This window comes from Columba livia, chromosome 5 (assembly GCF_036013475.1).
Source record: "Columba livia isolate bColLiv1 breed racing homer chromosome 5, bColLiv1.pat.W.v2, whole genome shotgun sequence".
In the NCBI taxonomy this organism is placed as follows: Eukaryota; Metazoa; Chordata; class Aves; order Columbiformes; family Columbidae; genus Columba; species Columba livia.
Genome location: NC_088606.1, coordinates 51,285,390 through 51,816,571, shown reverse-complemented (window position 1 = coordinate 51,816,571; position 531,182 = coordinate 51,285,390). Strand labels below are relative to the sequence as shown.

At 40.5% G+C, this 531,182-nt stretch overlaps 4 protein-coding genes and 1 long non-coding RNA gene across 38 annotated transcripts in view; 2 read left to right on the top strand and 3 right to left on the bottom strand.

Moving 5' to 3' along the window:
* MOB2 (MOB kinase activator 2) overlaps positions 1-60,894 on the top strand; it is a 118,567-nt gene extending 57,673 nt beyond the window's left edge. For 7 of the 9 annotated variants that reach the window (XM_065065100.1, XM_065065101.1, XM_021299386.2 and 4 more), the window contains 4 exons: positions 50,010-50,170; positions 51,368-51,461; positions 57,922-58,046; positions 59,578-60,894. In XM_065065100.1, coding sequence (XP_064921172.1) covers positions 50,010-50,170; positions 51,368-51,461; positions 57,922-58,046; positions 59,578-59,888 — 691 coding nt within the window. In that variant the 3' untranslated portion in view covers positions 59,889-60,894. Of the gene's footprint in view, positions 1-14,241; positions 14,277-27,445; positions 27,703-50,009; positions 50,171-51,367; positions 51,462-57,921; positions 58,047-59,577 lie in introns of those variants that run through there. The other 2 variants (XM_065065099.1, XM_013370179.3) reach the window with 2 other exon arrangements.
* Positions 60,895-80,429: 19,535 nt separating this feature from the next.
* BRSK2 (BR serine/threonine kinase 2) lies at positions 80,430-399,113 on the bottom strand. 25 transcript variants are annotated; one of them, XM_065065084.1, is made up of 23 exons: positions 396,893-397,350; positions 239,985-240,079; positions 188,653-188,738; positions 174,576-174,716; positions 163,829-163,945; positions 153,897-153,930; positions 152,951-153,019; positions 149,986-150,132; positions 142,329-142,360; positions 136,795-136,959; positions 135,977-136,074; positions 130,809-130,959; positions 126,404-126,469; positions 123,129-123,152; positions 117,265-117,325; positions 112,336-112,543; positions 111,164-111,212; positions 106,369-106,492; positions 104,432-104,612; positions 103,697-103,786; positions 95,278-95,325; positions 83,687-83,751; positions 80,430-83,041 (listed from the first exon to the last, which is right to left on the bottom strand). In XM_065065084.1, the coding sequence occupies exons 1-23, from the start codon at positions 396,984-396,986 to the stop codon at positions 82,772-82,774; spliced, it is 2,415 nt and encodes an 804-aa protein (XP_064921156.1). In that variant the 5' UTR covers positions 396,987-397,350; the 3' UTR covers positions 80,430-82,771. The 25 variants fall into 25 exon arrangements, with proteins under 25 accessions (XP_064921156.1, XP_064921147.1, XP_064921148.1 ...); XM_065065075.1 differs by lacking the exon at positions 123,129-123,152 and having other exon boundaries at positions 112,336-112,948; positions 396,893-397,353; XM_065065076.1 differs by lacking the exon at positions 123,129-123,152 and having other exon boundaries at positions 83,687-83,703; positions 112,336-112,948; positions 396,893-397,352.
* LOC135579606 (uncharacterized) lies at positions 321,273-387,001 on the bottom strand. The gene is made up of 2 exons (XR_010473060.1): positions 368,257-387,001; positions 321,273-366,831 (listed from the first exon to the last, which is right to left on the bottom strand). It is a non-coding gene; the product is annotated as an uncharacterized LOC135579606 (long non-coding RNA).
* Positions 399,114-444,381: 45,268 nt separating the features above from the next.
* Positions 444,382-473,745, top strand: TOLLIP (toll interacting protein). Of its 2 annotated transcripts, XM_065065073.1 has the most exons (7): positions 444,388-444,554; positions 454,873-455,022; positions 457,637-457,819; positions 458,912-459,064; positions 460,457-460,547; positions 464,429-464,449; positions 470,292-473,745. In XM_065065073.1, exons 1-7 carry the CDS (start codon positions 444,522-444,524, stop codon positions 470,504-470,506), a joined length of 846 nt encoding a protein of 281 aa, XP_064921145.1. In that variant the 5' UTR covers positions 444,388-444,521; the 3' UTR covers positions 470,507-473,745. The 2 variants fall into 2 exon arrangements, with proteins under 2 accessions (XP_064921146.1, XP_064921145.1); XM_065065074.1 differs by lacking the exon at positions 464,429-464,449 and having other exon boundaries at positions 444,382-444,554.
* Positions 473,746-485,215: 11,470 nt separating this feature from the next.
* Positions 485,216-524,424, bottom strand: LOC110365110 (mucin-5AC-like). The gene is made up of 41 exons (XM_065066500.1): positions 524,352-524,424; positions 520,509-520,577; positions 519,517-519,570; positions 518,860-519,121; positions 518,377-518,491; positions 517,667-517,757; positions 516,667-516,776; positions 516,234-516,450; positions 515,218-515,343; positions 514,624-514,741; positions 513,674-513,812; positions 512,533-512,643; positions 511,890-511,959; positions 510,949-511,086; positions 510,700-510,864; positions 510,094-510,188; positions 509,168-509,294; positions 508,170-508,425; positions 506,260-506,309; positions 505,769-505,869; positions 504,775-504,926; positions 504,208-504,346; positions 503,998-504,111; positions 503,286-503,465; positions 501,678-501,917; positions 500,773-500,929; positions 500,352-500,480; positions 499,853-499,979; positions 499,109-499,152; positions 498,823-499,023; positions 491,860-498,171; positions 491,417-491,581; positions 490,979-491,208; positions 490,355-490,520; positions 489,244-489,278; positions 488,282-488,398; positions 488,077-488,175; positions 487,553-487,675; positions 487,171-487,216; positions 486,650-486,761; positions 485,216-485,614 (listed from the first exon to the last, which is right to left on the bottom strand). The coding sequence occupies exons 1-41, from the start codon at positions 524,422-524,424 to the stop codon at positions 485,371-485,373; spliced, it is 11,619 nt and encodes a 3,872-aa protein (XP_064922572.1). The 3' UTR covers positions 485,216-485,370.
* Between the last annotated feature and the right edge of the window lie 6,758 nt (positions 524,425-531,182).

Below are 531,182 nucleotides of genomic sequence, written 5' to 3'. Positions count from 1 at the left end.
AAGGTGGTATTATGCTAAATGTTTAATGTTAAAACATAGAAGTTGAGCATCAAGAGCAATAGGAGGAATTCTTTACATAAAAAGTCACTTTGTTTGGCACCTTCCTACTGTATCAAGTCTTATTTTGTTAAGTGGAGCTATTGAATTTGCAGGAAGTTCACAGTAAAGAGTGTAACATGGCATTTGTGAGGGAGAACAAGAATTTTGTTGAAAATCTCATCTTTAAAAACAAAAGTGCAACTTCTTGTTTTTCTTACATACTGTATCCAGATGTTCTTAAAAAGTAAATAAACTGTGCCTAACTCAAAAAGTTCTCGCAGATTGGTTTATCAAGCTCCAGATAGTGTTTTTGTTTTAGGTGGTCCTGATATCTTGGATGCAGTGACCAAAAGGAGTGATTGGAGAAGACAGGATACAGGGGTTATGTGAGAACCCTTGTATCTTTTGCATAAAGATGGTCACTTTTCCTTTTAATAGTCGTGTTTTTGACATCATAAGATACTCCCCAAAACTGCAGATATTTGATCCATTTTTCAGGAAAATCTTGATTTTTGTTTTTAATTTTGCTTGTAAACAATGAACTGTAGTGAGAGTTATCACAATAATTTTTTTTTTTTTGGGGGGGGGGCAAGGCTGGGGGGGATATGATTTGGTCAGGCTCTGGTTGTACTTGTAAACTCATACGAGGAGGAAGACTGCAAGGGGAGCAAAGATGCCTGAAAGTTATTTTCAAACCTAATACCAGCAAAAACTCCCCCTTCCTAGCCTTTCTCCTGTTCCGTTGTACCTCAGTTGATACTACTGTAAGAACTGTACACATATAAACTGGAAACATGTAAAATCCAGAGTTTGACTTAGAAGCAGCGATTTGTAGGTGTGCTTTGAGTAGGTCTCACTGGACATGGGCATGTTTGCTCTTGCTTTTTGAAGCGGGTAATGTTTACGCAAGTGTGTGGAGACAGAAGGATCTGGTGCTGAGATTCATCAGGGGACACTATGTTGGGAGACCTACCTTATCTTGCTGAGACTGACATAGAAATCTTACCTGCCAGCATCTCTTTGACAATGTTGTTAAGTCAGCTTTGCTTTTATGTGCTAGCCTGCAGTGTGCTGATTATATTTCTTTGCATAGCAAAGTTTATTTTTATAAACAAACTCTTTTGAAGGTCATCTTAACTTGGGAGATATCCCTTTATTTGCTTGGTGCTGGGCTTATTGACAGTGAAAAATGCACTGGCACTGTAATTGTTTCAGCATCTTTTTTTTTTTTTCTTTGTAAATGCTATTTTTTCTTATCCCTTTAGCATTTGGATTTACTGATAGTCAGTAAAGTCTTTGGTAAGTTGTCAAATAACAAATACTGTTTATTACACATCTATTTCCTCTTTTTTCTCTTAATGACTTGAGTTTAAGGAAGGGTGTAAATCCAAGCATGCATTTCACAAGATATGACCTCAACCCACCTGAAACAAATACGCAGCTTGAACTTTGGTGTGATGTAAGCTTCCTGTGCCTTTTAAAATCATAATGGATGGGCTTACACATTCCTATAACCTTATGCCCATGGTGATTTACCTTCACAATGGCCATGCCCACCATGTTGAAGCTTTGCTGCAACGTGAAGTAGATGATGCACTTGTAGAAGTGAAGAGCTCCTTTGGACACATGTAAACTTTCTGACCTTGCTTCAAATATCACATGACATAGTGCTAAATAGTCTACTAGGTAAAATTGCGCCCGAACTGGGTTTTCTGATGACCCTGGTTAGTGATCCACGCAATGCCCCATCACTCTATTCTGCTTAGCATGACAATTTTGACAAGGCCATGCAGCGTGCAGTTGGTCTGCAATATGTTCTAACTCAGTGCAGGTTTAGAAACTTGAAAATTGTTTGAAGATGGTGTAAAACTAAGCAATGATATCTGCAAATCCTGCAAAGTAGCCATCTCAAATTTATGGTAATGGAAACTGAGCAGCATGTACAAGAGGTTATTCATTGAAACAAATACATAGCACAAAGTAAAATGTTTAAATGCTAAGGTTTTTCTTCTCATCTTTACTGCATTTGACTCTGCACTGTTGAATAACTCTTGTGTGGCATTTCTCCTGGATGGTTTCAAGTGCTAGAGGAACGTAGCTAGATTGTGCATTCAGAAATCTGGCGGGGTGGAAGCTTTGAGAAGACAGTGTTTGCAGCTAACATCTCAGTCAGTTGAGTACTTGCTGAACCTTCTTGAAAAGTATGTGCTTAACTTGTGATACCAGTGTTTCAACCCAGAATTCAAATCGTTTGACATCTCCCTTCTTCTGCCCAGTGCTGCTCTGGCCCCTCTGAAAATGCTCTTTGAGTTCTGCTCTGCATGGAGATTTTTTTTTTTTCTGCATTCATCTCAGGACTATGTGTACATGAAGGTGGTTATATATAATCCAAGGCAGAAGTAACCAATTCCTTGAAACAAATTCAAGTTGGACAGGGACAAAATACTTAGGAATATCTTAATGATTAATGGATGCTCAACTGACTCTGATAACATATTGTTGGCCCCAAGATCTGTTTCCTCTGCTCCAAGCCACTGCTTTAAACTAATAAGTCTTGATTTTGAGCCAAGCACTGAAATTGAAAAAGAATTCATTTTTCTTGTGTGCTTCTGTCTTGTTCTGACGCAAAGCAAGCCAAGGAGAAAAAGTCATATCTTATGTTTATTTTGCCCAAAAAAGTAGAAAGTAGGAGCACAATAAGTGCTTCAGAAGGCTTTTTTATTAAGTATTGTTGCAACCGCAGGAAAATAGAGTTAAAGGCTGTGACAAACAGCTCAGGAAAGCCTGTTGAAATAGCTCATCTGGCAAACAGAAGTAGTACGAACACCCAAGTATCTTATCTGAGAAGCAGCAGCTGTTTGAACTGCTTTATGGTTCTCCCAAATTACCACAGTTTCTATAATGAAAAAAGGGAACATCTAAGGGTTGCAGTACAGACTGTTAGCCTTGGAAAGCACAGCACAGATTTATCAGATTAAGGCCAAAAAAATGTAGATTATCCACTTGAGTTTTTGTTAGATTGCAAATCCATTTTGGAGAGTCATCTTTAGAATGCTTTATGATGTCAAAAAATGTCAGCTGAGCTGCAGTGCCAGCACTGCTGACTGACTCTGCCTGACTCCAGGTGATCTTAGTGCTCTTGGTCAGCTGTGGCCCTTTGTGCTCATTTGTAACTTAGTTACAGGTTTGCTCTTTCATTTTCTGAAGCTGATGGTGATTTTCATTCACTATGCTTCAGTTACAAAGTGGGGTGGCTTCTCTTGTGTGATTAAAATGCCCCTTATTTTCCTCTTTTCTTGGAGCAGGAGGGTGTAGACTAAGATCTGAGGATGTTCTGACTACTGGGTGAATACAGAGAGAGACCAGCCTCTGAGAACAAACAAAATGCAGCAAATCTTTTTGTTCACAACCAGCAGAAGTTTCCTTCATAAATTACTTTCCCCCAAGTCTCCCACTCCACACCCCTGCATCCCACAGTTTTGCCATCATTTGGCCGTGTCACCAAGCAGTAATGTGATCAGGACAGGATTGCAGTCTAGGCCTTTTTCCCCACACGCACCAAGCAGTGGAGCCCGGAAGGGCTGCCAGCAGTTTCTGACCACTGCTGTGTGCTCCATGCCTTGGAGGTTCCTTACTACAGGTTCTGGTTGCTGTGCTCTTCCCAATGCTCTGTCTGAGAACCCTCTTGCCTTACTGGTGGCTCTGCTGTAAGAACTGTGAGGAGAGGTATGGAGCTGTCAAAAGCTGGAGGAGAGTGGCGATGAATGCAAAGGTCTTGAAAAAAAGCAGTAGGGCTAACAGTAGCCTCACTGTCACTGTCTCGTAACAAGAACTTACCATTTGCAGCAATTCCACCACATTTTGGCATTATTTGTGTATTCTGGACAGCCTTGCTACTGGCTACCTTACCTGAGATGGTGACAGTAGGTTTGCCAAGTAGAGGGAGATGGAAATATGGTGCAAAACACTGAACTATTTCTAGAATTGTAATTATTTTGATTTAATCATCACCTCCAGGAATAGTGTTCCTTTTATACAGATTGCTGGTATTATTTTTGTAACTGTTGTCCTATATATTCAGTCTGGCTGTTCTGGTAGCATTTGTCCTACAACACAAGACTTATGATCTCATATGTGTTTTCTTTGGGATTTTTTTGCATATGTGAGTAGGCAAAAGTAGTTTAAGCATTTTTATAGTCATTGACAATACATGCGTAAAGACCTCAACTGTAAGCCTTATATGGGGAAAGTATTATAAACATAATGCTTCTAAATAGAAGATTTCATTAGAACTTTCACAGTGAGTCATTATTTTTATATTAATAGAGCTGTTCCCAAATATGGATTTGGAACTGGGCCTTCTTCATGGTGAATGCTAGAGACAACTTACAGAAAATAAGTATTTAAACAGATTTTTTTTTGAGGTGGGGTGAGGGGGCAGCCTCTTGATCAGCCAGTTATTGAGATCAGTGAAGCATATGGTTTAGAATAATCATGTCAGTCTGAAACTGTAGTACCTTATGCTAGATTAAATTTTAGTTGGAAAAATCTTTGTTGTTTTATGTGGAAAAAGTGGGTGAGAAATAAAAATCTCAGGCTGTGACATGCTTTTAAAACTGTCCTGATCAGTTAGGCTCCTACCCCTTGGAAATATTTAATTCAAAGAATAACTTACAGGAATATGTTCATTCTCATAGCTTATGTATCTGCAGCTAACAGTAACAAATATTTTAGTCTCTACTAGAAACAAAGATTTAATTCAGAACTCCAGAAGCTGCTGTTGCAGGTCTCATGTGAGTGCATGTATTCTTCTCTCTCTGTTTCTCTCTCTCCTTCCCCCATGGTGTACATATTTACTTACTGGAAATGTCTGACCTCTTGAAATAAAACAATGTTGTGGCACAAATTCAAGGAAACTGTCATCCTTGCTTTTATACAGAATCTCAAGCGGTGATAAATGCTCATACTAGGATTTAAGCATTATGAAGATGTTGTTCCATTAACAACCTGGAGGCAGAACAGGGAACAACAAAACACTTCAGACACTGAACTTTTTTTTTTTTAGTGTCTTTTATGACAGCACTCCAGCCAGTAAATCAGCTTTATTGGGGCCCCACTTAAATCCCTCTATGCAAACACATGTAACATGGGGAGTAAACAAGAGGAACTGGAGATGTGTGCAGGGCTATGACCTTATTGGCATCACAGAGATGTGGTGGGATGTCTCCTGTGACTGAGGTGTTGGAATGGACAGGCAGGAGAGATGAGGTGGAGGTGTCGCTCTCTATGTCAATGACCAGCTGGAGTGCATGGAGCTCCGTGTGGGGGTGGATGCGGAGCTGACTGAGAGCATATGGGTCAGGATTAAAGCGAGGGCAGGGACAAGTGACATTATAGTGCGAGTCTGCTACAGGCCACCTGACCAAGAAGATAAGGCCCTCTGTAGACAGACAGGAGAGCCTCACATTCACAAGCTCTAGTCCTCATGGGGGACTCAACCACCCTGATACCTGTTGAAGAGACAATACAGCAGGGCATAGGCAGTCCAGGAGGTTCCTGGAATGTGTTGATGGTAACTTCCTTCTCCAAATGACAGAGAAGCCAACAAGGACAAGTGCTATACTGGACCTTGTTCTCACCAACAAGTAGGGGCTGGTGGGGGAATGTGAAGCTCAATGGCAGCCTTGGCTGCAGTGACCATGAAATGGTGGAGTTCAGGATCCTTAGGACAGTGAGGAGGGCACACAGCAAGCTCACTACCTTGGACTCAAGGAGAGCAGACTTTGTCCTCTTCAGTGATCTGCTTGGTAGAGTACCATGGGATAAAGCCCTGGAGGGAAGAGGGGCCCAAGAAAGCTAGTTAGTATTCAAGGATCACCTCCTCCAAGCTCAGGAGTGATGCACTGCAACCAAGAAGTCAGGCAAAAATGCCAGGAGACCTGCATGGATGAACAAGGAGCTCCTGGACAAACTCAAACATGAAAAGGAAGCCTACAGAGGGTGGAAGCAAGGACAGGCAGCCTCCAAGGAATACAGAGAAATTGCCTGAGCAGCCTGGGCTCAGGCTAGGAAAGCTAAACCCCTGATGGAATTAAATCTGGCCAGCAATGTCAAGGGCAACAAGAAAAGCTTCTGTAGGTACATCAGTGATAAAAGGAAGAGTAGAGAAAATGTGTGCAGTCTCTGGAAGGAAATAGGAGACTTGGTTACCTGGAATATGGAGAAGACTGAGATACTCAGTGACATTTTTTCCTCAGTCTTCACTGGCAAGTGCAGCCACACTGCCCAAGTTGCAGAAGGCAAGGGCAGGGACTGAGAGAAAGAAGAACCTCCCACTGTAGGAGATCAGGTTTGAGACCGTCTAAGGAACCTGAAGGTGCACAAGTCCATGCGACCTGATGAGATGCATCTGTGCGTCCTGAGGGAACTGGTGGATGAAGTTGCTAAGCCACTTTCCATCATGTTTGAGAAGCTGTAGCTGTTTAACATCTTTGGGGTTATAGACAGTGGGACTGAGTGCCCTCTCAGCACGTTTGCCAATGACACCAAGCTGTGTGGTGTGGTTGACATGCTGGAGGGAAGGGATATCATCCAGAGGGACCTTGACAGCCTGGAGAAGTGGGCCTGTGCAAACCTCGTGTAGTTCAACAAGGCCAAGTGCAAAGTCCTGCACATGGGTCAGGGCAATCCCAAGCACAAATACAGGCTGAGTAGAGAATGGATTGAGAACAGCCCTGAGGAGAGCGACTCAGGAGTGTTCATTGATGAGAAACTCAACATGACCTAGCAATGTGTGCTTGCAGCCAGAAAGCCAACTGTCTTCTGGGCTGCATCAAAAAAAGTGTGACCAGTAGGTCAAGGGAGGTGATTTTCCACCTCTGCTCTGCTCCTGTGAGGCTCTACCTGGAGTACTGCGTTCAGCTGTGGGGTTCCAAACTTAAGAGGGACATGGACCTGTTGGAGTGAGTCCAGAGGAGGGCCACAAAGATGATCAGAGGGCTGGAACACCTCTCCTGTGAAGACAGACTGAGAGAGTTGGGGTTGTTCAGCCTGGAAAAGGCTCTGGGGAGCCCTTATAGCAGCTTTCTTGTACCTCAAGGGGAACTAAAAGAAAGCTGCAGAGGTATTCATTAGAAGGGCATGTAGTGATAGGACAAGGTATAATAGCTTTAAATTGAAAGAGGGTAGATATAGATAACATATAAGAAAGAAACTATTCACCATGAGGGTGGTAAGAAACTGCAACAGGCTGCCCAGAGAAGTGGTGGATGCCCCATCCCTGGAATTGTTCAAGGCCAGGTGGGATGGTGGCTTTGAGCAACCTGGTCTAGTAGAATGTGTCCCTGGCCATGTCAGGGGGTTTGGAACTAGATTATTTTTAAGGTCCCTTCCAACCCAAACAATTCTATGATTCTGTGCCACCTCTCTCCCTCCCTCCAAGTAAACTGCTTTGTGGAGTACGTAGTGTGGTCAGGGCTTATAATGAAGGTGATCTATAGGCAGGGTAAGAAGTACCCTTCTAAAAGTAGCCATCTAATTTATCTGTTGTAAACCAGAACTGTTAACATCCCAATTTATAGTTTAGTAATAATAGAGGCAGTAAATTAACTCTGAACTTTTACACCAGTTACTGTGAATTGCAGGTTTAGTAGCTTGATATGCAATGGACAGCTTATTTCTGCATCTTCCCCTTAAAATACTCTGAGGACTAAAACTTTTTAATGGGATATTACTGTGAAAGCATAATGAAGAAATGTATTAAACATCACCATTTCTAAAGCTTTTTTTCAGTTAATTCAAGCTTTCAATTGAAATAGAATGGGAGTTTGTTTTCTTCCCTTACCTGCTCTCAAACCATACCTACAGTAATGTTGATGTAAATGGAGGTTTTTCCCTCATAGCTGTATTGAGAGGACTCTTGATTATGGCCTGCTCTAAAGCTAAGAAAAATGGAGCAAAACCTGTAAGTTATTTTTTTTTAAGTCTTCCATTCCTGAGGCTCTGTCCTGCTAGTGATTCAGGATGAACCAGCACTTTGCCTAGCGCTGCTAGCTCAGCTAAAAGAAAATGAGAATTCTTTAACTTATTCTATGTGGGGAGAGAATAGCAGCAATGCCGATGGATGGTAAAGATAACGAAGCATTGTGCATTGGTAGGAAAAATCGTAATGCTGTATGTTATGTAGCTGACTGCACCACGCTGACTTTATGTGTGTGTCAGGTTTTATTGGCTTGGGAGGTTTATTTCATGGCAGTCATGAAGCTACATTACTTCAAGGTGTTGCACCTAATCTTTTCGAAGACAAGTCTTAGCTTTTCCAGTCAGTTTCAATTACGACTGTATGCTTGATACAGTAACATGGCAGTTTTCTGGGGGGAATTAGAGAGTTTTTTCGTTATAATTTCAATTTGTGGAGCTTGTTAGGGAATTTTTGTAATGACCGATGGCTCACCACACTCTGAAGAGGGACTACATTGACTACATATTTACGTACTTTTATGGTGTTAAATGCTGTGTTTTGTAATATGCTCAGGACTCTCACTGCACTTAACATTATTTTTAAAAAATTTTTTTAAGCTCTAAAAGGCTGTTGAGCCTGGCCTCAACAAATTAAGGTAGCTATTCAGGAACTTAAAACAGCCAGTGTTTGCAGGTTCATTCCATCTTTTCACTAAAATAATTTGATTTCGCGGTAGTTGGAATATGGCTTCCTGAGATTCACTCCCATCCAGTTTAGCACTCTAGTACTGAGTGGTTTAGATGTTAGATGTTTTCTGTGAAGGTGGATAACATACCAAACTGAGGTGTGATGCAGTCAAGCATGGAAAGATGACTTCAGAGGAGGTCACTTGGAGCTCTGTGCTGGCTCTTAGCTTGCACAAAGCCAGGGTCTTTGGAGTTACCCAGGCATTTACTGTGCAACTTAGATTTTACATAAAATCAGCTATGTTGCCAAAGGAACGTTTGTCTGTAATTTGTGCTGTTGTACTGACCATTCAGGCCATGAGGGACCTTTATTTTTGTGTTCTAGAGTACGTTTTAAACAAAAGCTGTTTGAAAAACATTTTTCTAGGTCTGTAACACCTCTTTCATGGAAGAGTACTATCCATTTGCCTTGTTTGGTTTCCCTCCTGTTCTCTGACATAGAAGGGACTGAGCAGATTTGTGTAGGGGCTGATTGCTGTTTTAGAGAAGGCTTTGTGATCAGAGAATTATCTTTTAAGAGCTTTCTTAACCACTTCCAAGCCACAGGGCATGAAATGCCTTCTGGCAACTTCCTTGAACTTTGAAACCAATGCTGATGGCTTTCTGAGGTGAGATTGGAACCCTGCAGAGCTGTTACATGCAGGACCCTGTCCCGCAATGCCTGAGGTGGTTGTCTGTGCTGGGAGTGGTTTATTTCTTGCAGAGCTTGCCTGCCCTGAATTCCTGACCGGTCGGCTTTCTAGCATGGGAGCCATCTGCATGGTGTGCTTCTGGCCACTGTCCTCGCAAGTGGATCCAAAGCTCAGGAGACAGAGAAGAAAAGGTTGGCAGCTATGGCGAAGGGCAAGGCAGGAGAGCCTGTTGTCTCTGGCCAACAAGCTGGAAAACTAGCTGAGTCTTCGTGCCTGGAGACTCATGGAAGGGGTAGAGAGCTGGAGATTTTGGCATGCAGGGAAGGGAGAGGAGGACTGACAGGAGGGATGGGTCATGGTATGTGTGTGGATTGCACTGGCACAAGCTGGAAGTTGTGGTACATAAGCTATGATGGAGGAATATGTGATACAGTCATATTATGCAAATGTTAGAGGCACATGCTACAGAAAAGAAAAATGTAGTTTAAACCATTTTGAGAGCTGCTGATTAATAGCACTCCATGAACATTAGAGCTTTTCTTAATATAGGCAGCATAAACTCTGAACAAGTTGGATACTGAGCACATTCCAGTTTGTTTGTGTGCTTTTTTTTCTGCCAGATAACCAGCTCGGTAAAACTTAATGTTTTTAACAAATTGTGCCATTCCTGTCTGATGAAAGCTTTTACAAAGCTCTAAGCCTAGAATAAATTTAGAGCACGTCACAAAGTGTAATCTCATGCAAAATTTTGCATTTTAAAAGTACACTAGGACATCCCATATAAAAACAAAAGGCAAGTTATATGTATGTTCTTGGTACCCACTGAAGTTAAGCAATCACGATTATATTCCTTCAGCATCTTCTGTATCATCCACAACTTTTCCCAAGGTTCAACTTTTAAATTTTTTTTCTGAGTTTAGGGTTCCTTCCTACCCCTGACCAATAACTAGAAAGGCCTTCTACAGTACTTACACAGACCACGTTCTGGTTTTCTGATGTAGATGGTCACAGAAACATTTCAGACTCTAGCTAGTGAAAAATACAGTCAGATACTTAACTTCTGGGTTTAGAAAGTTATTTTAGGATTTTTTGGGGAGTAGCTCATACACAGGTAGGTTCAAACTAGTATCTCAGGATTTTTTTTCAGTGAGGAACCATCTTTGTGTTCATACTAATTTTCTCTCTGTTACTAGTTTTTAATATAAGTTCCTGGAATACATACAATCAACAAGAAAATGTGTCCTTCCAGACGTGCAGTTATCAAGTAACTGACATCCATAGAAAATCCACATGCTTTTCTGTCCTAATGATTTTTTTTTCCCCCTGAGCTAAAGACAATATTGCTACTAGCTTATAGTTTCTGAAGTGAAGGTGTGGAACTTTTCATGTGCTCTGGGGAGCTATATTGTGCACTTGAAACAGTATAGCCTCATTTATAAAATAGGGATAAAAATGTCTAGCCATTTTATAAGGAGCTTAAGAACTAATTAACTTGTACAGTTATTTAAAAAGGCATTTTCTTTTCATTAGTTGCCTTTATGTAAAGGTGAATAAAGTCTGAGCAAGAATCTAATCATCTGAAAACTCAGGTAAAAATAACTGGGTTTTACATTTATGGCTAAGTCTGCATGAAATATAAATACATTTGAAAACAGCAGCACCAGAATGGGTAAACATTACGAAGCCGAGCCATCCTGTCGCTTACCTTAGAATAATTACTGGTCTGCATTTGAAGAACAAATCTTAATTTTGCCAAACTCCGCCTTTTTCCTGCCCAGTCTGTATGTGGGAGAGTCTTTATAAGAATCTATTTCCTGTTTCCCAGACAGGGGAGGGGAAAAATGTGTTTTCTCCTTGTTCTGAAAAACAAAAGACAGGCAGTGACTACATACCCGCCTCAGCTGCCAGCCTGAACGTGAGCGTGCGAACGGCTGAAGGCTACAGCGAGTTCCGTAGTTACTCAACATTTGGCAAAATGGCTTGTTCTACTGCAGCCTGTCTCAGTGGGACTTACCCTCAAAGTTTTATGACAGAGAAACTGGCTGAAAGGTGATAAAGAGAGCTGGACATGCAGGTTGTATTATGTCGCTTTGACCCAATCTTTGAAGCACAGAAAAATTGCCAATAGCTTCTCCCTTTCCTTGCAGGATTTCATCCCAAACCCCTTGTTTTCAGTTTTATGGATTAGTTTTTGTCACAGGTCAAACTTTGAAGAGCGAGTTTTGCAGTGAACATGGGATACAGTGGCAGGCAGGGAACATGTGCTTAAGATACAACATAATTGTGCCTCTTTCCAAGTGCAATGCTAATCAATTTGTAACAACAGTAAAAATGTGCAGTGTAAGAATAGAGTGATCTTTCTTTTGACTTACAGGGATACCTATGTAGGTGCAGCAGCTCTGTTTCTCCAAGACCAAGTCTATTAATTTAGATTTTTATGGCTCTTCCATTTCTGTCTCATATTATGTGAACAAGAGTAGCTCCAGCCTTTTCCCACCTTAAATTCTGAACATTATTCATATATGTGCATCCTAATTTAAAATAGTACAAATTGGAACTCCTGTGTTTTAAAGTCAGCTCCTCTGCTACAGGTTACAGAAATAAATTTTACTTTCATGAAGACATCTTCAAGTTAAGAGTTCATGTTTCCTCTTGATGCTTTTCTTTTAAGGAAAAAAAAACACCGTACTTTTTCTCTCTGTGGGAGAAGTTTGCAGTCAACAATGTAGTACATGATCAATAGTGGAATCATGATGCTCAGATACAGGACAAGTAGTAGTGCATCACTGTAGTAGAGGGCCCTGTGAATAAGTATCAGCCTAAAAATGGCTGGAGAACTAGAAGCAAGACTTTAAGTTTTTCAGAAAGCAGTTGTGGAATTATCAGTTCCCTTTTCTGTGTTATGCTCTGGAATGGAGTTGTATTGTGTGTAAGCTTTCTGGTTTTGCTCTGTCCATCAGCTCACACTCGGGCAATAGTGATTCTGAAGGGCGTTGGAGGGAGGGAGAGAATACCTTGCTGTTTTGGATAAATTTAGTGGACTGAATAAATAATTCGAGCTTTTGATATTTTACGTGTATTGAAAAGCTAGATAGAATAATCAAAGTTTTCAACTTCACTGCCACAGCACTGTAAATAGGAAATAAGAAGTTTGAATTTCCACTTCTGTAAGCACAGGATAGTTTATCATAATAAATGTTCTCTGTAGCATAAGTATGATAATGATGAAGGGGTCTCTGTGTTACAAACTATATTGCAATACTGGTTAAATATTTTCATTGCATGTTCTTGAAAAATACTTGCAGTTTGTTCCCATCTAAGTTCATACTGGAATACAGCAATGCAATTTCAAAATAGATCCATCTCTGAAGATTAAAAAAATATTATAACTGAAGTGCTTCTTTAAGAGCATGCTTCCTCTCATCCTTAGGAGGGTAATTCCCTGTTTACCCAAAATACGTGCTTCAAGCTTCATACACGCTTCCAGATACAGGCATAATGCTCAGACTTGATTTTCTTTGTTGTTATCACTTAGAGTGATTCTTCAAAGGGTGGTCAGAAAACTGCAAGATTGGAAGGAGATTGTTGTCTCGTGGTAATCTATGACTGTGGTCCTTGAGCTGTTTCCTGACATGTGAGTGTGCACTGAACAGCTCCGCTTGGGTTGCCCCACTCCGGTCTCAAGTCCAAGTCCCTTATTTCTCCAAAGTGTTTTTCTGTATTCCGGAGCACTTCCAGCTTCCTCCCACAGTGCTATTTAGTACCGCGTCCTGGCAGCACGGAACAATGGAACAAGTATAATTTTTATCTGTATACAGTCTTACCACTCTCATTTATGGGAACTGATGCAGTTATACACAATGAGTTTTATTCTTGGCAAGCACATGTGTGAAGTGATTAGCATAACCATGCCCTTCAATCGTAGAGCTAGGCCATGACGGTGGCAAGCCTCCCCCAAAAGGGATTTCCTAATCCTAGCTGGGCTTCTGCTGTTTCTCTTAAATGTCTAGTTCTGAAATTGCTCCATGGTGAACTACATCACAGGGTTAAACTAGCAGAAAACAGGCAATGAAAATACACCATTTCCAGTTGGTTTGGGCAGGGAGGGATGAATGGGAATAATCCTCTCTGAAGAAGCTGGCTCATAGAGTATCTTAGCAGTGTCACTAAAAGATGCCCTCAGATGACTTTCAGAAGATCCTAGTGGCATTTTGTGCTGGTGGACTACTAAAGAACACTGCTAAGAGAGGGAGTGATGACTTGTATTTGTTGACTGCATAAGCACTATTTAAATACTAGTTTACAGTAAATAGGTTTTTAGAAATGAGAACTTTTAATTTAGAAGTTTTAGAATGACAATCTAGTTGGGTTTCTTTGTATCCATTCAGCCAATTTCTGAACAGCACTGCAGCTTTTCAATTATCTAATATTTGTATTTGCATGGAGCAGACGTTTGTTGCCTTCATGTGGAAATGCAAGGCTGTTTGTGAAAGGTTACACAAGTAGAACAAACACCAAGCTGCTGATCTGTTTCTCATTGCCAGTCTGTTTTTCTTAAGCAACAATCTGCTAATAGAAGTTGTGGTACAAAAGCAGATGTGTACAGTACAGGAGGACAGTCTGGCTTCCTTTGTTGCATGGTGAGAGAGATGGGCTTTCAAGTTTTGTTGGGAGTCGATTATCTGGAATTAGAAATAAAGCAGTAAATGAAGCCCCAAAGAGGATAAACTGTAGTTTTCACTTTTAGTAGAGGTGTAACGTGTTGAAGCTGGGAGATGCCTGCAAGTTTTGACTTGCATAATGGAAAACAAGCCTTGGGTTTCTCATCTATCAGGCAACTCAGCAATCCTTATGTATATGGAGAGAGTAAGAGTGGGTGATGTTTTTCAGCGAGTTCAGGTATGGATTGATAGTTTTTCTGAGTTCTGTATGTTAAAAGTAGCTTTGTTAAAGCGAGACAAAGGATAGTAATGAGGGAGTTGGGGGCACACTCAATTTGGAGTCTTTCATTGCTGCTCTCTGAATACGTTCCTTGTAAAGGATGGGAGGAGGCATTTGCTGTTTCTGACTGTAAGGGCGAAGAATGAGGAATGTGTTGGAGACAGCAGGCAGTAAAGTGGAACTGAGTGGCTCTCCACACTAATGGTCATATTAGCAGATTATAAAATGTATTCATTCAGGTTTTAGGCTGTATCATCTTCCCGACTCCTTTCTACACAGTCCCTTGGGTCAGATAATTTGGCTTGGATCAATACTGTTCTTTGCTCAAGGGTATTCACGGATTACAGTGGAAGGAATGCAGTGGTAAGGAGCTAATTTTATGTGGTGGGGGACATAACACTTTTGCCATGTGCTCTCCATTTATTTCTTACAACCTCATTTTGAATGATCATGCTGTGGTTTTTTTCCACCCCATGATTGTGAGTAAGAAAGCAAAGAAAATGGATAACAAGAAAAACAAGATTTTAATTTTTTTTTTTTCCTCCTTGAGGTTTTAATCAAAGGTAGCGCAACCTGTGTGGGATGAAATTATCTTAATTGTTACTAAGCTGATTAAATATTTATAAAATGAAGGCTAGATTATATTTATAGCTACTCTGTCTGGAGAATTTAAATAAATTGATAATTTTATGGATTTTTTTTTTCTTTCCTTGCTCAAATCATGAGTACTAGTATTCTTTTGTCTTAGGATGCAAATATTCATAGAATTTCTAAATGGTAGAAACTTAAACATTTTAAACTTGCAACATTATTAAATGAAAAATGATCCTTTAATTTAATTGGGGCATGAAGATAAAATTCTGTGTGCTTGTTCATTCCTATTAAGATTTTAAAGAACTGCTCCAGATCTTTTGATCAGTTGTACTTATATTGTCTTGAGGAGGCACTTGGACCCCTTCTAGATTAGAAAGGCAGAGAAGACCTGCAGTATTTAGACTGGAAAAAAGATTCCTAATAATGAGACATAAGCAAAATTTTTAGTTTCTCAGAAGGTCAAAAGGTCAACTAGCTGATCAAGTTTTAAAAAAAAGGGAAGAAGAAAGCTATAATCTAACAGAGAAAGGATAACAATTGGAAACATAAATGGATGTTAAAGCTAAGGGGCTTCAAATATTCAAAGGACATGTGTTTTAACAATGGACATGTTCAGCCATTGAAACAAATTACTGAGCAAAATAAGTTATTTTTCTTTCTTGTCAGAAATACAAGTTAAAACCAGGTGCCGTTCTGGAAGGTGTGCTTTAGGCTAATTAAGCCTTGGATTCACTACAGGGATAACTAGATGGAAGGTCGACAAGGACTGAATGCTGATTCTGACCCTAGAACCTCCCGCTCCGGTTGCTGTTGTGTGCTGGAATACAGCGTATCTGGGCTCTGGTAGCTGGTTCTGTGGCTGGCACCTAATTGCTTCTGCTTCCCTGGGGCAGAGGGGCAGCCTTGGCTGCTGTCCTCTGTGGGCTCCTGAGTGGGAGGGCGGTGGCTGAGGTGGCTGTGGCGTCCCCTGCACGTGTCGCGCCTTTGATCCGTGCAATCCCAGTAAATCGGGCATTTCAGGGAAGCGCCGGGTGGGTACCGGGGTGTAGAGCTGAGCGTGCTGCTGGAGGAAACCTGTGAATCACCCACTGGAAAAGCTGGGCGTTAACCACATACGTTTTGTCTCTGCTCCAAATGTTTTCCGGCGTTGTTGGTTGGGGTATGAAGAAGGTTTTTGAGAGAACACCTGCACTGGAAGAAAGTCAAATGTAGTTATAGGCTTTTTTTTTTTTTTTTTTTTTTTTTTTACACCAGTATAGCTTGTTTTACTTGGACAGCTCAGAGGTGCGAGTGAGGGCTGACTTCTAAAATGTGTGTGCAAAGCACAGGTTTCATGGGAAGTGCTGTGCCTACAGTAGCAGCCGTTGTTTGCTGGCATGCTATATTTTTGTAGGCAAAATATCTTCTCGGATCAAAAAAGCAGCTTTCACTGTGAAATAATTAGCATATGTAAGCTGTGAAAACCATAGTGGGGACACAGCTATTTAGTTTATCTACAAGTTTAAAACAGATGAAGTCAACCCAAGGAAGGGGTGTGCAGTGCTGATTGTATCTACCTGGCAGACCTTGTCTCTCTAGATTTTAAGCTATTATAAGTATTGCATATTTTGCTGTCCTCCAACAAACCATTACCGGTGAAGACAACGCAACAGTCGTGTGAGGCAAAAGAGGAGCTGTACATTGCCTGCATGTTGCTAACAGCTGAATTCATGCCAATTTATCCTTTCTCCAACTGCCTCCTGAAAAGGTAAAGTTGTATCTGAGGAGGCTTGTTTCCTGAAGGACTTACTGAATCTTCAGACAGTGAGGCATAGTTTAGTGTCCCTTTTGGTGTGAGAGGTACACAGTGTTTGTTTAGCGGCTCCCCATGCCCTAAACTTTCCCACCTACATTAGGCCAACCAGAAGGACTTGATGGGCTGCAGTGTCGAGGGACATGGAGAGGCTGGGGATTACAGCGTTGTGGGTGTCTGTCACTGCTCAGCTCACTGATAGGAGCGCCTCACTCCTCAGCAGTATTATTTCTGTATCTATTCTATGTTTTGGTATGCACCCAAATTGTGATGGACACGGGTATTGACTTCAGTTAGGTGTTCTTTATTTGGTCGTAGGGAAAGGCACACAGAAAGATACTTTGTGCAACAATTGCCAGTTAAAAAGCATCTAGGCAATATAGCTGGGGTCAGGTTCCAAATATGCGTGAGTACTTGCATATGCAAACAAAGCAAAGCCTAATTTGTGGAATAAAATATTTTATGACTTTCAGAAACAGCAACATGTTTTGTATGTTCTCTCATTAAAAGCAACAGCTGTACTTCTAATGATAAAGATTCTTTTCAAAATTTGCATTTAGTTGGCTGTGTGTTCATTATAAAAATGTACAGTGTGCACTGGGAAGAGAATTTTCTTCTACCCTGTAGAGCTAAAATACCATGCCTTCATCCGCACTTCTTGCTGGCCCTCTGAAGAAGCTGTATCGTATTGATCATGATTAATCTTAGAGAGGTTAAGATCCAACCTTTTAATTTCCAGTTTCATACAGCACTTGAACACACACACAAATTCTTTTTGAAGCTGATTGGTTTTATATACATAGCTAACAGTCTGGTTAGACTGAGAAGACTGGAACTGGATCCTTAACAGCATTCATATGCTCTTTTAGATTTAGCACTGAGCATGTAGGAGAGTAACTGGGAACAGAATCTATATTCTGTATTTTACCATCCTCCAGCCAAAGAAGTGAAAAACTGAATTCTGAAGTATTATCAGAAGCTTGAATATGGAGTGCAAATTGATATACTAAGGTTAGCTTTTGAGTGCTTAATTTCTTCTTACCTGTTCCATGTCATCTTTTAATGTGTCTGTTGCTCGGGTGTGGTTACCCTGAGCTGGCTGACTCTTTGACAGAGATCTTTGCACAAGTAAAATGATATAAGGCTGCATCTGTTCAGATAATTTTGTGTGGTTCATACTTCTGGCCATCTGTGGAAGACCTTGTAAAGTTTAGATATTTTCGACAATCTGCTATGTTTTGTTCCTGGTGCTTCTGGTTAATATGTGCGAACTAAAAGAACATCCTATTTCTTCTTTTGTCAGATGTGCACTTCTCCATTTTATGAAAACATCAGGAGAAACTCCTCAACAATCTCCTTTTTTTGTTGAAAACACATTTAGAAGTGAATTGTCTTACTGAAGTTTTAAGGATATTTGGAATCAGCATGCCAATTTTTTAATTCCTGTTTTACAGTCTTGTCTTACAGAAAGTTAAGGAAACTGCAGTAGAGAGAAGGGAAGAATAATATTGAAGAAAGCTGAAGGAGAAAAGTTAATACCTGTTCCATAACATCGACAAAAATAAAGCTACTGAAATTAAAAAATAACTGCTCCTTTCCTAAAGTAAAAACAATGAAAGAGTGATGGTGCTGCCCATGTTGGGTGTGTGTGTATGTGTTTATGTAATGTGGGAAAAATTTTCTACCAAACTAAGAATAGTGGTTAAATGTTTGTCCTCTTGGTAGTACACTAGTCATGATGCAGTTCTCAGCAAAATGTACTATAATTATACAGGGAAGTTGCTATTTGTATAGTGGAACACAATGTATTTTCCCTAGTTTCAAACCTTTTTTAGGGCAGAACGTCAAAAGAGAAAAGTTCATGCATTGCATATTGGAGCACATTTGCTTCGTGCATATAATGTCCTTTCAAAGAACAGAAGTAGCTCAAGATACAGGATGAATACATATCCTAATATTCACTTTCACCTCCCCAGTAAGAAGCCTAGAAAAATGCTAAAAAACTTCAGGTAGTGTGCATCACTGAAATTAGATGACATTTCATATATATTTATCTTGCTTTAGAGAGGAGTTCAATTTCTCTCGTGCTTCCAAGGAAGTAGTGGCAGAGTTGGACTTTTGAGAAGTCTGGAGTCATCCTTCCCCTCTTCTGTTTGCTGGTAGTATTTGTTTCTCCTCTGGCACTAACCTTCCTGTGTGTCCTCACAGTAACACTGCAACTTCAGGCCCTTTTCTTCATCACAAAGCAATTTTCATCAAGCATTTTGAAAAAGATGTCTTTGCCATGTAAAGTAGGAATTATGATAGTATGACATTATCACCCATTGGTCCTAGTCTCAGTACATATTGATATGGACCAAGTCTGAAAACAAGTAGTTTAGGAAAAGTCTGCAAAACTAGGTATGCAAAATGTAGATTATAGTAACTACTTACTACTTTTTTTTTTTTTTTTTGGCTGTGGAATTGGGTTAGAAACTTATTCAGCAAAGTTCATGCAGGTCTTGGTAGGTACAGTAATGTCCTCTCTTCAGTTTCTCTCCAGGACCTTAAGTGAGATTTTTTTTTTGTGCTTGAGAGCAGGCGAGGCTAATTTTGTTATTGCATTGCTAAAACATGGCAATCTTGTCTAACCAGAAGGACAAAGCTCTTCTGTCAGCCAGTGCTTTTCTTTGTTTCCTAGTAAATAAACATCCATTCAAGAGTTGTAATGGGCTGTGGGGGGAGAAAGTGTGAGTATGGCCATAGGACAAATTCTAGGCAAAATGGAGATTTTAAGCAAGACAGCATCACAAAAGCTTTATATACAGTAGTGTTGCTCAAAGACAGATCTATGCTTAATGGTGTTATTTTTTAAACCCATATCTTTATTTCTCTATGATTGGCTTAAACTCAGGTCTCTTCTACTCTACATTCTACCATTTATTTTATTTCTCCTTGATCAGATGAGATTTGGGTTCATAGAAGTTTCTTTTATGGCACTTCTCTCAAGATGTGATTGCCTCTTAGGGTTTACACCAGTGCAAGAGTGTCACAGTAATAAAAATACTTGTGTACTGTAAAGCAATAATCTAACCACAATTTGGAAGGCAGTTCTGTCATAAGCAGACCTCCTCCTGACCTCTGTGTGCTTCCAGGAGGGGCTTTTTACTTTTAAAAAGGTTGCTTTCAAATATTCTGAGCCTAAAAAGGAAAGTTCTAATGGTTTGAGATAATTCAAGTAGTTGTATGTTATTGTTGTATAGAGACGTGATATTTTCCATAAATGTTACTCTTTTGGATGTTCTTTGAGTTGGTTTTGGTTAGTGGTTTGTTTTGGTTTTGTTTTGTTTTTCTTTTGTGTGTGGTTTTTTGTTTGTTGGTTTGGTTTGGTGGTTTTTGTTTTGTTTTTTAACTACTAGCTTAACTTGCTTTTGAAGAAATGTCATTTAGAAACAAACCAAACAATTCTATGTATACAAGCTTTTTTAATCCACCAGTTCCTTATTGAAAGAAAGTGTATGGTAGTCTTAATCTTAAATTGTGTTATTCTGCTGCTTCTTGTCCAAATCTGCCAAGAATTTGTGGGAGAGGGTTGATCTCAAGAATATATGACCATGTTGGGTTTTCTAAGATGTTTGAAGTTTTGTACTAAGCATGAGATTCAAATCAACTGGGTAAATGAATGCACTTAAGCCATTTTCTTTATCAGAAGAATCAAAGCATGAAAACTGACAGTGTTTTGGTGTCAAGTTTTAGGAAAATTACAAGCAGGTTACTTAGGCTGTGCGGTTTTGTGTGGCTGTGCCTATGTTAGTATGTCCCACATGCAGCTGAGCTCTCACATGGCCAAGACTGGCAAGTGCAGCAAAGACCAAAGACAGCACTGCTGTGAGAAAATTATGGGCTCTTGTGTGTAACATCTTCACTGTAACCAGGTGTGAAGAATTTCAAGTTTTTTTTTTTCAGTAAATTTAGAAATCCATCATTTACTATACTGAAATAAAACTGTTAATGTTTTTGAATGGCTTGAAATGCTTAATCAGTGCTATACTAGGTTCGAGGATATCTCAAAGGCGAGATCGTCATGCTTCCACGAGTGTTTGAAATGCAGCTGTGTAACTTCAGCCTCACCTCTTCCGAGGCAAGTCCCTGTGACAAACTACTCGTCAGTGTCTTTCCGCAGCCCCATGTCCATCTCCAGCACACGCCTTTACATGCACGCTGGCCAAACAGGTTTTACTTCAGCGCTGTGAAGTGGCCGCTCCTCTGGGCTGAGCTGCTGCAATGCAAATACTTACACAGCTTTGCAAGGCTGAACCACTACTGGAAATTTTTTCATCTTTTCATAAATTTGAACTACTTCAGGTTTTAAGTTCGATACTTTATGGCGTTGTTTGCAAGGCAGAAGCTGTTATTGTCCTCCTGTCACAATGATCTGTGTGAGGCGTGTCAGGTATTAAGAAATCAAATTAGCTGGGTTGCAGCATGTGTGTTTTGGTTTTATGTGGAATGCAGATGTGCACTGGTCTGGGTGTGAACCAAGTTAATTTTGTGACTTCTGGATTTTGTGATCCTGCTCATTAGAAGTAGTAGCTAAGGAATGATTCTGTAAGTTCCAGAAATTAAAATGAATAGCTTCCCCTGTTTAATCTTATGTAATGTAAGCTCCGTGTGTTATATTTTGTAATGAATGCCTGGAGAAAAATTTCCTAGAATAAATTTCACACTTATTTCATGAATTGTTTTTCGCTCATGCTGTCATCTAAACAGGACGTTACCAGATAAAATCATTTGCTGTACTGCAATGGAGTGATTCTTAGCACCAAGGAGGGAAACTTGTATTTCCTTACTGGCTGTACAACTGTCTGGGAAAACTCTGCAAGTTCACTCCCAGCATCTCCCCTTTTTCTCTCTCTGTCTTTCCCACCCAACCGTAGATAGTCCTGACCAATAACAGTGCTGACACAGATACCCTCCTTTCCTCTGCTGATTACACCTTTGACTCCTTAGTCTAGAGTTTCATGCCAGTTTGCAATTAGGGTTTTGTTTTCCATGCCATATTTACCCAAACATGTGAAAACAGTAGTTGCGTTGTAAAACTTTCAGGGAGAGTTCTGTATATATCTAGCAAATATCTCCGAATATGTTAAACAATCCCCAGGGAGAGCTTCTTAGCCAAGTTTTAGAAGTGTTACCTCTTTATATGATTCTTGAGGTCCAGTGTATTTGGGGAAGGGAAGAAAAAGGAGCCTTTCATTTTAGTTTTTCTGTATGAAATGCATATTGCACTAATGTTTCCCTGGGGTGCACTCTAGTTAAACTTCAAAATTAGGACACGGGGGGGAAAAAAAAAAAGGAATGGTAAAATGTGACATGAAATTGTCACTTGTGTTGTCTCTAGGAAGGAACTAGCAGCAGCTGCAATGGTATAAATTAAGCATCTCAATCTTTAAAGTATGCTGTGAGCATCCCATGCAGCCTATCACCAGGTATTCTGCTTAATAAAACTTCCTCTGACTTAATCTGTGAGATGCATGTGTCGGAAGACATCCTTTTGGGCACTCAGAATGATAAATGTATTATCCTCACCAGCACATCTTTAGTTGTTTGTGTCTTCTTCTTTCCTCATCCCCTACTGAAAGAAAAAAAGGGATTTTATCCTCTCTGAGATAGATGTTGCCTGTCACTTGAGCTTCAGTGTCACCTGGAGCTATTGCTGGGCTTTTGCCCAGCAAACTTGTCTATATGGAAGACAGTTTTATGAGGTTGATAGATTTGAGCTGTTTATTTGTAAATATTTTCCATTTTATTGTTCCTTGAAATAGTAGTGCCAATCATATTATTTTGCAATCTAGAAAGAGGAAAACTCTCTGCTTCTGGAGGCTGTGTCATTGTGATGTTGTATAATTTTGGAATGAGCTATGTAAAAAGGGTACCATATAGGGACTGCTTCATCCGTCGCTGAAATGGGGTGCTTTGTAATAGTATGCAGCACCTTAGTATGGAAAGCAAAGAACCTTTTCAGTTGACAGCAGGGGAGACTTTAAACAGAATGCAGTAATCTTGGAATTTGCCCAGTATTCAGAAGAATAACTTTTAAAAACATAAATTATTTTTATAACAGTGGTAAGTTTACGGGGATACTACAAACGAAGGTCTGAATCTGATGTTTCTCTCCAACTCCTTGGCAATTCATTGACTCAGAATCTACTTGCCACAAACTTGCGTGGAGCAGCTCTGCAGGAAACAAGTGTCCTGCCAGTGGGTTTTGCAGAGGGCTTCTGTCACTTGAGGTGGGCTGAATTAGGAGAACTGACTGAAAAACAGGCGATTAAAAAATCAGCTCTGCCCTCTGTTTCACATCACTTCTCCATGTAGAGCCTGAGTGTCGCCATCCTATCCTTTCCTAATAGTTCTTGGGTACTTGTTCAATGCTGGTAGAGTTGAATATCTCCTGTTGCGCTACTGCTATTGCTGCATCCTTCAACACATCCGTGTTGTTTAGCTCTCATCCATACACACTTCTTGATGAACCTAGCTTAACTTGACATTTCAGAGGATTTCAGAACAATAGATGTGCCTACACACATGCCAGAAATATAGTACCTTTGAGATCAGTATTTCTGTTCGGTACATACAGCAGCATTCACTTTCCTTTTTCTCCTTTAATTCAGTAAAGTGATAACTTCATGAACTCTTGATTCTTCTCATTTTGTGCATCCTTTCCAAAGTGTCGTAATATAAACTCTTTGGAGTATCTATTGAAGCTTTACTGATATTTTGCAGTATTTTGCTTTTCTTGCAGCAATTGATTGTTTATCATGTTATGGATTAAGTGCGAATATTGTGTACCATTTTTTTCTCTCCACCTGTTGCAGAAAAAAACCCCACACGTTACTGATGAAGCCAAAGGGGTGGGGGTTGCAGAAGAGACACTGACTTATTGTAACCAAAGTTTTCAATAAAGCAGCAATTGTACCTACCTTGTCACTTAGAAATGTGCTGCTTTTAAGCTGAATCCTTTATGCACAAGCTTTCTGCAATGTTTCTGACCATTGTTGATACGGCTTATATCATAACACTGTGGTCAGGAAGACCAGTTTCTCCTGCTGTTAACTCAAGAGTGGAGCTGAAAGTATACCCTTGAAATCTTTTATTTCTCTCCTCACTATGACCACCTCCAAACTACTTTTTGAGGTTAGGACATGTGTGACTTCAGTCTGTCTTCTGTTCAAAAGCTATGGCTTTACTGTCTATATGGAGGAGAGCTGCTCATGCCATCTTTGCTACTGTGTGAGGATGACAAAATGGAGAGCAAATGTAATCTCAATATAAATGCTTCTTAGAGGCAAGCTAAAAGATAAAAGGTTTTTGTTGCTGATTTTAAGTGATTGCAGAGACCTGGCGGATGAACTGTCAGATAACGGGAAAGGGTACTTGGTTAGGTGGTAGCAGGGCACACTAGGGGTAAACCGAAGAGCTAATTAGCTAGCAAAATTGAAATGTTCTATGTCAGGCAGGGACATACAGTAAAATTCAGTTTAATTTAAAACAGAGCTTTACAATCTGATATTACAAAGCCTCATTTCTATACATATAAATGCTAAATTGTACCTTAATCAAAATAGTGATTATGATTTTTTTTTCCCCTGACATTGTTTGCTTGTCTGGGTTGATATAACTTGCTTTCTTTCCCAAACCTCTGGGTACTAGTATACATCCCTGTGGTGGTTGCTTCACACTTAATTTTTATGGACCCCTGAAAGAGGCAAATAAATAATTACGTGTAATCGCTGCTTATAACATCATTATAAATACAAAGCATTATTTATAAAATTTATAAATACCATTACTTGGCTTGGTAGTTTCGATCAATGTAGAAAACTTTAAGTCAGTGTACTATAAGAACCTATAGTCATGTTTAAGTGGTGGGAAATAGGGCTCCCCTCTTCCCAGCCCTTACTGTGCACCACTGGTGATATTACTGACATGCCTGTAGGACTGACACAAGTTATAAAGCTGTTGGTGGGTCCATTCACAGGTATTTCTATTAACGTTTTAGTGATGATTTCAATATCCAACTCCGTGATCTTTGAAGTCTGGCTGGTGGGTAAGGAACACACTTGAAGCAGTTTGTGACTGCTGAAGCACGCTTGTGCTGAGGTCGGATTTAACAGTTGTTACGTGCAGATTTTGAGGAAGCAAGTGTAAAAGAAGCTACCAATGGATGTGAATAGGCAGGATATTGGATGGCTGTACGACAGACCCTTGAGGAAGTGCCGATATGCATCCTTCAGAATATGCATACATAGAGATCAGACCAGTAGTTGCATTCAAATAAATACATTTCTTTTAGGTCATGTACTGCACTTTTTGGGTGCAGCACCTTTAAAGTAAACACATTTGTGTCTGCTGATGTGCTCTAAATCTTGTTGAAGTGTGAGAATCTGTACTGCACATGTTTTAAATTGCTTATGTTGATGGTATATAAATAAAGTGTATGTGCTTAAGTTGTGCTTTCTATAATAACCTTGTTTCATTTTTATTATTTTGGAGCATTTAAAATTGACTTTGAGATGCTGGGGTTTCCCACAATTTGCATAAAATCCAGTACTACAGGTAAACTGTAGCATGCAGTTGATGCAAAAAGGAGTTGTTGCTTGAATGAAGGAAAACTGATAGGTGGAGGAAAGGCTGGAAAAGATATGTGGAGATACATGGTTGAAGAAAGGGAAAGGAAAATGTTGGTTTGCAGAAGCTAATGGAATAGAGAAGTGGGTCGTTTATTTGGGTCAAAGTAAAAAGATATCAGGTTTAAAAATTTTATTTCGGTTATCTATCAGTTTTAGCAGCAGAGCATGAGTTCCTAACCTGTGTGAGACTATTGAAGCTCCATCTCTGAAGAGCGAATGGTTAGCTGTCAGAGTCACAGAGAGGCCAGCTTTCCTAATACAACCGTAATGCCACAGAGCTGTATTTATTTTGGTTTTACCCCTGGATTTTTCTTTAATTTACTTTGGATAGACAGACTTTTAATAAAACTTAAGCTGCTTTATATCACAGGCTTGTTGTTTTTAGGGTGTTTTTTTAACAAACAACATTCTCTCTGTGCAGACTTGACTGGTGAACGAAAGGAGGGCAACTGCCCTCTTGGCAGATGTCCTTCCTCTGTTTGCCAGGACTGGTTTTTAATGTTACTGGGAGAATGCGCTGTTACTTGGGGAAAAGATTGAGTGAGCACCAGGTTTTTCAAGGGTCGGATAATCTTCTATATGAAGCACGGGGCCACTCTGTGAAAAGCTGAGCTGTGTTCAGCCACAGACTTCCTGTGTGCTATCAGTGAAGTCATTAAAACTCTGTCTTAAGTGGATTGCTTGGAGAGTGAGAATACAAATACCTCCCGCTTCACAAGGGTGCAGAGGCCTAACTTGGAGGTGTGACTAAAAGACAGCACGTAACTGACACCACCACTGCCTGGGTAGGTGCTTTGGGGCTGAGTAGCACATTATTCCTCCAGCTGTGTAATGTGGCAGTGGTTTCTTGGATGTGTGCAAACAGTAGCCATTTTTCCATTCTATTTAAACAAGTGATGCTGAGTTGGGGATGGCAACAATGTCATGATTTGTGCTAGGTTTAATTCAATAAGTCTGACCTTCTCTTTACAGGGCAAGATGCCTGTTTATTAAATGGACTGGAGTGCTTGGCAATATCTGTCTGGGGAACTGCCCCTTCAACTGCAAGCCAGTGTTGCAGGTGTACGTAAAATGGCAAACCTACTGTTTTCCCAGAGATGTCATGGGTCGAGTTTCAGTGTGTCAAAATAAGTAATGTCCTCAGGCCTTTGTGTTAGAGGTCATGTTATGCCACACCCATCACATTTTTGTTGTGATTTGGCTCTAAATGCTACATCAGCAAGCTGTGGGCACAGCTGCCTGCCCAAAAGGTGTGTGGGGGTTAGTGGTTACCTGGTGTGGCTAAGGAACTGGACATTCAGTGCCTTTATAAGATCTGTTAGGAAAACTCAAGGCAAAGTGTTTTCTCTGTGTAAAACTGTGTTTGGGGACACCACTTAATCACTCATCCTCTGAAGACCATTACTTTTAACTCCAGTAATGAGGGCAAGGTGGCTCTTGCTGTTAAAGGCTTTACTGTTCTTCACCCTTCCTCTGTTTAAACCCCTCTAGTAAGGATCCTAATGTCATTGCTGGGCTGACATTCACTATGTTTCTGGCAGAACGTATCTAACTTTGCTCTTGGACTAGCTCTTGCCCTTGTTTGTCAGTGTCCGGAGAGAGCAGTACAAAGTCTTGCTTGCAAAAGGCATCATCGCTCCCATTTCTCACCAGGAGTCTGGCGTTGGCTCCGTTACGCATGGGGCCTGTAGTGCAGACAGCAACAGCAGTGTGTGTCTTGTGGCATCACCATTCTAGCAAATCTACTTTGTCTTGCTTACTTTTTGGCTGCCCAAAGTAGCAGCAGAGGATTTTATTATTGATGCTGGTGCTTGTGTTGGACAGTGCTGGTTTGGTTGACTTTCTAGGGCCAGAGCTTCCTCCCTCCCGCTGCAGCCCCGCAGCTCCTCGCAGCATTTTCTGAAATGTATTGCCAAGCCCTGCCCAGCGCCCAGGGCCGAGGGAGGAGAGACAGGGCTCTGTAACCCGGCCCGGGGCGGCGCGGCAGAAGCCCCGTCTCCGGCCGGAAAGGGCCGGTGCAGGGGCCGGGCCGGGCGCGGCGGGCGGAGGAGCCGCGGCCGCTGCCCATTGGCGGCGCCGGGCGGGGGCCGGGCCGGGGCGCCGGGCGGGGCGGGCGGCTGCTGGCGGGGAGCTCGGCGGAGAGCCCGGGCCGAGCCCGCCGGCGCCCCGGCGTTTTCCCGCTCCGCTCGGCTGCGCCGCGCTCCTCCCGCCGTACCATGGTTGGGGATCACTGCAGCCTCCCCGGTGAACGGCCCGTCGTCGCCCAGAGTCCCAAACCCGGATTAAGCTGCAAAATGGTCCTGCAGGCGGTGGGCAAAGTGCTGCGGTAAGGACGGGTCCGCCGGGGGCGGCGGGCGGGCAGGGCGGCTGCCCCGCGGGGCCAGTGCGTGTGTCTGAACGGGGCTGCCCCCGGGACTCGTCTCTGTGGCCCCGAGAGGAGCCAGAAGGGAGTTGGAGCTCAAGTTAAAGATCTGGCCCGGGTGCCTTGTTCTGCTTAGTTCCTCTCGTGTCTGGAGGAGGGAAGCTGCGTTTGGCTCCCTCTGGATCTTGTGTAGCAATCTGGGAGGGTGGAAGTTGGAATATGAATAGCTGCTTGGAGAAAACATTTGTCCACGCATAATACTGCAGTCAAGTTTTATTTGCGCTCCCTAAGAACTGAATTTCCAGGACGTAAGCAGACAGTGAAGGTCCTGACTTTCCTCAATAAGGAATTTGACCAAGACGCTACATATGCTTTGGCATGTTTCCTACAGAAATGTCGTAAGATGAGGGGAAAAAATTGCTCATGTACCTCAGAAGGACTTGTGTGAACACTGAGACGTGTATGACTAGTGAGACCAAAACCAGACTCCTTGGCAAAGGACGCACAGTAATTTGATTTGGAGGAGTTCTGACCCGTTCTGGTTTGCAGGGAAAAGCGTCACCACAAATATTAGGATTAGCAGCCTTGCTATTCAACAACGGCAGCTTTTTTTTTTGGTTAAGTGTTTTCAGATAATTTTCTGGGATCTATGAGGAATGGTAGGGCTGCTCCAAAAAGGAGCCTTGTTCCTTCTGCATATCTTTATTTGATGAGCTTTCGTTTGTCCCGGTTGCCAGTTGTTAAATGTTTGTCAATAGAAACATTATCGCATTCTGATCACAAAGCAGCTGAGCTCTGGCTGCAACTTAAACTGGAGAAGTTCACTGCTCTCAAAGTAGGCTTGGTGACAAGGACTGCTTGGAGTTTCTCTTAAAGAAGTGGTGTATTGCAGTACTTTTTTTTTCCCCTCATTAAAAATAATTTCCTGTAGAAAACATTATTTTAGGAAATTCAGGTTTCTTTTTTTGACTTTTTAACAAGTTTAACATCCTTTTTTTGCTTTTTTTTTGAGGGGGTGGTGGTGTCTATAATTCGAGATGGTGTTATGCAGTTGGTCATATCATAAAATCCTTTGGCCAGTGGCTTGTTATTCATGCCATGAACCCTTTGAAGTTTTTGGTAGCTGTTCTATTGGCAGCACTCCCAGATGTAAATAGATGGGTGCCTCTGTAGAGAAGAATTGCTAGACCTTTTGTTCAGCATCTATGGTGGTTTATTTTAAAGTATAGGTAACTTCCTGTGTCTTAGCAGTGAAACATATATTTTTATGCTATGCTCAATGCTTGCTTTTGAAAAAGTACAGCCTTTTTATTTCTTCTCCAACTGAAGTACGTGCAGAAACTGTGGATAATTATATTTGCCTTTTTTTCCCAAGGTTTATTTTCTACCTGCACCATAAAACTCGTGAAAGCAGGAAGACGTTGTTGTCGTACATGAAGTATTTTGGTGTCTGGAATTAATAGCATAACTTTAGTTTGCTAAGCTGTTGCTAGATGGAAGTGGTTACTATATTGTAGTAGAGGTTTTTTTAATGTCTTTTCATTCTGGGTTATCCTTTTGCACGCAGTTCTTTCTTTTCTTGAATATACTTCAGATGCCTTATCTGACCTTACATGTGTTGCTTCATCTTACTTTTCTTCGGTTTTTATTCTGTAAGTCATAAACTCATCCTGTTCTGCAGAGAGCTCATTGTAAGAGCACAGGCACTAGCCAGGAGCCTAGGTAAATAATAAGTCCAGTTGAAGTTTCCTTCCTGCAGAAGAAAATTTGAGCCCGGTGATGGTGGAAGAAGGAGCTACATGGGACCTTGTGTAGGCAAAAAGTGGTGGCTTGTTGGTGACAGCTGTGGTGGGATTTCTTTGAACACAGACATCCCCAGCTGAGTGTGGTCAACTTTATTGTTTGTAGAGAAGAGCAGGGAGCTTAAAGATGTGGTTGAATACAGAGGGGCAATGCCAGCCTGATACAGTGGCCAGCTCATTTGTTAGCACTTATGTCCTAGTCATGGGAAGTTAAATGGGATAAATCCCACATTACTGTAATGGTTTACCATCTCTTTCTGAGTAAGTATAAGACAAAGGGTATCAAACAGCACTTTTAAGGCTGCCCAACTGAAACATGGCTGATTGAGTTTTCTGTAGTCTATATAGAAGATGAATCAATACTAGACTTCAGATGAATCAATACTAAACTTTGGATTAAGTAATTTTTCTTCTGTCGGTCAGGCCTGCTAATGGCTTGATGGTGAGATCAAAGGTTATCTTGCTTGTGCATAGCCTGGCGTTATGAACAGCCTACTGCATTGTCGTTTTTTTTCTCAGGCGTAACTGGAAACCATCATCACCACTGTTCCCTCCCAACCCTCCACAGCCTGCCAAGGACTTGTAGAAATTCACAATGGACAAGGATTAGAGTGTACATCTTTTCCCTAAATTGCTCTCCATTTTTGTCTGTCTCCTTGTTGTGAATTATAAAGCTCACTTGTTCCAGTATGATTTTCCTCCATAGCAAATTTGTTGTACGTTATTTACATGAGCTGTATGTTCTTATAAGTAACTCACTGTTACAAATAACTCACTCTTTTGAAGCCTTTAACAAGTTTTCATTAGTTAGTAGGTCCAAGTCTTGCTAGCTGCTGGGTGCCAAACAGTGTCTGTGTCGTACACTGGTAGTAACAGCTGCCAAAGGAAGGATCAGTACAGGGAGAGAACAAGGAGGGAAGTGTGAGGAAGCAAAACCCTCCACAAGAAGAAGCAGCAGCCCTGAGAACCTGAGGAGAGTTTAAGAGAGTGTGGGGAAAAGACAACTGAACCAGAAAGGGGTAAAAATGTGACAAAAGCAACAGATGTGCTCTCAGCCTTTCTAATTAATTTTTTATGAAAGCTACTGTTAGGATTATTAATCTTTTAAATTATTAGTGATTCAGCTATGAAGAACTCTGGAGATGCTTGTATCTTTCATCATAAGGGTTAGTAAACTGTGTTTAACACTTCAGGGATGAGACCAAGACTACACACTTGTAATGATTTTTAAAAATTGAAATACCATTGGGAAAGTGTCATCTCCCTTTTAAATTAATCATAGCATAGCTGAAATGAAGTTATGTGTATTCCTTGGCACAGTGTTTAATTAGGCCTTTCATTTGACTTCAGATGTTTTTGAACTATGTTAATCCCATTTTTCCCCTCTCCTCTAATGAATTGTGTAATTACGTAGCCTGTGGTTAGGGAGGGGAAAAAACCAAAATGGATGCAGTTTTTCTATTTTGTTGTTGTTTTGTTTTCTACAAGTTGGTGTTCTGGAGACAGGTAGGAGGGGAAAAGGAAAGTAGAATGTAAAAACTTTTGAGTATTATTCTACTTTTTAACATTATTTAATTAATTCGTCAAGGATTTTGTGAAGCAGCTGATTACTCTTGGCTTCCGTGCAGAAGTGTGCTTTTTACTGGCCTCAAGCAGCACAAGTGGAAGGCAGACTCAGGTACACGAGCAATCTCCCACTTTGGTCCCAGCGGATAACTGAGCTGGCCACCAGTGTTCTTCAGAGCCGAGCTGGTGACTTGGGAACGCAGCGTTCCCTGCCTGTGGCAGTGCTCAGATCTTGACTCTGCTGCTTGAGTGCAGCAGATTGTTCTTTGACACTGCAGCGTGTTTGCTGTGCCATGGCACTTTGGGTCCTGCACAGGCAATTCTAGGAGACTGCTCCTCATGCAGTTCAATTTTAGGAGTCTGCTCCTCACTGCTTTTCTAGTTGAGTCTCCAGTGAAACCAAGTCCTTTTGAGATAGTTGACTAATAATTGGTGATATGGTGTCAGGAAAGAGGAATGATGCAGGCATGTCATTGTGTAATGACTTCTGATAAAGTACAGTGTGGTATATATGGCGGTACACATACTCCAGGATGAGAGTGGGAACAGATGACTTAAAGATGCTCTTTCTTGTAAGAGCCTCCCTTCTTACAGCAATGCGCAGAGACTGATTTGGATAATAACCAACCCCACTATTTTTGGGTAATTTTTACAGATACTTTTCAAGAGTGTAGTAATTTGTCTTCAGTGATAGCGTGATAATGATTGTGTCAGTTAGATAAATTAGCAAGTTTGTATTTGCGTCCTAGATGGTGCTATGTATTTTCACATCTAGTGCATACAAAGTTTTGAAAAATTAAATTCCTTATCTATCAAATAATTCATAGCAAGATCAGAAAGAAACCATGTTAATATTCACATTGGATTCTGTTTGTTAAGTTATCTTAAGCGTGTTTGTGAAACGGGACATAGGTGACTAGAAACAAGAGTGTGTTTGATGTAGCTGCCTCGTCTCCACTGCCTTGACTCTTGTTGCTGAAAATAGCTATTGTTCGTGATGGTTGTGTGTGTTAACAGGACTAAAACAAATATTTTAAAGTGTCAGTCTTGTTTTATCCTAATTTAGGTAGAAACCATTCTCAATAATTTAGTCCAGTCTACAGTATTAGAAAGTAATTAGGAAGAGCCTTTTTTAACATTAGCTAATCTGATTAACACAGAAGTCTGGGGACAGGCAGAAAAGAAGGAAGGGCAGTGTGCAGGGAAGGGGCTTATAGGCAAAATGCCCTTCAGAACCATGTCAGTTATTTTTATCCTGTTCTTTTTCTTTCTCCCTCACACAACTTTCCATTGTACCAAAATAGTTCAAAATGTTTATGGTTCAGGGCAACTGACATCACAAATTGTCGTGCTGCGTCTTGCTGAATATTTCTGTAACGGGAGCTGATTCCTTGTTCAGTGACAGCCTTTTGGGACGTTCACCCAGCTACTCAGAAGGGGCCACTGAGACCACAGGGCAGAAACATCTTGTGCTTTGCCAAGCTGTGACCAGGCAGGAGGGGCTTTGTTCTAGCTGTTGGGTGCATATGAAAGCAGAGATGTGCATGTGGAGATTGTTCTTTGACACAGGTGTCCTGTCCTTGGGACAGAGCAGGTTGCAGTGGAGTTGGACCTGAGTGGCACTGCCAGCCTGCTGGACTTCTCCGTGGGGGTGACTCTCCCCGCTGCCGCGGGCAGGTGTTCCCAGCATGTGCAGGTAGCAAAGTCTCTTCAGGTCATGGCTGCAAAAGTTGTAGCGCTTTGCATGATGTTCAGTCCCACTACAAGCTGTTGGTTACTTTCTGACAAAGGCATGTAACAACCTGGTCTCCTGGAGCTCAGGAGTGGAAACTGCGCTCTGGAAAGATGCTGTGTCTCGCTAGCGGCCCAATGAGCCGTGCACTGCTCCATTCCTTTGGGATAGTCGTCTGTTCGCTTGTATTTGCTGCAAGAGTGTCATGACCGTGGTGCATTTATGAAAGTTGGTGAACCATGTACAATGTATTAACTTAATGAAGTCGGTGTCTTTCTTCAGAGGTGTTTACAACATTTTGGTTACATGTTCTACATCCTGTGAAGCGATAGCCAGAGGGAGAGGACTGCTAAAATTCTTCTGTGTTGAAATAACCCTGTAAGGTATCTCTAGAGCTTGTATAGGAAGGGTACCTGCCTGAGGTTTAACAGCGTTTTCATCTGTTGTGGGGGCAAAAGAATGCTGCCTTTTTTTTTTTTTTTTCCCCGAAGATCCATCCTGGACACTTTAAGGAGAATATATTTGATTGTAATCTCAAAATTCTGAAATTGTCCACCACCCTTCTTTTGTCTTGTTTCTTTGGTATGCCTCTGTTTCATTATAGGATTTGCTCCAGATTTTAGATGTTGTTTCAGCCTGGAAGATTATTTCAATTTATATACGTGCGAAGTTTGATCGTGCAACATTCGTCTTTCTGGGAGTTGACTAGAATTCCTAGTTTGTCTCTTTGCTTCCCGTGTTGTAATAGCCCATGTTTCTAGTGCTGCTCTTTATGGAGAAAGTATCTGTTTCACACTTGATTTCTGTCCACTGTTCTCTGGTATCTCAAACCATCTGTGCACGTCAAAGTCTTTACTAAGTAGGTTTGTAGGAGAAAAAAAAAGTCCTCTGTAGAAGACCTTTTCTCTTTCCATTCTTGATGATCTTTGCTGAAGAGGTGTGGTGTTGGGAATGTATTCTCCCATGGGCTGTTGCTCTGTCTCTAGGATGGCTAAGACACAATTTATCCATTTCCCTATTAAACATCTTTCTCTGTGACTGCACCAGAACTGAGTTTGAGAAAATGTTCTGTTGTTGATGGGGGTTTTCTAATCCTTTTTCTTAATCCTTAGTGCTGTGGGGCTCAACAGAATCTTAACTAAGATTTCAGCAAATTGCTGTTAGAGAGGTATGTTGCTTTTCTTTTAAAAGCTCGCAGCACCTGGTCTCTGGAAAGAAAAGGGTATAGGATGTATGGATTAACCCTTTCTTCCTGCTTTCTGAAGAAAAAGAGGACTTCTTGGAGTTAACAGAGCCCATTAACACTGGAGCTGGGTTGTTTGAGCTTGGCAGAAGTTGCCACTGTGTTAATTTTCCAAGTTAATTTCTGTCTGGTACTGAAATAAGTTTAGAAGTGCTTTTGCTCAGACAGCAGGGACTGGTGGTAGCAGGTGCTTCCCAGGTGAAAGGAACATTGTGGATGTCTGTGCAATTCCTTTTATTTTTAAAAAGGAGGAATCAGCAGTGAGTGCAGCTGTCCTCAAAGGCAGATAGTGACAGAATATTAAAACTCCTTGGACAGCTTAATATAAGAAAAAAAATCATCCTGGCACACCATATGAAGTACATAGAGTTAATGGAGAAAGAAGTCTTGGGCCTCTTCATGGTGATTTGTAAAAAGTCACACACAGCAGAGATGACATTAGGTGCCCTTGGTAGATCCACTTGCACTCCAGACACAAACCCACATCTGTTCTTCAGTCCAATGTGACCACAAATCCCAGATTCGGAACACCAAAGCCTTACGGGTTAAGTGCTGACAATTGGCAGGATGCATTTGGCAAAATGAGGGAAAGGAAATCGTGATAAACAAGGTTTTGCTCATTCTTCATCATACAAAGTCCACAGTTTTGATGTGACTGCCTTATTTCTTCAGAACAGATGTGTACAGGAAAAGATAAAGCTGGGGTCTTGAGACTGCCATCTGTGTGGGACAGAGTGGAAACTGTGTTCTGTCAGAACTGAAATATTTATTTTTCTGGTTATGAGCATACAAAGCTTTTTTTCATGTCTAGGCACATCGTTCAAATACATCAAAAAACTTTTTTAAAATCCACACATCTTATTTAGTAGTCGAGCTAACCTGTTCAGTGATTTCAGTTACAAGCTTTTTGAGAAGGATTCCTATTGATTTTTGAAGTTGAGAATTAGATATTGAGAAGTAACTGATTCCTGAACAACGAAAGTAAATTACTCTTGAGTGGTTAGGGACTGTCTTTCATTTCTCTGTGGTGGAACTAGTAGTGCAGCTGTGCGGGAGCAACGTGGTTACACCTCTGCTAAACCAGTATGAGCTGCTGGTTGCTGCCAGGAATTGAAAAGGGATTCTCAGGGGAGCGATGCAGGCTGTGTTTGGAGAGAACTAGCTGGTCGTAACTGTCCCGTGTTTTGAGGTATGACGTTGAGTTGCAAAAGCTAGTGTAAAAGCATCACTTCACATTGTGTTCCAAGGAAGAAGCCGAGGTATTGGTCTCTGCTTGCATGAACTGATTAATTGCAAATCTGCATGAACGGCTGAAGACATTGCTTGTCATTTGCGCATGTAGCCAAGGGAATGAACAAATTCAGCACACAACTGTGCATCTAATTTTAATACTTATTTTGAAAATCACTAGTCTTCCTTAACCATTTCTTTGCTGCACTTTCAGCATTTCACAGGCCCTTGGAGGTGGCACTACAAGTTTGAGTATGTCTGTGTTTTGGGGTTTTTCTGATTGCTAATGGATCAGTATGCACCTGTGAAGGTGGTTCTGCTTGAGCTTTTCATTCTCCCTTGGCATATCCTGAAAAGTAATAAATTAGGGTTGGGAATCACAGCTGCCTCATGAGCTAATTAACAGTGGCTGATCTAACTGTACCTGTAATTAAACTATTATCCACCCTACTATTTTTTTCAATCATTCATTCAGATATTCTTTATTTTGACCCATGATTCCCCAGAGTTTGTTTTTTGAATATACTTTTCTCTTCCTCTGTACAGAAAGCAGAACTTTAATGTGCTGTTTTCTAGGAAATACTGAAAACAGCTGTGTGCTATTAATGACAGTGTTGCATCATTCTGTCACAAAGTTTAAAAATTAACTACATTATTAGGTTAGTGAATGTTTTGTACATATCATTTGTTAATGAAAGTTACTTAAGATAATGTTTGATTCCTTTTACCTTCAACTCTCTCTTACCCTTTGAAGAGACAGTCCATGCTTTGTAACTATGGATTTGAGGCGTTTTGTTTAACAAGATAGTTCATACAAAGACTGAAAGATGTTTTTCATCACAGGATCTGATCTAAGGTATGTCAGGAGAGGTGGGACTTCCCTGAACTAACTTTGGTTTAAATTAAAGCCAAAATATTAAGAAAAGAATAAAAATCCATTTTTGATCTTCAAAGCTGCCATTGAAAGAGAACTGACCTTGACCCATGGTCATTTCTAGTAAATAAATATCCTTCCTCATTGAAATGCTGTAAATTTAAAATGTAAGAGATGAGTTTGTGGAGCTTGATGCATTGGATGAAAAGATCAGGTGGTACTGTTTCTTCATGTTATTTCTTTGCCCAGCCTGTTCAATAACTAATGACTGGGGAGGTGATTGAATTCCTCACAGCCGTGTGTCGCAATACAACAAGATGCACATGTGTGTCCCAGTACAAATGCTTTAAAAGTGAGTTTACAGGTGCAGGCATGCAAAATTGCTTATGAATAGTGAAAACAAATTCATTTTTTTCCCATTCTATGTATCTAATTGAATTTATATTGTCTACTGAAGCTCCTACAAAAAAGCTAAGCTGTTTGAAGTAGCCGTGTCGTTACCTGTGGTGCTCTGTACGCTCTCAGTTCTGCTGTGCCCTAGCACTTTTCTGTCCTATTAAATCACTTTTATTTTTTTAGATGTAAACTAGACTGTGTTTGTGTGAAGGATTCAGATGTTGAAGTCCTGCTTACTGTGTGATTACGTGTAGATGACATTTTCAAAGGTGGAACTATAGTAGCAAGGCAGGTGATGAATTTGTTTTCACTGTCTTCCCAACAAAAATAACTAACTTAATCTTCCAATGCAAGACACTTTTTTGTGCCTAAATAGTTGTAATTTGCCCAGTTTTGCCGTAAGGAAAAAAGGCAGTCCTTTACTGTTCCGTGCCTCTGGGGAGCTGAGGAGAGAGACAACAACTATGACTGAGCTCAGCTGCAAGCTGACATGTTGCACCATGTTGAAAAATACTTTTCTGTTGAGAGCACAGACTTTGGGAGCGAGGATTCTCATTAACTGTTTGGGGACTGTCATACAGTCCATATTGCCTTCTCTCATACTGCAGTTTATCATTGTAAAATATATTATACGACATTTTTATGGACTTTTAAAAGTTGAGAATTGCAAAATTCAAACTACAAATACATGAGACATTTCATGTACCTGTCCTCCAAAAAAGGCGGCTTGGCCTGCATATCTAACATATTTCCTTTGTTGCAGGTTTTATTTAGGGTACAGTACTTTAGACTAGTTAGTATTGTTAGATAAATGTTTTTCGTTGTACAAAAAGCGCTTGCAAGGCAAGAAGGCGGTGAGGAAACTGAAACACTCCTTACAAAGACAAACCTGTATGCACCCTGGTACTCTCTGAGCAGAGTAGACTATCTACATTTGTATATCTTGGTCTATATAGCAAGAAGTCTGACTGCTGGAGCCAGGTTGCCATGGTGAAATAATTCCCAGCAATTAAAGCACAGTTCTATCCTGAAAAGCAACTCTGTGTAAGCTACATGTGAAATCCCGCATTTATGAGGCCATGAGGTTTCTAGATCAAATTTGCTTGGTTTAGAAATAAAAAGATAGCTTTGCAGTCTGCCAGCTCTGCAAACTTTGTAAAGGTTGGAACGCAACAAACAGTGTCTTCAGTGGTTTATGTACTCCCGTGGTGAACTCTCTCCCGTGAAGGTGGACCAAAGCACTACGTGTGCTCTTCTAGGAAGATAACAGGGCTGTCTTGGAATAACCAGGGGGAGCAGTTGCTGCCAGGACTTGAATTTAATCATGATGCAGAAGTCAAAATAACTCTATTTAAGTGTGTTTCAACAGAAGTTTACAGCATAATAAATAAATCACTGCTTAAGTTAATAGACTGAAAACACATAGGGAATAGATATGTTAATTAAGAAGTTTCTGTGTTTTGCCTACAGTACATTTACATTTTCTGTCAATTTGCAGAGTCTAAAAACCTTGAAAGAAAGATACAGGCTTTTTTTGCCAATTAGGTTAACTTTATTTTTTTTATTATTTTTTTTTTTTTACAAGCAGTTTTTCTGGCCTCCAAAATTTCAAATCATGTGTTGAAAAAACCACCGTTCTGAGTATTGCAATAATAAACCTGACAGACGTATTTTGCCTTCTCCAATGTGAAAAAGGTGTTAAAAGCCACGCCAGAACTTGCTTTCAAATCTTGGTGCAGATCACTTGCTCTTATGGCTCTGTACTGTGGGATTTCTCCCTATGCGGCATCTGTAATGGAACCAGGCTTGGTATATCTGCCATTGTCTGTTCTCAGTTGAGAGCCACTTTCCTCTTTTGTCCGTGTGTTTTAATTAAAAATATATATAAATAAAAGGTATACTGTAGATTTCTGCCTTGGACTGAAAGGTTTTCCAGTATAGAGAAAAAAAAAGGAAAAAAAAACCCACAAACATATTTATCTCTGCTGATTTTAAAAGGACCTTACAGAACCAATTCAGATATGAACATTTACATATTCAGATGTCTGTGGCTAGGTGAAATGAATCCTGTTCATGCTGTCTAGCTGCAGTATGGGAGTATATTTAGCAATGGAGAATGATGAGGAAGCATTTGTGTTTTTAGAATACAAATGACATTTTTTCCTCTAAGGGAGGCAAGGATACAAGCACATCCTTATCTTGGTATTGTGTATGGACCTGATGGGTTTGGAACAAACATGCCTGGGGACTAAAATGAGCTACATGCTAACAAGACAAACCCCAGAAAACAGAACTCCAGCCTGTATTTTCAGCTGATGAACTGATGAACAACTGGGCAGAGATGCCCTGGAGAGTTAGTATGGCATGGCATCTCCTGTGCCTTTGTGCCCTGCGCTGGGGTCACCATTCTAGGGGAGGAGTTGCAAGCAGGGGAGAATATACCAGGAGATACCATCTCAAGCAGGGATTTGCTCTCTCTTCTGCTCAGTTTTTGGCTTCCTTTATTAGATAGCCTGCAATTGGAGACTTAACAGCAACAAAAAACACCCAAGAGCCACCACATGTCTGTGACAGGCTCAGGACTTGGGCGCCTATGTTGCAATGTTCTCCTGTAGGGTTTGTTCTAAGCATTGGATAAGTTAATTGTTGCAACACTCTTAATCTATGACCTACTGAATCTCTCTTACCACAGACCGAATTTGGCTCCATGTAGAGCTCTTGAAAATAAACATTAGGAAAGATTTGTGTCCTTTTTTCTTTACTAATCCATAAATCACCAAAAATATGGATCATAGTAAATCACTTAGGAAAAGAATCTTGCTGAGGTTTCATGTTGGCAACTCCTGGTTTGAATATGAGGGGGTTTTTGGCACAAATGTAAAAGAGGACATTTCAAAATTAAGAACAACGGGGTATTTGCTTGGGTAAGGTAATTTTCTGTTTCTGCTACACAATGTTTCCTTTTAAATTGCATCTCTGGCTCCTAGAAATAAATTATCTATTTTTCTCCCATCTGATATCATATCCCTCGTGTTCTTAGCACTCCGTACCATTCAGCCGTTCCCAGGTGTTCTGACTGGAGGAGAACCTGGACCAGTTAGAAGACCCTCCCCAGCAACCAGAGGGGCTGGGTATGTCCTCTCAGTCTGGGGGAGGAGTTCTGGCAGGTATTCTCAGAGAAGAAAGGGAACTCTAGTCCAGCATGTTTTACCACAAGAATGCACTCTGTGCATTTTTGTAGCATTAACTGAGCTGCTGGCATGCCTGGCCTTGCCTCTGTAGCCATTCTTCCCAGAGCTGCACTGAAGAGAAGATGGGGGATCCTCGGCAGAAGAGAAGGGGCAGCATGGACAAACACATGGGAAGAGAGAGGGAGGGAGAGAAGTAGAATCATACAATCATGTAGGCTGGAAAAGACTGTTAAGATCAGTGAGGTCAGCCATTAACTTAACACTGCCAAGTCCTCCACTAAGTGCCACGTGTCTTCTAAATACCTCCAGGGATGGTGACTCCACCACTTCCCTGGGCAGTGTGTTCCAGTGCCTGACAACCTTTTCAGTAAAGAAATTTTCCCTAATATCCAATCTCAGCCTCCCCTGGCACAGTTTGTTCATTTCCTCTCATCCTATTGCTTGTTACCTGGAAAAAGAGACAGACACCCTCCATGCTACAACCTCCTTTCAGGTAGTTGTAGACAGTGATATTGTATCCCCTCAGCCTGCTTTTCTCCAGGCTGAACAGCCCCAGCTCCCTCAACTGCTCTTTGTAGGAGGTGCTTCACCAGTAGATGGGTGGGGAGTCCTACAAAAGGGAATGGAAATGCCTGATGTATCAGAGACACTGTGTGCAGGTGCCCTGTCTCCTCCTTGGTTTGCCAGCAGCAACAGCTGGAACTCAGTCTGGCCCTACAGAATGTTTTGGGCTTTCTGTTGAGAAGAGGCATTATGAAATAATATTATGGCACTTGTCATCCTTAACATGCCTGCCATGCCTTGGCACCGACTGTTTACAGCAGAGCATCCGGAGGCCAAGCAAAGATTCCCTTTTAAGGCAAAGAGCCACTATGAGAATCCAGAAGAAAATGTTTCCCTGGCATGTAGGGTACATTCTTCTTTCCTCCTCCTCTTAAATAAACTATTAGTAACTTTTAAAAACAGAACAAAAATGAAGAAGCAGGGCCAGAAATGCTGCCAAAGACATTTTATTCTGCGCAGCCCCCTTAGACCTGCGCAGCAGCTGAGCCCTGGAGCTAACCTGGGGCTGGAGAGGGACAGAATGAAACTGAGGTCAATCAGAGACCTGGGGTGGGAGGAAATCGGAATGGAAACTGTCTTAAAAAACTTAGTCTCCTTCCTTTCCCCAAGCCCTGGAGAGATGGTTAGACCACACGAATCCATGAACAATTGTATTATATGTTGCACTGGGATTTGAGTTTGCTTTCCAATACCTTACACTGCTTCCCTTCCATGCTGATTTTCTTTTCTTTTCTTTCCCAGTCCTGAACATGTATACGTACATCCAGGATTTGTGTTCTGGGTATGCTGTCACATGGCATTTTCAGCTGAAGACTTAGCAGTGATCTGGGTTAAAGCAGGACATGGGATTGCAGAAAAATATCCACAGAGATACTAATCTTGTATGGTTTTAAAGAAAGAGGGAAGTATAAATAACATCTCTCACTTTTTTCTCAAAGAAAGGGCAACTCTGCTGATGTTCGAATGAAACCTGTTTTGCTATGCAAATAAATAAAGATGTTGAATTACCAATAAGTGATTTTAAGCTGCATAGCACCTCTAAGCTTCCAGCCCTTGTGCTTAACTGAGGAGAAAAGACTGTGTTCTGCTGGGGTAGGAAACCGGGACAGCCTTCAAGAGTTTGTTCCTGTCTTATAGAAGCTGGCATAACCCGCTGCTTCTTTGTTCTTGGTGGGAATTTGTCACTAGGACTCATAAATTTTTAGCCAATAAAACTGTTTCCTTCCTGCTATGAATAGGTTCAGGACTCCCATATTTACACAGAACATTTCTAACCAGAAGTTACCAGTTAACTGTGTTCCAGTAAAGTGCCACAGGAAAGAAGGAGAAAAAAAAAGGGTAACAAGTGAATCCGTGAGCAGCTAACATGGTTTTCTTTACAAAGCTGTGGCCTTCTATGAATGGCTGAAATATTTGGGTTTTTTTCCCCTTTGCAAAGGGAGTATCTTAGAGGGAGAGAGCTTACATAGTAGAATTTTTTACATTTTGTTCCCTCTTCTGTTCCACTCACATCCCATTTGACTCCTTACCCAAAGGAGGAAAGAAGAGAGGAGCTAAAACAAAAATATCCAGTATACCTTAAATTTTTAACTATAAACCTTTATTCACTGGAGAATATAAAAGCATGAAAGTGTTTGTAAAGCTTGGCCTAAAAGAAACTGTTAAAACGTGGGCTTACTGCCTCTCTAATTCTGTGTTGGCTTATGTTTCAAGAAGCAAACCACCCTTCTCAGATTACCAAGAAGGTAGGTTTTGGCTGGAGTACTTCACTAGAATACTTCATCCGTGGAGGATATTTTAAAACATGACACTTCAAAAAGAAAGGAAAAATTACAGGGTGAAAATCGAAGGCTGAGATAGTTTGGTGTATCTGGTAGTTTGGTACTGTAGAGGTACACCTGGGTGAGGTGGAATATGGTGTTGATATTGGAGGCTGTAAGTTTTCCCCATAAATGCTTGATTTGGGAATGTACCATTTCAACCCCAAAATTCTCTACTTTGTAAACTATACAAATTGTAAAGTGTAAGCCACATTACTGGAAAATAACACCTCAAACCTCAAGAGTAGATATTTTAGATATAATGTAGTAACATTTCTGTGGACATCTTTTTGATCTTTCTTGAAAGGTATTTTTCTTTTTGTGCCACTTCTGCGTCCAGAGGGCACGGAGTGACTGGAGTTTTGCCTGCAGCTCTGCTCTTCAATGCTGCAGGTCTTTTAAATTTTTAAACTTTCTAAAGTTACTCATATCTAAAACCACTTTGATATGCCACATAAAAACCAAACCAAACCAAAAAAAGGTGAAAAGCCACTGATTACTTTTATGTAAAAAAAGAAAAAATAAACAGCCACTCACCCCAGTAGTTAGTTGGGTGTGAAGGGGAGGAGGTAGTGATTGAAGCATCATTTGTCCTTGAAGAGATTTCTGTTTTCAGATGCAGAGTAAGGAACTGCACAGCTTGCTGGAGACAGTAAGAAATTATTACAGTTGTGCTGGTTCCCTTTGGAACAAAGGAATCCTGAATTGATAGAGATAATCTTAAATTGCATGATCAGTTGAGGGAAGTTTGGCATTTAATAAATCACTAGCATTCCCTCTGTGTGATCAGCCTTGCAATAAATCAGATTCTCATGACCAAAACCATGGATGTGTGGTACAATTCCAAAGTGATGTGAACTGCATCATGTTATGAAAGGGGTGCACATAGTGGGCGCTGCACCTTTGATAAAACAGCTAAATCAGGTTGCTTCATATGTGCTTCTTTCCAAACAAACCATATCAGTTTAAACTGGAGCAGATCTTTAGTATTTGTACTGTTAATAAATGTTGAACCTTACAGCCAGTTTCTGCTATGAAATTGGAATAATACTTCCCTCGTGGAGTTTTAAAACAAAATATGTGGATGATGCTTTGAAGATGCTCCAAAGTGTGGGGATTTTTAAACCAAGAAAATACTGGGCATCTGATCAAGAAGGAAATGAAAGAGAAAGATTAGAGGAGTATCTTTATTAACCGAGATGGGATAAGAAAGCAAGCTGGGAAATGGGCAGTTTTACTCGATCTTAACAAAGCAATTAGACCAGGGGAAAAAAAATCATCAGAGCCCAGTGAGCCTGTCACTTGGTGGATTATCTTGTAGATCTCTTTCTCCAGTGAAATCCAGGCAAAATTCCAGCTGCTGTGTTTTCTCAGCTGAACACAAGGTTGAGTATGGAAGCCCTGCTATAAGCATTAGTGAATGTACTGCCTTTGCTGGAGCCAGTTTGCTGAACCTTCTTCTAAGACTTCAGACAAGTGACCTCTCTTCTGCCATCTCCCATCACTTTTCCTTCTCTGAAACTTATTCATGGGTGTGATTTGGCCTGTGGTTTCTTATTCAGTTGAGTGCCTAAAACCAAATACAAACCTATCCTGGGAGTAATCTAAAGAATTAGTTTGTACTCTGGTTTGCCCATCAATAAAAACTGCTGAGTGCTGTCTCCTTGGGTTCCCGAAAGATGTTTCTTTTCTGAATTAGTAGTTAAGCATTGATAGACAGGTTTTGGTCTGACCTCTTGACAGACCTTCACCAAGCTGCTGCATAACAGCTATTCCTCCAGCTGCTTTGCAGGTACAGTTGATCTGACACAGGCGTGTTAAGGCACATTCAGCAGAATTCTCGATTTTCAAGAAAGAAACAAGTAAACATGATTAGGAGTTTGGTTTGCTTTAGGGTGCCTATAGGAGTCTTTTGAAAGGTACTGCCCTTTTTGTGCTCTTATGAGACTTTTAGTTATGTTTTTCGATAAATAATCATCTACAGGTAATGGATTTGGTATTTCCTGAATAGACCAGTAAAACTCTACTATTCTTGTCACTTTTCCTTTCGTTGAAAGCAGGCCGAACAAGCTGTTACTCAGTGTGCTGCTTTATGCTCACTGCCGTAGTCTTCACTTAAAAGGGTGTTCTGGGACATCTCAGAAATGGCCACACACAGGTTTTGGTATTTGTGTACTTTAAACATAAAATGAAAAATTGAGGAAGGCATCTTGAATGTGAGCAGCTCACAGCAAAGGAAATAATAGATGCTTTTCTTTGCATATTTGGAGTTGGTTCCACGTAGATGATGCTTTCTTGTAAGTCCTTGAAGCTTTGGTGAACTTGGAGGTAGGGGAGAGCAGAAGGAAGAAAGCTAACTTCTAAGCTTTATGCTCTTTGGTAAATCTGGTAATTGTGAATCTATGAGCTTTGGTTTATCTAGAATAAAGAACTATTATTTGTGGATTCTTAATCATATATAATCATGTTTCTAAAACTGTTTTCTCTGTACTGCTGTGTGCTGCAGCTTTGTAAGTCAGTAAAGAAAATGCTTTAGTATTGATAGTTTCCAAACTAAAACACCAGTTTTACAAAGTAGACTGAGCATGACTCAGTAAGTTGGACTTTATAACCTAAGTTCTGCGTAGTTAAGGGAAGATGTGTAGTCCAGTTCAAAACTTGACATTTTTAAGACCAGAATTTTTTTTAGTTTGCACTTTGAATATTTGGGTCAACTGCAGTGCATACAGGCCACGAAAATCTGCTGGCAGAAAAAATTTCTGTGCTCTTGCTTTAGCTCCCAGCAGCTGCAAAAGGTTAAAAAGCAGTTTCTGCTGCACATCGTGATTTGACATTCAGGTTTCAGTGGTGTGAATAAACCCTTATGGGCATTTTAGAATCACAGAATCATTTTGGTTGGAAGAGACCCTCAGGATCATCAAGTTCAACCATAACCTAACTCTAGCACTAAACCGTGTCCCTAAGAACCTCGTCTAAACGCCTGTTAAACACCTCCAGGGATGGTGACTCCACCACTTCCCTGGGCAGCCTGTTCCAATGCCTGACAACCCTTTCCGGGAAGAATTTTTTCCTAATATCCAATCTGAACCTCCCCTGGCAACTTGAGGGCATTTCCTCTTGTCCTGTCTCTTGCTACTTGGGAGAAGAGACCAACACCCTCCATGCTACAACCTCCTTTCAGGTAGTTGTAGAGAGCGATAAGCTCTCCCTTAAGCCTCCTTTTCTCAAGGCCAAACAGACCCAGTTCCTTCAACCACTCCTCACAAGACTTGTGCTCCAGGCCCCTCACCAGCTTTGTCACCCTCCTCTGCACTCCCTCCAGTACCTCAATGTCTTTCTTATGATGAGGGGCCCAAAACTGAACACAGGATTCAAGGTGAGGCCTCACCAGTGCCGAGTACAGTGGCAAGATCACTTCTCTGGTCCTGCTGGCCACACTATTTCTGATACAAGCCAGGATGCTGTTGACCTTCTTGGCCACCTGGGCACACTGATGGCTCATGTTCAGCTGACTGTTGACCATCACCCCCACCAGGCAGCTTTCCAGCCAGTCTTCCCTGAGTCTGTAGAGCTGCCTGGGGTTGTTGTGACCCAAGTGCAGGACCCAGCACTTGGCCTTGTTCAACCTCATGCAACAGGCCTCAGCCAGTGATCCAGCTGGTCCACATCCCTCCGTAGTACCTTCCTACCCTTCAGCAGGTCAACACTCCCACCCAATTTGGTTTGATCTGCAAACTTACTGAGGGTACACTCAATCCCCTTGTCCAGATCATTGATAAAGAGATTAAACAGAACTGGCCCCAATACTGAGCCCCAGGGAACACCACTTGTGACTGGCCACCAACTGGATTTGGCTCCATTCACCACAACTATTTGGGCCCAGTCATCCAACCGGTTCCTTATCCAACGCACATACACCCATCCAGGCCGTGAGCTGCCAGCTTCTCCATGAGGATGCTGTGGGATAAGGTGTCAAAGACTTCCCTGAATTCTAAATACACAACATCCACAGCCTTTCCTTCATCTACTAGGTGGGTCACCTTGTTGTAGAAAGAGATCAGGTTGGTCAAAGAGGACCTGCCTTCCATAGCCCATGTTGACTGGGCCTGATCGCTTGTTTTTCTTTTATGTGCCGTTTGATGTTAATGAAGATCATCTGCTTCATGACCTTCCCCAGCACCGATGTCAGACTGATAGGTCTGTAGTTCCCCAGATCCTCCTTGCAGCCCTTCTTGTAGATAGGTGTCATGTTAGCCAGCTCCAGTCAACTGGAACCTCCCCAGTTAGCCACGATTGCTGATAGATAATGGAAAGGGGCTTAGTGATCATGCCAGCTCCCCCAGCACCGTTGGATATATCCCATCTGGCCACAGAGACTTGTGGGCTGCAGGTTTGGTGGGGATACCCATGAGTCAGGTTCTTTATTATACTGAGTCAAAGCTTTAGAAAGGGACAGAGCATGGGATCCTTCAGGAAGCTTCTGTTTGAAGTGCTTCAGTTCCAGCACAAGGCACTTGTGGAAAGACTTGCACACTTTTCTGTAGAAAAGAAGCAAAGTGGCTGCATGTACTAATCTAACAGAGAACTGAAATTTGTGTGGAAATGGGGGGCTTTGGTTTTTGTAAAAGGACAACATATAATCATTTGCATTAGCAAACTCATGAAGTATATTTAGGGTTGAATTTTTGTTTATTTTCTTGAAATGGGGAGAGGGTGCTGAAGTGACAATGAGGTACGCACATTTCATTTCTATTCAGTGGAAGGCTTGTCTCAGCCTTCTATGTCTGACTTCCTTCTGTGGCTTCCCTCCACAGCCTGGCTCTATGACAGACTGTCTTTGACCTCTTCATCTCTCTCTCTCTCCCCTCCTCCTGCTCTTTGCTGACGTGGCACAGTCCTAACCTAGAGCCCTTGGTTTAAGTGTCCCGAAATAAAGCAAAGACACAAACTCTGTTCTGTCCAAACTACTTCTCACTGATAACTTTTCTCCCCAAGTGTGGTTAATGTGGTTTGTCAAACCAGCCTCTCGAGTTAAAGGTTTTTTTCTGCATGACTGTTTCTGAAACTGTAATTTTCTTAAAAAATTAACTTATCCTTGAATGCCTGAATCCTGCCCCGCCCTGGTCTCCCCCCAGCCCCAAAACCACTAAATCCAACCAGCTGAAAAAAGCCCTACAGAGTATATTCTGAATAGACCTTGTCTGTCAGAGGCCCAGCAAGTATGAAGGTGCTGTATGGAGCGTGCCAGGCTTGGTTTCAGCAGCACAGCGGTAAGGCAGCCAGTGCTGGGAATTAAGCAAATCAATGTCCTGAAGTTTTTTTACTAGCTGAGGGCCAAGTGCATAGTTTCAACTGGATTTATGCTGTTGACTGTCAGGGTAAGATAGTTTCAAGTCTTAATGTGGTATTCCTACAAAAGGAAGACATCAAACATGTTGCTTCATCTGCTGTGAAATCAAGTTACAGACTTTCAAATAAGACTGTTGTTTTATGTTATTACATTTTCCTTGGATATCATCTCTAAGTTCTATGAAAATCTGAAGTCTCAGGCCCAAAATGAAGTTCGTCTTTCATAACTTTTAAAAATACCTTTAAGGCCCTCCTGCAGTTCTTGCTGTCACAGACTTTTCTTTCTTACCTGTAGCTTATTTTTGCATAGGGAGGCTCAGACGTGATTAGCAAATGTAAGAGTTTGAAGACAAGAAGAGTTAGCTGCTGACAACCAGGAGCTGTTGGTCTGACTGAGCAACCCCTCTATATTAAGAGCCTTGTGCTGAGGAACATCTGACTTCACATGTCCTAAAACATACCTTTGTGGAGCAGCTATGAGAATTAGTCCAGGTTACTTCATTAAATAAATGAAAGGGATAAATCTTGCAGGCTTTGTATGAATTGGAATGCCCTGTCATGGAAAAAGGAGATGGTGGGAAATGTGCAAGAGTAGCTATGTGCTAAATTAGTCTTCACATAGACTGGTTTTAGTTTATTCTCATACCATATATCATACCATATTTGTATTCTTTAGAAAAAAGTTCAGTGTCACAGACGCCCTCTCTCTAAGCATGCAATCCACCTTTCTCATTAACATACAGGAATAAACTGTGACCATCTTTTCCCTACCAGAGACCTTCTACAGTGCTTTCTGCACATCTGTGGTTTGTAAATACATTGTGAGGGTGTAAGTGTATATCGTGCTGCTGTCCTTAAATTTTCCTTGATTTTTTTCCTTGATGATGGCCTTCCTGAAGTCTTACTGTCTCTCCAGTCTTAATTTACTGGTTAGGGAGAAGGTGGCGTTGACAAGACTCAATGCAAGTTCAAGACAGTAAACAGTGGCAGTGCTGGTGACTGAATGGTAGTTATGGCATTACTTTCTTGTGGAAGGTGAATCTCAGTCTCTCCCTGCTGCAGTCCTGATGATGTGGACGATGAGTCATTCTGATGGGTTTAATAAACCGCTCAGTAAAGAGAGAAATCTGAATAATCATACTCTCTCTGGGGAAAGCACTGACACTTCCAACACTGTTCCAGGAAAGGTGTGCATCCCGTCCTCACAGCAAAAGTCAAGCCTACGTGTACCTCAGGCAGGGGCACAGTTGGAAGATTATTTAAAGTGTGTTAAGAGCCAGAACTTAAGATCAGTTTCCTTTGGGTGGGATCTAGAGGAGTTTCAACAGCAAACTTAATGCAGTCATCTGCAAAGGTGGACTTGTCTTGGTTTTGCAGATCCTTAAAAACCAAGAAAACCTGATGTTAAAAAACCTTGACATCTCCTCCTTGTGTTCATGTGACAGTACACAGCAAGTATTGCCTTACTGCACTTGTTCATCACCATTAAATAGATCTTCTGTCTCTGGTTAGGTGGATTTTTTAGCTGTAAAACACATGGATTTTGAGCTGTTTGATTATGTAGCCTAAAGATCAAAGTGCTGACCTGCTGTCCTTCCTCAACCAGTCGTTGTGAACCCCCAGCCCAGGAATATGGGTTGGGTTTAAATTCTAGTTTGGAGATGTTAAAAACAGAGTAGGAGGAAAACTCCAGTGATGATTACAACAAACACTTTAGAAATGGGAGGTGAAAAGTCACAATATGCCATGGAGATAAATGCATTTTATGGAATGTCGTTTGTCTGCATCCACATGGAAGGTTATTTTGTAATGTATCAGATTTTAAGGAAAAAAAATGAACTCAGATCTTTCTGACTCAGGTGTCCTGGTAGCTGAGAAAGCAGGTGTTTCTGTAGTTATAAGTGCTTTCTAAGCTAGAGTCACGGATGCTCACTTCTAGAAGGCTTCTGGTATCTCAGAGATGTAAGGCTGTAGTGGCGAGGAATGCTGTAGTTCTGAAGGAGCAGTGCCAGAACATTGTGTGGAAAGAGCATTTTTCTGACTGAGAGCAGTCTGCTTTCACTGTCTCTCAAACTCCTGTTTTGCAGGTGACAGCTGTATGCTGCGGCAGATTGTTCGGATGCTCACATTAGAGTAGCTTCTTCAGGCACGGTGCCATTCTGCTGTCACGACTGTTCACAGGCATAAAGAGAGACCGTCACTCTCCCACTAATTTGCAATCTAAACTGACAAAAGGACAATGGAGATGGAGCACCTCTGTCTCAAGTTTCTTAATGCCATTCAAAACTTCAGTGTTAGTTGAAAAAAGTGACTGAGTTCAAACACACTTTTTAAGAAACTATCTTTTGCTTAAATAAAAAATAACTAAGCTAAGGGGAGGGAAGGCTGGAGGGACAGTGTAAACACAAGTACAGGAGTTTGGATAAACCAGGTTCTTCTGGATTTCTGTAGCTGTCCATCAAAAGCAAAGGTAACCTTTCTTCTGTCTTTTTAATATCTTGCAGGAAGTCCAAGGGAAAGCCAAACGGTAAAAAGCCAGCACCGGAAGAGAAGAAACTTTACCTAGAGCCAGAATACACAAAATCCAGAATTACTGACTTCGAATTTAAGGAGCTAGTGATGTTACCACGAGAAATAGACCTCAACGAGTGGCTAGCCAGCAACAGTGAGTATCGTGATCATACAGCTCTGAGCTTGCTGTCCACACCCAAGAAGATATTCATTCACTGTTTCCTTTTACTGGTTTTGATGCTTAAAAAAAACACTCGATGACTATTTATGCTTACTGCATAATGCATGTCATTATACCTTGAACAGTAATTAAGCTGTCTTATGTACAAACCAGCTGTGCTCAGCAGCATGGAAGCTTTGATGCATTTCCTTCTTCCAGCTCCCTCACTGTAGCACTGAGGGCATTAAAGTTTTTTATGCTCTTTTGAGGACCATCAGCTTCTCTTTGACTATTCGCTGAACCTGCTGGCTCAGCATGTTTCCAACTCAAGCTGTTGGTCTTCCAGAAGCATTGTAAAAATGGTAGTTTATCAAAACTTGTGTGTAAAAGCAAGTTATGCTTAAAGCCAGAAGTTTTGAAGTCTTGTGGTTGGATTTCTTCTCCCCACTCCTTCCAAGCTTTGGTGGAATTACTGTGAATTTTAATTGTAGTCAAGCCAGAACTCGGAGATATGACTGATTGCTGTGGCTGAATGCTGTTTCTGTGCATCTCAGTTCTGATTTACAGTACTTACCTGTGCTTCTGCTTCATCTACCAGTCCTAACCAGCAGCTATGACCTAGTCTTGTTTACATTTTCAGCAGTATGTGGTAGTAGCAAGAAACTGCTTTAAACTTCACACTAGGAAAGTTTATAGAGACTCATTAAGAAAAAGTGAGGTGCTCCCTGAGGAGTATTAAGATGTTAAATTATCTCAGGAGATTTTTAAAATATACAAGTATATTAGTTTTCATGCTATTTTTTTAAAGGAGATATATTATGGGAACTGTTAATGCTGTTTTCTAGCCACTGTACATTTTAAGTCTGACTTCAAAAGAACATAGCAAATTGTCTGCCTTCAGCTCGTAGTAGAGTATTCTACTGTAAAGGTGAGGCTGATGATGAAGACACTTTCCAGTCTTGCTGCTTAGTGAGTAATAAGAGCTGATGCATCATGGTACTTTCATCTTAAAACAAGAGTTTTGGTTCTATGTACCTCTTTGTTTTGCAGTTCATCATTAGACTAATTTAGCTAAATTGTGTTTAAATTTGTATGCAAGCTCAAGGCTCTGAGGTCACTTCATTTGCTCTGTTTAAATAATTATCTGGAGAATAACCAGTGTTCTAAATTTCCTTTGTGTTTATTTTTCAGCAACAACTTTCTTTCATCACATCAACTTGCAGTATAGTACAATCTCAGAATTCTGTACAGGAGAGTCATGTCAGACCATGGCAGTGTGCAATACGTAAGTCAATATTTACAATTACAGGGTTTCCATGAAGTCTTCAGAGTTGCTTGCGGGAGGATATTGGTATTTGATGGCATTGGGCAAGTGTTTTACAGCAGATCTCTACTTAGAATTTGGCAGCTGTGCATCCTTTTCTCTCCCCTCAGCAGTGAAGGGTCCTGGAAGTCTGGGTTTGTGGAGGACTAGAAAGACGAGTCTTTGACTGTTCTGAGTTGGTTTTATAAGGACAGATTAGAGAAGCAAATTACCATGTGTGTAGCTTGCGGGGAGAGGGGGAAGAAGGGCAAGGCAGAACTGTCCTTACTGGTAAACAGGGCTGGGATTCCGTAGAAGGCTGGGGAGGATAAATGAATTGCGAAAACCTCAGAGGGTGCTTTTGATATTTGGAATGCTGACAGAGCACTAGGCTGCTGACGGATAACCTCTAGCCTGACGTGAGCCACTGGCTTTCTGCCTGAGCCCTTGGGCGCAGGGGACACAAGTGGCACCTTCGCGAAGAGTAAGGAAAACGTTTTGGTTTGGCACGTTCCCCCTGTAGTACTTAGTAGACTTTTTTAATATTGACTAGCTATCACTTATGAAAGAAAGCTTTGTAGTTTTAGTGTACATGGTGAATATACCATAAACTCCTGCTTCTGATTAGCACAGTCCAACATGATGGAATATGAGATCCAGTTGAGTATGAATAAGCCTATTGTGTTGTGGTTTGTTTTTATGTTTTTTTCTCCAGCACATGTGCTGATAGTTCTTTTCTTCCCTCCTCTTGTATTTCCTGGGATTAATTTATTTGAGATGGATTTTAAAACAGAAGACTGAACAGTTAATGTTATAGTACATCAAACTAACATCCCAGGGAATGTGTGCAATAGAACCAGAGCTCTATGTTGTATCTCTGGCAATAATTACATAACTCTTAGAAAGGAATCCTCACTTAATGGACTGGGCTATCTTGTACACTTGAAATTAATATTAGGAGCTTTCTTTGAGAGCACTCTGAAGAATGCAAAGTGTACAAAGGACACTTATACATGTAAAAGTTGGAAAGATAACTGTCAGTAGAGAATTAGAGGCATTGCTAGAGGCTTTGACAACAGGCTGGAACAGAAAGAAATAAATCTCTGCTGAACTAAGATCTTATCAAAAGGAGACAGCATGTCTCTAAATGAGACATGGTGATCAGTAAGACTCTTTCTCCAAAGCTTTCTCGTATTTTAATTCTGGATGTAGCACTGGCTGTCCAAAGGACTTAGTTCAACTGTTTATCCACTTCCTTGATGGGAAATAGTGGCTAAACGGAGGTGGTGGTAAGGGAACCCACTTGTCACTCCATTCTGCTCTAGTGAGTCTTAAACAAGAGTTCTCTGTAAGCAATTCACACTGCAGAATAAAGAAAGGAAGTGCCTGTAGGCGGCTCCAGCTGCAGACTGTATTTTTAGTGGTGAGGACCGATAGCAGAATGTTCCTATCCTTTGTTTTGGAAAACTGAAAAATGGCACTGTTTGGGAATAACAGGAAGCATGTCTGCACTTGGGTGAAACACTTGAAATGGTTTGTGTTTAGCTAAATCATAACAACCTAAGTATCTTCCTGTACTTGGGGGCAAATGACTGATTCATGTTTGCAAACTGTGGGCTGCATATTTCATTCTTCTATCAGGTGTGCGGGTCTATGATAAAAGCACAGAGGTGAGTTCACCTAGCTACACACCTCAGTGCAGTTCAGCTTTGAAGGCCCTGTTCATAACAGTGTTATCCAAGTATCTCTAATAACAATTTTGGATAATACTTATTTTTATGTTCTGACTTTCCTAGCTCTTCCCTTTTGTAAGAGACATGTCTAAATGGAACACTGAGAACTATCTCAAAGATTTATTCAGCTTAAATTATGACTATGATAAAGCCACCTCCCTTTTATATTTTTATTTTTTTTTAAATCTTACCCTAACAAAGTGTGGTAAGGACATGCTTATTGTGTTGGAGAAACACCAGATGATATGATTTATTGTGCCTCTGACTTGTCTCCAGTGTATAAAGAGTATCACCTAAACATTAGAGTCAGTTGCTGATTAACCCGATGGACACTCCAGATTTGACCATCTGTGGCTGTGATCTGTTTGTTCAGGTGCTTTGGAATAAAATAGCACCTCCCTGTGTTAGATTGCCACAGAGTTACAGTACCTTGGAGTAAGGGTGCAGTTTGCCACTTTTCCGTGCTGATTTCTTAGGCAGTTCAGAATAAAGGTCTGCATTCTGTTCCTCTTACGCTTTCCCTGCCCGGGTCTCTAAGGCATGTTTTGGATCATGTCATTCTGGTCATACCTAAGGAAAGCTTTTTGCATTTATGGCTGAGATGTTAAAGTAACTATTCAGAACACATTTGCTTGTCAAGTTACTTTGCATTCAAAAACACTGCAAATACTCAGTCCTAAGTTTAGAGGATTTGCTGGCAAGAGTAAACACCAGTTACAGTTAAATATTTGAGGTAAGGTTTTAACATCTCAGAGAAGCTCCAGCCGACTGACAGACTGCAGACAGATGCAGCTTTCAGCCCTGTGTCAGATGCATGAGACAGCACAGCCATCTGCACACAATGAGGAAGAGAATTTCTGTTTAGGATAACTAAGGCACAGCTGACCAAAACTTAGTCTCTGTGTAGAACAGATGGAATCATTTGCTGCAAGGTGGGATAATGCCGAGAGAAATACCAGAATGGCCAGTTATCTTCAAGATTTAATGAGGGTGCCCTGAGTGTAACTTTGGGAATTACTTAATTTTGCTCATTAATATATCACTTGCTGTAAAGCAGGTACTATATTTTAACACAGCATTTACTGTTTAGATTTAGTATGCTTTATAGCTTATTATTACACAAATTAGCTGTAAACTTGTAGCTGACATTTGGGCAAAAGTTCTCAAAAGTCCTGAAGTGAGTGGGGTAACTAAGAGCCTATAAAAGTGCTGTTCACAAGGCTGAGATTACAGAACTCCTGAGGCTGAAATCAAGAATGGATACAAACCTCTAGGCAGCCCACAGATACGAGTGAAAGGTCTCATTTTGGTTCAGTGAAATCACTTAATTGATAATTCCTAATCACTCATTTTTTCTAATCTTAGTCTCCTTTCTCATGTCTACCTTGCCCTTAGTGTATCTGCATATGGAGGGTATTTCCTTCTAAAAATCTTAACTTGCACATTTTGCGTTTTCTTACATTTAAGTTCCCTGAGCTGTATGCTTCTATGTGGTTGCTCCTTTGTTTTGCCCCTGTCACACCATCAAAGCTATTCCAAGTTGCTGACAAATGCTGTATCCCTGCCCTTGCATTTGATACAATAGGCTACCCTGCTTTCTTGATAAAACGTCTTTTGGTATTTCTAGCAGGACTGTCTCTCCTTCCTTCCCAGACCACATAATCTCCACAGCATTTGCCTTTCCTTCCTTCCAGAAGCTTTTCCTGTATACAGATGTAACTTCTGCATTGGCTTCTTTGTCATGGACACAAACCAAGAAAGTTTTAGGGGAAAAGGGATAAAAAATGTACAAGATATTAAGATGTAGCACTGTGATTTCATACGTGTTATACTTTATTATTCGCATCATAGGCTTTTCTCTGTTAAACCCATAATAATTTCTCCCTGGGATTTAGAATGGCGCAGCAAATTTCTCATGCTCTCCATAGTGGGGATGTTTAAATCTGCTAGAATTTTACATAGGAAACAAAATAATCAAACTCTGTATCATGTGAGCACTTTTTGAATAGTGCCTTTAAGTGTCATCTTGTCCTTTCTGCTTCCCATCCATTGCCTAATAAGGGGCTGTACTGTCACAGTGCCAGCGATGGAATGCAGTTAGGCTTCTGTGCCCAACTGAGCCCTTTGATGGCCCCAACCTGCTTCATGTCTTGTTAACGGAGATAACTCCGGCATGGGTGGGAGCTGTGTACCAGCTGTGAGATGTTCGTGGTATGTCAGGGGCTCCTTTTTTCCTCTAAGACCTGTGAAGACTGTTCACAGCACTTGAAACACAGTCATAGAATCATTTGGGTTGGAAGAGACCCTCAAGATCTTAAAATCCAACTGTTAACCTAACACTAATGTGATAACTAACATGATTCTAATCAACAGGATAATCCTTGCAGTTATCCCCTTACTCTTAATGATTCTGCCTTTAAATTCCTGTTTTGCATGATTAGCCTAATTCTCACGGAAAGGCAAAAAAGGTATGCAGTAGGATGTTACAGCAGATTTATTCACTTATAATTTCACATAAGTGAACTTGCACAATTGCCAAACTGTTTCTTTTAACTAAAATCCAGTTATTCAGATTGGGTTTTGTGCCTGAGGGCAACTCTATGCTTTCTATCTTGCAGCTGAGGATTTCTGCAGCGTGAGAAAGCTGCTGAGGTGCAGACAGTCCAGTCTGCTTCTGCTCTTGGCAACAAGCATTCTCTTAAGACTGAAAATAAGTCCGAGTTGCCTAGAACTGTCTTGCTCCAGCTTACTGCAGGACTAGACAAATGAGATGGCTTGTGTTTGTGCACTACATTGTATAATTCCTTGTATGTGGAATGTATAAAGGAAAATAAGCAGTGATGAAGAACTCAGTCTGTGCCTAAGGGCCCAAATGCTAGTTTCAATGCCTGACAAAGCTCCACAAAGAGCTTTTAATTCCTGCTGTTTTCATCCACTTGCTCACCTTTTTATTCCCTTTCACGGTCAGTCCTGCTCTCTCTAGTAAACAATAGAGTGACAAAGCACCACACATTGAAAATGATCTGAAAGAAGAATTCTAAACCTTGAGTGTCTCCAGAACTCATTTTCAGCTGCTCTTCCTCTCTTAAAGTTTGAATTACTCTTATTTCTGCAGCTGCTTCTTGTTTTCATATGGCTTAGGGCATGAACAGTGGTGTTAGTGTCTTCACCTCACTGCCCTCAGGTCCCTGAATAATGTTTCAGGGAAATGAAAACACACTGCAAATCAAAACTTTTCATTTGCTACTTAACATTTTTCTTGAGTTGCTTCAGGGCTTTCTGCTGGCCAGTATACATAAAACTTCATTTTCCAAGTGGCATGTATAGATCCTTCCCGTTCAATGCAGTCTAGTCCTGTTAGACACAGAAAAAAAATATTTAATCTTTATCTTCCATGCCAAAAAAAAAAATTGTCCAAAAGTGGCTAAACATGACACCAAAATGTCAGTTTGTCTAGGGCTACAATGAGGCTTGTTTAGTGATTTGAGTGAGCAATGTCAGATAGCAGATCAATAGACAACAGCAGCAGAGTTGGAGCTGAACAGTCAGGCAAGAAATGGTACCCTGGCTTTAGGGGCTCCTATGTTGCGTGAGATATCCTTCTGGCCGGGTTCTGATGCTCAGACCACTTCCAGCCTTGCTTTCAAAGGCAGTCAGCAAACCGCCCCTTACTCGGAAGAGCAACACAACGGACTTCTTATCAGCTCCATAATGATATCGGACAGTGCCGGAAGCTTAAACTGTTTGAAGGAAGAGTTCAGCAACTGGAACTCAACCTCTAGCGTGACATAGGCTACAAAAAAACAATTTCTCGCTGTGTGTGCCTAATGCAATGTATCGCTGTGCCTGGTAACAGTTAGAGGTGCTTTAATTAACCATGACTTAGACCAAAAAAAAAAGAGGAGCAAAGCTTCAGTGCTTTTGTAGCCTTCAGATTCTTTCTCAGGTGAAGGATGTCTGCAGTTAATCAAGATGATTCTGACTAACTGACTGAATCATGGTTGCTTTTGAAAAGCCAGGCAATATGCTAATGTCTCTGTTTCCTTAAGATCCAACAGGATTATTCACTGCTGGCAGTCCAGTGTAAATTCAGATGTTTTGGGGAGTCTGCAACCAAAGCAGCAGAGTTCTAGGACGCTTGTAGGGATGTGCAGAAGGGTCCTGAAAACTTTCACCAGACTGGACTCCAGAAGAGGATTTGTAGGGCTTAAAAATGCTGCCAGTACTTGAGAGCAGCAGCTTGGGAAAGCCGGTGTTTTGGAGCCACCTTCTGTCTGTTTAACAAATTACACCACAAGACTAATTTATGTTTTGTGATGTTAAGCACCAGAAGATAACCCATTTATCACTGTGCAATGTTACTGCCCTTTAAAAACAGTTATGTGATGCCTTCCTGTACAGTTCTATAGACTGTAAGTAAACCCTCGGTCTGTCATGGATGGGGAGTTATCCCCTGCATGGAGGTTTGTCAGCAGGCTTCTTGTGCTTAGTACTGATACTAAATTGATAGGGAAAACCAAAATTGGCTAGCAGAAATTCAGGCTTTTGATATAGAAAGATGCTCCAAAGTGAATCTTTTCCATAGCAGCTATGATGTATTTGGGTAATGTTGCAGCTGTTCTTTTATATTATTTAGACACTAACCTCTTAAAGGAGTTGAGCAGAGGAGCCAAGGTATAATGTGGTGACACTGTCAATTCCCTCCACAGACAGTACTACTGGTATGATGAGCGGGGAAAGAAGATCAAGTGCACTGCTCCTCAGTATGTTGACTTCGTCATGAGTTCAGTGCAGAAACTAGTGACAGATGAGGACGTCTTTCCAACAAAATATGGTATGTCTGCTTTTGGACAGGTGCTTTCTGTGGCTCTTTGCAGATGCTGTGGAGTGAAAGTTGTCATTCAGCATATGCATTAATACCAGACAGCTTTCTCATTTGTTTGCTTGATTTTTTAAAATTTTGTTTGTGGTTTGGTTTGTTCGTTTGGGTTTTTTTTTTAAGGGAGATTTTAAATTTGGTTCGTTCTTACAGTAAGAAAGACTTGCATTGTTGGCATATGAACTGGGGTGACAGGCTTACACTCCTGTCCTTTTGGCTTATATTTCATCATCAGTACGTCTCTTCAAGCATTGTGAGATCTTCTAGCCTGTATTCAGAGAGGACAAAAATTTGGAAACTGTCAGCATGCATGTGCTCAGTACAGCCTGTTGCTTGTAAAATTTAACCTTGTTGTTTTACTATTGCCCTTAGAGCCCTGATGCACTAAGGGGGAAGTAAATTGGATTGTCAGGAAATGTGGCTTGTCTTCCTTGCCTAACTAGGCGTTGTCTCACAGATTGTTTGCAGTCTCCCTTCTTCAAAGATTAAAAAAAGAAAGTGATTGTAAGAATCAAAAATCAATAGGAAAGTAACTTTGACTCAAATTTGTATCCTAACAACATTACTGCATGCAGTGCCTTTGGTTAAGGGAAAAAAATAGAGACCTGAAGTTACAGAAGGTGAGCTTAATCATGACTAAAAGCAGCTGGCTTCTTGAGCCCCTTCAACAGATAATTGGGCTACCAGGACATTACAATATCACAAATGTTAAACCCACACCCTTTGCTTACAAGCATCTTGATCTGGATAGAGGCTGTGTCTAGTAAGCCAGCTGCAGTTGACTTTTTTAATTTGCTTGTTCTACATCAGTGAGGGCCTTCCATGCAGCTGATTTGTCCGTGTGGCCAAGGTGCACTTTGCACCAGTAACATACATCACGTACAGGGTGGCAAGTGTTGCTTTTTTGCTTGCCTCAGTTTCACTTTCGTTGTTACCAAAGTAGTTGTCCAATAATTCTCTTTTCCTAGGCAGGCACAGTCCTGCTCCAGCAAGCACAATTTCAGCTGCACCTGATAGAAGACACCCAATATTACCTTCCCTTTTTTTTCCCATTTGATAGAATTTCAAAAATGAAATAAGGAAAGTTTTTATATATAGTTAGTGCTGTACACTACCAGGGCCCGTGTGCCTTAGCTTCTGGATCTGTGAATTGGTCTCCCAAGCATTTTGTACTTCCAGGGGAAAAATATGCTACTCCTGGACAAACTAGATAAGGAGCTGGGATAACCTCTCATTATTTTTACAGCTAGTAACAAAAAAATGTTGTGGTTTTAAAGAATGGTTACACTTGCTTCATGATCTTTGAACCCTTAAGGTTTAAAACTTAACTTCAAATGAAAATGATGAGGGGATGATACAGGTCCCACAGGTTGTCTGCTGTAGCTAAGGTGTGCTAGTTGCTCTTCCCCACAGCTCAGCCCTGGCACTGCTGTGGGGCTGAAGGTGAGCAGCTGGAGCTGTCATGGTGTCTCTGTCTTCCTTTCAGGCAAGGAATTCCCAAACTCGTTTGAGTCCCTAGTGAAGAAGATCTGCAAGTACCTGTTCCATGTGCTGGCCCATATCTACTCCTCACACTTTAAGGAGACTTTGGCACTGGAGCTGCACGGACATTTAAACACGCTCTACACACACTTTATCCTATTCATCAGGGAATTCAACCTCGTGGACCCTAAAGAGACCACCATCATGGATGACCTCACGGAGGTCCTCTGCAGCAGCAGTGGGAGCAGCAGTAACGGGAGCGGCAATGGGAGCAGCAACAGCGCAGGAGCACAGAACCATGTGAAAGAGAGATGAGCCCTCCTACAGGATCAAAACTAACATTAAAAACAATATTATATATTCTGTGTGTATGTATATGTTCAGATATACATACAGACATATACAGCAATGAAAGCTGAAAGAAATTATGCTGCCACCACAGGACACGTAGTCGTATGGGACTGTATGGAGCTTTGGTTTTATGCGCCACCTGGCGAGAAGTTGCACCAATTTTATTTTTATTTTCTGTTCACTCCTCTGTTCACCTATTCAGATGGATGATGAGTGCTGTTTTTAGAGAAGAGCCAAGCTTGAGAGTGGGGCCGCTCTTGGTTTTTTTGGTTGTTCTTTTTTTTTTTTTTTTGTCTGTTTGGTTGGTTGGTTTTTTGTTTTTCTTTCTTTGGTCTCGAGTGCAAGCCCTTTGTTTTTCTAGGATGGTGGTCCTGCCATTTAAAAAATATCTATTATATTATCAAAAGTGACTTTTAAGTGGCTTAAAATGAAAGTTTGTTTGGGTTTTGTTTGCGGGGGGGTAGGAGTGTTTTTTTGGTTTGATTTTACATAGGCTGCCCCTTGCCCTGCCAAATCTCCCCAGCTGAGTGCATCTTGCCCTTTGTTAGCTTGGAGTGGAAAGAAACTCCTGGCTTGACTAGAGTAGCAAGTAGGAGCTTGCTACATGTTGAAGGTGGGCATGATTCTCCAGTTGTCCCATCTACTGGTCACAATGTGTGAATATGCAAGAGGATCCACAAGCCTTTCTGCTTATTGCTCCTACAACACATATACTCTTTTCTCTGCTCCCCCTGCCTCCTCTTTTCCCAGGCACACCTGTACGAATAAAAAGATCTCTGAGTCCAGAACCTGTGTGCAAGAGCCACCACCATTTGCTTCCCATTGAACAGAGGCCCGGGGAGGGGGGAGAAGGGTACATTGAGTCAGTCACCGCCTGTGCTAGAAAGATGGCTGTTGGCATAAAATTATATTGTTGGCTTATTTTAGTTCATCTGTTCTATAATAATAAAAACAAATTTATCAGCCATAAGCTTTGGTTTTGTGTTTGCAGCGTCAAAAGTCAGTGCGATCCACCCATACAGCTTATCTTTCACCACTGAATGCTGTTGGCCCTGCTGTCAACTGGCTTTATAAATAATTGTTTGTTTCCATCCTGTAGTCTTACATTTATAATCAATTCCTTGCTCTTTCTAGTAGTGCTAGGAACCTCCTCCCCAGGTAATCTGAAGGTAAGTACTCCGAAGATAAGCAACATTTGGAAAGGACCATGTTTCTGTTTGTACATACTTAAATTCTGCAAATGCAGTGAGCTTCTGGATATTTTGTGGTAAATAATGTATCACAGTATCTGTGGATACAGTACTGTATCAACTTTGTATCTGGACAGTGATATTATTCTTTCCTTCACATTTCAACTGAATTCTTGCAGTCAGCATTTCCAGTTGAGAATATGCCCAGTTGTGCTTGCAATTGTGCTTCTATCAAACCTGGGGCAGTCTCTGAGACTTGTTTGTTACTGGTTTTGGTCACTGTCCCAAGGTATGTACATCTAACCTGGCATGAATCCTAAAAGGTTTTCCTGAAGAGGTTTGTAATTGCAGTAGAAGGCAGTAAAGAGAAGGAGAGCAAGCACAAAGGAAAAGGAGCAGGAAAAGCACAAGCAAGTAAAAAAAAAAAAAAGGTATGAGCAAGAAAGGAGAAAAAAAAAGAAAAAAGCACATGAAAGAAAATAAAACAGCTTGTGACGACATGTGCAAGAGCACATAAAGGAAGAAAAACGTGCGAGAGAGTAACAAGTCATAAAAGTGAGGGTGGGAGAACAAAAAAGGCACGAGCACGGGAGAAGGAAAGTGGAGGAGCAAGAGAGAAAACAACCTCAAACTACGTGAGCCCATATTTGTCTGGTGTTTGTTTCCAGATTGTGGGTACCTTGTGAACCTGCAGGCAAATGTGCTGGATTCTTGCTGCCCTGCTCATCTGGGTGCTGCTAACGCAGGCTGTTCAAGAGCACAGCTTCCCCACCGTGTGCTCCTGCTACAGCCTCCGTATCCAGGAGAATGTTCCCACTCGGGCTCCATTCGTGCTGACACGACGTGAGCCTTTCCATCACGATTCCCTATATATAGTGTCTGAAGGGAAAACCAGAGGTCAGTAGATGCTATTGGAGCAGTGCCATTTGTAAGGCCCCTGTGCTACTTGGAATGAGAGCACTCAGTGGAGTTCAAGGAAGAAATAATAGTAAGGGCAACAACCCAAACCCAAGTGTTTTCTGGTAATGACAAAAAAAAGTATTTGCAGTCTTAATTCTAAAAGACCATTTAGAAATTATATGCATTTGGGGAAGGTCTGGCTTGAGCAAGAGTCTCTGGAAAAGACTGACTTAGCTACAACTGCCTCCTGTGCCAGATCACAACACAGTGATACTAATATCTATATCAAATGCAAGGGGTGAGTATATCTTGGCTTCCCATAGGAGAACTGACAAAACCTCGTAGGAAGTCTGGGAACCCATGCATTGAGGCAAAGTGGCAAACCATTAATCCAGGAGAACAGTGAAGTACCACCTTACCTCTAGAAGAGTCTGCTGTTGTCCCAAGTTTACTCTGCAGACATTTCACATTTCTGAAAGTGTAGACGCTTCATCTATCACAGTATTTTTAATTTATATTTTACAAGCAGTTAACAAGAACACAAATAGTGAATCCTATTTTAGTGTAGTGTATCTCACTGTTTTTAGCAAGTGGGAATAAGGAAAACACTAAAATAGTGCCAACGCTAATGTTCTTTTTGTCATGAGTAAATTTTACCGTAAAGCTTAACCTCAAGGTATCCAAGCATATTTCAGAGGTTACTGAATTATGCTGTAGTAGCATTAGATACAGAAGGGCCACTTGCTTGGGTGATGCCACTGAGGCCTGTTGGTGACCTTGTGTGCTTGCAGCAGGTCACTGACTCTCCACACTGTAAGTACTAAGCTTGAATCCTCCTGTATCTAAATGACAGGTTTAGGTGTTTTAACATTGAGGAAATTGTCATACTTCTGCTTTAAATGTGTTTTGTAAATTATTATTTAAGGCACTGGCAGAACAACAGAGGCACCTTAGTTATGCTAAATTAAATACCACCCCGCCGCTCTAAAGATAATGAAGATACCATGCTTTAAGGGTTGCTAAATAAATAAAACCACAAAATACCCCAGAAAAATAACCACATACCAACCCCGCTCGTCCCACAACCCACCCCTACCAGACATGCCTTTTGCAGGCCTTGCTTTGTCAAACTCTCAGCTTTACATCTGCCGTTGCAACTTTCAGGCCTAAAACTAGGGCAAAGAGCACAAGCCATCACAGGGCTAAAGTCCTTACCTTAAGCCCAACAATAGTCATGTTTTGTAGGATTGTGTTCCTGGCATTTGGGGCTCTGGACACACGAGTGATGTGCTGAAGACCTGAGGCTGCATAAATGCATAGCACTGGGGTGAAATGTTATAACAAGCTGAAAGATTTTTCTCTCTTTTTGTCATTATCAGTAAGTCTTCCCTGCAGTGTCCTTGGGAAATCCAAACATAAGCACATGTAAAAACAGGAGGCAAATTATTTCTTCATATGTGCCATCTGGAATAAATACCAGCAGCAGGTAAGCAAGCACCAAAGTCAGCAGCTTGTGTCTGTCACATGGGCTACCTCTGGCCATTCACGGGACTGGGACACAGAACAGTGCCACCAAGTCTTTCGCACAGAGAAACAGCCGCCTTTAGCTTTGACCTTGTTGTGGTTTAACCCAGCAGGGAGCTGAATACCACATAGCCCTTCACTCCCCTCAGCCAGTGGGATGGGGGACAGAATTGGAAAAAAGTAGAACTCATGGGTTAAGATAGACAACTCAATAGGCCAGAAAGAGAACGCAATAATAATAATGATAAAACAATATACAAAACAAGTGATGCACAATGCATTTGCTCACCACCCTTTGACTGATGCTCAGCCCGTCCCCAAGCAGCAATCCCCTAGTTTATATGCTGCAGATGATGTCACATGGTATGGAATATCCCTTTGGCCAGAACAGATCAGCTGCCATGGCTGCGTCCTCTCCCAGCTTCTTGTGCACCTGCCTGTTGGCAGAGCATGGGAAGCTGAAAAGTCCTTGACTTAATATAAGCGTTACTTAGCAAAAACTAAAACATCAGTGTGTTATCAACGTTATTTATTTTCATACAAAATCCAAAACACAGCACTATACCAGCTGCTAGGAGGAAAATCAGCTCTATCCCAGCTGAAACCAGGACAGACCTCGAGGCAATAAAGCTGTGTAGAGATCACAGAACCAGCTTCACCCCAAACCCAAGCCAAGTTCAGAAGTGGCAAGCTGTAAATTGAGTCAGGCATCTTCAGCTCAGCAAAATCAGAGATACACTTTTCCTGACAATTGCAGGAAGTTATCAAATCTGAGATCCCATAGAGCATACTCATTTTACATATGAATAACAGCTTTTTACCAAGAATTTTAAGAGAACGAACCTTGCTTCTTATGGAACACTTTTCTGAGAAGAAGCTCTGAATAGGGAGAAAGAGGTGTTCCAGCTCTGAGGTACCACCAGTTCTGGCCAAACATGCACATACCAAGGGCTCATACTAAACCATGCTTCGTCCAACAAGCCCTTACATCCATGATGTGTCTTGTCCCAGCCAATTCTTAGCTCACTGGTTCAGCTGTTGGCAGAAAGACTTGAATCCAGAAATACTCTTCCATTATCTGAACTGAGGACAGAGGAATAGGTGGTGGTTTTATTCTGTTCAAATCCACTAAATAAATGAAACCAGTGTTTGTGTCTGTAGTACAAATGGCAACACCAGACAGTTTAAATCTTTTTCTAATGCCTGGGTGCTGGCAGTAGTTACAGCACAAGAGTTCAGTATGACTAAGTTATCTGTGCTGCTGTGGCAATACTAGAGCTTGAATATAAGCTCAGTACCTGAAGGCTTTAAAGAGAGATCTGTATGCAGCACAGGCAAATCCCAATATTCCCAAAGGAACTGATGATATAAAGTGACTAAAAAAAGTGACTAAACCCCTCAGTGTGCTACTGGGTCTCTATTCTTTTCATGGGCAGAACTGTTCTGGTTGTGACAACTGACATGAACAATAGGACTGTTCAAAGCTAGATCAGCACGTGACTTAGAGAAAACAGAAAATGCTGTGGCCAAGCACTCAGATGAGACAACATTCAGAGAGTTTTTTTCCTATCCAAAAAAAAAAAGACTAGTGTCATAACTGTTGTCATCTGCTAATTCTTCTCATTATATCTGGAAAAAGAGGCACTGAAATACTCTCATGCTTTCCCAGACACCAGTGCAGATCGTTAACATTCTCGAAGTGGTACAAGGTCTCTTACATAAAACTCCTCCTCCTTTTAAAGCTCCCTAACTCGAAAGGGTGCGAAGAGTCTGGGCTATTCAGCCTTTCCACTCAGTGGAGAGCAAACCTCTGCAGCATCAGCTCAGACACAGAAAGGTCAAATGCCATCCCACTGAGGACTGTGGCTCCTGTGAAACCACTGCTTCACCTGACATCAGGAAGGCTTAGAAGATGCCCCAAAGCAAGTACTGCCCTCAAGGATGGCAAAAGGAAACCTAAAAAAAAGGAAAACAAACAGCTCCTTGGCACAAGTTGCTAATTCAACTACCACACTGAGCCAATGAAATGGTCTGAGATTCCCCCAGAAGACCTTTAATGCAGGCGTACAAGGAAATGCAGGTGAATCCTCAGTCTGATAAATAGAACGCTGCACAGCTCTCCAGCAGCGCATTCTCATTAGGCCCCGTAAGGCCACACAGTGGTTAGAGTCCTGTTCTGCTGCTTTCTGCATGGACTGAATTCCTTTAGGAAACACTTATACTTGAAAGCTCTGTTTCTAAGCAGATGAGATTTCCTAAATGGCTTCCCCCCTGCTGTTAACTGCAGTTGACCATCAAACACCAAAACCTGACTTCCAAAGGAGTCATTCCCAAAATCGCCTCAAGGAATATTCTTCCTGTTCCCAAGCATCGAAGCTTATGGAGTAGTTTGTGTAGAAGAGCTAAGTCTCTCATTTAAAGTCTGGTAGACAACGAAATAGCTATAAATATAGAAATTAATCCAAATTCTCTGTCTTGGCCAACCTGGGTTTGTTTAGTTTCATTGCAAGCTAATGGTACAGTCTTTACTGTCTCTGACATGACAGAGTGCAGAGGCAGATAGTATGTCTGGTTTTCAGATGACTAAATGTAAGGGATAATTTTACTTCACATGGTGGAAATACATTGATTTTTAAAGTCTTTTGTAAGCAATTTGGAGACTCTGGTATTGCAGTCAGCCAGAATACTTACATCTGCCTATTGGAAGAATTTACTTTTATGACTAAGGAGAACCCTGTGCTTGGCTCCACTTAAAAAGGATCATCCAGAACAGAACTGGAAACTGACATTGAATTATCCAAGGTTTTTACAGTTACATGGAATTACATAAAACCTGTAACAGAACTCTGTTGAGCCAGTAAGCCTGGTTAAAAGGACACAATTTAGGAAGGTCAATTTCACTCCCTATGGCTATAAAACCTTTCTTAGCAGGAGTGAATAGGAGAAGCAGAAGGCAAATTGTACCTAAAGGCCAGCTGAACCCGCTGCAGCAGAACTGTCAAAACTTTAGCTACTTTAAGAACATTTTCAAGAGAGCACAAATAGCAATAATTGTCTTGAAATAACCTTATCAGTTTAAAACTGTTTTAAACTGGCTTAAATGAAATCTACAGAACAGATGCTGTACTGTGATCAGAGCATCACAGTCCTGGCATGTGAAAAGGGCTGCAGCTTGGACAGGTAGTTCCTAGCAAATCTTAGAACAAGATGTGCATCAAGACCTCATTATTATTCATCATTGTGAATTCATTCATTGTTACACAAGTAACACAGTCTGCAGAATGGCAAAGGACTGATACTTCCTTGAATTACTACCTCTTGACCCAATAAGGTCTATGGGGGAATTCCCTCATTTCACTCCCAGAAGGATGACATTAGCAAGCAGATGTCAGGAAGGCGATCCGGCACTGCAAACCAACACTTGTCAGTGTCCTGCTGACAAACAGAAATCACATTCTGTAGCCCAGACACTTGGGAAGAATCAGATGAAATCTATACAGCAAAAGAACACAGACATACAATTCCCAGCTGGAGAGGAAAGCCTCCTTCCACATGAGATATTCAACTACAAAGCCACTACTTGAGTTCAGGGCTTAAGCCAGATCAGTTCAAGCTCACACAAAGCTCAGCACTGAGGCACCTGAAGACTGCATAGTGTCACCTGAATCACAAAGCCTAGGCCACTGCAATTGCAAGCAATTCTCAATGGATGTTCAGTACAGAGATACAGGGCATGTTTGTATCCTGCACTCCCAGCCACAAACTCCCTGTTGCACACCATGATGGACTGAAGGTCAAAAGCCACACTTATGACATGCTGCAGGAAAGAACAGGAGACACTCAGGGAATGATCAGTATCTGACCTGCTCCAAATCAAGCAGAACTGAGTCTGGACCTCCCTGTTGAGCAACTACTGGGCTACCTGCAAAGGGAACCGTGCTGTGTTGTGCGTACAGATGAGGTAGCTCAAGCAGAGCCACAGAAAAAAGAAAGTGCATCTTGCAGACCTTCACAGGAACTCAGGCTGAGATAGGCTATAACTGCCCTTTGCTACTCACAGTCTCCTTGATCTGTTTGTGCTTAGGGGCCAAACCAGAACTGCCAGGAACCTGTGGGTGCCATTAGGACTGGACAGGATCCGAGTGCTGGTTTTGTGGACTCCTGTCAGCGCCTGGCTGAGAGCTGGTTTGACATCTTCACAAACACGGCCCGGCCACACAGATGTTCATGGACCATCGTGGAGGTGACGTACCCTGGAATGACCTATCTTCTGTCTACATCAAATCACTAGAATGCATTTAGTAACAAGATGGCAACCCTGTGAATGAAGTTAATCTTGTGCTGTAACCACAGCTTAAATGTGAAAGTACAACAAATACTCCAATCCATCATCAAGGAATTTTGATTGGATTAAAAGCCCTCTGTGCTTCATTATAATGTCCCTGATGAAGGCAAAAAGCAAAGCTACAGCTGGAGAAGAGAGATTAAAACCCCCATTATAACAGTTTAATTATCTGTTATTACTGGATTAACATCCATTTCTGATCCAGGTGCTCCTCAGATAAATAGCTCAGGTGGTTTATAAGTGTTGTTTTATTTTGCAGTGAAAGACTTGAGGCCCATGAAATGAAAATTTTGAGCTTTTTTTAAAGCCAAATATCCAAAACAAAGAAAGCTTAAGCAAGACTCCATCTGCCTGTCCCTTTTTCTTGCCTACCCCATAACTTTTGAACTGCTGTCTGATTTCAACCAACCTGGAAGACAAGTAAGAGTCTCAATGCAATTAGAAAGTTTTTACAAGTTTTGCAGAAACAAGCAATCATTGTAAGGGGAGAGAGACCCTGTAAATGAACCCTTAAGTTTCCTGAGCAAGGAAGAAATTGCAACCTGTCTTCCCATGTTACTAGATGCTGAAAAACCTGCACAAGAATGCACACTCATAAAAGTTCCCAAACACAAAGGGACAGAAGAGCTCAGAACGACCACAAATCACAAATTGTACAACACTGTCTTCTGAAATGTGGGCATCTGTCTCGCTGCTTGCACAACTGGGATAGGCTGCATGACCCAAACTTCCTCTGCAGTCTCCCAGTTTGCAGATACCATGCTGGATTTCAGTGCTATACCACAAGAGAGAGAAAAAATGCCAGAAAAACTTTCCTTTCATTATCAAAGAAAGAAATGTAGCATTTGCAACTGAAATGGGGTACTCAAGTGATGTGCTGAGAAATGAAAGAAACTGTCTTTAGGGACAGGCCACCAAGGACACTTTTAGACTTGCTCGCTGGCACATGCTATTGCCAGGTTAAGATCTGAATTCAAGTTCCAATCCAAGCCACAGAGTTCCTATAAGCAACTGAGAGAATAACTGAATTGCTGTTCATCTTAGTTGCTGAATCTGCATAATGTGGGCAACAGATACCTGTTTTCATTCCCCTTGTCTATCACACCTACATGGACAAAGCCATTCCTTGTTGTATTATCAAGTAATGTAATGGAACAGACTCATGGCTTTCATGTGCTACTGAAATAAACCTCAATAATATGCCACAGTATTTATCTGTCCAGGCTTCTGTGGCAGTGAGTTCTACTTCACTTTTCTATTTGAGAAGGACTAGATTATGCATGGTCCTTCCACTCATGCAAACTGACTCTGATGTTTAGCTGTGTCCCTGTCACATCGAGACAGAATGCTGTCATGTCTCTGCCAAATATGTAGAATCATCTCCACACCTCTCTTTCAGCCCTCCTGCCTCTACACAGCACAACTGATAGCAGGCACATGGTACAGCTTGTAAAAGACTGTAGGAAGCAAAGAGAAAAGACAGCATCTCTGCTACCCAGTCCTCTCTGAGGAAGGTCATGTGTTCTAGACATTGTTCTTCTCCATACTAGCTAGTCAGCAGGGCATCCAGCATACAAGGCCCAGCACAAAGCACTTCAGCACAACTACTCCCCAGCTGCTTCACATAGCGTCTAATGGGTGACACCATATGGTGCCTCTCAACAGGATTTTTGCATGCTACAAAAGTCATGGCGTTTCTCCACCCCTTTCTTGTGGAGACTGGAGCAGCAGCAGCTGTGGAAGCAACAGGCTGACTGGGAAGGAAGGTTATATTTGTGCAAAACACATTAGTAATGTGCAAAACACAGCCTGTACTTGCAAGTGACATCATGACACTTGGTTCTACCCACTCACACTTCAGGGGCTGCAATAAACTTTCACACTGGACGTGGCCAGTGCTGATCGGTAGGTTTTGGCTGTCTCCATCCTACTGCAGCCCATCTCCCCAGGAGCTGGAACAGGCAAGTGCAAGCAGAAACTGCACGTGAACACAAACTAAACAGTGACCAAGCACAAACTATACACGTGGCTCAACAAGTAGTCAGCCCTTTCCATTACAGGACAGTTTAAGTTCAGGAAACAAAAGATCTGTGTCTCCCTTTCCCAAATGAGATTGTTTGGCAACAAGCCTTTTCATACTGGCTTACAAATACCGTCAGGCTCCTCACTTACTTCCCTTTTTCTAAAGCAAATTTGTGGTGCAACTGCACTGAAACGGGAGATGAGGGTTGTATCTGCTTTCACAGCTCTGTATGATCCTGCAGCCCACATACTTCCAAACATCACTGACAGAACTACTTTTAGAACTATTTTTTTTAAATAAATTGCTGTAGCCATTTATGGCCATGTTGGATCCAAGCCTCCATATGCTAGCAATGTAATTAAAAACTAGAGCTAGTGCATCAAACTTAATTAAAACTGCACTTAAACCAAGAACTTTTCCAGAGGTTTTCATTTTTCTTCAGTCTAAAATGCCCAGGGTAGACCATCATATAAACTGAACTGAAGTTTAGTGGTTTAAATCAAGTCCGCTCTAATTTTGGAGACTCTTCATTTCAGGGTCAGAAGGGAGCACTGCTCTCAGTTCCCAGGTATCACAAGCCACAACAACAATCCCAAAGAATCCTGCATTTTCCAACATTGCTGAGGGAATTCTCCCTGAGCAACACCATTTCATTCTCCACTTGAAGGTGACAGTTAAGCCAAAACTCAAACATTTTCGCTGGCACTATTTGATAATCCAGCAGCTGTGTCAGATGCAGCACTCTGAACTGAGCTGAGCACATAACACAGCAAAAGGAAGAATAGCAAGGTAGAAGTAGAACCTAGAGTCAGGGTCAGCTCTACAGCTAGTTTAACTCAACAAGGCCAATGGCGTTGTACAGATTTCTATCAGCTGAAGCAAACACTATCAGTCTTTCTTGAAATATTTCTTACTAAATTCCATTTCTATGCTTTATGCCATTGCCATGTTGATTTGACCAACTAAATCTACTCCGTCTTTTCTAATGCATAAATCACAGACACTGTTGGTCCTATTTTAAATATCTAATGGTATAAATGTAATTTCTCCTTCCCTCAATGTTGATTTGTGTCTCAATTGCTTGAATTGACATCCACAGCTTGCTGTCAGGGCAGCGGTGATGGGAAAGTCTGCACTGCTGCTTCGTAGGACAGGGCCAGAAATGCACACACAGTCTCCATGTGTTCCTTAAAAGGATGACCTAACCCTGGCCTAAGATTGTGTTTTTCACTGCGTCCTTTAAAGCCTCACCCCAGCTGACACACTTCGCAGTGCAAGAGAGGCGCAGCATGCTGTGTGGACACGCAGGCTGCAGAGAACACCGAGTCAGGGGAACATGTCTGCACACTGATAGGAAGAGGCTGCAGAGACAGGTGCTGCTTTCCTGCTTCAGAGCAGCACCAGGGCCAAGCCAGGGCACAGCACAGTTTGGCTGGGGATTGCACAGGGATGGCAAGATCTATACTCAGGTCAAAGCCTCACCTTGTAATCATCCTCCTCTCCCTGATCGACACATGGATCAGGCATACCTGAGTTCAGGGCTTAGTTCAGCTACTACAAGCACTACAATAACATGGGATTTTCAGAGGGTTTGAGGATTGCTTAACTATGCTCCAACAAAACAGCAGGAAAAGATTGTCAGCACTTAAAAATCTCAGCCACAGTACCTGAACTAACCATTAGAACCACTTTCTGTATGCAAGGTAACGTGCTGCAGATTCAAAGTTGTCGGAAATCCAAATAGTTCTCACACACCACCTGATACCTAAACAAGAACAGGTATAACATCACCACCCTCAGTGACTCAACTCTTAAGCGGGGACACCGCATGCTAAGTTCATGGAGCATTGTGCGACAGGGCAGCTTGTGGCCATGCCACCTTCAATCCTAATGGTATCAGACAGAGAACTTACTAGTTCTTGCTTTACCTGTGTACCTCCCTGTTTGCTTCCAGGATACAAACCTTATGTATTCCAGGATTTTATAGGGAACAAGAAGCACAAGACCACTGGCTGCTCAGACTTACATACACCTGCAATGACCCATGCTCCTATTTGGTCTAGGTTTCTTATTTTAAATTGTCTTAAGGTAAAAAGTGAAAGACTGATTAAAATACACCCAACCAAGGAGGAAGACACCTCCAAGCCAGGGAGTATGTCTGTGCTGCCTCAAATAACACACAGAAACTTCAGCTCCTGGGAACTCTGAAGTAGTAGCAAGCAAATCAGTGCTGCACCACACAGTGTTACTCAAAGCACCTGCAGATAAGCTCCCTTGGGTATGGGATCCAGTTGAGCTGCATTAGCCTGGAGCTGTGCCAGCTCCCATACCTCAACCACCTCCTGCACCCAAACCAGGTCATTTACAGCAAGCTCAGGCATCTCTAAGCAGAGCATTGTTTCCAGTCTTTCAGTGGACACATCTGCCCTCTCTGGCTTTGGCACCTATGTGGAAAGCAGCAAGCTGCCTGTTCTACTACAAGACAAAGAGTTACCAGACTCACCAAAAGAATTACTATCAGAGGCTCAGGCTTGCTTCTTCATTACTTAGTGCAGTGGCAAGAAATAAGAGATATTTTACAATATTTATTATTTGGATAACAGCAACATTTAAAGGCTGCATCAAGGCCAACACCAAACATAATTCCCAGAGTAAGTTGTAATCCTTCTGTTGAAAGCCTTCTAGACCAGTTGACAAGTTGAAGGAGACAACATATAGAGAAAGACAATAGAAACAAAAAGGATAAAGCAGCCTGGACAAAGTCACCAAGCTTATCAGTTTTGGCAAAAAAAAAAAAAAAAACAGATCTCAGCTCTCCTAAAGGCCTCCTCCTTCAGCTACATCCTCTGCATTGTCAAGTATTACAGAATATGTGCATTGCAAACACTATCTTTAAAAGTACAAATTTACCAGCATTCTTTTACTAGAAACATAATGAGCACAGTCACCTTCTCTCTGAGAGGTAGTAACTCATGGAGCCAACCCTCCATCTCCATCCCCACAGCAGGACCTGCTGTCCAAGAGGAACCGCTCCTGCAGGCATGTTTCTGGGGCTGGCAGAGGGACTGCTCTGCTGCTCTCAAAGCTGCCAGCACCTGACCACTCACACTGCTACATGGCAGGATGAAGCCTCAAGGGCCTTTCCTACTTCCTTCCCTCTTGCAGTCAAACCAGACGACATCTCGCTTATGTATGCCTGGTCAAGATGTGGAGGATGGCATTCGCCCAGTCAGCAACTGTGGAGTCGTTATTTGTAAATGAATGGTAATCAGGAAAAGCAGATAAAATGCAGTATAATAACTGACGAGAAATTTGGGGGGTGAATAACTGTATGGGAATATAGTGGAGAATGGCGAAGAGGTTGGTTAAATGTAAACATGCTCAAGTGACTTGCATCTGTCTGTAGAAAAAGCATGTACATCACATTAATTGTTTTACTGACCTTGTATGCTTGATGAGCAGAACCTCTGTGATAGATAACATAGGCCTGTGAGAAACCTTATCATTGTGCCTGAGATTCCTGCTTTGTTGTGAGAAAGAGCAAGAGGCTGCGCCTGCTTGAAGCCTTGAAATACAGGCGAGCACAGGTGGCCCAGTGATCTTCTTACCAGAGCTGAACTGCTGCAGTGTCTGCGTCCCTGCTTGTGTTCCCTCTGCACGGGAGCTTCGGTGCTACTTCGGAGATCCCCCAGCACAGAGGTAACTAAAATAAAACTTGCTCTTTGCAAATGCATTCATGGCCTCTGGCTCTTCTTGCAGCATGCCTGTGCTTGTGCACAGAATAACATACAATTTTGAGCTGGAAAGACACCTGTGTGGTATGCCATGTTAACATCAATGCATGGAGCAGGGCTACCCTGGTAAGCAAAACACAGGCAAAGCAGGGCACTGGTGTAAATGGAACTGGAAAACCTGGCTTCCCAAAGGGGTCAGAGTCAGCACACTGCATGTGAGTGCAGGAAACCTGCCTCACATGTGCACCTGCTCCCATGCAGCAGCCCAGCACTGGGATGGCAGCCTCCACAGGTCATCCTGCCCAGAGCAGGGACAGAAAAGGATCTGCCACTTCATGGGTGAAAAGCACAGCTGCAGAATTAAAAGATGCACAGGGAACCTAATGGAACAGCAAACAGATCCCATTTGGGTCAAGTCTCATCACCATCGCAGTGCGGCTGAGGCAATATTTCAGTCTCCAATTGAGCACTGACTCCTCCACCATTGATTCGGAGCATAGTCACTTGCAGGACCAAGGCCTAGCAAACTAAACTATGAATGTCAAAACAAGGAAATAGCAGCATGAACCTTCACCTCCTTCTCAGAATGCAATTCTCGTTTCAGCCAATACAGGCCTCTGCCAGATGTGGCTGCTGGGACCCTCCCATGGCTCTGGTATACCCAAGAGTAGTGCTGCTCACATGAGGACACCCACCAGCTCTGATGTCAGGCCAACTGCAGACTGCACAGAGCCCGTTTACAGCTGTGAGTTATGAGCTATTTTGTCTCCCTACACGCACGCACTTACCAGGCTATACATTCAACACAAGGCAAGGGGCAGAGAAGGGAAGAGAGGTATGCTGTCTCTCTGTCTCAGATTCCTGCTCTCACTTACAACCAATGCAAGAGCCACCTTTCTTTTATCTAGCCCAATTAAGATTTCAGTCATTTCTGTAAAATGCTGACAAAGCCAACATCAGTGTGCCATCCAAGTACCTGGCAAATAAACACCTTCACACTGAATGGTTAAGTTTAATTGATTTTTGAATCTACATTTGGATTCCCCACAGGAGAATAAACTTGAGAAGTTTAAGACCAGGACACTACCAAGCCACACCATGTGCCACAGATGCCTGTGCTAGGTCTAGATCTCCTCTCCACAGGGTTACTCTAGAGATATTTCTGAGCTATCTTGGTGAAAGCAAAAGAATGTGCCCGACTCTCACATAAGTATAACAGCATCTGAATAGCTCACACTGAGATGTCTCTATCAGGAGCCAGTAACTTCAGAGACTCACCGTTCAATACCCAGTTTCTGCTCCTCAACTGCAGTAAAACAGAACAGCGTGACAAAATTACCTACTTCTTATACCACACTTTTAACAGCAATCCTTAAAGCTCTTTGCAAAGGAGGTGCTGCTGCCTTCCTCCGCTTCTTTATCTCTGCAATGGCAAGAAAGGGGAGTTGCCCACAGCCACACAGTAGGCAAAAGTCAAAGCAGGACACATTGTAGTCCCAGCCCAGCCCTCTCTTAACCAGCCTACTCAGAGGCCCTGCTGCAGAAAGGTATCACAGCCTATCAAAACACAAGCCTGCGGCTCAGTAGACAGACACCAGATTTTGGGACTAAACTTGAGACTCAAGGCTTTTTTTTTTTTTTTTAATATTTTTAAGCTGTTCTGTGAACACAAGCACTACCCCGTTCAGGCCCATTTCTGCTCTCATTGTGCAACTCAGCGCTACAACCGAAGGCTCTTTGGTAGAGAGAAACAACTTCCTACACTGCATTTATGCACTAGAGTGTAGACCAGAAACCCTGTATGAGTCCTCATGTGCATGCTCATTAAGTGAAGTGAGGTCTCAGTCAGGACTTCATCTGTAACACAGTCCTAAAAATGTCTAGTTTCAAATATCTTCAAAACATCCCTAATATATGTAGCTCCAATACATCCCCTGATCCACTCTTGCACCTAATTGTGGGCAGCATGATTCAATAAACTATCAGAACCATGGAAATAATTTGTTTCAGAGAGAAGAGAAATTAGAAAAACTATTGCACTGTACTATTTATGGAAATAACAAGACTTGACCAAGCCAATTGTCACGAACAGCATAATATTGGAATCTAATTCCAGGTAACTCCAGCATGCAGACATGCAATTTGAAGCCACTGTCTCAATCTGAATACTTTTCAAGAGCCTATGAGACTTTACTGTAAACACAGTTGCTTTTTCTGACACCTCTAGCTGGAAGTGCTTCCTACACCAAGGCTTGCTACTTGCCTAGAGCAACCTGTTGCCTTCTATTCTGGACAGCATGGAGAGAAATGTGCCACACTACTAGGGCTGGACCATTTCTGGCAGGTATGTCCACACAAGAGATAATGCCCAGCAGAAGCACAAAAGCCACAACAAAGAGCAGGTCAGTGAGAAGCTAAGGAGAAATATATTTCTCTCCCCAGTGACTGTTTCTGAAACAGGCTGTCCAGAAAGGCTGCGTATTGTCCACCTTTGAGATGCTCAGAGCCCAACTATACAGAGCAGAGAGCACCCTGTTCCGAGCAGGTCTCCAGACGTCCCTTCTAACCTCAACTGTCATGTGGTTCTGTGATCCACATGTAGACCGCTCTGCCCAGGCACAGTGCCTGACTACATCAGCTGCAGAAACATTTACCCTGATTGCAAGAAACCCCTTCATTGTACTAATGCTGTTGATGAAAGCTTGTGTCTTCCCTGACCTTGAAGCTGTGTTATCTGCTTTGGCTGCAAGAAGGCGATAATAGCTCCTGACAATGGCAAGAGTCAGCTCTGAGCCAGTGGAACAGGAAATCCCATTTCTCAAGCCCTTCAAAGCCTGCCAGCCTGCCTGGCACAGTTTCTCTCAGCAGCACTCAGTGAGATTACAGCACTAAAAATAACCCACGCAATAAGTTGTGCATTTAGAAGAAGAAAGGACTTGCCCTCAGTGTGGGTTTCCCTTCCACTTACGGCCTCAAGTGTCCCCAGACAGTTGAACTGCTAGGGTTTTGTTCTCTAAATTAAACAGGAGCTGCAGCTGTTGAAGTGGTTTTAAATAAAATAAGAAGATTAAAGGGTACAACAAAGAGCTAAGATACTTTCCAGGTTTTAAACAAGTGTCGCTCTCCCTTCCCTTTTCTATAATAAGAAACTCAGAGCTAAATCTGCTTCCATACCAAACCGCTCTGCCCTTCCATCACGAGCTCACGTACAATTGGTTGTATAAAGCTGAAATCAAGCAAAGTCCTGCAGAATGCCATACAGAAGACAATCTCTGTGAGCATTCTGCTGCAGTATTTAAGAAAATGTCCAAGCCTGTTGGATTAAATGCAGCATCCAAATCAGCAGAAAAAAAGGCCTACCTCATAACAGTAGGCACCAGAATCAGCGCTACCTAGAGGCCTCATGCAAGTTTCGCTGTCCTTACAAACACTGGTCTTCACCTGTGCCTAGTGTGAACCATCAAAGCTCAGTTATTTGTATCAGATCACTTTCATTACAGCCAACATAACTACTGAGGAAATTTTCATGCATCACTTGCAAGGCTCAGACAATTTGCATTAGTGCTCTCAAACACAACTGACTCCTTTCTCAGCCCCCAAACAGACTGTACACTGACATGTGGCAATGGGAATTACCTTCATGACTATGGGCTCAGCTGCTCATTTGATGCATATACACAATTTATTGCTTATATAGCACATGTCAGGCACTGGCTCAATTAATAACAGTTCACCTTGAGCGCTAATACATTTTTCATGTATGCACGTATCTAAACAAAGGTAATATCCACATGCATGCAGACAAACAGAAAATGCCACCCAGACTCTTACACGCTTGCCTTGTCTTCAGTTTACACTTGGAAGGTCAAATGCTGTGCTGTTTTATCCAGAGGAAATCAGACAGATGAACATTAAACATAGTAAGTTTTTTAGGTGCTAACTCCAAAGGGTTGGGCTCTTCAAGAGAACCAGAGAGCTGCAGAGCTCAGAAACACAGTAAATGATGTACAGATGTCACAGCTCACAGCATCTCTGCAGCCATCACCTGGCAGGGGGTTTGGATGAGGACAACAGCCACCACCTGACAGCAGAGATAGTCCAACTACCTCAACCACAGAGGTGCACCAAAATCCTCTGCTGCATTTACTATTTGCCTTTGGATTTAAGCTATGAAATAGGAAGGGTGTTTTGCAGAGAACAGTTTAAATATGAACCAAGTTCACTCAGAAGCACAGTCTCTCCTATACACTACAGATGATAACATAATACCGTGTAGCTAGAGACTGTGTTGTAACATGGCCAAACAAGAAGTCAGAATAAATGTGAGTAGGCCCTAAGCATGAGGCTGTTCACTTTGCAAACTCACTGTTTTCCTCTTACAGCTTTTGGAGACCATAATTAGCGATACTGGGGGCCCCAGGGCCCCAATTGTCAATAGTACTGGAGTCATAAAAAGATAATAAAAACCTATTAAACCTATTATTTCTGAAAACATAGAAAAACAGCTATAGAAGAAGCATACACCTACTGCCACACTACTGTTAAATCCCCTTCCTCTGTATTATGCTCCAGCTCAGCCCATCCTCCACTTCCAGAGCTACAAATGACACACAGCTAGTTCACAGTGCTGGGTTTCCAGTGTTATGGAGACCAAATCCTGCGGCACTTGTGACTCTCCTCATCTTTTGATCTTTGTCAGCTTCTTCACTCCCCTCATGCTTCTGCTCCTCCCTCCCCTTGGGTTTTAGCAGACCAACGGATCTCCCCAAGACCTTAAAAACACTCTATTTTTCCTAGCTAAAAGTGTATTTTGTATTAATAACACACATGACATTGAAGAGATTGGACTCCTGGACCCCTTTGCCTCTGCCAGCACAAACACCTGTAAGACCTGCAGCACACCTGTGTCCCTCCGGCATCCACAGGGGGTGCTGGTGGCACCTCCAGCCTTCACACCCTGCCACTGCAGCAGGTGCATACATGAACACCAGCCTTCAGAGACACTGCCTGTCAGAACCACAGCCTCCCAGGAAGCACTCTGATACCGCTGTAAATCCAACACTCTGCTGAGACCTTACTGCAGCAGGAGGATTCTCGCGAGGCACCTCCTCTGTCACCCCTACCTGGGAAGCTTCATAGCTTTATCAACATCTGCACTACTCCAACACAGAGATGTAGAGGCTGATGTACACATCTGTGGAAGATGCCACAGGCCACAACAATCCCCATTACATCCTTGAAAGATGACAGCTGCTTTGATGCTTCCGGCATCTCTGATGAACTGCAGCACACCCTCCCTGCACACTGCTATTAACAAGACGGCCCAGCACAAGAGTTTGCCACCCGCAGGCCTGGGAAACAAACCCTTTGGGAGAAACTTCAGCTGTACCTCACGGAGATGGGCTACAGCCTCAAATGGTGGCCACAACAGCTGGGAAGCACGGGGTGAAAACTTGCTTACTCTAGCAGGGTGTGCAAAAGGACGCTACACGTTGCCCTGGTGGGATGGTGGCTGCAGGGGACCTGTTGTGCTGGGAGGCTTCACAGGTCATGCAGACCAGCCCCCAGGCACAGCACCCCCACCTTTGCCTCACTCCCCTGTGTCCAGGGCAGGTCCTCAGAACCTTCCAGACGTTGCCTCGCCTACCGCCCTTCCCTGCTCACCCAGGGACAGCACTGGCCTAGCCCAGCCTGGCTCGGCCAGCTGCCCGTCTCTGCCACAGGCCGTGCCTGCTCCGCTCCGCTGCCCTCCAGCAGGCCAGGCCCCGGGAGCAGCGCTTGCTGCCCACCGCTCTCTGCCACCGGTGACTCGCCAATGGCTGCCACACAGGCCGGAGTGGGGCTCCCCACAGAGCAGAGTCCCCCCTCCTCCCTCCCCAGGCGGTGCCTCCTGCTGCACCCACGGCAGGAGACCGGGCTGTTTCAGGGTGGCTCTGTTGGGGGCTGAGAGGTGACCCTGCAGGAGGCAGCTGGTACGCAGCGAGTGCAGGGCCAGAGGCTGGGACACCTGCAGGGATGGTCCCATGCACGTGCTGTGGGCTCGGACCTGCCACGTTCACCCCAGCCGTGTGGGGAAGCACCCACACAGGCCTTGGTTATCTTGGGCATGCACCAGCCAAACCTCTGTGCCCATGAGGCAAAATGCCAGGCTCTCGTGGTAACCTGGAACAAGTTAAAAAGGCAGCGTAAAGGTGAACACCCAAAAGCTGAGAGATGTGTGACAAACCAGCAGCCACTCAAACCAACCGACCAACCAGTAAAAAAATCCCCAAACCCAACGAAACCAGGGACATACCTGATAAGCTTTTTCAAATCTATGTGACTGAGTGTTTCAGGCAGGGAGGGTGGAGAGATCCTTCCTATGCTAAATCTGGAAGCAATGTGAGAAGCTCAGGTTAGAGATAAGAATGATCACAAGCAGCAACAGTTTTTGGTACCGTGGTTTCCATCCAGACCAGATCTAGGGGCTGTGTTATTTCTCTGTAATTTGGATTAATATTTTTAAACACTTTGCTGTGGAAAACCAGGCCTGCAGGGTTGAGCTGTCCTTGCTCTTTGCCCACACGTGGCGAGTCTGTGCTGTGAGGGGGCAGCACGCTGGGGACAGCACTACGGACCCCAGTGCTGTGAGGTGACGACGTTAATTCCTTGGCCAGAAGGACGTGGCCCTATGTGCTGGCCATCTTCAGCTCCTTCGGTGTCGAAAACTGGGGAGATACCGTTCTTACTCGGTCTGGCACTGGTGAGAAGTTAGTTTTCAGGGACATAAACAGGACACTCAACAGCTAGTATCTTTACTGAATGAATTTATTGGTTTTTGAACTAAAGTTGCTCACAGTTATTTAACAAGGGATACATCAGATTTTTTTTGTCCATTTTAAACCATTAAATAATGTCAGTTTGTGTCTGTATATGTGTGTGTGCGCGCGTGTGTCTTCAAAGTACAAAATAGGAAGGATAACAAGAGGTATTGCTTTCATTTATTCTTATATCTTGTGTAAGTAATCCCCTTCCTGCTTGTACCACATGGTTTTGCTGATATAGGTATTTTTAAATTATTATTATTATTTTGTATTGAAATCCCAGCCTTTTGTAGAGGTACAGTGTAACAGAAGCATCAAAATCTATACACAAGGGAACAGAAAAGAGGGAAAAGAAGGACGGGGGTGATGGGAGGGGAGCTCGGAGGAGAAGTAGAGAGAGGGCGGAGGCAGGAAAGACAACAAAAGCAAAAGAGACTAATTTACAGCAATGTCATGCAATTAAAACTGCCCCCCTCTCCTGCACCCTTGCCTCCCCCCCTCCCCAGCCATCACCCCCTGGTGTCTGACATGCACACAGCAATACGAGAGAGAAAAGTTTAAGAATAGGGAAAATAAATAAATAAATAAAACAAAAACATAAAATAAATCCATCCCATTTGGGGGAATGGGGAAACAGGGCAAAAGTCAAAGGTCTTTGCCCCAGTTGTGTCTTTAAAAATTCTTTTTAATCTTCAAACCTATGTACAAGTAAAACTGGTCCAAGAAGGGGGAAAATGATTAAAAAAACAAACCAACAACGACAACAACAACAAAAAAAGAACTCATCCAACATTATCATTAAAAAAAAATAATCCTGCGATACAACATACACCCATAGGAACCCAACGAGCAGCAATCGAAGGTCATAAAAGAGCTGAACACTAATGCTAAGCCTACATTCTTAAAATTTCAGTCAAGAAGTACTTCTTACTGTGTTTTGTCTTCCACACGTAAAACCATGATTTTTTTGTTTGTTTAACCTTTGAGCTTGGGCCAGAATAAGTTACACTTGGTCACATAACTCTTGAGGAGGAGGAAAAAAGCTGGCGATTCTTCTTTCTCAAAGTCACAAGATGAACACTTATGGGGTTTCTGTGTCTTTTTCCCCCCTCCTCCCCAAAATAAATAAGAATCAATGTTGCCTCTACACAGTTATTAAACAGAAGATATATCTAACAGCTTATTTTTAAATATATATATGTATATATAAATAACCAAGACCTAATAACTGAAACACAAAAAAAATGGTCCCCATCCACCCAATCCCACCCCCCTCCCCTTCAAAAAACAAAAACAAACAAACAAAAAAAAAAACAACAAAACAAAAACTTTATAAAAATATCTTGCAGTAATTTTTAAAGTTTACAGTAGCTTTGTGATTAAGTCTCCCATTGCCCTGACTCCACCTTGTCTTGCTCCGATGAACTAAGTGCCAGTGATTTGCACACACACACACACAGGAGATAAAACACAAGATAAGTCTCTTTTCTTCCTCTTCTTCATCTTCTTTTTTTTTTCTTTTTTCCTTTTTTTTTCTTTTTTTTTTTTTTTTTTTTTAAGAAACGAATCACCCAAGCCAACAAATGAAACTGATAACTTAAAGAAATAATAATACTGATATCAATGCAGCACTAGCAAAACACAACAATTGCCTCTAAATGCAGGGTGTGGTGGAGGATCCAGCTGGTCGAAGAAGGTCCCAGCGCGGTGGCACAGTGGCAGGGAGCTGATGGGTGGGGAGGAAGGTGTTGGAGGAGGAGCAGCAGTAGCAGCAGCGGCAACTGTGCCTGGTGGCGGGAGAGACAGTCCTTGGCAGAGTTTTGTCCCTCTTCTTTGCTACCAGAAGTTGCCTTTTCCCTAAGTTTCAATGTTTTGTTTCTACGTGTTTATTCATTGAACCCCCTCTCCCTCCTAAGTTTACTCCTTTCCCCTTCCAGCAGGTCAAAAAGCAAAATGATACCGTATAAAAAAAAAACCAAAACAATTATTTTGTATATATATGTATGTATGCATGTTTATATATAAATATACACACATATATACATGTATATATAAAAAAAGGGGGCAAAATAAAAGGAAAAGGTGGTGGGGAGAAAAAGAAGGTTAAGAAAATCCCATGATGAAGCTCCCCAATATTGTCTTGGTTAATGCTTAATTTTGAGTTGCTCCTGCCTGGTTTCTGATGAGAATGCGCTCTGGATTCGTGAATCACTGTGCTTCCGCTACCCCATCTCCTTCCCCACACCCTCCCCATCCAGGCTGAGTTCACCTGCATGGACAGAAGTTGCCAAGGGTAAAGGTTTCACTCCAACAATTTGCAACCTCCTTTCAGCCCAGACTCTGCAATCCCATAACTGAGCAGATCTCTTTTGTGGAGCACCAAAAAAAGAAAAAGAGGAAAAAGAAAATGGCGTGCATTGGGGAGGTGTTTGGGGAGAAGTGGGGGAGAAACCCACTTCCTGAAGGGAGAGGGGAGGCTGGGAACCTCAAACAGGACTGGTCCTTGGACAGTCTACATCGGTTGCCTTCCGTCAGCAAGTGTCCGCAGAGCACAGAAGGTGAAGCCGTGGCTGACATGTTAACTTTTCGGGATAATTCCTGGTAGCAGAGCGGAAACAAGTGGTGTCGTCAGAAACACAGAGAGAGCATGAACGGAACAAGAAACAAAACAAAAGAAAACAAACAAAAAAACCCAAAAAATCAGGAAGGAGAAAAAAAGCAAAACATTCAAAAAAAGGGAGGAAAAAAAAAAAACAATTGAAAAAACCACAACCCAAGATCTGGTGAACTGGGTTTGTCATCTGTGCTACCTTTTCTTTTCTTTCTTTTCTTTTCATTTGTTCATTCATTTGTTTTTGTGTTTGTTTCTGAGATATATATTATATATCATATATAAATATATATATGTATATATATACAGTCATTCCTTCATACAAAATTTGTCTATAGACAGTTTTGTACTGTTGTGGCAAGGTATATACATCCTTCTAGTTTAGAGGCTAGCTTGCTAAGGAATATTCTTTCATTCTTTCTTGCTCTTTTGTTTTTGTTTTTTCTAAGTTATTTATTTTTTTATGTGTTTATTTAAGGTTGGTCTTGTAGGCCGACTGATGAGACCATCTTTGCCTTGTCTTTGCCAGCAGGGTACTTATTGTCTCCTCTAGACCCATAGTCATTAGAACCGGAATCGCTCCGCTTGCTGTTTGCGCTATGCTTGGTTGGCGTGCCGGGGGGGTGGCTCACCTGCCCGTTCTTCTCGTCTGAAAAAAGTTGTTTAATTACGTCAAAGAAGTTACTCAATGGGCTGCCTGGGTACACAAAACAGAGGAGACAAAAAAAGAAAGAAAGGAAGAAAGGAAGAAAGAAAGAAATAAAGTAAAAAAAAAAAAAAAAAAGGTAGAGGGAAAGAGAGAGAAAAAGAGAAGAGAAAGAGAGAGAACAAACAAACAAATGAACAATGGGGTTTTTAACGAGAAGAACATGATGAGGAGATCCAGAGCCACGTGCGTGGGGGTGTGTGGGGGATGAAGACAATGAGCAGGAAGAGGAAGAGTGTTTAGGATGTGACACCTACAGAAATAAAGAGGCAGGGAGCATAAAGCACCTGGGGGAAGTACCTAGTTTTCTCCTGAGTAGGGAGGTGTCTGAACTAGCAGGAGGACACTGTGCCGTGTAGCTGAAATAGTTCAGTCTATCACCTGGAGTCAGTTGGCCACTCCGCACTGAAACGTCAGTGACTGTAATGCTGGATACGGGCACATCCCATCTTATTGGCAATGTTACAAACACAGGGTATTTGTATGTGGTAGTCAATTAATGTTTTTGCAGCCTTGCCTAAGCTCTCTGAATACATGGGGCATCAGGCTTTCTTGCTTGCATTTCATTTCTTTCTATCTCATTGCTCACCTTTCAGTCACTAAGCCTGAAGCACCTGAGTGCTCCAAGGGAAACAGCATTTGAAAAAATGAGCTATGGCTGACACGAGCATTGCCACCTGCATGTGTGGTCTGTGGCCTGTACTTGCAAGCTTCTAAGCACCTTCAGATCCTTTTTACAGCAGCACCTGAAAAGGAAGATGCTGAATGCATTGTGGAAGCAGGCTGTTATGCATTTAACTATTTCTGGGACCTACCAGTATCAAGAACTACGTCCTCATCGCCCTGAATTTATGGTCTCTCTACAATATACCCTCCATGACACTGACATTCACTCCAGTGGAGTTAGGAGCTAAAGAGAGGGGTAGGGTTGCGTACTAGTAGAGAAGTATCTCATTAAGCCAGCCGCTAGAACAGGTTGCAGTATTAGCATGGGTTGGGCACTGTGCACGGGAATGCCATCATTCCCGCCATTTGGACCTCCAGGCAGCAGGGCTGTATGCTGTTAGTCCAGTCCTGTGTCAGAGGAAAGGCTCCAGGCTGCTACCAAGGGAAAGGGACCAGCTACTGCTGGAAAGGTAGCCTTCTGGGAGCATTTCTAGTCCCTCTTCATATTCTTTGACTGGGGCGTTAATCCTGATCAGACATTGGAGCGGTCACACTGAGCTCTTTGAACATGGATATTTAAGGTGTTTATCTTACACCATGGAGCTGATGCCTGTTCATGATCATTAAAACCCCATGATGCTTTTCTCAATATTTGGACTGTTCGCTCCTTGTTCTAACAAATTCAAATAATTTATATCCCACCTAAGTAAGTTCATTCTCCAGTTCCCAGAAGGAAATAGGCTCCTTGTAACTGCCTTCCAGTGCTGTGGTATGCTGTGAGGAGTGGAACCTTTCATCCTCGAGATGGCAACACTCAGTTGGGAGCAAAGGGGTTTATTCATAGCAGAGATTGCCATTTATCCACAGTTGGTGGATACTGGTGGCTTGGTAATTTGTATTTCCCTTCATTTTTATTACAAACATAAGCAAACCAGTTACTACAGCAGGTACATCTTTCAGTGCATGGTAACTTGTCTGAAGAGCTTGAGTGCTTTCTTATTCTCTAATGGAAAATGCTACACAGATATCAGCTGCTCTTATACAAAGAAAGAGGAAGTATATAGTATTTTTGCCCTGCAAAACTGAATGTGTTACTCATTTTTTTCTGCCCCATGCTAACCAGGTAGTTGCTGCTTTCCTCTGCATATTAACAGGTACTGAGAAAAATCAAATGGCTGGCATATGCAGTGAAGTATCTTGATCGTATTAATCTAATTAATTCATTGTCTTCCTCTACTTGCCGCTGTGTGGTTAGCTTACTGCTGGCCCTAGTTCTGGCTGCGCATTCAGTTACACCATTGTCACAAGCAAATGGCTGTTAGTTTTCGGAAGGGCATCATTCACCTGACTGACTGATGCCCTGCAAATGGGCCCAAACAAACAGCCAGGCAAAGCACGTATCTTGATTTCTGGCTGAGAAGGGCTACCAAACTCTCAGTTGTTTCGGGGTTAGATCTCTGTGAGCTCCACCTGCTTCCTTCCACATGCATGCAAATGACTTCTATTTCAGAGATTTCCCTGAGGAAAGGTTCTAGGTTTGCGGGCACATGCTCTGCTCAGAGTCATTTCTATCTGCTCAGACTACTTTCTACTTCATTTACGTGGATACTCTTTTTCAATTAAAAGAAAGAAAAAAAGGAAAGTAAACACTCAGCCTTGAATGCAGGAATGTGGGCAGATCTGGTTCTTATGTGGCTTTGGACCCCTCATCTTCGTAAGCAAATGGAGTCAGCAGAGAGAATGAAAAAGAGCACTGAAAAAAACACTGGAGTGGGAAAGACTGCTAGGTTGGGAGAAAAGGGCAGGGGAATATCTCTAGTAATTCAGCTGAGCAGTTTATTTAACAAGCTTAGAGGGAAAGAAGAGGGCAGAGTAAGCAGGGCTCTGCAGGAATTAGGGAAGTTTTTTGTTTTCACATAGACAGGAACAGTAGACAAAAGCACAACTTGCAAGAAAGGAGCAATAAAGCATTTTAAAAATTATATATCTTGTATTTGCTGAGTCCTGATACAGGATTTTTATCATCATATTAAGATATGCAGCCCCTGTTTTGTCCACCCTTTTTCCTCCCCATGCCCTACCAGCTTTCAAGTGCCTGGAGATTTATTGCCGCAAAAGTATTTAACAGTCTGCTTTTCTTTGCCTGTATAACTAGTGGATCCCTTACAATCAGCATTTTCAGGTAAAATTTTAATGGAAGGTAAGAAGTCCTTAGGGATGTTTAAAGAGAGCTACTGAAAAATAAAATAGGCCATTTCACTAACCCTTTCCTTCCTTTGCCTTTTGTAGTATCTGGACTTGTAATTAATATTAGGTAATAATGCTCTCCTATCCCACAGTCAAGAAAGAACTGATCCTACACCAAGAAATGCAGACAATCACTGCACTGTTGTCTACATGACAGCTTGTTAGCCCACTCTTGGGCTGGTCTTTGGATAGATAAAGCATCCTCACTGTTTTCTCTGGAGATATGTAAACATGGGTCAGCTATGCCGGAAGCATGAAAATGGTGTGTGATGTTGCTCCTCTTAGTTCTCCGTTCCCTTTGGGCTTATATATCCAGTAAAACAAGACTTGAAAATGCAAGTGATGATGGATTAGAATAGCTTTTTCAGCAATCTTCCACTCCTATCATTCAGTGCAAAATGTGTGATAGGCTCTTACACCTCTAAGTCCAGCTGGTGGCCTCAAAAAGGCTCCCTCTCTTATTTCAGAAAGTGAGATCACAACTCATTTCCTCTGAACAGGGATGAAGGTTTGGCTCACTGATTCTTCAAAACTTCCCTGGTATTTCATGCATCTGTAACTAAGGTCTTCTTTCCCCTTGAGAGCAAATGTTCATCAACACAGAGCAAAGAAGGCGTGAAGGGTAGCAAGGGTGAGAAGCTGTCAAAAGGATCAGAGGCAGGAGGGGAGGTTCAGAGCATTGGGTTTACATCAGTTAGGAGGAGATGGATATGTGCATTTTTGAGTTAGACTAAGGAGCTGTATGGGGAAGGGGAATGGGTTTGAAAACAAGCACTGAAGCTTATGAAAGGGTCATGTATTGAAGGGAAGCTAGAGAAATAGATTTATGGAGAAGGCACTGGTTTGTTGCACTTGTGTGCAGCACTGTCACAGCCAAATATCACAGAAGAAGTAAAAACTGAATGCATTTGAATACAACGGGAACTGAAAGGAAGAAACGGGGCTGGAGACAGAAAAATGTAAAAGGAAGCTGGGCAGGTGGCTTGTATCAATCCTCACGGTCCTCAGTATTTCTTCTGCTGTTCTTAGGAAATCTGCCTGACATTGACCTGGTCCCAGTGGTGTCACAGGCTTTAGAAGCAAAGTGGAAGGGGAGCACCCAGGTAAGAGAGGAAAGTGAAAATGAGTTTATTCACTCCAGGCACAAGAAGTGACACCAGGAAAGGATGCACCTTGCAAAGACCCTGCTCTGACCTTGCGAAGTCCTCCATGGAAAATAACAGGAGGTGGTGAACAAGCAGCTTCAGGACAAGCTTGGAGGCTTCAGTCACTGATTAGAGCCTGCTGTTTTGTAACATTTTAAGACAGACAGATAGGGACTTGGTCCTGTTTTTATTGAAGCAAATAGCAACATTCCCATTGACTTAATGGAATCAAACCCTGAGGCACTTCCTTCTCCTGTGAAACCATCTCTCTCAAGTCTATGTATTTTTAATGCACTAATCCTTGTGGTGCTGAACACAAAGTTGCACAAAACAAATATGCCATCTGTGGGATTATCCTTTGCCTTTCCTTTCTGTGTAGCCTGAGAAATTGTGGGCTTCTTCATTTTTAGAGGCTTTGGGAGAAACTGAACGGGGAAAGACAGGTCTCCACTGGAAACAGACACCGTTTGTCAACCTGACTTCCCATATTCCTTCCCTTAGTGCTTTCACAACCTTTCTGACTGTCTTCCACCTGCCTCTGCTACTAACATTTTCTTCCTATACTTATTCCTTTCTCTTTAACCTCTTGTCTTTTTCATCCCTAGCTTGCTCTGTATTTCAATAGCAGCTATGGTTTCAGTGAATCATGTAACAAAACTCCAACTTGTTTCACATAAAACATTTAAAAACTCCCTTGATGGGTGATAATCCATTCTCTTTCAAACCCATTTTACTACTTTGACAGAGTTCAAGGCCTCTCTGTTAAGAGTAGGCATTTTTTGCCTGTTTGCTTGGTTTTGGTTGGCAGAGTCCCTTCTGCCTTGGAAAACAGAACACTTGAATTATAGAACCTGCTCCAAGATATATGCAGTGAAAGGGATGACAGAACAATAAGAGCAGCCTATTCCTCTTTGCTTAGTTGCGATATTATATTGGGGTCTTGCTACAGACTAAAGAGCCCCTAGCCTAGGCACTGTGCAAATATAAACCAGAGAGATGCCTCAACAAGCTCACCAAGTACTGAAGTAGGCTACAGAAAGAACTTTTTTCTCATTTAATGGCTGAATGTATGAGGCTTCCCTCTAGACTGGAGAAGGGTGACAGAAAGGCCGTTACTATGCTTTGCTGGAGGCCATCACACAGAACCCATCCCAGGCCACCTGAAGTGAGACGAAGAAACTGCAGAAATCCCAAGACTAGTACTTGTCTAAAAATATAGGAAAACATTTCAAGAGACATGGATGTGGTTTTTAATGCATTTATGAATAGCCACAACAGACTGACCAGAACAAGCTTTCCCATTGTCCACGCTCTCCCCAGTTAGTTACCTAATGGGATAGTTCTTTTTACTTCAGTTCAGTTTAGGACCAGAAAATGGAGACAGTCCACAAAACAACTCTAATTTCTTAGCAGGTCACCTGAATTGCAACTGGGAAAGGTGACTTTCGAAGGCAAGAACAGAGCTTATTTTTCAGAGTCCTTAGACTCTGCCAGTAAAAATTCCAGCTGAAAACAGTGTTTGCAGAAACAGACTGCTGGTAGGAATGAATCAGATTACTCACACTGTTTTCACAGGTGTCTGTGCTACCAGCAGAAGGTAGGAATTTTCAATCCCTACACACCTGGGCAGATCTGAACAACCAATCTGACATTTAAATGCTCTATAACCCATCCTTGTTCTTAATCCCCTAAAACATCCCATCTCCTCTGCAGCAGAGTGGCCCAGTATTTGTGACTAGCCAGATGCATCCAGATGGCCATTCTGCCTCTATTTTGCACATTTTCTCTCTCAGATTTCTCATACACACACACACACACACACACAGAAGCTGAGATCCAGTTCAGGCTCTTCTGTCACAGACAATGTAACTAAGAGAGGTAGCTCTTGCCTAATGAGTTAGAGAATGGTGAACTCACGCAGCAAAGACCCAAATAGATGAGGCATATTCCCTTGCTGCTACCTTCTGCAGAGCTAAGACATGAGTAATTAATTAGAAAACAAATGTGTCCATTACTGATGAATAGCTCTGGCAATCCAGTACCACCAAAAAACATTCAAAAAAGGAGACATGATGATGGAGAGGAAGGAATCATACATTCGTTTGGACAGCTGGTGGCACTGAAAGAGCAGGCAAGGATAGTGGTGAGATGAAGAGACGACAGATTCTGTTGTGGAATCATGCTGTTCTGGCAAATTGGCTGGTAAAGGACTCAGCTCAATAATTTTTTGTATCTGACTGTCCTTTTACAAAGATGTGTGCTGAGAAGGGAAGCTGACGACCTACACTCACAAAACCACAGCAGATGACAGTACTGCTGCTACTCATTCTCTTAGAGACTTCTGCTGCTTTGTTACAATTTTTGTCAGAAATCTATTGGCACTTAATAATAAAATTTTGTCCTTTCCTGTCAGATGGATGTACAAGTATGATCTTATGGGTTTTAAGTTCTCTGATCTGTTCCTAAGAAGAGAAACGACCTGTGTACGCTGGTGAAATGTTGCCTCCTCATTTCCTCTGAATCAGTACCTTCGAAATATGATTTAATCTTCTGGGGAGGCCATCTCAAATTTAGCTTAGTACAGAAGCAAATACTCACATGGAGTATCCTGAAGCACTCCCTGCCATAAATAAAGTAGTGTGATCTTAATTAAGAAAGAGATATCTGTGTTTTCTTCATTAGATATTATTACAGAGAAAGAGAAAAGATCTTTTACTGGATAGTAAAAATGTAGCCATAGGTGTCAAATTGCCAGTTTTGTTGCTACTTTGTTCTATAGTGCAAAAACATGAGTCATAAATGGGAAAAGAAATATCTCCCCAACACAACACTGGAATGGAGATGACTACAGTGTGCGGAGAATCAGCCATCCATTTGGACAACAAAGGATACTAGGAGAACGAGAAAGGATAACTGGGAGACCTGCCTTGAACTCCTTGGAGAATCTGATTTATCTTACTTACTGTGATCTACTCATTATGAATGAGTATGTGATCTTTCAGGTGGGTCTTCTTCCTCTTCTCTTTCATTTGGGTTGCAATTTAGACAGAAGAATCAGCCATGCTCAGAAAGACCAGTAGCCAGCACATTTTTCAGAAATGCTAATAAAAAATTGTTGTTCTGACTACCTCACATTGTGACAGTGGTTAGAAGAGCCTTTCAGCTGGGAGGGCAGCATACATTTTTTTTTCTGCATGTTTCAGCATCAGTGTTCCAGTTATGACTTCATGAATGCAAATCACCAACCTATTTTATTATTATAAAATAGCTACTTCATGAGAAGAAGGATTACTCTAATTAATGCCAATACAGATCAGGATCATTTCCAAGAACAACAAATCCAGATATTTGCTGCTGCTAGTAACACCAACAGTCTCTACATTAGTACTTACAAAGCTACATGCTGCAACTGCAACCCAAATGTGATGTAGCCATTTTTAAACAACAGAGTCTCCTAGTTTCTCAAGTAGCTTGGGATGCTGTTGGCATGGGCTCACGTCTGCATGAATCAAGCTGTGACTGCAAAGAGCTATGAAGAGAAGCCTTTACTGCAGTGCAGCTGCTCTGTGTGCACAAAGGATGATTGGCCGTGTCAGACAAGGTCAGACAGCTCTGAATATGGAGCTATGTCGAGTCCTAAACACTGGAAGCAGGAGATTTGAGTGAGATACACTGGAAAGATATGAAAAGTAAGTGGATTTGCTGTCCTTCTGCTTTGATCAGATCATTTTGGTGATAGCCACTGGTACACACAAGGATCAGTAGGGCTTTTTGTTTAACTTTGGTGCCAGGAATCAAGGTTTTGAATTGTAAGCAGCAACACAGGATGTTCAAGAATAAACACGAGGTCTTTTGGCCAGCCTTTTGTCACAGGGTTATGGCCTAAGACTTTTCAGGAGCTTATGTTTGTGCAGTGCCTAACATGATCACACCATTTGTCTGGAGCTGCACTAGTTGTACATACTCATCTTTTCCTCCTCTTATCATCACCCCATTCCATGAAGCGCCACTGATATAACTGAAGACTTTCCTGAGAGTCATGAGGGATGGAAAGCAACAAGCAAAGATTGCTCTACTTGGAAACAAAATTCAGCCCCAGACAGCTGCAGTGTGGAGACTGGAAGGTTTACAGGCTCCCTGGTAAGGGTTTCTCAGAAGATACAGTCAGGAATAAGGCAGGCTTTTCAGAGCTTTCTGCCAGCAGCCAGAATCTTGGCAAAATGTAATTACTGAGGACTCAAAAAGACTGAGGATGGCTGGGAAGGGGAGCCATCAAAGGCTATACATCAGATGTACTACTGAGTCAAGCACCCAAAGAAATTCTCAGCTCACTATTTAGAGGACTTAAAGTCATTAAAGTTTGTAAAGATAGACCCTTTTCTGAACAAGGACTACTGAAATGACACTGTGGGCTTCTGTGTGGTGTGTATCAATGACTCCAGATCTAATGTGCTCAGAATACTTGCTCTCTAATTCCCAGCTTTGTGGTGGAACCTGGAGGGCCTTCCAGTTTGTGTATTATCTTGATTTTATTTTTTAATATAAAGGCCCTGAAGAACCTATTAAAACCACACTGTCAATTATACAACCTGTGAGATCAGTGTCTGTCTATCAGTGAGACAGACATAAATACCAGATTAGATCGTAGTAAACAGTTCTCTCAGTCCTGCCTCAAAATAAACAGAATCCAGCTTGTTCTTTTAGAGCTGTGTTGATTTTGTAAGGCTTAATGGCAGCACATAAAGTGGTAAAGCTTATTTGTCACTAAACTGATTTGGCTCTATATATATATAAAAAGAACAGAGCAGCTAAGTTGGAAGGTATCACTTGTACAAGCAGTTTTCAGGTTACAGCTGCATTTCAAATATAAAGGTTTTCATTTTCACAAGGTAAATTTAATCTTATAAACAGATACGAAAGACTTCATGGAAATCAGTTTAGTCTTTCTGACAACAGAAATGCCCATTCCCCTGATGAAATAGGTCGAAACACAAAACAAAATATGGCACCCCAATGTGCATTTCAACTTTATTATGAGCTAAATTATTTTTTTCTATTGTGAAATATTAGGAGTTGGCAGCATTTTTCTAGTGTGTACAGGTATGGTTGATACAGCAGTTGTTACGTCATCTGGATATTGGCAGTTCCTATGACACACCTCTGCTGTTCAACGTTATTTTTCAATGCCAACAGATAAATGCAAAATCACTTCTCAGGCTGGTGATCACTGCTAGCAGAAAACGAGATAAATTTAAAGGACTGGATAAATTTGCCTTGCTGTTAATTACAACACTTGATAGTTTCTAGTGGGTGTAAAGGTATTCTTCATTCCAACCAGAGCTTTCACATGGCTGAGCCAGGCATAAAGAATCTGATTATCTCTCTCTGCTCCAGTGTTAACGCTTTGGCAAAAATGACCCCCTGTGCTCACTCTCTGAATATGGAACAATGGTGAGATCAAAAAAACACATAGTATAGCTTTTCTTACACTATTTGTCGTTACTAGATAAACATTGTGTTAACTTTATAGAGGGTTCCCTGTCCTCAAAGTCATAGAGGATAGTTTGCCAGTAACAGGCTAAATGGTGGCATCATTCCTTTTTACTCCCCTGTCTAAATTGTGGGTGAGCTCTCTTGCACATGAACTAGCTCTCCACTCATATTAGAGGGTGGAATTCAGCATGGTGCAGCCACCAGTGCTTATGTTGTGTGTGAGCACACCAACAAGAACATGATTTAAAGGAAGCAGCTGTATTAAACCCCCATAGCCCATCCTCTCTCTTCTCTGGAGACCAGTATGTGCTCTGTCCGTGCTGTAGCTGCCACAAAATAGTCACCCTGCTGGCTTTTGCCTTGTCCTCTTCGTCTCTTGTTGGATTGCTCCTGATACCATGACAGCTGGAGGACCTGCCTGAACTGGGGGTGAGCAGTAATGCTCTATATCTAGAGAACACAGAGTATTGGTTTGTTATCTGTATAGCTCAATTGACTTGCAAGTCATCAATACAATCAGCATTTCAATATTTTCATATGATGTGAATGCCTGATCCAGGCAAGAAATGAAGGCTTGAGGGAGAAGAGGGATTTGCCACCTGATGCCTTCAAGAACAAGCTGGAGCTCTGCCTACAACTTAAATGAGTCTTCTTGAGGAGAGCAGAAATGGTACAAGCCAGAAAACTCAAGTAAGGAATCAAAGGAACGTCTTTCAGAGTAAAGGAAAATCTCTCACCAGCAAAGCTGCAATTTAAGGGAAAGATTTCATCTGACATACAGGAAGCAGGCCAAATTTTGCCTCATTCACACACGCATAAACCTAATATTATCTCCACCGTCACAATCTTCCTTTGTTGTTACAGATTCTATGACAACTCCAGAACAACTTTCTTCAGTTTATAAAGAGATGACACAGGAGTCTCTGGTCCAGCTGGATAGTGGTACTAGCTCAGTGATCACTTCCTCACATCCCTTTAACAAGAGATATCTGAATTCAACCTAGATACCAGAAAGGAAATCTAAAGAGAACAGAGTTATCTTGTACAGAACCTTACTGTACAAGATGTAAGTAATAAGACAAAAACATCTTTCATAGTATTTGGATATTTCCACTACCGTATTTGGAGAAGTCAGTAGGGGCACAGGTAATAAAAGAAAGAATACAGTCCATATGTGCATAGAGGGCAGGGAAGGAAAGGGAAAAGTTAGACAAAATTCATGGAACCATAAGCAAGTTGAGCTGCAAGTTTTGCAGAAACTTCTTATTTTTATTTTTCTCATTCCTAGCAAAATTCTGGATCTTCAGTAGGTTCACTACTCCTCCAGCTAGAGACGCAACATCCTTCACCAAGACCAGACTTGAACTATGGCAATTTACACTAGCTAATATGCAGTGTGTCTTACAGAAGATTTAAATGGGTCTTACCCCAAGGATACCTGGGGAAGAAGCGAGTGGATGAAAAAGGGAATTAAATAACATAGCAATCTTGTCTCAATAAATAGCAGGAAACCAAAGGAGACAGCAGCTAGCAGGGCAGCATTCAGCTTCACTGCAGAAAAGGGACTGAAGAATCATGAATCAAAGGCAGCAAGTAAACAAAAGAGAAAAAAAAAACTAAACCAAAACAACAAAACAGAAAAAAAAAAAGAAAATCACTGGCCTGCATTACAGTGAGGGAGGGAATCTCAAGTGCATCACTACACACTTGTGCTATGAGGGAAAAGCCGTGGTGAAGCCTGTGCATCTGTGCATGGATGGGGAGGAACAGAAAAAGGGGTATATGCGTGTGTCCACCAGGTAAGTGAAAGACACGGTGAGCTGTTACACAGTGAGTAGTCTTGAAAAGAGTGTGGGAGAGCAGGGATAGGGAAGGGGAACAGGTGGAAGGGACAGGACGGCGCATTATTATGTTGCTCAGCAGGGGCTGGGGAAGGAGAAAAGGCAGAAGGGAAGGAAGTTCTTACCACATTTGGAAAGTCTGCCAGTCATCAACTCCATACAGTTAGTGGTGTCTGGATCATAGAAGGGAAAGAGGAAGGAGGGAGGGAAAAACATAAAAAAAAGGTTTCCATACCTCTGTGCATAAAGTAGTAACTTAGCACATTATTACCTGAAGCAGGAAACATACACATCTTGGTCTTTGCACAACCCAGACCAAATTCTGCCACCCACTGTATGCCAGCGCAAACCTGGCCCTGTGACTGAGAGTGGATGCTGTGTCCCGTCCTGCTGCTTCCACTCACCTCTTTATCATAGTGATAGGTGTTTAGGAGATGTGGGAAATATTCTGCTACTACATTAGCAAACTAAAAGCCTTGAATACATTGTTTCACCTGGCCAGCTTAGCAAGTTAGCCTGCAACAGTCACAAGATAACCAGCCAGCCGGTCTATGCACATCAAAAACCTGGAGAGAGGGAGGAAATGCAGCAGTGCGCTGTTAGACATGAAATGTAAAGGCTACTTACAGAGGTTAAAAAACACCTTTTAGATACCAAAGGATAATGTCCATGTCCTCAATATAACTCTGCCTCTCTCATTCACATGTAGTCTCTCACTTGTCTTGCTTTCAATGTCACTATTCACAGGCAATACTTCTGGAAAGGGTGGCAGAATCTGGCTCTAAGACATAACTGTCCACTTTGTGTATAGCTCCCATTGCCACAGCCTCTGAGTGCTTCTTGCTCAGGTGTAATAAGCAGAAGGAACTGTACATGTCAGCTTTAAAGCAGAAAGGACCAGCCCTGATGGATACTTCCATGTGGAACCTGCTGGCAAGCCAGATCTGCTGCTGTCAGCCAGGATTCCCTTGCATTTGGGATTTAAATAATTGTATCCATGAGTGCTGGGCAATGTGGAGCACTGGCTGCTGAGCAAGTGGTTAACAGTGAAAGCACACAGCTCAGTCTCATTTCTCCTCTTGCCTGGCCTCTTGATGAATACTTGGATATTCAAGTAGTAGGCTTCTTAGAAACACGCACACATAAGCTGAAAATCCCTAACTGCTAGGAAGCTCTAACTACTCCCTATCTGCTGAAGAGTCTGCAGGAGAGAGAGAAGGAAAATTTCTCAGTATTCCTCCCCTTAAATACTGAGAAAATAAAATTAGAGAAAGAGGGAAGGGGTACTGGATATGCTTGGGTAAGATGAACCCATGCTGGAAGAGCATGGATATATGCATTTTCTGATGCAGCCAAGCCTGTGCTGCATAGATCCTCTGAGAAAGTGTGCAGTAGAGGGGGCAGGTGCTTGGTCCAGTGACACTGCTCAAAGCATCTCAGCAGCAGTTCTATGCTTTCCAACCTCAAGGTTAGAGACAGGCTGGCATTGGTGAATGAGAGATAACGCCCATGGAAGGTCTCTCAGAAAGACACAAGACTGAGAAAGGCAAAGGGGAAAAAGGAAGGAGCTGAACAAGAAGAGAGGATTCAAGAACTGGAACAAGGTACCAGAGGTGTCAGAGAGGCCAGGAATTTACCTGCCTTTGAAATTCTTTGGCTAGTCTGACTGAGCGAAAGCAGATTAAGCTCCCAAAATACATTTCCCCCTGAAGATGCGTAACAGGTTTAAGAACCGCCTACAGCTGCTGACTGAGCCAATGACCAGAAGCCACAGTAATGAGTTTGTATCACTTTTTTCTTTAATAACTTGGAAATGTTTGTGGGCTCATGCATTTTAGTTCCAGCCCAGCCCCCTCTGAGTCAACCACAGTTGACTCAACACACACAACATTACACAACCTTGTTGTAATGCAGTGAAATAGAGGTCTATAGTGGCAGAGCTCAGAGCATTCACCCAACCATTAGCAGAACTTATGCTTTGAAAAAACATGTAAGAGCAAGGAAAGTCTCAAATACAGCTGCAAAATTGCTTCTGACTCTCACTTCTAACACTCGGAACTTTCCCCTCGAGTGTATCCCGACTGACTGGCCACACACTAGCAGTCTGGAAACCAAAAAGGTAGTATCTGGATAGCGTCAGAGTAGGTAAACCTTGTGCCTGGTTTACCAAGATTCTCCTGAAATTGGTATTTCTGCTTTCTTGTTATTTTAACATATTGAAAATAATAACATCTCCTTAACTTGATACTTCAGAATACTGTCTTTTTTTCAAAGTCACCTGCAGTCAGCATAGCTCTTCTTAGTATTTAATTTAAAGCTAATTGTGTAACAGGTCTACATGCATTAATTTTGTGATCAGAATACAAACTGACAGCTCAGGAAAACAGGGTTGTAACACAGGCTTTTTGACAGCATAACATCTTGGATTCTGTACCCCATTTTGATAGTGAGAGTAAATTTGCAGGTTATAGAATTGGTTTTGATGGATAGGGAAAACCACAAACCTGTTTTTGAAATATAAGACCATGGAAAAAATCATGATCAGGTTGCATTTCCCCCATTCCTAAGGTATAGCAAACATGAGCACACCAGAAACAATAGATCATACCGCTTGAAAGACTAACAGAGTTAATATGCCTTCAGTTTCTCTGTTATAATAATTACTTTTATACTTCTTTCATTTCCATCACATTGTAACATCTGCTTTAGTAAACGCTCTACGTGATAAAACATTTCATCATTTTAAAGCAGAATTTTCATTCTAATTAGAAAGCCGCAGATTCTTGGCAGTCAGCTTCTGCTCATGGATAATAATCCATAACCCAGTGACTGTGAGATCCAGGCATTATGTGAGGCTGGGTCTAAAGGCCTTTAGCTGTCTGAGGAGCACTGATGGGTCATGTAACTGCATTTTTAATGTCTGTTATTTAATTTTTTAATTAAAGCATAGTGGCAGTGTCAGATCTCAATCCTTCTGATGATAAGGCAATTCCTTATATCATAGAGACTGCTGGCTAGTCACACCTTGGATTTGACCAAGACACTTTCATAAATGACACCCAGTTCAGATCACAAATGCTCTGGTTAAAATAAGACCTCCCTTCAAAAGGCCAGAAACCTCTGAATCCATTAAAAAATGCTAGTGTTCTGCCAAATTTTCTTTCTTAATTTTCCTTCCTACATAAATTTCTCAATCAAGCTGCCTAGTTTGTGATGCTTCTAATATCTCTGAGACTGAGACTTGTCCCAGCCCAGGAAATCTCACCCAAACAGCTGCTCCTCTGAGATCTCCAAAACCAGGGCTAGAAAGCACCGAGTATCTCCTGCAGAGGCTCATAGTCCCCAACAAACATTTCCATTAAGGGAGATGATGTCGAGGGAGCCACCAGCTCCTCTGGTCTATGGCAGATATCATTTAGATTGAAATTCCCCTGTGTCTGAGTGCTTATTTGAAATGCACTGTTCTCCTATAAAAACTCTGGAGAGCTTGGACTTTTTTCCACATGCTTTATTTCAGAACTACTGAGTTAATTTTAATGAATTCTGTTCAGCAACAATACTAAAGCTGTTCAGCAAAAAGAAAGTGCTCTGCCAGTCCAACCAGGCATTACTTTTTGTAGGTGGGAACCATGACAGCAAGATGAAGTGACTGCTCCAGACACTACAAGAGCAGTAAGACATAAAGGATTGCACAAGAATGCAGGAAACGAGATAAACCTGGGACCTGGATGAGCCCCAAATAAAACTGACTTGCAGTCCTATTCTAAACTGGCATTTGCATAGCCCTGTTTTGAGTTTGCAACCAAAAGTTTACCTTGCAAAGCACTTCATTTGCTTCTTACTCCCTCTTCTGTCCTGATGATAAAATCCTTCACACATTTGGAAACTAATTTTCTTACTAATTTTTTGTATCAAATTAGTCAACCTACAGCTCTTGTTAGCTACAAAGATGAACACCCAGAATGCACAGATCAATACTCTAGCGAAGTTTTCTGAGTCACATGAAAAAGTTTTGCTTTTTGAGATGTACACCAGCAGGATAAGAGAGCTTAGGTGCATATACAGAAGATACGCACAATAAGCAAGACTTTGCACTGCCTTATTTTGAAGCTGGACATTGTCTCTGAATATGTATTTATGCTGCTGAAAGGCATTTCCAGCAGCAACACTGAGATGCTCTGAACTTTGAGATGCCAATGGTTAAAATCGACATGGAGCCAATAAGTATAATAAAGAAGCAGAAAACCTATTACAAAGAAGTTCTATAGGTCATTTCAGCATTGTTGATTGCCCAGAACCCGGGAAAATGGGAAAAGATAAGAATATGCAGCATCCCACACTTAAAACCAAAGCCCAAAGAGGCCAGATAATATTAGGGAAATAAAAACTGATACCCTGTGGATGATCACAGATGGTTTTTGCATGTCACTATTCACCAGCTGTTTCTATTACTCTTTTGTGCAAAGGCATCAGAGGAAAACAGATTATGATTTAATTGAAAGAGTATTGGGCCAAAACAAAGGCAAAAATCTGAGACATTTTCATCCATGGAGAGAGATCCTTTTATCCCACCAAAGGGCAGTCCTGCCCAGGGATTACCTAAGTAGAGATTGTGAGGATAAGGCTCCTGGATGGAGCCATACGTGGATGAAAGACAAGGCTGGCTGCCCTCACAGGCAGAGATACTCTTGATCCAAAAGGGACCATCCTCCCATAGCCTCACTGGGTTTAATGGATTTTGCGACACCACTAACAAAAGCACATGGACAGCTATTCTGGTTCAGATCAAAGGCCAAAACCATTCACTGCCCTGCCTCCATCAGCAGCCACACATAGATATGCAGGAGTGTAACAGCAGGCCAAGCGTCCAGAACACATCCTCCTAACACTACCTCACTCTCTCACCACTTTCAGATTAGAGACTTCCTGAGGCTGCTGTGGTTTCTCTGCTTAGCCATCCTCATGAAGATTTCTCTTCCAAGGAGTTGTCCAGCCTCCTTGTGAGTAAGAAGTTCTCAGGGGAAGATGAGCATCTGCAAGCTCCTTGCATTCAGAACCTCCTTCAGCAAGGAGTTCCACAGGTCTTAAATTACATGAAGACACACCTCTCAACATTTTTTGGCTTCCACTAGTTTCATCTGACAGCCTTTAGTTCTTTCATTGGGAAGAAAAAATGAACAATCAATCTCTAGCTACTTGTTCTATGCCAGTCATGAGTCCGTAGACATGGTATCGTCTTCGCAGTTATACCACAGCGGATTTAATGTTTTGAAACACTAAGGTAGAAAGCTAATATGTTTCACTAAATTTGGCCAACTGAACAGCAGTTTTACAGTATTACATTAGGTTTTTGGATAGATTTTATTTATTTATATACTTATTCAGGTAAGGGAAGGAAACTATTTTCCTGCTTCAGAGTATGTCAGAAGAAATAAGCATGACCAGTCTTAGGAAGGAAAACTAGAAGTGAATGGAGAGATACCCAGGGGGAAGGGAGATTATAAGGTGCTCAGGTGTGACACAGAAACACATCTGCCTAAATCAGATACATATCAGGCTCACACACACACACACAGATGCATGGGCAACGTGACATCTACAAACACTGTTGTGAGCTGAAGGAAATGAGAAAGAGGAAAGCGTGTTCTGAAACCCAGGCAAGCCGGCTTAGCGGGCTGGCATGCTGCATAACAGATCAAAGAGCGGCAGGAGAGAGAATGACTATCAGTGCCATATGCTTATTTGGTCTTGCTGTTCTGCTTTATACTGTGTTCATTGAATCTTCTTATGTATAAGTGAATCTTCTTTATATGCATAAGTGAGACCTTACATAGGTCTCACGTCACATGCGTGCACCTTTCACAGATGGCTTTCATCATCCCACCTGTACTGGAATCTAAACTAAAAGGCAGGGAGAAAACAGCACAGAGGATATGTCTGCACACAATGAGCTAGGAAAATCTGCAGTGCTGGGCCAGTATTGCTGGTTAGAGCCAGCAGCATCCTCAGAGCCACAGAGGAGGAAAGTCAAAGTGAACTGTGAACTTGCTCTGTTGCAGCAGTGGACTGCCTACAGAGTATCCTCAAACCATGAACCTGAACCAAAGTCCAACCACCACAATTCCTGTGAGGTGTTCAGGGCTGGGAACATGGGAGAAGAAGAGAAACAGAGAAGAATTTGCCTGTTTCCATTAAGAAATGCTGAGTAATTCCACAGCAATTTCTAGGAAGTTCTTGCACTCATCTTCCCAACCGCAGACACCCAGCTAAACAAGGTGCTGAATGTGAACTCCTGCTGTCCCTTTATCTCCGCTTCCTCTCTCACTGGCTGGGGATGTGAAACACAGGGCACCCCTACTTTGATGCACAGGTTGTCTCATCTTAGTAACAATCACTTTTACCCTTCCTTTTCTCTTATCTTTGTAGTCTGCTCCAACCTATTTTTTTCAGGTTGAATTACTTCTTTCTTTTTCAAGAGACTTGCATATTCCTGATCAGGTCAGGTGATACGGTACAGGACAGTTTGGCACCCTGTCTCTTGTGAGCTGACTTGCCTGGATAACTCCTATGCCAAGAGAATTCTCATTTTTAAGTTTCAAGAGACCATTCATTTTGATTTTGCTCCATGTGGAGTTATCCATTCCACTCTAGTGTTCAAGATCAGGCTGGATTTTACCTCCTAGAACAACATGCTCTCATGTAGCTTTAAGCAGTAGAACGAGATGCTGTGTCTGTAATATGATCTCTCCATTCCAGAACCAGAGCAAAACTGCAAGTCAGATACATTTCTCACAGCACAGTTTGCCCCAAACATCTCCCTGAGCCTTAGTCAGATGAATGGTTTTTATTCCTGTTATAATATGATTTTCTTAGGGAGATATCCTGCTTCACACGCAAGTGTGGAACAGGACCCAAGTCTTTCTAGAGAGCCTCAGTAGCTAGCACATACTAGGTTGAAGAAGTTAAGAGAGATCACCCTGTTATTTGCTTTTCAGCAGTTTTTTCCTCACCAGAAAGTCAGGGTACACTTCTTTCCCTATGAAATAAGGAATGCTTGAACATTGTTCATGCAGCCAGGGTAATATGAACTAGATTCAAAGAATGCTTTTCTATCTAATTCCCCTCAATCTCACTTGGCCCCAGCATTTCCCAAGCGGAAATTCTGGCTGCTTCCTGGAGTTTGATTTAATTTCAAAAGTCCAGATAGCAAAAACCTGAATTGACCCTAATTCTAGTATTCTTACCTTTCCTGTTTCCTAACAGAATAACGGATGTGCTGGGCACTCTTGCAATCCAGCATGCAGAAGGTCAGACAATGCTGGAGGGCAAAAGCAAAGTGGAAAACAGTATTTCCTGAATTAAGCATACTTCTCTGTCATGTAGTGAGCATACGCTCTTCTAGATGGAGTTATTTTATCTTCAGCTGTTAGACCAGAAGGATTTAACCCATATGTGCAATGAGTCAAGGACATCTGGGATTTAACTGTAGGAGGTAATGCCAACTTCATTCCTCCACTTTTGTCTTGGCTGGTTCACACAAAGGTTAAGCATAGAATTTGGCTCTTATGTATGATATTTTCAACATCATACAATGGGAAAATTCTTCCCACTCCTCCTGCTTCTTTGTTTTCTTCCTGCAACCTCTGCTCTCTGACTTGCTCCTATTTCTTCCCCGTATCTCCACATTCTTCCTGCTTCTCCCCATTTTTCCTTCTTTGAAGCATTCCCAATACCTAACCTACCTAAAGTTTTAAATTTTCACCTTCTTCCTTTGCTCTGTCCTTTTAAATGACAGAAGAGTTAAGACTGATATTTTTGTGTGTGTGTATGTCACCACCAGTGTTCAGAGTCAACACTTGGTATGTAGTAGTGGGATGAAGCCAGATTCTGTATTATCAGTTCAGGCTGCCTGCAAATGCAGACTGATGTCATTGCACAGGGTCACAGACATAAGGCCTTCTTTACTCCCTTGAGGAATTGAAATTTACTTTAAAAATAGATAAAATATAGCTTTTTCAGAACCTTAGTATATGATCTGTGCTACCACACTACTGGGCCACGAATTTGACTACATTACTGGAAACTATTAGCCACCTGATACCTGAAAATGCTGCTGTTAATGGCTAAGCTAAAAGTAGCCTCAACTTTGCTCTGGGACCCTCTGAAACTGGATGATCCTAAAGCATGCCTGAGGGGTTTGAAAATCAGGTATCATCTAGCGCATCTGCCTGTTCTGGGAGATTTTGGAGCCAGAGAAAATCTGGAAGATCTATTGATGATGCAGCTGTTGATGGAGAAGTGGGCAAATGGCTCTTTGGGTGGGAGGAGGGCAGAAGCTGTTTAACTGGGGAATACGCTGGGAGCACTGCAGTGGAAATGAGAGAGGGAGGAGCGGGGTGGGTGCGGGGAGTTACTGCTCTGTCTGAATGGAACTCATTTCTTGCTGTAATCAGAGGGATGGCCTCCCTCAGCCTCCTGGTAGTGAGAGGCATTCACCTTCCTGTCCCTGCTGAAGCAAGGTGCTCAACAGTAGAATCTACTTACCTGATAACTGCTGCACTGAAGGTTGGTCATGTGTGCTTAACAACTGTGCCTGAATGGTTTCTACTACCCTCTTAAAACGACGGCTTGGACCTGTGAAGACAGAAGAGGCACAAATGGCAGTGAGGTGGGCAGAAGCCAAAGTCTCATACAGCCCAGGCTGAAGGGGAAGGATCACAAGCATCTTCCCTTCAGTCTTGTCCCCAGGAGTGTACCAACAGTGTATCTGTCCCTCAACTGAAGGCATGGCTTTGAGGAACTGTTACGTAGTCCCCACATTAATAGGGACTGTGGTCTGCTGGACTTAACAAGAGGAAGGATGGCTTCTGGGGTCCTTGTTTGTCTGCTTTAACCCCTGTGGTGGGCATGTGGCTACCCAGAGGAAAAGGGAGATTGCTTGTTTCTGCCAGAAGGAATAAACCAGTGGCCTCGCAGTGCCCAGCTGAGACACTGAGACCTCCGGGTGAAACAAGAGGAGTACAGGGAGATGCTTCTGATGAATACAGCAGCCATTTTAGCACTAACCATGGTGGTGGCAGCTTCACCTCTTTGGGAATCTCTTTCCCTCCCAGCATTTCTACCAACACCATTTTTGTTCACAGTGTTTGCTCATGTTTGAATTTTCCCCTGAGGTCAAGACAGTTATATTCTTTCCCCTGGCAGAGCTCTCTTTGCAGGCCTCTATATCAGCAAAGATAAAGCCAGCTTGCACCCATTGTACAGCTTTGCCATGGTTACCTGATAAGAGTGTGAAAGTGACAGAATAGATCCCGTTCTCTTTCTGTGCCTCTCCCCCTTCTGTGTATGTTATGTCCACCTGAAACTTCACTGGCTTCTGGAAGACAGCAGGACCTCCTGTGGACTTATACTCTGCACGGAAACTTGTCTGTGAGATGACACTGTGACTGAGGCTTGGGATCTGAAACATGTCAGTAGAGGAGATAATAGAACCGGAGCACAAAGGGAATAAAATTGCAGAATTTGCTTTAGAACAATATACATTTCCAGAGTGGATAAGATATGCTGGATTTACTTCCGGACTTGAATTTGTAATGTACAGAGTGTTCTCGTGAAATCAGTCAGAATGCAGGTTGCTTGGTGTCGCAGAAGAATGCACTGAACCTTACAGAACTGACCTCAATTTAAAGGTTGAATATTGGTGGAATACTCAGCATGCTTATAAATTTATACATTACACAACTTCATACACTCAGTCTTTATTTTGTTACTCATCTACCAGTTTTGAGAAATGCCTTTTTGCTGATATTAAGGAAGGAGGCAGAAAAATGAGTGAAATATACGACTGGATATAAAAAACCACCTGAGTAGCATGGTCTGATCTCATAGCTGGTCCTGTTTTGAGCAGGAGACCCCCTGAAGTTCTTTCCAGCCTCAACTGTTTAGTGATTCTATGATATCACACAGACAATCAGGACACAGAGCAGAGACTTAGACAAGTGCTTGGGAGATTCACAGGGCAAGTGTGTCTGCAAATAAATTACCCAAACCACAACTCCTATCAAAACATAAAAGAACTTTGAGAATCTTTCTGGTATCATCCAATACCTGTATCTTCAAACCTGTGGCAGCATTTAATAACTGCCTAATTTTCTACAAGTTACGCTTCACAGTTCCTGCCAAAAATTATCATAGTCACATACTATTTATTACTCCATAAAGGACCAGGTTAAAAATAAAAAACAACAAAAATCCCACCAAAAAACACCTGGAAATCTGGCCTCTAATTTAGGAGGAAAAATGAAGATGAGCATAGTAACACGACTGTTCCAAAGCAATCTGAGATGGATACCAGTGTCTGATGCATGCTAATATACTGTACTTGCTCCTTGTATGCCTGTACAGTTAAAAGGATTATGGCTGGCTTTTTTTGAAGAAATTCATTGCAGCATCATAGAGACTAAAGAGTGCAGTATTTTGTGGAGAACAGTATCAATTCAACGAGGATATAAGAAATAAAGTCTCCTTCTCTTAGTTCTATTGAAATAAAAAAAAAAAAAAAGTCTAATTATGTTGTCAACCACCTTGAATTGAAAAATCTCTCAAATTAACTTAACTGTGCTGACTTTTTCATCACTGGTACTTCTAGACAGAAGGAATAACAACTTTCTACAGGTAAAAAATTACAATTTCCCTCTGCTTTCCTACATTGTAAATAAACCACGTCTGCAACAACTGATTCTTTGGTCACCAGAGGAAATTACCCTTCTTTCTGCCACACAGCATTGAAGAGGAGATCTAAAGTAACAAATGCAGATGTGAGACAGGATTTTTGTCCGACTAAAGTGCTGGAGGGCATATCCACCAGTGGGAGACCAAATCTGATGCCCAGATGGTGACTGTAAGGTTAGTTTGACAAAGCAGCAAATCATCATCTTGATACCACACCAGCAGAGTGCTCTATCTGCAGTGATATTCCTGGCATTGGCAACCTGGAGACCCTGCCAATAAGGCTGAAATATTTTCTCACCTTTGAGAGTATTACCTACAGTTAGAAATACAGAATCCAGTGAGAGCCTGAACCAACATGCCATATACATTAAATCCACAGAGGATGCATTTGGAGGAGGAGAGACTGTGCCCAGTAACACATGGCACAAGGAGTCCTGGAAATGCCCAGTGAGTGATGCCTCCAGATGGTAGCTGGCGTGACTTACCGAGAGGAAAGCATGGACAATATCAGCCTTAATGGAGCTTAGTGGCTTGTCCTTAATGACCACAAAAATCTGTTCTTCTTTCTCCAGGTTGATGAAGTTACCAAACCAGGATTTTTTGGCAAGCCTGATACGATTAAAAAACAAAAGAGAGAGTTTAGAATATTGAGCACTATTTCTTACATACCCTCAGCTAGAAAAAGAATGTAAAAAACCACACAAGGAAGTTTTGGTAACACTCCAGATGTGATCGTATTAGTAAGTGGAAAACTGTCAGAGAACTTCCAAAACAACATTTCACTTATTGAAAACCATTAAAATGATGGACCACACAGTGTTAGTCTGGCAGCATGTGTGACCAACAAAGAAAAATTAGGATCAATGGTAATTATTTTCACTGAGGCAATATACTTAATACTGCATATATAAAGTACATATAAACCAGTGGACACACTTCTGGTTTGCCTCCAGGGTCCTCTCCGCTTCTTGTGACACTATGCAGATGCTGGTAACACAGGGATTTAAGTCCCTTCCCACTTGATTTCAACGCCTTTGTTGTTCTAGGACTTTGAAAGTTTCTATTCTGAAGGTGTCTTGTTGGAAAGTACAATCACAGGATCCTGCTTTTTAAACCAAGTAGTACGTTTAACTGGACCTCTAATGAGTCAGTGAGCGATATCCATTCCTACTCAGAGGGTCAGGACAAAGACTGTCCCATTCATTAGTCCCATTTAGGGTGTCTATATAGTGAGTGAACTCCTGCCATCCTACAGAGGAAAGAATTTTCAGTACTAAGAGAGAAGATATCAACACCATGCAAAACACAGTTCAGGCTTTCTACTGACAGCAGTCCAACTTCACAGGTACTTTCAGCATTAGATGGTGGTTTAACAATAAAATAAAATCGCTGATCAAATCAGCAAATGTTTGATTTTGTTTATTATTTCACCATCTCAATGCACTTTTTTGACATTTCCTTTTAAGTTAAACAGGCTAAAGGAAAAATGCAGGGACATGAATGTTACCACCCAGCACTTGAAGGTAGCACCTCTGACAGGTGAGGTTTTCAGGGAACAGAAGATGCTGTCAGCTATGAGATCCAGCCAAACAATTGCTGGACCACCCTAAACCCAGGGAAAATCCAACTTAAATCAGCCATATTATAGTAAGGAAGAATTTTAGCATGAAAATATCAGAAATGAAAAGACCTGCCACCAAGAGACTGCAGTTTTTTTCCTCTACAGACATTTTATAATGCCACAACAAGTCTAGTTTGCAGTATGGCAAGCAATAGGCTTTCACATGTTTCAGTGGACATTCACCACTCAGTGGAAGAAGACAGCCTCTCCAGACAAGGAAGGATTACTATACATCAGCTGTCCAGCAAGGCAATAAACAGTTGGAGATGGTTATTAGTAGATTTACTTTCCACAGCAAAGACTCAGACTGAGACAGAATGAGGAAGAGCGGAGACTAGGAGAGAGAGGAGCAAAGTAGCAAATTAATTGGAAGTCTAGACCTTTGGGATAAAGAACAAAGCTTGACCTCAGAAGCATCCAGCAATTTGCACTCATTCCCCATTCCAGAGTGCTCCATGAATCACATGACTGTCATCTCACTGCTCAACTAATGCACACAGTGGAAACACCACAACTGGAACACAGCTTAGCTGTGCAAATAATCATTTGCTTCTACTTACAGCAGGCAACCAAAAATAAGAGTACAAAAAGATTCACTTGCAATTTGGTAAAGCAGCGCCCCCCACTCAATAAAAGTGGGCTGGAAAACCATCACTCCCTAAAATATTCATAGGCAGCTGTAACTAAGCCAGTGAGCCAGAGATTAGCATAGGGAGCAGTAAAGAGAAAGGGCCTCTCATTTAAATGGATCGTTAAGGAGCCAGGGTTAGAGTGTGAAAGGAAATTACATACTAATTAGCTCATGTGTCTCACACACACCATAACAACTCCACAAGCCCCTGGAGAGCTGGGGCAATAGCTCCCTGCATGTAAAGGGTCTATGCTCATTAGTAAATTAGCACCTGGTTATCCATCTAAAACGGCTGGCTGTCCTAGGCTTGTATGCATCATAATCTGAACTGGGGTTGGCTATATGGACTCCAGGGGCCCAGTGTGTGTCACACATGAAGCTGGGCCTAGCATAGTGTGCATATTTAATTGCAGGTCTGACATGTTAAAATATGGCTTTTCATTTTTGTATTTTCTTTAATGGTTTTGTTGGCCCTTCATTTATAGGTCTCTCAACAAGCACAGGTTAAAATGGACCCAGAACACAGGGAGGTCTTCTCCTTTTCAACTTGGAAACCCGGTCTGGAGTCTCCAGAGTTCAGCTGGGCTCTTTTCTTCAGCAAGGTTATCACCAGTAACACTAACTCTGGAAGATTCAAAGATAGCCTGGGCTATGCTCCAGATTGCAAATCACTGGAATTCACTAAATAATTTTGCTGATGTAGCATAAGATGGAAGAGATGTTAGTGGCTTCTTCTGTTTCTGGAATGAACAGAATCAAGACTTAGCACACATGCACTGGCTTTTCTTGAAACTGGCAGAACTAGCTGTGCTCATACACCCAGGGAATAGGCCCACTGAAGAAGAGGGGGCAGACAAGGAGTAAAATGACACAGTGAAGGTTTCCCTCCTCTTAGAGGGTGTTTAGTGCTACTAACTTGTGTTAAAAGGGGTATGAATCAAGGATCCTCAGCACCCTGAATGAGATGCTCTAGCTTTTCACAAGATCAGGCTGTAGGCAGTAAAAAAAGTATTTAAAATTAACAGTCTTCTCTTGTCATGACAAACCTCCTAAGGGGGAGGGAGATAGGAGATACGTGTGAGAGACTGGGTATGCAGATTACTCTGGGGAATCTAATCAGGTGTCCAGCTGATGAAAAAGCAAATGGTTTAGCACAAAAATGGAGGCCGGTGCTTTACTACTTCGCACTGAATTTCTCACTGCTATACTGTTTTTCCTTTTCTTACTGTTGGAGCGTCTGATGGTATCACCTTCTGGAGCACCCCACTGTCTTCCCTATCTGTCCCTGAGCACATGGATCTGTAACCTCCAGAGGTTTACTTGCTTGGCATAAATAACAGCATTTCTACTCAAGCAAATGGAGCTTTGCTGTTTTAAAGCAGCTGGAGCTATATCTCTTTAAATGTCATCCCTAACACATTTTCTAGGACTTTTTCATATGTGAAAGAACAGCATTACCCAGACACGTCAAAGTGTATTACCTTATCATCAGGTGTGTTAAATGAGTGTCAGTCATTAAAGAATGCTGTATGAGAGCAAGGACATTTATTTTTATTGTTCAACCCATGAGGTCAATACAGCTCTTGATAAAGATACCTTATTTTTTATAGAAAAGAAGAAAATACTAGAAAAAAATTAAGATGTGGAAGCGGGCACTGAGCAACGAGACATCTATTGTTAAAATATAATCCAGTTCATTATTTTTTATGATTTTTACTATGTTTACTGCAGGGTAATGACCAATTGAACTCATTAATTTGGGAATCATGCAGAAAAAAAAGAAAAAAGGGCCTTAGGCTTTGACTTGCATCCAAACTGCCGTAAATGACAGGCACTACTTCTCTACATCAGCTTCTAAGGAGTTAGTGGGAAGCAGAGAAGGCAATAAATTAACAGAAAAACTTCCAGCAACATACATGCATGAAGAGAGGAGGTTTAATTCTGAAGGTTTTCTGCTTTAATGGCCTTAAAAACATTTGAGATGAGAGTATCATAGTCTTCTTTGATAAGGACACATTGATTTTATGAAATTCTCTCATGCTTCTCTATTAGTAAATGCTCCAAAGTGTTGAAAACATAATTTATTCCATTTTTCTTCCTGGATTTCTTTTACTAACCTCTACTATTCCTTACTACTCCCTCTCCTGAAGTCTTTATCCCTCTCCACTCTGTGCCCATCTCATACCAGATAAATGCTGGGTCTGGGGAAACTTGCTAAGGCAATACCAGTGTCACCAATTACAAAACTTTGGGCCCAAAATTTCCATCTACAACTCATGAACATTTCATACAAATATCTTGACAAAAGGCCAAATTGCCTTGGCTGGCAGAATAAGTCTATGGGCATTGGGTGCACAAACACAAGCTGTGAAAATAAAAAGGAATAATTTGGCATCTGTTGCATATATTAGGAAGTGCTCGGAGCAGCACTCTCTGGCAGGGACTTCCAAACCTGCCACGCAGTGACGCACATTTGTGCGGTGAAATAGCTGAAATGTACGCTGACTTTTAGGAATGAGCCTGGTGAATATGAAACAGCTTCTGCATGTCCCAGTGCTGCTGCCCAGAATTAACACTGCGTTTACTATCGCAGCCAAAGATTTCCCTGAATTATCTTAGCAGAGGCTTCTGCATGTTATCCTGAAGATGCAAACTCTCCTGTATTAAGAGTAAGACTTTTTAGTACATAGTTAGTGCCAGTATAAGCCATTGATAATCCTCTTCACTCCCCAAGAGTGATCTGCTTGACAACCAAATGAAAGAAGAGAGAAGGAACATGTTACAAACCTAGTAAATTCAGCAAGCCATAACAAAATGAGGTGGTTACTGGGAGAATGTTTCATCAGCTGCTGACACCAATGCCATTACTGAGGTACAGATTTTACCCAGGGTCCTTAGCAGAACCACCATTTCACATCTCTGTTCCACTCACAGGACAATAAGTTACAGTCAGATACTGATCCAGAACAGGAATATGTCATTCTATGACATGCAGGCAAGGAAATGACCATACTGGCAAGTTACTTACTCTGGGGATGATTCTGGGGTTAAATTAGACATCTCTTCTGGTGTAGGTACTGCCCAGGCACGCACAGCCAAAGAGAGGGAGGGAGAAAAGAAATTGATGATTCAGTACACCTTCCATTTTCTCCTTGTATACCAGTGAAACAATTCTGGCATTGTACCCTGTTGTATTTGCCCACTGCCTCTGCAGACTAGTATTGACATTTGAACATTGGTCATATGTCTCAAGATAACTGTATGTAATAAAGTGTTGCATTTCAAGGCTCACCCTAGCCTTCCTTAAATCTTTATGTAATCTTGCACTGGCCTCAATGGTTTCTGGTTGAGACCCAAACACTATGCCAACATGATTGTTTTACAGTTCCTTCAATGGATGCAGCTTGGTCACTGCTCCAATCCTCTGCAGTTCTCTGACCGTCTCGGAAACAACATCCCTGACCATCACAGTTCAAAACATAACTCTTCCATGGCTGTAATCCTCCTTTCCTTCTGGATTGCATCACAGTACTCTGTAAAACCACAGGGTATTGGGAGTTGCTGACAACATCTGAAGATAATGCATGTGACTTTGGGTGCCCTTTGCCTGAATGCAAAAAAACCCCACCTGGAGCACCAAGAAGAAAATTTTGCAGATCTCAACACTCTAGAGACTCTGAAAACTGAAATAGGCCAGCAGATATGAAATCTCTTATTTTATTAAGCAGATTTTTACACTAATTACCAAAGGAGGTAAAAAGCATTAGCCAAGATCAAAGAAGCTGTGTGTCAGAAGGACAATTGCAGCCTACTGCCACTAACTTTTTCCAGCAGAAGGCCCAGCCTGTGGCTATGGGGAGGTAGCGGAGCACAGCCATAGGGGAAATAGCAGAGCTCTAGATTTGCTGATAAAATTAGTGGAGAAGTTGAAGATAAAATTTTCTTTTGTTCTAAGAGCCACAGCAGGGTTAGTAGAGCTGTATGGCTAGAGTGTGAAGAGGGCTCAGGAGACACTGTTGGAGCAGGTATATGACAGAGACTGCTCACATGTGCCTTGGGTTAGGGCTGGCTGACACTATCACTGTCATTTTCAGTTCAGTCCTCAGTACATGAAATTTGCAGAGCCACAGAGAGCTATCAACTTGCTGCTGAATGCCTGCCCAAATCAGAACCACCCTGTATGTTTGGGTGAGCACTCACCTTGCAATTTCCGGCGATGGAAGCGAGGAGATCCCAGAAAACTATTCTTGATTGAGTTGAGTCGTGTCCTCCATGGCATTCCTCCAATGCTGGGGCTGGATGGTGGTGTTGGGTTGGGTGTGCCTGCTGGACTCTCCTTTGGCGTATGGACAGGTGTCCCCTTGGGGGTAGGGAGGGGACTTCCCCTTGGAGAGGGGTGAGGGGTGACCTGTATGATGGGGATAGATTTGGTGCTTGGGTCAGTACTAGAAGGGAGCAATCTAACAGGAGACATAGGGTTGGTCTGGACTTTAGGAACAGCCAGCTGTGGGTTAAAGCCGGCTGCAGGCAAGCGGCCCTGAGCATTCTGCACAGGGCTGTTCTGGGAAGAGGGGGCGCTGGCATTGCTGGTAGGGAGTGGGTTGGATTTAGTAGACTGGAGTGGTTTTTCGGCCAATTTGCTCTTGGATGGCAAAGTCTGCGTCTTTGGGTTGGGCTGAAGTGCTGGCTTTGGTTGGAGTACATGTCCAGGCCTGGAGGCGTTCCTACAAGCATCAGGGTCCAAGGAGACTTGGGGTCGGGGAGAGAAAGGGAGGTCGGAGGTCTGAGGGGGGATGAAGAACTTTCTGATAGGCTACAAGACAGACGCAGAGTGTCCATGCACATCAAAAACAGTGAAATACGCATAGAGCGGGCGAGCAGAGAAAGGAAAGTCAGAATAAAATCCATCCGAGTCACAAAGATGCACCATGTCACAAGGAGACACAAGAGATGGAGGTGAGGGGGTAGTGAGGGGAGAGGGATTTTGCAAAGAAACAAAAACGAACAAACAAACAAAAAACAAAAAAAAAAAGACATGCAGTTAGCTGGGAACACAGCATAATCAACAACAGCAGCAGCGGCAGCAGCAAGAACAACAGTGTCATAACAGGCTTCATCATATTAACCAACCATGTGTCAGCAAAGGAAAACAACAGAAAGAAAGAAAAGTAAAACAAAGGAAAAGTAAAAAAAAAAAAAAGAAAAAAGAAAAACAACGAAAATCAAAAACCAAAATGAATAAAATGAAAGAAAATAACCAAGAAAATAGAAGAGAGAAATGTCATCTCTCTGGGATTGTTCTGATTGCCCTGCAGTGAGAGAAGCACGATGCTGTAGGGAGGTGAGGAACGGGAAGAAGAACCACTCAAGCCACAGACAAATTGAAATGTGCCAAGAATGGGACCACCTCTTTCAGCTCCAAGTGCCCATGTGTGAACCCAGCAGAGAGATGAAACTCAAAACAGGTGTGTGATACATACGGCGTGGTAGGCGATACACACAGGCTACTGCACACACCAGTCAGAACCTCTTTCCTTCCTCTTGACCCCTGACTCTGGCCAACGCACACCCCGGCTGCTGCCTCCCATTGCAGAAAGAGGGGAAAAGGGAGAGCGTGGCCACCTGGGCATCCACTCCCCTCCTCCGGCCTGGAAGGTTAAGCTGTTCAGCACTCACTTGGAGGCTTCAGAGCACACACCGCCATGAGAAAAATATGAACTCAGGCTGGTGTTTGATTTGTAAACAGCTACAGCTAAAATTTCAGAGAGGCCTGGCAAATTTATCTGGGAAGAGATGACACTTCCCATCAGACTTTATGCTTCTCCTGCAACATCCCTCATTGCATTGAAGGACAGCTTGATAATCGGAATTTCTGTCATAAAGTCACAGCAATATTTGCCATTAAGTCCCAATTCTATGGAGGGGATGGGGTGGGCCATTGTTTCATAAGACAGTTTAAAAAAAAAAAGACAACTAAAGTTCATAATCCATCACTGCATTATCAAAAATGGGATTATGATTTTTTTTTTCCCCAAACAAGAACATTTACACTTTAGAGGTATTTTGGGAAAGCCTTCATATGTAGACAGCGAACAGCAACACACCAACTTGGGAGGATAGAAGCCTTTTAAAGGGTAATTAGCAAGCTAAAAATCACATTTAAAACAAAATGAGCGTCCTTACAAAACATTGCTGTTAAGATCTTAGATTACAAATACTGGCAGAATTGTAAAAATAGAAAGTACTACTCAAGACCTTTAGATTTGGTCTGCACTCAAGATTCCAATTTCTAGAAATTATTATAAATTATTTGTTACCATTATTATTATTATTATTATTATCAGTATCCATTCTGAATACCTTAAAGCTGTAATCAAGCACTGTCCAGACATACTATACACATGTAACCATGCCTCAAATTTCAGTCCCAGGTTAGCACACTCACTAGTGAATTTCCTTCCTGGGTTTGATGGCTTAGCACAATGCTGCCATATTTTAAAAATGCAGAAATGTATTCACTAATAAACTTGTTTGCATCAAAGTTTTGTAATTGCTTGGAAGAACTTAGGGTTAGGCCACCAAAATTAAAAGAAAATCACTACATCAAAACATTTGTATTATTATTAGGATTGTAAAGTTAAACAAAAGTCTGTTATGTTGATAAGTTCTGATCACCAATGAGAAAGGAAAGGGAAAAGATGAGGAAAGGCATTAATTTGTGGAAGTTACTATCAGACAATTAACCAAAGACTGTTGATTGCAAGTATTTCCTTGCAATTTTTCTGTCTTATGTGTATGATGGTTTGAGAATCAAATCTGAAAGAAATAAAGTCAAATACAACTCCCACTTAAGCCATTAAGAATCTGAAGGGGCACCCTTAATTACTGCATTTTAAATAATATAATAAAGAACAAGATAGTTCTATATTTCAGCTGGGGCAATGGGGAATGCCATTAGTGTTCGGTGGATGAGGAACTTGCTGGATGGTCACATTGAGGGGGTAGTGGTCATTGGACACTGGTGACAAGTGGTGTCCTTCAGGGTTCTGTATTGGGACCAGTACTGTTTAGCATCTTCATCAATTACATATACAGTGGGATGGAGTTTACACTCAGCAAGTTTGCAGATGACACCAAATTGAACGGTGCAGCTGACAGACCTGAGGGACAGGATGTCATCCAGAGGGACCTGGACAAGCTCAAGAAGTATATCCATACGAATCTCATGAGGTTCAACAAGGCCACATGCAAGGTCCTGCACCTAGGTTGGGGCAACCCCCAGTATCAATACAGACTGGGGGATAAAGGGACTGAGAGCAGCCCTGTGGAGAAGGATGTGGGGGTCCAGGAGTCCCAGTGCAGAAACAAGGAAATAGATATTCACTGGCTCCTGGCACGTTAAAGACACAGAGGGGACCACGAACATATTTATGCCAGTTGCAAAAAAGGTAACAACTGGTAGGAACCCAGAATATGTTTCAGAAAATGGTTCAGTCAAGTAAGGAGTTGGAGCTTTACTAGCCTAGAAACTGGTGGATGAGACTGGACATGACCTGGCAATGTGCGCTTGCAGCCCAGAAGGCAAATTGTGTCTTGGGCTGCATCAAAAGAAGTGTGGCAAGCAGGTTGAGGGAGGTGATTCTGCTCCTCTACTCCACTTTGGTAAGATCCCACCTGGTGTACAGCGTCCAGCTCTGGAGCCCTCAGGACAGGAAAGACATAGACCTGTTGGAGAGGGTCCAGAGGAGGGACATGAAAATGACCAGAGTGCTGGAACACCTCTGCTGTGAGGACAGGCTGAGAGAGTTGGGGTTGATCAGCATGGAGAAGGATCTGGGGAGACCTTATTGCAGCCTTTCAGTACTTAAAAGGGGCTTATAGGAAAGATGGGGACAGACTTTTTAGCAGGGCCTGTAGCAATAGCACAAGGGGTAACGGTTTTAAACTAAAGGATTCAGGATGGACATGAGGAAGAAATTTTTTACAATGAAGGCAGTAAAATACTTCAACAGGTTGGCCAGAGAGGTTTCCATCCCTGAAAACATTCCAAGCCAGGCTGGATGGGGCTCAGAACAACATGATCTATTTGAAGATGCCCCTGCTCCTTGCAGGCGGGTTGGACTAGGTGAACCTTTGAAGGTCGCTTCCAACAAACACTGTTCTACGACTCTATATAGTGAAATGTGTATTTACTTTTTCAAGTATCTTCTCTTCCAATTATCTAAGGTGCTATTAGAAACATAGGTAAGTATGTTAAAAAATATATTATTTTTATTCCAACATTTCCTTTTAAGCCTCAGACTTGACCTGCCTTAATATCGTTATGATCTACTGAAAATGCCATCTGGTTGCTAAATCTCTTTGAAGACTATTTAATCAACTGCCTATTAAGTAATAATGGTGAGATACAGCAACTATGGAACAGATCTTGTCATCCTTATTCTTTGATGTAGTCCTACTGAGATGTCAGAAGTTGATCCCAAGAGATCAATTAATGAGATCAAGACTCAGGTTTGCTGCACTGGAACCTTATTTTGTGCACAAAACTGTTTCCATGCTCTTTTTCAGTACATTTTGCAGTGGCATAAGAGTTGTCAGAACTCTGCTTCATTCCATGGTCATCCAGGAGTCCCAGTGCAGAATCAAGGAAATGGATATTCACTGGCTCCTGGCACATTAAAGACACAGAAGAGACCACAAACGTATTTATGCCAGTTGCAAAAAAGGTAACAACTGGTAGGAACCCAGAATATGTTTCAGAAAATGGTTCAGTCAAGTAAGGAGTTGGAGTTTTACTAGCCTAGAAACTTGCACCTGACACTTTTATGCATAAGAATTACAATGTTACTGGGGAATTACAATTTTAAATACTTGGAATACTCATGTTATCTTCATACACCTAAAAGCAGACCCATAGGTGTATCTATACGGTAACACATAAGACTATATCCCATTCTCTGCTTGCATTTGTAAATAACATTTCCCTCAGCACCCATGAAAATTTACAAGCTGCCAAGGAAAAAGCAAGCATCCCAACTAAGAGCCACAGCTCTGCAGCAACAGATGTCAAAAAGCATCAAGCATGTGTGAGTGAATTGGACCAACAGATCTTGAAGCAGCACCACTTACCCTTGGACTGCTGAGAGGACTGGTGGAGAGCCCAGACGATGCTCCGCTGATCGACCGAGACCTGAATGGACACAATAAGGAAAACAGCCCTCAGAAAACTTGGACAAGTAATAACCCTGAACACCAGCCACTGCAGGCACAGGCATGATGTGAGGAGGAGGAGGGAGGCTGTCACTGGAAAAGCATATGACTCTTTCCTTTCACTGTCACATTTTTCAGTTGTCCTACCCTCAAAACAAATAAATGCTGTTGCTCAGGAGGGATACTATAGTCCCTTTTCATTAAGGGAGTTGCTGCCCTTTTTTTGGTCATCAAGCAGATTGAAGCTACTACATCTGCCCTCTGCAAGCTGAACTGCAGAATTCAAAGAGGACTGTCAAGACATTCCTGGTGGTGCTAAGAATTCTCTTCTGTGCAGAGCTGGGGGACACAGAATGAGATGTTCTCTGTCATGAGCAACATGGAAAAGCACCATGTGTACAAAGCACAAAGGTAGAGGATTCTTCCAGCTATTAAGAAAAAACCCAAGTCTTCATGACCCAGGCACACAATAGTTTCCTATGTGATGACTTCCCACTGAAATCAAAGTTCACATTGGCTCAACCCTTCCCAGCTTCTCACTGATAGAATGCACATCTCTGCTGTTACATTAAACAAGCCAGGTCTTCTCTATGGATAACAAGTTCTGCTGTAGTTGATGACTTTACTAATATCGAGATAACAGCTCAGGTGTCCTCAAAAAGAGGCCAGTCAAGGGAGAATAAACTGTCCTATTTGCTGACAAGGTCACCTACACTGTAATGCTCTTATGCTCTCCAGCAAAACCCACCTATGAAAAATGTCAGCTGTAGACAATAAAATGTACAAACGTGACATGCTAAATGTGCTGAAATGGCAGACAGGCCAAACGTACAAACATTTCAGCAGCAGAAGTTTCCAGGAGGAGGGTTGCCCAACTGCAAAAAAAACCCCTTCATGTGACTGTAAATGAGTAAGCCCCAGAGACAGCTGCTTTCTCTCCATTTTAAATAAAGTTGCCTTGAAGACTGAAAAATTTTACAGGAGAGGACTTGGCTAAGAACCTAGTTGTTCAAGAACCACCATGCAACATGTCAATATAGCAAATCTAGCAATGTTTCACCTATAGTAAGATTAGCGAAAGCAATTGCTTGCTTTCAGGTAACAAACATGAAAAGGTGAAATACTGTAGATGCTTCAAAAACACAGTGCATGTGTGTATGTGTATACATATGTGTCTATGTGTGTGTGCATGCATCTATATATTTAAAATCGATACAGGTCAGATATTTAATGTCAGCATATACACAAGAGAATATGAAACAAATTTAGACCATAAACTGTCTCAAGTTTACTCTCTTCTATTCCTAAAGGAGAATAAAACAAAAAAAACACAGTTTTTGAAATGGTGTCTCAGACATATACTACTAAATAAACCTGAGTAGCAGAATTATTAAAAATAATATGTGCGCTGCAAAAGAGGAAATATTTCCAAGGTAAGAGTAAGTTACAACTGAACACAATGGCAGGTCCTGCCTCTATTTGTATCCTCTGCAGAAACTACTCACTGATGGTTTTCTTTGTATCTCATTGCAGTTTGTCCATCACAGTAAGTAGGCGAAATCCAGAAGTCCCGTCTCAGTACACTTTTTTTCCAGATTAAATCTAAATTTGCACCATGAAAATCTGGGGCGCTCATTCTGTGTAGAAATTCCCCACTTACATTTTCCTTGTACCCTGCTGCAGTCTGCCCATCACAGTACAGCAGTCAAAAACTAGAAGATCAATCTTGGCATTCTTTTGCATTTGATTAAACCTAAATTTGTACCATCAAGATCTGAGGCACTCATAAAAGTTTATACAGAGTAATTTTAAGGGGAGAACCGTCTGCTACGCTATTTTATATGCCTCTCCTACAGCTGAAGTAGCTGAGTGCAACATAGATGTGTTGTGCATATGGGAAGACCATTTAGTTAAAATCTTCCTTGTATGAGTCACCAAGTAAAAGCTTCTTCCAAACTAAAAATTACAAGAGGAGCCTGTAGATTATCTCGGGCAAATGTGGAAGGCATTTAAGTGCCCAGAGATGCAGTTAAACACCTACTTAGGAGTTAAAACTCCCACTAGGATCTGTTTCCCACCAACTTTTAGTTGTGGTGGGAAAATCTTCCCTGATACTCACCTGAATTCCAGGACACTTGATTAAAAGTTCCAATTTGGTATTTCCTCTTTTCAATCAGGTGTTCCCAACAGCCCTGAATTCTCCCCTCCCAGGCCCACTGCCTCCTATCTTTTTACAGAAACAATCCCATGCACAGAGGGCAAAACACGGCAGGCCCCACCTCCCAACTCCCAGTTCCTTATTGGAAGCAATATTTGAAAAAGAGTTGTTGTGTACTGCGTTTTCATCCAGCCTAGGAGCCTGAGGTAGGGGACAGAAGAGAGAGTTAGTGTGAAATCCTCCTGGAAATGCATTCAGTGTCCACATGATTGCTATCAACAAGCTTTGTTTCTGCTGCTGATATAAGTCCAAAATATGTAAGAAGTAAAGGAGGCCCTATGGCAAGTTTTAGTTTGTACACACTAGAAATTGTATATAGGAGCAGTGGAAAGAATTTAAAGAATTCTGAGTTAATTTTCAGTGTCGGAGTGAAAAGAGAGCTGTACATTTTCAGAATTTTTCCCCTTTACAAGAGAGTGCTGGTATGGGATATGAAACCCCAACTGAAGAGCTCTTCCTTGCATCTTCTTCAATTTAATAAAACTCCTGTAATTCACCTTTACAAATGGGACACAGTTCCCAACCTAGCTATAAAAACTGAGTACAATGGTAGTTTCTATACTCCAGTACAAAAATGCTAACAAGCAAAAATGACAGATTTGTCCCTCCCATCAAGATCATCTTAGCTGGGAAATGCTAGAATTCAGTTTTAGAAAAAAAAACAACACAGGCACTGCTCCTGTATCTCAGAGTTAGGTGGATGAAACTGGGACAGGGCCAAAAGAAGGTAATGAAAATGCTGCATTATGCTGAAATGCTGTAATGAAAGAACAGAGAGAATTTAAATTTTTATCCCTCTCTCCAGAAAATGAAACTATGAGGCCCTACAGGCAGCACGTTGGTACGGCATAACCTGGATGATCTTATGTGTGGAAAGAGGAGAAAAATATGACATCATCTTATCTCTATAGCTATGAACTGAATTTATTTAATGAGAAATATCTATTAGTGAGTAACCTCCTAAGAGTCTCTACAGGCATTAAATGCCATTGGAAGTATTAAATCTATAATTATTCCAATATCTTAATATGAAATGCAACAATCTAGGAAACTACAAACATTGTGTGTAACTCATTTTGCTCTGTGTTTTGCATTGATGTATGTTTGGGCACCACCTCAATGGAAGCCGTAAAAAAGTTGAAAATAGAAGCAGAAAAGTTAATGCAGTTGCTCAGATAAAGAGCATTCCCTCAAATACAATTGCCAGATTTAGAGACCCAAGAAGAGACTCTTCGGTCCCTTCCAAAGTGACAGAGTCATTCTGCCAAGCCTGAAGGGAGAAATTAAAAAATATCTAACGAGAAAAAACAAAACAAAACAAAAACAAAACACCAAACAAAACACCATAAGGGAGGTAGACCCAAGGGTTAGGAGAGGGAAGATATAGAGGGCATTCTAAACATAAGGTGGGCACTGAAACCATTGTATTCCTCCCATCTCATAGATGGACAACAATCTAGAAGCATCTGAGCTATGAAAGAGCAAAGGACTGAAACAAAATGTGCATGTGTGGGCTGCAGTTTATAGATGTGGTGATTTTATACCTTATTGAAACTATTTGATACTTCAAAGTATCAAAGTTAAAAGGTCCTTTGTTTTAACGTAGTTTTCTATTCATTTTAGCCAGCTGCTGTCAAATGGGAAGCCATGTGAGGCCCAACTCATGTTAGATCAGTGGTCTCTTTCTGGTGAAACTGAGGAGCTGGAATCCAGTTTCCAGCTGGTATCAAAGAACTGCAGAATTTCTTGAGAGCTGTGAAGGGCTGAAGCCTCACACTGCTGAGGCACAGGCAGAGAAAAATACAAGAAGGAAAAGCACAGCTGACCTGGTAACCATACTACACGTACAGCACATGTATAGAGCACCTCTATATAGCCCTTCACTCAGGTTAATTTTCAAACGCTTTAAACAGCACATCTGCTAGTACACACTGGTAGCGTAACAAAAGCTTCACAGCCAGCAAACACCTAGGTCAGATTTAGCATTTGTTTCTTCTTTGAATAATCATCTCACAGTAACTTTTGTTACAGTCAAAGGGGAATTTGGTACACCGTTGCAGTCCCAGCAGAACTTGCTTTCATAGCACAGTTTTACTAGGATGCAGAATAAAGCCTCTTTGCTGGGCAAGCTGGAGCCATGCGTCCAAGAGGGGAGCTTGCAGCATGCATGCAGCGTGCAGTGATGCATCAGACTTGTGTCCCTGGGTGAAATGCCTTAGAAATTTTGAATTGGTTTGATTCCATGTGTAGTTTTGAAAGTCATTCCCAAAATATCCAGCCAACTTGTTATTTGCTTCAAGCATAAACTGGGTGGAATTTGATACTCCTCTTTGCTTGCTCACTCAAATAAAATAGAAAAATTCTAACTGCATTTCAGGGTATGAAACCTCTGAAAATGACCTGAATTACTATGCAATAGGTGAGCAGTCAGGCATTGTGTGTTACAACATTTCATCACTATTACCCTTAGGTGTCCAAAAGATACAAACTGTGCTTCTTTGCTCTCTAATCTTGCGAGTATGAATAGAATACCTTTGATGGTCCACCATGCAAATAATACTAACTATAACACCTCTTACTAGAAATACTTATGCTCAAGTCAGAAGGTCTGCTTATGGTAATAGCTGCTTGTAAGATGAACCCTTACAAAGAGGACAGAGAAAGGACTGCAGGTGTTGGTAACACACCACCTCTTCCTTCAGTGCACGCAGAGGGTGATGGTAAAACAGCACCACCTTCCTTAATTGGCCAATTACACTAAAGTTCCATTTATAAATGGTTTAGAAAGAATTAATAAATAGTAAAGCATGCTACAAACATAAAAAGTAAATGTTACTGGTGTTAATTAGCTTTCTCTGTATGTACCCTCTCAATAACCTTTTGCTGTACTCTGTAGTGATCTATTACAATGTTTTCATTAAATCATTTATTAATAAAATATTCTCCTTCTGTTAAGTATTTACAAATGGAACTTTAATTTGGTGTGTAACTGCATTCCTAGTTGTACCTATATCCTCTTTATTGAAAATAAAGAGTTTCGAAAATGTCTCTAGGGCCATCTGTTCACCTTTTAAGAAAACATATCCTGAAAAGAGAGGGAATACCCAGCATTTTTTTAATGAGGTTCAGCTTCCTCTTAAAAAAGGGAAAAAAAAAAAAAGAAGAAAAAAGGATAAATTAGGGTCAAAATTAACTGGAGGGTACCAAACAGATACAAAATGTGCTAAGCGGAGAAGGGGGTTTCATTCTCAGAAGGTGTCCTGGTACCACAGTGTCTGAGGATAGTTCTCTGTGCCCACAGACATTGAAACAGAGAGACAAACAAGAGAACAAAAAAGAACTAAAAAGTAAATTATATGGAGTGTGACTCCAAAATAAAAGCACACAAACACACATAAAAGCACCAAAAATGCTTCTTCCCACAGCTCTTTCTCTCCCTCTCTCCTCTAAAGCCTCATTCACTGAAGTGTATCAGCCTGTATTGTCTTTGTAAAGTGCAAATGAAAAGTTTCTCTACAAGATACAACACGTCCCGCAACAGGTGTAATCCAAAACTAGAGCTTACCCCAACGGATCAGCACTCGCCATCCTCGGAAAGGGAAAATGAAGAGAGAGGGAGAGAGAGAAAGAAAGAGAGAGGGATGTGGAGGCAGGTGGAGAGAAGAGTAGGGAAAGCAGAGTGAAATACTGTTTGGAGAACTGAACGGTCATAATTATTGCCACTGGTGCCTATGTCTTCAGAGACCAGGAACAGTAGGGGGACAGTTTCATTTACCAGAAAATACTTTTGTCCTACTCACAATATTGCAAACACATCCAACTTTGGCACTGGGGAATAAGGAGAGGGACATACTAAGGCTGTAAAAAAAAATTCTCAGCCAAATCTCAATGAAAGCAGTCAGCAGAGCAAAGGGGTTCATACTTCATGCTGCATTTTTTCTCTGCCTCTTACATAAGGCACAGTTATATCACACTGTTATCAAGGAAATTGTTCTTTTTGTCCCTATTTTGCTCAGTGCAGTGTCCCTCTGTCCCCCAAGCTGGCCTGGTAAGAAGTACTTTTTTTTGGCACAAATGAACTGTGAAACGTATTGGTTATTAAAGCATGCATTTCTGAGCCAGCCTGGGAGCCCAGGGTACAAGATTGTAGCTCAAGCTGTGAATCTGCTTTGATACTGGCTTATTAGTCATGATGGTCTTACAGTCAGGAATTCAGATCAGCTAGAACATACCAGCTCAGCAACCTGGCACTTATCTCTGTGGATGCCATCTTGTGCTCCAGGATCTCATTTTTCATTTAAAATAAATTCAGTCTCTGGGTCTTAAAGGTTGCAAAGAAAATCTTTCAAATGTGAATGGAGAATAACTCAATGCTGTGCTGGAAAGAGTCTGAAATAGCAGCTCTAAAAGCAGAATGAATCTCTAGCATATAGACTTTGAATCCTAGCAACAATCAAAAACTTCAGTATTCTTAATTTTTCACTACTAACCAAAGCATTCAAAATTGGAAAGAAGACAGGTTATTTAGTTTTGGGGGTGAAGGTAAGCAAACTCAGGGAAGTATCATCACCTTTTCACATTAACAAAGATTAGATTAGAAGTTAAAAAAATCTGGTGCGTTATTAAGCCAAATGATTTTCAAGTTGGATGCAGCACTTATTTTCCTCTCTGTCTCTTTCTCTCTCTCATTCCCTCCATTTTCAATAACAGGCTCCCAAGCTGCCAGAGCTAACTCTGGCTGGGTGAGGAAAATCCATTCTCCACAAGACAGTCACCAACAGAAATGCCAAATTTAATATATGCCCAGTAGATTTCACAGCTTACTGCTCAGTGCAACTAGCCATGCTTCCGGTTACATCAACATTGCAAATGCTGGGCTGGGTAATGCAAGGCAGATTTGAAAAAAACTTAAAATTAAAACATAGTTAAAATAGAAAGAAAAAGCTGTTGTGCTATGCATTGATAGAGAAGTGGAAAGAAGCATTACAGTAAGTTCTTTTTCATGTGTTGGAGTGACACTCCATTTGTATTTCCGTCTGGAGTGCAAATTTGGGTAAGATCTAATTCATATATATATAAATACATATATATGTATATATTCCAGGACAAACGCTGTCCTCAATTGTACCCATACAAATCTATCTATAGTGATGTAACTGAGAAGAGCAAATTGACACCCATTTTATATTGGAATGTGTGTGTATATTTATACAGAAAACACACCCATATTCATACATGCAGAATATTAAAATGTAAATAGAATGGGTGCAAGAAAGTAGATTAATTTTTCTTTCAAGTCATTTTCCCAACAGGGAAGGCACTGGAGAGGTTAACAAAGAGAATGGAAAGCAAATTGACAATAGGGAAAAGGAAAAGGGAAATGAGGTTTAAAAAAAATGAACAATCCCAGGACACAATAGACCCAGAAGCGCAGACATGTGCATTCCCTACAATACTGAAGCAAGTGAACTACGGAGCTGCAGCAACCCAGATACAGAAGAAGAGAAGCACTGAAAGAGGGGGTGAAAGTCAGAAAGAAAGAAAAAGAAAGGGACAGTGGCCTCAGCTACTAAGACAACCATGTGCATCTAGAGGGAAGGGACCCTTAAAGATGCAGTATTCCTTTAAAAAAGACATCATAAAGTTGGATAATTAAACACCGGCCAAAATTTAATTGTTCCTATCTTGGCATCTCAAAGAGGGTGCTTTACACACCACATGAGGCACAATCTCTCCTGCAGATGCACGATGTTCTTCATTGTGCCAGGCTCAAGACCTGAAACGCTGCCCACAAAGGACTGCCTCAGTCTGCAAAAGGCCAAAACGGGCTGTCCCTCACACATCCTACAAGTCTCCTGAGGCTTAAAGTCACATTTATCTTTAAATAGAAAGGTTTCTATTAAAAAGGGAAATGAAAAGAATGGTTTGCCAAGTCCATACGTTCCTTTAAGGAATCCACTGCTTCCCCCTTTTTAAATCATATGGAACACTGCTAACGTTTGGGTAAGTGAAGTGTTTGTTGAACACATATAAGGATCACCTTTTGATGAAGAATTATCAATTAGGATGCCAGCTTTTAAAATTAGAGAAAATTTTTCTTCCTTGAAGACCAAAAGTTTGTAACAACACGTTCACTAAAAACCTTCCCAAAAGTCTAAACTTTTTCTTTATTCATGGACCCACTTAAACTCCCTAAAGCTGGTGGTCCTGCATGTCTTTCATTGTGCCTCTATCCACAGTTGGGAGTTATTTTTTCTGTTATTCTACACCATTCATCATTTGAAATGCTAGGCTGGAATCGTCCTCCAAAAACTCTTGGGTCTTGGGTCATCTTTTTCTCTTGTGTTCTCTGGTGCAGTCACGATTGTCTTAAGGCACTGGTCTCTTACCTACAGGCACTTCACGTATTGCTCCATCAGACAGGATTTCCAAAGTTTCCTATCAGTGGTGCCACTGACTCAGTTGTGCAGCTGTTTCTAGTGCTGGGAGTGGAGGACTCTGGGCTTTCCTAGTGTTTTATATTCCAGTCCTTCCTAAAGCACTCTTGGCAAATACATCCACCTTGGGCATCCTCACTCATGGCAGAACTGAACCCAAAGCAGCAGTAGGATGCGATTTTAGTGGGGAAAAGGCTGGTACAGTCACAGGCTGCATTGGGGATAGCCTCAAATTAATGGTACTGTACAAAAATATATGTGGTGTGGGCCTGTAAATATCCCACCCTCTTTGTTTCTCTCTTAAGAGAGAACAGCTATGTCCCCACATGGAGAAGGTAAGTACTGCATCTTTAAGGTCTCAGCAGTGAGGTAGAGGAGAGGAACATATTGTCAGTGTTTATACCTTTCTTCTTTGTTGAATTTGGGATTGGCTTCAGAGATATCCAGGCTTTTACTGAACATTGTTTTACTATGGCAGGAACAAAGCGAGAAAACAGAGTTACTAGTGTGGACATTTATAAAAGAGAGTTACCTGAAGCAATGCTGGACACCCAGCCCCCCAACCCATCCTCCCCTTTTTAAGCAATGCTCTGAAAAAACTTTTTTTTACTTTCCATCTATGGCTCACACCTACAGAGTGCTGAAGTTCAGTCTTTCTGACTTGTGAGGTCAAAGATGACTTCCCCCATACATACGTGCAAACCCTGCTCTCCTTTATCCAATTGAAAACCCAGTTACCATCTACTTTGTCACATTGTCCAGGGAAAATAGAACATGCCTGAAGGCACAAATTGCAAAGTGCTCATTACTCAGACTTTTCCAGAAGACCTCAACACCAAGCACGATTTGGGAAAAGGTTAAAATCAGACCACAGAGCCTCTTAGAGGAACAGTAATCCATTTTGTACTCTAATTTGTAGGGACCATTACCACTTACTTCCAACTCTCTCTCCTATACTCAGTGTAGAGAGAAATGCCCTCCTTTATCATCTTGGGTCTGAATCCCTGAAGCTTAGAAGTAAAATTCCCTATGCTTTGCTAAAAAGGGGCAGCTCTCTCTAATATATTTCACTGGTAATATGCTCCACTGTTTCACAGTACACTGCTTCCTAATGTTAGCTGATCTTTCATGCAAGCTATCCACTTCAATAACCAGAAGAAAATAAATAGTTAATGAAGCCCATTTTAGAACAGTTCTTGGACTCTCACAGGAGAGCTGCTGAAAACTTCTGGCCTATCCCCGAGGGATTCTAGCTCCCATGGAATTCTTCCTAGTCTCTGTGGTTTTGGCACAAGGGACAAATTAGCTAGCATTAAACTAAGCTCAGAACCTACCTCTTTTCTTTTGACATTTCAATGAAATACCAGATAGTCTGAGAGGTGCGGATACCACAACAGCAAAAGCAATTAAGGTATAATTATAAATCAGCTGAATTGACAACTAGCAAGGATAACCAAAATTAACAAACCTTAGTCACCAGTTTTAAGGTGGCTGGTGTTCATGCATACTAACTTTGCCATAAACAAAGACCCAACAGAGAATGCTTGGAGAGGTCAGCACAAGCATTTCGAGAAGTCTGTAAGCTCAACAAGCAGCCCTTGTGTTGAGTTCCCTTCCACCATTCAAGGACCACTGAAGGACTATGTTTTTCACTTTGTAATCTCTCAGCCTGTAGTGTTGAAGGCTGCCAAGTTTAAAATCTCAATGGAAAGATATGCCCTTAAGTAAGCCAAGACCAAATACTTGTAGGGTCCTCACATGGTCACCAAAAGCACAGTTCATCACACATACGCATAAAACAGAGGCTATAACGTAAATCCCCTTTATGCAAACAAACATCTTTCTGCTACTGGGAAAGAGGACAATAGGACTAAATCACGAGACACATGGGTGTGTTCTGCCTGCTGGTTAGAAGACTATCTCTGCCAGCGCAAGAAAGAAGCAATATCTCTGTGTCTCTGGATGTTTACACAAGTCATCTGTGTCTAAACAGGAGACCTGTTTCCATGATTCACCTCTCTGTCTTCCTGCAGGACAAAAGCACTGAATAGTCACCTGTTGAGACCCAAAAATATTTTTAGAAAATTATCCACCTCTGGGATCTAAGCTGTGCTGCTGTAAAATCCACTGTCAGTGGTCATTTCATGGAATATGCAACTACCCATCAAAAATCCCCCACTCCTGGTGGAAGGCACTCGCCATTTTGTTATGACTGTTCTGACAGATGGTGCCCCATCAGCAATGCATCGTCCCCAGACAATCCCCATGCAGTGGCGTTCGTTAATGAAACCAGTTCATGTTATAAACGGCCATGCTGCCAGCAACAAAAAATGTGCCATTGTCATCTGTGAATGTGGATGGCATGAATTATGGAAGCTCACATATGGAGTAAAATAACATCTTCCCTTTAACCCCTTCCAAAACAAGCACTGCCAAGCCCATCATCATCAATCATGGTGTTATTACATCTCCATCATTAGTCATACCTTTATGTCCATCCCTCAGTTGTGGTTTGCATTGCCCTGTACCATTTTTGTGCCTGGCAGGTTTCACTTCCTCCTTAAGCCAAAGCCTGGTGAGGCCATATCTGGAGTACTGTGTCCAGTTCTGGGCTCGCCAGTTTAAGAAGGACAAGGAACTACTGGAAGGAGTCCAGTAGAGGGCTACAAAGATGATGAGGACTCTGGAGAATCTTTTTTATGAGGAAAGACTGAGAGAGCTGGGTCTGTTCAGCCTGGAGAAGAGAAGGCTGAGAGTGGATCTCATCACTATTCATAAATATCTCAAGGTGGGTGTCAAGAGGATGGGACCAGACTCTTTTAAGTGGTACCCATCAACAGGATGAGGGGCGACAGGCACAGACTGAAACATAGGAGGTTCCATTTGAAAATGAGGAGAAACTTCTTTACTTTGAGGGTGACGGAACACTGGAACAGACTGCCCAGAGAGGTTGTGGAGTCTCCTTCTCTTGAGACATTCAAAACCCACCTGGACACATTCCTGTGTGATTTGCTCTGGTGAACCAGTTTTGGCAGGTGGGTTGGACTAGATGATCTCCAGAGGCCCATTCTAACACCAACCATTTTGTGAAAGACCTTCTTCACTGGTATGTAGCCTGCTTTACTGATATGTTTCTGCTCTGAACTCAACTCAGAGCTTTTGACTTCAATTGTTTTCTCATGTGCAGGATTGAGTGAGCCATTTAAAAGCAAAAGAAATACTTTGGGTAGCAAGACCTTTGCCTCTTCAGATTTTTTACTCCAAAGTCAAAGCTGAGAGCTGGAAAATAATCTTTCAGCTCTCAGAAAACTCTGGAATCAACCTAACGCCTCCTGTTTGTTCTGCCCAGTTGGACACTTACTGCAAACAGCTGCAGAGTACTGCGACTCACAGGCAGCCTTGGGGTGGAGGAAAGTGATTCACCTCTGCCTGGCTCTGGGAGCTTCATGGTCCATGCATCTACCAGGTACCAAATTAAGCACTGCAAGCTGAATAAGGAGTGAGCAACTGTTTGTCAGTATTGTATTCATCCTTATCACTTTGAGGCCTATGAGAAACACTGAGCACACTCTGTCTTGAATACTTTCTTCATCCAGAACTCACATCAAAGCAAACCACATATTCAAGACAGGTTTCCAACCTATGCTATAAGGAAAAAATCTTTGTGGCAGTGTATCTCAAGGGCACATATCCAGTCTGAAACAAGTCCTAGCATGTTCTGGAAATCACCACTTTTTCCTCACTGTAGACAGAACTATAACAGTTGCCAGCAAAACTTCCCAGCAATTCTAGAGGCCTTTGGACATGAAAGAATTTCACAGTTTTCACCCAGTTCTCAGTCAGCAAAGGGAGTTTCTGGGCACAGCAGACTCCTTTTTAATAGATCTTAACAGCTGAACAAAAAAAAATCTTGTCATAAAGCTGAAACAGAAGTTACAGCATCATCAACATACATATATGTTAAGTGTTCTTTTATACTGATTGATCTATGCAAGTATGAATCCAAATGCACGTGCTTCCCATAGGCTAGTCATAGGGACTGAGGAAGCAACTGCCATGGTTCACATAAGTGAACTTCCACAATTTACTCTCCAAGAACCTGCCTTGAGGAGACATCATTTTCCTCTGCTGTTTCTCCACAAGACTGATGCTTTCTTTGATAGAAAAGAGCCAAAGTTATACATATTCCATCACTTTATCGGCACGTGGTAATTTTTGTGGGTCAGATGCATGCTGGATCTGACAGCACATTTTAGAGGCATCTTCAGATGCCTGGACAGGGCCTTCCAAATTCGAGCTGTTCTGATGACATGGAGGGTGTGGTTCATCTCATTTAACTTTGGGTACCCAAAAGCTAGGCACCTAATCCAAGACAGTCACCTAGATTCCTGGAGTATGCTATGGAGACAGAGAGGAACAACCAGAGGGTACTTTAACCCATCTACAATTGTTGGAACAGAAGACATATGCATCTGAGTCCTTCCAAAGCCCTCGTCTCTCCCCATTGCCTAGAGTGACTGCCTCTATCACAATCTTACACTGAATGCCTGTGTTCTTGACAATTTAAAAGAGTTGAGATGAATTTTTCCCAGAGGATGTGGTGGTTTCTTGAGCTACAAGCAAACAGAACCCTTAAGCCTCTGGCAGGACTTCTGTGTGCATAAGCCCTGCTGGCTGCCAGATTATGTTGCAAATGTGCTTGGAAGTTGTAACAAGTACTGGTGTGAATAAAAAAGCGCTGTGTGTATAACATAAAAGGGGGTAGCAAACCCAGACAGGCAGGACTCCTGGGTAAAGGAGAGACCCACCTCTGTCCATGTTGTGCCATTTCAATAGCTCTGCGAGCAGGGACTGGGGAGCCGCCATCTGTCACACTGAGAACCTCCATCGACTTCCTTTCTGGCCGCCGCTTCCCATGCCTGTTCAGCATTGGGGAGTCCACACGCTTCCTGGGGGGATCTTTATGAAAAGAAAATGCTGTCAGCTGAATCTGACTGTGACTTACCTCACACAGGTTGGTTAAATCCTTTCTCAACAACCTCAATCACACCTCCCCTACAGAGACAGGTATCTTTGTGATGGAGATGATCATTTGCAGTCTTTCCCTTCTTCTGAATTTGCAAAAATTAAGACATAAGTTGCAATCTATCTACAGAGAGAAGGAGCACTGCTATTACAGCACTGTAAAATAAACGCACAACTACAGCACAGCTTGCAGAAATTACCTTACAAAGCTGATAACACTAACAACAAGACGACAGCATGGGCTACAGCACAAGTTGTTAGCCAGAGCATAAGCCATCTAGGGATCCTGTGTATGTACCCAGGTTGGTAGAGTTTGCATTTGATGTTCCTAGTAGCTAGATTAAACGTGTCACACAGACACGAGTACACTCTGAACTCAGAATTGCATTTTCCTCTAAAAACATACCCTTTTTTTTTGCATCTTTCAGATTAGACTTCAGGTTTTCCCTGCTGCTTTTTATTTTTCCTCCTACAGCATTACAAATTAAACATCCTAGTCTACCTGAGTTTCCAATGAGAGCTACTAAAATTTATCTCAGAGGTCATTGTACAGTTTTTACAGATATAGTAACTGAAGTGCTTTACACTTTTTATTGTGTAGCATTCCTATGAGGTATCGAAGTGCTACTTTCACTTTGCAGAATGAAAACTGAGGTACAGGAATGAGATATTTAAAGGCAATTCATTCCTAAAGGTGCTGACGAACATTTATTGAGGTTCTGAGGAGCATCTGAATTGCTCTTTAATCGCTGGTCTTTAGATACCAAACCACTTTGAAGAAAGTGCTCCTAGGTGATCTGTCAAACCATACACACCTCCATGGTGAAGCAGTAAACCAACTGCAGACCTGCTGAGAAGTTTTATTACTCATATTTCTCATGTCATCCAAACAGAGGAAGGGAGGGAGGAAGGGAGGAAGGGAGGAAGGGAGGAAAACACAGAAGGATTTTCTTTTCTTTGGTTGGGATATTTCAGTTCCCTGCCTCTATTTATAGACAAATTTTTAATTTTAGAGGAGAGCAAGCACCTGTAAAAAAAGGCATCTTTCACCCCTGCAGTTAGAAAGAACCTCATAGTGCCCAGCCCTTAAGCCTTCCTTTGCAAAACCAGTAATATTGCATTTGACAATTCTACCTCTACTGCCTATTCTGATGATATTATTTTTATTATCCTGCCCTCTTCACACCCCCTATCTACTTGCTTGTTTCTTCTCTCTCTTATATCATGTTTTTTTAGAACAAGATAGCTTTAAGGCAGGGTTTATTCTTGAAGCAATGTGCATAAGCAAAGATGCCTCAAATGCAAATGAGCTAGTGATAGTAACTGAACCCATTACTGTATAATCCAAATATTCTTTGTATTAAGAGCAATAGTTTTCCTGTTAAAAATTAATTGGAAAAAAGCTGTTGTATTTCACTCAATTTCAAACTACATCCAGTAATAAAAAGATACCAGTAGGGATAATGACCTCCAGATTGAGAAAAATGTATAATGCATGAAGTTAAGAGAAAAGCAAAGGGAGATAAACCTAATAAAGCAGCTATATCGGGTGACTTCATTTGCACACGTATAAGTGTTTCAAAAGTAAGCTGGGGCAACATTTAGACATTTCAAACTCCTACTTCTTCAAAGAAGTTCAAAGAATGAGAAAGGACTCATCCCATAGGATGACTGACAGTATCAGAAGTGCGACCAGAGACAAGGAACATGCATAATGACAATGTAATTACTTTTGCTATCAATAACAGAGAGCTGATGCAAGTTTTGCAGAGGGATATCAGACATTAGGAAAGTGGAAGAGTGCTGTTTAAAAAAAAAAAAAGAAAAAGAAAAGGAAGAAGGAAGGCGAAGAAAGCAGTTAATGTCAAAAGAATGGAGATGAGTAAGCTCAGACTGCATCAATGTTAGTTAGTAACAGAGTCTAAGTAAGAAAGATGGAAAAAGGCAAGAAAAACATTTAATGAACAGATATTTTAAAAGGCAATTTGATCCAAGCATATTCAAACCAGAAGACTTTAGCAAATGGAAATTCAGCTGAGTGACACTTACAAAAGTGACATGTCAAATACAAGGTGGACATTAAAAAAGAGGGAAGAAGAAATTTGAAGAGTATTTAGCTGAAGACTTGAATAACAGTGTATTGTACAGCCATCAGAAAGCTTGAGAGAAGGACAGTAGCCAGAGGGGCCATGAGGGAATCAACAGAACAATTAAGGAGGAGAAGTATATCACTAACAAGCTAAATGGTTCTTTTATATCAGACTTTGCTGCTCAAGATGCTGGAAGATATTGATTTCCGATCTATATTTTAAACTGTCAAAGAGAGAGACTAAGCAAAAAGGGCAGATGGTGAAACACACCTGCAGTTCACAAAGGTTCAATGAAAAATACATCCAGAAGCCTGCATGAATGTGGTTTAGGTTCTAATAAAAGTATTTGATTCCTCTTTAAGACTGGCTACATTCCTACACTATACATGGCTGATGGTAGCAAGTATTGTACATATTTTTTAGAAGAATCTGAGTAAGAAACGTCAGGGCACTGAGTCTGCCATTACTGTCAAGTCTAAAAATTGTAAAGAAATTGTTAAATAGACAACTATCCTGCCATAAAGTCTAAAGTGATATCATAGAAAAGCAGCAGAAGATTTTGCAGAAGTACAGCAATTAAAACCAGGAAAACATCCAGTATTTGTCCTTCTCCTCTTGACTCTCTGGAAATATATCACATGGGGAAAAAAAGTCAAATCCTAGTTTGGATCTGTGATAGTTTGGAGGATACATTTTCCTTTTATTTCACATCAGAAAAGTGAAGCCATTCCTAAGGATTTTTACAGAGGAACAGAGAATCTTACAGGTAATGATCCAATTATAAAGGCATTGATCTGGAAGGTGGGAAATAAAGGTTCAACTTCTGGCCCAATCTCTTGTTCTCTGGTTTATTAAGAAACTCCACCCCACAAAAGCCATTTCCTCAAGGAGACATTAGTTGACATTAATTCATTTCACTGAGAAATGTTGTCAGGTAAAGAAAATGGAGCTGGACTCAAAATATGGCTAAGGTGGCCCTTCCCTGGCCCTTTGGGAAAGCTTTCTATAGCGGGTACAAAGGATGCCAGAGGAGAGCGCTAGTCTGAGCTGGCAATGTTTTTACTGACATCCATCCATTCTGAGACCTAATATGCAAAGAAGGAGGAAAAAGCAAAATACTTTGAGATGCACCTTTTCATTTTTTGAAGAGCTCAGGCAATGCACAGCTCTCATGAATGTGGTTTTTTCAAGCTGCTATTATTAAATCTGTTACTTTTTCTCTGCTCTTTTTTCTTTGTGCAAAGCCATTGTTAATAGCTAATGATGAGATATTAATCAGAAGCATGACTGCTCTTAATTAAACCTTGCCCCATGTTCTCACAGATGCTGCTGGGAACAGAAGAGGTAGAAACCCTCTGTGGAAGAGGAAACACAACATAAAAACACTCAAAGAATAATCCTCAAAGAGTCTAAAATGTGCCAGTGAGGTACAACGATACATTCAGAGTAGTGTTTTCCCATTGGGGAACATTTTCTCTCCTTGTACAAAAAATACAATAGTAGAGCATAATATTTCATTCCAAGCCATGGAAATATTTTGGCATGTGGAAAACAGATATATGATGCATTTATGGCATAGCTACATATTCACTCACATGCTGAATATGAAGATTCTAGAGTTACCTTGATTTGTTTCTTATGACAAAAGCATTTCTAAAACAAGATGATGGTGTCGTTACATTGCTGGATAATCTATTTGAGTCAAAAGCCATTTGCTAAAGTGCTAGATAACAAACTGCACTGAGAAAGGAACTTCTGATCACAGGACTTGCACTGGGCACAACTACCCGTCTTCATCAGGATCCTTGCTAATATGCTCTCTGTAGCTTCATCCAGGTAGGAGTTTAAAAATTACTGTGTTGGCTAAGAATCTCCATCTCTTCCCCCACAGAAGAGATTTCCCTGCAAAATTATAGGTTCTGGTCCCTGCAACTTAGATAAGGTAATAATTCAATGGAGTACTAACAAACATAGTTCACTGTACCACTGCCCTGTAGTCTTGGGAGATTCCAGGCTTTCCAGTGAAAATAAAGAGCCCTTTGCTTCTAGCCCTGTAAAGTTCTGAAATACAATACCTAAAAGTCACAACACTACAATGTAAAAATGCAATTTCATGTCATAAATAGAAGTGATTAATAGTTTATTAGTTAAACTTTTGTCACTCTGCACAGCAAGGGTCATTTATATAGTTAGTGCCTCAGAGAAGCATTTTTCCTGTTGTCTAGATTAGTGAAGTCCTTGGTGATCAGCAGTACACTAAAACACTAAAGGACAATTCTTCAGGAACAAAGTGATATCACCAGAGATTTATAAGCTATATAGTATCACTACATATTAAGGTTTAAAAGTCTTTCTAAGATAGTCTAAAAACATGGGAGTTTGATGTATGTACTATAAACAGGTATGTAATATTATATTACTCATACTTCAGTGTGTATATATTTACCTATAGAAAAGAGAATCTGTACATATATAACTCCACATGGATGCAATGCTACACAGTCTTATTGGCTGAAGTCCAGCAGCAGCATTTTGATTAGTAATTAGAAAATTCTGCCACTAGACTGTACTGCTGTTAAATCTCATCTGTTTGCATAGATCCAGCTTTTTTAATACCTGGTTCAAGACCAACTTGGATGTTTCTGCACCGTGAGACAGACATGTCCTAAAAAATGAAGCCTTTGAGTTCAACCATGAATCTGCCTGCCTCAGGCTGAGGATTCTCACCAATGCTGTCCACCATTTCAGTGGGAAGGTAACAGTGATGCTAGTGGTTGGGTACACATTTTAAAAAAAAAAAAGAAGCTGAAGAGGAACTAGTTGAGATGGGTTCATGGTGACAGAGGTCATATCTGTAGTACCTATTTCATTTCTAGGGGGGAGATCCTCATCTTCATGACTAGGATACCTCTCCTTCCGGTCAAGCAGAAGAAAATAAATCATTTTCTCTTGGTTTTCTCTGAAAAAAAGAAGAAAAATCTTTAACTTTTATGAGAAAAAAATCAACATCATTTGTTATCAAACAAACAGTTACAGTTATTCTAAATAAGCTGGAAATGGTCATGTACCTGCCACCTAGATACACAACCCACAAAGCTTTTGAGAATCTTGCTGTCTCCAACAAGCAGCTAGTGAGAAAAGGAAATAAGATTCCCATGTTATACACACAGAACAGAGGCACAGGACAGATGAGATAACGTGTCCACACGAAGTTCAAACCAAGAGTGGCAGCAAGACAGGTCTCCTGAGCCTCTAAGTATTCTTACCACTATGTGCCTCTCTCAACACCTCATGAAATACACCAGCTCTCAGGCATAAGCTTGAAATAAATAAAATTTTGCTAACAAAGGCATATCCAACACAAATAAAGAGTAATGATACCTCCCCATTTGTACTGCATGGCCCACCTCTTCATGAAGTGACCTTGCCTGGCAGCAAGGGAAGAGACATCACCATGCCTCTGTTGCTGGTCACTCTGTGAGCTTCTGATACATGGTGCAAGCAAGGCTCAGTGCTTGCTTCCAATACCTCACCAGCAAACGAGCAGCCAGAGGGTGAGAAGTTGCTACTGGTCCTTCACAGCGAGATACATGTTAAAGTGATCTCTACCTCTCCCCAGGTTTGTACGCATCCCAGCCCATGGACACCCAACTGATATTAAGACTGAGCAAGTGCTTACTCTTCTGACAACAAGTCCTGTAAGAGTTTGTTTCGGTCACGGAAGCAGCCTAACGAGTGCATGCTATCTAACACATCTGGATCAATATCCTCCAAGGAAGGGAGAGAACGAATCTGCACCTTTCGAGGGATGGGTTGCTCTGGTTCTGGCTCATTCTTACCCCCTCTGCAGAGGAAAGAAGATGAGAGAGAGAAAGGGGGCAGGGAAAGAAGGAGAGAAAAGAAACATGAGTCACAAATGAACCCATACTCTGAAACACAGCCCGCAGCAACAGATGGAAATAGCTTGTTAAATTCCTGCTGAGAGACCAGACCTCACAGCTAGGCAGATATTCTTTTCAGAAGAAACCATCATGAAGGCTAAGAGTGACCAGCACCTTGTGGATTTGGGTCTTTAATGAGAAATATCTACACTCAGTCAGAAAGGCAGTAGGAACTTCACTTACCAGTGCCCTCATAATTTAAGCAGCTGTTCAGTGTCCTAATGCCAAATATTTATAAAACACTAGGCAGTTTTAGAGATGCTGTCTCATCAGCAGGTCAGAACTCAGGCTATCAGGCTTAAAAGTGCAAGCTGAATGATTCTCTTTCAAAGAAGTAGCTGCAAACAAATTGTCACTGTTCTTTGTAAATTCTTATTACAACTGGCATTGCAGCAGCAAAGCCTCTAATGTGATTAAGAGACCTCAGTGTTCAGGTCCACAACTGACACACTTTAAAGGGTTTTTGGGGAAACCAGGCTGTTTATTTACACCAAATACAACAACCTCTGCTTCTCCTCAGCCATGCAAATTTGAAAACTGTGGCCCAAGTGTGATGCCCAAGGTCAGTGGCAGACCTGGGAACACACCATTAGCAAGTGGTAGAGCATATTACTCTTTTAAAAGTAGTTAACACAGGCTTGTGCATAATTATCTCATCCCATTCACTAGACTCAGGAAGTATTGATTATTCATTGCAGTTAAAGGCCCTGACTATAAGGAACAGGTCAAGGTGTCAGGATATCTATAACTGGCTGAAGTATATCTTTTGCAGGTACCCTGAATATCCTTTGAGTTTGTTTAGGCAGGCAGTGAGCAACTTATGTAAACTCTGTCCACCCGAAGAGGTGGATTTGATGGAGGTGGTATTTCGGCTGGAGAACCTATCTGTTCTGAATTCTAGCTATTTCCCAATGGACGCTTTATGTGATGTTTAGGTTTTTCTACTCTGTAGGTGAGGTCCTTCCTTTTCTTTATGTGATGTGAATGTGTAACTGTTGGTCCAGACTCTCAGGGTAGGCAACAGGATCTGGGAATATTTAAACTGCATCAGATATCAGCGTTTATGGAGCTGTGTTTGGGCAAGAGATTCTACCTTTGGATGCTGACTGAGATACGGAGAACACAGCTTGTGAACATACTCACACAGCTTAAAATGCTGTGGGCTCAGATGTGAGCTATCCAAGCATCTACACAGAAAAGGAGCTCCAGTTCAAATGTGTTTATTTTTTTCTCAGGTAGGTTAGAGAGCAAATCTGGTAGGATCATACACATGAGCACAAAGTCTCAGGCAGTGTACTAATAAGAGAGCCAATGCAGATTATGTCCTCCAACCTAAGAAGGCAACACTAAGTCATCACAGCCAGGGCTATGATGCTGGGGCAGGATGGTTACATGCTACACCTCAACCACAAGAGATTGCTGCATACTACTTGCAATTTATCTTTAAGCAAGTTGAAACGCAGTTCTGAGGCATCTGCTCTGGTTACCATATTTGCGTGACATCACTTGCAGAAAGTCTTGTAGATTTTCATTTTATTTTCTTTTCAAGCAGCAAAATGTGCTCCACCCTTCTTGATTACATGTCATGGAGTCAGACTCTGGTGTGTGTTACATGGGTCATAACAACAAGGGCCAGGTGCCACTTCGCTTACACTGAGTACTCACATACACCCTGCTCAGTTTCATTCAGTTTAGGGGACTGGAAGCATGATATACAGGACAGAGACAGAATCTGCTCCTTGGGATTTGTTCTTATGTTTTGAACCACTAAAACACAGGTTCTGACACGTCCTTGTAGTCTTGCAGTAGGGTCTGTGTCTTCTGCAGTGACACCACGGTCCTGAATCAAAGGGCTAGATTCAAAAATCCTTGTTCAAGTACAGAAATATCTTATTCCTTGCGTGCCCTGTCTCTAAGAGGTAGCTACTTCTGCCTCTTAGGATCAGGATCTAGCTCTCAGTAAGTCATAGGCAATGATTAAATCACAACTTTGCACAATTAAAGCCAGTGATGACCCTGTCATTAAGATAAATTCTTGCAGGATGGACCTTTGAACAGCAGCTGAGGCTTTTTTGTTTTTTTAACGATCTGGAGTTCACTTTTTGAATGTATTGACTTAATTAGTCATTAATAATGTTACAAGAAGCTGTTCTTAAGGTAATTTAAAGAGATTAAAAAGAATTATTGCTGTTGAAAATTTCCACAAAATCTCAGTTTCCTACTAGTCACCCTAGTCTTCAGCAGGATATCACCTGCAAGCTTCTTTTACGTCATTCAGTGTGGGAACCATTTCTACAGAGCACAGCTTGCCATGTTCTGTGCACTGAAAAGTGGGTTTTCCTTATGTCCTGCACCTGGTCAGCCTCAGACATAGTCAGGAATTTTCACACCTCCTCATCAGGTACAAGCAAAATCTGCAAAGAGGTGCCTTGTCATTTGGCAACGCAATTCAGTGCTTCAGGAAATGAAAATCACCGGGTCTGGGCTGTGATTGGCATGACTGTATTCCCTGTTCCATTCTCAGTCTAGCGGAGAGTGACAAATTTGTTGCATTTCAGCCCACACAGACATCAAACAATGTCACACCATGAATACTGCAAATCACGTATATTTTTTAAAGGCTCACATGAATGTAATTGCTGCTTTAAACCCCATCCTCTTTTGTGAGGATCGGTGCATACAATGGCTGTGATTCCAGACCAAAGTGGACTTTTTCATTCTCTCTGTGAAATTCTATGGTGAATCTCACCAAGATGCACATTAACATCAGTGCAAAGCAAAGCCGAACTGGTACAGTTACACTTTTTCTGAGAATAGCAATTTTTATATCTTTGCAACTAGGGCAAATACTCAGTGTAATAGGAGTTATGTATTTACCATAATAGGTAATTTTATTTGCCCTCTTGCTTTATTAAAAAATGTGAAAATAACTGCTGTTTATTTGCGCTGGAGGCAAAAATATATTATTTCAATAAAAAAGGCTTAAAAAACTTCACTAAATTAATTTGTGTGGGAGAGCAAGAAGAACTGGAGGTTGGTGATGAAAGGTTTCTCTTTGGTTTCTTCTTTCCTTTTTTAGGTCTGTGAATCATGATTTCAACTTTCAAGACCTTTCCCTGTCTGCCTACTATGCAATTAAATCTTTTCCTCAGTTCTGCAGTAGCCTTAATATTTATTTGAAGAATTAAGTGAAACCACTTATATCTTCTGAGTACAAATGACAGGTCAGTAACCTATATATAACAAAGAATGAAGTTTTACATAGAATAGCAGTGTTACATGAAATAAACAAGAAATGAAAGATGTGAGCAAAACAGCCATAGAGTAAAACACTTACAACCCTTCCTTCTCTGTCAGCATCAATAATTCCAGGCAAAATGAATGCAAAGAGGCTGTGAAACATTACCGGATGAAAGTAGTTGATTTTTGGAAGTGGCAGGGTTATTCACAGACTAAATTTAGCCAAAGGAGGCTAACCACCTTAGGTCAATCCATAGCCAGTATAGAGGGAATGAGAGACAGAGATTCATTAAAAAATCTATTTTGAGCAGAAACTTCATTTTAGGCCATTTGAACAGACTTCTGGAAGAGCCTTTCTCTCTCTGCATTGACTACACTGGGAATCTAAGGCAGACCTGCTTTTGCAAAACTCAGTTTCTACATCTGAAAACAGCCTCAGATACCATTTCCAGTAGGGTAAAAACAGGTTTACTGTGTCAATGATGAGAGAGTCTGACTTTCATCGAAAGGACATGAAAATGTTCAAATGCTTATGTCTGCAAAGAAAAAAAATCTTCCAATTCTAAATATAGAATAAAGCCATTAAATAACATGTGCCTAATTGTACATGTGACCCTGAGACAACAGTCCTCCAACAGGTGAAAACTTCCAGGCAAAAATCTTGAGGAGAGGTATAATAATAAGTGATCAATGACATTTCATTTTAATTCCTATTCTAGTTATGATCAAAGCACAGAGAAAGTCAGCTGATTTCACTCCATGAAGAAACAGAGGGGATCAACTATCCAGTCTGCTCTAAACAGCATTTACTTCTGGAATTGCTAGTAAGACATTATAGGAGGAGTATTTTAGAGATTACAGTGAGAGACTTCCCCCCTCCTACATTTATCCAGGAGAGTTTCAAAAAAAACAATACCTGCAGCAAAAAACACTCTGGTCCTTCTTTGCTTTAAAAAGGTGCCATGTCAAGTGATAACTGTAGAGAGCATGAAAAAGCCATGGGCAGAGTGCTGCCACCATTTCAGGTGAACTAAGAGAAAAACATCTTATTCAACAAACTGTTGAACACCCTCAGGTCTTACTGAAGTCAGGTAAATCCAGAGGTGAACACCACCCATAAGATAGAACTAGAGAAAACAAAACAAAGTGGTTTGTGTGGTTGGTTTGTTTGTTTTTCCTGGCGACAGGCTTAAATATCAGTTCATTTAATACTCAAGTATTTCCCAAGAGCAGTTATAGGATTATGAAGGCAGGACTTCCCTTATCACCCACCTGGGGAACCTATATGTATGCTGACTCCCTGAAGCATGTATCAAATCATCATTTCTTTGTTTAATTAGTTTGATTAGGTTATCATCAGTATTAAAAAAAAATGTTATTTACTTAGGTTTCTTGAAATACTACACAAAGTGCAAGGTCATTTTTAAAAGCCATCCATCTTCCTTATACCCAAAGTACTAGACAGGCGCGTACTTTGCTCACAGACCTCCTGTTTCACTGTCAAGACTGCTGCTTTTAATCAAGTCACAGAACTACTCTCCCATCAACAGGTTACAAGGTCAGAAGCAGCCTCTTAGCTTGCTGCAAAGAAGGAGCAGGGATTATGAGACAGAAAAGCTCTTATTCACAGGTGCTTACTTATCAATATAATCATTTTTGTTTCTACTTCAGAGAAAAGCCAAGATGCCAAGAAGGAACAAATGAAAGCTTTCTTGTCAAGAAAGTATTACAAGGGATTGTCTGTAGCACTTGGATAGCAAACTAAATATTGCTGTTAGTTGGGGTTTTTTTTGCTGATCACTTGCAGGTATCTTTCTAACACAGCAAGTTGCTGGACTGAATGTCTTATTTCAAACAATCGTTAGCCACTGTATATATAAAAAAAAATTAGATGCCTTCCTGTCCTCTGCCCCTTTCTCCATCTCTGTGAAGGCTGCGTTCAAATTCTAGTCTCTCTCTTCAGAGATCACTAGAATGTAAGATCCCGTAACAGAACCAACAACAAAAAGTGAATTAAAAAAGTGTTACTTACATATACCATATGTGTTTCTGAATATGTTCTAGCTGTAAAGAAAAAGAAAACAAGGATTTAGTGCTATGAAACAAAAAGGTAACTCCACAAGACATCCTTATCAAGGCTCACTCAAGTTGTCAACATTCCAGAGTTGGATCTATGCAAATAACAGGAACTTTATGCTGCATAAGGAGTATGCTCATCCTCGCCCACCCCACCAGAAATGAGACTACAATTCCAGACACAAGGAATCAGCCAGGAGCAAATCCCAGGAAAATGCATAAGTTCAAGGCTTCACAGACAAGTGTTGCGACAATTTAAATTTTTGCCCTTCTAAGCCCTTCCACTCTATAACTGAACTGAAGCTAACAAACCGCTCCTTTCTGTAGGTGCATAATAGCTGAGTCTTTACATCTAAAATTCATTTCTAGTTTTGTTTTGGGGGAAGAAAAAAAAAAAAGAGAGAAGGAAAATAGACAGGTTCAAACAGATAATGTGAAAAAATAAATTGTGCATGCGTCATACGATCTTCTGCCAATACCCATTCTTGATTGCCTTCACATGTACCATTAAAATCTAAAGACCAAGTAGAATATGTTTTTATGTCAAAATAGTACCATTTATTGTTCCAGCACCTGAACACTACACTGCAAATTTCTTTTACTTCATTCCTTCCTGTTACACAAGAGCATTTTACTATTTAATGAAGGACTGATCAAAGCTGAATGGTGGCCTTGTCCACCTACTGAAGGCAGATCCAGCCAAATGTTTCATGATGACCATGTTTTCCACAAGCATGGGAGAAAGTAACACCATTTCACCAAGAGAAACTCATAACAGTGGAGAGAACAAACTGTTCATATGACATACTTACAGTAGAACATTCCTAAGCTTTTTTTTATAAGCATCATCAGTAGAAAAGAACTCTTAATAGATTCCCAGGGATTAATTATTATGTGGACAATACTTCTCATACTCCTCGTTATGGAGCACCTTTGAACATGCAGAACAACATGCACAATGCAGGTGAGAGACAGGGGAGAGCTGGAAGGAAACTCCAGTGTTAACAGCTATAAGATGATATCACAGACCCATTAAACTGGTCAGGAAGAACAGAGACAGCTGTCCTGCTCCTATCACTTTCCACTTCAATTCTGGAATAGAGAGAATCAGAGAGGAAAAAAAGAAAAAAGAAAAAAAGAAGAATGGACAAATAACAAAATCCCAAAGATAGAAAGTAGGTGTTTGCCACAGAAAGCAAGGAATTGGAGGCCTCTGTGCTATGGAACAACAGCTCTGTGCTTGGGAAACCAGGAAGATCTGAGGTCAGCTCTACATGAGATCATTTTTTAAGTGAGACAGGGCTTTTCTTGAAAACAAAGAAACAAGGGAATGCAGCTTAGGAAAGCATGACAGGAGGCTGGGGGGATCAGTAAGAGAGACAAACAGCCTCCTTTAAAACCAAGACTGCATCAACACTGCAGTCAGAGGTGCAGATGGTACTTGCATATTTAGCTGTCTTCTAACCAGCCCAGGTGCTGGGAGCACCAGTACCCCCCAGTACACATACCCACGGGCCTGGGCAGACTTGTACAGCTTCCAGCTGTGGCCTCAGCTCTGTGACAATAATTCCCTTTTGTCACAATTTCCCTTGCATTGGGTAGCCCTTTCATCCCTGCACTATTAAGAGAAAGGTGGAGTATTCCTGACATTCTACCATCTCCCCTGACCAGCTTAACTAAAGGAAATAAGACATACATTATGGGTGTTCCCCTAGTAGCCTGGACACCCCCATCCCCCCTCACCCCATTTCTTTGCAAGCTGAGGTACAAACGCAGAACATAAGAAGAGCCTTTTTTGCACAGTTTCCAAAGGATGGGGTTTTAGTATGGCTACTTATCAGGTCCACAGTACTGCAAGGATCTGCTAAGGAGTGTACTGTACCTTCTTTGCGTGGTGAAACCACCCTATGAGATGCATATCTACCCGTTATTTCAAATACACCACATGGAGGGTTAGGACATTAATGATTTCAGACAAGATGCAGATGATACAGCTAAGTGATGTCCAAGCCTCTTTCATGCTTGCTTCTCCTGCTGCATTTTCTGTCTTCATGGGTCACATTGTTGTTTTGTGGCTGAGATATGCAGAAACGCCATGGCAAAGCAGACAACAGCACTTTATTTTTTGAGTCAGAGAGAGGGAAGAAAGGAAGATCACCGGTTTGTGTTTTAGTCACAGAACCTCTGGGTTCCTTCAGGGAAGATGTCAAAGAGAAATCACTTCTGCCCATCCTTGATGATCAAACTCCTTGAAGCTAATGAATCCATAGCATTTTTCTGAAAGAGAAACCCTGTAGCACCTTGATATACATTCGAAGGTGTATGAGAGCTCTCATGGTTGCTGTTTATCTACACATCTGCCATTCAATCCACATCAATCCACATCAAAACCATTGCTGTGAAGCACGCTGGGATATCCCAGATATGAAAAATATTCTAAGAAACCAATTTCTATTCTGATTCAAATGTAATTGCACTGAAATATTATTACAAGTGTGCTTGCTGCTGCCAACGTCTTCTGTGCTTTTTTAAAGGTAATTAATTAATGCTTTGTTGCTTTTCATCTGCATTAAAGTGACAGGAGGGTTACGGGAGGGCGATTGGTTTTGACAAGGAGAAGTCTGTATGCTTTTTACTGTGCAATGCAGGGGAGGGAGATACACAGTGGGAGCTAATCTCACTCCTCCTGCCTTCATTTAAACACAATGTTTAAATGCATTTAAGTGACGAAGGCATTTAACAACCCTTCCCAGAGGGTTCTTCTCACTGTTTGCACATGAGCTTGCCAAATTTAATGCCATTTTATGGAAGATGTAAAAATGCTGCTTTCTAATATCTCCTAGCCACCGCAGGCAATCGTCTCATGACATCATCTCTGAAACAACAAAACATGCTCAGAACCACTGCATATGCACAGTCAAAGGAGAGACTTCTGCAAGGTAAAATGCTCTAATGGAAGGAGAGGGGGAATTCCTTTATCATGGCTTTAGGTAAAAATACACTCAATATATATTAAACTCACAGATGAAAGACCCATTGTGACACAAAGCTGTACGAGCTCAACAGAAAAAAGAGGTCTCCTCCCCCAAGGAGCTTACGTCTGAATTCTGAGGCAGGGAACAACAGATGGAGACAGACAGGCAGATGGAAAACAAGACAGCGCTGTCTACATCCCCGGCACTGATCTCAGCAGAGTGGTTGCCAAGCTAAAAAGTTTTGACCTGAAGAAAAACTTTCTTAAAGTCTGCGGATATGGATGAAGGCTTCTGGGCTTGAACTCATGTCAAATTTCAAACTTCCCTGTCCAGAAGGGGAAAAGTCTCAAACCCATCTGTGCACTAAATCTACCCAGATCTCAGATGAATCTTCTTCATTCAGAAGATCCTCTAGTCTGAGCTTTGAGCCTATTGTATAATGTCAAGACAGAGGCTTTTCCTGACCAAAATATTCAAGCTGGCAGTGCAAAAAGGCACTGGTAAAACCACTATCTGTGTCAGTAGTAGCAGACGTACTATAGCAGCCTCCAGGGACCTTGAGAAGGGCAAGGTATCACTGTGCTACGTGCACAGTGCATGAATAGGCCCTTGGCAGCCAAAAGCTTACAGCCTAAATACATTAGCTACAGGTGGTGAAGTGAGATAATTTAAATGATCTGATAGGCACCTTACCATAAGAAGTTCTAGGAAAATAAAGAAGGAATCAGGGTGTGTTTTCCCTTGTTTATTTTTTTAACATTCTTCAGATGCTGTGGTCCATCATTAGCATACGTTAGTCCCAAGAAAAAACAAAACCAAACCGATGGCAGAGAGGAGATTCTGAGAATGTGTGTAACTGAAGTTGGATAACATTCAGAGACAAGTATTTCAGACTACGTGGTCACCCAACATGGAAGGCAAGTCATTCTACTCTGGAATAAAATGTCAACACTAGAACAATAACAGCTCAAGCAGAATAGCTTATTCTGCAATATCTGCTCTGATCCACTTTGCTCTACAGACAAAGTTTCAATAATGCTCATCCAACTTTAAAAGGAAAGCGGATGAAAAGACCCTTAGTTTGCCCCTTTTGCCTTTGTGTTTCTCTAGAAGAAAATATCAGCTGAGAATGCAAATGGATTCCACTACAGGAGCTGCAATTCTCTGCTGTACAGATGCTGAATCATTTGAAACCTCCAGGGGAAAAAAAAAACTCCACTTACTGAAGAGCATATAACTAAAAGAAACCTCGTGCTGCAGTACTGCAGGCACCGAGAGCGCTCATTGTCTTCCATAAACCTTCTCAAGCTTAAACTAGTTCACTTTTCCCTCCTGACACTATTCCTACTAGAAAGCTATCCCAGAACCCCACTAATATGGCTACAATGCTTCTAATTTCTAGCCTGCTTTCATGTAAGGCCATTTGACAGACAATTGTTTTTGTGCCAATATCTTCCTTTACTTTAAATAATCTTTTTCTCTCTGGTAATTACCTCTAATGAATATGCAGACAACTAATACAACCTTTCTTAGACATCATCCGTGTAGACTAAATGGAAGTCTTTCAAGCTGTGCTATTCAGACTCTCAAATGCTGACCAACTTAGTGCTCCTCCTTTGATTTCATCTTTCCTGAACATGGGTGGTCAGAAATATAATGACCAGCAGCTAGGATCAACTTGCAGTCTACTGAAAGAAAACCATAAATTCCTTTATTTTAAAGCACATTTAATAAAACAGGCCCAGTAAAGGCGATGGGTCAAGGATGTCCCACTAACCATACTTGAGGCTACGTAATATATGGCAAGCATGAACAATATTACAGAATGATAGAATCATTGCAGTTGGAAGAGACCCTTAGGATCATTGAGTCTAACCATAACCTAACTCTAGCACTAAACCATGTCCCTAAGAGCCTTGTTTATATTCTACTGAGACCTAATAAACCCTTTTTTTCCATAAATTAATTGTATACAAAGAAAGGTAATGCCTATTTCTTAAAGCAGGAAAGGGCCAGCAACAATAATTCTGAGTACTCTCCTCTCCATTAGTCCTCTCAAGCTCTAATACTGAAGCCGAATGATGACAGTTAAACGTGAATGCTGGTTCTGGTTTTGTTGATCATTTTAACAGATGGACCGGGGAAGGTGTGGGTGTGCTGTGAAATGGCAACTACTGCACAGAGGGAAATGCAGTTGGATGAAAAGAGATACAAATTAAAAAAAAAGAACAAAACAGAGAGGAGAAGGGAAAAATGAAAGAAAATAATTCTAGTGACCTTACATTTTACTATATTTTTCTGCTGAATTCACCAGTGAGACATTGAGCAAATGATCAGTAATGTTAAGAGCTACATCTGTACTTACTGTACCCAAGCCACAACTTCACTCTGATCTTTGTATAAATATCAAATTGATTCAAGTGAGATATTTTCTAGGAATAGAGGCTTCCAGATAAACCCATATTTATATGCTTTTTCACAGGACATAGCTAAAATAGAATTCGCATTTCTCCTCAAAATGGACTATATATTCCCAGCTCCTGTGCAGCAAACAAAGAGCTCCCTTCTGCCTGGTAATGCAAGCCACCAGCATGCTAACAGCATAGAAAGGGAAGTGTGACAGCAGCACAGACAGCAAACCAAGATATCCTAAAATAATGAAAATAAGATTGCAACTAATAACAAAGAGCTGTAATTTTTTCCTCCCAGCTCTCAGCTCTTGAATATGTTTTATTTGCAATTCTTATCCACAATTCACTGGTTAGTGTTTGTCAATAACTATCCAATCTGTTTTTCTTTCTTCCCTAAGGAAATAAGAGCTTCATTTTGATCAAGAAAAGGAGAGGGGTGCATGTGTGTCTCTCTGGGACCTTGATTTAACTTAACTGTTTTCTCTCTTATGCATGTGCATTCTCTGTGGTATTGTACAATTCAAAACATTTAGGGACTATGCTCTATGTCAAAACTCAGAAGAATTTGACGAAGATCTAGTATCTGATGTTCTGCTCCCTCACATACTCAAACTACCAGAGCTAAGATCTTTGAGACAAAATGAAACAAAACCAAACCAAACAAAAAAACCCACAAACAAACACCCCACCCCCCGCCAAACAAAAGCCCCAAACCAAACCCACAAAAAAACCCAGAAAATCTGTTATGTTTACATCATGGAAAATAAATTAAGCTAGAGAGGGATCCACTGACTTTCTTCATCATGAAGCACACTTGTCTCATGTTTCAGGGTACAGCCCTAACCTCTGCAGTGTTCTTTCTATGAATAAAATTAGACAAATATTCTTTATTTCTTTAAAAGCCTGTTTAAAAAAGGCCTTTCAAAGTGCTTTTTTGTTTGTTTGTTTGTTTGTTTTTCCAATCAGTGGTACTTATGTCCTGCAAACATGATGGCTACTGGGTTTGTAGAAGTAGGGATACTAGTAATAGCATGAAGAACTTTTTACCTGTGTCACTAAATAGAGCATGACCTGGTTTTGTACTGAATGAAGAAAAAAACAGCTGCAGCTGCCAGGTAATATTGTAAGGAGAGTTGTGAAGGGAGTTTCGGAGTTTCAGTTCACCTCTTAGCAGACAGGTGTCTGCATCCCAAAAGCAACATCACAGCTGGCACAGTCTGATACTGTTGTTAGCAATCTCAGCAGAGGGGCCAAGTACTGATCTGAGAGTTTATTTATAAATATTTTAGCAGACTGAAGAACCAAGAGGAGTTTTAAATTTACATTTCTTTATATATACTCCCACTCAGAATCTGTGAGCTTAGTAAATCTGTATAAAATCATCACCAGAGCCTGACAATAGGATTTACAAGGGCAATGTACCCATAAAGGCAGAAGCCTCCACTGACAAGAAGGCAATCTTAATTTTCATAATAATTTTAATTGCTAATTTTTTTAATTCCCCCAAACTTTGTCACCGTGTTAATGAAGGATACAATCACTATGCAGCGCTCAGCCTTATGACGGGATGTATCCTTGATGCAAAGACTCAGTGCTGAATGCCAGGAGCTCAACGCTGTGGGCCTATTTGTGCTCAGGACCACAGGGCACAAGATGGAAGAGCAGACTAGAAGACACTTGCTCTGAAGGCTGCTAGAGGAGAATGCAGAGCATATGCAGGATAGATAGAATACAATGCAGATTGTGTGGTGTGAAGTGAGAAGCCATTGCTTTTGTCAGAAATGTAGGAAAAGCATACTCTGTTTAGTAGCAAAGCATCAAATAAAACTCCTAACAGTTTTGACCTTCAAACAATTATATCATATCCCTGACAAACTGCTGGACCAGCCAGAAGAGCCAGACAACTCAGGTGGACTCTGAAATGTGCTAATTGGTCAGTAGCACTGTGATGACATTATGAGGGATTTCTTCAAAATGCCCACTATTGCATATGAAGGAAAATTCTGAGGTTAGAGAAGAGACACAAAGGTAATCTGTCATCATGGTTCAAAATAGAGGGTAACTAACGTTTTCCCAAAGACTCCACCAACTCCACTCATTCTTTGCTCAGAAGGAAACACACAGGAGTGACAGTAAGTCAGCAAGTTACCTTACTTATTCAACCATAACTTCAACAAGGTGACAAATGAAGCCTTGCTCACACGACTCGCAGCAAATGCCTTCTTACCGTGAGACGTTTCGAGGCATCCACTTCAATCATCCCCCGCAAAAGGTTCTGACAGTCCGGGGGGATAAAATGTGGCATGTGGAACACTCCACGTTTCACCTTCTCCAGCAGTTGCCGCAAGTTGTCGTCATCGAAAGGCAGGGCACCCTGCATGGATGTGACAGAGTGGTGGATGGGAAAGATGAGCAAAAGGGAATTGGAGAGAGGAAAAGGATAAACATGGTGAGAGAATGGAAGAGAGGAAATCAGTTCATCATGAATTATTGTAATAACTAAAAAACCCTTTTTATACATTGAAAATAAATAATTTCTTAGCGCTGTTGTATTTTCTCCAACACAGGAAACAAAACTGAGGACACAGTTTTTTTATTAGACCTTTAATTAGAAAATGCCTACCAGTATAAAACATAATACAAAATATGAAATTGCCTTTCCAGGCAAATTCACCAAAGATGCATGGATTCACTTAAGTTCAGCTCAAGTGTTTGATCTGCTGGTATTCCTCCTGGGCATACTTTCACAGCAGCAATGTTTACCGTCTCTTATTTTTAATCTTCCTGAGACACATTTACTGCAGACATTGAAAAGGAGGTGAACAGCATTTCAGAGTCTTTCAGTAAAGAACATCCTCTTTCTGATGGAGCAGTGAAATGGTACAGCCGCAACACTGGCCTTTAGAAGCAGCAGACATTCTACCTGTTTAATATACTCTATCCGGTTCCCATGCTGTGGTCAGGTCATCAGTTCCTATTGCTTCCCTACTGTAACTCACTTATATGAATGGCTTCAAGTTTTTTTAGCTGAAATTACATTTTGAATAGATCATCAGCTTGCTACAAAAAACTGCAAAAGACCTACCCTAGCTGCAAGGACAAAACGGAAAAAAAGTTGAAATCTTTAGGATGTAACTCCACCAACTGAAGCTTTTATAGCAAGTCTGCACCTTCCTAGATATTCTCACTTCCTTCTTTCACTGCCTAATTCTAGTAGGTGCTGAGCTGCCTTGATTTCCAAGACGGTTGGTGGGAAGCTCCAAGCTGTCAGCTGCTGTGATAATGAATCTTTTAAGTTGTCAATTTTGGCACTGCTCTTACTACAGTGAGTACTGCATCTGTACAAGCAACTCTGTGTCCATGGTTTGCAGCAACCAACATCTCCATCTACAGCAGCCTCAGAAAGCTGGACAGCAAGTGCTACTGGGTGCTATTTACTGTTGCTTGTTCATTCAAGCAGCCTTGAAGAGAGAGCTTCCCTGTCTTCTGCAACCAATCTCCCGAGTTACCTACTTCTTTCTTAAACCTTCCAGACTTAAAGGAAAATCACCTCTGATAGTTCAGTACTTTGGCTAACACAATTTAAGCCCCAATGAAGTCAGCAAGGCTGCTTTGTGGCATTTCCCAAACGTAACAACTACAGCTCTTTTGTCACTACCACCTGCTATTATAGCTTGAGAGTTTTTGTAGGATTTGTCCTGATACAATTAACTGGAGAGCTCTGCACCATCTGTCAATAATAGACTCATTTCAATCATTCTGCAGCCTCATGTATATACGTAGGAACAGATGAACATGTAGCAACAGAGAGACACCAAACCTTGGCAGAGAATCCCCCTGAAAATGAGAAGTCCATTCCTACAAATCCTAACCATTTTGAAACATTCTCTCATTTATTCTTACAAATTCAAGAAGTTCTATTAAGAACTCATTATACAGTTATGTTTTATCAGCCATGAAAATAGCTGCTCAGAAGCAATAGATGACCAGGTGCTATCCAGTGAGAAAGTTAAATTTTTTCCCTTGCAACATCAAGATACAAACTGAAAAACTTAAAAAATGTCAGTGAATTGTAATGACTAAAAAGAAAAAAATAGTAAGATCGATTAAGGTGAATTAAAGCATTACACTGAGATCACTTCAAGGTATATTGATTTGGGCCATTAAAAGTTATCGGCATACTTTTTTAAACAAAAATATTTTCAGTTTTTCAAGTATTTTAAACAAAAACAATATGCAGAATCTATCTCTGATTGTACAGTGTACAAGTGCTTTTGTCAAAATAGAACACATTATCTGAACCATTCTAGATATAAAAAACTTAACATGCACATAAAATCTATTCTCATATACATGATTCAATCTGCACATCATGTATGCTTATATAATCATAAACCATATTCTCCTATACTATACTATGGAAACTGATAACAAATGCCAAGCTTATCTTCCTTCAGCTGGATATCCAATTGTTGTATGTTCAGGAGCATTACATTACCACTGCAAATCAGAATAAACTCCACAGAGAACTGAAACTTTGATCTAAGGAAGTGTAAGTTACAAGATATCACATCTTGAATACTAAAGAAAGTATTACTGAGCCAGATGGAAACCAATTTAAACTTTGTACTACTGGTTCAGCTTTATATTCCTAAGAGTACCAAATTAGAATGTAACTCAATACTTGCATGAAACAAAATTGTTGCACTCAAATCTTCTCTTGATAAAACACTGCAGTTAATGTACGCATGTACCTACTGAAAAACATATATACATACAGCAGAAAAATCGAACTCTTTCCAAACTTAGCCATGTTTTTATCCTGTGAAGGACAATGTATTTGACACTCTGTGTATCATGGAGCTGTAACCCTGCACATCCTTTCCAGATTAAAAGATGTGCTGCAACATTGCAAGGCAGCAATGAGCATTTATGGAGACAAGTTTTTGATGCTTGTCTATGCTCTCCTGTGAAGGGCAGCAGCATTTCAAAGAAGCAGTGAAATATTCCTCATGCTTTTCCTTTGGGACTGATGTAGAAATAAGAGTAAAGGATGCAACTGAGAGATACAAAAATAGGGGAACTAAAAAAAACCCATCTGTACATGATGTCAATAGAATCACCATTACATACCGAAGCATTTTCGGATTTTTCTTTTCTTTTTAAAGGACAGCACAAGGAAGATGACTCACCACTAGCAACGCAAATAAAATGACTCCACAGCTCCAGACGTCTGCTTTCCTTCCATCATATTTTTCTCCCTGTGCAGCAATGACATAGAAGTTCAAAACACTGCTCACCAGTAAATGTATTAATTATCCTTGAAGAACAAGAGAGGGAAAAATGGGAAATCCCATATTTCAGTTCAGCCACCTGCTTCCCAACCAGGAGGCCATGACACTGCCCATTAATTGAATTTTTATGAACATCAGTTTACAGCCTTCTCTGGGATCTGTAAGAATGGGCCCAGAAGTAGGGAGCAGGGCAGGAATGGCTGACAACTCACAAATGATTAGATCTGGCACTTTCACAGTGTCAGAGCTGCAATAAAGATATCAAGCAGGTGTTTTTATCTTCCTGGTTCTTCAGGTAGCTTGTCACCAGGCACATCATTTGCAAACTCAGAGTATTGTCTGGACGGTCTCTTCTGTACACTTCCCACTTGTCTTTACATCATAGCTATGCTTTAAAAGAGGGGGATCTTGGCCACTGAAATCTTGGATACTTATTTTCAGAGGACAAAGGGAGACTACAGGGAAAGGATGGTTTGTATCATTTAATGGAGACCAGCACTACTGACAGCCAACTCCGGTTCTTCTGCTTAGATGACAGCTACATCAGAGACAGGAAAGTGTATGGGACTGCATCCCCTGGGTGGGAAGATCAAGTTAAACGAGGCTACTGTATTTCTGTCTGATCATGTGGCACAAAGGGTACTGTGACAATAACACACGATCATTTCCCTCATAGAGTTGATGCGGCTTGACTCAGGGCTGAGCCAAACAAAACTGTAGCTATGTTCTTTGTGTCTTTTCCAATGCCTTGGACAGATTTCCTGTACAGAGGGTTTGTGAGCATATTTGCAACAAGTGACACTTTAAAAAATATATTTATACACTCTAATGTTAACCAACTTACCCGGATTACTTCAGGGCAAGCATAATGTGGTGATCTGGAACACAAAATACAATCAAATGAGCATGTAACAGCCTGGTATTTATGGACTATGTGCATTTCCACTTTGTTTCACAAAATCATGATTCCACAGAATGCAAGTGTCCAAAACCAGCACTTTTTTTGTCACTTCAGTGGGAACACATTTCCAGGAAATTAATGGTAAAGAGCTAGCATAGTTCAAAATTCTGTGGCCCTACTATGAATTTCTCAAAAGTGAGGAAGGAAGAGAAGAGGAGGTACATTCTGTGACTATGTAGAATTCCAGCCCTGTAATCCCACCCTTCAATTTGGCCTTGTATCTAATTAGAAGGAAGGCGCACACTTGATAACCTTTAGAAGAAAACAGACAAACACATGCAGCCCTATACCACGTCTTGCATTTTTTCTGCTAAGATTGCTCTCAGTTGCTCTAGCAGTCATAAAAACTGACCGTACATTATTTCAACATGCAATTTTTTTTCTTTTAAAAAACTAAAAAGTATGGACAATAGTACTATTACCTACTGAGTTAATATATTCTTTTCACATCCTTCTACCCATATATCTCCTGTTTGATTCCTGGCTGAGAATAGTTAATTACTTCAACTTGCCAGGTAATCATTTTAATTCCTAAAGATTATAGCCACAGCTATTTATTTTATAGCCATCATTAAAGTAACTTGACAAGTAAAAGGGATGCAAACTGTCTGAGACCAGTGTGCAAATCATGCCATTGTTTATACTGACACCTCCCAGCAGCCCCTGAGCCTGTCTTCATTTGTGCATTTGTTTCTTGTGACAAACACAATCATGGCTGGGCAATACCTGTCTCACAAAATAATGAGCAAAACAGTGACACAGTGAGGTGAGGTTAGCTTTATGCTAGGATGCTACATTAATGCCCACTGAGACAGTCCATTAACTGAATTTCCATATACACTACACTTATCTCATGGCAAAATATCATCATGTGCATGTGCAATGCTCTGATTTGGTATCACAGCCTTTGGCAGACCATGATAATGAATATAGGGTACACTTGGGACTGCAGCTACCTTGGCAGCAAAACTTAAGCAAGGGAGAAAAATGCAGTTGATTCCTCACAAATTTTAGGAAAGGTAGAATTCAGAACTTTAGTACTATATTTAATAACCCCCATTCCTCCATTTAAGATGTTGTCACAGGTACTCTAACCAGGTCTATCTGCTCAGTAGTGATCCCAAGTGTCCTAATTTAGACTGGATTTTAAAAACCTCATTTGAGAGTCAAAACAAATAATGAAAATCAGAGCCTTTCCTCAGCAAGCTGGCTGGAGTTGGCCCTTGGGAGACCAAAAAGACTAGACTTGTGCCTAGTGGGTAGGAAAGATTATGTGGGCTCCCTTGGCGGTCCTGTCACTGGCAGCCATAAGGATATGGACAAGGTTATCTAATGTTTTTAAAAGCTGCAGCTGGCCAGTTGGAAAAAGGTGACCAGAACCTCTCCATGAGTCTACTCTTTTGAGTCTACAGCTTTTGTATCTCACAAAAGTTTGTATGACTGAATTCACTGGGATTTGAATTAAGTTTTAACCTTTTAAGGCGAAAGCTTCTATAGAAATGAAGAGCGTAACAGCAACTATGATGAAATAAAGCATAAACAGTCAGTAATATTAATAAAATTGTTGCTTCTTGACTAAGCAGGGGCTGATTTGGGGGACTCGCAGCATAGGTACATACCACCTATTTATGTACCTACTAGCAAATACACTTAAAGAATTTACATTTTGAAGTCAGATGGAGTGCAGCGAAGTCTGCTAGATGTTTTACAAGGCACCACTGAAATTGTGCTAAAAACTAGGAGAATGGGTGGAGAAAATGCCATAATGAATCTTTTGAACGAGGTGGATTGATTTTATCACTCAACAGCTGCACTGCAACTGCTCAGAGAGCACAGTTTTCTGACATAGCCACTCTGAATTCTTGCCAGCAAACACTCGCTAGATATCTGCAGCATTATCTTGGCTAACAGCTCTAAATCAGGTCCTCTGGCCAGCCAGAATCCATAGAAAACTCACTTCCATGCTGCCATTCACAGAGCAACTTCAACTGCTTTAAAGAGAAAACTCGAATTTCATTAAAAATCTATTTATCTTTCTACAGAGTAATGAATATTTCTTTGGCTTTTATCAGTAACTACTCAATACATGTGTGTCAAGAGCAACATTTCCTGCCTCTTCCCCTAGGCTATCTCCTCATAGTTCACCTACATCTCTGTGCAGCAAAAGTCACAATCTGCCCATGATAACAAGTAAGTATGTCACTCGGCAAGATCAAGAAGCAGTTGCTGCCTGCGGGTACTGCTGCAAAAAAAGCACCAATGTTGGCAGTGTTTATTTCAAGGGTGGTGTGGATTTTCCCAGGCTAGTCTGCGTGGGCAGGAAGGGCTCCCTGAATGGTCATTCACAGCCATGACTCCAGAATTCAGTAATCTTAAGGACCTTGGGGGACCTTAGCAAAGCATCTACATGGAATTCTGACTAGAGGAAATAAGCCAGAGTCCACTGGTGAAATCCAGGACAGCCCTGAACAGGTAAGTCTGGCATTCAGAAATAAACATATATATCCTTGATGTATCTATCCTGAATTTCATCTGAGAAACTAGAAAGTAGTTCTTGATTTGTGCACATCAAGATACAGCGCAGCTACAGTAGATCTGAGACAACCACAGCCATATCTTCAGTGCAGATATGATGTGCCTGTGACCTACAGGTCTCATTATGTAAGAGACACCTGCACTGTGCACACACAAATCAACTGCTTATGTGTGGTTTATCTGGGAATATACAGTGACTGCTTTTCTAGAGAAGCAGTTGGTTGATCAAGAAGCAGAGGAAAAGCTGTGTGATCCTACTCCACAGTGTGACAAATCATCTGTTACACTGCCTGATGGGTTTCCAGGTCCCATCAAAGATGAGCATCCATGCCTGGGTCCTTTGGTCCCGTGCCTTAAGATTGTATTATTTGGGGAAGAAGAAAAGCTTATCTGGGTGCCATTCTTTAGGCCTCACAGCTAGAGGCAGAGTTTCTGCAGAAAGGGAGGAACAAGAAGTCCCCTTTCCTCTGTTTTTCTTATGCATGAAGTTAGCCTGATCCAGGAGGTGGTACAGGTGCACTGAAGTCTTTCCCTGTCTAGCTGGTCTTGCTGTTGCTCAGGGGGTAGAGCCCCTTCTTCCCCTCCTGTTAACCACCATCTCCGAGCAGGATTTCAGAGACAGAAAGCTACGCATCAGCGCAAAAGGTTGCTTATGCTTTCCCCCGTGCTGGGTAAGCAAAGGGCTGAGATGAAGGGGAATGTCAGAGGAGTAGCAAAATAGATAAAGGGAATTCTTCAGGGGAAGGACATATGCTAGAGCATCCTGAGTGGAGAAAGCGACAGCCACAGATCACACAGAAAAGTAAGACCAGCAGAGACTGAAGAAATGGTTCCAGCAGCAGCAGTTAAGGCTGCAGTGAAGGCAGTAGCTTTAGGTAAGGCTGTAATTAAGGTAAGCAGCTGTAGTTAAGGCTGAGCACTATTTTGCCATTAAAGCTTTAACATTTGTCATTTAACTCAGCATCTAGCCCTCAACCATCTTACATCTGTTTACTCCTCAAGCACAATTACATTTTTGGGAGAATCTGCAAATCAGTTCCTTAATTACTATATCAGTTCAAATTATTAAGACTTCAAACCTTTAAGAGATCTTAATTTAAAAAATAAACGGAACCCTGTATTAAAAGGACATAAAGGTTGCAAAGTTAAGCACTAAAACACTAAGGATTGCTAAAATAAAGCTTGAAGAGGCTATACAGTACTCTGCAGGAAAGTCATGGTGAGGCAGTGCATTAGTTGCTGTCCCAACACCTCTGTTTTACTTGCGGCCGAAGTTGGAAAGTCTGTAGCAATGTGAGGGAAGTTTAGTGTCCTGAAGGAAAAAGCCCGTGCTAGAGGCAGCTGCTTGACACACTCGAGAATCAAACTCTCTCTCTGCCCTTGCCACAGAATCCTTCTGTGCAAGAAAAGGAACAGGTGCCTTAAACTGAGACGTTCACAGGTAATTATGAGTTGCAGGTCCCCTAGTTTTCAAAATCACAGTGTGACACATCCGAAGTTTGATTTACAGTATCTCTAAGCACGTGGAGTAGCAGCTGAAGCCAGTAGGCATTCTGCTGTCCAAGTAAAGGGCTGTAATCAAGCACCGAGTATTCTGAGATATTAGGCCCCAGAGTACCCACCTGCACACTCAAAACTGGCTGACAATTTTGAGTTTCATTTTGCAGAATCATGTGTCCTCATATAAATGGAGATAACCAGACCAATGTTACAAATGTAATATGAAAACAGTGTAATTCATATTTGCAAACTTAAGATACTATGATGAAAATCCTACCTAGCATTCACAGCAAAACTTGAATGCAGCGAGCAGAAATTATGAATGGATCCATAAAACAAATGATGATTAAAAATCAACACCATCCAAACACCAAATGAGGAAAAGATTTGTTCAAAAAAACATGTACATGCTCATAATTAACGGCCACATCCTAATGTGCATGAGCTAAGTTAATGTTATACTTACAATCTGAAGAGCAGCACGTTTTAAATTCTCAGTGCTTGATTTTGCAGACTTAAAGCTCTTTCAACATAACTTAGGATGTGTTATAAGCAAGGGTAGAATTAATGGTTCTTAAGTTGTCTGATATTTCCCTTTACAATTCTCACTTTAAGCTCCCTATGATTGTTAATCTAACAACAATTTTCCATGCATTTCATCTGTGTCACACTGGTTTCATCTTTGTGTGTGCATGCATGTTGTGTATGGGCTGAAACATTTCCTTTAAGTCTAATCTAAATTAAATGTTTTTTTTTCCCATAAAAAAAAGGAAAATGTTTAGTATCCTCAACTTCAAAAGAAAAACTTGAATATTTGTTTGTATTCTCTAGATAAATTTACTCAATCTGCGACTAGAAAACTGCAGTTTCCATTTACTAGCAGTAACTCTCTAGAGCAGGGGTGTAAAACTCATTTTCACCAGGGGCCACATCAGACTTGCGATTGCCTTCAAAGAGCCGGATATAACTTTAGGACTGTACAAGGTAGGAGTCGTTACATTTGTACAGTCCTAAAGTTACATTTGGCCCTTTGAAGGCAACTGCAATTCTGATGTGGTCCCTGGTGAAAATGAGTTTGACACTCCTGGTGTAGAGCATCAGAATTAAAATTCTACCTGCACTGGTAACACTCCACAGAACAATTTTTCTACCTGAACCAGAAACTATGAGCTGCTATGGCTGGGGTTGTCACAAGGTACCAAACTTTAAAACAAAGTGAGTGCAAAATCAACAGGAAATAGACACAGGACTGACAGCAACTGACTGAGACAAACAGGTAGGGGAAACTAGAGCTGGAACCTAGTTGAAAAGAGAAGAGGATCTGTGATTTGGGGCCAAATATGGAGCAGAAGTGACGTGGAGAATTCAGCAAGGCTAGAGTGCAGATCAGGGAAGGAGATGGGAATGGAGTGCTGGGAATGAAAGCACTTGATGAGATGTGGTAAAAAGTACTGATTCTGGCATTTCAATTTTAAGAGTCTAAATTTGTAACCCTAACAATAACTGGATATAGGATACTTGCATATATTTTAGACAACATGCACAGATTTATTACAAAGGAGAAAGAATATGTGCGACATCATGTCTTGTCACTAAAATCAGAAATGGTGCTTGGGACACTGAGATGTATGGCAACTGAATATCACTCTTCTGAATTGCCTGCTCATCACAGGTGTGATGATACACCAAATACAGATGTAAGGGAACCAGGAGCTAGATGATCTCTGCTAGCATTTCTAACAAAGACACAGTGCATTGGTTGTTATAAATACTCTGAGCTCAAAAAGAGACAGTAATCAGTCCTAATGAGAATACATGCTTTTGTTTTGATTTGGTTGTGGCTTTTGTTTTTGTTTTGGTTTGGGTTTTTAATAGATTCAGCAAATCTGTGGGTCTGCAAAGTGTTGCTAGGAATTGCTCGGGAGAGCTGAGAGCAGAGGAATTGACTGTGTTGGGGCTGGAAGTTGCTGTTTTCCTCCATTATGCCATCAACAGGCACAAAGCTTTCTTCTCACTCTCAATAATTTAATCAGCGTCACTCTTCCAACATGTACACAGCTTTCTGGATCAGGCCAGGAGCTCCCAATGGAGACACCAACATGGGGGAACTGTTGCAGTCATTGAATTGTGGGGCTGTCAGCAGGGGTGTCAGTCTCCACACCCATTGCCTCCGAGAGACTGGGTCTGGTGCTGGAGTGAGCTACTTTTACAAGTCAGCTCTGTCCTAGCTCTTGGTTGGGATAGAGAGATTTGGGGGCAGGCAGCACAGGGACTAGATTGCTGTGGGTTCTTAGTCACATGGCAGCTTGGAGCAATCTGCATTCAGCAGGACTTGGTGTTTCGAAGCTGCGATGAGTGAAACAAAGTGAGGAAATGGCAAAAATTTTACTTTGCCAGGTTTCTGTAAGGAGCAATGGGGAATTAGGAAAGATTTTTACAAACTCCGAAGAATTGTATCTCAATAGTATTCTCTGTCCATCCTTCATTTTAGCCATAAGCCTTCTTAATTCAAGAAAAGAGAACAAGGTCCAGGGAATGCTCCAACCCTTCCTACTTTTCCAAGACTCTGACACACTGCAATTTATGTTCAGAGCAACCTGGGCACTGCAATGACTTGCCAAGATGGAGAACTGAGGCAGAGAAATGTAATGCATCTTGTCCAAGACCACCCTGAATACCTTCAGTAGAGACAGAAATCAAGCTCAGATCAGCTGGGTCTCAGTCCTGAGGTTTAACCATGAGACACTCACTCTTCTTTACTAGTGACAATTCAGGATGGATTGGACAGTATCTACCACTCTGAAACACTGCAAGGCTGCATGCTGGGAAGAATCGCTGTGAAAAGAGACAGGGAAAGTCTCTGCATACCATTGCTTGGCTGGGTAAAGAGAAGGAAGAGACGAAGAGATCTGAAATAACATAAGCAGCATCCTATCACATCTTCTGCTTCCTCCCCTGTCTGCTGTTTGCTCACAAACCTCCCCTGCTCCCGGAGGAATGCAGAGACTTACTGTGTTACTTTGGCATTTTGAGGACCATCTCTCCATGAGACTGTCTTGCTGTGAAATTTCTACAATAAGCAGAATTATTCCTGCAGACCCTACAAACAGCTCCTTCATAGTTTAAAACTACGGCTTATTCCCCTGTGTTGTGTACACACAGCATCTGCGTAAAATACGTTTCTAGTAATGGGAATTCATTACAATCAAGGCCCAATGTGCAGTCTGTCAGTGACAAATTATGTCAATGAAACAGAAGTTCCATCCTTACCTCCTTCTCTTACATAAACACAAATAGATTGAACTATTATTTTTTTGTCCAGGTGGCCACCAGTACGACAGAAAAGCATGCACATCTAAGTAGTAGCTCCCAGAAAGCGCAGACTTGGAGGTATGCAATACAGCATACGTCAGGCTACATATTTATGTTCATGAGGCCAGTCAAGGCTCTGTGGTGACCTAAAGCTTACCCAAACTTTGGACTAAATTTAGTAGTTCACTTGTGAAGGCAAAGAACTTTTGACTGCACTCTAACTGCTCTGCTGTACTGACAAAGTTAGCTGCATCACACGGCTCAACCCCATCTGATCCTCCCACTCTGGCTGACAGAAATACCTGGAGACTCCTTGCCTGACTGTCAGTGGAAATGTTACAGTTTCATCTCATTATCAGTGTTCACAGCACAGATAAAACCATTCTGGAAATTAACTTCTGGGTGCATGGAGGAGCATCTCATTAAAGCTCAGTATCTCAGCCATGATTCACTCTGTTTTCTTCCTTTTTATGTTGGCTGAAAGTACCAACTACAAGGGTAGTTAAACTGTTGACTTGAAAAGCTCTAATGTTGGTTACGGTGTGTGCTCTGAGGAAAAGGGAGTCATAACTGAGCCTTTCTCTGTGAACAGTGTGGCATAATGTTATATATTCCTTCCTTCCTCCTTTCACCCTCCAAACCAGAGAGATCACAAGACACCAGTACCAGCCATGCTGGGCTCCATGCCAGGAGAATTAATGAAGTGGTGTAATAGCTCACATGGAGGTCTAGTGATTGGCACCACACTTAAAATGCATCTGCAAGGCAGGAGATCATAGTGTTGCTGCTGTGTTCTGTTTATTACAGGCATGTCTCTTCCGTTCCATTGATTTCTTTATTAGTGTGTTTTAAGGCCACAATATGGGGGCTGGCTCTGCTTGCAGCATGAAGGTTTGAATTCCAGCACAACTTATGGAAAGCAAGTCTGCCTTTGAGACTCTAGACCTGGATGATAGAGCCCAGAGCTAACAAGAACAGAACCCGACTGAGAGGTTCCTGAGGAGTTTGAAAAATCCTATGGGGCAATGTGAGACTGGGTTGTTTTTTATACTTCCTCTGTTTTTTTTCAGGGACAGGAGGGGATAAATTTTATCTTAAAGAGTCTAGAGGCTTTATGGTAACTGCAGGGAGGACTTCATTTCCTAATCTAGAGGGGAGGTTTGCCAGCAGCTGCAAGCAACAGACTCATAGCTCCTTGCTTTTCATCTGTGCCGTTAAGAGGTCAAATCTTGACTTGACATGGACAGGAAGGAACGGGTAGGTCTCAGTGAACTCATCAACCAGCATTCAATCATACCCTGAACTTCAAATAATTTTGCTATCCATTATTCCTGACTTGAAAAGCAGAGCTGTACAGCTCAGTACTAACAGGCAGTGGCTGGGTTGTACGGGGAACCACGATGGTTCCATACCTACCCTGAATTGCCTTGGCTCAGAGCACAGACAGAATAAACGTGGACTGTAACCAGCTGAGCATGGGGCTGGGCTAGAGTCATCATATTCACACAACCAAAGGCCAGGAAGAGCAGGTCTGTACATGAGGAGCTGGAAATCTGCTGGTACTGTCTGCAACTGCAGTTGCTGAGCTCACTGTTATAACAGATTCAGACACAGCTAAAAGCTGGCGTAGCGGTGCCAGGTTGCAGCAGCTCAGTGCAGCTGCTGCCCTTGCCACAGCTCACTGCGGCAGCCCCTGCATAGTCAACACCGCATCGAGCCATAGCTACGGGGGGAGCGGGGAGGCACAGTCCAGGGGTGGCCCGAGAGGTGATGGTGATGAGAGGGCATTGCCCCTGGAGAGCATGTTCTGTCCCTGGCCAGGCACCTGGGCTTTGCTCAGCTGTCGGGCTTATTTCTGTCTCCCCTGGAATTTCTAGGAAGTCCTTGCTGGCAACTGTATTGTCACAGAATTGGTTTTAGATCGCCCCTCTGATATTCCTCCAGTCTCTTTGTATCTGCATTCATGCCCTGCTTCTAATTGCAAAGGACCCTGCTGACTCCCTGTCAATTCTGCACGTAAGCTGAAACGAAGCATCGTGGAGCATGAACAGGAAGAGCTGCAAGCAGGCAGCCTAATCAGGACATGCAAATTCCGTTTCAGAACTCCTAGATTTGGGGTTTTTTTTCACCCCCTAATATTTTTATAGCCTATTCATAAAACAGCCAATACCATTGCTTTCAGTTCCCAAAAACTATATGGCCAGTACATATGCAGATGCATCCAAACCTGAAAGCCTTGATTTTTATGTCCACATGCGACACCTAGAGAGGCCTGCTTTCCACTGTGAAGCACTTAAAAAAACTTAGTTTAGCTATCTTATACACTACTTGCATCATATAAATTTATTTTCTTGCTGGGAAATAATGCACGGTGTAAGTCAGCAGGTCTTTATTGAAACTCTTACTATTGACAACTTTTATGTCTGGAATCTATCACTGATTTTTGCAATATGTTCTGAGACACTCACCCGCAACTGGTTTCTAACAAGCTGTCCCCAACCTGCAGCGATGCCATCCCGAAGTCTGCTATCCGAATGTTGTTCTTTTCATCCAGAAGTAGGTTTTCTGGTTTTAAGTCCCTGTGGCTGTAAAGAGAAGATCAAAATGTGAGTTAAATTATCCACGACAGCTTTTCCACTCCAAAACTTGTTCTTTATCCAGCATATCCTGCAACCTATTATATATTAATTGATGTTAGGGGTTTTTTTGTGTGTCCCAGGCAGGAGAACACACATATCCCAGCCCCACTCTTTGCACTACTCCTGACTATATCCCAAATGCTCACTCCTGATGAATGCAAGGCTGGAGCCTGAAGTGCCCTGACTGGAAATGAACATCTTCAACTTCCAGTGATACCAACACAATCTGAGGGAATGACTGAGGGAAATAGGTCAGGGGAGAATTTCAGCTTGGATTCAGGGCTGATATACTCCAACATATGCCAGCTCCTTAGGGTAGGAGGCAACACCATCAGTATATTCTGTCAACAACAGGAAACAAAATGAGTGGTATCTAAAGAATAAAACATCCTCGGTGTAAATGCTACTGCAAAAAGCCCCTATTAGGAGTTGTTTACATAGTCATATAGCTTTGAATTAATTTTGGGTAATTAGCTCTGATGGAGAAATCCCTTCAGCCCAGCACTGCTAATAACTGAGGGTGCCAGCAGTAGGAAGGAAGATAAAGAATTCTCTCCTTTCCATCAAAATTGAATTCTCTCATTATTTGACAACATGGAAGAGTCAGGCAGCCATGATCTTCAAGATGGAAACTCCCACTTTAAATCAAATGTCTAATACATTGACTAATTTGCTAATCTCCGTTACCCTCAGCCAACACCACTGTGCACCTGTGTCTGCTTCATAGTATTCAAGTCCTTTTGTACAACTATTACATTTACTTGATTTTATACCCAAAGACAAAAATCTTGCACAAAATTTGTGACAACTTTGCTTTTTTTTCTTTTTATTTGCAACTCTTGAAGAGTCACAGAGATGAGAAGCACTTTAGGCAGACTAAAGAAGCAGCTCTTTTATTGTTTTTGCTTATGAGTAGGCAAAATGAGTCTTTGATGTCTTGCTAACAAAAGCTCCAAATACAAGTACTTAAACCTTGCAGGCAAAACGACCAGCTTCGGTGGCCACTCAGTGCACAAACCCATTGGAAATGGCAAGCTGGTAACATGTGTGAGTGTCAGGCAAACAACACCCTTTCACAACAACGGTTCACTGAAACCAGTTACCCCGACCAGAAACCGAACTCCACAAAACAACCAGTGTCAGGATATCCTAGCCCAGTGACACCCGTAATGGAAGGCAGCCTTATCTCCATGCCATTCCCTCTTCACTTCTTAGAACATTTCTCTAGCACACTTCATGCAAGTGTAATTCTATCTCCATACCATTCTAGAGGAGGTCAGTCTCTACCCTTTCATAGAAACATGAGAGGCATGATAATGTCTTGGAAATTATCTTCTCTAATCTGAAGAGAAGTCTGGAATGATCAGTTAGAGACAATTTGTAAATAATGCAGATGAATTCTATGTAAAACCAGAGCACACTGTAATAGGACACCTGGAAAGTGTAACAGATACTTGCAAAGGAGACTTTCAACAAAATGGCACATATTCAAAGCAGGTACTGGTCATGTCCCTTATCACTGAGTCCTACGATTCCTTTCCCCTCACTTTTTAAAAAGCATAAAATTTGGTTTCCAATCTTGAATAAAGATGACGAACTCTGTGTGTTAAAGTGGCCTTGTTAACCATGGGCAAACAATCCAGTAGATAAAAGAGCAGCATGATTCAGAATATGTACATATTGTCATCTGACAAAGCCAAAGGTGCTTTATCAAATCTATCTTTCTCATAGAAATAAAAATTTTGAGGTAACTGGAGACAGAAGACTTATTAGCCATACAATAACTATGAAGATAGTAATAGCTACTTGACAGAAAAGCAGGAGATGAGTGACAAAGAAACATCCTAGAGGCAGTGAATGACCGGTTAATGGCCATGAAAAGAGCCCCTGGATGCAATCACCAAGGACAGCAGTCCTCGACAAAGGCAAGATTGTCAACATGTGCCAAATCCGAACATCCTCCAGCCCCAGCAGTAAAACGGAGTGAAGAGCCCACAGTCCTAACACAAGCTAGGGTAGCTAGACACTAATGAGACAGTAGTGTGTGATTTAATCTTTCCTCCAGCAGACATCCTGGACAGTTCTCATCTTGCAACTGGTTTCATTAATGGGGTACTGAGAAGACCTCATCCACCTGGGGAGATGCGCTGAAGTACTCCTGTCTGAGGACTAGGGGTCAGTGGCAAGTAACAGCTGCCTGTGAAGTGAACAGTGCTTGTTTGATGCTGTGAAACCAGAAACCTCCCCACAGCTATGGCTGAGTGCATGTCCTTCTACTGCATGTAGTTTTTCAGCGGTTATGGTTGTTTTTCAGCCTGGGTGACTGCTCCTAGCTGACTGCTGAACAGATACACGGTGTAGAAGCTGAGGGTGGTGCTGCCTGCGCCTGTTGTGCTGTTTGTGCACTGGCTGATATCATTCATACATGTTCAGTCTATACCAGGCATACTGCTGACATGTGTCTTTTGTACCTAAAACCTGAAATTCTTTGCTTATCCTAAAATTGTGTACTTTTTTGAGAGAGAAGAAAACTTGAAGGAATGCTCAAGGCATAGCATGACCTAAGCACAGGATGTCCACAAGGGTTTACCCAGCCTGGATGCTGGAGAATGAAAATGAGTACAGTATTTACTGGTGGAAAGAAGTCTCTTTCTACCCATTTCATTCTGCCTTTCCATCAGGTGGACTCCACAACACAGACAGTTTTAGGCCTGGGATTTTAGCAGGATCAAGTGGGAAAATGAGTTTCCCATAAGGTGGGAAATATAATCAGGTTTTTTGTAGAGAGCCACTGCAAGAGAGAGAGGAAAAAGGGGGTGCAATCATCCACATTCCAAATGTGGAGTAAGCTTCTCCTCACTGTGCTGTGCAATGCTGTTCCATGAATGATCAATCTACATGGGCTGATGTAGGTCTTTAGGCAGAGGTCCTGACCCACCTCCCAGAGAGCATTTTGAAATTGGGATTGAAATTGAAATTTTAAGTTGGGATCTGGGGATTCACAGGACTGGGACAGTATGTGTGAAAGGAAATCTGGAGTGGCAACAGACCTTGAAGATTTTCTTTCTTTTTTGCCCTCCAGATGCTCACTAAAATAAACCAAGAAAAAGTATCAGCTCTTCACTATAGCCCACTGAGGAGAGTGTGGACTCTGTTGAGAATTGTTAAGTTTATTGCTACCTGGGTCCTAAAATACAAGAACTGTCATACGGAAGTTTTGCATCTCTCTGACCCTTCTCCATCCCTCTTTCAAAATGGCCCTAGTGCCCAGTATGGATGGCTAGCACAGGAATTTCATGGCAGAGCCTGGGTATTTTCTTTGTACTGCAGCAGCATTCCTTTCACATGCCAGTGGGATTGGGCAGTGCTTGCACATTCAAACACAAGAGAATTTTATGCCCCAATGAAAATTTTAGTCTGGCTGGAATGTTCCTCTGCTATCCATCTTTGGACCACTTTGAATTTGCTGAAGAAGCATCCTGGAGATAGAAGTCAGGCCAAGAATCTGCACCAGAGTGGCAGAACCAGCACCACTGCCACTGGGAATGAGCCTTCCTCTCTGCATTTGCATTTCCCATCTTTGTATTGCCAGCTTTTCAAATGCCAGAGGGAAGGGAGAGGAACATATGGGAATAGGGAAGGCTTGTTATAATTTACCTAAGAGCCCAGCAGCCTGGACAGCCTCATGCATTCATATTTGGAAAGAAGTCTCTTGTGCCAAAATGAAACAAAACAAAACAAAATGAAAATCCCACTGTATGTGGTAATTACTTGGCATTAATGGAACATTGCAGAGTAAATGCATTTAATTTGGTCTCATTCCAGTTGATCTCTCTAACTCTCCATGTCTTATATGACCGCATCAACTCCTCTCTCTGCAGGTGAACAGAGGACTCGTTACCCTTTTGTTGTTCTAAAGGCTTTAAAGCTGTAGGGGCTTTATCACGTGGGTGGAAAATCAGAAGAGAAGCAAGCAGCTTCTTTAGTGACAAACACAGCAAACTCTCCTATTGAGCCCCCCATATGTTGAGAAAGAATATGAAATGCAGCACTGCAGAAGAAGTCAGAGCAAGCCTCATTCAGAGTGGCCACAGGCTGCCCAGAGCTCCTCAGCCAAGAGAAAGGAACAAGAAGTTAGTCCCAGGAGCCTGCACTGGCAGGCTTTTGAAGGGAGAACATGTGAGCGAAAGGGAGCCATTAAACAAGCCATGACAGTGGAAGCACACACTGTCAGACTCTCCACAGCATCCCTCTATTACAGATTACAACAAAGGCTTTACAATTCCCTTGAAGCACAAAATGGGTCCAGAGAGAGGTCCTATGGAAATGGGCACAGATGCTGGAGGTGGTGCATAGAAAATGAAAGGCACACATATTGATTAACATGTTCCAGTTTCCCACTTACACATGTGCCATGCTTTCTGCTTGCTCGCAGTGATGCTATTCAGACAGCTCCTCTAGCTCCCTCCGTTGCCTTTCTAGTCCATCCTCCTACTCTGGGAATATCCCTGTATCTGTACTGCAGGCAATTGCAGCAAACATAAAAAAAGAAGTAAAACATTCTCTCCCTGTAACCCAAGGTTAGCAGAAGATTTTTGGTGTAGTGACAGACTCCAGATCTTGGATTCAAAGGAGCTATGTCAGCAGGCACGACATGATGAACTATCCCATTATTTTAAAGTGATTTTTGAGCTGAAACGTTCATATCAGTTTCTATGACAACTCATTGTAGGTCACAGATTTCTAACCCAAGAAACCTCCTAATTGCAGTAGTTGCAGGTCATTTGTACTAATCAAATTGTTGGCTACTTTGCAAATGCTTTTCTTACTGACCCCAAACTCCCAGAAGGGCCAGACCACAGAATAATTCTTCTTCAGTATGCCTCTTAAAAGTGCCTGATGTGATGCAAATAATTCATCAGTAATAATTGATAGTATGAGAAGCAATATTTTTAATTTTCTTGAGCAGAAAAAGCTTTTCATCTTATTTTCTCTTGCTTCTGCAAATCAGATCTGAATGTGTAACTTGAGTCTACCTACAGAAGAATCTTTGTTTAAAGTCATTGTGGCTATACTCAAATTTAGCAAATTTTCAGAGAATTGTGCAGAACAAGTAAATATAATTATAGCAAGGAAAAAGGAAAACATCTATAAACATATCAGGAGACCTGGAAAAGGGACTGCATGCATAAAACCTTGCTTGCTTTTTAACAATTATTTTCACTGATTTATTAAAATATATTGCTCTCCCTTAACAACATTGCCTCAAAAAATAGTCACGTATTTCAAAGACAGAACAGACTGTCAGGTTTGATCACCACTGCTGTACTTGCCAGAGAATGTTACCTGGTTATGCTTACAATAAGACTATGCCATTTTTGAGTTTCCAGTGGCTTGTATAAAGAAGTAAACTTACAAAAATACATGTTGTCTGACTTTATCTGAGCTGTTAACTTTACCTTTGGCACTGCAGCCACCGTACCTGATGGGTTTTCTCCATTTCCCTGTAAAATGGAAATTTGAAAATCCCTCACTGTTTTGGAGTGAGTCTCAGTCACAGATCTGAATCTCCTGGATTCAGGCAATGATTGGTGAATCTCAGCTCTCGACAGGGCAAAAAAGTACATTCCTCACTTCTAATGGTCTGAAAGAAAACTTGATAACCTAGAGACTCAAGGACCAAAAAAAAAATAAAACCAGAAACCAATCTTACGAAATTTCACAATTTCTAGACCGGTTTCACATTTGGAGGGCTTCAGTTATCATTTCATACTGTCCAGTTGCTGCAATCTTAAGTGTTCCACAGACCATCCCTGCAGAAGACTATAGCATGCTCCTTATAAATGAAGCAAAACAGAGCAGAAGTCACTAGGAGGGTGGCACTATCTGACAGAACATGGCAACCTTGGCATTCTTCAGCTTTCTCTGTTTCTTGAAGACATCCCAGGTTTTCCCCTGAAAGCATGCTTCCTTTACTGACAGTGCTCTGCAGCTCCTGCCTGCAGGAATATAGCAGAGATTTTGGCACAACTGCTGTGAAATCTTGAAGCATTATTTTATAAGGAGTCTTCCTCCCCCCGCACTAACGGGAAGAACACAAGGCAAAGTCAAACAAAGCTCTTATTCATTTCCTCAGCCCTCTAAGTCACACAATCCCATGCCTACGCATGCACACACAGACACACTTCAGCAAGAGCCTTGTGCGTACTCAAGCAGGCACAGCCCCAGGCAATGAAAGGAGAAAGGGCCCTCATAATTGTCATTTATCAATATTCATAAGGAACCTGCCTTAGTCCCCTCTTGTGCATACTTGGGAAAAAAAATACAAAATGAAATCCAACCAAAATAAAAATAAAATGAAATAATCATCTTGCTGCTCATTACCGCAGGGGATTTCCTCTCAATGTCACCACTGCCCTGTGCAGTAATTGGCATTATCTGTTATCTCTGAAGCCATAATAAGGTTTGCCATGGGGCATTTTCTGTAATCATATTTTTATTTGTCAGCTTGTGAGATACAAACACCAAATATGAGCTTGACCAAAGCAAAACCCCAACACAGATAAAATACGCACGCCGCCAATCCCGGCCCTTGCCGGTGATGTCACGCCCAGCCAATGAGGCGCCTGCCAGCTCCCCACCCGCTCCCACCCCCAGTGCACTGCAGCATCCCCTCGCTCCACAGAAAAGAGGCTCTTCCTAAGGAAAGCAAGGATTTGCAACCTACCCCCATACGTGCTCCTACATTGTTTCCAACAGATAATACAGCCGGCACTGAAATGGCTGAGAGCTCTCCTACAGTATAGAGGCAGGATATTAGAAAGGGGCTATTGATTTGGGGCACGCAGCTGTGACATCTTAAAGGCCCTGAACTTAGGAGAGCAGACACCCAGCATTTGGTGAATGGCAGCTTAGGAAAAAAAAACCAGTTATGTCCAAAGAAAGCTTTCTTACACGGATGTCCAAGGAAGCCCAGGCTCCTCTGCCATTTCTTGCACCACTGCTGAGCGAGTCTGCTCTGGGCACTGCAGCACGGTGCAAAGCCCTGGGAGCTGGCACAGAGGAAGAGCTGGAAGCAGAAGCAATAACGCTGCATCACTGAGCTAACCGCGCCGCTTGCTAGCTCAGGCAGAGCCGCAAGGTAACACAGATACACTGTTTGCAGGCTCCCACGCAGTACCTCTGCACAGTGCTGTCTGTTCACACCCATGGTTGCCTGTGGGTCCCTCTCACCACGCTCTGCTATGTATACAGAAAAGTCCTTAGACAGCCCTACAGTAGGTTACCTATAAAATTTCCCCACACCACAAAACCCCATAAATGATTGCACCTCAGAGTGAGTTACATCAAATCTTCCCCCACTGTTTCCATTAAATAAAAACAAAACCAGAAAGCTCATACTTTCTTAAAACAACATATAGACTCAAGCTCCAAGCCTATTCTGATTCCCTGTCTGAGCTGCTTGCTTGAAAACAACTCTCGGACACAGGTGATCTCTCCACAAAGCAGCAGCAGAAGCCTTTTACTGACGTGAGGATTGGGGAATCCTCCTTGCAGATTCTTTGATCTGGGAATCCTCGTGCATCAATACATTTTGAGCAATGAAAGCTGAATGTGGTTACATACTGCTGTGAAAGTAAGCCACAGATATTTTAGTGTCTTGGGAGGTTCAGAAAGAAGACGGGACAATGATACGGGGCTTGAGACACCAGGCTATCAATCTATTCTGCCAGTTGGTTAGAGGCACCCACATTTAGTTATTAACCAAAGTAGAAGCCTTCATTTTTCAATATGGTCATAACTGGATAACCTGGCTGATGAGATGATTTGTCATTTCACTGCCCCATGACAGGACAAGGTCAGGCTTCATTGCTTAGGAAAGCACATTAACTTTTATACTCACATACACACACACATACATTTAGGTATGCTCTGATTTTCAAAAAGGTTTTAATGATAACTGTCCAGAATACAACACAGAATTTAATATAACACAGACCATACAATCTCAGACCTGGAGGGAAGGGGAGCTTATGATTTACTGCTAACTTATTCAGCTCTAGATGCTACTTGAGTGGGAGTTGGCAAGGAGACAGGGGATTTACTTCTAAACAAGACTACTGCCCACAGTCCAATATGTTTAACAGAGGAAAATGGATTCCTCAAGAGAGACATGCATTCTGCCTTGGAATTTCCACACGCTGTTAAAACTGCAGAGGTTCTTGTCTGTCTGACAGGCTCGCCATGATCCTCACTCAGTTTATTAAAGTTGGCCATATCAAGAGGACCAGTATGTATGTGTATATATGCATGCTTTCATAGAAACTGCTATCCCAATGGAGATCCATAATTTTCTGGAATATTCATTTGGAAGAGTAAATAATTTCTCTTCAGTTGTACTTAAACATTTTTGAGTCTTCCTGGATTGGGTCTGTAAGTGTTAAGCCAAGCAGGGAACAGAAATGTGTATGTATGCAATCCACTGGTGATTACGCTGCCCAGTGTACTTAAAAAATAACAGCTGTATGACCTTACCAAGGATTATGCTCGTTATAAGAAAGTCATGATCACTCAACCCAGTCGATTAGCAGGCAGGAAAATTGTGGAATTTGCAGAATAAAACTTGTCAGAGGTCTCTGCCAAGAGAAAAAGCTTAGATCCTCTAGTTAGGGTACACGAGCTGCTCTCAGTTCCTCTGGGAATTTCTCTGACTCTTGTAACCCTGCCTGTGCCAGGTAGGCATTGTCCTCAGAGGACCTTCTCACCCAGATCTACCACCTTTGAACTGCCTCTTCTGCTGACAGTATACTCACCTTATTATACCCTCAAGAAAGGCTCTTATTTCCCTTTCCATTTATTAGAAATAGGCTATCTTTCAGATTAATAGTTCCTGTTGAAATGAGTCAGAGATATAGAGGGTGGGGGTCTAAGAGCAAACTAAATATTTAGGCATCCATTTTTTTGCTGTGGCTGTTTATGCTGTGGATGTCTGATTTGTGAACTCTCAGCACAAAACGGTACAGAAAATCACCGTATGGTTATTCAGAAGTAACCACACAGTGATTACACAAATCCAGCTAGTGCAGAATCTATCAGTGGCCCCCAGCCTCCTGAAGGTGGGCATCTACAGCTCTCTGTGGCTACAGAGAAGCAGCCACGCAGACATAATGTATATGGTCTCCCCCGGCCAACCTGTGAGGAGTTGCATTTCTGAGAAATAAACAGGCAGTTATGGGTCAGCAGCTATACAGAAACTCTGTACTCAGATTGATTATAACAGCTTGATTTCAGCATAATTGAAATTACCTAAACTTGCTGAAGGTGAAGGAGAAACAGGTCCAATTTAAAACACCACCTGAAAGCACAGGTTAAACCACACTTGATGGTTAAATCATATGATGGACTTAGTGAGTATCAACAGCAGTCAGATCAAGGAAATTCTTCCCTACTGGAAAAGAAATTAAAAGCAACAGTGACTCAAATGCCTAGAAGGGATTCAGTGAAGGTTGCCAAAAGCCAGCAGGTTTCCAAAAACTGAAGGAATCCATAAAATTACTTTGCTGTATTCATAATTGTCCCAAGCTTCTTCAGGAACTCATTTTCATAAAATCACAGAATCACAGAATGGTTTGGGTTGGAAAGGACCTTAAAGATCACCTAGTTCCAACCCCCCCGACACCAACAGGGACACCTTCCACTAGACTAGGTTGCTCAAAACCCCATCCCACCTGGTCTTGAACAATTCCATGGATGTGGCATCTGCAACTTCTCTAGGCAGCCTGTTCCAGTGTCTCACCACCCTCATGGTGAAGAATTTCTTCCTTATATCTAGTTTCAATTTACCCTTTGCCTTGTCCCATCACTACATGCCCTTGTAAAAAGTCCCTCTCCAGCTTTCTTGTAGGTTCCCTTGAGGGAACTAGCAGCTGCTATAACGTTTCCCCGGAGCCTTCTCTTCTCCAGGTTGAACAACCCCAAGTCTTTCAGCCTGCCTGCATAGGAGAGGTCTTCCAGCCCTCTGGACTTGCTCCAACAGGTCCATGTCCCTCTTATGCTGGAGGCTCCAGAGTTGGACACAGTACTCGAGGTTGGATCTCATGAAAGTGAAGTATAAGGGGTGAAACACCTCCCTCAACCTGCCGTCCATGCTTCTTTTAACGCAGCCCAGGATACAGTTGGCTTTCCGGGCTGCCAGCACAAATTCCTGGGTCATGTTGAGTTTCTGATCTTATTTTGATATACTGTATTCTCGGTTATTAGCAAGTGGCCCAAGAACGATGGAAATTAAACTGCTTTTCCTTGGTGGTTTTGGTTTTTCTGGTTAAAGCATTCGCTGTGAATGAATTTTCCTCCAGTGAGAAATGGACACTCTTCTTCATGATGAGTCTGTATCTGTGAATGGTGCACTGCCTCACAGACAGCCAAGAATTAAAAATCACATCAGCACTTTACACAATGCTTTTAGAGCTTTACACCACCAGCTACTTAATAGTAAGTAAAAGTATCAGGAAATAAGATCCCTTTATTCTGTGCCTTTATGTAACAAGTAATTCCTGTTGGAAACGGCTGTACTCACCATATTGAATGACTATGGCAGAAGTCTAAAGCAGAGATGATTTGTCGGAAGAACTTCCTGGCTTCTTTTGGTGTCAGTCTTCCCTTTTTTACAAGATAGTCGAAGAGCTCTCCACCTGACACATGTTCTAGCACCAAATACCTAGAAAATAACAAAGCCAGGATTTTGTAAGCACATTGTTGTAACAACTCCCTCACACACTCAGTTATAAACAAACACCTCTATTTACATGTGGTCAAGGAGAACACTTCTGGAAAGAGCAGGGGAAGAGAATCAAAATTTTAAAATCAGGAGTGCTTAATATTCTTAACAAGGGTTCTGCAAACTTCAGACATACCACTGTTGGATTCAGTGTTCAATGTAATAGTGAGAGATAATCTGGAAGCTAAAAATGACTCAAAAGACCAGGAGGGGAAGAAGAGAATAATCAGGTATAAATTCTGTGGAGTAAGATTGTGTACTAGGAAGCCTGAGGTCCCTTAAAACAGCTGTGGCAAAGCTGCACTCACAGACTGTTCTGCCTTGGACACCTGAAAACCAGACAGATGTCAACAAACTAGAGGGAATTTAAAAAAAAAAAAAGTTTAAATTATGAAAAAAGATAAAAAGAACGACACATGCAGTTTATACAAGGGCTTCAGCTTTTGCTGCTGAACAGCAGTGATTTGCTGGAGTAGCTGCCCCTCCTTACAACTCACACATGAAAATGTGAGACTGAGTGAAGGAAGGCAGCACAACAGGGACCTTGGAGTGAGAGAGGAAACCTCACATAGCGCTCCTGGCAGTCATAGAGAGGAGCATGAAATCTTCTGGAAAGACAGGACTTGCCATGGATGGACTGTCTTGTTCTTGTAAGTAGGACTAATAAAAGGCAACCAAGCAGAGGAAAACTTAGTATAAATCTCTGGAAATGTTGCCTAATAGTGGGAATGAAATAGTTTCCCCAGGGAAGTGGCAGGAACACTGTAAACTGAACCATTTTAAAATAAACCAGATATAAAATGGACTAAGCAATAGACTTCTATTGGCAAGAGGATTGCCTGAAACCTCCATGGACTTTTTCCAACTCCTTTGTGATTTTGTATTCTACTGTCTCCTTGTTTGTTTGCCCAACATATATTATTTTAATATAGAATGAATAAATTATGCAGTCAAGTTACTTATTCATAATCTGAAATGACAAGTATAAACAACAAATTACTATTACTTTTTACTCAAAAAACACTTTTGTTCTTTGGTTCTGTTAGCTGGTTTAAACCTTGGAAGAGAGGCAGAAACCTGTACTCCTCTCTTACTGCCTCCCTCCTCTGAAGTGAGTTTCAGGGTTGCACAGCAAGGCATGTGCTCTGAAAGGTGGTTTCTGTAAAGCAACAATGCAAAGGTGAACAGGGTATTCAAACATTTGGCAGTTTGTTTGAGAGACATCACCAGAAAACTTGCAAACAAGAATCTGATATTTTTTCAAATTTTGAGTGTACTTCCCTGTCCCCTCCTCCCAACAGTCCAGCAAACCAGGCTGAGCAGTATGTGCCACAATCCCTATCTCTTAATGTTTGGCTTTACAGCAAGCTAGTTTTATTAATAGTATTAATCCAACTCTTCAAAATTGAGTGGACAATTAAAATAATTAATCCAGGATACTGTCTCTTCTGTACCTCAAACAGCATAATCATGGAAGAAATTTCTAAATTTGAAATGGAAAGAAGACTATTACAAATCTGGGGGCTTAATTACTCCTGCTTTCAATGTTTCCAAAAAGATGGAAAAGTAGGAGCAAAGCTGTTCTGAGGAAAGTAAGACTGGCTTAATAATAATGGCATTAGCTTTGTAGTTGCAAAAGTGTGACCTGAGCTCCAGGTCCATCATCAGCTCCTGTGTGACTTCCACGTGTCTGCTCCCAGTCAGCACAAGGAGAAAGCCTTTCCCTTCTTATGGAAATGCAGCAGAGAACACAGCAAGAGATGGATGTTAATATTGTCTTTCCAGCTAAGTAAGTAGTACAAAAGCACAAAAAAGTGGATAACAGCAATGAAATTCTATGTAACTACTCCTACATCTATACAGTCCGAAAATTACATTTCGCCCTTTGAAGGCAACTGCGAGGATGATGTGGCCCCTGGTGAAAATGAGTTTGACAGTCCTGCTTTAGGAAATTAAAGTAGTATTTTCTCCAATTCTTATAAACATAGAAACAGATACAAGAAATACGGTAATACTGACCTCTTCTTTTTCACTAAAATGAGTAAAAAAGAGAAAAATCTTAACTTGAAAATCACATTTGCAATATGTGGGTTACTTTCTGTCCAAGAAGAGATGAGCACTCACCAGGCTGTCCACTGACTTCACCTTCGTAACACAAAGATCACCGCTTATCCACATTACATTTGTTGAGCAAGACATCAAACTGCTCAGAAGAAAGCTGATATGCAGTACCCATGGGCACTGCGGTGTCCACATTTTCAAATCCCAATCCTCCCTGTCCCAAGCCTTGACTAAGAGACATTCTGGTAAGAGGGTTTGCTATGTAATTCATTCTCCCTCTCATACCAGAGATAGATCTGCCTAACTATCCATTATGGCAGATCCAAGCCTAGCACAGAATCAATCCTAAAATCCCCCTTGACAGTTCCCTCTCACACTGTGCCCAGCAGAAGCTGGATCTTGCTCCCAAAATTCAAACTGATAACTGCTATTTTTTTTTTCCTGGGAGGCATTTTATGAAGATGATTGCAGTTACAGGCATACAGAACACCCTGCACACTGGTTTCAAATGCACAGTTTTGGAAAATTACAGACCCAGCATTTCTGTCACCCACAGCAGGAACTGCAAAGCAATTTATTTTCATCAACTTCATCTTATTAAAAACACTCAACAAAAATGCACTGACACATTTTATGAAAAATAAAACAAATTGAAAGACAGGGAGCATTTACAAGGTTATTCATTTTTGCTTGCCACCTAGAAGCACCAGATATAATAATGGAAATGAACAGGGGAGAACATTTGAAAAAGATTTGTGCCTATGACAAGTCAAGGGACACAGAGAAACACAGTGACAATGCACTCTGATCTGACAAGCCCTCAACGTGACCGGAGTGAGAAGGACGACAATCACATTCCCCAGTGGTCAAGTAAAGAAATAAATGCTGCAGGGATCATTCCACAAGTGCTGTGTGGTTATATTTCAGCTAGGATTTCTGAGTTCAGATTTGCAGCTGATCACCCGCCAACCCTATTCCCTCCAGCATGATGTGGCTTTTTTTAGGATAGCCCCCAACTAGGAGATTTTTTTATTAAACAAGGTCATAATTCATAACCTGCCTCCATCTCTGTGCAAGCCAGAGTTTTGCTGGTGCATTACATGCCGCAGTAGTAGTACACGTGTTATTTCCCAACAGGCCAACAAGAGGGGTTTAGACATTTCCAAGTGTTGCACTGGTTCTATTACTATATGGCTTATACAATCCTCACTTAATACCATATAGCTGTATCTATCTGTGTATGTGTGAGTGTGTTTGAGTGGCTCCATGAAAGAAGAGAATATGTACTCTGAAAAGTCAAACAGAAAAAGCAAAGGAAAGAAAGAACATTATTCCAGAGGCTGGAAAATAAGGCATGTAGAACCTACATCTTTCCTGAATCTGGCACAGACGAGAATCCAGATCTCCTGAGTCCACACCAGTGTCTAAAATCCTTTATCAAAGTGCTATAGGATTGGAAGTATGCCAGTGCCAGCTCTTGAAGGATCTAGGAGAAGGTAAATAACACGTAGGCTGTAGGGGAGAAAAACACTACCAAGTATTTTCCTGACTTCCCTTTCCCTTTTATCTTTCTCAGATATGACGGGTTCTCATGTCACTATAGTACTACTTTTCCCATTTGTTCTAAGCAAGTGAGCGAATTCTAAAAATCCCAGAACAGTAACCAGAACTAGCCTATTACATTCGGAGATGAAAAGTAACTTACTGGTGAATTAAGCTTTTTTAAAAAACTCCTGTCTACGTAAGACTGACAGCATTAGTCTTCCCACTGTAAAAATGTAGGAAACCCTGCTCTGTAATAGCCAGTGCAAGGAGGTTCAAGGAAAGGGAAGAACCAGCCTCCTGTAGTAATACAGAGAGGAGCTATATTAAGACAAAAGACTCTTAACACGTAACTCTCACAACTTGGATGCTCTGGACATGCACTAGCTCTTCTAAATCCTTTCATGTCACATGAGAGAAGCATTACCAGTATTAACCTCCTGTTCTTTACTGATAGGGAACTGCAAAGCAAAGTGACTTGCCCAGGGTGACAGTCACTCAGTATCAGACCTCGGATTAGCACCTGTGGTCCCTTATGCCTTCCAGTCCATGCTGTCCCCACCACCAATTTCCTCTCTGCTTGCGAGGGCACTGGAAAAGCAAGAAAACACCCAGCTTCTGACACTCAATATGAAGCCAAGTGCACGTGGTGTTACAAACAAACTCTTGATTACTTGTTTTCCTCACTAGATATACTCTTAAGAGGCTGCAAAAGTTTTCACAGGCCACAGCTTGCTTTCATAAAGACACCAATGTCCACGTCTTGCAAGATATCTCATATGCCTGCTACAAGCCAAGACACAAAACAAAAAATCTCTGGTTAAGTTTTAGAGCTTGAAGGAGAGATGACTTTGGCCTTTAAAGACAAAGAAGCTTAATGCTTAATACAAGAATAAATTAGTGTACTGGAGAGAATCAGAGAGATTGCGTGCAGCAGCATTTTATCTATGCCTTTTGCCATTTTTCTATCTGCCTCCCACCATCACCACCTCCTCAATCAAGCTAATAAGTTCCTAACCTCAAATGAACCACTACGTGTCATATCAGAGACATGCACACAGCTTATAAAAGTAAGCTTAGAATAACCCTAGACTCTTTTCTTTCTTTTTGGTTCATTTTATTTACTCTTTCAGGAACCAAAACAGTAAAGAAGTAATAAAGAAAACTAAACAATATAGCAAAGGAGGGATGACTTCTGCACATGAAAGAGATGGAGTAGCCAAGATGAATATGGAAAAGTGTGGTCTTAAACTACCTTTGCGCCCGTCAGATTCTGCTTATTGCAGGAACCAGCACAGACTCCAGAGCTCCCTAATTCACAGCAGCGTCCCCATGGTTGACTGTGGCTTGTTCTATAGCTTAGACTGGAAATGTAACAAAAAAACCCCACTGTGCCTGTCCTCCTTAGTACCCCAACTTGCCTGTATTCTGGGGATCACAAGATATGACAGCCCATCAGTTTCACATCATTCCTGCATCCTTCAAGTCACTTTATTTTTTTCCAAATCCTGCATGTCAGTAGGACTACTATAAACAGAGATGATGGTCCACTTTCCTCTGAGAATGATCTCTAAATATTTAATGATCAAAACCAATTTTGTCTATAAGAATAATATTTTTTTTATTACATCCAATAGGCTAACTACCTGACAGGGCTATGAGAATTTATGATACCACTACCATAAGTTTAAAAAATCACAGCTGTGACTTTTGCCCCCAAACACACAAAAAAATTTGCAAAATATAGACAGATAGAAATCAGTACTGTTTTCTTCCTTTGCTCCTGAATAAACTAAGATGTTGGTTTTCATTTCTAACATCTTTGGTTGTCCTGTCATCAGCTCAAAAACAATAAGGCTAAAACAGAACTCTCAGTCTTACCACCCCATTCCACTTCTTCCTTTCTCTACCCCTAGGGACAACACTGCTTGTTTGACTACAATTCAGGCTTGTAGTGCAGGTATTACCTTTGACTCCAGCTTTCTTCAGGTCCCTATAACTTGGTTGTAACTGGTATCTTTTACATGTTTTCTTTATTATACCTCTATGATAATGGTTTTCCTATCCACCCACATGGCTAAAATTTAATGTCTAATTTTAGCTAGGTATCTTGTATCTAAATTAATTCAACATCGCCTTTTTCACTTTGATAAATACATTCTTGTCTCACTGCCGGTGATTCAAAATAGATATCATATCATATCATCATTACAACAACATTTTCTTAGCTTTCCATTTTGACCACTCCCTCCATTGTCTCCTTTTTTTTTTTTTTTTAATACTATATCTAACACAAATTAGCTCCTTCACTTCTAGATACCTTGTAGGCCATTCTGTAACCAATCTAGGATCTCTTCCTTGGCCTTTGAGGTTGACTTCTATCTCTGACCAGCCTCCAAAGCCAGGTTCTACCATACCCTTGCTAAATATCCAAGCAAAGGATTCTCTCCTGTCACAACACACCCCTAAACAAGGAAGAGCATAATTATTAATGAGACAGCTATTAATACATCATCATTTTTCTTCAGCCCCTTCCTGAAGACTGTACTTTGCTGTGATGCTTGACAATCGCTTGGACTTTACCATCACAGGGCTTCCAGTGTTGCTTGGTGCTTTGGACTGTAAGCTGACGAGGGCATGGGCTCTGCTTTTGTCCCATTCTTGGGCACTGCCAGCATGACCAGACTGCCTTTGTGCTACAATACTATGAAGACATCACTTAAAACAGTAACAATGGCACTTTTGGTGATGATTTCTCCTTCCCATCTGGTGGACTACACCACAAGTTATTAAAAGGTGCCTTTGTCCAAGCCCTAGGGAGCTTTGAGGAATAACGCACAGAGCTCTCACTGAGGCAAGGGAGCTACGTGCTACCTCCAAAGCAGGACTGTAATAAAACAAACAGGCTGACTCTGAGCAACGCCTGGAAAAATGCTGTTAAAGAAAGACTAACTGGCACATAGAACACCAGGACCATGTATTACCAGATATTTATGGGAAGATAACAAAAAAAACCCTGAAACAAAAACACCAGTTATGATCTGTAAAGAATGAAAAGCTGTCTTGAAGTGATTAGCAAGAATGGTGTGAAATACTAAAATTCTTGCCAGATGGGATTGCCCTGCAGCGGCACATCACTATACATCCCAGTGTGGGTATGCAGCTCTTGCTTTCTCAGCCTTATAGATGAAGACAATTTATGAGACATTCATAGCTACACAAATTAGGTCCTCTGCAGCAATACAAGTTTATTAATTATTATAAAAGCATTAGATGGATAGACATCTTTAGATGAAAGCTCATACTGAAACACAAAGTATTTCAGGTAAGCATTATAAATGCAAAAAAATAAGAGTAACAAGATATACTCTATGGTACTCTAGGAATGCTAGCCAATTCACATGGCTTCTTGTTTGGGTGAGGCAATGCAGGTTTTGTTCATCAGGGCATGCGATTAGCTGTCTGTTAGGGAACAAGTTAATAACCCATTTTTAATTAAATGGTATGATACTTACACATATGATGTACAACCTCACTTAAATCTAACCAGGCAGGTTGGTCTTCTGCATAAGCCTGAAATGGACCTCTGGGAACCACTGCACACCACTGGGTGATGTTCTGGGACTTTTACTAAACCAGAAGTGAGACTGGATATTCTTGTGGCACTGGCTAACTTTTAGGAGGCACAGCTTCAGGTGTGCACTCCAGCAAGATGCAAAGCACAGATGTAGTTATATAAAAAGAGATACACACAAAGACAAGAAAAGTCAGGAGAGCTCCTGCTTGCTTCCTCTTTGCTCAGGAGTTTACTGTTTTGTGATACCTACAGGTAAGACATTTCATGGAATGACCACACCTGCTGAGAAGCTCAGCTACTCTATTTTATCACTTAATAGTCAATTACTGCGTGAAAATCATGGGCATAATTCTAAAACAGGGGAATGTGACATGGATCAAGACAATTTGGAGCTGATGCAGGTGTCTAAACAATTACCAAGGTCAAGGATACAAGACAGGTAGGAATCTCCTTTATAAAGGCAGATATGTCTATAGTTCTTTTCTGTCCCTATGTTTATCACTCTCCACATCTCCACAGAATCAAATGCAAACGGAAATGGCCGCTTCACAAATGGCATGTGCAAGGCACTGCCACTGATTTTGATGAATCTCAAACCATCTCAAAGTAACCCACAATCCCCAGCAGATTATTCACAAGAAACTAACCACTCTTTTCAACAAATTCAGCTAAGAGGTGGAAAAATCATTCAATTTCAAAGGTCTGGTGAATCAGCAAGGGTTTGTAACAGCAGACTGCTGAAGAAAAGCTTCCAGAAGAAAAAGGTCCTGGCAATTCATCTTCCATGCTACCACCCTACTTGCAAAATGTCCTTCCATACATATACATGAACAGACATATGTGTAGCAGCAAAGAGTTGCTCAGCCCAGATTGATATGTTGTAGTTCTTTGATGGCTTTTTCACTGCAATATTTTCTATTGATTAAATAATCTCTATCAGATATTAAGCCCCTTGTTATTGGTGCAGCCTATAAATTATTCAGAAGTTATATAAATTCTTGTAGTGGGCATGAATTTTTAAACCCTAATTTGGCAAAAGGCCTGGAACTCTATTTTTTCTGTTTGTTTGTTTGTTTTTAATTTTTTCGTCCCTTGCAAGAAAATGTGCACGCAGTAGATTTCTTTTTTTTTTTTTTTTCCCAAAAGACAATTTTAACTCATCTGCTTGTCTGAATGGAGATTGTATTTGATTGCTCATTATGTTTGGACATGAACAGGTTGGCGCTTCTGGGGAAAAGAGAAGTAGTAGGAGATGCTGCTGCTGCGCTTTGTACCTTTGATTTATTGGGGATGAAAGGTGTTTTGAGCAGTGCCTTCACGGTGTGTAGTCATGCATGCCAAGGCACTGCAGCAGCCTTCCTACTTGGGCACTTGATAGGGAATGGATCCAACTAGAGGGATCCTCAGCACAGGACAGGCAGAACTAAGACAACACCCATCAGCTCACTGCTGCAATTCTGCTAGCAACCATAGACGTTGGGGTTTTACTCTTCAGAGCTAAGTGGCCTCTCCTTTAACAACCAGGGCCCAGACACACGCAATGTTTCCTACCAAAGCGTGAAAGAGAAATTAGACACCTAAATATACCACGGCTCTGGAGATACTTCTCCCCTTGACCTTTGTTCACGTTGCAGCATGGCTTCACTACGGGCCTGTTTTCTCTCAAGTCCAGAATAATGGTTTGGATGGTATGCAAGTGCACATGTCAGGCAGTGAGGAGAAGATACAGTCAGGCTTTTTGGGTGGAGCTTATTAGGACTGTGTTGCACAGGGTGTAGTATTAATCATCCCCACCAGCTCTGTGCAAGCCCTGCTTTGTGCCAGGCTGGCACCCCTCCTGCGAGCAGGGACACCTGTCCTGGCTGCAGCATCACTTCCTCTGGCCTCTACCCAGCTGCTGGTCTCCAGGCCCACCCCTGGCTCCAAACCTCACGTGCTCTGGCATCACTCCTACAGCTGACAGGCTTTCCTTTGGCTACATGTGCTTGCAATTCATGACAGTACTAAAACTAGTGAATAGAAGAAGAAAAGGGGTCAAAGTAGCTCATTAAGAATATTTCTCTTAATTCTAATCAAGGCGCAGGTGGAACATAATTTTGTCTTTCAATCCTGTTCTATTTTCTTTTCCTGTATCCACAGCATCTGACACCTCACCACCAGACTACCAAGCAGCATAGCTACCATGAAATAATTTTCAGCACTGAGCCCTTGGAGCCGCTCCAGCTTTCTGAACCCTCCTTCTGCCTTTAGACAGGTTTCCCTGCAGATGGACTGAATGTGAAAGTCCTGGGCTACCATTAACAGAGGAACACGCAGAAACGTTTTTCCTCTTTCTTGCATCCTCTGGCACCTCACAATTAGTTTGCAAAAGAATAAACAGAATTACAGGAAAACCCTGCAGGAGAGGGCTGGCAGCATGAATGCCTCTGCAGACACCACCAGACTTGTTAGTCTTCGACTCCTGCTGTCAGTTGATCCTGTATAAGCCAGAAATGTGAGCTGTGCACAGGTAGGAGGACATTTTAATTTTGTTATCTGGCTCATTGGGAAGAACCTTCACCTCTGAAATCAGGAGGTGGTGTGTTGTGTACATTGCAATGAGGCTTGGGCACTTGGCCAATGTTAGCACTATACCGCTGAATGATGAGAAAGGGACTTGCGCTTGGAAAAAGAGCTGATGAATGCACCGCACATTTCAGAGAACAATATTCTGACGTCCACTCCCTGTCTCAAAACAGATTCTTGTTCAAAATGCTAATCAAGTTGGACAACATAGAGATTTAAAATAAATGTTCCCACAAAATTTGAAATCTTAAGTGTGAAGATTTGAAAATTAAGTGATAGAAATCTATGTATATATATACAAATATCTGTATGCACCTATAAAAATAAATTTATTGATATATACACACAGACATAAAATGCAGTAAATGTACAAATCAGAGATTTAAGAATAAAGCATAAGATTGCTTCCTAGAAAACCCCTGAGCCAACCACTTCACTCATAAAGGAGACTAGCCTTAGCATGTTTCCTCTTATTTAATCCTCAACAAGGCTGCTAATGAGAACCTCCTGCCCATTCACAGTGGTAGTGCTGCTAAGTGCATATGAACTCCATCTTCCTCCCCGGTTACCACACAAACACTAACAAGGGCCAATTCTCGAAAGACCCTTTCTATACATAGCACAGAGGAAAGAGGACCATTACCCAGTTCATTTACAATGCAGAAAACATATGATCAAAGGAGTGTTTCCCGTCCAATATGAATTACAAAACGCACCAAAACTTTGCTATCAGCTTTGTTACTGCTTTGCTCATTCCTTTAGTTTACGTATATTTCCCTAAAATTCCTGACTGTCTGAACTTGGTTAGTCGAAATGACTGGTGCACACATAAATTCTGGTAGCTCATTAATCATTCCCCATTATGAACCAGCAATATAAATTCTTAAACAACTCTGGGCTTAGCCCATACCAGGCTACTTTAAATCAATCTTTAAAATACAAGGATGCTCCCCAATTCTTGGCTGTTTTGTCTATTAACATTATATGATGGGAGAGAGGGAGGCATAGATTGTCTAGAGCTATTTCTAAATTGCCTGTTACTGTGGACTCCTAATCTTGCTTGAAGGCCTTAAGTGTGATCATAGAACAAATACAAAATAATTCAACTGTGAGTAATATTGCTAGTTTAGCCAACATAATGTATACCCAAGGTGGTGTATCAGCATACATACAGAGAGCAACAGTGCAGCTGTGTTTTCCCCTATGTACCTAGAACTGTAGTTCACAGTCCTACTATATAAGACAACTCAAAACCCTGGATAAAGAGCTGAAAGTCTTAAGGGTTCATAGCTATCTCCATCTCCCCAACCATCTTGGTAAAAAAACCCACCAAAAGACTGCTAGGCTTACACACATATGCTAACAGATTTTTTATTAGTAGTATTTTTAAAACTAATTTTCAGTGTTAAATAAACTGTGGAAAAAGGATTTGATTCATGGTTGCATTAGGAATCTGCTCAACCAAAGCCCCTTGTCACAAATTAAATCATAAATGAAAAGTCAAACATGATTTGTGAAATTAACATTTATGAACGAAACACTCCCCAGTGCTGCATCGTGATTAGTCTCTGGCATCTGAAATATCACCCATAATTCACAAGCTCCTCTGAAACCATGCAACTACCATTACTGCTGAGATGGCACGCATGATGGAAAGGTGATGCCAGAACCAGAGAGCAGTTCCTTTTTTGATGCTGGTGAGAACTAGAGGTCACTTTATCTTATTATTTGGGAAAGTACATGAGTACGCACTTATCAACCCCCACATGCTTGTAACATTTCACCCCTCCACAGGCACTCTCTTCCACCTTATAGATTTATCCAAGGCCATGGGTGTTTCTCATTTTAAACACAAAGGCTTGGCAGAAGCTCTGCATTGTGCCCTTTCTTTAAAATAGTGACTAATGAAAAATGAAACATAATTAACAGTCGTTGGCTCTTTCACAGAATCAGTGCCTTTCAGCAGAGGGATTCAGTGCCTTTGTGGGGAGATGCAGACAGCTCAATCCTACAGGCAGAGGAGCTACAACAGAAAGAAAATTTAGTGATTGTTAAAGACTAAATGTTCACTGGCAAAACCCGCTTTGGAGCCCCACATTTTTTAGAAGCCAGGATATCCAGATAGGGCTTAAAGATGTGGGATGCTTCCCTTTTCAAAGTGATCTTCTGCAGGGAGATACTTTCCTGCCAAGGAATGCAGTAATTTTTTTGAAATCCTGGTGTAAGACCATCCCCACCGCTTTTAGCACTACACATTCTTCACGTGGAGCAAAACAGCTCCCAAGTCTTTGGGGGTAAAGAAGGAGTGTTCAGCTCGGTTGTTGGCTTCACAGGCTTTCTGAGTAAGAAGAAAGCTCCAGTATCTCTATAACCTATCCCCTCACCCCAAGTGGTGATCACAGCCTTTTCTTCTTCATATATTCATACACTGCCTCCACCACCCGAGTATCCTACACCTACTTGGAATACATCAGCTGCATGCTGTGTTTATGCAAGGGTGTGTGTGTTGTATGTGTGTATACATAATGTACAAATAAACAAGGATGACAAAGAAGGATATTACCTCTTTCTTAACCAAAAGAAAGCATAGGGCCTCATCCTATCCCCCTTTAAACCAGAATACAGTGAAATGTATCTTACAAATAGTGCCTCTCTTTTTAGGGTTAAAAGAGAACTTATTGGTTGTAAAGCCTCATTTCCCTTTGCTACCCTTCTCCTGCATGCAGAGCAGGCTGTGGCAGGTCTGGGCCTCTGTCCTCAGCTGGGACAAACTGGGCTTAATGGAATCATGACTGTCTGTGCCACTGAGGACAGAGCACTCAGCAGCAGCTCAGGGAACATCTGAGCCAGGCTCTGCCCAGTGCCTGCACAAGCTCATGCTGGAAACCACATTTCATGGTGGATGGCAGGTTCTGCCCTGAATGAGAGTGGGGAATCCAGGAGAAATTACTGCCTGCTCTGCTAAGCTAACCCTCAGGCACAGAGGCCTCACTTCTTGGAATAAGAATTAACTGCTCCAGTAACAGGACTGGCTGAGTGGTCCATGAGGGATTGTTGCCTCCATTCAACTCACTTTCTCTGGGTAAAGAGTCATTACCTTCTTGTGTCATGACATTAAGGAGAGGTCACCAATGGATGGTGTTTTTTAAAAATACAGGGTGTTTCAAAAAGATGGACCCAATTTGAAATCACTGTATCTCTGCAACCACAAACTGCCCACGAATGAAACTCTTACCACTTGAAAGGGCAGGGCACAGAGTTTCAAATGATTACTGCTAGGTGCCTGTCATTAAACCATTTGTAAATTTTTGTGTAATTGTAACATGTTGCCATTGTGAAAAATACTGCTTTGAAAAAAGATCCATCTTTCTGAAACAACCTGTAAGGTGTTTTTGTTTTGTTTTGTTTTAAGCACTCGCTTCTATTTGCAATAACCTGTTAAAAAGCTGAAAATAACACTGAGTTCTCTACTGGGTTGCCCTTTTCCATTTGGAGAACATTTTTTTTTTTCCTGTTGTGCCAAGATTAATGTGGCATGTTTGTTTGACAACATATTCAACATATCTAGTGCCCTGTCAAGGTAAAATAACTCTGTCTGTGGACAACATCCCTGTCTGGCACTGGCAATGAACTGAAAAAAAAAAAGGCTTTGCTACTTAACTGTAACTGCAGAACCATCAGGAGATTTCAGCAGCTCTTAAAACCCAAAACTCTTATTGATGGGGCAAATTTAAAATACTGTTAGTCAGAGTCAAGGGTTTCAATGAAAACTATCAGGCAAGGGAGGTTATCAAAATTATTCACTGTAACAGGCTGTTATAGTGTTTATTCAAAATGGTTCCAGATCTTAGAGGTTCCTCCACTCTTGCTGTTTAAGAGAAAACATTGGTTTGTCCTCTACCCTACATTTAAGTAGGAAAAGAAACACCATATAAGTTAAGTACAGAGAAGAAAATGAGAAAAACCGAAGAAATAAGGACTGTTCCTTACTTATCCAAGTACCAGATATCTCATGGACACTAGCTGGGGATGAAAACACACCCTGCTCCGTTCTATCACAAATGTTAGCAAGTTCCAAACCCCTCCTCTCCCTCCCTTCCCCATTCTCTGGCAAAAGCCAGTAATACCTACAAATATTTTTTATTTTCGTAAACATCATGCAGCTTTAAAACATGTGGATGTTCTATCAACTTCAGGATGGCTATTTCCCGCTCCACCTGGAAGAAACAAAAAGAAATAGAGAAGATTAGAAGCTTGGTCTTGGAATACGTTAGATATCATCACACATTTTCTTCCTATTTATCCATTTTCTGCTTCTCTTTATATGCAGAGGATATGAAAACTTACAACAATATATCAAGTTTAGCACTCACATAAGTCAAGAAAAAATAAATTTATTCAGCCTCAGCACTCTCTGACCTGCTGGACAGAAAACCAGCAAAATTTCAAGGTTGAAAGAAAATTCCCGAATTTACTAAAGGGAGTTAGCTGTAGGAGTTATATGAGCATTCAAGGCTGTTCCTGCCCCACAACCCAAAGCCAATGACATATTCTCAAAGTACAGAAATTGTAAGATGTTATTTAGGGCTCTCCTGACCTCCAACAAGCACAGGTGTAGCCATGCTGTACTATGTATTGCATACTCAACTAATATTAGAAAATCCCCATCCTGAAGAATTTGCAGTGTATGTAGGGGAAACAAAGAGTGGAAGACAGCAGCTTGATTTTATAGCTGCAGAACTGAGACACAGAAGGGGAAAGAAATATAAGAAGTGACAAAAGAAGTACAAGGCACAACAAGAAATTAAACCCGATTACTGGAGACGCAGTGTTCAGAGCCTTAAGCGTAAGACTGTGTTTTCTCTCAATTCCCAATCTGTCCTAGCATGGCTACTTCGAAGAGCATGTCTTCAATGCGGAGTTAACAAGTCGTGACTAAATCTCTATAATTAGCACAAGGCCCGTTCTCACCCAAAATTTCTATAATGATTGCCGTGGTGCTTTTAACTTGAATTTACTAAGGGTATTCATTAGAGATGGAACCAGTGTAATTCCTCAGCTGCTACCAAAATTGCTCTATGCTGCTCGAAGACACACTGTAACCGTTCTGATCTGACCTAGGCTAACTCGAAGAGAGTTAATGTAGCACTATGTAAACTGTAGATAATGGAAATAAACTCTGCAACAAGAGGCAGTCGAAGCATCACACGGTCGTGCACGACAGATTTCCAGGAATCCACAAAGGCAGAAAGAAGACCTAAAGATGCAAACAAGGACAAATGGGTAGGTTTTCTTCCAGTCCTTCAAATAACTGATTGTCCTGGAGCTGCTACGCTAACAAACAACACATAAACTACAAAACCATCCCTTAACATCTCCCCTGCAGGGATCAGACAAGTAATTTGGAACTTGCCGCAGTATACCTTGAGTTCTTGATGTCTTTTAATTTCCTGAGATACCATCCTCCGCTAAACCTGAACACAAACAACTTTCCCTGAATGCCAGTAAGATACTCAGCAGGAAATTAGAAAGCAGCAGTTTTCCAGCACTGTGCAGAGGAGGAGGATTTCCCAGCATGTTGCTTATCACCCCACATCTCTCTTCCTCTACACCACCACACAAAAAAACACCCCAAAGGCAACTCTCCTATCGTATCACCCTTGGCCTTTCTTGGATATAAGGGTGGACAAAAGTATGTTTGTGCGTGTGTCAATCTTAGTCTTTCAGAGACATTTATTCCTCTTTGCAGAGTCAAAAGTCATCTAAGAGACCCATTTCCACACTGGAGATGTCTGGAAACAGCTTCTTCAGAGAAGTGGGGAATGCATGTAAACATGTATGTATGCACTTCAGCCCTGCCAGAACAGCTATGAATTCAGCAATACACAGTACTTGATGGTAACAGGTCTGTAGGTATAACTTACTAATGACCAGCACTTATATGAAAGCTGCTCATACAAATAGGAAATTAAGGTTGCGTAGATTTTAATGGTACAACTATCCCACCAGAAAAACAGGGGGAGAGCTACTTTATTCAATTTTTGTCTCATCTTCAAAAAGATCTGTTACTCCTTTCTCTTACAAGATATACACTGATGTTTTCAGAGGGCTTGTTCAGCCCTGTAACTGATTAAGTTGGATTTGCTTCAAGAATGATGAAAAACAAAATAGAAGAAGCACCCACTCCGATAACACTCCTGCAATAGTACTGAGGTTCACCATCAGCACCATGTACCGCAGCTGCTCAGGAACTGAAACTCCAACAGATTTCCCTTTGGATGTGGCAGACCAGGTATTTCATGGAGAATGTGACCACTGTCACAGCAGGGATCATTCAACCCCGCTCTCCCTCCTGGGGATATCCTGCCTGTGAAGGATGAAATTCCCTGGAGATGGGCTGTCTAACTGCACTACAGATTCAGTTCTGAAAAACCTCTTGGTGGGTGCAGTGGCAACGTATGTTCACACCGTGTGAGTGATGGATGGATCCAGTCAGGGTCCTTCTTGGTTACTGTCCTAAAGCATGAGAAGAGGCAGTGATTTATGACTACTGCTTGGAGGAGGGGATTCAATTATGGCACTGCATAGCCTATATTCAGCAACAAAAAATAAGACCAGAAAGCAAATATCTACTTACTACCTACAGATTTACTCTAGGAAGCAATTAAAAAGAAATAACCTGAGTTACTTTCATAATTTTACATGTGTGAGTGTAGAAGGTTCTATGCATATCTTAAACTGCCTGGGAACTAAATCCTTAGAGGAAATACAGTTTTGGAGGTCTTGATTTTAGCCCCGGGTATGTAGAAAGCATCAGGCTTGATGTGCCTGGCAGCATTTCACTACAACGTATTCAGTACAGTGGTGTGTTGCACCACTTCAGTGCAGGCAGCAGGCAGCTTTCCACAGTCTTTTACCTCTTCTAGCAGTAAACCACGGACAAAAATAATCTATGCATCTCAGTAAAACTTTGCATAATCCTTCTGTGAAAAGGGGCTTTATGAAGGAAAAGTGTCATTACTGTAACTCTCATAGTCCAGGCCTTGGCCCTATTTAGAGAAGCAAGACACTAACGGCTGTACTACTTCAAGAACTAGAGATTCCCAGCTCTCTAAACAGCAATCTGGTACAGATTATCCTCAAAAATCTTAAAACACTGTCCTGGCTCTTTTTCTTTCCAAAGAAAAACAATAGTACACAAAAACGTGCGATGGACCACCTTCTCAAAATTACTACTGCACTCATTGCTGATGGGTGACTCTACCAGATTCTATTCATTTTTCACATCCCCACAGAGAAGCCAGTAATTAATACAGGCTGGACACAGACTGTAGATCTCAATAGCAATTTTACTAATGCATGGCTCAGGAGGACCTAGCAGCCACTGTGTCATTAGCAAAGGAGAGGTACCTGAACTCATTGGCAGAATAAAAGAGGCCTGAAATAGCATGCAGCTTTGCCTTCTTCCCTAGAGCTTTGTCAGCCCTTGGCATGCCTTTTTTTGCGCATCCCTGTGCTTGCAAGCCACGGAGTGCTGTCCAGCTCGGAGCTGGCAAGGACAGGGGAACACAGAAACCCTGCAGGGGTGTTTGCTTTAATGCAGATGCAATTATCAGAAAGGAGGCCAAGCTCAGAATAGCCTGTCTGTGGAAGCTCAGAGTCTGTGATAAACAGGAAACATGGAGAAACATTTGCATAGTGGTTGAAAGAGAAAGGAAAAAAATGGATCCTTCTCTGTCACACAAACACTGGGTCATGTCACAGGGTCCCAGCTACAGCCTGGGCTGCCTCATGGCACGGTAGGTTACTGACTATGCAGCACTCAGCGCCTTGGGGCTGGGGGAGAGAGCTGTGAAGGGCTACGCAGCTCAGATGGAGACACGTTGCTAACTTGTAACCTTGCAGATGCCAATTAGAGGTTTAAAAATCTATGCAGGAGGCTGATTTGACAAGATGCTCCAGTGATTCAGCTACTTGCAACATGGAGACAACGTGACCCTTAGAGGAATAATGCAAAACTCCAGTTCCCTCACCTCCATCTCTACTTCACCCTCCCTCCCCAGAGGAAATCACATCTCTGGCGACAAGTGTCTGCTCTCACTGACATACGAGGTGCTAATTCACCTAGAAGGCAAGGAGGGCAGGTTGAGGGAGACTGAAAGCTTGTCTCAATGACAAAGAAAGTTTCTTTTTCTCTTGAATGTATTTGCTCAATAACAATTGGGTCACTCATCACCCACGTGGTGCTTTGAGAACTTGAAAAATGAGGAGGACAGCTGTCTCTTATTTTATCTACCAAATCTGTGGAAGCACTACACCATGGTCATCAATTGCAGTGTTTCTCAAAGAACACTTATTTCCAAAAAGCTGGGGAAAAGCAGAGGACAATTCTCCTCAGATGCTTTAAAGTCCACCAGCAGCACACCACAAATTTCAATTGACATCAGTGGCTCCTATATCACTCAAAACACTGCCCTGAGAAGGAAGTCTGGAGCTGCAGAAGTGGCGAGGGCCAATAAAGCCCTGCAAGCTGCAAATGTGTTGTGCTGGTTTTGCTACTCACAGCAAAATGGGGGTAGAGTATGTGGGTGGCGTGGGTGTGATAGATTTTCATGTGAAAATCAAGCTTTCTGATGTTGTCTCTGCTTTGCTTTGAAGCAATTAACGGAGTAATTTTCAGAACTCATGGCTGGGCTGTCCCTCAGTTACCAGAAACCTGGACATGAATTTCCTCTGAGTTCAGAATTATTTTGATTTAAGATGAACTTCAAAGGATGCAGAGATTTGGATGCTCATTCAACTCCTCGGGTTAGAATTCGGGCTGGAAACCTTGTACCAAAGTACCTGCTTTCTCCAATGTCTGGTCTGATCTGTAGTAATTTGGATTTCCATGATGAGAGCACAGAAAGCAGAAAGTAAATCACTGTGATACTTCAATGAGTTGAAGCAGCAAAAACAAAGATCAGGAGAAACTAATCTCAAGTTCTCTGGAAAGTCTGTGTTTCTGCCGTAACAAATATTGCAGGAACAGACTCTAGCATTTTATTGATTTGGTATTTTTGCCTCCAAGTTATGTCAGACTGAAAGTTAAACATGACTGGCTTCGGTAAAGACCATCTAGGTCATCTGTTCACTCTTTCCCATAATCACAGAATAAATAGGTTACTCTTGAAATCAGAAGAGAAAAGCATTAAAGCAGAAAGGGCTATATATGACAAGTAACTGTAGGCCCAGTATGTCCTGTAGGGTCATCACTGCTGTGGGGATATCATTCTTTCAAAAAAACTTAAGCCATTGCCAAATCTAACCAATAACACATTGTATCAGTCGCATCCTTAATTTCAATGGGAGCATAAACAGAGCAGAAGTAGAAAAAAAAACATTTTAAATGACTAAACATTAAAGTATCTTATTCTGCAGCTCTGCATTTAGTTGATTTTTCACTTAAAGTGGCCTTTCATCACCTTTATCCAAAACTTCTTCAGCAGGGCATTATGGAAGCAGAGAACCACAGAAGCTGTCCATCTACAGAGAATGTTTCCCGCTGCTACTGTAGCCATTAGCTTCAGATTTCTAAATATACTGAGCCATATCCAAAATGTATTGAAGTCAACAAAAGACACTAATTGACTTAAGTGGATTTTGAACCAGACCTTCTAATGATCATTAAGTGGTATCTGGAAGAAATCTTCTATTACATAATTTTGACTAATTAAATGCTTTAACATGAATTCAGGTTTTCAGCTAAGTACTAGTAATTGCAAGAAGATTCCACAAAAATTGAATAAATGAGGGGGGAAAACTAGGTAGAATCAGGGAGCTAGACAATGCTGTACAAAATACTTACAACAAACAGATAAAATTACTGGAAAGCTGAGCAATTCCTCAGTTTATTGAAAGCTCTATTATGGGCTCATTCCACCACAACTTTTGTTTGCATGTGTGCTTCTCAAAGCTATTTCCCCATAAATGAAAATGAAAATAGGCATGTGTGAGAAGCAAGATGCATATTTGATGTTAAAATTTGCATGTGCAAACTTCTATACTGCATTTTCCACAAACTACTATTGTAACAGAATGTCAGTTTCTACTTGTCTTTATTGAAACAAGTATTTTTTCATAGTCCCTTCAAAACTGGAACTCTAAAGCTCCACTGAACCTCAAAATGCGGGATAAAGTCTGAGGGTATGAAGTCAGCTGAATGGATATTTTGAGAATTTTCTTGGAAATCCCTTCTGCTAGTGCCAACGCACCTCCACAACAGAAGAGTACTCCTGGTCTGCCCTGACATACTGATTCCAGGTTCTTGAAGTGATCCTTCAGGTTATCTAACCATGGAAAAGCCTTCCCAGGAACGTAATGGTTTGATTCAGTAGTCAACACCTGCAGTGTTCCTTAGTATTTTGTCATTGACTACCAAGTGAATATGGCACTTAGACTTATCTGCAGCTTATGCTTCTTTAAGAAGCATCAGGGTTTCATGCAAGAGACACTGATGGGAGCTGACAAGGAGTGGATTTATTCATTCAGCACTTGAGATTATCCGCTGCCTCGTGGTACACAGCTAACAAGTCTCTGCCAGCGGTCAGCAGAATTGGCCCCTTACACCAGAAGACAAATAGCCTCCCTGTGCCTCCTGTCACCTTCGGCGAGTGCCACATGCTGGCTGCCATCGCTGAGTAGTGCAGGACACAGGACACAAACCAACAGCCACTCTGCTGGAGAAATAACCTGATCTTTGACTTACTACTCTTTCCCCCTCATTATCCTGTTTTTTAATGTTAATGTGCACTGTGCTTTCTTTAACCCAAAGCAAAATGTTTGCACAGTTGGTTGTTTTTGTTTTTTCTGGAGGAAAAAAACTAACTGACACTGATCCAGCCCAGTGCTTACGAGAAACCTGCCACCTCCCATCACCAGCCACAGCCAAGCCTGTGTGAACACCAATATCTGCTGCTCCAAAGCAGCACACTCAGTTCTTCTCACGTGAGCAGCCCTCCCTGCCACGCCAGACGTGATGCACTCACCCCAAACTTAGAAATGTAAGTCTAGCCCTGACAAGTAGTGCTGTAGACAGTACTCACCTGCAGCCTTTACCCCCCAAAACCAACAAGCTTATGCCTGGCTTGTTCCAGGGATGTGTGTGTATGCATGTGTGTGTGTGTGGGGGGGATGTTAAAGAATGCAAGAGCAGGAAGCCAACAAACCCTGTGCAGGAGCACAGGCAAGTAACACTATTCATAATTCACCTTCCTCCAGTAGAATTTACTTCTACTGAAGGTAGAACATACATTCAAGAACATTTAGTGCTTTGTGGGCTGCTATGCTCAGCTGTGGAAAAACAGTCACTACCCACAGAGGAGAAACAAGCTGCAAAATTGAGGGATATAGAGAGTTCAACTCCAAATAATACAAGTACAGAGCTTCTTGTATTATTTGACACATTACAGATTTAATATGGGCAGTACGAAACACAGTGTTGGAACATCTGAGCCGAAGAGTGGGTGGAGGATGCTGAATCCATTAAGGGAATATGGGGAAGCACGAAGGACGTGGTACAGGATGGCACAGCATAACATTCTGCCAAAAATGTAGTGGAGAGCTTCTGAGAGCATTGGTGGAGAATATGATAAGGCAGAGGCTTTCCCAGGAGCATCCAGGAAAGGGCCTGAGACAGTGAAGCGCCGTTGACAGTACCAGGCGCTGGATCCTTAGGGAGTCTACCATCAGTAGGAAGAGAAATTTAAAAGCACAGTTTTGGAAAAGCTTCAAAGGATAAACCCTCCACCATTTCCTATGTGTCTCTGCTAGCCTCTTTCCCCCTATCTTTTTCTCCATTAGTCACACTGGCCTTGTTTAGCTCCTTGGCATTGTCTTACACAAATGTCCTTTACACTTTTTTCCTAATACTCTTCCAGAAGCAATCAATAGGATTTATGCTGTTTTCTTCTCTACATCTTGCCTTAATGGCCATCTCTGATTCCCTAGGAAATAAGGCAGGTAACAAATGCTCCAGGAGAGGGCAGAACAGGCAGAGCTTTGCAGAGATTGGAAGGAGAATGCCAGATTCCATCCCTGCCTTGACCTGCTCCACAACAAGCCTACTGACATGAATCACTTCCAAGAGCAGAAAACAGATAATACGATTTTTGTGATTCTACTATATTCACCTATCCTTCACTTTTGGATGCCCCTTGACTCTTTTGATGGATATTTGTATGTACTTGTATATTAGGATCTCATTTCAGCTGAACTAATAAACACAGTGAGATACAAATAGTTGGTATTGTATCTAGAAGGGATTCTCCATCCCAGCAGCCCCCCAGAGCTGGCAGTGACAGAAGCAGAAGCTGAAGCAACCCACAGCTCTGTCCTTTGTTTCCACCTTCTAAATACACCGTTGAAGCACAATGGCACCTCCCAGAGGAACATGGTTGCAGACAAACAGTAGCACAGACCTCATCCAGGACCTGTGAAAAGGCCAAGGGCAACATAGACTCAAAAAGTTCACGTTTGCACTTCACTTTGCAATACAGAGGGAGCCTTGAGGGGAGGCTTGGCAGTTGCAGGCAGAGGAATCCACAGCTGACTTTCTGCCAAACTGTGGAGCCAGCAGCTGTGTACCCTGAGAGGCCGAGCAACCCTTCAGCCCAGCTCTTCTTCCACAGCAAGGTCGGCAGCAGTTTCTATCGCACTGCAGCATGAACAGCAGCTCCTGCCTGATATGTACCAGCTGTATATTAGCACATCTATGTCCATTCTATCTCAGGGACACTGATCCAAATAACTATTTATTCTTATCCACGATTTTGAAATTAGTCTGCTTCTCCCATAAAATAAGTGCTCCGAGCCCAGACTGCGTCTGAGGAACACACTTGTTCAGTGTCTCTCTATAATGACATGACCATAACTGGTGTACCCTCTATAATGACATGAACCAGCGCTTCAGTTCCAAACATTCCTGCCCACTCATCTGTATGTGGGATTATAATGTTTTAATGCAGACCCACCTCAACCACAAGCATGTCTTTTCATATCTCGCAAGACAGACCTGAACAGCAGTGACTGCTCAATACCTTCATCTCCAGGCTACCTGTTCGGATCTAGCCAACAGCATATGGGCTCAAAGCCTGTTAGTCTCAGCTGTTCAGTTGTTCATACAGCAAAATTAGCTTTATGGACTCAGTTTCAGTCCCAGATCAAGAGTAAACTATTGGTGGACAGTTAAATGGCTACTGTAAAACTGACTCTTCCCTTCAACCACCACACCTCAGTGCTGAGAAATGGCACAAGCTGCAAGATGATGACAGCCTTGACACAGCAGTTCTGTCCATGGCGCTGCCAATTCCTCCTTTGGCATCAGGGATACAGCAAAGACAGCGACACCAGCTGGGAGCTTTCCTTTGGCTCTTAATCTGCAAAAGGACGACTAATAAGGCAGGAATTGTAATACAAAGCAAGAGCCAGAAAGAGATAAGAGAGTAAGAAAAATTTTGCCTTGGTCTTGAGGCTGCCTGTGCTCGTTCCCTGCCTCACCTCAGGTTCAGCCTGCAACAGAAGACATTGCAGCAAGACTTGTACTCCCCTCAGTGAAGACAACGTCTTCCTCTGTTTTGTACAAGCAACAGAAGCAGCAGAAAATTAGTCAATTGCTGCCATCAGCATCCAGGATCTCTCACAGCTGGGAGTTAAGAGATCAAAGACAGCAACGAAGGAACATTTTGTTTCTCAGTTATTTTATCTCTGTTCTTCGCATATCCTTCCCATCGTACACTCGTCCCTTATTGCTGGAGGTGCTGATGACACCTTGCAGCCTATCAACATCAATATCAGGATCAAGAAACCTCTTGGGAAGGGAGGTTTACAAACAACATTGTAAAGATAGGCTCTCGATCATCTTGGAACAGGCAATGAGAATAAGCCAAGTCATTCCTTCTCCACACTGTCCAAACCTCCTTTAGAAAGGAGGCCTCAGACATCCTTGGCCACATCCTTACAGACAGGTCCAGCTTATTCTCTGGAGCTGAATACAATTGTTTTCCACATCTTCATTATATTTGGCAATACATTATTCAGTCTCTTTGGACTTTCAGAAGTACTTAGCATTGGCATATCTCTTTATCTCAATGTTAATGGGACTTTTACTACTAAATGGGACCAGAGTCAGCCAGGAATGAATAGCAAATTCCATCTTTTAGTTCTAAGTCCTTGGAGATGGGTCTTGTAATGTGAGGCCTGCCTCGTTATTTATGAATCTGCGCCTCGAGCATTACTTTCCAGATCCTGCAGTATTTCTCAGCCTAAGTCCTTCAGCTTCACCATACTAAACCATAGCCAAGAGTATTCCCTATCCTAAAACAGATAATCTTTTTCACACAGTGACAATCATTTCTGCAGTACAGAAAACTTCTCCCTTGAATTACCTGTGTCACTCCAAAGCAACTTATGTGTTTATAGCAAGCAGTATACACTGGGGTACAGATGCACCCAGCAATACACCGTTATTGTATGGAGACCAGGAAAAGCAAAGGAATGAAGGCCTTTGAAACTTGAGGAAGGCGGTGTTTTTATTATTTCTAAAGCTGTTGTTGTGGGTTGTGCATCTTGAGAATAGTCATCTTTAAGTGCCATTGCTTACTGTCTCTTCCCATTTGTTTGTATCTGCCCTACACAACACATCTAATGCAGAGTTCAAAGCTATTTGGCTCCTGATGAAGAGCAAAGACAGGATCCAACACTTTGTTATGTCAGGCAATAACACATCACTAAAGAAAGTGCTAATGATTCAAAAATTACATAGAGGAAGCAACAGGAAAGTCCTAACACTAAGCAAATTAGCCTAATTATCTGAAAAGAATGGACTTGGCTGGACATGCTTACTCTAGCTATTCCTGAAAGGAGCAGACCAAGCATTCCAAAAGTAGAAGAAAATTTGAAAATTTGGGTTCACTTAAATAAAACCATCTTTGGTCCATACACCTTGGGATTCTTTGACATGTATACAAGCATCCTCTTTTCTAATTTTAATTCAAAAACCCTTGCACTTGCCAAGTACTTATGATAATACTTACATGTGCAGATGGAAAAGTGCTTGCAAACAATTTGCTAAGAAGATGTCAGGCTAAATTTGAAACCAGCAATACTTGAAATGGACAGCTGGGCTAGATCTAGCCCCCTCCCTCCTCAACTTTTCAGCATTTTCTGCCAGAGATCACATTCATCAGTCAGCTGAACCTCGTTCCCAGATGTTTGGAACATGCAAAAAAAACAACCTGTGAATTGGGGAGTTTTCCAAGACTCAGCAATATGGTCACAGCAGAGTTTTGGAATGAAAAGGGAAGGGATGCTATTCGTGTCATCCTCTCCTTACAGAAAAGAAAGCCAATTACATCTCTTTACAGGAAACACAATTAGCTCCTTTTCCAATGGAGAAAGCCTTTCCCTCCATGAAAAGCTTATGCTGCCTCCCACACAAACACAGGACAGACAAAATCCCCACCAAAATGTAGCTGAGGTAGATGCCATACTGAGGAAACCCAGCAGTAAACTCAGGAGGAAACGGTACCTATGCTACGAGGCTCACATCTTGAATATTGACTTACACAAATGCATTTGGGAGGAAAGTACTGCAGAAATGCTCTCTTTGCATCATATAGAACTCAAGTGAGTTTGGATGTAAAACCTCCAGATATTTAGAGGCAGCTGATCATTAAATTAATGTATATATGATGGCAGGGATTAGAGTGCATCCTGATGCTGTATAATATCGATTTGTGTGTCGGTCAGAAATTTCATTTGTGTACTACCTCCTACCCTTAAGCTCCTGCACTGAAACACCAATAATTCCTATTCAGTCCCCCCTCTGAGTAGGAAACGTGCACTCTAAGTAAAGGATTTGCCTTTTGTGCTTTGTTGCCAGACACCATGGGACAGCAAGGCAGCATTTTCTTTTAGCTGCTCTCTGCTGGGCATGTGTTGCCAGGTCTGAGGAGCCAAGGTGAAGTAAAGACTTCTGCAAAGCTTCCTTGCAGGGTACTCAGGAAAGCTCTGTGAAGTTTGCCCCAAGCTCATCTCATGTTTTGTTTGCCAGAGGAACACAGTAACATTGACAAGTCTCTTGTTTCTGAGAGTCCTAAAATTATTGCTGGGTGTTATTCAGTGAGAAAGGCTGTGACAGCAGCTGATAAGGAATCATGGTGATTTTAGGAGGCCAGCCCTTTTCTCTGCAAGACCTACGTAACCATTTAAGAGAGTTGAGGCAATTTTACCTCCCTCAGTAACCATCTTACTCCATCCCAAGTGGATGACTTGAGGGTTATCTAGAGTTTTGTCATGTCCTTTGGTATCATTCTGTTGCCCACACGTTTCTGTATTTAGAGGAGGGTAATGTTACACATCCAGAGTAGGAGCCTGAAGTGTACAATTTATTCTGCACCACTACTACATAGCCTAGGGCCTACCTGCAAGCAATAAAAAGCGAAGTGAAGAAAGAAGGTGAGGAAAAAATTACCTTGTAACTTCTAGCAAACCTATAGGAGAGTAACAAATTTATTCTGAAAGCTCTTGGTGGCCAATGTGAATGTTTTTGGTGGTCAATCAGGAAGTGGGGTTAGTCCTTACTTCTAACTCATAAAGCAGGCATTTTGCAGAGTTACTTTTTTGATTATATTCCTTTGGACACATCTTCATTTACCCAGGGAGCTAGGCACTGTCATTCCTTTACCTTCTGTGGGAACAGTGACCTGTTTGAGAAACCTGAGATGCCTCCACAGGGTATAATTTAGCACTTTCCAAGCATACCAAGATCCCTGAAGCTCTGTTTTGTCTCTCTGATCCCTTATCTTGCCCATGATCTGCAAATGATCAGTCGTGTAAAGACCACAGGAGAGGAGGTTGCTGCCTACCTACTGAAGGCCTGACTTTGTCAGTTCTGTCTTCAAACAAATGAGTAGAAGCTTCCCTTAGGGAAAATATGTACAAGTGTAAAGCTCTGATACACTCTCATTAAGGAAATATGAAGCGGTTCTTTAAATCTGAAACAGGAAATAAGCAAAAGAGGAAAAAACCAAAGCAAACAGCCCGCCCTTAAAAGTGGTCTGAGTGTTTTCAAATAAGACAATATTCCTTGCAGATGGAAATGTGTAGGACATAGCCATGTCCTTTCCTCAGTACAAACTGTAACGGCTCTTCCTCATCATCTTCCATGACACATGTGCATGCTCTCCAAGTCTCAGGATGGGAGTCAGCACCTCTGTTCAGCTCTTTAGTGGGATCACTCTGATGATGATCTCTTTTAGGCCTGAGGATTCGCTTAACCACCTAGTTTGCAGCACGTTTCCTTCTTCTGGGAGAAGTCTCTGATGTTACAAGGGAACACAGGACCTCAGAAGTAAAACAGGACTGCAAGAATCTACAAAGGGTTTACATGAATGAATGAGTTTGATTTTCAAATTTAGGCCAGAAGCAGCCTGCCCAGCCCATTTTTTTCTCCCTCATACTGTTTATTCAACCAAAAGGATTTTCAGACAACTGGAGGGAATTGCCTTCATGGGTGAGTGTGCATTTTACCAGAAGTCCTATTTGGCAGAATGACTGTTATTATAAGCATTTTGGTTCCATTGCCCCTGCTGCAAGATGCTTTTCTTGGCCTCCTGGCTGTCCCCGTGTCCTGTGCAAACTTCCCCTTTCATAACGCACCAGGGATCTAGCATGTGCATGGCCTACATAGTTCAACAATCACTTTATGCCTCCAGCACTGCCAAACAGTTTATTGTGCAGCCCAGGAGGACATTTTTATATATCTAATATATAGATATATATATCTATATATTATATATATATAGATATATATATACTGTTGTTCTGCTACAGAAAACCAGGGCACATTTCTAGAAACATCCTAATTTTGCTCAAAACACCACCTGCATTTTATAGGAGTGACCCTAAACCAGCAGAACAAATCTGTCATGGGATTAAAATAGGATTTGCATTTTATTTTTAACCCAAGCTGGAGAATTCCCTTCCTTCCTTTTTCCCTTCCCCTTATGACACATCTTTAAATAGAGCTGCTTTTTTCCAGCCCCAAACCCACCTAATGCCAAGGGGTCAAGCTATGTTTCTCAAGTCCTTTGTTCACTGGAGCAGCATGGGGGCGCGAGATAAGTCTTTGCCGAAGCCACCAACGATTAAGACATCAGCACCATTAAGAGCTGCTGCATTCTGTGCAGTCAGCTTTCCGTAAGCCGCCCCCAGTCCCCTGCTGTATCGGAGCAGCCCGCCTCTCCCGGGGGGATCCCACGGCCAGCTCCGCAACGGGGCTTGAGCTCAGCTCCACACATCCACCCTGCCTGCTCATTAATCATTCGGGATGCGACTGCTGCTGCCACTGCTGCAGACACCACAAGACTGAGGATGTTGTCTCCTCCTTGCTACACAAGGCTTTTCTTCTTTCTCCAGCTGCTTTTAAAGTGAAACACCCTTTTTTTTTTTTTTTCTTTTTTTTATGGTGCTGTGACAGAGGAATGTAAGTTCTGACCTCAAACGCAGGAAAAAGAGTTGTAGTTCAGTCCTCATGGTGGCTGCGGCTGGCTCTCTGCTACCATGATGTTCTGGCAGAGTCAGGGCATTAAAATGCAGGCGTGGAAGCAACTTGCAACAATTGCAGTGGCCTTTTGCATGGGAGAGATGGACTAAAGATTCTGTGCCAGTTTACCACTCAGATATGTCAGGGCCACACAAAAGTACCAGCTGTTGCATGAAGCACAGGTGCTATTCTCCTTCAGTCCTTGGAGCACAAAACTAGGGGAATCAAAACAGAAATCAGACATTTGTGAGGCTACTCTATAACTTAAAGACAGGCATCTTTATCTCTACTCCCTCTAATGCAGTACAGAGACAAGAAAGCAGGCTGTGACCCTCAAGCCATCAACAAACATAACTGATTGGCAAAATGCAGTATGTAATACCAAAAGGGAAGTCCTCTTTCAGTAATAACTTTTCCAAACCAAAGATCAGTCAGCAGCCAGAACACGACTGCTAAGCATTCCAAAAATGTAAGGTGCATTTCCATTTTTCAACTTATGAACAGGAAAACGAGGGAGCTGCCCACGACCCGACATGTTAGCACAAAGTAGATGCAATGAGCTCCTATCCCCTCTGCAGCACTGGCTGAGCACAAACAACAACAACCCCTTCACTGTCACAGATTACCCTTAAAATGTATTTTGTTCAGCAGGACAAATAGGCAGAAACAAGAATCCAGAGAGAAATTAAGAAAACTAACTGCCTTCTACAGACTCCTAGGGCAGGTCTGATGTACTCAAGGCACTTCAACCTTCACATAACATTTTGCCCATACAACAGCTCCACTAAAACCCAATGAGAGAGGATTTAATGTTTCATTGGTGGTAACTTCCACCTGCATACCTTTCTTTCCCTTCAGTGACATCCCTCCACCCACCTAGATCAGCTCTGGCAGTGGCCAGATCCAAGGTGGTCTTTTCAAGAATGGTTGTGATCCTTTTATTCCTTTATCCTTTGCAAGCAATTTTTCTTTGGGACCTTGGAACAAGCAGTCACTTCAGAGCAGTGTCACTATCACATGGATGGTGGCACCAGGACCTGCGGGCACATGTCAGCGGGCAGGCTGCATTAGAAAGCATCATCATTGAACACCGCACTGGCACATCTTCCTCACTGGGGACTGCTGTCAGTCACTGCAAAGCAGTGTCCTGGTACTATCATAACTTGGGTCAGGCCCTTGATACGTGCTAGCACACTTTTCATTCCCAAGAAAAATATTCTTCAAACTGGAGCACAGGGGATTATCTTACATTAGGATTCAGGAGCTTTCAGCTGCTTCTTAAATGAGTTGAGTTTGTTCTTTGTTTGTTTTTGTTTCTTTTTTTCCAAAAGTTCAATCATTATAATTTGTTAAAAATCACAACTGAGAAATACCAAAAAGCTTTCTGTAAAACTGCTTACTGCGAGTATTGGTTTCCCTCTGGGAACTCAGGTACTGCTAGTGGGAGCTTCATCAAATGCTGACAACTCCCCCCATTAGGAAACCCCTTAAGGATGTTTCCCCTCTGGCAGCTCTCCTATGGGTGGCAGCAGCAAGTGACTGCCACATTTTCAAAAGGTTCAGTAATTTTGGTTTCCCTGCACTTAAGCACTCTGCAGAGAGACTTTCAGCTGCTGAACTACCTGCAGCTAAGATTTTAAGAAGAATCCCCTTTCCAGCTAGGTACAATATAAAATCTGGATTTTCAAGTTGCTCAGATACTGTAGTTGATAGGGTCTAATGAAAATCTGCCTAACAATGGAAGTTGAGAGCCTCTAAAAAGTCCAAGCCCTAAATTTTGGAGGTGCTAAGGGGCTGCTGCAAGGTTCTGCTAGAGGTGGGTGCAGTCAGCCCCACCACAGCAAATGTCTTCTACATATTCCTCAAGAAAAGCACCCTAAATACTGGACACAACAATACTATTTGGCATAAATACACATATAAAACAGAGATAAAATTATAATGAAATAACAGGTGCAAGACCTTTTATTGCATGTATATACATAGTTCCAAACTGGAATCTAAATGAGGCTTGTATCCAAACCCACCTTTAGCATACACAAACTGATAATCAGCTCAAATCTGGAGGTTTCATGGAGTGGGGTTAAAGCTAGAATGATTATCTGAAATGATATCCAAACGAAGCCATAAAGTTGCCTAAGCATCTCATAACTTAGTCTGGATTCACTGGGTCTGGAAAGACATTGGCAAACCTCTCTGGGAAATATGGCATCAATACTGGCTTGCTCTGACGGGGTATACAAAGGAGGGTGTGAGGCTGAGGAACTAGACTATCAAATCCTAGTTTTACTTCCTGATTTTCTTGATAGCTTCTTTTGCCCTGGATGGGTTACTTAATCTACCTGTGCCTCAGTACAATATTTACAGAATGAAGACAGAAAGATATATGACTTTTTGCATATTTTCCTGTCCTTTTATGTGCATTGCCTGTTAGACTGTAAACGGTTCAGGTCAGAGATGGTCCCTTGCTTTGTTTTTAAACACAGCTACAGTGCGTACTGTGCCAGGACACACACTAAGACACACCCTCTGAAAAACGCAGACAAAAAAATGACATTTCAAATGCCCCCACTAACTCAACTCTCAGCCTGCAGAGAATGAAGCAGTGGGGGGTGAAGTCTGCAATATGTCATATGGAGCAAAGTATAAGTTCAAAGCATGCTGTCACGGCTGAGCACCTGATTGTGATTGGTGCAGGTGCTCTTCTATTGACCTGGCTCCAGGCAGGGAATCGGGAGTCAGCAACTGTCCTCATCTAAGTCAGAAGCGAGCAGAGGCACCACACGTCTTCTGAGCACAGGAAAATACAGTGCCTCGTAAGCTGGGAGGGAGGGCAGGCGGCATTGCAGGTAGACTAGAAATAACAGAACAAGCTTCATGCTGAAAAGCAGGGAATCTTTGTAATGACAACAGAGAGAGCTGTAAAACTATACAACATGCGCAGGGAATATAAAGATAGGCAGTATTTTGGGTCTCCTGCTCTCAGCAGGGAAGAACTGGCAGGACTGCAGCGGTGAATGATGGTTTATTTTTAACAACAGCCTCTAAAGCAGGAGCTGGTGATTTTGTTTGTTTGTCACTTTTTATTTCATCCAATGCTCTAGATGGATACTAGCTCCTTGTGCAAGATTTTTTTTTTTATTTATTATTGTTTCTCCTTGAAGCAGGGACTGCAAATGCTGTGATAAGTAGACTGAAAGGTTCACTTAGTTTCAGCTGCAGTTTCCTTAAGTGCTTCTGTGTCCCCTGTTGAACTGCTGTTTTGTAATGCTGTGGAGGTGGAGCATGCTTTGGGGATCTTCCACAGCTCTCCTCTTGCCTCCACCACATCATAAAATAACCATTTCCCCCCCCACCCTTCCCTTCACCTTTGCTATCCTGTAAGGGGACAAGAACCACCAAGGAAGAAAGATGTACCATCACCTTCTTCAGGCCTTTTTGCACCAATCAAAATCTTGCAAATCTAAAGCATTAAGTAAGCAGTTCTGTGCTTCGCTCTTGCCCCACGTCCTTCAGGGTGTGTGAACATAGTTTGCTGCAGACTAACAAGCCACACAGCAAACAATTCACATTGTGGACTAACATCAGGGGAGCAGACGATCTAAAGCTGCAGCTCAGTGGTCTGAGGAAAAAGCTCTGCCAGTTTGTGCCCCTTAATAATGGGCAGTGAGCATAGAGGGCAAGCGTGACTAGGTAGGAGAAAAGAGGCTATCTAGGGAATCATGCAACACGAGTGCTGGGCTTTGCAGTCCATAATAGGGGTGAGTCAGCCTCTGAACTGCTGTGCTGCAATCTTGGTTACAGTAGATGCTAATTCAGCCGGTCAGGTAAAGTGTGCTTTTAGGAGGCTAATACAAGCAAGCATATTGAGGCTCTGGGATTTTTCCAAGCTTCATAGCTGTTCTGTCTATCCTAAAGCAAAGAAGCACTTGTGAAATGTAAATCCACAGCAGGGTCTGGGATAACAACCTCCTTCAGAGTTTGCTGGGGAGGGGGATAACACAAGACTCCGAGCTGTTTGGCAGATTAGTAGGGCAGTTTATTCTGCTGTGGTGCTTCAGAGGCAGCTGTAGGCACTGTGGTGTGGAAGGCCTCAGGTTCAAGCAAGCACCCTTCACCAGCTGTTTAAAAGCATATGTGGAAACTTTTTTCAAAAAGGGAATAAAACACTGGGACAGAATGACATGGCTCCCTAACCTATTTCTTAAGTACTGAGGAGGATGAGAGGGTTTTCCTTTAAAGGACTAAGTGCCCAACCTAAAGCCTACTGTAACGAACTCAAAAGACTGACACTGGAGGATCCTGGATCAGGAGATACGAGGCTTTTGGACTCGCACTGCCACACCTGCAAACCCTTAACTGGCCTTTCTACGTGGAGGGGAGGTGAAGAGGTAGTAAAAAGGGACAAGGCTCAGTGCCTTTCCTGAAGGGATAGTTGACATGCAGACAGGAGCCAGGCAGTTCTCTGGGTGCTGGTGCGTGAGGTACAACAGACACGGCTCTTCCCTCCAGTAGCTGTACAGACCTGCAGTGCTGACAGTAACAACAGCTTGTCGCTGTCAGCTAACGAAGCAACTACGACAATAACAGTGCAGAGAGCAGACCTAGGCAGAGGCAGGGGGCCATTTTTAGGGTTATTTTATTCTGAGTGGAACCATGCTCTGGCCCCTTGGGAGCTGACCCTTTTCACTGAGCTTTCTGGAGGGAGCAAAGGAGTGGAGGTGAGATTCTCAGCCGAGACATCAGAGCCAAGCTGTTCTCTGAACCACTCTTTGTTACTGTCTCTTTCCAAGCCTGCAGCCTCCGCTCCCTCCTCCCCTTCCCAAAAATAAAGCTCCATGATGTAAAAACATTCCTTTGGGGCTGGAGGTGGAAAAACTAGGACACCACAGTTCGGAAAACGCTCAGCACTGCATGAAATATTCACTATCAGCCGAAACAGGTTTACCCGGAGGAGGGTATGATGAAGAGGGAATGGGGAATCAATTTCACTGTCCTATGGTTTGTTATTCTGGCTGCTGCTTCTCTTCTCCAAATAAGCTAAGCTTTTTGGAAGCTTCTGTCTGACCCAATTCTCATTCTCACACTTTTCAGTCCCTCTATCGCTCCTGTTTTATGAGCAAATAAACATGTATCCTAAAGGCATCTTTGCCCAATCCTAAATACTGCTGCTCTCCAGAACAGGGTTAATAATGTAATGATGCATTGGAGAGAGAAGGAGAGCGCATGTGCAGCTCAGCAATCCATCATCTGAGCACCAGGAGGATGGGAAAGCACCGAGTAGTGCCCCCAGCCCCTGTAAAAGGCCTTCCCATTCTCTTCACAAAAAGGAACAAAACAAAGGTTGCAAGAACAAAACAAAGGTTGCACAAACAGCTATTTCTTTCCTCTCTGCGCTTCAAATGTTGCATTGCAAGAACAAGAGTGAATCAATATATTCCTCTGTATAACTGATTACCAATTTTTTTTACTGTTTTTTGCTCAATGCAGATGACAGGAAGAAACCTGGAAAATATGGAAAGCAGGAGAAAAGACTCTGATGATGTACCAACCTCACAAGTTCACATACTATCTGCTGCAGCTACAGGTTTCAGTGCAGTCCCAGCCTGAAGCAAAATTAACTGGATGACTTTGTGTCCAGGCATGTAGGAGCTTCAGTCACATCACCAGAGATACAACAGCCCAAGCAGTAATGAGGTATTCAGACAGTGCAAGAGGAAAAGGGAAAAGATCAGGAGACGTGGTGAGAGGGATGACATGAAGTAAATCTATGGTTCCCTATGGGTATCCCAGGATGGGAAATCATGGCAAAGCAAATATGCCCAGGTAGAGCTGCAAGGGAGGAAGCTGATACAACGCCCAAACTTTCATAATGTCCGACAGGAACATAACCTCTGCTCCAGGATTTTCAGTACTCAGTGCATTCAGACAACACATATGGGAAATCACACGTCTAATATTTTTCAATGAGCTCTCACAGAGAATGGGGCTTATACACAAAGCCCAGCTCCCATACATCGACAGCTTAAAAAAACCAGCTATGACCGAAAGCTCATCTGCAATGAATACATTTTCCGCTCAACCAAACCCCAAACTCATTTTATCAAACAAAGGAGTCCCTTAAATGATCACCTGCTCCAAAAGGCATTTTCCTAATGACAAAGAGCATGCACACTCAATGCTTTTCCACCACAACTAAAGAAGGGCTGTATCATCTTGCCAAAACAGAGAAACCACGCAAAAACTTTGTTAATCTCACTAACGCACAGTACCTTCTCCTACCCTCACAGCTGGAGCTGCTTTGTTCGCTCAAGTTGTCCACTTGATGGGATATCCCAGTGCATCTCTGAACAGGCACATGGGGTCTAAAGATATGGCCAAAGAGAGGAGCAGCACATTGAACCTGGATTTGAAGAGTCAGTCCCAAATTTACTAATGCCATACAAAAAGTAGGATTAATTAACTCAGCTGAGTCTGGTCTTATAACTTAATTATTTGTGCTGATAAAATATTTTTTTACGTATTTATAATTTATCGTTTTATTATTCACATTTTGCTAAGGCTGCAATTAATTTAATGCCTTTGTTTTGATAGCTCTAAGTACAAAATGAGACAGTCCTAGTCTTATAGAGACTGGCAACGCAGTTAGAGGTGGACCTTAGACTAGGGGTCTGGCTAGCCCAGAGGTTTCCCAACAGATGCCAGCAACCACTGCTTCTGGAAAGACACTAACAAACAGAGCAACTAAGGAGTGAGTCTTCCCTAGTTTATTTACCCCTTTCAGGTTCTGGAACGCTTAACCAACAAGCTCTCTTTAACTCTTGAACCTATACATGCTTTAGGCTTCCATTAGTGTGCAGTTTCACAATGTGTTTTTTGTTCATTTTAAACCCCCTACCACAATCACTTGATTTCCCAGCAGGTGATTCCCTAATCACTTCTCAAAACCCATGTTTTCATGATAGGCCCATAGCCAACAGTAACCAGGACAAGGACTCAGACGTTGCAGAGTATTTGGGAAATGAGATGGAAGCTGCCTCCCAGTACCCATTTTTCAGTCTTTCTCCCAGGAGTTCACTCACTTCAAAAATACCACTCAGTAAAAACAGCAGTGTTTTCTGCTCTGTTATGTGAAACTACACAATAAATGACTGCATATCTTTGTCTTTCTTTTTTTTTCTTTTCTCTGTAAGGACAAATAAATATTTTTCCATTCATTAACGGAAAGTTCTAAATGATATTGTGTTAGCTTTCTTAACTGATGCCTTTTCTAGAGAAGTAAACATTGGAAAGAAGATTCTGTAATCAGTTGCAGATCACAATGGAGTGAACCAATGGATAACAGGTAAAAGCTGCGCCTAGTTGAGATGGAGGGGGAAGACTAGTGGAAAAAAGTCACAGATGAGCTCTTATTTGTACCAGTGAATTAAGTTGATAAATATTTATTACCTAGAATGCTCTGTAATAAAGATCTAGTTCTTTTCACTACCTACTTCTTGTATTTGCTTTTAGGAATAAAGCTGACCTAAAAAGTTCATCTAAAAATTTGCTCTTTTACTTTGATTAAAATATATGGGAAGAGTTTTTATAGGGGTGCTCCATCTGAAAAAGGTCAGTTCTATGCTGTGCCCCTAAAGAGCTGCAGCGGGAGGTGCTGTTGGTGACGGAATCAAGGAAGACACCAGCTGAAGAGTAACAGTATATTTGAGGAATTGCACATCTTCGCTGTACAGGCAGACCGCTTCAGACTAGGTTTCTCACCAGGGGATGGTGTATTTGCTCTCTGTACAATGTCAGGAATATGAAGAAGTCACATGGCCACTGTTCATTCAAAATTACAGTCTTTGCTGGATACAAACAAGCAAAGCCATACTAGCTGCATGAACTGCTACATGGATTGGTTCTGGTGGCTTCTACCAGAAAAATAAAGAATGCTCCCAGGGGTTTACAAATTGCTTAAAGAGACACTGTCTAATTCCTACATACTCTGCAGGGCTTATTAAAATCCTCCAGGAACCAGTCACAAGCACAATTAGAGCTGGTTCCAGTAGCACACAGCTGCATCCTGTGATAAGCAGGGGACTGAGTGCATGGCAACACAATTTGACTCAGCCAAACGGCTATCAGAGGGACTCATCATCACTTTCTTCCCTTCGACTTGTGGTGTGCTGTCACTGTGCTGGCAGCAACAAACTTCATAGGGAATAAGCACACCTGGGACAGGGCAGAATTTGGCAGGCACCTGGAACTCAGCAGATGTCAGGTGTTTTATATAGCATGCATTTTCCCTGGAAAGTCAGTCCATTTGGACAAACATTCACTGACATAAATGGAGAAACCAAACCTGCTCACTTCCACCTGCTAGTTGCAGTATTTGGGAAGGTCTGGCCACAAATTTATCTATTTATGAGGACTCTTATTTGACAGAGGATCTCAACCAAGCATACTGTGTGTTCCTTCAGTGACAACCAGTGGTTTGCCTTCATCCATTATGAGCATGTCCAGAGGTCAAGCTGAGCTGCCTACCTCAAATTTAGAGCTCTATGACATTTCACTAGTCAAAATACCCCATAGTCTTTTGGGTCCTCGTGCAGCATAAAACCTCAAGAGTTTGGTGTTTCTGGGTCAGAAGAAAGAAGAGCAAGAGAAAAATCAATCTCACTCTTAGGAAAGGTTTCAGTGGCTGGATTAAACTTCATTTGACTTACATGGGCCACACCAAATCTCCATCTCCTAGTCACTGGGCTGCTTGTATTCTCTAGCAACAAGGTAAATTTCCACATAAGGAAAAACATATTAAATGTGAAAAATGTCAGCCTACTGCTGCCTGACTCTTTCCACACGAAAAGAGAAATGGTTGGTCTGGCATCACTTAATAATATTTTAAGTAATACCTGAAAAGGATCTAAAGTGAAAACCTTGAGGTGTGTTCACTGTTCACCTCTGAGTTACCAACTTGTGTCTCCCTACAAACCAGGAACAATAACACTTCATTTGCAGGACTGTGATATAGTTTTGTTCATGAATTCTTCATGGGAACTAGATGGAGATTCATTTATGAATTTTTGCAAAGCACTGTGAAACTCTTCAATGAAAAGCAGTGTTCATATAATATGATGCAAGAGAAAGGCATTACACAAGCAGCAAGAAGAGCTGGTGTCTTCTCTCTGCCATTTGCCTTCCATGTGATGCCAGGTACGTCACTTCACTGGATCTATCCTTTAATTGACTACTGAGACGGCAAAGTTTTGGAGTAAGGATTGCCTATTCCTACCTATCTATTTGTACAACACCATGTTCGTGCTTCAGCCAAGTCTACGCGAAATAACACAATTTCAAAGAGTATCATCTGCCCCGTATCATTCTTTTAACATGTTTTAGATAGAAAAGATACTGGATTAGCAAGTGTCAGTCAGAAACACAGAAGGCCAGCCCCTCTGCAGTTGCCCAAGGAGAGCTCTGGAGATAAATAGCTCAGCTATTTCTAACTGGCACATATTGTTCTATGGGATTATTAATGCCTGTTGCAAACTTGGCTTCCAGCGGGTGCCTTTTCTGGGATCAGTGGGTATTCACAAAGCTTTTCCCTTGCAGAAGGTGTTAACAGCACTGCTTAGAAGTAATATCCCCAATGTCTGTATTGTCACGGGGATTTCTGCAGATGGCTCACAGTGATGACTGTTAGTAGTTTATTACTGTTCCTTGCTCTTCTTCCTTCTTTTCCTTCTATGCTCTTTCTAACATTGGCCCATCTTTCCTTTATCCATAGCAGACAACCTGCAAGAAGCCTTGGCAAAGGGGAGATGCTAGTCCAAATGAGATGGACAGAACACCTCAGACAGGTGCACAGCTCGGGGGCAAGTGACAGCACAGCCTTAAGTCAAAGGCATCAGCCACGGATTAGATAAACTGGCAGCCAGCCACCGAGATAAAGTGCCTGCCTCTGAGTACAGCAATGTAAATTGTCACTAAGTTAAAACAGGGTGGAGGTACGGCGAGTGGGGATGGCACAAGCTGGTGAACACATGCAGGTAAAACAAATTGGACAGACAGAAAAAGACGACAAGGACAACACATGCTAAACACACTCCACTATTGCAAGTTCTGTCCTGCTGACCTTGGCCAATGATTTATGTTACTTTAGAGCACACTCAGGTCTGCTCTTAATATGAATCCCTCTGGACTGGAACTGGGAAAAATGCCACTCAGGCTGCATGGGGTAATCTGTGAGGAATGAGTCTTTACTGCTATTTAAATAATTTTGTTTCTGGCTGAAGTTTATTCTTGAATTTCACACTGTGCAACTTACTTTCTCTGGACCGGATACCACACCTCCCTATTGCAAAAACAAATGGCACATCTGAGTCGGTCGTGTTGCTTGAAGAAAGCGGAGGAAAACGAGGGTGGAGAGAGGAACCATTCAAACATGCAAGATCTTTACTTACCCGCTATTACTCTTCCTGACAGGCTAAGACGCATCTACCAATCTATTTGCAAGATACGAAAAGCCCATATCTTAATTTATTTAATTTGCATGGTGCTAGGTGTTGGGAGATTCAGGATTTCAATGTGGGAAGTGGGAAGGACTATGGTAGGCTGGTAAATGGCATCCTGGAGCTACAGAACTGAAGTCATGGAGAGGTTCCTAACCCAGAGCCAGATGCAAGGCCATAAAGAAGGTGTTTGAAGGCAATTTGTGCAACTTTGGACTTACAGTGTGCCTAGCTCTAGCTAAATCACAAGCCAACCGAATCTCACAAAATATTTCAAAGGAAATAGCAGCCACTGGGTCTGAAACTTCCTTTTTACTTCCTTTTCTTCCCGAGATTTGCTTTCACACACCTACCACTGTAGTATTTATTTCCTCCCCCTCTGCCTTCTTCCCTGTTTTTACTTCACAAGTATGGGTAAATCACATAGAATTGAGACTATTGAGTTCTGCCCAATACATATCTAATTCATCTCACAGTCTACCAGTATTCCAGCAAAAGCAGGGATGCCCCAAACAGGAAAGATCACATCTTTAAATATTACACCAAGAAAAAGCATTCCAGTGTGAGCACAGCAGTCCTCCACTAAACTCTAGTTACAGCTGGCCACTACCTCCCATGCAAACATGGCATGTGCCTGGCCTGAGACAAAATCTGAGCGTGCATTTCCCTAGGGAGCGCTGCCATCAATTTCCGTCATCATTCTCTACATGCACCTGGGCACCAGCTATTTACACCAGTTGGCACTTCCAGTCATCCAAATACTTCACATAATTCATAAGCCTAAAGCAGTGAACACCCACCTTCCTGCCATTTATATCTTTCCCCAGGAGAACTCAGACACAGCATTAAGGTTTCTGCTTTTTACCCAATTTTCCAGCTGGGTTAACTGAGGCATGCTGAGGTCAAGTGACTCGCCCAAGGCCACGCAGTCAGCTGCTTCACCAGCGTTGCATCCCAGGCACCACCAGTCCTGCGGACATTTGCTCCAGCCGCTGGACTGTGAGGCTTCCCTCTAAATTGTCATATGGTGCACACAACACCTACAGGCCAGAGAATCTTTGTCTTTGACTTCCAGCTAGAAGAGGCACAGGAAGGGAAGGAAGAGAGCAGGAGGCAGTGTGGTGGGGATGTAATGGTAATGAGGGCAGGCACAGGTGTGGGAATTCTCATTTAGGAGACAAACAGCTGCTCTTGGTGACAGACAGAGCCTATAACTGATTAGCTTTAATAAGAATGACGCTTAAGTATGCATCAGAGCCTTGGACAGGCAGAGCCACATAGCTTGCTAAAGATGTACCTTTCACAGACACCAAAACCAGTGAGCATCAATGGGAAATTTGGTTTAGACTGTGCTGGGGACTCTTCATATGGCTGACCTTGGTTCACAGGAAAAACAGCTCCCACCGAGAAGAGACAGAGGTAGAAACTACATCATGCTGCAGCTATGGGTTTTATTAGGTACCCTTTTTATTGGAAGAGAAAACTTCACAGATCATGCACAGAGATATATCTTGCCTTTCAGTAGAAGCCCAGCTAAATACATTCCTCCATTTACTTAAAATATACAGACCAAAATGTGTCAAACAAATAGGAGGAAGAGGGGAGGCACAAATTAAAGCAAAAGCTGCGCTAGTCCAAGCAGCACTCCCCTTCCCACACCCCACAACAGATTACACAAAGCAGGCTATTCTCTCCTTAGCACGAACAACCTTGTGGCCCAAAACCAGGAGCATATTTACTAGGGGCTGTAATTGTAACCACAGTCCTAACCCTTACCTTCATCTGATTAGCACCTCCCGGTGTGCCTTCTGTGCTCCCAGGCACATGATGTAGTTGCAATCACACAGTTGCAGTTATTAGGAACCGGGATCGTGACAAGATCAGGCTCTGAAACTTAGCAGAAAAGGCCACTCATTTGCAATTGATAGTGTTTATGCTCCTTTACCTTTGAATTTGCCTTTGATTTCTTACGGGGGCTGGATTTAGTTTTGCAAAGCAGGTTTCCTTCTCCTCTCGAATTTACAGGGCAAAACACATTCCCCTCACATCTACATGTCTAGCTCCTTCTCTACACAAGAAAGTAAATTTTAAAAGAAGTATTGTCAAATTACTTTGCATAGGGAGTAAACTAAAAATTGTCTTTTTCCATTCGGCAGAAGTTTGAAAGGGTATTAAATTCCATGACAAAACCAAATTATTGGTCCAGAATGGGATGTTCTACACACGGAGCTAGTTCTGAGGTGCTTCAAGAAGCTCATGTTTCAACAGCTATTCCAGCTAGGTTCCTTATCTACGCAAGTCCTATAGGTAATCTCAAAATTTCAAACAAGCCACAGGAGAAATACTATTCTTGCCTGCCACTGTGCCACACCAGTGACTGAAATATAGACCTGAGTGCCAAGACTCTATAGACAGGTTTCTTCTTTAACCTTCAGAAAGATCAAAAAAATATCTCAGCCTTCCCAAAACAAGCCACCATTGAGGGCTATTACAAGGCTTGGCTGCTGGCACATCCCTCCTACCCTCAACTGGTCTGCCAAGTGTACTTGTGCCCATGTATCCACTTCACTTTTAGTCCTTCAGAAGGAGTGAACCCTTCGCCTGCACCTCAGTCACTCATTCACTGTCCAGCATGTCAGTTTAAACCCCAGATAACGGTAAGCTAATGTGCCTGATGGTTCTTCCCTTCAGCAGGCTCTACAATGGGAACAGTAATGAGCAGTAAGAGGATGTTTATATCCTAAACCACTACAGCTGTTTATTTAGTGATGCAGAAGGCCACAGCACCTACTCCTACGTGGTGGGGCTAGTGAAGAGCAGGCTCCAACTGCTGTCTGGTATATTGGATTATCAGTAAAAAGTCTGGAGGTCTTTTCTTTTCTCTCACACTCAAGCCTCCCAGTGTTGAGCAGAATATCCTTAAGAAACATACATCAATTTAGCACATTATGTATCCATGAGAGAAAGAGAAGGGCTGAGAAGCAGAAGCTTAAGACATCATGCCAAAGCCAAATGCCACCAGAAAGCATGTGACTGCCAGAGATCTTAGTTTCTCCAAAACTTCCAGTCCTGCCTCCTCATTCCTCACACTACAAGGCTATTTCTGCATCTTCAGTCATTATTTCACTCAGTGTTGGCTGCCAAACAGTTAAAATAAAAGAAACAATTAAAAAGAAACAAGACAAGGGCTATGACCTACAGGTTTAGATCAGCAAGATGGGTCATTGCTGCTCTGGCAAAAACCTCTGCTCACATGTGTTACAGCACCTCCGACTACCCATTTATATATATTTTGCTCCGTTGTCATAACACAGGCACAACTTCTGTTAGAGTATATAATTCTGACAGTGGATTCTCAACAACACAAGACAAGACTGCAACACTGCCACCATAATAATGTGCTATACAGTAACCTCTCCATTTTCACCAAGCTTGTGCATGCTTCTAGCTCCTGCTTTTTATTTGTTTGGTTAATTTTGTTTGTTTGTTTTTGTAATCAGATACTTTTGACTGAGTGACACACTCTGTTATCATTGTGTAGGAATAAAGTAATCAAACAATGCCTGTGGAGAAACTACTGGCCACTTTGCTCACTAAGTCTGCCCCTTTCCATCCAGTCTTTCTAAAGACCCCGAGGCAAAGATGTTTTCTCACTGGCCCAAGGACTGTGTTGTTTTCTGTGCATCCCCACTACTTATGTGAGAAGAGGGGCATATACTGCTCGTTATTTACCATCACAACCTCTTCTCTCACCTGCTTTAAAAAGGTACAGTCAGCTAATGAGAGGGTAACCCATGTAACCAAGATCACAAGGGACACAAACTAGAAATAGTTAATATAAACCAGCAACTAATACAAATGGTTTTGCTAATAACGTATTTCCGAACAATTGCCTAATCCCAAATGAGTCACTGAAATACTGACAAATGGATTCATAGAAGCTTCAGTAAGTTCACAAACTAACACACTGATCATGAACTCAGAAGCAGAAACCTGACTTAAATTTACTGTCAAATTCATTTGAAATTAATATCATAACCAAATTTGCTAAGGAACATACTTCAGGGAATTTTGCATTTAGGTCAGTGGGAAAGACAAGAGATACTAAAAATGCATTTCCCTTTTCACAATTCTTCTATCACCAGCACAAATTAAAGCCACTGGTATATCTACCCTACCTAAATACTTAGGAGGGTGTATCATAGCAAAACTGATTTATTGTTTGTATCTCACCGACTGCCAAGCAAGGACGAGATTCTGTTGTACAGAGCCCTCTAATACCAGGGAGCAGATCTCCAAAATGAAGAAAGTCTCATCGAGGAAAAGCAGAAATGCTAGCAGGAAGGGTCCTCCGTAGCGCGTTCAGACTGCGCACAGGAACATGGAGCATGTAAACGGCTGCAGTGACTTCCAGGCTAGCACAGCAGTGTGTGCAGGTTACAGCTGTGCTGATAGAGGCAGAATAACTCCTGGAAATTAGATGCCAGCCAGTACACAGCAAAAGGCAGATGAAGGCCCCTAAAGTGCTTCTGATTGGAAGTTACATCCTCCTCTGCTGCATGAATAACTTTTGGCTTCCATTAAGAAACCTCTCAATTTCTATCACAGTTTTGTTGATGCATAAACAATTATTTTTTAACAACATGGACAGTTCCTCTCTCCCTTTATGGTCTTGGTTTACCCTTGGTGTCAAGAGGAAAAATATCTCCTTCCTACTGGTTATAACGTCATGAAAAGACAGTTAACAATGATAAAATATAGTAGACATAGCTCAAGTAGAACCAAAATGCTTTGGAAATTAGCTACTTTCCATGCAAAGTGTCTAAAACTTTCACCTGAAACAGGGTTTCTAGCTCAAGACTCAAAGCACAGTATCTTCAGAAGAGCAGATTTTAGTTCCTAAGGTACCTTGACTTCAATACAGGAGAAATTTCTGTGGACAATCTGCAAGCAGTGAGGCAAAGGTTGCGAAGAACCTAAGTTAGAGGCTTGGAGGACACTCATTCAACTGACTGGTAATTGTTAACGCCACCTATTTAAGTACTCAGCTTTATAGCTGATATGTTGGTATCTTCCAAGATTAGTCAGTCTTGAACATCTGAGGACAAATGGCCTATTTAAGGAGGCAACACTGCATTGGAGCAGAGCATTTTTAAAAGCTAGTACTGTACTTGAATGCCCAGTCTGAGGCCTCATTGAAGAAGGTAATTTTCGGACTGGGTGACCAAAATGTAAGAGATGTCAGGCTTTCAAGGGTGAACTCAATAGAGGAAAGCATACTTCCATCTGAGGTTGCTCCCCTTCGATCTTGAGGCTACTGCAGGATAAAAGGTAGTCAACCATATTTTGTTCACTTGTGGCTGAAGATGACATGTAGGTAGAAAGAGAAGGAGCACAGGGCTCTGTAGAGAGACTTCCTACCTTCAATATATTTGTTTTTAGTGTCAGCTACTGTGGCAAAGAGCCAGGCATCATGGTAAGAGCCTGCGCCTTAATACATATACAGCTAAGGGATTGTTAGTGTGCCTCTGCACCGACTGTAAAATCCATTGCATGGAAAGGTGGCAGAACACTGCTGGATTCTCATCGAGGCCTTGCCTTCTGCTGCTGTGCTGCAGTTCATAGCTATCGTGGCTAATCAAAAGACATCAGAAATATACTACAAAGAGGCTTATTTTTCTTTATATGTATTGATAGAAAAAGAGGAGTACTGCAAACTTCTGATACCAATCAGAGCTGAACTTATGGCCTAATTATTTTATTTTATTTTATTTCTGTCCATGTCAATGGGATTAAAACTTCTGTCCAAGGACAGCAAAGGAATTTTTAAAGGCTGAAAACAATTACTGGAATACATTTCCAAAGCTTCAAGTAATAGTGAAACACAGGTGCTAAGAAGAATCATTCGCTACTAAGAAGTCAAACTTTATTTGAACTTCAGACACAGAAGGACTAGAAACGCTGTTTTTATAGGACCATTTTTTCAACAGAGGCCAAGTAAAAAAATAAATTACAACTAACCATCGACATCATGTGCTCACTCAGCGTAGCCAAAATGAAATAGATAGAAAGAAATTAAAAGCAAATTTCAATACTATAAATTAAAAGATGCCACAGAAGGTATGCAAATTGTATGCCACAAGGTCTTGTTTTTTGTTTACAAAGAATGTGTTTTCAGTTTGATGGAGAGGCATCATTATGGAGGGAATTTGAGGCATTTTAAATAGCAGAAACACTCATTAAGAATTCATTTTTAACAGGAAGACTGGGAAAAAAATTAAAATTAATGAGAAAGATGAAGTGGTGGGGAACTTTGAAGATGACAGCTTCTTGCTAAAAAAAAGACACTCTTGATATTAATCACAAGCAGTTCACATACATGCATTACCCCTAACTCCACTGTTACAACCTCCAGGACTAATTCACAGCTGCTTCGTGTTCACTTTGTGTTAGGCTACTTGGCAAAGGAAGCAAAACATGGTGTGGTTCCTCAGACACTATGGTAATAAAGGCAAGGAATAAAACACCAGGCAAAGGACAAGGCACAGCCAGTTTTAAACCTGGCGATTCAATATTCCTGCAGTGGCAACTATGGGAGACCCCCAAGAATAGGTACAACTATAGTCTGCACCAAAAGCTCTCACTGACTAGAGCAGCTTCTGAGTACAAAAAGCACAAGTACTCTTGCTGCACCACTATCATGTACTTTCTGTAAACAAATAAAATTTATCTGGGCCAGTTTGTAGCTGGCACATTAAAACACTACAGCACCTTTTAAGACACTTCAAAAATGGCCTGGTTTAGGACCCCATGATCTGGACGTCACAGGGATTTTCTCAGACATCCTTTCCTATCCATTAGTCTTAAAAGAAGGAAAAAACCCAAGCTGCCTTTCTTTAAACCCACACAAACACACAGGCTAGACTCTCAACTGCTTCACAACACCACCAGGTTTTAGAAAATTCAGTGTTGTGCAACTATCAATTTATTCTTCAATACCCTCACATAGTAAAATAAAGCTTTGATTACCCCTCCCATAAAAAATTACGTTTCTTCTACATGCTCATATTCTTGACAAGGGGGAGGGAGGGGTTGGTTGGTCTAGTTCAGGTTTGCTGTAAAAAGTGGTCATTACAAAGAGGGGATGTGGAGAAGCCTTGCTCTCTCTGGATCTCTTAGTTTAGGTAAAAACCCTGAAGCTAGATCTGGAAGAGAACACACTAATCCAAGCTGAACTGATCCTGGCAGTAGTATGGTGGAGGGCATCCTGGGAAGTGTGAAATGCTTGGGACAAAGAGGAGCAAAAGCAGCAAAGCAGAAGTTACTGAAGTGAAGCAGGAGTTACATGAAGATTTTTGAGGGAATGAGCATTTGACTTCAGTCTCATTTGACACAGAGAATGTGGCAGAAGATCATCTCATGCTAAGCATCTTTCTTACTAATGTGAATTTTTTTCAATGTGATACTCCTCTGTATTTGACCATTCCCACTGTCCCCAGTGAGTTGTTTTTATTTTCATCTGACCCTGCAGAACACCATGCAAAAGAGCTGCCCTGCACAGCAGACATGAGCACAACCCTGAGGGACACCTTTGTGAAAACAACGTCCAGGTCTGTTCCAAGGTCCACCAAAATCAGTAGAAAAGACTTTCTCGGAATTTAGTGTGCTGTGGATCAGGCCTAGATAAAGCCTAAGCTCATTTGGAGAACTAAGAAATTTCCATGCTGGGCAGAGATGTCTCAGCTAGCTTCAAACAAGCTGCCTAATGAGCCCAAGCTGAGTGCTGCCCTGATATAGCTATAATGTTCCTGTCCCCATATGGGCACGTTCGGAGCTGACTTACATGTCTCTGCATGACCCCGTATTGCATCACGTAGACATACTCTAGCTGCTTTATCACTTTCCTTTTGAAATGATAGCAGCAGCAACAGAAAAGGCAGTTTACAATTATAGGATTATTTCTTATTAATATTTTCCCCTTTGAGGTTTGGCATCTTCAACAACCATGTATGAAAATGGGTTGAAAAGACTGCATGAAAATTCTCCTTTAGGACTCAGCTGACCCAAATACACAGTTCTCTTGCTCTGAATTCCCCTATATGGAGCAGGGAGAAAAGTGCTCTGTTTTCTCTCTCACTCTTGCTTTTTTTTTTTTTTTTTCCTTCCATAATGCTGCATTGCAGGACCAAATTTTCTGATTATCATGCAGTCTCTTATTTTGATTGTCTTTTCCCCAAATTTGATGATTCTGTTACTCTCATGACAATCAGGACAGATCTGTCTCCTGCTCTGAGAGGGCTGGTAGTGATTTTCTGTAATGTACACTCAGAAAAGTGGTTGCACTTCAGGGTGCTGCCAACATGACTATATCAGACAGTGTCACGACAACAGGTGACTAAAAAAAGCCATGACCACAGAAACCCCTACCATGAATGCAGTGACAGCATGAAAACACAATTTTCACTGGTTTAGTTTGCCTTGCGTAGGGTGAGGGTAACTAGTAAGGCTGTATTCCCAACAGCAGTGCTGTGCTGGTATTGCATAAGTGTTTTGACAGTGCAGTTGGCACAGCTTTCAAAAAAACATCCTCTTGTTCCCAATTGTGTATTTGTAGACAATTCTGCATAGCCAAATGACACAAACAAGGTTTTAACACTTCTAACATCCTTACGGAGTAAGCACAGCCATAACAGAAGGACAGCTATTAGAAAATCCTTTTTCTCACTAGCAAGTTTGGACCTATTTGATCTACAAGCTACGGAAAGAAAAAACAAACAGGAAAACCTAAAATACCACTGGTTTTTACAGACACATTGAGAAGCAGAATAATACTGCAAAACTGTCTCTTCTAGCTCCTCAGGAAACCTGCAGAAGCATTTAACAACTGCAAGAACATTCAAGGTCAAAGGCAAACTCTTTTTGGAGATAACTTGCCTTCTAGCTATAGCAGTAAACTGCAAAGTAGAGCCTGTATTGCAGATGAGATGACTGAGAGATCCCTAAATCAAATAGCAAGCTCTACAAACAATGTACATAAATAAAAGCTTTTCTGAGCCATGTGTCTGAAATTCACACACAACAGGAGAACTGAAATGGGAAAGCTGGTCATTGTTATCCTTCAATGAATTGCGGTATGTGAGCGCCAAGCCCACTCTTCTCATTTCAGCAAAGTACACTTGCTCTAGCTTTCAAGACCCCAAAGCAACTGAGGGATAGCCAAGAACACACCCCACACCAGTGTAGAAGAGGAAAAGGCAGCACTGGTTACAGTTTACTTCCACCAAGCCAACTCTTTGCTGGCTCCTTATTGCAAGAGCTTTACGCAAATGCTAGAAGAGCATGAGGAGAACAATCCTTAACATGGGGGACGCTGCCCATGTACCCACATGATTCGGGCTGAAACTCCTGAAGTCCCACCTCAGCATGTTTCAATATTGTTAAAAAAGCAGCAAGTATCTCAGAAGTAAGAGCTTTGAGGTCTCCTAAGTGCTGGGCTGATGTCTCACAGGGGTTTAGGGTACAGCTCCTCCAGCTCAAGCTTGGGACTCCAGCAACACCAGAAAGTTCTCTCCTACAATAACGTGGCTGTAGACAGTGCAGCTCTGCAGATAAAAAGCCAAGTACCTGTTTTTGGCACCTGCTTTGTTTAGTTTTCCCGTGAAGAGATACATTGGTCAGACTGCAAGTTATGCAACCTGAAGTTACTCAACTGTCCACCAGCTTCAGCTGGAAACTTCCACAGCAAAGACTGCCCAAGCTACTTAATACCCTTCAGAAACAGCCCTGGGATACAACAGAATGTCAAAGGGACTGGTCTGAGACTACTAAATGAGGACGGAAAGCAAGAAATTAAAGAAAATTCACTATGGGTAAATGAATGGGCATGGAATTTTGGAAGAGCATGGTTTTCCACAACATAGGAGTCTTAGCTGAGGTGGGACTACTGCATGAAGCCCGAGAAGGAAAAAAGGGTTCTAGTAACACAATTAGGTCTGGTAACCCAAAAAAAATGTATGCCTAGCAGAAAAGGATGAAACAGTCTGTTAATTATCATTTGTTCCACTTGAAATGGAAGAATGAAAATGAAAATAATGGAAATTAGCTGTGGATGTGCCCAGGGCAAGACAGGGAGCAGATTTTGGCTGTTTCTTATGGAGATATGAATACTGTATGGAGATATGAATACTGTAACAAAGCCATTTCAATTTGCCTGGCATCTTACTCTCCAAAATCAAGGCAAAAAGCAGTCTTATCCTGCTCCAAACCTGAAACACATATAGTCTTCCCTCTAGCAGCACCAAGTTTTCTGAAGTAACAAACAGTTTATAATGCTGCAGCCTAGGAGTTCTAACATGCTAATAGAAAACCAGCCCCATTTCCACTCATGCTAATTCATCACCATAAGGAAAAGAATTGCAGTTGTACTTTCAGATGCTTAAGATGAGTTTGATTGCAGGACTGGGGAAATGTAAAAGCATGGGAAGAGAAAGACACACAGAGCATAAGTTCAGAGGTTAAACTGTTTCAGGAAGAAGAAGGTTTAGCCTTTGTCTATGATTAAGCAGTTGATTGTGCAAAGCCAGGCAGGTATCAAGAACTGGTTAATTGAGGGCAAAAGAGTTAGAGTACAAAGTGAAAACAGAGCAGTCAAGGGGAGAAAAACAGCTGCCACAAAGTCTGTTTCCCCTTAGGGTTTCCAGTTATCATTTGAAGATAAATATACTTTTCAGCTAACCTATTCTGTGGAGCTAATTTCCTGGAAGTTCTGGGAATACTGTTGCCTAATACGTTCAGGAGTTGATAGGTCTGTACCTGTGTAGTGTCCTTTCACATTCTGTACCTAATAAAAAGCAAAATAACACAGCAGTGACAAAAGCATTCTATGTTCATCCCTCACAGCAGATAGCCAGTAGCCATCCCAAAGCAAGTGCTAGATTAGTAATGTGGGATGTGTGTAACAGTAGGGATGTGTAACAGTAGGGATGTGTGTAACAGTAAAGAGGAATTAAAAACAGGTTCCTATATGAAGAGGCGAAAATCCTGCCACCTTTGGTTTTGTAGCTAAGGATGGCTGAAGGAAAACATCCTCTTTGATAAAATGAGATCTCTGCTGTCTCCAAAGTTTGCTCTTCACGAGGCAGCCACACATCCTCCCTAGATCTGTTATGCTGGGTGTGTTTTATACTGCAGTATATTTTGGGAGTCAAAGTACTGTCCAGGTTACCTGCATACTGCTTTTTCAAAGGCACAATTCCAAAAGTATTTGTACACGTTTACAAACAACCATTTAAAACTTATTCCAGTTCTACTCTGGTTTTCTGATCTATACATTTTTTGTGACTGCACTGTACTAGCAGACCCATCAGGTGAATTCAAGTCTATGGGAAGAGACTAACTTGCAAACCCGTGCAGTCCATGCCCTTTGGTGCTTTGGGTGATATGTCAAGATCCCACAGAAACCTCTGTGTTTCTTTTCACATCACTGTGGCACACACAGAGAGGGAGGTGCCCAGAAGCAAAGAACATTTAGCATAATGACTCAGATGGGTGGTCAGCAGTTCAAACCAGCCACTTGATGCTACTATAATGAGGATTCAGTTTAACGGTTGTTCTGCATGCACAGAAATTCCCCCCCATCCCCACGAAAACACTTAAAAAGGAAATAAACAAAAATCAAATCATCTGTTTGAGAACAAGGAGGCTATGGCTTGGAAAATGTACATAATGAGTGGAGCAAAAATGCCCACGGGTGACTAAAATTTATTTCTCAGAGCAGGATGTTCAGAGAGGCTGTGAACTTTATCTCAGAGATGACACAGTGTAAATAAAACTCCAGGGCCAAATTCAGACCTGTAGAAAATAGCTGCAGTTCTGCTGACTCTAACAGGAGTAGAATCCTCTTACGGTAACTCTGACCTTAGGCCAGTATGTTTTATACACATTTCGAGCCACAGAAGTCTTACTTGAAAATGAATGAAAGTTATTTCCATGATGGTTAGCAGAATTACTTCATATACCACTTACTCATCAAGCAAAAAATAATTGTTTTATATTGTCTACTGCATCAATTACAAAATTCCCATCCAGCATCGATACATTCTGATGCATTTCAGAGCAATCTTGATGTTTCAAGTACTACATCATTAGCTTCCTGAATCTCATAACCAAAACTAATTAATTAAAAATATTCTCAGGAATATGCCTGGCCCATAAAGCCCTGAAACGTTCTTAATTTCTATAGGGTTAAGTATACACTTTAAGCTTATGATATATAAACATCTATATATGCATTAAATCTATCGATGTAACCTTTTTACCAGGCTCTAAATTCTTCAAATCTGCTCAGATCTCTCACTTTTCTCCTTACATTGTGGGCTGTGGGTCTCTGTATTCATAGTCCTGATCATAAGAATAATGCTCAAACTGTTGATATACACTGGTTGAAAAACTGTAACTTCAAAAATTCATATCTGCATATGTAAGTAGAGGAGCTGATCGTTCTGATTGGCTGTGGACAGAATTTTCTTTAAATCAGGCTGTGTTAAATTCTGAAGGTCGCAGAGCTGGTATTAGACATGAGAGGAGGATTTGTGGCATCTTATTTCAGGTTAAGAATGCAAACAAAATAGACCTCAGTTTTGTTTAACTTCCATAAGCTTTTGGAAAAAAAGGTAAATGAACAGTTCTTAAAACATGTGTGTACTAGTAACCACAGCTAAATGTTGAACTGAGGTCTGAGTATACAGAACTGCCAAAGGGGTTGTAACTACAGTAGCTGTAAAGAAGGACGTGGGGTGTGGCGTGGTCTGAAGAGAGGAACATAGAGGACCCAGAATGAAAACTGGAGAAGAAAGATATATATGCAGTAGTAGCAGACAGTTATAGCAATGAGGAGGTAGAAATCCAGGATGATATGAATAGCATTACTGTTCAAAAGATGCATAAAAATAATGGGAGAGAAACCAAGAATTTCTAACTGGATCCGCACCTGGAAAACAAGTGGAAGAGAAATAGAAACTGTAATGAAAGGGACAGCTGGAGAGATTATATCAGAGGATGGAGGTCAAGCCTCTGTGAGAACCAGCAATTTGAGAGAGTGAGAAATGAAAGAATGAGAAATGGCTAAGACCTCTTTAGAAGTGCAGTGAAGGCATGTCAGTATGTTCATTATTTCATCTATTGTCTGCTAGTTGTTCCTCAAACTATAGTTACAGAACTCTATCTATATTTAAAATGTGATATATATCTAACACTTAAACCACAGAAATTCAGTAATCGTGTCCTTTATTGCACCTCAGTGCATTTACGATCCCACATCCAGTGTTCCCTCCTACATATCGCCAAGATCTCCTCACAAGACTCCAGGCAGGTTCTAAAAAAGTGTTCCTCCTTTGCCTGCTGATGTGGTTTCTCTCTTGTTGGTATTCAAACCACAAACGAGATGTAATCATTACCATGAGTTCCTTTAGGCTGCTTAAGCCTCAGAGTCCCCTTAGTAAAGCAGCCTTTGAACTAAACCCTCTTCATGCTACTGCTGTAGTGTTTATTTTCACCTGCTGAGACTCCCATTCTTTGTACTCTAGTCTGTTGATTCTCAGTTTTACTCAGTAATTTTGTTTTTGCTGGCCCTTTTCATACTAAATTTTCCTGACTTACTTTCCTCTTGCTTTCACTGATTGGTTATTCCTACCATGAGGCTGCAGCATTCAGTACTGTCTCCACAGTTCTCCAAGGCATTACGTTTTTCTTCCAACTCCTACGGATTTTTTTAATTGTTCAAAGTCTTTATTTGATAACTGACACAAGTTTATTCATTACTGAACACAACAGCCATGATATCTGGCCAATCTCTCTCCTCATATCTGCACTCAGGTTCAGGTTAGACACTAAGGATTAATCAAATCACGAGGAGTGTAACGTAGCACTGGAACAGGCTATCCAGAGTGGCTGATGAATCTCAGTCCCTTAAGGTTTTCAACACCAAGCTAGACAAAGCCATGGTTGACCCATGCTGACAGCAGGCCTTGTCTGAGTGGAAGGATGAACTATATAAACCCTTGGAGGTCCCTTCCTACCCTTATTTCTAAGATTCTACACATTTGTCGAAAATTTCACTCCTGTACCTTGTAACAGTCTGGCTATTTTAGATTTCTTTATCCTTGATATCTCCTTTCTTCCTTAAGCAGTCTGTCAGGTCCAGTCTTGACTTTTGAGAGTCTGAACGCTGGTTCTATTTGTATTGTGATGCATCTGCAGCCAAACAGATGCAGAGAGACAGTGAATCATTGATATCTGCCAAAAAATGGGTGACTGGTTGCCAGGTGGCATGGTGGCTCAATAAGCTGTATGCCCTCTTGGTACACAAGCAGCAAGTGGCTGTTCTCCAGCACTGAGCAAATACTATGTCCTCGGTCACTGGTAACTGGTACCACTCTCTCTCCTCAGTAATGAGTAAAACAGTTTTCAGCAGTGTTTTTATCTAGAAGTGTTCTCATCACTATCGACCTTGCTCAGCCATGTAGGAGGGCAAGGGCACCTTTCTTCTCAAAAATGAACACTTTAAGGTTAACAGATATCTGAGGTTTGTTTGGTTTTGGTTTGTTTGTTTTTACTGTTAAGGCAGTATTTAGATATGTTTCTACCTGTTGCTGGACTTCCATATCAGTCCCTGTGAAAAACATCTTTTTATTCTGCTAAACTACTAAGCACCACCCAGAAGCATTATCTCTTATACTGAGGATATTCTGGTACTATAGAGCAATCAAATCTACAATTTGCACTGCACTGGTGCCCAGATAGGGTTTAGCACTCTTAGGTATCCCCACAACACTACTCCCTAATCCAAGTTCCTCTGTGGTTGCTAAACTCACAACTTATACCCCTATATGAGAAAAAAGCAAAACCACAACCCCAGATGACTGTAAGAACAGCTGTGTGCCACTCTGTCTTGTGTCAAATGATCTTACCCATATTTCTTAAGTAAACGTTATTATTTTCTGGATTTGATAAATCAGGGATTGATTTAAGAGGTGGAAATGAGGATAAAATGAATCCGTAATACCTAGAGGATAATATTCACTCTCTATGTGCGACTTTCTCCTTTGAAAGTGCTGCAGTGGACACTGAGGGACAACAGGAGGTTAGCAAAGGACAGAAGGGATTTAGGAAGGAAACTCAGGGACAGCTGAGGGAGCAGGAGTGAAGAGAGGAAATTCATCAAAGAAAAGAGATAAGAACATTAGACTGAGGGGATTTATTTCAGGGTATTAGGAAGAAAACATAAGAAGAAAACTCTCTAAAAAATAACTTTATGCTAAAGTATTTCACAGCTGGGGGAAATTATTCAGCCTCTATTGACAGCAAGTTCTTTCTGCTGGACTATCTCTACATATATGAATCTAGACATGCACACCAGCTTTCTGCCCACAGAGCAGTAGTAAATTCCAGTCTATTACAAGGATCCATGGCAATAGGTTCCTGACATACAGTGTGATGGGGCTGTGAAATGTAATCTATTAGCAATTCTTATAGGACAACTATACATGTGTATCATGACTGTTGAAAATCTGCTTCAGGTACAATGGTTAAAACTAGTAACATATTCTCCATCTCCTGGTATGTTTGTTATGTCAGTTTTTGCATACTCTGGTGGCTCTTCAATTTTACATTTTTAAGCTTGGTTACTTAGATATAGAGCTGTACTGAAGGGTACCACAAGCTATTCAGAACTCTAGAAATAAGCTAAAATACATACCCCACTAAAAACAGGAGCATTCCTTACGAATAGACATGCGATTATACTAGGTGTTGCTCCCTTATTTATACACATAGCTATTATTTACTTTCTGTAGTTAGGCCTGCATCTGAGAGATAAAGATGATGAAGCATGTTTCTGTCTCCTGAGCAATAGGACACCTAAAAGTAGAAAAAAAAATGTCGGAGCCACACTCTGTTGCATTACACCTTGCACCAGTGACATTTCCTCACCACTTTTCTACTGAATGTACAGAAGAGGAGGTGCTTGTTGTGAGTGCTGCAAGCAATGTAAGAATGTTTCTGCCTGTGGTATGTGTCAGAAACAGGAACAAGTGATGATGTTTCTTAGGCCAGATCCTTCTTCTTGAGTGTTGACAGCTGTTCATTCCTGCCTTACCAAAATGTTCTAAAACAAGACATTGAATGTGTTAATTTTAGCATAATCTGGAGCAGCAGTCCCAAATTCCCAGATAGGTCAATGATTTTGGTTGCCTGACTTCTCACGAATTATTCTTAAAAAAGCCAGCCAGAATTTCTGGCCACTTTAAAAAGTCCCTATTTCTACCAGGGGCAACGTGTGATAACATAACAGAGATGTTACTGTGAAATTGTCACATGCTGAGTGACTGAAACAGATGCAGAAGTTCAAGATTAAACTCAATTTCTCCTTCCCTGTGGTTTGTAGAGAATTAAGGTAACTTCTCCATTATCCATCACAGCACAAAGCCACTGCTGCTGCCTTCTCATGCAGCTGCAGGGCACACCATATTATATTACACTGCAAGATTCAAGAATACCAGGTGTTCTGACAAAGCAGTGATTGCTTCTCCCACATCAGAGAAAAATCGACCATGCCATGACTGCAATTTTGTCACTGCATGGTAGCTGGACCACTAAAGCATGGGCTTGAGCTCTCTTAGTATTAGCACACCTGGAAGATTCTCTTGGAGGTGGACGAGAAACACCATTTTGAACTAAAACTCTGGAGCCTTCTCTAGGTGTGGTGTGTGCATCCATGGGAGGACAGCAGCGGAACACAAACAATGGTTTATGGCTGTGGGAGTGCTCTTCATGAACAGACCAGCATTTAAATACATGCTAAGTGTGGATTTGGCATCTGGCTGCCAGGAGGCAAGGCAGCGAGTTCAAAGATATCGCCTGGTAGAAGAGGAAATGCACAAATACCTAAAAACTTGTCACTAGAGAGATCAATATTCTCTAAGGGCAGCAAAGCAAGCCCATGGCATTTTGTACCCAGCTCCACCTGACAGCTCTGGAACTAACAGTTAACTGCACTGGGATTGAGCCTTCCCAGATTTTTCCTAAATTTGTGCCAACTACTTAACAGCATGAACTGCAGGGGTAGACTGAGGCCTGCTTTACACTCAACAAATGACCTGCAAAATGTTCACGCTGGATAGAAGAACGTAAAACAAACAAAAAGAGCCTGCATCCCTTAGCTGACAGCGCAATGCCAGCTCTTGTCTCTCAGCTGTACTAGTTAAGCATCTATTAGGTGACAGATTTTGCCTGAGCTGTGAAACTCAAACTATATGGGGCTATGAAATGCTTCTTAACAGAAAGGTAATGGCTGGTGTACAAGGCACCATCCAGCTGTTAGAGCAAAAACTTAAGATAATCTTTGAGCAAAGTCTTTGCTCTAATGGCTTACCTGCTATATACAGGGACGGACTACATCCCTTAATTGGGATGGATCAGTATATTGATGTTTATGGTGCTTATTCTACATGATAGATGCAGGGTCAAATAACCTAAGCCAGTTCTGGTCTCAGTCAATCTACTTAAGGCTTGCCATCCCACTACTGCTAGAGCTCTTCTGATGTAATGCTGGTTGTCTTTGTGAAATACAAACCAATGTAAAAACAAGTCAGAAGTCTTTTCCTCTACAACCCAGAAAAAAAAAAAAAAAGAGAGTTTAAGACAGAAAAGAAAATATCCAACCACCTAAACCACACTTATCAAGTTACCTTGATCCTTAATGAAATCAGCCTGCAAAGCATGTAAACAGTTTAGGAGGAGAAAGCTGCTGGCAATGCTTTTGCAATGACACTGAGCAAACACTGGCATAGTACTATCACAAGAATGGGATATAATATGTAGGGGACTACGGTGGGCCCGTGGATTCCCTGACAGAGGGCATGGGAACAGAAATTAGCCTTGAAGATATTAAGGCCTACCCGTGAGAAAGATGCGAGTAAAGGAGTATCCAGAGATATTAAGGTGTACCCGTGAGAGAGAAGGGAGTATAAGAGTAACATTGATGATGCAAAATTAGCCAATGAGATGTTACTGCTGTGACTTGTAACCAATAGTGAAGAGACACATGAATTGGTAAACTGTGTAAAAATGCACTTGTGGCAATAAATGGCATCTACTGCTTTCATCCTGGAAGAACTTGGTCTATGTCATTTGTCCGCTTCAACCATGACAATAATAGTCTCTAAAAAAACCTAGCATGGAAGTGAGGTGAGGAATGATTTACAAAACCCTACACCATTGTTCTGATGTTATAGATACGGGTTTCAAATGATTCGGACTATTTGCATTCAAGCTGCTGATTGCACCTGAGTTTTGCTCTTAGTCCAGGAATTAAATGTGTGAGCAATGAAAATTATTTTTATAAGGAGCTGTGTAACTTAAAAATCTGTCTGTAGTTCACATCAGAAGACATGTCCCCCTAACTTCTTTTTTTGCTTAAAAGATTTGGGAAGTGATTCATGCATAATCTAAAATGCTTTTCCTATCCATAAATGTGGCCAATTCTGCCTATGGCTCAACCAGAACCCACTCTCCTGTGGCATCCTCTGCTCTCTGCAGATGGGGGTAGGTTTCATCCTGCATCTCTTCAGACTGGTTAACTAACCACAGAACAGGGCTGGTTGAAGTGCTGGTAGGAAAAGTCAATTAAAGGAGGTTTTAGCTTTTTAGCTTTTTTCATCAGCCTTCAGTGAGTCAGGAAAAAAAGAAGGAAGTTTTAACTGCACCAAAGAGCCTGCAGCTCCAGATTGAAAAACAAACAAACAAACAATCACAACAACAGCAATAACACCCACAGCCACACACCAAACAAAAACAACAACAACAACAACACAAACAAACAAAAAACCCACCAGAATCTCACCAGACCCACGGTTCACATCTGCAGTTAACAGAAACTACAGCTCCAGGTGGCTCTGCTATACACACCACCCAGGCTGGGGGAGTCTGAAGCTTCAGGTTCACAGACCTACTGGGTTTCCAGACAGCCATAAGTTCTGGAAATACTGACAGGGGTTACAAGGTCTGCATGCCAGTCTCAAGATTTTCGGACTCCACACCCCAACTCTGTAAGGCTGAGCCTGGAACCTAACCTTCACGTGGGATTCCCTTTGCCTTTCAGGGTAACTCCTACTGGTTGTCCTTCCCAGGACACTGAGCATCAAGCCTGACAACAGCCAAGGATTCCTGTGCTTTCTGCCCCTCCCCCACATAGCAATGTTTTGTAGGGTCACATCTCTCTGTCTGGGGATGCTGTGTCTGCCGCACAGCTGTGGATTCATGGAGCCCATCTCAAGATTTCTTACATCTTGTCTTGATGCTCAGAGGTGGTGAGAGTCCCTGCAGAAACATGGTTTTCAGGATCTCTGCTTCGGAGGTGGCAAGCAGAACTGCCTAAGAGCCTGCTATGAATCCAGACAGAGTTCAAAAGAAACCTAGTCTTTGATATATTGGGAGTTCACTGAGCCAAAGTATGTCAGGAGAAAACATTTTAGTGAATCAGCATCTTTTGATAAAACTAAGCTTTGGCAAAGGAAGAGAATTCCCAGAAGCTTTGGTAGAGAAAGCAACATAAAGTCAAACTATGGTCTCCCTCACCCCAAATGCGAGCATGGTGCAATCAATCACAGTGGAAACAGTTAAAAGGGAAAGCTGAACAGAAAGGGTTTTTACCAGCTAATTGTTGAAAGAAACTTCACAGGTGGATGAGGACTGGATGGCAGAGCACATTTAGACGTCTCGTCTCTGGGAGCAGTTATTTCCCTATCCAGGAATTATGGTTATGATCAAGTGAAATGAATGGAAAAAGCATTCCTTGACTTTAACTAGCTTTAGCCGAGGCTCATGACGGACAGTTATCGCTGTATGACCAAGGCAGCACATGAGGATGGTACACTGTCTGTGTCTATGTGTTTGCACACACAGGGCTGTGGGTAGAATGTGTCTGGTACAACAAAGATTTGAGCCAGACTGATATAATACAAGTCTGCAGAATTAAAAGTACGGTGGAAAAAATAGAGCCAATTATTTTTATAGCTTGCCCAAATGCCTCAATTGATCATACTAACTTTAGAAAGCAAAAGGCTCTGTGCACACTTGACAGGTTTGTTCCTCTGACAGGTACATCATGTGCTCGTGATTCCTGTTTAATTTCCTTCTTTAAGAAAACCTCAAACTGTGTTCCTCGCGGGTGTGGTGGAAAGTGGAGGAAGAAAGTGATTCTTCTCTGAAGGAAAATACAATTATCTAACTTCTGTAACTGCTCAAACAGATGACAAGCAAACAGGCTTTCAGTGCTCCCCACCAGCTCCAGTATAAAACAAAACACTCTGCATTATGCATTCAGCAACAGATCCCTACTCCCAAACTCCCTATAGCAGAAGGAAACCGGGGGGGGAAAAGCTGCTTTTATTTTCTCCATGTTTTTCATATTGCAAGGTGCTTTTTCATCTCTTTGAACTCAGAAGAGAGACTTGCACAGGTGAAGCTGTGCTGTGCTAACTGGGTTGGCCACTGGAATACGAACTAGGGTCACAGAGGCAGGGAGTGAGTGTGTATTTGTGCACTTGTGCTCTTTGATGAGTGCCAATCACTCCTGCAGTTTGTTCACCACCTACGCACTGTCAAACATACACACAGACACACACACACTTATCATCTGCTGTGTTCCAGTGCTAAAAGCAGACAAGCATGTGGTAATTCTCCAGGTTAAAGATAACCCTCAATGAGGGTGTGAGTGTGCATTTTTATCAAGCATATGTGGCAAATGCGCAAGGGACAATCCATGTAAGTGTGAACATACTCATTTGTACATTGCAACCTGTTCAACAGCAAGTAAAAATATGCGTATCAGAGTGTACATACATGTTTTGGGGAGATTTAACTTCCTTCATCCTTCCTTTTTTTTTTGATCACGAATACAAGGTTCTCTGGGTCATTCTCCTCTTGCAGCAGTATGTCCATCAATCAGAAGAATAATAAATGAGTACCAGCAAATCAGGATAGTATTTCTTAATCAGGAAGTCCTACAAAGTTTGATGAATGCTTTAAAACCTTTTCCTTAGGACTTCTGATTAATAAAGGGAAATCGTTTCCCTCCTATTTGCTATTTTTAATATGACCATCTCCAAAATCTTGTGTGCCAGCATCCTAGATTAATCTAAACACATTTTACTGGTGGTAAACACAATTTACTGGTCTTCTTTGTTCATTTGTACCAAATAATAGGGGAATTCACTGTGATTCAGCAGCACCTTAACACTATTTCCACTATAATCAATAGTAGAACTCCTTAATATTGAGGCTGGAAAATTATTGGGTTAGTATTGAACACATTAAGAAAAGAATTTGTTTTAGTGAAATTCAGTTTTGGCATTGGTGAGTTTGGCTTTGCTGATGTCAGGGAAACTGCCCTTGTTATAATCTAAGCTGAATTTCAACTAAGTTGCACTATTCAGTCTGTTTCTGACTCTGCCTCAGATTTAGCTTCTCCTTGACACTGTTCTCATACTCTGGTAATGATTTCTGTAGACCAGGCATCCACTCAGCAGCTGAGGACAGGTAGGTCAGCCAATATTACAGTCTTTTGTTTCAAAAGTCTGAAAATGAGGTATTCCAAAGCAAAGATCCTGCTTTCAAGTATTCCCTTCTTTAGCTTCACTTGGGAGCTCCCAAATTTCTGCTTCTGCATATAACTTGCACAAGTGCCTTTCTTTATGCTCCAGACACTGATAAAAGACTTTTTGCAGATTTCAAGTGTGTGATTAGAAATTCACAGCTCCGTGGATTTTAAGGCCAGTGAGGCTGCTGCGTTAATCTAGTCAGAGCTAATGCGTAGCACGGGTCAAGAAACCATCTTCAACTACTTCCTGCTGCAAATCCAGCTGCTGAAGCTGAACTAGGATCTAGGTTTCAGAAAACAGATGAAGTTTAATAGACTTCCAGGGGAAAAACTCACCAGAGCTTCAGGCAAGCTTGTTTGAATTAGTAACTTCATCCAGTGGTCAAACAGGACTAGTATTTTGACACTTAATCTGTCTGCCTACAGCTTAAAACTATAAGCCTTTTGCCCCTATGAGTGTAATATCCTCTATTATCAAATGCCTATCCTCCTTGTCAGTATTTACAGACCATGATTAAGCTGTGTCTTAACCTTCTATTTAATAAACCAGGCAGATTGAGTCCCTCGAGTCTCTCCTAAAACATGAGCTCTGATTGCTACTTACTCTCCCAGATATTTTCTAAATTGTACCCAATTTCTAATCTTTTGCCTTAAACAATGAGCATCTCAACCATACATGCTGTGTTTCAGCAGTTTTGCAACAAAACAATGCCAGTTATTACCCGTCTTTCTCTAGCAAAAGGGGGAAAGAAAGAGAAAAAAAAAAAAAGGTAAGAAATCACAGACTAGGGGAGAAAGAATAATGAGAGGGGTTAAAAAGAGGCAAAATAACAACTGAAAGAAAATGGAGAAGGAAGGAAAGACTCAAAGTAGGGCAAGGTAGTAAAGAAATATGTAGCTACTGAAATAGAAGCTCAGGAAGAAGCAAGAGATAACAAAAAGACCATGCATAGTGCCTATTTACAAGTATGCTTGCATAACTTGTCTTGGCAGTTACAAGAGGCTGACACTTGATCCTGCTACCTATCCCTCCACTCATTTAATTCAGGCAATCGTTGCATGACCCTCCCCCTGCTTAGGAACACAAACTACACCTTTGCAGAGCTTTTTGGAAGCAGAGCTCATTAGCACCACAAGGCACAAGAACAACAAACTAACCTCCCCCAAACCCACCACCCATGTCTCAATGGGCCTCCACAAGAGAAATGAGGAAGGGACTGTGTCTCTTCCCATCCTTCACCCTGGAAATACCTGCCATTTCAAGGCCAGCACTGGAGGACTCAGAATAAACAAAAGGCCCATACACACAAAGCGCACATATGGAGGTCATCCAGCCATCAAGTCTGGGACATCTGTGGCTTTTGCAGGATGCCTGTGTGTTCAAGTAATTAGTCCAAAACCAGCTGTCCCCTTCTTGCTCTTCACCCTTTTATGTTCCCACTGCTTCTACTACTACTGTCTGTCCAAAGAGTATTTCATCTGATGGATCAACAAATGAGTAGCTTTTTTGCTCTTGTTTATTCTTTGGAAGGACGGAGTGGAAGAGAACTGGTGAGGTGGTAAAGAAGAAAGGACTCTTGTGAGTAAGTCTCATGAGATGCCTCAATGTTTTCAAATAAGCTTTTGCCACATCAGAGGAAAGATTTGCTTTAACCTTGATATTCCACAGTTATAAACTCCAAATGCTTGTGCTGGTACTGAAAATGCAACCATCAATAGTAAACTTGCCTGTTCAGGTAAGCTTACTCCTTCACAGACACATTCAGCTCTAGTCTTCTGGCCCCAATTTCCCTCTCTGCAATCCAGAAGTAATTCAGGGAGATTAACTAACCCTATTTCCATCTCAAAATCCTCCCTGTAACACGCTACTTTCTGAAATCTTTCTACCGATTTGTGCAAGAGCAAGCTAAAGGTACCATGGGAGTGAGGTCTCTACATCAGTGGGGATTACTACAGTGCAGCTGATGAAACCCAGCTGAAGCTTTTACCAGTTGTGTAAGAGCAGGAGCAAGAACAGAACCAGCCCTTCTGTTCACATCTGTGAAGTTACATTTGTAGCTTTGCCCCCAAACCAGGCTCCCAAACAGTCCCAAGCTGGAGCTGGGAAAGGAACACGGCTCCCCAGCCTGTGCTGAGCGAATACAGGCATGACAAAGCAGAAGGCTCGCATGTGCGGTGAGCAGCCCTGTCCTTTGGTACGGCAGCAAGCGCTTGGATGATACATTTACTGCAGCTTGTGCTGCATCGTGCCTGCCTGTGTAACATCTCCATAGCAGCAGTTCTGCTAATTGAGACCAGCTGCTTCAATTCCAAATTCTTCGCTCCAGAAATATCGATACTATGACGTTGTGATTAGAAAGCACTTTACCAAATCCCTCTCAATTCTGCACAGCTCAGAGGAAGAGCAGCTGCAGAAAGAAGGGACAGTTCCCTGAATGTACAGAATAAAGCGCTGCAAAAACACGGGAGAAACCAAGGCTGTGAGAAGCATGTCAAAACAGAATAATGATGGCTGGGAAAGCAGCCTGCTGTATATGCTTCTGCCTGTCATTTTAGATGTTGAAAGGCCCGCAAGCAGACTTCTGCCTTATGCTCTAGGATAAATGGCCACAGCACTGCAGTGTTACAGCTTCATGCAGCAGGTGTGCATATTTGTCAGATCCAGTTTTTCTGTCCAAGGATGGATTAAAGCTAAATCCATCAGTCTGGGCCTGGCTTGGGAGAGTAGCTGTGGTCTTGAATCATTTGGCTCCAGGGACTGTTTCTGCATGGCCCACTGGCAAAGATAGTCACTGGAACTGATAGGCTAATGGGAAGATTTGCAAAGTGGGAATGCCACCACACCACCATGACTTGGATTCACTGTTGGCTGTTTCCCTGTGGCTGCTGATTCCACACAGCAAGCTGTCAGCTGGATGCTTGGCAATGGTCACACTGGGATTGTTGAAAGCTGCAAGCATTTTTTGCCTTTGGCCAAGCTGGATTAAGCTGGCTAACAGTACAGTTAATTCCAAATTCACTTAGAAGTCACAGGCACTGTCTGTGACCATCAGACACAGGGCATTCCTGAAAAGACATCTGGTTACTGAGTTTATGCAGGAACTGGGCAAACCACTTCAAATGCCATCTGTTATTCCAACCTCCTGAGTGCAGAGAACAGAATCCTTAAAAGAGAAAAATCTCACCAAGAATGGTCTGCAAATGAGACTCACAATACGATGCGTGGTTTACTCCTGAGAAGGGTGCTATACAATCTTACAGAAAATATGGCATGCTTTGGCATGAGTCTGCGTAAACAAGGGCCTAACACACCATTTCACTACTCAGATTTCAAACTACAACCAAGGTAATGCAACATGACTAAAGCAGAGAGAGACCACTGTGCTATGCTAAGTGATTTGCTTCCTACTCTGAAAATCAATGAAGTAAATAACATGTTTTATACAGACACCAGACAGCATATCTAAGCAAACAAAATGCTTGTGTTATTTAAAAATATTCCTATTATGTTACTCTGGAAAATACTCAAAGTGTTTAAAGTCTCATTCAGATATTATCATTTACAGACTTCCTTGCTTTCACTGTATTCCCTTCATCTGCTGAATCTCCCTTTAAAGTTGCAGTTTGCTTACCTATTTAACTTTCGGTCTACATTAGAAGACTGTTTGAATCCACAGTACTGCAGGAGAAGGAATACTTCTATGAAATTCCAGAAAGGTAAGTCCAAACACATTACAATTGAATATAAATACCCCATATTTTTTCTCTGAAAAAAAGAAACTTACATTGTATGTGTAACATTCATTGACCTTTAATCTCAATTTTCTTTCTCCTCCTAGTAAGGTTGGTATACTTACTTGTGATGGAAAACAGCTGACACAGAAGTAGATATAAGAAACAGCAGTGTAAAGATATATGTTCTATGTGCTTATAGGGAAGTTATATCAATAAAGTGCTCTAGGCTGCATGAAGACCTGTTAACATCATTTGCATGTGCCAGCTTGATGGAATTGTGTTGATTGCAGAGCAGTGTGTTCCCTCCCATCAAGCTGAATTAAGCCTTTCTAGTCACCAAATCACATGAATAAATTTTTATGCACATATTTATTTTATTTTTAGGTTTCCAAGATCAAACAATGACACTAATGTAAGGAGATGGATATTACAAGGCCAGGTAAAAAACTAATGAAACTCTTCTGAACACTACTGTCATTTGGACCACTGGGACAGACACTTTAATGGTTTCCAATGGCACAGCTCTGTGGATTGTTAACAGAATTACAACAGCTTTAAACAGTCAAGGACTTTGGCGTGTGAGATCATAAAGAACCCATGCAGTGGAGCAAGCAGTAGGAGTATTCGAACAACAGATTCACCAGCCTCTCTTAAATCTCTGCCTACTGGCATTTGTACAGCTCAGCCTGCAATGTACCACAACTATTATGCACTGCTGCAGCAGTGGAAGTCAGATGCCCAACACGCATCTGCCCAGCAGAGAAGCAACAACTCTGCAGCTGACCGTTTGTTTTGTTCGCAAAGCACAGGCATACTCCCATTTAATTTCAGCTGCCTTGGCTTCCCCCATAACTAAATTATTGTTATTATGCTCCACATAATCCTAATACTGACAAGGATGTTTGTTATACGTAATTAAAGATATTAATTTTGCATGGAACACAAGACACAGAGCCAAGAACCTCATTTTTTTTTAAGTCTCCCATTAGAAAATTACCTTCATTAACACCGACTCGCTGAGCTTCTCTCTGTTGACAATTTTTATCGCGACCTTCTGACATGTGACACAGTGAACCCCCAACTTCACAAGCCCTGCAGGAGAAACAGAAAAATAGAAAGGAAGAAGTGGTTAGATAGCCGCTGTTGAGATTTTTGCTATTAGTACACCACCCAGCATTTGGCAAGTTAAATGCAAAGAAATAAACACTAGTCCCTCCTACAGCCACATAAGGTCTTGTGAGTAATGAAGACCCTGCAGCCCACATCGTGACCATTTGGCAGTGAAGCCACCAACATCCTTAATGCTGCTGCAGTTTCTACCATTAAAGCTGTATTTCTGTTGAAGAACTGTATTCCAGCTTGCACCACTCAAAGTGTGATATATCAGTAAGAAGTAAACTTCTGCCAATTTTACCACACTAGGCTAAGGGCTTTTGCTGACACCTGACATCAAGGAAAGCTCAGAAATCAAAAAAACTAGATAATCAAATAATATCTGCAGTGTAGACATGGTCTCTACATTTTTCTAGCTCCTTGCAAAGCTCTCATGATCATAATAAAAAGGTACTTAATTATGATTTCCCATACTTTTTAAATTTAACCTGCTGTATAAAGTTAATACTGTGATGGTTGCCATTGTGGCCTGGAGGAACATCAACATATGCTGATACAATTCTAAGTTGTTCTTATTTGTTATTATTTACTATATCTTTGTCCTCAAATAACTTAAAGTGCTGTTAAATAATAATATTGACAAAAGCATATGGATATCCCTGACAGGATCAGGATGTCTGAGCTATCACCAAAATATGGAACAAACCTTCAAGAATTAAAAGAAAGAGGTAAGTAATATACATGAAGCATTATCTTCTACTAAACGTTGACCTAAATCCGCTGACTTTCACGAAAATACATTGAGATATCTCCCACAAGTGAGTTTAAGATAGTCCCCTGAGCTCTCAACTCTCACACCATTAAGAAAATTTGTACCCAGAAATATTGTACTTTGTAGGTCTCTTCAAGTGTGGTTTTGTTTGCTTCAGCTTTTATTCTTGTCAAACATGCAAATGCAGCACAACACCTGATCGGCTGCATCCCATCCCACTCCGCACACAATATGCCAAATTGCCATTTAGTTTTAAGAATGGCACCTCCTTGGTGTTACTGAGAATCTTGCAGCTTCACAGAGCATTTGTGAGCAATGATGTTGCACAGTAAGAAAAAGTCTAGCTCAGCTTGCAGGTCCTACGTTGTGTTGGAGTTAAGATCCTGACCCCATCCCCTGATGCAAACCACACAACCAAACACATTGCTTTACCTGCAAATTGAATACAACAGATCTGCAGTCCAGCAAAACAATGAACACAGGACTTCACACATCTTACTGAGGGATGAATATATAGACTATAGCCTTACCACAAACTATCCCCAGCGAAGTGAACTGGAGTTTCATCGGGGACTCCAGCAACCTCCTACAAGATACTTCTCCATCTTTTTGCTACTGAGTTAATTATAAATTTTGAACCATTAATCACTGGTTATTATGCTGAGAAATAAACTCCAAACTCACTTCCAGTCAGATCTCTTTTACGGCATGCTCAAGTGTTCTGGATATTTCTAGTCACATAATTTCTCAGTCTCATCTGGTTAAATGCTGACATCCTTACTTTCAGCCATGACATTAACAAGTCACAAAAATGAAGAACGCTGCAGACTGACAAATTCATTTGAAACTGTGTAAAGCAATAGCCTGTCCCTTGCCTGACGCAGCCAAGAAGCACAGCTGCGGGAAGATGCTGTGATGTCCATCCAATCCTCACTCTTATGTCTCAATTTTGTCTATTCAATAAATTTATAATATTACCCACAGCACTGCTGGCTCTGTGTTCACCACTCATAGCAGCTGCAGCTTTACTTATGCTTCTTCTCTTTGGCTTTGTTATGTGTTTGGATAGTGGCTACTTGGCACCGCTTTGTTGAAAGTGCACACAGTTTCAATTTGTGCTGATTGCTTCCTTCCTGCTTCCAGCACAAATCGCAGCTCCACATCACTCTTGCAGCGTGACCACATTACTATTTACATCGCTCTTTCAAATCTCAGCAGAACTTCTAGCTCTGTCCTTTATATCTCGGCTCCCGGGGTCTGTGGCACAGTGCTGTACTGTCACATGCTGCAGACCAGTTATTTTAAGAGGTCAATAAAGGTGACAAACAACTGCTCTCTGTAACTGGTCCTTCACCCTGAAGAAAATATAAAGGTTTATCTCACCCTTCATGGTTTGATTTCAAATGTTGTTGCTCCCAAATCAAAACATCTGTCCCACTGAACCTGGCCAATCTGTAAAGTATTTTTCCTTTGTCCTCCCTGAAGCACCCTGTGATTGAGTCCTAGAAAGGTTTTAACCATTAACTTCTGGGACACCACCATGCTGTGCAGGCAATCCTCACAGCATCCTCTGTCCTTTTGCCTACCACAGAAACTAAAAAATTAAGATTAAACCATTCTGTTTATGCCAATAAAAATGTTAATCAACTGTTAGAAGACACTGCACACCTTGCAAAAATCACATTGATACTGAATCACACTGATTTTATATCGAATTAATTTCATTGACCTCAGGAAGTCATTCTTGATTTACACCACATTACGAGGAAACAGAATGAAAAAACACACATAAGATTTAATGTATTTTTCCTCTTCTTATTATTCACATTTTAAAAATCAAGGAAAAAAACCACTGTCACTGCTATCTGCTCTGTGGAGACCGAACTTTAAGACAACCCTATGAACAGCCCAAGACAGCACTTTTCACTGTACTAAATTCACTGAATGTAATTTTAGGATAAAATGAAGACATATCGCTCTGCCTTGCCTCCCCAGTCCTCTGGGCACAGTTCAGATTTTCAACTACAAGTGGTTCCTGGGGGGCCTCAGACTTTCAAATGGGCTGTTATATCCTGTGAGCTGCAAACATCGGACTGCTTTTGATCTTAGCCACTGAACTGCACCAGAACCAGCCCTATAATTTCAGGTTGGAAGTACAGAAGAAAACATAAGCATGCTTAAAAGCAAGGGGATGTGTAAACTAACATTGTCTTTTCATTTATGATTAAAATCCATGAGTTGAAAACCAATGAGCTTAAGTAACCCCAGGTGACACAAGGGGAAGGTGCAATTGGAGGCAGAAGAGCAAAGGGAAGTGTAGAGGCCTGACACAGCCTCATGCTGCACTGACCTGCTAACAACCACGCCTGTGCTCTTTGCTGCTGGGAATCTCCTGCTCTGTGGATGCTTAAAGATACACAGATATTTTCTGAAAAGGACAGGAGCTTGTGTGATGAACAAGCGACAGATTTAGATCAGCTGGACAGGTGGACAGCCCACCCTGAAGCAGTACAGAGACAAATCCTTTATTTTGCCCAAGAAGAATGTACTGTGGGGGTGGAGAAAAAAAAAGCTTCCCTCCAGCTAAGATAATATATTCACTATAAACCCATGATCACAGAAGTCATCTCCATGGCCTGCATTGTAACTGGTAATCACCTCCATGACAGTTCAGCCAAGGACAGGATTATAGAAAAGGCTGTTTTACTTTTGCCTTGCATTTTGTGTGGCAATTTTCCCTAACACAGACTGAATAAAACACTAATAGTTCAGAGCTGATGCTATTCCATATCCACTTTACAGCTGTGTGAATAGCAGCATGAGGAAACACAACTGTGGATAGTAACACCTTACTAATAATCCTGGTATTACAAGTCTTCATTACAGAAAAAAAAACCCACAACTATCTGGAAACAACAGGGAACTGGTTTTCACTCCTATCCAAAACTGGATCCTACCACAGATCTGAAACAAATTATTGTTTTGAGAGAGGGAGACTAATAAACAATGAAACAACATTGTTGTTTAAATACAGCACTTATGGTATACTCATTGCTAATAAATAATGTTCCCCCAGTCTTTCAGAAATGTTAAACACAAGTAACTCATTACCCCGATTTTTAACCATAAGGCAAATAACTACTTCAAGAAGTGGAATGAAAAGTTAGGTACACTTGCTATAATTAATACATATGATTTTTCCAAAAGTAAATGGAAGTCTCTCATTTCCTTCTGAAATGAAACCAAGCCAATGTCGTCTCTTTACATATTGATACATTCCTGTAGTAGGCAAACTAGCCAGTGACTTCAGAAGATCACCTGCACTTAACATGTTGCTTGTTCTTCATTTCACTTCAGAGTGCATTGCCAAAAAAGTTCTTAAAAAATCTGAGCAGAAAGCCCTGGTCTGGCCAGTAGTATCTATTTTGGCTGGATAAGCAATTAAAAGAATGTCTACAGAGAAATATCATTCCTCTTTTAACCTGAGTTAGCTAATTGCCAATTAATTCAAGTCAATGAATACTCTGCAAATGTTAATCTAGGCACTGCAGGACAAAAATATTTGTGGCTTACTTCAGGGCTCACACTAGTGCTGGTACCAAACTCTCTGGATTAAAGAAGGAACAAAAATCTTGGGCTGAACAAACCCACGTACACAGTTTTTTAAAAAGCTAAGTGTATGTACACCTTTGCTGCACATTAGCTTTGTACATACAGTCTTTATGCACAAATAACGTAATTTAGCCTCACAAACCGGAGTTGCTGTTGTAAATCGTAAACATATTTATGGATACTCCTTCCTGAAAACCACATGCACTAGCATTTACAAGATTTGCAAATTCAAGAATGCTAATTTAGAAAATCAACTCTTAAAGCAAACAAAAGCATTAATGCAAATGAAGTGGTGCGTAGGACAATGCTTGTAATATTATTGCTCTTTATTCTCAACAGATATCTTTGCAAGCACTGTAGTTTCAATTAGGGTTAAATCAGTTCAGTTACAGTGCCTAACTCTGCTGACTGCAGTGAAGCTGCTTTAGATCTACAACAGTGAAAAACAGATTAAAATTTGGCCCACAGCAACATCATTTCCATACCCATAAAATAAGGATAATAACACTTACTTACCTTGCAAGGGCTGTAGAAGGATTAACTGATTAATCCTTGCAAAGAATGTTGGAAAGGGATCTAAACCCTAATAAAGTTTTACATATTACAACCAGGAAAACTGTATCTTAAATACAATCTGGAAAGAAAGGTCTAGATAATTTCTTATTAATAGCTTACCTTTAATTTCCCAATTCTTCTAGCACATAGATTTCTGGTCTCCTACAATATGCATCTTATGCTCTTAGCTGCACTGGAAAGAACTTTGTTACCAAGCATTCTACTTATGAAAAACAATAATTGCCCTTAATTACTCAGTCTTCTCATTGAATGGATGTTTGTTTTTCTATAGCAATTGTTATCTCTAATTATTGTCTTTAAAATAAACAGAGCCTTATATCAAGTGACAGGCAAATTATACTGTATCAATTTATAATTGCATATGGGGAAAGGAGGTATAGGGTTGCCTAGAAATCTAAAAGGATGAGGAAGCAGCTAACTACATTGGTAACGAAATAATTTGACCATGGGTCCTTCTACAGAAAGATTCTAGTGCTAAAAGGCTGTTCTGAGGGTTCATACAGTAACTGTTTCTAAATTGAATAAACTGTAATTACAGTAGGACTAAAGCCAGAGTTCAAATGCTCAGCAGGAGCATGGAAGATGTTCATCAGTGCTGGGATTCATGTACCTCACCTCAGAGCACAGGGAAGCTGCATGCTGAATTGCTATTGCCCATATTTATTCTCCTGAGCTATGAGCACTGTCACGCACACCACCTTGGCCAGCCAAAGGGACACACTCCTAAGCTCAGAGATTGGTGAGAACAATGCATCAGCTCAGATGTGACTGGATCCACAGGCCTGATATTAGACAAAAAGAGACAGACACATATATATACACACAGCAGCTCACCAGGAGCAGGTTTTACACTGTACACCTCAGAGATTATGGTAAGATCATCCTCCAAGCTCAGCAGGATCAAAACACACAGAACCAACATCACCTCTATTGATTTTTATCTTGGTTTCTTTCTTACAATATTTCATAAATCAATACTTCTCAGAAACCCTTTGTGCCCCCTGAATATAGCAAAGAACGTGACTGTTGAGTCCTTTTGACATGTTCTCTTTCCCAACTTACCAAACACTCTCATGTGTCTAAAGAGGAGCCCCCAGGGAACCAGGACACAAACCCTGATGGGCACACTGGAGGCTGCTTTTGTAAAATGTCATTATTTCATCAGTCAAACTCCAACAAACTCTTTAAGTCCTCTGGGATCTATAAGCAGCTTGTGATGTCTAGTGGGCTGAACTCCTATTTCAGATCAAGTCTTTGTTGCCACATAAAAACACTTGGGATACTAAGCTTTGCTGCCATGGGAGAAGTGCAGGCTTCAGCCTCCAACATGTATGCTGGAAAGCATTTGGGTAGCACCCCCAGCCCCTGCAGACAGGGAGAAGAGTGATTTCATTGTTTTCAAATTAAAAACATAAATTAAAATCTAATATCTTCCCATTGATACACCAGGGGAAAAAAAAAATAAATCCCTTTTTTATATCTCTGTATGGGTATTAGAAAGACTCCAGTTTTGCCCACAACTCTCCTAGTCTAAACCTTTTCTTTCCACTTCCCAAGAGCTATACAGGGTGTTTCAGAAAGATGGACCCAATTTGAAATCACTATATCTCTGCCACCATGAACCGCCCATGAATGAAACTCTTACCACTTGAAAGAGGAGGGCACAGAGTTTCAAATGATTACCATGAGATGTCTCTCCCTGTGCCTAAACAGCCCCCAGCCATTCTCAAGATGGCAACCCTGCAACACAAGGCATTTTGGTTGCATCTTTTTTAAATACCCTGTACATCTCCTTGAAAAACTCTTTTTGAGGAATGATGAGATCCATGTCCCCCTTCAGACTTCATTAATTCTTTCTCAAGAGATGATCAAAGATGGACATTTTCAGGTACAGCAGGAAGCCAACAGAGCTCTGTCTATCCTGCCTAAGATGTACTTCAGAAAACATGTCACTATAATTTGGTAACATCTGGGTAATGAGTCACAATGTCCCTGCTTGGTCCAGTGATCTATAGCGAAGGGCTGATGCACTAACAAGGAGTGAACACTGCACAGCAGAGAAAGAGGAGGTGAGGAAGGAGGAGGCGAAACAGTGGATAAACCGCTCTTCGTGTATGCTTTTAGCTGATGTTAATCCCATTTTCTTTGCTCATTTCTTACATCTCCCCTTCTTCACCACACCTTTCCGTTCTCCTTCTGTCAGAAAGTCCTCACACCCTTTTGACCCCACAATCAGCCAAGATTGTTTCAGCTAGATTATATGTATATTAAGAACTCAATTAAAAAAGGGGGTTACCATAGAAAACCTTTATACAGAAGACAAAGGTCGTGCTCTTCACAAGATTAGGTTCACCACAGAGCATCTCATCTACCCAGCTCAGTGCTGATACAGCTTACTCTGCCCTCTGACATCTCTTAATCACCCACTGACAGATTCCTAACAGGATTTTCACTGACTGCCAATATGCTGCACTTCAGGCTCAAGAAGTGATTTGGATTAACCGTGCTTGCACCCATGCTAGGAACAAGGTGCAAACCAGCAAGTCATAAGGACACAGCACATCCCAGTGAATTCCAGAAGGGCTTGTTGATGACAGTGGGATGTGGCCCATACACAGCCAGGGGAGAAACATGCTGGATAGCCACTGCATACACTGTTCTACAGCTACAGATTTTTTTTCAAGGACAAATTGTTTTGTACCCAGTAGAACTAATAGGGGCTGATCTCTTGCAGATCCACACCATAAATTTCATTTAACTGAAAAACCTTAAATATTCCTCATGTTCCCTAATGAGATCTCCAGTCCCACCCTAACAGGTCCTCACCACATCTATGGACATACTACTTTCCCCTCCTCATCATATTACCTACAATTTCTTCCCCCATTGACTCCAGCTTCTTACGTCTCTTTCATGGTCTCCTGCAGTAACAGTCTCCACAGTCTTACCCGTTTGTCCTGCAGTACACTTATCACTGGCATAGTTTCCTTCCACATAGCTTATTCTTTCCTTTCTCCTATGTAGAAGACAAGAGATGCTATGGCTAGTCCTGACCTCTAAGCACCTCGTCTTGTTTGTCAACCAGCATCTACCAAACAGAATATCTACCATCTGAGCTGTCCTTGTATTTCCCTCTTGATTTTGGTTCTTTGTCCCATACTCAGTCAACAGCATCCAACAAAATTAGAGAGGGAGTTTTTGTATAAAAGCTTGAAAGGACTTCATTATCTTTGAAAGATTTTTGTGACAGTGAGGCCTGTATGTTGACGTAATTCCATTTATTTACATGGCGATACTCCCACCATACATTATCATGTTATCACATACAGGCTGGCATTTGGGCAGGACACTTCATCTTCCCTGTTCTGTATATGGCTCCCACAATATGGCTCTAGCCCTTTTCAAAAGATTCTGAGACATCCCAAGAGGGCAGTGGGCTTTGCAATTTAAATTTTGTTGAGTCAATGCCCAAGTTCAAAGCTCTCCTAATTGTTATTGCAATTCCTCTTACTAAAGTTTCAGTCTTCTTAAGTTCCTCTCTGGAAGCATGATATCTGGATTATTTATTTGTAAAAAATATTAATGTGGCTTCCTAGTGAAAAATGGTTAATACAGATACCTTGCATGTCTAGTTGTCCACACACCCTCTGTCTCAAACAACTGTGGATCCCACTGGCCAACACCAGCTAAATTCAACAGTGAGCCATCAGTAATAGGTTCCACAAAATTCAGCTATGGAGAGATCTTGTAAGTCACCCCAGTGTGGGAAAAATAAAGATACAGGTTAGCCTTCAGTCATTCAGTCAGGGTAAGAGAAAAGACCTTGTGAGTCAGTCAGCATGAAAATGAACTCCAGAGCAGAGCCCAACTGTACTGCCTTGGCTGCAGGCTAGACAAGAGACCGGGAAGGGGGATGGAGAGGGGACGGCTCTGGGGCTACCAGAGGGGCGAGATGTTAGGGGAAGGTCTGGGGACTAGTAACAGCAGACTTACAGGCCTGCAGAACACAGCTCCATAGGATGAAATGCAAATAAATGGAAATAAATAATTTTAATAAGATTCTGATACTTTCATGTGACTCCTACAGACCTACATGTGGGTTTACGTAGTCTCAATTTAAACAACGCTTTAAGTGCTTCCAGTCCTCCATAGGGGATTGTGTGCAGTATAAAACTATGAGGGCAGAGATCTCACGACATAAGACTGCTTTTCACTTTATGCAACATGTTCTTCTGTGAAAAGTTTAGGAAATAGCACATTTTCTTAATAATACTAAATATGAGAAATGGCCTGCCTTTGGCTTAGGACAATGGGAAGAAAGACCATTTGAAAACTGATTTCTGGTTTTATAAAATGAAAGTCTCAGTAAAAGAATTAAAGGTCAGAAAAATTAGACTATTCTCATTTTAATGAACAGAAACATGCATATAACATTTTTTTGAAAGTATTTATTTCCTTTAATGTGAGAATAATGGTTCAGGTCACAGCATGGAGCTGAAAGCATTTATCGACTTCTACACCGAGAACAGGAGCTGCCTGCTTATGTAGTACAAACTTCACTACAGCTGGTTCACCGTGTTGCTTACAGAGAGAGGTAAGCAGGGGGTCATATTCAATACACGTTTATAAAAAAGGCCCAAGCACCTCATTAATTTAAGGTAGGGCTTATGAGAAAGAATGCAGTACCTAGAGAGCATGGTCAGCTGTGCCTCCACCAAAAAAAAAAAGTGAATTTAATTTCCTTTCAAAAGAAAGGTGGTTGGATAAATAGAAACACAAACACTGTAACCCACCTTCTGATACTGAGCTTCATCACTTGGAAATTCATACCAGAGTGGCTGAGGCTAAGTATGTCCTGAAACAGAGTTCAATTTCAAACTCAGGCAGTAACCAGTGATTATAAAAGAATAGTGGCATGAAAACTGTGCTGTCAAAACACATCTTTGTGTCACACTTCTGTTCCAGGCTTTCTGTGCAACAACCCCTGCCTTGGTTGCTGGAAGATCCCACAGTGAATTTTTCTCTTCTGCAAGAATTCACTGGGGAGGATGACGAACAATCCCATGGGTCTGATCTAAAGCCCACTGAAGTCAATGCAAGGCTCATCTGTTTCAGGAACTTGCAGACCAGGTTATTCATCAGCAGCTTACGGCTATCCAAACCTTGTTTCCTCTAATGGGTATTACTGTAGAGAATGAGATTCAAGTGCTGAAAGATTTGGCTGTAGTAGACCATATAGCTATGCCACAACTAGCTGTTCTCAACAGTTACCTAAGTATGCAACTCCCTGTATGTGGTAACTATCAGTAAGGCAAAACAAATCTGCAGGTGTTGTTATTGTCGAATCTACAGCACCGTCTACTGCACGCCCCCCAGACGGGAAAGGGTTCTGCCTTTACTCACACTGGTAATTCCTTAGTATCATCATAAACCCCCAGAATTAGGCCCCTCACAAAGACTAGTTCAAGGTCAGAAACATAATAAAGAAGGGTAAAGAGTGGACGAGTTTTCTAGGTGTCAAAAGAGGATCTCATCCCCAGGGTTTTCCCTCTGATTGCTTTCTATTCTATTAACAATTGTATTTATTAGCCCCACACAGCATGAGGTGGCAGAAGACTCAGGAAGATTCAATCAAAAAAAAATCACCTTAAGGAGAAGGACAAGTTTTAAGTCTGGACAAGTACATAGAACTAAGCAAAAGACAAACAGGCATCTTCTCCCTGCAAGCTACAAAGTCTGGGCAGAAGTTTAAAATACCATCCCTCAAGAAGGCCACTGAGGATCTGGTTTTCCCTGCACATACACTAGAGTGATCACATTGGCTTCCTTGCAATTATTCCCAATTCCCACTGTCTGAGAAGGACTGCAACCCTCCCAGCCTCTCCAAGGAGGTGACACAGCACAGTGCAGTCTATAAACAACAGCCACAGAGGAGCTCAGTGTTGACTCAGAGCTGCTCATGCTCAGATGAGGAGACAGCTCAGAAATAATTTGAGCTTGCTGTCCCTGTTCAGTGTCCCACCATACACCAGGGATAAACGTGCTAAGATAATACAGTACTACCCAGCAATAATGGCATTAGACAAATCATGTATCACTTTCTGCAAAGCCACTGGCCTTAAGGGATACTGCCTGTAAAGAGCACAAGAAAATACTGTCTTGTTCTTATGAACATTACACACGCTTAGGTTCTTTGGCTTTGTATTACGGGCTCCTAAGTGACTAGAAACTGCTGTAATATTCTTTACTCATACTGCGGGGTCAGGCCACTCACACATTAAGGCTATGGCCAAATTGCACAGAGTGGAGTATGTAAGAGTCTCTCATGAGCACAAGAACCATCAGCAGCTGAATAGCATTTGTCTGGCAGGACAGGTATCCCACAGAAACATTATTTGTCTGTGGCCCTCTGTGCTAAAGGCACTGAAGGCTAGAGGTTGCAGTCCAAATCTCATTAGGGGAATAATTTTTAAAAATCTCAGCAAGGATGGAAAAAGACTTTTCAAAGAGAATCAGGAACTCTGGCAAAGGACAAATATAGAAAAGACTTAGCCTTCACAGACAGAAAGTCCAATTCTGGTAACTCAATCTGCAAGCCAATTAACATGGTTCAGTTAGTTGGACAAACAAAAACCAATACAGAAAACACCAAGAACTGGAGTGACGATAAGTAACGTCACAAAATGGTGCGACGATGCTGCCATAAGCACAGGATCTGCTTCCTGAGACACAGCCCAGGTCACTGAGGCCTCCTGTGCAAGCAGACTCCCTACGTGTATTAGAAACAGAGTGCCTGGAAGCACAGGTGTTGTGTGAGCCTTACCAATAGTAGAGTGAGTAGCAGATGCAGCACCACAGGTTTCTGCTGCAGAAGGACCTGCTCTAAGTTTCCTGAGGGACCATTTTGACTTGCAGATATAAGACTTTAAAAGTCTTTAACATTTGATCTCTTCCCTTTCCTTTCACTGGGATAGAAATCTCAGCAACCTCCAGGAGACAGAGAAACATAGAAAGAGAAGCTTACTTTTCAGATAAGGTTTGTCTAAATAGAGGCTTATATTCATGGTTGCAGTTGAGAAAACCAGAACTGAGAAAGAGCAAAGGTGCACTCCTCTGGTCAGATTAAAGGGAATTAAGGCAAATCTGTGGCCTTGTGTGATTACAAGTTGTCAAATATGAAGCAGAATCCCTCTGCCCACAGCATCAACTGTAAATCCCACAAACAACTATGTGAAGAAGCCAAAAATAAAGGTTCTTTTGAAAACCTTTGTCCTTCTTCTCTGCAGCATACCTGACTCAAAATGTACCTCTGCAGCTGTATGTGAATGTTGGTGTGTACTGTAGCTAATGCTGTATTGGGAAGAGACGGTGCCTTCTGAAAGCACAGAAGCAAACAAGTGAGAGAATACTGGAGCATGATTGTCCACACTGCACCTGGTGGCAGTGCACTGGAAACAGCAGAAAGAAAATCAGGGCAGCAGATGGCCAGTTATTTAGTAACAGGGTTAAAGAAACAAAACAAGCCTCTATGCATGCTACCTGATTTGTGCTAGCGGTCCAGAATCCACTGCCGAGAAGAAAAGAAAAAAGAACCTATAATCTGCTGCTGGTTACAAAGTCACAGAATCATGCAGGCTGGGAGGGACCTCGCCAGATCAGCTAGTCGAAGCCCTTGTTCAAGCACGGCCAGCTACAGCAGGCTGCCCAAGACCACGTCCAGTGGGGTTTTGAATACCTTCACATACCTTCCATTGTTTGACTACCCTCACAATAAAAAAGTGTTTTCTTGTGTTCAGACTTAATTGTGTTTTATTTTGTGCCTCTTGTCTTGTGGGCACCACTGAGAAGAGTCAGCTCCCTCTTCTTTCCCTCCCATCAGGTATTTATACACGCTGATGAGAAATCCCCAAGTTTTTTCACCAGGCTGAAAAGTCTCAGCTCTCCTCTTACAAGAGATGCTTCAGTCTCTTAATCTTTGTGGCCCTATCCTGGAATCACTCCTGTAAGTCCATATGTTTCTTGTACTGGGGAGGTCAGAACCGGATGCAGTCATCCATTTGTGGCCCCATCAGTGCTGAGCCGAGAAGAAGGATCACTTTCCTTGATCAGGTTGATCCCACAGCCCCAGATACTGTTGGCCGCCTTCTCTATAAGGGTGCGCAGCTGGCTTATGGTCAAGCTTGTTGTCCACAAGGACCCCAAGGTCCTTCTCTGCAGATCTGCCTTCCAGCTGGCTGGTCCCCTGCATGTACTGGTGGTTATTCCTCCCCAGGTGCAGATCTCTGCACTTCCCCTTGCTGAATGCTGTGACATTCCTGCCTGTGCCGCTCTCCAGTGTGTCCAAGTACCTCTGGATAGCAGCACAACCATCTGGTGTATAGCTCATTCCTGCTAGTTTCGGTCTCAAAAATACAATTTATTGAATTTGGTTCATCCAGTGGTTTTCTTCCATTCACTCTCTATAGGTATTAAAGAACAAAGAAAACTTTTAGTGTTTTAAGGATGTTTAATGGAACAACAATGCTTCTTTGCAGGAGTTTTAAAAGACATTATTTCAATTAGTCTAAATAATTCATCTTTTATCCTAAAAGAAAAACTTTCCCCTAAGGTTTACTAACTAGTACAAGGCAATCCAAAGAAAACTAAAGCAGAAGTTGTACAACAAAAAGGGAGTGAGAAAGATGTGAATGAGCCGTTTGTTTCTCCTCCTATAGGCAGAGACCCTTCTGGCTTAAAGATAACTTTCCATGCTTCTGCTCTAACTACAAGCAATGTCATGCTTCTGTTAGCTGGATGTGTGAAGCAAGACTTCTCCTTCCTCACCCCAACCTTCCTCCTGATTCTTTCAGCTTCCATGCCCTCACAAGACATCCAGCCATACAAGTTGCTCTTTACTTCTTCCCACATGGCAGGAAAGAGCCACTGCTGGACCAAGTATTAAGTGCTGACAATATGAGGGTTTACACTTTCCCTGTCCCAGTGAAGTTTATCTGACAACATTAAACCTACCTCAAACAGTTCCAATCAATCAATTTTTTTTTTTTTTTGGAATTGCTAAAAGGAAGAGTAACGATATATGTAACTGAAGCTCTGACTTCTCCTCCAGAGACCTGGTTGGTCTGGTTGGTGTCATTCTAATTCCAAATGGGGATTCAACCACTTGCTGCAGATCCTGGTGCAACACTGTTTTTCAGAGCCCACAAATGTCAGGTGAGCCATGAGGTGCACTGGAAAGTCAGCAGAGAAAGCTCTCTATATAGTGTCTGCCTAGTATATGGTGACATGCCATCATACCTCTTCAACACAAACTGTTTGAAAATTTTTTTACTTTATGTTTCTTTTTAAATGGAACCAACACACCTGGATAATAAATAATTATTTTAAATTTCCTTATCAACTTAATTTCCAAATCAAGGGAAATTGATGGAAATGACCTATAAAGAATATATGTTCATTGACAGTGAGTAGAAAATGCCAGTTGCAAATCTATAATGTAGCAAAAAAATTTAAAGTAAGGATACAAGTAAATGCACATTAACCACATTATGACTTCAATGAATGGGCAGCAATAAAGAATGTCTTCCTAAGCACAGAAAAGAAATACTATACTTTTTTTTGCAAACCAACATACCTGAATGGCCACCAACTTGAAAATTAACCTTTCCTTTGGAAAACAGCTAAATGTACAAATGACAAATAACCATGGAATCAATAAATGAAATCAAGGTTTTTCCCTTGTTGACTTAAATCATAATAAAAAGCCACAATTTAAATTGCATTGATTTAAATATAAATTATATAAATTAATCAACCCTGCTTTTCAGATAATAATTCTCTTTACAGCTAGGAGATCAACAGAAGTGCAAACAGGAGCGCGTTGCTGCAGCCGAAGCCCACCTTCCCAGCAGCATCCTTGCCACTTTTGCACTTAACTTACTGGCACCTAGAGCCTTGCTCTGTGGTTCAGGGTTCGCATTTCCTAATCTGCTGTTGAATGTGGGAACTCGGCTGTTCAACATGGAGAAACAGGGGTGCTACGGGAAGTACGTCAGTAACTGCTGGAGAGGGTCCAGCGCAGCGCAACGAAGATGATTAAGGGAGTGGAGCATCTCCCTTATGAGGAAAGGCTGAGGTAGCTGGGGCTCTTTAGCTTGGAGAAGAGGAGACTGAGGGATGACCTTATTAATGTTTACAAATATATAAAGGGTGAGTGTCACAAGGATGGAGCCAGGCTCTTCTCAGTGACAACCAAGGGTAGGACAAGGGGTAAGGGCTTCAAACTGAAACACAAGAGGTTCCACTTAGATTTGAGAAGAAACTTCTTCTCAGTAAGGGTGACAGAGCACTGGAACAAGCTGCCCAGGGAGGTTGTGGAGTCTCCTACTCTGGAGACATTCAAAACCCACCTGGACACCTTCCTGTGTAACCTCATCTAAGTGTTCCTGCTCCAGCAGAGGGATTGGACTAGATGATCTTTTGAGGTCCCTTCCAATCCCTAACATTCTGTGATTTGAGGTGGGTTCCAGCTTCAAGCAGAGCTTAGTCTTTAAGATGGAGTCAGATAACTGTCTACAAAGGGATGGAGCTACTGATGTAAACCAGGCAGAATCAACGCTAACCAAGAAGCAAAGAGATATTAATATTTACATATAGATAGATAGATAGACAGATATAGGAATATGCACTATCTCTCCTGCCCACATATGACCAGACAAAGCATGAGGTAATATTCAGGCTGCTATTGGTAAAGTCCAACTTTACGACACATTTAACACAATAAAAATAGAATGCTACAGAAAATACTTGTTTTCTCCAGTCATTTTCAAGCCTCATGAACATATTTCAGGACTAGAAAGAAAACTGGTTTTAAAGAGGAAATACAGAACAGAACACAGAATTAATTATGTGAATTATGGTATTATTATTGCTGTTTAGATTGGAAGACTCAAACCAAGGCTAGGACTCTACTATGATAAACGTGGCACATACACATAATAGGTGTTAGGCCCTGCCTAGGGATAGATGGTTATGATACAAACAGATAAGGCAGTCAAAGAGTATATCTGATTATATACTATTTCTCTGGTTGAAGATAATTCAGGCATGAAGAAACTGGGTAACTTGGTGAAGTTCATACGGAAACCCTGTGGCAGAGCTGGAAACCAAGCACATGCCACAATCACATTTTAAGTTAGTGAGAGCAAGTAAAAGCTAGAAGAACATTCTTAATGTATTTTCAACTACAAACTATACGCTAGAGTAGAAATAATTTGCCACTAGACCATAATTTTTATTAAATTCCAGATAAACCTCACACACACTCCTGCTACATCAGAGTAAAAGAAGAATAATTCCTTTTGTGCCACTAGATCTGTTCCTGACTTTGAGCAGAAAATCTGTGTGCAAAAGCGGTGGTCTTTCTATGTTATACACAAATGTATAAATTCGGTGAGAGAGTTTTCCAATGTATGATCCGTTTAATGCAAATAAAAGTAACAAAATTGCAATGCTGTATTTTAGATAGGAGAAGGGATGCTGATTGGTAGAAGCAATGACAGAAAACCGGAAAAAAAAAAAACAAACCACAAAAAACCCACAAACATGAAGGAAAATCTCTCTCCTCTCGACTATTTTACTCTCTAGGAAAAGGATGGTTCTGTAGCAAAATGATAGGTGGCATCATTAGGCCAAGCTGTTCAAATGGAAAGGGTTAAGCTGGTTGAAAGGGAGGGATGCGATAATCATCCAGTGCCCATACCACGTTCCTAGCGGCAGCAGCAGAATGGCTGCCTGCTCTGTTTCTGCTTGTTTAGATTGGCTGAGTGTGCGCCCAGCTCAGTGGCAGGGCTGGGGCACGTTCACTGTGCTGTGTGTGCCCTGGGACAGGGAGGGCTGATGGAGATGATAAGTGCCCGTCTGCAGAGCAGCAGGAGTACCGAGTGGCACATGCGGGGAGGTACAGTACAATAATCTCCCATCTGCACGATATAGCTTTGAATCCCTTCCTTTACAGCTCAATAGGTGCATCTGCTGCCCCTCTGCTAATCCTCAACATTGTTTAAAATGCAGATCAGTGGAGATCATGCTTTTTCTTTCCCATTACAGACCACAGCCTAATAAAAGAGCTTTAATCACACAGACAATATTCTATCTCTTGCAGGGTCTGCTGCTTCATTCTTTTCTCTTTGCCTTTGTTTGGAAGCCACATCTTTGTCAGGCACTAGCAGCAGCAGAATATAATTTTGCAACACAAGATTGGAAGCCAGTCGAAGCGACTATAACCTTTCCCAAAACTGTGGCATTGTAATTAGAAGACTGTGACTGCAAAAGGTAAACAGCAGGGAACTCAGGTCATAGTAACCCCTTGAGAAAATGCATCCTACACCCCTGGATATGTTGCATGATCTTAAATGTAAAAAGCAGCATCAGCAGACTTCATTACTTGTCTTTGTCTCCCTAGCACTAATGCACTATGACATTTTTTTAGATGTCAGAAAGTACAAAAGCTACAGAGGAAAGCTATAATTGGTTATATGACTGTAGGCTGAGAAAAAATGACTTAATTTATTTCACATAAAGAACATATACATGAACATACATATGTGTAAATGTTAACCTGAAATAACTAGCTCTTTCCAGGCTATTCTACAGCCAAATGAATGACCTTAGTAAGCTGGAAAGCTGTTCTTGCTGTGATGAGAGGGAAATCGTGCAAGTCATCATCGTAAAAATAAGACTGTAAAATCCACTGTGGTTAAGCCCTGATGCAGCTCTGAGTCTTCTGAGGAAGAAGCGACATCCCCAAGTCCTCCTCTCTATGGCTATTGCCATCAGTACACTTCAGAGGAAACAACCAGACTGGAATTCTCCTCTTATGTGTTTATCCTCAAATTAATTTTCTCCTCTACCAACCTTAGTTCCTGCAAATAACTGTACAGCATAAAACAATAAATCTTGTCTCTCCCTGAATCTATAAACTGCAGCAAGAAAGATAAGAAAACCAATTATTTTACTGATCCAGGTATGCCTGTCTTCCACAGATGTACAACATACGGTGGAAAGAAGGGCAAAGGAATCCTTCCTGTGTACTTATGTTCCCAGAAACAGGTTCAGGGCATGATGATAAAACATAGCACAGCACTTCCTCTACCACAGGGAGCAAGACAGGTACAAGGGAACAAAAACCACACAAGGGGTGTGGCTAAGAGGGATGTACTCTTTGCCCTTAATACTTCTTGAGTCACTGGATCCCCAAGAGACTGACTGAGGACACCTCACTGCTTGCAAGACTTCCAGATGCTATTTGGAGCTTGGCAAGCCCCAGACTTTCACTTGCTGAAGTATCAGTTGCTCTGCAGGGACTCTCTGCTGCAGCAGAGCCAACGAGGCATCACAGGGAGTCCTGAATGGCACAATCCTACAGGCAGACACAGGTGAAAACCATTCAAGCCATTCCTCATCATAAATACATACGCTTTGTTCCTTTATGAAGCCCAGGCAGATACTATGCTAGCCACTGACTTCCTAGACAGCAGGAAACCCAACATGTTCTGCACAACTTACACATCTGTACAGAAATTGTTGGAAGCAGGAGTTGCATCCTTCAGAGCCTCTTTTATCTGAACTCACGGGAGTACCAAACAGTAACTCTGCGTCTGTTAGATTTGCTGATCAAGGACAGCCCAGCACGTGGCCCTCTACTGCCAGTTGCCATCGTAGCAATTAAAGGGGAAAAGACTATAGGATGACTCACTTCATCAGTGCACAAATGCATATATTATTTGTCTCTATGTAGACATAATGTGATTTTCAATTAGCTGTCTAATGGTATGATCGAACACAAGATACTTTAATTATGTGTTTCATGGACATGCTTCAAAGGTGCTGTTTCAATCTCAAAATAATTAGCTGCATGCACAGGCAACTTAAGAGAGTTCCAGAGGTCCTGTGGTTACCATCCTTTTTAAAGATACTGACGAGTTATTTGAGTTTCCTGAAGTGAAAAGGCCTCCAGGTTGCAAGATAACTGCACCTAATGTATTTGTCCAGAATTACAGATGCCTGTTCATGTGTATATTGTTGGGTTCCTAAAGAAACATGGGAAGTGGTCAACTATTGCCATATGATACACTTGATATTTCAGAAGAAGCCCTCTGTGAATTTAGGTTTTGCAAGGGAGTCTTTGATGAAGCATCACATGGTGTGCACACGCATCCATACAGACTACCCGAACCAAATCCAGGAAAGCACAAGTGAAGCGGGGCCAAAGAGGGCAAAAGGTAGGGAAAGGCTGGAAACAAACCAATGAAGCTGAGTCACATTCACTTCTCCTCTCACCAAGGAGCAGCGCTGACCTACAGTAGCAGCATCTCATTCGGTGTTTGTATAAGCAATAGTAAACTATTACCTCCTGGTGAAAAAGGTGAGGAAGATGTTACAAGTTTTCTCCAATTAGCAAAGCCTCCCAGGACCACTTATACACTATCCTGTCCTAATGAGGGCACCCAAAGTCATAATCCAGGTCTCCTCCATAATTAACATCTGTAATTACTAGTATACAATACCATACCTTAATGAATGGTACTACTCAGAACATCAAACATTTACATCTGTACTTCTGTGCAAATTAGAAACAAAGCATACACATTTCATAGAAAAAAAAAAAAAAAGGAAAGAAAAGAAAAAAAAAGAAAATAAAAAAAAGAAAAGAAAAAGTTGTGGTGTTTTGTTTTGTTTTTATACAGGAATACCAGGTTTCACTTTCAATTGCTGACCAAAGTCTCTCAGTACTTTTAACAGAGCTGAGAGAGGTGGTGAAATTCTAGCAACCCTACATAAGCATATGTGAACATGAAATGGTTTTCTTGTAAACAGCAATGTCTTGAAAGACCACACCTGCCAATGACCTCTACCAAGGCGACCAGATGACATATACCGCACCGTATCTAGAATTTTTTTCTTAAACATCTGTTCTGGAGTTGCTGAAAATAGTGCCAAAGGAATTAGGAACATTAACTGAGGGGGAAAAATGGAAAGTGTAAATGCTGCCAGAGGATACTTATTGTTCCCACAACCAGAATGCCATATGACATCTCTCCCAAGAAACAGTCAACTTTTACACTGACTCCCAAATAACTCAATTATCTGTGTCAATGTCAAGGCAGGGCTCTGCCCCTTCACATCCTTTGTCATATTTATTTAGCTGTTCCTACATCACAGCAGTTCTGCTGGCCTTAGCAATGAGATCCCTTGGTGGAAATGAGGCCAGACAGGAAAATGAGGCAAAGATTTTGAATGCGTAGAGGCATCTTTTGTAATTAAGCGTTTTGGTTGTTTTTCCTGTAGGTATTTGTAAGAGGCTTATTTGTTTGTGGAGCTACTAAGCTTCAGGGAATCATTTCAAAATTGTTACTGCTTCAAATGTAAAGAGATTCTTCCACCACAGAGTCTTCTGTAAATTATCATGTAGGGAATGAAAGGCGGTAGCTTATACATTCAGAACAAGCAAGATGGTGAGGGGTACCACACAGGCAGAAAACTAAAATTTCTCCATGCATCCCTGCTCTCTTTCAACAGGACTAGCTGGGTGATCCTCAGCAGCAGTGAAAATGTCAGTGAATCTTACTGACATAAGTTGCCTGTTTCCATGGATAATACATAAAATATGTATAAAATATGTACATAAAATATGTATTAAACTGTTTAGCAACCCCAAACTTTGGTCAAGGTTCTGTATTGTCATTTCACATACACTTTAAAGTCACAGAAGCTAACACTAATGCTACAAGCAGCAGTTCAACGTTCTCATGTCACCTGTGTTTTCTTGTCCATATAACCCAGCTCAGAGACCTGATGCAGGTGAAAGCCAATCCAGGAAGATAAAAAAGGGTTTAACTAAGGTCTGTACCTGTAACGCAGCACATAGAAGAACCACACAACTTGCAGGAGAAGAGAAGTCACTTCCCTGAACAGCAATGTCAGCTTAGCCACACTGACATGTACAAACACAATGCTACAAGTATAGCTCCAGAACATCCAAATTCAATTCCTTTCTCTGTTACAAACTCCCTTTCAAATCACTGATCAACCACTTTTTTTTTCCCAAGCCTTGATTCCCCATTGGTGACATGGGGCAATGTTATTTCCTCTGTTCTTTCCATCTATTCGGAGCACAAGAGTTTTAGCACCAGGGCAACAAACTGGTAAAATTTGTACAGCACCAACACATCTCCAATTCTGACCAAAAAGTGTAGCCACTGTTGTATTACAATTAAGATACAATAGTAAAAGAAGGAGAGCTGACAGCTATGCCTCTTCCTAACTGAAGGCTGCAGTAACTTCATTAATGTGATACTACTACTTTCGAAATAGAGCTGAGGTGAGCTGTTTCTTGCATGTTTTGTCCTGGTGTCAAATAAGAGATGGCACTTTTCCTGGACTATGGCTGACACAAAGAGGAAGAGGATTATCCTGGTAAAGCACAGGATGGGAACTCAAAAGACCTGTATTGCCAGCCTCATGGAAACTGTCCTGTGGAACCAGTCATTTAAGTGCAGCAGTCAACATGGGCCTAACTACCTCAAGGTCTTTTTGAATCTGGGCCTCAATCTTCCTGTGCCTTTGTTTTTTCCATTGGTAATATTAACTTGCCAGATGGAAATACTAAGAATTAATGTACTCAGGTTGGTAAAATGTCAAAGAGTACTTCTAAGGTGTTTTTGTAAAGGCTCCTTTTCTTCCTACTTAGACCTGAGCACGAAAGACAATTTGCTGAACTTACTATTTCTAAATATTCTACAGCAGCATATTTACAGAACCTATCAATGCTCCCTGACCAGACTGCACTTGTAACATGTCCACCCCAAATTCATATCTCAGTCTGTACATAACACATCGCACCCTCCAGAATGTACTGTGCCCCTTAACACTAGAGTGGGTCATCAAATTGAGTAAGCATAAAGGTTTCTTCTTGCAAAATTTATACCTTCACTTAAGCAAGTTACTCTTGTTCCCTTTCAAAACCACGGAAGTGATTAAACACAGCTAGATTAAACACAGCTAAGTCAGGTCTAATCATACACATGCCATTTGTAATTGCTCAAATTGATGGATTGTTTGCTTTAGTGATTTCCTTTCCAAGTTGCTGCTTAAAAATAAATATGTATTTCATAAAACGGCAGTTAGTCTGTGCCAGCTAGCATGTATCAGCACGTACCACAGTGAGACAGTAACATGTCTTCTTCCTTTGTGTTTCAGACACAGCTCTGAGCTCATCATAAGCACACTGTGCAGCTTACTATGATAGCAAATGTTCTCATTGTTAGTCCTCTACCATGCACTCCTCTCCTCCATATTTGAAGTCCATACCCATCACACTAGGAAATCAGCAAACAATTCCTTTCAAATATTACACCGGAATTTCTAGCTATGTATTGAAGGATGTATCAGCCTTCGTAAACTATGTATTTACGTTGGTGACACTGACAGCAGTAGAACAAATGAGTTCAAGTCAACAAACAAAACAGATGCGACAGAAAAAAATACATGATGTGATCCTGGTTAAAAGCATGTGAACAAGGAGAAGGCTAAGTGAGATTAGTGGAACTACTTAGGAGTTAGATAAGTACAAACAAGGGAGGACTACAATCACCCTTTGTAAGCAATGGAGAACACTAACAGTATAACCAACTACTTGACAAGCTAGTAACTCTTCTCCCAAGTGGAAGGAAACTATGCCAAAGATTTTATCCAACTGAGAAACCCAAAGGGCTAAAAGGTGCATATAGCCCATTCACTTACAGAATGAGAAAGCAGCTTTTAGACCCATACTGTTCTGTCTACAGATTAATTTTAAGCTTATTTTGAATTTAAAAAATCTCAAAGAAATACATTTCAGTCTATAGACCAGAAAGGCATCACCAGTTAATAACTCTGAACCCTTTACTGCAGACAGTCAAGCTCTAAGCTTTCTGTGAAGGATATAGAGTACAGGCACACACACAAACAGATTATGCAAATATAAAACCATCAGAGTATACGAACAACAATAACTCTGCTATACGCAGGCTCATGTTAGTTTTTATGACAGCCATACATCACACCAAGCCCAACTCTCACCAAATTAAAAAACTTTTTTTTTTTTTAATTTGAGCTGTTGAAGGAGGTCCTATTGCTACTGACACATCCCATCTCAAACAACTTGCAAACACAGCCCTAAAGCCCATTTACCCTTAAGTAGGCTGGCATCATTTTCACCAGAGCTGCCATCAAACATGAGGTGGTAAGTGCCACAATATGCTATGAATTACACCAGTGTAAAGCAAGAATAACTCAAATCACTTCAGTCAGGTTTCTGCAAGTTTGCAGAAGAGCATTGAACCTATTCAAAGACTATCTACAGTATCATGTGTTTCCCTATTCCCTCCCCATTATTTTCATATCAAATTTGTTCAATTTATAATACCAAAAATATTTTGCATGTGACATCCTTGTATCATTATCAATGGTCTTCATTTTCAGGAAAGTTTAGGGGAAGGTTCTCTGGACTCCGAGCATTCAATTGATCTGTCCCTCCAGTTTGAGGTCTCTTTGAAATAGACAGACCAGTAGGGAAAAGATCTTACCTGTTCATGCCAACTGTCTCCAGTCTGAGGTACCATGAAGTTTTAATGACATGGTCCTAATGAAAGCAGCTGTAGTTGTTCATAAACTGGCTTCTTAATGAGCCCCAAAGCATATTACTGAGCTCATAATTTTGGGGACAAAAGCTCTTTCATGCAGGATTAGCCTTTGTTAAGCCTATTTCTTTAGTATAGGCTGTCATATTCAAAGTCCTTTAAGAACTAGGAGGAATCTTACTGACTGATTTCAACAGCATCTGGCCTCATGGAAGGAATGAGGTCCCTGCAGTGAAGTGCCTCAGCTCAGGAACTCTGTCTCAAACATGTCAGAATCAGACAGGAATCCTGAGAATTTTACCAGGATCCAGCAGACACAACACCTTGAGTGCAAGCTAGATAAACCCAAGGCCCATGAGGTAAGATACATTACTTAGCAAATTGCTGGGCATTAAGAATCTAAATTGCCATAGAAGAGACTTTGCATTTTCTCACTGAGGTCTGAGGAAGAGGGTCCGTTTGGATTTCAGAAAGCAGAATTCAGCCCAGGTCCATCTGGTTTTGTTGAGGAAATAAACTAACCCACAAGTTGAACACAATTTGAAAGCAAGCATTATATGAGAGCACCTTAAAAATAATAGTTGAACTTTCCACTTCTAACCAGGATTGCTGGTGGAGGTTACCCTCAAAACCAATGTTATGCCTAAATAATTTCACTATTCTGGATACCATCTAATTCTCCACTAATTCTGTGATTTCAGCCCACTTTAACAAAATGTTTACACATACACACACACACAAATCTAAGTCTCTGGCAATGTCCTCCTACTTGTCAAGCACCAGGAACGACTGCCAGAAATTAAAGTAACTTAGGTGAGCTCCATTTGATCTGCATATTATATCATACAAGCATTGCTAAATCTCACTGTGTCCAGTTCAAGGAAATCACACTGGCAGGAAACCTCCCCTTCAGGCAAGCACGGCTATAAGACTTCAGTAGCATTTAACATCTTTTGGCCAATCTACCAAGCTCCATGTTTTCTGTACAAAAGTGCCTAAATAATAAAAGCCAGTGAATAGGCAGCAGAGGCAGCTGTAAAAAGTTTCCACAGTGAAGAGCATGAAAAATGGTATAAGAGTCACAAACCCCCCTTTTCCTTGTTCTTAACTGAAGGTTGCACATCTGTGCTTCCTTTGGAGAGACTGGATTTTTCTGTCTCCCCTCCCTAATCATCTTGCTTCCAACCCCTACAAATACAAACCTCCAACAGTTTCAGTCTTTCCCTCTACACTTTGACACAAGTGCTTTTGCCCCAGTTATACTTCGGATATTTTCAGAGCAGCTTAAAAGCCTCCTTGAAAGAAAAGCGAAATAATAACACAAGATTCTAAATCATACCAATGAATTAAAGTGGTGCTGCAGACCTGGATGAAAAGAGGAGCAGAATACATCGCCTCAAACTCAGATTTCTTTAAGGCAAAGCAGAAATAAGGATTTGCCTCTAGCAGAGAGGCAGGGCATCCGTTCTGCTGCCTGCCATGTAACAGGGCTAATCCACCTATCCACAAATCTCACCGCACATGAAACCCAACTAATAAGCGGAGTGTGAAGCAGAAAGAAACAGTCCAGGTCAGTTTTCCAGGGACATGAATGGCCAACTGAGCCATTTTTCAGGATTTTACTTTCCAAAGGAAAAAGAACAGTTCCAAGGGCTGGTGGAAAGAAGGGAGGGGAAAAAAAAAAAAAAAAAAAAATCAACTCAGCAGTAGCTGTTCAAAGCGATATCTTAAAATCTCTTATGAATAGAAGTTATTTTTGTCTAAAAATAGGATGTTCTTTTTTCTATTGCCTCCCAGGCTCCTCCCAAATATGCTGACAAAGAATGGGAATTGCAGTATCAGAAAGTGCCTACAAGGATGTGAGCTTTGCAGGTGGAGATGCAAGACCAAGGAACAAGGGGGTCAAATCACCACATCATTTACCTGAATTAAACACTGGATTAAAAATCCTCTTTCTGGACTTAGTGCCTAGAAACCCTAACATGGAGTGGAGCTCATGGGTAATTGTAGACCAGCATTTTCAATCTTTTTCCATTCTGACCTGATGTTAACAAAAATGGCTGGGGGACTCCTATCCACCGAAGAATAAATGTGAGCTTAATTCGGCAACATACTTAACCAAATTTCAATCAATGGTACTTAGAGATAAGCAGTCTTCTAAATGAATAGATTTGCTTTTCTAAAATTGGAACAAAGAAGGAGATCTATAGCTAGTGATGGACAATACATTTCAGTCAAGATTATTTTTCACAATCCAATGTGCAGATTTGGTAACAATAAGATATTTTCAAATTTGTGTCTTTCTGCCAAGCAGTTCAGAACATGATTTAAAACAATAAATTGAAAAACATGTTCTCTCTGAAATCTATTTTTACATTTCTTTTTGCCCAGAACATGCTCATCAGTGACACTGACTTTCTGCAAGAATGCTTTAAAGTGTCTAATTTTACTACTTTTCTATTATTTTTGTTTTCTGCTCTGCTTGGCAAGCCTAAAGAGTAGCAGATGTGCAGGGAAAAAAATAATCTACGTTGCTAGTACAGTGTTTGGTAAAATAACACCAGCTCAGATAGAGGCCTTCTTTTTTTCACCCTACAACATGCAATAGGATTAACATTCTTTCTAAAAAGATGCACTTCTCTTCTAGGTCATGGGGCCATCTGACTCTAATTTGACTCTAAGACAAGCCCTCCAACTCTTGACCACCTCACAATATAGTAGTGGAAAACATCTAGGTCAGGTAATCCTGTCTCATCCAATTTGGATGCAGTTCTTCCAAGGATATAAATTCATTAGAGACAGATTGTAAACAAACATATATGCACACAAGAAAAAAATCATTGGCAGACAGATCCTCCCTGCTCACTCTGCATATATTTGACTACTTCACCCAGAAACCAGAGGTATTGCCATCTAGCCACTGGTTTAGAGTAGTTTACCTACATAACTAATTCTCATTTCAGAGGAGATTGGGGTTTCCTCCAATTTATTTATTACTTAAAGTTATCCCTAAAAAACCAAGCTGCCAGTCTTACTTACACTGAATTAGTGCTTCACCTCACACAGGGCCCCAGTAGATTCCTGGGGACATCTTTTGAAGTACAATGGTAAGCAAGCAGTACTGGAGACGTCAGTGTCAGCTCTGGATTATTTCTGAGAGATTTTTAATCACTCCACAGAAATTAAAAATAACTTGCAGTGAGTACTGGATACACAATACATAAAACACACATACTGGTTAGCTGTGATTACCGTAAGAGTTAGATATCATCAAGAGATAGAATAACTTGCTTCCCCCAATCAGCTGAGCACAGCTTTCAAAGTTAGGAGAAGGGCTTAAAGGAATTGCCTGGGCCTTTGAACCTCCAACAGAAAGCTACAACTTTTGTGAAGAAGTAGAAAATAATGACATGTTAGGGATTTAAAAGTACTTTCAATCTTTTTTTCTCTTAGCCACCTGTGCCTTGCCCAAGACATGAACTGTAAAAACCACCAAGCTATAAGGTGATGTTGTCAACCCTAAAATCACTTTGCAACTTTCAACCAAAAATCACTTTGCATACCCAGGTAGTTGCAGCTGCAAAGGTATTTTTATATCGACATGTCCATTAAATTGCCTCTATGGCAAGGCTCCCAGGGAGCCCCAATTCAACCACTGCATCATGGAAAACTCTGCCATGTTAAAATGCCCTACGTGGGTTACTGAATTTACTGGTTTGTAATTTTCTGTCATCACTACAATAAGAGACACAAAGTAATTAATCAGGCATACATAGTGCTCGTGCTCATGCTCTGCTGTCTAGCACAATTCATTACCTGTGCCAGGTTTGGAAAAGTCGATCATCTCACTACTCCCTGTCCCACAGGAAGCATAGCACTCAGTAAATAATTCTGAACAAACACAATGAGGATGCTAAGTAAATATTCTGCAGTCCTACACATATTTCATTCATGAGAAGAAAAAAAGAAAGAAAAAGTGAAAACCAAAGCTCATAAATACGTCTATACTAGTTTAAAGGCAAATAAATAATTTAATTGAAGAGAAATCGAGGTATTTCCTTAATATATACAGTATTTTCTCACATTTCCTGTAGAAAATTGCTGAAACGTGCAAGCACTGACATTTATTCCATCCAGCTTATATTTTGTTATCCAAAACAAACTCCACTTCTCTGCCATATGCTCAAGGAGCACAGGGAATCCTACACTGCCAACATTAGGCGTTCATCCGTTGTTACAATAAGTCTGAGATATCACAGGACGCATTCCCATCTGCTTTTGAATTTTGCTTCAACCAGCAATGATAAAAAATTCCCCAGTTCTTTTGCCCCATCAGTTCCCTTAGGAGCAGTACACATGTCAAACCCAACCTGGCCAGCGTTTTCTGTCCACAAACAGTATGGAGCAGCAGGGGCACAAGGATGCTTCTGAAGTGCCCCAGTTACCCAATGGCAAGACAACTCGTGTTGCACCATTTGCAGTCCTGGTCAGAAATGCTGCTCCCAAGAACGCACCTCAGAGGGTGCCTACAGGCTCCAGTAACCTTGAGACTGGCTTGTAACGTCAAGACCCCTTTGGGTGAAGGGCAGCACTGGTTGCAGCACTTTAGGAACAGGCCAGTGAATCAGCCGTGATTAAGAAAATAACTCCTGTTTTTGGAATTCCCCCTGCTGTGACAAGAAAATCTAGAAATTCACACCAAGTACAGTGACCTTGTCTCCCTAAGATCCTGGGTGGGGCATGGACCATATTCTTGTTCTCTGTATGGACAGTGCATAAGACCTGCTGGCATTTAAAAGAATGCCAATCTGCTAGGTGCAAAATTTAAAATATCATTTATATTGAAAAGCAGCTCACAGCCCGAGTTTCACATCTCAGTTTCTTGCTTTCTTACACATGAACAATCTGCATATATATAAAAAATATACATATATATGTATGTAATTGCTCTATTTGTCTTCACTTGCATATCACAAGACAGATTCAGCCTTGCTGGATTTAACCCAAAAAATGTTTTTAAAATATAAGATAAAGTAATGAACATAGGATAGTCCATAGCATTCAAAGGAACACCTCAAAATGCAATTTGTGTATGCTTTTCTAAATGTAATTAAAAACAAACTAAATGCATATTTTGCTTTTTCTTTATAGTAATTAATACACTGGGGGCCTAAGGACCTTTATTATCACTGTGGGAATTTATGTTTGTGGTAGCAGTGTTGTTCTTTTTTCCCCTTCAAAAAGATATTCACAAATCAGAGGAGAAACTCTTTGAAGTATGCGGTAGGGACTTCTTCTGCCCACTCCTTATGCATAACTCTTCTAACATGATCTGACCGAGATGCAGTTTTCCCCCTCTAGCCCTCAGCAGCATGAATCTTGCATCAGTCAGATGTAGAGGAGCTCACAGCCCAGCACCTTAGATCCACTGGAGGAAGAGATGAGAGAAATTAAGCTTTCCAGGGGATCTCGGTAATTCTGAGCACCACCACAGCCTCCCTGCATCACAGGTAGCTGACATCAGAGTTCAGTCCCTCACGTAATTTGACTATGATACATCACAGGCCTTTTCTTGACATGAGATACATACACATAAACTAAGCTAGCAGGAAAAAGGTGGTGAGGGGATGAATAATTTTGCAAAAGTTTTCAATTTAACTTTCATTGTAAATAATCTAGTTCAGAGGCAGACCTGGATTGCACTTTATGTAAGTTGCTGAAACTTGGTGGCAAAGGAGTCCAAATAAATTATTCAGGTATACAAACACAGGCATGGGGAAAAAAAGAGGTGGAACATGATTTCTGGAAACAATGCTAAGCATGTGAAATGCAAATTTTGAAGTTCATGAGTGCTTGAAGATCTGAGATTCCAGCTCCAGCAAATCCAGAAAGCATTCAGGCCCTGATCCAGCCAAACCTCTAGGTGTGTGTTTACCCAGGAGCAAGTCCATGAAACAATTCAAGTGAGCAATTGTCTCTGATCCCTCCATGCTTCTGAAGTCAGTAGAACACAACACCACATCAGCTGTGATGATTTGGCGCAATCAGTAAAAGATACTACTTCTGATTTAGGAACTGTCTTGCATTACTTGTCCCAGAGAGACAATGAATGACATTTTTATGTGTACTCCAGATAGAGTGACAGCTTCAGTATAAAGAAAGAACCTTCTTCTGAACAAGAAAACTTGTCATCAGTGGTCACTTTTAAAAACTCAGAAGGATTCACACATAAAAAGGATGCACAGATAAATCTAAGAGAGGTAAAAGGGCTTGATTTCCTAACTTGCTTCAGAAGGGTTATATGTGTGATAGTATCTTTACTATTTCATCTACCTGTTACTATCTATTTTGTTCTGACATAACTGGGTTTGAGTCTTTCACAAAGTCTGCGCCTTGGACTGTCACATATCCTTTGAGGAGTGAACTAGAATCAAGTCCCTCCACAGGTGGAGGTCTGAGATCATGAGCTTAAAAAACCTGGAGAATGCAGCGATGTGAATCTAACATAAGCATGTGTGATACACACATCAGGATGATAAGAAAGCTTCAGCCTATCTCATTGCTTCTCATTCTCCATTTCCACCTACAAATCCAGGGGACCCTACCCCATGGGCTAGACAAGAACTCCTCCAAAGCAGCATCAGGGCTGAATGGAGTTTGTGTGTTTAATGTCCTTCTCGACGACCATCTGAAAAAAAAAAAAAAAAAAAAAAAAAGAGAAGAAAAAAGAGGTAGCAACTTAGTCTACATTATTTTTATTATGTTTTTCTATACCATGGAAAACCCCCCTACTGTGAAAACAAAATTCTTCTGCTAGCAGACCAGCTCTTCATTCTACTATGCCTCTTATTACCTAAAAAGGTGAACACTGCTTTTGTGCAAGCAATATTCTAAAAGGCATTGCTGAATCAAACACATCTGCATTGCTCTGTCTCTCAACACAGCAGACCTTCCCATACCCAGGCCAGTACCCTAACTTAAACTCTCCCACATTATCTGTAAGGATACTTCAGAACACAGGAACAGAAATAAACATGTGTTAAGAGGAAGTCTTAACAAGCTGCCTGTGCAGTTTTTGCAGCTCCTGTAGGACATAGCAATAGCTCTCCCAAAGGGACACTTGAAATTTTGGATTCCTGTATCGTCATCGGCAATTATGATTTGCAATCCCAAATTATTTTTTGCTTGTCCTTGGGCTATTTGGCAACGGAGTATGAAGCAGGAAGATAGAAGCCCAGTTCTCATGAGCCAGGTTGGTGCTTCAGGGCTGAGGGTAGCAGAAACTAGTTTTGACAAGTCAGCCATGCAAATATTATGTGCCAGTCGTTGAGCAAGTATCTCTGTGCTGCTCTCCTGTGTCTCTGTCACAGAGACTCATGAATTGTGACAACTTTCATACCCAGAGTTAAACTAAACTAATTTGAATCATACTTTAAAACAAACAGAATTAACAGAAACTCCTAACTCTTTAGCAACATAAGTACTAACAGTTTAGAGAAGCAAAACATCTACAAGCAAATACAAATAGCCACCTAAGTATGAATCCCAAAGCTGTCTGTTCACTCACACTAAGCCACACGGAGTCCCCACCAGGCCAGCACAGCTTTAACTACCTTTCTGTACGTGCATCCAATCCTGGCCAGCACAAAGCTCAGGTACAGTGCTGCAGAAGCTCAATGCAGATTATGACTAAATATGATCAGGGGTATTAAAGAGATACAGCACCCAACGTAACATAGCCCTGCTTTCTCCCTGTGAATGTTTAGACATCACCATACTATAAAAAACTATTATAGCAGTCAACTAGAAACAGGAATAAGAATCCTGTGTCAACTATATCAGTTTTCATGCTATAAATATCCACGCACACTTTAATAAAATCCTGATTAATTAACATTTGACAGAGGACTTCACCTCTCAGTGTTTTTCCAGCCAATGCTGAAATCATATATTAGATGAAGAATGAAATAGATCATTTGGGTGACATTTCCTCATAAGACAGAACATCATTATGGACAAAACCAAACCAAAAAAATAAACCACAACCAAACAGAAACAAGGGGGTACAGTGATTCAAAATCATGTACAGAGACCAAAGGCCGCATGACAGCCTCACCTGTTTCCACCTAAGGTCACTTTGGGTGAACAAAGTTGTAAAAGACTCACACCCTGAGTTTTCTGCGCTTCCCCAAGTCCTGGCCAATACATGGAAATAACAGCTATCCTTCTCACAGTCTTACTTCATGCATCATGTTTCAAGCACCGGAGGCACATACTACTTTTGCAAGGCCAGCACAGAGACTCAGCAGGAAGCATTGAATTCTCTGCCTTTCGGAGGTGACGCTGAAAGCCACTGTCACCATTTCACTCTGTGACAGAGGGCAGATAACCTGCCACAGCCAGAAATCAGGCAGGCTCCCTCCCTGTGTCTACTAGTGATGAACATTTAACTCCATTTCATTCAAAATGGGAAAAACCCAATCCTATGGCTTTACACTTAAAATGGTAACATGCTTCTTACAGCAATGATGTCAACATTCTCAGTTGTGAGATCAAAATATAGGGAAGCCAGAGCCACAAAAGAAAGTTTCCAAAGGAAACAGCAGAATTAATTATTATATTTATATTTACTTTCTAGTTTTTACTAAGAGGAAACTGAAATGCTTGCAGGAGAAGAACTAACTGTAATGAAGTTTAAACTGGTTGTGCCTTTCCATTCTGAGCTTACTATAAACATGCAAAGCATAGTGAAAAGAGGTTTAAAATATAGCTTTTACCAAACACACGAAAAGGAGAAGTCTTCATACCATCAGGGGTTTCCATCTAGAGTTCTCCTAGCGGGACAGAAGGAGACAGCGGCAGTGGGCGCACTGACAGCCTGCCTTGACTCACTGCCCAGTATCTGTTTGTACAGACAGACTGATACTCTCTGTCCAATATCCTGTTTACATAGAAAAAATGCAACCCAGAAAACATCACTAGCACCAGTAGTTGTATTATTTGTACTATAGAGATGAGAGGACCTAATCACAAGTGCATGAAATATTAGGGCAGAGAAGAAAATATTTTAGTCAGTGGTAAATTCTTTCTAGCCCAACAGCTTACCTTTTCAACAGGTGTAAAAAGTATAAGAGTTTCAAATGGGAACAAAGGTGTATGATAGGTACTATTCAAGGAAAGGAAGGAGATGGATGAAGACCAACAATTTCCAGTTATATTAACCCCCTTCTGCTTCAAGGATCTTTATTTTAAACTGTTGAGGTGTATCAGAAAGCTCCAGCGTGGTTTCCCATTACATTCTCCCTCTGTCATTGCACCTAATAACACAGAGGCCTTTAGAAATGTTTCTGCTTTCATTATTTTCTCCTACTGGATGCCTAATTGTTCAATAACTTTATCACTTCACAGCTATTTGTATTCAAAATAACCTGTAAATCCAATTCAGGTACAACAGCACAAAGTAGGGGCAAAGAAAAATAATTATTTAGTATGGTCTGGAGTAGTAACTCAGTTTAATGTGATAGAATTCAGCACAAGAAAAATGTAGGTGAAGTACCACAAACCATTTCCTAACAGCAAGATCAATCATACTAAAAAACAAACTCCCCACAAAAAAGGTGGCATCCCTTTCACTTGCTTTTGAAACAGGACAGATTATGGCAGTGGAGCATGTAACATAAGCAACCACCTGCCAAAGGTAGGTGACCTAAAACAACTTCCATTTCTATCCCCTTAAGGCAATTCAAAATCTGAAAGAGGAAAACCCCTTCACAAATACATTATATCACACCTCAAACAACTGGAAAGCCTGACTGTCACAGCTGAACCACTGGTGAACCAACACCCATGGCACCCTAAGAAGCTCCTGTATTTTTATTTTGCTCTGTTCCCGGTTTTTTAGGATCTCACCTGGGAAACTGCCCAGGCCATGAATGGATTTAAGGATCTGATCCAAATTTATTGAAATTGCAGATGTTTACTCACATATGCATCTTAAGCTTGTTTCTAACTTCTGTGACAAATAGAGACAAACTTCTTCTTGTGTTCTCCTGAATTTGGGCTCTTCTGTATAAGAAGCTTACAGAATTAACAACTTTCTATACATACGTAATATATATTTATTATTAAATTGTATGCATTTATTATTCATTTGTTATCAAATGATACAGCATTTATTTGCTGTAGATGCCATGTACTGTTTTCTGATTCATTGAAGTTGGGTGTCTACTAAATCCATTCTGTTTTCAAACTCAATGGAATTTCATTAAATAAGTAAAAACGTCTAAAATGAAGAATACATTGCAGTAGTCTCTCAGAGCAGAATAATATCATACTGTGAGTGCAAAACTATTTATTTAAATTCATCAACAGATTTTAACTAATGCCACAACAGCCATATGAATTTTCATCTTCATTTCATAGGTGAGAAGACTCAGGCTCAGAAAGATTAGATGCCTTGCCCATGCCCATACTCTAAAGCTAGCAACAAAGATTCACGTGTGGTTAGATGCATAGCTGATTCGTTTCTATCTACATTTTTACTACACCCAGGAGCACTGTGTTTCAGTATTTTACAGTACTCACAATCAATAAATCCTCGTATTTTTCCTGTCAGAAGGGATCTGTGACTTTGACCATTACAGAAGCTGAGAAATGAAGACACAGAGGTATATGCTGACTTGGCCAAATCAAGTTGCCCAGGGGAGTCAATGCCTGAGGCAAGAACAGAATGTGGACCCCTGTAGTCCCATCTCTTACCCTCCTGCTTCCTCCTTTCCTATGAAATATCTGTCTCTCTTTCCTCTCGATCCCTTTTTCTGTCTTAAGTGAATTGATCCAGTAATCTACAAGATTTTCTTGGAGATCCTCTAACTGCACTTTTCACCAAAAAGCCATCAATATCTACAAGAATGAAATCAAATTGATATCTAATAAAATTGTGAAAAAATGGTCTTGATGCATGAGGTAACAGCACCAGAAAGGGGAGAGAGGACATGCCGCGGCCAAAACCAACTCCAACAGGCCATCAGCAGAACACACCAACATGCTGAAGTTTTCTCACCGCTGTAAAACACTGGATTATTTTCTCTTGTTAACAGCCATGCCTTGTAGTTACTGAATTGCTTTGTAACTGAAGAAGCAAGGACAGGTAAGAGGCAATTTAAGATCTGTTTCTAAGTGCTTCATGTAAGCCTGTCATTCCACATGGCCACTTTCTGCAGTTCGAGGGGAAATGAAAGGTGGGCTACCAAGTCTTGCATGACTCACGCATCATTGTATCACATTGTATCACAAAGCACTGCATGTACAACCAACTCTTGATCTAGCTTGCATTCGTAGAGCTTCACTTGTCTTGAGTAAACTCTGGCACAAACAGACTCAGGGAAGTCTCTGCGCACTCCTGCACAGTGCCCCAGACACCACTTCCCACCCTCTGGGTACTGAAGTACAAAGCAAGAAAATTGTTATGCAATATTAAAACTCAACACTTTTTTATTTTATTTTATTTTTCCCCCCTCTTTTTTAAGCCCTTTACTCCAGCAAATAGCTCACAGAACACCAAACCGTTTGATGTTTTAATGTTGCAATATATATCCTACAGCACGAGCTGGTTTAGGGAACTAGGTACAGCTTCACTCAGCACTCACAGTAATCAACCTTAAGCAACTTCATGCTGTAACGATGGCTCAGAAACAGCATTAAGATGTGGCCAGAGGTGCGTTTTCCTAACTGCTGATGAAGGAAGAAAGGCAGGCCCGCAGCCAGCTTCTGGAAATGCCCACAGGGACAGCCATACATCACCTTCTCAGAAGTGTGTGTACTCGGGTTACACGATGCACAGCTGGCACTGCGGGACTGAACCATCCTCTCAGATCTCTCTTCAAACACATCCCCCTGGTCCTAAAAATCACCTTTTCGACTTGGGGAATGGCAAGAAACTGCTGCTTCTCTGCTGTTTTAAACCTCACACCATCACAAGCATTTCATGAAGCTGTAGGTGACAATGCAGTGATGAGTGGCTCCTGAAAAGCCAAGGCATGCCTTTAAGTCATAGCTTGCCCTATAATTTGGTCTCTCTCAGTTCTCATAGTTAATTGTACAATAGTTCACTTGACAGTTGGCATCCACAACACACCGTCTACTAGAAACCCCATTCCCAACTTAAAAGCAATGCAAGTTGAGCAGCCTCTGTCCCTCACCCTGTAATCAACTGGTACAATACCCTAAACAAAAATTCGACATCACCAACAGGCGAAACTCATGGATAAGTTTTGCATGAGGAAAGAGAGACTAAAGACTTCAAAAACCTTATTCATAAATCAGCATTTAAAACACCTTTTCTTTTTTTTTTTTCATGCTGGCACAAAGGAAAATTTGAGTAGGGATGTGAAGTTGGAGATCTCTCAGTCACAAGGTAAGAGAGTTGGTACACTGCACTGGAAATTATTATCTTCACATTCAAAAAAGTACTAATCACACCCTGCTTTCTGGACCTGTACATGGTAAATTTTTAGCAGTGATAGGCATTCCAGTTTCTGGGTATTGCATAATTAAGAAAGGAAAAAAAACAAAGCGTAACATCAACATTTTGTACTGGTTTAACGCCCTACTTTGAAACAGCAGCTTTAACTAGTGATGTTCTTTCCTCTTTTTTCTAATCAATGGTCATTTGGCCAAAATTTAATCATTTTCTTCTAATCACTGGAATAAACTCTAAATAACTATATGTTTCCAAAAGGACTTCTTTGATTGGTAGCTAAGATGTTTTCATGCTGCGAGCCTCTGCTGGTGGTTGGATCCCTGCTCTCTTGGTGCACTGCAGATGAGGGCAAGATACCAAACTCTTTCACTGCTATGGTGCCTGGTGGACTGAAGCTCACTTATGACATTAGGGTTTTATTTGTAATGCGATATTTTTATTACACATTTCCAAACCACAAAACAATTTAACTATAAAACTGTCATGATAAGAAACCTGTGTTTTTAAAATTGCTTTCTGCTACAACCATCACGTTACATTATCAAAATGGAAAAACTATTAAGATTAAATTATGCTTTATAATTTACTTTCTGCTAGTTGATTATTTATCATTTTTCCCCTCAATTTAGACAATGGAAGTAGGCAGCCACATTCATGTTTATATCATATTAAATGTTAAGCATTATGCTGTATTCCCAGTTTTGCAGATAAATACTTAGACTAAAATCTTCCAAAGTCTTCTAGTTCTGTGTAACTACCACCTATTTCCACATGCTTGACAAAATACATCCAAGGTTACTGCAGACTTATTTAAATTCTTACTACTAAAGGTCAATCCAATCTTGCATTTGATTGTACAATGGAGTCTGGTGGCTAAGAAACAGAAATGGCTTTGAAGATCTTGTTCTGAAGCTCTCTTTACTTTCCTTGATACTATGGCCAAGTAGGTAGTTTTGCGGTACTTTGCAAAATATGGTACCATTTACATACAGTACAATTTAAATAGGAGGGTCATGTTCTCTTCTCACTTCCCCTGCCTGTTCTCACAGAATCACACAGAATCACAGAATGTTAGGGATTGGAAGGGACCTCAAAAGATCATCTAGTCTAATACCCCCGCCAGAGCAGGAACACCCAGATGAGGTTACATAGGAATGTGTCCAGGCGGGTTTGGAATGTCTCCAGAGAAGGAGACTCCACAACCACCCTGGGCAGCCTGTTCCAGTGTCTGTTACCATCACTGTGAAGAAGTTTCTTCGCATACAATATGTTCATGACAAAGATCACCTCTCATTTTATATTAAGTGGTCCTAACTGAGTGTCTTCAGGATCTATGTATTCTAAATGTCTCAAAAGGTATAAACATCTTTTCTTAGATAAACCTAACAGTGTTCCAAAAATTCTAATATAAACAATTATTCATAAAATCTATTCTAAAACTTTAATTCCCTAAAGCCTATTAAAAAATAAACCCTCACAAAATCCTAAGCAAACAGTTACCAGCTTAGAAGTTATTTAAGCATGAGTTGCTCTTCCCTCACATGTTACCAGACTCTGTGTCTTGGTGCTGTTGTGGTGCCACTTCCCATGCCAAAATAACACTGCAAATCTCAGGATTTAAAGCAACATACAAGATTACTTCTGTGCCTTTTTTTTTTTTTTTCTTTCTTTCTTTCTTGTTCTGTACCTTCCAAGCTTGAAAGCTGATATCTAAAAATTGAGGGAGAATAAAACTGTACTTGTGACATCAGCCATATTGGTGATTTGTTTAAATCATTGTCACTGCAGAACAAAATACCTATCCTATGCTCTATTAGCATTTATAAGCTAAAATTAAGAATTTTGCTTTCACTGAAGAGAAAACACTCTTCCAAAGTCTCAAAAATAAATAAAAATAGAAAACACAAATTCACCTTTTTTCTGAGGAGAATAATAAAATTCCAGGACATCAAAGCCTTTCTTCTGGACTGGTTGAAGCCATAGAAGCTACAGATTCAGAATTATTATGCCAACTCAAGTGTAACCATAATGAAAACCTATAATAATTAGATGCGTTCAATCCATAAAGGATAAAAATGGCAAAGGTTGATGCAGATAAACATTCTGAAAGGTAACCAAGAAAATAAAATCAAATTAAGAATTATTCTTGTTTGTAAAGAATCTATTCCAGAGAGAAATTGAACCACCACCCATGAATCCAAAAGCAGTGAAGGGACCTATTGAACTAAGACAAATGTGCATTTTTTTTCCTTGCAAGAAATCTGAGACCTGTAAACAAGAGAACAGGAACAAAAGCTACATATATGACCAGACTCCCCTCACACATTGACTGCCTGGCAGACAGCAGGGGTGGCAGAGCCCGGCCTCTGAAGAGCAGCCACAGCACTAAGACAAGGTAGATCTATAAGTATGTAACTGGGCTGCATTAAGTCTCTGATGTGAAATTCTGTTAGGTCAAACTACTTTACCCTTCCCCACCTGCTCCTTGAGTCTATTTATTCAATGAAAAACTTATCTGTAAAAGGAAAAATTTTCCCAGGCTTTAGTAGGTATTAAGACCTCACTTAGCAAAGCACTTAGGTATAGTTCATATACCAAGCCTATACTTAGCTTTCCTGTTAAATTAAGACCTTAAAGGTTACAGAAAGTAATCTATAAAAAACTAGACTAGATCTTTCACATATATCCGCCAATTTAAGAAAGGCAGGCTCCACCTCAAAGATGAAGGTGGCAAGCATATTTGGGGACAGTGCTTCCTATGCACTTTTACTCCCAGCCTCTTGTAGCTCAGCAGTTGAAGCAACTGCCACAAATGTGCAAACCACAATTCAAAAAGTTGTACCCAAAGCAGCACAGAGGAACTTCTCACTCATTTCTGTACATGTGTAGGCTTGTGCAGCACCAGGTAAGATCTGGCTCTGAGAGATTTTCAAACACACTAAAAGAAAGGTGTTCATCTTCCTTCAGAATTACAATTCTGACATTTCCTGAGTTAGTCAAACCCTTTCATAGGGGAAGAAAAGAGGGGAAAAAAAAAATCATCACTCAAAGAAATTACTATTGCTATTTTTAAGAAAAACATGTTTCCCACCTATGCAGACCCCTACTTCTTGGCAGAGAGCAAATATGGATATTTCAGCTTGAAAGGTATTGTTCTGGGAAAGTTGTAAATGAGAGAGAATATAAGGTTGCCAGTGAAAATGCCATCTCAACCTTAAATATAGCATTGCTACAGCAATATTATAATGAAATGATAAAGTTGCTGCTGGCTGAGGAGAGACAGAGGATTGTGTCAGGTAGAAATGACATACATGAAAAGTAATTTCTTTGTTATTTGAAGATTTGAAAAAAGACCAAAACCATTATTTATCCACATGAAAGAGTTTTGTCCCTATATATTAAATTTCAAAAGACAAACATCAATACTATGAGTATTTAATGCAACCCTCAGATTATATTTAAAAATAATAGGATTAAGAACTCATATGGCATGTTTGTGAGCACAGGAAACAGAGATTTACTGTTTACTTACAGGCTGGATATAGCACTTTAACAACATTTTGGATCCCAGATCTGTTAGCATGCCAACATTAAAATGGTAAAACTCAGCAGGATATAGACATGGTCATTAGCACTATTAGACATGCTACATACACTAATAAAGAATTTTTGCTTTCTCCAATGTAAGGCTGCCTTTGCTCATCATACAGTTGTGTGACACACTTTCAAGATTTCATCTAATTTTCCTTTTTCATATTTAAGAATTTCCACTCCCAGTGCTTTGGATAGATATGCATTATAACACTATAGTACTTTGGTTGGTTGTTTGGTTGGTTTGGTTTGTGGGGCTTTTTTTGTTTGCTTGGTTTTGTGTGTTGGTTTGGTTGTTTTCGGTTTGTTGTTGTTGTTTGTTTTTGTTGTTGTTGATTTTGTTTTTTTTTTTTTTGTGATTTTTTTTCCAATGAGACTAACAGTTGAGGCTGGAAAGCAGCAAAGAGGACTTAATGGAAGTAAGAAACAACATAATAGGGAAGTGGTGATTGCTATAGGCCTCTGTAGTCGAAGATGACACTTCAGAGAGCATTAGGAAGACTCTCCTCACTTAAAAAAAAACCCCAAAACATACTTCTTTACATCTGTACAGTTTTGCAAGTGAAGGAAGAGAGAGTACAGCGTCAGAACCTTCCTGCAATTCAATATTAATACACACATGCCTCCGATCTGCCCTCCTGAAGCCATGAATCCTGACTTGCATTGCAACTAGACCCTCAGGAACTCCCATCGCTACAGGCCTTTTGCTGTATAAATGCTGTTGATTATTTACAAAAAAATCCAATTGAAACATTATTGTTCTTGTGCACCATGGGGAGCACAGAGAAGTCAAATGGACTACAGTGGGTCAACCTATTCTTAGGTGGTGGGAGAAGAGCAGGTAATTGCACAGGAGCCAAGAGAATGTGCCACTTAAGCAAAGCAAGGACTCCTGTCCACAGCAGCAGCTACCAGCACAGCTCCACTTAACTCACAAACATTTTTTCTCCTGACTATGAGGAACTTCAAACTGCTTCACATTGAACTGCACAAAGGCTTAACAAAAGGTGTTGATTTCATAGTCACCTAAGACTGTATCAAGAACACTTGCTACTGTGCCAACAGTTCAGAGGACTCAGAGAGCTTGGAATTATTGTCTGAAAAAGCAGACGAATAACTTCAGTTCCTAGAAGATTCCTTCCAATGCTTTGTTTTAAGCTACAATTCTGTAATGACTATGGGGTCCTGTAAAAACAGTAAAGTTGGAAACACTCTCCTCGCTCCTCAATGGCTGCACTACAAAAATTCTAGACTAATTTCTGTTATAACTAGAATGTAGGTTTAATTCCCTCCAGTTACTGAGATTCTCCCTAGACATGCACTTTCTGGATTTCTGCTGTAAGTCATCAATAGAGACATCTTTGCATATTATCCACCTAGCTGTTCGCTACTTAAAACAGGCTGGGTCTGCCTTCTTTGAGGTAAAGGACAAAGCCCTACACTGGGCAGAAAAACATGGCTTTGTCAGGAAAAATCAAGAGCATTCATAATTAGTGTCAGCATAAAGATCTGAAGAGAGATAGACACCAAGAAAACTCAACTGAAAGGGTAAGAGAATTTCTGATCTTGTCAGCTTCGCACACAGAGAGAAGGCAATACTCAGCATTGGCAAGGGCACAGTGCTGGCCCATGCTTCAAACCAGTGTGAAGAGACACCTACATAATAAAGGCTGCTGGTTATAAATGCATTTGCAAATGCAATAGTTTGATGCCCAGATCATTAACACATCCTAAAATCCAAGTCACTGGGCCACTAGGAAACACACAGGAGCTGGGATTCACTATTACTTCATGACTATTTTATTAAATTGCTTGACAAACAAATCTCTTTTCCATAGGCAACATGGGCTGAGGCTGCAAGAGTGTTTATTTTTAGATGTATTTTCTCGATTTTGGAAAACTCATTCTTTTTTTCTTGTGTTTTCCTCTGGAAAATAAATGGACCTGAAAGCTACAGAGAAAGAAAATTCCTAGTCTATCACTCCTCTTGACTCATTATTGTAAAATCCAGCTCCCAAAACTAGGGAGTGGGAAGTCAAAACTGGAACTTTATTTTTGAACTTCATAAGTTCACACTAACTGATCAAGATAAAAGATGAAAACTCAAGCCACCACTAACAGTTTCCTGGAGATGCAAGCAAGAGGCAGTGTGAAAAAATCCAGCTGAGCTTGTTTTAAGACACGGTGCTTTGAGAACTACTAAAACTATTGCTAATCATTCTTCTGCACATAAATAATAGGAAAGGAGGACCATTCTGTGCTGGAAGAAATAAGGGCAAAACCTGAAACATTTCATGCAACACGGGACATCAAGAAGCAGGATACATTAGCTCAGGCCTTGATCCTGGGCTTCCATCCCGCATTTATCCATTCAGGCAACCTGAGAAAAACATTAGTCTCTAAGATGCTCTGCTGGAATCACAAGTAAAGTACTTGTAAAAGAATGAGAAGGACATGACTTATTCACAGAATCACAGAATGTTAGGGATTGGAAGGGACCTCAAAAGATCATCTAGTCTAATCCCCCTACCAGAGCAGGAACACCCAGATGAGGTTACACAGGAACATGTCCAGGTGGGTCTTGAATGTCTCCAGAGAAGGAGACTCCACAACCTCCCTGGGCAGCCTGTTCCAGTGTCTGTCACCCTTACTGAGAAGAAGTTTTTTCTCAAATTTAAGTGGAACCTCTTGTGTTCCAGTTTGAACCCATTACTCCTTGTCCTCCTTGGTTGTAATGAACTAGGTGGATTGCAGCAAACTGTATGTTGCTGTTATTCCACTATTTCAGTGCCTGTACTCCACAGATGAATTAAGCCTCCTATGTGGATAAATAGAGCGCAAGATTATATTAAATGCTACTATCAACAGCTGACCCTTGAATAATAAGGCATCCAAATAACCTGCTTGGAATATCAATATCCACTTCACGCAATCAATTTTATCTCCTGGACCCAAATAACTCATCAACTGTGTGACTGTGGGGGCTGTTTGGTTGTTTAAGTTTTGTTATCATTTGTGTAACACAAATATTAGCAAAGGGATTTCTAGTAACTGAAAAAATTAAGTCTTGAATGGCAGATTTTATATGGTTTTCAGCAGAATACAACCATTATATTCTTCAAACAGTGGGGAAAAAAATCAAACAGAAAATTAATGATGGAAATGAATGTCTTATCCTGTTGCTTGCCAAATCTTAAGGAATGTAATTAACCACATGGCAATCACAAATATGAGTGAACTTCCCACCTTAAATGAAGATACAAAAAGTATCACAAAGAACTTAGGTCTGAACATTACAAATTCCCACCTTTATACCCCACTGTAAGGCACATTGGTATGAGCAACCTTCGCTGTAATAACCAAGCTCAACTTATGAAGTAAAAATAATTGTTGTCTGCAATAAGTTGTTCACATACATTATTTCCTCTTTCAAAGACTTTCTTTTCTTTCTTTTCCCAGACTTACTGGCATTGCTTTATAAACCTGTAATTCTCTACTGCATTAAACCCAAGGAAGTCTGTTCCTGGAAAGGTACAGACCATTACTTCTTTGTTTTCCATTAAAAGAAAATGAAACCAAACTGTGCTCATTGAAGTGTGTGTGGAATGGGAGAGTATAAAATTAATGCAGAAAACACAACACCTCCTGCTTTTCATAGTTGGTGAGGTTCCTGATGCAGCTATTTTATACTTATTATCTTTCAAATGAACTCTCATTCTAAAGTTAGTTTGTTTTTGTGTTTTTTTTTCTTTAATTTTTGTAAGAAGCCCCGAGGCTTCTACACACCAGTGCAACACAACCTCTGTCTCCAACCTCAACACCACATGGACAGAAAATCAGCTTGTTTCCCTTATAGTTTAATAAGTAAACTTGGTAAGATACTCGAATAGGCACAAAATCCAGACACATTGCCTGGTAGCGGCTGCAGTAGTTGACATCTTGACTAATATTGCAAAGGCAATGTTTGGCAGATTTAATCATGATGCTAGACTCAAGGGGCAACAGAGGTGTGAATAAAGTAGTTGTGGCCATAGTTCATTCCATCAGTTAGGCTATGACCAGGTGATACAGAAGATCACAATTCTTGACCCCAGTACAAGCTTTTCATATATCATAGAATCCTGCTGCACCATTCTTGTACAGAGAGCAACTCTAAGGGAAACAGGGCCATTAGCTGCTCTTTAACAGAAGTTTCTCCCTCTGACGTTTCTCTCCCCTATTTACCTTATTAACCTGGTATATCCTATTACCTTGTTCTTTAACAATACAAAGTACTGAGATGCTATGGCACCCCATAGTTGTTTGACTTGAATCAAACCTGACATATGAATAGGTGATACAACAGAAAGAAAGTCAGCAGTTCTCCAGCCCCAACCTGCAACACTGGGAATGCACTGTTAATCTTTCAGAAGTGCACATCTGTTTTTGCACAGCTTAAAACTTGAAAATGTTACTGAACATACACGAAGTTCCTTTGATTTACAGTCTGTTCAAAACCACATATGCCAAGAAAGTTACATGAAGCATGTGTCAGTAAGGATCTGATCCTACAGTGTCCAGAGACACAAACAGGAGAGTTTCCACAGACTTAGTACAGGGATAAATCCTGGAACACACTGGTAACTGCTGAAAAGTGACAAATCCATCTGGTTGCGAGAAAGAGCCACAATGCTCAGTGTGGCAGCACAGACATGGAATCAACACTTAATGATACAGAAGAAGTGTTAACACTACACAAGAGGAGTTTTTCGTAGGAACCTAGAGGCCATTCATACATATTCAAAAGGATTTGGATAATTTATTTGACCTGTGGCCCAGAATGCTGAAAGTTGCTTCTGGTCCATCATTTATGATACATAATGCCATAAACATCTCCTTCACTCTGCACAGTGAAAGTGCTATATACTCAAACATTCTCTTTTTCCTAACACTGTGAGAGAAGAAAAAACAGGAAGATAATTAAAAACTGGTAACGAAAATAATATAAAAAGCTGTATAGGGCCTGGTTCACAGTGCAACTTCAAATGCAGCATTAAAAGTGAGGAGGAAATAGATCTAAAGGAAATGTAAAGATGAATAAACAAAACCAGGCATTAATTCCACTTGCTATTTGTAGATGGGAAAAGGATACTGCTATACGACATTCTGATTCACTACTGTTCCTATAATTACTTGGCAGATTGAATCTTTGCAGTGGTCTTCCAACATGTACTTTTCAGGATATGCAGCACACAGAGTGAATGAAGAGTTCCTGATCTGTGATGAGGCTTTAGAAAAGCCATGAAGGAGGAGCACAGCAAAGAAATATGAGAAAATGTTTATCACAGACTCAGCTCTGGCATCTCCCAACCCTGGTGCTGGCGCATCCAGCAGTTAAGGAGTGTCTCACGTTAGCAGCACTGGCATCACAAAACATGCCAGACTGCAGCAGCACACGAGAAGGCTTCAGTAACAGGGAAGAAGTCACCGCTGCCCAGCTCTGACACCACAGCAACTGCCCAGCTTCACCCGTCCACCTGCTGCCAGCACAGAGCACAGGGAGTCAGAGCTCAGCAGCACCACCTGCCAGGTACCAGCTCTGCTGTTATTAGTACAGAGATAGACATCTGGTGACTGACGAGGAGCCACTGATCCCAAACACTTTGTGTTAAGTTATTCATCTTCTTTTACTGTCTTCTGCTAAACAGCACCACCTTCCAAGCAAAGCCTCAGCCCAGGTTTGCCAGTCTGCTTTGCACACAAAGCAATGAATGTAGCACACGAGACAGAACAGGAGTCTGCAAGTGCCAATATATGTGGAAACTAAAATTCAGGCTCCAGTGCCTGATACTGACAGTACCTCCTTGAGAAGCTTCTGTATCAATGCCTTCAAAATTGCTGCTGTCCCTCTCACTTTTGCTTGCTCATGGTCCCGCCAGCCTTGGAATAAGGGCTGCTCTTAACAGTAGTCTCAAACTCTATGATCAATGAAAGCCAGGAGCAAACATGAAAGAGAAGCAGAGATTATATACTCAGACCCATTTCACTCAGCTAACACAAAGGAGCTAGACTGTATGAGTAAATATGCCTTAAAGTCTTAATCTAATAACTTCAGCAGTCACCTAGAAAGATAAGGAAATGCTGACTTGTCTAAATTCCCTAAACTTGACAGGAGAAAAATGCCCTCCCTATACAGTTCATAGGAGAGAGACAAGACTGAAAATAGCACCTATTTATTTTCACCCATTGAGTACTCTACACTTGCACAATGCCTCTTGTGATGAAAGGCATGGAATATGAAACACAGTAAAATAATGTTTAGAAGCAATCCTATGAAGTACTTTATTCCCATTTAACAGAAAAAAAAGAGGATCTGGCTTCTCTGGGAAGAGAAACTAGAACAGACACCTTTGTGTCTTCTCTCCAACTGTCCTTCAGCATGAGCAGCAAGATTCAACATGCAGCCCACAAAGAATGTTATGAAATAAGATGACACACCAAAAAAGTAAGGGAAGACAATCTACAGTTCTTCTTGCAAGAGGATGTAGTGTTTCCTCCCTTCTATTTTCCATGAAAATCAAGTAAACATTTCATGATGCTTACAACTCTTCTTCTATGCCAAGCAGTTGAGTGAAGTAACAACAACGTATACGCGTAACAAACATATGACGCTAAAACAAACTTCCATCACAAACTAAAACAAAAAACCCAACTAAAATATGCTTTTAAAAGTTTTAAAAATGTATTCAGTGGAAATTCATCGGACATTAAATTGGATAAAATAGCTTGTAGAAAGACTAACCAGAACAAAAAAACCCACCCCTCTGAATAATGCAAATAAACAAGGTCAACACGCTTCAGAAGTGTCACGTGATCTCTGATGACATTTCCTGATGTTGTTGAGCAAAGAGCAAGTCTACATTTCAGAAAAAAAGAAGTTGTGCTCATCAGCAAAACTTTGGGAAACAAATTGCTACATTATTTCCTTTTCTTAAGGCTTCTGTGGTTGTTATTTGTTTATTGCTGACTGTTTCTCCAATGAAGTCAATTTCCACTACTGAAAACAGTAAAAATCAGTCTGCGTTAGGGCTTGAGGAAGTGTTCAGGCAATGTGACAATTGGCAACCTTATTAAAATGTACACAAATAGCCTGAAAAAAAATTAATAAATGTCTAGTCTACACAGGTTCTTAAAAATAAATCAACTACAGCATTTATATATTTCTCTTTTCCTGAACTGTCTATAATAATAAAATATTGAATTTATTTCCAATAAAAATGATGCTTGAATTTATTCAGAATATAGATTTTGCACTGCATATTATCAGAACAGAACAGAGTGAAAGTGATTGAGCAATCACTATAGGATCTCATGTAATTCTCATAACTAACCAAGAAAATAACTACAGGAAGCACGTCATGCAACACACAGCTCACGAATAAACTGAAATGACAGCCTAGTGACCACTTTTCACAGTGGTCCAGAGCTAGCAAATCTCAGGTTCCTAAGCAATAGCAGAAAATACTGACATGAGGTCCTACATACACACACACACACACACATAAATTGTTGCTTGTGCACAGAAGCAGCTGTGAGCACTTCCCTGCTCTCCATCTCACTACTATCTTTGTTTGTTTTTATTCTAGAATTTCTACTAAATTCCAGCCCATGGAGTATGTGTAGCAGAGGAAATTGAGCCCACAGCCCACGGCACTGTACAGGAAAGATCTCAAGCATCTCAAGTGCTTGATCTCAACAGGAAGAGAAGCAAAAGGAAGAATATAATGAGTATAAATAGACCATTGCAATTTATAGGCTGTATTAATAATTAAATGCTGGGTGTGCTATTAGCGTCTTCTCTGCATTCCCACCCATGGGTTCTTTAACCATCCAACATCAGAGAACTTGTATTTTGAGGTATTTGTTCTCAGTGCTTCAGGGCATAAAATGCTACCCCGTTCTGCAATGCTAGAGTCCTTGTTTCTTAAGTGTAGTGAAGTTTTTTGTGTTGTTAGTGGGGTTTTGTTGTTTTTTAAAAGAGGAATCTTTCTATCTAGCCATACATGAAGGCAAGAGGAGAGCTCACAGTTCTTTGGAAAAGGCAATGAGAGACATGAGCAAACAATGCTGATACAGAAAGGGGAATCAAGCCAAGAAAGTCTCACAGTTCTGACCCACCAGAGTAAAAATAGGCAATGGCCATCTGACAAGCAAAATTCATTATTCCAGAGAGACGAAAAGCAGTTGAGACCAACGTATTTCCTTACCTTCAAGGCTACCAGTGATCATGTCCCAAACAAGAAAATCACTAGCTTAATTAGGCTTCTCCAGCAACCTTAAAAATGGGGCTATCCATACTCCACCCACCCTTTGCAGCAGATACTTAAAGCACTTTCTGCAAGTCTGACAATGAAGGTGTTTGGTTTTGCAAGGTTCACAACAGAGCAAGAAGTCATCTGCAGCCTAGGAAGACACAGGGCAGAGCCTGATTAGCAATTCTGTGCAGGTTTCCTATATTCTATCCATGTTCTCCCCTCCCCCTTCACATTCCCTAGGGAGATCAGTTCCATATTCAAAGCAGCCTGGGGTCTTCAGGCAGAGAAATGTGCATGATTTGTATTTGGCATTAAAGCAGGGAAAGAACTCCAAAATTATAGCAGCTGCAACCAGCCCCTGAGACGGCCTAGCACCGATAAGGGATTCAGAGGGTCGCATAATTCATTTCACCTGCAGCAGCAGCATCAGGGGAGGTTAAATATGTCACTCCATCACAGTGAGGCAACGGGTTGGGGGAAGCCTTCATCATTCATCCTGTCAGCTCTGCACCTCCCTTCGCCTCGCATCAGCAGGGGGAAATGGGGAAGGTTTTCTATAAGCATATGAACAACACAGTGGGGGACATGATGACCTTGTGAGTTTCCCCTTCTAATTTGCGAATTAATTGTCAACACCTGCCCTGGTCTTCCATCTCCCCTCCCTGCACTCTGTTTTTCTCACAGTACAAAGGCCCTGATCCTGCAACACTAACTCCTGTCTGTAAGGTCAGTGCTCTCCTGGACCACGTATGCAAATGACATTGCAGGAAGGTCAGTAATGCAGGATGAGATGCCCCATCCAAATACAACCAACTACCTTTAAACAGCGTAGTGACTTTGTTCCAGGACATGTACATCTCTCTTACTTGGCTTCCCTTGGAGACAAAAGCATTTTCTCATTATTTTTTACCTTTTTTTTTTTTTTTATATTTTGTTGATTCTTGTCAATCTGAGGGCCTGATTATTCATACAGAAAACATTCTATGCAGATCTTCTCCACAGTCGTATTTCCACCCAGGCCAAGCACTACTCTTCTCATTGTTGCGTTATTTGCCAGAGTTCAACCGTGAGCACTTCAGGTGAGAATGCCTGTCTTCACATACTGCACAAGTTCATGGATATTTGCACTCATGGACAACAAATAGGTTGCCTGTGACGGGGTATTGAGGAATTTAGTGACCTCACCTCAGGATTTTCTCTTGACAATTCAGCTTTTGAGGTGTTTCTGTGACATGTCAGTTGTCCATGACCATTGTGCAATAAATGCAGAAATTATACAAAACTAAAGAAAGAATAAAGACAACATCTAAGCTTGCTGAGAAGATACCACACCTTAAGTCCTGCCATCACCAAGATCCTTTTGCTACATAGCACAAATCATCATCCTTTAAAAAATAAAGGTGTTGAATTTTGTATCGTTTACTTCATAAATGACAGAGTAAAGCACAGAAGGGCTTCAGTAAGAAAACACAAGCATTTAGATGTTTCCATTTCTGGTACAAATAAGTACATAGAAAAGCTGAAAATTTACTGAAAGTCTTTAGAAAACAAGAGGGATATTTTCACTTGGAATACATAATTCAAGCATAGTAAAACCAGAGAGGGTTGACTGAAATAAGTACAAAATTAAATATGATTAACATTTGAAGATTAAAAACCAGTAAGTGTACAAGTCTTAAACAACTTTTTCTCCTTTCTGTCCTGTCCTAGACACACAGGGCTTTATAAACAAATCAAAATATTGAGAGATGTGCTTAAGCAATTTATGTACGTGCAGTTTAAATCTTCCAGCACTCATGAAAAATGTAAAGCTTGTTCTATTTCATTCCAGAAGCTACACTCTTAAGGAATGAACTAGTCCATTAGGCTCCTACAGAAAAATTCAGCATAAGGCATTTTTTGATGACTTGATAAAGATAACATGAAGTCTCATTCGGTGCTTTTCAGTTTGGGTTTTTTTAAAATGTTTCAAGAAGTTGTATTTCCTGCCTTAAGGCTATGTCTTTGACTGCTTCTCACTCTATTTTCTCCCCTGGCTGGAACTGATAAACTCAGTAGCCATGGGTCTCTGGCAATCTGTTCTGCTCTGCCACTGATACCACTACAAACACTACAGACAACTGAAGGATAAAGAGAGGGTCCATAATAAAATCCATACTGGGAAAAAGGTTTTTTTTTTCTGCCATTAACTACAGCTCATGCACACCTACCCATAAGCAAAATGATACAGCAGCAGGTGAGTAATGCAAAGTATCCGTTGCCTCTCAACACACTTTCCACAATGAGCCTACAGAAGAGTAGGCAACCTGAGCCTGATTACCAATGGAGTTTAAAACAGATACAGACAGAGGGAAAAATAAAATGCCTAACTACTTCAACCTTCAGAAACTATTTCAGCCGAGGGCTGGACTGGTGCTCGTTTATGACACCAGTTTTGCTCATATAGCATCTATGACTCACAGCTGGGAGTTGTCTGCTGAATTCCAATGGGATTTCGGCAAGGGCAATGTGGAAAACAAGCTCACAACCCTTTCATGGCATATGTACCTTTAGAGGGTCCAGACTGGCAAGTAGTGTTTTTAGCCATATTATAAAACTATTTGACAACATGGGGCAACTTTCACTCTTTCAGAAAGGCTTAAATTACATTCCAGAAACATACGTGGCAGCCCAGGACTCAGCTATGTACAGCACAGCAGAGTCACCAGCCGCTAGACCACAATAGACGGCATGAATGGAAGTACCATCTGTAAGCCACAGTCTTTAAGCAACAGTCTTGCCTATATATTTTGTACTGCAGCATCATGTATCATACTTCAAGAAGGCTATGTGTCATCTAGAGTGAATTTGAAGGAATATACAAGAATCACAAAAGATGTTTAAAGGTTTCAAATTGTAGCAGGAAAGTTGCAGTCCAAAAAACACTTTTATAATGGTGAGATCAGTTAAAGACTGGAAAAGTCACATAATCTCCATGTTTGGGAGTTCTTTCAGAACAAGCTAGGTAAAGTCTGTCAGAGACGGTGTGGGTAACAGATGCAACATGTATCTCTCAAGGTCCCTCTCACACCTCCTGTGAAACCTCCAATAGCTGACCTGTGCAAGGTCTATGATGGAAAGCAGTGAAATGGTATGGGTTGGAAGTTCTGAGCAGTGATCAAATACAATACCCTTGATCTTAATTTGCACTTTTTCAGGCCCTCTTTCACAACCACTAAAGTTGAAGACATTTGAAATTGCACTGATTTCAATAGAACAGAAAAATTGTAACTAATCAAATCCAAACTACCTGATGAACAACAACTGTAGCACACACATTTGAGGGAATTTAGCCTTGTTTTTCTGTGCTGCACCATGTTATTTCTCGAGGCACAGCCTGCACTGCTAGTGCTGTCCTACAGCCTCATCTCCACTGCAGGGACTGACTTTATTCTCCACCAAGCACCCCAAATGACACTTTCCACACCCCACAAGTATCTCCTTGACAACATGGAAACATTTCAAAGAAAAATCCCATTAAATTTAAAAGTATGGCTACAGTTTATTCAGGATTCTAGAAAACCACACACACCCCTACATTCCCGAGCATGTTTGAAAATCCCAGGCTAAAACTGTACAGTAGTAGCAATAGCTATCATTTATGTCATTAAGTTCAAGCTCCTAATTGGGATGAGGACCTCACTACGCAAGTTGCGGTATAAAGGCTGAAAAGGACAGGCCACTTAAAAGTTTGGAACTGAAACACAAAACTAATAAAGTAAAAGACTTCAATAGGGACTGGGAGGGAAGATGAAAATAAGGATAAGGTTATCTAGATCAGCTAATCACAATCAACTGATGTTTTATCTTCCACAAGGAGCATAAATAAATAAATACCATTAGCAACCCCTAGTCTGCTGCTAAACCTAGCCATCATTAGCAAGCTGATTGCTTCCAGGCACTAAACAGGAGTCAGTCTTAAGGATGTCTAAAAGGAGGGCAGATGATGTCAGGTGGGCAATTGTGCATAAAGGACATCGTGCCACAGGCAGCAAAGACACAGATAAACACAGTGACAGGAAAAATAAAAATAAATAAAAGACATGGAAGGAGAAAAGCTAATGGGCTCTGGAGGTGGAAACCAGAAGCTTGAATTTGATATGGTAGAAAAAACAGAGTAACTGAAAGAATGAAAGAGACTGACATGATCAGAGTTACAAGCAAGGAAGACTATTTTAGCACACATGGGCCAAAGTGGGGATGACAGAGGTGTTTAGAGATACCAGTGAGGAAACAGTTTCTGAGATTAACAAGGCTGGGGCGGAAGAAAACAGAGCTAAGATTTTAACAATGCAGACAGATAGTCAGAGTTAAGCTTGCAGCTGAGAAGGTATTCTTCAGCATTTAGCTACCCGGATTTGTCTAATTATGTTCTCCAATGAGAAACACTGGGCATTATAAAGAAGTTCCCTTTGTCAGGATCTCCTCATCACCTTAAGAAAGGCAAAACTTGCAAGCTAAAATTGGTGGTAGGCAGATCGCAAGATCTAGTAGAGAGTTACCAGTTTCAGGGGCATTCTCCTTGTGTGCTTTCTTTGTTAAAAAATCTGAAAAACTCAATCAAACCTACATATGAAGAACTGTTTCAGAAAGTTTTACATAAAGATGATAGGGGAAACTAAATGCTTTTTAATCAAGCCTGGGATCTTTCAACTACATAAAATGCCACCTTCTTTTCAAGTGATAGAATGTTAATAGTCAGCAGCAGCAAACATTGGTTTCTCTCCCATAATACGAACTTGCCAAGAAAACAGTTCCATCAGTACCCAACCCAGTAAATGCACAGAAATCACAAGAACTGTAATGTTGAATTTTGCAAAAACAGGCAGGTGCCATGGACATGTAAGACAAACATAAGAGTGAAAAGTTACCTGGAATAATCTCTCAAGAGAAATTATTACAAGAGGGAGTCCAGTGCAGTCGGTCTGTTCTTGATAGTCTCTCCTGTTTTGACAGCACCTTTATTGCTTCTTCATTTTAAAACTATTTACTGTACTATATATAATTTACTGTGGGTGCAGTAGAACCTTGAGTTTTGGACTTGGTGTGTTAAAACAAACTACAAGCCCTTATCAGATGCTGTAAAATTCCTGTGGAAAAAACACTATTTCAACAGGTGTAGAATAGCTGTTTGAGCCACTGGGTTATGCCCACTAGGATAACTTCCATAGTTCTAAGGTTTCTGGAATGCAAACCACTGCCTGCCAACTTCTCAACTCAGCTGAACTATTCTCACCTGGAACAGTTTGTCAATCACTGGAGTTAAAACTGAGTTCAGCACAAACACCACTTCTCCCCCCAACATCTCAACCCAAGAAAGCAAGGCAACAAAACACCCAGAAAGGCAAAAGAAATCCAAAAGAGGGTGACCAATGGAAGTTTTGATCTTTTATCTCTCAGCAGCACTGTGTCTGATGCATTTGATGAAGTGAGGCAAACTTACTGTTAACAGCTCAGTGATTTTAAGTGTCTTGTCTAGGTATGTGTCTGGGACTGCTGGATGGCATCTCTTATTTATTTATTTTTAAAACCCTCTTTTTCTTCTTTCTGAAACTCATCTCTGAATGTCATGCTCACAATCATCTACGTATCCAACCATGACCATGGATCTTCTGCACTGAGTGGTTGTTCAGCCTCCTTTAGCACTGCTGATGGGATGGCATTTAAACAAAATATCAAAAAAAAAATCAGTGCACATGAGCAGAGAGAGATTCCAACAATGAAGCAGCCATCTCACCCATACAATCCCAGGCAACAAGCCTGTGAATGCATTTCTCTTTGTTTTTTCAAGAAGGAAAGCAAATGCAAGACATCAGACAGTCATCAGCCAGCAATGATTTTAGTTCCATCATGAGACCTTTTTATTATCACTGTTCTCACCTAAACATACACAAGCACATTCACAGGAAAACAAAGTCTACAATCTCTTTTACAGTAAAGAAAATTAAGAACTCAGCATCAAATTATCAGCCTCAGCCTGGAGAGCCACAACAGGAGGTTTTCCACAGTCTGGAGTTTTAGGCAGTATCCAATGGAGAAAAGAAGTGCAGTTCCTTCTTCTGTGGGAAGCAGGAAAGCTACTCAAAGCACACTGGGCACGATGAGCAGACTCAGGCCACTCCACCATGCTATCAGATAGGTGAACACAACTACAGAAGAAAAATTGTGCTCAGTGCGACTTCACTGCTTCCAATAGTCAAACTAGATGGATTAAAGCCAGCTTAGTTAGGCCTGCCTGAACTTACTGCATATTTCAGTGTATGCAAGTCTCAAAGGCAGGAAGAAGAAATGTAAGGACTGAGGACTAGCAAAGCAGGAGAACACAAAAACCAAAAGAGCTGGAATCACAGGGCAGCTCCATACAGCTTTAAAAGTAAATGTATGAAGCACAGAGTACTTGTAGAAGAAAGAATATTGGAGGTCTGTGGTTGATATGGGTAGAACAAAGTCAGAGAGGTGTATGAAAAAAATCAGTGAACTGATGCATTTTGAAAAGACTGGGCAGAAGGGAGAAGGAAAGAGGCTAGAGGATAGGACTGAAGAAATTTGGTTGTAAGGTACAGTTTAACAGGATAGGATAGGATAGGATAGGATAGGATAGGATAGGATAGGATAGGATAGGATAGGATAGGATAGGATAGGATAGGATAGGATAGGATAGGATAGGATAGGATAGATAAGCTGCGGCAACAGCAAAGTGAAGATCAAACCTGAAACAATGTAGCAGCTGTTAGTATGGGGGAAAAAAGAAAGTTATTCACTATGATTGAGAAGACTAGCCTTTGTCTTTCATGCTTAAAAAAAAAAGTTTTGAAGTTTTGTAATGTAATTATTTACATCTCCATGTAGTAGTACTTACTGCTGCCAATCATAAATATAAAAGGGTAGAAAGTTTGCAATAAAAAGGGCAGAAAGAAGAGTCAATGGTAAAATTTCAGCGAATGAAAAATTTCTATTCTGTAAAATCCCATATACAGCATTCCTAGGCTTCCATCTGCTGCCAGTTCCTACCCTAAAGATTAACAACTAGATTCTGGGGTTCAGTACTGCTGTGAGCTTCACAGACGCAGATTATCCCTCAAGACTGAGTATGAATCAGAACCATAGTTCCCTCCTGTCACGGTCAAAAGTAAGACAAAACTGGGTCTCATCCTGTCCACACAAGGTTTATATAGATGTATATTGCACTGTTCAAGAGTGTGCCCCTGAACTCACTGCCCTCATGATTTATGAAAGGGTGCAACAAACATTGTCCTTGATGTCCCTTCAGTGACTTGCACCCTGTATGGCCAGTCTACTATGTAAAGATTCCAAAGCACTAGAAGGAATCACTTTTCAGAAAAGGCTGTTGCAGCTGGGCAGTCCAATCACAAGTCCACCTAAATCTGAGAAATTAAACAATGATAAAAAATACCATATATTATTATATGACTAAAAGTAAAAAGTGCCCTCCAGCTTCAAAACACAAGCAGAAAAGCATCTAGAAACATTTGACTGAACTGCTAGTTGCACCATAGTGCCAACAGTGGTTATCATCTGTTCCTCCACCATACGGCCTTTAACACGAGCTTGTGGGTTCTCATGGCAATGCAGCCATCATGAGAAGACTGAACCCAATGGGAAGGCCTCCAAACCAGGACAGCGTTGGACAGAATGTCAGCACTTCACCCTGAGTTGCTTCAGCAGCCCCCAAAATATACTGTAGTACATAACCTTCTGTAAGGAGGACTTTGACTAGATGAATTAATCTAAACGTATTTAATCTCTAGTTTCCCTGAATCAATACTTGATTTTCACCACAACTTCCAAATTCAAGAAACCAAACACCATTTGTAGAGAGCACAGCAGCAATGACATTTGAAGAGGTTATTCAGCAGCTTTTTGGTACACAGCAAACTCTAGTTACATAAATATTTTAATTTTTGTTTTGCACCTATTGACAGCAAACTACTGCCCAGTAAGTACTTCTGATCAAACAGATGTGCGTCTGACTCAAAGCTGAGGGATGTTACACAAGAACCATCAATTTCAAAAGGGACATGACCTGGGTTTGACGTTCTGACAAAAGAGTCGAAACCATTTCTCTGCTCCTGCCCTCACGCACCCAAGAGTGATTCTATTCTATTTGAAGTTCTCTGAAAAGCTCGTCCTTATGCTTATAGATGCCAGCAGTTCCACTTCAAGCAGGGGCCTTCTAATTTCCAGTTTCCTTCTAATTTCCTGGTATTCTAAAGGTGTGTGACATACAAGTACTACTGATGTCTTGCCAGTGTTTCCTATCATTAGAAGTACTGGCTACCAAAATTAAATGAAATACTAAGAGATTTCCCAACTACAAAATCCATTCTATCTCATTCCAGTACCTTTATACATTTTTGCTACTCTACCTAACTTCTTTGCAGCCCTGACACAGGAGCAGGTTACAGTGTCAGTAACCTAAGTCACTGGACACCTGCCTGTGCTTTGGAAGCGCTCCTGCGGAAGGACGGTAGGAGTCAGAGCACGAACACTGAAGTGAAAAGGTCTTGCTTGGTTAGTAATGGAAAAGGGTGGCAGACGTCACAAAGCAACTGCCACAGTAATTCCTTTCTTACAGGCTGCATGGACCTATTGATGTTCCTAATCAACAGAACTCTCCTCACCAAAACAAAAAGCCACAGAAGATGGTTTCTGCCTCCTCCCCACACAAATCAGAAGAAGCAAAAAGTGGTTTAAAGGGTTTTAACTGTTCTCTAAACTGTTATTCTGAATTGCATTTCAGCTCCATTCATGCATACTTCAAAACTCTTGCTTATTTTTCTTCCATTTCCTCCTTCCTTTTCCCAAAGCCCCTGGAAACATAAAATTAAGTGTAACAAAATATCCGTGCCTATTAAACCAAACAAAAACAAGTTCTTTTTGTCTGGGATTTGGATTTTGATGAACTGGGGCCTTCTAGGACCTTTACTTTGATGTTTTCAGAAACATCAAAAGATCAGGCTTGTTATCAACATCATTAGCGTGGCCTGAAGATATTTAATACTCCAGCACACACAGAAAATGCAGCATAGAATCCCCCAATGGACTTTGCCTTGTTTTTATTCCTTCTTTTTCAATTTTGTTTTTAAATCTGTTTTGCATTTCTCATTCCAAGCCACTTGCCTCTCTCCCACCCTGCCCCATTCTCTCATAAATTCACCAGAAGAGCTTTCTAGTGCCAACCTATGCCTGCTTCCTGAAGGGAATTTTATAAACTCCTTTTTCCCCTACCATGACATGGTGTACAGCAGTTCTTCTGCAAGTGCTTACTGACATATATAGAAACACGGCACATCTTTTCAATATTTTGCTGAAATTAGTGATAAGGGGGGGTGGCTTTTGTTTTGTTTCAAGTCTTTCTTGTCCTTTTTTAATAAAGGTGTAATTTTTCAGGAAAGATCTGAAGGGGAAGTGAGGGAAAGAAAGTAGAATTTTAAATCCTCCATAAGAAGAAGCAGCAAACCTTCATCTTTCATATATTATTTTTGGGAAATGTGCTTCCAAACAGCATTTTAATGGCAACCATTAACTTACACTAAATAGAAAGTTAATGCATGAACAGAATACATTGAGCTCACTCCACAGGTGTTTCTTTGATACAAAAAGCATCATCCATAAATCAAGCCCAGATCTGTTTAGACCAGACACACACTTACAAAGATTCTTGCTGTTGTTACAAAATCTACAGTGATCACGACATGTGATTCTGCACTTTCTCCAAGAGATAGAGTTGTTTTTTCACCACCCATGTACAACACAAAATATTTTCCTCATATAAACTTCCCTACAAGACTCCATAGGACTAAACAGACCTACTGCATAAAAAGCCTGTAGCTAGGCTCCTCTCCAGGTCACCACAGCCAGTACTTGTGTTGTGAAAGAGACTGACATATTCTAAGAGAAACCTCTTGCTTTGGCTCTTCCAGGGCTCCATACTTCTCCCTGGCTAAGCATCTGGGCACCAACAACCTAACTGGTTTCTTTTTTGGAAACTGTCACCTTTTGCTGAACATGGAGCATCTTATGCACAAAAGCAAGGAAAGAGGTCAAATGATACCAACTAAACTGTGTGTATTTTAATTTAAAACAGTGGTGCCAGGCTGAACTTGTATTTTGATGATCACTTAATTTTGTCCTTCCTATCAACTATAAGAATCAACCAATATTCTTTGAGGACTGGTCAAGCAGAGAGGCTTATTCCAACACTATCAAACTTACTTTATTGCAAGCAACATCATTATAAAAATATCACTGCATGAAAGGATCTACCAGTGACAAAAGCTGTACAGGCTAACTCTGCTCTGCTGTCCTTGATTAAACAGTCTCATGTAATCTTCTGAAAGAAATAATGCCTTCTATTCTGCTTCACCATGAACAACATATTTCATCTGATTCTCTTGTTATTTGGTCATAACATGAACATTCATATAAGGCTGTAACTGCTTAAAGGAGAAAACAGAACAGGTCATCACATATCAAGCTATACTTCAGAGAAGTACAGAAAAGGATGATGATGAATAAGCAAATGGATACAAGCTGTAACTTATGGATTTTGTGGGCTGCAATATCTCACTGCTCTGTCTAGATTTAGTGTTGCTACATTTACATGAAATAATGAAACTGTGACTGTAGCACAGTCCACCCAACCACATGCTCATTACCCCTCTAGGCCCAGCAGGTATGTTGAGGTTGACACGGACATAATAGCACTGCAAACATACTATTCATAGTCTACATCAATACAACTCGGTGACAAAAGCAGAAACTCTGAAACATCTGAAAACTGAATGTTTTCCTTTCCATCTTTTGTTTTATAAACCTTGGATTCAAATTTGCCATAGGAAACCATTCAAATGCATCTAAAAGGCACTGAACTGCAGCCTGGAAGCTCTGTACATATCATAGAATGGTTTGGCTTGGATGGGACCTTTAAAGGTCATCTAGTCCAATGCCCACTCAAAGAGACCTATCTATCATACAGATATACATCTTTCCCACAGAAGCACTATATACTTCAGCGTGAGTACTCATTATTGCTACAGCGCAGAAAGGCACATACCAGATAACCAGGAGGGATCTGGCAGGTCCAGGGGGCAGTACACTTTTGACAGAACGGCATGCAGAGGAACTTGCACAGTAGCTGCCCACAGTACTATATACCTCACCTTGCAAAGGCCTATAGTAAATATTTTTCACTTGGAATTATCCCTCAGATGACAAAATTCAACCACAATGCTTTAAAAAATACAAAAGGAAAGACATATGGGACAGAATTTTTTTACAGTGATTAGAGGAAATTATTACTGCAGAATCTATCTCTGTCACATGTTTTTAATAGGAGAGCAGCCATGACTGATAGCTTCCAGAACACTGCATTGTTACAGGTGTAGCGCTCTGATACAAACAGATCACTTTATAATATCTCTGCACTCTGCCCTGTAAGGACTGTGCTCTTCCTACTATTTGATACACTCAGTTTAACACCACATTGTCCAAACTTGCTGAAGAACTGTAAGACTGCCATTCTTCATACCCTCCATGGATACTTTTGGCTGAGAGAACAAGCAGCAGCGCTGCTCAGCTACTCAAGAGGATGGGCCAAATGCAGAGATTTTTTTTAAGCTGACGTACACGGTCTGTTGATCTCTGCAGAGTCATGTGCCTGCATCCTGGAATCTGGAACAGAGTCTGGGTACACAACAGCTGCAAGAGTAATGCTGAGAGATACTTACCCATCCCAATACCAAACTGAATGTATCAGAAAAGGCTGTACAACTGGCTGAGCTGTTTGCGACAGTGGCTAAGAACATATATATCCAAGATAGAGTAAAATATATCAATACCTAATAACCTTCTGGTTTCATACTCTCACCTTTAGCACAGCAATATGGTACTGTCGCTAGATACAGGACTTGAGACCTAAGCTTTATTCATGCTTGTGTGGCTTGCTGCATCATCTTTGTAATTCACTTCCACTTCATAATTCAGCTCCCCTGTCTGCAGAATGGATTTTTTTTTTTTGCTTTCTATATTTGCTTTCTATATTTAATGCTTTGAGAACTACCTTTTACAGCTGCTACATAAAAGCATTATTATTGAAGTCATTGTTCTGAGTATATTTTGGAACTCTCTATGTGAAGCACTGAAGCACATTTCTAATGTCAGCAGGATATTAGAAGACCTCTTGTCTCACTGGAACAGCTTTAATGAGCTACTGGAAGTAGCTCAGTACATGTTTCTACTGCCACAGTGCTGCATAACTTGCCCATACATCAAACAGTCTTGGAATATTTACCTTCTTTTCTCTGAACCCTCTTGGCTGCAAAGATACAAAGGCTATTCATGTGACTGGCAATGTGCCAGTATGAAAATCTGGGCAGCCTAACGACTTCCTACAAGACGTGTGAAGATAAGGTGGCATAGAGACAATAGGAGGCAAATTAAATTCCCCAAACTCCATCTTTCTGGGAACTGGAAATTAGAGAATTAAGGTTTTGTCGCGCAACCTCTTTCCAGAAAAGATCATATGCAGACACAGAGGGGACAGGGTCCTATTTCATTCTTCATTATTGGTTGTCATAGCTTGATGAAAAGATTATCATAAGAATAGCCAAGATTGTTACTATAATACCCCAAAATTTGCATTATGCTAAAGCAATTATTTAAAACTGCAACAACTAGTGAGGCCTGGTACAAAAAGAGAAGACTTCTGTGACAATATTGCATTTCCACTACAGAGAAAATTCTCTTTCCTGTTCCTATGTTCCTACAATGCTTTGACACTGCAGGAACGTTTAGGGCAATGTAGGCACTTAGGGAATTTGTGTCAGTCCATTCTAGGAAATCCCAGTTAAAGGCAATCCAAGGACTTCCTCTGTGTTACCACATGCAAGGAATAAAGTTCCTACATACTATGGACCTCCGCAGTGTTTTCATCCAAACACCTTACCAACAGTGCTTTTGTATATATTTCCAGCTCCTGACATTTCACAGTTTCTTTTTATACATTTCCACCACCTAAACACAAACGCGTATGAATACAGCCTAAAGCAAGATGGTTGGTTACTACATTAACAGCACCTAACCAGGAGGCAGAAACTGGTACCAAACAGGGGAGGCAGAAAACAGAGTTAGCAACTTCATCTTCTGAATGCATCTACAGTGGAACTGCTTGCTTAGAATCATAAAATCATAGAATGTCCTGAGTTGGAAGAGACCCACAGGGATCATTGAGTCCAACTCCTGTGCCTGCATATGACAACCCCACAGTTCACACCATGTGTCTGAGGGTGTTGTCCAGTCTCTTTTTGAAGACTCAGAAATGAAACAACAAACCTTTCATTAGCATTCAAACCAACGTGAAATGCAAAGGTGTCTTTGCAAAGCCTGTCAGTACTAAATAACCATCTGCATCTGCACTAGGAACAAAACACATAGGCATGAGAGGGGGAAACGCGAACGGGGACAGTTTTGCTGGAGCCTGTGGAGGGAAGGAGTGGGAGAGACAGGGGCATGTCTGCCCTGTGAGATGGTTGCAAAGAGTGATTCAAAGGCGGTGTGCCTACAGGTTCCCTCTCTCTAAAACAAACCTTGGGGCGATTCTTGAATCTAAACAAAATCAATCCTTCCAAGCTGTTCAAACAGCACTAGCAGAGAGAAAGCAAAAAAATGGTGCCAAAATAAACACACAAATGGAATGGAAATTACCTTGAGGAATGTTAACTGGAAAGCATAGGCAAGAGATAAATGGTAGAGGCAAAGCCAACAACTTCAGAGAAATTACAGCAGCTTAGACCAGCTGTGACACAGAGCTAAGTGTGGAGAGAATGTACAGTTAGACTGGAATAGACTAAGAGCATGTCTTATGGGGCAGGGGAAAACACAAAGTGACAGAAACGAATATGTTGGGTAATACCTTTTCCCTCCAGGATCTCTCTCGTTTAGTCAATCTGACTTTCAGGATTTAAACTTTCTGCTCTTCCATTTGTAATCCGGAGAATGTATTATCTTTATAAAACTCTTCAAAAAATGCAGATAAAATGCTAATGCAAGCATAAAGAATTATTATTGTTGCTATTATCGGGGATGCTGTAAGCTCCCCTGCTGAGTTGCTCACAAAACTGACCCTGTTCTTAACTCCAGTTAAGACTTTGCACTTGGGCTTTAGTCTCTAGCTATTTTTGCAGACAACGTGATGCAACACAGTATCTACAACCTAAGAAGAACCACAATTATATTACAATTTCTTAGAAGGAAAAATAGATCCTTAACTAATCATAAAAACTGCTATTTAAAAACATGACAAAGTTCACTCCAAACACAGACTTGGGTCACCCATACAATCCTGTTACCTTGTGACAATGCAACACTGTCAAAATTTGTGGATTCACACAAGCATTAACAGGATTAACATACTGGTTTATCAGCTACTACACACATAATTCCCTAGAGAACAAAGCATTCCCATCACTGGGATGAAACATGGTAATTATTTGACTGTGCTGCAATGCAACATGGTCATTTAAAAACTGGGATCAAAACCTACGTGCAAGACACTCTGAAGGAAGGAGTCTGACCAGGCAGAGCAGATTCCTTTTGGACACTGAAGTTGGTAACTCACCAGCAAAGTTACACTACCTTTTGATGCCCACGAATAGACAGTGCCTCAGCAAGACTTGTCATTTAAAGTACCATGGCTCCCGTATCACATTGTCACACCGAATCTGTGTGAAAAGTGCTGCCTTCTGATTCAGTGACCTCACTCCCAAAGCAGAGTTTTCTTTGATGATAGATACTCCAAGCCACTGCTGACCTCAACCAACCTCAATATACACATTTTTAATTCTGACGCTGCCTGCTGTCTTAAAAAGGACTACAAAATTTTAAACACTTAAATGCCACCAAAATCCAAAGCCATCCTGTCATAGATCTCATCCAAGGACCACTGCCAACAAAGGGAGGACTCCTGTACTGTTCAAAAGGATTCTGGTTTAGCCTCACAGAAGTAAAGTGTGGCTGTGAAAGCAAGATCCCATTTCCTATATATAATCAGCACTACCATGAGCCTGCTTGGTGCACAGCAGCAACTGGCAGCTTGATTTCACCTCCTCTCTGTCCTGAAGTTATACCTCTCCATCCTCTCCACACCAGAGAGCTCTTTTCCACTCCACTGTCCTTGCTCCTAGTAGCTCCCTCCCCATGCCCCAAGAAAAGGCATTCCCTTCTAAGTTCAAATCCCTGTCAGTAGCAGCATGTATTGGAAGAACTCACAGAATCACTTCCTACCTGCCCTCCAGGATCCAGCTCTTTGGAGGTATGTTTGGTGGGGCGCGTTAAGCAAAGAAAAGAGCAGTCAAGCAAGGACAGAATGAAGTGAGTGAAACAGAGATGACAGAGGTATCTGATGAAAGTCAAGGAAAAAAATAGCAAACAGGGTGGGAGAGGAGGGAGAAAGAAACCTTGAAACAATGAGATACCAAAGAGTAATGGAGAGAGAACATGCAAGAACAGAGCTGGTAAGCAGAGGAAGAACAGAGCTAATATTATTATTCCAGGCTTCCTCACATTTAATATCCAACTATTGGAAAGAAATCCAAGGCTGCTTCCCAGGGGTTTATTCCTAACCTTGCCTGTGTAAGCAAGATATACACACTGATGAGGGTTTTGCCATTTAAATTATTACTTTTAGTACAAAATAAAAAATAGTATTTATTGGGTTACAATTACTTCTGCTTACTGATCCAGTACCTTGCAGAAATATTCTATTAAAAAAAGCCCAACCCACCCACAGATCAGTTATACAGCTTTGTATACACTAGAGGAACTTCCTAACCCAGCAAGCTATGGTACAAATCAATCAGTTTTGTCACCTAAAAACCAACAACTGAAATTCTAAGGGCCTGGGATGGCAGGGAAAACACCAGGATTCAACTGACACACTGTTACACGGTTTTGACAGCAACACAAGTACCAGCACAGGTAGATTTTAGTAGCTTTTAGGGGTTAATATTCCAGATCACAGGGCCTGCTGACCTCGTATTATTGCTCAACTTTTCAAGGAGAAGCGGAGAGAAATTAAAAGTGGGTATTTTGACTCTGAATGCCTTGTTAAAAATTTTCAGGTAGCAACAACTACTGATGTCATACTAAACCTCAGAGATAGCACTGGGGTTGTGGAAAGTAAGAACTAAAAGCTGAAGTGATTTTTTCCCTTTGCATGATACAAAATAGTAAGTGGAAAGGTGATGTTAGCAGATGAGTAACAAATTTGGGTCAGCTATAGCAATTTGAATTTAAGGTCAAAAATTTACAATTAAGGTTTGGAACTGAGTACCACAGAGTGTGAATTATTACTAAATTTTCCTAAGTTCTCAGAAAAAAAAAGATGAAAATAAGTGTCAGATCTTTTTTACACCTGACCATTAATTTTGGATAATCAGGCTGTTATCTACCTTGTACTCATACCTACTATTAAGGTTCAGTATGGCAGGGTACAAAAACTGGAATTATTGTTTCATTTGGAAAGATACAAAGATGTAATCTGTATATCATATTTTCAGTGTTGGAGCACTAGTTGGTACCTAGTTTATAAGGACAAGTAAAGCTAGGAATAGGTTATGCTATCAGGATGGAAAGGCCTGAAATTTTCCCTAAGACCTGTACATGTTTTTGTTAAGTTTTACAGTAGGATGAGGACTAATATCAAATCATTTGCATATTTTATCCTAGTTTTTAGGCATCAAAATATTTCTCCTATAAATTCAATACTAGGGTTAGAGTTGGGGAGTAGGACAGTAGTGGTCAGAGTGTCTAAACTGTTGCTTTACTTTGCAAACATCAGATAAAAGACATCCATGAGCATCACTGAATTTTCATATGGTACTCAATTTCAGCACACAATAAGGATATTCTACTCTACAAAATTAATTCAACATTAAAGTGGTAGATAGTTAAAATTGTCATAGGTCTGCTGCTGGCATGCCTGAAATCAATGAAAAGATATCAGTTTGTGTAATTGAATTCGTTTCTGTGTTTTCAAAATTGCAGATCTTTGTTCAAGCTTTGTTTTCTCCATTACAGGAAATTATTTTCAAAGATTTTTATTCTTATCATAACACTGTACAGAATGATCCTCACTTTTTTTTTTTTCTGCTCAGAGATGCCTGGAACGGGGTCATGACAAAGGTCCCTTTCAGATATTGCAATTAAGCTACAGAAAGCTGACAAGCAGGTGTGAAATGGGTGCCAGAAAGGATTCCAACCACTGCTTCTGTAGGTGTCAAGAAGTTCAATTCTGCGCAAAACTACAGGAGTGCTCTAAGCTATTTTGACTGGCTTTGGACATGGATGGATAATGGGGGAGATGACAGCATAGTAATTTTCTAATTCCTTTATACACCAAACTACTTAGAGCAGAATCCTGAAAAATAAGCAAACCTGAACTCTAGGCAACTTATGAAGAGAACAGAAAGTGAATGAAAAATGCTGTGAGAGTGAATGAGGTCATACTCTTTGAAACAGCAATTAAAGTCTTCAAAAGCTAAAACAACGGTGTTCTGCTAAGTGCTAATCCTTCTATTGAAAAGGAGGAAGGCTGAGGGGCAAGACTGTTTAAATTATTAATATCACCCCATGCTAGTCTGCATCACTGGAACAATAAGATGAATTATAGTGAGGCCAATGTTATTTTAAATTACTCTCAGCAAGGTGTGGGGCACTTACTTATTTCTCATGGGTTGATGTTTACATGTGTTCTTGCATTTGTCTGATACTCCTCCTGCATATACGTACATATCTAATTCAAAAATATTTAATGTGTTCAAAAGAAAAAGTTAATTACTGAAAGAGTAGATTCACCCAAGAAAAATAATCTTTTTACTGGAATACCTTTGTTACAAAAAGGCTAGAGCTCACAAGCCCCCGAGGCAAAGCCCTGTATGACAGGACACAATGAGCTGCTATGAAGGATGGCTTAGTGAATAAGACATGAGGTTAGGATTCAGGACACCTGGGTTCAAGCCCTCTTCAGTTAATGATTCTCTGTGTGACTTTGAACAAGTTGCTTAATTTATTACATCTTTTAGTCTCTTCTTCGTGTAATGCAGATAATGGCTTTCCATCTCACAGGGTGGTGAGTGTAAAACCTAATAATTCAATCGTTCCAAGGCAATCAGATGCCATGGACACTATTAGTTATTGATAATTTTGTTATGTTAAAGAGGCTTGGTATTGCTGAATGACTCTTCCAGAAACACTGTCCTGGATATGCAATGTCTGGCACAGCTTCCACCAACATGCTTTGCATTCCTTGCCATTTCTTCTGCAAACATCTCTCCAAACCCCAGGAAGTGTATTTTGGGAAGGACATGATGCAGGCTGAAATTCTTCAGACTTGTACCGATGCAGGTAGAATGAGGACCAAGTCTCAATCTATTTCCATCCTGAACCATTATGAAAAGGCTCATATGTACCCAAAAAGGATCAAACATTAAATAATGGCAGCCACTGCTACATGTGGTGGTCTATGTGTCAGACTACAAACTGAGACTAAATGAGAGAGTGGATTTCCTCCTCCAGTTGCTATTTAAGTTAGAGTATACTCCAAGCAATGAAACTAAAGTAAATTAAGCACAGTTTGGGTCTCACGGGTTCTGCATGCCTCTTCTGATTCTGCCATTAGGCTCTAGGTGACTTCAGGCAAGTCACCAATCTTTCACACCTGCACTCTCCTCAGATCATCTCCCACCTTTACCACCCCAAAAGCATAATAATATTTAAAGTACTTTGTTTTGCAGACAGGAATACACAAAGCACAACTATTTGAACCCCACAATAAACACTGACATTGAGCTTTTTCTACATCTGTCACATGAGCTGCCTGTAACACATCTGAGCACTTCTCTTCAGCTTGGTTCTACCTCATCTAACTCCTCCTCCAAGGATATTCACTTTGCTGGCCTGCTCGCTTCAGAAAACAGCAAACAGTTGCAGCAATTCAACAAAGTTTGTATGACCTGAGAGAAAAAAGAACTGATAAAGCAGTATATATGCGCACTATATATTCCCTTGGAACTATGCACACTGGAAATAATATTTTTTAAAATAAACAGTAACTTTTCAAGCTAAATATTCGATTATAAATGCAGAAGACAGCCCATGCAAATGCCTGCATTTATCTGCTCGGGAAGAGCAATGACAGATCTTGGACACAAAGCCTCCATCGCACCTCAGAAACACGTAATTAGATATGCTTTAAATCAGGCCCCATGGTCGTTCCTGGAAACATCTACAGTCTCCCAAGACGGAGAAGGTCCTGGAAGCATCACTGCTGCTGTTAGTGCAGCTCAACATATTTTAAGAAATTTTCTTTTGCTTTTCATTTTTTCAACTGCCAGCACATAATGCAGAGATCAAAAACAGCAATAGGCAGGCTGGGACTACACATTTAAAAGCAGTGAAAAGGCAGCTCAGCACCAACCTGCACAGCTATTCTGCCCAGGTCTCTTTCACACAAGCACATGTACAGATTTATTTATTTGATTTTACAGCTTTTGCAAGTGCAGCACATAGCTGCGCAGCCTACTGCTTTTGCCAGAAAACATATTGGCATTCTAGTGCTCAAAGCACTTTCCTCATGACAGCTTTTATGGGTACAGTAGAACGGGTGTTAAGTTCTGATTCACATTCTGTAGATAAAACATAATGTTCTCACCATTCCTCATCCAAACCAATGGAGATCAGAAACTCGCAACATTTTTGTCTCTGATCTATCATTATTTCTCCCTTCATCTCAACCTAAAAGAAAACTCTAAAACAGTGTCCATTAGCTACAGAAAAACATTGTTATTTATCACTTTCTGGACACCAAAAATAGCAACCATATTCGAAACACAAAATTTTGAAGCAAAGCATTTGCTTTCATTTCTATTTTGCTATTTATTTAAAATAAACATATTTCTAAAATATTAATTGTAATTTTTTCCGACCTGTTCTCTCTCTCCTTTGTTATTATTTGTACTTTTACAAACCCTGAACATCTGCCAGTGCAAAAATATGAGGTTTCAAGCTGTCATTTCATGGACTGAAAGGCACCTCTCAAATCACCATGGACTATTCTTCCAATCCTGACAACAGGGGCCCGTGATTCAATACATGTGGGAATGCATTAATTCTAAGAATAAAAGATTAAAAGAAAAATTCACACACAACTATAAAATAGTGTTAGAAAAATAACAAAGTGTTTTATTATTTTGTTGACATTGGTTCCCCAAAACATGTAAACACATTCTAAATTGTCCCTGAACTAAGTATGACTCCCCTGCTTGTGGTGCAGCTGGGACCAGGACAGTCCACAGCAGCAGCTCCTGAGTCAGCCCTGGCAGCTGCAGGCAGCTGAGCTGCTCCTAAGTTACGGTTCCCACAGTCACTGTGCTGCATCTTGAGGGGAATGAGTCCTGACGGAAGAGCTGGGACGTGCACAGGCAGGCCTGCAGAGCACTCCTCTCCAGCCGTGCTGCTTTGCACCCCAGTGGAACCTCAACAGGGCTGTTCTCTCAAGCTCCACAACAGCAGAATTCTTCTCCTCTACCTCCTTGCCACCTCCTTAATCATGGCCTTAAGGCACGGTCTGACTTAAACAATGGGATTTTTTTTCCTGGATCTCCACCAAAACTGACTCTCTCTTAAGAATTACAGATTACAGAACTGTACTTTCACAAAATATAAAGCTGGAATCCTGACTGGGTTTTGCTCATCTGTGTTTCTCTCAGGCATCGTGGCCTAATGTTAGCATGGGAAATGCAGGCTATCTTTGTTTATAATGTCTCTCCTACTGCTTACTCTGGTTCCTCTTTTCTCCTAAAATCCTGGGTAGAGTTAATGGGAATTTAATAACCACTGCTTTACTTCGTAAAGTGGTTTCTGACAGAGGTGAGCAACTTCTGCTTGAGAAAAATGGAACTGTTATGAGGAATCGTATCAAGCGACACCAAACACCTTCCTGCACCTAAAGGCGTGAACTTCATTCACTACAACAAGATTTAGGGTAAATTACTGGAAAACAGGCGGGCCGCAAACAAGAAAGTATATTTTGAAAAAGATTTCTCCATTCTTCGCTTTTTTAAATTCCATTTTGCATTTAGTCCTCCCCCCACATCCCACTCACAGCAACAGTTTTGAGTAGATGCTCTCAAGCAAATAAATTTAGGCTCTTAGTCTCAACTTTCACTTGTGCAAAGCAATAAATGATTTGGACTAACTTCTGAACTGGTGTTAAAGAAAAGCCAACTACAGTCAACTTCAATTTCCTGCTTGACTGAGATGAACGTGCTGGGGAGCACGGACAGTGAGCACCCTTAAATAATGCATTTTAGTATGTACCTGGACCTCCCACTGCAGCTGCACATGCGAAATGCAGTACAGGGACAAGGCAGAAGTCACATATGTACGACAGGCCTGTCATCGCCAGCTACTTAAGTATGACAGTGAAACTAAAGATGAACCACGCACATGAATGCTGTTCAATTACGCAAAAATACAAGTCAACAATGTGCCGTGTAGTTCCAGTAACACAAGAAAAATTCCACTTGCTTTAAATCATCTCACACAACATTATTCAGTTGAAGCATCTTTCCCACTCCATTCATTAATTACTACTTTCACATAAAACACATTGTCTATTTTGGGCAACAATTTTCTTAAGCAGATAATAGTCACATTAAATCCAGCAGTTCAAAAAGGAGCATTTTATCAAACGAGCCATGAAATTCATTTTACTTTTCTGCCACTAGTATGTCAGAAACTCTGTGTCGCCTTTAATAAACTTCTCCAAATGAGTATGCTGATAACTGAACAACATGACATTTCTAACAGCGAAAAGGCAAAAAACCAGAAACAATTACACTAAGAAATGAAGGGGGAAGAGGAAAAACGGGCTGGAAGTATCTTGCTTCAAGTAAAATCTCATTAAGTTAGCATGTGGCACTCTTCTCAGGGAAAAAAAAAGAGGACTCCTAGGCCATGTGTTAAGGTCCCTATTCCACTTTTAATGAGACAAGTCAGGACTGAAGCGTGAACCAAGCAATGTATCACCACCTGAAGGGCTAGAAAAATTAGTGTAAAGAAGTTAAAATGATAAAAGCACTTGAAGACACTCTGGTATTGTTCTCACTCTATAGATTTCCTCGCAAGTTTATAAGAAAATATGCATTCATACTAAAAAAAAAAAAAAAAGGCATCTTCTACTTTCATAGAATGGAGAATTGCAAGTTGAGTTCTTCTTATCTTTTTGGTTACAGTTTTTCTTTGTTTCTTCACATTCTTTTATACCAGAAAAAATAGAAAAGCAAACCTAAAGAAATAAAAAAACGTGACAAGTCAGCCACAGAGCATAAGAGAAAATAATAAAAGTAAAAATAAAACAAAACCAAAATAAAAACTTTGGAAACAAATGGAACTAAATCAAAGTATGTATTTTCAGCCGAGTGATATTTTTTCATTGCTATTTCCTGTTTTTCAATCAGCTCTAATCCTTGGCTAGAGAATTCAATGGAGCTATGTCGATTTATATTAGCTAAGGATTTGGCACATCATATTAAGTATTTCCCAGTGTGATCATGGCTCTAAGTTAAGTAATTAAAACATTTCACGCAAATAGGGACAGAATCTATATTTCAGTTTTCTGAGTGATCCCAGCACAGTGGAAAGGGCTCCAATTTTCTCAAATGAGATGAATTGGAACATTTATTTGTACGCCGAGAGTTCTAATGCCATAGCCATGATGTCTGGATACGTTTGTATACTACACATACCCCCTCAAAATAAAATGGGAAGCACTAACTTAATTCATAACTATGTCTACTTCTATAAAGTCATGGAAACATCTACTTGAGCAGTCTTCTTTCTCTTGTTAAAGACATTGCAGATCATAGAATCCAACAGTCCAGACTACATCTGTACAAGAGAACCAAATATAAGACTTTACTTCACAGGGTTCATTTTTACCTGCCTGATATTTAATAGCAACTTCCATTGTGGGGAAAAAATTACAACAGCGCAAGAGATTATATGGTTGGTACCTTGATCACCACCAGTCAGCTGCACTTCAGCAGCCTGAAATGATTAACTGAAGCACTGAGAGTTGAATTTCACTGGAAAGAGGGTGGGGAAAACAAATGCACATTTCCAGTTTTTATTCTATTTTTGCTTGCTCTGACTCTGTCATGAGTGTCATTAAACCCATATGAAGAAAGTGTTAAATCTCATTTAATACCACCTCTTAACCATCGGATACACACACACATTCTCAACTAGAACAGAAATTTGATCTCTTTGTCAAACTTGTTGAAGAAATTTCAAAGGGAATAGCAATTGGAGACTTTTTTTTTTTTTTTTACTCTATTATGTGAAAGACTCTGTCAAGCCTTGCCTTGATAAAAGAAGAGAGCCCTCACTTTGGGTCTGAAAAAGGAGGTGGAGAATCATGTAAAAGGAAAATCAGTAGAACACCATTTTGCATTTCATCCTAAGCCACAGCAATCAACAGAATTCTCTTTGTTTGACCAGTGCAGCCCTGGATCCAGCCCTTTATGAGATGGATCTTTCATGAGCATTATATATTCAATCTTTGTTGCTAGAATCCAATTTTGCTGTGTCCTCTTACCTGTCAGAAATGTAGGCTTTCACAAAATAAATACTTAAGCACTCCAAATGAAGGAAATTATAATAGTGAGACAGAAAAAGTTCCTCCTAAAGGTGACGGAAAGGATGCAGATCAAAATGGTAAGGAGAGTAAAGAAATCATCATTAAAATGACAGGGATGAAAGAAAAATTAAGAGTCTGTAATTTTTCTTAGGAAAGAAAAAAATCTGCATCTGACAGCAAGTTAACAAATATTTACACTTCAGTTCATGCTGCTGGTAATTTATTTTCCCAGTGTGTCCCCCTGGCTTTAATAACCTGATGTCTCAAAAGGTTTTCTTTTTCTACTCCATGTGTCACAGCAAACCCTGGCAAACTGACCACGGGAAACTTGTAAAACAACATTGGAACATTCAGAAGCACAAAATATGGGGGAGAAAATAACTTTTAGAAACTCAGTCAAGGATTACAAATTACAGGAAGAATAAAGACCGTCAGGTGACACAAACAGCATCTCCAGGCTGGAAACCCCTGATCTCTTTCTGTTCAAATAAGATATTAGAAGACAGAAAGAACCATCCTAATTATCTCATCCTACTTCCTGCATAACAGGTCTGCAAACCATGGTCAGGACTACGGGCTACCCAATTTAAGAGATATCCAGTCTTCATTTATGAGAGGGGAAACTCCTCCTTATCAATTTGTACCACTGATAAAATACTATAACTGTAAAAAGAAACAAAAATAAAAACTGCATCTTATTTCTAGTTCATGACTGACTCTTTTCTCATGCCTTTGGCAGACCTGGTGAATGAAATAAGCCCCTAAAAGCCTACACAATTTACCAAATAGAGTGTTCATTTATCATACTACTGCTATAGAAATAGACAGATTGGTTGAGTTTTAAATCTACAAAAGGCTCTTTTTATATGCCCTTTGTGATTGAGCTCATTTACATACAGAAATAAATGTTCAGAGCACATAAAAACAAGACACTGACTTACGGCCCCTCTGAAAATCTGGCTGTGGTATGTAATCATACCTCTTCTACACAAGCTACGTCATGCTGTTCAACCACTCACCACTAAAGTCAGTGCAGACACCAAGAGCCAACTCCAAGGCACAACAGCAGGACAGAATTTGGCTTTATGCACTTCACATAACCCCAGTAGTTTATAATCTTCTGGCTTTATACAAGGCTGCCAGGTATTTCACAGATGCTGGCAACCAAACCAGTGAATTGAACAGGCATGTCAGGATAGCTCTGAGAGGACACTGGCAGCACTGCATATTCTTCTACAGTGAAAAGCAAATTAGCAGAGAGGTAGAGATGGATATGAAGAAAAAGGAACCATGTGAACCACAACTGGGAGGCAGAAAAAGGCATAGCTGTATTTCAGAGCAAAACAAGAGATTAGTCTTCAATGCACAACATCAGAAAAACTCTGTATTTTGTGGTGATAAAAGGAGATTTAGGAGGAAAAGACTGGATTCATTGGTTTATTCCCATCTTTGTCACTGACAGAATTTTGTCCAGCTTTTATCCCACAGCATACTCACCGATAATGGATATAGGGTCTCAATTTCAGAAGTGCTTAGCACTGTAACTCCAAATTCAGACAACAGGTGCTACAGGTATTCAAATGCTCTGGGGGAAAAACAAACAAACAACGCACAACCAAAAAAACCCACCAATCAGCCAACCAAACAAAAAACAAAACAAAACCACTCACAACCAACCTCAGGTCTCTAATGCTTACCTAACCTCTCTGGGATGTTGTGAGGATTAATTAACTAATGCCTGTAAAACGTTTATTGATTCTCCGATAAAATGCTGTAGACGTCAGAACAATAATTTAAATCAAATGTCACGTAATCACTGAATGTGTGTTGGGGAAAGACGGTGCTTGCAAACAGTGTGTCGGCTAAAAGAGGAAAAGTAGACAATCAAATGCTAGAGAATTTGTTTCAGCAATGAAGAGAAAGAAAAGCTGAGCTATAAAGTTAGAGACTTGAAAAAGAAGACTTAGCTTGTTTAAAAAATGTAAGACGACCTCCCCGGCTTTTGAAGCCGAAGTTCAGTGAAAATTAGAGGAATAAGACTTCTGTAGGAAACAGACCTTATTTGCCATCATGGCACACAAACAAGACAAAAGCAGGACCAAAAGAGATGACAGCAGCACCAGCTGCCCACCACCACCACCCCCGCCCCCTTCCACACACCCGCACGCACACGTAGATTGCCATCTTTCACCCGATTAATCCTCTCCCAGGACAGATTAACGCTTATCTGCTCAATATCCATCTGCTTTGTGATTTCAGAAGATTGTAACCAATCCCAAGGCCTTATCAGCGCCTCTCCCCCCATAGGCAGATGGGAAAAGATGGAAATCATCGTGTTCTATTAGCGATGGCAGGGACAACAGGCTAACACAGCTGCCTCTGTCCCTTGTTCCCTCATTCAGGCTCCATAGCACACAAACACTGCAGTATGGCAACACAGGCAGAGCAACCTTCTCCCTCTGCTTGCTATTCACCTGAATTAATGAGTTTTGAGAGGACAGCAACTGCTAAACGCTCCTTCCAAAAATGCATTTAAACAGGAGCATCGCTGTCTCTGCCTCAGATAAAAAACATCAGAACGGATTACGGAGACAGGAAGCAGAAAGGAAAGCCTTGAACTATTGAGATTTAGGCATTTCAGACATCTGTGGACACGCAGCACAGAAACCAGTGAACAGATCTGCTACAGCAGTGTGCTGTTCTCCACTCATCCGCTTGTGTAAGTGAAACAGCACAGACCCATCCTCTGGACAGCCCTGTCTGCAGGCTTCATTCTCCAGCTCTTCAGGGCTGCATCCACACTTTAATTCAAAACAATTACAGGCAAAGCGGGAAAACAACACCTCGAATTGCACAGTTTATTTGCAAAGGAAACACGTCTTCAGCTGTACACCCAAACTGAGCTATGGCCTTTACACTCAAACAGACAAAAGAAATTGATTTTTGCCCTTCCATATTCCTCACTCTTTCATGTTCCACCTCTAAAAAGAGCACAGTAATGATTTTATTTGCAGAAATCTAAAGGAGGAAAGTGAAGGGACATAAACACTTTTAAAGGAACACAGTCAGATTAAAAAATCTCACTATTATTTAAAAATATCTTACATAGTATTGCTTGAAGTAATATCCCAGCATCAAATAACCAAAAGACAGAGGAGAAAGGTGAGCTTGAAAGAAAATATTCTGTTTTTTTCCCTGACTTATTTTCCCTTCACTGTCAGAGTGTCCTATAAGTTATCCTGGTCATATGTTTTCTTCCCACGTTTCTCATGGTAGCCTACACAAGTACCTTAAACTAGGCTTCCATTAAGATGTTTAGTTAGGCAAGATAAATCCCACTCTAGAATGAAAAAAATTATTTAAGTATCCAAGCAAAATTACATAAGCAGATCAGATTTTGAATACTACTTACTTACAGCAAGTCGCTTACAATCCATTGACAAAGCAATGACTCTTAACGTGCAAACACAATAAGCAAATTCATACTGAATATTGTTTGACTGCCCACTGGCAACTAATTAACAGAAATATCTATAATCCCAAAGCACAGACATGGCAATATTTAAAACCTACATCAATATGTTCTTAGGCAGCGAGTAAAGATCTCAAATCCAGTAGGATGTGTAAGCCTGAAGTCATACCTGGCATGTCTTCCTGGAAACAGGACATGTTTTCTGGTTTGAAGGAGAAGTGGTTAAGCAAACCACTACAGACACAAAATATGTATTTATAAGGGATCTATCTGAGCAAATCCCAAAGCACTTTTCAAAAGGTGAATATTAGACTATTTTTTTCTATCATTGAAATACAGTATCTTTTATGGTGAAATGCGATAGCTTTTTACTAAAATGAGGTAATAGTAAAAAAACTGCTTAAGACACAGAGTGAAAGGCATGGTATTTAAGTAGATGAGGAGAAGAAAGTAACAGAGAGAAAAACATGATTTCCCAAGCTGGAATTTTGCCCAGAAAACTGGGTCTAAAATGTCTTTCATTAAATGAGTTGACGGTCTCCTTAATAACTCCAAGTTGGTGAAATCTCATCTCCAGCTACACAAAAACTCAGTGATAAATATATGAAAAAGAAAACCAACAACAAAATCAAACAAAAATAACACAACACTGTACATAAAGCAGACATGCACTGTCTGAAGAAGCAAAAGACAGCATAAGAATATATTACATTGTTTCTAAAAATGTCTTCTAGACACATACAGAAAAGCTCTTTTCCCAAAAGGTCACCTGCATTCTGCACCCAAACAGCAAAGCCCACAAAATATAGGAAACATTATGTTTTTAATAATGTAGAAGGTCACTGTATAACAGGTCAACAATCCATTAACTCTCTTGTGACAGTATATTGTTCCACTACCTTTTGGCTGAAACGGTGTAATAGGGTATGATATTGATCTTATACTGTTCTTCTAATAAATATGGACTCCTCTCTGCCATTGCCAGGGTAATGGAGTGCCTTACAATCTTTAGTATAAATATGCTCATAATAAACATGAAACAGTATTTACCCACTCTTTCACAGATGAGGAAAAGGTGATATAGGCAGCCAAACCTCACTGTTTTCCATGGGTGACAGGTCCTTAAATGTCTTTCAAAGTCTGAGACTTTGTGAATAAAATAGGGGGAAGAGGCGAGGAATCACAAAATGGATCAGCTGGAGACCAGCAGCTGCCCATCCTGTCCACTGGTGCAACTCTTACTGGCTTCCCATCAGCCAGTGTGGTCTCAGAGTGAAGTAGGTATGCTATCTGCTCCTCCACAACCATAGATCCAAGCAGCAAATTGACCACTAAGGAAATAAAAAGTTCTTTAAACGACCACTCTGGAATCCTGTGTTGTGGGTTATCTTTTTCAGAAGCACGAGTCATAAGAGATGAAATCCTATGACATCTGGTCTCAGAGTGGCTTTACCTCATGTGACATGGTATACAAAGGGAGGAAGAGGAAGGTGTACATTATTCACCACGGAAAAGAACCAAGTGAGACATTTCCTATGTTTCTAGAAGAACTTAACCCTAATGGTAATTCTGTGAAAGAAGCTATAGATCCTCTATATGAATAAAGCAGCTGTGCATGGGACTTGTATTGATTTAGAAAAAAAATTTTGCTCTTGCCTTCTTTGTGGGTGTTGACCAGCTCTGTTCCAAGATGAGAAGGTGCAGCTCTCTGAAACACCAGCCTAAAAAATTAAGTACAGCTCTAATGGCAACTACAAGACTCTGTTTTCCTGCGTAACACCTTCCCTCTATCACAGAGAGGGAAAACACAGTCTCACAGTGGGGCACTGCTGCTCTCCGAAGCACAGGTATACATTATGAATGACTGATTTATAGAGTCTCACAGAGGACACCCTCTACAACAAAAATCACTACATAATCTTCCTCACTATCTATCAACATTTTCACTGTTCCCCACTTCAAAGCTTGTAAAACAACCATAAATATTGAGCAAACATATTAATACCTTTTTAAAACAGTCTGAAAAAGGCTTTGATCTGATAGAATGCAAGAGGAATGATTAAGCTTTAAGTCTTGCCAGCTCTTTTTAAATTAGGTCTAAAAAAAAGACGGAGTTGAAAGATGATAACTACTCACCTAGAGGTCATCAGTCTTCTAGGCTACCATGGTCAGTGCTGGCCAGCATATCCCATCGCTTTCCATAGTCTAAAACTTCCGATGTAGTCTTGGCGACGCTCATTTCGGGCACTTACAGGTTATGCTCAAGTCATGTCATGGTCTGATCAGTTTATGTCAGATTGACATGTAAATATCCTGACTGCTTTCCTTACTAGCTCACTGATAAATCTACTGAAAAAAAATTTTCCACCCTACACTCAAGCTCTAGTTATGGAGAATTATCAGCGTGTCAGCTCTATGTAGGCAAAGCAGAACACCTTTAACATCATCTGCCCAGGTTGTTATTTTTTTTTTCTTTTTTACTTAGTTTTAAACTTTCAGAAGCATGGATGATGGCTTTTTTTATCCTACTTTACTGGAAATAATTCCACAGTCAATGGTCTCACTAAGAGCCACATTACATGATCTAACATGGTCCCTTTCTAACATCACCTTGCTGCCTTGTTTGCATTGTGTGGAAAGGGCTGTCAGCTACAGATTCAGATGTTCCAATCCAGTATGAGCAAGTGGACAGTGTTTTGGATTACACCACACATGGCAAAAGCTGTTTTAGACCTCCAGTGAGTTCTTTCGATTTGCTTCACACATTGTATGTTCTCCTTGCCTTGTTAATTGACTGAGCTCAGGCAATGCTCATGCAGCATAATATGGCTGACACACTGAAATTCCTGATTACAACTTTTAATATCTGCATGATCCATCTGGAAGGAGAACTTCAAACCCTTCAGTGCACTTCAGAATCACTGGAGAACCTTGTAAAGACAGTCGTCAGCACTGTATGAAAGCAGTGGCTTGAGTTTTGATCATACTTGCCTTCTGCAAGAGTGGCTTTCTTTTTTTTTTCCCCCTTCTCTCTTCCATCCAGCTGTACCTTCAGCCACCTAGACTGACATATGCTTCCTCAATGATATTTCATTCAAGCCATGCAATAACTACTGTTCCACAAATACCTAACGTCAGGCAATAGTTACTCCATGACTTTCTGTCAAGCCTCCACCTATTCTGCATCTCTCATCTGCCCTCCTCACTCTTCCTTTCTTCCATTCCATCTTGAGTTTCACAGCTTGTTAAGAGTACAACTAGTTATCACACACTGGGTTCTTCCCCCTTCTCTGTTTTTCTAATAAACACCTCAAAATGTAACCAGCCTAGCTGGTTGGAGAGGAGAAATAAACTTTCCTGTCCCATGGAACATGGAGATAAAATGTTGTTTAGCTCACACACAGGGAAAGTAATCAATACATATATTACAAGAAAAATATTCACAAAGGTCTAATCATTAGAACTTTCAAAGTACAAACTGCAGGAGGTTAGGACCAGTAAAGGCTTTTTACATAGCTGGCAAAAGAGCTGCTTAATATTGCCCATGCTTGACAGAACCAATCTGCATCAAAAAGCAAAGAAGATTTTTCAGATGACAAACTTTATGCAATTGTATTGTAGGTCAATGTATTTTAGGTCTTTTCCCTATTAGATACTATACTGAGCATTATTTGGTGGCTTTGTGTAGTGGGATCCCTACTCTTGATGATTTCCCACTGGTTTTTTGGCATAGAAATTGAGCTACAGGCATTGGTCCATATTTCCTACTCTCTCTGAGAACGGTTTGTGCTTTTCCATCTGCTCGTCTGACTGGATGGATGTCTAGGAATAGTAATGGTTCTGACTCCTTTGACCACAGCCTACGTATTTTAAGGTTTCACTGCGGGGATATGATGCCATTTTGCAAAACTTGTTTCACGAAGACCTGCATCAAGGATGGGGTCAAAAAAGGCAGGGCAGCAGCTGGCTGGTCTCTTCAGGAGTATGGCTGTACTATTCCCTCACTCTTCTCAGAAAGTGCTGAATGTAGACTTTTACTTCCACAGGGGAAGACCTGATAATCCCCTGTTGGGCTATACCATCTGTCTGTTCAGGAACACATCTTACATCAGCGATACTCAGAATGGTATGATAGGCAATGTGTTCTGGGCTCCACAGAGTCCTCGCTGCTGGGCATTCACCCCATGGGGAGTGGCCATGCTTATGTCGCTGCCTTATCTTCTGTTAGTGAAACAATTTAAAGATTTGAGTCTGTGCCTGTTCACTGAAGTCAATTGAAGAATGGGTTAGCTAATTTCTAGACTGATGCAGAAATGGGCCCCAAACAGCAAGTCCTTGTGGGGTCTTTTTGAAGAACTGCCATTTTAATATAGTTCATGGAGTGAGGAACTGGAGGCTTGAAAGAGAAGCCCAGAAAAGAGGTGGGGGCAAAGAAGGGGAAAGGAGGTTAACATTCTGCAATGACGGCTACTAAATCTTATTTTCCCAATGGATGTTTCAAGTGTATGTTTAATTTATATTCTTACATGCCTCGAGCTAAAATGCCTACTACTTTACTCCATTAGGACTCCTTGTTTACAGTATTACAGTATATGGAAATGTGAAACAGGTAGAATTCAGAACTAATGGAATAAATAATTCCTGCCCCCCTGTCTTTCCTCCTGTCTACATGTGACAACATACATCTTGTTTTTCTGTTGCAGTCTGTGCATTGCATGTCACCCTTAGGACATTTGCAGTAACTTTTGGAGAGAAGAAATAAACTTTCCTTGGCCATGGAGCATGGAGATAAAATGTTATTTAGCTCACACATGAGGAAAAGTAATCAGTAAATATATTACAACAAAAACATTCACAAACGTCTAATCACTAGAACTTCTAAACTACAAACTGCAGGAGGTTTGGACCCATAAAAGCTTTTTACATCACTGGCAAAAGAGCTGTTTAATAGCAGCCATCCTTGACAGAACCAAATTAGAGTCAAATATGCATCACTGGAGTCTCTTTGAGCACTGCCTCAATGCAAGTGAATGAAGCTGGAGCTGTTGGCCAGGTTACTATTTTTATGAATCTGCACTGCACTGAGAAGCTGTATCATAGAGAGCAGGTCAGCAGGACTCTAGTAAGCTTCCATTTTCAAAGGCAACAGGAGAGGGAACACAGCCTGATCATAAGGAATAGCTGCACCCAGCAGCCTTTCCAACTTCTTCATAGTAACTAGGGAGTCCAAATCAAGGCTTTTTGTTTTACTTGTCTTCAGTGACATTAAATGTGAACAAATGAACAAAGTAGCTGAAGCCTCATAACTTTTCTCATTGCTAATTCAAGGCAGAATTTGAGTAGCTGTTCTGGCTCTTCTAACATATAACCTTAATTCTGCATTTCTTGTTTTCCTGTTTGTTATTTATTGTCATGTTTTAAAAGCAATTACTGATAAACACTTATAACTGGACAGCTACAATGGATGTGCCTAAAAAAAAAATTAAAATAAAAGTGTTAGAGAATTGACTGAATGACCTTGAGATCTACCAGTCAATGAGTCCTCTCTTAATCAGACTTGCATGTACTGTCTCACTGAAAAAAGTCCAAACACCACAGTATCTAATGATTTCAACAAGAAAAAAATAAAAATCACATTTCTGCAAAAGTGATAGGTTCACAGTCCAATGGGTAGAACACATCTGTTTAGGCTTCAAAGCATAGGAAGGGATGGGGTTTTTCCTTCTACCTACTGAATTCCCAGAGGATTGATGCTCTTCTCCTTAGTGCTACAGTAGGAGATGGACATATGGTGTCCACCAGATCAGCTGATGGGGTCAACAGGACTACAAGATCAGAAAAAGGATCAATCTTTCTTGCTGTTAGCTGTTTGAAACAGCAGGTAAAAACATACATGCTGTAATACCAGATGTATCTACAAGACTTAATAATAAAATTGCTTTATTCTTTTTTTTTTTTTTTTTTTTGCCTACTTTCTGTGGCTACTGCAAATTCTACATCCTCAATCAGTTTTCTTCTTAGGGAGGCTTTTGGGGGAGGTTTAAGTACTGGGACAAGTTCTCATGTTGCCATAATGCTGACTTGCGGACATCTTAGTGGAAGAATTAGTGTTGCCACAACCAAGTCATACTGTTAGCGGTCCCAAGGTATATTTATGATATGGACAAGATAACATGTAGATAAAATCTTGCTACCAGCTAGTAAAAATTACTACACTATTTTCTTATTTAAATGTCCAAAGCAAAGACACCTGCTATTATTCATAAAGTAATAAGTGGCAGTCCAAAGTAACTACTGTCTTGCCTTTCTCTCCACTGAAATTATCATACTTGATTCAGAGATATTAATAGTACTTGTAATTATACAGCTCTAAATATATATGCAGCTGAGGATTCAATTCTGAAAGATGCTTTGCACTATCAGACCTCATCTAAACCTACCATTGCAAGCAATTGGGCTTCCACATCTCACAGGACAGGAATCTGAAAAAGTAAGTTTTGTAAACTGCTCCAAAAAGGAGCTGTTTCTTTTTACATCCACCTTTCAGACAAATACTGTTACTCAACACTTCTACTTTTTAATAAAGAGAAATTTACCCTTCTTTTTGAAACAAATGTCTTCCAACTACACACACGATGCAGGAGGGAAAACGCAAGTGGAGAAGAAAGAAAAGATGCAATAACTTTTCACACCACTAAGGTTGTGGCAACCTTGAATGCTCCTCTAAGGAAAGAAATTACATCCTTTCTTCAAGAGCCTTATGCATATCACAAGGGTCTATTTGCAGGTAACTCTGTGAAATCCTTCTGTCACCCAACACTAGTCACTCACACAACAGAGGATTTGCATGAGAGAAGGGAACAGAGCGAATGAATGATTAAATGAGGAACCAGCAACTCATTTTCAAGAGGTGTTCTGTAGCAATGAACTTCACTGATGTTAGCTCCAGCTCAAAGCCTGGAAAGGCCCAGCCCCTGCTGCTGTGATCTGTGCTAGGTCATCTGCCTGTATGAAAAGGAAGTCAGGGCTTGATGCTGCAGACCCATGGGAAGCTAAGTGCTACTGTGTAAAATTGCTTTGCAATGCACGTGTCCTGCTCAAAGCCGACTCTGCTCCCTGCACCTTGAGCATCAGAAGGGATTTAATTTCCCTGCAAGGGCCTGTGAGAAATGAACAATACGATGTGCACAGTGGGCATAATCCTTGACTCTTGTTGACGCCACACAGAAATCCATTCTGTCTTCTTCTAATCCTTGCGCACAGCCAAAGCTGGTATGATGAAGCTAAAGGGACAGGAGCTATTTATAGCCTTTAATTTCATCCTGCATCAGTGGATTTTCAGGCAAAGGAAACAGAGCTTTTAGCTTGTTTCCCTTTTTAACCAGTTCAGTGCTCACAGCTTGGAGAAGTCAAAGTAGTTTTATTTCAGAGTTGTTTAGTCGTTTCAAAGAAATAAATATCAAAAAATAGGTCAAAAATACTAGCAGTTCGAACCCACTGTTTACTCACAGGACATGAGCAATGCAGGGTTTCCCACTGCTGCCCCTAGAGTTCTGCAGATGTAACAAGGGAATACGCAAAGCAATGTAGAGCATCAAGGGCTTCAAGGGCTACGCAGGCAAACTGCAAAGAGAAGGGCAGACCTCTACCCTGCTTGGTCCTCCATTCCCATTTTCTGGTTTGTTTTCCATTTGGCTCCTTGCAGATGTTAAGTTAGTGTTTCTCCTGCTCTACTGGCACCCTTTATTAATGTGATCATGCCATGACAGCAGCTGGGTTTCATGCAGGTACACGAAGCAGAGAGCTGCCTGCATGAGATAACAGACCTCCAGAGAGTCTGAAGCCTCTTAAACCCCCTAATCCACCAGGCACACACCAGCCTCTTGCAAACAGACCTGAGTGAACAACTCAGAACAGCTAAGACATTGCGCGAAGTTCACCCTTCTTGTCTGCATCCTGTAATTTTTAGAAGCTTATTGCCCATTCAGTACTTTTTCTCATTATTTTTGTTTCCTGTGATTTGACATTCCAAACCTAAGATGTGATCTATTTTGCTTTGTTAGGCATGACTGAGTCAGATGCAAGGAATCATTTTTTTCTTCTGATGTGCAGGGGCAATACATCTTGTGAACATATTTCAGCTAAAAGCTGTTGCTGAACGTGAATTTGTCTCATCTTTGTCTACAAGCACTGATTCCAGGACAACTTAATAGCCTAATTTGTGCTTGTAAAGCATATTAAAAGGAAAAAAACGAAAAAAAAAAAAAAAGAAGAAGTTAAAAGGCAAGAACAAGTTCTAAGAAACATTCATAAAAACATCAGTAATTTTAAACAAGTCAGCAAGAAACTAAAATAAACATCAGGGAGAAAATGAAAAAAAAAGAAGAAATATAGGTAATAAAATCATATGGTTAAACTGATTAATGTGTTGTTGATTTAGCCATGTAAGTTAATACTTTTATAAATAATGTATAATACTTTTATAAGTATACAAGTATAATACTTTCATAAGTAGTGTATCTATCCCAACATTCACTGTACATAGCCATCGCTGGTTGGCTACTTCCATGCAACCAATCTGGAAGCAGAGTTAGCACAGGGTTGACTGGTAACTATGAGAGTCTAAGGAGCAGGTTTTGACACATCTGGAAGCACAATGACAGTCAAATGGTCTAGCAGAACTATTTACATAATTGAGGATGGAAATCCCAAAGTAGCACTGTGCCAATGCATTTAAATAATTAATTAAATAAAGAAATTAGTAACAGAAACCAAATCATGATGCAAACCCTGGCAGCGCAAATCCTTCTAGCAGAAGAACCAGCAGTACAACATCACAATGAGTGACATGCAGAAAGCCAAAGAAAAAAAAAACACAGAGGTGGGAAATGAGTGTGCAGTAAACTAGTTGTAATTCTGCATTTTAGCTACAAAATCAGACCACTGTATTTCTAAAATCCCAGAAAACCTGAAGACCAACCTCTGGGACCTCACATCCTATACTGAAAAAGTTTTCAGAGCTTTATTGTTTTCTCCTTTTTAATTTTTTCCAGCCAAGAGCACAGGAGGCAATTCTAATGTCTGAAAAATACCAGTACATATTTTCTTATTTTTCTCCTTCTCCTCCTCTCTTTGTACTTCCTGTCTGCTTGATCTCCTCATAATTTGTAAAGAGCCTCAGTGGGGAACATACTTTAATTTTAAAACTAAACTTACTAAGCCAAACAGCTGAGGATATAAACCACTGCAGCTCCACTAAGTCCACAAAACTTTACCAATTTGTACCAAAGTATGTTATTCCATTTTTCTTTCTCCCTGTGGTATGTTTTGAATCAAATCTCTTTTACTGAGGATTACAAATTCACCCCTATTTCCTACCCAAATGTTAATATTCACACAGGGTTAAGATTTTTTTAAGATCAGTTTAAGAAAATTAAGCACCCTATGGCCACTGCCTTTCAATAAGAATTGATATCTTACTCCTTCAGGAGCTTTAAAAAAATTGCATAGGTAGTCAAATACTTCCCTCAATTACACTGGTAAAGAAGCAGAGTTACTCAGAAGGGTTTCGCAGATATGTCACAGATGCAGCAAGTTCAGATTTAATTTCCAGAGAGCAACACGTACTATACACCTTTCCTGACCTGCAACATTTGAGGAAGCATTGATCAGATTAAACTACTGGACTGGAAATAAGGGAGGATCTTGAAGGGAGATGATACATGCATACATACACACAGAAATATAAAGCTACCAAAAAAAAAAAAAAAAAGTATAATCTTTACAGTTATAATACAATATTATATAAATGGATGGGATTTCCCCAGCAACTAGCACTATACCCCAAGGTAGCTGTTCTCGTATTAACTTGAAACATACAGTTTATATGAAAGAAAACTTGTGGATTGCTCCACCCACCCAAATGTGGACTACATATTCCTCACCACCTGGCCCTTAAATAGAGCATTTATTAATACACCAAATGAACAAAGCAAGGAGCCCCATGAATCCACAGAAGAAAAAGTTTTCTAATACAGAAGAAAGCCCAGAGTGATTAACTTGTTTGGAGAGGAAGGGAGTGAGATCAATACACATACGTATAGATTCCATGACACGACTTTCAAAAATAAATTTAAAAAAAATCACATCAGCTGCTTGTCTGAGTTTGTTGTCAACTCTTCTGTGAAAGAGACAATAAAATTTATATAAAGATTTAGGCTTTAATAAAGAATTTTCTCTCTCCTCATCTACGTGCCCTATTAATCTGGCCTCTTCTCTGCTGCCAGATCTCTTAAGAGGTCATAATCTTCTAGTTGTGACATCAGTGTCTGTTGCTGTGGGGAATGGTTGGCAATATCACTAATACAGGATTATGGTCAGCATGTTGCCGTGTGTGCCAAAGCACGCACACAGATGTGAGGAATGATTTTGAGCTGCTTCCAAATGCTTACTTCTAGTCAAGCTCCCTACTGGAATAACACATCACGTAGGGCTGTGGAGCAGCTCTGCAGGGAGATGGAGGTTCCCCACAGGACCAACCATCCCACCAGCACCGATTGCAGATAGGCAACTGAAGTCCTGCCTGATTTCTCCATCCAATCTCTTTCCAGAAGCAAGTTTGGGAAGCTGGGCTCGCTGTCCGTATTGCAAGATCCTGAAGATCTGTTCCAAGTCTCTGCTTGGCCTCTCTTCATCATGATCCTTACTTTCCTATCCAATATCTGCATACCTGGAAACAGATGGATTCTCTAAAAGCAGCTCCTTCTATATTTATTAAACAGACTGTCACATTTACAGAGCAAGACATCAAGAAGGAACAGAACAGAATAGTTTTCTGACAGAGAACAAGACCCACTAAGCTCAGTATCCAAAACTGAACAGTTTAGCCTTGCAGGTCTAGCCTGAAGATTTTGCATAAAAACAGAGTAAACTTAGGCAACAACCAAAATTTCTGCATCACACAAATGTTAAGTGAAACTCGGTCGGCATAACCCTTCCAAATGCATTGTGCCTCTGACATGTGCACAGTATCTACATCTGAAACAGAAGCCACTTGAATTCAAACCTACCTGCCATATAAAAAACCATACAAATATGACAAGTTTCACTGTGGGATCTCAGATTGCATGTACAATTGTCAAACAGGAAAACTGCATTCCAGTTTTAGAAATATAAATAGTGCAACATGTATGCACTAGAAACTACTCCTAAAAATAAAATGCACTTTCAAAAATAATACACCTTTCGACCTTGAATAGGACCAGTTATTGCCACTGCAATTCTCTCTTCACTTCCGACAGATTTTTTTTCCAAGTAATTTTAGACATACTGAAGGCATAACAATAATAATCCCAAAATAAATTTCCTGCTCTTGTCTACAGTCCTTCAAGGAATATTCTCCTTGCCAGGTGTTCATTTATACAGTTTGTTATGAATGAGTAACACGAGATACATTTGGGACACTACAGACCGAATCTTCATTAAGTGGAGAAACACAAGCAGGTAAAATGAAGAGGAAATTCCTGCACATGCCTCAGTTCAGAATGGCTCCACAATCTATGCTCCAGATGCTGTCATTTTGTCTATTACTGTAAACCTTTCCAACATAATGAATAATTAAAAGCAGCCAGATTACATGGTATAACCACATCAACGACCAGAAATCAGGGGTTTATATGATCTGCCCATTTCTCTCTTTTATTAACTATCGCATTGCAGACCCATCACCTCCTGATTATTACTCCCATCTAACCTACTCTCTACAGCTTGGAGCCAAAAGGAGTAACCACACATAGCTTAAAAATGAAGTTTGCAGCAATGCCAGCAGTGTTCTCCAGTTAAGAACCTCAGCATTACCATTTTGTAACTGCACCTTCACCAACAGGGTCTGAAAAGGGTATTTCTCAGGTTTTGCAAAACAGCATACTCCTTGGCACAGACCTTGCACAGGAAAACTTAATCCCAAAGATAACACATCTCACCAGTTTGTGGAAGCGTGGTAAGAATTAAACTTGATATGCAACCCCGCATGTGAACAACTTTCAGTACAGTCTGTCTTTATCTTCTTGTCTGAAGATACTCATCGAAGAACAGCATCAGTCCTCACAGAGTAGCCACAGGAGAGAGGAGAAAAAGAGAAAAAACACAGAGAGGCTTTCCATGGTAGGGCACATCTGAACTTTTTGCTGTGAAGCGGTATGCATAGTATCCATAGTAAAGAATTCAATCTAAAGTCAGTTAAGCCCCAAATTAGTTTCCATAGTACCCAAGTATGATACCGGTAAGAGAGGAATGTGTTTTCAAGAGAAGAATTAGCAAGACAATTAGCTCAAAAACTATTTATGGGAAACAGCTTTTTTGTTCTCTATCAAAAGATTTTATCTTGCTTCTAGTGCATGCCAGCCTTTCCTCGAAGGCCCCTTCCCCATTTTCTCAGACTATATACCCAGAAAAGCCAAAAATATCACAGATTGTAATTTCAACTATTTACAGCATAGCCAATCATACAAAAACCACATGTGTATCCTGCACATCTGCTACCATCCTGCAGGCAAAAGGAAAAAAAATAAATAAAACAACAGATCCAAGATACGCCACAAGATATCCAGCATGCGAGTTCCACTGATGTATTTGGAACACAGGATCACAGCTACAAGCAGCCCCACAGAGGCACAAGCAGATGGCTTGATATTATTCTCCAGACCTTGGACTGCCAAGTGTGAATAGGGTTGTAAATCACTGCCATAAAAAAATCAGAGATTGGAAGCGTAAACGTGTGGTTTTATTTCTGTCAAAATGTGCACAGTATATCTATATTGCTACCCATTGTATAGATACTTCTTCAAGAAGTTCTTCATGTAATGTTTTGGCTCCACAACTGGCCAGCCTCCAGCAGTCCAGAGAAGCAGCACTTGATGGCAGCTATTAGTGAGAAATATAAAGCCACCCTTCAGAAGGAAGAGACTGGAGATGGATTTGAATTCTCTAAATGTCAACTGAAATAGTTCAACATCACCTCAGCTCTCAAGCTATCATGGCTCTATGAGGCACCCTCCTAATAAATATGGTAGAGGAAATGTTACTTGCTCTCTGCTTCTCAAAACTACGAAATCTCTTCATAATCCCAAAAATCTTCAGTGCTTATACAACAGTCCAGGCTATAACTAACTCCAGGCTCCCACCACTGCCAAATAGCACCTTGCTAGCTTGTCTTTGCCTGCTCCAACAACCATTGAAGTCAATGAAACACTATCAGTTGAGACCGATGGCTGTAGATTAGGATTTCTAGATTCCAGAGAAGCTGTAGCCAAGCTCAGATCTGGTACTTTACTTCAGTTTTCCCTAGATTAAGTCAGACCACTGAATTTGAGAGGGAAGGGAGGGGACCCAGCACTGAATAATTATACTTAAGTACCCTACTGAAAGATTAATTATTCTGTCTTGAACTTCTTATAAAACAGAGGATAGAATGCAAAAGCATTCATTTTAGTAGGTGCTGCTGGTAACATTTCACAGTTGAAAATCTGAAACTATACAAATACTTTTTTCCAAGTAGGTTATGGAAAAAAAGTTTACATGATGAAAATTCTAATACATGGAACAAAGAACCCCAAAAGATAACCTGATGACAAACTGAGCAAACTTTTGAAGTGGCAAAGGGAGCTACACAGCTAGAAATATGGAAATATTATTTAACACAGGAAAAAGGAGACCCAAACGCAGGGTTCCTGTAACTGTTGATAAAGATGTCCCAAAGACATATTACCTTTCTTTTTTATTCTCACTTCCTTGCCAAGAGGTATAAATGTCACCTCCACTTCCTTCCCTGTCTGCACAAGGTCAGGGAGCTTTACCTCCTTCTTCCTGGGATGACTCCCAAATGTGCCTGTTCAGCACACTGCCACACAGAGACTATTGATCTCTGACGTTGTACTAAAGTCAAACAGCCAGGAGAAATCCCGCTCTTGCAAGAATGTACTACTGACAACAGCCCTCAAAAGACATAGTTGGTTAAGACCACACAGGCAGGAAAAATGTCTGAAAGTGTGATCATGGAAGTTGTTTAGGGAATCATTCATTAGAAGAATTTTGGGAAAGAATTATGCACAATAAAAATGCATACTATTTTGCTGATGACCAAATTCAAAAGAGAGAGAGTAATACACAATTCAGTCAACATCCAACTTGCGTCTGGGTTAACCCAACAAAGGATGAGAAAGCCTGTATTCCAGTGTGGGTATGTAACAAGCATTAAGCATTAGCCCCTCAAAAAGTGCCTGAATGTCTCCAAAGAACAGAAAATGCTAAGACTATAAGGCCAAATGATAAGATTCTAATAGCCAGTACTTAAATCTGTTTCTTAATCACGCTCTATTAAAAAATTGGTTTTTGGAAGTTTAATAACTTAAAATCACAAAGATTTAAAATACTAGCCTTGAATAAGAGATGTTTTAAGATATTCTTTGCTATTAAATCTATAAATAGACTCAAAATTTACCCTAGATTTTAATTCTCACTTATGCCAGACAAGAAAATTAAAGTGTTCTTGCAGATAAAACAGTTTTCTTAACAAGCGGCACAGACACCAGTATGTCCAGTCAGTACATAGCCAATTCATCAGTGCATTCAGCTTAGGAGTTAGCAACAATTGCCTACTTATCTAGCTTAGTCCTTCTTTTTTTTAGAAAAGTTAGTAATTAAATGATTAATCTAAATTAAATGCATTTATACTCTTGCATTGTAAACTCAGAGTAAAGAAGAGATGCCTACAGAAGAAATAATAAGAATCTCTGATATTTAGCATCGCCAGCACCATGTTTCACTGAAACCAATGTAAGCATGAATCTGGGAGAATTATTCAATGAATCAATAAGTGAGCGGATGGAGGAGTCTTCTCAATAAAATATTCAGGCCTCCATAACAATACAGCACCCTGATTTTCAGTTCAGTAAACAAAGGGAACAGGCAAAATGTAAGAACTGTAGGTAAGGGTAAGTTTAGGTTACGAATGACAGGGAAATCTAGATTTTTCTCATTGTCACAACAAAAAGACAGTTCAAACCTGACTTATTTCTTGTGTTTCTGCATGGATAACGTGGTATTGAATGATACCAAGTATATCATGTTGCACTTGGAATTGAGTCTACCCAGTTTCATTACGATTCTGATTCAGAACATTTAAGATTAGATTTATAACCCATCCAAAACTGACTACAGAAACTGTGTTGAAGTGAAACTAGAGGCTTTGACATCGTTCTGCTAATAAGAGCACAACAGCAATAGTCGTTCTGTGTCAGATAACAAACAGGACATTTTTCGGGAGCGGAGAAGGGAATGAGCGGGCACATCCGTGCTTGCCTGAGCAGACAGGCAGGCATACACACAAAGACACAAATCCGTCCTTGTGCCAGCACCCACAGCTCTGCCGTCCTGTGGAAGCTACACCCACTTACACTGATTTGCCCTGTAGATACTTTTAGAATGAGATCAACCTGTGCAAATCTACAGAACCTTACTAGAACCCGGTGGAGAAGTGCCAGTTTGCAGCAGAGGAGAATCCAAATCTTGCTGTACCTTTGGAGCCTGTTTGACTGAAGGGTTTTCCAAGGGAGGGAATTCCTTTTCTTTCAGCTTATTTAAATGACCTGCAGTTACTATGGTTACTCTTAAGGCATTTGAAATCTGCCTGCATGATGCAATTGGTGAAATGACAAGGCACAAAAATTGATGTTTCTGTAAACCAGGCTGTTCACCCAGGACAGGAAACCAAAGGTTGTAAATAGCTGATGCTGAGGATCTCATATTTAGCCCATTGGCTCTACCTCACACACTTTCAGTGCCACCAAATTAGCATTTCCACTGTAGCTCTCTTGGTGACATGGGGCACAAGTGCTTTTCTTTCAACAAAGCCCACTGTGTTCTGTTCACTCCACTGAGGCTTTAAGACAATAGAGAAATGTTATTCAAAGAGCAGGAAACAATGAGCTATTATCTCCCCCATTTATTTCCCTATCTCTCAAATGGGGAGCAAGAAAATCTTTTTTTCTCCAACAAATTATGTCATAAACTGCAGAAGAGGCTGCAAACACTCTCCCTTCTCATCCTTCTATGGCTGCATTAGCTGAGTGTTGAGGACACTTTCTTTGAGTGTTTGTACTTGCCCATTTTCCACCCCTATGCCATATCAAAATACCACAACCAGCACTGTAACAAAAGCCATGTTAAACTGTAATGAGTTAATGAACAGAATATGGGAACACAGAGGCAGCCACTCATCTCTCTCCAGCATAGCTAGTTGTACAAACACCAGTGTAGACATATTCAGCCCAATAAAACCTGTTATTTTAATAAATGTAGAAAGTATTGGTGTAACTATCTTTTTTTCCACACACACATTTTAATTCACTAATCTGCCCCAGGCTAACTAATCGATAACTCACCATTTCTTCTTCATCCTTAGCCTGGTACCATCTGTGACAACAAAACAGGAATAGGGCAGAGGGAAAAGTAAATGTTTGCTAAATAAAATCTAAATTATAGATTCAGATAGATGTTCTCTGTTATTAAAAGGAACCAAAGTGTTAATTTCCAAACTACAGGTGTACAGTACTGATTTTAGTAAACACAAACCAAATGCAAAACAGAAAGACAGTCCTGTTTCTTTTACTCAGCAACCAAGTAGTAGGCTGAGGATGCCCATGTTTTGCCCTATAGCAGAGGGTGACATGGTGACACTTCCAGTAAGGAAAGGAATTGCCATTTCAGACCCTGATCGTACATCACTGCCCCTGAGAGCCACTGATTTCACAGGTCTACAGATCAAACCTTTAGGTGTCAGCACAGTTGCTACCTCCACAGAAGAAAGACCAACTGAAGGTCTCTGCCAAAAAGGGACACTGAAGCTAATGGTTAAAAGCTGGTCACTTGGCCTTCTAAAGCTTCCACTTTCGATACCACCTCACAAGAGCTGTGTCACGTGTTAGTGCTTGCCAATAAATCTGTAAGCAATAAGGCATCCATTGTCCCCTCAAACATAAACCAAAATTTTAGAACCAAATCAAAGATCTTGGAATGCACCCTTAAAAGAGAGGGGATTCAATGTTAAGTTTCATATCAATAAGAATCATGCCGTCTCTAGGATTCAGAAGCTGCATTCCAAGTGACAGGTGATGCCTTTTGACTCATAATCTCCAGCACACATCCTTAGTTCATTAAACACCTGTGTAATCTGATACTTTCAGTAACCTTTAGTTACATCCTCTAAAATCATCTACTTACATCAGCATTGTTTTAGAGCTTTGTTTGTATAAACTCTAAACCACTGTGCTTGCAGGACTACAGGCACCTATTACTTTTTTACAGCACCTACATCAACAGCAGTAGCAAGGCCAGAATTCACAGACAAAAGCCTTCGGCTCCACCAATCTCTGCAGTGCCAAGAAACATGTGTAGTATTTGGATTCATCAGATATTAATCGGCTGCAGAAAATGAAAAGTAAAATGCACTCGCCAAGCCTTTGGACTCCAGATTTGAGATGTAACAACATTCTGAACTAGGCACATACAGCAAAGCATCCACCATATTCTTAGACACATGTCCTACCCCTAATGTTTAGCAAGGCCCCAAACCCTTTGCATGCTCAATGTAGGGATCTTCACCTCTACATATGCAGGTCATGTAAATGCAGGAAGGAGGGCTAAGTGAAGGGGGCCTAAACACTTCCTCAAGCTCTCGCGTAGCATGCTGTACTGTTCAGCAGCAGCAGGAGTATGAACACCCTGGATGTACAGCAGCTGTTGTGTTTCAGCAGGCAGAAGATGGCTGGCTAGGCTACAGAATAAGCAGCAGGAATCCTTGTTTTGCCAGTCCAGTGTTACCTTACAGAAGAGGAGATGACAAGGAGCTCTCTCCATTCCCTGTGCCCTCCAGGTTACAGCAACGTGAAGATTGCACTCAATACTTCACAGCCTGAGTGGTTCCACTCTGGAGGGCAGCTGCCCAAAAGACTTTCCAGAAAAACAAAGAAATGTGCATGGAAATCATTGCAGAGTGAAATCCTGTTTCTAATTTCTTAAGCAACTGTTGAGTCACTCTCCTGCACTATGGGCCTCACTGTGATTCTCTGCATTTGTATTTTCTCTGGCCTACAGAGCTGAAGTCATTCATTGCTGCAAAAACAGAAATTGTACTTCCCAAAGGACCTGGCAAACCACTTTTGTAAACACAAGTATCTTCCATCACACAAGTTTAGCTACAGCATAATCTCTCATGCGTTCTAGTCTATAGTCTTGCCATCCAGCCATTTCAGCACCTGTCAAACGGCAGAAATAATAGAGAGTTGAATTAAGGGAGATATTTCCAAAGGATTAGAGTCAAAATTCCAAGGTTTCTGAAGAATGATTTGGTAGTTCGAGGGCTAAACTTGCTACTTTTGCAACCCAGGTGAGCAGTATTGCCATTATACTTTAGCTTCTATGTTTTCTTCACAGCAATTTTATGCCTAGGGCTCCAAGATACAATGGAAAGGCAACAGCAGTCACTGAAAAAACCTGAGCCTATTCATACAAAGTGCTGGAAATTACATGACTAATCAGCCATCAATCAGAATGCTTCAGATGGGTTTGTACTAGTGAACCTGAATCCAAATGCTGCCAAACTGCAGGTATACTGTTCTTTAACATCTGTATATGGTTCTTAACCTGTAAGAAGAATGGATAACGTATTGTATCAGATATATTTCTGAATAAACATTTTAAAAGAAAAATTGTACACTACTGGAGTCACCAGAACGGGAAAATAAAATAGCTCTCTGTTCCATTTGCTTCTTTATTTGTATTTATTTTTAAAATTAAAGCAATATTTCTCCCCACAGGTCTGGTACACTCATCTCATGTTCTCTAAATCTCTATTCATATGCCGATTATGTGCTTCTGAGATTCATTTTGTCTACTCTGGCAAGACTCATGTTGGCACAACCGAAGTTAAACTCACATAGTGACTACAAGCTTAAACTCAAGATTAGCAAGATGATTTCACTGACATTACTGAAAAATAAAAGATCCAACTGTTACTGCAAATTCTGTCAGTTCCATGGAGTTACGTCAGCAGAGAACATTTTAGTATTATCCTCAAAGCGAGAGAGCAAAGGACACTGCCCCACCAAAAGGCAGGGCATGGATGTAGCAGGGAACTGGCAAATACAGCCAATTAAAAAATTCAAGATTTTGTCAATAATTCCATCTCTCATTTACCTCAAATTTACCCAAAGGCCTCAGCCCAAATACAATTACATTATGAGCACTTACTTTTATTTCAGTGTCTCAATTAATTAACAAGTGTCTCATGAAGCTGGGAAATAACATAAAGACAGGGTATTGAGCATGTTTCCATGCTAAAACTTGCCCACTCTTAGATTAAGTTAGAAACCTGACAGTACCTGAATTTGGAACATTCTACTGCAGCAGTTCTGGGAAAGACATTGAAAGCAAAGGTTCTATTCATCCCTTTCTTAGAAAGCCTTGCAGTTAACTAAAATCCCTCTGGACTAAAACATACATCACAGCTATGGATTATCATAGACATACATTTACACAATATAAACAAAACGGATATTCATTAACTTATTTATAATTACATGATCTCCCTAATATTATACCACAGGTGCAAAAGAAATGACCATGCATACCGCAAAGACTTTAAGAAAATACAGTGGTTACCAATGAGAATCAGAATATTACTTAACATTTCATCTTTTCTTCTGATCCAGAATAAAAGGGATCAAACTCTATCCCTCCACATACGCGTGTACAGGCACATGCAGACATTTCTCCTTGCCTGTCGATAACAGAGAGATACGTCTCAAGAAGGGCCCTTCCGTACCCTGACAGCTTTGACAGCCACTGTCATTACAGCTTATCAAAAAGAGGACAGAGCATGATACCAGCATGTTAAAATCCCTTCCCCACTTCTGCCCTTTCCTTGACATTTCTTATCATTTACTGCCAACACTCCTTTACATTTTAAGATTATAATTGACACACAATATATAATTGACACACATACAGAGTAAAATTTATAACAAATTAAAGACCTTGCTCTCTTCCACCATCTACTAATTCAGAGAAGCACGAGTTTCATAAAAGCACAGAATTCACTAATGGTCATATCCACTGTCCAAAGAAGTCAAAACTATATTTGCAATGAATTAAAATCTGATGAGTCCAGATGAAACCTTAACATAATAATAGGAAACTTGAGATGATCATCACCCACTTCCAGGATTAACCTGAAATATCTTTTTTTTTTTTTTTTCTAAATAAACTTCACCGTTTTATCAGTAAGTTAGATGGTCCCTTTGAGAAATTTTGCCTTGCATCTTACCTGATGGTGAAGCTGCAGTGACAGAAGCTACAGAGAAACCACAAGATGGGTACGTTTGCGTTTACAGAAGTTAGAAAAGTGATAACAAGAGAAACAGTACTTTTCACAGGTCCAAAGTTGAGCTTTTCTGGTTTTGGTTTTAAGTAAGTCTGGTTTGATCAGAATTGATCCTTTAATTGCCCCTTGATTCTACCCCCAGCCCTGCCTTTTTTTTGGCTGAGTGTAAATGAAGACCTGAATAATGTCCATATTAAGGGCCCATGCATTCCTTTAGAAAAAAGGAATAAACAAGCATTAACAAGCAACAAAACCTGCTTAATTTTGGGCCAATTACTATCTTTCTCTCCACGGCAAATCAAGCTATATGTGAACTGGAATAAGAACCACCATCTGCATCAACCCACAGGCTTTTTCGATAACACCAATTCTTTGTCATCTCCAGCAGGGTTAGCTACCAACTTTTTTAGTCCAAGCCTGAAAATGAAAAAATTGCTGATTTTTTAGGGGCATGTATAATACACATTAACACACCTGAAATGCAGACACAGATACCTAGCTGTTAGACCAGAAAATAAAGCAGCACTCAGATGTTGACCCAGAGTAGTTGGAAAAGGTGAGGGCATCTCTGGCAGCAACATCTACATCAGACACCTCAACTGAACAACGATCCATTAATTAATTACAAGACATCACTAATAAACTACCCTGAAAGTTTGGCTCTCAGTTTATGTGCTACTTTGTGAGTTTTAAAGCTTATTTTGAGCAATTCTTGGTTGTATCTGCTAGAAGCTTTTTCAACAAAAATTCTGAAGAATGTTCTGACTTATTCTATTCTCATAAAGGAATTAATTTGGTGGGGGTTAGTTGTTTTTTGTTTGTTTGTTTTGCTTTGTTTTTTGTTTTGTTTTGTTGGGGGGTGGGGTGGGGTTTTTTCTGGGGTGTGAAGATTTTTGTGGTTTTTGTGTTTTTTAAGCAATTTGTTTTTCATTTCAGGTCAAATCACGCCCCCAGAGTGCTGCTTACTCTTCAGTTCCCTTCCAAAAAACCTCAGTTTACAGAGCTGCTCCAACATATAACTCTGACAGATTCGCCTCAAATGAAAAACAAAACATTTAGCTGAACTTGGTGCCAATTTGGGGAGTGACAGTCTTTTAGCCATGTGGACACAGTCTTTGAAAGGACCAGAATAGAAGCAGAGACCAGAATCTCGATTCTTTCTTTATAGTTACACACAGAGTTAAATATACGTTGACAGACTCCATGGCATAGAAGGACATGGTGAAGCCAACATGAATGTTCATGTTTATAGACACATAGCATTTGGTGCAGCCACTGGATCAGGATTCCCAAGACTCAACATCTTGCTACCTCTGGAACTCCTGCATCATACACATATGGGGGGCTTCAGAGCAATAAATACATCCAGAGCAGGGAGGTGCCTTTCCACTGGATCCAGGAGGGGAAAAAAAGAGCTTTGGAGATTTCCAGTTCCCAAGGGACTTTAATGTATATTAAGCAGCTTCAAGAAAATTGGAAACATCCTGAATGTGATCTTACTCCAGACGGTATTTCAGGTCTGACAACATAGTCTCCTTGCTACACGTGGTAAATTACAGTGATGCTCTCACGACAGGATGCAGCCCTCATCTCTTATCAGGAAGGTTCCCAAAATCTGCAAAACTGGCTGCCAACCTCTTCAGCAAAAGCTTTTTTTTTATTTTAATATTTGTTGTGACAAAATATTCAAATTGGATTTAATGACAATATTGTAAGTTGACTAAAAATTCAATTTGGGTTCAATGACAATAAGTAAAAACGGTTAACATTTTTATCCAAGGCTTCTAATTTATAATGCCACTAACTTTCCTCTTTGCCATGAACTTTTTTTATACTGTGCTTACTGTGATTTAATAAATGTGAAATAAATGGACATATCACTAAGAACTTTGTGGGAAAAAAACAACAACAACAAAGCTTATAAGAGTTATTTCAAATTCAGATTAGTATGCACATTAAATTAAGTTGGTTCTCTTAAACTGGCCCTCGGGATCTTTGCCTGCCTCACATGAAATTCTCTCAGACAGGCAGAACAGCCTTCAACTCTGACATGGGACCCATTTGCTCCAGCAATGAACAAACTAAGATGCATTGGCAAACTAAGGCAGGAGAAACTCATACTGACTTCATTATTTGCTATAAATCTCAAATATACTTGGGCATTAAGTTCTGCCAAAATTTTATTTGACAGAGAGGATTTAGTAAGAAAAAGACCTACTTTCTAGTCTACGTATGACACTAAAGCCAGTCTGGCACACAGACACCAGAGTGATTAACACTTCCCTAGTAAAATAATTGTAGGATCTGGTCATTAAAACACTATGGAGAGATGCAGAAATCTGGAGTTCAGCTCACAGCTATGTCACAGACTTCCTTGGAAAGTCTAAGCTGTCATTTAATCCCTTTGTGATCAACATATCCAACAATGTTTATAATTATTTTCTTTATCATATCTGTTGGGAATAAAAACATTTATGCACTTATTGAATCTAGCAAAATAGGGCTTGACTCACATTTCAGTTCCCACAGTACCACTGTAGTACAGAGTTTCCACACCAGTTGTTCACCATGGGAAGTCAGTTGGGAAAGGAAGCTATAGCTAAAAAAAATACATCTGCAAGTGTCCTTCAAAACTTTTTTTAAAACTGGCTGCACTCTCAATAAGAAAGGGATATACTCAGGTCTTCTGAATAAGATATTCCCCGATACAATCCACCCCTGCAGCCAAACAAAGTAAAATTCATAATGCCAGCACCTCTTACCTAGTGTAATTCACAAAGTGCTGCTAGAATGGCAGTTCTGTAAGACCTGAAGGCCTGGAGTCCGTCATGCAATACAACAGTAATCAAGCAACTAGACAGCAAAGCAATAAGCAGAGAAAAAAGCACGTAATTTTAACCAGCCATCCAAAAAGTATTGTTCCCTCCCCAGCATATCACAGTGCAGAAGACTACAGCATGAGAAGACATTAATTCTCCAAAACACCACAAAGGCAAAACAAGGAGAGGCCTAATGCTTTGATTCTGCATGAGCTTGGTTCCAACAACTGTATTAATGAAATGCCCTTGATATTCACGTAGACATTGCACTAATTTCCACAGGGACAGTTCTTTACCAGAGATGTTAAGCAGCTGACTGATCACAAAACAAGTAGGACCAGAAGAAAATGAAGTCATGAGGTCTCCTACAGTTTTGTGTGCCAGTTGTTTTCCAATGAGGTGCAAAGCTCAACTTACCTTTAAGTTACAATTTTCACAACAGAGCTTTTTTTTACTTGCAGTCTCTAGTGCTTAGTTAAGGTTGTACCTGTGAAGGTGTTTTCTCAGCAGTGCACTAAGGGCTTCCCCTTTCTGCACAGTGGAGGCCATTACCTTTCTTGTCAAACTTGGCTTAAACTGACCAACAGGCCCACAGCTGTAAGGGGAAAAAGATGGGAGACAACCGAGGATGGCAAAATTGCTCACGATCACATAGGCCTTGATCCCTCATTAAACCAGGTTTAAGATGCTACGAAGTAAATCTGTCACATTTTTAGTCCAGTAATCTTAACACTTTTCATAAAGCCTCCAAGTTTCCCAAACATGGTTCAATAAACCAAGAGGCATATACAAAGTAAAACTGGAAAATTAGCAGCAGGGAGAAGAGACTTCTATATGAGCACAGAATTAGTCGTCTATACTACTTCTGCCTCAGTCTGTTAACCTTTCTCTCTCTGCCCTCCCACTTCCCTTTAGTTACTCACCACAAAATAAGTCTTTTAATTGCTATGTAACTAAAGCCATCTCTCTGGCAGATTGACTGAGAAGGCCAAGCTGGTGTCTAGGGACTACAGGCCCTTTGGTGACAGTGTGAATTCTGGTCAGAGTAGAGAAGTCAATAAATCATTCTTGCAGAATTGTTACTGACCCTGAGCAAGCCCTGGGAGGAAAGACGCAATCTCTGTTCACCAGGAAATAAAAGACTTGTTAATTTTTATTATTTTTGTTTTTAAGTTTCAGATACAGAACAAAGAAATAAAAGCGAAAGAAAAAAAAAAAAAAGAGAGACAGAGTTCAAGAAAGGCAGGAAGTGTAAAGCCCGGCCTTCAGTGACCAAGTGGAAGAGGACATTTCTTAAGTTCTGCTGCTTGATGAACCTAGTACTGACTCACCTGGAGCAGAACTGCATTGTCAACATTTCAGGATAATGGCACAATCCTCAAGAAGGCAATAACATACAGTCACTCTCCTTGCATTGTCCTAGTGGGTTTTGTTTTTTCCAGACAATTTATGAGTTTCCATTGGTCAAAATATATTTTTCTTTTTCCAGATTTAGACAAATTTTTCTTTAGACTCTGAAAATATTTTAAAGTCATTAGCTGTGTCATTATTACTTCAATGGAAATGTGCTCACTAATATACTAGGTAAGGCATCCTCTTAGAGAATTCAAATAAATACAAGTTCATCACATGATTCTGCCTTTGGTGACAGAGGGTGTTACACCTCCAGCCTGCTATATATCCACATTTACACTGTGGGATTTCACCTTCCTCTGTGAGACTGTACTTTCAACCAATGGGACGTGAATGTTTCCAACTTTATTTTCTATTTTTAAATCAGGCTTTAAAGTGATGCTTTCCATCAAAACAGGAAATTTATTTGGAATCTCCACAACATCAGAAAAGCAAGAAATGAATGATTAATGGCCACGCAGTTTTAAGCAAATGCTGAAGGGAATTTAACCCTGTCATTTGAACACGTTAGCACTTTCTTGCATCTAAGAGGCTGAAAATGTGCTCCACAAATGAGCATTTGTTTTATACATACATACTACACAAATCTGAAGTTAATCATCCTCAGAGAACAGGTGAAGAAGAGTAAATCACTGGACTGAAAATTCTCACCAACTTTCATGACAACATTATTTGATAAGCAGCAGATAGCAATTGCCTTGTACAGGCAATTCTGCCTTACTGGGCATACACAGTGTACATCTGTACAATTACGTTGCACGTATTCTAATTTTTGCAGTGTGGATAAAAGACACTTTTCATCAACAGGTTGGGTAGTACAAGTTTCTAACATATTCTCTGGATGCTATCATCTTAATGCCATAATGACAAGAATCCTTCAGAAATATCAGCAGGTAGATAAGCAATACTTTGTCCCCCATGTAAAAACTAATGTGTTCTGACATTGTTTCATAATCTGATGGCATTTCTTCTACACAGTTGTCTCTAACCTTCCCCTAGACCAATGTGAATTTTAGCACTGGCTTCACTGGAAACAGGAATAAGCCCTTTGTCAACAAAGATCTAAAGCCACCTTTGCATGACATAAAAGGAAAAACTGAAGAGGATTCTCGGCACACAGGAGTTAGCTACAAAAGACAAATACAGCAGCTAACAGCAGTTATTCCTGTAATCCTACATTGCTTTACTTGAGAGTAAGATTACTTCTCCACTGCACTTGGCATATCTAAAAAAAATTACAATGGCATGTCCAAGTCACAGCAGAGGTAAAGAAAACAAACCAGGCACGTACATGCTTCATTATCGCTTCACTTCATCATTGACTAGAACACAAGAAAATCAATAAGAATCCTATGTGAACACATCCACCATAATAAAATACGTGGCTTACATATATCAAATCCTAACAAGTGTGCTAGCATGCTCAGTGGAGAAAATCACTTCATAAAACAATCCCATGAGAGAACTAAAAACCAAAAAAGCTGTCTAAGGAAGGGACAAAACTGAATGAGGTATCCATAGGATAAAGAGATAACAATAAGAACTCTTAATCAATATACTGGACTTGACAGGCCAATGCTTCTACCCATTATTCTAAGTCTTAGTTAACTTCATGCCTCCAAAGGGTCATATGCATTTTTGTCCATGCTGGAATCAGTAGACTAAAGTGACCTGCGTCTATTTATGTCCCTCTAATCTATTTGATTCCTACAGAAACAATCCATGCTACACAGAAATTACTACCTGTTTAGGTCTCGCTGGTCTCCTTTGTAAGAAGAGGGAGTGCACAGCATCACTCTTCCTGCTTCAACAAGTGCCTTGGGAAATGCAATTCCCTGGTGTTGGAAATTTGTAATATAACCTCCATCTAGTTTTAAAATCCTGCTGTCTCCAATCATTCCCATAAGACATGCAAACAAGTCAGGTTCACAGGTTAAGGATATACATGGAATAAAACCTAAAGTTTGCCACAGTAGTTTTCAGTTATTCTGATTTGCCACACTAGCAGTAATTTGCTCATTGCCCTGTACTACACAAATTTTGATTTACCTGAAGAAGGGTTTTCTCTGTTATTTGGTGGTAGATTTCTGACAGTGTTTTTCCAAGCTAAAGTTTAGTATTCTAGCCCAGGATCTGTCTCAAGTGCTTATCTATAATATCCTCCAGATTTAACTTCTACTGACCTCCAAGTAGGCCAAGACATTTTAAAAGAACTGCATCTATCTGAAAATCACATTATCCCAAGAAAGTTAAAAACCTGTTCCTGTAATTACTAAGATTATTGACCAGGAGAAAGTAGACAAGATATATTATTTTGTTTGTGATTTTAAAATCTGTCTTATTGTCTTCTCTTTCATTCTTGAGTTAATTTGTTTGGCATATTTAGCCATTTTTTTCTGTGCAGCAAACTAACACAATTTTTTTTTTTTGGTAATGTATACCATTTAATAAAAAATAACTGAGAAGACATTTCAGCAAGAAAGACATAATGAAGAAAAACAAAGAAGAAAGAATAGGCCTGAGAATTATCTTGGTATTGTAACTTACATCTTTCTAAAAGACCTGGCATAAAAGATAAAAAAAATCTAATACTTAAAAAAGAAAAGTTCTACTGTTAAACTGTCCTTTACTATCACATAGTTTTCTTAATCAGTTAAAACGCAAATTCAAAGTGATAGTGCCCCTCGAATGTTCACCTATTCCAATTTCCTTGATCTTAGCTACTGCCTATTATTCCAGATTGCTTTTATAACATACTTTTATTGAGCTTTCTTTACAGTCCTGTACGATAATGCCAGAGAGACTTCTCGAATCAATTCTCAGTGCACCTGAATCAATTTTTGAAGCTTACCATGTCAAGGGAACAACCTTTTTTTGAGACTAGAGCTGGTCATATGAGTGTCTAATACACTGCATTAAATTTCTTCTGTAATTCAGTGTCAGGCTTTAAACCTAGTGCTGACAGTAGATATAACACATGCTTGTAAAAACAGAGAGTAGGGTATGAACTTGCATTACAGGTATTAGAGCACACATTTGACACCACAGTTCCCTTCCATTGTGAAAACAACAATGGGATAGTCCCACTTTCTCAGCAAGATCCTGACATTTGGGCACAACTCCTCACGAAACACAAGCCTATGAATTAGTTTCACATGACAGAACTAGGACCTGAACCTTTGATAATGGTATTTAAAGAACAAAACCCACTGGTTTCTTTGATTTAGGGCAAGATTCCAAAGTCCAGAGGATTCACTAGTGTACCCAGGAAGACAACCTTGTTTCTATTACCTAAAAGTAGAAGTGACATATAATTTATTAACAAAAGAAGTCTAGAGAAAGTCACAAAGTGCTGTGTGTCTGTGAGGATCTCCTAGATCTGTACTGGGCACATTCACATCTCATTCAGGATCTCTGCTCTCCAAGGAGTAAGCTAGCAGAGGCTATTAGTCCCACTCTCACAATTCTCATCTCCCCAATAACAACAACAGATGATGATTTTGTTTCCTCCCAAAATCCACCACTTTATGAGTGTCTACTCACAGTGTCTACACTACTGTGCTCCTGAACACACTGTTATTAATTCTCTACTTTTCTCAACAGAAGTAATATTTTTGCCATAGTTACTATAACACTCTCAATGGACAAAAAAAGGTATCATTTGCCTCTTTCTTAGAGTACTCAATTGTAAGACGGAACGGTCCTTCCCCACATATTACCACCATAAAAGTGTCATTTCTATTTCCAATTAAGAAGGTACTCCAAACTCATGAAGAGAAACTTTAATTACTCAGCAGCTTTGAAATCTCTCTCTACTGTACACAGATTTAATCTTAAGTGTGTTGCTTGCTAAATTTTATGTGGACAAATCAGCACATTTTTATTACTGTCATGTTATTTAAGAAATAAGCTGAGGGTCTGTAAATATAGAAAATGACTCCTGGTTTGTGCTTAAATTTTGGATACTGTTCCTAAGTCACAACATGCCTCAAAACAGTATTTCACTAAAAACACTTACAAACAAAACAGAAAAAGACTTCCATAAAGTAGAAAAATAACAAGGTGTTACAGTTACCTATTCCTATTGTTTGCAGTTCAGTTAAATGCAACTACAAGTAGCTCTTCCTTTTCAAGAGCTCCAAACTCTCTTTCCACACTAACAAATAATCAAACAGTTCCCCAGTTCCCAAATCTTAAGATTTTTTCAGCTTTTTATGTTGGGCGAACATGTTTAGTTATATACCTGCATTTTGTGTATGTGTGTGCATTTAAATACTTACACATACTTTTGCACTTATCTACACAAAAGAGACACTCAAATGCAATAAAAATGAGCTTCTAAAAAAAGTCCATGTAAAGTTGATGCCCATATAACAGAGCAGACCCAGAAAATAACTGGGACCAGAAGGGAAACATTTTCTCCCAGCTCCCCAATCCAAAAAAGCTTTTGCTTCTTGTTGAAGGTGATGTCAAAATCCCCAGTTACCTTTGGGGGAGTTTTCCCCTTCTTTTTTAAAAGGTGCTGTTAATAGCAGGTCAGTCTGACCAAAGGTTTCTGTTTTGGAATAAAAATAAGAGGAGCCTTCTCTGGTTCTTCTTGTTAAATAGCTCAGCTGGAGTCACATTGTGGAGGTTTTTAAACTCATCACAGCACAATATTGAAACAGAGTGAGAACCCAGAGTCTTGGACAAGCTCTTCAGATAAAACTCATAGTGCTGTATGGGATGCATCTTAAAACACATTTTTTAATCCATTTTCAACTAATTTTTAATGGTAAGAGAGACTATATTGCTCTACCTCAAAAACAGCAAAGTATAAAAGCCCACGTCTAGTCAAATATAAGGATACATCTAAGGGTGCATCATTACATCTCCACCGACTGAGCACAACAATCACTACTTCCTAACCTTCATGTTCCCATGAAACGACATATCACTAGACAGTCTCTACTTCCCACATCAGAAACTTCTCACAGTTTGTAAGCTGCCAAACAGGCTACATTTTATAATTTAGCTGTCCTCAGTTTTTGTAATGATGTTTATTTTTATTCTTTTTACACAAAAGTAACATTATTACCTCCTAATAAACTTCGCACTTTGCGCAGCTCTCAGTTGATGAAGTCTCTCGAACTAGAGTTGGATGCACAGAAGAACTTGTGATTCTCTCCATAAAGGAGAGTAGTTACAGTGATTTGTCAAACACCTCCCTAGCATCCTAAGGTTGTCTTCCAAGTTACAGTGGGGAGGCGATCATCACTGCAGAGTAAAAGGACACCTTCTGCCTCTTAAGGGAGCTTCAAATGACACCAGTCACTGGCTGGAGTACTGCTTTCTCTGTGTTGGTAAACCCCAAACCCCAACCGGGTGGGAGAATAACTGCAGTGGAAGTGCAGATATGTGCAGTAAAAGTGCACATAACGGGGGGTAATATATTGGAGTCAAGAGAGTCTGACAGCCCATGTGGGCAGGGAAAGAAATTAAGAGGACACTCCTGGCCAGAAGTGACACAGACACAGTGAAGAACAAAAACATCCATCTCTTCCCCCTTTCACTTACCAAACAAGTATTCAGAAAAGCAGGCAGCCACATCACAATTTTTAAAAATCACTGTTAGCAACCTAATTATTTGAACAAATCTTACGGCAAAGTCTAGTCAACATGAAAGATTTTACTTCCAGTAACAGTTTCAGCTCCCCTGCCACTGCCCTTCTATTTGTGCATGAAAAAAGAAGGGATGATGCATAAAGGAATATGTCTAGAAACACTGTCAAGTCTATCTCTAAACCATGTTCCTAAGAACCTCATCCACACATCTTTTAAACACCTCCAGGGACAGGGACTCAAAAACTTCCCTGGGCAGCCTGTTCCAATGCCTGACAAACCCTTCCACGAAGAATTTTTTCTAATATCCAGTCTAAACATCCACTGGTGCAATTTGAGGTAATTTCCTCTTGTCCTGTAACTTGCTACTTGGGAGAAGAGCGCCCCACCTTGCTACAACCTCATTTGGGGGAGTTGTAAAGAGTGACAACATCTCCCCTCAGCCTCTTTTTCTCCAGACTAAACAACCCCAGTTCCCTCAGCCACTCCTCATAAGACTTGTACTCCAGACCTTTCACTAGCTTCACTGGACTTCTCTGAAATCACTCCAGCATCTCAATGTCTTTCCTGTAGTGAGGGGCCCAAAACTGAAAACAGTATTCGAGGTGCAGCTTCACCAGTGGTAAGTACAAGGAAACAATTACTTCCCTAGTCCTGGTGGCCACACTGTTCCTGATACAAGCCAGGATACTGTTGGCCTTTTTGGCCACCTGGCCGCACTGCTGGCTCATGTTCAGCCGGCTGTCAATCAACACCCCCAGGTCCTTTTCCACCAGGCAGCTTTCCAGCCACTCTTCCCTGAGCCTGTAGTGCTGCCTGGAGTTGTTGTGACCCAAGTGCAGGACCTGGCACTTGGCCTTGTTCAACCTCGTACAATCAGCCTTGGCCCATTGATTCAGCTGTTCCAGATCCCTCTGTGTGGCCTTCCTACCCTCCAGCAGATCAACACTCCCACCCAACTTGGTGTTGTCTGCAAACTTGCTGAAAGTGCACTCAATCCCCTTGTCCAGATCATTGATAAAGAGATTAAACAGAACTGGCCTCAATACTAAGCCCTGGGGAACACCACTTGTGACTGGCCTCCAGCTGCACTTGATTCCATTCACCACCACTCTTTGGTCTGTGTCACAATACCACAAACGCAAGGGGACACAAAACAGCAGGACACAAAACAGGAGCTAAGAAGGTGACTTGAGCAAGGAGAGTCATATTTCTCACTCCAGGCATGCAGCACTAATTCCATTTCATAGATGCTGGCAGGCTTAACCTCAAAACTCCTAATCTTCTTCCAAACTATGCCACATCCACTTCCTTGAATCTCTGTGTTTCAATACTTAAAAATACACTAGGATTTTGATTTTAACTCAGGCAGTCACTCAAACATTTCTGCAGGCACTAAGATGTGAGAGAGTGTCAATGGACACAGTATTGCAGTTACATTAATTTAGAATATCAGGAGAGTCAAAGCTGGAGAATGTTATGGTATGCTCAAAAAAAAAAAAAAAGTTCCCAAAACACCTCCTAGAATGAAGTCCTGCAACTTTTATCCATGTTCAATATTCATTATGCACAAAATCCTGAAGAATTCATGCTTAAGCACCACAGACCCCAAGGATGCCAGAATCCATCCCAGGAAGACATGCAAAGGTAGCACCTTCCTTGCAATTACCATCTCAAATGTTTTAAAATAAGCAACGACAGCATGGACAAACACCTTTTTATATGCAAAAGAAGTATACAGAGAGGTGAAAATATTCAATCCCAATCAACAGTTACTGCAGTACTACAGAATTATATCTGCACATTTTAGTGAGCAAACATATCATGCAAAGAACTGTGGGCATAAAAGAATTTCACCGAAGGCCAGCCCCACTGTGCATTTCTTGCTGTTGTCTTAGAAGCACACAGAAAACCAGCAACGTGAATGGGGCTCTAGGCATAACAAAGTCCTCCCACAGCCAACAAAGAGCACATAATTCAGGACTAATTTTAGGAGAAGTTACATGTATCAAAGTAGGGGGCATGGGGAAGATGACTGAAAATACACACCACAAAACTTAACTTTCATGTATACAAGTGCGTTAGACCTACAGTGCCATAAATGTGCTTAGCGTTTTACTAAAAAACTGATAATTCCCCTGTCTCTAGGAGCTTATGTTCCACATTCAATAAGGTGATAATACTTCTTAGAAACATTAAATGTACTATAGCTATTTTAAGAAGTAAAGAAGCCTTAGAAAGAAACACTGTAAAACTCAACCTTGCAATGATTCAAAATACAATACACTTCAGTGCTTCTTGGCATAGCTGAAGGCACATTCCGGTAAAAATAAAAAATAGTGCTTCATCAAGTGCCTAAAGGGTCTTTAAAATTCAGTGCTGCATATGCAATAGGCATTTTGATTGTCACTCACAACAGAAATGTTACTGTATATGAAGCAGTACCTGACAGCTGTTTAATAACATATGACATTATAAAACAATTATTTTTGTTAGTTTGTTTACTTTTAAGGACAGATTTGACAGAAATTTGGTCACAATTACAAAATCAAAACTAAGGGGTTTCGGGCAAAAATCCACTGAAGGCTTTTGTTCATTGATACCCATAAACAATGGGCTTTCAAGGTGAAACAATGCACCAAGAACTGTCAAATGAGAAATAATTTAGAAGGAGGAAAGGAAGAAGGAAAAGCAGATAGCTATTGAATAGATTATCTGAAACTCAGATACTGAGCTAAGAGAGACATTTATGTGCCACATTGCTAAACCTATGGGAGACAGCCAACCACAAACCAGACACAGGTCTCTAATGGTACTACTAGTAACAACTGTATTTATTCTTGCAATTTCTAAACATTAACCAAAAAATGGTTAGAGTGCCTGCTTACAGTGCTAGGCACTCTGCAAGTTTAGAAACATAGCTGGGATATCTCCCAAAGTCTAACAGAAGACAGTAAGCAGGACAGAGGAAAGGCTGAAGATAAACACAAGTAGCACAAGTGCAGCAAAGGTTTGTAACCCTCTGGGCAGTTTGAGGAACATGGGGGTGTGTGGGCAGGGTGTTTATTGTGAACACCTACCACAAAGGGAAGGGAGGAGCCTGGAATAAGGGCTATAACACAGGGAGGGTAAAACCAGACAGGATTGAGCGACTGATATTAAGTTTTCAGCGCATCACCAGTGAGCACAGGCCAGCAGCCACCCGGGCCAGAAGCACAGGGCACTCTCTGCATGGCCTCCAGCCCTTGCTGAGCCGCTTCTGCAGCTGGTGCCAACATCTGCTGTCCCTGGCTGGCCGCTCCCCCAGGCCACAGAGCCAGGTCCTGATGGGAGGAGGCACAGCCATGGCCCCAGTGATACCAACACAGCCATGTCCTAGGGCTGCAAGTCCCCCAATGAGACTGTGGTGACACAGTTCACTTGAGCCTGTGTTGGACTATCTTGAGTCTCTCATCTGGTTCCAGTCACTCCATTCCCAAAAGAGATACTAGGACAACTTCAAGGGTATTGATTATGGAAAAATAATATCTGCTTGGAAGGACTATCTTTGGATACTTAAAACTAAACAAACAAACAAATGACTGGATACTCAGAGCTTGCTTAACAGTGAATAAAGAAAGAAATTATTAAAAAAATAGAAATATAGAAAAACATATGCCCCTGTGATGGAATGATTTACTGCAGTATGAATGACAGTTAAGAGGAAAAAAAAAAAAAAAATGCAGACAACTGTATAATCCAGCAAAGAAACTGAAACTGCAAAACAGTCTCCAAATGAAAAAAACAAAGGTCCAGTATTCAAAATTCTTAAAAACAAGTGTAGGCAAAAATGTTTAAATAACCAAAAGAAGTGTCTCAGTGTACAACACATAACAATCCTCCAATGACAAAGTGTTGTCTGGATAACCTAAGGCAGCTTCTCTTAACACCTATTTGCTGATTACAATTTGATTGAAAATAAGGGCACTGAAGACTACACAAATGCAACTGAACACCGATAACTGCTAAGACCTTATGTTAATCCCTCTTCCCTCTTACAAATAATGCTGCTGAATAACCTCAGAACTTCAAAATATCTATACAAACTGGAGAACTCAAAAATGAACATACACATACACTCCATATCTCAAAGTTTAGAACACAGCTCTTGAAAAGGAAAAACAGTACTTACATCTAATATTATAATATTACTTCAAAATTCCTAATTTGACACTTGGTATGTAACAAACACTGGGAGCTAATAACATTCCTTTAAATAGACAGATTTACAAAAAGAATTCATGGTATAGACCCTGTAACTTACTTCAACATCATTATTTATTCTTTCACAGCATAGCTTGATTAAATATGTTGAAGATTAAAAAAGAAAGAGACAATTAAATCAAGCTGTATGGTATAAAGGAAATTTTTTTCCTAACATAATGAGATCATACCATTAAGGCTCCACTGCTTACAACTTACAAGTAATTTTCTTGCTTTATGGGATATTGTCCTTCATTCATACACACACTCCATTATGCATTACAGATAATGTATATAGGAGACTAAATGGAAGAAATTGCAATAAGCATTTCACACAAGATAATGGAATGGATATATGATACAAGGGAGGCTCAGCATGGATGCAGAAATCCACTTATCGGGCCCTGCACAGTATTCCAGCTATTTATGTAAAGTTTAAGTTATCTGGAGAAAGAGGAGAGAAGGGGAGATTCACAGAAGAACAAGGTTATTCATTTGCTTTAGTAAACCTGTGTGATAAACCATTACTCACATTCCTCACGCCCATACCTTTGGACTCACCTTCACCGGGACTCTGTTGTGGTTAATGCCATTACTACATAATAATGTAAAGGTGCAGGACAGAACTGGGAATAGCAATGTGAAATTTTTAAAGAACACATTTACATGGAGAAAAAGACATTTCACCATTACAAAATCCACAATTCTGTTAGAGTTTTCTTTACTGTCAGCTGTCCACAACTCCAAATCCAAGTTCTCCTGCTGAACAATCCATACTATTCATCTCATGTCATCTCATCGTGGGAGAGGTTTAATACAAATCAAACCATTTTGGATCTCCAGTCCCTCTACTTAATTTAATAAGATCTGGATCAGGCTTCTGGAATTTAACCTTATCTCACAGGTTTAGCTATGACAGGAATCACTAAAATTTAAAGACTGAACCTGTCTTTGTGTGTGAGTTATTATTCAAGGGATGCTTTCCTGGCAAATTACGATTCTGGACTGGATCTCTCTTCCATCAGATATTAATTTCCACTATAATTCCCAATTCTTCAGCCTGTATTTTTCAAAGAGGTCTTCAGTACTGAAACAATTTGTGATGAGGAAGGGAATTCACAAGTGAAGAACAGAACCCTAAAGCTCTTACCTGTTTTACCTGATCAGAACAACTTCAACAGACAGCAGGACACAAAGACGTTCCCACTTTCTACTACACTTCTCTCAGTAATGCCCTGGTCACAAAACTCCATAAAGCAACTTTCAAGGCAATGGCAAAACAGGACAGATTGTTTGGGAACCAGATGTAGCGCCATCTCTGAACAGGGCTTCACGACTTACAGAAAAGAGCATTTCTTAAACACTGACTGCCAGCATTTTGGTTTTTAATATTTAGTTTAAGACCATCACAGTCACTCTGACACACATGCCAAACAGAATATTACCTTATTATGTCATCCAATGTCCAAAACATGGGCATATCTTCTATGTCGAACTTGGTTTTGCATTTACTGAGGAGTTTTGCTACTGATATCAACAGCGTTAGTTCACAAGCCCCTTTAATCAGTAGTTGCCCTCCACAGTTCTTTTTATAAATGTTGTTAAGTACAGACAAGTTTAGGAACATTACTTATGTCAAGAGTGCCTCCCCTCTTCTCCATGCTCAGATTTTTCAATTGCAATTCATTAACACCGTACACACCAATAATAAAATAAAAATAAATTAAAAAGACATTGTCAACAATAGAATGCACATCTATTACTAACTACTGAACCCTCCAAACCCCTTTGCCATTTTAAAAATCAAGTGAAGAAAAGGACAAAGGTTATAGCACATAGTGAAGGAAATGATCTCTAGAACAAATGGCTCCTTCACTGAAAAAAAAAATAACAAAAGATTGAACCCTTTCATTGTTTTCTTGATTGTTGGTATGGGTTGCAGTAGCATTGAGAACTGTCAGGTAGCTAGCCTGAATTCACATACATAGTAACAACCACGAGCAACACTCAGAAACAACAAAAACTCTTAAAATATTATTCCAGCTTCAAACTATGTATATCTCCATTTATAAACACTGACACAAGCACAGGGAAAGAAGGATGCATAGATGCAAAACCCACATACATATATAAGCAAAAGTTAAGCAGAGATACATAGAACAAATGAAAAACTTTGAAAAACATAGTGATAATACCATTCACTGGTACATATTCCTTTTGGAACAAAGAGATGTTATATTTAACGAAAATAGGCCTTTTAAAAGCAAAGAAATTGCCTTAAAATTGTGTGCTCCATGATTTTGAGTGTCCCTATACTACAGTCTCTTAGTTTCAGAGTCCAAAATCCTTAAAAGAGGTCGCTAAACAAAAGAGACAGACTGCAGTTGAAAGACCTTTTTACATTTCCTAGCATCCATGCGAGACTTGCCTTCTTGGAAAGCCACATCCCTTGTGGTGGCAACAAACCAACAATTAGAAGTAGGTTAACTAAACCCCAAAGGATTATTTGCTTTCATTCTAATTTGTCATTTGGGCTTTTTTAAAAAAATGTAGATCTTAAACATAGGTGCAATTACAGTTAACAAGCAATGGTAGACAAGATTTTCAGAAATAGCTGCAGATATATACTTTCCTTAACTGTCATCTTTATCTCTGGAATGTGGATCCCAACTTACCTACTCACTCAAGGACACAATCTTCAAAAGCATTTCAGCGCTCTACACAGTGGCTCCTTCCAAAAACATCACCTTTCAGAAGATTCTGGTTTTAAAATGGTTTTGTCACTGATCCTTAAAGGTGCTATCTCCAAGATTTGTGTGCACTGCAAAGGAGCACTGGAGCTTTATTTTAAATAGTCAGTGTACTCGGAGATAATGGCCTGTAAATATTAAGCCTAGAGGAAGGTCACAGTCTTGCATATACTTGCTTCATTAATTTACAAACTGAAGACAATTCTGCTTTTTTTGCCTAACACAGTACAAATCTACTCGTATTCTTCTCAGAGCAAGGTGATCAAAACATGGGACTGGTGGAGACAAGGAAGACCAATTGGCATGACCAGACGCCTTGCAGGTCTTCCTACATGACTGCCTTTCCAGGCTGAGAGGCAATGTCATTCTGACCCGCATGATGAGTTGGAGGTGAAGCAACAGTTAAAACATGGAGCTGAGAAGCCAACAGTAGAACCTGAAAGCCAAAATGCAACTCAGTTTATGCCAGAAGAATGGCATAAACAGCCTTAGATCTTTATGTTGCAACACAAAAGGAAACTTAAGAAATAAAAACATCACAAGCAAAAATATGCAGATTGGGCACCTCCCCTGACACCACCTGAAATCCAACCAACCTCAAGTATATTTTTCATCACGCTATTGCTCCAACATTTCAGAAACAATCAAGACTGCATAAAATAAAGAGACCGTGTTGAATAACCCAATGGACACATGGATCTCTCTATCTCTTATCTAAGGATGACAGATTTGGGGCAAATTAATTGTTCATTTGCCCTGACTGAAATTCACTGAACAAGGCTCCACAATTTGTGAAGCCTGAGACTGAATCAATCTGAATGTCCCATTAATATAAAACCTACAAACAGAAGGCTTCCCAAAAGAGGCAAGGGGAATGCCATTCAGCAGGAAGATGACTAATGACAAGATCTCCTATTTTTTTCAATAACTCCAGCACAAATTACCACATCAGGCTCCTCAGAAACATTCTGCAAATTCAACACACATACAATCCTCCACAGCATGGACTAGGTCTGTAGGAACATAGTGGAGATCACTTGCACACAAAGACTTACCCCTACACTGAATCCTTTGTCCCCACTACAAGGTAAAGGGAAACCGCTCACAGTTTGGTGTATAAAATCACACCATTCACAGGACTACCCTGACAGGTAAGCAAAGAGAAAAAAGACCTAAAGACCTGATCAGTGAGACAGGGAAAAAATTTACTACAAACAGACTGAGCATTTCTGATGCTATGCCAGAACTGTGAACAGGCCAACTCTGTCACAACAAAAAGAAATTGTGTCGTACAGATCTGCATCTCTCAGGAAACTGCCCCCTTGTCAAACAGCCTTCATGCAGCGTTGCAGCACAACACTAGCAAGAATGATCTCATTTCTGAAGAAAGATCACTCTTATCTGACATGGTCTCAGAAGCTACCAAAAAGAGCAACTGCAGGACCAAAATCTTTGCTGCTGCAACAGCTGGCCCATAACTGATCACTTACACTTCAATGTCTGTACCAACTTCTTGGTATAAGTTCTCTTCACTTTCATTTTGCCTTTTCTCAAATATTTTCTGTCTCAGTTTCTAGTTCTCTCCTAGATATAGTTAAAAGAAAATCAAAACACCCTATTAATAATTCCAAAAATCTTGTTAAAACTGCTCCATACTTTGTAAAAGAAACTATTTACCAGGCCTTTCAAAGACTGAGTAAGGCAGGGTGTTAAGCCATCTATGAAAGGTGTGACGATTTAAAATTTATTCACTAGCATAGCAAGAAAACAAGACAATATCAGATTGCCAAGCCTTTGTGTCTTTACACATTCTGAGATATCTGACACACGTAATTTCTTTGTTTTTCCATCACCAGGCACTAAAGGCTTAGATATTACATATTTTGTTCAAGGCATCTCAACTTACTTATTACTTACTACCTTCCATACTGGGGGGGGAAATAAATAAATAAATAAATAAATAAATAAATAAATAAATAAATAAATGAGAAACATACTGCTACTACAACATGGATTAAGTAAAAACAGAAGTTGCCAGTGTTTCTTGAGGGACTGGGACAGATGCATAAAAAGCCCAACTACTCCAGGATGTTATTTACAAAAAAACAGGAATGCAGCAAAAAAATCAGAACAATCCCCAAAGGCTGCAACATTTGTAGTGTATCCCTTCTCACACCATTCCCTACTACCCTTAGTTCAAAATACTTTCAACCAGCTGAGGGATAGAACCTCATATATTTCCTCATTATGCGATATTTACTTCCTACAGTTCCCACATCGGCCACCATAAACCCACAAATATAATTCAAAACCATTCCGGATTGAGACAGCCTCCTCATTTTAATAGCATTTCCTGAATAATTACTAATTTGTAGTTACCCTTATCACGTATTTCTGTAGTTTGCCCAAATCTGTAGTCCACTCACAGGTCATGCCTTCTGCCCTCTCTCCTTCTGAGAAGGCTGGTATGTTCTTACTCAACACCTTTGAGTATTTGAAAATTTCAAGTCTGATATGCTACCTTAACTCATTTTAAAGAAAAGTAGCATGTTAAAACAGCTGATCTGCTTGCCAGTAACACTGAACTACTATTCCTTCCTTTAAAAGAAAGGAAAAACTTCTGAAATAAATAGATACCTAATGTATCTGTTAGACACTAACAGATATCTAACAGATAACTTAAGGTTAGCTTTAAAAGACTACAGTTGTGGTGGTGACATATATCACAAAGGGATAAATAATTTTTAGGAGGATTAAAATATCCCCAAAATAACATTCAGCAAGGGTTATCCAAAGCAATATAGTAGATTATTCTTGCCTAAATACCATAAATACTTTCCTGCTATTTAGATAAACAGCTCTAGGGACACATTTTAAAACAACAGTTTTTAATAGTCTGCACTTGTTTTGAGCAATTAGAGTTTAAAAACAGGCATATTTTAAAGCTAGTGAAACACAGTTTCTGTGGGGATTCACAAGCACTGTTTCAGGGATCACTTTTAGATAACTCAGTATTGACTATTCTTTTTAAAAATACCACTAAATCTCATTTCTGCTGGTATTATATCAAAAAGCACCATCTCTACAGCATACATTACAGACCTCAGGGTTTCAAAGGCTTTCCAGTCACCTATAACTGCTCTAAGCAAGCTTTTACACCTAGAGCTGACACTCCTGAATCCTTCTCTACAGTAAATCAAAGTTTTCCCTTCATTTTCATAATATTTTTAAAATTATATATCTATATACAAACAGAAAGGCAAAATAATCCCTCTGAAATCTCCTAAAACAATGGTGCAGATTATATTACACTTCCTAACCCCGCTGCCCCGTGAATTATTTTAGTAATAAATATATGCTACAGAGAATATCTATCTCCAGCAGATTTAGTCTTGACGGCAAGGCTTGACTAAACAAGAATAAAAATCTGGACAAAATAGGAAAACACAGCTGAATCCTTCAGAGCAGTACTTGGTCACAGAAAACTTAGCATTATTTGTGTGAAATGCAATTACCAGAAACTCACATGAAACCAGTTGTACTGAATAAATGCATCAGTTTTCAATTTAGTCACTAAATCCGAATGTGTGACTGACACAGAAATCTTACTTAGCATATGAATGAAGAGGAAGCCGCAGCCAGGGCTCCGGTTTTCACATTTCACTGAAGGAGAAGCAGAGATCAGAACAGGAGACAGGTTCAGGTGGTGGAGGCTGTTTTTCCCATCTTATACAGTCACTCTGTGTGATGTGGGTCAGATTAGACTAGACTTTTGCAAGTAAACTGGTGCAACAGGAATATTAGAACACTCAACCGAAGAAGTTTTCCTTCACTATAGGTTAGTCAGTACCCTAAAATAACTGTCACCAACACACCGTTTGCAGTTCCCTGCAGGATCAGCCATTGGTCAGACTCTCTAAGATCCCATTAACAGATGCAAAATGGTCTTAAGTAATACCTCCTTTGTGCCTAAATATTTTAAGATTGCTGAAGGAAAAGCGCTAATTAGTCCTGTAGTCACACGTGTATGATTACGCTTAATATTATTCTGTCTTCTAATAATAGTTAAGTGCTAGGTAGGAACAAATGCGAACATTTGTAGTTAAGATCATGAGTTTTTAAACACACACACCTTTATGAAAAATTAGTATGTACGTGTTTAGACCATTTATGTACAAGAATTACATTGAAAGGTCAGTTGGCTTTCTGCTTCAGAGAAAACCTTCAACATAAAAAAGCTTCTGCATTCTGCACACACACAGAAACCCAAACAAAATTTCCATGTCAGGCAAAGCTTATGGTTCCTGAGACTGATCTTACAACTGGGGCCTTCAGTAAACTAAAGAGAGTGATGCCCAATTTCACAGACCACTCACAGTGAAATGAGAGAAATTTCACAGTTTTTTTCTGAAAATGAGGAGCAAAGGGAGAGAGGTTTGGTGGGCTATTTTATTTTTTAAATCTAGTCATACACGTAGTGCTGATTTTTTCTGTAGATATTTCAAGGTGCAGTGGAAGGGAGCACAAAGTAAAATAACCTTGTGGATGCAGAAAGCACATATCCACTAGGTGACTTCTTTGTGGACATAAGAATTGCCATACTAAATAAGACTGGTGGTCCAGACTGACAACAGCCAGTCTATCGATCAGAACAAAGAGCTAGAAATGTGTATTCTTCTCGATCCCCCTGTATTTAACTTTGTTCTGTCACCCATTATTTCAGCATCTGAACACATTTCACCTCTTCTGTGTATGATGGCAATGTAAATCTCTTGAAGACTTCAAACATGCAACAAAGCGTTATATCCGGTTTTCATTGAAGATCATAAAATCTTCAAATAGTTTGGGTTGAAAGGGACCTTCAAAGGTCATCTAGTCCAAACCCCTCTGCAATGAGCAGGGACATCTTCAACTACATCAGAGCCCCATCCAGCCTGGCCTCGAATGTCTGCAGGAATGGGGCATTGACCACGTCTCCGGGAAACCTGTGCCAGTGTTTCACCACCCTCATTGTAAAAAATTTCTTCCTCATGTCCAGCCTGAATCTCCCCTCCTTTAGTTTAAAATCATTACCCCTTGTCCCATCACAACAGGCCCTGCTAAAAAGTCTGTCTCCATCTTTCTTAAATGCCCCTTTAAAGTACTGAAAGGCCACAACAAGGACTCCCTGGAGATTTAGGATAGAGGGTTAAATGACACTGTGAACACTATGGAGGTATAAAAGCTTTAGCAAATTAGAAAGGTTTTGCAACCCTCCCTAAAAATATTTACACTGGACTTGTATGGTCTCCTCTATGAGTCTGTCCACAGCCCCATAAGCATCGGTCCACAGCTACATACACAGACTAAAAAATTTCTTCAGTATTTTTTTCTAGATTTTGTCAACTACAGTTTTCCAGAGAAGAATAGACATAGGCTGCTCTGTAAACCTTACCCTATAACAGAGTAACAGGGATCTGTCCTGTTAATGACTGGGGCACGGCAAGGAAGATCTCATAAACCAAGTGAAACACTGGAACACATCCACATAGCCTATACAGTGGGGCGAGACAACATTTCTTTGCAAGAACTTAAGTACACATTCACTTTCCTCAAACACAGCACATATTGCTGAAACTGAAAGACAAGAAGGCTCTAACAAATGATGGAGTTTCTTGGACCAAAAGCAAGCTTTAAGCTAGAAGTGGTGGGTCAAGTATTGATCCTGGACCAAATATTACAACTATGCTAACTGACAAACAGATTGCAAATAACCAGAAAAATTATAACGGGAAAGGAAATTTCAAAACACACAAAATTATCCCAGGAAAAAGCAGCTGAAGTGCTATTTATACTAGGGTAGAAATAGGCATTTCCTGGACATCATTATCATTACAAATCTTTGCTTACACACTACTAGGAGACAACAAATATTTATGACAAGCACAATCACCTTGTTTCAGTAGCACAGAAGATTAATTTGATCCAACACTGTAACACAGTTCATGTTAAAGGTGACAGCAACAATATGCAGTTACTCTAGTCACAAAGTCACAGAATCACATAGGTTGAAAAAGACCTTTATAATCATCAAGTCCAACCATCAACCTAAAACTGTCAATTCCACCACTAAACCATGTCCCTAAGCACCAGATCTACAAGTCTTTTAAACACCTCCAGGGATGGTGACTCCACAACTTCCTTGGGCAGCCTGTTCCAACGCCTGACAAACATTTCAGGGAAGAATTTTTTCCTAATATCCAATCTAAACCTCCCTGGGCAAACTTGAGGCCATTTACTTTCATCCTATCACTTGTTACTCGGGAAAAGAAACCATCACCCACCTTGCTACAACCTTCTTTCAGGTAGTTGTAAAGAGTGACAAAGTCTCCTGCCAGCCTCCTTTTCTCAAGGCTAAACAATCACAGTTCCCTCAGCTGCAATTCACAGGACTTGTTCTCCAGACCTTTCACCAGCTTCACTGGTCTTCTCTGAACTCTCTCCAGCACCTCGATGTCTTTCTTATGATGAGGGGCCCAAAAACGAACACAGGTGCAGCTTCACCAGTGACGAGTATAGGGGTATGATCACTGTCCTAGCGCTACTGGCCACACTATTCTTGATACAAGCCAGAAGTTGGTCTTCTTGGCCACCTAGGCAAACTGCTGGCTCATGTTCAGCTGGCTGTCAATCAACACCCCCAGATCCTTTTCCACCAGGCAGCTTTCCAGCCACTCTTCCCTGAGCCTGTAGGACTGCCTGGAGTTGTTGTGACCCAAGTGCAGGATTCAGCACTTGGCCTTGTTTAACCTCATACAATTGGGCTTGGCCCATTGATCCAGCCTGTACAGATCCCTCTGTAGAGCCTTCTTATGCTCCAACAGATCAACACTCCTGGTGTCATCTGCAAACTTGCTGAGAGCGCACTCAATCCCCTTGTCCAGATCATTGATAAAGATTTTAAACAGAACTGGCCCCAATACTGAGCCCTGGGGAACACCACTCATGACTGGCCATCAACTGGATTTAACTCCATTCACCACAACTCTTTGGGTCCAGCCATGCAGCCAGTTCTTTAGCCAGTCAAGATTATGCCCATCCAAGACATGAGCAGACAGTTTCTCCTGGAGAAGGCTGTGAGAAACAGTGTCAAAGGCTTTACAGAAGCCCAGGTAAGCAACACTCACAACGCTTCCCTCATCTACTATGTACGTTAGCTTTTCATGGAAGGAGATCAGCCTAGTCAAGCAGGACCTGCCTTTCATAAACCAATGCTGACTGGGCCTGATCATCTAGTTGTCCTACACATGCCATTTGATGGCACCAAAGATCATCTGCTCCATGACCTTCCCCAACACTGAGGTCAGACTGACAGGACTGTAGTTTCCTCGCTCCTCCTTCCGGCCCTTGTTGTAGATGGGTGTTATGTTGATAATGCATTTAGAGAAACGTTTCTATTATCTTTTATAGCAGTAGTCAGATTCTGTTCTAGTTGGGCTTTGGCCCCTCTAATTTTCTCCCTGCATAATGTCATGATTTCCTTGTAGTTCTCCTGAGTTGCCTGCTCCTTCTTCCAAAGATCATAAACTCTCCTTTTCCTGAGTTCCAGCCAAAAAGCTCTCTATTTAGTCAGGCTGGTCTTCTTCCCTGCCATTTCCTTTTGGCACAAGGAGACGGCTTGCACCCATGCCTTTAAGATTTCCTTCTTGAAGAGTGTCCAACCTTTCTGGACTCCTTTGTCCTTTAGGACTGACTCCCAAGGGACTTTGTCAACCAGGGCCCTAAACAAGCCAAAGTCTGCCCTCCAGAAGTACAAGGTGGCAGTTCTGCTGACTCCCCTCCTTACTTCTCTGAGAATTGAAAACTCTACTGCCTCATGATCACTGTGGCCAAGACCGTCTCCAACTATCACAGCACCCACAAGTCCTCCTCTGTTAGCAAACAACAGGTCATCGGCAAGTATCATCTACACCCTTACATTAAGATGCAAACCTTCAGCACCGACATCCCAAAATGTTACACTGACTAATGGAGCCTTTTAAATACCAGTGCCTAGAGCAAACAATATAAACTGCATGCTCTGCTGTCACCAGTTGTACTAAATAGGGTGTGTAATTAAGCAGTGCCAAGTGCACCAACACTCAAAGTATTCATGAACTGTTCCTTACCAACACTGATTTATTCCATTTTTTAATGATGACACTGCAAAATAATCCTCCTGCTCTACAAAAACTTAAAGCTGGCTAACAGTCCTAATTTTTTTAAAATACCTAGGAAAGCAGGGGCTTTGTAAAAGATAGGATGGGCGCACTCAAACACTCATGGGCTAGCAGGTACTGGCTGGCCATTTACAATAGCCAAAGTTAGCTTCCCAACAGCCTTTCCATATATTCAAGTTTTATCCTGCTCCTGTTACTCCAGCTACCTACAGACTGCAAAATATAGGGAATTTGCTTATTGTTTGGTTTGGGTTTTTTTGTAATTGGTTTGTTGGTTGTTGGGAGGGGAGGGTTTTTTTTCTTTTTTTACTGGATCTGCATGCACTCTGCCAGGAACTGAAATAAAACCTTCTATCACTGTGCTCTGAATCTCAAAGCCATCTTGTGAACTTTGGACAAACATCTACACTAAATGCCATAAAGATGAATTTCACAATTCTACCCTCCATTTCTCTGGCTGTCAGTAACCTTTCATTTTCAATAAGAAGTGAAGGAACTGGACAAAACAAGTAGGGAGAGAGAAGAGGAAGGAAAGAAGCTTTTTACAAACAGACAACTCTCCTGAAGGATCCAAAATTGAAGAAAACCTGCCTGCTTCCTGCAGACAAAAGCAGCAGTGCACTGCTCAGTCAAAGGTGTGATTTCTAAGTCTCCAGCATCATGACTAGTGCAAGGTGCAAAACAAGAGCCAGAAAGGATTCATTCCTTTCTTTCTCAGATTCATTTTTCTCCATCTATTTCATTATTATTTGTGTTATGGCACTATAAAAGTTTCAGTTAAGATCAAGTTTTCTTTCCTCTAGTCACTGAGAAGACAGACAAGCAAAGAAAAGGAAACTTCATGAAAATCCTTTTACAGACTGGAAGCTAAAACATGCGGAGTGATGGATGAGCAAACAGAGCTTGTAGAAGAGACAGAAACCTGAATGTAGGTCTCCTGAGAGAATGGAAAGAAAGGCTGCATTTCCTACCTCATTTTGCTGTGGGAAGTATAAAGAATTTTGAAAAAGAAATATTTTTGTCAGTCCACAATACCACTTGTGCACTAGAAACAAATTATTTCTTTGGTCACCATAGATATTACTCTCAAGTAAAAAGATTACAAGTTCTTAATTTTGTAGAGTTGGTTTCACTTTGCTGGGCAGCTATTGGGAGGTGGAGGGAACAAGTAAGGAGGAGAACAGAATTAAATTCATTTCAGTTGAGTACATGGAGAATTCAGTTCTTCTTGAATGGGGATTGAAAATGAAGACTTTTTTTTCTATCCCAATCTCTCTCTGCTTCAGTAAAGCTGAGCAACTGTATTTCAGACAGAACTATACTTTTCTTGAGTGCAATGTTCAAGATAGCTTTAATTGCAAATAGAGTTCAAATAAAATGAGATAAGTGCATTAGGAAAAGAAAAAAAAGCAGCAAGATGCCTCCATTTCCTCCCACTTCCTGTATAGACGTTACTGAGATATCAATCGATGATATTGTGCAAAGGACATGAGCTTTAAGCAATCTATCTGCCTTCAGAGAAACTGAGAATAGTCTTGGTTTTGTCTGCACAGCTGGAACAAATGGTCAAAATGTTCAGATGGTAACCTGTCCTCTTCCCCTTCCCATGTGGATATTCTCCGGCATTTAGTGGTTTTTGAAATGTAAAAATCTGCAACCATGAATAGTGATTGTTTCAGAAAGCTTGTAAGGTAGTCTAAAGGTAGGGCAAAAGAGAAACCTTATGGGAAAACAGGATTTTTATTCAAGGCTGCCTCATCACAGAAGGATACTTGGTTTTGTGGATATAACACTGCAAAGGAATTAGAAAGCTGTGACAAAATCAAAGCACTTCCAATAGGCTTCAGATCAAATCTTCAGATAATGGTCCTAATTCTGTTACCAATTTCTGTACATCTGTCAGCAACTCAACCTCTCCAATTCAGTTTCCCCACTTGCAAAATATGAATAATTATATGCATTTTATCTGAGTGCTATTATGAAACTAAGACTAACATTTCTAAAGCGCTTTGAGATCCCTGCGTAGAAGTTGCTATAGAAACGTACCTAGTGTGTTATTAATTGTGATTAAGAAACTGAAAATGTAATGAGTAAGTATGTATGCACAGAACAGGAAATCCTTATCTGAACTAAGTAACTGAGTAGAAATAAATTAATCTCATATACACTTGTAATCACGTAAGAAATATGTGATCCACTGGTGATACAATAAAGTGTGAGTCTATAGCAGCAAACTAAATGCTGTAAACTACTGTAGTCAGGTTACATTCAGAACATGAAAACTCCAGTAACCTGCCTTTTGCTCAGAAAAAACTGCCAACCACAATCCACTGATCTCATCCTATCACTTTTTATCAAAGCAGCCATCACTAAGAGCTGTTTTAAGTCCCAATTATGGTTGACTTTTCTATACAGAAAATTGATCACTGTAAAACATGGGTACTCTTTCATTTCAGTATATGGACTGATCCAAGAATGCAGTCATTAATGCTTAGAACTTCTAGTGCTGTACTGAAGAGTTGAAATTAAAAAACATCTCCATTGCCACTAATAGCTGCCAGTTTATTCACATGATGAAAAGTCTCAGATTATAACAGCATGGATATGGTGACATTCAAGTGCATTTTGGCAGCAAAATCAAAGAGCAAAGAGGAAGAAACACAGAGACAAGATACAAAGTGTATTCTGTCATTTTTATAAGATAAGTACTGGGCACCTCTGTTCTGATAATTGCAGAGCATTTTTCAATTCTTACATTAGCAGTCCAATATATGCATGAGGTAGATGAGTACAATTTATACATACAGAAAACTGAAGCTTAGAAACCTCTAGAACAATTTTCAAGGTCCATTATTTTCAGTTATTTAATTCTAGGTACAAGTTCTCAAAACAATCAGATTGAACATTAATGGGATATGATACAAACTCCTGTGCCTGAATGTTTTTAAAATGTCAAAGTAACTTAATAGCAGAGAGAAAGACAAAATGTGAATTTAACTTTGTGGATCCTTATTCCAGTTATCTTCTTTGCTTCCTTGGCTTGGAGGCTGATGTCCCAATTCGACCATGAACACTGGAATAGGCCAAACAGACAGCAAACTTAAACCGTTAAATACAGCTTTGTATTAAGATTCCTCCCTACTAGTTCAGATAATAGCAGATTACAATGAAAAAACTATCAACACCAAACTAGTAATGGATCATCCAAAATAGAAGAGTTGGAATGGACACAGTCCTGCCCCTAACAAAGCCAATGACAAAAGATGACAACTCCAGAAGAACAGCAAATGACCAAATAATTACACAGTTTATATTCACCATATTGGTTTAGATATTTTTGGCTACGCTTTTCTGGCTTAAAACCAAATCATTTTGTATACTACAAAGTCACATAAACATTTTGAAAATACCAAAACCATCACATTTGCAAAATGACCTGACAATGCCAAATCTCACAGAAGTGACAGGTTCATGCTGACAGAATTTTGCGAAAAATAGGTGCATTTTCATGTTATATATGGATTTAAGAACCCAAGATCCTACACACAGTGGAAGAGCTAGCTACTATTATAAAATATATGAGGAGAACTCCAGCCTTCTCCCTAGTACCTGTATCCCTTTATAGTATGCAAACATGGTACATCTCAATACTAATGGCATTTATTACACAGCTACTGCTGAACTGCGTATCTTATTTATCTGTTATAAAATAACTGATGCTTTCTGCGTTATTTAAATTAGAAATGAAGTAGTAGTTTTTAACAGGCTTTCATATTTACAATACAGAGAAATTTTTCCTAATGTAACTGCAGACATTTTAAAAGTAAAGCAAACTTGGAACAATTTAATATTTTATTCTTTCCCTTTAATTGGAAGTAACTTTTAAGGTCATGTATTGAAAAGCTGCATCTAAACAAAATGAAGTTTACTTAACTTTTTATGAGTCCTGTCAATGGGGTAGAAGTTTTGCAGAAAGACTGTATCACAAAGTATCTGATCAGTGAGGGTGACAACAAAAACTTACCGGCATCTCTGGTTCAGCTATTATTATCAGCAAAAAGAAAATTTAAAAAGTTAATCTCCAATACATTGTGGTTATATGCGTTGTACTACTATTAAACAGTGAAAGGGACTTCTGCATAGCTAGATAAGCAACAGTAATTAGCAGAATGCTTTTTTTGGTTCACTAATTAAAATAACAGTGTTCTAAAAGATGGTGTCCCATATGGAACTGCAAAAGGTTTTCCAAGAAGTGAATAGAAAACTGGCATACAAGACTCAGCATCCTTCCAAAAAGAGTTTAAATGCTTTTAGGGTTTTATTTTTCTTTAAAAAAAAAATAAAAAATAAATAAATAAAGCAACAAAAGGTTGGTATTCTATTGGTTTTGGTTTTTTGTTTCTTTGTTTTTAAGGTTTTCATTATGTATGTATAAGTATCAAAATTTTCAGTTTTCCAGCTGTATTTTTTGTGTAGCAAAGGCCACCTAATGTCTTTGTATTATTATGACCAAAACCAGGCAGAATGTAATCTTGGCTATCCCACTCCTCCAGGCAATAGACTACATCTATAAATCAGCTTTCTGCCCCTGCCCCCCATGGATCAATGTCACAGCAGCTATCTGGGGAGCAGCAGGGATGCCAAGCTGGTGACCGTGTTCCAACACTCCAATAGGTTATTCAACAGTGGTGTTAGGTGCCACAGATCAACACATCTGTTACGTTTCCTCCTATGTAAACCAGAGCGAAAGGGCAGTTCGTCAGGAAAACAACAGTAGGAGAGTGCTTTCATATCACCTTACTTCAGAAAGAACTACTCAAAGGTCAGCAAATCAGACAAGCAAAAGTCAAAACAAAAGGGGGGGGGAAAAGGAAGTAAAATTACTAGTATATGATGTGTAGATGGGAAAAAATATCAAATCCTTCTCAAACAAATGTTCTCTGTGGTCAGTTTTTAGACAGACACTGTCCTCACATAAGCAAAATAATGAAAATTTTCTCTTCCGTTTCTGTGTAATGCAATTATCAGTTGTTCTAGTTACTCATTCACTCATGACCCACAAGAACATTCAAAAAAACATGAGAAGAAAATGGGACAAACATTGCAACTTATGCTCCTGAGCCAGAGAGGAGGGTAACAAAAGATTTGATAGCTTTTCTATCAATAACTGATAAACGTATACTTCAGTTTCTATCAGAAGACATAATCCAGGCCCCAATACAGTGAAGTGGGAAATCTTTTTAGAGATTTCAGCAGGCTCCAGATGATTCTCAGAGTGATGTAGATCAAGGATGCATTCCCTATTTACAGAGCATGCTGAGCACCACCTGCAAATCACTGGCTAGACTGAACTTCCAGTGACTTCAGTGGAAACAGCAGAGACCCCGAAGCCCATAAAGCGATCTCCTATGCATTAAGCTGATGAAAAAGTCTAGCAGAATGAAGCTATGAATCAACTCTGACTCATAAAAACATAGCTTACACATCACAAAGATAAGGAAAACACACCTTTAGCAGCTCTGCTACAAAATGACCCTTCCTACCAAAAAAAGAAAGCTGATCTAAGGGAACAGTAAAACTGTCCAGTACTTTCAGGCACCTCTGCAGAGGCCTGGTGAACCTTGCTGGCCTTGCAACCATTTTACCGGTTCGTGCTTGTGTTTCCTCTGCTTTGGCTCAGTCCAATGCACAGGCGGTGCTGCTTAATGCTCTGCAAGAGGCTTTCAGTTCTTGCTTAACAAAGCTTTCCTCCCACATGTCATATGTATTCAGGCTACAGTCTGTTTATCTAATATCTCCCTCTTTCTCTTTCTCTCTCCCCCTCCCCCTCCTCTCCACCCCCTCGTCCCCAGAAGAGAATAACCATAATGTGCCTATCGCTTGCAGAAACAGACAGCTCAGCTCCCCCTTGCCATCTGGTCATACTTTGGTCTCTCAGCTGTCGCCAACATATGAATCCCGTTGTTTTGACTAGTGGGGTCCCAAGGAACAAGCAACGGTGCAGATTGCAGGGAATCAGGACGCCCTTTTCTCTCTTCCTTAAACCAAAAAGCAACCCACATAATTAGAAAGTGAAAGAGTATTTGTGAAATGCAATAGAAGGCACATCCCTTCTACCTTTGCTCATGTGATGGGGATTCTGCCAGCCACACCACGCTATTCTGTAACTTGGCAAGTTGATAAATTTACATATTGACTTAACTTCAGGACACATTTTGCTGCCTTCATCACCAGCATATGACCTGCTTACTCAACATTTCACCTCTTTAAAAACAAAAAACAAGCCTCCAAAAAAGGCAAAGTTAAATACTTCTTATGGATTAAGGTTTTATATATCTTCCAAATATAGAATATTTTGAAAAATAACTCAAAGCTGGTACTCATGGGTAGAATGGGTGGGGAGAGGATAAAAAAAAAGTGGCAATTTAGCTTATGAAATACAGACATTTCCAAAAAAATGGAAAAGCTTAATATTATTTCCAGGCTAGAAGAGCATTATAAGTTTATTATATATATGGATGAGAAAATTAAAATGCAATTTTAAGTAAAAAGAACCGAAGTTGATTCATCACCCTGTATGCTTGAAACATAGTGTAAGTAGCTGGCTCTGAACCCTTTGGAAGTATTAAAGAACAGGACTGCACCAAGGCCTCAGCAAGATGACCAGCTTGCACACCCTCTCTTGCCAAAATGGAGTCAGTGAAACTCCCAACAGGTATCTGAATCCTTCTACGGCAATTCTTTGGTGGATTCAGAACCCAGCATCTGAGGACTTCAACAAGGAAACACAAAATGAATCTTTATGCCTGGACTTGATAGAAGGCATGACTTAGAAAAATGTATTTAAAAACTCACATAATGGTCTTAGTAGTAATTTTGAATGTGTGTTTTGGTTTTCCATAACACATTTGGGACAGCTCTGTGAAAGCTTCCTAAGATCTGTTTCTGAATCACGTACTTTTCAAAATTCTGTTTTTATGTAAACAAAGTTGCTGTTCTCCCACTCTATCACTAAAATTATTCACCTTGCAGCGGTTTATTTAAGCAGGAGTGTGTCTTGTGCTCCAACAGTTCAACAAGTGCAGGTTCATTCATCTAGGAACTGCTATATTCTTAAATCTTTGTGAGTATGTTTAAAGGCCGTATATCATAAAACATATGCAAATAGAGAAAGAAGGCAAAAACATACTTCAAAACTATATTCATATAAAACACCCCATTTTCTCTCATGTAGCATACAGACAGAAAGATACCATGAAGCTTTGCCAGAACAGCAGCTAGATGGTCCAACAGGTCTCCCTCCAAAGATGCAGTGCCATTTGAGTCCTTTGTCTCTGACACAACCAAAGATATCACCACAAGTAGCTCTTTGTCAGCTTTCAGGACTCAAAGTATGGTAAGACCTTTAACAAGGATCATAAGATTTGTATCTTGCATCTGTGTTGTGGCAGGTATCTGCCTACCTGAGCACAATTAGAACAGCAGCAAGGCCTCAGGACTGGCTGGGTGTTTTTTGATCCATGTACTTAAGGTCTGGGTGAGTTTATCCAGCCCAGGTCTGTAATGCTGTTGCTTCACTCTGTAGGTTGTTGACCTAGTAAGATGAAAGATAGTTTAAGGATGCCTATAGATTGCAGTCATAGCTACTACAGCATGGTAGATGTGCTGTATGTTGCAGAAAAAGCACTAAAATTTGCAGGAATGAAAAGGCCATGGCGACTATGGGTAGGGAAGCTTAAAAATAGTTTGGGGTTTATTTGGTTGTGGGTTTTTCTGTTTGGTCGTTTGTACGTCTGGGGGTGGGGTGGGGTTTTGTTGTTGTTGTTGTTTATGGGTTTTTGTGTATGGTTTTTGGATTTTTTTTTTTTTTTGGTGTGTCTGCTGCCCTGCTAATATATTGAAGCAATCTGAAAATAAACATACTACCACTGCCCATATGGTACCTGTTTTAGAACTCAGATGAATTAATTTACTGAACAACTGTCACAACCAGTATGAGTTAAAACATGAAAACTTAAAAACCATACCAAGTATTATCATCTCCTTCACTAAGTGCAACAAACAACATGTACAGCAAAACCAGGTATTTTCTGGATACCAAATAACTTCCCAGGGTTGCCTGAGATCTGGTGTAATTTACAGCAGAGAGTTCCTACCAGAGATCAGCCTGGTACTGGAAGAAGTCACATCATCACGCATGCTGCCCATGCAGGGGCCAGTTTAACAGCCAAAGGGCATACCCTGCACTATATTCAGCAAGATTCCCTAACACACCTACATTTCATTTCCCACAAGAAACATTTACAACGTCCTTCACTAGTACAGTGGAATGACCTTTCATTCAGCTAAACTATATTTTATGTATACTTACATCCATTCATATACAATATATCTCACTATAATATGTTTCAGAGGGTTTTTCTTAATCTATGCTGGTTTACGATTAACTGTAAATCCCTTAGGATTTTGTGATCTAAATTAAATACACCACAAGTCTGAGAGGAACACTCCATCTCCTTACAGATAAACCAGCATGTAACCCCACTTCTTATCTGCCCAGTGCAGCAGCCTCTCCCAACCTCCTGCACAATCCGAAAATATATTTCTTATCTGTACAAAGTCAAGCCTCTGACAAGGCTCTTCCCTTTTCAAATGTCACCATCGTTCCAGTCACTTTTTTCTCTCTCCCTCCCTGCTGCCCCTTGTCATTTACTAGAGAAACATTCTCTGAGAACTATCACACACTGTTGTGACTCAAAATTATATATGTAGGTAGCACTGTCCTCTGCTTTTAATGGCTCCCCACTTTCTCACCAGCACCAGATAACAATGCACAAGGAAGAACCCTCAGTTATTCTGGTTACTGGGATAATTTGTGGGTGGCAATAGTAACACAGTATAGCTAGCTATCTTCATAAAATCTGCTCATACTAATTAAGATATTTAGGTTTACAACTCTTCATTAATACCTCCTGAAATATGCAGCCAATTTGCCTCTCAGACTACTTTGGTATAAACCAACATTTTACTGAAGGGGTAGAAAACATTTTCAATGGAACTCATAATATGAAAATTTAATATCAAAGCAACACATGCCATTCAGAATGACTGGAAGGCTATTCTCAAAATACACCAAGGATCAAAACGTGTAAACCAAGCTAGTTGTCAGCCCTAAAAATAAGCAAAGCAAAAATGGGCTGATCCTGCCTCAGAGAATGTGGCACATTTGGCAAAGCACTAATGGAAATGTTGCTTTTCCAGCTGGCAGCATGACACCTGGCTCACATGAGCTAAATGGGAGAGGATTCCACTTCCAACACTGCCTTTCACCATTCAGGAAGAGAACTTATCACATGGTTTTGAACAATCAAAATACGTTCTCACCCAGCTGTAACTTCCTGCAAGTGAACATAACTTGCATGTGTTGTGGTTTAACCTCAGACAGCCACTAGGACCACGCAACCGCTTGCTTAGTCCCCTCCCAAGTGGGACAGGGGAGAGAACAGGAAAGGGAAAAAAGCCTCATGGACTGAGATAAGAATAGTTTTACAGGACAGCAAAGGAAGAGAATATAATAATAATAATAGAATATACAAAACAAGCAAATCACAATGCAATCGCTCACTGCCCACAACACCGACAGGCTGTTTGCACCCAAGCAGAAGTATTTTACCCCCCACCAACCCCAGTTTTTATACTGAGCATGACACCACGTGGAAAGGAACACCCCTGAGGCCAGCTTGGGTCAGCTGTCCTGGCTTTGCTCCCTTCCAGCTTCTTGTGCACCTGGTAGAGCATGAGAAGCCAAACAGTTCTTGACTACCTAGCAACAACCAAAACATTCCTGTACTATCAACATTCTTCTCAAACAAAATCCAGAACACAGAACTATACCAGCTACTAGAAAGAAAAGTAACTCTACCCCAGCCGAAACCAGGACAGTAGGTAACACATAATAGTCCTATAATACCTGACTTCAATAGAGCTTTCATTCTTTTAAATCCTTTTTCTTCCACCCCTCAGTCTCTACAGCAGTTATTAAAAAAAATGACAGTAATGAAAATTTAGATATCACAATGATTAGTATCTGCATAATGAAAGATGGCTGGGCAGTTTGGGACGCTCAAGGTTAAATACTGTTGAAATATATTTTCAAGTAAAAAAAGTGTTCCAGGAACAATATACTACATTACAGCCTGCATACTAAAAGTCACAAAGTAGACTTGCCAGCAAGTGCTACTCTGCAGAGAGGATGTGACCATCCTTTTTTAAAAAACAAACAAACAAAATGATATTAAGTGTAGAAATCCAACCGTAAAGGCTGTTGGCAGAAAATTTGACTGTATTAGTGATAAACTTATCACCCCTACTGCTACACAGGTTAACACAGAGCTCAGATGACCCCTGTAGAAGCATATCTTCCTGAGTGACATTATCCAGAGACTGTGGCTTTAAAGCAAATTGCAGAGTGAGGACATTTCTGCTATACAACTCAGATCCAGGTCTGATGACAGCATGATATGCTGCAACAACTAGCAGCTTTGAGACCTTTAGGAGATTGTCAGGAAGATGTCAGTAGACCTTTATGGACTATTTTGCAGAGTCATTCTGAACTAACAGCTAATGATATGCTCTCTTCTCCTACAATAGCTCTTTTATAACTGGCTGATAAGAATCAGCTGCAAAGGAGGGAGATGATTTTATGTCTCATTAATTCTGAAATTTTTAAAATGTTTTTTGATACCAAGTAAATCAATAATCTGAGTATTACACCTCTCTTCTCCTTTCCTTCCATCCTTACTGATATTCTCAGCTGTGCCATAATTTAGACACAACTCTTTATTATTTAGTCTAAATATCTAGATGCATCAAAGTTTATCACTGCTGTTAAAACCAATTTTCTTCATTTTGTACCCTTTGTCAAACTCAGAAGTTTTTGGAGGCTTCATAAGGATATTCAGAAGTTTGAAGCTTGGATCGCTTTTGCACTGCAACTGCTAGAATTAGGCTACAAACAGTATTTGTCTTTGTGACTATCTGGAGTTTCTCTCAACATACAGAAATATATTAATATATAAACATACAAGCCCTAATGTATAGAAAAATATTTCATATATGAGAAGCTTTTAAAGGATTGAAAGACAACATTAAAAGCCACTTCAAGTTTCTCATTGTTTCAATATATTCAGCTTGGAAAATGCTGGACAGCTCCTTTTGTTTGCAGAAACAAGGATTTCCTGCTCTTACATGGGACTCCTGTGGAAAAAATTACATAGGTTGCTTAATTCCTCGGGATCAAGAATATCACTGGAGAACTCGAAGCTGAACAAATGCAGTGCCATCTATCACTGTGCTAAGAATCCATAAATTGTATATTGTTACCCTGTATATTTAGGCCAGTTTTAGGTCAGACATGAGTATACAATTGGTATGAATGTTCTATATGTATTCAACACAGTCTGAAAAACAGAAACAAAAAGTCAAACTAAAGGATACATTGTCTGTAAAAAATGGTGAAAAAAAATTTGTGTTCTGCTGGGCACTCAGAATAGCTGTTGCAACTCAGAAACAATTATTACTGAATAATGTTTTATAGTACAAGTTTTATGATAATACCTGCAGGATGACGAAGACACACAAAAAAAGATTTTCCATACACATGCAATTTTCTAATGCATTTTTCAGAGTACAGACACTCCTGTTTCAAAATATGTGAAATGAGTCAGTGAAGAAAGTTAGTTTAAAATTCTCAGTTATTTGTATTATGAAAATATTTAGTAGAGGGGGGCATCATCATGTAAGGTGTTGATTTTTTTAATATATATAATGTTTTGCAAGTATAAAGAATACATTTATTTTTAAATGACTTTTTTTGGCCTCTAGCAGTACTTAATATCCATGAAGTTTAATATTCAGAATGCGGGTTTCTCAGGGTAGCAACTGCTCAGCCAGGATGAAGCTCCCCTAGAGAGGTTGTCTCCCAAGGTATTTACATAATATGAAAACAGTAACAATAACCATCAGATGTTTATCTCTGCTTAATGAATTGGTTCTAGATATCTGCTGTTTGAACAGCTGAGAAAATAAGTGTTCACGAATGATGTGAGAAATGAAGTAGTAATGACTTTCACCATCATCCTGTGCCAGAGATCATCCTTTACAATGACAATCACATGTCCATGTTATAATGTGATTTGCTATGACCTTTCTAGACATTGCATAAGGTGATAGGAATTTTACTATAAACACATTACAGAGCTGTTACCTAGCCATGTTAAAAACAGGTGTCCCATTGTTCAGTTTCTGATATTTCCAGAATTCCAAGTAACTCCTACTTCAGAAAGGGCTATATACATACAACAATGGTGACAATTGGCCTCAGAGCTGTAATGCACTTTAATATTATAATTTCAACATTACTCGCTCCTATCTAGAGAGGCACAAAAATAAAGTTGCCCAGAATGGCAAAAATATAAGCAAGTCCACTGGAAGCATGACCTCAGTATCACAATTTTTCTCACATATTTGCTTTGTTTTCGAAATAGCTATTGCTCCTGAACTGTGACATACATAGAGGAAGGCAGAATCTCTCTCCTGGCTATCCAAACTGGATGGGAGAGTGGCTTGATTTTTAGGAATCTTCGTAAGACTTCCGCCATCATTTAAACTCCAGTGAAAAAAATAAAGTCCACTTGCCTTCCACCAAGCCCTGCCATGATAATAAATAAATGCTACCACTGCAGGAAGCAATAATGGTCTCAATTCAAGAACTAGATGTAATTATAAGTTTTGCAGTTGCTTCAGACTTCAGAGCCAACATGAGCAATAAGCCTGTGTTTTGTCCTATAGTATTTCTAAAGAAAGAAGGCATACCAATGAACCCTCATAGAGGTTTAAGTGTCAGATTGGAAGACGCATTCTGATGACTCCACCAGACTCACAATGCCAATGAAGAACAGTATTTCAGTCAGTGCGGTGACTACAACAGATTGGCTTCAAGCCTCTGATAAGGAGTTCACATCAGTGGGAACTCAGCCCAAAGCTGAAGCATGATCAGGACAAAGCTTCACAGTGCAACACTGGATAATAACTGCAATAAGTTATATCACAACCTCATTATAAGTGAAGGTATCATTTGAAACAGCAACCCCTTTAGATCTTGTTTTCCCAACCTAAATCTCTAGATACAAAATGGTATTCCTGAGCATATGCATGTAGTGCAGATATTGCTCTTCTCCACTGCTAAATCTAAATCATAATTCTCAGTTCTGATGACACATTCATTCCCCCTCAGTAACTCATTGTGATGTTGGTGTAAATGAGCATAAGCTGTTTAGTAAGCCGGAGAAATGTTGATTTTGGAAACTGAAATACAACTTCTGCTAGGCTCCCCATCTAACACCATAAATAAAAGTTAATATAAAAAGGTACCTGTAAGTAAGACAAACTTAGTTTAACCAGAATAGCTTAAGACATAAGTAATTTAATGAGCCTAGAAGTTTGTTTGCAAAGTTCTGAAGTGGCTTCATACCAGACTTCTTGCAGTTCTTTTTCTATATACTGCCCATGACTGAGTCAAGTAACAGCATAGCCTGCAGACTATACACAAACAGCTCTTTCCTTTCAGCAACAATTTTTCCCTATTCTCTATAAAGATACATCCATTTTTATTTTCTTACTAAACATGACAAGGGGATAAAGAGGCTGTAGAAGCCTCAGACACAGCACTTACTGGTTTTGTGCTGTTTCACCAGAATGTTTAACTCATGGTGACATGCAGGATAGGCGAAGACCTTTTGATATGCAAGGTCATTCCCAAACCACAAATATTATTGTCAAGATCCTTAAGTCCCTAAAAATGTCATGTTAAGAGGCACCTCTCATTAGTTAATAAGAGCTGTGGTGTGTCATTTAAAGGTCCTGTTTCTCCACCCCCACCCCACAATTTTACAAATATTAAAAAATAAAGACTTATAAATAAATCAAAACAATGTACCAATAGCCAAGACGGGCAGTGGGTAAACAGACCAAGCCATGCCTTACAGAGATCTTCAAGCCAGCACTTTTAGTGGGTGGGGAACAAAACAAATGGGAGAGAAAGAGGGAGGTTGCTCATTAAATAATTATGGGGTTTAGTCTAAATTGCTAAGTAAAAGTCACTGCCTGTTTAGCAGATGCTACTGTGTAAAACTAAATCCACTAAGATAGCAGCATGTTCCTCTCTTTTTCTCCCTACACTACTTCATAAGCAGGATTTCCATGATCAGACAAGCATCCACTGAACAGCTGGGCACAGTTTGCCAATTTTACAGCAATCAGTGATCACTGAACCCATCAAGTGCTCTTCCCAAACCAGAAGCACCAAAGTAATAATAAGCTCACAGGGATGGGGGAAAAAAAACAAAACAAAACAACCCAACCCACACAAAATAAAAACACCAAAAAACAAAGAAACAACAACAAACACACCAAAAACCCACAAAAAAAACCAAACAAACAAAAAAAAACCCCAAACTTAAATCTGTTCACCTTTTTACATGCCTTATACTGCAATTTTATTTTGTTTGGGTATTTTGGGGAAGTAGGACTAAGAATCACCTTCATAGCTTTATAGTTTCCCCTCTCATTTGGAGGATCTGTAGGAGAGATGTTTTATCCAGTCTGTCAATTAGTTGATATTTTTGATGACCTATAGAAAGGCAAATCAGACATCAGCAAGCCCTGCTATATTTTATGTTATACCTCATAAAAATTGTCTAGCGTTTATAGAATACCAAGTCAGCAACTCTAAGTAGTTTGTTTAAGGAACATTATCAATGTTGTAAGTGACAAAACAGAAGTTTGAAGAAACAAGTCTTAAAATCAGAGATAGCTGAATAATTAAGCTTCCTAAGCTTGAGTCCAGGCATCTGCTCACCCACATAGAAAATTTTTCATTAAATAGCAAAGCAGAATTGGATTTTCATTTTAATAAAACAGGTAGATGGGCATAAATGAGTCACTTCTTCAAAATTTCACTTAATATTTTAGGCTTTAATGGAACTCTTACAGACTTGCTTTGGGGGAAAAAAAAAAAAAAAAAAAGGCAAGCTATCTTACAAATAGGAGTGACAGAATAACCCCACAAATCTTTCAACACCTGGATACCCTTGTTATGACCTTTTCAATATCAGGATGTCTCAAGTATCCAGCAGATTGCTACTTCTGTATTTCCCCTATGGTCGCACTGGGATAGATCACCAGAACTAGAGATCATAACACATCAAGTTTGTGGTGCACATTCCGGATATGGCATCAACACTCAATTCAGTTCTGAAGGGGTTAAGAGGGAAATTTGATCCTTTATATTGCCCTAGGAAATACACAGTATATACTTGATTCATGTGACAGGCTGCATCAGTTCATAAGGGGTGAATACTTACCCTTGCAGAACAGGCTAGCACAAGACCAATGTATTACTTAAGTCCCATTTAAGCACTTAAAACAACGAAATATCAAAGTTTGGTGGGTGGACAGCATGACTGTAGATGAAATTCAGTGTCAACAAATGCACGATAGAAAGAATAACGTGAACTAGTAATATACATTTCTGACTCTCAAGTCATTCAAGAAAAGACCACTACTGCAGACAGCATAATAAAAATATCAACTCGATGTGCAGAGGTAATCAAAACTGACAACAAAACATTGAACAATGAGAAAAAATTATACTTGAGAATGATATAATACCAATGTATAAATCAATGATACATCCTCAGCTTGAATAATGACCTAAAAATGCACAGCAGAAATAGGTAACATTAAGAGACAAACAGCAAAAATGATGAGTGTGTGAAGATCATATGAGGGTAGAATGAAAGTATACAGATTGCCAGTTTTGAAGACCTGAGTGAAAAAGAGATGTACTAAATAATAACAGGATGATGAAAGCTATAAAAATGATTTATCAAGAAGGCCCTTAATAACAGCATGTGTGTTATCTTGAGAAAGTAAAAGGGAAAAAAGTTTTAAACATAAGGAAATAAAATGAGAAAAGGATTTTGATGCTCCTTTTCATTCACTTAAGGGTTTGCACAATATAGAATCACATGCATCTGAAATACAAATGGATGTTAGGAATAAATTCGGATGCCTATATTTGGAAAAAAAAAAAAACACAACCAAAAGATAAACTTTGAACGCATTTGACTAGAAGGCAATTACTAACCAAGAGATACTGGGGACAAAAAAAATAACCCTACTGTTAGTAATTCTGAAGCGTGATGCTGCAACATTTCTAAAACTGTCCACTGAACAAATACCTCCCACATCATACCGTAACAAGAGAGAACACTGGTCTGATTCAAAAACCACTGTTCTATCATAACATTCCTGTTGTGCCCATCAAGAACTAATCTGTCTAAAACAGATAGTGTAGAGATAACCAAGATACTTTCAAATCAGCAAATTATTAAGGTATCAGCCTTACTCATCACAGCAGTTTGCAGTCCTCCTTCTTGCCTGGCTAGTTAAGTGCAGTGTAGACATATACAAAGTTGAACTGGCTGATGTTTGGGCTTGACAGTGCCAAATGGCAGGAGATTTTGGATTTTGGACAACATCCAAAATTGATCTGAAAGTAAGCAACTACAGCAAAGACTGGACCAGTTTTGCATCTTACTCAGATGAAAAGTATGCAGTTGTGCTCAGTTCTGGAATAAAACCCACTTTTCTTAGAAGCATTCTCCTGAAATTAAAAAATGTTTAGAACTCATATTTTCAGTTTTACCTGTAACTAACAGTATCTCTATTTAACTGTGAATGTTTCACCTACATGACTATTTATCAACAGGTATTAACACAAAATTAACAACTTCTAGGCCTTCTAATGAAAAGGAAAGGAAGTACAAAAATTGTAACATCTGATGTGGAGCAATTTAAGTACTGGGAAGCAACACAGTAAACCTCAAATGATGGATTATCCTTATTTTCTCAAGGATATAATGCCAGTAAGGAACTGAACTAGTGACCTCCCCTTCCTTATAAAATCCTGCTGCCAACAGCCAGATAAAATAAACCTAGTCATATAGATTTTTATCAAAATCTCCTGAGAGAGAAAAAAGTATTTTCTGGAATAAAAGTCACATAAGAACTTTAATCCCAAAGGTCAATTTTCTAAGAGAATTTTAAGTACCTGTTGATAGTTTAGAAGAGGCAATATCCGAGCTGCAACTATTATATCAACATAGAAATACAATTGCTATAAATTCAGAGATCATTTACTTACAGAGAGAAAGAAAAACATAAAGACAGTTGAAAGGCTTTTTCAGAGACAAATACACCCCTCTCTGCAGAAAGCATGTGATATCTGAAACTGTAGATACCAAAACCTTTCACAATGAGTGTGGTTTTGTATTTCCCTCAAGCAGCAATGTTTGAAAAAAGAGAATCCAACATGTAGACTCTTTCCCAAATTTATAGCCTCTGCCTTTAATATAGAAGGTCAAATCCATAACCAGGGTAAGTCAGTCCAGCAGCATCAAGTCCAAGGCTCTTATCTAAATAGCACCAGTTGAGGATCTAGCCCATAGTTACAGAACCTGACCTTTCAGTTACACTGGATAAAATAAATCAACTCAAATTAAGGTGATGGGATACAAAGTCAGACTGTTTCTGGAGTAATGCATGGCTAAATTGTGGGGCTTTGTGCAGCAGTGTAACCTAAAATAAGATTTTATAACCTCAGAACCATCATGCCATTTTTACAGCAGCATAAGGAAAGCACCAATATACCTGTGGATCTCATGTACCTCACTTTTACAGCCTGTAATTACACTAAATACCCTTCATTTTTTTTGATAATGGTGAGTGAGCTTACAAGTCAATCACACTCCATGGTGCTGAGCTTGCAACAGCAACATGGATCAAGATCTTTCCATTCCCTTTGAAATCCAAGTCTGGATTGCTCCAGCTTGTTTTTCAGTAGAACAGTTTTTTTTTCAAATGCTACAGTTCGATTTTACAGTGCTGCTGGCGAGGTTGAGAATTAAGCTAAATCCAGATGCATCCAGCAGGGAAAGTTGCCACAGGGAAGGAGTGAAAAATCAAAGGGTGAGCAGTAAGATGATCCTATACCACTGACCTGCTGAATACCAGATAAAAAAGATTTAATAAAGTATCAGAGGGATAAGAAAATAAAAAAGTTACTTCCAATACTGTCAATAGTTATTACTATGAGAGTCAGAGATGGGGTTTTTTTTGGAAACACAAAACAGAGGGAAAAAAACCAACACAAAACAAAACACACCACCAACAAAAAACGCTGCTGCATATGTATTGCTTCTTAGTCACTCACATTGCAATTACTAAATGCTTCTTCAGCAGTGTATGTGCTTTTAAGGAATGTTGACAATAACTGAATCTATCAGGGTTTTTTTTGGTACAACTTATAATCAAATTGTATTTGACTAATATCTCTATACACTTTATTGCTTATGGTCCAGTCTTTGCTGCAGTTGCTTGCAGAGAGAAATCCCATCAGAGTTCCAGACCCGAGCGGGCGGAGGAAGAAATGCAGCCGACTCAATATGAGTGATAAAGCATACTTCAACTTTACTGCCCGAGATAGCGTGCATTTATACCAAATACCATAATTATGCATACTTGTCTCTATCTAATAGGCTAAGCACCAAAAGGTTACATTTACTTACTCCACCTACTTGGGTTTAGCTAGCTATGCGCATCCCACATTCTTCTGACTCTTATCTCTTCAAGGATATCCTGACCCTGCCTTAGTTAGTACTTTTCCGTTCCCCCCTTTCCCACGGCCTAATAGACAAGCTAACTAAGGCCTACTTATGTCAACTAAAATGGGCTCTGCTCGTACAGTTGCTTGGTGGACTCATGTCCGTGCTCCTTGAGCCAATCCCCGACAGTTGCTTAGTCCAGGAGCAGCAACTACAAAATATTTTCATTGAAAAGCTTTTTGGCAGCACACATTTTCTGACTTCGGTATGACAACTCTTACATGAACACATGGAAGACAATAAGGTCCACAGTAGGACGTTATACTGCTGTATCAAACTGCTGTAAATCCAAGTAAATGTCACTGAAGCACCGGAGTTGCAACGGGAAAAAAAAAAAAAAGTAAACACACACGTGTAGCAAAAACAAAAATGTGACCCATCATTATAGGAAAATTTTCACGTAAAACAATCTCTTAACGAAAGACAAATGGTACAAATCTGATGACCCTGGAGAAGTTTAGACTTTCATGTAAAACAGCCTATTATAACCACAGTAAACCAAGGAACTCCAGGACACCAATGTGACAGTATAAAACTATTATATACTATTATATACTATTTTACATATCAACTGGCTCACATTACACAACTGCCAAAACATAGTGATATAGCACATCTATGCAACTTCACAGCAGGACAAACATTAGGATGGCAAAAATTGCAAAGGCCACATCACCAAACGCACTCAGGAACAAAAACATAGCCAGTAAGCGGGAAAATGAATTTTAAATATTTCCTTTCAAGTCTCAGTATGCTGCAGGTTAGGAGATAACAGAAAAAGTGCATTTGCAACAGGCTACTGACACTATAATAGAAACTGCTTCTCTGTTACAATAAGAGAATAAAGTCTTGGAGATTTAATTCCTTCTAGTATACATGTACAGCTACACTGGGATCAAACCAAAAGTCTCACCAAGTTCAACACCCTACCACCAGCAGTGGACATAAACCACCTGAATTTATTTTTAGACTGGAAATAAACATAAGGGGGGGGGGGGGGGGGGCGGGACATTATGCTTTTCTAGTTGAAAGATGACTCATCGCATCCCCACTCCAGTAACTACACTTTTTCCTTTTTATTTAAAAAAACAACTAAACAAACAACAACAAACCACAAATATAAAACAAAACAAAAAAACAACCAACCAACAAACCAAAATCCAGCAGCTTTGACAATGTAGGGAGTTGAAATTTGTTTGAAGTGGCCTAGAATTGGCCTTCCACATCAGGATGTGTTTCACTCACGGTGTATTATATCAGCATAAAAGAATATGGAAGGAACAAACTGAAAATTCTCATTTAAAACTGGCGATGTTAACTTACTGGAAGACAGTAGTAATCTCCACAAAACTACATGCCACTTTGTTCACACAGCATGGATTCATCACTGTTTCTATGTAGAGACAGGGCAAATTATTTCTTTTTTTTTAAGAAGTGAATTATCTTACGCTGGCTTTTGCATTGTTAACATTTTTATGGATTTAGTTTAGAAGTTTGTAACCCTCTCCACTGAATGGCAGAAAGTTGTTTTGCTTAGGCCTCTCAGGTCCAATTTGACAAGCACATATAGGAAAAAGGATACAAAGGGCCCAAGGTGTGCCTGTCTTTATATATATATATATATATATATATATATATATATATGTTGTTTTGTTTTTTTTTTTTTTTCCTAAGCCATGCCTGAGCAGGTGATAACCCATTTTTATTCTGCCTCCAAAAAATGGCCAGTGACCTACTGAGGCAGGTATTACAATGTTGTGTGTTTTAAATCACAAACAAGAATCTGAATAATCAAAAATAAAATCATGTTTTGGAGACTGTGAAATTATTCAAGGGCTAGTGATGCCTGGACCCTTACTATGATTCTCCACTTTTTAACATTTCAGAAAATAGCTCTAAGGATACAAAAGCTCTGATCTTTTAACATTTAAAGATGCCAGACCTCCCCTTTGTTCATCTTATTTTTATGCCAACATGACTCTACTCAGTTTAGTGGATTGAGTCCCAAATTTCTTTTTTTACAGTTAAAAGTGGGAATATCTCAAGTAACCTTACACCTTCAAGATCAGCGATGGGGTAATGGTAGCGGGGTGATGGAATTTTCTTCTTTCTAGCTTTCCGCTTTCATTCTACTTCCTTTTCACCCTATGTTAACTGCAAGAATTAAGTCAGAAGTTTACATTAGCCCTTCAATATATAAACTATGCACATGGAGAGAGTTCTTTGCATGGACCCCAAACTTTGCATGAGCCCAAACTGTGCAAGTGACACATGCATTAGGCTGGACAGCATTCATAAGGGAGGCAAATCTGGCAAAAATAGTCAAGATTGACATGCCCCAAAAGTAAGAAGGCTGAAACAATTCTTTTGCATCATGTGTCTCAGCTGACATAAATGTCTTTTGATAATTGTTAGCAGTTATATCACAGTTGACCTAAAGCATTATCCAGTAAGGTCACAAATTTATTATTATCTGCTGTCCACAGAATGAAGTTCAACCAAATACTGAGAAGTGCTCATACATTGCATTTATTCTGTATCTTAACGCTTTCTATTTACCAATCCCATTAGCCTCATTTAAAACAAACAAATAAATAAACACACAAAACTACTCAGTAGCTTTCATTTCTCTTTACAGACACACTATGGGTTTCAAAATCAGTGCATTTAAACCCAACCAATTTTAACTGGAATTACTTGCCTTAAAACCTGAACCTGCAGAAATCATTGCTTCTGTGCAGCTTCAGTTATAGAAAAGCTTGTTTGTTTGTTTTTCTGTCCCGTTCCCGCCCCCCACCCCTTCTTCTTTTAAATACAACTTCAGGCTTCAATCATAACAAAATTGTATGTCTTCCTACAGAGTATTTATCCAGTAATGCACTTGCAGATACAGCATGATTTTGACATTTACTGTAGTCTTGAAAAAGGAACAAGCCAAATGCATCCCTGGAACAGCCTTAATAATTTAAAAAAACATTTGCACGTAACTCTGGCTTACCATCTCACAAACAATAAGAAGTAATATTTTATTTTGTCTACTTTCTGAACTCCCATTTTTACTTCCCAGTATACAGCATAATACTTCAATATATGTGTTAAGTAGGACTCAAGTGATAGCTAAATCTCATACTAACAAAATGGCAAAATTCACTCCTAGGGAACTGATGAGAAGATTCTCCTTCCCTATTAGCCAAAATATTTTTTCGAGGCAGCAACTTGCAACCATCTATAACTAACATTAGGATCCATATAACAGATTACTAAGGTCATCCCTTTAAAAAATTCTTTGATATTTCAATTTTGAAGTTCATCAGCAGCCTCCTCAGAAATGCCTGCATTCCTAACAATTCAGCCAGTCTTCAGAATAACCCATTAGCCTCACCACCCACTTTACTCTGACCTATACCCTTTCCAGGCAATAGTTCTTGAAGCTGAAAACTTACTCAAATAGCATTTGGTAAATATCATTTTGCCAAATAAGACCATTGGTATTATGAGCTGTGTCCATGTATTAACCTTGCTTTGCCTTTCACATTCCACTTCCAAATTTAGGTGGGGGTGGTGATGCACTGAGGATTGGAAAGAGAGATGTGTGACTATGTGGCAGCTTAATGGGTGGCATTTTTAAAGGCTTTTCTGTCAGTCTGTCAGAATTTCCAGAGATAACTTAAAAAAAAAAATAAGAAAAACCCCCCACACCACCAGAGGGCTGCTGCCTGCAGGAAAGTAAAACTGCTGCATTTTAACACTGCCGTATAATCCTACCAGCTCCACAAGAGCATAAATAAAAGTGACCAAGTTCTAAATCTTCTGTAAGTAGAACACATAGCATCACACAAACATAGTTTTACTCAGTGACATTTTGTTTGAGAGACCAGGGACAAATGTCCCTAAGGAAAGAAGCAACAAAAGTCAGCACAGCCATAAATCGTCAAAATGGGAACATCAAAGCAATTTTTCTGTTTTATTAGATAGATAAAACAACTTTAGTTTTAATTTGCAGCCACAGAGATTTCAGCATCTATATTACAATAATCTGCAGGAGAAGCTATGGAAGACAAATGCAGCATAAAAAGGTATCATCACCCGCACAGACGAGGCTGTATGGACCAGTCTGTCCTCAGGAGATGAAAATCCACAGAGGTACGTTAAATAAAATTAAGTTAGCAAAAATTAACACCAGCAAAGAAAAAAAGTCACTAGGCCTAAATAGTAAGGTTATCCCAGGCCTTTCCGTGATGCTTTCTATTTCTGAAGAAGTTATCAATACTAGCTAGCTAATCCAGTCAGTCCTAGAAGGAAAGTCAAGCATTATTTTAGTTTTACAGCAGGGCATCATGAAAAAAAAAAAAAAAATTAAATGAAAAGATAAATTAGCTTGCCAAAGGCTCCACCCCAAGTCAATGGCTGAGCCTCTTAGGGTCAGTGAAGGCTACGCAGTTATTGTTTCTGAATAATCTGCCTCATGATTGCATAATGACATTAATTGAGCCTGTTTTGTACACATCTCTACTACTCTTCCCCCAAGAAATGACACAGCTAGGACCCCGTAGCATTTCAGAGATCATAAGAGTACAAATAGGGACCCACTCCTTTGAGACACTGAGCACATTTTAATCCAACAGATTTTGAGATTACAGAAGAATTAGAACTCTACAGGATGAAGTACAAGGTTGGTGTTTTGTGTACACAAAGAACCCAACCCTGAAATGAAGTCATACATACATGAAGTGTACAGTGTATTTTGTATATCCATGCTCATCCACATCTGACATACCGCATTGATTTGTAGCCAATGCAGGGTTTATCAAGAGAGCAAAACAAAGGCACAACTGGTACAAGTAAATAATAGGGTGAAGATAGGAAGACTGGACTTCTACACAGGGTAAGATTCTTAGATGCTCTGGTACGCTTCAACTCTCGCACAGCTTGCACTGCCCTATTTTCACTCCTGCTGGTGCCAGGAGATAAGTGTTACCCACCAGTGCTAGAGATCCACCTCTGACTGCAAGGTAGACATACATTTCGATCAAGATCCTTTGCCTTGCCATGTTTTCCATTCCCACCATTTCAATGAGGAGGAAAAGGCCTAAGACACATGGGGTTCTCTCTTCTGATAGACTCTTCAGAAATCTGCAGTAGAGAAGTATACACGTGAACAGTAAATATGATGTTAAGTTTGCTATTCTAATCAATCTTTTCACGAATTCTTGAGAAGCAGTCCAGAGATCACCTGGTTTTGCATAGCAAAAGGTGCCAAAACACTAAGAATAATTAAGGATAGGTGAAGCAAAAGAGGCTCTAAGCTGTAACTAATCTGATTCAATGGTGACAAGAATAATGGTGATGACAGCATTATGACACAGATCCAGAAACCATGCCTATTTTTGCAGCATTTCCTCTGAGCAGGAAGAGCCACCTGGTAAGAGCATGGCAATTGTCCCAACCATGCTAATAGCCTGGCTGTTGCCTTCCCCAGCAAAGATGCAGTGATGATAAAGGTAAAGACATTTCGTACATCCTGAAGCTTAATGCAAACTGGCCAGGTGATTTCAGTACATGCATGTGTGGAATACTAAAAGAGAATTACTGCTAAAAGTATTAAAACATTTGCTTGCCTTAATTTGTCTGTTAGTTGAGCAAACAGACTTCTGCTTTAAGGATGGAAGTAATTTGTAAAATGCTGGGCCTGTATTTTCAGTTTGAATTCAATTTGCTTACAGTATCATTCAACTATGTGCTCTAATTTGCTTGAATATTCAATGCAGAGGAGATGTATTCCTTGGCTGCTCTGAACTAGAACACTGCCAGAGGTCTGCCTTTGCTGCCATCAATGAGAAGCTTACTCATAGGTCAGCCTCCCCTCTCGGATGAACTTGAGCAAGGCCTTGAAGTCACTGGGACTGCACAGATGTAAATGAGTGGGGAATTTGACTAAGTAATGTCTTCTGCACAATCAGGAAACAACCAGAAGAAAAAGAGATGCAATTTCACAAATATGACCAATAAAATAAACCACAGACGCAGAAGAAAAGCAGCACAGAACAAAACCCAGAAACACTAGCACAGATCTTTCTTCCTCATCAACGATTATTGATTTTAATCAAACTTTACTGATTTATAGGAATGGGAAGTTTGGAAAAAAAGTGTAGATTTAACTACTTCCAAAAGCTAAAGAAAAACTGTTTAATCCTGGTGCTCAGAAAGTATAAGAAATCTTAAAAGCAGTGCCACTCATAGCCATGTCTTTTCAACAAAACAAATGCCCGCGTTTAATAGGGCTTTAGTGCTTGTGCCATTGCCAAGTTCTAATAATACTTGGCTTTGTCTTTGGTCACGATTTTTTGTACAGACAGGCATTGCAAACAGACAAGCAGCTCTTAGTCTTCCTCTCAGCTTTCTGCAGGAAAGGGCTACTTCAAATACTGCCACTGTACCAAAATGGATACATGGAGGATACAGAGAAGGCTCCCCTCTTCTCATACTCCCCAATCACTGAGCTCAGCTTGCCAACAGAAAGGACCAAATTCTAGACTCCATCCTCCCTCATTTGCACTGCTCCAGCAGCACAAAGTAGGCAGGAATCCAGCTTACCGAGCTGGCTGGGGATTCCTCCAGCACTGGGGAATCACAACGTGGTTTAGTACCACTTTCTCCTCTTAACTTTGGTGTAAGAGTCTTAACCAAGGTGAGGGCAATATCTGAAGAGTAGCTGTATTCCAGCAATCCCAGTCTGCCATGGCAGCATCTCATGGCCTTCAAAACTAAATGCGGATTAGAGAAGCTGTGCTGTGCAGAACAGCTTTGCTTTAGCCTGGTTTCTTAAGGTAATTTAACAAAATTTAAACATTAAGGCTGTCTGTCTGCAATATTCCCATAACAGCAGCATAATTGGCAAGTTCCAAACAAGTTTGAAAGAGCAAGGGAAGCCTCTAAGATTCTACACATTTCATGGAAAGTGCTCAGTGTCCAGCGAAAAAAAAAGAGATTCAAACTGTTTCTCCCACAACTGAAAGAATAATTGTGATTTAGTCCTTAACGTATTCCAAGAGAAAGAAAAACATGGACAGGCAGCAGAGATGGTTCCAAATGAGCCACACACAAAGACTGTCATCACTCAGCCAAAGAGACAACAGACACCTAGAGAGAGCAGGAGGAGGAGGGCGATACAGGGTACAAAAGTGGAGGAAACAGAGTTTCTTAGTTTCAGTGTTCACTGAACAAGGTATGGTTTGGTTGCACAAGATAACACAGAATAGCAGAAGACTTGAGGTTGGAACTGATTTCTAGAGAACATGCAGTCCACCACCCTTGATCAAAGCAGAGTCGACTAGAGTGGGCTGCCCAAGGCTGCATCTAGTCTGTTTTTGAAAATACGCAACAACAGTGACTTCCCAACATGTCCAGGCTACCTGTGCCAGGTTCAGCCCACCCTCAAAGTGGGAAAGCTGCTTCTCGTATTTAAATGCAACTTCCTATAGAGACACAAAGGCTCAACTAAGAGTAGTGCCTTAGCATGAAAGGGATTATATGCAGATAATGTAACACTTTGTCTTTCCTCTCAGTTCACAACCTAGGGAATGTACATGAAATGTGGATGACAAAACATAGGTAAGAGAAAATTGTTAACTTCCCAAAGACAATACATCTGTACAAGAAGTGGGAAAAAACCCTAGAAGTACCTTATTTTTCAGTCTACTGTGACCATACAGTTAAAAAGAAAATCTCTAACAATAATATATGCTTACATATAACATAGGCTATTTCTACCAGCTCTTCTGGCAGTAACCATCAACCTATTTAAACAGGGCTGAAATGATTAAGGGTCTCAGTCTTTGAACTGTAACATCCTCAAAAACCTTCTGAAGGTACCCTCCTAAGGTCCTCATTAATTTGCTGTAGGAGATTGCAGCTGTAGAAAGAACCAAATACTGTCTAGCATCCTCTAGATTAAGATGCCAATCCTTGAACCAGTTTCCAGCTTGAAGAGGCAAAGTAACCTCAAAGTTTAAAAATTAAAACAAAACAAAACCCAAAACAAAAACCAACAACAACCTAACAAAAATACCAAACCAAAAAACAGTTGACCTAAAGTTCAAAAGTAAAACCATAGACCAATCCTGTAAGTGCTGACAGCAGGTCATCTCAACATAACAGCCAAGCTATCCATCATTTACAACCTGAAAATAAGATAAGCGCTTTGGAATAGAATACTCAGAGAAGTGAAGAGATACTAGTAAGGTAAAAATCTAAGAGTCAAATCCATTCCTTGATCTTAGGGATAGGTCACACTTACTGAAAGGAATTCACAGTCACTGAATGAAACTTACGCAGGGCAAATGGCTGGTGTGATGAGTAACACAACCCTCAGCTGGCAAACAGTGAGCAAAAGATGTGAGAAATGTTTAAATACCCCACACAGTTCATTTCATACCACAAGGATTTGGAATATAAAGTCATCTTTTCCCAATTAAATGTGTGTTTTAATTCAAATACAATAAAACAGTAGCCTTAGCAAAACCTTATACTTGCTTAGCTCAAAGTTTATCAGAGCAGTACACTTAAAAAAAGGAAACCATACATCATCACCTCATGGTTAGCTGCTACTATGTTATTTCTGATCTCTCTTCTTTGTGGCTTATACTACCATAGGGCGGATGAGCCAACATTATGAACCTGGGCTATGGTGTAACTCATCCTGGACCAAAACAATAAAAACAATTCTTTTTCCAAAAAGAGCATCTGTGTAGAAATCTAGTGTCTATATTACTAGCCACACATAAAATAATTAAGAAAAAAAGTGAAAGAAGATAAAAAGCCAAGCAATTCCATCAATGTTCTTTGCTGGGTCAGTATAAGACCTGGTACATTCTCATCTGCAGCTGCAGGACTGCTGTTCAACCTTTGGGAGATCGAAACTTGCAGTTCTAAGAGTAGGCAGACAGCAGAAAATTAGCACATCTTTGGTCCAGACCAGTTTGCCTCTCCCAGAAACCAGCTCCTCCATTATTTCTGTTCCAATCAATAGTGTTTTTAATAGCTAAATGATAATTGCAGTCAGCTTACGGCATGTAACACTGAACACACAGAGGAATGACACTGCAAAAGGAGAGCTTGTTAATACGTATGTAAGGCAGACATTATTAAAAAAACAAAAAAAACACATTGTCACACTGATTTTTTTTTCTCCCACATTAGGCATATACTGCAAAAGATAGCAAATCAAAATTGCAAGAGCCTTAGGATATAGAGAGAGTGGTGCTGTTTTGTAAGTAGAAGCAGGCAGCCAGAAGAGCACTTACTAAATGGATGCCTGAAAACAGTATTCCTTTTTTAAACATTTTTTAAAGTTATTTTTTAAAGTTAAGCACTTCACTGGAAATATTATAATGCCTGTAATTCCCTCACAGGGTTGAAACACTAGGACAAAAAAGAGAATAAAAAGATAGTACTTGGTACTTGCACACCCTAAGCCACCTGATGCTGATTTCCTCAATTCTCCCCTGCACTCTGCATTAACCCATTCACTGCCAGTTGATGTTCCAAAACTTAGTGCAAAGCTTTTATCCACAATAATAACCTTTTGTCAGTTACTGCTAAATTATCTACCTTTTTTTCCAAACTCCTTAATTATTAAATCAGTTATTATCAATGGGTGGATGCTGGATAAGAAACTGAAAAGTGGCCTGTTATCAGTGGTAAACTATACAAGGAGCAGTCCTTTCCAGTCTAACCTCACTCCTTCCACCACTCAAATTAAAAACATTTATTCTATCCACTCCAGCACTGAGTAACTATCCATCAGCTACCTGCATCAGCCTGAGGGTTACCCTGCACTGCTATAAAGGCAACAATATTATTTGCAGAGAATGTACCTGGATTTGTTTAAACACCATCATTTACCTTCTTCATCCATACTGCTCTTTATCCTCAGTCTCATGACACACTTCCATTTATTATCCTTTAAAAACTGTATCCCAAGGTCAGTTGCAAAAGAAACAGTACATTCCTGTTTATGTGGTCCACAGGGCAATGGCGATCTCATAGGCATCTCTGCCACAAATGATGCATTCAAGAAAAAAATGCTTGCAGCTACATCAATAGCAAGTAATAGCCTTTTATGAAAGGAACCAATACAATTTCCTCTGTTCCATTTAAACCCTATTTTAAAAAGCTATGAAGCAATAAAAGTCTTCTGGGTGGATTTTTTACCATAATTTTATCAGTAATTTTTCTGGTCTGTAAACAGAATTAAAGGAATTAATAAAATTATTATATGCCTATTCAAAATTAAATCTAGAATAAGTCAAATGGAACTGGATGAACATTATTAATATGTACTAAAAGTAGGCATTTGAAATTAATTAAGTTTGATTTGTTCACATTTGTGTGCCTTTTAAAAAAACTTTCCAAAAAACTTCGTATCTTCCAGGCAGGGGTGCTCATGGGAATCATGTCCAAACTGCCCAGGAAAACCAAATTTTCAGGTTTCAATTGCAAACATTTAGGTTAGAAGTGCTCACAGAACTGAGTAGAATGTAATACTCTTGTGTAACATATTCAGACTACATTCAAGAGTACAATTCAAATCTTTGAATACTGAGTAAGTGCAATGAATCCATAAGCAAGGTAATGACAGCTGAGGAAAGGAGACAAAAATAGTTATTTCCCAGAAAATCTGCAACGAGCAAGAACTTAAGGGACATCACTCTGCACTTACAGACACTTCAGATGAAGATAGTTCAAATTCATTAAGAACACTATTTAGAACAAATTATTCATGTTACTCTATAGATCAGCATAGGTGTTTTGTAGAAAACCAGTACTGTTCATGAATGAACCTAAAATGGAGTGATCTCCTCATTTTCCACAAGTAGAACAAACAAGCATTATTGACTAGGATTGTTAAACATTTTGAGTTTGTTTGAAACAAAACCAGAACATTTCTTTGGGATACTTCCTAATAGATCATTCCACGACAAACAAAAAATTCCACTCTTACCTATTTATCATGAGCTTGATGGTCTTCCTGCTGAAGTCAGTTCAACTTGAAACACTGACTGACTTCACAAGGGCAATTTATGGTATCTCATCATATCAAGAGGAACACTCTTTGAGCATTCATCTCCACTCTGCCTTCATGGAAATCTATATATAGGCTTTCACCTCTTCTTATTTTGACTGTTCTCCTATGTGCGTAATATATTTCTCATGCAATGTCTCTTACTTCAGAGGGCATTACTTCTAAATTTCTCATTTCTTTCAAATTTCTTCTGAAAGCTGGAATTCTTTCACCACCTACGTTTGTTCTATATTACCTGACTATTAATTTTGAGATGGATATCAGCATGTATCATCGCCATTGCTATTACTGTTTAACTCTCTAAAATATACAATATAAAAGACTTCCTAAAATATAATTTATGGAGTAATTTTATAGTATACTGAAAAATAATGCAATGTTGGAGAATACAAAACATACACTGGCTCCTCCACTTAATTTGCAAAAGAAATTGTAAGAACACACTTGAAAAGCTACATTTGCTCTTCTCATGGAGTCACAGGTTTTCTGGAGATCAGAAAGAATTCCTCTCAAGAGGTAAATTCTACTGAGAAGCTTTATTAATTTCTTCAACCTTTCCCACAATTCTAATGCAGTCCTTCCCACTGTAGCAGCACAAAATGACATCAGAGTGGTGACAGAAAGTAGAAAAGCATTTGAGCAGCGCAAGAACTCTGTGAAATCACTGCTTCCGTAGCTCCCGCTATGGAAACATAGGCATATAAGTAGTCATGTAGTCTTACTCATTTGACAGTATCTGCATTTTAACTACGCTTGCGTGAGAAAGCTTACTGTGCTTTATGAAGAAAAACATTCAGAGCCTGCTCCTGTTTCAAGAAGTTCATAACAATTCTGCTAGCAATACTAGGTAAAAGAGTAATGGTGTGCCTCTACAAAGTCTGCAGAAGAATGGAAGCTAAAAATCATTTTCTCTCTACTGAGCAAACAGGAATTTGCTTTCAAAAAAAACAAATTAAGAAAAAGAGTGAAAGTCATAAAAGGGATATCTGGACTTTGCAGTTCAGACATGCAGCATGGTAATACTAGTTTACTTCAGTCAGTGACGCAGGCAAGCAGTACTTTTGAACAATCGGATCAAAAGTATATACAGGTAAGAAAGACCAAATTATTACTTCAAAATCCTTTAAGTCTAAGTCGCTATGACACAGCCTTTCTTGGCAAAATTTCATTCTTATGACCTCTACTGCTTCCAGTATTTTATTTCTATGATTACTAATTGACCATTTAAATCTTCACAGACTACGATGACAAAGGATACAGTTCACTGTTTTGAAAAGAACCTTTTTAAGGAAAGTAAAACATATATATGAAAACAATAATTGAATATATCCTAGTTCATTGTTTGTTTGTTTAAAAAGGCCATGGGGGGAACTACAATTATTTACACCTCTATAACAACATATTAATCTGGACAGCTAAATGGAATAAAGCTGTACTCTTTAGATTCTCTCTACATCCAGTACACTGGGTAGAAAAAAAAAAATATAGCAGTATGAATTAAAAGGACACACTTTGTTTAGCCTACTCACCTAAGGAAACCAGACTTCTGAGATCACATGGTCTACCAAATACTCCTTTAATAAATCCGAAGCTTGCAATTTCAACCAAATTTGACAGAGACAAATAAAAAAATTAACACATTTCAGTTTCTGCTGGTGTCATGGAAACAGGTGGTGAAGGCTGTAAAGAAACATGCTGTTTAAGCCCTCACTGAATAAAAGGCCATTAAATTTGCTAGGACCCACATTTAATTACTTCTGTTCTCTCATAACCCAATAGCATACTGCTGAACACCTCACTGATGGCTCATCTATAATTAACATGTTATACACCAAAATAGCTATAAGTTATATAGTATACAATGCAGAAAAGGGACCTCCTACACTTTGTGTGAACATCAAAGTGCAGTTATTTTCAAGCAGGATTCTTTGTATTGAATGTCTGCAGAACTAAGCTTAAAACAGAATGAAAGGAACAAAACCAAAATGCATCAGCAACATTAAATTTTTCATCAAGTTTATCTCAAATTGAATAGGGTAACTCCCACTTGAGAGTCAATGTCTTATTGCTTGTAGACAAAGCAGCGCTTAAGAAATTTCAACTGGACAGTGAATTTGTGCCATAGCAAACAATTATGCTGAAGCTTATACAGTGACTGTTACATGAAAACACAAGAAAATCCTCTGAAACACTGAAGCCCTTCAAAAAAAATACTTCAGTTCCTCACCTGTGCACTCATTAATAAATATTCACTACAGTCAATCTGAATTACTCTTCAGAGTTTCAAGAGTTAAATAGGGGTTAATGAGGCCAAAAGAAACATATGAACAAAGATACTTGTGGCATTCAAAACAAAAAAATAAAGCAAAGAATACACAAGAAGCTGATTTCACACAGAATTAATGGCAAAGGGAGAAAAGCTTCTCTGACTAAAACAGTGCTTCATGATCAGGTATGATGGGGGTTTCTCACATCACACTATTTCCACATGTGTTATTGTAATATTACACACATCCTTTGCTCATTACAGTTAATTACAATGAAAACCTCCTTTAATTAATTAACTGTAGAAGAATGTATCAATGAAACTTATGTAAACCAACCTTTCTTCATACACCTGCATATATGTAGTAATGACCTTTTACACTGACAGTCCTGTAAAATAATTTTTTTAATACAATAATTAAGATTATGCTGCTTCTTGCATTCTTGCAAAATCATTCAAAAATAGATTCTATGAGCTATTTCTCCAGCTGCAGTAAACAAAAGATGTTCTGAATTCAGCCTCTTACAAAACCTCTTGCTAGAGTACTCAAGTTATATGGTAAATTTATATGCTACATTATTAAAAATATTTTCCCTTAGTTCCTCTATCATTGTCATTACCAGCAAAGAGCTACGCACAGACATTTTCCAGCACTGTCCCGTGTAGCCCTTTTCCAACTTCTCCAGATAAGAGGCCCTAATCCTCTCTTTGTGGCATCCGTCACCCTCAGCAAGCTTGACACACCAGCACAGAAGGCCGCCCAGGATGCATTTCGCATCCCCGAATTTAAATTCTAATCAATGCTTTCAACAATGGTTGTTACCCACCAATTTGAACTGAAGGCTTTTCCCTGTCAGTTTTGCCCATCCACAAGCAGATATCACCAAGTTCCACTCATGTCACAGATGGGGCAACTGAACCAATTTGCAGGGACCAGCAGGCTGCTGTTGGTAAATGATTTTTTTTCAGCTATTAAGGTGGCAAGTAAGAGTTCTACTTATCATTAAGTTGTCCCTCCACGGCACACTTTCTAAGTCCGCCCTGAACCATGAACCCACGCTCCTTCCCAAAACTCTCTTCTTTTGACCTCAGTAAAAGCAGGTAAGAACGATTAATACGTTTGTATAATATTAATGTACCTGGAAGCAAAGCTAGACTATCTGAAATAACTTTGTAGAGTCAATAACTTTTTATTCAAAAATAAAAATGATGGATATGAAGATCACTGCAAAACGGGTAGGATTTTGCAACACAACTTATACTTTCTTTCCATTCATCATTACATTGTGCCAGATTTTATTTCTTGCTCCTCCCCATCCCCTTGGAAGAAAAAAAATTCCAAGCCATTACCTCCTAATCTTCCAACCTTTAAAGCCAAGCGCTAGAGGAATTATTATAACCACTACTTTCTTCAGCCATATGCCATTGCAACCCAAATTCAAAGTTACAGACCACGACAACACAGTATGGTAAACCAGGCCCTCACACTGCGCTTGTTGTCCTCTCCCTAAAATGCTGCAGTTTGCCAGCTTACCCTCCAAAACAAGCAGGATAAGGACTAGCTGCGTACCACACACTGTTCATGCCATTCTGCATGCTCCCAAATGTGATTAGCACAGAAAATGCGAGAAGACCAGAGTGCATCTTCCATGTTTGGCCATGTATGTTTAATATCAAGTTAGATTTCACCTTAGTACATTATTCCATTAATCAAGGGCAGGTATAGCAAGGAAGACATAGACTGACATCAGCTACTTTTAAGATTTCTCTTCCTCTTCCTCCCCCTCCACTTTCAGGTTCTATGACACCCTGCATTGTGCATTTTACGTGCATTCATGTGTGCAAACAACAGAGACTTATCTATAAAGATCAGTTATATGGTAAAACTGCAAAAGGAAACTTTCACCCTTGTCCAGCTGGTTGAATAACTGCAGAGGCCAACAGCAGCAAGCCTCCGAACACATCATCTTCCCCCTCCACCCCCATGTCTCTAATCACTTAGGAGGAAGATAGGAAGATTAGCAGAGGAAAAAAATAACCAAAGCTGTAGATAACCCTTTAGGACCACAACGTCAGGCTATGAGACATGGAGCAAAAGGTTAATGCAGCTGTATTTTCAGGAACCCCATACACAATTATATTTAAAGGGGAGGGAGGGGTGCCGAGAAGGTGAGAGAGAGAAAAATGGAAATGGTGATGAAGACAAAAATGAATTTGTCATCTACAGCTGTCTCTTTGATCACCTGGACTATCCACGAAAGGATTACCAGCAGAAATAGAGTAGTTTTATTGCCAATACCCAGCAATTTTTTTGGCATTTTAATTATCATAATCAGAACAGCTTTTGGTAAAAAAAAAAAAAAAGCTGCAAAAGTAAGGGCTTATTGAGCTATGCAAAGAATAAAGGTGGTAACCAAAACAGTGACAGAGAGCTAGCTACCTTTATCAGCTGATACACTGAAGAGATTTGGAAAAAAAATTAATATAAATAAAAGTCACTTTCACTAGAAGACAATGTCATCTTCATCCATGTCTCTGAACGGTTGCTATGGGGTTGTGAAGAGGAGGGGAAGGATGGGGGGGGGGTGTATAATCAATCATCTCAGAAGAGCATTGCTTCTTACAGAGAAAGATCTGGATTTTGACTGTGTCCCTAAGAAAATTGCGGACTGCAGAGCTGCTGCCACGCAGGGCAGTGAGGAAGCAGGCAGAGCAGAGGCAGCAGCTGGGGATGGAAACGCCTATTAAATCCTTTAGACAACAGATGGGCAAAGCTCGGCTGGGTTATAAAAAAAAAAAAAAAAAAAAATACACCACAATGCATCATGTTTTATTGTCCCACCATAATGAACAACACTTAACACCCACATGCCCAAAGAAGCCCCCCTATGGCTGATCTTCCCCCTTCCTTAAATTATAATCTTGACTTTCAATCCACTTTTGGGGGGCTCCCAACCAGATACCATTGCTGTTACTAAAAAAGAAAGCAAAATTAAATAAGGAAGACATTTGGGCTTCTTTGTAAGGATTTTTCTTCCAATTAATGCTCCCCTGCCCTTGAAGTGAATATGCTATCCAAGCAAGCAACAGTAAGTCCAGATCTTGAACACATTTAGGGGATCTAATTATGTCATATAGGGTAAACGCACCTGCTCTTTGCTAATTCCCTCCCCTCAGTTTCCTCTTTTTAATATTTCTTACCATTGTTCCATTCTGGAAAATCTGCTGGGGGTGAGTTTCATAAACAAGCTTTAAGAAAAATAATTAAATAACCTCCCCTCCCCCCCAGTCCCTCCTACAAAAACACAGCATAGCCAGAATGAATTCTGCTACTGATGCTCTATTTTTCTTTTATTTCATACTCTACCCACAAAACCCACCAGCCCATCCATCCGTATTTGCTAAATACCCACAGCAGTCACTGCCACAGACATACTGTACATGTTTCCACCCCCCTAACTGCACCTTAAGGACTACACCCTTTTCAATCATGATGTCATGAAATACTGCTGGTGACTCCCCCACTACCAGCACCATCACCTCCTTGGTACTACACGCTGTGAACCTTTCATTTCAATATAATTTGATTAAAAAGAAAATGCTCCTAAGTAGGGCAGTGAAGAAAATGATGTGAAAATTCACCACCAGCAGATCACCTATTTTTTTCCTCTGCAGGCACTCTGGCTGTCATCAGAACAACACCCATTAGCAGGAGTAATGAACATTAACCATCCCAGCTTTTTTGTTTGTTTAAAAAAACAATAAAAAGAAAGTAAATAATTTAAATGAAAACTAAAAAAAAAATAAAAATAAATTTTTTAAAAAGGCAAAAATCCCCTATGAATATTATATCCACTAAAACAGCAAATAGGAAAACCTGAACCCTCAAATATACCAGCCCCAGCATCTCACTGGCTGCTACAGCACCTTCCCCCTAGCGCCGGTGCTGCTGCAAAAGAACCAACCTGTCTGTCCTTTTCCTAGGGTTTTCTCCAAACGATAGGGTCCAACATATTGTGCATGTTGAGCTCCGCTGCCTTCTTTCCCTGTTGATGTCATTTCTACCTGGATCTGTAATTCTGCAATGTGTATGTGCTGATGAGCTGGAATTTCTCTCTCTGCAGTTCTTTAAATTCCCACTTTGCAGCTGTGCAAGCAAAGCACTCTCTTTTTGCGTTAGTCCACTTGGTTGCAGATATTTCTCTTCCTCCTCTTTCTTTCCTCTCTCTCTCACATGCGTGTTTTCTCGCTGGGTCTGCCTGGCACGCTGATGGACGACGGAGTTATTTTAATGTTCAAAGAGGGGAATCTACGATCCAAGCCCAAGGAGCATGATGCTGGTGATCTGAGCTCCGCACGCCTTGTTCTCTCTGGGAGCTGTTCAAGGCAGAGCCAGAGCCAGAGCAGCGGAAGAGCTGCGGCCCGCAGCTGCGATTGACATTGAAAGCAGCCAATCCCGTCGTCTCCCACCTCCTTCTCCCCTCCTCCTTCCACTACCTTTTCTTTTCCATCAGCAGCAGTTGCTGCCTCTGCCTGCTACAGAGCATCATCATCAATGGCAACAGCAAACACCTAAGTTTATCAGCTTACTGATAAGGCACAATTAAATATACTTTAATGTTTATATTAAGACACAAACACGGACTTTATATTTCTCTGAATTATCCTCCTCCACTACACAGCTGTACTTAGAGAGTGTTAAAGAAAGGCTGACATTGTGACAGGAAACAGGAAAGGAAAAAAAATCCCCACTACTCTGAAAATGAGCTTGAGAAATTCAGTGATTCTGTTTGATTCTGGAGGACCTAAACCTTCTGTGAGTTCTACCCTTTACAGACAGCCTTTGCGGGGGTGGGACAAAGCAAAAAAAAAAGAGGGGAAAAAAAAAGGCCAATACTGTAACCACTGAACTGACAGACCTGCTTTTGGGTTTAATAGGAGCAAACAGACTTCAGGTTCTTAGATAAAGATTAAAAATGGCATAGCCACTATCTTAATTAGAAATACAGGAGAAAATCCAGGGATTAGATGGCAGCGGGAACTGATTCCCAGATCCACAGGTCCTATACTAGCAGCATAAGAAAACTTTCACTGCTTTTATCCAAGTACTTATGCCTGTGTTTACTCTTCAGAGCTGAAGGGAGAGGATTCTGCAGATATGATTCAAGTTAGGTGCAAGCCTATGTATATTCTGGATTCAGGACCATACAACAGTTCCAGCCAGACTCCGGGGCTATCAAGCTGAAACCATCATCACACACAAGCTCCATTTTTACCTTCTCCAGACAGAAAACTCGTTGAGATACTCTTATCAAATTGCAACTGTGACACAACACACAGCAAGGATTCTTCAGCCAGAGAGGGAAGCCTTGACGAGCCTGTAAAATACAGGGAGAGTAAGTAGAGGGCAAAACTTGGACAAACCTTACCATTATATGTTGCTCATTGAGAGAAAAGACTATTTCCAGTTTTGTTTCTTGTCTTGGTTTTGCTTTCTTTTCATGAGGGGAATTTACCTTTTTTAAATAACTATATCTACAGACAACAACTGCTGATGTAAATTGAAATAAAACTAGAAATTGTCTCTTTATCTATATCACCAGCAACACAACTCTACCCAACAGGTTGCAGAGGAGTAACAAGATGAGGTGGAAGGAAACCAGGCCGGTGGACTGAAAGCTTAAAGCAACTAGAAGGTATCCTCCTATCCCCTTGCGAAACAAAACCACACCACTTGCTTTGATCTTCACCTCCTTTGCTCTTTATGGTTCATCTTTACTCACTTCCAGACAGTGTGACTACAGTAAACTGCCAGCAAACTCCAAAATACCATAAACTGTCCCCATTCCTCTGCTTCCCTTCAGACCTCGCTCACCCTGCGTGACCTCTCACTGAGCCTCCTGTGCCGAGGGCTGCCTCTACCTTTTGGCAGCAGCACTCTCTGTCCTCACAGGTGTTTCCTTTCCACCCCTACTAAATTCAACTCCGAACTGCCATTTCTCCAAGCTCCCTCCCCCAAATCTTTCACTAAGCATTGCTCTTCCCCCACCTGAGTGCACCCCCAACAGCTCCTGTCTAATCGTTGCTCCCCCTCAGAGACCCGGTGTGTCACCTCACGCACTTGAGCCCGCGGTCCCTCACCGAGGAGGGAGGAAAGGCAGGTGGGGACACCGATGCCGCCAACCGGGTCTGCACTTCCCCACGCCGTGCACCGCTCCGCTCTGCACACCCCGGCGGAGCCGGGGGGGGAGATGAGAGGAGGCAGCGGGCCCTGCTGGCAGCCACGGTGACATGGCGTCGGCGCGGCAGCGGTCTTCCGGGCAAAAGTGTGTGTGCGGGGTCTGGGGCTGAGGTGGGGGGAGGGAGGGCTGCGTGGGGTCCTGCTGTGGCGAGGCGCAGTGGAGGCTGTTAGGACGGACGGCTGAACGGGCGGCTGAGGCCGAGGGGTGAGGCGCAGCCTGCCCGTGGCACCAGCTGAACCTGCTCCAGGTGTGGCGCGGGGCGCGGATCTGGCAGCGCTGACAGACCCCGGCGCTCAAATCCCAACCGCGAGGACCGGAAACGTCAGGACGGATTCAACAGGACGGTCTGGCAGATCCTGCGACACGGTTGAAAACATGTCTCTGAAACTTGAGGCACAAGGCACCTTCCACACGAGCTGGGCGCGTTGGGGTGTGTGCGGCTCCGCGGCTGGAGCAGCGCTGCCCTGGCCGCTCTCGGCGCCACAGAAATCATGTGTTGGGGGAAACCGAAATGTCACACCTTTCACTCCACCTTAAATGTTGTGTCTGTCTCCTCCCCCCACCCCCACTACGAAGACATCCCTACACAGACAATAAGGGGCAATACTGAATTGCAGGAATGTGAGCATAACTTTCAGAAAATGGATTTAAAAATGTTTAAATTAGTAAATTATCCACATATTAACAATGCAGGGGGTGAACATCAGCACAGATCTTTACACTTAGCATCGTTTTAAATCCCAAGATTTGTATTTTAAAGGGCATTTAATAGGTGATAATGACGTCTGTATGTAGATGAACTGTATCTGGGTCATGATATTAATAGAAAGATGAGCAATCGGACAATATTGTCCATCCAAGACCCAACTTGTGTATTTTACAGTTTGCTTCCATTGGGCGTTGTGGAAAATGAGTTACAGACCACAAATGTTACAAATCCCCACCTTCTGCCACAAAATTTGTGTCAGTGTCACAGCTGGAATAAGATCAAAAAACTTGGTAAAGTTCATATGATCCTGACTGGAAGATCAGCAAGTTTAAAAACAGACAAACTCACCTTTACCTTTTTAGTTTTTTATTATAATATTTTGGTTCTGTAGGAATATGCTTTTGTATGGCCTGTTGCAACATTTTTGACCTTTTGTTCTAAAGTCTGTCTAAAAAAAAATGTTTGGACACTCATTGATTCCTGAATAATCAAATGCTGCTTATTTTATTTGTTCATATAGAGCAAAATCCCATTTATCTGTACCCCTTTGATCTGAAACTCACTCCTTTGAATCTAGGTTATGTCCCCCTGGTATGAATTACTTATACAATAACTTCCTCAATTATCTGAAGCCCTGTTTATCCAAATGTTTTGATGTTATATTTTGAATAAACAGGGCTCCACTGTTGTTGGATGTATCAGATATCTTTGGGGATGCATATAAGATTATTTCCCCTGACCTTATTCTGTATCAACTTGTGCTAAAATGAACAGACAGTATAAACTTAAGTGTATAGTTAGGGTATTGGCACCATCTTCAGTATTTTTACTTCTTTCTCCATTAATTATTTTTCTTTTGTTGTCCTCATTAAAGGACTAAATCTCTGAAATTACACAACTCAAGGACCCAACACAGATGCCAGCAAAAGTTTTCCTTGAGTAAGAAGTGAATAAAAAAGTAATTATCTAGAATTTTGCTCAGTTTTATCATACTTATGAAAGAAAGCAGAGCAAAATTGTTGACATATTTCACCCACTCCCATTGACACTAGCTTATATCTAAATGAAAGTCCTTATGCTCATTTGTTTACTTAGATGCTTGCCATTGCCTTTCTTCTTATTCCCGTGAGGATCTTAAGGGTCAAGATGGATCATGAAATTATGCAAGAAGCTAGAGGAAAAAACAGGTCTATGAGGAAATTTTATTCAATATTTTCCACTTACTCAGTTGCATGTATTTGTGGAGTTAATAATAAAACTTTTTAAAAGGAACTGTAAGGCTTCCAAGAAAAGACACCAATAAACTTGTGTATTTAACATAGAATGAATCAATAGTGGTCTCATGGTAAGAAGAATTTCACATAAACTAGGAATTTGTCTCCAATTAGAATAACCTAATAGCTGGTACCAATTATAAGGACATATTAAAGATAAAAATATTGAGCATTCACAATGTCAGGATCCATTATCACATCCTGAATTACATGTTCCATCCACATACCTATGAACACGTGACACCCCTTTGATAAGTGGTATCGGGAATAAAGTATTTTGGGAATTAACCATTGTATAAATACTCCATAATAAACTGAGACAGGTATTTGAGGGACATTTAGGCGAAATCATAATAAGTGTATTAAGAATAATGATATAAATCTGCAACATCTCCAAACAGATGCTAACAGTCTAAAATTGGGAATTTGTCCCCTTTGCATTAGATATCTACCTTATTCCTAAGAAGACCAGGTAGACCCTAAGAAAAGAAATAAAGGGATTTCAGTAGGTGGATGGTGTTTCAAATTCTTGGAACATACTCAGCATTCAGACATTTTTTCTACTAGCCACCAAAAGCTTAGGAACTTGAACTAGTTAATATTGGTTACTGGAAGACAGTGATTCCACAAAAATTTCAATTTTAGCAGCTCCTAAACTGGTCCACATTGCTCAGCAGAGGAATACCATGATAGCAGTTAGATACTTTGGAGGTTTCAACACAGAAAAATGAACTATTAGCTCATCATCTACATGTCATATTATTTTCAAGCCAGGTTAAGGTAAGGGCTTGTAGAATGTTTAGTAACAAAACAGATAACTGCTTCCACGGTATTACTTCCTCTGGACTGGAGACTGTCTTTATTCGTTTGGAAATATTAATGACCTTTTTTCAAGACTTCTTCTGTCATTACTGGTTCTTCACGGAACTGTTAAACTATTAATAAATAAAAAGATCTTTCCAGCTTAATAAAGCAATGTGAAAACCTGTGTGAAGTTTTTTTTCATACACTGAGCTTTTTATTTCATAAAAATATGAATGCTCTATGGAGATACATTCATGGGTACAATGTATGAAGCTTTTGACTGGGTCTCGGTGGAAACCAAACTTGGAAGCAATCAGATCCTTCAGGATGAATATGGATATGTGGTAACTGACCCGTCTTTGAGGTACGAGAGACCAAAAGCATGTCTGTCTTGAGTTAGTCAGATCACGTGTTTACCTACCCTAATACCGTGTCTCCAATGGTGCTTCTAAACACAAACTTAGGGAAGAATAGGTCCAGGACAAGTGCGTATGATTCTTCCCTGCAGTATTCTCTCAGGATCCAATTGTTTTCAGCTCAGGGACTTTCTGAGCCAGATGTCATTTCTGTGTATGCTGTAGTCCTCAACAGATTTCTTTCTCCATGAGCTTGTTTTTCTCTTCCCTTAAAAACTTGACACCATGACAGATGGCCAGCTTTCTCTTCAGATTATGTGCATACTTCCCAGAAGAGAGTGAGTCCTTGAAATAAGTACCATCCATTGATCGATACTCAAGAACCCCAAAAATGAAGAAAATTATGAGTGAGGCACCATTCTTGAAATCCTGCAGCTGGATGGAGCAGTTCCAGCTGCAAGGTTACTGCTCAAGAAGCCTAGAAACAGTAGAGCTGAGAGACCAGAGTGTTTGGTGGTTAAGATGTTGAAAATAGGTATGTGAAAACAGAAACACACTTTTTGGCTGTGCTTTTCTGTTGTGGGGCAATTCCACCCATTCAGCTTCTGCCACAAAATGCTGTGTGTGGTCTAATCACAAACTGGTGGACTATATCGTACAGAAGTGACCATTGAGCATGTATTAGCAGCTATCATTAATATTTCATTGTCACTCTGATAATATGCAGTGAAGATGTATGATGTCAATTGCACTAAATAAAACACTTTTTCTAGATTTTGTCACAGATCATTCAGTGGAACATTTAGTCAGCCTTCTAGAATATCCCTGCATTTCTCTGCAGAGATTTCAAGTAGACTAAAAGGTTTTGATCAAAATGAACAAGTAAAAATATTAATTCTCTAGACCACAGGGGATCTTTTACCAAAGAAAGTAAGACATGCAGTTGGATTTAAACATGCACAGTAGTTTTAGCTATATGTGCAACACAAGGTTTTGATGAAAAAGGGATCAAGATTTACTATACAACTAGGTATGGATGCCTGGCTGGATGTATGTTTCATGTGTGCACATAGGGGTACTTGTGAGATAAGCCAGGGAATGTAACTATTGGGCTGACAACAACGCAGAAATGAACTGGAGCAATGCAGTATGTGTATGTTAGAGGAAAATACATCATCCTTGATCCAACAGGCTGAGGGAGGTGAAACTGTTGCTACTCCGTATGCCCATGTCCGACCATTAGCAAGGCTGAAAATGTATAGCCAGCAGATATACACACACAGCACACATATAAATCAGTGGTGGATGCAGGCAGAAACATAGTGACAGAGGATGAGGGAAAAGCTGAGGTAACTAAATGCCTTCTTTGCCTCAGTCTTTAACAGTAAGATCAGTTCTGCTCCAAGTACACAGCCCCCTGAGCTGGAAGGCAGAGACAGGGAGCAGAATGAAGCCCAAAAAATCCAAGGGGAAATGATTGGTAACCTGCTACAACACTTAGACACACACAAGTCTCTGTGGCCACATGGGATCCACTCCAGGGTACTGAGGGAGCTGGCAGAGGTGCTCACCAAGCCACTTTCAATCATTTATCAGCAATCTGGGCTAACCAGAGAAGTCTCACTTGACTGGAAGTCAGCAAGTACGATGCCCATCTATAAGAAGGTCCGGAATGAGGATCCTGGAAACTAGAGGCCCCTCAGCCTGACCTCAGTGCTGGAGAAGGCTATGGAGCAGATCATCTTCAGTGTCATCACACAGCACACGAAATACAACCAAGCAATCAGGCCCAGTCAGCATGGATTTGTGAAAGGCAGGTCCTGCTCAACCAACCTGATCTCTTTCTATGACAAGGCAACCTACTTAGTGGATGAGGGAAGGGCTGTGAATGTTGTTTACCTGGAGTTCAGTAAAGCCTTTGACACTATTTCCCCCAGCATTCTTCAGGAGAAACTGTCTGCTCATGGCTTGAACGGGTATACTCTTGGCTGGCTAAAGAACTGGCTGGATGGCCAGGCCCAAAGAGTTGTGGTGAATGGAAATAAATTCAGTTGGTGGCTGGTCACAGGTGGTGTTCCCCAGGGCTCAGTATTGGGGCCAGTTCTGTTTAATCTCTTTATCAACGGTTTGGAAAAGGGGATTGAGTGGACCCTCAGTAAGTCTGGAGATGACACCAAGTTGGGCAGGAGAGTTGATCTGCTGAAGGGTAGGAAGGGTCTACAGGGTGATCTGGACAGGCTGGATCAATGGGCCAAGGACAACTATATGAGAATGAACAAGGCCAAGTGCCAGGTCCTGCACTTGGGTCACAACAACTCCAGGCAGCGCTACAGGCTCAGGGAAGAGTGGCTGGAAAGCTGCCCGGTGGAAGAGAATCTTGGGGTGTTGATCGACAGCCAACTGAACATGAGCCAGTAGTGTGCCCAGATGGCCAAGAAGGCCAACAGCATCCTGGCTTGTATCAGAAGTAATGTGGCCAGCAGGACTAGGACAGTGAACGTTCCCCTTGTACTCAGGAATGGTGAGGCTGTACCTTGAATACTGTTTTCAGTTTTGGGCCCCTCACTACAGGAAAGACACTGAGGTGCTGGAAGTGAATTCAGAGAAGAGCAAAAAAGCTGGTGAACAGTCTGGTGAATAAGTCTTGTGAGGAGTAGCCGAGGGAACTGTGGTTGTTTAGCCTGGGGAAAAGGAGGCTGAGAGGAGAGTTTATTGCTGTCTACAACTACCTGAAAGGAGCTCGTAGCATGGTGGATGTTGGCCTCTTCTCACAAGTAGCAAGTGACAGGACAAGAGAAAATGGCCTCAAGTGCACTAGGGGAGGTTTAGATTGGATATTAGAAAAAATTTCCTCTTGGAAAGGGTTGTCAGGCATTGGAACATGCGTCCCAGGGAAGTGGTGGAGTCCCTGTCCTTGGAGGTGTTTAAAAGATGTGTAGATGAGTTTCTTAGGGACGTGTTTTAGTGCCAGCGGGGCTGGACTCCATGATCTTGACTGTCTCTTCCAACCAAAATGATTCTGTGATTCTATGATTCTACATATACCCATATACACTACATATCTACTACATGTCTACATGTCTGGACACACAATTTCTAGACAGACTCTTGGAGCACTTGTGAATATAGGCAGCACTGGTGTACTTACCTTTATCAACTCTCTGGCTCAGCAGGATGGAAGTCTGTTATTGAGAATATATGTATATATGCACAAGGGGGATGTCTCCAGCAACTGCACTCACGCAGTCAGTCTGCCGAGTAGCTGGCCCCTGGATCCCAGTCTGCTCAGTCACTAGCACCTGCACATACAAGGCAGTGCGGCCACGCCTCGCTTCTCCTCTCCACCCCCACTCCCTTGTGCTCTCACCCCTGGACATGCACAGGTGCTCTCACACCCAGAACTGTCCCTTAGAGACCCCCTCACGCCCTTGCTCCCAGGTCACTTCACCTCCTCACCAGCTGGTTTGGCTTGATCTTCACTAGTGATCGCACACACGCACACATGCACACACGCACACACAGAGTCATTCCCCATGTCACAGACACAGAGGCCATCCAGCCTGTGGGCTGTCTCCAGCTGCTGGACTCACACCCTCTTACACATCTGCACATAGAATAAAGACTTCTTACCCTGGAAAAATTTAGAAAAGAGTTTAATAAGAGTACAGGACAGACTGCACTGATAAGGCACAGGGTGTAGCCTGGCAGCCATTCTGACTATCAGCCCTTTTACTCACCCCTCTCTTTCACCACTCCTGTCCCTCCTCAAATCACGTACGCCTCTCCCTTTCTCCACCTTTGATTCCTCCCCTAAACATCCCATAATAAGTCCTGTGTGATCCAGAAATGCTTTTCCTTTTCACGTGTCCCACCCCTAGGCAGTCAGCCCTTTATCCGGAAAGCTGAGCGGAGAGTCCTTGATGTGGATTCCTGCCATCCGCTGTGGTCCTGTGCTCATCTAGGATTGTGCTGATGGCCCCTGTGATGGGCCTGGGAGTAGGCCAACAGGGTATTATTTATCATGTTATCGTCTCTCTGAGCACCTTCATGGGCTTTTACACACAACTCAACATTGTATATGTTATAGAATCATAGAATCACTTTGGTTGGAAGAGACCCTTAAGATCATGGGGTCCAAAACCATGTCCCTAAGAGCGTCATCTATACATCTTTTAAACAGCTCCACAGATGATGACTCCACCACTTCCCTGGGCAGCCTGTTCCACTGCTTCACAATACTTTCCATGAAGAAATGTTTCCTAATATCCAATCTGAACCTTCCCTGGCACAATTTGAGGCCATTTCCTGTTGTCTTATCTCTTGCTACTTGGGAGAAGAGCACAACACCCTCCATGCTACAACCTTCTTTCAGGTAGTTGCAGACAGCAATGAGGTCTCCCCTCAGCCTCCTTTTCTCCAGGCTAAGCAAGCCCAATTCTCTCAGCTGCTTCTGATAAGACATGCTCCAGACCCCTCACCAGCTTTGTTGCCTTTCTCTGAATTCTCTCCAGCACCTCAATGTCTTTGCTGTCTTATGCTGTTGGATAATTTGTCTTTTAACTACGAGAAACACTTGGTTCCTTGGTTACACTAGCCTGGCATTCCTGCCGCAGGGAGGATTATAGAAATGACCCTCAGGCAGGAATTGTGATCTGGAGGTGTGCCATATCTCTTGGAAGATAAGGCATACTGGCATTTGACACATAGTGGGAAATAGAAAAGTGCACAGATTTGTAGCGATGTAGCACTGACTGGGAATTTGAGAAGAGGACATCCAGCCTTGGTTCCCACAAAATACTGGAAGGCACAGTCAGAGGTGAAAACATGCCAGCAACTGATGGCAGTTGCAAAATGATAAGGGGTTTCATGCTACATAAAAATGCACTGTCACAGGTGTTGGGTAAAAGGTGAGCAAAGAGATTGATGAGGTGAAAAAGTATGACTTCAGCCTTTTTATTCGCAGAAAACAAAAGACATTGCTCAAAAACAATAAAAAAGAGTGCCAAGATAAGCAGTATGCAAAGACAACAAAGGAGCCAAGAACCTGAGGCCACTACAGACCAGTGAGCAGACCTATGTCTATTCATCAAATTACCACACATAGCAGTGGCAAGTGCAAAAGATAAGCTTCTAAGGGAGACAGGTCACATGAGGTAGTTCCTGACTTAGGACAGTAGTTGGGATGAAAACTTCAAGGCAGGTGTAGGTTGGCAACACCCAGCACACCTGAGAGCGGAATCAAGCATAAGGCAATAAGAGGAATTTCATCTGATGGAAGAAAGTAAAAAACTGATGAACAATTTGAGGGGTCAAAAGGATATTGCTCAGCAAAAGGAAAACAGCTATAGAATTCTTCTACCACCAGTTGCGCAGGCAAGAAGGGAGATGAAATTCTGAAGATTTTCATACTAAGGCCTATTAATTGGTGCAGGTGGTTGCTTATACTGGCCAAAATACTGGGTTTAAATCACAAACAAAAATCAACATAATTTCCCTTAAAATGTATTTCTTAACTAAAGCAATCATTTGTTCAATCAGAAAAAAAAAAAAAAATCAACAAAACTAACAAACAACATACAATGAAATACTAACACCTTCCTGAGTAACTGAATTTTCTTTGGAGCCTTTCTGCTTGGTAACAAAGAGGCCCAAACATGTTCTGAATGGGAGCACCAGATACTAGATGGAATATTTATTAGATATTAGAAAAATAGTATAGAATCATAGAAACATTTTGGTTGGAAAAGACCCTAAGATCACAGAGTCCAAGCATTACCTAGCATTGCCAAGTTCACTGTTAAACCATGTCCCTAAGAACCTCATCTACGCATCTTTAAAATACCTGCAGGGATGGTGACTTGACCACTCCCCTGGACAGCCTGTTCTGATGCCTGAAAACCCTTTGGTGAAGATTTCTTTCCTAATATCCAATCTAAACCTCCCCTGGAACAACTTGAGGCCATTTCCTCTTGTCCTGTCACTTGTTATTTGGGAAAAGAGCTCAACACCCTCCATGCTACAACCTCCTTTCAGGTAGTTGTAGACAGCGATAAGCCTCCTTTTCTCCAGATTAAACAAGCCCAGTTCCCTCAGCTGCTCCTCTTAAGACTTGTACTCCAGATCCTTCACCAGCTGTGTTGCCTTTCTCTGAACTCTCTCCAGCACCTCAAAGTCTTTCTTGTAGTGAGGGGCCCCAAACTGAACACAGTATTCAAGGTGCGGCCTCACCAGTGCTGAGATTTTATTTGTATTACTAGATACTAGAACAATATTTAGACAATTGAGCTATGCTAATGCTGCTAACATAAAAGAACAATTAGTATTTATCAAAGACTGAAAAAATACAGCTCCAAAATCTGTGAGGTATTGAACAGTGCAGTCCAGAATACTGAGGGCTGAAGCACTTACGCTGCCTCCACAAAGACACAAAGAGCAAAGAATTGTAGGAAGGGATTTCAGGCTCTCTAAAATCTATGTTTAATGGCTTCTTTTTTTTTTTTCTTTTTTTTTTTTTAAGGTAAAAGAAGTTCTGAAGTTTCTGTAGAACCATTCAAACACTAGAGGGTCAGAGCTCCTAGCTGTATAGGCCATCCAGCTTTTCAGAGGAAATGCCAGCCTGTTGGGAAAGCCTCTAGCAAAATAAAACAATACACAGTTGAAAGTTATGAGAATGGCCGAAAGGTGAACAGCAAAGTGCTTTTTAAAATCCCTACCTGCTGGCAATATAAAAAGCTTAAACAAACTATTGCATTGTAGTGATTAAATGATTCATCAGGAACATGAATAAAGTGTTAAGAACTGGTTGAATAAACAAACTTTGGAAAATAGGACTCTGTCCTGTTACACAAGTTTTGCTTTTGATTTACTGCATGAGCTTGGGCAAGTCGCTCTGACCAGGAATTGCCAAACTAACTAGTGAGTTTATGTGTCACAGATATTTACCACTCCATTGGCAGTGGCTGTTACCAAAAGTCGCAGAGCCTCTGCCCTCCTAAACATCAGTCCTATTAAAATTAGCTAAAAGTAGGCAGCCCAAAACTGAGATGTCTCAAATCCCATTACTGCTCTTAGCTTTCTTTTCTTTGTTTCATTCCTTTTCAGAAAATATTTCCAACTCACCTGCTCTTTATGGTATACTTGAAGATCCTTGAAAAGGATGCTTGAAAAGTCTGAGATTCTTGAAAAGTTGTATTAATATCAGGAATGCATTCTTCACATATTATTTAGTTTTTTTCACCTGCCTAGAAATGAGAACAACAAATGCTCCAACAGCAGGACTGAAGAATCATTTTTTTTTTTTTTAAATATGATCAGTTTGCACTGACTTTTTCAACAGTTTTGCTGAAAAGCCGGGACAAAACTGCTCTGAAGAATACTTCATGAGCCCCATGGGAGTAGCAGCGCACACGTTAGCATGGGTGCTTTCTTCAGGTTTCTCCTGCCAAGACAAAAGTTGTTCTCTTAGAAAAGCAGTACATCAGATCACCTGCTTTTTTTTCACTGTGGTTGGCAGGTCACGTACACTTAAGGATGGATTGTACCCTCTAGGCATGGGCTTGCCTTGGATACAGTACAGCATGTACTGTAGGAGGAGAGTCTGAGAAGGCTTTAATTTTTTCTCTGCCTTGTCCACCATCATCTTTCTACATACTTCGCATATGTTATCCTTTTTTTGGGTGTCCAGAATTCCAGGAAATGCTAAGAAAATTACCTCAATAGATATAATGGGTTTTTTTGAGAGCTTCATAAGAGCAAAATTCCAAATGCCATCTTTACTCTTTATACACCTAAATCTGAGTAAGAAAATCTCTAGGCAATGATTCACTGTTAAACAATCAGATAAAAGCCTATGGAATTTCCACAGTTTGTCATCACCTGAGAGACTTTCCTTCGCCTCTTTTCTTTACACATCTCCTGAGATGGAGCTGGTTGATTTCAGAATGGCTGATCTGTAAAATACAAAATGAGAAAAAAACCCGTATTCTGGAGAAATCAAAAACCATTTGCTAAATCTACAATGTTCATTGTAGCAAGATAGAAAAAAAGTCTCTAGGGCTTCCCTTGTGGCAAGACTCACATGACACTTATTAATAAAGAAAAAAGAACTTTGAATTCAATATATGCCCTCATCAGCTCATACACATAGCTCCCATTAATGTTGATGAAAATTACATGGATACCGTGATGGGACAGTAGACCCCTGGTTGAGTTAGAAGTGTCTGCAAGAAAAGAGAACAAACTAGTAGTGTCTGTACAATGTATTTTTTTCCCCAGTGCTCCAAAAGATGCTTTTAAATATTCTAACTCAACAGCAGTTTTGTGCTTTTTTACAGATGGGAATTTTCAAACCCTGAGTTATTTCATTAGATAAAACCACTGGTATTTAGAATGTCAGACTCAAACTGCATTTCCCAGTGTGAATACCAGTGCCTGAAGGAAAGTTTTATAGCATCGATTAACTGCAGCCATTTGTAGAACTGACAAAGAGCTGCGTAAAAGGTTTATTTTGACTTTTAGATGTGAGTATTGTGCATCATTTTTATAACATGCAAGCCAACAGTGATGTACTTTGTTATTGCAGGTCAGAACAACTTCACCCTAGCGGATAAATCACAGAGACTGACATTAGAAGTCCCAGAACTTCCAAGTCACAGGAAGAGGTATTTCATTGAGTTTTTCATTTGTACACTAAAATGAAGAACACACAGCTTATGTGGAAAGAAATACTAGTGAAACAGCCTGAACTGGAATTGTAGAAGTAAGCAAAACACCTGTAATGAAATTAGATGGGGATAGTGTTGTATGTCTCTTAAAAGTCTGAAGACCAGGTCCTGAGCCTAGACTTTTAAACAATGCATCAAGTAAATAAACATCGGTGGTGGTAAAGTCAAGATATGGCCTTAACACTGTTTCCATTCTGGTGGACATTCTTGCAAAAAAGAACACTTTTCAAAAGGAGAATTCCTGCTGCACCTATGTTGTTCACATTATAATTTACAGATTATTAAATTTTATGCTACAATTTGATGTAGAAGTCCAAACCTGAATAAAAGCTGTATCTTAAGAAGTTTTGGTCAGGTATGTGACAATCTCCTAGTGATGACTCTCCCCAGTTCACAGAGACAGGCTTGTTGGTACAGAAGATAAAATACTTTACCCAGCATCATTTGAGAAGTCTACGACTGAAACAGGGTTGAAAACAACTTTGGAGTGCCAATCCAGCAGCCACCAGGGATCTTTTTCTAATCTTCTTTCTTGCCAAAAGCCATGAAATCTTGGGACACTGAAAAGCAAAACCAAACCAAACCAAACAAACCCCAAACCAAAGAAACTTTCTGCTAAAGCTTAGCAACTTAGTATGTGTCATGAAGTCCATCTGATTATTGATGATGTGAACTCAAGCTGACTACCCCAAAGGAGATAAGTAGAAAAAATTTTGCTTGTAAAACAGAGAATCATGAAGAGTTGAGAACCAAAAGGGTCAAGATACTGTTCTTGTTCCCATTACAGTAAAAATTGTGCTATCATTAATAACAGTTGCAGATATTTGTTACTCATAGATATTCGGGATAGAGCTCTAGGTGGCATAAACAGGAACAGGGACACACTGAGTAAGCCAGATGAGAATAATACATATATGAAAACAAGAAAAGATTTAGGTCTATGGATAAACTATACTAAATCCTACTGTTCAAGAGATCCTTCTGCAAATTGTACCTGTTTATATATGGCAGACTCATGAACAGCTTTTTGACAGCATCTCAGTTCTATGTGAACCTAAGTCAGATGTTGGATTACCAAGATCACTTAAAAATTTCTATCTCACCTGTAAAGATTTGGATGATTACAAGTCAAAAACTTCTTGCCCTCTCATGCAGAAATCATGCTGGTAGCTCTGCCAGCATTAGTAACAATACAATGCATTTAAGCTATTCCTAGCTACTCATACAACTGTGGAAAATAATGTAGCATGTTACCTTTGTGTTCTGTATTGTCTAAGGTAAGGTCTTGAAAACAAATATACACACGACTAACTTCAAATAAGGAATTTCATAGATGGTTCTCCTGGCTGGCCAATAATTTTTGATCTAGCAGATTCACAGTAGTGAATTGTTGTCTGTACAGTGACACATGTATGGAGGGCACAACACACTTAAATTGGTGTGGTCTGGCAGCTCTTCCCTGTACACGAGATTTCCATTTTATCTTCTTTCACATCTTACTCCATTCTCCTACTCCTAAGGCACCTAGTGCAAATGCATGTTACTACCCTCTAGTGGTCAACGTCGCAAAGTTAAAAGGCCTAATAAACACATCTGGGGTAAGGGGTCCTTATCTCATATTGCAGATGGGTTTTGCAACTAATACTATTGGGATCCACCCCACAAATACATTTTGTTTGGCAGAATTGAAGCCTGCATGCATGTGAACAGATCCATTACACACATGCGGGTTGTCCTAGCCTGTAGGGGTAGGATGGGTAAATTGGAGTTAGAGGTAATAACTCTAATTCAAAAACAGGCTGCAAAGTTCTCTTTGCTTACATCTGTGGCTCCTCAGAGAACAGAGCCCCTGTGAATGGTATCTTCAAAATTCTTCTGGGTCTTGTCTGTTGATTGCTTAGGTGTTTGCACAGCAAGTGCCTATGGCTGCATCTAATCGTAACTCACTGTCAGTCACTTTTCAGTATTGGCAGTAGTCATCTTCTATTATCAGTTCTAACTCCTTTAAGTATTAGCGTGATATATAGTATGGCATGAATACTGTAAAGGTCTGAAAGTATGAACAGACAAGCTCAGATCTTCAGCTAGTGTAAATTAGTATTAGTGCCACTGACCTTATGGATCATATTATTTGAAGTGAAAATTTATTAAGCTTTCTGTGCCTTTTCACTAAAAGAAACTCCCCTGTCTAGTGAACTTTTAGCTTTCTATTTAAGCAAAGCTGCCAGTAAACTGACACACACTGGTTTTCCTAATTTTTAAAAATTTTAATAGCTATTACCTGCAGTTCTCTGGAATACTTAAACTGCGCATTTAAGCCTCCTTTGATTGTGAATTGGTTAATAATGTGAAAACACACTACAAAAGACTTGAACAGAGCTTTCTTGACTGGACTAATGCCAAAACTATAAACCAATATCTTGGTGCTGAAAGCTATAAACAGTTCCATGAGTGGCTTAGGATTGCATCTTAAGAACAATTTGTATGCATTATTCTGCATAACTGTACATCTGGTGGCAATAGAAAACGTGGTGCATAAACAGGCGCAGCCAAGGTTACAGACAGTAAATTCAAGTAATCACTGGCCTTTTCTATATTGAAGCTTTTGTGGTTCCCTCTAACAGCCAGACTACACTGGTACAGAAGAGCACTAACAGAGCTTTCTAGGGCAGACAAGGAGTCAAAAGCTGCTAAAACATTGGCTTCACTACTTTGGAGAGGAATGAGTAAAGGCCACAGGACAGAATAGCATTTGTGGTCTCTCTCACTTCCCTTCAATTCCTGTTGTCTGCAAATAACAAGATTTTAAACTTATCACTGTCTCTGTGGAAGCCGTGGTTCTGTCAACTGTGCAATACAGCCTGGCACCCACCTTTGTGAAACTGTGGGGGAAATATCCCTTTCAGCCTGCCAAAGCCACAGTGTGGTTGGCAACATGGGATAAAGAATCAAAGAAATAATCACTGGAAAATGGTTGCAGTAAAATGATTTTTATGTTGTGGTATCCATTTCCAGTAGTAGAAAAAGAAATCTTTCTCCATAACTTTCACCTCATGGGCTCCCATTGCTGATAAAGGTATTTTTTTTCCATAGAAATAAAGAAGCATCAATTTCTGAGGAACCTGGATTTCTCTGGAATTAAATATTCTTACTTACAATGCATAAAGGCATTTCATGGGAGTCCTGTACTGCAGAAGTCAGAGTGCAGGACGAAGACATAGAGAAGACTTTTTCTTTTAAAAGAGTTGCATTGAGGTGTTTCTTTTTTTCTTTTTTTTTATTTTGTTTGTTTGTTTGTTTGTTTTTGTTTGGGTTTTTTTGTTTGTTTTTTGTTTTTCCAAACCAACCTTTAATTTTGGATAATGAAAATAAAAGTGATACTGCATATTTTCAGAAGAAGTGATCTGTTACTCTTAGGTCTGACATGGTTTTAGCTCAGGACAAAAAGGTCAGTTAGCATATGGTGGCGAGTCTGATGTTTGAGCTGTAGGTGGTGGTGTTGCTTTATGGGAGTTTAAGATCAGTGAGGATGGACTACTTAAAAGGACATAACTAGAGGCAAATTTGGGTAGCTAACGAATCAGTTGCCTGACAATAGTCACCTTTCCTTCATCCTCAGTTGCTCACACAACATATTTTAGAAAAGTAAATAAATATGGAAGTCTTATATTTCAACATGATTTAGGAAGAGAGGTAGAATAACAACGCAAGCACAAGTAGACAGGTGCCAATCAAATAGCGGTAGAGGTTATATTTATCAATACAGTGTTTAATGACAATTCTTTTTATCATTTTGCCTTTTTTATGCAAACTCATTCTTTAGTTATGTGGTGTCTTAGATTTCACAGTAGCCTTGGTTTTCACCTTTTCACCTTTCACAGTAGCCTTGGTTTTGGTTTCAGTCAGCACATATGCAATTTGTCTTGCAGGCAGAGTCTAATCTAATACCCAGTGGAGATAATTGACTTGACTGAGTTTTGCATACCCAGGTATCCCATTGATTTAGTGTTTGTATACAAATCGAGGAATTAAACCTTACATCTCTATAAACCAATGCAGCCACTGTTCCTACTTAAAGGAAATTTTGACCTACCTTGTGGTTTAGAACTTGTCTGTAAAACCATCTGTCTCACTTCATTAATAACTTAACAGCACTGTATTTCCACTGATTTCTGATGGCAGAAAGGAGACAAGCACTGAGGCCTCCATATTTGTGGCTCCTGTCTGTAAACTGGTACCAAAAGTGGCTTGTAGGGAGTCAGAGAGACACACAGGGATATTGTCATTCTCTTCAATGTAGCTGCTGCTAGGTGCCTTTCAGTAGAGTTCTCATACTGCACCATCACTTGTGGGCTGAGCTGTGGCCAACAAGTCAGTGATGAAGAGGAAGAACAGCCCTACTTCTCCTCTGCAGCTGTCAATTTGAAACTATATGCAAAAACATGTTGTGCAAAAACCCCTCTCCAAAACCCCAAATAACAAAAAAGTGTTATTTCAGATCGCCAGCACATGGACTTTTTCTACATCCTCTATAGTCATCTTCTACGTGCTTTTGCCTAAATGCACCTTAAGCCACAACAGCCTGTGAAGGGTGAAGTTAGACAAAAACTTTGAGGATGAGAAAGTGCTCAAGTTCCACAGATTCACAGGCACTAATTCAGTCAGGCATTTAAGTGCAAGCTTAGAATTAAGCGGTCGGAGTGCTTGCTTAAAACAATTTCCAGACAAGGACACCAGTTAGACGTTACTCTTGGGGCATTCAATTCAGAAATAATGCTTAACCTAGGTTTTTCCTCCTTCAGAATGCTCTGAGGAAGCCTTCATTGCTTCCAAGTCTTCTGGGGATATAGAAAAGAGAATATGAGGATATTGGCATGAGGAGCTGTCAGTCTCTTAGGCTGTAGTTTTGTTTTTCTTCCCTAGTGACGGAGATTTCTGTTTCCTCCTGGCAGATACTATTCAGCCTAATCAAAATTTAAACTGCCAGTTCATTACTCTGATGAGTCTTCACGCCAGCTGACAGTTTTGGAGTTGCTTTTCCCTGATCAGACTAAGACATTCAGACCCCTTCTTAATTTTTCTTTCCTTGATCTCTACAAATGCTGACTCGTGTTAACTTGACTTAAGCTTGTCACTAACCTAAATAATCATAACAATTGCTAACCTCCATTTAATGTCTTCAAAGAGGGGATTTTTGTAATTTTTTGCTATGTGAAAAGTTGGATGTGTCTGTGTTATTTGTTAGGAAGGTCATTCAAGTCCAGTTCACAGATGACAGATCTCTGTTAGGATGCTGTTTTAATTAATTTAACTTAATCTACTTAATGGATTTACTTGTAAGTTATCAGAAAATTCACTCAGAGTTTATATGCTGTAAGTTTGGGGATGATACATGGAGTCTTTTTACATACTGCAGAGAGGCTGATTACTCTTTTTTTTTTTTTAAAAAAAAAAGCAATGTTTTGAAATTGTGTTCAGCAGTGGTTTGCTGTTTTTTATATGAATAATACTAGCTTCATCACTAAGGTTGCTAAGACAGACACCTTTAAATCTGGGAAGTTCACAAGTTTAAGCTGATTGTAGCGCGACACTATTTCACGTCAGGATTTTATTTTTTTCAGGTGACCATACCTCTTTTAGTGCAAGCATGTTTAATTTTGTCTAACAAAAATTAATTGCATTATCATTGATAACTGTTTGGTTGGCAGATTTTACTTATTTACTCAATATTATTTAAATCCCTATAAAAAGACAATTATTAATTTCCTTGTGGGTTTTCCTATGTCAGTGATCACTGTAGTATGTCAGTACTTCACCATTTTTTCCCCACAACATTCTTCTTACATTAGTCATTTTTATTCACATTTTTCCAGATGGAAATTAAGACAGGATGGTTTAGATGCAGATTGTTTGTGCACTTTTGTTGGGCATTATAAATTAAATAGCTTTAATTGATGCTAGTTTTAGCTGCAAATTTTTAGCACATCTGATCAGATGCTTAAAAGCAGGAAGCAATTAATGAACCCTTGTCAAATACGTGACTTCTTATCTTGCAGCATGTCATCTGAGGACTATCACAGTGGCACAGAAAGAATACAGTTTCCCAGGGTATCAATGATTACCTTAAGCATGAGCCCGCGCTGTCCTCTTCTTAGCATCTCCAGCTTCATTTGCTACTCACCTTCCAGCCTTGGCAATGTTGGAATACCATCTAGAACCAAGAAACAGCCATGAAATTCAAACTGGCATATATAAAAAGAATGGAAGAATTGGTTTTTAGTTGTAAAGAGCCCAGAGGCATTACTTATTAAAGTTACAAAAACCAGACAGACTCCTTAATTCCCCAGTTACTTCATATGCTATCCAATAGCTGCATTGCCAAAAAGGGGCTAAATCTCCACTTGAATTGGTATACAATATCCTTGGAAATGGATGCATTGATTTATGCCTCATTTAGGTTTGTGCTGACAGTGAGAACCTGGCCCAGGAATACTCAACTCCTGACTTTCATCACACCCTCTGAAGGCTCCTGAATGGGCAGGAAGGCAATGGCTGGGATTGATGCTCTCCATGGCTAACTGGAGAAGAAAGACGCAGCAGGGTCGCTGTGCTGCTGAAACAATAGGAATGTCAGTCAGTGAAAACTAGGAAAGATCTAACTAAAATAAACATAAATTGAGCTAAATTAAAGAAACACAAGTAAAGTACTGTGGAGGGGTGGGGGCTGCTTGTTTTCTTTTCTGTTTTCCCTGTGAATTCACCAAAAAAGAATCGATGAAGAAGGAACTGTAGCAAAAGCAATTGGGCATAAAATAAATGGGACTGTGTGTACTTCTCTGATTGATCATGGTGTGCATCAAAATCTAATATTGTTCATACTCAAGTGAATGTGGCTTACTATTGCATGCATTTTTAGTATGATGAGCTTCGTATTGACTTATTTAATGAAATATGGATCTTGAGACCTTTTCAGTGCTCCTTCTTCAGAAGAAACTCTGTGAAGTAGAAGGTGAATATGCTCAACCATGTAATGGGATAATTATTTTTGGTTTTAATTAATTTTTTTTTTTAGGTTTTAAAAATCAGAAGTATATTACATCCCAAACACTATATGAAAGACATCATGTGGAGGTGTAAGTAGTCATCATAAGAAGCTCTTTAAATTAAAGTAATAGAAAAATATTGAACAATTATGCAAAGCATTCAAGATTTATCTAATTCATTGCATGAAGATCACACTTCCGTAACTCTGAGTGTCTTATGAAAGTATTATGATTCTATACAGCAGTTGCCAACATTTAACTAGCTTGGATTTCTTGTAAGGGCTTTTACTATGGCTGTTCCTTTTAATAGGTCTGATCTAGAGCCGCTGAAACTAAACAGCAATTTTTCAGGTGACAATACTTCACACCAGAAAAGCATTACTCTGCCTCTTGCCGCAAAAGCACTAAGTACATAGCAATAATTAAAGGGATATAAGTTCATGAAATCCCCTGTGCAGAGGAGACTTATGCCCTGCTATTCGTTTCTACCCTATGAACTACAGATATATGTAATTTGTAGTAAAATTGCACTAACCAATTCCTATTTCTTTTACAAAAAACAGATTTCATCCAATTATCTCCAGCCCTTACCCTGTCCTTGTGAAAAGCATTGTCTCTGTAACCTCTTTGATTTACAGCCAGAGAATTCCCACTGAACTGCCCTTAGAAATCTCAGCCAGGACAGTTGTGAAGGAATCAAGAGACTGTCCCTTTGGTAATCATATCCCATAAATTTAGGGATTTACAGGTTCATCCTAGTATTTTAAACTCCATTTAGAAACCTAGTGGCAGCTGCTACACATTCAGAAATATTGGTGTAATAATAATTTTGTCATGATTCTGCTTTGAAAATTGGTCATAGAATTGTTCCTCAGCTTGAGTTTCCCAGGGGTGTTGTGGTAAAGTGTAATGAAGCTAAGTAATCTTGAAGTGATAGAAGTACGGATTACTCTGGCAGGAATTACCCCTGAAAGAAAAAGTCACACCACACTTCTCATTAGATACAGAGGAGAATATTGATAATAAATCTGACTGAGAAAAATTTCAGTATCCTTCTGTTTTATCTAAGCAGTAGAATTCAGCTGACATCTTTCCAAGCTAATGAGGTCATCATATAGGACATTTTTGTGATGGCTATGCAGCACTAGAGAATCTAGCTCAGTCTTTAGTTGGTGTAAATCAGCTCTGTTATCTTCTCACTAAATTGGCAAGTACTGTCATCCTCAAAGCCTCCAATAGCTTCAGGAATCAAGCTGCCATCCTTAACTTTATGTGTCTGCTTCAGGACAAAATGAAAGTGCTTCTCTTAATGCCTAGAAATCCCCTGTCCTCACCTGCTCATTATTACAATGTCTTGAAATTCAGCCAGGATGCTTAAGTAACTGAAGAATAATCTCCAGAGATTAAGAGATCTGCAACAAAAACAATAGGCAAGTGATCCCTAGAGTAGGGGGCTTTATGACTCTTCTTTTGCTTAAATAAGTCTGTAGCTGCTTCACAGAAGTTACAGCAGCAGAAGAATCAAATGACAAAAGCATCCAGCCCCACAATTATTGCTAATTGCATCTTTAAAAAAGAGGGATTTTCCAGTGTAGAAGGGGAATTTGAAAGTGGATGGAAAGGCTTATGAGACCTTTCTCACAAAAGGCTCTTTATCTTTCTTGTTACCTGTTGATCTGCTTTTGCTTATTTTATTTTATTTTATTTTAGTGATGTACTTTTGTCTCATATGGGTAAAAAAATGGGGGTTAACTTTTTAATAGACCTCTGTAAAAGCTAGAAAAGATGGACACATATTTATGAATCTGCATAGTGGACATAGACTTTTTGTCCCTATAGACTGAAATCTTCTTTACCTGTTCAAGTTTCAACAAGTACTAGACATACAGCTGCAGAGATATCTGCACTGTCTCTATAGACAGGCAATTAATTGGTTTTCCCTTTCTTGGCAGTCAATCATTTCACTGTTGTGCTGGGCAGACACAGAGGTCTTGGTTTTGCCCATGTCAGAGATTAGATCACATTTAAGTGGATCTGCAATTTTCTTCTCTTCTTCCTTCTCAGCTTCCAGGTTTGCTTCCTACACAGCCTTCTTTAGTTCCAAAGTCTGCTAATTCCTTGCTTCTGTTTTAAGTAGACCAGCCCAAAGTATACTGCTTTCCATAACCTGTTTCTTTCCTAAAGTGACAGGTATTTTTTGCCCTCTGAATGTTTTCCAGTCTTCATTTCCAGTATCGTGGCTTTCAGTCAGTCCTTTTGACAAATCCTCTCTCACTGTGCTCCCAAAAACCTGGCTTTTGATCCACTGTTCAGTCATTTCACCCGTGGGCTTACAGTCCTGTAACTTGGAAGATATAGCAATAAAGCAAGCACAAGTAAGACTAATCCCTGAAATGGACTAGGTAATTCTCCTTCCTAATCTTCCCCAAGGCAAACACATTGATGTTACGAGTTATGTTCTGGGTATATAAAAAGAGACTGAAGCCCACCTATAAAGTTCCTAATGGCTAGTATTGAGAGTCTCTCAGAGGGCAAAAACTGGGGCAGAACTTGCTGCAAATTCATAGTCGATTTCTCTGGGTAATGGCAGGGAAATCATTCTTCCTCTATATAAGCAAACCTCACTGTGCTCAGGCACTCTGAGGAAAGCTAATAATCCTGGGCCTGATCAGTCTTTATACTGGTGTATATTAGAAAGAAATCCTCTAAGTCAGAAGAGTTACAAAAATGCATTAAAAAAATCTAATTATTACTAAGGCCAGGAACCCTATTATGAAAATAAGGACTAAGCCTCTGTGTCCATGCATTTGGCATTTCTAAACTTGCTAACATGAGAAGCAATGTGACTGAGCAGGCAAAGCACAGAAATAAGAGCTGGGAGGCCTTAACTCTCTTCCTGGTTCTGACAGTGACATATTGGGTGAAAATGAGCAGATCATTTTACTTTTGTAAGCCAACATTTCCCCTTTCACTTTAGGTCTTGTTGGTCTGTAAATTCTTTGTTGTCAACGGGACCTTCTAAGTATTGTAATAACGTAAGTAATAACAAACTGATCCTTGCAAGGACTAATTCTTAAATAAAATTAAACAGGACTGACTTACATTGAAGTTACTTAAGAATAATGGAAATAACATACCAAGGTATTGTCTATTAGCACTGGGATTACATAACTCCAGAGCAATGAGGCTATTTTGTTGCACCAAGACCAATTTGTCACCAACAGTCACAATGTTGTCTTAAGATGACAAGAGATCAGTCTATCTAACTTGCAATTAGGGATTAAAAAGAAGCTTGATGAAAAGATCTGACCTTAATTTAAAAAATTAACACTGTGGCAAAAAGCAAATCAAGTGCATTTTCAGTTTAATTAAAATGCCACAATTACAATGTAAATAATTGTGGTTTATTAATCATCATCACTCAAGCTTGAGACTGGAGCAATACTGAAGATAATTAAGGTGCTGGTGCTGAGTATGGTGCCTTAATAATTACATAGTAGTTAATACAGAATGCTAACTAAAACTGGGAAGTTCTGCATAGCAATTATGTTATCTAAGGCTGCTAATTAGTTATGTTAATTCAGAATTACTTCAGTTTCCTCTGTAGACTGGCCTTGTTAAACTGCAAGTCCACATTTTCACTTCTGGCCCATGCAATGGAAGTGCTGTTCTCTTTCCCCTTTCATTGAAGTTTACACAATGGTGTTTCACATAATTGAAGTGGTGTCTAAGGAAAACAGATCTTACAGAATCTTATACTATATTTGTTAGTTATTTGTCTGGCATGTGCAGGTAGAAGCATGTTTATAGCTCAGGATGCTTAATCATGACAAGGACCATTCTGATTGTTAATGTCAAAGTGGAGTCCACTTTTTAAAGTTGTTCTTATTAGTCCTATTTTACAGACAGAAAAAGCAAAGTTATTTTAAGTGGTATGAAGAGAATGGAGACAAGAAATAGACCAGAGACGGAATAAAAAAAAGTTGTAGGTAATTCCTGCTTGCAGTCATAATATTGAGCACTGTGTTTTAAGGTCTGGGCTCCTGAGTCAGGATATGGGCAAAGAGCTGTGAAGCCTGAAATACCTAATCAGTTGAGCTGAATGTAGTATAAAGTAGACACTGCAAATAGCTTGAGTGTGCAAGGTCTCAAAGGTAAAAAGGAATTGAGAAAATACCCTGCAAAGGAAAGTGAACTGGTCAAAAGGCCCCTCTTGTGGTTTTAAAATTCTCCAGAAGTATAGAAATCAAACGGAGGAAGATTAATGAGTACTTTCCCTGCCTCTGCAAGGAATGGCTGTCAGAAAAAGGAAGACAGAGGTGCAGCCTTCTTTCAGATAAACCTCAGGTGGCTGCGAGTCAGTAACCTAATGTCTATCTCCTTTTATCACCCCACAACAGGGTGGTTGTTCCCCAGTTTAAGAATGGGGAGCATTTCTTTTTTACACTCTCCCTTTAGGTTGTTTCAGATAGCCAGAAGATCTCCTCTTTGCCTTTTCTCCTTAAGAGTGAAAAAAAAAAAAAACCAGTTCCCTCAACCTTTCTTAATAGCATAAATATGCTAAGATCCACAAGGGCATCACCTACCTGCCTTTATGCATCACGGCCTGATTTCTGAACACCAGATGATCTCCTCTTTGTTTCTTTCCCCCTTTTGTGGAGTAGCTTACACCCACTGAAGGCCTGATCCTTCAATTCCCTACCTTTTTGATCTTAAAAGGTAGAAATATATACTCCTTATGTATTCATGCAGTGACTTAAGGGACTGTGGACAATGGCAACAAGTTCCTGCCTGGTGCAGCAAGTACATCTCCTCTGTGACCAACTCATCTTCCCAGGTGCCCTTGCATAATAGGTACAAGGCTCTGCAAATGGAACCGAAGAATGAGGATGACTATGGGCTGTCTAGATTGGAGTTGTCACCAAGGTTAAGTTGGCCTGTGCACTGTGTCAAAACCACTTTCATAAAGAAAAAAAGACAAGTTATTGGCATAGGAGAGTCTCTTCTGAGGGGAACAGAAGGTCCAATCTGTGGACCAGACACACTTGTTAGGGAAATCTGCTCCCTCCCTGGGGCCCAGGTTAAAGATGTGATGAAGCTTTCTAGCCTGATGTGGCCCTGGTGCGGTATCCGTTAATTTCTTTTTCATGTAGGCAGCAATGAAGTTGCAATAAGAAGCCCAGGGGCAATCAAAAGAGACTTCAGGGCCTTGAGATGACTGGTTAAGGGATCAGGAGCACAAGTAGTGTTCTCTTCTATCCTTTGAGCTGTGGGGAATGGTGGAGGAAATGGGAGGATCCAGGATCAATAACTGGCTCCGAGACTGGTGTCACTGGTAAACTTTTGGGTTTTTGGTCATGGGTCTGTCTACATGACACCAGGCCTGCTGGCAATACATGAGGCACACCTATCTCAAAGAGGGAAAAAGATCTTTGTGCAGGAGTTGGCAGGGCTCATTTAAAGAGCTTCAAAGGAGATCTGAAGGGGGAAATGGATAAAACCAGGCGTGAAAGGTGCCAGAGTGCCAATGTTTGAGGGCAGGTGTGCCAGCAAGGTCCTGCTTGCACAGGATGGCCGGGCCCAAAGAGTTGTATTAAATGGAAATAAATCCAGTTGGTGGCTGGTCACAGGTGGTGTTCCTCAGGGCTCACTATTGGGGACAGTTCTTTTTCATCTCTTGAGTGGACCCTCAATAAGTTTGGAGATGACACCAAGTTGGGCAGGAGTGTTGATATGCTGGAGGGCAAGAATGGTCTACAGGGTGATCTGGACAGGCTGGATCAATGGGCCAAGGCCAATTGTATGAGAATGAACAAGGCCAAGTGCCAGGTCCTCACTTGGGTCACAACAACGCCAGGCAGCACTATAGCTCAGGGAAGAGTGGCTGGAAAGCTGCCTGGGAGTGTTGATCAACAGCCATCTGAACATGAGCCAGCAGTGTGCCCAGGGGGCCAAGAAGACCAACAGTATCCTGGCCTGTATCAGAAGTAATGTGGCCAGCAGGACTAGGGGCATGATTGTCCCCCTCTACTCAGTGCTGGTGAGGCTGCACATTGAATACTGTTTTCAGTTTTGGGCCCCTCATGTTAGAAAGACATTTTGGTGCTGGAGTGAGTTCAGAGAAGGGCAACAAAACTGGTGAACAATCTGGAGAACAAGTCCTGTGAGGAGCAGCCAAGGGAACTGCGGTTGTTCAGCCCGGAGAAAAGGAGGCTCCGAGGAGACCGTATTGCTCTCGACAGCTACCCGAAAGGAGGTTTTAGAGAGGTGAGTGTTGGCCTCTTTTTCCAAGTAGCAAGTGATAGGACAAAGGGAAGCAACCTCAAATTGCACCAAGCGAGGTTTATGTTGAATATTAGGAAATTTTTTTTCACTGAAAGGGTTGTCAGGCATTGGAAGAGGCTGCCCAGGGAAGTTGTTGGCTCACCATCCTCAACATATTTAAAAACCATGTAGCTGTGGTGCTTAGGGACATGGTTTAGTGGTGAACTTGGCAGTTCTAGGTTTAAGGTTGGACACAATGATCTTATGAGTCTTTTTCCAACCTAAATGATTCTATGATCCTATTTGTTCATGTCTTTAGATAAACAATCTGCATATGGCCAATATGGAGTTGTAGGGAATGTGCCTTTTCTCCTTTCTATTGGCAGAGTAAGGGATACAAATCAAGATTTTGTGCTAATGCAATGACAACATTAAGAGCTTTAAACCCTGATCTTACGTTTTCTAACACATTTACATCTTCTATGTTGACTGATTCCTTATATCATGAGGATAAGTTTCTAACTAACGTTCAAACATGTTGCCCTAAACTTGTTTGAAAAGGCACTGTGCCTACAGGGAATATCCAGAGAGAATGGAACAACAGAGAAGAATGCGTCCCTCTTCACTCAGCCTTTATGCATGAAGAAGCTGTTTTCAATATTACAAATTAATACATCCGTGGAAACAGATAATCTCAGCAACAAAGTGTCGGCAGCACCTGAGCCTGAAAGATGCAGAGAGGCAGGGCTGGCAGCTCTAAGGGCTCTGTTGCCGCAGGCCAAGCAGCAAATCTCCTGTGTGGCATCGCCCACACATCTTTCCTGGACAATTAGCTGTCCCTAATGTTTTGCTGCACTGGCTAGGGTTATTGATAGGGCTGGCCTTGCAAGGAAGTTAAATACATCAGAATAGCTCAGTGACACTCTTTGTCCCACAACTAGCAACTCCTTCACAACTCAGAGCCCTGTTGAAGGTGTGGCTCCCCCTGCTAACTTTTTTTCCTTAATGACTGTATTAGATTTTTATATAGACCTGGAGTTCATCATTTGTGTCTGCTCCAATTATTCCTATATAATATGTTTCAAAGTGTTAAATGGAAATGGATTAATTTAGTTGCATGAAGGGACTTTAGTTTAGGGCCTCATTATGAACTTTAGAGTCCACATGGGAAGTTATCAGGGCTACAAAATAGTGGTTTTTATCTTCCTCAGAAAGCTACTTCAGTGGAGATGTGAAACTTAATTCTGCCATTATTTTCCTAGATTTGTTTCTAAGCTTGTTTTTCATGGAAGCAAATTTGTTTTTCAAGGAGCAAACACTATTCAGAGAGGCAGACTTCTGTTTTCTGTGGACAACTTTTCACAGTTATCCAGAGGCATTAAGACCACTCATTGAAGATGCTTAGTAATTTTTATTACCCCAGTTTTTACAGAACATGCAGCTACCAAGACAGGCTGAGAAACTCGTGCATGCTGTCCTATACAAAAAACACTCATTGCCTGTAGCCAGTAACATCCCTTGCAGTATTACAAAGCATTTTGTAAGCATAAGCTAATTACATTGCCCCAGGATGAGTATCTCAACTGCAGATTCACAAAGAAAGAAACCAAGACTCAGAAGGTTTAAGTAACTTGATTAACAGGAAGCTTGTGGTTAAGACATAGAGTCAAGAAATCTTTATTGAGTTCCTCATGCTCTAATTACTGGGCTGCACTTCTGAAGGGATTCTTCCCTGAAGCACTGATATTTCACAACTGCTCTCCTGGCTATCTGCTGCAGACCATCCGGTCCATGCCTGAGCTTGGTTATTTTCATGGGCTGTGGAATTGTCAGCAGAGGCACTCCATCTCTTTGTTCTGCATGTAAAAGCAGGAGGATCTGTTTTAGGAAACTGTCACATATCACTTTCTAGCTGCATGTGTACCACCATAGACATGAGCATGTCTGTCCATGAAATTTTACGGTGAGCCACTTAACAAGCCGCCTCTGCATGGGAGCTTCGCTTAGAAAGCTGGAGTGCAAAACACTCCAAGGCCTGAACTGCCTCTGACAGATGAACCATTTCCAAATCCAAATGCTTTTTATATACCATAGGGTAAGAGCAACTAGCACAGTGCAGCAAGGTCATGCCTAGCTTGTTTTAGTGTCTTCAGTCCTCAAGTCCCAGCAGAGCATGAATCGGGCCATTTTGAAAATTTGGGCTTTTGTCTGAAGACAGGTCAGCCTGCATCTGCTTCCCCTTCAAATCTCCACCGAAGTACAGACATCTGGACTTTTTTAAAGGCATGGAAGGCGATTTGGCATGTGGCTCCAAATATTTCTCAAAATCTTCCCCACAAACCCTTAGAAATACAGACCCTTGTGCTCATGCTGTTCTCCATGTGCTGAAATAAGTGGAATCACACCACTGTAAGATAGAAGTGAGGGGAGGAAATGGCCCCATGAGAGGCCCTTCTGGATAGCAATGGTGAAAATGAACCCGGTAATCATCATACTGCATGGTGATGAGGCTCTGGTGCCAGGGTAATAAATACTCTGATCCAGCATGGTGTGGATGCACAGCCAGATGTGTTCTTATCTGCACAGGCAGCAGAGGGATTTCAAGGTCTGCAGTGGGGCTGCTGGAGACAGAGGAATTATTAACAGTGTTAGCAATTTGAATAGTTAAATTGATGAGGAGCTCAGGGAAAATGTCAGTAAATTAGAAATCATTAGAGACATTTTTAAAAGCATTAAGGTTGAGAATTTTGTTAAAGGACATGTTTATTACAAAGATGACTGAATCCTGTTAGAAATGAAAAGACAGTAATATTACTTGACTGAAAGAACAAGGGCATACATATGTCTGTAAGTACATACACACACTCACATTCACACACACCGGCAAGCTTTTAAAAGAGCAAAGTTTCAGAAAAACAAAATGAGAGCAAGAATTTGAACAGGATGGGGAGCTGAAACAGAAGCCTTTAATTGCTTTCTGATTGCTTGGGTCAAGTGTCGAATATGATAAAAGGGAAAGCAGAGCAACATGATTTTCTGTTTGATTCTCCCTCCTGCTGTTCTCCGAATGGAAGTGGTGAAGTACTGTAGCAGGGGGCAGTAGTGGAGACAGGGGTCTGGAGAGTGGAGAGAAAGAAAAGGCTTCTCAGGGCTTTCTTTTTTGCATGAAAAGCTTGAAATGTTGTAAAACATTATTTTAGGAGAAATGCACTACTGTATTGTCTGGCTGTCTTAAATACTTTTTTCTTTACCATAATCAGCAGAAATCATCCATCTCTGTAATGTTTTCTAACCCCTTGATTAGCACAAAGTTAATTTGGTGCTTATGAGTCTGAAACAAGGGGAGCATGAAATTAACTTAGCACCAAATTTTTGTTTCCTTCCTTCACTAGCTTCTTTTTGACATAAACAGTCATTTTTTGGAATAAGAAATGAGTTTAAAATATATGAGGACTTTATGATTTCACCTATTATGGAGTGTTTCTGTCTTGTTCAATGCATCTTTTTTCTTTTGTACATTTTATTCCTCCTTCTCCCAAACCTTCTGAATATTCCCTTAAATTCAGTAGGTCTGGTTTAGCTCTGGTGTAACTCTGTGGCTTTCCAACTTCCTTTCAAACAGAAAATTATAATTTTGGACCAATAGATGAATTGATGTTGAATGTAGATACTTCTTTTCCAGTTTTATGAGAAGCCACAGTGGTCTAAAGAGTACCTTCTTTTGGTTTCGAAAGCTGAACATTTTTATCCTTCTCAAATTTTAATATTCCCACACTGTTGTCTACAGGAGTTTGTCTTTGTCTTCTGCATCAACAAACAACACAGTGCACTGGTTTTGGCTGGAGCAGCTGATTTTCTTCACAGTACCTAGTATGGTGCTATGTTTTGGACTTCTGCTGAAAACAGTGTTGATAATACAGGGATGATTTTGTTATTGCTCAGCAGTGCTCACAGAGTCAAGGCCTCTTCTGCTTCTCAGCCCACCAGCAAGTAGGCTGCAGAGTGCAGAAGAAGTTGGGAGGAGACACAGATGGGACAGCTGATCCCAACTAACCAAAGGGATATTGCAGACCATATGATGTCATGCTCAGCACATAAAGCTGGGGGTAAAAGAAAGAAAGGGAGATGTTCAGATTTACAGTGTTTGTCTTCTGAAGTAACTGTCATGCATGGCAGGCCCCTGTGTCCCTGGAAGTGACTGAACACCTGCCTGTTGATGAGAAGTAGTGAATGAAATCCTTGTTTTGCTTCACTTGCACATGTAGCTTTTGCTTTACTTATTAAACTGTCTTTATCTCAACCCACGATTTTTCTCACTTTTACTCTTCCAATTCTCTTCCCCATCCCACTGTGAAAGGAGTGAATGAGCGGCTGCATGGTGCTTAGTTGCCAGCTGGGGTTAAACCACCACACATAGACAGGGAGGCTGCACATCTGAAACAGCCACATGGAGTCTTCAAGAGGTAGCCTGAAGCCACGTGTGAAGTCATCAGCAGGGTTTTTCAGTGATTATCATTCTCCCTAATCTCCCTGGGGTTTTGTGCAGCTGGTGAAGTGCAGCTGTAGTGAACGTTAGCCATGATGAACGAATCCTGCATGGGTTAAAATAGCTTGGGACATAACCTCATATCCTCCTGACAAAGTTTTCCTTTCATAGAAATTCACTGCACATTTCTGAACCCCCTTCTCTCTTCCCTTTTTGCTTCTTAGTGAAGTGCGTTTTAAAGGGACATTTATTCAAGGATATTTTATTAAAAGTTAGTTGCTCTATATGCAGAGCTGCTGCATGTCCTAAGCTTATTAAAAACAATAAAGACTTCACACACTGCAAATGAGGCTTAACAAGCTCAAACTTCACAATGCAAAATTTACCACAATATTTCTTGCTCCTCCCCCTGCTCTTTTCCCTACAAAATTGGTGGATGCTCCCATTCAAGAGACATTTTAAAAGGGCAGTTTTTTGAGGCCACTCAGAATTGCCTTTCTTGATACACCTGGTATCCCTACAGAAATCTAATTTGCAGCATGGGGCTTTGTAATTTCATGCTAGAACAGCATAAAATGGAAGAATAACTCATCCAGAAGGAGGGGAATACGTAACAGTAGTGAAGGAGAATCAGCAGAGACAGTGAAGATGCTTTGGAAAGTCAGGTTGCATGTTCTGCAGTGCCATACACCTCCTAATTGGTTTCAAACAACGGGAAGATACATTTTTAAAAAGCGGAAGAAAAAAGAGGGAAGAAAAAAGCTTAGTATTAATACAGCTCACCTAAATTCACTCAGACAAGAAGGTATATTGCAGCTGAATAAAATCCTGCCCAGGCTTCATCTCATGAATGCTTGCTTTTGCTTCTCCATTTCTTTTCCATAGTATTACAGACAGTGACAAAACCAGTATCTTTGGTGTCACTGGTGTATTTCAGCCATTGTGAATGAAGAATGAGACATTCGGCATAGGGATGTGCACAGCCTGTTACAAGTCATGTCAAACAGGAGCAGTACAGTTGAGTGCTGGGAGAGGCACAACACACCACATTAAGGATTTGGTGTGAAAGTGTGTTGAGTTAATGGAAGCTGTGGGCTCTACCCCACAAAGGACACTCAGTAGCAAAGCAAAATAAGTGCTACGCACACTGAAAAAAATATGAAGGTTGATGAGCTGAACTGGGAAACTCCATTAATTATTCCAACACATGGATGTTCTAAAGGTGCCACAGATCTCCACTGGAGAATAGGATAGACAGCCCTATACAGCCCACTTTACTTGTCCTGGTACTAGAGTATGTGAGAATGGGACCAGTATGAGAATAGCAATGACAGTGCTGTACACAGCTATTCTAGGCTGCTCCTTAATTTTAAAACAACCACAGTAGAGGTATAGATGTAATATGATGCCAACCAAGAGAAAAGGGTGTAGTACCGCAGGCTCAGGCTACAGAAAAAACAAGAATTGCCATGGATAGGAGCAGGAGGTGTGTGGGAGAGCCAAGGAGGGAGGGGTAGAGGAGCTCTGCTGCAAGAATGCCCCCCTAGGTCTTTGATTCCCCTATAATTTTTTTTAAAATCCAGTATGAATTCTCCCTGCTCTAGCTAATGGTATGGAGATTGTTGCTTTACTGATCTATCCACCATGATTTCCACGTTTGTCTCCCTGTTATCTAAGAATCTGGTGTGCAATTCAGCTGGAATTGCTCTAACATGCACTTATCATTACATCATCTGTCTAGGTGTCTTTTAAATGTCTTTGTTTTCATGATACTACAGAATGCTATGTAATCGAAAAATGAGGTCACTAAACTGTTTGTAACAGTTGTCTGAACATTCCTTCAGTAAATATACCAAAAGCATCAGTCCTAGCATGGTGCCTTTCACCACTCTCAGTTAATACTTAACTGTTTTGTTTCTGCTCACTGTTTAACTCTTAACTAAGTTCTAATTAAGACATTTTACCCTAAAGCTCTTAATTTTCTCAGTAACGTCTTCTGATATTTTTATCACATCTCCCAAGCCATAGCTGCCCAGTGGGAGCAGGCAGTTGGGAACCATGGGCTTGTAGCATCCTCACTATGTCGCGCTTGGGCAGGTTGGAAGCTCTCAGAGCACAGTCATGTCCTGCCACCTTGGCCATGCTTTCTCCCTCCAATATCAAAACCTCTCTGATTAATAAACTATATTTGAAAAATGAAAACTTAGAAAATCAAAGATGGCACCTCAGAGAGACAGTAGCAGAGCTGGATATTGAAAATCAGAATTTACTGAAAGTGAAGACTTGAAGGATGGGTACAGGCAACTGCAGGCCAGTGCAAGCAGTTTGAGGAGATTAGTGGGAGACCTACGTAGAGATGTGGGTGATGTCAGGGACACACAGAAAGACAAAGAAAACAAAATCAAACAATTAGAACTGCAGAATAAAAATTTGGATGAAATCAATAAACAACTGAAGGCAGAGATTGTGGATGATGGATCATGCCAGATTTTTGGGATAATAAAGGATATCAAAAGATAGATATATTAGAAGTGAGGAATATGTTTGAATATGACAGGCAGTTGGAATGCTAGCAAATCAGACTGGAACTGAAGGAGAAACTGAGCAAGAAAAGCTCTGAGCCCGCCGGTTAAAGAACATATTAGAAGAATTTGACAAACTTTAAGAAGTTCAGAGGAATTGCGTCATGAATGTGGAAGGACAACTAGAATAATTAGCTGAGGAAGCTGAACTTTTGGCAGTAGTGAATGAAAACAAATCCTGGGCATCCTCCTCCTTACTGCATATGTCTGCCCAATGCAAACTTCTGGAGGGTCTCTCTTGCTTTGCTTAAAACACAAGTTTTTTTCTGTTACATTTAGCATACACAGTCCAGGAGGTTCCTACAGATCATTAATGATAACTTCTTGACACAGGTGGTGGAGGAGCCAATGAGGAGAGGTGTGCTGCTGGACCTTGTCCTAACACACCAAGAAGGACTGGTTGGAGATGGGACAGTTGGGAGCAGCCTTGGCTGCAGTGACCATGAGTTGGTGGAGTTCAGGATCCTGCATAGAGGAAGCAGGGTTATAAGCATCCATGGACTTCAGCAGGGTGAACTTTGGCCCCTTCAAGGTCTTACTTGGAAGAATCTCATGGGTTAGGGCTCTAGAAGGTAAGGGGGTCCAAGAAAGCTGGGTAATATTCAAACATCACTTCCTCCAAGCTCAAAACTGATGCATCCCTATGAGCAAGACATGAAGTAAGAGAGCCCAGCATGGATGAGTAAGAATGTCCTGTCATAACTCAGGTGAAAGAAGGATGTTTATGTAAAACAGAAAAAGGGACAGACCACCTGGGAGGAGTATAACATGGCTGTTACAGTATGCAGGGATGCGGTGAGGAAGGCCAAGCTCCAACTAGAATTAAGTATGGCCAGGGATGTAAAGGACAACAAGAAGGGATTCTTCAAGTACATCAGCAGCAAAAGGAAGGTTAGCGAAAATGTAGGTCTGCTGCTGAGAGAGGTGTGTGCCCTGGTGATGGAAGATACAGAGAAGGCAGAATTACTGAATGCCTTCTTTGCTTCTGTCTTTACTGCTAAGACTGGCCCTCAGGAATCCCAGACCCTGGAGGTAGGAGAGAAAGCCTGGCAAAAGGAAGACTTTCCCTTGGTTGAGGAGGATCAGGTTATAGATAATTTAGGCAAACTGGACACACAATTCTATGGGGCCCTATGGGATGCACCCGTGAGTGCTGAGAGAGGTGGCAGATGTTACTGCTAAGCCGCTCTCCATCGTCTTTGAAAGGTCCTGGAGAACAGGAGGGGTGCCTGAGGACTGAAAGAAAGCCAATGTCATGCCAATCTTCAAAAACAGCAAGAAGGATGACCCAGAAAACTACAGACCACTCAGTCTCATCTCCATCTCTGGTAATGGAACAACTTATTCTGGATGTTATCTCCATGCATGCAGAGGAAAAGAAGGCTATCAGGAGTAGTCAACATGGATTCACCAAGGGGAAATCATGTTTGAGGAACCTGGTAGCCTTCTATGATGGCATGACTGGCTGGGTAGATGAGGATAGAGAAGTGGATGTTGTCTACCTTGACTTCAGCAAGGGTTTTGACACTGTCTCCCACAACATACTCATAGGAACTGTGGGTTAGATGAGTGCACAGTGAGACAGATCATGAACTGCGTGGATGGCAGAGCTCAGAGGGTTGTGATCAATGGTGCAGAGTCCAGTTGGAGGCCTGTAGCTGGTGGGGTTCCCCAGGGGTCAGTATTGGGTCCAGTCTTGTTTAACCTGTTCATCAATGACCTGATGTAGGGACTGAGTGGACTCTTGGTAAGTTTGCTGATGATACCAAACTGGGGAGGAAGAGTTGATATACCAGAAGGCTGTGCTGCCATTCAGCAAAACCTGGACAGGCTGGACCTGATGGAATTCAACAAGGGAAACCGTAGCATCCTGTACCTGGGGAGGAATAACCCCAGGCACCAGTACAGGTTAGGGGCAGACCTGCTGGAAAGCAGCATTGAGGAGAAGGAATTGGGAGTCCTGGTGGACAACAGGTTGACCATAAGCCAGCAATGTGCCCTGATAGCCAGGAAGGCCAACAATATCCTGGGTGCATTAGGAAGAATGTGACCAGCAGGTCAAGGGAAGTTATCCTCCCCCTACTCTGCCCTGGTGAGGCCACATCTGGAGTACTGCGTCCAGTTCTGGGCTCCCCAGTTTAAGAAGGACAAGAAATGGCTGGAGGGACCACAGTAATGGGCTACAAAGATGATTAGGGGCCTAGAGCACCTTTCTTATGAGGAGAGACTGAGAGAGCTGGGTCTGTTCAGCCTGGAGAAGAGGAGGCTGAGAGTGGACCTTATTTCTGCTTGTAAATATCTCAAGTGTGGGTGTCAAGATGATGGGACCAGACTCCTTTCTTTACTTTGAGGGTGACAGAGCATGGGAACAGGCTGTCCAGAGGGGTTGTGGAGTCTTCTTCTCTTCAGATATTCAAAACCCACCTGGACACATTCTTGTGTGATCTGCTCTGGTGAACCTGCTTTAGCAGGTGGGTTGGACTAGATGATCTTCAGAGGCCCCTTCCAACCCCAACCATTCTCTGATTCTCTGAATGTAAAGTTGTGGGAGAGTATAATATGTTAATTGAGGTTGGTTAAGAAGGGCTTTCATTAACGGACATTAATTCAGACCGTACATATTTAAATTTGGGTAAAAGCTTTTGTTTGTGCATCTAGCAACAATAGGCACAGGAACTTTAAAAATACAAATAAGTAAATACATGCCATTCTGTGGATGGAAAGTTAAATCCTAAAGACCAACATGCAGATGGCCAACTGATAGTCACGCTGAGCCTTCAGAATTATCCCTGACATTTATGCACAAAGCAGGTAGATGAAGCTTGCCAGGAAGAAGCTAGCAAACAAACACTATGCTGAACAAATATGATACAGGGAAAAAAATCTTAGACAGTGAAGGGAAAGCTGTGATTCCAGGACTCATTTTCACTGTAGCTTGTAACAGTGGCAGTGGAGAAAAATTGCAGAGATGAAAAGGCTAGAACAACCCCTTAATCTCCTTCATGACTGTCCTGTGTGACAAGTCATCCTTTGAAATCAGAAGAGATACAGTCTGGAAGTGGAAAGTTTGAGCATAAAGAGATCGGGCAATGCTCAGAGGTAAGGTGAAGTCAGAACAAAGAAGGTTTCTGTTTAAGATGCTGAACTGTAACTCAGAGGAACTAAATTTTCTCCCTGCATCCTTCCTCCTTTTCCTCTGGCAAGTCACTTAATCTCTCCATATCTCAGTTCCCCAACTGAATAATGAGGCAGTAATATTAAATATTGTGTTTCTCTTCATATTTGAGAGCATTTGTGGGTTTGTTTGCTTTAAACTAGAAAAATTTTACAGAACTGAGGGAGGGAACGATAAGATAAATAGTTGAAAAAGCAAAGTGGAGGGGGCAAAAGAGAAGGAGTTGTGGCAAAGGCAGAGGGTAGAGATCTCTTACCCTTGATCAACAACATCAGTCAGAACCATTTATGTACACATAAAAACGGTTTAATCAGTGATAATGCCTGGTACAATTAGGACCCAATCTACATAGAGGCCTTTAAGTACTATTGTTATTGGATGATACTAATAATGAGAGGTGAACTGCCTGTGAGGGGGTATTTATGCCAAGGTAGTCTGAACTGTATTACCTGGCAATTCATTGACAATTGCAGCTGTACAAAGCCAGACTGATGTTACTTAATTCTTGTTGCCCAATACACAGGGAAAGCCACGACAAAAACAAAGGTTCAGTGTGGTCAAAGTTAAAAATGAAACATGGTCACAAAGGCAGGGGTTCCTGAGATGAAGATAGCTCTGCAATGGGGTGGGTAGCTTTGTTGCCCTCATTTTTCAACAGGTCTTCTTAACCAGCTTCAGCTGCTGTCCTGTATGCATAACACATATGAAATCTTAGGGTGGCTCATATAAAACTTTAGAGGCTTCTGTAGGAGCCAATGGCAGCACTACAGATTGCAAATGTATTTACAATATAAAATTGCTACTTCATATAACACATAAATATGTGGTGAATTCTACACAGAGAGAAAACAAATCTATTTTTGATACACTCTTTCACTACCAGTATTTACAGGTCATATAAAAATAAGGCTTTTCTGTTAAACCACGGATAAAGAACCAGAATGAGGCAAAAAATCCCATACGTAACACTGTCCTTTCTACAATTTGCAGTCTTTAAAAATGATGTATAGAAGGCTCAGATAATCCTATGATGTTTCTGTCTTTCCCACCTTTATTTTAGAAAAAAAACCAAAGTACTTGGTTATCATGAAAAAAGCACAAAGTCATATTTTTAATTTGCACATTTGTCATGTTCTGAATGTAGCTGTAGGGCTGCGTCCCCGCAGGGGAAATCTGTACAATTACAGTCAGGTGACAACACCTTTTGGTTGAAGATATCACCTGTGCCAGAAAGCGCTACACAATGCTATAAGCAGCAGAAGGGAAGCTGAACAAGAAGCGTCTTGAAACAGGCATGTGAGCATATGTGTTATGCAGATATATCTGTGTGTTGTACAAACTTTTGCTTTCTTTACAGTTTTTTAGAACTTTAGTTAAAATCACACTTACAGCAGCAATTCATTCCTTGTAAACAGCAAACTTCTTAATCTGAAAACTTTACATACAAAGATGATTAAAACTGGCTCTTCTTACCTGTCTTATTTCATTTTCACTCTTTGATTCAACTCAATACTTTCTCTGGCATTCATTCTTTTCAAGTGCATTCTTGCAGACAACTTGAGGTGTACATGAGGTCTCATGAGGGTTTATATGCACATGTACTTCTGCGATTATCCCAACTAGAAGACCATTGTATATCAACAAATTAGTCATCTACAGAACACTTAACCTGAGAAGGTGCAGGCTTGTGCTGTGCTGTACATTCAGCTTGGTATTTGGTCCTCTGGTGTGCTGCACATATCCTTTAGCCACAGGGGAAACCTAGCCTGCTAATTTTAAGTAAGGAGCCTGTTGACAGCTCCTGTGTGGCACCAGCTATTACACCACCCACATGTCCTGTATCTCAAATCACACTTCCATTTTTCTAAGTTCTTCTCCAGTCTGTCAGAAGATAGAAAGGAATGAAGTACACTCTTTAAATATTGGGTTTGTAATATCTTCCTGTAAATTACAGTATGTGTATTACATATTGCAGTAAGTGCTGAAGACCTTGACCAAAATGACCTTTGGTGCTATACATTCTATGCATGTTTATTGACACAGAGATCCTACCCTTCAGCATACAGAACTGTAACACACAACAGGTGTGTTGATTTCGCCTTGTTTGGGAATGGACAGGCAGTGTGGTGAGGTCAATTTATTTATTGAAATCATAGAGCCTATGGAAACTGAATTTAGATCTTCAGCAAGTCTAACAAGATTAATATTGCCCTTGTGTTTAAAGCAATTAGCTTTAAATGCAAGACCAATACCTCATTAGAAGTCTCCCTTGTAAGGAGGAAAATTAATTTTCTTCTTCACTCAGATACTTGTGTGACTGAACACTAAGGTGACACCTTATATGGTGACACCAAATGATCAGTGAACAGAAGTAGGAGTCAGGAAATTCTTCAAACATTTAGCTATAGATGTAGACTCATCCATCCAGATGTCTGAGAACTCTGAAGCTACAGATGACTCAGCATCTAACTGCTTTTCCTCAGCACTGTCTCTGGTACCCTAAAAACTCTGAGGCTGTTGGAAGAAACCTGCTAGAAAGTGGCCAAATGTGCTGTCTTTTCAGAGGTGCTGCAATCCTGCAGCTCCCTGAGGCTGAGGTAAAGCGGTGTACTGAGTCAAGCTGGGATTTTCCCCATAGCAGCCCAGATAGTGCTGTGCTTTGTATTGGTAGCTAGAAAGGTGTTGATAACACACCGGTGTTTTGGCTGCTGCTGAGCAGTGCTTGGGCAGCATCAAGGCTGTCTCTCCAATCATTCCTCCCTCACCAGTAGGTTGGGGGTGGGCAAGATCACGGGAGAGGACATAGCCAGGACAGCTGACCCAAACTGACCAAAGGGATATTCCATACCATATGACATCTGCTCCGCAATAAATGCTAAGAGAAAGGAAGGAAGAAGGGGGCATTCATTAATAAGATGTGTGTCTTTGGGAGCAACTGCTATGTGTACTGAAGTCCTACTTCTCAGGAAGTGGCTGGACATCACCTGCTGGTGGGAAGCAGAAAATCTGTTGTTTTCCTTTGCTTGTGCATGCAGCCTTTGCTTTTGCTTTATTAAACTGTCTTTATCTTGACCCACAAGTTTTTTTCTGTCTCATTTTTTCCCCCAGTCCTGCTGAGGAGGGGAGTGATAGAGTGGCATTGTGGGCACCAGGCATCCAGCCAAGGTCAACCCACCAGAGGCAGCTCTGTAGAGAAGCAAAACCACTGTCTGTCCCTGGACAGAGCTCCAGACCCTCTTTGTACATTTGTGCTGACTTCAAAGGAGGCAGAGGATCTGACCACAAAGAAACCAGAGACAGTATGTGTAAGGATCCTTTCACTGAAGGCACCAAGTATATTTCTGTGTAACTTACGCTCTTCCCTATAGCCTGTCACATTCAGCAAGAAAGGCTCTGGAGGAAAGATGGAAATAGTGAATCAGGCTATTGTAATATTTGAAATTAATCTTTTCCAAAGGGAATATAGGCTAGGGACTTTTAAGAAGATGGGACTTTAGAGCTGACAAGTGTATCTAGCATGTCAATGTGGTACTGAAGTTAGTTCTGCACTGTCTGGAAATCAGCAAATTTCCTTGCAAGGTTTGTGATTAAACATCTAAAATAATGAAAGGAAATAATGATTTCCTTGCAGACACTTAGGCACCAAATATGGAGACATGGAGGAAGAGTCAACCAGAGAAAGAACCTGATAAATCACTATTGAAAGCCACCATTATTGTAGAGTCCTCATAATATTAACTGTTAATTATAAAAACTAATATCTATAAAACTGAAGTGCCCAGTGGGAGAAAGTATGACATTTAACTTGCAGAATTGCTTCTCCCTTCAGTACTTTTACATACGCAAAAAATTGGTGCTTATTCTGTAAAAAACAGCAGTTGGAGTGAGGAGAGATAGCATATTGATTTGCATGTGTATCTTGTTATCAAGGAGGAGCAACAAATTAGCTAAATTACAAAGGATAAAACCTGTCTTGCTGCATTTAGGCAAAGATTTCTATAACGAACTTGGGTAAGTAGAAGAGCAATGTTTCCTTGCCTGGGGATCAAGTGGGAGAGAAAGAATTTCTGCCCATTACTATGAGTGTAGGGAACTGTACCCTTCCTGAACCAGGGGGAAATGTTTGTTGTGTTAAGCAGATATTCACATTTGCATTACTTGCGTCTATGTAAATTATTATATGAAGTGGGAGATACATGAACAAATTGAGTATGAAGTACTTGGAAGAAATCTGAAAAACATTTTGGCTTGTTAGCATTACACTTTAAAATAATATCCTTAACTTTGTGAAGGAAGTTGCTACTTCTTCCTGTGTCATTTCACTCTTATTTTTCATCGTTTCTCTACTTCCGTATCTTAATTTATTTGGTGAGGGGAAGTTCGGTGAGCAGACAAAATGAATACCTTCATTTTTCTGCATATTTATTTTCTTTTGTGAGAAAAAAAAAAAAGAAAAAAGGAAGGGAAGGGAAGGAAAGGAAAGGAAAGGAAAGGAAAGGAAAGGAAAGGAAAGGAAAGGAAAACAGATACATGGAAAATTGTACAACACACAAACAGGATTCCTACAATATCTACTCGCAGACTGCATGGTACTAGGTACAAATATGGATATCACAACTGAGAATGCTGCATGTCCTCCTTCTGTGAGACTAGAATGCCAAACTCTAAGTTGCCTTAGCCTTTATTTTCAACTAATGACTCCTGAATTCAGTCTTTTTAAAAATGAGGCAGCAGAAAATTCTCCTATTTGAAAAATAATGTGGATAAAAAGCAGATAATCTGATTCAATAAAACCAGATGTGAATATTTCATTCTCTAGACAAGAGAGCAGATTATTTTTAAATAAACATGTTGATTTATTCACAATTGCTGTGGGTGGGTATTTTTGCCAATCCAACATAACAGGTGTATATTGTAGAACAATTTCAGGATTAGAGAGGATGCAACTCAATAAAAACAAACAAGTAACCACACTTAGGCAAGAATAATGAACCACAAAAACGTAAGGCAAGAAAGGACAAGCTAAGTAACAGCGTGGCAGAAAAAGATTTGGATATTAACATAGATCGTAGGCTGAATAGAAGTAAACAATACTATGCTACTGTAAAAAAGGCAAACCCTTATTGCAATTTACAGACAGTGTTGTCACCTACAAAACATTTAGTAACTCTTCAGCTCTCCTTGGATCTGTCTGTGCCCCAGCTGGGGTGCTGTGTCCAATTTTGGATGCTTCAAGGAAACTATGGACCTTTTGGGAAAAAGTAGAGGAAAATAAAAATTATCTGCCTTCATAAAAGTATACTTGTAAGGAAAGGCTGAGGGAATTGGGTTAAGTTTAGACTGACATTCTTCTGAACATCTGAACCTCAGAGAAAACTAGGAGGTAAAGCAATAGCAGTTTTCAAATATATAAAACGTAATTTCAATGAGAGGAACAAGCTGTTTTCTGTGTCTGTTATGGACAGGCCAGAGACATTTTGCTCTCATAACTGTTTGCTCATCTCTTTTGAAGAGCTGTCTGGAAATGAACATGTTATCCAAATAACACTACATACAGTCTTTGCACCACTACCATTTTCCTGGTGTATTAAACATACACTTAATAAATACAATTTGGGAAAAGCATGGCAGAATTGGAGAAAAGGGAAAAAAATCTTCCTGCGATTATACATTGCTTTCCTACTCTGAAGCAGCTGCTGCCTGAAATTGTTTTCAAAGAACCTTCTCCTCAACTCTGTGCTGAATGAACCTACAGAAAAACCTGGCACGAACTCGATTTGAAATGAAATAACTCTCATTTTGGAATGGACTGCATGATGAAGATGTAGTTATAAAATAAATAATGATTCAGCTCTAACTTTCAATTTTGTCCTTATTAGGTTGCTCAACCAGGTGTTGAAGCCAATAGAATTTGCTTTCCCTCTGTTGGAAAGCTATTTTGAGTGCAGCATGACTGAAGAACAGCCACTTATTAGCTGCTCGGCAGTGCTCTTGGCTTTTCTGCTAGAATCCCCTGCAATTGCTTGAACACCACTTTTGCCAATATTCATCTAGCTCAATCAGTAGCTATAATGCTGGGGTACGAAATTATGCAGTGGTTGCAATGGTGGTAAGTTGCCTGCTGTTTAACATCTCTGTTTCATGGCCTGGTGTCAGGAGGGATTCAGTGCTGATTTTGAGCTACAGTTTGTATTTAATTCTTTCTCTCTTCAGCCTATCAATTAATTCTCTTGTAGTTTCAGTGCAGTATGCACCCTGGCTGAAATTCCTGGGTAATGTTGTATGCTGTTACAGAGTTGCCGTGTTTCACGCTGGAGCTATCTTTCCTTTGTGACAAAGGATGTAATCCTTCTGCATCCCAACTGGCCTGTGAGGATTAATTAAAGTTTGCAGTGCACTGTGAGTACCTTGCATGCTATTGAAGTGGAAATTACTGCTTGTTACAGCCAGTCTGAATGCCATCTGGGACTTGGATGTTCCTGTTTTGGCTCTGTTGTACATCACCAAGCTTGAGCTGGTACCATGAATAGACGAATAGCACTGCACTCTGTTGTTGTGTGTTTGGTGCTGTGTCCAGCACCTGTACAAGGCCACATACATCCTGAGCCGTTGTGCTTGGCACACTAGGACTCCGAGGGCTAGTCCTTGAAGCCTGCAACATCCTTTTCCTTTTTCTGCACTTCCACTTTGGTATGGGCTAGATCCACAGGGCAGTGGATCCCTTTGGTTTACTCCGCTGTCACACTTGAGTGCTATTAACTTCAACTCATCTTCTGTTTTTGTGAAGAAAAGCATAGGTAGTATCTATACTCTCAGATTGTGGAGCCAGCCAAGGAATCAATGCCTATTTGATAATTTTCAAGCAACCACACCATGTGGACATACATTTGTTTGTCTCTACTCATCGCCAACCTGCTGTCCAATTTCAACCAATTCTTACTTAATGTCTTCAGAGGTAATAAGCTCTTAGAAATTTCATAAAAATAGGCAATGGGTTACAGAAGATAAACCATATGAGCGACCCCATGAGACAAAGGTTTCATCAAAGGTAACAGTCATCTTTGGCATTTGGTCCGGTATTGAGGAAGCATCACAGAGAGCTCAGAAACATGCACTGCCTCTGACCCAGGCAGTAGCTGGAAGCAAGGAGATGAGGTTGTAAAAAATGTGAACAGAAAGCTCTAGGTGAAATTTCAGGGAATATGGGGCTTATGACAACTCTGTAGGAAGGAAAGTTAAATAGAAAAATGTAGGACATGAATCAGAGTGTCAAAGCAAAAGAGAGAATGGAGAGGAGAAGCAAAAGGGGCAGAAGCATTTAGGAAAGAACAGACAGGGCAATGGAAAAAAGGGGCAGATTGGGGTAGGAGAGATTCTGGGAGAGACAAACGAAGAACTGGGAAGGAGAAGAGTCTGGGAATCAGAATGAAAGAATGACACACGAGAAACTGATGTCCAAATTTTTATCATAAAATAAATATGATTTATTATGATTATAGGTTCTTTAATTACCTTTCAACCTTTTTTTTTAATGATGCCCATATGTTGCAAATAACAGGGTTTTATGACTTTTGTTCTCTCACCTTTCCCATGGCTTACATTCCCACTTTAATTACTGCATTGACATCAGATGCTTTGCCTGATGTTTTTGCACCAGTGCTCCCTATTTGTGGTGATGTCGCACTTGGGGAAACAAAAACACCTGTCTCTCCAGGTCGAAAGCTACTTGCTGTTCTTGTGCATGACCACCAGATGGCAAAGCCAGTAGTTTTGTAGAGTTTCCAGGCCACCTTCAGATATCAATTTATCCTAGGGAGAGTGGGGCTTTGTTTAATAACAGATCCTTTACTACATAGATTAAAAATGGCAATTAGCAAGAAGTTATTAGATTCCATGTGGATTTCCTGGAAATAAAAATAAAACAGAAGAATAAAAGATGCAGTTAGAAAATGGTGATGCTGTTAGAAACGTACCATGTTCACTCCAGTCACTGTGTATTTCTGTATAAGGAAAACAAATCTCAAGAATCTCTGAGTTACCCTTACTAATTTTTCCATTGATATACATTTTATAGAGACAATAATGTTTTCTCATGTCTAATCTATCTGAAGTTGTTGTGATTAGACCAGGTCTTAGAATGAAATCCATGGGAAGTAAACTGCCCATGACTTACCTAAAACTAATTTCCTAGCTCATGTGGTTACAGACATAAGAATAGCAATAGGGCTTGTTAACACTCTTTTCCCTCCAGCCTGTGTCATAATGTCAAGATTGTAATGATGGAGAAAAGCGCTGATCATCTTCCCTTACCTCTATGGAGTAAGGCACAAAGTCACTTCTTTACACACATTGCACCCACTGGCAGAAAACCCTGTGGGTAACCGCTCCGTGGACTCCCACTCAAAACCTCTGCATATTCTTACTGTTTTAACCATGTTGGCTCAAGAAACTTCTATCATTTAACCATTGAAACTCAGTTATATGTATATACAGGATGAAGAAACGTGGAGTTTCCTGAAAAAGCCTATATCTGGCTAGCATGTCATAAACTAATATATCAATACACAAGCTTTGTACAGACAAGGCACATATCTGACATGGTAAGATTCTGAATGTTTTTAATCATGCAGTTTAATTTTAAATTGCATTGCCCCTTTGTATATTGAACTGTCTCTGTTGAAAGGCCTATATAAAAGGCAATGAAAAAATCCTAGCCCCTTCAACTTTTTCCAAGAAACTCAACCCCTTCTTCCTGCAAAAAAAAAAAAAAACCCAACACGTATTTTCCAGTTCATGTTCATTTTTAGTGGTAGGAACAAGGGAAGGATGATTTGCTTCTTTGTTTTGTAGATTGACCTGAATCCTGCTTCCAGCAAAGGAACAGTTGGTAAGGGAAAGAGGGAACGTCACAGCCTTCCTCTTAAGCTGGCTGGATGACTTACAGCTGGCATCAACTATATGCATTCAATGGCCCCCAATCAATTATGTTTCGTAGTACTCATTTTTCTGAATATCAAGACACAAGTAAAAAGCTGAGGCCGTTATCACTCCAAGTGGGTGCTAGGGTAGCATGATAAAAAAAGCTGCTGCTATATTTGGAGCGTTCCTAATTGCACTGTTCTATTTCCAGCTGCCGAAATCTGTGCTAGAATTTTAATTAAGGGCTAAATCCGTGCAGCAGATCCTAACAACAGGAAACAGTTATGTTATTTAAATAGGCTTTGAAATGATCAGATTTTATCTCCCAAAGCTGCACTCAGACGAGTATTAGAGCAGCTTTTGTTCTTCCGCGAAGGGCTGCACTTGCTCAACACGCCGAAGGTCAGCCTCCGCTTTAGAAAACCAGTGACACGGGGCCAGCCGTGCGGAGACCAGGCTGGGCGAGGCACAAAGTCACCTCCTTACGCACATCGCACCCACTGGCAGGAAACACTGTTGGGGAACCGCTCCGCGGACCCTCGCGCAGACCCCCGCCCCCTTGTACTCCTCGCGGGCGGGGGAAGGTCCTCCCGGCCGCAAGATGTCGCCCCGAGGCCCCGCCCCTGCTCCTCCCCGGGGCCGTGGCGCCCCCTAGCGAATGCAGCGCCCCCACACAGCGCTCCGCTCCGTTGCGGCACCGCAGAGCAGAAGGGCGCATGCGCGAGAGTCGCTCCGCCCTTCCCGCTCGCTCCCCTCCCCAAGTGTGCCAACAGGCGTGTGCGCGTGCCCTCCTCCTTCCCTTGGCGCATGCGAACGCCGCGGCTTTGGAGCCCGCCCGAAGGGGCGGGGGAAGGATACGTTGCTGCAGGCACGGGGGGAGCTGGGGGCGGGGCCGGGGTCAGGTGACTGGGAGGCTCGCGCTGAGTGACGGTTAGCGGCGGCTGTGGGAGCAGTAACGGTAGCGAGGGCGGCGGTCTGGCGGGGCGGACGGCGGGGGCTCGGCCCGAGGGAGGCGCTATGGCGACCACTGTCACTACTCAGCGGGGCCCGGTGAGTTCTGCCGGGTGAGAGTCAGCGGCGGAGCCTCTCAAGGCTGTCTCCTGTTAGTTCTTGCGACTGCAGCGCATTGGGCTGGTGAGGCCCAGCTTGGACCCTTCTGGGCTTCGGTTTCTGTCCCTCTCCTCCTCGGCCCAGCTACTGTCAGTGGGCCTCGGTGGGAGGATGACTCACCCTTCTTAGCTCTCCCTTCCCCCGCTTGCGGCTCGTGGCGGAGGGAAGAGGAGAGACCTCTGTTCTTCGGACTGCCGTGATACTGGGGAAGGGGGCGGGGGGAGGAAAGTCTGCCTTTTCTCCCGGTTCTCCGCCTTGCGAAGCGGCTTTGGGAAAGGGGAGGGGAAGGTCCTTCCTATTTGCCTGTAGGGCTTGAAGAGGCTGTTCTGCCCGTTCTTCGGCTAAGGGCCTCCCAAAGGAGCGAACGGCTGAAACTAAACCGACGCTAAACCTCTTCCTCTTCAAAGCAGAGTTGAGCTTTGTGTTTTCATGGTTGGGCAGGGCAGATTTAGGTAGCTGTCTCTGAAATTGCTGCTTTAAATCTGGAACACGGAACGTGCTGAAAAACACATTCAGTGGTAGTAGGTAGGTGTGTGTTGGAGGAGGAAGGAATTGAGCAGTCTTAAAACCAATTTAACAGTCTTCTGGGAATTAGCGTTGATAATTTATTGGGAATGTGTTACTGTCTAGTTTTGCCCTGGAATAATCTTGCCCAGCACTGGGGTGTTCTACTGTGTGGTGTATAACTTGGTATAGCATCAGCTCTCGACTGATGTGCTGTTCCTGTCTGGTCCTCCTGTGTGGAAGAAGGTAATAGTAATTGACGATACTGTGTTGCTCTGCAAGCAAAGTAAGGTTTTTCTTAAACAATCAATTAAAACTGCTCTATTTTATTTCTTAGAAACAGCTACTTTTTAATCTGTCTGTTCAAGACGAGAGGAGTGAATTATTAAACTGCTGATCTTGAAAAACTGCATTGCTGTCTGTTATCTCATGACAGTAATACTATATGATCATAAATTTAATTCCTTAAAACGGATTATTTGTCTGGTCTTCCAGAATATATTCATTTTACAATGGATTGTGATGATGGTTCTGTTGTTGGAATAAAAGTTTTATGTGGAGAACTAAGGTGAAAAAGTGAATGAGGTTTTTTGTTGTCTCATGATGGTGTCAGGAAAAGACAACGGCTGCAGTTCTGGTTGAATCTGTGCTGAATTAGGTAGTTGCTGTCCCCAAAGGCTTGGTGTTTGAAAAGTTGGTAGTGTGAATACATCCAAATAGAATTCTGTCAATATGTGACAGGTTTGACTCAAAAAAGTTCAAAATAATACAAATACCTGAAAAATTGTCAAATTTTGTTTAAAAGTAACTTCACTTGTAATTATACTTTAGTTTATGTTTGGAGAACGTTGGGGGGATTGAGGGAGTTTATTTGAGAAAAGGGATAGAAGGAATTGGCAACAACCTAAGTGGTCTGGCTAAAGCTGAATAGTAGGCCTTATTTCAGTCCTAATTTGTGGAGAGATAAAATTGTGCAATTATTTCTATCTCTGAAATGGAGTGGCATTTCTTTTTTGAGAGTAGTTTTGTTTGCTTGTGGTGCTAAACACCTTGTTAGTATGGAGTAGTTTGAATATCTGCCTGTTTTAGCTTGGTGAAATCCCCTTCCTGGGTTGAGATAACATTTTATTGAGAACCTTCTTTGACATGCCTATAATCTTGCACATGTTTGAATATTATAACTGCCTAGTCTTTCTTAAATATTTTAAAGGAACATCTCAATGCTTAGAATATTATTCTACATGTCTTATTTTAGAATTACCCAGGTACTTCTGTATAGTCTCTTGGCAGTCTTTTGTTGCTTAAAATTGATTGAAGCCTGGCAAATGGAAGGGTGTATGGTGACTTACCTTGTACAATTTTGGCTTTCTGTGTTTTTTTTTTCTTTTATTTTTTTAATTATTATTTTTTCTTATGTGTTCCTAATGTTATGCATGTTTTACTTCCTTGTCTTAAGCACTGTAGAGATTTGAATGTTTTCAAAATGAATGAATAAATTATGCAATTTTAAGCTGCCGTTCACAGGTGGGGATGTTTATATGGTACATGCCAGTGTTTCTTAATTCTCTCTGAAGAGGATTACAGAATTGTACTTCTTTCCATATATTCAGCTGCATTACAAATGAGTAGCCACTAAATGGTGCTAAAGGATTGGGAAACATTTTCTCTTTAGCGCTGCAGAGCACAGTTCTGTCTTTCTGTTTGAACAGGCAAGAAAATATTCAAGGTTTTTTCATGTTGGTAAGAAAATAAACTATGCTACTATACTGTTGCCAGTCTTGTTCTTGTACCTGTGCTTTCCAGTTTGTGATGTTCCTTGTTTGGTGAGTAATTAAAATTTCTGATTGCTGTTTAGTCTTTCTTATGAAAAAGAACTGGAATTCATTCTGTCTGTTACTAGTAAATATTCTGCTAGAATATAGATTTCTCTGGCTGTTTTCAGGATGTTGTGGAATTAGTGTGTTGTCACACTGTCATCTTTTGAGAAAAAATCTGCTTTTGAAACCTAAACTATAGCTGGATATGTAAGGGCTGCTAAGTGATACCTTTTCCAAGTGAGAGGTATTAATAAGCAGATTGATCCAAGCACACCTAAAATTAATCTCTGTGGTTATTCACCGTGCTGGCAAATATGTCAGCACCTCCAAAATCAGATCAAGTACTAAGCTAGGATTATGTCTATTTCTTCTTCTACTTTCCCTAATAATCACTACTTTGACTGGAAATTTTATAATACTATATTTATGTTTACTTCTATTTTCTTGTACTAACACTGTCATTTATCTATGTAAGGCTTGTTGTTTCTGATTTTACTTGAAGTTTTGTCTAAAGACTCTTCAAAACTTTGATATCTTTTTCTGAACAAAGTTGACAAAAAAGCAGTTCCTGTTTATATTGTCCAGTATTGATACATGTTATGCTGTGACAGGGCAGTTTTGAATACAAAGTCCCATGGTCAAAATAATTGTGTTGATATTTCTGGGTATAATTTAGTATTGTTTTAGATTTTCTTTTTTTGTTCTCATTAGAATGTGGATATATATAGTATAAAATCCTGATCTGTGAAGGTGGAAATTTCATGAAGACACATTGTTGCAATCAATTTGGATTTCAGAAGTAGTTTAAAAAGTTGAGGGAGTAAGATGTCATTGAGTGTTTCTAAGCAAAATGTGGATTAATTTTTAAGTGCTGTGATCTGCTCACTGAAGCATGTTACTTTGACAGAAACTGTTGAGGGCAGCATTGGTAATGCTTTGAAGCTCTTGCTCTCTTAACAGATAAGAGATGTACCTTTAGGCTCTAAGGGTCTTATTTTCTGTTGCATCCAATGGCATTTTCTTTTAACCAAGACTTGGAGGAAAGAAAGAGGTATGTGCAGTGATAGAGTAGAAAAAAAAAAAAAAATCAGATGTCTCTTCCTGGAATTAATGGGAATTATCCTTCTCCTTAATGCTAACTGCAATGTGAATTCATGGGTTTCCTTGTTTTGAGCTGTTGCTATGGCTTTTTCTGATATTATTACTCTGTTACTTTGAATGTAGACTAAATCTGTGTAGCTCAAATATGCTGTAAATGCTTGGTGAGTTTGAGATGACTATGGACATTTATTCTATCTTTAATTTTTAACTCACATCTGTATACAATAGTTCATGCCATACTTAGTAGTAATTCAAATTATTCTTTAAATGAAGAAGGGAATATTTTTTTTTCTTCTGCAGTAAAACCAAACTTTTTTTTCTTTATTAACAGTTGTGCTTTTGCACTGTGGAATGTATTTTGTGAATATTTAAATGGAGAAGTGTAGGTGTGCTGGGAAAATACTTAGTCAAGACTAAATATAGGTGGTGTACTTGGGGGAAAGGAAAAGTGCTATTAAGGTGATGACTATAAAATCATAAAGCCTTTACAGGTAGTCATATGGAACCAATGAAGTGACAGAGTAGATGGGGAAATTTCTGGCAACAGGAAAAAATAATGAAAACAGGAGAAGCAAATCTGGTACCTTGCAGTCCACAAAACTTTTTATTTTGTGACATTAAAAAAGGGGGTGAGGGGGCAAAAATCTGTAAATGTAATAAACTTAATTACTCTTACATTCTTTCCTTTATCAATCTCTAAATTGAAGTTCTGGAGTAGAGCCTTTGACTACAATGCTACAGGAGTTTAACTGGGGGTGTATCATGGTGTAATGTGAGTCCTATAGAACAGTTCAGGTTAGAAGGGATGTCAGGAGGCTGACTTCTTGCTAAAAAATGGTCGATTTTTAATTCAGACCAGGTTGCTCAGGACTCTGTCTCACCTCTAAGGTGAGAGATTTTGCAATCTTCCTGGGCATTTTTTTCCTATCTGTGATCGTCCCTGTGGTGATTTTTTTTTTTGTTTGTTTGTTTGTTTGTTTTCCTCTTTCCTCCTTATTTCATGTCAAACCTCCCGTTTCAGTTTGATAATTGAGGTCTCTTTTCTTCTTGCCTTACATCTCAGATGACTACCTGGCTCTGTTTTCTTAATGATCGCCTCATAGATATTGGAAAGCTGCTACGAGGTGCATTCTAAATTTCTTCTACTCTAAACAAATCTTCTGTGTATCCTCACAAGTCTTGTGACACAGCCCATTTTGTGGGCCATCTTGGTGGATCTTTGCTGGGCTCACTCAAGTTTATAATTTTTCATGGACTGCTGGGCATCAAATGGGTTGCAGTATTCCAGATGTGGTCTAATGAGTGCCAACTAAAGGAAAACAATTGTGTTCTACAGCCTACTGGCTAGGCTTTTGTACACTGTGTAGTACACTGTTAGGCTTCATTGTTGTGAGAGTGCTCTGTTCATTCATGTTTAGCTTGCTTTCCACCAGGACCTGCATATTTTTTTTTCTGTAGAGCTGCAGCCTTGCTGGTTGTTCTCTAGTCTGTACTGATGCCAGGGATTTTTCTGTCCAAAGTACAGGACTTTGCACTTGTTGAAATTAATAAGATTCCTGGCAGTGAATTCTTGCATCTCTCTGGTTGTTGGTCCAGTCCTCAAGTATACCAGTCATTCCCCCCCCAAATTTGGTGTCATCCTCAAAACTGATAAGGGTACATTCTGTCTTCACCTCCAGATACTGGAAAGTAAAAATATTAGACACATATAATTAGTTTCAGTATGCTGAAGAACTTTGCTTTTGACAAACCTCCAGTGTCTTTAAGCACTGGACTTCAAATTCAGAGCTCGGTGATCCAGCCAGTGTTTTGCCCATCCAGTGGTTTGCCTGTTTGAATTGTCATGACCCAGCTTTGATTCCTACTGCTCTTTCCTTATTTGGAGATTTTAATAATTTTATTGTATTATAGAAGGCAGATGGGGTTCATTAGGGTGTAAAGGCTGGCTGTTCCTAGTCTTTGGTTTTTCCTTTGTGTGTCTAGAAATAGCTTGAAGACAAACTTGCTCTATGTATTTCTTAGCAACCAAAGTGAAGCTGACCTGACTGTGGTTCCTCATGTCATCTTTCTTCATTTTTGATATCTGGCTATTTGATTTGTCTTGTGACAGCTATAGAGAACTTCCTCTGATGTCTATGACCTTTCAAAGATGATAGAGAGTAGTCTTGAAAAAATACCAGCTAGCTCTTTCAGAGCCTCTGTGTGCATCCTATCTGGTCCCAGCCTTTTCTTTAGTGTGCAAACTAACAGGAATTCTCTCTCATTTGCTTATCTATTCTTTCTTAAAAAAAACAGTAAAACCATTCAAAGGAGAGTGGTTAGAACGGTTTTGAGTAGGTAGGTGTTTAAAGCTCTTCAACATGAAACTTCTTTGAAATGTGGTGTCAGGATTTCTTGGTAATTGCTAGTGTGGAAACCTTAGTTAAGGTTCCCCGAATGTGTCTTGTCTTAGCATATGGTTTCATAAGTCAGGGCATTTGTGGTTGTTCTTGGCTCTGCATTCCCTTTCCCTCCCTTATGTAGGTACCAGTACTCACATGATCAGTTAGCGATGTAAGGGCCCTAATGACTTCCTCTCCTCTTCCCTTTGCCCTGACCCTTGTTTAATTTTCTTCTGATCAGCCCTCTGCGCTAGTGTACTTTACAATTGCCTTGGTACCACTTAATGTTGCATAAGAAAAGGTTGTGAAAATGAACAGGAAGGTAAGACTGAGATAGCTCAGTCCTAAATTTGTTCAAATAGTGGTAGAATATCATACTACCTTCAGTTTGAAGAAATTGAGATGAAATTTTTATACCTGCAGCATTTCACTTTGAAGATCCTCAAAACTAGTTCTTCAGTGTTTTTAGAAGATAAGAAGGGCAATTTTTGATATCCATTGCTGTCAATCAAATTTGTTAGGAAGTAATTACAAGGCATGCTTAGTTTTTGTGAATGCCTGCTCCACATTTGTCTTCAGAATTTTAGCTCTATCATAGCATTATCATGTTGCTGTCTTGCTTGAAAAGATAGTTCTAGTAAAATTCAAATGTTAAATGGAATTAATTTTTTGTTCTACAGTTAATGGCAGAGCAGGTATGAATTTCACATTCTTCCTTAAATGTTGTTGTAGTAGAGGGAAGTGCATTTGTTTTAAAGCAGATGTTGAGTAGGATCACTGATACAAGCTTGTCACTTGTAGTCTCCTTACTTTAGAACCAAAAACTGTGGTTTAATTCTGATTATGTTGATTTTTTTTGTCTTTGATTCAGGGTTGGAGGTGGCAGTTATGTGCTGGCTTTTAAATGCTTTTAGAAGGACATAAGTTAGGCTGTTTTCTTTACAGATTGCACACTACTGATTTGTCTCCATCAATATGGAATCAACAGATGATTAGCATAAGAGCTGAGTAGTGTATTTGCCTCAGTGAGCATCTCTCCTAGGTATTTTACTTAATATATCACCAGGACTTACGTACCGGATCTCAGTCAGAGTTGCACCTTTAAGATGGGTGTGTATGCATCTCCCGTTCCCCACTCTTCCTTTTGGAGAGGTTTACCACTCAGATCTTTTGAGTGACACTAACTGTTTTCAGTTTCTGTGTATGTCTGCTCTGCAGTTCAGGATAAGAATGTAGCCTTGTGTGAGATAACTGAATTACTTAAAATTGGCTTAGATGCTATAAGAAAACTTTGGTCTCCCTTAGAGATTTTGTTTATCCTTGTTGTCTTAATTATGGAGAGTAGATTATATATTTTATTTGGGAACAGTATATAGGTGACTTAAAATTTAAAAGGTGAAAGATATTAGACTTCTCCCTTTCCAATGTCCATGTTAAGACGGTGGAGACAAAATATGCTGTCCTGTTTTCTAAGAAGTTGACAGAGGGTGCTTGCATATATGGCAATGTAATTTCAGGGCTGCAGCCACCACAGAATGTCCCGAGTTGAAAGGGACCCACACGGATCATTGAGTCCAACTCCTGTCCCTGCATAGGACAACCCCACAGTTCACACCATGTGTCTGAGGGAGTTGTCCTGTCTCTTCTTGAATACTGACAGGCTTGGAGCCATGACACCTCCCTAGGGAGCCTGTTCCAGTGCTCCACCACCATCTGGGTGAAGAACCTTTTCCTAACGTACAACCTAAACCTCCCCTGGAACATCCTCCTACCATTCCCTTGGGTTCTGTCATTGGTTGTCAGAGAAAAGAGATCAGCACCTTACCTTTCCTCCTTCCCTTGTAAGGAAGCTGTAGACCGCAATCAGGTCTTGTCCCAGTCTCTTCTTCTCAAGGCTGAACAAACCAAGTGACTTTAGCCACTCTTGATATGGCTTCCCCTCCAAACCCTTCACGAACTTTGTAGCCCTCTTCTGGATACCCTCCAGTAGCTTTATATCCTTTTTATACTGTGCTGCCCAGAACTGCACACAGGTGAGGTCACACCAGTGCAGAGCAGAGCGGGACAATCACCTCTCTCGCCTGGCTGGCAATGCTGTGCTGGATGCACCCAGGACACAGTTGCCCTCTTGGCTGCCAGAGCACTCTGGTGGCTCATGTTCAACTTGCTGTTCACCAGAACCCCCAGATCCTTCTCTGCAGAGCAGCTTTTCAGCATCTTGTCCCCTAGTCTGTATGTACAGCCAGGGTTGCCTTGTCCCAGGTGCAAAATCCAGCACTTGCCCTTATTGAACTGCATGCGGTTGGTGATTGCCCAGTTCTCTAATTGGTCTAGATTCCTCTGCAGGGCCTTTCTGCCCTTGAGAGTGTCAGCAGCTCCTCCCAATTTAGTGTCATTGATGAACTTACGTAGTATTCCCCTGAGTACTGTGTCTAAGTCATTTATGAAGACATCAAAGAGTGCTGGCCCTAAGAGGCATCCTTGTAGAACCCCATTAGTGGCTGGTTGCCAGCCTGACATAACCCCATTTACTAAAACTCTTTGAGCCTGGCCCATCAGCCAGTTGCTCTCCCACTGCATTATGTATTTATCCAGCTGTGTGCTGGACATCTTGTCCAGGAGGATACTGTGAGAGACAGTATCAAAGTCTTTACTGAAATCCAATAAGATCACATCGACAGACTTCTCTTGGTCAACTAGGTGGGTAACCTTATCGTAAAAAGAAATAAAGTTTCTTAAGCGGCACTTCTGGCTATGGGAAGTCTTTATGATGTCTATTCTTAGAGATGCTAATAACACCAGAATTGAAACTTTCTGGAGGTCAGGGGTTGAAGGGCATCTTCTGTGTTGTAAATGCCATCACCTTGCTAATTCTCGTGCCACTTCAAATCTCTCATAAATGGATTATGTTTTATTTTAAAACCAATTCCTTTTTATTCCTTGTTACAAGAACCTGTCTAATTTCCAACCTAATTTAAATGAACTTTATTTTAATATTAGCACTATCTTTTACTTTAGTCTTTTCCTTCTCTGTCTCCATTTCCCCCCTCACTTTTTAAAACATAAGGTACTTAGGATCTTAATTGTAAAATTTTGAGATGCTTGTAAGCAAAATTTATTTGTTCCCAATAGCCTAGCAGCAGGCATTCAGTATTTCCTCCCTAGGTTTCTGATCAAGTTCCTTTCTGCCATATAACACCTATTGTTGACAGGAGTCAGAGGCTCTCAGATACCAATAGTAATACAAAATGTGATTTGGCAAGAGCTGCAACTTCTGTCTTCAAGATGCAATCTTTACATGCAAGTGCTGTCTAATCTTCAAAAGCTGTGTTCTAGAGGCCTGTTATGTTAAATTATGTTCTGTAGGCACGCATCTGCCAGATATACAGTTGAGTAATCCTGCCTGGGATTGCAACATAAGAAATTGCACTGTTTTATGTCTTGCTGTGGTGAAAAGTTCTGTATTAAATATGTAAGCAACTCTATAGACAACATAAATGAGTACAGCTTAGTTATAAATTTTCTATGCCACTTTATTTGCCTTTTAAAGTTTATTATAGTATGATTGTTATTTTAATGTTATTTTAATCTCTCTAGATGTCTTACGAATAATGTTCCCTGACCATTTAAAACCTAGAAACAACATGAGTTATTGAATTGACAGTAATAAAATTGACAAGTAATAGGTAGAAACTTTGCCTTCTTTTAAACTTAGAGAAAATACATGGTTGGCTGCTAATTTGTATTGGCACATGTGACAAAGTTCCTTTAGTGTTGATCTACTTGAATTTTTTTGTCATGGGTCTTTCTTATGACAGACCAGTGTTTGAATTCCTCCATTATTGTTTCGAGCATGGTGAGCTTTTTGTCCCCTAATTGTCCTCAAGGTTAGTTGCAGGCTGGCTGTGATTAACATTGGAAAACCATTAGGACACTTTTGTTGTGTTGAAAGAGTCTTAGTTATGTTGAAGGATTGGGTTCATAGGAAACGTTGTCTTTATGATCTGTCTTGAAGGTGACTTTGAAAATGACAATTTCAAATGAAAGCAGCATGCTGTATCTTGTCACAGGAATGATGGGATGCAACATGAGTGATGAACATGTGAAAGCGCTGAGTGCCATCATATGCCTTACGTGAATGGGATGTAAAACTTTAGTAGCTCTGACCTCTGTATGGACTAAAATATTCAGTTGCAGAGCAGACTTGGTTCTGTACATCCTACTTTTTTCAGAGGCAGATGTTGAAAGTTAGTGGTTTTGGAAGTGAGTATGAGAACATCCTCTACATGACTGGCAGTTTTGTCGTTTAATTAGTTCTTTCTTTGTGCTGTCAGAAGGTGACTAAATTCTGATGGGTGCTTTTGCTAATCTTTTCTTTGATTTATATTCTTCTCCCTTTTTATTATGAAAGTGTAAGACTTAAGTTTGAAGGGTCTTTTTCTTTTCTTTTTGAAGGTATATGTTGGAGAGCTTCCTCAAGATTTTCTTCGCATTACCCCAACCCAGCAGCAACAGCAAATCCAGCTGGATGCCCAGGCAGCACAGCAGCTACAGTATGGAGGACCCATGGGTACAGTAGGCAGACTCAGCATTACTGTAGTACAGGTATACATGGTACCATCTCTATACAATTGAGGAAATGTAATTAAATAATAACGCTAATCTTATTGGAACGATGATGAAAAAGATGATGTTGCGTTGGAATTTGAGTTGCTGAATTACTTGTATATAAGGAATGAGTAATTTTTTTAAAGTTTTTGGAGCTACTGGAGCTGACACTGGTCTTTATCAAGTTCAGTTGTTGTTTATTTTTAGGTGTTTGTGCATACAAGAAAAAATATGTTGCTTGAGTAATAAAACCTAATGGCTGTTCTTGATGTCATGTCTGAAAGTAACTACTTTTTATAGAATCACAGGATAGTTGAGGTTAGAGGGGACCTCTGGAGCTTATTTAGTCCAAACCTCATCCCACCCCTTATCCCTGCCCCAGGCCATTTCCTTAATCAAGGGTTAAAGAGGATGTTACATACAAGAAAAGGCTGAGAAAGCTGGGCAACAGCCTTTGGGGGAATCTTATCAATGCAAAGTCCCTGCCATCAGGTATGATGATATATGAAGAAGACAGCTTGGCTCTTTCCAGTGCTATCTAGAGGAAAGACGAGAAATGCAGGGGGCACAAATTGAAATACAGCAAACTCTATTTAAGTATATGAAAAACTTTCTTACCATGAGAGTTGTCAAACATCAGAACAGGTTGCCAAAAGGGTTTGTGGAGCTTCTGTCCAGGGAGATACTCAGAACTTGCCTGAGCATTTGACCCTGCTTTGAGAGGGGAGCTTAGACTAGCTAATCTCTAGAGGTCCCATCCAACCTCAGCCATTCTGTGAAACACTTAATTGTGTCAGTGGCCCTTTGCTGGACTTGTTCAACTATGACCATGTCTTCTTCTGGGCAGCCCAGAGCTGAAGACAACAGTACTCCAGATATGGTCTCCTCAGTGCTGAGCAGAAGGGATCATTTTCCTTGGCCTGCTAGCTGTGCTTTCCCTTATGCAGCCCAGGATGCTGTCTTTGTTGCTGCAAGGGTGCACTGCTGGCTTATTTCCAACTTGGTGTCCACCAAGACCCCGTACATCCTTCTCTGCAAACCTGCTCTCCAACCAGCTGGCCTATAGCCTATAGTGATGCGTGTGGTTATTCCTTCTCAGGGCAGAATGTTGCTTTTTCATTTGTTAAACTTTGAGATTCCTGTCTGTGCACTTCTCCAGCCTGTCAAGGTCCCTCTGGTGTCCCAAGAGAGATAGTCTTCTATACCTGTCTGGGAGTTTATGCAGGAATGTTGTGGGAATCTGGCTGCATGTTGAGACATGTGGCATTCTGGATAGGAGACTTAGCATGGCATAGTTAACCTGTGAAACGTGAAAAGCTGGTTGAAGTCTTTTGTATTTAAATATGTGCTGCTAAAGTATGTAGAGCAGCATGCCTTAATTCCGTTATTAATAAACTGGTGGAAGATCAGAAAATGTTTTTGGGAAGGTAATTTACTGTTCTCTTTTTCTTGGAGATATATAGGAATGGTGATGAGTTTGTCTAGGCACAGTTAATTGTGTCATCTTAAATTACTAGACAGACAATTTATACGCTCTTTTCTTTGGCAAAATTTTGTGATAAACTGCTTAATCTCAGGACTTCAGAGTCTATAGAGTACATAATTTAGGTGCCAACTTTTCTACTTTAATTGTTAAACCTAGATTTACAATAAACAGTTTAAGACCTTACCAGCTCTAATATATGAGTTACTGAAGCAGCATGTGTCACGAAGAAGAGGACTTTCGAGGCCAGATCTGCAGCCATTATGACTAAATCTTATGCAAGTCTCAACTGTTCCAGTTCTTTAAGTGTCCTGTAGGTGGGAGGCACCCTAGGCACTGTATTTTTTTCAGCTGTCTTACTAAGAGAAGAACTGTAGGCTGCTTAGTACAGGTCAGAGGAACAGCGTGTCCAAAGAGTCCAATTTCTACTTTGACATAGCTATGCAACAGTACTCAGTTCAGTTGTCTTCAGGACTGTCATCAACTTGTTTTGTCCTATTCCTCTGATGTTACAGAAAAAGTATGTTGGATATCTTCTGATTCTGTACAGCATCTGTTTTTATTGTAACGTAGAACTTAAGTTACCCACTCAATTAAGTAATACTGAATGCACACACTGAATTAATTGAGTTTTCTAATAACTTCAAGAAGCATGATTTACCAGGTTTTACCTCAACTGAACTGCTTTTGCAGTTTGTGCTTTTGTATTGTGTGATATTCTTGAAGCTATTGGATTTCTGTGTTTCATTATTTAAAAGTATTTCAATGAAAGAGGACAGGCTTCCTGTCACTTTAAGTTCAGGATTGTATATTGGAAAACAGATACCTAGGCAAAAATCAAATTTTTTTGTGTGGTATGAAGTAACTTACTTTAGATATGGTGAAGATGTGTATTTTCAGCAACAGATGGGTTAAAACAAAGTTCCCATTCCAAGGTCTCCCAGCCATTTAATGGTGTTGCTGGCTTATATTTTTATGTGAATGCCTTTTTTTTTTTTTTCTTCCTGTCTACCTCATAATCAAATCTACCCTTTTGTTCAATATTTGATCCTCTTTGTGAACTAATAGTAATTAATTTCTCAAGTTAATGTAAATATAATACACTTATAGGTTTTCTTTTCTTTCCAGGCAAAATTGGCAAAGAACTATGGAATGACCCGCATGGATCCATATTGTCGAATACGGTTGGGTTATGCTGTGTATGAAACTCCAACAGCACATAATGGAGCCAAGAACCCCCGCTGGAACAAAGTTATTCAGTGCACTGTTCCCCCGGGTGTGGACTCTTTTTATCTAGAGATATTTGATGAGGTCAGAATTGCTATATATTTTCCCCTGACTCCCTGTCTCCTATTTGGACTGACGTTTGGTTGAAGTTTTGCAAAAAATGGTTGAATTACCAAAGGCTGTTTCTTAGCTGTACTCTCTGGGAGGTGACAAAGCTTTTTCAGAATCTCAAGAGCAGCAATGCATAAGGCTTCATTCCTCCCAAGAATGTCAGAGCTATTACTTTTCCTTTGGTAGCTCATAAGATGCATTAGCAGGGTTCCCTGCAAAGGAAGAGAAGAAAAAAAAGTCTGAGTGCTGTTTAAGCTCTTCTTTGCAATCAAAATGCCCTGCACCCTTATATTCTGTACTGTCCCTATTAAAAATAGCCTGTTTATACAATACTGTTTTACTCAGAAGTTATTCAGTGTTGTTCTAGCCCAGGAGGGCCTTGGAAGCTTTCCCAAGCTTGGAAATGCTGAGTGTGAAATAGTAAAATATAGACTCTCTGTAGTCACTAGGATTTATTCACAGAAACTAAGAGGCTACAACTGAGGCTAAAGTCTGTAGTTTGCATCTTTTTGTTGCGTCTATTACTGTGTGTAGTAAAACTTGACACTGCAGCAGCTGTGTGGTCATTACACAAGTGGGGCTTTTGGATGCTGTTTTGTGGGTTTAGTGGATTGGTTGAAGTGTCCATTTTATTGCTGCAACAGGGTGGCAGATCAGTACTTGTGTCTGCTCTTGAATCACTGGAGTTAACAGCCTATGTTAGGAGTGTAAACAGAAGCTGTTTACATTAATTTAATGGCCTCTAATATTATATCACTAGATTTACTCAGACTATGCTGATATTAACATGTATTTCTGGAAGTGTTCTGCTTCAGGTTTTCAATGTCTTATTAAATATCTGCAATCAGTCTATAATGCCACTTAAAGCATTGTTCATCCTTGTTGGAAAGGAGGTGGCCATAATATTTCCTGACACTTCAGTAGCTTCAAAAGGAATAACTTAAAAAGAAAATTGGCAAAATGAAATAGCATAAAACTGAAGGAAGTGTTAGGTAAAAATAATTTTAAGATTTTGGGTATTTTTCAGGGCAATTAACTTGATGCTGTTTTTAAATTATATTCCAGCGGGCCTTTTCAATGGATGACCGCATCGCTTGGACACACATTACAATTCCTGAGTCTCTGAAACAAGGAAATGTGGAGGATGAATGGTATAGCCTGAGCGGAAGACAGGGTGATGACAAAGAAGGAATGATTAATCTGGTTATGTCGTACACGGTAAGCCAAGTTTGGGGTGGGAGGAAGGGAGAGAAGCTTCTTGGGTAATGGAGGGTGATATTCTAGATTGAAGTAGAAGTAGTTTCATTGTACCTTACAGGGTGTTTGTGCGTGTTTGCATTTAAAATAATGATAATTTTGGGAATAGCAGTCAAAAATACTGGTTAAGGCAGTAAATACTTTTTGGTGAGGTGGTAAATAGATATTTATTTGCCCGGTTTTGCAATTACAAAAATTCAACTTATTCCTGAGCTAATACATCTATTAAAAATAAATCCTTAGTCAAATGGTCCATTTTAATTTCTAATTTAATAATAATAATAATTTTCAAAAGCTTGGTGGAATCTTAACAATAACTTATTTCCCTCCCCCCCCCCCCCCCCCAATCTTTAGAAATTCTTTTCAACTTAAAAGCAAAAATAATGGAAAGTCCTGTCTGTCTCAGGTCTTTCTTGGATAGTTTGAATGCTCTTTCTGATGTCTGGTTTTTTTTACTTCCATTCTTGTTCATTTGGTGCTCCTGGTCATGAACTGCTGACTTACAGTGGTCCATGTAGCAGCTCATGGACTATTCTTTCATCTGTCACTTTTGTCTTAAAAAGCTGTTGGATAACATGTGCGGCCCTGAATGCCTCCTACTATGCTTGTCCATCATCAAAAGTTCCAAGTTGCTGTTGAGAGCACAACTGGGAACAGATGTTCCCTGCTGTTTGAAATTCACATTCTGTCCCACAACAGAACAGGTGTTTTGTTAGCCCTAGGATAAATGACTTTGTAATTAACATTTAAAACTGTCTGCCCATGAATGTAGTGTACATAGAATTTGACCTTTTAATTTTTTCCAGGATAAAACTGAACAAGAGTTGTGGTAGTAAAAGGGAATGGAGTTAAATTGATATTTTGTTTAAAGTACTGGTTTACCTAAAAAGTAATTGATTTGAACTAAAATTTGCTTTTAGGAGCAGTATACTGCTTTTAATAAAAATCAGGTTTGTGCTAAGATTTCAGTTACAATGAATATGTTGTATATTTAATAAGAATGAGGCATGGAAGCTGATCAAACCTGTATTTTAGAATACGCGTTTGTCTTCAGTAACAAAATTTCAGTGACAAAAATTTATCAAATTGTTGCAAAAGGCTAGTTTGACATGATGCATTTGTATTGATTTATGGGCAAGTTAGTTGCCATTTAAAAGCATGGTAGTTTAGGTAGTTTACCTGAGATTTTGCTTAATATATAAATCAGCACTTAATACAGTCATATTGTAATATTGAACATGGATTTGCGATGTCACGATTTGTTTGCAAATACTGTTTTAATTGCCGGTTTAAGGTTTTTTTTTTATATCTTGAGTAGTTTACTATGTTCTAACCTGTTGTTTTTGTGTGAAGTCTTTGCCAGCTGCCATGATGATGCAGCCCCAGCCAGTGGTCCTGATGCCCACTGTATATCAGCAAGGAGTTGGATATGTGCCTATAGCAGGTATGTTTTCTCTCCTTGAAGACTGTTAACGCTTCCAGGTGAAGGGTTTTGCAGAGATAACTACCAAATTTCTCCTGGTTTTCAGAATGTAAAAGAAGCTAAGAATGACTTTGTCCTTAACCATTTTTCCCATGTTACGTTTTTGGGAAGACTGAGTGAATTAAGTGCAATCTGCTTTCAGTCTTATACCCTGTTTAAAGGAGCTGTGTGAGTTTGATTAAATGGATTCAGATGACTGTCAAGTTAAAACAAGTAGCTTGAAGACTTCTCTTTTTGAATATTTATTTTAGACCAATGTCAGGTCACTGAATAACTAAATATATAGCAGGTTGTACTCTAATATAATGTGTGCTTTTTTAAGGGGTGGCAATCCATGCGTGAAAATTTTCAGACTTCAGAAAGTGCACTGAATGACTTGTGTTGTTAGAACTGCAGCTTAAATAGCCTGTGAAGGGATTGACTCTTCTGTGGTCTTTGAAGATGCTTTTGAAACATGCTATACAACATGTGAAGTGTGTAGCACAGTGAATGAAAAATATTAGGGAGCTCTGAGATAGTTACGTAAATACATCAAGAAGAGCTAAAGCAGGTATTATAATTTCTCTTGAACTGTGCAAAGTAAGTTTTGTAAACTTAGGTTTTGTAATTTTTATATCAGAGATGAAAAGTTTGAAGTATGTAAATGAGCTTGAATATGCCCTACTCAGATAACTGATAGGTAAAGTCCAGTTGGGTTTTTTGCCTTTTTCACTTACAGCTCTAAAAAGCTTCAGTTTGTTGTATGAACATTTATTCAGTAATATGTGCACTTTTTTAGGGAAAATAAGATAGAAATTTGTATATTTTGAATTTCTTTGCATACAGGTGTGTGAATGAGTGATAGAGTGTGTGTGACATAATTGCAGTGTTAAGGGATGACACAACAGAGAGTAATATTTTTTTTTTTTAAAGATTCAATTCTCAATTGAGTAAAATTTAATTCTCTATAAAAGCAAACCTCCTCAAGACAAGACTGATGGAGTAACTTAAAGAATGATACCTCCTGTTTCATTTTTATAGAGTACAGTTATAGCAAAACATGGAAAACTCTAGTTACATGCTTTATTCCCTGATGAAAGCATTCAGTCTGTTTCATTTAAAGTGCTTTTATCTCTATAGCTTAATTCTCAGGATTTAAGTCTTGCTTCCTTTTCCAGTGAACTAGTTTCGACTTGTGTGTGCATCCTGAAGTGCAATTCCATTGTTGTAATCCAGACTTTTGTGTAGATTTTGTGTGTTTGAATTAGATGCCATATGTGTTTTGGTTAAAATTTCATCGTATCCCTATATACTGAAGCAGTTAGTGAACGTCAAACATAGTTATCTTGTGTATGGTTAAAAGAAAAACAGTAGCAGGCACGGTACATATGGCAATGTCATAGAAGTTGCTATAGAATTTCTCGAGCAGGTCAAAATGAGAATGTTTGTGTTGTAAAATTATTGTGCCAGCCAGAATACAAACAGTAGAAATGAAGAAACTAGTTTCAGGTATAATTGAAACTAGACATAGAACTGAACAGATGAAACTGATACTAGACCTCTGAATTTAAAAAAACCCAAACAGAATGGTGTATCTTGGTGTTCTGTAAATTCTGTATTTATCTTGAGACTATTTTCAGTAATACTTATTAACTCTACTTGGACATATGGTAGTAATGCCTGACATTTTAGCATATGATAATTTGACTTTATGTAACTATTTTGTTGAGCCTTATGTTGGAGCATTGCCCTTTTGCAAAGATCCATCATGTTTGTTTTAATTACTGATATGATAATCTTCTGTAGTAAAGAATCTTCCTGATTCTATTACTTGTATTTTTAAGGTGTTGCAAAGTCCTGTCCTCCAATTTGAAGTTTTCCTTTGTTCTGGGAAGGCTTGAATGTACTTTCTTGACCTTATAAATACCAAACATATTACAAGCCACCTTTGACCTATTTTTGATCTTTTTTTAAAAAACATTATGATGATTTGTCTCTAGTATTCTAGAATTTCTGTGGGCACCATCAAAATTTCTCAAAGCACTGAGAATTTTAAAGCTTTTGCCTTTTCACTAATCAATGACCCAGTCTTAATAATTAGATGTATGGTTAAGTTTGGACTTTGAAAGTGACTTGACTTCAGAATACTTTTAGTGTTACATACATTTAATTGTATGGCTTAATAAAAATAATTTCAAATTATAAAAGGAAACAATAATGTGTCTTGGAAGGCATTGAGACTTGTCAGAATGTTTTCTGTATGCTGAACTACGTGCTCCTCCTTCTGTGAACTCTTTGAGAAAGGTGCATGCAAACTACTGGCCTTTCCTGCCCAGTTAGATTGATTGTATCTTCTGGGGAAACTCTGTTGGTACACTTTCTTTGGAACGCTGTACAAGGTTTTTTCCTCTTTTTGATACTACTTCAAGAAGGGCAATTGTAGCACATCAATATACTTCACAGGAATATGTTTACCCTCTTCCCATCTTCTTAGTTCAGGTTTTTTACCTATTTAGTTAAATGAGTGTAGTCTATAAGCAAGCTTTGTTTGCGTCCTTCAGACAAGTGGAAGAGCAGCACTGAATAGTTTATTACATCTGAAATAGAGGAGATTCTGCTCTTGGGCAAGACTGTTAGAATCTAAGTCTTATCTATGATGGAAATACAGTGGGTGGACTAAAATGCTTATCCAGACAGTTCAACAGTTATTTGTTAACTGTCCAAAATAATTGTGCTGTAAAGAGAGATGGTGTTAAGTCAAATTTAGTTGTATCATGAAGGCCAAGTTGTGTTTTCTGTGATAAAAAAATTCTGTGCAAAACTAACTTTCCAATTAAGGTCAAAGCAACTCATTTCTCTCATGTTTATCTGTATCATAAACACTGAGGTAAATACTAGTAGCAAGCAGCTAGTCACTGTGGTAAGCAGATGAAGCTTGAAATGCCAACACAAGTAATGCTGTTTTCCCTGTATTTTATTGAAATGGTGATAGAATATTCTTGCACCATGTTAATTCATTCCCAGGGTATTAAAAACTAAAATTTTCTGAGAATAGTGCTAGTTGCTACAAACTATAGTTGCCATAGATATGTTTATGGATTGGGCTCAGGAAAATTTGAACTTGGGAATCCTATTGCTCTTCTGAAAGTTGAGTTTATCTACCATCTCCTCCTGTTTCATTTTCTAAAGATTACTTGTAGAATATTGTGGTATAGTAGGTGCTTACAGTCCAAGCTGATCTTCTTGCTAGTGTATCAAAGACAGTAAGCTAAAAAAATGTTACTTCAGTAAGCAAGCTATATTTCTTATCAGTGAGTATTGATGGGATAAATAGGAAATCAATTCGTACCTAACTTATAAACACCTGTGTAAAGAGTAGGTCAAAACCCCATGTGTTTCAGGGCCCTGTCAGACTCCAGAACATTATTTTTCATTGAGGCAATGTTTTGCGTATATGTACATTACTCCTTCAGGTGTCTGTATTGGTTTTCATGAACTAACTTGTGATGTTATTGGCATTTGTTCAGAAAACCATGGATTTATGTTGTCTTTGTGGGCTTTAAAATATAACGCTTGCTGCAAACACCTGGTGGCTTACTTATTTTGAAAACATCTCCTCTAATTGTAACTTCTGTAAAAACAGCACATTTGGTCAGAGTGCTGGGGCAAATTAGTTGGGAGACTGAATCCTAGCAACATTTAGTTTTTAATATTAGGTAGTTTAGGTTTTACTCAATTTTATCAGTTTATCCAACTTTCACCTTTGGAAGCTAAATGATTAATTTCCTTTTAAAAATAGATTAATATTTCTTTCCCATGTCTTATTCCTTTCCCCTTGCCCCTTCATTTTCACCTGTCTTTAGGGCTTGAGTACTTTGCTCTGGGTAAGTTTCCAAGCTCTTTTCTCACTCCCATACTCATTGACTCAAGAGCCTTTGCATGAATTCATCTAAAAAGCTTTGTTACAGAAGACTGTATCACAAGGTATTGCCACTTCGATGTCACAGTAGAATAATTTAATGCATCTCCTGGAAATTTGTAAAGCCCCTCTAACCACTTGCAAAATTTTGAAAGGCACCTACTTGGATTCAAACTATGATGCTTTAAGTAATTGGTGATAATGGTGTTGATGGATAAGACATGATGTTATTCTTCTGAAATTGTAGTATGTTAATGAGCTATTCTAGGTGATAGTACTGGTTTCCAAGAAGAGAAACTTGAATCTTGCAGTTGTTCTGCTACTGCAAGGCCTGGGGAGAAGCAGGTAATGTCGTGAGTTTTGTAAACTTGAAAGTGAAGAACTCAGTTGTGCAGTGACATGGGGAAGACAGCCTGCCAGTTAGTTGCCTTCTGTTAGTCTTCAAATAAGCCTTTTTGAAAAAAAATAACACCTTTTTTCATCTGTTTGTATCTTTCATGCACATCTGTTTTAGATGCATGTCAAGTTAAACATGCTACTAGAACTCTAAAGGCAAATTATGTGACAGGCAAATTTTTCCTTCAGTCAGACTATGACACCTTCAATTTTGAATTGTGCAAAGGTGTGGTGACATCCTTAACTTTCATAAAGACACTGATCTTCAAGTATGTTCAGAAAATTCTAGAATTACTCCTTGTGATATAAAATGTCATTCTTGGTGCTCTGAATTTCAGGAAGATACTGTAAATGAAACTGATATGGTTGTTGCAACGTATTTAGTTTATTCAGAGCAGTGGAATTGTACAATTTCTTTGTGGGTCCTTATGCTTCACTTTCCTAGTAGTTTGCAAAGAAGCAACATTTAAAAAAATGAGATGATGGCATGCATATTTTAGCACTTTTTTTTTTCTGAAGCAAATATTAAGACCTATTTGTGTATTTTTTAAAAGGTGATACGGATTTCTTCCTTTAAATGAGAGAATTCATGCTGAGAAGTTTCCTGAGTTTACCCTGAAAGGGTCTATGTATGGGACAGAATAATAATGAGTTAAGAAATTAAATATAGAGCACTTGACTGAACAAGAAAACACAAAAAAAGTGTGTAATGCCTTGTGTGCAGTTAGAAAAAGTTAAGTCTGCTTTGATACGTCCATTGCTGCTTATAGCAATTGACTTGCTATTGTATGTACTTGTTTTGTGTATTGGAATGTCACTGCTAACGCCAGCATGTTTGCCATTGCCATTTCACTGAATTGGAAAACAGTACTCCATTTTTTGAACACTTACCTGAGATATGGGAGCAATACAGGAGCTTGCAATTCCATTGATAGTGGATTCTGATGTGGTTTATTTTCAGTTTTTACCTGTTAGTGAAATAATGTGTTTAATATGTAAAGCAGCTTTTTATGGAACACTCTAATGACTGTGTATATATACGTATATTTGCTAAATTGTAGTGTGTAGTTCTCTAAGTTTATGCTTATGTCTTGCTTACTGCTTTGTAAATCAGAAGATATGGATACGTTATAGCCTGAGTGCAGAACAAAACAAAAAACCAAGGAACTCTTAACATTCAAGTTATACAAATAGTAATGTAGAGTTTTGTTAAAAGTAAGCATCATAGAGGTGTTTATTGAAAGTGACTGTGATACTAACTTCCATTTGCATACAGTACAGCTGTAGACAGCATAAACTAATTCTAGAACTGTAAGAGCTGAGAAAATGGATTTTGAAAATAATTAGTGGAAAACACTATCAAATTTCTGGTCTGTAAAACTGAATATTTAGATTGAAAATACCTCTGGAATACTGCCTGTGCAGATGTCTTGCTTCATAATTAGCTTGTGGTGAAGCAGTAAGAAAAACTGTGTGCTGGTCTTGATGATTTTTTTTTGTTTGTTTGTTGTTTTTTTTTTTTTTTTGTTTGTTTTTTTTGTTTTTTTTTTTGGACACTTATAAGACATTGAAACTTTATTGGTAAGCTGTAGGATACTGTGGTATGTGAGAAGTGAGCCTCATGTTTCATTTGGATTAATATTTTAAACAGACCTCTTTTATAGACAGTTCCTACACAATGTAGGCTGATAATTGGTTAATTTTAGGGTGCTGATGACTTACTGAAGGATATTAGGAAGCTCGTGTTAGAAGTAAAACTTCTATTGCTCAGTTCTTTCAGGTACTTTGCAACTTTAGTTTTTGAGGCCATACATTGCTCACCTCTTGTAGGAAGTGTGAGGAATGAGTTGAGGCTTGTTGAAGTCAAAGAAGAGGCAATCTGAAATGCTGATGGATATGATTAGTGGGTAAAGTGTATTTGCAGTGTTGGTGAGGACTGCACAGTGGTTTGCCTGTAGGGTGCACTCATGGTCCGATTTGCCGTATGTTTGAGCATGTGGTGCCAGACAGAATTCCAGGGACCATGATCCAAATGGTGTAAGAAGCTCTAGAGCAAAAGTTTAGGTTGTTGTGGAAGAGGCTATATATATATATATATATATATATATAAAAAAAATATGTCCTTGGTAGTGGTGTTATGCAGATGACTAGGCAGAGATATGGTTCCAGTGTGTAGGTAATAAATTTATGGTGAGAGGGACATTTCTTTAGTTGCCAGCATGAACCTTTTAAAGCATCTAGTTTCTTTTTTTGATTCTAATAAAACTTAAGATGTTGACAAGGGGAATTTTAGAATAAAAATTGGAGGGCACTGATGAGTATGGAGGTAATTATAATTCAGTAATGCATCCCTTCAGATAGGGCAGAAGTCCAGGGTGAGGAAAGAAATGGCAAAGAGTACATTAGGAAAGATCATGTTTATAATGCATACAGTCAAACTATATTCAATTACAGGACCTTGCCAGCCACAGTTGATGTAAGTTAAGATGGGTTTAGCTGATACAACCATGAATGCAAATTTTAATATAGCATTTTTAAAGCTGATAGAAAAAAGGTTATCACTGAGACACTAAAATATTTGTGCAAGTTACAGTAAGCATAGGCATTTCTGGTGAAATAGTAACAGGCTAAAGAAAATCTAGAAGGGACAAAGTAAGTATTTAAATTGTTCTTGTTCTTTTTTTTAGGAGATCTTAAGTCTGAATAGTGGTAGAATGATATAGTTGCAATACGTTTGATTGTTTCAGTACTTTAGTCGTTATGCTCAGAGTTGAAGCTGCAGGGAGGCACTTGAAAATTATATCAGTTGTAGATCTGCTTTAAGTTGCTTTGCTTTTTGAGCAGTTAGTCAGAATTCAATAGAACAGAAGTGGCTTTTGATTTACTCTGGAGTAATATGAAACCTGTTTCAAAAAGTATCTTATTTTGAAGTAATTAAGGTCCCAGAAAGGTAAGCTAAACAGGGGAACTAAAATGTATGTAAAACAAGTTGTTACTTACTCATAGTAAATGTATGCCAAACTAAACAAACAAATGAAAAAGGCAGCATTTGAGGAATCCTAAAAAAATCTCTGCAGTAAAATGGTAAAGTAGGTTTCTGCCAAAAATTGGTAGGTTTGCCCAGATTGAGGGGGTGTGAGATAATTAAATTGTATCTAAATCTAAACTGGTAATAAGGTTGGGTAACAAAGCTTTTGAAGAGCAAATGCATAAGGAATTGAGAAATATGTATTTTAAAGAAGCAGATAACCTAGAATCATTCTGGTAATTGACTGTAAATATACAAATATGTAAGGGAGTACAAAATAACCCAGTTGGAATGGGAGCCCATAATGGCAGGAGGAAGAAAGTGTTTGGTTTTGTCTTTGTTAGGAATGAGTGCTTTTTTTATGAGAAGGAGCCTAAGGTGGTAATTTTAGATTTTAACAATAATTGTTAAGGTGATCAGTAAGAAAATACAGGTAAGATAACATTTATTCCCATAGTGTATTTTGGATTTTTTTTTTTTTACCACATGCAGAATGTAACCTGTTGCTTAATTAGATTTGCTTTCAGAAGACTGGCAAACTGATTTTTTAATTTTTTTTTTTTTAACAGTTCTGAAGCAGCTGTATTTCCTATTGCATAAACTGATTAAAACCTACGGAGATTAGAATGAGCTGATTTAAAACAACTAGCTAGCTAACTAGGTAAACTTTAAGAGGAGGTGACATGGTTATATAGGGAAAGCTTATACCTTAGAAGTTATGGGCGTATGAGTATGTGGGTAAGAATAATGTGGTCTGTGTATATCACCTTGCCAGCTGCATTTTGAAAATGTTATTTGCTAAGGACTTTTCCTATCGCATGATATTCTGATACAATAAAGGTCCTCTTGTGGTTTAACTACTTTGAAAAGCTCATGAACAGATAAAAATAAATGATGAGTTATCCTCTAATGGAGTGAGGCCTTTGGTGGGGTGCATCATATTTTTTAAAAAAAGTAATTGAGGGAAGGGGACTAATAGACAATTAGTCCAAACAAAAGATCTTAGCAGTTTCCTAAGCCTCCCTGACTGCAGCAGATTGCATAATAACCTCATAGGAAGTGGGAAATAAAATCACATATTACGGCTGGCATTAAAGTATTATGTATGAAGAAAAATATTACAAATACATATTTGGTGATGATTTCTTGGGTTAGTCATTACTACACATAAGGATCTTTGAACTACTATAAGCTATTCTGTGAAAATACCAGGTGAATAATGTTTGAAACGGTGGGTAAAATGCTTGAAAGCAAATAAAAAAACTTTATCATGCTGCTGTATGAAGCAGTGCCATGTTTGTATCTAGATGCAGGTAGTTTTCCTTGCCCTACCTTAGAAACAATACAGCAAAAGTGGAAAAGTGACACACAAAGGTATGGGACTCAGATAATCAGGGGTCTGGAACTACTTACAGACAAAGTGAAATATACCATTTTCAGAAGTGATAACAAAAGACTCTAGACGTCTACTATAGCTGGTTTCAGTTTTGTAAAAGCAAATGTTAGTTTTTTTCAGAAAAAAAAGAGGTTAATTAATGTTAAAAGATGCCAAGTGATGAAAAGGGACTTCTGTCTAGTAATTCCTTTTAACAGGAGTTAGAAAACTCATTTTCTAAAACTGTCTTTCTAAGCTGTTAGTGCTTTGATTTTACACAGACATACAAGAAATTAATGAAAAATGTCAGATTAATTTTGTCTTCTGGGAGAGGAACAGGGCAAAACAGTGTGTACCTCTATTGGCGCAAGAGGAATTGGTCTTTTGCTGAATTGTGACTTTGCAGGCTGAACTGGATGGAACATTAAACCAGGGAAAAATGTTTGCTTAAAATTTGCTTATGATTGTGGTCCAGTCGCTTAGTGGACCTAAGTACTTTGCTTTCTTTCGAATGCAATGGAAGTTGCATTTCTTTAATTTCTAGATATCAGTTATGTATATTGCTGATGTAAAACCATCTTTTTCATCACACTATAAATACATTAGGAACCAAAATATGATGGGAGCAGGGAGAAAAAAAAACAACCGCACCTTTCTGTGGTGCACTTAGTGATTCATGTGTAAACTTGGTTAATGCAAATTGTACCTAATATTGAGCTGGACCTGTTGCCGTCATGTAGTTTACCACTTCTGAACATAACTTTGGCAGAAAATGTGTTCCAGAAAAATATATTCTGATCGCAACACTCTAGGTATAATCTCTTTTTTTCTGGAATGCATGTTTAAAAAAATACTGAGGTTGCTGAGTTGGAGAGAGTCATAAGCCACTTTCTTCAAAATAATTGGTTTGTTTTGTTTTTGTTTTGTTTTTTTTTCTCTCCACTCATGTATGGTTGTATTTTTTTTGTTTGTTGTTTTTTTCTTCTGTTTGTTTTTTTTTGCCTGCAGGGATGCCTGCAGTCTGTAATCCAGGCATGGTACCAGTGGCAATACCACCTCCTGCCGTCAATCCTCAGCACCTGTGTAATGAAGAGGACATGAAATCTATCCAGGACATGTTTCCTAACATGGACAGGGAAGTAATCCGCTCAGTGCTAGAAGCTCAGAGGGGGAACAAGGATGCAGCTATCAACTCCTTGCTTCAGATGACTGAAGAATCATAAATCCCCACTTCCTGCATAGTCCCTGTCCTTGATGCCACTTATTTTTACTTGCCAAGCCAGGGATTTAGCTAGAGGAAGAAATTCCCAACAGCTTTCTGTTAGCACATCCTCTGTGAAAGATTATACTCTTTTTTTTGTTGTTGTTGTTGTTTTGTTTTTTAAATTTTCTTGGACATTTGGATCTTTTTCACTTTCTTTCTGAATCTGTACATACTCAGTTTAGCTTATGTCCTACAATATAGCATTGAAGCATCTTTGCTATCAGCTGTGCCGTGTGGCTATATTCTGATGGGGTGGGGAGTAATGCTGCTTTTTTTCTTTCTCCCTTTTCATGAACTTGTTCTTAAAAAGTAACTCTATGCAGTACAGGATTTACTACTGTTTGTTAGACTGAAAAAAAAAAAAAAAATCCATGGAGGGTTTATTCTTTAAACATAACTGATTTGTTAAAGTATTAAGGTTTCATCAAGCAACCTATTTCTGCCAGAAATTAAAAGAAAGACTCTTACCTTGTCCAGTGGTGTTTAGTTACTGCTGTGATATATTGGGTTGTTTCTGATTGAAGATTTTTAATTTAATAAGCTAAATTTCTTAGGTTGTGCTGTTGGTATTTGTAATGAGCATCTTTCATTCAATCTATTCAGCGGGCACCAAAGCAATATGTTATCTGGTGTGTTTGGGGGGGGCTTTATCTTCCCATATAGTATTGTTATGTATCTGTAAAATCTTAACAAGTAACTTTTAACTTGTACAGTATGTATTGCTGTGGCAGAGAACGGGACTGAGCTCTAATGTACTCCCACAGTTAATTACACTCTAACTACTGCTCAGATTAGTGCAGAAGGAAAGATATTTATACCTGGGAAATTACTAAAACTGTAAAGAATTTTAAAAAGCAGAAATCTGTGATCTGGTTATAAGGCTTCTTTTTTTACACCTATATTTCAGCAAAATTACCATTTTATATTAGTGGAAAAGCTATTGTATTTTTTCCTGTAATCTGAAATAAGCTTCAGAATCTTTGAATGGCATTGTGAGTTACTCAGTAACTCATTTGACTACAGTTGCTGAAGTCAATTTATTATTATTTGATGCAGATGGAAAGAAATTCTTTCCGAGAGAAAATTTAACATATCTGAGTTGGTCTGATCCTCAGAGGAGGCTGCAGGTTGTTTGTATTTATTGTTAGTGTTATTTTTTTCAGATAACAGTTCATTTTGGAGCTGCAGAATGTTACAGCATGCAGCAGTTATGCCTGTTGGATAAATTCCTGCGGTGTCTGTTTTTGTAGATGGTAAAGTAATGCACTTTAAATAGTATGCACCAATTTATTTTTCCAGGGATGTGCAATGTTGCTGTTTTATCTTTCTAATGCTTGATTTCAAATACTTTGACAATAGCCATAGACCTTTATATTTTCAAGACTTGGAATGAATGTACACTTGAAATCTGGGCTCTTGAGTGATTCATGAGAACATTAAAGCCAGGTTTTGAATAGGGAAAAGGGACCCATATTCTCTTCTTCCCCATACTTTGTTTCATGTCCCACGCTTAAAATATTTTCTTTACTGAAAAACTGATTTTATTCACTCCCCTTCTCCCACCACCTACATTCAAGAAGCCTTTAGGTAGCACTGGCAGTAGAGCATGAATTTTTTTAAAAATCAGACTGAAACTTTTGAAATACAGCACCAAATATCATCCCAGTTTCTAACCTTTTAAAGCTGTCTTTTCATAATGCATGATTTTAAGTTTTGTTATTCATCTCTTACCATCTTAAACTTACTGTTGAAAGCATAAGTGTCTTTATATGTCCTTCAACTGGCTTTTCAATAATGAGATTCAAGGCTATAGTTTCCATGTTCTTTAGTTGTAGAGTCACCACATTTTTGTTTTCTAAAATAAAACGGGTGTTTTTCAAGAGACTAGTCTTGCCTCTTCCCTGCATTCATGGTCATTGTGATTGGGTAGGTGTAGAGGCATTTGGTATTTATAGCACAGTAATTTGTGACATCGTTACCCAAAATGATAAATCTTCGTAAGGATTTAATGCTTAGATATCTCCAGGAAGAGTCCCTTGCTCTAACTTTTACGAAGATAACATGAATTGCTAGGGATGGAATAATTCAGGGAAAATGTACATATTTACACTTTTATATTAAAACATTGGGATCCATAGTACAGCTTTTTATAAAAGCAAGTGGTCATGGTTCAACTTAATGGCTGGTAAATTGTATTGCATCCTATTACAGCTCAATTTCCAAACCCAAAATAAACAGTTTTCAATCCTAATCACCAGGAGGGATAAGTGCAAATATAAGGTTAGTCAGGTTTATTCAAAAACTAGACTCTGGGCCTTTGAGAGAGGCTCCTGTTCTTAGAATTTTTTCATTTGTTTTGTTCTAGGCAAATGTTACGCAAAACAGGGTAGATGTATGAGTTGAAGATGGGATATGTAGGAGCAGTATGGCCAGTAGATGAATTTCAGCATGTTAGAATATACTTAAATATTGGTTTGGGATTTTTTTGTCCTGATTTAATTGAGCATTATAGCTGAAACTCTTATGTCAAGATGTTCTACTTAAGTCAAAAAGAACAAAACACTCATCATAAGCCTGTTCAACTTTTCAGCATATATATCCTCTCAATCAAACTGTTCATTGCCAGATTTGAATTGGAGAAAAATCAAAAAAGGCAGGGAGTGTTTAGTTATTCTAGGGTCTGTGTAATTTAGGTATTGGAACTGGAAGTCTGTTTCTTGATTTAAAACAAATTCTCACTTATGATTGTAGCTTTGGACAAAATGGTAATGGGATAATACTGTGTTTGCTGCTCTTCACCTCAACAGCTTCAAGCAGCTTGGAGCCAAAACCAGCTCTATAAGACTGGCTTCTGCTAAAAGTTAGTGCTCTTAGTACTAGTTTGAGTCCTGCCAGTAACCTAAACTTGCTAAAGGTAGGAACATTTTTTTGTCTAGCTAGATCCTTGCTACCTTCTTCTCTACTGCTCTTTGCATCTGCTAATGGTACTGAATGGTTTTGTTTGTTTGTTTTTTTCCCTTAAAAATGTTATTGCTTGTTTGGTTGATATGTAATACTGTACAGAGGATGTTTTTTGCTGTAGTAATTCTGAAGACATTGTTTCTCTGTATTGCGTTCCGGTGTCCAAATGTTTTTCTTGCACTCTAAAGTACATTAACTTTTTCATTCTAATTTAATAAATGTATCATGTAAATGAAAGTGTATTATGTCTCTGTTGAAGAGCATCACAATTTGAGTCTTTGTGGACTGATCTAGAATTCAGGTATCAGTTATTGTCTTTTATTCAGTCTTGCACATTAGTTAACAAGTTACACTGGTTCTTAACATGATTATCTGGTGGGACTAGTACAGTACACACTCAAAAGCTTTTTAAGTGTTCATCTCTAGATGTCTTTTCTAACTCTTCTAGGTGCTACTTTCTCAAGAAAATGTTATAGTACTGCAGGTCTAGAAGACAGAATGAGGCAGTAGTTGCATTGTTCAAAGAATGATGTTGGAGGGCAAAGGAGGAAGGATGAACAGTGTGTGGGATGGAGGAAATGTTCTGCAGTATGAGGGGATTGAGAACTCTCTAGGTGAGAGCGGTCTCCAAGTAAAGAGTTATTAAATAGACCTTGTGATTTGCTATTTTAGCTAAAATAAGAGCTGGCTTTATCTGCTAATATATAATTAATTAATTTTAAAGATTTGTTTTACACAGCATCTCTTTTTAATTCAATCATCGCCTGCAAAGCTATCCTTTTTGCTATGCTCAGCTCAGTGATTATTAATCAACTACTAGTATGTAATTTTAGTGTATTACCAAGCTGACATTTTGGCTTTTACTGTCCAGTGCATAGTGGTTTTTTTATCCGGAATTTTTAAAAAAAATATAGTTAAGAGTAATCTTTCAGAACCAAATTTCCTGTGATTTGTTTCCTTAATGTGCTTAGTACCTACTGTGAAACAAACTTGTGTTCAAATTGTGCTTTCTTTAAGCCCTTCAATGTCAGTTTCTATCCCAATTTATGTTCTATGGCTTGCAGTTTGCTTTCATGTTTCACCAGTATACTGTGAGAGATAAGAAAAGTTACAATTAATTTACTCAAACAAATCTTTATTGGCTTTTTCATTTCAATGCCAATCCACCGGTTGTGATGTGTGGGTGTATAAAGAGAAATCATTGTATTTTGAATTATTAAAACATTTAAGTACATCAATGAGGGCAGGACCTCTAGGAAGAAATGCAAATATGTGTTTTCATAGAATAAAGAGGAAAAATGAAAACAGGCTTCTCTGTTGCAGTTTTAAGTTGTAGCCTACTGAAGACTTCAACTTTCTCTTCTAGATCTTCAGGAAGCTTGTTTAGAAACCAAAGTTGATCTGTATTCATACTGCAGTTCAGAAGGATTTTCTTCACTGTCTTGCCAAAAAGCATAATTAATTTTGTAAGAACAAATGAACTACACTTATGGTATTGCATATAGATGGGAAAAGTGAATATGTGGAAAGCAAGTAGATTGAAATCCATCTTAGCTATGTCTGTATTTCGATGTGTGGGAGAACTATGAAAGTGCTGCTTTATGGAGTATTCAAAAGATTCAACATGTTTTTAAAATATTAAGTGTGCTAATCTGGAATGTGAGGCAGACTAGATACAAATGGACTACCTTTATAATTTTAATGCATTTATAATTGGAAGAGAATGAAGGATGATCCAATTTATTTTAAAGTTATCTCCAAGTGTAAAATAACTACAGTGAGTGAAAAAGTGTGTTGAACTTATCTTCCATGTCTGTGCTGCCCATATTTCTTTATGGATTAGATTCAGGAGCTTGTCACTGTGTCACAGGACAAAGTTTTTCCACCTTAAAATGCATAATTTCTGTAATAGTAATCAGCTTAATGTGGAGCATTCAGGTTGATTTGAAATGCATAATGCTCTTTTAAAAGTGAATTGCTAAGTAATTATTGAAGTATATATAGTGGGGGGAATGGTGAATGGGACTGGGGCTGGGGGAATGGGACTGGCCACTTGAGAATATAAGGCTCTTGTCAGAGGGTGTAGGGAGGCAACTAGGAAAGCTAAGGCCTCCTTAGAATTAAACCTGGCGAGAAGGGTCAAGGACAACAGAAAGAGCTTTTTTTAAATACATGGCAGATAAAAATAACACCAGAGGCAATGCAGGCCCACTGATGAACGAGGTGGGTGCCCCAGTGACAGAAGATACAGAGAAAGGCACTGATACTGAATGCCTTCTTTGTCTCTGTCTCTGTGTGGTTGAATAGGGATCTGTTGGGTATGCTCAAGCAGAAGAGGAATGTTTACAGGTCATGGAAGCAGGGGCTGGCCACTTGGGAAGAATATAAGGCTGCTGTTAGAGGATGTAGGAAGGCAGCTAGGATAGCCAAGGCCTCCTTAGAATTACAGCTGGCGAGAGGGGTCAAGGACAGCAAAAAGAACTTTTTCAAATACATAGCAGATAAAACTAATACCAGAGGCAATGTAGGCCCACTGGTGAACAGGGTGGGAAACGGGGGGAGGTGCCTGAGGATTGGAGGAAAGCAAATGTCAATCCAGTCTTCAAAAAGGGCAAGAAGGAGGACCCGGGTAACTACAGACCGGTCAGCCTCACCTCTGTCCCTGGGAAAGTAATGGAACAGCTTATCCTTGGTGCCATCTCAAGGCATATCAAGGATAAGAGGGTTATTAGGGGCAGTCAGCATGGCTTTACCAAGGGTAGGTCATGCTTGACCAACCTCATAGCCTTTTATGAGAATGTAACAAGGTGGATGGATGATGGCAGAGCGGTGGATGTGGTCTACCTTGACTTCAGTAAAGCCTTTGACACAGTCTCCCACAGCATCCTCACAGCTAAGTTGAGGAGGTGTGGTCTAGACAATAGAGTAGTGAGGTGGGTTGCAAACTGGCTTAAGGAGAGAAGCCAGAGAGTGGTAGTCAATGGTGCGGAGTCTAGTTGGAGGCCAGTATCTAGTGGAGTGCCTCAGGGGTCAGTGCTGGGGCCAATATTATTCAATATATTCATTAACGATTTAGACGAGGGAATAGAGTGTACTATCAGCAAGTTTGCTGATGACACTAAGCTGGGAGGTGTGACTGACACACCAGAAGGCTGTGCTGCCATCCAGCGGGACCTGGACAGGCTGGAGGGTTGGGCGGGGAATAACCTAATGAAATTTAACAAGGGAAAGTGTAGAGTCCTGCATCTGGGCAGGAATAACCCCAGGTTCCAGTATAGGTTGGGAAATTACATATTAGAGAGCAGTGTAGAGGAAAGGGACCTGGGGGTCCTGGTGGACAACAGGATGACCATGAGCCAGCACTGTGCCCTTGTGGCCAGGATCTTTTGAGGTCCCTTCCAATCCCAAACATACTGTAATACTGTGATACTCTGCTGGAGGCTGTCTTGAGGAGCCCCGCACCGCTGAGACCCCAGAGGAAGTCAGGACAATGGAGGAGTCTGCCTCGGTTGATGCGGACTGGGTTAGGGAGCAAGTAGGCAATCTGAACATCCATAAATCCATGGGTCCGGATGGGATGCACCTGCAGGTGCTGAGGGAGCTGGCTGAGGTCACTGCTGGACCACTCTCCATCGTCTTTGCCAAATCTTGGGAAACGGGAGAGGTGCCTGAGGGCTGGAGGAAAGCAAATGTCACTCTAGTCTTCAGAAAGGGCAAGAAGGAGGACCCGGGTAACTATAGACTGGTCAGCCTCACCTCCATCCCTGGAAAACTGATGGAACGACTTATCCTTGGTGCCATCTCAAGGCATATCAGGGATAAGAGGGTCATTAGGGGCAGTCAACATGGCTTCACCAAGGGGAGGTCGTGCTTGACAAACTCATTGACTTTTATGAGGACATAATGAGGTGGATAGATGATGGCAGGGTGGTGGATGTGGTCTACCTTGACTTGAGTAAGGCATTTGACACAGTCTCCCACAGCATCCTTACAGCTAAACTGAGGGAGTGTGGTCTGGATGATCGGGTAGTGAGGTGGACTGTGAACTGGTTGAAGGGAAGAAGCCAGAGAGTCATGGTCAATGGGGCGGAGTCCAGTTGGAGGCCTGTATCTAGTGGAGTGCCTCAAGGGTCAGTACTGGGGCCGGTATTATTCAATATATTCGTCAATGATTTGGACGAGGGAATAGAGTGTACTATCAGCAAGTTTGCTGATGACGCCAAGCTGGGGGGAGTGGCTGACACTCCAGAAGGCTGTGCTGCCATCCAGCGGGACCTGGACAGGCTGGACAGTTGGGCAGGGAAAAATTTAATGAAATCTAACAAGGGAAAGTGTAGAGTCTTACATCTGGATAGGAACAACCCCAGGTTCCAGTATAGGTTGGGGAATGACCTATTAGAGAGCAGTGTAGGGGAAAGGGACCTGGGGGTCCTGGTGGACAGCAGGATGACCATGAGCCAGCACTGTGCCCTTGTGGCCAGGAAGGCCAATGGCATCCTGGGTTGTATTAGAAGGGGAGTGGTTAGTAGGTCGAGAGAGGTCCTCCTTCCCCTCTACTCTGCCCTGCTGAGACCACACCTGGAATATTGTGTCCAGTTCTGGGCCGCTCAGTTCAAGAAGGACAGGGAACTGCTGGAGAGGGTCCAGCACAGGGCAACGAAGATGATTAAGGGAGTGGAGCACCTCCCTTATGAAGAAAGGCTGAGGGAGCTGGGTCTCCTTAGCTTGGAGGAGACTGAGGGCTGACCTCATTAATGTTTACAAATATATAAAGGGTGAGTGTCACGAGGATGGAGCCAAGCTCTTCTCGGTGACAACCAATGGTAGGACAAGGGGTAGTGGGTTCAAATTGGAACACAAGAGGTTCCGCTTAAATTTGAGAAGAAACGTCTTCTCAGTAAGGGTATCAGAACACTGGAACAGGCTGTCCAGGGTTTTGTGGAGTCTCCTGCTCTGGAGACATTCAAAACCCACCTGGATACATTCCTGTGTAGCGTCATCTAAGTGTTCCTGCTCCGACAGGGGGATTGGACTAGATGATTTTTCGAGGTCCCTTCCAATCCCTAGTGTTCTGTGATTCTGTGAAAGGTTCCTGTCCAGTGCAGCAGGTACATCTCCTCTGTGACTAACTCACCTTTCTGGGTGCCATTGTGTAATAGGTATGAGGCACTGCAAATGGAACTGAACAATGACGATGGGCTATCTAGGTTGGAGGTGTCACCAAGGTTAAGTTGGAAACTTCCTACCCTGATGTGGCCTCTGTACGGTATCCGTTATTGCTTTTTTTAATGTCAGCAGCAATGAAGTTACGATAAGTTCAGTGGCAATCAAAAGAAACTTCAGGGCCTTGGGCTGACTGGTTCAGGAATCAGGAGCACAAATAGTATGCTCTTCTATCCGTTGAGTTTAAGAGAAAGGTGGAAGAAACAGGAGAACCCAGCAGATAACTGCTGTCACTGGCAAACTTTTGGGTTTTCTGATCATGGGTCAATCTATGTGACACCAGGCCTGCTGGCAATAGATGAGGCACACCTGTCTCAAAGGGGGAAAAGGATATTTGTGCAGGAGTTGGCAGGGCTCGTTGAAAGAGCTTCTTCAAAGGAGATTTGAAGGGGGAAGGGGATAAAACCAGATGTGCCTGTGGACAGCGTGCCAATGTTTGACGGCAGATGTGCCAGCAAGTTCTGCTCTGTGATGTGGTGAGTACACTGGAGCACATTTGAAATGTCCTATACTAAAGCGTGCAGCATGAGAAATAAACAAGAGGAGCTAGAGGGCTTGACCCAGTCCCAGAGCTGTGACATCATTGACTTATGCAAAACCTGTGGGCTGTGTCCTATGACTGGTGTGCCATGACAGATGGCTACAGGCTCTGCAGGAGGGATAGGCAGGGCAGGTGAGGCAGGGGGTTGGTGCTGTATTTGAGGGAGGGGTTGGATTGTATTGCACTCACTGTTGGTGACAATGTGGTCAAGAGCCTCTGGGTAAGGATGAAGGGGAAAGCAAATAAAGCAGATGTTGTGGGAGTCTACCATTGACCACCCAGTCAGGATGACAACACCAATGAATTATTCTACAAGGAATTGCTGGGTATCTCCAGATCAAATGCCCTTGTACTTACGGGTGATCTTTATTTCCCAGATGTCAACTGGGAATATCGTATAGCAGACACAAACAGGTCCAGGAAGTTCCTGAAGCATGTTGAAGGTAACTTATTGATGCATGTACTAAGGAAAGGTGCCCTCCTAGATTTGTTGTTTGTAAACAAAGAGGGTCTCATGGGTGAAAAGGTGGTTGGTGGCTGCCTTGGTTGCAGTGACCACAAAGTGGTTGAGTTTCAAGTAATTTGCAGTAGGAGAAAAACTACAAGCAAAACTTTGACCCTGGATATGGGAAGAACAGACTTTTAGCTGCTGAAGGAGCTACTTAATGGGGCTCTGAGCAGCCCGATCTAGTTGAAGATCTCCCTGTTCATTGCAGGGGTTTCAACTATATAACCTTTAAAGGTCCCTTCCAACCCAAACTGTTCTATGATACTTAATGAGATCCCCCTGGGAATCTGCTTTTGATGATATTGGGGTCCACAATGCTGGTCACTTTTTAAGCGCCATCTCTTTAAGAGTGCGGGAGCAGGCAATTCTAAAGTATTGGAAGTCAAGCAAGTGGGGCAGAAGGCCAGCTTGGCTGAGCAGGGATCATCTTCTATAACTTAGGCAGAAAAGGAGAGTGTATGGACATTGGAAGCAAGGACAGGCAACAGGGGAGGACTAGAGAGATGCCACTGTAAGGATAAAATTCACGTGGTCAAAGCTCAATTAAGAGTTCAAGCGTTAATCACTGTGAAGGACAACAAGGCTTTTTAAAATATGTTAACAGCAAAAGGAGGAGGGTCAGAGATTATAACATTGGTCTGTTGCTTGATGAGGTTGGACACCTCAGGAATAGGGATGTAGACCAAGTGGAGATGTTTAATGCCTCCTTCTTCGCCTTTGTCTTTAACACCAATGATGGGCTCTGGGACCCTTGGAGCCCTGTGCTGTAAGACTGTGACTGGGAGGATGATAAACTCCCAGCTGAACTGAACTTGTTCAAGATTTGCTGCTCCAGCTGGATGCATGTAAATCTATGGGGCTCAGCGGGATTAATGCCAAGGTAGTGAAAGATCTGTCTGATGTTATCGCAGAACCACTCTCCTTTATTTTTCAATGGTCTTGGGAGTCTGAACAGGTCCCAGTTGAGTTGAAGCTGGCAAATGTTGTCCCAGTTTTCAAGAAGGTGAAGAAGGAAGATCCTGGTAATTACAGGCCTGTTAGTCTCACTTTAGTGCCAGGTAAAATTAGGGAGAAGGTTATTCTGTGAGTTATTGAAAAACACTTGAGAGGCAATGAAGTCATTGATCACAGCCAACATGGCTTCCTGAGGGGAAAGTCCTGCTTAATAAACTTCATTTCCTCTTATGTCGAGGTCGCAAATCTAGTTGACAAAGTGAAGCTAGTAGATGTGGTGGGTTTGACTTTTAGTAAAGCTTTTGATACTTTCTCTCTGGACAAAACATCCAGCATACAGCTAGACAAGTGCATAATGCATTGTGTGAGCAACTGGCTGACAGGTGGAGCGCAAAGAGTTACAGTAAATGGGGGCGTGTCAGGATGTCAGTCAGTCACCAGTGGGGCTTCTCAGAGCTCAGTTTTAGGGCCAGTGTTTTTAATGCTTTTATAAATGTTTTTCAAAATAAGCTTAAAACTTATGGAAAGATTGATAAATAGGGACTTACTGTTCTTTATTAACCGAAATAATTTGGATCTATTATTTTCCAGTTTACAAGATAATTAGTTTTTTCTAATCTTTCAAATTACTTTTAGACTATTTGGCTATTTTTAAGTCCTCCACCTGATAAAATGTTGTTGCTGTTTTCTGTTTTGGAAAGCCTAGTGGAAGTGTAGGTCATTAATGTGGCTTGGGAGGTTAAGGGCCATGCATGTGAATATTCTACGGATATCTTGCCTGATTTAATTTGTTCAGCGATACTAAATTCTGTCCTCCAACTGACGAACTCTGGGTATGTATTACAGGTGTGAATTTAAAACTTAAATAATGTATTTTCTGTGGTTAAGTATCACAGTTTCACTTAGATCCACTTAGATAATCACTTTAGGTCACCAGATGATGAAACCTATAAATGGCATTTGTGGGAATATAACAGAAGATTGGTGAGGAGGATAGTAAACAAGTGACTTGCAGCTAGGGTATAGAAAAACACATAATACTAATTGTTGTGTAGTCTTGTATGCTTGACAAGTAGAACCTCTGCGTTTAGATAACACAGGCCTGTGATAGTCAAAGGCACCCTATCAAATGTGCTTGAGATTCCTGTTTTGCTGTTGGCAAGATAAAGCACAGTGGAAAACTACAACTGTTTGAATCCCTGATATACAGGCAAAACCAACAGGTTCAAAAAAAACCTCTGTAGCACAGGCAGAGTTCTGTGGTGCCTGCATCCCCGCTTGTCTGCCTCTGCCTGGCTGCTGCTTTGGAGATCCCCTGGTTCATGAGGTAATGAAAATAAATTTCCTCTTTGTAGTTCATCTGTGGTTTTGTGGTTGTTCCTGTGTCCTGCCTGTGTCAGCTCACAGTTTTATTTACAATGGGATGTTTTGTTCAATGAGTTGCTTGAGATTCTCAGTATTGTGGACAGATTTGTTTTCAAAGCATTATGTTGACACATAAATAAAATGCACTAACTGGGTAATTTCTCCATATATATGCATATTACTACATAACATTCCCTAATGCAGTAGTCCCTGTAATAGACTAGTTAGTGATATAAAAAAAAAGTGTTCTGTTTCCTGATGTAGATAAGTGCTTTTCAGTGGTAATTTTTAGTGAAACAGCATATTGGATTATGGTAAATATCATAGGATGAAAAGGCAGCACTTTGTGATTAATTTGATGCCCCATGGAAATGATGTTTTAAATATTATTTCTTAATCTGTAGTTCTGTAACTAGAATTACTTTACTGCTGTGATGGTACATTCAAGATATTTGGAAATTTTGCTATAAAATTAAGGCATGCATGCATTTTGTAATTTCAAGTTCTAAAAAACTTGATACAGTACACAATAGCTAGATGTATTTTAACATACATTTGTTTGATATCCAAGAAGTTACTATTTATGTTTTCCTATTTAGCTAATTTCTCTGCTTTAAAGTAATTACTAGAGGTTCTTTGGACTTGTAATGCTAGCTTAGCATTTGCTCCAAAGAGAAATCTACATATTTGTTTCCTCCTGAATCCTGTTTACTTAAAGTACAAATCCCCTGGGCTTTCATCTGTGCAGATTTGAGAGAAAAGTACAGAAATAGATTTCCCTTAAGGAGAACAGAAAAAATTAAGTGGTTTCTAGCATTTTGAAGTGGGTTGGTTTTCAAGGAAGAAGGACCAACAAAAAGCCAAAACCAAAACACACCCCACCTACAAAACAAAAACAAAGAAAAACAAAAACCAAACCACAAAGCCATGTCCCCCCCCTCCCCGAAACACAGACAACAACAAAATCCCAGACTCAAAAAAAATCCCACTAATCAATATTATCTCTTCTAAATGCTGCATTATAGTGCAGATTTTTTTTCAGAGTGCCTGTGGCTCTCAGACCAGAGCAATTAAAAACACGAGCTCTGTGCTGAGGTGTTATCTCTTGTTCTCAAGCTAAGTCCAAAAAATGACTCTGCTAGCTATGAAAAAGAAAGGTTTCTAACTGCATGAAGAGAATTAACTCATTTTCAGTCAAACCAGCACAGGGGGAAAGCATGCAGATTTCATTGGGTTCTGCCTGAACTCCAAGCCAGCTTTAGAAGTGTTTACAACTGTTTGTTATATGTTAGCTAAATCTCACTGGGTTTTAGAACTTTGCAATCTGACCTATCAGCTTTGTGGCATCATTTTGTCTACCTTTCATTAATATTGGTAGCTCTGCATTATAATGCTAGGCCTCACCAGGCTGGCATACCTAAATACCTCTCATGTGGGAAGCCCTCCTACAGCCAACAGTGCTGCTTTTTCACTGTGGTGCGGTTCTAGTTCCTATCAGGTATGCTCTGTTCTCATGGCACTGTGCCCAAAGTGCTAAACTCTCAGGAAGCCAGAAACCTGTGAAGCTATGTTGAGCATACTAAACTTCTTGACCCACTGGTCACTCCGTTCAGAACCGTCTGGATGTCTCCTCATAGAGATACCTAGTGTTCAGGGTCTGAGGATGCAGTGGTGAACTTGTAAATTGGTGGTGCACAGATGGTCTGGCTTCAGTCCACGTTTCCATAGAAAACTGGCTTATTACTGGGTCAGAGAAGCTGTAGGGAGTGGTACAGGCAAACCATGGCTAACCAAGACGTGGAGCTCAGCAGTGAAATGTGAAGCTTACAGACCTGCCCACTTCTCCCCCCTAGTTAATCCTGATATGATACCAGGTCCTGCCAGTAAGGCTGATAGATAGGGCTCTTCTGATTTCATTCAGGGATTGCATTTAATTTCTAAATAAGCACGTATAAAATGTGCAATTATTCGATCAAACAGTTCCTCCTTTATTTTTCAGCTAAGCCTTCAGGCCAGATTTCAGACTTCGTATTGTAACAGCTACTGATAAGATAAATGCTGCAAACAGTTCAGGTAAACTACTCTGGGAAAGGGTGGCCAGTTTTCTTAGTATTGTAAATCCATTCAAAATCTTCTAGATAGCACAGGAAACAAATGCACAGTTTAACAACATATCCTGAACTTACTTGCGGAATTAAAGTTATGGGCAAGATAATTTTCTGACTTAGTATACTAAGTTCATTGACACCTTAGTATTCTTTAACTAAATAGAGCTTTCATTCATATATAGATTTTTTTTTTTTTTTTCCAATGGAAGAATCAAGTGCTGATTTCTACAGCCAGGTACCTTTTGACCTACAACATGAAATGGTAGGAATGAATAAAGTTTTTTCCCCCTTTTTTTTTTTTTTTTTAAATACTTGTCTTTAATACTTGTCTTCTGGACTTCTCCACTAATTACAAGGAAAACAAACTGCAGCCTGCCTGTTATCCCACCATCCTGACAACTGGAATACAATAAGCAAATGAGAGGGTTTTTTTTAAATCCCTGTACCTTTTATGCCCGTGAGCAGAGCTCTTTAGACCTGGGTAAGGGAATTTAACCTCTTCCAGGAAAAAGGTTTGAGAGTGTCTTCATTCCCAAAGACTGCTAGAAAATATGCCAATCAGAGTTAGAAAGCTCCCCGATTTTACTCTGTCATTTAGATAACAATGACGGCTATCAAACAGTCACCAAAATTGAAAAATGCTGAAAGTTTTATTGATCAAATAAGAGGCAAAACAAACAAGAGAAGAGTTGTCTCCCTGTCATTGTGAATGACTGTTAGGACAATTACATCCATAAAAATGGTATGAAATAAAGCCTTATCTAGGCACAAGACTTAGGTGCAAGGTAGCTACAATGTTTTCTGGTTTTGTTTTTCAGAGACCCTTTAAACCTTTCCAATGTGTCAGCTTTTTGATCAAATGGAAACTTATTTGCATATTTCTATAATTTACACAAAGATATTTTACACAGTCATCTATTTTTGCCCTTGAATATTGTCTCACTTTGAAAGAAAAAGGCAAAAAAATCCCAACAAACAATGACAAACCCCAAGATCCAATTATTTGACTTTTATTTTTTTTTTTTTTTTTTTTTGTAAGTAAGAAGTGAGAAAAGGTGATAACAGAAACTGATGTAGAATCTGTTGAAGAAGGAGCGCAGGTTATTCTGGGGAAGATGTGATTCCAGCTTCACTAAGGTCTCTGCTTTTTCTTTTTTGAATTATCATCTTTTTCTTCTTCTGAGTTTGCTTTGGGAACCATACGTTGCAGAATTTTCCACTTGGGAGTCATGTGCAGCAGAGTTTTCTGATGTGCATGCATTCATACACTGGCATTGTTCCACGTAGACATAATTATGATTTATGCTTGTTCCATTTTGGCAAGTCAAGGTCACTTCTCTTGTGTGGCTGCTGTACTCATAGCAGCAACTGCACTCATGTTGCATCTGGTTTGCTTCAAGAGAGTACCTGTGATCCACAAGGAAAATAAAATATATATTCTCAATAAAAAATGAACACACAGAAATCCCCCAGTGGCTTTTATTTTGGGGTTTGTTGGGGGGCTTTGGGGTATTCTTTTTTTAACATCCTCTCTCCCATACACACTTAGGAGTGTGATTTTTAATTACCTGTCTCTTCAATAGTAAGACTGTTGTTGCTTCCAATGAGTCTGATTCCATTCAATGGAGTCTTATAACCACATTAACTTTGTTGCTATTCTGTGATCATAGAATCAGGTAGCTTGGAAAAGACCCTTTGGACAATGGAGTCCAATTGTAAACCTAGCAATGCCAAGTCTGCCTCTAAACCATATCCCTAAGCATCAGAATCTACACATCTTTTAAATACCTCCAGGGATGGTGACTCAACCACTTCCCTGGGCAACCTGTTCCACTGCCTGACAACTGTTTTGGTGAAGAATTTTGTCCTAATATCCAGTCTAAACATCTTCTGATAAAACTTGAAGCCATTTCCTCTTGTCTAATCACTTGGTACTTAGGAGAAGAGACCAACACCCACCTTGGTATGCCCACTTTCAAATAGCTGTAGAGAGAAATAATGACACTGAAGATGATCTGCTCCATAATCTTCCCCAGCGCTGAGGACAGATTAACAGGACTGTAGTTCCCTGGATCCTCATTCCAGCCCTTCTTGTAGATGGGCATCACATTTGCTGACCTCCAGTCAACTGGGACCTCCCCATTTAGCCAGGACTGATGATAAATGATTGAAAGTGCCTTGGTGAGCAACTCCACCAGCTCCCTCAGTACCCCTGAGTGGATCCCTTCTGGCCCCATAGACTTGTGTGTGTTGAAGTGGTGTAGCAGATCACCAGCCTTTGCCCCTTCGATTATGGGGTCTTCATTCTGCTCCCCATCCCTGTCTTCCAGCTCAGGAGAATATATACACAGTACCCCTGGGTAACTGATTAACTTGAGACACCAGAATACACAATGTATAAATGTAGCCAAAGAGATGCTAAATCAAGTTTTCAGAACTTACACTGAGGAGCCAGGACAAGTTCCTTCACAATATGCCAGCTGAACAGGTTCAGAAGATTCACAGTCACCATGGCGGATCACAGTTTTTTTGCTGTAACGTTTGCATTTCTTAGCTGCATAAAAGGAGGGGGGAAAAATCTCTTCAAATCTCTAGTTCAGAACTAAGTGAATGCTAAAACAATTTCAAAGTGCATAATGTCTGATTATTGAGAATCTGCAGTGTACGGCAGTGTGTGGGGAGTACTATGTAATGTATCTGGAGTTTTTAGGTTATTCTTTGATCTCAGCTGTACAGTGTTTTTGGAAGATAATGCAGAAGCTTGAGCATTGGTGGTTTGGGTTGTGATATTCAGTATCAGAAAAGCAAAATTCCTTTTTCCCTTTAGAATACATAGTGAAGCACAAAGTCTTGATAAACAAGTGAAAACTGGGGGAGTGAAGAATCCTTCCATTCACTTAAAGATAGTTAGAAGTTGAATACAGTGCTCTTCAAGCAGAAAACGTGAACACAGTGTTACTTACGTTTACATATTTTGCAGCAGCCATCGGGAGTAGTCTCTGCTTCATCCTTTGCAAAAGTAAAAGAGGATTTGCATTAATGCACAGATGACAATCATAAGTAAGAATATGAGTTAACTTTACTGATACTGGGCAGAAAGCTCCTCTGTGTTGAACACTGAATGGAATGATGGATGACTTACTATCTCCACCATAGAAGACTTGAATCCTTGTAGCCTCATGTAAAAATACAAAGCTTTTCATATTAGTAATGTCACAGCAACATTAATTTGATTCTTCAGACATTCCTGCAACTTTGGTGGAAGTGATTTGTTGTATTCTTCCCTCCCCCCCACCTTATTCATTTAATATGCATACCTCAGGTGAAGAATTGATTAAAACTTACAGGATCACACTCTCCTGGATTGTACTCAGGGCATATTTTTTTAGTTTGGACTGCAACAAATTGATCTTCAATTTTTTCACATTTGTATTGGCTGCAGTGATCGAGTGGCAGGACTTCATCAACCTAAGATTTTGTAAGAAAAGCAAACAATTTTTATTTTTGTTGTGATCAAGTATAGTATGATTACATCAAAAATGTATGAGATAATTCAGTTCTCTCACCCCAAAGATTCTCAGATGCTTCTTAACTTCTTTCAAGTGACAAAAGTGGAATATTGCAAACTGTGGCTAGCTTGAAAGTGTAAGCGCTGGATCTGAACACTCAGACCACAAATTGAAAACCATTGCCCACTTAACCACACATAACAAGAATATATTATTCCAAGTGTTCAACTGAGAAAACGGGTGTGCTGTTTTGGGGGTAATTTCAGTATTACTGAATTTTTACTAGTAAGGGACATGAATTGACTCTTAGCTGTTCTAACCTGTATCACTAATAGATCTGAAAATTAAATGAATACTTACATTGAGCACACGAACGGTGCCATTACTTAATTTGATTGTGCAAGCTATTTCATGACACTTCCCACAGCACTCCCCATCCGTAGTCCTATATTCATAACCCTACTCACAAGGAAATGAAAGAGAAAGTATGTTGAGTTGGTGATGGAGAATTTTAGTCTTCCTGTAATTGAGGGCTGACTGGGCAGCCTGGCGAATCTGAACTCACCAGTGGACAAGATGTGTTACATGGAACTCTTTCACAGTGCATATCTGCCTGGGTCAGTTTACCATTCTGAGAAGAGCAGGTACAGTTCATACACGAATTGATTATCCACGTTCCAGCCTGGAAGACAGAAAAAAAAAATCAAACGGCAACAGTTTCTAGAAAATGTATAGGGAGGGTTGAAAGCATTGCACCATTAAGGTAGCTGAAATGCCAGTGTGACTGAGTTGTTCAACTCTCTTTGAAAATAAAGCGGTTTGGCTTTATGTCTTTCAAGAAAGCACACATTAGGATGAAACTAAATGAAGGAATAAAAAAGAGAAAAGTAGATTAATAACATGCAGGTAAGACTGGTTTGTACTGCCTCACTATTTTACCAGCTTTTCAGTGCTCCATTTAAGATTTTTTTCCCTGTTAAGTCATGTTCAGTGGTTATAAAACAATTCCAATTTGCAAAAGGTGATTAAGTGGATACATACACAGATACATAAGCAGAGATACAAATTTTGACATGGATTTAAGTCTTTCTGAAATGTGTCCCCAAAAGGCTTCAGTGCTAATGTTTAAATTTTGACTAAACAACCTAGGAACCAATTTTAGCAGATTTAGATATCAATTAAAGCAAAAATCCTAGATTTAGTTTTGTAGGTTCTCTGGGCTTATTTCAAAGAATGGTTGAGTTTGGGCAATTCATCAGCTCATTTAAAAATTCATTAATTCCACATTGGGAGACTGCTTAAAAAGAAAGTACCTCACTAAAAACAGGACCATCTTGTTCTGTGCTACATCTTGAGGAACTCTTCTGTGACAATTTTGGTTTTGACATTAGGAAAAAAAAAAACCCAGAACTCTTCCAGTTAAGGGCTAGAGATCAAAAACCATGTACTGGGAAAAGAACTTTCTCAAAGGCTTATCCTGGTAGGAAGGGTGTACATTTCACTTCACTATAAGTATAACATTCTCACCTGGAACATTGTACCATTAACCAGACAAGCAGGTTCTGAAAAACAAGAGTAAAACATTGCCAGAGTAAACTTAGATTATGAGACTTCCTGAGAAGATGTTATCAAGTTCTATAAGTAACACAGAGATTATGAAAAACTTGAATTCAATCCCCCCCTACATGCTTAGATCTCATATTTTGTGTGTCTTGATGTAAAGTTCTATCTTTGAAATCAGCTAGAAGAGTCAAGGAGGAACTTCAAATTTGAGCTATGCATGAAAAATCAGGTTTTTGCCCTTTCAATATCAGGTTCACTTCAAATTATGTGAGTTGTTTCCTCTTTGAGCCCTAGAAGTCCAGTAATCTTCAAACATGCCTATGTTATTGATTCTTTATGACCTCTCAGAACATGGTTTGGATGGAAGATTGAGTGGAAAAAAGGTATTCATACTGTGGTCACATAAATAATTTGATAACATGACAGATCCCATTCAAATCTTTCACAAAACTACTTCAAACTTCACTGGTCCTTTGTTTTGACCTTCCTGTTTCAGGCTGAATTTATGGCTACCTTTTTATTATCGTGTATAAAAGTGTATGTATATAAAAATCATATATACAAATATATATAGCTATTAGGTTTTTTAATTTTCATGAGCATTCAACAAAGGTATAATTATTATTTTTCATACATTGACAGTTCATATACTGATTACAATTCACGTTGTATTATTGTTTTGTGTTACTTGCTTTTGTAGTTAAGCTTTCTGCTGGCTTGTCCTTATGTTTATGCATCTCAATTTAGCTACAGTTAGACTAATGTTAATGTACTTCAGTGTTACAGTAGTGACATTATATAAAATGCATTAATAACCTTTATGATTACAGATACAGAGATAGTGCTCTCCTGCTTGTTCCAATTTTCTCAGCAAAGTTCACTGAAAATAACATTTTGTTTTTAAATAAGCTTCTACTGCATATTTAGCCAAAAACTGATGCATGTTAACTGAGCCAGACACTTTAAAAGTAGGTTTTGCTGTTGTTGTAATACACTCTTAGATATTAATAGAAGTGCGAATGTGATTTACCAGAATGTGTAGTCTGGTATTTATATATGTATTTTTAATACTTACCACATTCATATTCAGGACAACATGGGCCTTGTTGTTTTATTACAGCAAGAGAAAGAAATCCTACATCACAAACTGGTTTCTGGCATGTGATCTGCTTGCATCGTACGGTAGCCGTGTCGTGGTCACAGGAACACTCTTGGCATCCACTTGTCCAGTTCTCTCCAGGCTGAAAACATGTAAGTGATTTATTCTTAAGTGCTCTTTCACCCTAGTTGTTCTGTTTCAAGATGAGATAGACTCTTGAAATTGGTAGGAAGTTCAGATTAGTGTTCTCCTAGCATATGATTTCAGGACATAAAAGGAGGCAAGTTGAGAACAACCTCAGAATTCTGTGTAGAAGAAATGAGATTTTGACACTTTAATTGCTGTTCTGCTTATTTCTATGACATTTAAATGGCTTTTGTAAAAAAAAAGTCCCTGCCATGGTATTAGTGAGCTTTTCCATCTCCAGATTACTCAAAAGCCTGGTAATGCCAGATTGAAGATTTGTGCATTTGTAACATGACATGTTATAATAATTTTATTATTAAAATACATATGAGTTGATTTGAATTGGCTGTTAGAGGACAGAAATTGGGCTGGTTTTGCATTGGTGATGTATTAGAAAATAATGAGGAGAACCACCTTTCGTGGAGGACTGATGTCAGTGCAGTTTATTTCTGCTGAAGTTGTGGGGGCTGTTGCTGTGGTTGATGAGACATGTTCTGTGGATGAAGTGGTTTGTGCTGTAGTTTCTGGAGTAAAAGGAGTAGTCAAAGGACATGGCCCCTGGAATGGGTGAATTTCACATTCCTTGCTGCAAAGTGCGTAAAAACTACAGCCAGCCCCATCTGTTTTGTTGTATACCACTTCCCCTGTAGAGAATAATAGGAGGAGAAATTAGAAGACCAATGAAAATGCTTAGGGAAAACAAAAGAAAACATGAAAATACTATAAAAATATCGAGTGTATTCATGTATAAAAATTTCTACGTTTAGATGATTTGAATGGTTATGTTTAATAGAGTATTAAGGGTTTGTATGGCTTATGAACATTTTTATAACCATAAAATAAGACACTCACCAGGAGAAAAGTAGTTACCAGACACGTGACAAAAACAGGGAGTTGTTCTGCTTGATGTAACATATGTACTTGCTTCTGTTGTGACAGATGTGCTGGAGGAAGAACTGATGATTACAGAAGTGCTTGTTGTAACACTACTTGATTGTGATATACCAGCTGTAGATACTGTTAAAGACAAAACATGCATTAGTTTACAGCACAGGATTTTCAACTCACAATTTTAACATATCCAGCAAATTGAGCCAACATTTTTGTTGCATTCAACTATTTGCCTTTCTGCTTGTCTAGCAGAGATACTAGTAGTAGAAGGATAGATTAAAAAGTGGTTTATCTGTTGGAAGAAGTAGAACTAATAGGGGAAGAAGTCACAGAAAACAGTGATAGCAATGTTGTTCTTCCAAAATATCTGTTTGTAATCTTTGCAGAGGTAGACAATGACATACCTGGCATGCTAGTGATAGTGACACTTGTGGGAAAAAAACTGGTGGCTGTACTTTGTTCAGTAGAAGAAACAGATGTTGGAAGGAAGATGCTTGTAGTATTTGACTGAGAGAGGCTGGAGGCAGTACTGGGTGATGTTGAAACCTGGCTAGTCACAGTGGAGATTTCTGCTGGAGTGGACATGGGTGTGGATGTTGTGGTGCTTTCTGCTGTGGTCCTCAAAGTGCTGACAGTGCTACTGGCTGAGGTGGATGTTCTTGGTGTGGGTGTGATGATGGTTGTGCCTTCTGTTGGAGGGGGAGTGGTCTTGGTGGTACTGGTGCTGCCAGTGGTTATTACAATGGCTGTTCCTTGTGTTGTTGGGACAGGGGTACTGGAGACAACTGTGGTGCCAGTGGTGGTTGTCAGTGATGACTCAGGTAGTGTGGAGGCAGTAGTAGTGGGTGATGTTGGAGTCTGGGTTGCCACAGTAGAGGTTTCTGTTGGAGCAGACGTGCCTGTGGATGTTGTGGTGCTTCCTGTGGTGGTCCTGGAGGTGCTGGCAGTGCTACTGGCTGAAGTGGACACTGTTGGTGTGGGTGTGATGGTGGTTGTTGCATTTGTTGGAGGGGGAGAGGTCCTGGTGGTGCTGGTGCTGCCGGTGGTTGTTACAATGGTTGTTTCTTGTGTTGTTGTGGTAGGGGTACTGGAGACAACTGTGGTGCCAGTGGTGGTTGTTGACTGGCAGTGTGTATACTCACAGCACCGCACCTGGATCTCATAGTCAAAGCATATGGGATATTTTGCGATCTGATCCTCATTTCTGCACACAAGCCCATTTTCAAGGCTGCACTCAAATATCTGTCCCAGTTGCTGCTGACTCCGCTCAGGGTAATCTTTAGCACGGCAGTTGATGCCTTGTGGCTTTTCACACAGTGCATACCCAGCGGCGCGGATTTTTGCAACTGTCTCTACGTCTCCATTTTGGCTACCAGGGGCAGGGGAATCCAAATTAAACCATTGTGTCCATGTACAGAGCGGCTGGCAGTTGGTTGTGGGCTCGGGTGTGGTGTTAGTGGTGGTGGCTGTTGAGGTGGACGCTGTTGTTGTGGGTGTGATGGTGGTTGTGGCATTTGTTGGAGGGGGAGTGGTCTTGGTGGTGCTGGTGCTGCCAGTGGTTGTGGTGACAGTGGTGCCTTGTGTTGTCGGGGCAGGGGTACTGGAGACAACTGTGGTGCCAGTGGTGGTTGTCAGTGATGACTCGTGTAGTGTGGAGGCAGTAGTAGTGGGTGATGTTGGCGTCTGGGTTGCCACAGTAGAGGTTTCTGTTGGAGCAGATGCTGCTGTGGATGTTGTGGTGCTTCCTGTGGAGGTCCTGGAGGTGCTGGCAGTGCTACTGGCTGAAGTGGACACTGTTGGTGTGGGTGTGATGGTGGTTGTGGATGTTGTGGTGCTTCCTGTGGTGGTCCTGGAGGTGCTGGCAGTGCTACTGGCTGAAGTGGACACTGTTGGTGTGGGTGTGATGGTGGTTGTTGCATTTGTTGGAGGGGGAGAGGTCCTGGTGGTGCTGGTGCTACCGGTGGTTGTGGTGACAGTGGTGCCTTGTGTTGTCGGGGCAGGGGTACTGGAGACAACTGTGGTGCCAGTGGTGGTTGTCAGTGATGACTCGGGTAGTGTGGAGGCAGTAGTAGTGGGTGATGTTGGAGTCTGGGTTGCCACAGTGGAGGTTTCTGTTGGAGCAGATGTGGCTGTGGATGTTGTGGTGCTTCCTGTGGTGGTCCTGGAGGTGCTGGCAGTGCTACTGGCTGAAGTGGACACTGTTGGTGTGGGTGTGATGGTGGTTGTGGCATTTGTTGGAGGGGGAGAGGTCCTGGTGGTGCTGGTGCTGCCAGTGGTTGTTACAACAGTTGTTTCTTGTGTTGTCGAGGCAGGGGTACTGGAGACAACTGTGGTGCCAGTGGTGGTTGTCAGTGATGACTCGGGTAGTGTGGAGGCAGTAGTAGTGGGTGATGTTGGAGTCTGGGTTGCCACAGTAGAGGTTTCTGTTGGAGCAGATGTGGCTGTGGATGTTGTGGTGCTTCCTGTGGTGGTCCTGGAGGTGCTGGCAGTCCTACTGGCTGAAGTGGACGCTGTTGGTGTGGGTGTGATGGTGGTTGTGGCATTTGTTGGAGGGGGAGTGGTCTTGGTGGTGCTGGTGCTGCCGGTGGTTGTTACAACAGTTGTTTCTTGTGTTGTCGAGGCAGGGGTAGAGGAGACAACTGTGGTGCCAGTGGTGGTTGTTGACTGGCAGTGTGTATACTCACAGCACCGCACCTGGATCTCATAGTCAAAGCATATGGGATATTTTGCGATCTGATCCTCATTTCTGCACACAAGCCCATTTTCAAGGCTGCACTCAAATATCTGTCCCAGTTGCTGCTGACTCCGCTCAGGGTAATCTTTAGCACGGCAGTTGATGTCTTGTGGCTTTTCACACAGTGCATACCCAGCGGCGCGGATTTTTGCAACTGTCTCTACGTCTCCATTTTGGCTACCAGGGGCAGGGGAATCCAAATTAAACCATTGTGTCCATGTACAGAGCGGCTGGCAGTTGGTTGTGGGCTCGGGTGTGGTGTTAGTGGTGGTGGCTGTTGAGGTGGACGCTGTTGTTGTGGGTGTGATGGTGGTTGTGGCATTTGTTGGAGGGGGAGTGGTCTTGGTGGTGCTGGTGCTGCCGGTGGTTGTGGTGACAGTGGTGCCTTGTGTTGTCGGGGCAGGGGTACTGGAGACAACTGTGGTGCCAGTGGTGGTTGTCAGTGATGACTCGGGTAGTGTGGAGGCAGTAGCAGTGGGTGATGTTGGCGTCTGGGTTGCCACAGTGGAGGTTTCTGTTGGAGCAGATGTGGCTGTGGATGTTGTGGTGCTTCCTGTGGTGGTCCTGGAGGTGCTGGCAGTGCTACTGGCTGAAGTGGACACTGTTGGTGTGGGTGTGATGGTGGTTGTGGCATTTGTTAGAGGGGGAGAGGTCCTGGTGGTGCTGGCGCTGCCGGTGGTTGTTACAACAGTTGTTTCTTGTGTTGTCGAGGCAGGGGTAGAGGAGACAACTGTGGTGCCAGTGGTGGTTGTTGACTGGCAGTGTGTATACTCACAGCACCGCACCTGGATCTCATAGTCAAAGCATATGGGATATTTTGCGATCTGATCCTCATTTCTGCACACAAGCCCATTTTCAAGGCTGCACTCAAATATCTGTCCCAGTTGCTGCTGACTCCGCTCAGGGTAATCTTTAGCACGGCAGTTGATGCCTTGTGGCTTTTCACACAGTGCATACCCAGCGGCGCGGATTTTTGCAACTGTCTCTACGTCTCCATTTTGGCTACCAGGGGCAGGGGAATCCAAATTAAACCATTGTGTCCATGTACAGAGCGGCTGGCAGTTGGTTGTGGGCTCGGGTGTGGTGTTAGTGGTGGTGGATGTTGATGTGGACGCTGTTGTTGTGGGTGTGATGGTGGTTGTGGCATTTGTTGGAGGGGGAGTGGTCTTGGTGGTGCTGGTGCTGCCGGTGGTTGTGGTGACAGTGGTGCCTTGTGTTGTCGGGGCAGGGGTACTGGAGACAACTGTGGTGCCAGTGGTGGTTGTCAGTGATGACTCGGGTAGTGTGGAGGCAGTAGTAGTGGGTGATGTTGGCGTCTGGGTTGCCACAGTGGAGGTTTCTGTTGGAGCAGATGTGGCTGTGGATGTTGTGGTGCTTCCTGTGGTGGTCCTGGAGGTGCTGGCAGTGCTACTGGCTGAAGTGGACACTGTTGGTGTGGGTGTGATGGTGGTTGTGGCATTTGTTGGAGGGGGAGAGGTCCTGGTGGTGCTGGTGCTGCCAGTGGTTGTTACAACAGTTGTTTCTTGTGTTGTCGAGGCAGGGGTACTGGAGACAACTGTGGTGCCAGTGGTGGTTGTCAGTGATGACTCAGGTAGTGTGGAGGCAGTAGTAGTGGGTGATGTTGGAGTCTGGGTTGCCACAGTAGAGGTTTCTGTTGGAGCAGACGTGGCTGTGGATGTTGTGGTGCTTCCTGTGGTGGTCCTGGAGGTGCTGGCAGTGCTACTGGCTGAAGTGGACACTGTTGGTGTGGGTGTGATGGTGGTTGTGGATGTTGTGGTGCTTCCTGTGGTGGTCCTGGAGGTGCTGGCAGTGCTACTGGCTGAAGTGGACACTGTTGGTGTGGGTGTGATGGTGGTTGTGGCATTTGTTGGAGGGGGAGAGGTCCTGGTGGTGCTGGTGCTGCCGGTGGTTGTGGTGACAGTGGTGCCTTGTGTTGTCGGGGCAGGGGTACTGGAGACAACTGTGGTGCCAGTGGTGGTTGTCAGTGATGACTCGTGTAGTGTGGAGGCAGTAGTAGTGGGTGATGTTGGCGTCTGGGTTGCCACAGCAGAAGTTTCTGTTGGAGCAGACGTGGCTGTGGATGCTGTGGTGCTTCCTGTGGTGGTCCTGGAGGTGCTGGCAGTGCTACTGGCTGAAGTGGACACTGTTGGTGTGGGTGTGATGGTGGTTGTGGCATTTGTTAGAGGGGGAGAGGTCCTGGTGGTGCTGGTGCTGCCAGTGGTTGTTACAGCAGTTGTTTCTTGTGTTGTCGAGGCAGGGGTACTGGAGACAACTGTGGTGCCAGTGGTGGTTGTCAGTGATGACTCAGGTAGTGTGGAGGCAGTAGTAGTGGGTGATGTTGGAGTCTGGGTTGCCACAGTAGAGGTTTCTGTTGGAGCAGATGCTGCTGTGGATGTTGTGGTGCTTCCTGTGGTGGTCCTGGAGGTGCTGGCAGTGCTACTGGCTGAAGTGGACACTGTTGGTGTGGGTGTGATGGTGGTTGTGGCATTTGTTGGAGGGGGAGAGGTCCTTGTGGTGCTGGTGCTGCCGGTGGTTGTGGTGACAGTGGTGCCTTGTGTTGTCGGGGCAGGGGTACTGGAGACAACTGTGGTGCCAGTGGTGGTTGTCAGTGATGACTCGGGTAGTGTGGAGGCAGTAGTAGTGGGTGATGTTGGAGTCTGGGTTGCCACAGTAGAGGTTTCTGTTGGAGCAGACGTGGCTGTGGATGTTGTGGTGCTTCCTGTGGTGGTCCTGGAGGTGCTGGCAGTACTACTGGCTGAAGTGGACACTGTTGGTGTGGGTGTGATGGTGGTTGTGGCATTTGTTGGAGGGGGAGAGGTCCTGGTGGTGCTGGCGCTGCCGGTGGTTGTTACAACAGTTGTTTCTTGTGTTGTCGAGGCAGGGGTAGAGGAGACAACTGTGGTGCCAGTGGTGGTTGTTGACTGGCAGTGTGTATACTCACAGCACCGCACCTGGATCTCATAGTCAAAGCATATGGGATATTTTGCGATCTGATCCTCATTTCTGCACACAAGCCCATTTTCAAGGCTGCACTCAAATATCTGTCCCAGTTGCTGCTGACTCCGCTCAGGGTAATCTTTAGCACGGCAGTTGATGCCTTGTGGCTTTTCACACAGTGCATACCCAGCGGCGCGGATTTTTGCAACTGTCTCTACGTCTCCATTTTGGCTACCAGGGGCAGGGGAATCCAAATTAAACCATTGTGTCCATGTACAGAGCGGCTGGCAGTTGGTTGTGGGCTCGGGTGTGGTGTTAGTGGTGGTGGCTGTTGAGGTGGACGCTGTTTGTGTGGGTATGATGGTGGTTGTTTCTTCTGTTGGAGGTGCAGTGGTACTGTCCATAACTGTGTTGCTAGTGGTTGTTGTCCTTGTTGACTGGATGAGAGTGGAGGCAGTAATGGGTGCTTCTGGTGTTTGGGTCAGGTCACTGGAGATTTCTGCTGCAGTTGACATGGTCTGGTAGCGTGTTGTTAAGACTTCTGATGTCGTTGCTGAAACCGAATTTTTAGTGAGAGAAGTTGTTTTTTCTCTGGTGTTCGGTGTTGTAGATACTTTTTGCGGTTCGGATTTTTGAGTTGTTATTTTTGTCTTTGTTCCTACTGTTACAGCAGTGGTTGTGAATTCTGTTGGTGTTGTAGTTTGTGGTTCTGAACATGGTACATAGCTGCAGCATGATATTCTGATTTCATAATTGTAGCAGCGTTTAGATTGTTGGTCTTTGTTGTTACATATCAGTCCTGTGTTTTGATTACATTGTACCGTTTGCTTAAGATTTGTTATTTCTGTATCTGGATGTTCTTTGGCTCTACATTGAACAGCATGCGGGTTTTTGCACACGCTGTATCCTTTAGCTCTGAGGTTTTCAAATGTTTCATAATCTCCACTGTCGTCTTTGTCTTCAGGTATTGTGGTATCATACCATTGTGACCACGCACAAATATTCATCACACATACAGTTGTTGGTGATGTTGTAGTTGCCACTTCTGTATTTAAAAGAAGGAAATATAAGTGTTATCCGTTTGTATTAAAGGAAGTGCCTGGAAAAATTATTCATCTTCCATACATTTTAATGTGGCATGTAATGTTATATATGTTAATGCACTGTTTTACTTTTAATGAACTTGCTTTGACACTCTTGAATTTTATTTCTAAGGTAAATGTAGATCTCATGTCTGTTTTATTTTTCAAACGGTACTTTATGTGACATTTATTTTAAAAAAATATAGTTAAATATAACTGATATGATATCTTTTGTATAGAATGTCAATACATAGGATAACATGATTTCACAATTGCTGTGTTATGAATGAAAGGAGGTTTTATTCTCCTTGATATTATTCTCCAGGATGCAATGATTAATCAGCTCTATTATTTTTTTCCCCTGGAAAAACTCTGGTGATACAGTGGAGACTGAGTTTGTAACAAATGCTTTAGTCATTTCTACATCCTTGATTATGGTTGTCTTTAGCAACAGAAGCTTCCAGATGAACTGGTGACTCCAGGAGAAGTCAACAGTTTCAAGTAAAATTATATGCCATTAACAGCTGAAAAGGCCCCCCCCTCCCTTTCAGGCAATTTTTGGTCCCTTCCAGAGAGTTTTCAGTAATTTTAAAAGAGTATTCATGCGTGCGTACCTGAAGCAGTAGTTGTGGGCTGACTTGTAGAAAATGTAAATGGGGTTGATGGAGTGATGCCACATTGAAAGATATTTCTGTTTATTGTTCCATTGATGTCACATGTTGCACTGAAACACCATCCAGTTCCATCTGTGGTGTTGTAGATGAGTTCACCATATTTATAGCTCTTCCCTTCATAAATGCAGTAGCATGCTGTAATTCAGAATAAGTTTATTGTCGGGCAGCCATGAAAAGATAATGTCCATTATTTCATTTTCTTAACAATTCTTTTTAGCTGTCTTACCTTTATCATCAAACTTGCACTGTAAACCTTCTGATGTGCATTCACTGAAATAGAAAAAATAAAAAAAGCATGTAGTTTTGATTGAGAGTTAATTTTATTAGTCACCTCTCTGCCAGACACTAGCATCAAAAGACAGGACCCTTTATTTGTGTTTATTCCTTGAGTTTCCAGTTAATGTTGGCTTCTGTTTTGCAATTGTTTTCCAGAATATTTTCTTACATATAATCCAAACTTAAAAATAGAAGTGAAGCCAAATATTATTAAAAGCTACAGGTAGAATTCTTAAGGAAGACTTTCCTTCATTCCTACTTATCGCTTTCTGTGCACTTGCGATGTTTATATACTAAAAAGCAGGCTAAGAAGGGAAGGAGTCTAAATACTACCAATAGTATAAGGTTGTAATAAAATCCTTGGAATTAGACCCCTACTAGATACCTATACAGTATTTTTCCTGCCATAGGAATGGGAAATAGAGAAAGCCTGGTCATAAAGGACTTACTGTTCTTGTTGTATCTTTATGCTGAGGATTTACAACATGATCAGGAACAAATTCAGCTGAACATAAAATCACATAAGAACTTTTTACTACTACTGTAGTAAGAAAACTGGCATTAGATAGTAAGGCATTATTTTTACAGAGGCAGCATAAACTAGTCCCATCAGGTATTAGGAACATGTAATTTCTCACTGGCATTTTTATCATTTTTCCTTGTAACATAGTGGGGCTGATAGATTAAGTCTTACCATAAGTGACATTCATCTCGTCTATATATCTTTCCATCTTCATTACTGTAACAGTCACAGAGACTAACACACTTCATCTGATCCTCATGAAAATACGGTGTCTCTGATGGACAATTAGGATAGCAGCCTGAAGGAAGGAAAAGGCCATATCAAAGGTAAGAAAAGTGAAAATGAGATACGGTCAGCAAAAGTTTTATTGGTGCACAATGTGTTTGCAGCTCATGTTTTTAATAGCCATAATTTTTACAACTTTGTTTCTTCCAATAATTCTAGGAAGTAATGCAGAGTACTAGCGTCAGCAGAACCCACCCACAAAAACCTAGTCCTAGAGCTGTTTTTGACTCCTGTTTTCATACTCTGCCTCTATTCATGTGGATGGAATGGTGTTGAAGAAAGCTTAATGGTGTAAATGCAGCTGATGAGGGAAATACTCTCAATTAAAGACCATTAAAAATATAATAAAATGTACCCACTTTAAGGTACTTTCAGCTCTTTTTACCTTCTAAGCCTGGCAAATTGTGGAGGCATTTTCCACTGGGGTTCCTACAGGTCTTCATACAGGAGGCTCCACAAGGCTTATAGTGCCATTCACATTTCCCTTGTTGATTGTAGTAATCACAGAACAGTGCTAAGCAGAAAAATAAATTTGGACATATTCAGGAAAAAAGAAAAAAAAGGAGCTTTTTTTTTTGGCTCATGTCTGTTCATCATATCCCCGCAATGCTGCTTGAACAGTCTTGAAAATCGTGAATGAATAGATGAAATTGTGTGACCATCAAAACAGCTTAATGTGAAAAGTCTACACAGTGACATTATAATGCATATATGTAAGATACCCAGAGCATGTGTTCAAGGACATCAGCAAGACACTGTACATTTAACTACACTCTCAGTATAAATGTTTATAACATAATACTCACGACAGATTGATGGGGTCCTCCAGGCTATGCACACACCAACTTCACTACATGCTTGAGCATAGGCAGCTACTGCTGTACAAAAGCAATCACAGTCTCCTCCAGTGTCACATGCACAAGCGTCTGTCACACATGCTTGGTAATATTTTGCTGGTTCAACCTGTTATTAAAGAGAAATGTAATATTATACATACTGCCTTCTAAATTCTTTCTTAGCTTTGCTAGAGTATTTTTCTTAAAACTCTAATATCTCAGAAGAAAGACATCAGTAATTACATTTTAGTTGTTTGTTCTTGTTTTTGGTTTTGTTTTTGTTTTTTTAAATATACACTGTTTAACACTTGAGCTGATGCCAGATGATATATCCAAATCACATGTTGACAGATTTTCAGGCACCCAGACTTCTGTCCTACTGGAATCTAAGATTCACGTTCCCAAGAAATACTGGGCAACTGCACTTGAAAATGAAGGTCTCTGCCAGTGGAAAGAACTATGGTAATAGGGAGAGCACAGAGTTAACTCTACATTGTTTGGTATGTACTTAGTGTCAGATAAAGGGTATGCTGACACTTCATTACCATGTTATTGTTTCATTGAGCTTGTATTCTGTACATGCTATATAAGAATTCTATTTCAAGTCACACTACAAGAAAATATGTAGTAATTATATAATTATTATTCTTTCATAACAGGTGAATATTTCATATGAACTAAATGTCCTTTTATTTCTTACAGGTATGGACTATAAATCTGTTCCATTGAGTGGGATTCAGATTGAAGTTTTTGTGGCATAATTCAAAGTGAAACATGCTAATGAGTTAGGCATGCATGTCAAAATGTTTGAGGCTACCAGCCTCAATAATACACAGACCTAATCTGCACACAGCAAGCTTCTCCCCTAGTAATACCTGAGAGTGACAGGCAGCAAAGACATCACTGTTGATGATGCTACACTGCTTCTCTGACCAAGACTTTCGATAAAGGTTGGTAGAACATGGGTCCCGTATGCTGTAAGCATCAGGACACGTAGAGGATACTTTCCAGCTGTTTCCAAACTCTAGGACATTCTCTACCACAGACTGACTCCTTGTAGTAAAGTCATTGATGCCATTGCCATCATAATTTCCACAGAGGCCACAGGTCTGTCCCTACAAAAGAAAGTAAATAAAATAATAAGGGAGGTGAGAAAACTTGAAAGAACATATGAGACTGAAAGAATACTTGAAATTCAGCTCTTAAAATGATGCCATTCCATTCTAACTTTCCTGAACATCTTCATGGCACTTAGTGCCATGATCTAGTAAACGGACTAGAGTTGGACCAAGGGTTGGACTCGATGATCTCTGAGGTCTTTTCCAACCCAGTCGATTCTGTGATTCTGTGATTCTGTGATCCCTTGTTTCCTTAGCAACAGAGCATGACTACTAAGCTTAGAAGGATACTGCTGTTCACTTTTCTTCTTTTAAATCTCAACAATAAAACCATCTTTGTAAACTTCTGTCTTTGAGGTATGTCTTTAACAAGGAAATGAGGAGTCACAGTTAACCAACTAAGCTTTTCATTTAAGCCTTGTCTCATACGATAGAGGTACATATGAAAAACAGCCTTACAAAGCTGCATAAATACTATCAGTCCAGCCACATAGTCTATTCATTAAGTCTGTACTGTTATGACTGCTCACATGTTTAAGGAGAAATTACATTTTCCTTGCACATCCAGAAATATCCCTTAGTCTGAATTTATGGTTCTTTAAAACTGTGATAAGCTACAATAGATGCTATGCTTCCTCTATTAATCTAATGTGCATACTTTCCACATTCCTACTATTTTTATGAAGTGCCAGTGGGTAAGGTAGCAAAAGAACCTATGATACTGAAATAAATTTGTATATGTAGTTCTAAATTACACTTGATTTATATAACTAATTGAAATGTCACTGTGGTATAGGAAATTCCTCATTTACTACAGTATTTAGTACTTATAAGCTAAGTGAAGGTGTATGACAACAGGAATACGTTTTCTTTGTCACCTGTGTTGACACATGCTTGAAAAATACATGGTAGCATTTTACAAGAGAATTTCACTCATAATATTTCACTTCCTTTTTCTTGAAGTATGATAATTTGATTTGTGTGTCAATGAGATCTGGCAGCATTGGTTTACTTTCAATATCAAGATGACTCAGTTGATTTCTACACATGTAGTTCTGTAATTTTAATAAGGTCTGGTAATTTTTACCAAGGTTCAGTGGGTAATTTTAACAAAGTCCAAAAAAGTGGTTTGCCAATTCAAGTTCTGTCAGGGCAAATAGGCACAGAAAGCTGCCTTCAGAGCTCAGAACAGCAGCAGGATGATGGCATGGCTTCCTGAGGCACCAGAGGAATGAAAAACCACATAGGATGTCCTGCAGGAATGCTAGAGACATCACCTGTTTGGGATCTTGGCAGATTTTCAATAGAATTCCCACCCAGTCCAAATCTGGACTGTAAATTGCCATTTAACTGCTAGTTCCGCACCTTAAAATCAGGGCTGAGCTTGATGAAGATGCTGGTTTTCTTGTCCCATACGAGGATCATTCCGCTTGTGGTCTCAATTACCAAGTACATACCCATATAGCGGACTGTGTATGGCACCTCATCATTTTGTCCCCTCTTTATTACACTGACATGCTCCTCACCAAGTATCAGTTCATAGCCCTGAAACAGGAGGAAAAGGTAATTAAAAATAAACTCAATAGCTGCAGCTGTGTTCTTGAATATGTTTTTCTGCTTTTAAGAGCACTACAAATAGTTTATATAATGAAAACAAATAATCCAAATGTGGTAAATCAAAACTATGTAGTTCAAAACGCAGGTTCCTTGAATTGTGGTAAAAAGGTGTTTTAAATGGTGTTGGTCAAAGAAGAGTGGTTTTGTAGTCATAGAGGAGCTACGTTGCACAGAATAAAACAATCTTCTGACATGTTAATGTAAATTTCTACTAAAGACAATATTCTTGTAGATCTGTAGTTTGCTCAAGAGTGGTATAAGATAGGATGGGAAATGGAAAAGACAGAAAGCTGGAAAGCTCTACCAAATATTTCACTCAAATCTGATTTAAGCTTAACTTTCAAGTTGATTTGCATTTTAAAATATTTTTCCAACTTCCTTGAAGCAATGGATATCTAGGCTTCTCCTAAACCTTAAACAGACAAAGAACAAAACTGGTTTGTATGCAAAACCTTCTTACCTCTAAGAAAACTTTGATAGATTTTGAGCAAGTTGTCCCAGTGTTGCCACAGGGAATATTTTCAGTGATAACCCTGAAGGTCCCATTGGCTGTGCCACTCTTCCCACAGTGGTCCTGGGTAGAGGATATAATTTAAAAATATATTATATATTATTATTTTGTAGACATGATCAAGGTTGTGTCTCATTTACTGTTGTTAATTATCAGTACCTGGACTAGTGTGTATTCACAGTTTCCATTAAAGCTGAACCTTTTGTCATCAAAGGTATTATAATGACCGTCTCCGTAAACAGCACAAGTGCCTAGACATTGCTCTTCAGTGCATTCCCACTTCCTATTCCTGCACACACTAGGAATGAGAATAAAATATTTTAATAATAAAACAACTCACTGTTTTGTGTGGACATATCCCACAACTCAGTATTTTTTTGGCAGCTTGCCCCTGATAAATGTTGCATTGATTCTGGAGTTAAAATAGTCTTTTACGTTTTTCATGTAAAGAATTAAAGCAAAGTTCTGTTCTGCTACTCTGAATGCATTAACTGCAAAATATTATAATACTTAATGAACTGTAGCACCCAAAGTTTCCTCCCATTTGTCTTTTTGGTCATCTGCCTGCATCAGAGGGAATCTTGCTCATACTGTTTAATCTGGAACTGAAACATTAATCAGTTGATGAAATATGTACTCCACGTTTTTCCTCCCTTCTGTACTATTTAAGATCTTTGGAAAGGCAAATGATGGAACCAGGAATGCTACTTCTGAGGAAATATTTACCAGGTGTTGCAGTCAACGCTGATCTTTTCCCCAGGCTGATACATGGCTTCATTGTGAATACATGGACATTCCTCTTCAGGAATACAATCACCATTCTTGTCTAACACAAGCCCAGCTGGGCACACACAGCCAGATATACATTGTGTCCTATACTGGTAAGGTAAAGAGGAAGATATTATTTTAGAATGAAATAATCACAATGGAAAATAGAAAGATTAAATTCTCATAAAATATCTTTATATGGTCTTATTGCTACCCAGCTTAAATGGGAGACGACTACAAAGTACTTATAAGACAATGGAACAAAAAGGAAGTTATTAGCCATTGATTTAATACAATATAAATCTGTTAAACGCAAATGTTTTATGTATGTCAATCCTGATTGCTCTGCTGGAGTCTGTGAAACTTGAAATACATTAATCTTAAGTCTTTCTCTGTATTACATGAAGATGTCTTGCATATTGTAGTGAGTGATTTGTGATCGAATGGAGCTTTAAAAAGAAAATAAGTAATATTTTTTCAGTTTGGTTGAGTTACATTGAAATCCATTTCTCTCATATGGTACTTATTCATGTAATGGCATGTGACTACTATGCAACTAGATGGAACAATATGAAGAGAAGTGCAAGAAGTTCAAAAATGCATCATATGAGAAAGAATGATTTATCCTCACCAGTTTATAGCCAGTAATTTCCTCCTGAAAAAGTAAAAAGTGTGGCAGAGCCTTATATATTTTCACTACTAATTAGTTGCCTGCAGTAGCGAAAGAAAGGTAGACACTAATCTTATTAATTAAATTGGATGTTACATTATTATATTTTGGTCTAAGGGTCCCATTGTTAATGCTTCCTAACATGGTTTTAGGCTTTTGCTACAAGAACAAAGTATCTATGTTGTAGATTTGGAGTAGATCAAATCGATCAATTGCTTTAGCACCAAGAGCTCTGGTAAAACCTGGAAGCACCATCATTCCATCTAGACACGTTATACTTACACACTGCAGATCCAGAGTCTGGCAACTTTTTTGGCATTCTGCTCCTGTTGTTCCTGCAGTGATGTTTTTACAGTCGAAGTAGACCATGGGATATTTACAGACTAGAGAAAGGAAAGAAGTCAGAGCAGTAAGAAATGGCAGAGGGTTTATCCCACATCTGTAGCCATTTAAACCATCTAGAATTTTTTTGGAAATTATGTATTTCAGTCATTGTGGGTTGCTGTCCCTATTCAATCTGCTAAATAGATTCACTTCAGAGCACTGAATTCACAGAAAAAACCCCACACTATTTCGGAAAAAAATCTTCATGAGGAAGAGGTCTTATAAGGAATCTAGGTTCATTCCTGCCTTTTATGATAATTGTTGCACTATAACTAAATGAGAAATACTTCTATTATTTAAAAATCCATTATGAAAAATAAATTCTGTCAGCTATTTCTGTCTCACAGTTGGCACAGAGGAAAAGATAAGTGGAAGATTTTTTTTTTTACCTGTAGTTGAAGGTGCTCCAATACAATCCAGTCTTCCCTGGGTGCAAGTGCTGAAAGGGAGGGAAACATATATTTTATTTCCTCTCAAAACATGTACTGAGACTGAGAGCTACTTTTCTCTTTTCAGATTTCAGAATTTTTGAAGGAACTAAAGAATGCTGTTTTGCTGTCTCAAGAAATAATTTTGCTCAATACCACTACCAGTGCTGCTTTCAAATTATATCCATCATTGCTTAACAGGAAAAATCATAGGCTGAAATGAGTATATGTCTCTGCTTCTTACTCAGTTTCTCATAAGATTTCTCCTTGCTTTTGTTGTCATAGTTTTGTGCTTGCAAAATGATGTGATTAAATATAAAATTCACCTGAATACAAATGCTCTATCAATTTGGAAATATCATAGAATCACAGAGTCATGTAGGTTGGAAAAGACATGTAAAATCGTTAAGTGCAACTGTAAACCAAACATAGCCAAGTCCACCAGTAAACCGTGTCGCTAAGCATCACATCTATATGTCTTTTAAACACCTCCAGGGATGGTGACTCAACCACTTCCCTGGGCAGCCAGCTCCAATGCTTGACAACCCTTTCAGTGAAGAATTTTGTCCTAATATCCAATCTAAACAACCTCTGATCAAACTTGAGGCCATTTCCTCTTGTCCTATCACTTGGTTCTTCAGAGAAGAGACCAACACCCACCTTGCTACAGCCCGCTTAGGTCAGATAGCTGTAGAAAGCAATAAGATCTCCCCTGAGCCTCCTTTTCTCTAAACTAAACCACCCCATATCCCTCCACTGCTCCTCATAAGGCTTGTTCTCTAGCCCCTTCATCAGATTCATTGCTTTTCTTTGGACACACTCCAGCACCTCAATGTCTTTCTTGTAATGAGGGGCCCAAAACTGAAAACAGTATTCGAGATGCAGCCTCATCAGTGCTGAGTACGGGGGAATGATCATGGCCCTAGTCCTGCTGGCCACACTATTTCTGATACAAGCCAGGATGCTGTTGGCCTTTTTGATCACTCAGTCCCCTCATCCAGATCATTTGTAATGATACTAAACATAGCTGGCCCCAGTACTGAGCCCTGAGGAACACAGATTGTGACCAGGCACCAGCTGGGTTTAACTCCATTCACCACAACTCTTTGCACCTGGCCATCCAGCCAGTTCTTTACTCAGCAGAGTACACCCATCCAAACCATGAGCAGCCAGTTTCCCCAGGAGAATACTGTAGGATACAGTGTCAAAGGATTTACCAAAGTCCAGGTAAGCAACATCCACAGCCTTTCTCTTGCCCACTTAGCGGGTCACCTTGTCATAGAAAGAGATCAGGTTGGTCAAGCAGGACCTGCCTTTCTTAAACCCATGCTGATTGGGCCTGATCACCTGATTGTCCTGTACATGCCATGTGATGACACTGAAGGTGATCTGCTCCATAACCCTTTCTGGCACCGGGGTCATGCTGAGAGGTCTGTAGTTCCCTTAATCTTCCTTCTGGCCCTGCTTGTAGATGGGTGTCACATTTGCTGACCCCCAGTCAACTTGGATCTCTCTGGTTAGCCAGGGCTAATACTGCTAAATGGTTGAAAGTGGCGTGGTGAACACTTCTTCCAGCTCCCTGATTCTCCTTGAGTGGATCCTATTGACCATAGCCTTGTGTGTGTCTAAGTGGTGTAGCAGGACACTAACAATTTCCCCTTGCTTTATAGGAGCTTCATTTTCCTCCCTGTCCCTGTCTTCCAGCTCAGGGGAATATGTACCATTCTTAACAGCTGAAAATAAAGTTGAAAAAATTAGAGAACATTTTATCTAAATTCAGGCAAGGCAGGTGAGATCAGTTTAAATATAGCAGATTTTAATGAGAAAGTACATATACTGTTGCTTGAGTGTTTTGCAAAAGATTTGCTTACCATACAAGCCCATTTTCGTTAATAACTTCTCCAAATGGTATGGGAGAGCCTCTGAAGTAGCAGGGGCATTCATTAGCAGGCACACATTTGCCATTTTCATCCATGTAAGTTCCATTTACACAGGTGCAGCCATCAACTGGGACAAACTTAATGTCGCATGTGACATCAGGCTCACTCAGAGACCGGCAGGTAGGTTGGCAGGAAGAGATGGTATAGCTGTAGCTTAGGGATTTGGGACATGAGGTAGTGTATTTTGCTAGAGAGAGGAAAATAGAATACATTTGTTAATTCCAGATGGTTATTTCTGGTGGGGAAAAAAGTAACCATAGGCAGTAGAAATAACATGTGATCAATACTGTACATGTTTGCCTATGTTACATCTTTCATGTAAATGTCTTTCTGAATACTTCCATAGACCTGAAAAGCTATTCTATGTGTGGATAAGTGATGTAGGAAATAAGAAAATATTTTTTCAAATTAAATTTCATATAGAAGCCTCCATTTGGCCCTGCCATTCATTGCCAAGACTTCTAAGTTGAAGTACAAGACAAAACATCTCCCTGAATGTCTCTTGATATGCTAAAAACAGACCTACTGGATCAGTGGAACCCCACATGCAGCTTCAGAAACCTTTGACTTGTAAGTGTTCTGGTTACTATTACTAATACTGTTATTCTAATATGTCACATTTTCTCTACAGTAACTCATGATACATAAAGCTGTAGTGAAATTCAAAGTTGCACAGAAATAGGTAGAGGCACTTCCCTAACAGCAGTCTTTTTCTTAAGCAAGCTATGTCTCCCATCTATTTGTATTCACTCTTGCTAGCAATGGATTGATTCTAAAGGAACAGAAGATAATTACTTCCAGGATTTACTTGACAAAATCCCTTCCTCAACATCTACTATATTTGTTTAGAAATCAGTATAACATAATCTCTGATCAGGAGTTTTTATTGATGTGTTTTCTTAGGAAAGCACATAGTTAAGAGTACTCACAGCAGACATCAGTCCTCCATCCACTCAGCTGGATTCCTTTTGCAGCACAAGCTCTCACATAGGAAGACAGGGCTGCACACAGACAGTCCTCACTATTTTCACAGTTACATGTGTCAAACATGCAGTTCTAAGAATGCAGAGAAAAAGAAAGTCTCAGCACTGATAATACTGTCATTCTAAAAAAATATTAAATAATATTATCTTTCTGGTTTTAGGCACTAATCTTTCTTCAGATATGCTCACTCGTAGACAACACTAAAATAGCTTTGTCACTTTCCAAACTTTGTCTAATTTTCCTGGCAAGGGAGAATGAACGTAATGGAAATTCAGTTTATTTCTGTAGTTATTATTGGGAAATAGTAGTCTTTAAGTCTGTTATGCATTTAGCAGCTTAGTGTTCCTTTGAACCTTATTTATGAATATGCTGCACAATAGCATACAAAGCTCTATTCACTGTAGACACATCATTTCACCAGTGTCCATACCTGCGTGATTCATAGTGAGAAGAAAGACTGGCAACACACTGATAGCAGAACAGTGATAATTAGCTAATGCACTTTCTGTGCTAAGTAGTTATTAATGAGAAAAGCGGCCGATGAGACAACCATTCACTGATGTTCTAACAAGCATTTGACATGCCTTTATATATGCCTCCTACTATATGTGGATAACCATTCAGGAGTAAATAGCTGCCTTTTCATTTGCAAGTAAGTCAGGATCCTGAAGCCAAGACTGACAAATGGAATAAGATAATGTTACAACACAAAGAGAAACACGTGTTTAAAGAACGAAGTGCTGCAGTACAGAAATGAAAATACAGGCATTGTGTTAAGACAAGACAAGTCTGGAACAGTGCTTTTCTGGTAGCTAGTTGTAATGATCTTATTTCTGTTGTTTCTAAAGGGAAAAACAGTCTAACAAAGTACCGTGTGGTGAACTGAGGGATTCACTGCATGGTGACAATCAGCAAAAGGTCCTTTGCTGTCAGTTAGTAGTCCACACCAATGCTGAGCATATTTTTCTGTGAACAGAACAAACAGTACAAATACACATTACTCTTTGTATTACATTAATCACAAAACCACACTGCTCTGGTCCATGAAGCCAGTTCTGAAATGACATAAAATCTCTCCTTCTCCTGTCTTTTTTTTTTTTCTTTTTCACTCAGCTTGTGGGCTAAGGTTCCTAAAGCCAAAGAAGAGGACTTATTGAAGGGGGTGAATAAAAGATTTCCCAAAGATACTCCTACAATCTACTCCTCTGACACCAAGTTGTCAGCTTAGACATCCACTCTATTTTCAGTGACCACAGAGTTCCCTTCAGTTATGTTTCTATGACTCTTCCTTACTTCTTTTACTTTGTTACTTATCCCTAGTGCTTTCATTTTGAACATTTGTTTTTGATTTCAGATGTATATTTTTACCAGGTTTATAAGTCTTTATTCTCTTATCTTTGCTTTCCATTGGATGTATCTTCCTTAGGTATGAGCAAAAAAAAAAAAAAACTAAAAAAAATTTCTAAGCAGCACATACCATTATCAATGCTGAGTGCACAAGGGTTCTCAAAGCTGCTCTGGATATTAGGGCATGAAGCCTGAGTTCTCCATGTATTTGCAAATGCTGTTGCTGTTCCTTCGATTATTCCACTTATGGCCTTGAAGTCATCAGTTTGGATATTATTGAAATTTCCACAGAGACCTGTTGAAAAGCAGTGAAAAGTTTATACTGCTCATACTAGACAAACGACGTTAAGCAAGGTGTTCTTATATTTCATTTACTTACCACAGGTCTGGTCTTTGAAAATAGGGTCCAGTCGCACAAACACTTGCATAATGGGTATGATTTGGATTTCAAGGAGGACGCCAAAGTTTGTCTGTATGATGATGAAGAATGATGAAGGTCTGAACATGGTGACATTAGCTACAGATGAAAAACAGAATGATCACTTTCTGAATGAGGTCAAATGGTGGAAACAGTGCATCTTTATATTATTCTTGCATTTCTATTGCAATTGTTGCAAATTCTTAAGTGAAATAAATCCAATATTTATGAAAATAAATCAGAAATATAAATCAAAATTTATTGTTCAGAGTTTGATTGTAGCTACCAAGTTATTAACAAAGTTATTTGCTGTCTCGACATTAAGCAGTTAGAGATAATTTTTTTCCAAGAGAATAAGAAGGAAAAATTATATGGCACTGAGCCTTAAAAAGAATACTTATATTTTTGTTTCTAAGCTTGTACAGCATACATGGGAACTCTCAATCTGCTGTAGAGGGAAACTAAGCAGATCTGGAGGTCAGAGAAATCACATAGAATTGTTAGTTTTTGAGACAGAGAAAAATCAAATATCTAAGGAAGTATGAGCACAGGAGTGGTAAGTAAAAAAAAAAAAAAAAAGGTGAACAGATGTCTGTGTTAAATTTTGGGCAGTGAGAAGGAAGTAAAGCTTACAGTGATCAGATCACATGAGTGTAAATGCTGTTTGCTTCTGTTTGAACTATTGCAAATACTTTTACTGTCTCCCAGTTCCTTATGACATCAAACTTCCCACTTCTAGTTCAAAAGCACTTGTATGACTCAGGAAATATCCCAGAGAGAACCAAGGTGTGACTATGCACGTTCTGAACAACTCGCAATCCTTTTATTTTCCACAGTTTAAGAAAATAAGAAGTTGTGGAGTTCTATTTTTATTGCTCACAGACTGCTAGAGAAAATAATACCTGCTGAGATGGGCAGCTGGGTGTAGATCGAGTTCACAAACACACCACCATCAGGTTTGACCTCGATGAGCTGATGAGGAAAAGGAACAAGAGTCAACTGTGTGTAGGATAACTATAGTCCAAAGAGTAACAATGGTGATGACTCCAGTGATATTCATTAAAATCATATTACATAAAAAGGGAAGTTTTTTTGTGATTTCACCGCCTCCATCTTTCCACTTAGTACTCTTTAGTAATTTTCCCTGACGTAAAATAATGATTTTTAAAGAGACTTTCTCAACCCTTTAGGGAATTAGATCATCTTTGTTTCTTTGAACACATCTTTGTGATGAATTACATACCTTACTGTTGTAGTTTTTAATAGAAAATCTCACGTGTTTTCCATCTAATTGGCAGAGATAATAGCTTTTTTCTGCTTTGTGAATACAATTTTTTCCATTTTTTTTTTTCCAAATTTATGGCTGATCTGATTTTCACTAAAAAAAAAATCTGTATTTCTTTTCACTTGATTAAAAATAGCATGCACTTATCATATATGCTGACCAATTGAGAGAGAAATGCAGTTCCCTGACTGATTAGGGCTTAGCCTCTTTGCTCTCCATATTTTTACTTGTTGTTTCTCATGTTTATTTTGCATTCTTACAGTTTGTCCTTTATTCATGTTGAGGGTCACTGTCTTTAAGCATGTTTCAGTGTCTGTTAGGCCGCATTTGCGTAGTTCTACCAGGATGGTGAATGTTTCATCTTTACAGTGCTGAAAAAAAAATGCCAACAGTTATTTCACAAAAGTATAATTACAGAAGCTTTCCTTATAAAATTTTCTCTCAACTCTGAAAAAATATTTCTCTTTCTAGAGAAGATCTAGACTCTCTGAAATCACAGGCCTTCTTTGGCCTAAGATTCAATTTTGCCTTTTGTAATGATCACAAACAATGAAGGAATTAGAATCTGGTTTAGCACTTTGTTAATTATATCTATATTTGGAGTTTTTATTCTTACCAGCTTCTAATGTTTTATTCAGTTCTACTGTATCTATCTCTCATCTTTTTGTAGCTGGTATCAATGTTACACAAAAATTTCAGATAAAACATATTTCAGGAGAACAGTAACATACAGCTTTTTTAAAATTTTATTTTACTGAATTATGCAGACATGGAAAAAAAGAAAGCAAAGAACAAGCAGAAAGTCTCAAAAAGATCAAAACATTTCACTTTTACATTGCTATAATTAAATATTTTTATTACTGTTAACTTTAAACTTTTCTGGGTTTAGACTTATTTTTTAATCTGTTTAAAATGTTCAAAACTGAAATGAAATACATCAATTGACTCAAACTGATATTCTGCATTTAAACTTCCCAGAAATAAAATAAAAATATTACTCTTATAAATTCAACTTTTTTTTTCAGAGTCGTTAGTGCAATTTTTGAGACTTGTAGCATTTGGCCCAATACCATGTAATAAAGTAACATGACAAAAAGTGTGCAACTCAGTAAGAAAGCTGGATTAATCACACTGAAGAATGAAGACCATGTAAACGCAATGCTCTTCAGCAGTTACTACATCTCAGATTTGGAAATTTCCAAGTAAACACCATATATTCTAACAGTTAACTGATGCTTGCCATTTGAATGGCAGCACATGTTCTAGTAAACATCTGACAAAGCGAGAGGCAATTTGGCATCTGTATGTCAAAAGAGCTAAGTTTCAAAAGCGTTGATTGAGTTCACATTTTCTTTGTAGAAAAGTTTGAGGCTTTATGACCTAGTAATATCTGACTCCCACCTTAGAAAGGACATAAGTGCAGTCTCCATGATGATCATAATGTTTCTTATCATATGTGGAAATGTGTGAACCTCCCTCTACTGAACATGTTCCTGGGCATGACATGTCTTGGCAACTCCACTGGCCTCCATTACAGGTACTGGAAGAGAGGGAATAAAGTTAGCTGAAATCTGTAACTGTGGTCCAGAGTAAAAGGAATTAGAGTGACATGAGGTTCAGCTATTTTGCTACCCTTTTTCTCTTCAAGCTGTAGTTTGACACACAGTAAATCTAGGTTTTAGACTTTCCAAATCGTTGCAAAAATGTGTAAAAGGAGTGACTCTGGTATGCATTCACGTTGCTTGTTTGTTTTCCTTCTTTGAACACGTGAACTCTCCAGCCATAGGTATTAGATGAGTAATTACTTGTTTTTTGCAGCTATCATAAAACACAATGAAAAGATATTTTCCGTTTTATTATACAAATGTATCAGAAACTAACAGAAATGTAACCCCACATCTACTCCTGATACAGAGTATACCTGTTTTCTAAGGTGATGTGATAGAGCACAGGTACAGGATTTATAATTGTGAAATCAAGGTTGTATTGTGTCATCCCTTGTTTTCTCCAGAGAAGATAAATATTTGCAAATACGTAAATGACTGCAATTTCATTGCACTTAAAGAAGTCAAAATGTTTGAACAACATAGACAAAGAGGAAACGTTTTGATTGACTGGTGAGAAATCTAAACATTGTAAATCCTTGCTTTGATCATCTTGAGTTCGAGAGCAAAGCCTAGTTAAGGCTGTTGCTAAGTAAAACAAAGAATGTTCTTTAGGGATATTTTGGAACTGTGGCCATCAGCTAAATACACATATCAATTACCAGTGATGCAATTGCTTATAATAAACCATTAAACTAATTAAATATACAAGAGGAAATAGTAAGTTAGAAAAGTAACAAAGGTTACCAGGAATGGCACTGGTCTGAAAAAGAAGCTCCTGTAGCGTAGGTGTTGCCATTGTAAATACAGGAGCACTGCTCATGGGGAATGCAGCCAGAATTGTTGATGTCATCAAATACTGTCCCTAGATTAAAATAAAATAAAAAATGACGAAACCTTGATCAATTAAAGAGACATTTCCTATACACTATTTTTGTTTGTTGTAAATCCTAAATATCATCTTAGAGACAGATCTACAGCTCTCCTGAATGGACATACCTATGCTGAGCACAGTAGGACTATGCCAGTTTGTACAGTAAAGGATTCAACCTTCATACTCTTAAATTCCACTGACTTAGGGACTTACTGTAGCACAGGTGTCTTGTTCAGAGAGTGCTTTTGATCTGTTTGCTGTTCTGCTTTCCTGCTTTCTGAATATTGCACATATATTGGCAATTGATTCAGATATCTTTTCTCAGCTGAAACATGACAAATGCTTGTTGCTTGCAGGTGTGAAAAATCCAAATACAGGAGGCTTAAACCCCATGGAACCTGCCCAAATCCTACAGGTAAGCTGTTGTTGTTCCTTGAGATCAGAGTTATGAGTACATATGAACTTGCCTGGGGGGCAGAAACAACCATCCATACAGTGTTCTTCACAAAACTGAGATCGTTCCAGATTGGTACATGTGTCAGCACAGGGGGAGCTGCACTCCTGATACTGCATGTTGTAAGGACACTTCTTGGCTGAAATTTTAAAGGAGAGATTTTTTTCTTCAGTCAAAAGTATTTCTAGTTCATTGTGTATGAAAATATTTATACTCATTTAAGTATTTCAGCTAGACATAAAAACACACTAAACTGCAGGTCCACTGCCAGCTCTCAGCTGGACAGCAAGGTAATGACCCCACAAAGTCAGCGAGGCCTGTGTTTCTACTGAAGGCACCCTTCTCATGAACACCTGTGTTGCTAGAGAAATGTAAGGCTTAAGTTTCTAAAGCTTTAGTATATTTGCATTTTTCAGATACTGTTGTAAGGAGAAATAGTACCTCATAGGGTCTTGTTCTGGAGCAAATGCTGATGACAGTATCAACAGCTACACCTCATAATCTAGTATGTGTTTAATTCAGTGCAAATCACTGTGAAGATTACAGGGATGCAAACTCCTTGCTACCAAGAAGAGATAAATAGGTGTTTAACCAGCCAAACACCTGTGAAGACCAAATTAGTTAATAACTGAGAATTAAAAAATGCTGTAGCTGCCATGAGAACAGGAGAGAAACAGGAATGCAAGCAAGCATGCATGCATGCATGCATGCGTGCCTGCCTGCCTGCCTGCCTGCCTCATTCTTTCTCCTTGTTTATCTTTATTTGCTTCCTTTACTGTCCCATTTAATTAGATACCACTTTGACTCTCAATTAGAGTATCCATGTATGTATGTGTGTGATAGTGTTTAATCCAGTTTGTATTAAAACCCTTAGCTCTTTTGCTGAAGTCTTCATGCTGGAACTTGTACAACAGAACCATCTGGAGAACATAATCTTTTTTTTTTTCTCATGTATTCTCAGCATCATTTGAGAGCATGTTGTTTGTTAGTTACTGAGCATAAAGTAAGGCTATCTCCAGTGATACTTACGGCACAGTTTTGAGGTTCTCCAGTTCAGAGGATGCCCACCAGCATGAGCACACTGCCGGGAGTATTCAGCAAAGGTGTCACAGATACATGAAGCATTTTTAGACTCTTCAGAGTGGCACAAGTCATCTTGGCAAGCCATAATGTACTCTGTAACATCAACTAGGTCATTACACTCTGCAAATGCAGAGCTGGTCAGTGTTTTCTGGCATATGTCATCCTTGGGGGAGAAAAAAAAAAGAAAAAGTAAACAGCTTCCAGAAAATAGAAAGGAGCAATTTTTTTGTATTGTTACTTTATATAAGTTTTCTTTGATAGAATCTTATATCCTTGTTTAAGTTGCTGTCACCAAGGGCTTTTCCTGTTGACCCATCTGAAGCCGTAGAAGGGCACAGATAAATTTGAAAGAAAAATAAAATAGTGAAATGATCCTTACAAGATTATCAGTGCAATTATCTGGCTGGGTAGATGTCGGGTCTTCACAGTGTTCTGTTGGCCCATCCATTTTCTGCATATTCCCGAACTGCAAGGCTGTCAACTTAATATCTGTACAAAAGAAGTTTGATAATGACAGTTGGGTGTTTTGTTGAATGCATTGCCTGTTATCTTTTTCTCCTCTCAAGCATTCTGCTCAAGGCTGGTCAAGGCAGCTAGTTCCCTTAAGTCTTAAGGCAACTTAAGGCAACTTAAGGGAACTTAAGGGAACTTAAGGGAACTTAAGGGAACTTAAGCCCTTAAGCCCTTAAGGGCTATAATCACTGTCTCAATTTACCTTGCACAGCACCCTGAAAGAAGTAAACATTGAAAACAATTCTCAGCCTATTACAGCTAGATTCAAACTAAGATTTTTACCAGAAAAATAGCAAATTGTTTTCAGATTATAGTGAGCCCATGCAGGGAAGAGAAAAAGAATCTAAACAGGGATTTGGACAATGTAGACTGGCGTGAGACATGGTTTAGGAAGAAGCCTAAGGTGGTAATAGATAGAAATATGAAGATAAGATCTTGTAAAGATTATGAAATTCAGCAGGCAAATGTGGGTACACCAATTTTAAGACAGAACTGACACAATAAATGTACTGACTAGACAATACAATTATCTTTTGTTTTATTGAATAGATTTCTGTATTTATGTTATTAGTGAAAATCTGTCTCATTTTTATGGGGTTAGCTGATGATTAGGTAAATAAAGTCATGGCATACAACAAGTATGCTATCAGTCATTAGCACAGGTACTATATTTATACTGAAAGTATTAAATCACATTATCTGATTTCTGTATTACATACGTATTTTTCAACAGAAATTGAATCATATCTTCTGGGTAGATAATTTACCAGGATAGGAAAGAGGGACACTGATGATGTTAGAGTTAAAAGAACATAAAAAAGCACGTTCAGACTCCAGAAACCAGTTTTTATTATTTAAAAACTTACTGTTTGAATAGAACTCATTGTAATTTGGAATGCCATTGAAGTCCCCACAAAGTCCACAGGTCTGATTGGCATATTTCTCATTCAATTCCAGCTAAAATGATGGACAGTAAGGTGACAGAAGTTAGTATAAACATTTTAAAATATATTCAAGACCACAGCGAGCACCTGCACCTGCTGCCTCTAAGTATTTTTTATCAGATCTCTGTAATTTTATTTAGCAATATAATTCAAACTTGGGGGATAGCACGAAGAGTTGGCTTGGATTTGATTTAAAATACAGAGCCCAAGCTTTTGATGCTGTTGATGCAGACTTAAATTTTCACTGCAATATCTATATCATTCTCAAAGTCTATTAATTCTTCAGAAAGCAAATCAAATCCACAGCAAAAATGGAGTCTTCGGAGAGTGAAATTCTGCTAGAAAATGATATTTGAAGGGCTAAGCAGGCCCTATAACAATGCCAATATGTTAATGATATAATTAAAGTGGTTTTTCACCTATTTTAAGCAGATGGCTGCTATCCGCTAGAAGTAAATCCATGTAATTGTCTTTAGGACTACCTGGATGCAAACCTGTCTTTATTAAGAAAGAATTGCTCAACAGTATGTGGTGGGATGGCAATAATAACCCCATAAGGAGACAGGGACTGGCCTAATCAAAGATTAGCTCTGTTCTCTGAAGTTGTAGACAGGTCCAGGAGCAGTCCTTACCAGGATACTGTCATCTTCATTCCACATTAACACGATGCCACTTTTGCTGGCAACTTTCACGTAAATGCTGTTTTTCGCTATAGTAATTCCAGATTGGCTGTATGGCAGTTGAACTCTGGGAAAAGGCAGAAAGAATGCTAAGTATTTTCTTCTGCAGATACTTGATAAAGAGAAAAAGAAATAGCTAGTTTCCAGCATCTGTAGGGATTCTAAAATAATGTAGTCGTGTGGAAAGAAAAGCGATTGAAAAATTAGATGGTCCAATGTAATAACAAATGAATTTGAATTTGGATCCCACCTCTCAGGAGTTTTCATTCAAGTTTTATTTTTGAGATAATTTTAAGGAAAGGATTGATTTACTGTGAATGGAATTAATGGCATCTTTTTCACTATTTATGTTGTTCCCCTCAATACACCAAAGTACTCCACAAGTTTGAAAAAAAAGGTCTGTAGTTACAAAACGAGAGTTACAAATAGACTTACCTCTTGCTGTTGATCATTATAACATCCTTCGTTAGTTCAGCAGCCACACCTTCAATTTTCATGGTGATGTGGTTGATTGTTGGAGCATTTTTGACCACTATGCGCCTAAGCTGGATGTTGAAATCCTCATAGGGAGCGTTGCAATGGGATGCAAAAACATAATTACAGAGCCCAGGGAAGGAGAATATGTCTCCGTCAAAGGTCTTGAAGTGGAAGTTGCCCCACGTGCTGCACACGCGGCCATTGTGAGCAGGATTGGAAGCTGTGAATTAAAACTAGCTATTAAAAAATTAATTAAAATTCCCAGCCATGGTGAAAGTCAACTTGTCCAAGACTTCATTTCGTCATTGAATAATTTTTGCCTGCCTACCCTACCTCAATTTGTTGTTTTCTGTCCACCTATCCATTGAAAAAACTGTGTATTCATTCTTCAGTCAGATCTGTTACTCATCTTATATAGCCCTATAAATGATTATACTTCTTTTCAGCTACATTTCATTTCAGCTAACAGTTCAATATCATGTTTCATAACCACCCTCCTTCTCCTCTTTATAATCTATTCATTCACCAGTGGTTTTCCCTATTTGTATTAGATTTCTCTCTCTACAACCCCTAAAAATGAGAATTTATTGAATATATTTAATTTCCTTTACTTACGTGTTATTATTGGATTTGTCAACATTGGCGGGATGATATTGACCTTAGACAAAACTGTAATAGAAAAAAAGAAAGAAAACAAAAATGAGTAAAACAATACCAGAATTTGCACCTAATATTGACCTAGAAAGGACTAGAAAGTTCATATGCCAGATCTGATGAAACAATGTTAAGCCTGTTTTTTTTCACACAGGCCATGGATCAGCTGAAAGTGGATAGTTAAATGATAAGAAGTTGCTTTCAACTGTGATGATCTACATTTTCTACCTTTAAATTTTAATGCTTTTGTGAAACTCTGTATTGTATTAGGAGGGGCGGTAATTAACAGCTCCCCATATTGGAGTACTTCAGACACAGTGAGCAATACAAAGGGTTACGCTGTATTAAATTACCCTGTTGCTGGTACAAAAGCATAGTTGTCGTCTCATAACACCTCATCTTTCTAAGAAGGAAATCAAAACTTTAATTATCTCCTTTCCTCTCTGTTTAGTCTTCTTCTATTAAGGGGCTGAAACTTTTAGAAGAGACCACAAATCCTTTGTATAGGATGAACACAAATCTTTACATGGTAAAAAACAATGAAGTTTGCTTGCCATTTTGATTTCCCAGTATCAGCCACTGACTTTACAACTTGCCAGCGTGGTCTCATTTCCTTATTTATAAGGAACCAAACATCCTGCATGTATATTCCACTTTGATTTTATATATACATATTCATGCACATATGCATACAACCTATACAAACACACATTTGTTTTCTTAGTTAGTTATACAAATATAACCATATTGTGTGTGTTTAGTAATCGGTATCTAATAAAGTTGTTATTATTATTCTTATATAGAAAGAAGCTTGTTAATATACATTTATCTTTATTTGACATTACCATCAATATGCTAAGGAGGGTTTTAGGCATTTTTATTACTTAGTAGAGAGGTATCAAATAAATACCAATACTAATATGAATATGAATACACAGTATAAACAAACATACTATTTTGTTCCTGCTGAACAACCCCAGTGGATTTGCTTTCTGTTTCCTGTTGAACTTCAGTCTGGGCTCCTGTGAAGAAATTGTAAAAAACATATGAAGAACGGTTTCCTGTAAGTGAACTTTTAAAGCAAAGCATTTGGGTAGGATCAGAGTACCGAGATACATCTCTGTAAGAAAAAGGGAAGAGTCCTTTATCACATCAGAAAAAATGAAACAGCCTCCTCCCCCTGCCAAAGGTAAAATGTAATTATAGAAAGAGACTTTCTATTACAAATACAGACACTTTGAAGTCGAAATAATTCAAGTATATTTGCTTGCTTTGTTTCCCTTAAAACTCACTACAAGGGATTCTAGTGACTGGATCACAGCCCTTGTTTCACTGCTGCACTAAATCTCACTAATACGTGAAACACAGGAAGAAGTCTCTAAATGTAATAGAGTCATTTATTTAAATTGCTGTATAGTACCTAGGTAATAAAAAGAAAAGGCACAGAACTGGTTAAAAGAAACAGGAGACTTAGGTGTTCACCCAGTAATGGCTGAAGGTATTTATATGACTGTTTCTTTAGTGCCCAAGCACATGGCCTTTTCTTCTGGAGCAAATCTAAAGCCTCAATCAGGGATCTAGATTTGTGTTATAGCTGGATGAAAGAAGGTACCTCTGAGTGATAACACAAGGGCTCATAGCCTGAGCCAAAACTCAGGAGAAATAACCAAAAGAACCACATTTCCTGTGCTACTCCTTTTCACACTCTGAGATGGTTCAAACTTGCATCTTCTCTGTGGAAAACCTTAAGCGTCATATTAAATCTACTTGACCAAATGTACTTGCTACCCTACCTGAAGCTGAGCCATGGTGCCAAAAGCAGTGGAGCAGTAACAGAGGAGGGAAAAATAAGCCACGATCATGTGACCACATGATTAGGGCACTCAGCTACATTGAAACTGTCCTGTGCTTGTGCCTTGTTTCAAGGGTTATTTGTGTACCTCCAATTAAATGTTTACTGGATCAATGACATGAGCTGCCTTCCAGATGAGTTCTTCTCTTTATCATGACTCCATCAGTTTTTAATTCCTTTCCATGCATGACCCAGCAATACCATACCAGAGGAGGCATTGTCAAAGACTTTTGAGAGATGACAAATACTGACTGGAGCACTTTCATGCCTAGAAAAAGATAGACCTTGAGCACCTAGGTTGGTGCTCTAAGCTCTTGTCTTAAGTAAATATGACAGGATTTGCTGTAAAAGAAAAATGGCTACAACTTGATTTTGTGAAGGACTGAAGCTGTCAGCATGTGACAACTGTGTTTGGAACATGTTGACAAACATCTACCTATAACCTGCCAAGTCTGAAGCCTTAAAGGATTTAGGTGATGAAATCACTTGTAGCCAAATCCTGATCAGGATCGTGTGAATGAGCACTCTTAAGAGTCTAGACAATCTCTCAAAGAGGAACTGCCTATGTAATTTAGTCCTAAATAAAGCCCTCTCTTTCCCTATACAAAGGTGGAAGGAGTTCACTGACTCAGAACTGGATCTATAACACCTATCTCTGAAGAAAGAGACACATTTGTGGAAGAGGGGGAAATGTTGAAGTCAGGAGTGTGCCATAAACCCCAGTCCCATTTGGTGCTTACATTCCTTGCTGAGCATTTCTTCCACTTAAGAACCTCAGCCCAGATATCTCCAAGAAAGTTGGACAACCACTTTAGCCTTAAAAATAGCTGTATCAGGAACAACTTATTTTAAAAATTATTTTTCTAATGTAACTTCTGCCTGTGCCCACCGTGTAAGCAGATTGAGTACTTGATCCCAGAGCTGAAGAATGCCTGTCTAAAGGGATTCAAGTCCCCACTCCCAAAGAGGTCTTCAAGAGAATGCGGGATTTGGAGGAGAGGGGTCCGTGCAGCCTCACCACATCTAGAAGTTGCTGCAGTGTCTGCAGTTTCTTTCAGACCTAAGCTTTTAATTATTTTCTCATTTAACTTCATGTGTGACCACTAGTGATGTATGAAGAAGTAACTTAGGACAGAGTTTAACCATTTTCCATTTCCTGTTCGTCTTTCAGTATCATAGGCAGTATCTTTAGGTAAATGCATTCATATCATTCTAATTGTTACTGATGGGGTGAGACCAATGCCTCTGTAAGTCTTAATAATAGGCCAGAATTTGCTCTCACCCAACACATCTATCAGAATCTCAGCAGGCAAAGAATCACAGAAAGTTCTTTTATTCTAGCATGAGAAGCTTTGTAACAGAGCAAGATAGTATTTACATATATTTTTATCTGTTAATTTTTCTCAAGGAAACATCGGGACCTTTTGTTTACTTAGCAAATACATAATTCCCAAGGATATTCTTGCTGTGTTGGTTTATTTAGCAGTTGCACAATGCCATGTTGTTGACCATTATAAAAATAATAGTCTCTCAGCTGTAAGAATAATCAAGATAATTTACTATTTGTTAATTTGGAAACTGACCTATTTATTAAGAATATTTCTGGATGAACCTTGTTAAGTCTATATCCAGCTGTCATTCTGCATATGCAATTGTCATTACAATCAATTTATAAAAGTTAATATTCGACCCAAAATATAAAGTCAGGCATGGAATGTTTGTGGAGATGGCATGGGATTTGGCCAACATTCTTTAGTCACTCAGGACATCTAAAAATGCTTACCACAGGGTGCAATTCAAATAGAGAGGAGTTTGCTGGGCACTGTCTAACCACTACTAATTTTTGAAAGCAATTTATCAGATTAGCACTGCACAGTACAAATAACTTCCTTGTTCAACGTATGCCTGAACAAGCTTTTGACTGACACTGTGTAACTCTAAATGTAAGCCTGTACTCTAAGTGACTGTTTTATTTTGTGCTTAAATCAACTTGCCAGTATTTTAGTGTTTATTTCACAAAACATAAAGTAGCTTAAAATTATATTTGCACTTGTCAATGTTTTGAAAATTATATGCAAGATAAATATACATAGGCAATCTGAAGATTTAAGAATGTTAGCTGACAGGGCAGTAATTACTGTACATGAATGGGACTGCCTCAGCAAGCTTGTACTCATGCAAGTAAGTTCCATTTGAGTGGTCCTCTTGACTTAATAGGACTACTCATATTGATAAAAAATGCCAAGACAAGCCCTGATAGATATAATGTTGACAGGAGAAAAAAGAAACATACAAAACGATGGATTGCACGTGTCAGATAGATCTCCCAGTCCTGCTCACGCTCAGTATCAGTAATTCATATAAATATTTTGCATAGGGTGTTATCAATGCGCAATTAATTACTGAAAGTCATTGTCATGTGAATATTCCCTTCTAGTCTCTTTTGCAAAACAAGCTGCAAGAAATCTTGAGAAATCTGGTATTAACTCCTGGTAGGTGACAAGATACTGGAAGAGATTGACCAGTGGTCTGATCTAGCAAATGGAAAACGTAGTCGTTTAAATTTCATTTAAGAATAGCATTCATAAGTAATCTTAGTGGAAAATGCATCAGGAATAAAATGTTTTGGTAAGGTGTAAGTGATACTGAAAAACTGTTGTTTTAAGACATGAAGAATCATTCTTTTTGATTTGTTCTTCAAGGTTACCTTCCAAATGTAGTTATATGCAGTAGTTTGAGGCAATATTAAATTAAATTAATCCAGTTAATAGACAGACATTAAATGTTAAATAAAAATTGAAAAAAAAAAGGATATAGAGAAATCTTGTTTAAATGCAATCATCTGTTAAGTGAAACAATGAATTGAGTATAGTTGTTTGAAATATATTGCTAGATCTAAACAGAGTATTATTTCTTTCCCCAATAAAAAAAGAGAGCTTCTTACCTATCTGATGGATATAGCAAACTGCTAACAGGAAAGCCCATTCTGGTCGCCATATCCTCCTGCCAAGCCCCATCTTGACTGGAGTCTGGCACAAGGATGTCAGGTCTACAGTTGATCAGGAGGACTAGTTCACCTGTGCTCTGTCGGTCTTATATAACAGGTGACTTTGGCATCAGTCCCAGATGGATTCAGAGAGTCTAGAAAGGTGGGGTTTGGGGGATTTTAGCAAATGAACAGGTAAACAGAGGATGCTCTTTCTTCCTCGGGAACTAGCCAATGGTATTTGCATTTTGGGAGGAGTATATACATATATGTACTTATATTTTGTTAAGGTTCAGTCTAATAAAGAAATACTATTTCAAATAAAACACAGCTCCTGCTCCACAAATAACAGGTCTTGGAACAAATTCAATTTGGTATTTCTTTATAGTTACGCAGATAGCATTCAAGTAACCATTTTAATTTTTTCAGTACAGTGACTGATGCCAGGAACCTCCTTGGCAAAAAAAACCACAAGACCCCGATTTCTGAAGTCTGAGGAGTTGTGGAGTATTTTGTATGTGTGGAGCCAGCATCAGGAAGTCACTCCATGCCTCTTGGGGCAGGTAATCTTCTTGTCAAAAGACCAGACTAATAACCTCGAAAGGTTCTGCACTACCACACGCACACTCACTCTGAGTGTATGCCATGGAAACCCTTCTGTGCATCACAGACATGCATTAGGCACCTATCTGAGGAACATTAAGCCAGCTTTGCTTAGGCTGTATCCTGCAATTTGTAGAGATGGGATTAAACCTTGAAATCTGCTTCTGAATTGTCTGCATATTCTGATTTTGCCTTCTCATTGAAAATGTCAGGAGCAATTTCATACAGTCAGACAGCCTTACACTAGTTTTGTAGGAGGAAAAAAATGTTAGTTTGATCATGGCCAGCGACCACGATCAGATAATTTCAGGATCATTCCTGTGCAATTTCATACACATCCATGGAGTTATGATTACTACAATTTAGAGAAACAGGTGATGAATCAGGCCTTTAAGGCTGGCCAGTAAATGTTTCATAAACTTTTTTTTTTTTTCCTGAAAATTGGCTTTTTGCATTTCTGCTAGCTTACCATTTCAAAAGCAAGAATTAATGTAAACTTCAACAAACATAGAAAGTGTTACCACTTCATGTCACTTTATCCTTCTTATTTAGCTTGGCATTGGAGATAGGTAAGATGGGTTGCTCTGTCAATGGACCTTACTTCAATATGGTAAAAAATGAACAAAAATGTACAAATTTAGTGAAATAATTATTTTTAGACTGCTAGGTTTGGCAAAAATGGTGCACAGTCCAGCACTTGGTATACACATAACATTTGCCCTCAGTTGTCATCTTCATCTTCAGCCTCCTGCCAAGAATGAAGGTAGCTGATGGATCAAAAAATCTTCATCATAAGAAATGGAACCAGAACTGCCGCTCAGTGGGGGATGTAGCAAGAGGCACATGGGAGATGTAGTTGGGGTGGGGGAAACACAGGAGAAGGATCAAAGAAAAGAAAAGATGTGTGCTAGGATGTGTAGAGTTTCAGTAAGGACTTTCTTTGTGTAAAATGGAACAGTATGATTGTCTGCATGTCTGGTAAGATTCAGTTCAGCAGTTTCTACTGATGTTTGTAATTTCTGCTGAAGCAGGGGAAGGAAAAATATTGGAAAGGTGTTCTAATTTAAAAATGTGGTCACAGCTGGATGCCTAATTCCCTTGGGTTCTTATCAAAATTATACATTTAAAAATATTTCCATTAAAGAATATAACAGTATAATACAATATACCATTCAGGTGTTACTGCACTGATTTGTGTAATTTGTTTTCAATTTATTTCAGTTCATCCTTTATTTCCACTTTCATTTAGCCCTAAATATATTAGATCCTCACTCATTTAGTATTATAAAATAAAACCAAAAGAGTTCCTTTATGATATGTTATCTGGATTTGATTTTTGAACTGAAATAAGCGGTAGCTTACTGTGGCAGTGTTGGAGTACTAAGCCTGCTATAGCATAAAATCCAGGATGTTTAATGAAGTTACATTTTCATAATCAGTAGTAAGCTGTTTCCACACCCTAAATCTATATCTTCATGCTTCAGTAGATCAGGAGAAAAGACTGGATTCCCTGCCCATAGAATAATGTTTTATTCTGTGCCAGTACCAGTACTCATAATGAATATCAATTCATCAGTAGACAGAAAAAGTGAATGGTATCTAGTTTATGTGACCATTTAGCTGTTAAATAAATACACACTAGTCTCACTTAAGCAATTAAACAAGCAACCCAACAAGCTACTCTTTCAGTAACTATCATGCATAGACTTTCAGCAATGGGCTACATGTGAGGGTCAGAAGTAGCAGAGCTTGCTTCCCTTCTCGGTTATACCCACAGCTGCATGTGGGGAATAACAGAATACCAGGATCTTCTCATGTTACCTTAAAACATTTGGAGAGAGTTTCTTGTTTCCCATTGGGTATACTAGAGCAAGGGACTACCAATAAAGGGAGAAGTTTTCTGAGGGGGCAATTAATGTTTTTGATACTTGTCTGGTAAAGGTGAGGAGAGTGTCTGTACCTAGGAGGACCAAGTGTATCAGTGGTGTCAAGGCTCTTTTTTCCCTTTGTCCTGTCTCTTTTACTGGAGTTGTTGCTAATCAGAGTGCTTTCTTTTAAGACAGTGTTTAGTTTTACTCTTTATGACTCTTTGTGACTAGAACAATGCATGTCAAATGAAAATGCTACTTTTCTAAGCGTTTACCAGTGCACAGTATTACATAGCTGTTGTGAAGGTTGTCCTAGTTGTATTTGAAGGTGTTCATTCCTATATATTGATCAGATATTTTTCTCAAAACTTTTCATATTCTGGAGTTGTTATGATTGCTACTGCTCAGCCTGAAATTTTTGGTCTCCAGTTAGTAGAGACGTTCAACTGGTGTTCCAATGTTCAGCTTATCCAATCATACAGGCCCTTTCTCTTCCTTCCTCTCCATCACAAGGAGTGAGTGAAATGGGTAATAACAAAACAGGAACAGAAGAAATTCAGGTCAATGTGTTAGGTGTCTTATGAAATTTCAGAAGTTACCAGGCCATGAGATTTTACTGGTAGCTGGAGGCATTATATCTATAGATGAGAGTATTACAAAAACCAGAAGGGTTTAAGTAAACATATTCATTGGTCATGTGGGTGATTACTCTAAGTGGTTCTTGTAGATTAAAAAGAAGTTGTTGGAGGACTTCTGAGTTTCCCAGCTGGTACAGTGAAAAGAGCCTACCTACGTAGGTAGGGAGGAACAAGCTATTCTCTTCAGTTGTGTGAGGGGAAAGAAACCTCAGAAGCAAGTTTTGAAATGTTTCAAAACCAGAAGGTTAAGCAGCTGTTTTTATTGTCAGTGTACATCAGGAATTCACTAAGGGATGACAGTTTTGATATTGCCTGGCACTAAAACAGAGCACTTTTGTTTGCAGGAGGGAATGTTCAGAGGTGTTGAAAGCATTTTTGTTTCTTTCCTGCATTTTTGTCTGTTTTCTCGGTTTTAATGCTTTATGAAAGTCAGAAACTTATCTTGGCATCTCAGCGTCAAATAACATGGAAATTGATTTAAGACAGATCAGTAGAGTTGATATAAACCAGCTCACTTTATAAAAGATAACTGGAAATTAATTGCAATAGCCAAGGATCTGGCTGGCAAAAATTCTTCAGACTCTTATTTTGATCTTGTATCAAAAATCACTAAAATTACATCTTGTAACAGTAAATCCAATATATGTGTTACTTCAGCCATGATTCTGACAATGGATTTGATTTCTCTGTTTCTTCCTTTATTTCCTTTTGCTTTTTTTTTCTTTTCATAGAAGTAAGGATAAAATTTGAGACATTGATTATACCAAATTAATGTAGGACTTCAAATGCCAGGTAAAATGTGGGTATCATATACTCTATAAAAACTATAACTAAAACCTGAAAGTAGAGCATATAATATGAGGGTAGCAAAGGCAACTGTTCAGAGGTTAGGAAGTGGTAGTATTAAGGCTAGTAGTGAAACCAGAATTCATCTGCCTTCTACACTAGTGTTGAGAACTTCTACCTCCTCACATCCTGATAAACCAGAGCTAGTTGGCACACAGCTAAAGCTGCATTGTGCCTCAGATCTGTGGAGTCCTTGCTTGCCATGTGAACTGGGAAAATGAATTAATAATTGGGTTGGTCAGAGAACAGAATATTTATTGTGGTGTGGAAAGTCATATAAAGTAATGACAGTGTGGAATTAATGTAAACCAAGTTGGCTTTATCTTAAGCAGAGGATCCGGTACACCCTTTCTACCTAGATCTGTAGAGGTTTAGTTGCTCTCCTTGGCTTGTCGTGCTCTTTCTTTTCTCACCTTTCTCTGATAGCCTCAATCATTCTTTCCTTCCGTCAGTCTACAGGTGACTCACCAGGGTTTTGCTTTCCAGCCCTACCCATGGATTGATGCTCACTCTCCACATTTTTTTCAATGGCTTGTTAACTTCCCCCTGATAAATGTGTGCACTGCCACTGTGGAAGAAAATGGTAGACACACTCTTGCCATAGGCTCCTTTCCCTGGTTCTTAGAATAGATGATGGAGTCTGTTTTCTGTTTAGTGTAACATGTCACAGCACCTGAGAAATCTCAGAGAGGTTTCTCCATGGAAAACCAAGCTGCACACAGCTTCACAGGGAAAAGACCGTGGAGAGAGTGTTAAATCCTTACAGTGAATGGTAGATGACCTGTGTGTTGTATATGGTTGTTATCACCTTTTTGTTTGTTACAGTAACTTTAGAACTGGTTACACAAGGTACTAGGGAATGTGGAAGAGAACTCCAGCTGTGGACATTAGATAGTGTAAATGGAAAACAAGTGAGAGTTAAGAGTAGAAAAGGTTAGAAAAAATGAAGTGACTTGCCTCGTTTGTCAGATACATTAGTCATAGTTCCTTAACTACAGAGTGACAGCTGAAGTGCACAGTTATGCTGGCTTCCTTTTTCTAGATTCTGTTTTAAAGTATTTGGCAGAGGAGCCTGTAACTGGTATTGAGCTGTTGTTAGGCAAGAGCTTTTGCTCTGCTCACCTTAACTAAGGAGAAGGAAAGACATAAGAAAAGTAAATTAAACTCATATCTAATATCTTAGCAACAATGGCTTCTTCACATCTCTAATTGAATTAATGATATGTGGTCATTTGTGTTGTGGCTTTCAAATGTGACAGCTCTTCTTAAGTGCACAGCTGGCTTGACCGCTATTAATACATAGCCAGTATATAACCCAGGTAAGCTCAACACCTTCTTTCTCATTGTGGTTCTTGCTTTTGGGTTTAATTATGTGAGCATAGTTAACTATGTGAGCCTGGAGGAGACTAGGAGTAGACCTCATGGTGGCTACAGCTTTCTCACAAGGGGAGGAGAAAGGGTAGGTGCCGAAATCTTCTCTCTGGTGACCAATGACAGAACTCAAGGGAATGGCAGAAAGATGTGCCATGGGAGGTTTAGGTTGGACATTAGGAAAAGGTTCTTCCCCCAGAGGGTGGTGGAGCACTGGAACAGGCTCCCCAGGGAGGTTTCACAGCCCCAAGCCTGACAGTGTTCAGGAAGAGACTGGATAATGCACTCAGACACATGGTGTGAACTGTGGGGTTGTCCTATGCAGGGACAGGACTTGGACCTGATGGTCCTTGTGGGTCCCTTCCAACTCAGGACATTCTATGAGCACTTAGCTGTAGTGGCTGGATAATTTTTTAAATCTAATTGCCATAATTTAGAAACATCTGGAAAAAAAATTAATAGCTTTGCTGTCAGAAAGCTGTCTTATCTCGGTATTTTGATTGTTGGGTGCTATTTTTTAAGTTGGGAAAATCTTTATAGGTATGTGGTAAATTACTTTTACCAGATTTAATGTATTTAGGTTCATCATGCACTTAATTAAGATGAAAGCATAACTTTTCCATTGTACATGCTTTGTGAAAACTCAGGAGGTAGATTTTTCACCTTCAGTATTTGCTTGGTCCTCGCAGTGTTAGGATGGTGTTTATAGCTCTCATTTGGTTTCTTTGTCTGGCTTTCAGTTTTGTTTTCCTGTTCTGCATAGTGCTGAGTATGCCTTTCTGAACTAATGTCACCACTGATGCTTTGTTATCTTTTTGGCATTCACTGTCCCATATGTTATTGTGCTTTTGCCTTACCTGTGGATCTTTTCTTCATTTAATAAATAGCTTATTATGTGGGACACTAATAACATTCATGAGCCAAATATGGTCTTTTGAATCCTTAGTGGGAGACTTAGATATGGTTCATTTTTTCCTTTGTTTTTCTTCTCTGCAAGCTTAGCATAATTATTTCTCCTGCCCCAGTAATTGCATGTAGCCTCACATTTAGACTATTTATTTTTACTCCCCTGTCCTGCCCCCAAATATACTCAAGTTTTTATTTGCATTTCTTTGCCTACTTCAGAATCTGATGCTGAATGCATTTTGGTGTATTTTTCCTTGTATTTTGAGTGTTTCTGAGTGATACTGGATGAGTCATTTCTGCATCTGTTCCATGAAAAACTGTTTAGTTTTCTCTCAGTGCTTGACAGACTAAGTTTATGCCCATATTGGTAGGTAACTTTAAGTTCAGTCTGAAGACTGTATGTGGGAACCAGGCTTTAAGTTTAACTGCTGTCTGCGATGCTGAGTTTAGGGGCTCAGCTGAACTTCTGCCGAAGGAGTCAAGCCTATCTTCCCTTATCTCCTTATCTGCCCTATTCTTCAGTTTCACAGAAGATACTTGGCATCCATCCTGAGCAG

Bases quoted from the DNA above. Each gene is read 5' to 3' on its own strand.
- BRSK2 (XM_065065075.1), bottom strand. From the start codon at position 396,986: ATGACATCAACAGGGAAAGAAGGCAGCGGAGCTCAACATGCACAATAT. The intron at 163,946-174,575 runs GTGAGTACAGCC...TTCTCTTTACAG, and splicing joins TGCCATAGTCATTCAATATG to CCACAGGGACTTAAAACCAG. The intron at 83,752-95,277 runs GTAAGAACTTCC...TTGTGTACCCAG, and splicing joins TGGCAGACTTTCCAAATGTG to GCAGCCCATTGAGTAACTTC.
- TOLLIP (XM_065065073.1), top strand. From the start codon at position 444,522: ATGGCGACCACTGTCACTACTCAGCGGGGCCCG. The intron at 444,555-454,872 runs GTGAGTTCTGCC...TTCTTTTTGAAG, and splicing joins TCACTACTCAGCGGGGCCCG to GTATATGTTGGAGAGCTTCC. The intron at 459,065-460,456 runs GTAAGCCAAGTT...TTTTGTGTGAAG, and splicing joins ATCTGGTTATGTCGTACACG to TCTTTGCCAGCTGCCATGAT.
- LOC110365110 (XM_065066500.1), bottom strand. From the start codon at position 524,424: ATGGGGCTTGGCAGGAGGATATGGCGACCAGAATGGGCTTTCCTGTTA. The intron at 504,112-504,207 runs GTACTGATAATT...TCCTCTACCCAG, and splicing joins GTGAATACACACTAGTCCAG to GACCACTGTGGGAAGAGTGG. The intron at 491,582-491,859 runs GTATGTCATTGT...TGTCTTTAACAG, and splicing joins CACTATCACTAGCATGCCAG to TATCTACAGCTGGTATATCA.